This window comes from Schistocerca gregaria, chromosome 3 (genome assembly GCF_023897955.1).
Source record: "Schistocerca gregaria isolate iqSchGreg1 chromosome 3, iqSchGreg1.2, whole genome shotgun sequence".
Classification (NCBI taxonomy): domain Eukaryota; kingdom Metazoa; phylum Arthropoda; class Insecta; order Orthoptera; family Acrididae; genus Schistocerca; species Schistocerca gregaria.
The window spans coordinates 454,695,724-455,220,555 of NC_064922.1; the positions used below are offsets into that span (position 1 = coordinate 454,695,724).

Sequence of the window (524,832 nt, forward strand, 5' to 3'; positions counted from 1 at the left end):
GGTGATGCTAGGGAATTAGATTAGGAAATGAGACACTTAAAGTAGTAAAGGAGTTTTGCTATTTGGGGAGCAAAGTAACTGATGATGGTCGAAGTAGAGAGGATATAAAATGTAGACTGGCAATGGCAAGGAAAGCGTTTCTGAAGAAGAGAAATTTGTTAACATCGAGTATTGTATTAAGTGTCAGGAAGTCGTTTCTGAAAGTAATTGTATGGAGTGTAGCCATGTATGGAAGTGAAACATGGACGATAAGTAGTTTGGACAAGAAGAGAATAGAAGCTTTCTAAATGTGGTGCTACAGAAGAATGCGGAAGATTAGATGGGTAGACCACATAACTAATGAGGAGGTATTGAATAGAATTGGGGAGAAGAGAAGTTTGTGGCACAACTTGACAAGAAGAAGGGACCAGTTGGTAGAAAATGTTCTGAATCATCAAGGGATCACAAATTTAGCGTTGGAGGGCAGCGTGGAGGGTAAAAATGCACTAAGCAGATTCAGAAGGATGTAGGTTGCAGTAGGTACTGGGAGATGAAGAAACTTGCGCAGGATAGAGTAGCATGGAGAGCTGCATCAAACCAGTCTCAGGACTGAAGACAACAACAACAACAACAACAACAACAACAACAACACAGCCTAGATTCCCTCACGCCTCGTTATTGGTCTCTTTAATCACCCTGGAGTATGTCATTCTAAAGTGGGTCACAAAAATGCCAAACGGTGATTTTTCTGTAACGTTCACGTTCGCAGTGTATTTCATGTACGTTTATTTCTTTATTCCACTTTATTGATTCCCATTACCATCCCCTGTTTGTTGTGACGAAACATCACTTGAATGTCCAGCAGCATATCATCTAGTTTTTCATAATTTCTTCATATCTCATCTGCCTAAGCCTTTTCGTTGTGATGAAAGAGTGGCTTAAATAGCTTAGTTATAGTAACAGTGTTCTGTGAGGTGCCGTTGATCAGGACAGTACGCAGTTACATATATTCCTACTTGTCCAGTTTTTACCTCTGCTGTATACGTTGCGACCGAGGTCGATAGTCAACATATCTGTTCACTGGTGCGAGTAAACACATTAAGTTAATGTGTTAATGTGGCGTATAGGTGTTTACTCATAAATAAGACATCAACAATCGTGCCATCGGTTACCATTACCATGTACACTTGTAGTGGATCATTTATAATTCATTTTAACAATACAGTAGGGAATGGGGAATAAAACATTTGGTTTTGAATGTAGTAGTGAGGAAAGAACTGTTTTTGTTTATTTAACTTTGAATGAACTTTGTTTGCAATTTTGACAATTACAATGAATCAATTTTAATTTTAATTCAGTTTACAGTAAATTGTGCTCAAAGCGCTATGAATCTTCTTCTAAGAACAGTCATGTGAAGCATCTCTTCATCTGGGAGTGATCAACATGCTTCACGAATTCTATCTTTCACATAATCTCGAGTTGTAGGACACTTGACGCACAATGTCTTTGACGTGCACACGAAAGAAATAATGAAGGGAAGTTAAATATGTCGACTGTCGTGGGTAAGTCTTAGGTACTCCTTCACAAATATATTCACTAGAAAAAAAAATTATTCGTGCGCTCCTGGACACAACGAACAATGTGCTGTAAACAGTTCTTGCCGGCCGCTGTGGCCGAGCGGCTCTAGGAGTTTCAGTCCGGAACCCGGCGGCTGCTACGGTCGCACGTTCGAATCCTGCTTCGGGCATGGACGTGTGTGATGTCCTTAGGTTAGTTAGGTAAAAGTTGTTCTAATTCTAGGGGACTGATGACCTCAGACGTTAAGTCCCATAGTGCTTAGTGCCCTTTGAACCATTTGAAACTCTTCTTGTGGCAAGTGCATTAACAGTCCTTTTATTGAAGGAAGGTATATTAGCCACCTTAGTGGAGAAATTCAGACTACCGCACATCATTTAATTGCACATAAAAATAAAGCCTGATATTAAATCTTGTGATACGTTCTGTTGGTAGAGGCGTAAGATGGATATTAGAAGTGACTAGCGGATATGGGTGGGTGCATATAGATATATTAGTAGAATACCCAGTTTATTAACAGCTCATACAATGAATCCAAATATCAAAAACAGTAGTGGTCTTGTCCGAAGAACAGTTGATGCAACTACCCACGATAATCTATCCCATGCAATCCTCTTCATCATCCTCATAACTACCGCAGCCTACATGCATTTGACCTGTTTACTGCATCAAAGCGTTGGTCTCCCTCTACAACTCTCCCCTCCTCTCCCCCCACACACATCCTTCCGTCTATAGTAAATTTTTTGATGCCTCAGCATGTGTACTATCAGTCGAGCCCTTGTTTTGGTAATGTTGTGCCACAAATTTCATTTTCCCCAAATATGATTCATACCTCCTCATTGGTTATTTAATCCGCCCACTTAATCTTTAGAATTCTCCTATAGCACAACTTTACAAAAGTCTCTTTCTTATTCCCGGAATTCCGTGTCTCCACGTTTCACTTTCATGCGAGGCTACACTTTAGAAAATTATTTTCAGAAAATACTTTCCAACGCCAAAATTTGTACTAGATGTTAAAAAATTCCTCTTTTTCAGAAATGCTTTTCTTATTATTGCCAACCTACATGTTATATCTTCCTTACTTCGGCTATCACCAGTTATTTTGCTGCCCAGATAACAGAACTCATCTACTGCTTTTAATAGCTCTTTACCTAATCTAATTCGCTAAGCACTGCCTGATTTACTTCGACTACATTTCATGTTTTACTTTTATTGCTGTTTATCTCTTTTCCAACACTATCTATTCCATTCAGCAGCTCTTCCAAGTAATTACCTGTCTCTGTTGGAGTTACAATGTAAACGGCAAGCAGCAAAGTTTTTATTTCTCCTCCCTGAACTTTTATTTCATTTCAAATTTGTCCTGGTTTCTTTCACAGCTTGCTCAATGTACAGGTTGAATAACATTGCTGATGGACTACAACCCTATCCCACTCACTTCTCGCCCGTGGTTTCATTTTTATTTCCTTCGACTTTTCTTGACTGTCGTCCAATAGCTTTACAGCTTGTAAATTACGTTTCCGCCCCTATATTTTCTCCCAGCCACCTTAAAAATTTCGAAGAGTGTCGTCCAGTCTACACTGTTAACACTTTCTCTAACTCTACAAAACTCTACATATACTTCGTAGGGTCAGTATTGCCTCGCACGTTCCTAAATTTCTCTGGAGTCCTAGCTGATCTTCCTGAAGGTCGGCCTCTACCAGTTTTCCCATTCCTCTTCAATTAATTCGTGTTAATATTTGGCACTCATGACTGACTAAAGTAACTGTTTGGTAGTATTCACACTTGTGATTATCTGCCTTCTTTAGAATTGGGATTGCTACATTTTACTTGAAGGCATTTCGCCTGTCTCATATATCTTGCACTCTAAGTGGGATAATTTTATCATGCTTGCGTCTTCCAGGGATCTTTATAATTCGTAGAAAATGTCGTCTACTCCAGGGATCTTGTTTCCACTCGGGTCTTACAGTCCTCAGTCGAATTATTTTCACAGTATCATATTCCTCATTTCATCTTCACCTCTGACTTCTTCTCTTTCCCTATTACTGCCCTCAAGTTTGTTTTCCTTATGTAAACCCTCTTTATATCCTTTCCACGTTTCAGCTTTCCCTTCTTTGCTTAGTACTGGCTTGCGATCTGAGCTCTTGATATTCATATAGCTGCTTCTCTTTTCTCCAAAGTTCCTTCTAATTTTCATGTCTTCAGTATCTATCTTTCTCCTAAACGTGCATGCTTCTACAGTCTTTCGTCTATCCCTTATCCGTTCCTACTTAGCTATTTTACACTTTCTGACAGTCTCGTTTTTTAGACATCTGTATTACATTTGGCCTGCTTCATTTTTATATTTTCTCCTTTTTTCAATTAAATTCAATATCTTTGAATTATTCAAGGATATCTGCTACACCTTGTCTTTCTATTTATGTGATCCTCTGCTGCTTTCTAATTTTATTTCTCAAAGCTACCCGTTCTCCATGTATTGTATTCCTTTCTCTAGTTCCAGTCCACCGTTGCCAAATGCTCCGTCTCAAACTCCTGCTAACCTCTGGTTCCTTCACTTTATCCAGATCGCATCTCCTGAACTACCTACCGTTTTGCGATTTCTTCAGTTTTAGTCTGCAGTTTATAATCAATAGTTTATGGCCATAGACTAGATACAGACCTGAAAATGCCTTACAGCTTAAGATCTTGTTTCTAAATCTCTACTTTACCATTTTACAATCAATTTGGAACCTTCTCGTGTCGCTATGTCTCTTTCACATATACAACTTTATTTCATGATTGTTAAACCAAATGTTAGCGATGACTGATACATGTTTTGTGCAAAATTCTATTCCTTTGCGGCAGTCCAAATTCTCCTGCTATTTTTCTTTCTCTTCCTTTTCCTACTATCGAATTTCAGTAAATTTAACAAATTAATATCTCCTTTAACTTCTGAAGAAATTCCTTTATCTAAGCATACATTCTTTCAATTCCGTCATTAGGTATGGAGCTGGTAAGCACATAAAGTTGTACTAAGCTGGTACATGTTGGCTTTGTGTCTGTCTTCAGTACGATAAGGCGTTCACCATGCTGTTCATTGTAACTTACCTGCACTCCTATTTTCTCATTCGTTACTGGGTCTACTCTAGCATTACCTATATTTGACAGCGCTGTATTGGTCTGAGGAGAAGTACTGTTCTGTCTCTCAACACACTTCACTAATTCTCACTATATGTGATTTCAACTTGTCGATTTCCCTTTTTAAGTGCATCAACCTACCTACCCAAATAAGGGATCCAACATTCCATGCTCCGACCTACAGAATGCCAGTTTTCTCTTTGGTGATGATGACATCCTTCTTAGCAGCCTCCACTCAGAGATGGGGTGTACTTTGCTCAAGAGAAGGATGCCCTGATCATTAAACCATACAGTAGAGTCGCGTGACCTCGACAAAAAAAAAAAAAAAAAACACATCTGCAGCCTCCCCTTGCTATTAGCACATTCGTATTACTATCATAAGAAGAACATACTGGCTAGTATTACAATGCCATATCAGTTAGCCATCGGCTACTAAATGGTACTTCTATCTGTATTGTTGAGGCACACAAACCATTCCACCTTGGCAGCATCCATAGTTCATGAGCGGTGGAAACAAAAAATATTATATTAAAATGAGCACAGTAATAATAAAAATCTCAAATGAAACACTTATTAATAAATTTAAATGGATAGAGTAAAAACTTCTTAAACTGAAAAGCCAGTGCTAAGAATTCAAATAACAGAATTGAATTGCACTTCAAAACATTACAAAATTCATGAGATAATTGAATTCAAGCTCGAATCGCTTAAAATTCTCAAAAGAAAGATCGTAGCAAAAGCAATGAAATCATAACTTAAAATCCACAACATAACCATTACAATTAAGATTTAAGTTAGGTTACAAAGAGCGATTTATGTCCCAGATGCAAGTGCGTCACCAAAGGGCACATACAAAATTTTCTAGTCACAGTAACTCTTAGAAGAACTGCACTGAACACTGTCAGGCAGGAGACTCGCTCATAATAATAGTAATAATAATAATAATAATAATAATAATAATAATAATAATAATAGCAATAAATATTAATGTGCCACAGAATTCTCCAAACACACAGGTTGTAACAAGCCAGTCCAGTGTGCAGTTTAAGCTACATAACTCCGTGTTAGCACCCGCAACAGTTCTATTCCCTGATTTCCTGTAAGTGAGTCAAAAAATGGCTCTGAGCACTATGGGACTTAACTTCTGAGGTAATTAGTCCCCAAGAACTTAGAACTACTTAAACCTAACTAACCTAAGGGTCACACACACCCATGCCCGAGGCAGGATTCGATCCTGCGACCGTAGCGGTGGCGCGGTTCCAGACTGTAGCGCCTAGAACCGCTCGATCTCCCCAGACGGCTGTAAGTGAGTCGTTGGCAGTCTAAGAGACAGACTTGAAAACGAAAATCCAGCTGTGAAAACTATTGAGAAATTTAGAAAACCGGCATTTGAAGCTGACTGCCAAACGGTTCTATTGCCACCAACATACATTGCGCATAAGGATCACGAAGATAGGGTACGAGAAATTAGGGCTCATACAGAGGCATAAAAATAATCGTTTCTCCGTCACTCTATTTGCGAGCGGAACAGGAAAGGAAATGACTAGTAGTGGTACAGGGTACCCTCCACCACGCACTGTACGGTGGCCTGCGGAGCATCCATGTAGAGTTAGATGTAGATTCTGTGTACCAGGCACACACCACAACATGCCGTCACTGTCCGTGCACTCTACGAGCAAACTTCTCCGGCCGCAGCCGACCCGATTTCTTTGCATTGCGGGGTGCCGTCTGTGTCTTGTTAGGCGCCAGCCGTCAGACGTCTTCCAAGGCGCATGCTGTAAGTCCTGCCAGACCCGCTTCTCCGCGACTGACTGCCCACGGTCGCCGCTGTCGCTCTTTGTCTACACTTTGGCGCTGGCACAGCCTCCTTCGTTGATCACCTCGGATCATTGGTAAAACGACAAAACTGGTTCAGCCTTGCCGACACCTGCCGAGTGGGGCGTGACTAACTGGACCGAGGAATCACGGCACTATCTCCTTCGCCGAAACTACACTGACGGAAAAAAAATCGCAACACCAAGAAGGAGTTGAGCGACACAAACGAATATTGATGGGCGTGTTTCTACATCTGGAAAATGCAAATTTAGCATCAGACGCATAAGAATGGCACTAGTAGCGCCACTATGAAGATGCAAATCAGATTCGCTTTAAATACATGCTGTAATGATCGTGGGCGTTAGTTGCCTGTGGGATTGGACATAGTGAGCTGATGTTAGTCAAGAATGCCTGTAAGACGAAAAGACGCCATTATCAAGACCTCACTGAGTTTCAACGAGGTCGTGTAATAGGACTACGAGAATCTGAATGTTCCTTCTGTGATACTGCTGAAATACTTGGCAGGGAATTAGCCACTGTTCATTATTGCTTGTAGCGGTGGTCACTAGACTGTACGATAGCAAGATGAGAGGGCTCTGGACGGCTAGTAGCATTACCGAGACGGGGTCAGGGATTTTCTCTGCCTCGTGATGACTGGGTGTTGTGTGATGTCCGTAGGTGAGTTAGGTTTAAGTAGTTCTAAGTTCTAGGGGACTGATGACCATAGATGTTAAGTCCCATAGTGCTCAGAGCCATTTGAACCATTTTGAACCATTACCGAGAGGCAAGACCATCGTTTTCGGCATTTGACTCTGGCCTATTGTACTGCATCTGCAGCAGAAATTCGAGCATGTTTTGGATCACAGTGACACAACGAACTGTAACAAATCATTTACTTCAAGGACATCTCCGAGCCAGACGTCCTGTAACGTACATTCCACTGACTCCAAACCTCCGCCATTTGTCATGTAAGAGCTCATTGGAGGGCAGGGTAGCGGTCTGTTGTGTTTTATGATGAAAGCTGGTTTTGTCTGGGTGCCAGTGGTAGCTGTTTGTCGGTTAGTGGAGGCCAGTCGAGAGCCTGCAACCAACCTGTCTTCAGCCTAGGCGCACTGGACCTCCACCTGGTCTTATGGTCTGCGGTGCAATTTCGAATAACAATAGGACCATTGTCGCCACTGTTCCACGTAACCTGAATGCAAATTTGTACGTCAATCTGGTGGTTCGACATTATGTGCTGCCATTCGTGAACGGCAATGCTGGGGTGTTTTCCAACAGGATAACGCTCGACCTTATACCGCTGTTGTAACCCAGTATGCTGTACAGAGTGTTGACATGTTGGTTGCCTTGGCCTGGTCGATCGCCAGATATGTCACCAACAGAGCACCTATTTGGACCTCATCGGGCGACAACTTCGCCGTCATCGACAAGCAGCATTAACATGGAACCCCATCCCACAAATGACATCCGGCACTTGTACAATACGACGCATGTATGTTTACATGCTAGTACTCATCTTTCTGTCGGTTACATCGGTTGTAAATGTACCAACATTTCACAAGTGCAGTGGCTTATTTTGCGCTTCATTACCTTGTGATCTTGCATTCTTAATCGCTTACAATGTTACTTAGACAAATATATTTTCGAAAGTTCCTTACTGTATATTAATTATTTTTTGTTGTCGCCATTCTTTCCCCGTCAGTGTAGTTGCCATCCCCTCTCTCTTTATTTTGTTTTAAGAGAGAGAGAGAGAGAGTCGTCTGACTGTAACCAATCACAAATCAGACTTCTGGTTTGTACAAGCTAAGAAGTTTACATAAAGGCCTCTGAGAGATGTAGAATTGATTTTAAAGCATATTTTATACATAAACCAAACCATATGTGGGTTTCAGATGGGAAATGCAAACAAAAGCACCCTTGGTATTGCAGTTTTTGTTTAAAAGAACAGTCACTTGTGTTACAAATATAAATTTAATGTAAGGGTGCCAAAACAGAGGTAAGAGGTTCCACACCAACTTATCTCTAGAGTTACTAACTCTCGAAAAATTCCTGAGATGAACTTCATCCCCTAGCATGAATCTGTTAGGGCTTATCTTCTTACTAAAGTGTTCAGTTTCTTGCATGCGGGCTGCTTGAATGTTTTGCTGGCTCTGTATCGCTTTTCCTAAATCTCTTCACGAGATATATTATTAGGTAATAATTCATTAACAGACCGTAAATTAGATAGTGGTGAATTCGGCCGAAAAGAGAACGTAAGGTCCGCTGGAGCATCCTTATGTGCCTCATGCTTGGCAGTATGCAAGGTATACATTAACCACTCCAGTGTCTCATCCTAATGAATGTGGTCTTAGTAACGGCATGCGATTAGAGCAGTATGAAGGTTATGATCGACCCTCTCAGCAGTTGAGGTGTTCAGATAATATGGAGTTGTAATAAAGTGCCTCACCCCTAAACCAAAACAAAACTGCTTAAAAATTGGAAGTTAACGGGGTAGTGCTATCCGAGATTAGAATCTGGACTGGACCAAAATATCAAACAAGTCTTTCAGAGAACTAATAGCCACCTGTGTCTTGCTTACACAGGTGAGAAACAGCCAAGAAAACATCGAAAAGGCGTCCGCATAAACATATTCTTACTTGTTTCCCAAACGTGAGTGAGGAAACGCCATACAAAATCCACGTATGTGTCTCTAATTGTTTCTTCACTGGCTATGAAGCTAGCTTGGTGTCCTGCGAGCGTTTACCAACAGGACATACAAGCATGTACCATCTTCTTCATGACAGAATTCGTACAATTCCAAATTAATTCTACACCAATCTTGACACTGGTTTTGTATACCCTCAAGTATCTGACGATGGTAGACAAAAAGCATCAGAATAAGCTGAGCGGTAACTGCGATTTATGACGCTGATCATGACTGGATTTACAAAACAAAATTTCATCCCTCAACAAATGCAGCTTAGCCTCTCGACCCCTGACCAACCTGTGTCGTATCTGTCTCATTGTTCCATCCTTCTTCTGAAGTATCTTGATACACTTGAACTGTACTATAAAATCCCCTAAAAGCAAGTTAACTGCATCAGAGCTCAGGAGCAGCTCCCCATTCTCTTGCTGCCATCACCTCAGAATCATTCTGAAACAACCTACTTACAGCATCAGCAGTTATGTTGTCCGTGCCAGTTACATGTTTTACGTCAAAATGGATTGCTGAGATTCGAGTAGCCCACCTTGCTATGTTCAAATGTTCAAATGTGTGTGAATTCCTAAGAGATGAGACTGCTTAGGTCCGTGCATGACGCTTCAAACCACGCGGCCCCACCTTGCTATCCTACCAGTACATCAGGGGTAGGCCGAGACTCCACTCAAGATCTAACAATCGGTTTCGAGCTGGAATTGACTACGCTCCAAGTGAAAACGGAGTTTTCTACAGCGGTGACAACCCACGAGGGACAGTGGACACAGGCTGCCTACCATACCGATATTCTTGCAGTAGGACAACTGCCAAGCCAGCCAGCGAAGCATTAGTCAATAAAATAATTCTGGATTTCCAATAATACGGCGCGCACAGACCAAAGCTTTCCTCACTCATTCGAAAGCAACTTCCTCTGACTCTCGTCACTGAAACTTGCATCCTTTTTTTCGAAACCTGTTCAGGGTCACGGCTGAAAAAATTGAGCATCCCATTGTATCTTGCCACTTCCTATGGATTTATCGTTGGTAGGCATTTCCTTACGGCTTGAGTTTGACTTTAGTCAACCCTAATTCCAGGTGGGAACACCACATGCCCCTGAAACGCGCTATCTTTATAACTGCTAGCTTACCCAGCCCGTGTTTCGCTTTAATCGAGCAAACACTTCTTTAATCGAGCAAACACTTCCTTCAGATGATGTCCATACTGCTCCAAACTGGGGATAAATATAAGCAAACCTGCAAGGTAGTGATACTTAAATTTGATATCCGAAAATATCGGATCCAGTAACTGGAGCAGAATGGTGGCTCTGACCATGAGGCCGAAAGGTACTCGTTTAATTCGAAAACATGGCAGTCAGTAGCGAATGCTGTAATATGTTTGCAATTATCCAATTATCATTGAGTATAATCTAGCAGTAAGGCGTCAATGTCAATGAAGTTCTTAGGTAGTGGAAAAAAAACATTCGCACCTGGCTTAGTTCCATTTGTAATGTTTGAAATCATTTCCTGCACCATCCATGAAAGACACGATGCTCATGCTGCATTTTACACTTCATACACTCGCCAAAGGTTTGCAAATCGCCTTGTTCATAACCAAAATGCATATCAATCAAATGCCGCATTGCCCTAGCTGGGATTACTTTTTGGGAAAAGTACAGAGTGGTGCACGATATCTGCACCATTCTGTTTTTGAATAAACACTTTACTTTCTGGTCAAACTCCAAGGAACATGGAAATACTCTGCGGAGAATTATTCTAACTCAGCACATGCTCAATATTTCCACCATTTTGATTCCTAACGTGAAACTGCACATGTCTTCCGTTATGTCACTGCAATCCTGAAGAATATGGCCTTGGAGCTACATTAAATCATCTTGACGTTTCGCGAATATTGTTTTCTTTTGGTACGCCCAAAGAAAGATGTCACGTTGATTGAGGTCTGCATTATTGGGGGGCAAAACTGTCCGTCATTCAAACGATCTAGAAATCTATGTGAAATGACCCACATGTCGAAACGCTCGTGTAAGAAATCCAACACAGTGATTGCAGTAGTTAGTCTTACTTCGTCTTGGATGAACTACTATGTGTTGAAGGGGAATGTAGAAGCAGGAAACTGTGGAACGAAGTTATTATGGAGCAAGCTCAAATAACGCGCACTGTTCACAGTTTATTCAAAGAAAAAATTTCATATAAGTCCGTGACTGGAAATTGCGACTCAGACGTCAATCCTCGGAGCATGATGTTGATGGTAATGAAAAACTTACGGATTTTCAGAAGCCCAAAATCTCACATTTTGTTTCTTATCCACACGATCATATGAAAATGCGCTTCGTCTGTAAACCAAACGTTGTTGAGAGTGTGTTCCCTTTCATCTGCCAAGCGGGAGCCTCTATCGTCTGTGTTGCAATGAGCTTCTGATCAGAGGTCATCTTTTACGGGTACTGGAGGCCACTTTTAAGAATCCGATGAACGGAGCGTATGGATATGCCCAGTCGAACTGCTGCCTTTCTGCACGATTTGCCGGGGCTTCTCTGTAGAGCTACTCGTACTGCTTCAATATTTCCGGCGAAAAAACAGGCTTCTGGCGCCCCGTAAAAATTGATTATACAGCCTGTGAATGGTTCTCTCGCAACAGAAAAGTTCTCTCGCAAAAGGAAAGTTGTGGAATGTTTTCAAGGAGATAGTATCGATAGCAGTTGAGAGATATGCACCACATAAATTAATAAGTGATGGTACTTATCCTCCCATGGTGCACAAAATGGGTCAGATCGTTGTTGCAGAAGCAGCGAAAAAAGCATACCAAATTTAAAAGAAGGCAAAATCCCCAAGATTGGCAAAGCTTTACACAAGTTCGAAATATGGCTCGTACTTCAATGCGAGATGCTTTTAATAATATCCACAACGAAATTTTGTCTAGAAATCTGGCAGAAAACCCAAAGAGATTCTGGTCATACATAAAGCACACCAGTGGCAAGACGTAATCAATACCTTCACTGTGCGATAACAATGGTGAAGTCACTGATGACAAGGCCACTAAAGCAGAGTTATTAAACACGGTTTTCCGAAACTCCTTCACCAAAGAAGACGAAGTAAATATTACTGAATTCCAATCAAGAACAACTGCAAAGATGAGAAACATAGAAGTAGATATCCTCGGAGTAACGAAGCAGCTTAAATCACTTAATAAAGGCAAGGCCTCCGGTCCAGATTGTATACCAGTTTGGTTCCTCTCAGAGTATGCTGATAAAATAGCTCCATATTTAACAATTATATAATTATATACAACCACACGCTCACAGAAAGATCTGTTCCTGAAGACTAGAAAATTGCTCAAGTCACGCCAATACCCAGAAAGGGAAGTAGGAGTAATCCGCTGAATTACAGACCTACATCACTAACGTCAATTTGCAGTTGGGTTTTGGGAACATATACTGTATTCGAACATTATGAAGTTTCAGAAAATATTGTTATTGTGAAACACAACCAGCTCTTTATACTCATGAAGTAATAAGTGCTATCGACAGGGGATGTCAAAGTGATTCCATATTTTTAGATTTCCAGAAGGCTTTTGACATCGTTCCTCACAAGAGTCTTCTAACCAAACTGCGTGCGTTCGGAGTATCGCCTCAGTTGTGCGACTGGATTCGTGAATTCCTGTCAGAAATGTCACAGTTCGTAGTAATAGACGGAAAGTGATCGGGTAAAACAGAAAAAATATCCGGCGTTCCCCAAGGAAGTGTTATTAACCATCTATTGTTCCTGATCTATATTAACGACATAGGAGACTATCTGAGTAGCCGTCTTAGATTGTTTGCAGATGATGCTGTCATTTACCGTCTTGTAAAGTCATCAGATGTTCCAAACGACTTGCAAAGTGATTTAGGTAAGATATCTGTATGGTGCGAAATGTGGCAATTGACCCTGAATAAGGAAAAGTGTGAAGTTATTCAAATGAGTACTAAAAAAAATCAGCTAAATTTCGATTACGTGATAAGTCACACAGATCTGAAGGCTGTAAATTCACCTAAATACATAGGGATTACAATTACAAATATTCTAAATTGGAACGATCACATAGATAATGTTGTGGGTAGAGCAAACCAAAGACTGCTATTCATTGGCAGAACACTTAGAAGGTGCAACAAGTCTACCAAAGAGACTGCTTACACCACGCTTGTCCGCCCTGTTCTGGAGTATTGCTGTGCAGTGTGGGATCCGCATCAGGTGGGACTGATGGATGACTTCGAAAAAGTACAAAGAAGGTTAGCTCGTTTTGTATGATCGCGAAATAGGGGAGATAGTGTCACAGACATGATATGTGAATTAGAGTGGCAATCATTAAAACAATGGCGTTTCTCATTGCGACGGGATCTTCTCATGAAATTTCAATCACCAGTTTTCTCCTCCGATTGCGTAAACATTCTGTTGGCACCCACGCACCCACCCGCGTGCCGTTCGCGAGTGGAACGGTAGAGAGACAGCCCTGCCAGGCATTTTATTGTGAATAACAGAGTAATCACGTAGATGTAGATGTAGGCCCACCGAGTGTTTAACTGTTGTCGAAATCGCCTCTGCATCGCAAAAGGACTTTTAGTTTCGTGAGAAAGTAACACAGTTGCTGATCGATGCTGCGTTGTTAATTGTCCATTGTGAGCTATGTTGTAAACACTAGTCTCCTAGCGACGGTACCGTGAATTACGGGTTATTTCGTAACCGATTGTTTCTTGAAACTCTACTGCTGCTGCTTCTGAGATAGTCAACAGGAAATCTAGTGCGACTCATAAATTATGTATGGAACAAATGGTGATACATTTCGCGCACCACCCTGTATGTAAGAAAACTATGGTCCTAGCCACTCGTTGAACTAAACTTCCTTTTAAAGCTGTCTTAAAATGTCTTTCATGTTATTTATTACTAAGCCAGATGCAAGTTACTAACATGGTTTGAAGACTGTTCACTGTTTGCGTCTGTTAGCGGACACACATATTTGGTTGTATATGTGAAACGTGTTTTGCCGAACGTGCTTTGAAGGCAGAACTCCGCCGACCAATGAGATGGCTAGGCGGAGATTGGAGTTCGCAAGGCCCATGTGGACGAGGAAGAACACACTTCTTTTTTCGCTGTCTCTGATACTGCAGGCTTGCACTTTCCTTTACTGCGACGGCAGCAGCTAACTCTGCTCTACGTGTTAATTCAGACACTGGAATCTTCAGCATTCTGGATATGGACATTTCTAATCTGTAGTATTCAGGATTATGGTGAGAGCGTTGCTTGCTAGCTTCGAAGTCGTGTACTTCTATGTTACATGATTTTGAGCTTTGCGAATGTGTTCCCAGTTTACGTGAGATTGGGACTCTGCACCGATCGAGGCATCACACACAGTACAAGGATCAATACTGGTTTTTCATAGTCATTCGTGGATGTAGATTTTTTTGCACACTCATTTAGTAATATGATGTGGATTTGAGAATATACGGCTTTCTGTTTCTACTTTTTGAGAATATGTGATATTGTATTTCAGCTTGGTCTGATGGAAGACGCGTGTATAAATTGTTTGTGACATTCTATGCTTACTTCTTGAATAATAAACGATGTAATTTCAAGTCCATCTACATCTACATCTACATTTACATTTATACTCCGCAAGCCACTCAACGGTGTGTGGCGGAGGGCACTTTACGTGCCACTGTCATTACCTCCCTTTTCTGTTCCAGTCGCGTATGGTTCGCGGGAAGAACGACTGTCTGAAAGCCTTCGTGAGCGCTCGAATCTCTCTAATTTTACATTCGTTATCTCCTCGGGAGGTATAAGTAGGGTGAAGCAATATATTCGATACCATCATCCAGAAACGCACCCTTTCGAAACCTGGGGAGCAAGCTACACCGCGATGCAGAGCGCCTCTCTTGCAGAGTCTGCCACTTGAATTTGCTAAACATCTCCGTAACGCTATCACGGTTACCAAATAACCCTGTGACGAAACGCGCAGCTCTTATTTGGATCTTCTCTATCTCCTCCGTCAACCCGATCTGGTACGGATCCCACACTGATGTTATGTTTCCTCCTGTAAGCATTTCCAAACTTCATCCCATTTATGATGAATTTATTTGTGTTTATTAATCCTTGCTCCTCACTCATAGTTCATGTGAGCACAGATCACTGAAAACCAATCTGCTTTCTGCGGAATTTACGTAATGAGTACCTGCTTTTGTCAAATACAGTGTCTTTCTTGTTTGAATTCAACTTTCAGGCATTACAAGGCAGGTTTGAGCTGCAGAGATCTTCGAGAAACGAGCTGCAGTCCTAAATACATCTAACGTTCGACTATTTTAGGATTCGTGTGTTTCACTATCAGTGTTAGGCAATGCAAGGTGCAGTTTACTCCCGCATGGGACGCGTTTTCTCTGTAAGAGAAGACGCACCTATACTTACAGGTGGTCTGGTGGAATGATATTTATCTTCGTTATTATTTTGAATTACTGTAACACATGTCAGAGACCTCATCATACATTTCGTTGAACTATGAAAGCGTGAATCCTGCCTAATATTTTCCTAACAGAAATCAGACTACACTGCCTTTCATTCGTGATTCAAGATTTTGTAATAGGAGGGCAATAGCTTCATGGCATTAATATGGGATTCAGATTAGTTACGCATTCAGGTTAAAGACTAACAGGAACTATCAGTTTTCGCGCTTTACACATGGGTACAACAACTGCAGGATTTAGATATCCTGGAGCTCAAATATTTCTTACCGAAAACATTTGTCCTTTTATCATTTCCAAAAGTGGATGAGGTAACTTTGAAAATTGTTTGTCCCAATGACTCCAATCCACATGAAGATCCGTTAATTCATGACCCTGGCGACCTTCGCCTTCCTACTCTGGGTTAACTTTAGCCCTATTATTCTGTACTGACGCTACCGAAAGCATCTCATTTAGCTTCACAGCTTTTGCCTGAAGACCATCACATCACTGTTATTTCCTTCTCTACACAGGAACTTCGAGTTACACAATTGACGTAATGTGCTACTCTGGCAAGAAACTTCTTCAATTCAAACTGGGACGGCACTTATCCTTTCAGAAAATTAATAAACGAATGAATCTCCGCCAGAGGTAACTGAACTGCTGTGCTGTCAATACTGAAGCCATCCCGTGAACATCCCTAACAGGAACAGCAGCATTGGAGCGGAAACACAACTTCACAACTCTTGTACTACGCTATAGCTACAAAGCGCTCATAAAACCAATTTGAGTTCTGGAAGTGACTGGAGGTTGTAGAGTTGCATATGTGTAGGATGATTGAGCTACTCTTACCGACCTCGTTTTATCCAATCAGCAATATTATACCTCGCTTGCAAAAAGAACGTTTTAAATATTCATATTCCCTCGCTCACTAAGCACAAAAACTTATTATCCCACAGAAAAAATGATCAGGGCCTTTTTGTAGGAAACTTAATGCAGTTAAGTTTTATTCTGGATACGGATTCACTGGAGGCCACTGTTTTCCAATTATTAAAGAAAAAAGGTGCAAAAGCGACCTTCAAAAGTACCTCCACCCCACATTATCTCTCACCAGGGTTGGCTAAAAAATAACTGAATTATGAGTATCATTCTTTATTTTTACTTCTTCACAATTGTTACATCATACCTTTCAAAACACACTCCTCCATGATCGTTACACTGCTCCATACGAATTTTCCAATGTTCAAAGCATTGTTTGAAGTTATCATATGGAAACACGTTCGTGGTCTCCGTTGCTTTTCCTTTCACAGCTTGAACTGTTTCAAATCTTGTTCCTTTCTGTGTAGACTTCATTTTCACGAACAGAAAAAAGTGACACAGATTAAGATATGGTGAATAGGGTGGATGTTTCACCACAGGGACGCCATGCTTAGCCAAAAGTGACTTGGCAGGAGTCAGGTTCTTGGGCAACCTTTCTGGACAAACTATCCTCATGTGAAAACGTTCATGTGAAACTTGCCGATGTGTTCCTTTCTTTGTTCTTGCAATCTCAACAACCGCTCGAATACTCAACCGATAATAATTTTGGACTTAATCTCCAACTGTTTCAATGTTTTCGTTTGTTGTTGGTGCTGTTGGTCACCCTAGATGTGACTCATCATCAAGCTCTTCTCGTCCCGTCTTGGACCGCTTAAACCGCTCGAAAACTAAAGTGTGTGGCAGACAGTCGTTATCGTACACTTGTTTCAATATAGAATGCAACTGTGACAGACTTTCCAAGTTTGGCCATACATTTCTCATTTATCTGTTGTTCTTTCAAACTATTAAGCATTTTGCTGTGGCCGTCCACTTTATACATCATGGCGCCTACTGCATCGGCATCCTACTTCAGGTCCAATCAACACGTGATGCCTGCATCGCAGGGCGTATATTCACCATGAAAAGCTACGTAGTCTGTGTTGTCAACACAAATAATTACTGGTGGTCACAACACAACACAACGCCAGATCTACCCGTTCACGGGGCTCGCAGAACAGCTTCACCAGACATCACAACTAGCACAGGAACTACTTTGATACGCAAAGCACGTGACTACAAATAGTTCCGGCAGATGCATCCGCTAGACGGGTTTTATAGGGCGGCGTACTGCTGGTAAGGGGCAGTTCGGCACACCACCTGGACGTATATAGAGCTACCACCCAGGCAGCCACGGTCAGACGCCTCTTCTAGCTGGCCGATCTCTTGCAGATGGACTTGGTATAGTCGAAAAACGTCTTGACATTGTAGAACTGTTTTCTATTATTATCTGTTATTTTATATTCGTGACGATCCGCAGATGGGATCGAGTCTATTGTTCTTTTGGAGATTTTCTTATTGTTTTGTTTTGGTGAGTGCAGTAAATTGTTTTCGGACTTGCCGCATTTGTATTCGGCTACCACAGATACTTTAGTGAGACTAGTTAGTTTAAGAGTTTCCCGCACTTGTTCCGTTGTTATCCACTATGGCAGAAGGTATTCCAGGTATTGACGAACTCTCAGCACGAGTCATAGCACTGTTGGAAAGTATGCAACAAACGAATGAGCTCAATATTCAGCATTTACAGGCCATGTCCCCCCCCTCCCCCCTTTTGGGGTGCCTATGCAGGGGTCCCATTCAGCTTCCCCGCTTCTGGGGCTCCATGCCGCGCCCCCTCCTTTTTCCAAGTTCAACAAATCCGTTGAGCCTTGGGGCAACTACGTGGCTCGTTTGGAGCAACACTTTATTGGCCATGATGTCTCTGGTGACGTTCAGCGTCTCGCATTTTTTCTCGTCTTTTTGAGCCCAGAAGTTTATCACCTTCTGCAACAGTTGCATTCCGATGCAGAGCTTCATGCTCTATGCTACGACGCGTTGACTTCTAGCCTATTGGATTATTTTGACACTGAGGTCCACATGGCAGCGGCACATCCCAAGTTCTTCTGCTGTCAGAAGCTTCCCGGGCAGTAATACAGGAAATTGATTGCTATGCTGCCTCTTCTAGCTGGCCGATCTCTTGCAGATGCACTTTGTATAGTCGATAACGTCTTTACATTGTAGAATTGTTTTATTGTGATCTCTCCCCGTGAAGAGTCGGGTCTTTTCTATTATCATTTCTTATTTTATATTGTGACGATCCTCAGTTGGGATCGCCGGCCGGGTAGGCAGATCGGGTCTAGGCGCTTCAGTCTGGAACCGCGCGACCGCTATGGTCGCAGGTTCGAATCCTACCTCGGGCATGGATGTGTGTGATGTCCTTCGGTTAGATAGGTTTAATCGTTCTAAGTTCTAGGGGACTGATGACCTCGGATGTTGAGTCCCATAGTGCTCAGAGCCATTTTTGAACCGCAGTTGGGATCGAGTCTGTTGTTCTTATGGAGTTTGTATTATTGTTTCGTTTTTATTTTCGGACTTGTGTTTTCCGCATTTCTATTTTGCTAGCGCAGCTACTTCACGTTATTTCGACAGGCCTTGGTTACATTGCATGACACAAACGAAGACTCCGCCCTACTGAGGGGCCGGCGGAAATGGAGAGAAGAGATATCACATGACTCTGCAGTGTAGCGATATATCTTGAGGCTCGCGCTGTTTATCCGTTAAAAAGTCAGTTCGGCTATTTTTATGCCAAGAATCGTATATGTGGCAACTTAGAGTCTCATGAAGGAAACGGACAACAATGATCCGATTATTGAACGCTGCATGAAGACTTTTTACAAACCGACGAAGCAGATCAAAGAATGTCTCAGTTCAGCAAAGAACAAAAGGGACTCGCTTTGTCTGGAATATACTGCGTACCAAGTACACATGGAAAAGCCTACTTTGGAATAAATGGACGATCCATCAATACCAGAATCGACGAAAGTAACAGCAGTGCAAAATGGGACAGGTGGAGAAATCGCCGTGGCGGAACATGTGTTGTGTGAGACCGTCCTGTTTCCTCTCGTGTGTGTGCGGCGAGTGTGCCCTTGCACGGAGTTCACTTGTATGGAGAGGGTATGTGTTGACATTTGCACGGAGCCCAGGAGACTGTAGGTAATGGATCATTCAAGAGTTCGTGCAAGCAGTTTGAACAGTTGTTTATACTGCAAAACCGACTTTAGTAGCGATTGGGAGGAAACAAACATCATTCCCGTTGCTTACGCTTTTAAAACTAACGTTCCTGGATAGAACCCTGCATCTCTGATTATGGATTTCGAAATAGCCATCGCCCAAACAGCCAACAGTTTGTTTCCTGGAACAGAGATTACTGGTTGCAATTATCACTTTAATCAATGTTTGTGGAAACGTAAGAATCTGTTCTGCTTTAACACATCTTCAACTGAAATGTTGGATGATGGTTGGCCGTGTATTCAGGAGAAAACTGAAAGCTTCAAGACTTTTACGACTATTTTGTGGCCTAGTGGCTCGATAACGAACATGTGTCAAGAGAAATGTGGAATTATAGTGGAAAGCGCCATCACACTATTGACGTCTCAGAAGGATGGAACTGAAGAATAAATATCTTAAAGTTAAAAGTTCATCCGAATGTTTACTCATTAATGAAAATACTTCGAGAAGATGCGGAGTACCGCGGCTATCAATTCGACTGCCTAATTTTAAACTTTGATGGGAAGAGGTGGAAAACGTCAGGACTGAAGACTGACGAAACAACTGCAAACGCTTTAAAGAAACATGAAACTGTGAACTTAAAATCCTTTTTGACTCACGTGGCCTACACACAGAAGTTATAATGACGAAAAACGTCACAATCATTGGGAAATTTATAAATATTGAAAAATACTTTAACGTAATCATTGGCAATCTTGTCAATATCGTAAGTAAATTTAATGGGGCGGAAAGAGACTACCTCCTCATGCTGTTCCCTGGAAACAACACAAAATCGACTAAATGTCTCCTGAAATTTGTAAAATATTCCCTAATGAAGACTGGCAAGACTATCTCATGGGCCAAGCCTTTTCGAGGGAACAATAACAGCATTGGTCTTGAGAGATTCTGAGAATCAAAATCTGTGTGGGCGGACACCGAATACAAAATCTTTGCAGCGGAAACGTAGACAAAGGACATGCAATTAGATCCACAATTTCTCCCTCCGTTAGAAGGAGAGCAAACCAGCGTGAAACTGCTAAAGACAAAATAAATTATCATGAAAAAATGGCAGGACGGAGTTATGCAACCTTTCAACATATGTTAACTAATTTCTAGTAATACATGTCGTAGACTAGAGTAGGCCTGTTACGGATGCAGCTAGGCGAGCAAGAGTGATCACGCTGGCTTGCCACTTGGGTTGTGAGCGCCCGCGGTAAACTAGGACGGTCAGACGTAGTTACGTAGCGCAGCAAGACCGACCGGTAGCGCAGGAGAAGTGCAATGTGCTGCCATCAGAGGAGTGACGATCATTACGTCCGGTGTAGTCTTAGATACGAGCATGCAGTATAGAGGGCGCAGTGCTTAAGGGACGACTCCACCTAAAATTTTAACTGTTCTCCTACTTCGCCGATAGCAACCAAATTTTAAAATAGTGTGTATTAAGTAATGCTGTAGCAATACCCAAGTATTGAAGTCCATAACTTTTTTTGAATTTCGAATGTGATTTTAATGGTATTCTAGAAAACCAACTTTTGGTACTCGCACTACAATTTTCGCATGCCAGATTTTTGCAGGAACACTCACAAGACATATGACAACCGTTTAGTGTTTTCATTGTATGAGAAATATTGATAATTTGTTATCAGTGTTTATTTCAAATATCAGCCTTAAATTTCCTTTAATGATCGGTACATAAATGTGATGGTAAAATAAACAAATTACATTTTCGATAACATTAATGCATAGAAGAAAGAAAACACATCAGGTCCACTTCCTGCGAAAATTTCATTCAGACTGGTTTATATTTATGATTAAAAATTTGACATTGGGCTTAGTTAAAGAAACTTGTGGTAAAACGGATTTTAACATTTTGTCAAAAAACGAAAGCTACTACAGGACACATACCCACTAAACTTCACAGTCACCATAAAGTTTTCCCTCCCTGCTTATATGAGGCTTCTTCTTGTTATTTCAAGATCATTGTAGGCTTTTTCTTGAATTTTTTGAAAAAATCTCACACAGTCTTTTTGACGAAGTACATTGGTAGAGATATTTGACTGTACGCCAATGCCTATTTCCAAGGAGCTTTTTGATTGTGCTGAACAGGACCTCAGTGTGTTCCCTAAATTCATATTTGCCGGCCGGAGTGGCCGAGCGGTTCTAGGCGCTCCAGTCTGGAACCGCGCGACCGTTACGGTGGCAGGTTCGAATCCTGCCTCGGGCATCGATGTGTGTGATGTCCTTAGGTTAGTTAGGTTCAAGTAGTTCTAAGTTCTAGGGGACTGATGACCTCAGAAGTTAAGTACCATAGTGTTCAGAGCCGCTTGAACCATTTTTTAAAATTTATATTTGCACAGTCCACAGGAAAATTAATTGATTGCCAATGACAGGCAGCAGTTGTTTCGCTTCAGTTTTCCTGAGAATCTTCCAACTTTTTTTCCCAGCTTGAGTTTACACCAAGTTCGGAATAAAGATGGTTCGGGTTCTTGGTGATAGAAATCAAAAATTATATTTGGTCTCTTTCCGTGTACCACAGCCCCTTACGCAGACCGTATTTCAAACATTTCTTAGACGTACTTGTAATTCGAATACAGCCAAATCATTTTGGGATCTAAGAGTAAACACTCTAAAGATGTGAAATAGCCATAAATTTCATTTTAAAAAATTATAGTTTTATGTGGTTTCTTCTCATAAAATGGAGGGTAGCCGTTTTTAAAGGGATGAAAGGTAGCGTGATGGTCGGTTTAGGAACTCCAAAGCGGTCAGACCCATCAATATCAACATATATGTGCAGGATGCCTAGTCTATATGTTTCCTGTATGCAGTGGTGTCTTGATATGCTTAGTGTTCTATTAATGTACTTCAAAACTTTGAACATTGCGAAAAAATTCAGTTTACAACAACATTTCAATAGACTCCATTCAAAATATTACGGACACTTGGAAAGTGAACAGCTTGAAGCCGATGTGCCTAGCACTGTCGAAGGTTCACCCTACATTGCTCGTGGCAGGCTGTAGTCGGAATCGAGGCTGTAAGTTGTAGGTACATGTCAAGCCAATGGCTAATTCTTATCCCTGATCATTACCCCTGTGGTTCTCGCCTTGTTGTCTACAGTGCTCGTTCACTACAACACGGAATTCCAGATCCGTTTGAGGAGAAGCTTCCGTCTTTCTTGTAGAAGTTATTGTCGTGTTTGAGGATTTTTATGGCTTTCCTGAATAGGCGGGCTTGGTAGTCCTTCTCCACAACAAGAACCTCCATATCGGCAAATTTGAATATGTGGTCGGTTGTAATGTAACCTGTGTTACTCGTGTGAATGACCTATGTTTCACCGAGGCCGTTCACGCTGGTGAAAAATGGCATAAACGCTCATGTCCAGTAAGTGCTACTACGCTCAGCACGCCGCGCCTTGCCACTGTATGTTACGCACCATCTGCACAGGTCACAGATTGGGGTGCACATAGTGGACTTTCTCCAGACACTGCCATCTTACCCAGCGTGAGCGGCCTCAGTGGAACAAAGGTCATTCCTAAGAGCAACCCATGTTACATTACAACCGACCACATATTCAAATTTGCCGATATGGAGGTTCTCGCTGTGGAGAAGGGCTACCAAGCCTACCTATTCAGGAAAGCCATAAAAATGCTCAAACACGACAATAACTTATACAAGAAACACTGAAGCCTCTGCTCAAACTGATCTGGATTTCCGTGCTCCTGTGGACGACCATTGTAGACAGCAAGGCGAGAACCACACGGGTAATGATCAGGGACAAGGCATTAGGCGTTGGCGCGACATGTATCTGTAACTTCCAGCAGCGAGCTCGACTCCAGTCCGCCAAGAGCAACCTTGGGTGAACCTTTGAAAGTGATAGGCACTCGTGCAGGTGAAACGTCAGGAAAATCGTTAAACACATGTCAGCCAAGAACCCGAGACAGAAGCCAACAGGCAGTATCTTTGTGCTAAGTTTGAACAGTCCGTCGCCGATCATTACACTCTGCAGCAATATGGTGTAGTAACTCTGTTCTATCGAAAAACTATTTGCCACATCTATCCTAACGATTATCCGGAAGGTAGGGGCTTCTCATTGACACTGAAAGAGTAAGGAGCTGAGGGTATTTCCACTGGCATGGTATATAAAAAATAACCTTATCATCACTAATATTACACTCACAGAAATATCACACACTTTCAAACAAGTACAAATATTATTTATTTTCTTTTGTTAAAAACATTTAAAACGACTGGAAGAACTTTAACGACTGCTATGCAACATAGATCGCAAATAAGAAAAGTCCCATCGGGCGAGGCGACAAGTAAAAGGAGAAAATATCTATGCTTGGATGCAATATTACTCTTTTGCCTCAAACAGACGGTAGACTGAGGAACAGCAACGTGGAAGTTTTGGCCAATAGCAGAGTAAACTGTGTGAGTGTGAAATTTTATGGGACTTAACTGCTAAGGTCATCAGTCCCTAAGTTTACACACTACTTAACCTAAATTATCATAAGGACAAACACACACACCCATGCCCGAGGGAGGACTCGAACCTCCGCAGGTACCAGCCGCACAGTCCATGACTGCAGCGCCCTAGACCGCTCAGCTACTCCCGCGCGGCCAGAATAAACTACCGAGATGTTCGATCTCCTGGTTTACTCCACCAAACGACAAAGATGGTGCACAGAGAACAACAGTACGATGTCCTAGTGAAAGAAACTTACTTCATACAAAACAACCTTTGTTAAATTTATGGAAGGAAAAGTAAAACTAAGACATTAACAATGAGAAAACCGATGCTGGCCAGCCGGCCGGTGTGGCCGTGCGGTTCTAGGCGCTTGAGTCTGGAACCGCATGACCGCTACGGTCTCAGGTTCGAATCCTGCCTCAGGCGTGGATGTGTGTGATGTCCTTAGGTTAGTTAGGTTTAAGTAGATCTAAGTTCTAGGGGATTGATGACCGCAGATGTTAAGTCCCATAATGCTCAGAGCCATTTGAACCATTTTTTGATGCTGAACAAGTTACACGAACTATAGAAAAATGTCACTTGGCTGTAGAAATATTATATAGGGTAAGTGGCGTAAGACGTAACATCCCTTTTATTTCGTAACGGTTACACTTATCGAAACGCATTTTACGGCAAATGTATGTTTTTGTTTGATTAATGTTTCTAGCGCCGATATCGACTGAGATATTGAAGTAAGTAAGTTTTAGGTTTTTCTGATTTGAACTGTATACTTTTCATAACAGCACTCAACAGCTCTTGAGAAGACAATTACAGTGATACAGCGTTTGATAATGTTGAAGTTGAAACCTGCTGTAAAAAATTAAAGAAATGTTCTAGAATGTGCAAACACTGCCAGGTTGGCGTCTTGCATCAGGTGTGTAGCACGGGGTAGCCGCGCGGTTTGAGGCGTCTTGTCATGGTCCGTGCAGCTCCCCCCCGTCGGAGGTTCGAGTCCTCCCTTTGGTATGCGTGTGCCTGTTGTCTTTAGCGTAAGTTATTTTAAGTTAGATTAAGTAGTGCATAAGCTTAGGGACCGATGACGTCAGCAGTTTGGTCCCATAAGACCTTACCACAAATTTCCAAATTTCCAGGTGTGTAGTTACTTACCTTAAGGTAGGCCTGCGCTACGAGAATAAAGCTTTATTTCCGTTTGATCTAGATGCAGATTCACCTACGAATGGGATATATGAAAATAATTCACAGGCTAGAAACTAGCGTAAGACAAATGGCTTAGGAGAACTGTTTCACATTTGTGTATTCTCTAGGATTTACGTGAGATGAAACAGAAAAATCAAATGTTCATTTTTCAGAAATAAAAATGTCTTTCACGCTGAGAAAAGCAACTTCTGTATTAGAAATCGGAATGTTAGAAGGAAGTTTGACTTATATTTTCCCGTAAGTGGCTGTGTGCTCCTTAGAGGTAAAATACATGCTGGCGGACAACTAACCCTACCTACGCTATTCTAAATTATATCATATGGGATACATTCGTTGACTTAAACATGTTATTAAAAGTGCTTCCGCGGCCACCAAAGCACCGCAGAATAATTGTTATTCTTAACGAAACTTCGTTTCATGCTGAACTTAAGCGCATAATGACAGTGTTACCAGCTTCGTGCAATACGCGCTGTCCTTTAGCCTTTATCCCTTATTTAAACATCTGTTCAAACTTTGACCTTGGACTGAAAGGCATATTTGCAATCGTTGTTCGAAAGAACAATAAACAGATGTAATTATAGTGATTATAGTGGATGATATGGCAGAGCAAGCACTGGCGAATTGACAGCAAATATCGTGTGGTGTAGTTGGGGCTTGGTTACAGACAGTCTCTTTGAGTGCTCCCCTAAGAAAGAAATCAAAATGAGTCAAATCGGGGGACCTCACAGGCCATCCGAAAACAGAATTTCGCCCTGTCCAGTGTCGAGGAATGTGCTCATTCAGTATTTGCGTTGCAACACGGGACGAGTGTTCTGAACACGCTTCGTGTCGCAGCCGCATACACTCACGAATATCCAGTGGTACCTCTTTTAGAAAAACCGCAGTATGTTCGTCAGAAATTGTGAATACGAATATACACTCCTGGAAATTGAAAAAAGAACACATTGACACCGGTGTGTCAGTCCCACCATACTTGCTCCGGACACTGCGAGAGGACTGTACAAGCAATGATCACACCACGGCACAGCGGACACACCAGGAACCGCGGTGTTGGCCGTCGAATGGCGCTAGCTGCGCAGCATTTGTGCACCGCCGCCGTCAGTGTCAGCCAGTTTGCCGTGGCATACGGAGCTCCATCGCAGTCTTTAACACTGGTAGCATGCCGCGACAGCGTGGACGTGAACCGTATGTGCAGTTGACGGACTTTGAGCGAGGGCGTATAGTGGGCATGCGGGAGGCCGGGTGGACGTACCGCTGAATTGCTCAACACGTGGGGCGTGAGGTCTCCACAGTACATCGATGTTGTCGCCAGTGGTCGGCGGAAGGTGCACGTGCCCGTCGGCCTGGGACCGGACCGCATCGACGCACGGATGCACGCCAAGACCGTAGGATCCTACGCAGTGCCGTAGTGGACCGCACCGCCACTTCCCAGCAAATTAGGGACACTGTTGCTCCTGGGGTATCGGCGAGGACCATTCGCAACCGTCTCCATGAAGCTGGGCTACGGTCCCGCACACCGTTAGGCCGTCTTCCGCTCACGCCCCAACATCGTGCACCCGCCTCCAGTGGTGTCGCGACAGGCGTGAATGAAGGGACGAATGGAGACGTGTCGTCTTCAGCGATGAGAGTCGCTTGTGCCTTGGTGCCAAAGATGGTCGTATGCGTGTTTGGCGCCGTGCAGGTGAGCGCCACAATCAGGACTGCGTACGACCGAGGCACACAGGGCCAACACTCGGCATCATGGTGTGGGGAGCGATCTCCTACAATGGCCGTACACCTCTGGTGATCGTCGAGGGGGCATTGAATAGTGCACAGTACATCAGAACCGTCATCGAACCCATCGTTCTACCATTCCTAGACCGGCAAGGGAACTTGCTGTTCCAACAGGACAATGCACGTCCGCATGTATCCCGTGCCACCCAACGTGCTCTAGAAGGTGTAAGTCAACTGCCCTGGCCAGCAAGATCTCCGGATCTGTCCCCCATTGAGCATGTTTGGGACTGGATGAAGCGTCGTCTGACGCGGTCTGCACGTCCAGCACGAACGCTGGTCCAACTGAGGCGCCAGGTGGAAATGGCATGGCAAGCCGTTCCATAGGACTACATCCAGCATCTCTACGATCGTCTCCATGGGAGAATAGCAGCCTGCATTGCTGCGAAAGGTGGATATACACTGTACTAGTGCCGACATTGTGCATGCTCTGTTGCCTGTGTCTATGTGCCTGTGGTTCTGTCAGTGTGATCATGTGATGTATCTGACCCCAGGAATGTGTCAATAAAGTTTCCCTTTCCTGGGACAATGAATTCACGGTGTTCTTATTTCAATTTCCAGGAGTGTACATTTAGAGCGAATGAGATAAAATAAGATCCCACAGTGTAATTTCCCATGGTTGCGCACCATTAGTTTACGCTGCACGGCCGTTGATGTTGCACCTGACAAAACCAGCGTGGATTTTCGGCTTCCCAGAACTGCATTGTATGCAAATTTACATTGGCATGGTTAGTAAACGTTGCTTCATCGGTAAAGAGCACACGTTGGAAAAATGTAGGGTCGTCTCTCAGTTGCTGAAGGGGATGCCGACAAAATTGTGTACGACCTTCAAAATCACGGTCGTCGAGTGCCTGATGTAACGACAGATGATAGGGATGGAAATTCTGTCTATGCACGATGCTTGTGACACTTGCTTGGCTGCTTCCATGTTCTTTGGCAACATGTCTCGCACCACTGTTCGGATCCATTAGCATCGTAGCTGGAACAGTTTCTTCGTGTTCTCTGTCAGTTGCAGTCTGCTTTCTTGTACTCTTTTTGACGTTCAAGCAGCCTTGACGCTCTAGCGTCTTAATAATTCGTGCAATTGCCTGGAAATCCGGATAGATAGCTCTATACCACTGCACTGTTTTTACTCCATTTCTTTCCCATTCGCCGTACCAAAGCAACATATCCAACTTCACCTCATTGGTGTACACGTCGGCATATAACGAATGCTGAAGCAGAAATGAGCACGCTGCAGTGCAGACAAGAAAACAGGAAAATGTGTTGACATTATGACACAGCGTAGCATTAGAGCTCTGCTTTTCGGTGTTTGCAAATTCCATCGTGATCTCAAGTTGTCGGACATTTCTCGATGTTTTTATGGCAGGTTTTAACCTCAACATTAACAAAGGCTACATAACTCTAATTGTCTTCTCAAGAGCTATCGAATACAGTTATAAAAAATATACAGTTACATTTAAAAAACCATACTTGCTTAAATATCTCCATTGATACCATCGCAAAACCATTAACAAAACAAAGCAATACGTGCCCCTAAAAGCTCTAACATTTGCCGAAAGCCGCATGTCGGTATGTATGACAGTTCACGAAATAAAAGATGTGTTACTTCTGACGTGACTCACCCTGTATGTGGTAATCATATTATCAGCTTCCAACAGATTTCCCACGATGTGTGAGTTTGCGTCTTAGTAGCACGACTGAAGCAACTGTTTCACCAGGAACATTCGTTCAGTCTTCTTCCTCAGGCGTCCTAAGTAAACGGCAGCTCAACAAACTGTTTTCCTGAGTTCCATTCCTGAGAACCACAACCAAGACTCTGAAGCATGTGGTACTCGTTTTCAGTATTTCGATAGGAAAATGTTTCAGATTGTAGTAGTGATGTTCTTGAGGATCCATAGCGAAAACTGGACAGGTGCTCTGAGGGTTGCGAACAAATTCAGTTATTTACATTGAAACATGCCCTTAGAAAAATTTATGAATTACAGTTCTGATAAACCTCTACGTTATTTGATTTTCAAACAGTTGAGCGAAACTGAACGTACTCAGACATTACTCTCTTTACTCATTCTGATCAACATTAAACTGACACACAATATTTTTAGCTCAACGCAATCTGACTTTCAAAAATCCCAAAAAAGAATGGCCCTGACTAACAATAACCTATACCTTTCATGAATCACTTACCTCACAAAAATCTTCGTTACTGGAACTACTGCAACACAGCGAGCGACAATACTGCCAGCTAAATAAAATATTCTAACTACTGAAGGCACTAATTTCTGATAGGCACAGTTAGCAAATGAAAGATTTTGATAGAGAACAAACAATGTATTCACCTTAATACTGTTCAAAAGTCATAATATATATATATATCAGTTCATGATATCCAGTATTACAAATTTACTCTTTCTGGCGGACACACGTCCAGATCGTCCGCCCATAAAAATCTGCCATCTCTCTCTTTCCCCACATCCACCACTGCTGGCGACTCACTTCCAACTGTGCAACGCTACGCGCTGTTCACATCCAACTGCCCAACACTACAATAGCGAATATTCCAACAATGCCAACCAGCCACAGACTGCACACAGCACAGCCAGTGATTTTCATAGAGAGCGCTACTTGACGTTACCAACATAAAAACCTAAATAGCCTACTTACAACATAGACAGCTCATCTGCAGGTTTTCGTGAACGAGTTAGCGAGTATCAAAATATGTCAGATAAATGGCCTCTTCTTTCAATTACATTGACCTAGAAGTTTAAATTTTTTACTCCGGCAAGAGACCATAGACCGTAGTATTTGAGATAAATTTTATACCTCTACCCGTTCCTGAGGAAACGGAGTCTTAACAGACGGACAGACTCACAGACAACAAAGTGATCCTTTAAAGCTTTAGTTTTTACCGATTGAGGTACGGAACCTGGAAAAGGTCGATAAAACTTACCACTGCATCATCGACAAGTGTTATTTACAAGGGGAGGCCACGACGTTTGGAACGCGGATTTGGTGTAAGTAAATACAAACAATTTTGAAGACACTCACAAGCATACATTTTCAATATCACTTTATGCATTTGGTCGTTTACTTGTCGATAGTTATGAATATTATATTATTTGTCATAATAAAAATTTGTAGACTGCCAAATAACATTTAAAATTAATAAAAGTTCATCCGATTACACGTATTTTTCACATTATGTTAATTGTATTATAAATACTAAAGAAAATGACTGTGATGAAAGTAAAAAACAACTGGCGAATGGTGCGGTTATCAGCGCTACAGTCTGGAGCCGAGCGACCGCTACTATCGCAGGTTGGAATCCTGCCTCGGGCATGGATGTGTGTGATGTCCTTAGGTTAGTTAGGTTTAAGTTGCTCTAAGTTCTAGGCAACTAATGACCTCAGAAGTTAAGTGCTCAGAGCCATTTGAACCATTTGAACTGACGAACGGGACTAAACCCAACGACCCAACGGTTATGGGGCTTGAACGCTAACCAGGCGGCTGGCGCCGCTTCATGATAAAAATGGCCACGCACAGGTATACATTTGACGACCGAAATTATATTGCGATCTTCTCAATAACGCTTGAGAAGTACGCGCTACTGCTACACATTTTGTTGTTCTCATGGAGTACTACGAGTGTACGAAGTTTGCAGTAAATCCGTGTTCCAAACGTTGTGGCCTCCCTTTGTTAGATAGTCAAGATTTCCCCTGCGTGCCGTGTTACGATATCTTACTTTAGACGTATTATTTATGTTGTTTAGTTTTTTCTCTCTTCTTCGGAGAAAAAGGGCTGCATCCTAGGTTATTACGATGAAATCTGTGCCACTAGTGAAGGTAACTGCGATTTTATCGACACAGTGCGCGGCCGAGAATGTATGTACTTGCACTACAGATATTATTTCATCACACCGACTGTAAAACTGATCCAAGAAGTGAGAAAATAAAGTTTGCCGAATGAAACAAGTACATCAGCATTTTGAGAAAAGTTCGTGGCATGGAAAGATATTTCCTCTGATCTGAATCAACATGGGAAGTAATTTTGTTTACAGCCATACAGTATGTAACTGAAAGTGCAGTGGTTAGGTACTGAAGTTGGTCTGGTACTAATCTATCTGTAGTACCTGACATTCCATCTACGGATGTGGAGACGGAGAGCTGTACCAGTGGGTACACTCACGGTTGCCCCAGATATCGATTGAGGTAGCCACCAACAGAAAGCTTAGAGCCACCAGTGGTGGCATCCGGAGCAGACACCCTGATCCCACAGAAGGACCAATCAGCACGCAGACACCGAGGATATATTGGCTGTCCCCGCTGAACTCTGACAGAAACACGTGTGTAGTGGAATGAGCGACACGTTAGCTTGTGACGCGATGGACAGAGGCGGCATGCGGAGCAGTGATTTGAGCTGACTGTCACAACACTGGCCAATAATGATGAGGTGCACAGTCACGGGCTGCACGGTGGAGTAAAGGGCGGGTCTTAGCACAACGTCTAAGTGTAATCAAAGACGATTACCTGAGTCAAAGGTTAACAGTAACGTTCCGGGCTGGGCTTTCTGGCAGCACGAGGAGTTTTTTATGTAAATTGCATTGAATTGAAAAACTCTTGTTTAATTTAAACCGTTGATGTCTGCCCCTTTTGCTCCCGTGAGGAGCAAGTGATCTACTATTCATTAATAGAATATATTGCTGCATCCATATAGCTACAGGAACGTCTACCACCTCAAACGATAGCGTCTTTCAACTTCTTAGTCCAACTAAATAACTCGGTTATTCGTTAATGTGGTTCAGAGGCAATCAATGTAATGAAATGTAAGGAACCATTTTGATGAATCCGCGTTCCAAACGTCGTGGCCTTCCCTCGTCAGATAATCAAGATTCGTGGCCTTTCCTCGTCAGATAGTCAAGATTTCTCCTGCGTGCCGTGTTATGATATCTTACGTAAGACCTATTATTTATATTACTTTGTTTTTTTCTCTTCTTCGGAGAAAAAGTGCTGCATCCTCGGTTGTTACGATGAAATCTGTGCCACTACTGAAAGTAAGGAATATGCAAAATCAAAAAGAATGCCATAGTTTAGACATGTATTAACAGAGTGAATAATGTTCCTTTCACAGCTAAATAAAGGAGAATATGTTATGGGCAGAGTTAGGTATTTAAAAGTAGGGAAATCGCTTTTCGATTCATCTGGCAGCTTGAATTGTATATAAATCAAAACATCTTAACATATTGGCACTTCTTTACTTGTTAACATTAGTAGCCATGTAATGTAATGTAATATAATGCGTCGTGTCAAGAAGAGCAACATCATAGATACAGGAACAAATCCACCCCCAGAAATTTCATCCTCCCCAGAATTTTTTTTTTTACCTGTTACATGTATTCTTTTCAGCCAGCTGATACTCTATATTGTTTACTGTGGCTGGCGGATCTTCCGGATTTTGAGCACAGAATTGAGAAGTTTAGCCTATAACTTTCAAGATGCAGGGGTGCCAACATCTCCCAGCAAGAGAGGTCACTGCGCTGGGGAAGTACGTTTACCTCGTGTAAAAAAGCACGAATATGTCAAGATGTTTTCATCTAAATGTCTTTGCAGCCGCCAGATGAGTCGATGAGTCGAGAAGCTAGTTCCTTTGTTTTATGTCCCTCAGTCTCCCAAAAACATATTTGTCTTTTTTGTTATGATAGGAGCATTTTTCATTCTGGTTCCCAGCTTTTACTCTTATGTAATTTACGTATTAGGCCACCATGGTGTACAACCGATGTAGGTTTTTGTTGACTCGGGCGACGACTGATCCGGTATACGTTTCTTTATTTTCTTTCGAATCATGTAGCAACGCATAAAGCAAAACAACAGGATGACCATTAAGTACATGTATTTGCCTAATTTCTTGCAAAATTTGAACCGATTCGCACAAGTTTGAAACATATAACTGGTTCGCATAAAAAAACGAAAAAGGGCTTTTTTCACGTAAAATCGCGATGATTTCAAAGCGAATTTTTAATTTTATCATAAGAGTGCATTTATTATTTGTTTGGATCACTTGAAACCATTTCCGCGTATTCAGTTCACGAAATTTTACTTTGTATGTTGAGCACGACTTTAAACCTTCCTATCCTGTCTTTGCACTTGGAGAAGGACACGCTGTATCGGAGGCAGAAGAAGTTCGGCATGAGAAATAGGTACATTATTCAGTAAACCTACACACGCAGTGCTGCCTACCTTTGTAAGTTATGAATTATTAATTCTAGAGTATCTCCCATGAAAGGAGGGCATTAATTTGTAGATTACACGGTTTTACTGGTAAGAAGAAGCATAAATGTATGGGAATTTAATTCGACCCTACTTCATTAGGGAAGAGCCATCGCTACTCATTTAAAGAACAGACATCGTAGCGTAGCAACGAATGGGTGACTTTTCAAGTTCTGCTACACAAATTAATAAAAACGGTGTTTCTAAATTACACCAACGAACTTCGAGGTACGTAGGTGTCCTGAGGAACTAAATGTGGATATGAACCTGTGTCTGGAAACATAATTCAACGACGCTACAGAGTGTCGAAGTTATAGGTGCCGGCGTCTGTACATATATGTACATATAGGCTGATTTCGTGATTATGATGGAAGAGAGCTATGAGCACCTCTTTAGTAGAGGAGATGTTGTTCACGATAACGAGGATGAGCAAGTACTCATAGCTCCTAGGGTATGCATATTAGAGCTCATGTTTACTGGACATTTTTCTTCTTGTTTTGGTCCATACTAGTAACTCTGTAAGTGGCTTACCTCACAATCTTAGCAACGACAGTACCAGTACATGTATTCTATTGTCAGAGGTATCAGAACGATTTTCGCTTACAACTTTCTACTCCTTCGTTTCTAGACCAGGGTCCATTACCTTAAACTGATGCATTTATCCTTCTCCATCACCGCTGGAATCTTGTACATCATCACGGTATGACCCTATAGAACTTTACATCTAGCCTATTTGAAAAACGTGCCCTGTGATATTTAAGATTTGACTTTAATTTTAGCTTTATGTTATTACTAGACACTGCTTAGAAGGCAAATAAAGATTCTTATAATCACGAAATGTGTGGTGCAATGTCTACATCACCAAGCAAAGAAATGAAAATCAAAAAGTCAGGAGTGCCACCCTAATTAACGACTGTAACTTCACTTCTAAACGAACTGCTGACACAGGCACCTTGGAGCACACTATTCTCCCCTTCCGTCGACGTCAGTCCTAGTCACCGCCATCGTCTTCGTAACCACACGTTCTGAGATCGAAAACTGCATCTTACATTGAAATCTCAAAATAATGCAGCTTGTATGCAACTTCATTTTTCCCCAAGCTCTGCTACTGTTTGAAAATACGGAAAGAATAGGATCCCATCTCAGGATTACGACTTCTCGGAATAGCGACAATTTTTTTGACATGTACACTGCTGCCCTTAAAATTGTAACAAAAAATCTAATTGTCATGAATTACTTTACATGTTACTACATGCGAATGATTAACATTTCAGCTCAGTCGAAAAATTAGGTACCATTAACGACATCTACATTTTATACAGAAGCTTCATCATCTGATACGACATTTCAAAGTTGTTGAGAATGAGAAATGACAACCAGCAGATGTCAGAAATCGAGAGCAGCAGGGTCATGCTTTATTGAGACTGGTTTATTGATCCGCGATATTACTGCTCACGGTGGTCCACATACTAGGACTGGGAAACGAATATGGAAACAGTGGGCTCGGGAGGACCATTTTCAATGGCACCACGCGACTAGCTCCCGGGAGTGTAGATTTTTGTTTTTTCGACGTAGAGGATCGTACACCCATGTTATGTACCATGCCTTTCGATACTCGATTCCTGGCTGCAAGACAAGAATCCGCAATAACATTCTGACGACAGCTGTCAACACGGTGACCATTATTGTGGCTTCTTCTGACACGGCAGCAAAGAGAAGTGTCTTAAAGTGGTTTGCCGAACGACAACCCTGGACACAGGACTGGCACGACTTTGTGTTTCTATGTACGGCATCACGATGGACGTATCTGTTTACGGAGTCTGTTAAGAATGTGTGATGGCAGATTACATTCATCATCGTCATAAGGTTGACTTTAGGTACACAAGTGCGTTTAGATGGTAATCTGTCCAGCAGATTTAAGGAGTGTTAAGATTCGTGGTAGTGCCCTTCCTTCGATGTCTCTTTGAATAAGATAGTACAAAGAAGGGAAGCTCGTTTCGTGTTATCTCGCAATAGGGGTGAGAGTGTCACCGATGATACGCGAGTTGGGGTGGCAGTCAATGAAACAAAGGCGATTTTCTTTGAGGCAAGATCTATTTACGAAATTTCAATCACCTACATTCTCTTCCGATTGCAAATATTTTTTTGACACCTTCCTAAATAGGGATAAATGATCATCACAATAAAGTAAGAGAAATCACAGCTCGAACAGAAAGATTTCGGTGATCGTTTTTCCCACACGCCACTCGAGAGTGGAATGGTAGAGTAGTAGTATGAAAATCGTTCGCTAAACCCTCTGCCAGGCACTTAAGTGTGAATTGCAGAGTAACCATGTAGATGTAGATGCAGCAGAAGATAACGCAACACAACATGTTGACCATGCTGTCAAGCAGAGTTTGCTGCTCTATTGCCCTGACCAAAAAAACGTTCTCTAGATCAAAAGCCTCTCTCTCTGTCAATCTCCAGGCTCGGTTTGTCCATCTTATCTCTGCCTCTCTCTCTGCCCATCCCCTCCTCCCCATCTCTCTGTCCATCAAATCTTCTCCCTGTTTCTCACTATCCATCTCCTCCCACCCCTCCTCTGTCATACTCATCAGCATGTGTAGCCTCTGCAAAGCATACTGGTACTAACCACACAATACACTTCCTCACCTCTCTCTCCATCTGTCTCCTCCTCCCTGCTCTTTCAGTCCATCTCATTGCCTCCTATTCCTCCAAACCTTCTTAAACTCTCTACCTGCACATCACCTAGTCCCTGCTCTTTGTCTGTCCATATGCTCCTCCCCCTCTCTTTTCCTATTTCATTCTCCACCCTTATAATTATCTCCTCATCCCCTGTCCATCTCATCCTCCCCCCCTCTCTCTTTGTCCATTGCCTGAACCCTCTCTCTGACCCCTTCCTGCCCCTTGTCTCCATCCATCTCCTCCTGCAGCCATTCCCCATCCACCTCTTCCTCCTCCTCCTCTCCCTAACCTTGACCTTGACCTTCCTCTGTCCCTCCCCGCCATCCCCTCTTCTCCCTATCTATTCTTCCTGTCCCCCTGCTTTTTGCCCATCCCCTTCTGTCACCCTCAATATGCGTCACTATCTACCCTCTCTTTCTGTTTATCCCATCCTCTAGTCATCGCAATCTTCCCCCAGCAGTACCCATCCCAATGTGGGATCGATATAGCATTCCAATACTATTCACACAAGACACCTGCCGAGCAGGTTATCGTACATGTCAGGGGCTTCAAAACCGTTTTCTGCCAATCACTTATAGGCTGCCCTGCAAAGCAAGTCGATAAGGCAGGCTGTTACAACTCCCACACAACACACTTGCCATGCATGGCAGCTTATGTATCAAGGGGCTGAAAAAAACTATTTTACCTGTATCTGGGAGGTACTAACTTTCACAGTGATGATTCCTGTAGGGCAATTTGGTTGAAAACGATCCAGTGGTTTGGCGGAATATGGTGAACATACATACACACACACACACACACACACACACACACACACACACACACACACACACACACACACAATCCTGATTTATATGTATGTAGATGGACATGCAGACTGTACACAAGTTTATTCAAAACATTACTTTTTCATTATTTACAACCAATGGGATCATATGTATCTTTGAGTAAAAGTAGGTACAGTAACACTGTAATGGATGATGACAATTGGTTGTCATAGTTACACCTGTAAAAGTTGGTTTCTTAAATATTTGAAAATCGTGTTTTCCATTGTTATTGAAAATAGTTCAATCAACAAAATACACTCCTGGAAATGGAAAAAAGAACACATTGACACCGGTGTGTCAGACCCACCATACTTGCTCCGGACACTGCGAGAGGGCTGTACAAGGAATGATCACACGCACGGCACAGCGGACACACCAGGAACCGCGGTGTTGGCCGTCGAATGGCGCTAGCTGCGTAGCATTTGTGCACCGCCGCCGTCAGTGTCAGCCAGTTTGCCGTGGCATACGGAGCTCCATCGCAGTCTTTAACACTGGTAGCATGCCGCGACAGCGTGGACGTGAACCGTATGTGCAGTTGACGGACTTTGAGCGAGGGCGTATAGTGGGCATGCGGGAGGCCGGGTGGACGTACCGCCGAATTGCTCAACACGTGGGGCGTGAGGTCTCCACAGTACATCGATGTTGTCGCCAGTGGTCGGCGGAATGTGCACGTGCCCGTCGACCTGGGACCGGACAGCAGCGACGCACGGATGCACGCCAAGACCGTAGGATCCTTCGCAGTGCCGTAGGGGACCGCACCGCCACTTCCCAGCAAATTAGGGACACTGTTGCTCCTGGGGTATCGGCGAGGACCATTCGCAACCGTCTCCATGAAGCTGGGTTACGGTCCCGCACACCGTTAGGCCGTCTTCCGCTCACGCCCCAACATCGTGCAGCCCTCCTCCAGTGGTGTCGCGACAGGCGTGAATGGAGGGACGAATGGAGACGTGTCGTCTTCAGCGATGAGAGTCGCTTCTGCCTTGGTGCCAATTATGGTCGTATGCGTGTTTGGCGCCGTGCAGGTGAGCGCCACAATCAGGACTGCATACGACCGAGGCACACAGGGCCAACACCCGGCATCATGGTGTGGGGAGCGATCTCCTACACTGGCCGTACACCTCTGGTGATCGTCGAGGGGACACTGAATAGTGCACGGTACATCCAAACCGTCATAGAACCCATCGTTCTACCATTCCTAGACCGGCAAGGGAACTTGCTGTTCCCACAGGACAATGCACGTCCGCATGTATCCCGTGCCACCCAACGTGCTCTAGAAGGTGTAAGTCAACTACCCTGGCCAGCAAGATCTCCGGATCTGTCCCCCATTGAGCATGTTTGGGACTGGATGAAGCGTCGTCTGACGCGGTCTGCACGTCCAGCACGAACGCTGGTCCAACTGAGGGGCCAGGTGGAAATGGCATGGCAAGCCGTTCCACAGGACTACATCCAGCATCTCTACGATCGTCTCCATGGGAAAATATCAGCCTGCATTGCTGCGCAATGTGGATATACACTGTACTAGTGCCGACATTGTGTATGCTCTGTTGCCTGTGTCTATGTGCCTGTGGTTCTGTCAGTGTGATCATGTGATGTATCTGACCCCAGGAATGTGTCAATAAAGTTTCCCCTTCCTGGGACAATGAATTCACGGTGTTCTTATTTCAATTTCCAGGAGTGTATATTTTAGCCTGTGTCTCACAATCTGACATAAAACTAATTTTTGAATTTAAGTTGCTCGTTTTCTCAGCCAATTTACAGAATTCGAATTTATCACCTGTTATTGTTTAAGTCGTCCTTGGTGGACTATGATTTACAAACAACAACTGTTTGTAATATAAATTAATACAATTATCTGTCTCAATCACTTATATTTTCTTCCAGGATGCGTTTTGAGGGCTTACACTCTCAGACAGAAAACTAGATACAGCAAAGAAGAAAAAAAAAATAATATTACCCATTAATCCACCTGAAGATGAGGACGTAAGTGCTCTAAATGCGCTATGAAACAAAATAACAACTGACAGAGAAACCTGCTATGGTAGCTGCACGGCATTCACCATTGTAAGTATCTCCTTTCGCATTTAGCATTTATTGTCAAGTAAAAAAATAGTTGTAAGAGAATATAAAGTGTAAAATGTTAATGAATTCCATTACTTATCCAACACATTAGTGTCTGTGGTGTAGTAAATTCTCTTCAATGATTATTAGGGGCTAATTTGTATATGAAGTTTCAGAAATCGTATAACCCAAAGTAGCCTCGACCTGGAACTGTAATGTCCTTCTATTTTCAATTATAAAGCTCTTTCCATCAACGTTAAACTTCTTCAGAATTCTACCTAACTTAATGTTGTTGATCGGACAGTCAGTATTATCATCCTCCGATCGATTAGTTTTATCTTCGTCATGTAATTTAATTTTTGATCATAACACTGGATTGTATTCGTCCATAAAATTTAATCGTCATTTCTGTATTAATTTCTTGTCATATGGGCCTGCAGCCTGTATGAATTGTTTTGAAAGCCTAATTTTCGCTTATCGATGCACAAATTTCTATTCTGTAGAATAAAAACTTCTATAGCCTTAAGCCGAAAATGACGTCCTTTACATGACGAAGTCTTCTCGGGCTATCAGCCGGGACGACTTCATCATCGAAGTTCACCGAGAAAGCCTGCATTCTCGTACGTCCTTTATAGTTTTCGTAACTGCATTCTTTTTAACTAGCATAATGTCATTTCAAAACAATTAAATTCTTCTCTTTCTTGGACACATCCTTCATCATTAACCAATCTGGCTGGGCATGTTTCACACGCATATAAAACAAGATATTTTTTTCAAGGAACTTATTATTTAGTTTATGCATTGACAACTATTTTTTTAGATTTTTTCCACATTCACCCTATAGTGAACAACTGGGAGTACAGTTTCGTGTAGTTGCACATGAGGGTACCAAATCACGTAGTACTTCTGGTTTCCATTAACATCTCACTGGTGAGTAGAAAAGGTGAGTGTTAAATTCTCTTTTCTTTCACTAGCAAAGCAAAGCTTCTGTCTTTGCGTCAGCAGATGTATCCGTGACTGGAGGAAATAATGTTTGGTATCATCATATCAGTACAAAAACTTACGAAAGTGGATTAATAAAAAACAGAGAAAAGTTAAGATGTTGATCTGAACGCCTCAGGTGATTTAAATAGTCTTCTCCAACTTGAGATCAGCGCACAGAGCGTTCATACAGCCACACAAAATCGTCAGAAAAGTCCTTTTCTGGGATGTTGTTCAACTCGCGCATCGCTTTGTCTTGAATTCCGGTTATGTCGTCAAAGTTACGACCCTTCATGTGACTTTATGCACTTCTTAGTTTTGTGTTAGGTTCGTATAACACCAAGTCTCGTCACCTGTGATGACTTTCCCAGAAAAGATTAGCCCTTCTTTGCATTTCAATCAAGTCATGGGAAGCATCGACGAATCGTTGTTTTTGTTCTGAAGTCAAGATGTGCGGAACAATCTCTGTAGACGCTTTACTCTTTTTCAAAACGTTCTCGATTTGGAGATGTTGCTCCAGTGCGATTTATGACACAAAACCTTTTACACACTAGGCCGCACGTTCAATACTTAACACTGCCTGCTCACAACTGACTGTTCGAAAGCACTTATGTCGTTTACAGCTGTTAGTTCCACTATCGCCGTAGTTACTGCGATGACGACTCTTATATGCCAGGAACAGTGTACACGCAATCAAGAAAGTACCTACTGTGGGTTCAAGACTGTCTTTTTCAATTGTTGTATTTCGCCTACCGATATCAGCGATGCGACTGCAAGTTACTTACAACACCAGGATCGACATATAGATAGTTAAATGGAAGCAAGCTTTGTTTTGACCGACATCTTGTTTCTACTGCATAATAAAGTTGATTGTGATGTTGCATTTTAAGTATTCTTTGGAAGTTTATGAACAAAAGTTAATAAGATCCAAGGAATCATAACAATGGAAGTAAATAAACACATAACCAGAAGACATCCATCTCATATGAACAAAATGAGTACTTAAAATTTTTTTGTGTGAGCTGCAGACCAACATACGAAGCGAATATTCCATCATGTTGCGTTATCCTTCTCTTTCTCTATATGCTGATCACCTTACTTGCCAAGACTGTGGAGAACAATTTTAATGTCTACATGTACTTTTCTGTTTTTGTATTGGCGTTGCAGCCTGAAGATGAGGTTTATACATCTAAACACAAAGTTTGGGGGAACATTTATTTTGAAGAAAATCAGCAGTCTGGCTACAATACTTGAAAGTGGATGAAAAACAGTCTTGAGTCATAATTGGACCATCTGCAGACCGTTCATGCCATGACGGTAGGCGGTAGCAGTGAACAGAGCACGTGTCATGGCTCCAGGAACGTAAGCTGCACAGTTGAGTAGCTGACGTTCGTAGAGCCACGACACCTCCTCCGTTTACCGCCACTACCTACCATCATGGAATAAACGGCTGAAGATGGTCACATTCTGAACGAAACCGGTTACCGTTACAAATAAGTACATTACTGCGGTCAAGACCGTTTTCAATCCATTTTAAACCATCGAAGCATGTTACTTCAATAAATATTTAATTAGTCAACATATCTTAACTGGTAACGGTAGCTAAAACACTTTTCCACAAGACTGTCTTATTTTTGTTCTGTACCCAACACGAGTTTGAAAATGAAACTGACAACGTGACCACACTGCAATCGGGTTTTTGTATTTTTCTTATATTTATGATATGTGGAGTTCAAGACTCAAACTTCAACCGTAAAACCCAAATAGATGAAATTCTCAAAAAATTTCGAGGAAATCGACTCTGAAGTCTGATGAATGTCGCTAGTACCTTAAAGCAGTCGGTTTTTCGACAGTCAACTTGGATCTGTGTTGGAGTGCTACTCAGTCGAGTGAATGGCCTCCGTTCTAGACCCGGCGAATGCAAATTTTTATACAAAGGTACATGTTCTACGAGCGTTTCTGTGAAGCGTAAAATACACGAAGATCGGAAAATGTCGGTAAAGTTCGAGACTGGTAATCACTGGATCACTGATTCGAGTCTCGTTTCGGTCGTTATTTCTTTGTTTTATTTTTCCCGCTCGGTTCGAATACCTACGTCACTGAAAAATACAACTGACTAAATGTATGCTAACTGACACATATCTAATTGTCATCTTTATGGAAAGTGGAAGACTTCTTATTTCTAATTGCATGTCACAGACAAAAATGTAGTTTTCATTGCAGATACAAATTCTTAAACGATCTTTATAGAAGATTAGAAATAAAGACCGTTTGAATTAAAAAATTACATATTAAACATTTTACGTATTGATGTATTTCAGTCTTTAGGGAATTGGTCTTAGAACATGAATCTTTGTTTATAGGTCTGCCACACATCAGTTAAGCATTCTACCGTAGATTATAAAAATCTGTTTTCCCTGATCTCCTTGTAAGTCAAACAGTTTGGTCAGATGTATATCTTTGAAGCTTACGGGAGTCGTGTGGTTAGGTTTGCTTCTCAGGGAGCGAGTAACATTGCTATCCGCCAAACGAGGAACTTTGGCTGCCGTGTGCTGATCGGCGCGCAGGTGAGACGATACAGGCTGAATGTAGCCAGTCGCTGTGTTCACTGCTTGGTTAGGTAGTTGAAGTTAGTGGGGTTAGCCATAAGCATTGCCTACCTTCAAAGTTGTATCGCTTAGCATTTTATGGGTAAATACCGATTTACGTTGCGAAGTTGCTATGAACGCCATGTTTGAATTACGTTCCGTGTACTGTTGCTAATTTTTTGTCTTATGAGGACAGTACTTGAGAGCGTGCTACAGAATCCGAAATAAGACATTTAAGCCAAAGGCTAGTACAGTCAACTAAATCACTCTTTCATTCCTTTTTAGCTTCTTAAGTGTGTTACATCATGTACTGGACTTGATTCATATGATGTTTGCGTACTTGGCTTACTTAACAAGTATCTTTGTGCTGCTAAGACGTCATGTGTTACTGTGTCCACTTGAGCTTTCAATTAAGTATATGACGTGGAACTTAAATATTGTTTCTAATTTCAAGTTTCCTGGAAACTGACTTGGTAGTTAAATGCACTGACATAATTTTATTCCGTCAGCATTACATAATAGCTTGTTCCAAAACGCAGCCTTTGTCTCTGATAACCGATATATTTGGTAATTCTCGACTAATCCACTGTTCTAAATATTACATACTTCAGGGTTTGAGGCTTGTGTTTGGCAGGCAATATTTCTTTTATTGCGTTAGACAGTTACGTTTCTTTACGCTAAAGTAATATTTATTGTTTTATTTATCGCTCTCGTGATCTTCGCTGGTTTATTGCAAAGTACTGTACAACAGAAACATACCACATTGCGTCACAAGAAAATGGTTATACGATTCCGAACTTCGTAATTACTAGTAAATCACCTACGTTTTCTTTAACCCATACTGTCTGTAAACAAAAAAGAAGGGGCAAAGGGAAAGAAATAACACAAGATAAGAACAGATTTAGCTCGGTTATAACAAACGATTTATGAGATAATCTGAGCAGCCCTCTTAGATTCTTCGCAGATGATGCTGCCATATACCGTCTTATAAAGTCATCTGATGATCAAAACAAATTGCTAAACGGTTTAGATATCTTTGTGGTATGAAAAGTGGCAACTGACTAAATAACGAAAAGTGTGAAGCCACCCACGTGAGTACTAAATGCAATCCGCTAAATCTAAAGGCTGTAAATTCAACTCAGTATTTAGGGACTAGAGTTACGAATAACTTAAATTCAAACTATAGCATAGATAATGTTGTGGGGAAATGAAATGAGCATGTGACATTGTTGGACGTGAGGCCCAATCCGGGCAAGTTCGGTCCCTGTGTTGCAAATCTTATTTCAGGTGACGCCACATTGAGTGACTTGCGCGTCAGTGATGATGAAATGATGATGAAGACAACAGAACACCCAGTACACGAGCAGACAAAATCTCCAACCCGGCAGAGAATCGAATACCGCGCGCTGCATCCTAGGTAAACACGTTACCATTTAGCTAACAGGCGGACGTTGTGGGGAAAGCAAACTGAAGATTGCGATATGTTGGTAGAACACTTAGAAAATGCGACAGGTCTATTAAAGAGACTGCTTACACTACTCTTGTCCGCCATCTTATGGAATATTGCAGGACTGACAGAGGACACAGAAAAAACTCAAAGAAGGGCAGCTCAACTTTGTCTTCAAAGTGTGAGAATATTTTGTTGGCGACCATCTAGAAAAGGAGAAACGATCATCAAAACAAAAATTTGTTCCTTCTCACTCATGGTTCGTGAGTGGAACGATAGAGAAACAGCTTGATGCTAGTTTGATAAACCCACTGACGAGCACTTCATTGTGAATTGCTCAGTAATCATTTTGATATAGATATAGGATAATAATTTTGTATCATCTACATTTACAAGAGATCACATTTACAAAAAGTGTTCGAAAACAGAGTAGCCTAACAGAGCGATGTGTAATACTGCTCCTTGCTGGCGAGGGGAGGATCGACAAGCACAGTCGTTGCACGTGCAACGAGGTACGTCATCAGGTGACATGCTTAACACCTTCATCCACTTTCTTGTTGGCTTCAATTAATTAGCAAACTTTCAGGTCGAAACTGATTGCAAAATTTCGCTTCTTATTCTATTTAAGGTCGATTAATTATATCAATACTTTTTGAATGCAACCCAAATGTTAACTATATTTCCCGACATTTGCGGCCCCATGTGTCTTACATTAAATTACTTGAAACTCCCTGGCAGATTAAAACTGTGAGCCGGACCGAGGCTCGAACTCGGGACCTTTGCCTTTCGCGGGCAAGTGTTCTACCAACTGAGCTACCCAAGCACGACTGACGCTCCGTCCTCACATCTTTACTTCTGCCAGTAACTCGTCTCCTACCTTCCAAACCTTACAGAAGCTCTTCTGCGAACCTTGCAGAACTAGCACTCCTGAAAGAAAGGATATTGCGGAGACATGGCTTAGCCACAGCCTGGGGGGATGTTTCCAGAATGAAGCACTTGCCAGCGAAAGTCAAAGGCCCCGAGTTCGAATCTCAGCTTGGCACACAGTTTTAACACTCCACTGCAGAGTGAAATCTCATTCTGGAAACATCCCCCGGGCTGTGGCTAAGCCATGTCTCCGCAATATCCTTTCTTTCAGGAGTGCTAGTTCTGCAAGGTTCGCAGGAGAGCTTCTGTAAGGTTTGGAAGGTAGGAGACGAGGTACTGGCAGAAGTAAAGATGTGAGGACGGGGCGTGAGTCGTGCTTGGGTAGCTCAGTTGGTAGAGCACTTGCCCGCGAAAGGTAAAGGTCCCGAGTTCGAGCCTCGGTCCGGGACACAGTTGCAGAGCGAAAATCTCATTCATTAAATTAGTTGTTTCACCGTCATCTGCGTCGCTTAAGAGGTTTTTAAACCTTAATAAGAATCACACAGTTTATTCAGTACTGTCTCTTTCTCTGATATTAGACTCGCAATTCTTCTTTGGAAATTCTCATTTACTCAGGGAATACTCCTGCCAGTTCGCAAGAGCGGATCTCATCTGCGGCCGTGTATGTGAGAACCATGTGGTGCCAGAAGACGAGCTTCCGAAGTCTGCGGGCACTGGAGTGCTGTATAGGGGTGGTCTTTCTCGGCCTCTTTGCGACCCCGATTCGCGAGGGCGGCTTTCGCGGAATCCCGCCGGGCGTAAAAAAAACCCTCCGCGGCTCGACTGTCGGCCGCGAGAGGGCCGCGGAGCAGCGAGATGCGCGTGGGTGGCGGTGGGCGGCGGGGGGCGTGTCCGGCGGCGCGGCGCGCATGAGTCGTGGGGCGTGGGGCGGCACGCTACAAAAGGCGCCGCGGCGCCACCGCCGCACGACTCGGCCGCCGGCAGCCCGCCCCTCAGCACTCCAGCTCCAGCTCCAGCTACACTCCAGCTCCAACTGCAGGCACCATGCGGACCTCCCTGGCGCTCATGCTGGCCCTCGCCGCCATCCTCACCACTCACCTGGCAGCCGCCGGGCCCTACCTCGATGACCCCGTCCCCGGTGAGTACCCGCTCACGCTTCCTGCCACTTGGCCGACGTCTACATTTTCGCACGCCTGTATTTCTACTTCCATTATTTACTGACTTTACCTGTACTCTTATCATTACTATACCTCGTAGTTAATGCTACTTAGTAACAAAAATCGCCTACCACTACAGGGAGATGATTATACTAGTTCATGAAATGCATGACACACAACAGTGTACTTTACTATCACTACCAATTTCGGTTAATAACCATAATAACAGTATAAAAGTCCATATGTTATTTACATATCATGTCATTTCATATCAGTTGGCAATATTATCCACACAGCCTCGCCTGACCTGCCGAACATCAAAAGAACTAAAAGGTATTTTCATAATCAAGAGGGGTTGTGTCAATGAGAACGCTCAGTTGCCATAAGTATAAACGAAACCGGTAGTAATACTGAAGGATATGTAGAAAGATGCGTATCATGCATTGCATGAGATACTTAACAGCTGACGGCAGTCGCCTTACAAAATGTTTAAGATTAATATTACAGCACTCCCATAGCATCTAAGATGTCATTATTCCCGTACTCCATAGGCGGCTGGTGTGGAAGAAACCGTTACATCTGGTACATGTGTACCCTCAGCTAAAAATTTTACAGAGCTTTACAGGATATACATGTAGTTACTGTACAGGGTGAACCATAACTTCACTGATAAAATTTCAGATGCTGTCCGTAGACGGTTTCAGTGTATTTTGGTAACTCGTTAGGGAGTAATCGCACTTACTCCCGTTTCTTGACTGCACTGAAATGCAAATATATACTAAACCCTATGTGTGTTGCTGGGAAACAAATGATTTTCTTTGAAGTCTGGTCCACAGTCGACACGAAGCTGTTGCAATTTGCATGAAAATGCTATGAGACGAAGCGAGTATTTGGACGCACTTTAGTAATCAGATGCCTTGTCCACACTTTTTATCATTTCCAAAATCGCCGTACAAGTTTCGACATTCCGCCACTTTCAAAGGCTATAAAACGCAACTAAAAACTAGTATCAAAAGGTATGAAAATATATTACATTTCATCAATGATCAGAGGCATAGTCTCTAATCAGTATTGCAATGTAAGATAGTCGCGTAGCTTATTATACCAGTTCTGTCTTGTGTTTTATAACATTTGGAAATGACGAAATTTCGAAAAGCATAAGGCGACTTTGGAAATAATACAAAGTGTGCTCAAGACTTCTATACGTTATTAAACTGCAACACTTCTTAATGACTTTGTACCGTCTTCGACTACAGAATTTCAGTTCATTGTTACACTATTGCACAAATACGAAATATTTTATATCAGCATTCGCATTAAACCCACACCAAAAGGAATAAAATCTTATGAATTTAACAGTCTACAGCAGCATAATATCAACGAGGGCCAATGAAGTCACGAAACGTGAAACTACAACAACTGCTACATGAATATAATGTGGATAGCTATAGCTATTCTACATACAACAATATCCTAGGGTATACAGGTATTACCGGACGGAGATGTCCCGTAAGAAATCAAACTGACTCACAACATGCATAGCAGCAATAGCATACCAAATTGCGAGTTTCTTTTTTCCCGTTGTTTCAGCCTCTTTCTTTCTTGCCATAAATGCACTTGTCCGCAGGTAAAGTTGGGTTTATGTAGATATTGAGATCAGTTTTTCACTGTTGCTGTATCATTTCCTTAGCGTTTACGTATTTTGCGATTCAGTTCTTTTTGCTTTCGAAATCAGTGTCTGTTAGTATATCACTATTTTGACCAGCTTTTGTTATAAATGCTCTGAAGAGAATTTCTTTCACAGGCAAAAACTGTCCATCAAATGGACTGCTTCTTGCCGCCTGCTAATATTGTGTGTAGTTAATCTGCGGTGTCACTGAACCACCGCTGTAGCACGTAGTTCCGTTAGAGTTCTTATGAGTAACACTTAACAACATTTATTAGGTATTTTAAGGTCATAACCAAGAGTTAGCCGTCGGAAATACTGTTCCTGTAATCCACGACAAACGCCTCGCATGTTTTTTTTCCCCCTTTCAGCAACCCATTGATGCTATCGATTGATCACAAAGATGAGTTTTCTTGGATAGCAGTAGAGACAAAAAAATTTCAGCATAGCTTTCTACGAACGATGTCTCCTCAATTTTGTAAATTTTTTTACAATACCATTCGTCGGTTCAGAGACTATTGTAGTTCCATCATCGTATTTTTCAAATTTACTTATGCTTCCTTGCTTCTTTGCTGGGATTTCGGCGAAACATTAGTATGACTCTTGTTCCACAGATGGAGTTTGGCATCAAAGCATCTCACGCCCTCTGTGTAAGGAAAGCTCTTATATAAATACGAACGTTTATTTCAGGTGAATTTCATCATGACGTGAGCACTGTAATATGGCTAGAAAGAAATGCTGTTTGAATCCTATGTAAAAACCTATATCACGCATATGCAGTGAATCGAATACTACAAGTGGCACTCGCCTATGTGTTTTAAGTGCATGTAACTAGAAGTGTGATTGTTTCTTTCATGAATAAAACGTTCTCGGTTTTCAAGCCGCGTCAATTCGAATAAAATCCTCGAGATTTCGATGACCATCTCCACCATCGTCGTCAGGAGTTCACTGACTGAATTCCTGACGACGATTACGGAGATGGTCATCGAAATGTCGAGGATTTTATTGGAATTGACGCGGCTTGAAAACCGAGAACGTTTTATTCAAACATATATCTTATTTTTCAGACTGAAAACTTTCGTAGCATTTTTTGTTTGTTTGAGTCAGCAATCTTCTGACTGGACTGGTTTGATGTGTCCCGCCAAGAATTCCGCTCTCAATTATTTGCTGGATGTATTCGAATATCTGTTCAAATGGTTCAAATGGCTCTAAGCACTATGGGACTTAACATCTAAGGTCACCTGTTCCCTAGACTTACAACTACTTAAACCTAACTAACCTAAGGACATCACACACATCCATGCCTGAGGCAGGATCCGAACCTGCTACCGTAGCAGAAGCGCGGTTCCGGACTGAAGCGCTTAGAACTCCTCGGCCTCCAATATCTGTCTTCCTCTACAGTTTTACCCTCTGCAGCTAACTCTAGTACCATGGAGGTTATTTCCTGATGTCTTAACAGATGTCCCACCATCCTGTCCTTTCTATTTGTTAGCGTTTTCCATGTATTCCTTTCTTCTCCGAATCTGCGGAGACCTCTTCATTCCTTATCTTATCAGTCCACCTGATAACAAACATTCTTCTTTAACGGTATTTACCAAATACTTCGATTCTCTTCTATCGCGGTATTCCCACAGTCCATGTTTCACTACCGTACAATCCTGTGCTGCAATGGTACATTCTCAGAAATTTCTGCCTGAAATGAAGGCCTATGTTTGATGCTAGTAGACTTCTTGGGCCAGGAATGATCTTTTTCCATTGGTAGTCTGGCTTTTATGCCCTCCCTGCTACAATCATCATGGGCTATTTTGCCGTCTAGGTAGCAGAATTCGTTAACTTCATCTAATTCACGATCACCAATCCTTATGTTAAGTTTCTCGCTGTTCTCATTTCTGCTACTTCTCATTACTTTCATCTTTCTTCGATTGACTGTCAATCCGTATGCTGTGCTCATTAGACTGTTCATTACAGTCAGCAAATTCTGTAATTCTTCCTGACTCTCACTGAGTTTAACAATTTCATCAGCGAATCTTATCACTGATAATCGTTCATCTTGAATTCTGATTCCACTCTTGAACCTTTCTTTTATTCCTGTCAACAATATAGGCGAAAAGCTGCATTCCTGACTTACACCTTTTTTTTAATACGAGCACTTCGTTCTTGGTCTTTCACTCTCATTATTTCCTCTTGGTTGTTGCACATATTGAATACTACCCGACATTTCCTATAGCTTATCCCTATTTTTCTCAGAATTTCGAACGTATTACATCATTTGACATTGTCGACAGATATTTCCAGGTCGACAGATCCTATGAACGTGTCTTGATGTTTCTTTAGTCTTGCTTCCATTAGCAATCGCGATGTCAGAACTACTTTTCTGATGTCTTTATCTCTCCAAAAGCTAAACTGACCGTCATCTAACACATCTTCAATTTTCTTTCCCCTTGTTCTGTATATTATTCTTGCCAGCAACTTGAATGCATAGATGTTAAACTGACTGCGAGATAATTCTAGCACTTGTCTGCTCTTGCAGTCTTCGGAATAATGTGGCTGATGTTTGTTACGAAAATCAGACAGTGTATCACCGACTCATTCCGTCTATACACCAACGTGAATAGTCGCTTTGTTGCCATCTCCTCCCAGTACGTTAAGAACTTCTGATGCAATATCATCGATCCGTACTGCCTTATTCGATCTCAAATCTTCCAAAGCTTTCTAAAGTCTGAGTCCAATACTAGAGCCCCTATTTCTTCTATTTCTACTCCTGTTTCTTCTTTTATATCGTCATAAAGTCTTCGCTTCCATAAAGACCTTCAATTTACTCTTTCCATCTATCCGCTCTCTCCGCTGCATTTAACAGTGGAATTCCCATTGTAATCTTAATGTTACCACCGTTGCTTTTAATTTCAAGGAAGGTTGTTCAGATTTTTCAATATGCTGAACTAGTCCTTCGGACGATCTTTTCTTTTTCGATTTCTTCACACTTTTCATGCATTTATTTCGCCTTAGGTTCTATGTACTTCCTATTGATTTCAGGAACCTGTATTTCCTGTATGCTTGAATTTACCTTAAAATTTTTGTACTTTCCTCTTTCTTCGATCAGCTGAAGTATTTTTTTGTTACCTATGATTTCTTGGCAGTTGTCTTCCTTGTACCTAAGGTTTTATTTCCAACTTCAGTGACTGCGCCTTTTAGAGATGGCTATTCCTCTCCTGCTAAGCTACTCCTGATCGCAGTACCTACAGCCTCAGAGAACTTCAGGAGTATCTTTTCATTCCTTAGCACTTTCTTATCCCAGTTCTTTGCGCATTGGTTCTTTCTAATTAGTCTCTTAAGCTTCAACTTACTTTTCATCACTACTAAATTGTGGTATGTGTCTACATCAGCTCCAGGGTTCGATTTGCAATCCAGTATCTGATTTCGGGATCTCTCCCTGACCACAATGTAATATAATTGAAATCTTCCTAGATCTTCCGACCTTTTCCAAGTATACTCCTACTCCTGTGGTTCTTGAATATAGTATTCGATATTACTAGCGGAAATTTATTGAAGAACTCTTTCTCGTCTCTCATTCCTAGTGCCAAGCCCCTATTCTTTTGTATTTCTTTCTTCTGCTCCCTTTCTTCCCTTACAACCGCAGTTTAGTTCCTCATGGCTATTATATTTTCGTCTCCCTTTGTGTTCTGTATTACCCATTCAGTATCCTCACACATCTCCTCATCTTCGGCTTGTGACGACGGCATGTATTGGGTGTTGGTTTGCTGCCGATTCTTATGAGAACAACCCGTATCACTGAACTGTTCTCAGTAGCCCACTCTCTGCCCTACCTTTTTATTCATAATGAATCCTATTCCCTTCATATCATTTTCTGCTGTTGTTGAAGTTACCCTGTACTCATCTGCCCAGAAATCTCTGTCTGCTATCCATTTCACTTCACTGACCCCCACTATATCTAGATTGAGTATTATCATTTCCCTTTCCAGATTTTCAAGTGTGTTTAAACTTCTGACATTTCATGTCCCCTATTGTTAGAACGTTATCCATTCATTAACATGACGCTTTTTCAATTACAGGCTACATGTCCTGTGGACACACATTATGTGTCTTTAATGCAGTGGTTTCAATGGAAATGCCTTCTGCATCCTCACGGCTTAGATCATTGCAGTTTGGCACCGCAAGGGCAAGAGAGTGTACTGGACCTATGTACCTATGTTGGCTCCTCCGCCCTCTTCGAGAAGGTCGTTAGCGGGATGAGGCTGGCTTCTTATACCGGAAATCTTAGGCCACCATAACTAAGGATTTTTGTTCAAAATTTAAGCCATTTATGACACGCGAAACTGAAATTTTTTGCAGGAATTTACCTATCATACAACTTTAAGTGTACTCGTACACCGTTATTGACACTGATGATGTCTTCTTCAGACATTTAGACACAAGCGCTGAGATTTGTTTTCCCGGAATTGACTGGAATGCAAAGCCTTTGATTCGTGAACGTCAGAAACAGTACGCCACTCGTAATCAACAATCGTAGTAATACACGGAAAGTCATTGAGTAAAACAGAAGTAATATCCAGCGTTCCTCAGGTAAGTGTTATAGGCCCTCTATTGTTCCTGATCTATATTACCGACATAGGAGACAATCTGTGTAGCTCTCTTAGACTGTTTGCGGATGATGCTGGCATTTACCGTCTTTAAATTCATCACATGACCAAAAATAATTGCAAAATGATTTAGATAATATATCGGTATGGTGCGAAAGGTGGCAATTGACCCCAAATAGAGAAAAGTGTGAAGTTGTTCACATGAGTACTAAAAGAAATCCGCTAACATTCGATTACGCGTAAGTCACACGAAGGCTGTAAATTCAACTATATACTTAGGGATTACAATTACAAATACCTTAAATTGGAACTATCACATAGCTAATGTTATGGGTAGAGCAAACCAAAGATTGCGATTCGTTGGCAGGACACTTAGAAGGTGCAACAGGTCTACTAAAGAGACCTACGCTTGTCCGCCCTATTCTGGAATACTGCCGTGCGGTGTGGGATCCGCATCAGATGGGACTGACGGATGACATCGAAAAAGCACAAAGAAGGGCCGCTCGTTTTGTATTCTCGCGGAATAGGGGAGATAGTTCCACTGACATGATACGTGAATTGGAGTGGCAATCATTAAAAGAAAGGAGTTTTTCGTTTGCGACGGGATCTTCTCATGAAATTTCAATCACCAGTTATTCCTCCGATTGCGAAAACATTCTGTTGACACTCACATCATAGGGAGTAATGATCATTTCGATAAAATAAGAGAAATAAGGGCTCACACAGAAAAATTTAAGTGCTCGTTTTTCCTGTGCACCGTTCGAGAGTGGAATGGTAGAGAGACAACTTGAAGGTGGTTCTTTGAACCCTCTGCCAGGCAATTTATTGTGAATAGCTGAGTAATCACGTAGATGTAGATGTATATGTAAACGGGGTTCGCTTTTCCGTACACAGAGCATCCTAAACTTCGAACACCAGTTACTAGCAAGGATGTCCAGGCCACTATACTTATTCTGCGAAATACTTTGTAACTATTCTAATGTGCGAAAAAGTTTCTCAGATTTCGCCAAGATTGACGTCTTCATCATTTCACATTAAAATTTATCGTTGAAATGTTGCTTCTTGTACACCGTGAAATATTAGACTACTGCAGAATAGAGTTAGAAAGCTTATGCGTAAAAGTCGGGAGAAGTATTCGTTTTTAACATTCATTTCACATTTAATGCAAAACTTCTCTTTCAGGCTGAGGATTACACAAATGAACTCAAGTTCACGTTGCTATACTTCATACATTATCGGGTTTAGCTTTTAACGCAAAAAAATTACAGCTAGCCGGTGTGAATCGTGTTTAAATCACGACGCGTTTCGAGAACGTAATATCATCTTAAATGTGACTCTGATTCCACAGTTCGTGTACTTAGAGAAACAGCATTTTTGCAAAGTCAGTAGTAATGAGACCTCAGTTAACTGTTGAGAGACATTTCAGCGTTATAGGAATTCACAACCATTAGGCATAACTGTTATAATGTAATGGACGCTAGCGAAAATGTGTCAGGTGTCAAATAGCAATATAAACTGCATCGAGAACTGCTTTTCTGTTACAAAAAGAGAACATGTGACTTACAGTTGGAGATATCTGACTAACTCTAGAGGGTGACGTTAAATTGTATACCCCATTTATAGAGAAGGAAAATCAGTTACCACATTGCACTTTCTTGTGTGGTAAATACCTGTTACCATTCTTATTGCTTCCGTGATAATATTTTCCTTATTTTTAGCTTATTTTATTATCAATAGTGGGAACACTGCAGCGAAAAATAAAAGTACATTAACGTTCACGTGTAACTGTAGCATTCTACATGCGGTGATTAAAGCAACATTGAACATCTGATGAACTCAGTCGACTAGATATTTCTGGAAAGCGCTTCGTGCTGATTTCGAGTCTCGCCAAGGCAGTGCTAGTCGGACAGAATAAGCCTTCCGTTCGTATGTATTATTCTGTGACAGTCACGCACTGTAATCTAAATGCGGTCAAATGGACCTCTGTTCGAGTTACGTACTTCTCGTGCTCAATACGTCCTGATGATATTTACTGGGTTTGTAAGGAACAATTTTACGTTGCTCCTGGTATTGCTGCAACCTTATCGTACGAATCGCAAATCCCGTTATCGTTTGCCTCTGTGGTCTATTTCGCCTCGAGATTTACAGCAGTCAGTACAATAATGTTGACTTGTCCCGTGAGGTGGTTCTGTATACGAGGTGTCTTGTTTTGCACTCCACTCCTGCGCCCAGACACACACACACACACACACACACACACACACACACACACACAAAAGGGAAAAGCCACTTCGCACACAACAATTCGCACAATTTCCGTATCCTGGATTGATGATAAGCAAACTTGAATGGACAGAGTTGTACAGGTTGAGTCCTCAGACAAAGCTGATAGTCGAGACAGTGAGATGGAGAGAAAGTGTTTTAGTGGATAGTGACTAGCAAGCCTAAAAGCTTTGTTTCTGGAAGATATTTCAAACCATGACGACGAAAGAATAAATCATCTTATCGTCCAAAGCACTGTTTATCTTAGTGAGTACTGCGGAAATACACCCATTTCTTATTCTTTCCTTTTCCTGCCTCTTTCAAGGAGTAAGCGATTAATTCGGTCCAGTCACGGGGGTTTTGCTGCACTTTTTACGAATATTATTTTCTGAGAAGCTTTACCTACGTGCCTTCGTACGTGCTAGTATTCCGTTTTAACAATTATTACACAAATTACACAACGAACAGATGTCCGTGGGAAATGATTTTATTTCTCGACATGTATTTAATTTCCGACGTTAGCCACTACAACTCAGAAACAAAGCTACTGTCATAACTTTTTTCATATTACTCCGAGTCACTTAAGAAAAATTACAGTAAAGAGATTGAAGCTACGTGTTGGTCTGGGACCTGAAACCGCAAACGAAAAACGTCCTGGTTCGATTCTCGGTTTGGGTAATAGTTTCTATCTGTCATAAAGTTTCGATGTTACAGACGTTGTAAGTCAGAGGTCACACATTTTGACTTTTTTTACAATCCTAGCCGATGGGTGCGTTATCACCTACTGGGTGCATGCATCTCCTCAGGCAAATGTGAAAAATATCGAGAGCATGAGTAGGGTATTCTCCAGGAGTGTCATTCCAGCATGGAGTGCTGGTACAGTCTGAGGAATACGAAATAAAGGGTGTAGGTAGTGACAGAATTGTAGGTTGAGGCTGCCAAGTCCTTTGCCGTCCCTGACGTCATCGGCAATGCTTACAGTTTTATATATTCGACACACCTACTTGAGAAGCAAGTGTGACGACTGCGGACGGTACTTTGTACCGAAACCGGTGGCCAGTAAGCAAAAATAAAAACATGTACTTTTCTTTATGATTTTAATCTAGTGTCCTCCAACATTAATTTCTTTTTCAAATTTTTCCATGATTTCCTTTCAACATGTACGCATTGAATAATATAGTGGATAGGCTACAACAATTATCTACTCCATTGTCAATTACTGCTTCCCATTCTTATCCTTTGACTCTTATAAATGCAGTCTGTGATTTGTACGAACTGTAGCCAACGTTTCGCTACTGTTTGTGTAACTTACGTTTACAGTGACCTCTTCCCTGTCTAGTCTGGCCAGCCAGGACATCAGGTAGTTCTACGTAATAAAATGTTAGCACAGTTGTCACAAAGAATAGCCGAATGGAGGGATCATTTCTTTTCCTGTTCTCCTCACAAATAGAGCGAGGGAAAGGAGACTGCCTATATGCACCCGTACGAGCCCTAATCTCTCCAGTCTTATCTTCGTGGTCCTTACGCAAAATGTAGTTGGCAGCAGTAGAATCGTTCTGCAGTCGGCCTCAAACGTCGGTTCTCTAAATTTTCTCAACCTTCTCCTAGAAGAGAACGTCACATTCAAACCAGTGACTCCCATTTGAGTTCCCGAAGTATCAGCGTAATACTTGGATGTTGCCCGAACCTACCGGCAACAAATCTAGCAACTAGCCTCTGAATTACTTCGATGTCTTCCTATAATACGATCTGGTGGGGATCCCAAATACTCGAGCAATACTCAACAACGGATCGCACTAGTGTCCTATCTGCTGTCTCCTTTACAGATGAACCACACTTCCCTAAAAATCTCTTCGAACATTCGCCTTTCCTACAACGCTCCTTCACATGATCATTCCATTTTATATTGCTTTTTAACGCTACGCTTAGATAATAATCGACGTGACTTTGTCAAGAAGCACATTGCTAATGGAGAATTCGAGCATTATGGATTTATTTTTCCAACTCATTTGCACTAACTTACATTTTTATACATTTAGAGCTAACTGAGAATAATCACACCAACTAGAATTTTTGTCTAAGTCAGCCTGTATCGTCCTACAATCATTCTACGCCGACACCTCCGCCTACAACTCACCATCATCAGCAAATAACCGCAGACTGCTTCCTGCCCTGTACATCAGATCATTTATCTGTTTAGAAAATAAGAGCGGTCCAATCACACTTCCCTGGTGCAGACCTGACGATACCATTGTCTCTCACGAACACTCGCCTTCGAGGACAACGCACAGTCTTCTATTGCTTAAGAAGCCTGCGAGTCACTCACATATCTGGGAACCTATTTCATATGCTTGTACCTTCTTTAACAATCGGCAGTGTAGCATCATGTTAAATGCCTTTCGGAAATTTGGGAATATGGAATCCGCCCGTTGTCCTTTATTCATAGTCTGCAGGATATCACGGGAGAAAAGAGCAAGCTGAGTTTCGCACGAGGGATGCTTTCTAAAACCGTGCTGATTCGTGGACATAAGCTTTTCACTGCCAAGGAAATTATTATATTCTAACAGAGAATATGTTCATTGGTTCAACAGCAAACCGGTGTTAAGGATATTGATTTGTACTTTTGATGGTCCGTTCTTTTACGCTTCTTATATACGGGATTTACCTGCGCTTTTTTTCTAGTCGCTTGGGACTTCGCGCTGGGCGAGAGTTCGCTATAAATGCAAGCTAAGTACGAGCCAAATGCTGTAGAGTACTCTCTGTAAAACCGAACTGGGATTTCTTCGGGACCTGGAGAATTATTTGTTTCCAACTCTTTCAGCTGTTTCTCTACACTAAGGATGCTTATTATTATGTCCTTCATACGTGAGTCTGCGCGATGATCAAACGATAGTATGGTTCTACGATTCTCCTGCGAGAATGATTTCTTAAACTTCGGATTTACTATTGCAGCCTTCTACTGCCACACCAGTTTTATCAACTAGTGACTGGATAGAAGCCTTAGACACTTAGCGATTTTAAATAGAACCAGAATGTTCTCAAGTTCGCGGTAAGATCTTTTGCTAAGGTATGACGGCAGTAGGTGTTTTAAGTTTCGCGCATCGATCGTTTTTCAGATGCACAAATTTCTGTTAACTTTTGCCTGTAATAATCAGCTTAGTAACTTATTTTTCATGTTTACGAAATCCTCACACCAACTACTTACGCTTATCAAAAGGAATGATACTCAGTGGTCAGTCGATAACTTAATTAATAATGAACATCAGCGGTAGTACCGATACTCATGCAATAAATTAAAGTGTTGGTTTAGCCGTTGATTTAGAATTAATATTGCATATATTATTTCCTTAGAGTGGTATGGCGATGGCTCCATTGAAAAGGACACTCCGAAATTCATTTCCCATATTTGGTCTTATCCGAGCTTGTGCTCAATAGATAGGCCTAATTGCCTCACTTTTACTGTGCCTTCAGGCCTTGCACTCTTTCCTGACTTCAATGAGTGATATTTAATATTAATGATCATTTCAAAACTGGTTCAGATGAAGGAGCAAGTGGGTTGCAATAGCACGGACCGAAATTTGTGTACGAATGAATATATTCTGATGTTGCTGGAGGCAGTATGTTGGCGACAGCTGAAGTGATTTGAGAAAAGAAACGAGGAAGCAAAGATAGAATGGCGTTTTTTTCCGAAATGTTAATCCCCGAATCTAGAGAAGCTCATGGACATTGATATATCAATGTAACAAGCAACCTACAGATCCTGCGCTTGCTCCTGGCAGACATGTTGCAGATATGATTTCAGTGCACTGAATTCGAGGTCGACGGTACTATCCTCCAAAATAAAAATATATACCGTAAGCCGTTAATCAGTGTTCTCCAGCTCAGAACGACACCGTTTCGAAGAATTGTTTTTTTGTATTACGACTTTAGGTAATTTTATCGTAAAACAAACTCTGCTGAATTAAACTTACGTTTTACTGACCTGATTGAACTCCGTGACTACATACAATACATGGTGTCAAGGAAACATACCAGTCGGTTTTGTTTTATGATTTAGTAAACTGAAAGTATATCACGTGGGTGTACAACTTGTTTTCCTGATACTTTTGTAAGCTCCAAATGACTGCTCAAACGTCTTTCTTTGAAACACATGTATGCCAGGTAAGTGTCATGTTGATGTTTTCTCCTTAGATCAAAACACATATTTTTCACACTTTTTTAGATTATCAAACTAAAAACAGTGACACTGTAATATAATATACTGCATACCAGCTTTAGAGTGTAATCAACGACGCTAGCGCAGAAATTAAGTCAAGAAAGCAAAATTTCACTATAAAAAGATTAGCGCGTAAGGACTCGAAGACAGTTGCAGCTCTGAATAAATAAATAGTAAAAGAAATTAGCTGTTAGTCGCATTTGCTGAACCAAATCTAATAATGTACAAAGTATTTCTGGGGATGCTCTGAGAAACAGCCATTGCCTATCTTTTTTTAATCTTTCTAAGATATATTACGCACAATATGTATCGTCACGCATTCAACATTAAAGATCATAAAGAAAATAATGTGCTAGTTAATGAAATGAAAGTGACTTCTCCTCGTCTTCTTGATAAGCTCACCACTGTTACTCATGATGGAGATGCTAGGCCATACAGCAAACATTTGCATTTCAATTTCTAGCTGACGACGTCTAAAGATTTAGTAGGGTGAAGATTTAGAACTCTATTACCCCACCGGGTTGTAAGCCATTAAGTTGACGAATCATGTCTGTAGTTCTTTTGAGTAAGCTTGGCATATTTCTTGCAACGGAGAATTATGGGAGACCACGTTTCACACGTCGGAATTTTAACAGCTGCACAGAGGAGGCAATGCAGAACGATACTCATCCTGAAGAAAGTCTGCAGCATTTTGTTTGAGATAGCTGACACTATGGTAATCTAGTGAACAGTGCAGCCTCAGATTTACATAAATGAATTCGCCTTAGTTTGATAAATTATTTAGTGCAAAACTCATAAAAATTACGGTTACAACAACAGTAGTGATGGATATACACGTTGAAAATAACGGAAACGTTTGAATGCTTGTTCTATACGCTAGTCCATTGATCCACATCATATGGAAAAAGAAAGATAAGTAAATTTGATTTTGAATTCATATGATAACGTTTTATTTAATCTTGTCATTCCAAAATAGAATTTGTGACTCACTCTTCTTCTGTTTCTCGGTCTTGCGCTTCCGCACGTTACGCTTGTCGTGGAGGATCTACCGTTGTTTTCTGAATTTCCATTCATTTGTCTGTGGTAGATCCTGATATTTAACTAAAAAAGCTTACTGTGATGATCACGACGTCCTTTAAATATTTACGAGCTTTGGGGCACCGCGAACACAAAATTTACTTATCCATCTTGCCCCTTCACTGTAGACACACCAGGATAAATTTAGTTCACTGAAATTTGTCTGATAGTACTAGATACACATATGCAATGCTGCTATCCCTTTGTGTTCTGTAATTTATGTCGTGCTGTTAGAGCCTGAGTAGAGGAAGAGACCAAACGTCCGAATACGTAGATATATAGCACGATTTAAGTCATCTGAGTTTCGAACGTTAGGGAAACATTAGGTAGACTAGTCGTTCATAAATGTGTCTCACCAGTTTCGAAGTTGCATAAACAACCCACAACACGTTTTTTTTGCATGGGCGTCGAGTACCCTGCGCACTCGGTCCCCGGAACAGGTTTCAGCAGGCGTTAAAAGCGGTGGGGGGGGGGGGGGGGGGGGGGGAAACAGACACTCACCAAGAGATCATTTCATTACAACACAGAAATGAAACTGAATGAGGGAATGCTTAGAACATTTTTAGAAAAAATCTTCAATATCCAGTGGTGTGTTGGAGTTGGCACGTCAGGTTAGTACTTATATAAATAGTTCCAAAATACTTTTTGCAGTGCGGACGGAATTCTTCGTTATAAATAATGTGAATCACTGGGGATTAGAACATGGATGTGGTAAGCGAGTTAGCACTGGCAGTTATTTACAGTTAAATAGAAATGGTTGATTAATGTTAACAAGCAGGTAACCTTTATCTCTGCTGCATTATCAAGCATTCGACTGATTTATTTGTGATCCTATTTGTCCATTTCGGTGGATCTTCTCCATTTGGTGTTGTTAGTTACATAATCGCTACATGAGTGTTTTAGTTAGAAAAGAGTACACCACTTGAACAGTCAGGAACATTTCAGTTTTGACGCAAGAATCTCTTACGTATTTAGTTTCTTGTCGAGGGAAATCGCCGTAACCTTCAGTTATTAGGGCAACTTTTTTATCTAGGCGGAATCGGTCGCAAAATTAAAACCACAGTGAAAATGTAATGAAGCTTGGCGCAGATGTTTTGCGCAGTGTCTCTAGTACTCCGGTCGATTGCGTCACATCAGACTTTTCCGTTTCGAGCCACAGTGAGCACGTAAAGATGGGTAGAACAACAGTCTCCCGCAGGATGCTGGAATTCGAGTTCTTCAAGTGGAGGTATTCTGCCTGATTTCATGCAGCCCACATAACGTAACTGTTAAGCGTGATAGCAAAGTGCTGCTATGGTACAGGAGCTTTGAAGCAGGGCGTGTGGACGTTCATGATGCAGGCAGTAAGGAGAGGAAGCGAGGGTCAGATGATGATATCGTTCTGCGAGTGGATCGGACGATTCGAGAAAATCGTGTACGAAGCTCAGTTCAGAACAAGCGAAAGAGAATGTTGTCATCGGGCATTGTCTTTCTTCAGGACAATGCTTGGCCGCGCACTACATCTGAAACAAAGATGATCCTGCAGCTTTTTCGATACGGAGTGTTTGAACAACCACCGTACAGCCCGGACTTGTCTCCCTCTGATTTTCATATCTTTGCCCACATGAAACGCTGTCTACGAAAGCAGAAAGAAGAGCTCTCGTGGATAGTGATGCCCATTGTGGCATTGTCATTGCTAACATATTTTTGGTCTGCTAAAGGACTCTGGAAGGTATGAGCTGACCCTATCGAAATTTCTCTCCGTTTTCATCATGTGAGCAAGATGTGATTGGAGCAAGAAAGTACTCGTACTATCCAAATTTTGAAACTTAAATCCGCGCCAACGAGGTTCACCTTTCATTGCTGCTCCACACACCCCTATATCCGAAGGAGTAGCGCATTTCGTGAAGTTCTTTCTGAAACGGTTTCCCCTGAATTTGATGTGCTAGAGACAGGAGAAACTTCAGAGGCAATCGAATGATGTTCTTCGCTGCTGATTAAACGTCCAATATGAGCGATTTATAGTTAGAATTATCACCAAGCATTTTGGTGACCTCCATTATTAATCCCGACGCTAGAAAACTGTAATTAAATTTACTGAAAACATTGAACTATTTTAGAAAATCAGTTAGTATGCTTTCTCTCAATGCTTTTTCCTATTCACTGGTAACTGAGACAATCTTCTTAAGACAGTAGCTAAACTTTCGTTAAGTTGGATAAGCAGTTATATGAGTATATTTCACTTGACCTGTTGCACGATCTAGTCTTTCTCATTTCGCTAAGGTCAGAAGTGACAAAAGTAGGGGAGTATAACAGCTAAGCAGTAGAATTAACATTCATAATATCCACTTGCGATACTTAACATACATCGCAAAATAAAGTTTATTATTTTCACAACGCTTTTCTTTCAAGAATTTTTGCATCACTTCGTAGTTTTTTAAGAGAGTGATGTTTGAGAGAAAGGCCGAATATTTGTATAAAAAATTATCTTCATTGGAGCCATCAGAATGCACATTACGGAGCACAATAACCATAACCGTGGTATTGAGTGAAGACCGGCCTTTGTTACTTCGTTATCGGATTGCGATTTTCAGCGTGTTACAGCTGACGGAAATAGAACTCTCAAGAAGCGGACTATAAAGTCAACAGTTTATGTGGGAAACTCTGGCGCAGAATAAGGTCAGACAATGTTTGAAGGTTCTATAAAAAGGCGGTTAACGTCAACGCTCTCCTTTCAGGGAGATGAATTTTTTATAGAAAAATATTTCGCAATTTTCCCTTTTTATTTTTATGAAAGTGGTGTAATGTAAACGTTAGGAACTGCCCAGACGAAGTCGCGACCCTCCGCACTGAAGAGATATGCAGATACTTGGCTGAAACACAGGCTTCTAACCTGACTGTGGTCTCTGATTATTTTCATCCGGTGGTATGTTTCACCTCAACCTATTTTGTCAACAGATACATGGATAGCATGTGTGTTTTTGTTCGTTAGGGATAAAATAGTAATCAAAGTTAATGAAAGAGTCAGCTATGCCAAACTAAACTTATTGTCTAACGTACATTGATCAGACAGAGCATTATGACCACCTAACTAATAGCCAGTATGTTCACCTCTGGTACGGCGTCTGGACTATGGGGTCCCGGGTTCGATTCCCGGCGTGTTCGGAGATTTGCTCCGCTCGGGGACTGAGTGTTTGTGTCGACCTCATCATTTCATCATCATTCGGGAAACTGGCGAGACTGGACAGTGAAAGGGTTGGAAATTTGGACGCCTTTGAGTGCCCCACAAAACCAAAATCATCATCATAATCATCATCATCTGGCACGGATAATAGAGACGACGCGTAGTGGCATGGAAGCATTGAGGTCTTGGTAGGTAGCTGGAATAAGTTGGGACCACACCTGCACACACAAGTCACCTAATTCCCTTTAATTGCGGGGAGAGCGGCGATGAGCTCTGACGCAACTCCAGTCGCGTCCCAGATGTGATCGTTCGGGTTCAGAACTGCGAGTTGGGGGCCGGCACATCAATTGGAACTCGCCACTCTGTTCCTCGAACCAATCCATCACACTCGTGGCTTTGTGGCATGACACATTATCTTGTTGAAAACAGGCAATGCCGTCGGGAAACATGATCGTCGTGAAGGCGTGTATGTGGTCTGCAACCAGTGTACGATACTCCTTGGCCGTCATGGTGACTTGCACGTACTCCACTGGACCCATGGATGCCCAGGTGAATGTTCCTCCGAGCACAACGGAGCCCCCGCCAGCAGTACAGGTGTCAAGGAGCTGATTTCCTGGAAGACAACGGATTCACGCCTTCCCATCGGGATGACAAAGAAGGTATCGGAATTCATCAGACCGTGCAACGCTCTGCCATTGCTGCAAAGTCCAGTGCCGATGGTCACGTGTCACTGCAGTTGTAGTTGCCGACGCCGTGATGTTAACATTTGATCATGCATGGGCCACCTGCTACAGAGGCCCATCGTTAGGTGTGTTCGGTGCACTGTATGTTGAGACACACTTGGACTCTGCTCAAAATTAAAGTCTACTGTTACTTCCGTCAGAGTTCGCCGTCTGTCCTGTTTCACCAGTCTGTCTAGCATACGATGTTCGACATCTGTAATGTGGGGTGGCCGCCAAACCCAACGACGTCTGGACGTGGTTTCACTTTGGCTTCACCACGTATTGAAGACACTCTCCACAGCACTCCTCGAGCAAGTCGTTCATTATGCGAAATGCTCGTGCCGACCCTCCGAGATATCACAATCTGCCCTCTGTCAAACTCAAGTAGATCGCACGCCTTCCTCTTTCTACATATGGACAGCACGCTCACTGATACTACATGCACAGTGGGAGGGTCTGACTACCTGTCATTCCCCGCCAGGTGAGGCTACTATCGCCTGGACGGGTTTATATCGATAGTAGGTAGGTGGCCATAATGTTCTGGCTGATCAGTATACGTTGAAATAAGCACACTCCTTAAACCAGATTGTGTAGATAGATTTCTGTCTTAGGGTTAAATGAACATCAGTCAAAGAAGTTGGATGATACTGTGATAGATAAAGTGTAAGTTGGTGATTCATTCAGGATCCAAACGTACGAAGATATACTTTTCTATACAGTACTGTTTTATTAGATACATGCTCTTTTGTTGTTGTAAACAACACCAGATTACAGTATAACATTTGTACAAAACTCATAAACAGCAGAATAGATCAATATGTCTGTCTCAGTATGGTGTGTGAACATCACAAACGGCCTACATTAGTCTCGCCACATGAATTCCGTGTGATTATGGAGGAATTCCTATGTGTGGTGCCTGATTGGTACATCCTGCCACTAATATATGATCTCAGCCCTTCTAAGCATCACATATTTTCATTAAGGAAAGCAGACAGTACTAGAGATAAAATTTCCTTTTGTTTATCACACACAAAAACGAAACAATGGTGTATCCTGGCGAAAATATATGATCTCCGCCCTTCTGAACAAGATACATGCTCAATGATAGCGAAATAAGACTGTCCTAGAGATGACGTATTGTTTCGGAGTTACTATTCCTCTGTGCTGTTTTGTTTGTCATGCACAAAAGACACAGTGGAGTACTGTATACAGGGTGTCCATAATTAAAGTTCCAGTTTAAAAACTGTGTAAGAAGAGAACCACTATTCAGAACGACGTCAAATTGAGTCAGCATATTATTGACGCAGGAGGGAAACGTCATGAAAAAAAGAGAATTAACGAAAATCTGAGGAATAGACGGCGCTGTAAGCGCCAGAACAAGCATACCAACAGATGCGCAGCAAACGACTCAAATTGAGTACTAGATGCCGAACATGACTGTCTCTATGAAGAACAACGAGTTGCTTAGTAAGGCTGTTTTACAAGAACGGTGACTCTGCACCAGCAGCCCCGCAGAAGTTTCGGGCACTCAGGGGTATGAAAAATAGTCATTGGTCCGTTGTAAGGGTCTGGAGAAAATAATCACAGAATTATAAAAGACAAGTTCTTTTGAAGTGCTGTGTGGCAGAGGAAGGACAGTAGTTGAACTGACGTCTGCCGAAGACGTGTCCACAGGATTGCGGGACGTTTAGAGCGGTGATGTGCAAACACTTAGTGCATGGAAATTACCTAATTTTGGAGACACCTGCGAGCCCTGTGCATAAAATCCAACGAAACATTCTACGTTTCTATCCACACAGAACCACCTAGGATCAGGAGTTGCTTCCTGCTGACTTGCCAACTGGACAAACGTTCGCTCTGAACTTCGTTACTCGCGTGGAGGTAGACCATGTATGGCCACAGAACATTCTGTGGACAGACGAAACAAAAGCATGCCAATACGCAGAAATGCAGAATATGGGCAACGGAAAATCAGCATGCACGCCGTTTCATTCTAAAAATTCAACTGTGTGGTGTAAGCTGACGACACCGTTTACCGTAGCGCCGTATGTTTTCGACGAGATGAGTCCTTTGGGAGCTATTTCCTGTAATGTCGTAATCGCTATGAGAGTCTTTTGCACATCAATGTCAATCCATTCCTTCAACAGCGTGGATGTGTGGGTAGAATTATTTTCATGCAAGGTGGAGTTCCTTTGCACATTGCAAAGTCAGTGAATCGGCTGCTGCAGAGGTATTTCTGAAATGCGAGAGCTATCGCACGTCATTTGCCTGCGGCCTGGACGTCCAGATCACATGAGCTGAATCCTTGTGTCTTCTGCTGTTGGGTTATTGAAAGGCATTGTGTTCAGTGCTCAAATTAAGAACGTAGCTGAATTGAAGTCACACGCTGCGCAACGTATTGTGAACATGACCCCGGAGACATTCTGATATGTTGTGGAACGTGATGTTTCTACATTTCAACTTGTGGCGGTTAACGCAGCAAGTATATTGAACATGTCTTCTGCCAGGCTCACGAAAATCAGAAACCGGTGACATTTTGCTTTTTATGCGGCTTTTGGCCCCAGGACAGTTAAAAATCTATTTTTCCCATCCGTTGTGGTACGACCTTGTCGCGGTGGATAGTCTTACCTAACTATGCCGAACTTATGCAGTCATGTTCATTGAACAGTACAGATTCTGAACGTGCGACTCGAACTATAGCCGTCATACTGCTATTCATCTGTCTTTTGGTTCAAAAATGGCTCTGAGCACTATGGGACTTAACTTCTAAGGTCATCAGTCCCCTAGAACTTAGAACTACTTAAATCTAACTAACCTAAGGACATCACACACATCCATGCCAGAGGCAGGATTCGAACCTGCGACCCTAGCGGTCGCGAGGTTCCAGACTGTAGCGCCTTTAACCGCTTGGCCACCTCGGCCGGCCATCTGTCATTTGTAGCTGACCCCATTTACGTTAAGACGCTTACAGGCCATCTAGTGTTAAAATTTTCATTAATTTCTTTTTCGTTCCATGACGTTCCCATTGGCGTCAGTAATATGCTGCTCAAATTTGACATCATTATGAGGAGCTGTTCTTTTTCTACAGCATTTTGAAACTGGAACTTTAGTTATCGACACCCTGCAAATACAGGTTGTTACAAGAAAGTACGGCCAAACTTTCAGGAAACATTCCTCACACACAACGAAAGAAAATATGTTATGTGGACATGTGTCCAGAAACGCTTACTTTCCATGTTAGAGCTCATTTTATTACTTCTTTTCAAATAACATTAATCATGGAATGGAAACACACAGAAACAGATCGTACCAGCATGACTTCAAATATTTTGTTACAGGAAATGTTCAAAATGTCCTCCGTTAGCGAGAATACATGCATCCACCCTCCGTCGCATGGAATCCCTGATGCGCTGATGCAGCGCTGGAGAATGGCGTATTGTATCACAGCCGTCCACAATACGTGCTCAAAGAGTCTCTAAATTTGGTACCGGGGTTGCGTAGACAAGAGCTTCCAAATGCCCCCATAAATGAAAGGCAAGAGGGTTGAGGTCAGGAGAGCGTGGAGGCCATGAAATTGGTCCGCCTCTACCAATCCATCGGTCACCGCATCTGTTGTTGAGAAGCGTACGAACACTTCGACTGAAATGTGCATGAGCTCGATCGTGCATGAACCATATTTTGTGTCGTACTTGTAAAGGCACATGTTCTAGCAGCACAGGTAGAGTATCCCGTATGAAATCATGATTACGTGCTCCATTGAGCGTAGTAAGAACAACATGGGGCCCAATCAAGACATCACCAACAGCGCCTGCCCAAACGTTCACAGAAAATCTGTGTTGATGACGTGATTGCACAACTGCGTGAGGATTCTCGTCAGCGCACACATGTAGACTGTGAAAATTTACAATTTGATCACTTTGCAATGAAGCCTCATCCCTAAAGAGAACATTTGCACTGAAATGAGGATTGACACATTGTTGGATGAACCATTCGCAGAAGTGTACCCGTGGAGGCCCATCAGCTGCTGATAGTGCCTGCACACGCTGCACGTGGTACGGAAACAACTGGTTCTCCCGTAGCAATCTCCATACAGTGACGTGGTCAACTTTATCTTGTACAGCAGCAACTTCTCTCACGCTGACATTAGGGTTATCGTCAACTGCACGAAGAATTGCCTCGTCAATTGCAGGTGTCCTCGTCGTTCTAGCTCTTCCCCAGTCGCGAGACATAGGCTGGAATGTTTCGTGCTCCCTAAGACGCCGATCAATTGCTTCGAGCGTCTTCCTGTTGGGACACATTCGTTCTGGAAATCTGTCTCGATACAAACGTACCGCGCCACGGCTATTGCCCCGTGCTAATCCATATATCAAATGGGTATCTGCCAACTCCGCATTTGTAAACATTGCACTGACTGCAAAACCACGTTCGTGATGAACACTAACCTGTTGATGCTACGCACTGATGTGATTGATGCTAGTACTGTAGAGCAATGAGTCGCATGTCAACACAAGTCAACATTACCTTCCTTCAATTGGGCCAATTGGCGGTGAATGGTGGAAGTACAGTACATACTCACGAAACTGAAAATTAAGCGTTTCCGGACACATGTCCACAAAACATCTTTATTTGTGTGTGAGGAACGTTTCCTGAAAGTTTGGCCGTACCTTTTTGTAATACCCTGTATGTACCACAGTCATCAGGAGCATTTTCTCTCGTGTTTAGGCAGATATCTGCAGGTTTTTTTCAATAGGTTGGTAGTGTCAGTCCAAACGAATAGTGCGCATCGCGTCTTTCATGCGACGCCCAGCGTTGACGAAAAGCGTCATTTTGTTTTCCATTACAAAGAAAATAAATTTAAATGCGGAATTTTACGTGCCCATTCGATAGAGTAGTCCCAAGTTGGTCTAGTGTGTTAACTGTTTTACTGATGTGTATTAACAGGGTCAGTAGAACAGCAGGAATAGCGAGTGGTTCAGTGTACCTTCCGGAAGGTCACAGTATATACAGATATATGGTGAAATTAAAGAGGAACTTCGGTAGTCAGACAATAATACTGTCGCCTTGAAAGTAGTTCCATTCGGCAATTATACACCGGCGGATTCGTTCTTCACGGTCTTGGTAGCAACGCTGAAAGGCTTCAAATGGTAGGGTCTTTAACATGTCGGTCACATTATTCTGAATGTTCTCCATAGGCCCAAAATGACGCCCTTTTAAGTTTTCAATTTCATGAAAAGAAAAATGTCGCAAGGACTCAGAGCAGGTGCATGGAGAGGCTGTAGTACAACAGGAATGACTTTTGACGTCAAAAATTCCTTGGTGGAAGTGCAGTTAGTGGGGCGTTATCACGATGCAGCATCCACTCCAGCGTCTAGTCTCATTCGATTCACCCTTTTCATGAGCCTTTCAAGGACATCTTTGTAAAACACGTGGCTGACAGTTTGTCGTGGAGGAACAAAGTCCTTATGCACACCATCTCTGCCGTCCTCGGTCGAGGAGATGTCTCGGAGTGTCACCCTCACTTTGCCGCTTTGTCTCAGGATCGTATTCGAAAATTCAGGATTCATCACCTGTGATCACACGACTGAGCCATTCTTCCTCACTGGCAATCCTCTCAAAAAAATTAACGCAAACCTTTTTTCGATCGTCCTTCTGCTCAGTTGTAAGGTTTTCGGCATCATTATGGGAGAAACCTTTCGCGTGTGCATCTTCGGACAAAATTTTATGTATGGTAAAGTATTTGACAGGTCAGCCATCATTCGTATTATCAAACGTCGGTCTGATCTCACAACAGCACACACACGTTCGACGTTTTCATGGGTTAAAGTTGAAGGTCTTTCTGCGTGAGGTTCATTTTCAAAGCGCTCTCGACCTTCCAAAAATGATTTGTGCATCGAAAAACTTGTGCTCTTGATGAGGCATGTTTCCCATAGACCTAGTCACGCTAGCGAATTCCCCAAGTTTAATACAAAACTTGATTGCATAACATTGTTCTAAACACCGCTGTTCTATTTTCGTGGCACAAAACAAAAACACAGCTTCACTGATAGCGGTTTCAAAAATCACATGATGGCTGTATGGAACTGAAACTTGGACTGAACATTTGGGAGGGATGAACACACCAGTCTACACAAGTAGAACAACACAGCGCTGCCAGATCGCTCGCATTGGTGTCAGTTTCATTACTCACACACCTCGTAAATTACCTGGATTAAACATTAATGTTGTAAGTCACGGTTTCGCCTCTTCTCTCCCAAAGCTGGAGAAGCCAAAGTCCGAAAAAAACATTAACTGCAACTCAGCTACTAAAAACAATGTATCCCAAATTTACCTGCCCGCATCTCGTGGTCGTGCGGTAGCGTTCTCACTTCCCGCGCCCGGGTTCCCGGGTTCGATTCCCGGCGGGGTCAGGGATTTTCTCTGCCTCGTGATGGCTGGGTGTTGTGTGTTGTCCTTAGGTTAGTTAGGTTTAAGTAGTTCTAAGTTCTAGGGGACTGATGACCATAGATGTTAAGTCCCTTAGTACTCAGAGCCATTTGAACCAACCCATATCTATCCAAACATAATGATTTCATGCTACCAACATTTTACCAGCAAACCTTGTCGAGTGTGAAAAAAAAAAATTCTGATTTCGAGTACTAACTATAAAGCAACAAAAGAATAGCGTCATTTGCACTTTTTAATAATACTCGAGCGTATTTTGGTTGTATAGCGGAGGCTTAGCATCCATGGCGCATACTCCTGCATTTCTCAGTTCAGAGAAACTCGAAATTCCTTCCTCCACCGTAAACTTCTGCGAGATTATAATAAAATTTTCATGCTTCACTTCATTTAGAAAACTGGATTTTCATTAGTATTCAGTCTAACGTTTATTTATGTACAATGTTGTGTGGCACCCTTTCTTACGTGGCGTATTATTCTCATTTTGGTCCATCACATAGGAAAGATGTTACCAGTGATAAAGACGCCTTGTAAACAGTTCTGGATCAGTGACTGAAGGTGACGATCTAATTGCAATATGTGTTTTAGGCAAATCGCAGATATATTCAGCTCATTAATCTTATTCAACATGGACATCTGCGTGACTGTGGGATTCCGCTAGTTAAATAGTTATTTGTAAGTCCCGTGGTTCGAACTTGTGACAGATCGCTATGATGTGGAAATGTTAGAGGTTTACGAATAAGTTATATATCTTCTGTGAAAACGTGGCTACATGCTGGCCATTCACAAAAATGAATTTTTACTTTCATCTTAATATTAAGTAACAAAATACATATCATATATTACCTGTTTAGAAATTCAGAGTATGAGATGTCAAGTAGAAATGATTTAAATTTGCACTTAAAAGTTTTAATACCTTCCAGCACGTTTAACTCAGAGTAGCAGGAAAATAATGTTGTTCCCGTGTTCTTTGTTTCTTTCTTTGAGAGAGAAAGTTGTGGGCAATGAAGGCTACTGTTCTCGTTATTCCACTTAATGGTCATATCCCATGTCTCCACGCGGTCGACATGCTATTTCTGATTTCGGATTGCTGTTTATAGTGGGTGTGCGGTTGCCCTTCCTGACGTCGCCAGTGAAGGCTTTTCTTGGTCGGAGAGTTGTATGGGGAGTTTCAAGAAGAGTGAGCTGATTTCAGAACTCCATATTTATTGTTAAAACATACTACAAACATGGGATGGGTTGCAAAGTAATCAAAAAATCTTGAATTTTAGCGATGCTATTACAAAGGCTCTATTAGACGACCATCAGCAGTACGAAAAACATCTTGATCATACCTAAATTTATCATAAACTTTACACATTGTATCTGCTTTCACAGAAATTATGACCGCTGTTATTCTGTTCTTCTCCTCTTCTATGCCACGAGGTAAAGAGGAAATGAATACACTTTCCGTCACATATCCCCACAGTAAAATATCGTGTAGGGTCATGTAAGGCGGTCTTCGAGGCCAAGAAAGCAGGGCAGCGTCCAGGGTCCCGCGCGATCTATCCAGCGGTGGGACAAAGTCATTGAAAAACTGATGTGCGTTGGTGTGCTGGTGTCCTCCTGAGGTTGTGGAAACAACCAATTCTGCAGCATTTGAAGACATATCATTCCAGTCATTGTGTTTTCCTGTGCGAGGTCGACCTGAACTCTTACCTTTGCACAAGCGTCCAGTCTCTTCAAATTCGCGAAACCAACGACGATTGTTTTTGGGTGCAAGCAGATCAATGCTAAAACGCCGACGAGAAGCACGCAAGCACGCTGGATCGAAGTTACTGATTCACTCCTTGCAAATTGCAGCACACAAAACCCCTTCTGTTGAACGGATGCCATCTTACTTGCGACTGATTGGAAACTGAGATGACGCATTGACTGAATTCTAGTGACTACGTTCTGGAACTTATGCTAAGACCATTCATACAAAACAATTTCCTTGCCGGCACGTCCCATGATCCGTAATTATTACCGTCTAAAATCAGGTCATTCTTTCTGTAACACCCTGCATTTACGAATAACACTGTTATTTTCAACTCGTGGTTGGTTTGCCACAATAAACTTCGTGAGAGTGAAAATAGTGTGAGGCTGTTGTTAGTATGTCTATTTTTTAAATAATTCCATACAGGAGCTTAGGGGTGCACAGCATGCCCTATCCATACAACACATTTATGTGTAATAAATAATAATAACGTCTATGTACGTAGCTACTCCAGAAAATGATTCCTTATCACATTAATGAACGGTTTAATGAAAGTAAAAAGCTGCTGAGCTCTAGCTGTTGAGAGCATATATAGTATGCTATTTCCAATTCGAGGTTTGGTATAGTACACAGGAGGAACTTCATGTAATTAGTTTTCCTTTCCTCCTTTCTCTGTTGGTATTGATGACAACATATCCTGTCTTGTACAGTTCTGAATAAAGTGATGGGTATTTATTGAGAACCAGTCAATAAATTTCCTGAATATTATGTATTGCTCTTTCTGTCGTTGCGCCTTTATTGGACTTGATTGTGACCTTGTCTCATCACCAAGGAGCAGCAGCCTTGCTCTGTCAGTATAAGACAGAACTTTATTTACGTGTGGCAACAACATGACACAAGTGACACCCAGTCACCTGACCACGTTCAAGTCCGATGAGTTCCGCGGAGCGTCCCATGCTGCGGTGGTCTCGCGGTTCTAGGCCCGCAGTCCGGAGCCGTGCGACTGCTACGATCGCAGCTTCGAATCCTGCCTCGGGCATGGATGTGTGTGATGTCCTTAGGTTAGTTAGGCTTAAGTAGTTATGTTCTAGGGGACTGATGACCACAGCAGTTGAGTCCCATAGTGCTCAGAGCCATTTGAACCCATTTTTTGGAGCGCCCCATTCTGCTCTCTCACTATGTATAATGCCTACTGAGGTCGGTTATATGGAGTGCCTGGCAGTAGATGGCAGCACATGCACTTAATCTGAGAAATGTATGTTTTTGGGTGCGTTCAAAAATGGTTCAAATGGCTCTGAGCACTATGGGACTTAACATCTCAGGTCATCAGTCCCCTAGAACTTAGAACAAACCTAAAACTGAAGCGCCTAGAACCGCTTTGGGTGTGTCCGGGTACTTTTTATCACATAGTGTATAAATGTTTATATATACTAAAATGTACTTTATATAAAAAAAACACACACAAATATTATGATTGAATATCTAGGTCAACTAGTCAGACCACTGAGCTTACGTCGAGAAATGCAGTCCATTGAGTCCACCAGGAAGTTTCCATAATAAACGCAGATGCTGCATAGTCTGCACTGTTACCTTATAGTTGGACACTGGGCACCCATCATATGAATAGCCACCATACCTTCCACGCCCTGTGTGAAATCGATTCTTCCTGGGAAGACCAACTCCGTTCATACGTTTAGTGAGTTCAGTAATATGGTGAGAATTTTCTGGAGGAAACTTTTGCCAAACCTCATTCTTGGCACACATCCTTTACAAGAGACGCATTTTGCGTAGGCCAGGGTGGATTTATGGTGGCAGGTATATTCTCTACCAGGTTACACAGAAGTGAATTCTCATGAGCGGTACACTTTTGGAGCTAGCAGACATGAGCCATAGTTATTGTCCTCAACAGAAAAGGTCTGTCACACAGTTTTAATCTACCAGGAAGTTTCAAAAACAGAATGTTCATCTAACTGTGAAATTCAGTAGTGATCTGTATTAATCTCTCTTTATTACGAAGTTCCCTGCTGACATAGATGAATAATAAACTATTAAAAGGTCTGTTCGATCACAAGAAATTCGGAGAATAAGAAAATTAACAATTTTTAACATGGGACGGTAGTAATCCAAGATTTGAAGATACCGGCAAAGATTGGGTGGGGTGGGTTAATGGATCCAGACAATAATCTACACGTGGATAATGGGTAGATAAATTTATGATGGGCGCACAGTGATTGCCTGAATCCTCCAAAAGAATGAAAAACTACACATGCAGCTAACATTCCTGATTACTTCAATGACTCAAGAAAAGTACTGTATTCACGAAATGTAGCTAATCTTAAAGACGCGCCTACATACGCACGGTAGTTCTCTTACTCTGCTCTCCCAAGCTGCAATCTCTGTCCATATTCAACAGCCTTCAGCCCTGAGCGTTACGGGCGCCGTGATCTGTTGCAGATTGCGACACATCAGCTCTCTATTGGGTCCCCAGATGAGGTCGTCTCCACCGTGCCCCCTGCTGAAGAATGTTCTCCTCCGTAGCCCGTTCCGATGTGCCCTCCGTATTGTCCAATCGAAAATTGAAATCTCCACCGACACGAGTTCTTTTTTACTCTGCCAGTCCGCGCAGTACTCGTAAACCAATGAAAAAGGTTCTGCAAAACGCTAGCCAATGATGTTTTTCCTAACAAGACAACTATCTCTTATCCTACCGAATATTTTACAACATTGATCAATCGATATAAAAAAATAAAATGGTTCAAATGGCTTTGAGCACTATGGGACTTAACTTCTGAGGTCATCAGTCCCCTAGTACTTAGAACTACTTAAACCTAACTAACCTAAGGACATCACACACACCCATGCCCGAGGCAGTATTCGAACCTGCGACCGTAGCGGTCGCGCTGTTCCAGACTGTAGCTCCTAGAATCGAATCGATATATACCCAAGCACACAGTTCTTATACAATTCTTGGTTAGTCTTCTACTTCTCAGCTACGTTTGTTGCTTCTGACAATAAACTCGTCTCCACGCCCACACGTCTTGGAAATTGGCGTCTACTGTTTTCACATTAGCCGATATGGAGTCCCATTACAACGTTTTAGGTCAGAAGCTGTTCATCCCATATAAAGCAGCAACAGAACGTTGGGCCATTGCCTTGTAAGGAGGAAAGAATTCCTGTTCACAAGCTGGCCCGAATGTTTCTCACGCAATGCCAGGAGCTTTATCTATCACTGACTGACAGTTACGTAGCTATCCTGGAAGTCTGCTTATTGGCACAAGATGAGTTTCATTTGAAGTGATTTTAAGTGTGGTTTGGCTGTTTGGCCCTGCTTATAAAACTGAGACTCTCTGTGAGTGCAGCTGTTCATCACGCTACGTCTGTGATTTCTGCGAAGTTAGCCCTGGGTCCCAAATCGCACAGGGCGCATTAGGCCAAAAACTGCTGGGACGCGACTCGTGGATGACAGCACTGACAATGGCCGTGTCACTCTCTGGTACTTGCTCTGGGTGGTTGTTTTACCTTACCCTTTCCTCTGAAAATGTGGGCCATAGCCCCAAGTGGGGCTGGTTCAAACATCTAATCAGCGATGTGACCCACTTCGTCGAGCCTAGCTCATCGCGTATCCAACTATGCTATAGAGAAAATTACGTGTGAACAGCCACTGGGGAAGTGGAGTTAACATAGGACTAGATGGCTTACAACCGGCAGTCACCGGCGTTAGTAAGTACAAACATTAACTATTTCACTAACTGATTGGAATAAAGTTCAGTTAGTAAGGAATTTAAATCAGTTATGACTGATACCTGCTAGTCTGATGCATAGGAAGCTGCTACGTCTCGTCTAATTGATGATGCCGTAATATTACATAACATAGGTAGCCATCGACGTGATGTTGATTTAACAGTGCCACAGCTTCTTCTTATTGCTTGGTTTAGTTTAACAGCCACTTTTCGAGCATGTGCACTGTGAGCTTACACAATGTGTAGCCCTTGCCTGTTGAGTGGGTGTTCTTTAATTGTATTCATTAATTAAGTAAATTAATTTGGCCCTGTAGTATTTGATACAAATCAATCATCACTCATCAAATCAGAGATTAAGGAATGCATCTGGCTACTAAATCAAACAGTGATTTCAGTGCACTCCATTTATTACTCATACGTAATCAATTTTCACATGAAATAAAATTAACAATAACTGAAATTAATTAACTAATGTCTTGATAAACTTGGGTAAAGAGCTGGAATGCTAAATCGAAAATAATCCGTATATAACGAAACTTCGCCATAGGTCTGTACATATAAACAGAACTTTATACCAAAATAACACGCATGTGCGTCTGTTGCCGGAGTTGAAAGCATGTTGAACTTGTAACTGCAAATAAAATTTCGAAAGGAAGATTGGATTTATTGAATATTTTTACGAAAACTTCACCTTTCCCTACTGTTTGCTTTGATGTTTCAGCTGGACCTCATCATATTTAGAACGTACAAGTGGCGGCTAAAGTGTCTGCGAAATCAACCATTGACACAATACCAACAACTCGCCCCTGCCTGCGTCTAAGTTCAACTCATCTGAACGAGAGACTCTCATCCTGAACTGGAAGTGAAGTAGTGAAGCTCAGGCCAGGAAGTGAAGAGGTGAAGTGACAATCTGCAGGGGGTTTCCAACAAGGAAAACATTAAACTCTGCGTTTTCCGATGTTGCATAATTTTGATCGTGGAATACTAATTTTGTGACAGCCAACCAGTAAGATGTTGTTTTAGAAGACATTGGCCTCACTTCTTAATTAGAATTTCAGGTGGTTAACCAGTTTAAATAAAAAAATTGGTAGCCTTGGAGCTCCAGATATGTACAATTTAGTGCCTCTCCAAGGCTATCTTTGTAAGCTGCCTAATACTGTTGGATCTACTTCCACTACTAGCTTTAGAGTATGGACCAGTAGGAGCAGCAGTCTTTTTGTTTCTGTAAACATTCAGTTCGGTGTCACACGTCGGCTGTCGACGTCTCACTCTGCAAAGAAGTTCCAACTGTTTCCCCACAGTAACTGTCCTTTCGGGATTCTGGCCGTTATGTGGCACACACCACATGGACACAGATTGCCAAAAATATACTCTGGCGGCCTGCACATCCCGAAGATTGTCTGACTCCAGACGACCGGAGGCAGTGGGGCTTTAATTTGTTATTGTCGTTCAACAAAACCCAGCTCTGACCGATTTTACTTGCCGTGAGTTTCCTGTGAGCGGCGATTCTGCAGGTAGTGCTAAGGCGGACTCCCTGTGGTTTCATTGCCTACAGTGTCTCCATCGCCCTCATCAGCTGTCCGACTGGTTCCACAGTGGCTTCTATTTGAGCTACACATGCAGTTTGAAATAGGTTCTCAAAATATAAGTTCTTATGTGTTGTGAAATTTAAAATATTCCCAGGGAATTAAATGTTCGAAGAGATTTCGGGATTTGACTCTCTTAAAATGATTTTACACAAGTTACGGCAAATTTTGGTTAAAACAGTCACGCAGCGCTCAGTACTTTGCCATAGAGTAAATCAGAGCCATTGTAGCAGTACAGAGAGGATGTTCAAGAGGAACATTTTCAGCGACCACATTCAATTTGCAGTTCGTCTCAGATGATAAGCATTTAGAACTGTTTCAGATGGATTTGGTTTGAATCTCCAGTTCTTGAAGTTAGCCTACCTTCTGTTGTACCACCTCTCAAACGCTTCAATACACTTCTATTACGGTTTTCTCACAGTCCATTATTCATTCACGTAAAATGCTGTGCTCCAAACGTACGTCACTAGAAATTTCTTCCTCAAAGTATGGCCTATGTTTAATACTAGTAGACTTCTTTTGTCCAAGAATGCCCTGTTTGCCTTTTCTGGTCTACCCTTAATGTCATCCCTGTTTCATCCTTCATTTGTCATTTTGTTTCCAAAGTAGCAGAATCTCTTCATCTCATCTACTTCGTGGTTTTCAGGACAGCTATAGCTTCCCTCGTGTAGCTCATGGATGCAGTGGCTCTCTGCCACTGCATCCCCCATAAGCATGCATCTTGGTATTTGAACATCAGTCTACCTCATCACTAACAAATAGAACGCCCGCCGGAGTGGCCGAGCGGTTCTAGTCGCTACAGTCTGGAACCGCGCGACCGCTACGGTCGCAGGTTCGAATCCTGCCTCGGGCATGGATGTGTGTGATGTCCTTAGGTTAGTTAGGTTTAAGTAGTTATAAGTTCTAGGGGACTGATGACCACTGCAGTTAAGTCCCATAGTGCTCAGAGCCATTTGAACCATTTTTAACAAATAGAAAGAATAGAAAGAAAAACAACAGTCTAACCTGAAGTAGTTCAGTATTAGAAACAGGAAACGACCTTCTCCTATACTATTAAAAACGCAGGGCACTTCTTTTGCCCACGTCCAGTCTTACAGCACCACCAATTACAATGTGCAAACATTGCCACGGACTCTCCAATTAATCACAAACAATGAATACGAAATGTGTATCATACACAACAAACATAACAATATGGGCAGCCAGCTGTTCACGAACAGCTGTCGGATAAGGCTAATTTAACAAGAAGCAGACTTAAGTACCTGTTCAGAAGAGCATGCTCGCTAGCACAGCCAGCCACAAAGACAAAAATGCCGGACATCTGTGTGTCAGACATACGCTGTACAGTGTCATTAAGTGACCGCCTGTCAAAAGCCTGAACGATCGATTTTTGCAGCTCGGTCTGTTGCGAGACGTGCAGGAAGAAAGTCAGTGAAGTTCTGGAAGGTACCGACAGGGATGTGTAGCCATGCTGATTCGAGTTCCGTGGCCAGGTGCACTAGGCTTCTCGGCTGAGGATCCAAGGCACGAACAGTCCGATCTAGGTAGTCCCACAGATTCTCGATTAGGTTCGATGCCCAGGGGAGTGCGGTAAACTCGTCCTGGTGCTCTTCAACCACGAGCGTACAGTCGTACACTGCTAGCTGTGTGACACGTTACATTGTACTCCTGGTAAGTGCCATAGTGCCTTGCACTTAGGGATGGGCATGGTTGTATTAATCCATTATGCTTTTGAGAATGACGACTTCCCCAAGGGAATGCCTCGAATACATTATCCAAATCATAACGCTCCATTCTCTGTCCTCGACCCTTCCGATGATTGTTCCCGGATGTTCGCCTTCAGACTTTTCACGTTCAAAAGGTTCAAGTGGCTCTGAGCACTATGGGACTTTACATCTGAGGTCATCAGTCCCCTAGAACTTAGGACTACTTAAACCTAACTAACGTAAGGACATCACACACATCCATGTCCGAGGCAGGATTCGAACCTGCTACCGTAGCGGTCACACTGTTCCAGACAGTAGCGCCTACAACCGCTCGACCACCCCGACCGGCAGACTTTTCACGCCATACGCGTCATGGCTGTCTGTCCGATGGAGCATAAAACGTGATTCACCTGAAACGGCAGCTCAATGTCTGTCAAATAGCGGTATTGGCGTGTAAATTGCGGTATTGGGGGTGTCGCCGACGAACAGCAGTCAGGAAGGCTGCGTGAAACAGGCGCCTGCTGCAGAGGTCCATACACAGCAACGTTCGCTGAACGGTCTTTGAGGAGAGACTGTTGGGTTCATCTGGGTGGTCAGTTGCTCAACAGTTGCACGTCTATTCGCCCGCACACATCTTTGTAGCCGTTGTTCACCCCTGTCGTCTAGGGGCTGTCGCGCACCACAGTCACCTCGTCACCGGTTTGGGATATCGCCGCTTTGCCATGCACGGTGTACTTTAACCACGGCGGCACGGGAACAATTCACAAACTTAGCCGTTTAGGAAATTAGTCCACTCTTGAACCGAAAGCCAGCGATCATGCCTTTTGGACGTCAGATAACTACTAGGACAACGACTGCACTATTTTCCTCATGCTCCCTAGAACCTTCATACACTATCCACCCCTAAGAGTGGTTATTGCACGTTGACGATGAACATAGGTGGGGGTCACATTAATGTGACTGGGCCATTTAGAAGAAGCACTGACTGACTATAACGGGTTGCAAAGGGGCAAGGCTGCTCAGCTTAGCCGTCGCACAGTCACTGCTGTAGGTCACTGCTGTATGCTCGCCGTCCTCTCACAAACAAGCCCTACACTCGACTTGCGGTCACACATTCACCTTCCGCTGACCAACACCGTTCTCTTTTCGGCCCTCCGCGCCGGCGCGGAAACATTTCCGGTAAGTAGAGCTAACCTCGGAACTTACCCAAAATAGTGTCGCACTCGTCACAGTTACTGTAACGAGGACAAAAAGAAAGGGGAATTGTACTGTTGAGTTCCGTGGGTGTCATGTCCCCAGAAACTGTCTACTGGGTCAGTCTGTGTGGGGATCACTCCGTACCTGTTCAAATGGAGCAGCCGCCCATACATATAAAATGATTTAGGAACTCCAGTAGAAGGGAAAAATTGTGTTTCTAAGATTTCTGTGTTTTCATTGTGAACTGACAGAATTGTGCGTATACATATCTTATATGTGGCACTTAGTCTTTGTAGGAAAAACACGTAAACACGTACTTACTGTGTTATTAGCAGAATATTATTAGGTGGTGCAACTTCAGCTACGTGTGCCATCTACACATATGCTTTACGTTTTCCCACATGTGTCGTTCTCAACAAAGAACATAAACTTACCACAGCAAAATGGAAATAAAAACAAACAGCACAAGAATGATGATTAATAAATGAAGTGACCACATAGAAAGGTTACAGTGGAACAAATCGAACTGTCAGTAACATAAAGATAAAAATCGTAAAACATAAAATTGGAATAAACATAAAAAACACACGCTGATATTTGCCTCGCACGAAAAGCCTTCCATATAGCAACAGTAAACACAACTTATTCAAGCCAAACTTTAAACTTATATTTTATTATTCTTTTTCCTCCGCCATACAACTCGCACCCTCTCACCCTAGTTCGCTCTTCAGTTTACTTGAAATCAAGGAAAGGTTACATTCTACCATCCCACCTTCCCCACAAACACCGCTATCTATTTTTGGTGGGAACCCAGTCGATAGCACTATAGCGCTAAGGACACACAGAAAATGCCAGTGTATAATTTTTCAAATGACTCTTGGACTGATAAAGCTAAATGTCATGACCATCTACCTAATAAGGTGTTATCCGTCTCCGGAGCGCATTGCAGCAGCGCTTCTGCGTGGAACAGCTTCGACAGATCATTGGTAGTTTACCAAAGGTATGTGGCTGCAGGCACCAGAGACGCACAAAAAAGTCCCGCAATTTCAGTAAATTCCGCGTCACTGGTCTGTGGACAGTTTCACCTTTCAGCGCTGTCAGCTCCACTTGTTTAACCGTGCGACTGCTACGGTCGCAGGTTCGAATCCTGCCTCGGGCATGGATGTGTGTGATGTCCTTAGGTTAGTTAGGTTTAAGTAGTTCTAAGTTCTAGGTCACTAATGACCACAGCAGTTGAGTCCCATAGTGCTCAGAGCCATTTGAACCATTTGAACCACTTGTTTAAGGACTGTTATTTCTCGATTCTTCTATCGCGTCCTTGGACGTCCCGTTGGGTGCTTTCTAGAACGGAGGAATCGGTGGCCAGGCCACTGTAGCATGTTCTGCCCTAATATTCAGCCAATATGTGCCTCTCCACAGTCTCTTCTTTCCTTCTTTGTTGGCATTTATCGTCCACGCTTACTATAGATGGGTTCTTCTCCTCGAAAGCACAGACCCCCAGACCCCTTCTTCAGTTGTCAGTATCGCCCAGGTTTCACAAAGTTTACGCAACAGGATATACAAAAAGGAGAAAAATTTAGATAGATGCAGCGTAAGTATCATTTTGTTCCTTCTGTTTGTCAATGTTATCCTTATTTCTTACATCACACGTCCGTCTATAGCGCCATGCTTCAAACGCTTCGATTTCCTTCTCTCCGGTTTTTCCACTGTCCATAATTCACTTCCAAACAGTGCTGTGCTCCAAATTGACATTTTTTTTTTGGAAATTTGTGGTAAGTTTCTATGGGACCAAACTGCTAAGGTCATCGGTCCCTAGGCTTACACACTACTTAATCTAACATGAACTAACTTATGCTAAGGACAACACACACACACACACACACACACACACACACACACACACATGCCCGAGGGAGGACTCGAACCTCCGACGGGAGATGCCGCGCGAACTGACTTTTTTAAATAAATTTCTTCTTCAAAATAAGATCCACGTTTGATCCTAGTATTCTCGATATAATAGTGAAGCATTACTCATCACAGAGAGAAACTGTTTTAGCGTAACAGGCCTTTCTACCGAATTTAAAGTTTGCACTGGTTTCAAAACTGATTTTCAGTGAATAATTTGAGATAATTCAACACGTATGTGTGCTCTTTAGAGAAATAGGTATCAGATGGAGGAATTTAGGTAAATTTACTATCTTCCGTCCTACAGTATCGATCTATTTGTCAAATTTTTCTCCATTCCACTTTAATATCCTACTGTGGTCTTAATATCAAATTATTTTGAGCAGATTTTGTACGCAAGTAGTATCTCCTAATACAGCAGTGACATGGTACTTTGCATTAGGGACTCAGGCGACTGAAAACAGGTGTAGCAACTCGTCACTCGGTTGAATAATGATCTTCGCTGTTGGGCGCGGCGCCTCCTGACCTTTGTCGGTATTCTCGGGCCGTAGGCAATGTGCTCTGACTTGATCCCGCAATTTCTTGGTCGCGTCTGGACTCAGCCGCGCGCCTCCTGATGAATCAGTAAAGGGACGGAGACGCGCGTCGGCTTGATTACCCGGGCACACAGGGCGCAAACAGAATCCGCGAGCGGCCGTCGCCTCATCCCGCAGACCAAGGCGCTGCTACCTGCTGTCTTACAAAATACATGCAGTCTTCTTTATGCAGTATGAAGGAGACCTGACTCGTAATATCTGATACGTACGAGGAAGCAACAGCCGCTACGAAAACGAGTAATGCCTGCATCAAAGAGCTTTACTAAAGAGGTTGAAATATAGGGTGTTTCCGTGACTATGGCAAAAACTTTCGATGATGGAGCAGAAAAACTACCTAAAATTGAGATAGGTGCCATCAGTCTGGAAACTATTAAGTAGGAAATGAAATAAAATAAAAAAAGCACCTTTGGCCTGCTGAAGAGAATGAAAAGTCCAAATGTACACTTATTTGTGATTATTTACGTACACAGCTTGCACAAGGTGCTACATTCAGAGCACTTGTTACAAACGCGGTCTCCAATTTCTATCTCCCCTACAGTTGTAACTGTTTACAGTTCCCTCCAGTTATTTCTGATATTTTAACCCATGTCATATTACCTTATCCATCGTCCTTGTCAATGTTTACCACAAGTTTCTTTTCTCGCCGATGTTGTTGAGTGCACCGTCATTTCTTATCTCATCAATTCACCAAGTTTCATCATTCGTCTCTCACCTGTCCGGATAGCCGCGACCGCGTCCCGGATTGGGAGGTATACCAGCCCAGGATCAATTTCCTCCAGCAGATTAACGACGAGCTGTCGGTGTTCCCGTCGACCTGGATGTGGTTCTTAGGCGGTTTCCCAATCAAAAATGTTTTATTTGAAACAATTAGCTACACCTTCCACCTAATTCTCTGCATAGTCACCTCTCCAACTTAGATATTTGTCGTAGCGCTGCACCAGAAGCCAGCCACACTTCGCATCGAAAATGCCGCAGTGCCGCAGGAGGGTCTTCACTGCCCCTGCAGAATGCGTCCGAGAATTGTCATGAAAAAGGAAACGCATAACTGTTATGTTATGTGGGGTGCATGAGATCAGGCGAAATCGTCCACCGGGCCCTCATATTTGGCGGGAGCACTACTTGTGTAGGAATCTTAACGTGCTCACTTTGCGCTCAGAACTGAAAGAGCAAAGTGACGCAATGGACGGGCATACTAGAGACACTGCCAAGCACATCTGTGCAAAGCTACGTCGGATTTTCAGTGTGCTTTCCATTTCGCCCCTGATCGGACCTTACTTTCCAAATAGGCCTCGTACTTCATGTAATGAAGGGCAGTATTTGATACTAGTGTGGCGTTTCTCCTACCGGGGAGAGTGCTATCTGTTCACTCATTTCCAATTCTGACCGCTCAAGGAATTATTAACCGCTTGGCTGAGGTGAAACTGCCTGCAACAGGTGTCTTAGTATTTAATTCCCCAGTAAATGAACAACGGATTATTAAACTAAAATGTTCAGTTATATGCCAGATTGTTAAGGCTTTCGTGGCCATTTGTTGACAAATTGCCTATTGGTTTCTGTGTCCGGTACTTCTGCCGAAGTCCGTCTCATGATTTTTCTGACGTTTCGCCAGCATGAATGGTTGGCACTGTCGAAGCTTCGTTCTCCGCTGCTGGTGGTGGACTGTAGCCGAGCTCGAGGCCGCATACCATACGTACCTGGCGCGCCAACGTCCAAGGGCTTCCCCGTGACCATTTCCGGTACGGTTCTCCTCTTTCCATCTGCCACTGTCCTTCGCTGCACAACGGAAAGCCAGACTCTGTTTACCTTGAGGCTTTCTTTTTTTCTTGTGGAAACTATTCTCGTGTTCGTGAATTTTACACCTTCTCTGAACATGCGGGCGTGACAGCTCTTCTCTACAGCCAGAACTTCTGTGTCGGCGAATTTTATTACTTGTGTGTCTCACACAGCGCGTACTCTGCCACAGTCCATTTCTTCACCTGCCCCAACCTGCAGTGTGGCTTATGTTCTGTGATCCTGGTGCTGACTGATAGTCCAGTTATTCCACACTCCTGGAAATTGAAATAAGAACACCATGAATTCATTGTCCCAGGAAGGGGAAACTTTATTGACACATTCCTGGGGTCAGATACATCACATGATCACACTGACAGAAGCACAGGCACATAGACACAGGCAACAGAGCATGCACAATGTCGGCACTAGTACAGTGTATATCCATCTTTCGCAGCAATGCAGGCTGCTATTCTCCCATGGAGATGCTGGATGTAGTCCTGTGGAACGGCTTGCCATGCCATTTCCACCTGGCGCCTCAGTTGGACCAGCGTTCGTATTGGACGTGCAGACTGCGTGAGACGACGCTTCATCCAGTCCCAAACATGCTCAGTGGGGGATAGATCCGGAGATCTTGCTGGCCAGGGTAGTTGACTTACACCTTCTAGAGCACGTTGGGTGGCACGGGATACATGCGGACGTGCATTGTCCTATTGGAACAGCAAGTTCCCTTGCCGGTCTAGGAATGGTAGAACGATGGGTTCGATGACGGTTTGGATGTACCGTGCACTATTCAGTGTCCCCTCGACGATCACCAGAGGTGTACGGCCAGTGTAGGAGATCGCTCCCCACACCATGATGCCGGGTGTTGGCCCTGTGTGCCTCGGTCGTATGCAGTCCTGATTGTGGCGCTCACCTGCACGGCGCCAAACACGCATACGACCATCATTGGCACCAAGGCAGAAGCGACTCTCATCGCTGAAGACGACACGTCTCCATTCGTCCCTCCATTCACGCCTGTCGCGACACCACTGGAGACGGGCTGCACGATGTTGGGGCGTGAGCGGAAGACGGCCTAACGGTGTGCGGGACCGTAGCCCAGATTCATGGAGACGGTTGCGAATGGTCCTCGCCGATACCCCAGGAGCAACAGTGTCCCTAATTTGCTGGGAAGTGGCGGTGCGGTCCCCTACGGCACTGCGTAGGATCCTAGGGTCTTGGCGTGCATCCGTGCGTCGCTGCGGTCCGGTCCCAGGTCGACGGGCACGTGCACCTTCCGCCGACCACTGGCGACAACATCGATGTACTGTGGAGACCTCACGCCCCACGTGTTGAGCAATTCGGCGGTACGTCCACCCGGCCTCCCGCATGCCCACTAACCGCCCTCGCTCAAAGTCCGTCAACTGCACATACGGTTCACGTCCACGCTGTCGCGGCTTGCTACCAATGTTAAAGACTGCGATGGAGCTCCGTATGCCACGGCAAACTGGCTGACACTGACGGCGGCGGTGCACAAATGCTGCGCAGCTAGCGCCATTCGACGGCCAACACTGCGGTTTCTGGTGTGTCCGCTGTGCCGTGCGTGTGATCATTGCTTGTACAGCCCTCTCGCAGTGTCCGGAGCAAGTATGGTGGGTCTGACACACCGGTGTCAATGTGTTCTTTTTTCCATTTCCAGGAGTGTAGTATCAACTTTACCTCGTGTGTATGGTATGTGGTAGATTCTCGACATTGCAAGTGGGTCCCTTTTCTTATTTGCCGACCTGAAACACTCTCTCATCTTCTTTGTCGCTTTGTAAATAGCTTTTGCGGCAACGTCGGCCGAAGAACCCGAGACAGAAGTCAGCAGGCAATTTGTTTAGTTACATGGCCTGTATTTGCATCTGATAGGTTTCAAAACCACTGCTTCCCTACGTGAATCTAAGGTTTAAGTCTTCAGAGATTACAGCTCTTTCAAGGGATAAAATATTTAATATTTTGCTCTGATCGTAATTATTTTTATATTCTAAATTAGACATTGCACTGATTGTAAATCTTCAGCTCTAGTCACATTTCATAACTAACAAACATTATCAGTCGTAACACAATTTAAATTTATTTTCGTAATAATGTTGTACGTATTGCACCTTATATTTTCCGTAACTATCTCTCTAAACAGTCTAGCAGTATTAACATCAGATTCAGTGCAATGAAAAGTCTGATCCGGGGTAGCGTAGAGCATTACGTCGGTCCTCGAGTAACTCAAAAGCAATAACTGGGGATTTTGACCATTCATTTAAGAATCTGATAGCAGCAGTGGCGTCTCGGGAGGATTACTGTAGGCCCGCTGGTACTGCACACACAGTCCTGGCCAATCTCTCCATTCCCTGTTGCTTCCGCATCCTGCGTTTCATCGTCACAATTCTTTTGGCAAAATCTACACTCCGATTCACGGAATGTTACCCTTTAGTTATTCACTCTTTTGCTCATGGTTACCTCCCCTCCTAGCGATCCGAATGAGGAACTAATCTGGAACCTTTTGCCACGGAGGAATCATCATGACACTTTTTTACTTACACACCACACATCATAAGGATACATATTAAGTTTCTTTACTGCGGTGTTTTTCATTGGTTTCTGCATCCGTATTTCGTTGACCATTGCTGAATATTCCGCACTTGAGGGGAAGTTTGCAATACCACGGTCAAGAGGATGCCCTGAATCTCGATCCACTTCCTCCTTCACAGCGCCGTTGGCGGAACGAGGCTGACTTCTTACATTGGAAGTCTTCAGCCCCCATTGCTAATGATTTTTGTACAGCCCTGGTTGGAATGAAACTGAAGACCAGCTAAAATTTCGATTAGTTGTCAAACACGCTACCACTACACCTCGGTGTCCTGTGCAGAACGACTTTCACAAGGCTCGATCAGAAATCAAATGTGTTCAGATAATGATGAATGAGTGGGCCACGTGATGCAAGTCGTCTTTCCAACGAGTTCTGACATCTACATACATTTAGTGGAGTAATACGATCATTGTAAAGAACTGTAGTGAAACGATTTCTGTTTGATGATGCATGGCAACAATAGCCTAAGAATTATCGCAAGCACCTCATTGTAATACACACATGTATTGCCCAAAGTCCGTTACTACACCGTAAGTGGAAGTACGTTGCAAATATTTAAACTTTCTCCTCATTCACGAGGACCATTTTCTTGGGCTCTGAGGAAGAAACGTTAGAATGAAGAATTTGCTTGAGAAAATGTGCTATGAGTGAAACCTTCCCGTCTAATATTGGATGAACGTTTGCTTGCTGACTGAACGCTGCGTCTCTTAAAATCTCTTAACTGCTGCTCTGTCAAGACTACCTGCTGATTATTACGACGAAACATAAAATGTGTTGTCGCCGTGGCCCTCAGTCGTTACCTGAAATTATTAAGACTGATTCTTACCTTTAATTATTTATACTGGATCGCCATCTGACTGCTACAGCAAACTGTGGAATGAATATACTTACTTCTCTTTAACATAATTATAAGCTGCTGGTGGAGTTTCATAATACTTTGTGACTGGAATTCTTTAAGTTGAAGTTAATTTAGATTTGATAAAAGCTGAAGCTCAGTTTAGACTTTTCTTTTAAGATAACAATAAATTCCGTAAAGCATTTACGTGAATGATTTTGGGAAAGAAAATTCTTAATGCATTTAATCTGGTAGAAGTTAACTATATTCTGAGAACGATCTTGACAAACAATTACAAGGGGTATAGTTCTTTACAAAAATTCTTAAAAAGTAGCGTTGCGCTACATACCTAATTTTCCATCAAAATTACATAACTATATTCTGAGAACGATCTTGACAAACAATTACAAGGGGCATAGTTCTTTACAAAAATTCTTAAAAACTAGCATTGCGCTACATATAGCGAGTGGCTGGCGAGCACACCGCTTCTTTCAAAGTGTTAATTCATACCTCGCTTACAGCGACCTCCTCTCATGTCTCGCTAGCTACGACTGCCTCGTCTCACATCTTACTCGCAACTGCTCGCTTCCAACGCTCAATGCTACAAAAGTGCGGTCTCGCCGCCAACAATGGTTTTTGGTGCAGACAATCCCTGCTACCATTACAGATGTATTACTGCGCGCTGTTTCCCGCTCTTTCTCAAAATGTATCTATGCGCGGTTTCCCGCTCTTTCTCAATAATACACAATGCAATTTAATTAACAAAACAATTTAAATAAGAAACAGTTCAGATAATTACATGCTAAAACAGTTTAAATACGCCTATTACATAATTACATATGCCGCTACTCGGCTTTCTTAAAATTTTACTACGTTGTTGAGTCATATGGACTCAACATAAGTATAAAATTTGATTATAGAAAATAGTTTGAACGAAGTGTATACACAAATGCTGTCATACGAAATGATTTGTCTATCTCTAATAAAGAGAATATGTAAATAGAAAGGGTTTTAGTAGGAATTGTACATCAAGTAAAATTTGGTTCCCTTAAATTTAACAACAAGAATAAGAGTACACGTGAAAATCAATATACAGATCATATGAAGCAATTGAAAGTTTACATTATGAAACATTTAATTCAAATTGGCATCTCTTAGTACCACAATTAAGGAGGGTACAAAAGGAATTGGATAGCATGGTCAAAGCACTGGCAACTGTCTGTGAATGCACTCAAAAGTCTGTTCCTTTCCCTCACATAGCACAACACCAGGTTTCGCCATGTGGTTCCATCATCGCCTTGCTCCATAGTTTTAGTGTACCCAAACACTAAGTACGTCGTCGAATAGCCTGAGTTGCCGCAGCCACATCAGGATTAAGTTCCATCTGCAATGGTCCATTAAGGTTGGTGGTGTGCATCTTGGTATGCAAACACCTATTGTCGTACATCATACTGTGGTGTGTATCTAGGTATGCAGGCACCAATTGACATACATCGGGCTGTGGTGTGCATCTAGGTATGCAAACACCTCGCCGAGAACATCATTGGTTGAAGTCACGTGTTTCACAATTCACTGATTCTGTGCTCAATAACCATGGGGATGCACAGGAATTAAGGTACGGGTAAAATTGTTTTGGCAATGGGTTCACGGACATTGTTGGTACCATAATCTGACTGCTACAGCAAACTGTGGAATGAATATACTTACTTCTCTTTAACATAATTATAAGCTGCTGGTGGAGTTTCATAATACTTTGTGACTGGAATTCTTTAAGTTGAAGTTAATTTAGATTTGATAAAAGCTGAAGCTCAGTTTAGACTTTTCTTTTAAGATAACAATAAATTCCGTAAAGCATTTACGTGAATGATTTTGGGAAAGAAAATTCTTAATGCATTTAATCTGGTAGAAGTTAACTATATTCTGAGAACGATCTTGACAAACAATTACAAGGGGTATAGTTCTTTACAAAAATTCTTAAAAAGTAGCGTTGCGCTACATACCTAATTTTCCATCAAAATTACATAACTATATTCTGAGAACGATCTTGACAAACAATTACAAGGGGCATAGTTCTTTACAAAAATTCTTAAAAACTAGCATTGCGCTACATATAGCGAGTGGCTGGCGAGCACACCGCTTCTTTCAAAGTGTTAATTCATACCTCGCTTACAGCGACCTCCTCTCATGTCTCGCTAGCTACGACTGCCTCGTCTCACATCTTACTCGCAACTGCTCGCTTCCAACGCTCAATGCTACAAAAGTGCGGCCTCGCCGCCAACAATGGTTTTTGGTGCAGACAATCCCTGCTACCATTACAGATGTATTACTGCGCGCTGTTTCCCGCTCTTTCTCAAAATGTATCTATGCGCGGTTTCCCGCTCTTTCTCAATAATACACAATGCAATTTAATTAACAAAACAATTTAAATAAGAAACAGTTCAGATAATTACATGCTAAAACAGTTTAAATACGCCTATTACATAATTACATGAGTTCTTGTTTCTTGACATGTGCTACATTCTTGACGACCTCATTACTGTGGATCTATGGTACAAAAAGTGCATGTTATCTCTACCCTGGGAGAATTCCTGACGCAAGTGTTAATGAGCAAGATGATCAAAATGAGCTGCGATTACTAAATGGTGGAATCGCATAGTTCAAGAAGTGTAATTTTGTCCCTCACAGTACACGTTGGTACAGTTTAGCGGAGAAGAGCAGACTCCACTCACTGAATGTCCCACCCCACAAGTTCACTGCAAATCGTTGTTGGCAGTTCTTCAAAATGGCAGGGTGGAAGTTATCAACTGCTTGTATATGACAATTGCGACTATTGAGCATTCCAATTCCATGAACAAGACCTCATTCGAGGAAGAGCAAGTGCACAGGAAAGTTAGCATCGAATATCGAGTCTGCAGCAGCCATTATTTACACACCTTGCTGGGTACAAGGTCGGCACGACTTAAATCTTTCACTTTGTGGGGACGGTAGCAATGCAATCGCTATTCCTGTTGTCTCCTTACCTAATACCAATGACCTACACTGACAAGCCAAAACATTATGACCACTGTCCAGCGCTACACTGGATGTCTCCTTGTGGCGTTGCGGGCACGTGACGCGGTAACAAAAGTATGTAAGCGGAGCAGACACGAAATGCGGGTCACTCTAACGAAGATATGGGCTGCAAATGGGGAAACCCATTGAGATAAGCGACTTTGATTCAGCTCATATTATTACTACGCAAAACCTGTGAGCGAGTATCTCGAAAACGGCGAAGCTGGTCGAATGTTCACGTGCTACTATCATGAACATCTACGGAAAGAGGTAGAAGGACAGTGAAACTACTAGTGAGTGCTAAGTGGGTGGACGTTCACGACTCTTCACAGAACGTAGGGTTCGGAGGGTTGTCTGGTCTGTAAAATAGGATAGATGGTATTTTTGTCGCATCTCTGCCGAAAGACCACAATGTTGGTGCACGCACAAGTGTATCGGAGCACACCGTTCATCGCACATTGTTCGCCATGGAGCTCCGCAGCAGGCCGCCCCAACGTATTCACATGTTAACGCAACGACATCGTCAGTTACGATTGTAATGGGCACGGAATCATCATGATTCGACCGTCGTTCAATGGGAACATGTCGGCTCTTCGGGAGAGCTACATTAGGTCGACGGTAGTCTCCACAAACGCTGCCATCGATGTGAACGGCGGCTCAAAAGGTGCTGCACCCCGCGGACGCAGCCTGGTGGGAACAGTTATTATACTATGGGAGACATTCTCCTGCGCTTGCATGGGACCTGTGGTAGTAATCGAAGACACGCTGACAGCTGCGAACCACCTGCATCCCTCCGTGCTGGAAGTCTTCCCCGTCGGCGATGTCATCTTTCAGCGGTATAATTGCCCGTGTCTCGGAGACAGAACCGTACTTCAGCAGTTTGAGGTGCATTACAGTGAACTCACATTGAGTCTCGGCGACCTAACTCGACTGATGTAAATCCTATGGAACCCATCTGTGTTGCTACTGCGCGCCATCAAGGAGTACGCAGATCAGTGGCATGTTATTTATGCGCATTACATGACTTGTGCCTAGACATTTAATGCCACATACCTCCACAAACAGACCAACAATCTCTCAGATCCCTGATACCCAGATTCAGTGATGTATTTTGTTCCAAAGACGGACAAGCAATCAAACAGGTGGTGATTATGTTTTGTCTCATCAGTTATATAAATTATGCATACCCTCGTAGTACCGTGCGGACACCAATTCAAGCGCAACAGCTGATAAAATGCTAATTGAAGGCTCCTCATTTACGCGAATACGTGTGAGGCAGTGTATATAGCCTGCTATTTACTTCCTCTAAAAAGTGGAACTCAAATAAACCAAGAACCCAAAGAAGATGGCTTCGGAAGCAGTTGTTCGCTGCTATTTACGGGCGTGTTTGAAGCAGCAGTCTGAATACTGAAGAATCACAATTTGTCATCGGGAGGTAAGTGAACAGCAAAGGCCGTACCACAGTTAAGCAGTGGGAAGAACCCACAATAGACTCTTTAATTGAAATATCTTTTGCATACGAAGAGACAGAATGTCCAATAAAAGGAAACAGGCGTTAAACAGCACAAGTTGGTATTCTCTGAAATGTCAAAAGCCGAGAATGAAACTCTGTCGACTTGTAGCGAAAGCTACTTTTTTACTTTTAGAAAATTCCTATAGACGATTACTTGTTCTTGTTATTAAACTGGTGGCATTTTCTAATATTAATATTTATTTACACAAGCAGGTTTCAAGAACTCTGTTCATCTGGTAAAGATGCTTATGCAAAGATAGCTTGCCTTCCAGCTATTTGGAGGTATTATCATTCTTCCATTTCGTTTAGATATTTTTACTATCTTCTCAAATCATTTCAGACCTTTTTCATAATATTTTAATTTCGGATTTCATGAAACAGACACGTATCATACCCGCATCGATTTGTGTGTGAAGATGTAGAATTTGGGTTCGTTTTACTGCTTTAACGTGTATTTCGTCAACACTGAAGTTCGTAATAATTGTTGCTAAGAAAATTCTACATGAAGGCCTTTCCGTAGTGTTCAGTTCTGATAACGTCTTTGTTTTCTGTAGAGTTACTGGTGTCTTATTTGACATTCCGGTAGAACAAACTTTAAATCGGAACAACTTTTTAACAACTTTTTTTGTATAATGATTTAGATAACGCGTAATCGTCATATGGAATCGCAGTTTTGCTTGAACAGAAGGTCGCCTCTTGTCTGCGGCTATAACATTTATGAAGGAAAAATGTCATGAATTATGGATAAGATAAATTTTTGACACCAGTGACGTCTTATGGCGACTGTTGTTTTACAGCATGTTCTGTACCCAGGACCTCGGAGGAACGAGTAATTCCCGTCACGAGCTGCTGGCCTGAGATGGAAGACGTGATCCCTCGTCCCAGCTCAGTTCGGATGTCACGCACGTAGCCACCCCATTGCTCTGCAGTACCGCTTGCTCAGCCAGCCAGGACTGAAAGCTGTCGTAGTCATCATGCTTTCATCAGCTTGTCCAACTGCGGACAAAATCCAGCCTGTACATAGCTGATCTTATCTCTATGACTTACATCTGATAGTCAGTTGACATTAACTACTGCGAAATTTAGATACAATTTTTAATATGACTGTTTCCTGTACCAGCCGGTTCTAGGCGCTCCAGTCCGGAGCCGCGCTGCTGCTACGGTCGCAGGTTCGAATCCTGGATCGGGCATGGGTGTGTGTGATGTCCTTAGGTTAGGTTTAAGTAGTTCTAAGTTCTAGGGGACTGATGACCACAGCAGTTGAGTCCCATAGTGCTCAGAGCCATTTTGTTTTCTGTAGCTACTAGAAGCTTCAAGATACTGATAAAGGATTAAGTAAAATAAGCTACAGACCAATACTGATGCTTAAGTTGAATGATAGAAATTACGGATTCATTTATGTCATTATAGGTCAGAGGAGAACGGGAACGAAGTAGACGGTAAAAGGACAAAGATCGTAGAGAACCGATATTAATACGAAAATTGATTTAAATTCATTCCGTTAACGGTAGCAATACTAACTAGGATTATATGAAACGTACATTTCCGTCGTTTCAAACACGTTCAGTATTTTGAGTCACTGACCCAAAGTTTAAATCGGGTTGTGACAGCGTAGCTGGATTTTGCACCGCTCATAGATGCCTAATTGACCAATTATTTCTTCCTTTACTTTTAAACATTCGATTAGTGTGTCAGTTTCATTCTATTAAGTTCATGGATTAAGTAGTCATCGTCTAAGTCACATTTTTGGAGTCTTAAATTTCATGTGGTCCTATAATATGAATATAATACGTACTTGTGGCACAGAAGAAAAATGAAAGGAAAGTAGGTAGTAGGCCTAGTTGTATTTGAGACAATTCTATCAAAGTGGTGTTCGTCTATTCATCATATTTATGGGATTAATTATTTCAATAGACAGAAACCTCACACGCAATTGCATGGACTCGTTTTCTGGAGAAGTGAGGTCCAATCTCTGATTAACCTTCTTCCACTAGTCTTTCCTTGGTTTCCTTAACCAGGGTCAAACAAATGTAGGGATGATTCCTTGAAGAAGACCAATCGCAGTTCCTAGTCTCACTCATTTCCAACTTCAGTGTCGGCAATATATGAGGGTCTGATGTATTCGTTCGGAATTATTGTAAACTTGCGCCAGACTATCTACTACTCTTCGTTGAGGTCAAAATATGGGGATCACAGAACGCGGGGGACAACCATTTGTTACTGTACGATTTGCACTCAAACTTTCGTACCCATAACAATGAATTAAACAGCATGCTACTGAGGTTTTTCTAATTATTTATCGTTAAAAGTATTCCTTCAGAGCAAATTTTGAATAAGCGTGAGGATGTCTGAATCACTAAGTGGTGGGGCACTAACAGAAGAGAGGAAATCTCAAACGAAAGCAGCCTCTTTTTAAAGTGTGGTTAAATGTTTTTCATATTCAGAAAAGTTTCCGTTTTGTGTTTCTGGTGTTGTGACCAAAGGTTCATACATTAATGGTAGTATATTGATAATTTCTTGCTAATAGTTTTCTTCTTTCATCAAAATATGTTATCTATAATTTTACCACTTATTTCTAATAAGTATCCTAAATTTCTTGGTTGAGGATGTTGTCGTTCTATGAAACTCGTGTTTCAGGTCTATTCTCTTCCGCTTTGAGGTAGTGGATTATAAAACATGAAGAACTTCGTCTTCCCTCCTGCAATGCACCAGCAAAAAGCACCGTCTCCAGATTCTCCGCGCAGATTTCTTTACTCCCTAGTGAAGTGGAGATCAGTAAAGCTTTACGTCGCTCTTAGTCAAAGAATTTAGGGAGCAGTTCAGTATTCTCGGAACGTACGCTGTCCTGGCATCTGTTCCGGAAGCAGAAGAGCTGGCAGTGGTCACAGGTCAGGAGTTCACGCCGGGGAGGCTCGCTACGTAATTGGCGAACGTTGACGTAGCGGGCAAAACCAGCCGCCCACGCTCTGACGTCACCGATATTTGATAGGGGCGCGGTAGGTCGCTGCCAAATAGGCGTGTCCGAACGGCAACTGACGGCGTGGAACGTTTGTAGTAGTCATAGGTAGTGGTAAATGCAAAAGTGAACTGTTCTGGGAACAACATGCAATTCGGCCACCAGAACGCACCGAAGAAATTGTTGCCACATCTTCCCACTGACCAAATTTCGGATACACTTGCGTTCCTCAAATTCTCACAATGTTGCCGATAATTTGTTGTTATATACACATACATATAGACATAAATACATATTACTGTGAAATTGTACACTGGTATGCAAAGTTTCAGAACGGAGCCAGCTTCAGCATAATGTGACACTGCCAAGTGCAACTTGGACCATACGTAGAAAGGACAGCTACAGTGGAGTACAGAAGAGGAATGAAAGAAATACGCAACGAAGTGAGCAGAAATGACATTTTTATTCAAAGACAGTAATTACACTCAAGTCACAGCGATTTATGATGGTCCCCTGGACATTACAAAATGCGAGACATGGCTCTTACACGATGTGTGATACGGTGTGTGAACACCACGCGTGGCAGTTCATGGCTGCCAACTGGCCACAAGGTTGGTAACGAGCTCTTGCGGAAGGACGTCCCTTTCCTCCAACAGCGCTATTCACAACTGCTGGCCGGCCGCTGTGGCCGAGTGGTTCTAGGCGCTACAGTCTGACACCGCGCGACAGCTACGGTCGCAGGTTCGAATCCTGCCTCGGGCATGGATGTGTGTGATGTCTTTAGTTAGCTTTAAGTAGTGCTAAGTTCTAGGGGACTGATGACCTCAGATGTTAAGTCCCATAGTGCTCAGAGCCATCTGAACCGTTTGACAGCTGCTGGATGGTCGTTGGTGCTACGTCTGCTCCACTACGTCTTCTCAATGCATCCCACTCGTACTCGGTAGGACTGATGTCTGGGGAACGGGAAGACCAGTCCATTCGCCGAATATCTTGTCGTTTCCAGAGTTACTCTACCTGGGCTGTTCGTTTCGGACGAGCCTTGTCATCCATAAAAATAAAGCCATGACCGAATGCCCTCCTTAAAAGACACAAATAATGAAGGCCTACAGTGTCCCAACAACATTAACCGGTGAGTGTACCATGTGCAAATATTTAGAGGTCAGCACTCCCAAGCAGTATTGTGCCTCCTCGCACCCTAACACCCGGATCACCAAAAAGGATCGTCTTCGACAAAGCCGAACGTACGATCCTACTGCGAGAATTGAGAAAACGTAGTGCATCCAAAAACATTCTCGAACATGATTCTTTTGGTGGTCAGGTTGTTATGATGTGGGGAGGCATAATCTTGCATTTGCGCACTGACTTCCAAATCTTTGAACACGGTACACACATTGGTCAATATTACTGTGACATTGTTCTCCTTCCTTTCGTCCCTGACTTTTTATCCATGATAATGTGTGACAGCATCGAATGGCGCATTGGGAGCAGCTCTTGAAATGAGAGGATGTAAATTTCTTTAAGCTATCTCCTTGTTCCAGTCCCTTCTATGTAAGGTCAAAGTTTCATCGTTTTATGTCAGGTGGTCGTGACACATGACGCGGAAATTAATTTTGTCCTTAAGTTTTGCCCAAAGCTCTAAAATAAATTCTCAAGACGAAAGATTTCTCTAGTAAAAACGTGACGTCTGTATTAAATATTCTCATTAGCCGCAAGTTAAGTTTTGGCGCTTGTGAGGAGATGATACGTTGATTTCATAACTTCCAAGAATAGATCCGTAGTGTTCGCGTCATGCATTGTGGGCTAAACCTGCTAGTGTAACAGAAGCTCATATTACTTGTTTTTGTGAAACATGGTAAAGCGATATTTTTTCTTTTGCATGTTGTTGCTAACAGTGTAGGGTAGGCAAACAGGCCAATGTGTAAGTGTACATAATCATGGGTGGGGTCGGGAAACTCGACTAATGAACTGCGTATGGAGTGATGTGTATGTTAGTATGGTCCCTCCTTAGGTAAACATCTGTAAGACAGCACTCTATGTTTACAGGGTGAAGCGCACAACCGACCACCCGGAAAGAAGTGACTATGTATATGATTATGTATTTAAGAACCATGATTTTGTATGGGTGTAAGCAAGTGTCAACTTTTGGGAAGCTTAAACGATGATGAGACTGATGTGAATCTTCTGGAAAGCATACTTGGTTCCTGTAACATTGTTTGAACAACAGCAGCGTTCTTTAAGAGGGTGCTATAGAATTTTGTAAATGGTACGACACAGGAACAACTTTCATGCCCGTAACTGCCCAGGCAAGACGTACCGATTGTTTCAAAAAGGGTTTATCCGATTTCTTTTACCGAAATGAAAATAGAAACTTTGGGAGAATTTTAATTTACTCAGCAAATTACAAAGCATTTATTATGAAAAGCATCATCGACTACCAAGGGTTAAGCTTTTACATGTATGCATGCACAACCTTGGAAAGCATTTCACACTAACCGTCAGAATCAAATATTTCATTTAATTTTCGCAGTACTTTAGGGAAGATGACAGGATGAAGAGACTGAACGGGATTCCCTGGCAATAATACTCACTTCTTGTGACATCGTTTGAACAACACAAGCGTTGTTTCAGAGGACAGACACATTTTTATGACACAGTTTCATGAAGATTCATCCAATTTCACAACAGTATATTTTCTACGTAATAAAAATAGAAACTTGGGGTGAATTTAAACTAACTCATAGGGCTACAAAGTTTACATTTTCGTCAGCTGTGAGCTGTCGGTTGCCAGTGTGGGTGCAGCTAGCTTGCTCACTCAATCACTCGCCCTTTACCCAGTGTGGGTTGGTCTGGAAGAGGCAACAAAAGCAACAAAAGACTTTTGTGTTCTCCGTTTCAACAGGTGCAATTCAGTCACACCTGGAAAGCTTCATTTTCGTCGAGAGTACGGCACTGATCCTTTTACAGCGTAGGAGGCGTACGTGTCTCACAATTCACCATTGGCCTCCGAGGTCGATAGCCTCTATCAGAAAATCCACGTAAGACGTAACACCCCTTTTATTTAGGAAACGGTTACACGTAACGAAACGCGGTTTTAGGAAAATGTTAGACAGTCGAGGGGCACGTACTGTTTTGTTTGGTTAGTGTTTTTAGCGTTGGTATCAACAGAGATATTGAAACAAGTACGCTTTTTAAAATGGAACAGTATACTTTTTATAACTGCATTCGATTGCTCTTGAGAAGACAGTTACAGTGATATAGCGTTTGTTAATGATAACGTTGAAACTTGTTGTAAAAAAAAGTCGAGAAATGTCGTAAGAGGTGAGAGCACGGTGGCCGGAAACGGCATTTGAGGTGCAAACACTGCCAAGTATGCGTCTCGGACCAGGCTGCGTAGTTTGATACCGTAAGGTAGTCCTGCGCTACGAGAATAAGTCTTTATTTCCCGTTGAACCAACTTACGACCTAGATGCAGGTTCACTTACGAATGTTGTATACGGAAACATGAAATAGGCTGGAATCTAGCGTACCGCAAATGCCTTAGGAAAACTATTTGATATTTTCGTATCCTCCCAGGTTCACGTGAGCTGAAACAGAGAAATAATGTTCATTTGTCAGAAATAAAGAGGTCTTATACCCTGCAAAAAGCAACTACTGTGTTAAATACAGATGTATATGAATTTTAGAACGAAGATTTGACCTATCTTTTCCAGTACGTGGCTGTTTGCCTCATAGAGGTAAAATACATGCTGTCGGACAATTGTCACTACCTACACTGCTCTAAATTTTATCATGTGGGATAATTTTATCATATGGGATATATACGTTGAACTAAACATTTTATTAAACATATTTTGATGACCACCTGTTGTTGTTGTTGTTGTGGTCTTCAGTCCTGAGAATGGTTTGATGCAGCTCTCCATGCTACTCTATCCTGTGCAAGCTTCTTCATCTCCCAGTACCTACTGCAACATACATCCTTCTGAATCTGCTTAGTGTAGTCATCTCTTGGTCTCCCTCTACGATTTTTACCCTCCACGTTGCCCTCCAATACTAAACTGGTGTCCCTTGATGCCTCAGAACATGTCCTACCAACCGATCCCTTCTTCTGGTCAAGTTGTGCCACAAACTTCTCTTCTCCCCAATCCTATTCAATATTCCCTCATTAGTTAAGTGATCTACCCATCTAAACTTCAGCATTCTTCTGTAGCACCACATTTCGAAAGCTTCTGTTCTCTTCTTGTCCAAAATATTTATCGTCCATGTTTCACTTCCATACATGGCTACACTCCATACAAATACTTTCAGAAATATCTTTCTGACACTTAAATCTATACTCGATGTTAACAAATTTCTCTTCTTCAGAAACGCTTTCCTTGCCATTGCCAGTCTACATTTTATATCCCCTCTGCTTCAACCATCATCAGTTATTTTGCTCCCCAAATAGCAAAACTCCTTTACCACTTTAAGTGTCTCATTTCCTAATCTAATTCCCTCAGCGTCACCCGACTTAATTCGACTACATTCCATTATCCTCGTTTTGCTTTTGTTGATGTTCATCTTATATCCTCCTTTCAAGACACTATCCATTCCGTTCAGCTGCTCTTCCAAGTCCTTTGCTGTCTCTGACAGAATTACAATGTCATCGGCGAACCTCAAAGTTTTTATTTCTTCTCCATGGATTTTAATACCTACTCCAAATTTTTCTTTTGTTTCCTTTACTGGTTGCTCAATATACAGATTGAATTACATCAGGGAGAGACTACAACCCTGTCTCACTCCCTTCCCAACCACTGCTTCCCTTTCCTGTCCATCGACTCTTATAACTGCCATCTGGTTTCGGTAAAAATTGTAAATAGCCTTACGCTCCGTGTATTTTACCCCTGCCACCTTCAGAATTTGAAACAGAGTATTCCAGTCAACATTGTCAAAAGCTTTCTCTAAGTCTACAAATGCTAGAAACGTAGGTTTGCCCTTCCTTAATCTAGCTTCTAAGATAAGTCGTAGGGTCAGTATTGCCTCACGTGTTCCAACATTTCTACGGAATCCAAACTGATCTCACCCGAGGTCGGCTTATACCAGTTTTTCCATTCGTCTGTAAAGAATTCGCGTTAGTATTTTGCAGCTGTGACTTATTAAACTGATAGTTCGGTAATTTTCGCATCTGTCAACACCTGCTTTCTTTGGGATTGGAATTATTATATTCTTCTTGAAGTCTGAGGGTATTTCACCTGTCTCATACATCTTGCTCACCAGATGGTAGAGTTTTGTCATGACTGGCTCTCCCAAGACCGTCAATAGTTCCAATGGAATGTTGTCTATTCCGGGGGCCTTGTTTCGACTCAAGTCTTTCAGTGCTCTGTCAAACTCTTCACGCAGTATCGTATCTCCCATTTCATCTTCACCTATATCCTCTTCCATTTCCATAATATTGTCCTCAAGTACATCGCCCTTGTATGGATCCTCTATATACTCCTTCCACCTTTCTGCTTTCCCTTCTTTGCTTAGAACTGGGTTTCCATCTGAGCTCTTGATGTTCATACAAGTGGTTCTCTTATCTCCAAAGGTCTCTTTAATTTTCCTGTAGGCAGTATCTATCTTACCCCTAGTGAGATAAGCCTCTACATCCTTACATTTGTCCTCTAGCCATCCCTGCTTAGCCATTTTGCACTTCCTGTCGATCTCATTTTTGAGACGTCTGTATTCCTTTTTGCCTGCTTCATTTACTGCTTTTTTATATTTTCTCCTTTCATCAATTACATTCAATATTTCTTCTGTTACCCAAGGATTTCTACTAGCTCTCGTCTTTTTACCTACTTGATCCTCAGCTGCCTTCACTACTTCATCCCTTAAAGCTACCCATTCTTCTTCTACTGTATTTCTTTCCCCCATTCCTGTCAATTGCTCCCTTATGCTCTCCCTGAAACTCTGTACAAGCTCTGGTTCTTTTAGTTTATCCATGTCCCATCTCCTTAAATTCCCACCTTTTTGCAGTTTCTTCAGTTTTAATCTACACGTCGTAACCAATAGATTGTGGTCAGAGTCCACACCTGCCCCTGGAAATGTCTTACAATTTAAAACCTGGTTCCTAAATCTCTGTCTTACCATTATATAATCTATCTTCAATCTGTCAGTATCTCCAGGCTTCTTCCATGTATACAGCCTTCTTTTATGATTCTTGAACCAAGTGTTAGCTATGATTAAGTTGTGCTCTGTGAAAAATTCTACCAGGCGGCTTCCTCTTTCATTTCTTTGCCCCAGTCTACATTCACTTACTACGTTTCCTTCTCTCCCTTTTCCTACTGCCAAATTCCAGTCACCCATGACTATTAAATTTTCATCTCCCTTCACTATCTGAATAATTTCTTTTATTTGATCATATATTTCATCAATTTCTTCGTCATCTGCAGAGCTAGTTGGCATATAAACTTGTACTACTGTAGTAGGTGTGGGCTTCGTATCTATCTTGGCCACAATAGTGCATTCACTATGCTGTTTGTAGTAGCTTACCCGCATTCCTATTTTCCTATTCATTATTAAACCTACTCCTGCATTATCCCTATTTGATTTTGTGTTTATAACCCTGTAGTCACCTGACCAGAAGTCTTGTTCCTCCGGCCACCGAACTTCACTAATTCCCACTATATCTAACTTTAACCTATCCATTTCCCTTTTTAAATTTTCTAACCTACCTGGCCGATTAAGGGATCTGACATTCCATGCTCCGATCCGTAGAACGCCAGTTTTCTTTCTCTTGATAACGACATCCTCTTAAGTAGTCCCCGCCCGAAGGTCCGAATGGGGGACAATTTTACCTCCGGAATGTTTTACCCAAGAGGACGCCATCATCATTTAACCATACAGCAAAGCTGAATGCCCTCGGGAAAAATTACGGCCGTAGTTTCTCCTTGCTTTCAGCCGTTCGCAGTAGCAGCACAGCAAGGCCGTTTTGGTTAGTGTTACAAGGCCAGATTAGTCACTCATCCAGACTGTTGCCCCTACAACTACTGAAAAGGCTTCTGCCCCTCTTCAGGAACCACACGTTTGTGTGGCCTCTCAACAGATACCCCTCCGTTGTGGTTGAACCTACGGTACGGCTATCTGTATCGCTGAGGCACGCACTCCACCAACGGCAAGGTCCATGGGTAATGGGGGGAGGGGGACCCCCCGTACACAGGAAATTAAATATTCTTCTTAACGAAACGTTGAACTAAACATGTTTGTGATTGGTATCTTCACTGTTTCTATAGGTTGTGATGGTGATAATGGGGTGCTATCCCTACTTAAGTACCTATTGGTGTCTGACATAGGTTCGGCTACAGGACGCGCGGTGGTCCCGCCGCAGCAGGAGCTCTGGACCTGAGTTATCCTTGTACGTACGTCCCTAGTTTTCAGCTAATCTGAAAAAAAGTCTGTCGCACCCTAACACTCTGCTATATGTCGTACAGTAGAATCACTACATTCGCTATGTTCAGAGCGTCTAGAAAGCATCCTAAACTGAATGCGCTGCAAGCACTTCAGCCTGACTGATGACGGAGCTCTGAGTGCGGAGGCTTATAGAGTCGCTCGGACGTATCACAACTACAAGCCTTGAGGAGATGCTAATTCAGCGTCCTCTCGTAGCGTGGGTAGTACCGCTTAGTGGCCTGTAGCGGCCCTTCTACAACAGCTGCTCGCGCCGGCAGATTTAAATGTTTCACTGCGGAGATACGAGCGTCGCGTGTCACGCCTAGTGTGGATGATGAAGAGACAGCCGATAGTGCCATTGTCAGCAGATGAATAATAAATCTTAAATCCCATTTTCGCTCATAAGTTTCGTCTCATTAATTTCCAAACAAGGGGATAGTTATTTCGAACTGATTCATTTGCATTTCTCCAGCTCCCCTGAGAGTTTCTGTCATCCCGTATGCGATTTGATCAGCGTCTACGGAATCATGGATTCCAACACGGCAGGTGCTGTTTGGGTTTTAGCAACTGTTCGCCATTGCGGAAAGGGATTCCGCTGAAAGCCGAAGGCTCGTTCCCCCCACCCCTTGCTCCCCCACCAACGTAATCGCTCCTTCCCGAGACCGCTGTAGCGGAGGGTTTGAGGGGCAGGGGAGCGGTGGTCGCTCCTTAGCACTGCAAAGCTGTTGCCACGATCGGGCCTGTGTGTGTGTGTGTGCGAGGCTTGGGACCGCCGCTTAATAAAAGCCCACTCAGGGCGCACGTGGCGCCTAACCTCGTTTGCGGGTCGCGTTTAGGTCGCAAACGACGTTAGGGCGCTGCTCGATCGGCAAATGAGTGTCCCGGCCCGGCTGTGTGGCGGCGGGGGGGAGGGAGAGGAGCGGGGAGTGTCGGTGCAGCGACTTGGCTGCACTCAGACCAAAGACAGTCATCTACATCTACATCCATACTCCACAAGCCACATAGCCACATGACGGTGTGTGGCGGAGGGTACCTTGAGTACCTCTATCGGTTCTCCCTTCTATTCCAGTCTCGTATTATTCGTGGAAAGAAGGATTGTCGGTATGCCTCTGTATGGGCTCTAATCTCTCCGATTTTATCCTCATGGTCTCTTCGCGAGATATACGTAGGAGAGAGCAATATACTGCCTGACTCCTCGGTGAAGGTATGTTCTAGAAACTTCAACAAAAGCCCGTACCGGGCTACTGAGCGTCTCTCCTGCAGAGTCTTCCACTGGAGTTTATCTATCATCTACATCTACATCTACATGACTACTCTGCAATTCACATTTAAGTGCTTGGCAGAGGGTTCATCGAACCACAATCATACTATCTCTCTACTATTCCACTCCCGAACAGCGAGCGGGAAAAACGAACACCTAAACCTTTCTGTTCGAGCTCTGATTTCTCTTATTTTATTTTGATGATCATTCCTACCTATGTAGGTTGGGCTCAACAAAATATTTTCGCATTCGGAAGAGAAAGTTGGTGACTGAAATTTCGTAAAAAGCTCTCGCCGCGACGAAAAACGTCTATGCTGTAATGACTTCCATCCCAACTCGTGTATCATATCTGCCACACTCTCTCCCCTATAACGCGATAATACAAAACGAGCTGCCCTTCTTTGCACCCTCTCGATGTCCTCCGTCAATCCCACCTGGTAAGGATCCCACACCGCGCAGCAATATTCTAACAGAGGACGAACGAGTGTAGTGTAAGCTGTCTCTTTAGTGGACTTGTTGCATCTTCTAAGTGTCCTGCCAATGAAACGCAACCTTTGGCTCGCCTTCCCGACAATATTATCTATGTGGTCCTTCCAACTGAAGTTGTTCGTAATTTTAACACCCAGGTACTTAGTTGAATTGACAGCCTTGAGAATTGTACTATTTATATTATCTATGTGGTCCTTCCAACTGAAGTTGTTCGTAATTTTAACACCCAGGTACTTAGTTGAATTGACAGCCTTGAGAATTGTACTATTTATCGAGTAATCGAATTCCAACGGATTTCTTTTAGAACTCATGTGGATCATCTCACACTTTTCGTTATTTAGCGTCAACTGCCACCTGACACACCATACAGCAATCTTTTCTAAATCGCTTTGCAGCTGATACTGGTCTTCGGATGACCTTACTAGACGGTAAATTACAGCATCATCTGCGAACAACCTAAGAGAACTGCTCAGATTGTCACCCAGGTCATTTATATAGATCAGGAACAGTAGAGGTCCCAGGACGCTTCCCTGGGGAACACCTGATATCACTTCAGTTTTACTCGATGATTTGCCGTCTATTACTACGAACTGCGACCTTCCTGACAGGAAATCACGAATCCAGTCGCACAACTGAGACGATCTCCGTAACGCTTTCGCGATTACGTAATGATCCTGTAACAAAGCGCTACTCTCCGTTGGATCTTCTCTATCTCTTGTATTAATACTATCTGGTACAGATCCCACACTACTGAGCAATATTCAAGCTTTGGGCGAATAAGCGTGTTGTAACCTACTTCCTTTGTTTTCGGATTGCATTTCCTTAGGATTCTTCCAATGAATCTCAGTCTGGCATCTGCTTTACCGACGATCAACTTTATATGATCATTCCATTTTAAATCACTCCTAATGCGTACTCCCAGATGGTTTATGGAATTAACTGCTTCCAGTTGCTGACCTGCTATATTGTAGCTAAACGATAAGGGATCTTTCTTTCTATTCGCAGCACAATACACTTGTCTACATTGTGATTCAGTTGCGATTCCTGCACCATGCGTCAATTCGCTGCAGATTCTACTGCATTTCAGTAAAATTTTCCATTGTTACAACCTCTCGATATACCACAGCATCATCCGCAAAAAGCCTCAGTGAACTTCCGATGTCATCCACCAGGTCATTTATGTATATTGTGAATAGCAGCGGTCCTACGACACTCCCCTGCGGCACACCTGAAATCACTCTTACTTCGGAAGACTTCTCTCCATTGAGAATGACATGCTGCGTTCTGTAATCTAGGATCTCTTCAATCCAATCACACAATTGGTCTGATAGTCCATATGCTGTTACTTTGTTCATTAAACGACTTCGGGGAACTGTATCGAACGCCATAGCGCGAGCTGGGCTTCACACGACCGTCTTTTTCGAAACCCGTGCTGATTCCTACAGAGTAGATTTCTAGTCTCCAGAAAAGCCAGCCGCAGGATGGAATCGCACTCCAAAAACGAACACTCATATTCTGGAAAATTAAAACTCTAGGACGGACCGGGACTCTACGCTGGCACGATGCCGTCGAAGGGGGCAACGAATATCCTGCTAAATTAAAATTTTGTGCTGGATCCGTTTTCAAAAGAGCCCGAACTCTGCTGCAGAAACGATTCCCTGCGTTCTCATTAAATCATTACTGTGCAGCATCCTTGTTTCTACAAGTGTTTCTCAAGGAAGTTATGCAGTAAAACTACGGTGATTTTCCGATGGTGGCCGCAGAGAGTCCTGAGTCACGCCTGCATAGCTAAGATCATAAGAGCAAGGCCCACGGAAGGCAAGGTATCGTTTTCAAGTCCCGGTCCGGCGCATAGTTTTAATATTCCAGTGAGTTTCGAAACAGTGAACAGTGAAAGATTAATTGAGAAAACATTGTCCCTTTCTGTGTGGAAGCCATATCTCTGAGTATCCTTTCTTCCAGGAGGCTAGTCCAGCAAGGTATGCAGGAGAACTACTGACAAATTCAGAAATTAGGAGAGAGATAGTAAAGTAAACCTTTGAGGGCGGGTTGGGAGCCGCGCCTACATAGCTCAGTGAGTAAAAATATTGCCCGTGGAAAGCAACGTTCTGATTCGAGTTACGGTGTGGCAGATAGTTTTTATCTGCCAAGATCATTCCAGTATACCGTATGTTTTGTTTCCGCGTTCTCAGGTGTTCTGCTTTCACTCTTTCATCAAATCAGGAGCTGCATACAGTTGTAATGTCAATGTCGACACGATTCCTTAAAAAAATGCGTACATCTTCTTTAGTCTACTTTTTTCTTCTTACCTGTCGAAATGCTAAACGTTAATCTTTCAGAAATAAGAAATATCAACAGCCCTACTTTACTTAAAATATACTAACTAGGAAATCAGTTTAGAAACTACATTATGGTCATCTTCAGGCTCCTATGCAAATTGAGTGGTAATACCCAACCTTCAGTGCATTAGGGCAGGTAGCAGGCATATTTACTGGCCTCATGGATTTCCATTTACACGATGTGTCCTCTTGAGTCATCGAACAACAGTTTGTTCTTGTTATTAAATGGCTGGAGCGCCTACATCGTGTAAACAAACGTCCACGAGATCAGTGAACATGCATTGTACTTGTCCTTACGGAACGAGGGTAGGATAACATCATTCATTGTATATAGGAACCTGAAGATGACACTAATGTAATGTCGAAGCTGGTCACGTAATTAATAAGTTTTGCAAAAAGTAAGGCTGTTGATATTTCTTAATTCTACAAATTTATGATCAGCCCCAGTCCCTCGTTCTCGTCCACTTTACTGATGGATCATCTAAATCCTAACCTTTCCTTCTCACCAGAGTATTTATGGCAAAACTTGAATTAGAAATGACAAAAACTGAGGGCTGTCGAGTAGTGTTTTTCAGACTGGGTGCTTATCAGACTGTACGGCATATCGTCTTTCTAATACAAATGCTACAACATTGAACATATGTCTCATTTTTCTTTAGTAGTGTTAGCAACATGCATAGTGCATAGGCCCTTATCGTACCGCTCTAAATGAAACGTGAACAATCGATATATGAATGACGTTTTATATTCATGGATGTTTGTATTGTTAAAAATCTGAAATGGTAGTTACATGCCATACATTTTCTTACACATCTAAAGTCTACAACTTTGGTATATCAGTAGCGTACAAAAGCCAAAATGTATAAAAGATGGCTGATTTTTCCTATTTTCATTCACTAAATGACTTGTGGCTTCACACTTTGGGTCAAATCTTCATTTAGGAGTGGCGATACCACTATTTTTCACATTATTAGAAAGAATGGTTTTAGAAAATAAACAATAATTAACGTAAACTCAATATTGCCGATGAATGCAGCTGGTTATCGCAATCGAACAGGTGTAAATATCGACGTTGGGGCGCCACTACTTAGACCGAAAAGTGAAGGCTAATTCATCTTGGCAGTGACGTTGACAAACATAACCAACATTTCATTATTCGTTTCATGGCATCCAATAAGTTGACAATACTGGCTTTTGCTGGCAGACGATTCAGCCGTTTGTTTTCCCTATAGCAATAAAAAGACGTGAACAAAAAAGTGCAATAAGTCAGTATACCATGCCACCATTGCTGAATTGTTTGGCAGTGGTATAGAGCGTGATGTCCGCGTCTTGGACTGCGTCCCGATCAGTCATCGTTACTGTGGGTTGGTGTTGACTTGCTGTTGACCAGCGTCACACCTCATGTCCTATCTACAGAGCAAAAGCAGTTACCGCAAGCGCAACAACCAGAGTGCTCTGTTTTTTCATTCCCTCCGGAGTTACGTAATATTTGTGAATTTGTTTCCCTTCGTATCATTTTCGACTGCTATTCGTTTGGACGAAGCTGCATTTAATCCATATAAGTAATTGTTGTGATATACTGCTGTTAATCGCTTAGAAGCACGACACAAAACACGTAGTTTCGTAAGGGGAAGGAAGGCAGAAAAACAGTACGACGATGCACTCAGTAGATAAAGGGTATACGAAACGCGTCACGGTGAGATTAAATTGCAAATTTCACGCTTGCGGAATTGCGAGTTTGACGAAATTCCTGGCTTGGTGAACATGCAAGTCGAGCATACTGGGGTAAGACAGCTCTCTGCGTTGGCTATTCACGTAATCAATTATGCGAGCCCGCGCAAACACAGCGAAGAGCGGCGTCGACAGTGAGGAAGTTGCTAACGAAGAAACGACTCGGTGTTTTTTATGTATGAGATACAGTCTTCGATGGTACGTTTGTCTAACGTATATTACATATTCACGCTGTTTAATCTTCCCTTTGGCCGCGATGATTTCTAAGAACTGAAAGTATATAACGTAAATAAATTAATAAGTCAAATAGAAACTCAGGGATGCATGTAGATTTACATCGTACGTAAGACCTTATAGATTGCAAATCTTACCTCGATCTCCCATAGGTTAATATGTCTTTTTAAGCTATAGCGCTTCGATGAAAACGTTTTCATTATTATGTACGGCTTTAACGAAAACTCTCATGGATAACCTTTGTTCCACAGACAGTTATACTGATTCACTGTAGAAAAATATTGCTGCCCATTGTGTTATAAAGTGACAACACCCTTAGCTAGTAATTTACTCGATCGGTGTTCTAAAGTGTCCGATATGTACACGGCTAAATGAGCGTCAGGTTAGTGAGCTAAATCAGCATAATGTCCCTAAAGTTGCGATTGTCCACCGTCGAATATCTTCTCAATTATCGAGTGCAAAATCTGCTCTACTGAAACGAGAATCCGGTATTTATCACTACAACATCCCCGACAGAACTGTCTTTTGGATGATAATAAACATAGTTAATTCGGAAATAAGGTAATAAAGATATCAGTTCGAAGTAAATTTCTTAACAAGAAATGGAAAGCCGGCCGCCGTGACCGAGCGGTTCTAGACGCTTCAGTCCGGAACCGCGCTGCTGCTACGGTCGCAGATTCGAATCCTGCCTCGGGGATGTATGTATGTGATGTCCTTAGGTTAGTTAGGTTTAAGTAGTTCTAGGTTCTATGAGACTGATGACCTCAGATGTTAAGGGCCATAATGCTCAGAGTCATTTAAACCATTTTTGAAAATGGAATTCCTGCAGTCATGTAAGATTTATTGTAGCAATCACTTCCTTGCTTCCAAACTTATTGCTAAGCATTCACATGCTTTGATGGTCTTAGGCTTAAATACACGTGTTTTAATTGAAAATATAAATAATCTGGTCCTGGAAGTATATTCATAGCGCTAAGAACAGATGAGCAGTCCTCTTTTGGTGACATTAAAATTGCTTGGAGTAGTCTGTAACACTAGTAAGAATGGAAAGGTAATCCCTGAAGAAAGGAATTAACCTACGTTAGTTCAATATATGAAATCGGAAATAAGATGGTTCAAATGGCTCTAAGCACTATGGGACTTAACATCTGAGGTCGTCAGTCCCCTAGACTTAGAACTACTTAAACCTAAATAACCTAAGGACTTCACACTCATCCATGCTCGAGGCAGGATTCAAACCTGCGACCGTAGCAGCAGCGCGGTTCCTGACTCAAGCACCCAGAACCGCTCGGCCACAGCGGCCGTCTCGGAAATAAGAAACTACTTTAATTATGGGGGAATGAATGTTATGTGGTATATGTGTACTGGCTGAAACAGAACATTATAACAGATACAAATATTGGAAGAGAAAAGTGGGTTTAGGGCTGTGAGTCCATGCACAGTCAATATAGTCACCCTACAGTCAGCTAAAGGAAGAAGTAATAGCATACGGAAGTGGGGTGCATATAGTATTGATTAGTGTGAAGAAGGCTTATGAGAGTGTGCCAATAAGAAACTTATGGAACGCAATGGACAACAAAAGGTTTCTGCAGTTTATATCAGTGCATTCAATCAGAGTTGAAAGAGTAATAAAAGTAGAGTCGAAATATCTAGCAATCTGTGGGAAGAGTTCATAGTTAACAAACGACTGAGACAAAACTGTGGCATCTGTTCTTCGTTGTTCAGAATATGTACTGATTAACTCTTAAAAACTGCAAAAGGAAATGTACCATTATGGATCTGAGAGTAGGTAATAAGAGTGTATATAGTCACCAGTTCCTGGACGACAAAGCGACTATAGCCAAGGATAAGGAAAGATGTGAGATACTCGTTTAGAAAATTGGAAGAAGAATAAAAGAACTGGGGTATGCAGATAAATTTTGAAATAAAAGCACTATATAGTCATAGTATTCGAAGGGTACGACTTAAATACCGAATATAGAATTATAAAAGAAGACTACCTAATATAAATACTTGGGCGTCACGCTGGTGGAAGAGATGTTCAGGGTGTACGGAATGAAACAAGATCAGTAAAGATCATATTTAACAGTTAAATCCAGTATTATAAAAAGACAGTATCTTCAAGTTACACGGAAGACGTTACATAAGAGTTCGCAGAAAGCACTGTGTAATATGGCTCAGAAGTTTGGAGGCTATTAAAGAAAATTAAAGAATGGAGGGGACGCTGCGGAAGGCCAGTAGTGTGCAGCAAAAAGAATGAAGACATCAAGCAAACAGATACCGCGTGGAAACAGTGGACACAAAAGGAATAACTACAATGTTATGGAAATATGAGACGTGTGGATGATAACAAACTGGTTCAAATGGCTCTGAGCGCTATGCGACTTAACTTCTGAGGACATCAGTCGCCTAGAACTTAGAACTAATTAAACCTAACTAACCTAAGGACATCACACACATCCATGTTCGAGGCAGGATTCGCTCGGCTCCAGACTGTAGCGCCTAGAACCGCACGGCCACTGCGGCCGGCGGATGATAACAGAATACCGCGCTGTGGGCATGGAGACGGCCAGGAAGGCGGAAAATATGTAAGGGTAGGAAGTACGGGAAATCAGGAATTGCAGGATCCATGCAGGAAACATAACTAACAGAAGGTACTTGTCCCATAAAGAGGCAAGGAAATTGGGTTTTGGTGGACGGATAACGATTCAGTAAAACGACGGCTGCAGTATATTAATTTACTCGGTATTGAAATCACGATAATTCAAATGGATCAAAATATAAGCTAGGAACTAAACAATAGAATTAAAGTATATGGCATATTGTACCATGTAATATACCCTATTACTGTTTGGTAACCCACAGGAAGAAAATGAATTAATTGGAAAGCGACTGATAACGGCAAAATAGTGTTGACAACCATTTAGAAAGTAAGCGGATAAGCAGCTATTGGGTTTAATAATCCACCGACGGTGATAAAATTTGACCTGTGCCCTGTTGAATAAATAAATCCAGCATTCGCACTGACAGATAAAGCAGAACCAAGGAAAGCCTAAATCTAGATAGCCGTACGGGCATTCGAAAACCGCGTTTCCCATTGCTCTACCTCATTATTTGAAACTGGTGTGGGTAACGCAAATACGGTGTTTTTCATTTAAGGCGGACCCCAGAATGCTGAATTTTTTTCTGCAGACACATATCAATCGCAAAAAGAGTGAGGTGTGCACATAAAAAATTCCTGTATTGGTAGCATTAACGTCATACAGGGTATGGGTTGGTTGCTACCTCTTTTTGTAATAGATTAAAAACTAAACAAACACTGCAGTTCTGAACTTCCATCGTCAGTAGCGAGTGAACATGGTTGCACACGGAATCTTGAATAATGGAAAAAATGGTCGATTGGGTAAAAAAAGTGTACCAAATCAAGTTTTGTCATTTTTGAGTTAGGCATTGCGTCCTGCAGGGGGCTGAGTTAAAAATCGAATCATGTCTTGGAGTGCGAATTTCCTGGTCAATTATTGATAGTATCTGTACTTCTAAGAAAGATCTCTTTGGTCTGTAATGTTATGGCCCATGTCCATCGAGCGTTGGATCCGGTAAACTGGGATTTGGAGTTAAAAATTTACAGTAACCTTTACAAAACATTGTATGGTATGATTATGTATATTCTAAGTTGAAACTTACGTGTAGCGGGATATGAGATATGATTCTAATTTCAGTATATTGCTTCTCATTGCAATGATCTGTGCTTGGGGTTTTTGCTGGGAAAGAGAATTTCAGCCCATTTCAATGCCGATTTTAATCTCTCTTTACATATGTAAGCTAAACGGGCATTTGTCAAATAAATAATAATTTTAAAATTGATAACCAGGCTGCATATAAATGCTGAACGAAAACACTGAAAATATACTCAGAGCTGCATATGCGATCCTCCCACACCCTCTGTTAAGCAAGCCAGCTACTTAATTCTAACCTCAGCGGATGAAGAAGATAGGAGAGACGTCGTAAACACTTGGACACATTTATTTACGAGGTGTTTGCTTCACAAAATGTTGCAAGGAAACGTGAGACGTGGACTGGTCCAGTTTTTCTTAAAATCCCAGGTGCTCTATAATAGCAAGTGTCAGACCTTATTTCTACCAAACCACTGGAAGGCAAAATTCTTCGTGAGTGTAATTTTCTAATGACCGTGTTCTTTAGTTTTGCTTGTATCATTTGCAGTTAATTAAGAAACATTCACAGGTGTGCTTCGAAAGAAAAAAGTATGGACATGGCTCAGTTTTCTACTCGAGCGTCCCTTAAGATTCCCATTTTTTTTTACGTTTTCTATTAGGCCCTTTATTGTCTCCATGGTTTCGGATGGTAGGAATTAGGCGGCCACGGTTTTTCACATTACAGCGTATGCGCTGCACAACTCAGTCTGGTGTCCACCGTAAAACGGCAAGCGGTAGCGGTGCGCGACGTTTCGGGGTCGCGACCGCAGCAATCGTCAGGACAGGCGAGGTATATAAATAGGCGGCCGCGCAGCGCACGTTGAATGAGTCTGGTGACCTGGCCGCCTGCCTCGCGTAATGCAGCTGTATGTTCAGAAACTGCGGTCACGCTAGCAGTGGTGCTCTCTACGTCACAGCTAGCCTTGTACGTTAGGAACACCTGGTGGCTGTGGTGAGCGCACAGTGACGTGTATCATCTGTGGTGTAACCACTGCTCACACACGTGTCGCTCCGGTCATGGAAAATACCAACACTCAACAACAAAACAACAGGTTGGAAGCTGAAGATTAATTATGAGACAAATTAAACGTAGGCAAAGAAATTTGGGGACTTTCAAAAAAATGTGTCACATTCCTATAATGATATGTCCTTAAACCAATACCTGTTGAGGTATGGGGCAATCTGTCCACTCATTTCCCAACTATAAGTTGCGTAGTAACAGACACTACAGGCAGTGCTGCAAGTGGTTACCGCTAGTCCTCCCTCATCCTTCAGGTCCTTCAGGCCTTTTTCACATACACATCATTCAGATACACATGGTTTCATTGCCATTGCGACATATGCTTTGATCACATGCTCCTATAAAGTGTGCATATTGTCGCTGGGTTGTCAGTACACCAAAGCCCTTAAACGCCTCCATAGCCAGAAATCCAACCATTTTTTTCTAGTTTTAAGAGATACTAACTCCAGGACGAATATGTGACATATTTTATTGAACACCCGGTATAGAGGATGTCTGACATTGCCACAACTACTTTCGAGAAAACTTCATTCGTTTAATATGGTTTAAAAGAAAATAATAAATTGTTGTAAATGTGTATTGATGGACATTATATGACCAACAGTTCAAAAAATTTTACACCACCTTCATGATCAGCATAGTTTCTGTTTCTTGATCGAAAACGTGTATCTCAATACTCTCTTTACCACAGGAAATCGATACGTACAAACACCTCTGTAACGGAAGCAAACAAACCTTCCATCTCAGTGCATTTAAAGTGAGCACCCAGTTTCTCTAACGGCGAACTTCCACGCTCGAAGGGTTACAAGACGGGAAGTTGCCCAATGATTTGGCGCATAGCACAGCGATATTATTGGAACGTTCAACCGCTATCGTGTGGCGCAAAACATCAGATCCACCTCGTAGTAGTCACCCGCGCACAACACCAGCAGATAAGCCCTACCATGAAATTACAGGGTTTGTACATAAATATGGGAGGACACTAGAAAAGTGCTGATGCTAGCCAAGCCAGTAAATTGCACTGCTGCATTTCACTACTAACCATTCCTGTACAGGGTACTCAATATGTTGAAAGCTTCAGTCGTGGTCAGATCAATTACTCTGTGAAGTAATGAGAGTTATGTGAATTCGAACTTGGGCAACTTCTTGGTGCTCGTACGGTGGGTGCTTGCGTAACCAATGTAACCGAAGTGTTTGGTGTTTCAAGAGGCACCGTGGCGACGATTTATACCGCCTAGAGGCATAGAGAGAAAGTGGAAAAACAACATCTGCTAAGTTACAACGTCGACGAAAGAGTGTGCTTAGTGATTGTGACGGACGGTCACTGAAGAGGATTGTGAAGTCATTGCACAGCTGAAAGTTGCACTCGTCAGAAGCAAAAAAATGCGACGAGAGCTCCATAAACTGGGAATTCCACGGCTAGCTGGGATCCCAAACCCACTCATTAGTGATACAAATGTCAGTAACAGAAAAAGTGGTGTCGAAGCAATAAAATCTGGACTACGGAGCAATGGATGGCAGTCATATACTAAAATGAGTCTCGTTCACACTGTTTCCAACTTCTGGTCTAGTTTACACCCCAGAATGAAACGTTACGGGGATTTGGTTATGATTGGGGCAAACATATCGTGGTATTCACTGGCCCAATGGTTCGTCTGTGAGGTCGCATATCGGCCAAGGAAAATGTGACCATTTTGGCTGATCGTTTCAATACCTTGGTACAATGTTTGTTCCCCAATGGTGATACTGTCTTGCAAGGCGACAGGCCCCTTGTCACAAAGCTCACATCGTCCAGGACTGGTTCTGTGAGCAAGAGGATGAATTGTCGCATTTTCCCTGGCCACTATGGACTCCAGATCTCAATATTATTGACCTTTTATAGTCTGCTTGGGAGAGAATGTGCGTCATCGCGTTCCGCCATCATCGTCGCCTAAACTTACCACTGTTGTACAGGACAGACGCTAAAAGATTCTCCTGAAAACTATAGAGGACCTATTTTTATTGATACCGTTCTTAAAAACCGTATAGGACCCGTATTTATCCATTCCAAGACGACTGAAAGCCGTTTGGAATGTCAACGGCTTTCCTGCACCGTATTAGTCATGTTTATGTCTTCTGTTTTTGGTGTTTCCATATTTTTGTCCAACCTTTCTGTGGCTCCCACTTACCACGCTGTAAATGCAACAGACTTGGGTGCTGCCTTTTTGGAAGCAACTACACACGCCAAAAAAGTTTTGCATCACCTCGCTTCCGAGACTTCTGGAGCCTGTACTGAAAACTGGAATAGAGATCAACATAAACATCATTTCCGCCCTTTTTATTGCTCATGAAAACCACACATTGCATGTTGTACTACCATACAGTGAGATCTTCACAGGTGCTGGTCCACATTGCTGTACACACTAAGACCCCTAATAGCCAGTAGCACGTCCTCTTGCATTGAAGCATGCCAGTATTCGTCGTGGCATACTAACCACAAGTTCATCAAGGCATTGTTGGTCCAGATTGTCCCATTCCACAACGGATATTCGGTGTAGAACCGTCAGAGTGGTTAGTGGGTCACGTCGTCCAAAAACAGCCCTTTTCAATCTATCCCAGGCATGTTCGGTAGGCTAAATGTGTGGAGAACATGCTGGCCAGTCTAGTCAAGCGATGTCGTTATCCTGAAGGAAGTCATTCACAAGATGTGCACGATGGGGGCGCGAATTATCGTCCATTTAGACGAATGCTTCGCCAATATACTACCGATATGGTTGCATTATCACTACGGCGCCTTCCATGACCACCAGTGGCTACGTCGGCCCCACGTAATGCCGCTCCAAACCAGCAGGGAACCTCCACCTTGCTGCACTCGCTGGACAGTGTGTCTAAGGTGTTCAGCCTGACCTGGTTGCCTCCAAACACGTCTCCGACGATTGTCTAGTTGAAGACATATGCGACACTCGGCGGTGAAGAGCACGTGATGCAGATCCTGAGCGATCTATTCGGCATATTGCTGGGCCCATCTTTACTGCGCTGCATGGTGTCGTAGTTGCAAAGATGGACCTCGCCATTGGCGTCGGGAGTGAAGTTGTGCATCATGTAGCCTATTGCGCACAGTCTGATTCGTGCACTAAGAGCATTATTCAACATGGCGGAGTTGCTGTCAGGGTTCCTCCGAGCCATAATCCGTAGGTAGCCGTCATCCACTGCAGTTGTAGCCCTTCGGCGGCCTGAGCGAGGCATGTCATCGACAGTTCCTGGCCCTCTGTATCTGCTCCATGTCCGAACAATATCGCTTTGGTTCACTCCGAGACGCCTGGACACTTCCCTTGTTGAGAGCTCTTCCTGGCACAAAGTGACAATGCGGACGCGATCGAACGGCGGTATTAACCGTATAGGATGGTTGAACTACAGACAACACGAGCTGTGTACCTTCTTCCTGGTGGAATGACTGGAACTGATCGGATGTAGGACGTCCTCCGTCTCATAGGCGCTTCTCATGCACGATTGTTTACACCTTTGGGCGGGTTTAGTGACATCTCTGAACAATCAAATGCCTCTGAGCAGTACGGGACTTAGCTTCTGAGGTCATCAGTGTCCTAGCACTTAGAACTACTTAAACCTAACTAACATAAGGACATCACACACATCCATGCCCGAGGCAGGATTCGAACCAACGATCGTAGCGGTCGCGCAGTTCCAAACTGTAGCGCCTAGAACCGCTCGGCCACTCCGGCCGGCCTGAACAGTCAAAGGGATTGTGTCTGTAATACAATGTCCACAGTCAACGTCTGCCTTCAGGAGGTCTGGGTACCGGGGTCATGTAAAACGTTTTTTGATGTGTATACAATGGCCAGAAACTTTCTCACTGTCAGTTCGGCATTTAGTCCGCGACTGTCTCACGAATGCAGTCCAACGGATTCAGTTATGTTGGACTCCTGTTATCTCTATCATGACGAATTTGAGGGCTTTAGAGGGTGGGAACAGTCACCTCCACCTTGTTTTTCAGGTCTATTTTCGTATCTGCCGATATGAACTTGGTTACGGATGCCTGGGACCAGTGGAAGCTTACAGTGGTTCTGCCTCCTCAAAAATTCCGTTTCGGACCGGCACCGACTTGCCTTTATTTTGGTTACAGTTCTCCTTTCGATTTTTAAAACAGTTTGTTTCACTTAATGATTATCTATCACCTCCTGCTCCTCTAGATCTGAGCCTACACACATTGGCTGAAATGCTGCTGGTGAACAACTTTTTAAGCAGTTTGGATGAGACACTAATGTGGTAACACAGGAAACTATCTTGCTGAATTAACACTTATGGGGAAGCTGTATAGCTCTTTTTTTTGAACTATCTGTCCTTTATTTGTGCTATAATCGACGTAGTTTCGCATGTCGAACCATTAGCTGAATATATTGTTGTCATGATTAATTTCTAATTATCTGTTAAAGCGACTGAAAGTAATGTCTCCATCGTAACTGTTAAACAGAAATTATTATCTTTCGATCACAGCACATATGAAGGGTACTGCAGCCTCTCATAAGATAATTTGCTTACATTAGTGCTTAGTACATTACTTTACAATAACTTATAAGAATAATAAGATGCACGACACAAAATCTAAATGTGCATTCATCATTATCAGCATTTCACTTAGTAGTGTGTGAATAAGGGTCTCAAGTCTTTCTCTGTGCAAGCACGTAAATGACACGAATGCTATTTCTGTGAATCTTTACCTCTTCCGTTCGAGAATTCAGTCTTGGAGTGCAGACTTTCACGGCCGGTATTTGCGCAATGGCTGAGAAAGCAGTTACAGAATTGAACACTGTCAGCAAGGCGATCTGTTTATAAGTATCAAATTACTGAAATGGCTCTGAGCACTATATTCACACTAAGGTCATGAGTCCCTTGAACTTAGAACTACTTAAACCTGGCTAACCTAAGGACATCACACACATCCATGCCCGAGACAGGATTCGAACCTGCGACCGCAGCGGTCGCGCGGTTCCGGACTGAAGTGCCTAGAACCGCTCGGCCACCCATGCCGGCCTTATAAGTATCAACGTAACGGTCGGTTCGTGAAGTCACCAGACAGGTACCTTAGATGGCGGAACTGGACCATTATACTGTGGAGCTTGTAAGGGGGAAGGGCTCACGCTGTTTGTTTTGTTTAGCACTAGGGCCCACAGCTTCCTTAAGCACAAAAACCATCTTTACGGCAAAGACCATATCGGACAGCAACATTTGGAAACAACCTGTAAGAGTGACATTTTCTCGTCGGGGAATGTGATTGAGAAGACTGTTAACACTTTATTTTCTTTTTACGCAATCCCAAAACGCTCCATGACAGCCGGTATCGGCCCACATTGACCATGACTAGATTCGTAAAATAAAAGCGTCAACTGGTGACCGCGATGACGACCACAAATTATCTGTCGTTGTAAACTGCTTTCATTCTACGGTTCTGGTGCTGGTCAGTGTTAGCCGATACCGATTTCGAAGCGTTGTGTGGTTATGTGGAAACTGTTTCCTCCGATAAAGAATATGAATAAACGAAATCAGTAATACATTCCATTCATTACCACCACAAATTTCATTGACATATTGCCAGAATACAAGTACTATGACGATACGAAAGTAAGGACAACACAACACCCAGTCCCCGAGTGCAGAAAATCTCGAGCCGGCCGGGAATCGAATGCGGACCCCTTCTCTGCCGGGAATGATGGATATAGTCTTTTGTACTGCCATAATCAAAACGCACTCGCAGTTACACATTATTCAACTACATCCTACTACGGCAAAGTTTTTCCCCACCAAATGAGTGAGTACCTAGGCAGTTTTAATCCATATGTCAGCTGACGAAAAATGTGTTGGTTTGGGTTTCTTAAAGCTCTATCGCCGCTCCACGCCCGGATGTTTCAGGCTGTAGGCTTGCGTCTCCAGCACGTTTCCTCGTTACGACGCAAATGACCGTGGCGTGTGCACTGCTAGCGGCACTGGGTCCACGCCAGCAACAGGTGGCTGCGGCTGCGTAACCTCGAAGTTCTCCGCAACAACCCCCCCCCCCCCCCCCACTAACTTCGACGTCCCGTCCCAAGCCCACCAACACGGCCACGCTTCGTCGCAGCCTCCGTCTACCATCCTCCTTGTGTTACTGGATGCTATATCTGATACTGAGTCATAATTAAATGCAGCTGTTGGCTTGTGCCATGGTAGTTGACAGTAATTGTGAGTTGTCAAATACATTGTTACGGGCCGGCCGGAGTGGCTGTGAGGTTCTAGGCGCTACAGTGTGGAACCGCGCTACCGCTACGGTCGCAGGTTCGAATCCTGCCTCGGGCGTGGATGTGTGTGATGTCCTTAGGTTAGTTAGGTTTAAGTAGTTCTGAGTTCTAGGCCACTGATGACCTCAGAAGTTAAGCCCCATAGTACTCAGAGCCATTTGAAGAAAGAAAAAAAAAATACGGTTCAAATGGCTCTGAGCACTATGGGACTCAACTACTGTGGTCATTAGTCCCCTAGAACTTAGAACTACTTAAACCTAACTAACCTAAGGACATCACACACATCCACGCCCGAGGTAGGATTCGAACCTGCGACCGTAGCAGTCGCACGGTTCCGGACTGCGCGCCTAGAACCGCAAGACCACCGCGGCCGGCCAGCCATTTGAACCATTTTTGAACATTATTACGGTTTTACAGTGTAAGTTCTCAGAGTGCTATAATTGTTGAATACTTTATTTAGGATTGTTTTTATGATGACTCGATGTGCCTCAATTTGGGTTTTCTTAGTTTGTAAACAGCTGAAGACGGTTAATGACTGAAACTGGCTGAGTAATAAAAGTCTAGTAATATGGCTTTGGGAAAAACGATTTTTAACAGTTTTTATAAGCTGTAAAGCAACGCCTTCTGAAAATAATCTTCACACTACGTTCTGTTCTTTTAGTAACTTTTCAGTTACGTCTGAGATCTTAAGTTACACTACATGCAGTAGTAGTCACTTTTCTGCATCCTTGTCAGAAAGCGCATAAGCATAACACGGCCATACATTACACCATTACACTCACGTGTAGTCGCAAAAGTGGTGCGCGCACACACACACACACACACACACACACACACACACACACACGAGAGAGAGAGAGAGAGAGAGAGAGAGAGAGAGAGAGAGAGAGAGAGAGACAGAGAGGGGGGGGGGGGGGTTGGGGGCTGGAAAGTGTTAATCCATTAACGAATACAGATAAGCAATATACTGTCTCTCAATTGAAAGTGAAAATTCCTTAACAAGTCACATTTGTGAGATTCGGAGGATTATACGTCTGTCATGAAGAGGTCTTACGTAAATCAACAAGTGATGTACTTGTTGTACATGTGATATGTGATTTCGGATTAATACACCATCTTTGATTAGCTCACTTATAGCCCGTGATGTAAATATAGCCAACGGCCTTACAGCAGTGGTAACACCGGTTCCTGTCAGATCACCGAAATTATCTGGCTTGACTAGAGCTCGGCCTGCCGAGCGCTGTTGCCGAGTGCACTCAAACCTAATCAGGCAACTTGAGGAGCTACTTGATTGAGAAGTAGCGGCTCCGGTCAGGAAAACTGACAACGGCCGGAAGACCGATGTGGTGACCACAAGTCCCTCTAAATCCGTATCTAGTGAAGCCTATTGGCTGAGGATGACACGGCAGTCGGTCAGTACCATTAGTGTGTTACGACACCTGTTGGGATGGTGTTTAGAGTTCAGTTTAGATGTAAATATAAGAGGAAAAGCAGCCTATCATCACTCAGAAACTGTGCCACAGATTATCAAAAACACATACATGCATTTCATCCATGCCTTATTAATTTACAAAAATCCACCTGATGACAGAGATTTAATCCTCCGAAACACGTAATGGAAAGTACACTGCCTACCAAAAGAACCCAAGGACCCAGAAGACATTGTCGCATATCAAAGTAACTTCATACATATACCCAGTGTCGAAGGGTATGTAAATGATTAGATTTGCGATTCTCTGTGACAGGTAGACTGGCAAAACGAGAGTAATAATGTTGTTCGTGTATAGAGCTTTTACCAGGTCTGGGAGGGTGTATCAGAGGTTCAGGGGCGTGAAGAACGTATGTTTACTGATCGCTGTGAAGGGCACGTAGCTACTACGTAATCGTATGAGTCAGCGTTATCAGTATTTGACAGAGTTTGAAACATGCCTCATTGTCAGTTTCCATTCGGATAACTGGTAGAATCGTGCAATATAGTGATTTCTGCGGCATTCGGATATGACAGTGGCTCGATGTTGTACTTCAGGGAGCTTGAGGGGAACCATGCTGGTCGCCGAGGTTCTGGTCGACCATATGTGACAGCCACAAGACAGGATCACAGTGTTGTACAACAAGCGCATCGCAACTCCTTCATATCTGCTCCTGTCATTGGATCCCCAGAAATATTCCGTGTTACCCTGCACCATTCGCCGGAGACTAGGAGCAGCAGACCTGGATATCACTGTCCCATGCGTAGGCTGCCATTAACGTCACAACACAGACGACTGCCTTTGGAGTAGCGTCGTGGCCCGTGAAGCGTCGAGTACTTGTTGACCAGCTGGGTAGTCAAAGATGCGTGCGCGCTGGGGTCCACGCTGCCTACCAACAGAGACGTCCAGTTGAGCAGTGTAGTGTTTGATTGTTATCCGGCGATGACTTCAAATGAGCATGAGGGTGTCCGCACGTTCGAACACTGCAGGAGTCACAGATATGTGCGGCCGGCCAGCATGGATGAGATCGGACAGGTTTGTGCGACCTTTTTGCGATGATGACAGACCCATCGTCCAACGACTCACCATGCTTTTGTTCACTGCCATGTCCCTGTAGACATTCTGTGAAGCTCTGGTTTGCCGCCAAAAGAAACTCAATGACAGCTCTATGCTTAGAACGCACCTCCAATCCAAACGCAAACGTATAATGCCGCTACCTGTCAGAACAGGGGTTGATGCCGGAATATTTCACGATGTCCCGCAACAAACTCCGCATATTTTTCAACTGTATTTGGATGAGAGAAAAGTGTTGCACTGATATGGATCATTTACAAGTCTGATTTGTAACTCTACAGTAGCATCACCATGATACCACGGGAAATATCAGTACACAGAATATCGGTACAAAAATCACTATGGAAATAAGTTCAGCTGCTACATAAAAATCACTGTCAGTTATTACTTGCGGCCCTGTAGATTCATGTAATTCCGAGTAACTCTGTAAGGTACTATTTGCATTTGCTATCGCAGGAGAGGTTTATTTCCACTGCAGTGGCCCATATTAAAGAAAACGTCCACCAGCTTAATTTGAATTTACCTTTCAGTCTGAGCAAAAACATCGGCTTCGCAAAAATGGCATCGTAGAAATACGCGATGAAACCCCGTGGTTTGCGCCACTGGGAGAAGCGCGGAAATTACATTCTGGCGCGGTCGAAAAGCAGGCTAAGCAAACAAGAGGGAGAGGGAGGGGTAATGAGAGAGGGAGATCGAGAAAGAAAGGGGCAGAAGTATAACTGGAAAACTTCTGTAGAGCCAGTGCTGTGCGTGACAGGTACTCGCACAGCGGAGCGACAGTCTCTTGTTAGCTGGGCTCCGACTATCGGCCCGCCTGCGGAGAACAATGGTTGGCGGACAATCGCAGGCGAATACCTCCTGCTGGCAATCACTGGATGCGCACATGGGCGCTCCGGGCATCAGCGAGCTCGCGTAAACACCTCGCCGGTAAATAAACGGAACGAGGCTGCGCCGGGTACGTGAGCGCGCGGTCCATCAACACTGGCGGCTTGGACACGGACTGCGATCGGCGTGACGTCGCAGTCCGCTCTGGGAGATCACTACGTCATCCAGTCACGTAATGAGGTCGGGCGTGATTCCGCTTCTGCGTGTTGGATTCCGCCGTGAACAGGCTATTCTTGGCCGAAAGGACTATCTGGATTAATGCGAGCCCGATACATCACGGAAGAACAAAAAATTGGCCAAGTGCGTGTTCGACTCGTGCAGTGGGGGTTCCGGGTTCCATAGAGATTGATATCTATATATAGAGTGTTCAAAAAAGTTTTGAATACTGAAACGTCCCCTTAGAAAAATTATACAAGACTGGTCTATGTGAAACGTCCTCTTTGAACAATTATACAGGACTGTGCTTAAACTGACACACAATAGTTTTTAGCGCAACGCAATCTGACTTTCAAAAATCCCTACGAAAGAATGGCCCTGACTAACATTAACCTATACGTTTCACAAATCACTTACCTCACAAAAATCTTCGTTACTCAAGCTACTGCAATACAGCGAGCACCACTACTGCCAGCTAAATAAAAGATTCAAACTACTGAAGGCACTAACTACTGACAGGCATAGTTAGCAAATGAAAGATTTTAATACAGAACAGACAATGTATTTACGTTAATAGTCATAATATATAAATCAGTTCGTGACACCAATTCTTACAAATTTCAAAACTCCGCCATCTCTCTACCCACGTCCACCACTGCTGGCGGCTCGCCTCCAACTGCGCAACGCTACGCGCTGTTAGCATCCAGCTGCCGCTGCCCAACACTACAATGGCAGACAACAATGCAAACCAGCCACAGACTGCACACGGCACAGCCAGTGATTTTTATACAGAGCGCTACGTGGCGGCGGCGTTACCAATAAAAAAACCTAAACAGCCTACTTACAATACTATGAGAGATGGTAGTATTCAACGAAAGAAGAAAAATAAGTAGTAAGTCAAAGAAGCATGAGTCCGAAAACACATACTTTCGGAGATAAACACGTGTTTATAGCAAGGTCTGCGCGAAGCTCCGTTGCACATATTAGCACAGTCGTTGCATCGGCGCTCCGTCAAGTGTGTCGGCAGGGTATTATGATGTCTTAATGATAGTACTCTACCTACCATCAGGTGGTCCGCAGTCAGGTGTACTTCGAGTCGCGTTGTAGGCAACATTATTTTTCGTCGCGTCTGTGCGCATTATTGTACATAAAGTAGCGCGCATGTGGATAGATAAGATTTAATAAAATATTTTCGTTTGCTTTCTGTAACATGATTACAACTTACATTTCATATCTCAATGCAGTAATTTCGTCTCTTACACTTTTGACAGATATTTGTAATGTACGTTTTAATGGCAAAAATATAGTTTCTCGTATGATATAGTTCCAAATTAACAACTTTTGGATCGTTCCCTTTACTTGAGCTGGAAGACCTTTATTATCGTTAAATTTCACGATTATAGGTTAACAGGAACTATCCTACAGGTTTTGATGAGTGAGTTGACGAGTATCAAAGTATGTGACATAAATAGCGGTATGTTTTGATTGTACTGACTTAGACGTTTATAATTTTTATACCGCCAAGGGACCGCAACATTAGTATGCGACGTTAAATTTTAACTTGATGGGTCTACCCGTTCTTGAGAAAAAGAGTCCTTACCAGTCCCGGGGGAGGCTGTGGCTAAGCCATGTCTCCGCGGTATCCTTTCTTTCAGGAGTGCTAGTTCTGCAAGGTTCGCAGGAGACCTTCTGTAAAGTTTGGAAGGTAGGAGACTGGCAGAAGTAAAGCTGTGAGGACGGGGCGTGAGTCGTGTTTGGGAAGCTCCGTTGACGCCGGCACGGTAGCTCAGCGTGTTCGGTCAGAGGGTTTAACTGCCCTCTGTAATAAAAAACTGAGTTAATCGATTAACAACGAACTTAAACGGATGCCTTCGACGTCCGCCCCGAGCAGTTGAAACGAACAAAACCGAATAAAATGAGATTAAAAAAAAAAAAGGCTGGCGGAGCACTTGCCCGCGAAAGGCAAAGGTCCCGAGTTCGAATCTCGGGCCGGCACACAGTCTTAATCTGCCAGGAAGTTACATATCAGTGCACACTCCGCTGCAGAGTGAAAATCTCATTCTGGCTCAGTATTGTTCATTCTCCAACGGAATCATTCATGGCTCTACAAGTTTAATAACAATATTAAAATAGAATACACTATTAATTTACGGATGGCTTAAATTAACCCGTTTTTTGATGACTTGATTACAATTTTAATCTCACTTCCCAACATTATGCATAAACATAAAATCTTCGCTCGTTACGTTTGCTTGTACATCTTATATAGTGTTTTTTCAGAGTTTACTAATTTGGAATTACCTTTTAATTCCTGCTTGTTAACCATGTATGTTTAATATCAGGCATATCAGACAATTTCTAATTTAGCGTAACTGAATTATAAAAGACTGTATTGCGAGACTAGTTGCGTAAACGAGGGAGGAAAAGAATTTATAGCTGATCTTGATGGTTTCTGAGTATAATGATTATCCGAATGGGATAGGGTTAAAAATACCTTTGTCTTCTGCAAAAATAAAATGAAAATAGCAGTAAGAAATCACATAAAATTAATTTTTCTTTCCACTTTATTCTTTCATAGGTTAATATTTACAAAATTACTCCACCAATTTCTTATAACACATGGTCTACTTTTTCTTAGCGATAGACACAAAAATCTGTTCCTTTATCTAACCACTAAGTTATACGAGTAAAAAGCTTGTCATTAAGAAATTTTTTTAGCTTTGGAAACAAATTACAGATAACTTGTATAAAATGTAACTAATGGAATCTGCGGGTGACCGTTCCTTGCGTAATATCTGTTATTCTCGTCGTGGAAAGCACACATTTATGGCTACGTAATATGTTAAGAACTTATAATCAAGCTTTTTTATCGGTATGATCGCTGTACGTGAGTAAACTCCAGCAGCTGCAGCCAGCTTGAAGAAATAAAACGTAGCCTAAGAAAAATAAAAAGTCCTTCTGAGAACGCCAGCGGTTCATAGTGTAAAATATCTGAGCGTTTCGATTAATTTACCGAGTTTTTTAATCATGGAGATACGTTGTATTCAAGGTAGAGATCGCCGATACATTGCACATACCAAGAGAAGCTTACTTACACACGGGTTAGGGAGCACAAATGTCACACATTAACCGGGCAGCACAAGTCTGTTCTGGAAGAATACAACGGACGCTTTCAAATCCGAAAGGAGCATAGTAATTACTTTGACCATTAAAAGGAGTGTAAAAGAAGTAGTTGAAACGCTTAAACAATCGGTAACATGACCGTTGGCGATGGTTATATTAACACATCTCGATCAGAACAGGGCTTCGCAATAGCAGACTTCTCACCAATAATGTGTAAGATAAAATCGAACCAAAAGTATCATAAATAAAGCACCGCAGCACAAATATTTACTACTGTCATCGTTCGGTCGCAATACGTGTTCTACGACGCCCTTGCCATTTTACATAGGAAGTAGAGCGATGCTCCGACTAGTCATACCTTTTCTCAAATGGTTCAAATGGCTCTGAGCACTATGGGACTAAACATCTATGGTCATCAGTCCCCTAGAACTTAGAACTACTTAAACCTAACTAACCTAAGGACATCACACAACACCCAGTCATCACGAGGCAGAGAAAATCCCTGACCCCGCCGGAAATCGATCCCGGAAACCCGGGCGTGGGAAGCGAGAACGCTACCGCACGACCATGAGCTGCGGACATATACCTTTTCTCAATGTAACTACTGCAATAGTGTCCAAATTGTTGGAGTACTTATTTTTATTTGTTTATTGACTTGTTTACCCTGACGGGATTAGATGCATCGTGTCTCTCTTACATCTAATCAGGCGTTCTAGTTAATGTTCATTAAGACTCACATGTGAAAAGTACTCTTACATATAATTTGAAGTCGATTACATAAAAATAACTTAGCGGGAGAGTGGTAGCTGTAGCAGAAAAATCACACATTCGTTTAAGGAAAGTAGAACAGAAAAGACAAATTACAGGCAGGGAATTGCAGCAATGTTCTTGAGAGATGTAATGGAAGAGATAGATAGATAGAGCGAAAGAGAGAGAGAGAGAGAGAGAGAGAGAGAGAGAGAGAGAGAGAGAGAGAGAGAGAGAGAGAGAGTGACAAAGGGGGGGGGAGGGAGAGGGGGGGATATGACTGGACCCGAGAGAGGGAAAGAACGTGATGTCATTCATTGAGAAAAGAAAAGAGAAAAAACGTAGTTGGGAGAAGACGAGAGCATTTGCATTACTGTTTGAAAGAGTGGAAACTCACAACATCTGCTAATTTGTTAGGGAGAGGTTAAGAAGCTGTTATAGTGCTTCATCCTCTTTTTAAATACACTAGGTAATTCAACTGTGCTGTTTGTTCCAAAGGTGCGCAGCAGCCACATGTGGAAAAATGTTAGTCAAATCGTAATACTTGTTAAAATAGAAATCCATCGCTTACTAAAGACAGAGGTAATCCAGCGAGTAACAAGTCAATCTGCCGTTGATTCGTGAATTTGAAACCTGAGAACCTGAGGAGAGAAAATTTTTAAAAAAACTTAATGCTCTTTCTTGGAATAAACTGATGTAATGTCTATGACATTCTCGTTGTGGATGTTTCGCGAGGCACATGTGGGAGAAAGAAACACACTATCTGACTATTAAGATGGGGTATGACCAACATTCGCCTTTGTGATTGCTCGAACTCTGCTAGGGACACTTTCAACCACTGTCTAAACATCTGTGGAGGAATGTTAGCCCACTCTCTCACAAGAAGCTAATATTGATGCTGGACACGGTGGTCTCGAGCCAAATCGACGTCCTAACTCTTCCCGTCTGCGGGAGCGCCCGACAAACATTCGCGCACTCTTTCATGACTCAAGCTGCTCTACTTCCTCACTGCTCGTAGCGCGACAGAGAATCTTCATATACAAAGATAAACAGCGGCACAGCTATTGCCATTTCGTCATAGCTCTCGATACATTTACATCAAGTTCCTTTGGCTATTACCCAGCAATTTACAAGTCCGCTAGACTTAGAACTACTTAAACCTAACTAACCTAAGGACATCACACACATCCATGCCCGAGACAGTATTCGAACCTGCGACCGCAGCTGTCGCGCGGTTTCAGATTGAAGCGCCTAGAACCGCTCGGTCACACCGGCCGGCAGCAGTTGTCAACCGCTTTGGTGGAGGAATGTGGTGGCCCAGCACAGGAACTCCTCACCTACCTTCTGGCCAGCACGGTAGCACGTTACAGATCATGCACTGCGTCCGTGGTGATCGCACACACCGTTAAGAACTACGTCCCACCTTTTGTAATTTCCAGTGCAACATCGTAAATGGTAGTAACTCCAATGTAATTAATATCTTTGATTAAAAGTATCATTTCCGTTCGTTTCATTATGTACTTCTTTCAGTTACTTTCTGTACTATCCTGTAGCAATTGTTTCTGTGTATGATCGACTTTTCATCGAGATATGTTACTTGGCAGTGACATATTATGCAACAGTTACTTTTGTCCTTAGGTTCTGCATACCACGTTCCATAATCTTACAACAGATTGACGTCATGGAATAAGTCTATAAGTATACGCATCTGTCCGAAGAACCTTCTTGGGGCGGGTTGTCTGGGGGAAGAGACAAAACAGCGAAGTCATCGGTCTCGGGAAGGACGGGGAAGGAAGTCGGCCGTGCCCTTTCAAAGAAACCATACCGGCATTTGCCTGGAGCGATTTAGGGAAATCACGGAAAACCTAAATCAGGATGGCCGCACGCGGGATTGAACCTTCGACCTCCCGAATGCGAGTCCAGTGTGCTAACCACTGTGACGCCACGCTCGGTGAACCTTCTTGGAAACGGCCCACTATGCGCTGCTGATAAAAGGGAAGCAAGTTATATCGCATAAGCTCTGTAGAACCTCACAGATACCTCATCTGCTTGAGATGTGTTGTGGTAGAAACTTCTGAATTAAATTTGAAGTCAGATCCGTTACTCGGTAGACTCGTATTTTGTTCACTGAACTGGTGTGATGAACTGTACAATCCGGAAGTCAAGGAACACAGAAAGCAGAAATAAGAGACTTCTCCCTTAGGCAACTTCTGAAATTGTTTGTTGAAATAAATAAATGTGTTTATATATTCAGAGGACAAAGCAGGAAGGTTTCGGTTTCGTCTCTGCTGGACTCCATGGTCGCGAATTCACGGAAAGACGGCGCTAAGAGCGCCATTGGGTCCCTATTGGCCGTGATCGGCTCCCTCGGCACGCTTGCCCCTTTTCGCTGGAGGGGAGGGAGGATAATCGAAGCGAAAGAGACCTTTTTTTCTCTCCGGCGGTCGCCTGTGGCCGTCTCTTATGCGTTGCTCGTCACGTCGTGGAGCGGGGCAGGAAACTGGGAACTGGGAACCTTAATTAAGTTGTTTCTGAGGAGACAGAAGCGAAAGGTTTCTCCAGGTACGACACAGGAGACAAACAGCTGGACCGCGCTTTGCATTACACAGCCGACTCTACGCGGGTAAACAGAGAAGGGGTTGGAGTTCACAGGCGTACATTTCGCCGGCGAAGTGGGACTTTCTCTCGGTTTAAAGAGGGAATTGTTCACTCACTACAGCTTTATACTGCGTCCTGTGGCAAATTAAATGGTGCTGTTTTACCTATCTAGTGGAAAACGTACAGAACGGAACGTAGTGAGATCATCAGGAGCGATTCGTCCAACATGCAACTATTGATATGGACATTCGTTTCCGCAACTGACTGCAATATGGTTAAGATATTTGTCTGTTGCCACAACACACACACACACACACACATATATATATATATATATATATACTTCTCGATGGATCTTGCTGCATGGGAGATTTAGGTGGAGAGGTATTCGGCCTGGGAATTGTGAAGACGTGGGCTCAGTTTCAATAACAACTAGTTGACAGATCTGGCATTGACCAATTATTTATTTTGCCAATTTTTAGAAACGAATAAACCATTGACAGGAACACATTTTAATTTCCACATGAGAGGGTAAAATTTGTCAATTGCATGCCGTGTTTGTGTTCCAGGTTACAAAGGTCGCTCAGTATGACGACCATCTGCATCCACATTACCCTTGAAACGCGGTAGAGATACCATTTCACAGTTATTTGCAGTACTGTGTTCAAATGGCTCTAAGCACTATGGGACTTAACATCTGAGGTCGTCAGTCCCCTGGACTTACAACTACTTAAAACTAACTAACCTAAGGACATCACACACATCCATGCCCGAGGCAGGATTCGAACCTGTGTCCGTAGCAGCAGCGCGGTTCCCGACTGAAGCTCCTAGAACCGCTCGGCCACAGCGGCAGGCGCAGTACTGTGTCTCACAGCTCGTCCACTGCTTGAAGATTGTACATCGCGTCCAGAATTCCGAGCAAAAGCAAAAGTAACTTTTTCGACAATTTGTGGCGCAATTGGCCGTCAGCCTCTATTCGGAGCAATTCCCAAATCGACAGTTAATGCGAACTTTCGAATGAAGATCTTCAACTTGGTACGGGATGAAGACCTGTCTGTATTTCTGTAATGTATCGATACTCTCGAAGAGCAGCGGCCTACTGCTGTTGTTTTGATTAAACAGCGTTACGAGTAAACCCGTGCTCTCCTCGCCCAGACCCCTGTCGACTTATTGCAACTATGATGGTCGATAATGCTCCATGCTCGTGTTTCAACCCTAGGTCGCTGTGCCAGTGCCGGAGCCTAACGGCAAATCCTGAGACGAAGAACACACAAAGCCTGCAGTCCACAGTCTGAACAACGGTCTCGTAAGTCCGCCCTCTTAGCAGAGCGGTCGGCGCGTCTGACTGCTGTGCAGCGGCCCTGTCGGATATTTTCTCCTGTCAGGAGGTGGTGTCGTATTGTCCCCATCATTTCATCATAGCCAACACCCTAGTAGCCCAATGTGGGCGTCAACTGAAAAGACTTGCAACTTGGTGGCCGAACTTACCCAGGTGGGGACTCCTGGCTAATAGTGCCATGCGATCATTTGTTTTTTCATTCATATAAAGTTGGGTGCCCACACGGTAAATAGTTTAATTGTAACCACCCTTTACTTCTTGCCTTCCATCCGAATCTCAGCAAGCTGGGAGTGGCGTAAAAGCGTTCAGATTCGGAAGGTGATTTCCAGTTTCATCATCCCCCTAGAAATCTAGAAAAACCTCCCAAATATCTTGGTTGTAATTGGGGGCATCAAATCTATTTTTGATTTCATTTGGGACAATGCGGGCAAGTGCACGACTCAAATATTGAAGTCATTGTCTTACACGTTCGAGTTGTGTTCAAAAAGTTTTGGAAATATTTATTTTTTTGGAAGTAGTTTTGTTTATTCGTCTACATTAATATTGTCAACTTCAAAGTAGTTCCAGCTAAATCTATGCACTTACTGCAGCTCTTCTTCCAATCCCAGAAACACTTTTGGAACTCTATCCTTGGGGTTGCACTTAACTCTTTCAGCGATGCGCTGTTAACCACGCCTAAGCTTATGAAACGACCATATCTGGCAAATATGAAGGCTGCGGCATCATACAAGTGTTGCTTTTCGCCAAAAATTCACAAATCAGGCTATGAAATGCAAGTGCATTATCGTGGTGCACAGGCAGTGAACTGTTTCACCATAAGTCCGGGCGTTTTGTTGGGACTACTTCCCGCAACCGGCATTGAACTTGTATGTAGTACGGCTTACTGATCGTCTCGCCACGTTTTGGCAAGAACCCATGATGCACTATGCCGTTAAAATGTAAGAAAACGGTGGGCATAGCCTTCACATTCGACCGCAGTTGCCGGTCTTGCCGATCCAAAATGCATCAGTTAGGACGAATGAGCCTTAGTTTCTACGTCATTATCCAATACCCATATTTCGTCACCTGTTGTGACACGATTAAGTAGTTTTGCATCGTTGCTGAACTTAATTTAGCGATACCTCAGCAACCTCCATTCTTTTACTGTTTATGCTCGAAATTCAACACCTTTGATGCAAACTTCGCTGTTACACGTTTGATACCCAAAACATCCGGAAAGATATCATGGCACGTGCGAATTGATATATGGCAATCATCAGCAATGTCTCACGGGATTTGTCAATAGTTCGAAATCATTTATTTCACTTCTTCCACTTTCACCGGCTGCTGATATGCTGGGACGTCCAGAACGTTCGTTATCTTCAGGTTTGTTCTCGGCCATCTTGAAACTGCTCGTACAACTCGTAACCCATTATTTTACCCACAGCAGCTTTGCTGAATGTACCACAAAAGGAGTTTGCCCTCTTGCTCTCATTGTTGGTTCAAATGGCTCTGAGCACTATGGGACTTAACATCTATGGTCATCAGTCCCCCTAGAACTTAGAACTACTTAAACCTAACTAACCTATGGACAGCACACAATACCCAGTCATCACGAGGTAGAGAAAATCCCTGACCCCGCCGGGAATCGAACCGGGGAACACGGGCGTGGGAATCGAGAACGCTACCGCACAACCACGAGCTGCGGACTTGCTCTCATTGGTATTAGCTGCCATGTTGCCAGCGAGAGACACAGGTATGTTACGTGGAAGAGCATTCGACTGAATATTCTGCGTGCGTTGCATTCCAATTGGATCATCGTTGCCCTCTGCAGCAGCGAGTTACGATTAATGGGCGGACGACCGTAGCCGTAATAAAAGCTGATATTCCGTGACATGTGAATGTCCGTCATGCGTCCTTTATCGGCTTCGACTCTGCTCATGCGGCTGACGCGTGATCATTGCTTCTCTGATGCTTCCTGAGCTTCAGTCCATGCTTGTGTATCGGATGGATGTTGTGCCGTATGGGAATAGAAATGGACGTCCGTCACCATCATGTAGGCGAATTACGGGACGCATCTCCATTTTCAACGGATGGCTAATTATTGGCATTATGCCAGTACTATCATCAGAGAGGAACGTGGGAGGCAGCGTGTATTCATCGAGTCTATGGAGCCACAATATGTCGTACGTTTATGCATTAATAGTTCATGATAATACAACCTTGATCTATGTAGATTACTCTGATTTTGGGTATCATTCAAAGTAGGAAAGTCAAACGCAGATTGGCTGCTTTTTTGCACAGATTATGACTAAATTAAAATACTTTTTTGCTTTGACGTCACCGCTCATTTATGTGGCTTATGACTGAAGAATTATTAAGATATTGTAGTAGACAAAATTCGTTCGGAATTTATAAAATAACTGGGGAAAGTGACAGCCAAATAATTATTGGAATCAGCGGTTAGAGTATATGAGAGTGTAGGTGTACCAGCGGATCATCCACACAGTACCGAAGATATCGAAATGGAATGCGAAAGACATCGCACCATCAGCTTGATGATGCTTGTATCTCAGTTGCTGACAAGTATAATACAACGAAGGATGAGAAAGAAAATTGAGGCTAAGTCAGATGACGAACAATTTGACTATAGGAAACGTAAAGACACCAGAGAGACAGCTCTGACTTAGCGCTTGACAACGGACATTTAAGGAAAATCAAGGCACGTTCACAGGATTTGTCGGCCTAGAAAGGGTGAACGATAACGTAAAATTCGATAGTGCAGAACGGCGAAAGTTGTTCGAAGTTCTCAGAAAAATCCAGTAATTAACAGGTCACGTTTTTCTGCATTCCTGTTTGAGATATTGTTTTCTTTCCTTAAAGTCTCTCATCCTTTACCCCTCTACATCTTTGTGTGTGTGTGTGTGTGTGTGTGTGTGTACGAGCGCGCGCGTGTGTGTTTATACCGTTACTCTTTTGGGAACTGGTATATTTTTTGTTCTTTTTGAAGCAATAACGATTCTCTCTCTTTTAAGCACCTTTTCTTCATAAGATTAATGTACTGGCGCTAAGAACTTAGGTATGTGCGCCCAAACAAATATATCGTGCAAAATATTTGACCGGGTGAACATCCGCAACTGAGGAACATATTTATAGAATAAAACGACCCTTTAGTCGCAAGTACTTCTCTTCGTTTGTTGCACGACCGGTTTCGAAGCTTAAAGCTTCATCTCTAGGTGCCACCAATAAGTATGAGAACATAAACGTGTGGCGGTCGGATCACTCGGTCATAGGAGCCTCACACCAACGTTAAACAGACGCATAGGGAACGTAGGCCCAGCACCCACAGCACCTGACTAGACAGCACAAGTGAATGAGTGGCCCGACCGTCGCACATTTACCTTCCCACAGTTATTTGGTGCCACCGGAGGATGAATCATTAAGTTTCGAAACTGCTCGTGGAATAAACCGAGGAATTGCTGGCAACTGAAGCTGATTTTTATTCTATAAATAAACCGTTATTGGCATTTGTCATCATTTTTCTCCGTCTCTGTAGACTAGTTATCGACAGAAAGTTGACCTCTTTCTGCGTGGTAAAAAGGAAGAGTGGGTTTAACGTCCCGTCAGTATCGAGGGAATTAGAGACGGAGCACAAGTTTGGATTGTGTCACGGACGGGGATGAAATTGCCTGTGCCATTTTAAAGGAACCGTTTCGGCATTTTCCTGGAGCGGTTTAGGGAAATCACGAAAACCTAAATCTGGATGGCCGGATACGGGTTTGAACCGTCGTCCTCCCGAATGTCAGTTCAGCATGCTAACCACTGAGCCACCTCGCTCAGTTTTTTTCTAAGTATCGCATCTGGTATAGGCAAGGTTTATAGCATTATGTGACCTTCTTGAAACAGATTATTAGTCTTCCCTTATATCACTTCAGGTTACTGCTGATGCAATTCCTTAAAAAGAAACCACTATGAATTTCCACGCCTGTCTTGGTAAAAATCTGCTTTCGCTCCGTTTCCAGTCGCTTCGGCGTCAACAGGTTATCTATTAATACCAATATATGGCGGCGGTCTCTCTGTGACCATCAGAAACGTTATCATACTGTGGTACAGATGTCGATCCAATGCAGTACTTCTTTTGAAGAGGCGTAGTAGTGGATTCGGAAAGCTCAGCGGACAAAATTTTACACATGCCCTCTATAGAGGCCACTGATCGGTTAGGAGCATTTTAGAGGGTTTAGAAGTGCTATCAAGCTGTTTTATGTGACCGTCCTGCACTGAAGTGAGTCATGACAATGAAAGGATGCGCGGATGCCAGTCTGCTGTATGGAATCAGGGCAGTGGGGTGGGTCGAAGTGGAGACGTGACAAATTGGCAGAGAGGAGCATTCATATTTGGATGTGTCCATGACATCACTGTGAAAGATGCTGTCCGATTTGTAGATGTAACAACACACACTGTCCAACGTGTCTACAAGGAATGGCGCACCAATCTCATGTAATACGGCGTAAGAAATGTGGTCACAAAACCGTCTTACCTACAGGGGCCGGAGAAGAATGCCACCCTTATCGGTAACAGTTTCAAACTTGACAGAAAATTCCATTTTCAGAGAATGAAGGACCATCTCAATTACGAAGGTGTGCAGAAAAGTAATGTCTCTGAATTTTGTATGTGAAAACTCTTAAGCCTTTTTTGATAAAACGAACTTTATTAGTACTCTACATCTTTAGTCTTCATGTCTGCATACTTATTCCAGTGCAGCAAGGTCAGCCGAAGGAATGAAGCTGTGATAGTATTCCAGACCCGCGTTGGGGAGAACTGGGGTCCAGATCGTTGTTCGGCCGTTTATATTTGGTTTTTCCGTGGTTCCTCTGTCATCATCGAGCCACTCCAGCTTGTAACTCAGCTCTTATTTTAGAGACGTCAGATTCCTTTACGTAAAAGAAGTAACAAAGAAGTTTGTACGCTCGCTAGTACATAAATCTGGTCCTTCCACGTCATAAAATAACCTAAATATCGACTTGGCTAATTTTTTGTAATTTCAGCGCTATAGTTGAAACAAAACAGATCTAGTTCCTATCTGGGTGAACGATGGCAAATAATATCATTTGGAAAGGATAGAAGACCGAATTGACAAATTCCACATTGGATGACTCATTCTAGTTATCGCCTTACTTGATTTAAGAAAATTTTGGGAAATCCTATTTACGTTGGTCAGTCGTGGACTCCATTTCAAATATTCCTAGCGATGATATGAGTGTCTCAATTACTACACCGTGCTTCTGTTCCTAGAATGCTGGTGGAACCATAGAATGGATTTCTTATTAATAAGACGATAAAACGGAAGATTCAGTTAGTTCCAGAGTTGTTTCCTCAGATATCACGTCTCGAAATACTTCACTGAGATTGGAGAAAGACCTCTGCACACAACAACCTCTTGGAATAATATAATGTTGAAATGTGTCCGAGGGATGATGAATGTTGTGCCGAGCAGCGACACCCATATGGCAAGTAGTGACACCTATTCATTGTCGGAATGGTGTTGTGGAACCTGTAAAGCGTCTTTCGATGCTAATAAAACCATGATTAGGAAGTTAATATTTGTTCATTCATATTTACAGTTCAATGTCTGCTCGCCAGTCTTGGCTGACACCGGGTGCCAGCGACACGGAGGAATTCCACTGACTCGTAAGGTCAGCTCAGCTGTGCTGGTAGCCATAGCCGGTATACCAGCAGTTTGGCCGAAGTCTTGCATGTGGCCATTTGGCAGGCGAAGCCTTAGCGTGAGAATACGTCTCCATACTGCCTTAGAGCATCCTCGACCCCGTTCCGGAAGACGGCGATGATCCCTGGTGACCCACCAGGATGTACCGCGTCGTCGGAAGTTGTGTAGTCAGCTGATCCTGGACCCACTGGACGGGTAGGATCTGGCGTCCAGAAGCGCCTCCAGCAATGATCAGGAACAGAGACACCAGATGGCCCTCCCACCCATCAGTGACGATGATGTTAGTGTGATAAGTACCACAAGAAGTACCGCTGTTGAGAGATCAGCGATGTGGTCGGCAGCCAATTAGAATTCCAATGAGTGGGCGAGTGGCAGGTTGTCATTTCAGGAACGGCAAGCAGCGTGTTCATGAGAAGTTCTGCATTATCTGATATATGGATGGTACTATGCCGTAATAATGTTTGAATCGAGTGTTTTGGTACGAATGCCGTCGATCCTAACGACCAACTGAACCCAGAGCTGGAGAACTGTGGTATTTATGGAGACGGGATGCGGACATTGACGAGAGGCTTTGCTCGGTATGACCAAACGTGGCCGTCTTCTTCACTAGTGTTCAGCGGTCCTTGTTCCGCTCAGTTTGCTTAACAATTTATTATTAATTGCACCGTCGAGTCTCTGATAGATATTATTGTGTCTGAGATATAGCTTGTTGCTCCATGTAACGAGAGCTAACGAATATCTCTGACTGTCTCTCTCTCTCTGTCCCTCCCCCCGCCCCCCTCTGTTTTTGGACGTTCTGATGAGTCAGTAACTTGTGACTGACGATACGTGCCGATGTGTTAATCGTTTCTTTCTTCTGCGTAGCTACGTCACCACCTTTGCCTGTGGCTGTGGCTGTGGCTTTGGCTGTGGTAGCGTGAACTTAAGAAAAATTTTAACTTCCTCCCATTTTCTACTCTGCGGCGCAATATTACTTTACTTCATCAGGTTACAAAGGCACTGTCGTTAGAAATAAAATAATTTCACTTCTAATATTGCCGTTCTTCCGCTAATGGTGATTTGTTGTCGCACTTGATAGAAAGATAAACGATTCCAGCTGTCCGGTAGGCAAACCTGTTTTCATGTTTTATCCTGACGCAATTTTCTTTTTCAAATTTAATTAATTTATATGTTTACATAATAGACTGAAAATTTTAACTGAAAAAATAAACGAGGGTACGATATTATGCGAAACATTTAATGTAGCTGTGACGCAGCGGACTCAGTAGAGAATAAAATTCGCTTTGGAAGGAAGGAAGAAGGCTAGCATATGTATCGCTGACGTCGAGGTTATTAGTGGGGTGCACTAGCTGAGGTGGAAGAGGAAGAAGGAATAGCCCATAGCCCGATTAGGGGCTACGTCGGCAGTTGCCCGACGTGACCGCAGAGAGATTTCAGCTTAGTTCCTCTTACTACGGCAGCGCCTCGCTTACTAATTTCGTTTTGGAAACAAAAACCGATATTGCACGAGGTGGAGCAGTTGTTATCACTCTGGACTCGCATTCGGAAGTACGACGGTTCAAACCTGCGTCCGGCCAATCTAATTTATGTTTTCCGTGATTTCCCTAAATCGCTTCTGGCAAAGGCCGGATGGTTCCTTTGAAAGGCCACAGCCGATTTCTTTGCCCATCCTTCCATAATCTGATGGGACCCATGACCTCGTTGTTTGGTTCCCTCCCCCAAATAAACCAACCAACCCAAAACAGATTCTGGGAAGAATATTACGGCGCTGTTCATTTCAGTAGCCTGCTATCCTTCGCAGTTTCCGTTTTACATTTGTATTTGTGTTCGCGCGGGTGTGTGAACGTTTGTTCAGAGTCTTTGATATGTGGAACGTGGACAGTTTTATAAGTCATAATGCCGTTTTAGGGTGCTACGTTTCTATATCACTTTCATGCATTTAGTTATTTTTCGACGGCATAAATTGCTGTGTAATAATTCATCGCGGTGTTGTTGCTGCCCAGGCCAAAGAGATGTCCAACGAATCAAAAAAGTAAGCAATGAATGTGAAGATAGAAATGTGTATATGATTTGGCCAGATGGCGGGTGTATATGTGATTGTACACTGCCTCGGTTTTGCCAGAGAAACTTTCCACTTCATACCACGTGTCATGTCACGCAAAACACAGTTTGCATCGTTCCTACTCTTTTAATGACGAAGATGCAAGCGTCAGTGAGTCTGTTGCATTTAGGACCGTAAAACCAGTTACAGTTAAGGATTATAAATTTTCCTTTGCTGAGATATGATCAAGACGTGCATGCCACACTTTCATCAAATTAGCGGTCTGTCTATCTGCATCTGAGGTAGAAGCAGACACTCGCGAATATTACACGCCGCCTCGTGATGACTGGGTGTTGTGTGGTGTCCTTAGGTTAGTTAGGTTTAAGTAGTTCCAAGTTCTAGGGGACTGATGACCACAGATGTTAAGTCCCACAGTGCTCAGAGCTATTTGAACCATTATTACACGCCATTTCCTTTACTGCGGATAGTACCCCAGGAAATTGGGTAAGGGTCTTGCTGTCGGTTCTTATTCGTACGTGGCAATCTTCGATACGCGTTTGTTGAAGTTTTCCCGGAGGATAAAAATTTGCATCATCTTTCGGGCGAGCCCCTGGATGGTGGATGGCAATGTTTCATCTTCCTATACTTCTACTGACAAGTGGAGAGTCATGTTCAAGATGAGTCAGAAAAAAACCGCTTGACACAATGATTTAATGTGGAGAATTTGAAGTTGTGTGTTTTTTATCTATAATTTCGCACATTGTAATATAACATGATTAGTGCATAACATGAGTAATGAGCCCTCGATTTGGCATCCCTCATCCAGTGTAACGACCCGTTAGAAATAAAAGTATATAAGTAGAAAAAACCAGATTGTTTATTTTTAAACTCGTACTTTTATCGAATTGGTTCACTAAAATAAGATGGTTTAAAAGAAGATTTTTTTAATAGATGAATTTTAACACCTAGATTGAATGACGACTGACGCTACTAAAAAATTATCACTTCGTTTCCAACGTGCAACTACCGTTCTAATGTATCACGACGGATCATGATGGGTAAAACAGTTATTGAAACTCTGAAATATGCTTTTGTAGATCAGAACAGTTTATTTTTAAAATTAAAATCGTCAAGAATAGTCGTGAGCTGAATTTCACAAAGTGTGTTGCACTTGTGTGTGAAGTTGGTCGTACGCTTTGTCGAAGTAGTTATCTTAAATTTAGTGGCGGATTGCATTTTCGTCTCATGGTACGTGACAAATATTCCGTAGGACTAAACAGCTTCCTCAATTCTGTCAACATATTGTCATTTTATTTACGTGGAGCCATATTTCTTACTCTGGCATCGCGATTACATACCACTGCCGTTCACAGACTGACTCTCTATGCTCAACACTGAATAATGTTTCACGCTACCACGTACAGCTCTCTCTATCCCATGTTAAAACAGTTAATAAATAAACTTTGCCTTTCTAATGCATAGGCCTAATGTAATTTTCAGAATATCATTTAAATATCTAGCAAAACAAATGGAAATGTTCATTTAAAAGGTAAAAGAAATTACAACTTTGGACATTGTAATGGTACTTGAATTACGCAACCATTACGGCAACTCACCCGAACCTCTCGATACCAGCTATATTCTGCTGTGTTTCTGCAAAGTAGTTGACATATTTCTGAGACAACATTCAGATTTGATTTCATTTGTGATACATCGATATGTTTATATTGAATGATGTTATTCTTATGTGTTTTCTTTCTTTTGTCACTGTGATCTTTGACGTACTTGTAAGTCTGATTTTTGGGCGCGTAAGCGATTATTAGTTAGTTAGTTGTTAAGTTGTTAGAGAGTCGGAAGTCTGGGACGTAATGTTGGAAGACGCGTATTGTAGTCCGCTTATAAAATGTGAACTTTAACAGTGACTGCGAGGAAGATGATTTCAAGTACGTTTTGTATTGTGAAGTGATGTTTTTGTGTCACGTGATCTTGCAACAAAAGCAATTAAAAGGAAGTGTAGCTTAATTTCGAAGTGCTGACTATTTTTTTACATCACCATTGTCCAGCAAAAGTGTAATCTTCAAGAATGGTTTGTGAAGCGCATCTACAAAACTTTTGAGCACCAAATTTCAAAAGTTTTGTAGATGACACGTTTTGTTACTTTTATAATACATCGCCGCATGGCCTTAAATGTTTAAAAGTAACAGTACGCAATAAATTTAGAAAGAAATATTAATTTACTGTGCCATTACAAGGTGTGTCTTTTTTAGAAAGCCTTTATGTAGTAATTATTAGAATACGTTTTATAATGTTGTACTTCGGAATGTTATTTGCAACTATATTATTTCCATTCCCTGTTTTATCAGCCGGCAATGAAGCTACCGAGGAGACAAATGTGCTTCAAGGCGCACCTCGTGTTACATTTTTATATGGTGTTGAGGTTTCTATAGCCGTTGGATGAAAGCAGTTGAATGAAAACAGCACAAAAAATTTTATTGCTGTTGCTGAAATGAAGAAACACATCTGAATGCAAAGGCACGCCTTACCATCCCATGTAATAAACGATTTGTAGCTGTTATGGGTGAGACTATCTTAAGAACACTCCAAAAGCAGAACATAACCTTTCGTTTCGAAGAGAATGAATAACTCTGAATATATTCAGTTTGGATGTTAGCCCGCTTCGTAATAAAACACTAAGACAACCATACTATACACATTTCGACCGTCTTTGCATTGTTCGTTTTCAGGAGGGTCAACTGTTAGATTCCGAGAATGGTATTCACTACTTAACGTCTTATTTCGGTTGTCGGTTGTGATGTGATTACAGACGAACCATTCTGCAGTGCCACTGGACATTTCGAATTAAAGATTCCTGTAGAGGGATGGCTTGTGCGGTGTCTGTTACTTGTGCTACTGTGTCACGTGGTAGTCAAGCAACAGTGAAACTGTGGCCTGTTCCCCTGGGTGGTGTTTTCTGCAGTGAGACGTTCCTGCCGCATGACAGTTTTCTTATGGCCGCTGTTTTATACTGTTGAACACGGGACAAATGGAGCTGCTAGCATCGGGAAACAGTTAATGATCGTTGGCAACCAACCCGTCAGTACACACACACACACACACACACACACACACACACACACACACACACACACACACACCCAGATGCATGCGTGTTTCATGGTAACTGCGGACCGACGTACTGGAACTTAGGTCAGAAACGGAATTATTTTAGATAGAATTAATCAGCTATAGGAAAATGGAACAAATTTTGAAGTTTTTATGTTCAGTATTTTTTCTGTATTTTGGAAGGCGAAAGGAACCACAATTGAAATGTGAAACAAGTTCTGCTACTATAAAACGCAGCAGGGTTAGTTTCTTGCAGTTGCTACTAGTTTTCTTGAACTGTCCCACTTGAATGGTAATATGACTAGTTTTTCATTGGTTCGCTTTTTTGTATCCTTAGCCCATGCGATCGTAAAAATCGCTAATTTACGCCAGTGCCAGATGGACTGCCAAACTTAATCGTATTTCATCTTTTTGCCATTCTCTACAGAAAACGGGGGAATTTTGTCGTCGGCGTCTCAGCACACCTTTCATCTGAGAGCAGGCGTTAGTATCGCCCACACAGGAAGCAGTGTGTGATCCATCGCCCGTCACTTTGCGTCGGCGAGAAATATCATTCCACCGTTTTCTCTCCCTCCCGCTTCCCCCACCCAAATCCATGCTGCTGCAGATCCTCCGAGCGGCGCTTAGCTCCTACTATACTCACCCGAAATAGAACGCGTGTGAGGAATTTTCCATGCATAGGAATGAGGCTAAGCTTTATAGGCAATCCTTCTTGAGCGTTTAGCAGGGCAGGCTCGCTATCTGAAAAGCACGTACAGTGTGACACTTTGGTGAGGACAATCATATAATCTGTATATTTCTCATTGTTGATATCAAGCTCGGTTTGCATTAAACTCCTTTTTTTATACTGTTATTTCTTGTTTCGTTTATAACCCACGCCACCACGTGTTTCGCCTCTATTGTTCTGTCTGCTGCCAAGTGAGCTATTTTCATCTGTAATAACCTATGCTCCATAAAATCACCCTTCAACCTAGTAACACTGTCCTGTAAACGTTTAAATGCCGCAACGATGGCCCACACGAGGAGTGGTGACATTCCAGTCACGTGACGCACCACACAGTTCCTTTCGCAGTTGCTCTGGGGGAGCTGCTTCTCTCTAAACCAACTGCTGTCTCCAGTTAAATGTCTGACGACTCCAAACACAAAACATCTATGACTCTGCAGTTCTGGAACAAGAGCAAGAAACTACGTGTTTTTCATTAGATGAAATTCAAATAAATGCTAAATATTCCAAACATTACTTTTTAGATGGTGGTAACATGTATTAACTGCCGAGAGTTCTTCCGGGTTGTGCTCCGTGGAACTCTTCTATACCCTGATGCTTTGTACAAAGCTACGTTGGACATCTCCGGAGGTGCTCCTGCTTGTGCTGAGTCTTGCCGATTGACGAGTCGGACGTCGTTGACGGCCTAAATACCGTGGAAAGTGGGGGTGGTCTAGATTTCAAGTGATAACAGAGATAAACCTTGTCAAGGATAAAATATAGCCGGCCGTTGTGGCCGTGCGGTTCTAGGCGCGTCAGTCTGGAACCACGTGACCGCTACGGTCGCAGGTTCGACTCCTGCCTCGGGCATGGATGTATGTGATGTCCTTAGGTTAGTTAGGTTTAAGTAGTTCTAAGTTCTAGGGGACTGATGACCACAGATGTTGAGTCCCATAGTGCTCAGAGCCATTTGAACCATTTGATAAAATATAACTATCGATCACAGTACGTCAAAGATGAAAACTTCTCATCGATTCGTAGCGCCACATAGATGAGAAGTTTTTATATTTGACGTACTGTGATAGATAGTTATACACTCCTGGAAAATGAAATAAGAACACCGTGAATTCATTGTACCAGGAAGGGGAAACTTTATTGACACATTCCTGGGATCAGATACATCACATGATCACACTGACAGAACCACAGGCACATAGACACAGGCAACAGAGCATGCACAATGTCGGCACTAGTACAGTGTATATCCACCTTTCGCTGCAATGCAGGCTGCTATTCTCCCATGGAGACGATCGTAGAGATGCTGGATGTAGTCCTGTGGAACGGCTTGCCATGCCATTTCCACCTGGCACCTCAGTTGGACCAGCGTTCGTGCTGGACGTGCACACCGCGTGAGACGACGCTTCATCCAGTCCCAAACATGCTCAATGGGGGACAGATCCGGAGATCTTGCTGGCCAGGGTAGTTGACTTACACCTTCTAGAGCACGTTGGGTGGCACGGGATACATGCGGACGTGCATTGTCCTGTTGGAACAGCAAGTTCCCTTGCCGGTCTAGGAATGGTAGAACGATGGGTTCGATGACGGTTTGGATGTACCGTGCACTATTCAGTGTCCCCTCGACGATCATCAGAGGTGTACGGCCAGTGTAGGAGATCGCTCCCCACACCATGATGCCGGGTGTTGGCCCTGTGTGCCTCGGTCGTATGCAGTCCTGATTGTGGCGCTCACCTGCACGGCGCCAAACACGCATACGACCATCATTGGCACCAAGGCAGAAGCGACTCTCATCGCTGAAGACGACACGTCTCCATTCGTCCCTCCATTCACGCCTGTCGCGACACCACTGGAGGCGGGCTGCACGATGTTGGGGCGTGAGCGGAAGACGGCCTAACGGTGTGCGCGACCGTAGCCCAGCTTCATGGAGACGGTTGCGAATGGTCCTCGCCGATACGCCAGGAGCAACAGTGTCCCTCATTTGCTGGGAAGTGGCGGTGCGGTCCCCTACGGCACTGCGTAGGATCCTACGGTCTTGGCGTGCATCCGTGCGTCGCTGCGGTCCGGTCCCAGGTCGACGGGCACGTGCACCTTCCGCCGACCACTGGCGACAACATCGATGTACTGTGGAGACCTCACGCCCCACGTGTTGAGCAATTCGGCGGTACGCCCACCCGCCCTCCCGCATGCCCACTATACGCTCTCGCTCAAAGTCCGTCAACTGCACATACGGTTCACGTCCACGCTGTCGCGGCATGCTACCAGTGTTAAAGACTGCGATGGAGCTCCGTATGCCACGGCAAACTGGCTGACACGGACGGCGGCGGTGTACAAATGCTGCGCAGCTAGCGCCATTCGACGGCCAACACCGCGGTTCCTGGTGTGTCCGCTGTGCCGTGCGTGTGATCATTGCTTGTACAGCCCTCCCGCAGTGTCCGGAGCAAGTATGGTGGGTCTGACACACCGGTCTCAATGTGTTCTTTTTTCCATTTCCAGGAGTGTATTTTATTCTTGACAAGGTTTATCTCTGTTATTACTTGAAATCTAGACCACGCCCACTTTCCACTGTATTTAGGCCGTTCAAAGACGTCCGACTCGTCAATCGGCAAGACTCAGCACAAGCAGGAGCACCTCCGGAGATGTCCAACGTAGCTTTGGACGAAACGTCAGGGATGGAAGAGTTCAATGGACCACGGCCATACAACTGTGAAGAATTTTCGGCAGCCGAAACATCTGGTCGAGAAAGCTTTCATTGTATAACATTTATTAATGTTATGTGCTGGAGATAATATAAATTGTGCAAAACATGAAGAAAGCAGCTTTCGCTCAATGTGTCACCTACGAGTAACATAGCTCTACGAAACTTGGACAATACTTAGAAGGAGCTGCTACATTACAATACAGAAAGTATCTGATTGGATTTGGCAATGAGACGAAGAGAACACTTTTATTCAAAGACAGTAATTACATTTAATTCTCCACGATTCATAATGGGCACCTGGATATTACAAACGGTGGAATATGGTTCTTAATAGACGGTTAGGTCACGCTTGCTCTGCCATGTGCTCCTTTGCTGGCCACGAGGTAGATAAGGAGTTGTTTTGGTATGGCGTTCCATTCTCCCACTACCGATGTTGACAACTGCTCGATTGTAGTTACTGCTCTGCCATGTGCTCCGTTGCTGGCCACGAGGTACATAAGGAGTTGTTTTGGTATGGCGTTCCATTCTCCCACTACCTAGGTTGACAACTGCTCGATTGTAGTTACTGCTCTGCCATGTTCTCCGTTGCTGGCCACGAGGTAGGTAAGGAGTTGTTTTGGTATGGCGTTCCATTCTCCCACTACCTAGGTTGACATCTGCTCGATTGTAGTTACTGCGTGTGTATGTCTCCACCACGCATACTATACGTGATGGATGAGATTTAAGTCGGGGGAACGGGCAGGCCACTCCATCTGCCGAATACCGTCTCGTTCCCCATCTGCGCTATCGACGCTATCGACGTGTCATTCATAAAAATGAAGTCAGGGCCGGACACAGCCATGGAAAGTCGCACATGGGGAAAAGTATAGCAGCACAATAACGTCGACCCCTGAGCGCACCGTGTTCAAAGATTTGGAGGTCAGTACCATGCAACATTGTGTCTCCCGCACACCACAACACCTGTACCAACAAAATGACCATGTTCGACAACTAAGTGCATTACGTGACCATATAGATAACATTCCATCAGAATTTCTAAAATCATTAGGGGAAGTGGCAACAAAACGACTATTCACGTTGGTGTGTAGAATATATGAGTCTGGTGACATACCATCTGACTTTCGGAAAAGCATCATCCACACAATTCCGAAGACGGCTAGAGCTGACAAGTGCGAAAATTATCGCACAATCAACAGCTCATGCATCGAAGCTGCTTACAAGAATAATATACAGAAGAATGGAAAAGAAAATTGAGAATGCGCAAGGTGACGATCAGTTTGGCTTTAGGAAAAGTAAAGGCACGAGAGAGGCAATTCTGACGTTACGGCTAATAATGGAAGCAAAGCTAAAGAAAAATCAAGACACGTTCATAGGATTTGTGGACCTGGAAAAAGCGTTCGACAATATAAAATGATGCAAGCTGTTCGAAATACTGAAGAAGTAGGGGTAAGCTATAGAGAGAGACGGGTCATATACAATATGTACAACAACCAAGAGGGAATAATAAGAGTGGACGATCAAGAACGAAGTGCTCGTGTTAAGAAGGGTGTAAGACAAGGCTGTAGCCTTTCGCCCCCATTCTTCAATCTATATGTCGAGGAAGCAATGATGGAAATAAAAGAAAGGTCCAGGAGTGGAATTAAAATACAAGGTGAAAGGATATCAATGATACGATTCGCTGATGACATTGCTATCCTGAGTGAAAGTGAAGAAGAATTAAATGATCTGCTGAACGGAATGAACAGTCTAATGAGTACACAGTATGGTTTGAGAGTAAATCGGAGAAAGACGAAGGTAATGAGAAGTAGTAGAAATGAGAACAGCGAGAAACTTAACATCAGGATTGATGGTCACGAAGTCAATGAAGTTAAGGAATTCTGCTACCTAGGCAGTAAAATAACCAATGACGGACGGAGCAAGGAATACATCAAAAGCAGACTCGCTATGGCGAAAAAGGCATTTCTGGCCAAGAGAAGTCTATTAATATCAAATACCGGCCTTAATTTGAGGAAGAAATTTCTGAGGATGTACGTCTGGAGTACAGCATTGTATGGCAGTGAAACATGGACTGTGGGAAAACCGGAACAGAAGAGAATCGAAGCATTTGAGATGTGGTGCTATAGACGAATGTTGAAAATTAGGTGGACTGATAAGGTAAGGAATAAGGAGGTTCTACGCAGAATCGGAGAGGAAAGGAATATGTGGAAAACACTGATAAGGAGAAGGGACAGGATGATAGGACATCTGCTAAGACATGAGGGAATGACTTCCATGGTACTAGAGGGAGCTGTGGAGGGCAAAAACTGTGGAGGAAGACAGAGATTGGAATACGCCAAGCAAATAATTGAGGACGTAGGTTGCAAGTGCTACTCTGAGATGAAGAGGTTAGCACAGGAAAGGAATTCGTGGCGGGTCGCATCAAACCAGTCAGTAGACTGACGACCCAAAAAAAAAAAAAAAAAAAAAAAAATGAGAGTGCATCCAGAGTCACTACTCAATATGAATCTACTCTCACCCGAGAAGAGCACATGACTATACTCCTCGTTGGCTGATAAACTATGCTCTTGGCATCAACGCTTACGGTGCCGCCGATGTGCGCGTGTCAAAGAGACCATCCCCTTCACTGTGGAACGTGATACTGAGTGATCGATGGGACCTCGCAGTCATGTTCAATGTGGTTGCAATTACACCCACTGTCTGGCTTGGGTTCCCTCTTGCCTGTTGCACAATGCTGCGGTCATCTGCTGCTGTAGTTGGCAGTGATTGCCACCTGCACTCCTGTCTGCAGCAGAACCTGTGGTTCCGATTGCTCCCCATGCACGTCAAACAATGCTGTGAGCAGTACCACACTCCTGGCGTACACTCGTTACACTTCGTTCTTATTCCAGTTGCTCGATGTTCCTTCTCAGTGTGAAGTCGTCCAGTTATTGTCCGCGGGTCACGTTGTATTGACGAACATCACCATAACCGCACCGTAACCGCTCGCTGACACCCACAATCTTTTCCAGTTCCTTCAACTGCCGTGTGTTGCGGGGCCAGTCCGCTATGGTCACGGTGACTTCACTCCACGTGTCGTGCAGCATTCTGTGCGTGACTCGCAGATCTCTGGCAACATGCCCACGCACTTTCATTCATTTTCGCCTAGGAGTTCATACGTTATGTTACTTTATTTGTCTCCTCCTTAAGTTTTGCAGAGCAGTGTAGCTTGTTACATGTCCGCTTGTGAATTAATGTAACGGTAGCAATTAGGACATAAGCTTCGCCTGGAGGTCGATGTGAGAACTGAATTCTCTGTTAGGTGTCTGACCCCGCACTCCAGCGCTTTTCTTGTGGCGCTATTGACGTGCAGTCTGACGCAATTAGTGTCACTCGGGCTTCATTGCGCCCTACTTTTCTGCTGCACAATGGCACGGGCGGAGGAGGTGAATACTGACGAGTAAGCGTGCCTGTCGTGTAGATAAGCGTTCCGACCTTCCAGAATACTTTCAGAGCGCGACTTTACCATACTGGGCGTCCTATCACATAACGTTTATTTTGCTCAATTTCTTGCGACATAATTAAATATTTTACGAATATCAGACGATCACATACATAGGTACCAGATGTTTATTCAAAGGCAGAAAAACTGTGCCCAGGATCACGCACCACTCAAATGTGTGAGCTATTTCTCTTCGTTTATGAATAAGTTGGGCATACATCTGCTAGAGGCAATTGAGAAACAGTCACAGTTATTACATGGTAAGGAGGATGGGCATGGGGAGTGGAACGTCCTGGTTTTTGGCATGGACGTACAACAGTCGGAAATTTATTAATAAGAACCATCAGAATATTACACTTCACCACAAGAGTCAGATTACAACCGCCGAAGAATGTGACAGCTTAATAGGCACATATATTTAAGCCAGTTAGGGCGACAAGACAAAAAAATATTTACCGTTAAGAGTCACTAAGGATATTTAATAATCAGTAGCAAGCGTTTTTCATTTATTTTATAACCAGTCTTTAAAAAAAAAAAAAGCGCACACCACTCCCTAACAACATGAATGAGCAAACATACATGAACTGACAGTCAATAAAAATTTTCTGGGTTTGTGTTAGCATTGTCTATATGTAAAAGTACTGACGATTCGGTCACTGTTCCAAGCGACCTTTTCAGGGTTTGTTGTAAACAAAAATACCCTGAAGAACGTCACTTCCAACAGTGGCCGAAACGTCGGTAGTTTTAGATATTGACAATGCGGTCGTAAACCAACAAAAATTTTATTGGCCGCGGAAGTCTACTTTTATATACATGAACTGACTTCAGATGTACAGTGTATACTGTCACACTTAATGTAATCTTGGCGCAAACAGTACACTAAATACTTGAAGACCTTTAACGGTGGTATCCTTAATGAAATTCTTTAATAAGGCATTAAACCTTTTAACATTACTTAAAAAACAAATAGTTGCAACATAAATAATCCGTAGAAAATTCAACAAGCTTAATACTAATTTAAAAAGAAGAGGGTGAACGACGAAGCATCTTCATATTTAATCTTGCAAGAAGACCGCTCAACTTACACTAAACACAAATACACTAAAACATACAGTTTTGCTAAGACACTATTTTATTCTAGGAGGCAACCACATACGTACCTATCAACGACACAACCATGGCCTGGAGCAACAACTGAAGAAAAGACAACCCATTGAAGAGACACTATGTTCGTGTGACAACTTCGCCCAAAATTCGATAGGCCGTAATATAACTTACCAACCACACTACTGTGCTGATTCAGAGCAGTAACAAAAAGCGTTCTAAACAGCCTTTACCACCGATAAAAACAACTGTTGACCAATGCAGACTGGCTAGTTATCCACTTGTAACCACAGTTGACAATAAAGCTTGCATATTTATGCCACTTACACATTTAGCCTTATCGTAACGTGACATGCTTGGGTTGCACCAACATACCGTCCCACATACACAGCAGAAAGAGAGCGAGCGAGAGGACCCACTCTGCTCTGCTGCCTCTTGCTGACTGCCCACGGCTGACTGCCAGTAGTCACAGCCCTGTCTCTATCATACACCGTGTGACACCATGCCTACTTGCCTAGAGCTCACTCGGCGCTGCGTTGACTTCCCCTTGGCAAAAGAGAATCTTGAACCACCATATCATTGCAGCAACACTCTCTGACGCCGATAACCAGTGTCACTGCCAGAACAGCTCATTCTCGCCCTCCTAATCAGAACCAAGGGCGGCCGGATAACTGAAACACAATAGCATACGAACAGAACAAGTTTCTCAGAATGAAAGCAATACTTGGGTCTATCAATCGGGACAAAGAACTGCAAGGGGACAAACAGTTAAAGTAGCCTCAATTAGAAGACTTCACCAAGAGAGTCAACTGCTTCTAAACATAGTAAACAATTGTCTGGCGTTACTTCACTAGAATATTAGAACATAAAAAAATCCAATTACCTGTAAAAACAATTGCGCCATGGAGCGCCACGATGCTGTCAAGGCAACTACTAACATAATTTATCTTCACTTGTGATAAATGTACTCTGTTAACCTTCCGTGTCCGCAGATTCCTAACCAGCGAAGTCACCTCAGAATTCCTCATGGTCCCATAAAATGGGGAGACATTTTTTGCGAAACCTTATCCAAAACCCTATTACTCTTACGAAAGGTTTTTACGAAGATCTTTTGTCCGGGACAATGTGATGATGGCTGCCTACCTTTGTAATACTTGGGCTATTTTTAGGGTCCTATCTGCCGGGAAATGAAAGCCGCAATAATAATCCTATGAAACTTCGCACAGATGTGCAGTGTATCTAGTATGCCCGTGGATCACGTCATGTCGCACTTTTGAGTTCTGAACGCACAGTGAGCACGTAAATATGTTTAGAACAATAGTCTCTCACCAAGTACGAAGTGCGTGTTGTCATTTAGTTTCTTCATGCTAAGTGGTTCCGCCAGATTTCATGTAGTCCACATAATGTAACGGTAATGTATGACAGCAAAGTTCGGCCTGTTGGGGGAACTTTGAAGAAGTCCATTCATGGTGAATGAGGTCAGGGGAGGAACTTAGTGTCAACCGACGAACTTTTTCGGCGAGTGTAATAGGCAATTCGGGAATACCGCCTACAAAGTACAATTCGGATCAAACCAAGAAGAATGTTGTTCTTAGACATTGTCCTTCATATCAATGCTCGGCTGCGCATTGTAACAGGAACAAAGATGCTCCTGCAGCTTTTTTGATGGGAAAATTTAGCTCACCCACCATGCGACCTGGGTCTGGCTCTTTGCTCACAAGAAACACTGGATACGATGACGACATTTTGCCACTACAGACCAGTGTAGAGAAACTGCCAAATTCTTATACCTTCTATGACGAGGGTATTGGAAAGTTGGTACAACACTATGACAAGTATCTAACTCAGAGCGGTGACTACGTAGAGAAGAAGTTGGAATGTGTAGCTAAATATTGCGAATAAAACGTTTTTGATTTTCATTGGCCGAAAAATAGCGCATGCATTTGCATACCTACTTCCTATGGGCGATCTGTGTGTTGACCTTTGCGCGTTTCCAGTTTTCCAAAATAACACTAGGCTCCCCATTCTCCGACAAAAGTTTATTGTCAGAGATTGGATGGCCGTCTATGAAGAGCCTTTAAATCTATCGTCGCTCTCTTGGAGGTAAAATATATAGCGGTGGATTTAATTGCGCTTTGATCTTCTTATACCGTCCTTCCATTATTGTGAATGGGGGTTGAAGCTTTCGAACGTTCGCTGTATGGATACGATCACTGGCGAGAAAGAGCGTATCATCTGAAGACTAGGCAACCATCACATTGTCTGCCCGTTAAGCTACGGAGCGCGCCTTATATCCTCGTCTGCGCAATGATGCGAAAATTCGCACTGTTTATTCCACGTGATTACTGACGTACAAAGTGTTTCCCGTTATACTGGCAAATTCTGTAGTTACTAGCGGTCCAACACCATCCGGCTAATAGGCTGATCCACGCAGCCTGCGTTGCTAGAGGGAAGGGTAGCTTACAGTGGAGTTACGACCACGCTACTCGCTGTCTTAACAACTTTCTCATATCCTGAGGCGCCTAGGATATACTTGGATTCCACGGTGGATGGAAGAAGTTACAGATCAATCGTGCCTGTGGTGTTTGCACAAAGCAAATTTATATGTTACTCCATCTGGGTTGCTTATCTGGCTGACAGCAACCATTTTGCACATAGTGCAACCAAAAGACTATCAACGGAGACAAGAACTTAAATAGGTTTTACGTTTTGAGAATGACGTCTCATTGCAATCTGTGGTGTGGGCGTAGCTAAGGATATTTAATCAAAATTCTTCATGGTGTTCAATAAGACACTTTTTCAGTCAGCATCACTGATGAAAATCTCTCAAAACACGTACGGGAAGATATACTTACGATTACCTTCGCAAATTACGTTTATTTTATTTATTGTTTAATATTATTTTGCGTATTGCAATACAGCGACAATATTTTATATAAGTACAACAATATGTTAACGAAATGTATAAAACAAAACAATGTGTAAATAGTACATGTGTAAAAAACAAGCAATAGCACAAAAGGATAAAGTACAAACACTCAAGACAAAATAACTACACGTTAAAAACTTGGAAAACCTGACTAGAAATTCATTCATATATTTAAAGCTCAATATCTAGATTGCACAGCAAATCCAAAGCAGAGGGTTTCACATATGTAACCTCAGAGACAGGTCCGGCGTATCTTCTTAAAGGGGCATTCCTCAATACTATGGCGGACGTTCTGTTCTGGTGTTCCACAGTCACAGACTGGTGAGTCGCATAGACCCCACTTGCACATACATGCATTGCATCTTGCATGGCCCGTTCTGATACGGTTTGATTTAGTCCAGGTACATCTCTTCAGCTCAAATCCCGATAATTCCAGAGTAGGATCTTGGATACTTTGTTTATTAATTCCAGAATCATTCCAAAAGTGCCGCCATTGCTGATTGAAGTAAGGTTATGTCCAAAAATGGTTCAAATGGCTCTGAGCACTATGGGACTTAACATCTGTGGTCATCAGTCCCCTAGAACTTAGAACTACTTAAACCTAACTAACCTAAGGACATCACACACATCCATGCTCGAGGCAGGATTCGAACCTGCGACCGTAGCAGTCGCACTGTTCCGGACTGAGCGCCTAGAAACCGAGAGACCACCGCGGCCGGCTCAGGTTATGTTCTAGTGTATTAACCCATATAGGCTTTCGTGACTTCAAGCGGGTAGAAGGTATTTCGTTCAAAACATCATGGATTAGTAGATTCTGTGGGTAATCTGAGTCATGAATTTTTGACCACTCTCTTGCTGCTGCTTCTTGCCTTCTCAATTGTGGAGGTGGGATATTGCTTAGAGTATGCAGCCAAGGGACTGGGGTGGATTTAATAGTACCGTTATTATCCTCATAAACTCGTTCAACTGGACGTCGATTTTCTTAGTATGAGTGCTCGAATGCCAGACAGCAGAGCAATATTCGGCAGCAGGATGTAGCAGGGCTATTGCGGCAGTACGTAAGGTGGATGCGTGAGGTCCCCAAGTCGAGCCAGCCAATTTTCTCAGGATGTTGTTGCGACTCTTTAGCTTTTGGATTACGTTTTATAGATGTTTTTTTGTAAGTCAGGGAGCGGTCTAGTGTTATGCCAAGGTATATTAAGTTGTAAGAGATAACAGAGAGTGAAGGAGAGACGAATAAATGTTGTGTAAACAGAAACAAGTAATGCTTTGGGTAAGTAATGCAAACATTGTAGTGGCAACTACAATAGTGCGAGGCTATGTTTTACATCACAACGGAACAGATTAAAACTGTTTGCTGGACTCGAACCCGAAACCTTACCTTGAAAGTTTAATCACAATCTTCATTATAAACATATTTGCGAGCACATTTTTCACACTGATAAAATCAGTATCATCTGATGTCATGCTATAATGACGAAACATCTCGTGATGTAGAGTTGTGTCTCCGAGAAAAACGAAAAGGCAGATTATGCTCCTGTCAGAAGTATTTTATTGGATCTCTTTCAAGACGAGGTAGCCGCCGCTCAAGTAACTGACCGAAACTGACGTAAGTACTTCAGTCCCAAGGCAAACTGACAAAGAAGTGAGTCGTAAAAAGGCGGAAATGTGTCTGGTAACGGAGTTCTGTCCGTATGTGCGCGGCGATTCGGGAGGAAATGGCGAGTAAAGTAGTCCCCATCGAAAGCGGATGTCCATCTCGTCCACTCGGCAGGACGCAAATGCCGGGAGCCCCGGTCTGCCCGCAGGCTAATCCCGCTGCCATTGGCCTGCGGCCGTCCCCCGGCTGAAGGCTGCTGCGGGCCATCTTCCTCCGGAAGCCTCCTCATTTTCTGAGTAATCCGCCTGCGCCATTCGAGTCGGTCTGATCGGAAGGAAAGGCAGACAGGACGTCCGCCAACGCCGGAATCGAAGACCTATCTGACATTCCCGCTGATGGCTACGTCAGCAGGGTGGTCATTACTTTATTCTCATTGGGTTGCTTGTGAACTAGTGTTTTCACATAAAAGTGCGTATTAAATTTTTTGTGATAATGTCAAACTGACATTGGATATGGCTCTGAAAATCCGTCGAGGACAGTGGAGCAGTAACCGAACATGAAGTTCTTAAATAATGAAACTTGAAACTGAAACCTTCCCACCTCCTCTATATCTCTTTTGTTTCGCAACCTTCCCTTCTACAATAACCTAAGAAACCTTCCCTTAGGATTTCTATCTCTTGCTTAATAGTAACAAATGAAATCTTTCCTTTTAAATTTATTCTCTTTCTCAATCTTCGCATACACATTTAATTGCTGCTTATTAAAATTGATTTTCTGATTATTTCGACGAAACATAGAATGTGTCGTCGTCGTGGCCCTTAGTCGTTATCTGAAGTAACCCAAAACTGTTCCTTACCTTTATACTGTTACTGGATCGCCATCGACTGCTACATCTAACTGCGACATGAATTTACTTTCTCTGTTTTACTATACTTTATTAGCAGCTGGTGGGCTGTCATAATAAGTGGCTGTATTTATTACCAAAGCTGACGTTATTCTTTAATAGCAAAGCTGACGTTATTCTTTAATTAATTTGACTGACGTTACGTAATTCATAGTTAAACGTTTTCTTGACAACACTAAAATTTTGTAATGTTTTACGTTGATGGTTTTTGGGATGGATTATAAGCAATAATGCAATATTGCTGACAAAAATTAATTATATTCTGAATGAAATGGTTTTACAAACGTTCAAAAGGGACTTAACTTTTTACAGTAATCTTACAACTAACATTGCGCAAACATACCTTCAGTAGTCTTGAGTTTCTCAAAAAAATAATTCAATAATATTAGTTCCTCTTATGATGATAGTTAGCTGATGTACATCCGTCTATAATCTATTGTAAATCATAGCTGGTGGCTGGCAGGCACACCGCTCCTCTCAACCTCTCGCTTCAGACCTACTACCGACTCGCTTCATTTCTCGCTTTCTACAGACTTCCTTCGAACGCTAAAGTGCGGTCTCTCCCGCCAACAGTGCTTTCTGGTGCAGACAATCCCTTCTACTATTACAAAGTGTATCAATGCGCGGTCTTTCCCGCTCTTTTCTTAAAATGTATCCATACGCGCTCTCTCCCGCCCTTTTTAAAATTATATCAATGTGCGGTCTCTCATGCCAACAATACTTTGGTAAAGACATTCCCTGCTACCACAATTATTTCCAACAAGACAATATTAATTATTCATACTTAATCCTACTAATAAAATCTAAACATCTTTCTTAAATTATGGTGTGACAATAGACAATAGAAATATACACGTCTTACAAAACTAACTGATTTATTATAATTCAACAGTCGTTTGTTCAAAACATACTACCAGTTTTGAGGCGAAAGGGCGTCATCTTCAGACCCTGTACATCGAAACGTACATAGAATGATAATAAAGTATAACGAAGGTACTGACAACAAAAATTGCAATTTGTGACTAAAACGGTGATACATCACTTTATACTAATATAATAAAAATATATTATCTGTAGCCACAAAAACAAAATTCAGCATCTAATTCATATTGCTTGAATATTTTTTATTCAGTTATCACATACTCCAATGATGCAATGTACCGGAGGGGACCACACGTGTACAACGAACTACATTAGGAAGGAAACCAGAGTCGTGTATATTTCTAAGAGGAACACCAACAAATACGGAGTACACTACTAATAAAACGAAACAACCGAATAACGTAAAACCAAGCGGCTAGAGTAAACAAATGCAACAAAAACCTAAAGAACAAACGTCCTTGGATAATGCAAAGCCACCGAAATAGTTGTTCTTCAATATGTATCATGTATGTTACCTTTAACCCTGCGGGTACATGTTAACAGTGGATATTACTAATGTTGACAACACTGTTTTACGTCCAGTACATTTTTGGGAATTATGTAAACATTGGTAACTTATTTCGTTGATACAGCTTTTTAGTTAAGGCATAACTCCTTTTTATTCTTTCTTTCATTTCAGTGCCGTGTTTCCGCACCTTCCCTTTTCTAAATATTCCCTGTATTTTCAATGTACCTTTCTCCTCTGACTCTTATGTATGTGTGTGTGTGTGTGTGTGTGTGTGTGTGTGTGTGTGTGTGTGTGGTGTGTGTGTGTGTGTGTGTGTGTGTGAATTCTTAAGGGACCAAACCGCTGGGGTCATCGGTCTATAGACTTACACACTACTTAAAGTAACTTTAACTTATGGTAAGACGAACACACACACCCATGCCCGAGGGAGGACTCGAACCTACGGTGGGAGGGGCCACGCAGTCCGTGTCATGGCGCCGCAAACCACTCGGGCACTATGCGCGGCCCTCCGACTCGTAGTAAGAGTAAAGCATCCCTCGTGTCTACCCCTCTTCTGAAACCATATTGCCCTTCTCCCATGATGCTGTTCAGCTCGGAGTACAACCACTGTTCTGTCCGCCTAGTATAATCTTGGCTGCGTTTGGTATTAGACCTAAAGTCCTAAGTTCCTCACATTTCCCCGCGTCAAGCAGGTATTGTGTTGTATTGTATGGAACTGGGGACCTAGAAAAGACGGAGAGGCTTCGTCCCCGCCGTAGCCCTCAGTGGTTCACAACCCCACAACAGGCTACAGCAGTCCACTCACCCCACCTCCACCCCACAACGAATCCAGGGTTAGTGTGTGGGTCGGCCGCCAGGGGACCCCCCAGAAACGTCTCTCACACAGACCAGTGTAACCGCAATGTTTGCGTGGTAAAGTAATTAAGGCGTACGCGTACGTGGAGACAATATTTGCGCAGCTTTCGCCCACATAGTGTAACTGAGGCGGAATAAGGGGAACCAGTCCGCATTCGCCGAGGCAAATAGAAAACCGCCGGCACATCGGACCCCGACACTAATCCACCGGGTGAATTCGTGCCGTGGACCGGCATACAAAAATTATTTTACAGACACTTAAGGATGAAACAGAAATCACAACAGGAAGTAGTATAACTAGATATGGAATTTTGAATTCCATCTTGAATTGTTCTTTTACACCGGAAAATCAGTGTTTCCACCGTTCAATAATTGTACCGCTATTGAATCATAGAGTAATCTGTACTAATGTCGCTAAAATGCACATTAAATACTGAAACTCAGTAAGGTCTCCAAGCTCGGCAGAGTCGCTGTAAAGTTGTGCACAGAATTTGGGAGGGCCTTAGCTGCACTCTCACCTGTAATTAACCTCAGGCCCTTTGATTAGATGTCTGTTTCCCAGTTTTGGAAAAAGGCATAAGTCACAGCCATCTACAAAAAGTACTACCGTCATGTATCACTCAACACCTATGTGTAGCAAAATCCAGGAACCTTATGACCTGCCTGGTATAAGATAATCTTCTCCATGGAAATCAGCACGCGATCAAAAAAAAGACATCGATCATCCGAAACTCAACTCACGCTGTTAACACACAATATCCTCAACGCCATGTGCAGAGGACGATCAAATATCTCACCTTCTACGAAATATGCTATTTGCGGTGACCGGCTGTGGGTTAACCTGCTGTGAAGCGAGTAAATGTAAAGCTGAGGGTGTACCTTGAGATGGATGCAACATCTCATACCGGTGCTGTTCCAGTAGTTGCTATAGGAAGACGAGCATATACTTCCAGTGGCCTACACCTGAATAGTTAGGATAAAGATAATTTAGCAGATCTGTTAGCGAGGAACATAAAGGGGTCCGCCAGCGCACAGAGGCACATGTATGTGGTTACGAGGCCAGGTGACACCGACATTAGGTCTAATTCAGGATTCAGGCACACAGCATTAAACGAAATTAACTTGACAGAAACTCCAAGTCCATCTTATATATAGAAGAGACGTGAAATCAACTTAGGATTTTTAGAGGGTAAAATGTGAAGTCAATGAATTTTTAATTTGTTTACGAGTTCTTAGTAGTTGAAAAAAAAAAGACATTTGTATGAATACCATATAACGACAGAGATATAAGTCTTTATTTGAATGGTTGTAAATTAATTCCATATTCAAGTACGTCCAATATTTATGGAGAAGGAGTTGTCACATTCATAAAATAGGAATATAAATTAAAAAATGTAGACATAAATAAATTCTGCACATAACAGTATACAGACGTGCTTGTGAAACGTATTATTTGTGATTGTTAGAGTATACGGGTTTTCACACGATAACTGGAAAACGTACATAAAAAATTTTGATCGATTGTTATCTTTGTCAGACAGAAGGAAGATATCTTTAATCTGTGGTAATTTCATGTAAATTTCTTCAAAGAGTCTGACAGAGAAAATGATCTACTCGTAGAAGTGCTTTAAGCTGCTTATAAATTGGTATCAGCCATAAGTTTTCCTATCCAAGTTGCTCAAGAAGATTTTAATTCATTTTCTTAAAAAGATAGATGCAATAACGGCATGCCCTTAAAGAAACCTAGGACCACTATAAGTATTAAAGTCTCTTCACAATGAAAGAAAAGGACTTGTACAAAATAGCCAGAGCGAGTAATGATCCAGAAATGCTTTCTTATTGAGACAAATTGTAAAAAAAAAAAAAAAAAAAAAAAAAAAAAAAATCCAAGAGTTTGCACATCTTGTCTGAAATTGATCGATCAGACAATTAGATTCAAATCTGTATGGAATCTTGTTACTAGACAGAGAAACGAGCCATAGAAGATTTCTGTTGAAGAAAACGGGAGCGTTGCAAGAGATAGTTTTTAACAACCTTTTTTAAAAATAGGTGAGAAAATTGGTGCAAATAGTTCCGAAGAGAAAACAAAAAAAGTTCAATGAAGAAGCAATATAGTAGAGATTTAGTGAATTAAAAATTAATCTCACATCCCCATCTGAAATAAGGAAAATCATGACTCTAAAAAGTACAAGTTCACATGGAGTCAGTGACATCACTACGACGATAAAATGTTGTGACTCTATAATGTACAATGTTTTTAGTCATTTATGTAATATTTCGTTAACTCGGGATGTTTTGCGAGAATGATTGAAATGCCTCGCTGTTAGGACTCTCTATAAAATGGTGTCTACACAGATGTCAATAACTACTACCCAGTGTCACTCCTTACATCATTTTCTAAAAATTTTGACAAGATAATGTACTCCATGGTTGTCACCTACCTCGGTAGCAATGGGATACATAGCCAATCACAGTCTGTACTTCAAAAGGGCCATTTTACTGGGTCATCCATTTATTCATTTGCTGGGCATAACATAAAGCTTCTGTATGATAAAACATCACCAACTGGGATTTTCTGCGACTTGTCGAAGACATTTGACTGTGTCAATCACAATATTATATTGTTGTTGTGGTCTTCAGTCCAGATACTGGTTTGATGCAGTTCTCCATGCTACTCTATCCTGTGCAAGCCTCTTCGTCTCTTAATAACTACTGCAACCTACATACTTCTGAATCTGCATAGTGTATACTAAATTGGTGATCCCTTGATGCCTCATATCCTACCAACCGATCCTTCTTCTAGTTAAGTTGTACCATAAGTTCCTCTTCTCCCCAATTCTATTCAGTACATCATTAGTTACATGATCTACCCATATAATCTTCAGCATTCTTCTGCAGCATCACACTTTGAAAGCTCCTATTCTCTTTTTGTCTAAAGTAGTTATCGTCTATGTTTCACTTCCACACATGGCAACACTCCATACAAATACGTTCAGGAAGGTCTCCCTGACATTTAAATCTACACTCGATGTTAACAAATATCTCTTCTTCAGAAACGCTTTCCTTGCTATAGTTGGGGTTGGGTTGTTTGGGGGAAGAAACCAAACTGCAAGGTCATCGGTCTCGTCGGATTAGGGAAGGACGGGTAAGGTAGTCGGCCGTGCCCTTTCAAAGGAACCATCCCGGCTTTGTGCTTGCACCAGCATTAGGGCCATCTGCATGGCTGAGGCACGCAAGCCATCACACCAACGGCAAGATCCATGGTTCATTGTATAAGAGACGTTAATTTTTATGGAACACTTAGTTCAGGAAATGTCTAGTTTAGTTCTTTCTTAAGAAACATAATGCATAACGTTACCCTAGGCTGTTCGAGTAACACAAAGTGGGACGCCATGTCAATCACATGGGAAGAAATTACAATGGGAGTCCTACTGTGGCCCGCTACTGGTATTGCTTTATGTTGATGATCTTCCTTTTGTTTGAATCGGGAGGCAGAATTAGACTTTATTGCAAATGATTCAAGAATTGTTGTGAAGCTGAGGAAGGAAGCGTAAACACTGAGAACAGGAAATGATGTTTTTTTCAAAGTTAATGAATCGTTTGCACAAAATGACTGGCTTTAAACTACACATTTCCATATTAATTTCTTATTTTGGAAGATTGTTTAAATCTGTAGTTGGAAATACTTTTGACTACGTGTTGACCAGAAGAAAACAGAACAGAAGAGAGAGAGAGAGAGAGAGAGAGAGAGAGAGAGAGAGAGAGAGAGAGTCAGTGTCTCGCCATAAGGGAGGTCGCAGCCGTTTTCAAAGGACAGGCACCAGAGGGGCCAGAGGAGCCAAGGGTATTTTGGCACCAGTATTCTGCGCGTGGACTAATTTCTAGTGGAGAGTTGCCATCTGCGTTTGTCCTAAACATCAGAAAGCAATTGTGCGCTTTTTTAAATGTTGTGTGCCCAATGGCGACGAGTGGGCGTGTTGCTAGCTAACAATGACAGGGTGTGTAGTATCGTAATGTCCTGCACCTTGCAGGAAGTCTACATTCCGCGAATCTCTAGGCCCAGGGCGGTACAAAGATTACATCTACAAAGAGAAGTGAGAGGAGAGAGCATCCGGCTCTTTTGTGCTTAAGAGCATAGCACCCACCGCTGTAAATGTGGTGCCAAAATAACTGACTTGTTGTTGACGTTGCTGAGAAACACTAAGAACAGCTACCATTGGATAATAGAGAATAGAACTCGCTTGTGTGTATGTGGAGTATGCTTAATTGGCTGAAACACGAAATATGCCAGATGCTGGGAGGCTGAGGTTGCCTTTTTTTGAGCTTCAGCACTGTATTAAAAATGAGTAAGGAATGGATCTGATGGGTCAGCACCTGGAAATATTACTATCATTGGTGATCAAAATCATGCATAAACTCACACTTTACAAAAATGATAAAGTAAAAATTCTGCTTTTTCCTGGGAGCACTCTGTAGAAATTACTTTCATCCAAGACTCGCCAGTCGATGCTTCAGTTAAAAGAGGGGCTTAGATTCCGGACTCTGAGGTAGAGCAGCATTTGGTGCAGCCCAGATGACTTGCAATTCTGCAGCTGCTCATGGGTACCGGTGACACTAAGTATGGTGCGTATCTGAACATTCGCAAACCTAATGGTAGAGGGAACGTGGGGACGTGAGATTGACATTAGTGTTTTCTCATTTTTAATTCAGATGTTTATTAGCAATTGCAAGCTTAGGATATACTCAGTCAAGATACTGGTGCTTGGTTCTTTCTATAGTTCTTTCTTTCCTCTGTGGTCGACATTCGGCAATCACTGTGGCACTTCCACGAACTTAGTTGTTTCCCCAAACGTTGTGTTGACTTTAACGCATTCACCTCAGACTCATTAGTCGACCTCTGTCATGGTAATAATATTTTAATTTCGTTCTAACCTGTCAAAAACTTTACGAACATAGTTTCTGTCTTCGTAGACCGACGTTTAACTTAAAGTCTACAGGGAATAACGGGGTTTTATAGTGACCATTGTTTTATTCAGTTGTTTGATGAATTCTGTATTTTTATCATCTTGTAAGTTACAGAATTAACGTTTCTGCTATGCTAGGATCACAACTGTTTAATAAATGCAGTAAGTAAGTCCACCCGGTACAGGTCTTTCCACAGGGCTATGTCGATGGCTCAGCCGTAGCTTCGCAGTGTCACTACTCGCTTTCGCGTGATACTCCTTGCCTATATGAACGAAGGAGAAGTTGCAAATGGAAGAAACTACACTTAAATGTAGGAAGGTTTAGTGTGGTTATCATGGAACATAGAATGTCAGAGGATAAACAGGTATCACACTAACATTGAATAACTATTTAAGACTAAAAATGTTTCAGTGAATCGATCTTAATATTCCGTATATACTATATGAAAATGAAAAGTGGAAATAGAAACTGCACATAGCAGAATTGCATGATTTGAAAAATAAACTACATTGATATTCGTAGGTACTGTTATAAGAGAAAATTACTGTCTGTAATGCATATTTGTAGGACTGTCGAAATACTTTTCTCTAACTCTTTCCCCGTTTCAGCCATCCATCTTCGGGAAAATCTACCTATATACGATCCAAAACCAGCCACTATTCAAAAGAAATCTGAAATTTTTGTGGTATATTTTACTCCTCTCTCTATGTATCTGATTCTGTCCCTATTTCATATATTTGTGTTATCTTTTTTGTTGTTTTTAATGCCATTAGTATTTACATTATTCCAGAATATGTACTTCTCAAATTCACCTAGCGTACAGAATATAATCTTACTTGTGTTGGAAATTCAAAAAAATAATTTTTCTGTGATATAAGAATTACCAGTATGTAGTTCCGTGGACAGATATTCAGATCCCATTAATATAGGAGATGTGTCAAGCAATGAAATAAAATGGTTTCGTCCCGCTCTCGACACAGAATAAAATTTCTTGAATTTTTTTCAGGAAAGTATAAATGCCTGACGCTGAATTCGTAATTACAAACCGTTTCTAACCACGGTGGTACTATTTCGAGTAATTTAAAATTCACCGATAGAATTCAGAAGCATGATTCGTCTTTGTTGTTGTCAGAAATGAGAAGTGAGTGGTGCTTCGACAAACAGTTTCCAAAAATTATTTGAGGAGACAGCTGGAATGGTTCTTCGAAAACGCCTCTGCCAGCTGATTCATCCCTGCCCAGCTGAGTGCAACGGGTTCAGCGTCTTCGTTACATTAAACAATATCTTTCCTTCACTCATTCCCTGCCCAAATTATATTTTCATGTGGGTTTGCTTCCTTCAGTCAATCGCTAATCTTCTTGACGTTTCCGAAATAAACGTTTTGTCACGTATGTGTATTGAGGACACCGCAGAATTTAAAGTATGTTCCCAAAGATTAGTTAAATTAATCAGACGGCAGTTTTTCTTGTCGAAATAAAGTAGAAGTAAACAATAATAAAGACAAAAACAGAGAAAAGACTATCGCAAATGAAATGCTGTAGCAGGAAATCAAAATAGCTAGTAGTGATGGATCAGAGTATCTGACGGACAGCCAGCTCTCTGTTCTCGCTGTTTTGATTAAGTGTCTTTCAAAAATCCAATATTTTGTACTTCTGATCGACTGTTTATTGGTGTAGACTAACCATTACTCGTTTATCCTAGTCTTGCCAGTGAATCACGAAAACACTATAAAATCGGTACGGACTTTGCTTCCAATAAGACATACAAAGTTGAGAGTAAATATTAACTTGGTACAAAAAGCATAGAAAGGGAAACTGACAAAGAAAAAAGTCGATGTTTTGCAGCAGATTCGTTCGGTCTGATCACGGGACGAATAGGAACGCTAACAGGCGAAATGGTATTCCGTAACGGCCCAATTGCGACGGCAGCAGTTAAAACTTCTGGTAAACGACGATCGTGCCACTGGCGGAGGAAAGACAGCGTCAGTGTACCTCGTATAGAATTACAGGTACTGAACGACTAGTTCGTTCGTTAAAAGTAACGATTTAAGTTTATTTCGGCAATGAACCAGACATTTAAGCGTCTATTCGTTGGTTTTTCATACTTTTATTGCAAGTGCTCTTTTCATGCTACATGTCTACCCTGTTAACAACAGAAGGCAGTGTGAAGCCTTTTGGTATTCATTTTGATAGCTTAGTGCTGCCACGTAGTTGCACACGAACCGTTTTAAAGTTTCAAGTCCCAAAATGTCACATGTGTTAAAATATTTCTGTCATGCTGCAGCTGAATAAATCAAGCGAGGAAGATCTGTGAACCAGAGCTGCTCAAAGCAGGAAGTTAAACGTTGCTAAGTAGTGGAGATTTGTCCGTTGAGATAAAATGGGCGTTAAGACCGCTGCACAGCGAACATAGTAACGTACAGCTGTCTAGAAAATCCAAAGGTTTCCTCCTGTACATTAAACACATGTCTGCTTAGCAAGGATCTTAAAGAAGTGCAATATTATCATAGTGTATAAACTTACCCATAAGATATACGCTACGCAGATAAAACCTATCGCTTTTTCGATACCCCGTAAGTCTCTCCCACTGAAAAGCATAAGTTTGAAATTTGGCTCCAAGATGTCCACAACATTCCTCTGTAGGGTGCAAAAGCATGGCGACCTGCGACGTCACACTCGGATTTAGTGACGCTTCAAAAAGCATGTCGACACATACGAAAAAGAGGCCACAACTCAGTTCATGTGAAGTGTGGGATGGGTTAATGGTGGCACATCGCTACCACATTTCATCACAATTCTGCCCACCTCCATAGTGGACAAACACACGAAGGGAGGTCTCCAAACTCCCTCTTACTAACGTTTTACCCCTTCTTTTGACGGCTCTGCGATGAAAGTTAGAAACACGACACCCAACTTTTGGGCTTCTTGCCCAATAGAACCAGGACATATGATTGTCCTGGTGCTCTTGAGAGAACCCTATGTCTTGGAGCTGTTGGCCGGCCGCGGTGGTCTCGCGGTTCTAGGCGCGCAGTCCGGAACCGTGCGACTGCTACGGTCGCAGGTTCGAATCCTGCCTAGGGCATGGATGTGTGTGATGTCCTTAGGTTAGTTAGGTTTAAGTAGTTCTAAGTTCTAGAGGATTGATGACCACAGCAGTTGAGCTCCATAGTGCTCAGAGCCATGTGAACCATTTTTTGGAGCTGTTGTGCAAGAAGCACTGATAATAGGCCATAGATGGGTTTGTACATGTTACTCATAATTGCCGATTGTGGCTGTATGAAAATTTATCGGTTGTATTAGTGCCAATGCTTACGATGAAGGGTATGCTTTGACAATGGATGTCATGTCCGAAACTAGTCACCGCAAATAAGTGGTTTTTCCCACCGCAACTTCGGCAAAATGACAAATAATAGTTTTAATAACAGTATGTCATAAACGAGTCTTTACATTTCGAAATATGTCAGCGTTAAAATTCGTTTTCTCAGTGTTCGGCACGCCGTTCCTCATGATTTTGTCCTCAGTCTGGATGTCGTATTGCTGAATTGGTGATTGCTGAACTGACTTGATGGACAGCGATTCATGTGAGATATCAGTTTATTCCAATGTATTACGTACAATATTATATGATCGGTCCTTCCATACCAGCAAGGGTAAATGATTAAAAATACATCTACGTCCAACAAGTACATCAGCCAAAGACAAAAGTCAGACAGAAGTACTGAGTACAGGCGCCTGTACATCGGAGCGCACGTTTTAATAGCGATGTGAAGCGCACATCCAACTGACTTTATTCTTTCAGGTGACGCGTTTGCCATGACGCAATACATGGCTTCTTCCTTAATTGAGTTCTCCGCGTCTGTTTACTGAAATAACATTGGACGGCTTCGATTTTTAGAGTAGACCGATGCTCCGCAAACTCACACACAACACAAATACGCATACTCATAGTAAAAACCTCTAAAAGACGTTGATAAGTGAAACAGGATTTAATTTACTTGTGTTAGGACAGTTCACCTTTATTTGAGCTGATGTGATACACTGAGGTGTAGAAGTCTTGGAACAGCGATATGCCCATATACGGATGGCGGTAGTATTGCGTACACAAGGTATAAAGGGCAATACTTTGGTGGCGCTGTTATTTGTGCTCCGGTGGTTCATGTGAAAATGTTTCCGACTTGATTCTGGCCGCACGACGGGAAACAACAGGACTTTGAACGCGGAATGATAGTTGGAGGTAGACGCGTGGGACATTCCATTTCGTAAATCGTTAGGGAGTTCAATATTCCGAGATGTACGGTGTCAAGACTGTTGCCCAGGTACCAAGTTTCAGGCATTACATCTCACCATGGGCAACGCACTGGCCGGCGGCCTTCACTTAACGAAGGTGTAAGTGTTGTCAGCGGTAACAGACAAGCAACACAGCGTGAAATAACCGCAGAAACTGATGTGGAACGTATGACGAACGTCTCCGTGAGGACACTGAAACGAAATTTGGTGTTAACGGGCTATGGCAGCAGACGACCGTCGAGAGCGCCTTTCCCAACAGTACGACGTCGCCTGAAGCACATCTTCTGGACTAGTGACCACATGAGTTGGACCGAAGATGACTGGAAAACAATGGCCTGGTCAGATGAGTATCGGTTCCAGTTAGTAAGAGCTAACGGTATGGTACAGCCATGGCGCAGACCCCACGAAGCCATGGACTCAAGTTGTCAATTAGGCACTGAGCAAGCTGGTGGTGCCCTATAACGGTGTAGGCTATGCTTTCATGGAACTGACTGAGTCCACTGGTCCAACTGAACCGATCATTGACTGGAAATAGTTATGTTCGGCTACTAGGAGACCATTTGTAGCCATTCATTGACTTTATGTTCCCAACAACGATGGAATCTTTATGGATAGAATGCGCCATGTCATCGGGCCACAATTGTTCGCTACTGTCTTTAGGAACATTCTGGACATTCGATCGAATGATTTGATGACCCAGTCACCCGACACGAATTCCATCGAACATTTAAGGGAGGTCAGTTCGCGCACAAAATCCTGCACATCAACACTCTCGCAATTATTAACGGCTTTGGGAGCAGCAGAGCTCGGTATTTCTGCAGCGCACTTCCTTCAACTTCTGGAGCCCATGCCACGTCGAACTGCTGCACTACGCCGGGAAAAAGGTGTTTCGGCACGATAATAGAAGATATCCCTTGACTTTTGTCACCTCAGTGTATTTCTAAACCAATTTTACATTTTTCAGGAAGTTACAACAATGAAACACCTTTATGTCCACGTGGATTGTGTACTACGGTGTTACGTAAATACTAGGTTGGCTGCAGTCAGTTACATATAACAGTTCCATCAACATTAATGGCAAATTTGAATCATTTAAAAAGTCGGGAAGTACCTGGTTATCGGTTGTTTGTTTTGGTATGCATTAATGACTTATCAGCGAAAGACAAAGCCTTGGAAAGCCACGTCAAGTCTTCTTCAGTAATAATAATTTGTAGCATTCAGCCACTTTAATCGTACTCATCTGTCATCTCACTGTGAGAGCATTGTCTTTCGAAATGCGTAGTTGACTTGTGTTAAGTACGATTAAAATCGTTGAATACTACCAGTTATTACTGATAAAGTTTAACAACCGCCACGTGACATCCGAAAAGTAGATAATATTATTTAATCTGACTGTAGGAGCGCACATGGGATTAATTAAATCTCCGACCTCACCCATCAGCGGAGGAGGATAAATCTAACAGTAGAGATAAATTTTTCACATGAGGGCTCAGGGCCGACTTGATGAAGTGTCACGAAGATGTCAGATCGTGGCGACTGCGGACCGCACCGCAGTGCTGCGGTGCGTGGTTTAACGCTGGCGGCTGGGACCGCAGGGAGATGGTCGCTGGCCGTGACGTCACTAGCCGGATCCAAGTTGTCAGTCGTGGCAGTCCACACTGCACAGTGAAAGCGCCCTTGCCTGAGGGCTTGATCCTACCTTTGTGTGAGTACATTTGTTCTCTCGTGGAAATTAACTTATTCTGACACTTCGCTAATCTGCGGTGAATTCATCCTTTTACTTTTAAACTGTTGTTCGTATTATAAAAGCTTTTGTGAGTTGCAAACTATATATGGCGGTCTAAGGATGAAATTCAGCATTCATCTAAGTGAAAAATGGATATGAGTTTCAAAATTTCGATGAAGAGCTTTGTTGTGGAGTCTTGTAATTGAAATTGTTGAGTATATACAGGATGTTACAAAAAGGTACGGCCAAACTTTCAGGAAACATTCCTCACACACAAGTAAAGCTCATTTTAGTTTCGTCAGTATGTACTGTACTTCCTCGATTCACCGCCAGTTGGCCCAATTGAAGGTAGGTAATGTTGACTTCGGTGCTTGTGTTGACATGCGACTCATTGCTTTACAGTACTAGCATCAAGCACACCAGTACGTAGCATCAACAGGTTAGTGTTCATCACGAACGTCGTTTTGCAGTCAGTGCAATGTTTACAAATGGGGAGTTGGCAGATGTCCTTTTGATGTATGGATTAGCACGGGGCAATAGCCGTGGCGCTGTATGTTTGTATCGAGACAGATTTCCAGAACGAAGATGTCCCGACAGGAAGGCGTTCGAAGCAATTGATCGGCGTTTTAGGCAGCACGGAACATTCCAGCCTATGACTCGCGACTGGGGAAGACCTAGAACGACGAGGACACCTGCAATGGACGAGGCAACTCTTCGTGTAGTTGACCATAACCCTAATGTCAGCGTAAGAGAAGTTGCTGCCGTACAAGGTAACGTTGACCAGGTCACTGTATGGAGATTGCTACGGGAGAACCAGTTGTTTCAGTACCATGTACAGCAACTGATTGGCCTCCACGGGTACACTTCTGCGAATGGGTCATCCAACAATGTGTCAATCCTCATTTTAGTGCAAATGTTCTCTTTACGGATGAGGCTTCATTCCAATGTGATCAAATTGTAAATATGTGCGCTGACGAGAATCCGCACGCAATTGTGCAATCACGCCATCAACACAGATTTTCTGTGAACGTCTTGAGCAGGCATTGTTGGTGATGTCTTGATTGGGCCCCATGTTCTTCCACCTACGTTCAATGGAGCACGTTATCATGATTTCATACGGGATACTCTACCTGTGCTGCTAGAACATGTGCCTTTACTAGTACGACACAACATGTGGTTCATGCACGATGGAGCTCCTGCACATTTCAGTCGAAGTGTTCGTGCGCTTCTCAACAACAGATTCGGTGACCGATGGATTGGCAGAGGCGGACCAATTCCATGGCCTCCACGCTCTCCTGACCTCAACCCTCTTAACTTTCATTTATGGGGGCATTTGAAAGCTCTTGTCTACGCAACCCCCGTACCAAATGTAGAGACTCTTCGTGCTTGTATTGTGGACGGCTGTGATACAATACGCCAGTCTTCAGGGCTGCATCAGCGCAGCAGGGATTCCATGGGACGGAGGGTGGACGCATGTATCCTCTACTAACGGAGGACATTTTGAACATTTCCTGTAACAAAGTGTACGTTCTGTTGCTGTGTGTTTCCATTCCATGATTAATGTGATTTGAACAGAAGTAATAAAATGAGCTGTAACATGGAAAGTAAGCGTTTTCGGACACATGTCCACATAACATATTTTCTTTCTTTGTGTGTGAGGAAAGTTTCCTGAAAGTTTGGCCGTACCTTTTTGTAACACCCTGTATGGGATGTCACAGGTACAAGCGTAGATATTTTTATATGTGATAACTAAACATACACACACATGACTGTGGTGGTTGTTTCTTCTTTGCGTCGAACAGTCTTCTCACAGACATGCCACAAACTATATGATCCGATGTTATCTGCTTGACCATAATTGCGCCACTAAGTGGGCTCTGCTTGTCAGCATATACTTATTGTTTTGCGTCCATGCGTCTGCATCTCAACACCTAACCTATTGCCCAGGGAAAATTAGCATTAATGGCTTATTTTTACCACGCATACTTGGGGGTACTAACCAACTTAAAAACTTACGACCTGAAATAGCTATTATCATTAGTGTGCAAATGACGTAAATGCTGAAATGATGTTGTTCAGTACACCGTTCACATTCACGAATAGAAATATCAGCCTTTATGCCCATTACATACTGTATTTGACGCTTCCTCGTTTATTAAACAAATTATACAACCATTATTTCAATGTTCGTTGGGTACGTTTTCAGAAGTGACAGGAAATATAAAACACTAGTCAAACTATTCCTTTGTTAGCTACCATCTTCGTGAGCGAAGAACTCTTTCTCACGATTCTTACGAAAAATCTGTCTGATATCATTTGCTATCCTCATGGAAACATTTCATAGTCACGCGATTGTAAATCGCATTTGCAGTGGATAAATAAGTATGCTTAGCGATTGTGCTTTGCTGCTAGAAACTGATAGCCAATGGCCTAGAAGAATGATTCTGCTACATTTAGTGCGTTTGTGCTAGTTACATAACATTTGTTTGTGTTGAACCTCAAGAGCCAATTTTTTTGCCAAGTACAGATCGTCAGCAAACATGCCAATAAGTCGAAACAATTTTTTCACTACCTAATCTCCCTGTATACGACTGTCTCTTCTGCGACTGTCTCAGCAAGCTGCAAGCCCTATCTCCCAGAGCAATTATATATATGTGGCTGAACGGTTTTAGGAGCTTCAGTCCGGAGCCGCGCTGCTGCTACGGTCGCAGGTTCGAATCTTGCCTCGAGCATGGATGTGTGTGATGTTCTTAGGTTAGTTAGGTTTAAGTAGTTCTATGTCTAGGGAACTGATGGCCTCAGAAGTTAAGTCCCATAGTGCTCAGAGCCATTTGAGCCATTTAAATCACATATCTCGTGAATAGTGACTATCCTATCATCCTTCTTTGAGGTACGCTGGACGCTACTGTCGCTTGTGTTGATGTTTATTGATTAGGAACGACGAACTGGATTATCTTTGCTAGAAAGTCTCACCTCCAAGCGATTACTTGTTTCACCTGTGTCGATATTTTTCAAGCAAGTATTTTTAACTCGGGTTAGCTGATAGCTTACATGAGTGAAAAGTCACGAATACCTCGAAGGTGTGATTTTTACCGAAGCCATCGATACAGGTCAGATCCTTATTGTTATTTACAAAGGAAAATTCTAGTTTATGTAATAAGTGATTGATACCCTATAGTTTTCTTCCAGTACGTTGTCATCTGTGAGACAATATCGATAAAAATGGAAAGGGTTGACAATGAGAGCTCACACGGGTACTTAAGAACAGTCGTTCGTCTAGCTCAGCATTCACTAAGATCGTGGTGAGTTGGAAGAGGATGTGACGGGGGGAGTGGCGGGGAGGGGGAATGGGGGAACGCAGGGACTTTCCACCCATCGCCGAAAGGATTTAGGGGATTTGAACACAAATTAAGCCACTTTATTTCCTTGTACACTTTCCATTTGTTTATGTTATGAATTATTACACGAGGGCAGTCCAGAAAGTAAGTTACGATCGGTCACGAAATGGAAACGCCTATGAAAATCCGATAAAGCTTTGCAAAGATGTGTTGGGCAGTGTCTCTAGTATGACTCTAGGTAGAATTATGTCGCTCTTTTCATTCGTGAGCTCTTAGTGAGCGCGTAAAGATGTTATAGAAAATGGTGTCTCCCGCCAAGTACGAGGGCCTGGTGAGAATTTTGCCCTGAAGCTATGCAACCAACATTACATAACTGTTGTGCGGTTTCTTCTTCAAGACAATTCTCAGCCTCATTCTGCAGGGGCAATGAAGATGTTCCTGCATCGTTTCAATTGGAAATGTTTGGTTACCCACAATACAGCCCGTAATTGTCTCCCACTGAGTTTCATCTCTGCTCATACGAACCGCTGGCTATGAAGTCAACATTTTGGCACAGACAACGAGCTTTAGGCCAGCGTAGAGAATTGGCGGAAAGCACTGGCGGCTGCCTTCTATGATGAGGGTATTGGAAAGTTGGTACAACGCTACGACGAATGTCTGAGTCAGAACGGCGACTACGTAGAGAAGTAGCTGAAAGTTATAGCTAACTGTTACAAATGAAACATTTCTGATTTTCACTGTGATTTTTATTTCACGATCAATCGTAACTTACTTTCCGGACAGCTCTCGTACTTTACGAGAAGTGAAACGATATCCTAAAATCCACTTATAAGCTAAAGCACAATAGAAACAAACGCGCCATAATTCAGCAGAGGACGGAATGATACAAAATTACAAAATTTGATAGTGAATATATTTCCCATACTGCTTTAGAAATGACAGTAGTTGAGTAACAAGAAATCTGATGGTCTCTTGTTAGTGTACTTACAGAGCCACTGGTAAAAAGCAAACTTTTCCACTCAACCAGTGTGGTGTGACGTCGATTATTTTACTCGATATCCGAAACTTGCTCGTATATGCTTTAAATGGTCGTACCATAAACAGTTACAGCAACGGGAGGTTTTCAACGATAATTGTTTTCATCCGCTGCCTTGTTATTTTTGTGATAAGCCAATTACCATCGGTGAAAATGGAAGAGGCCATTTCCTTCTAAGTAAAACCAAGGTATCTCCTTCTTTTATCACTCTTATTGTTAAAATTAGAATTATCAGAGGCATATTTACAGTGTTTTACAACTTATCTAAATATCCTATGATCAGTTATATACTAAACTGAGCATTTTGATAAGAATAAAAGTATATATAGTAGATAGTTTCCTTTATGCCTCCCAGCATTACTGACACATAACAGGGATATGAGAAACAACTATCGATTCTGAACTAACGTCTTTGTACGGGGCAGCAGCGGCATCTAACTATTGCCATCACTGCAAGGATGTTATGAGCACGTTCGTTGAAACCCTTTTCGTTCTTTTTGTAGTATGAGGAAACCTTTGATATACCATTTTTTCATCAGGCGCCTCGTACTTCGATTTCCCTGGACATACTTTGGTACTAGAAGTCAGCTAGAAGACGAGCGGACGCGGTTGGAGACACTATTTAAGTGATGTGACTGGAAGAAACGGAGGAAATGTGGTGGTAATTTCTAACTATGGGGAGGGCTTTTTGTCGAGATAACTCTTTTATGACTGCTACATTGCGTGTTCAAATATATCTGATTGATTTAAACAAGTGCAGCGAAATAAAAGGGTGACTGTTCAAACGCTCAGCTGTGTGTTAACGTTGTTTGTTGCGGGTTGTGTGCCGAAAATACATTTAACACGTAATATGCATCGGGAAATTTTACAATTGAAGTCCCACAGTGTTCAAACATTATCACACTACAGTTCTTGCTTTATGTTAATTTCTACCATTTTATTTGAGTTGGGAGGCAGTTAGTCCTGTTTACATATGATACAAGCATTTTTATGAAGTCGAGCAATGAAGCATCATATAGCAAACTATATTTTTGAAAGTTAATGAACGATTTTGCACAAATGGGTTATCGATAATCTCTGAAACAACGCAGTTTAGCCAGTTTTGTACTGTCAAAAATATCTCACCTCCCATTAACCTAGTATACCAACATTAAATAACTTAGGTGTGCGTAATGATGAAAGATTAAACTGGAAAACCGTATACTAGGTCTACTAACATATTTAGTTTGGCTACATCGGGCAAAAGAATAATTGCCAACTTTGTTTATAGAACTCAGTAAATTAACATATTTTGCATATTTTCGTTCATTGATGTTTTGTTCTGCAACAATTCCTCGCTTACGCAGAAAATATTCATTGGATGAAAGAAAATAATTAGAAGTGTGTATAGAGTCAACACACGCACATCTTGCCGGTATCTCTTTAAGCAGCTGGGACTATTAAACGCGGCTTTACAGTACATTTGTTCGCGTGTAACATATTTTGTTATCTGTGTGCCATCTAAGTTCGAGAGAAAGTACAACACTAGAAGGAAAAATGATCTGCATTACCCAGTAATGAATTTCACTTTTATAAAAAAAAAGTGAAATTTGCGGATACAAAACTCTTTGACAATCAAGCCATGGAAATAAAATGTCTGACAGTTAGCAGAAATCTTTTCAAATGTAAGGAGCTTTCTCCTTAACTCCTGCAACAAGGAGCAGGGATTCACTGACGTTTGCTCTGACTGAACACTTCGAGAATAGTGATACTTTCATGGAACACAGTGTTTATTTCGAAGGTTAATAGAAGTAACACAACTTTAAAAATGAGGAAAGCTTTTTTTATTCTGCGATTACTTAAATTTTAAATTATAACTAATAATTTTTAAAAAATAGTACAATCTGTCGAAGAAGACCCACTCCATGTTATTAACAGTTTTTCGTGGAGCACTTATTGACCAGCATTTCGAGGAACACGGTTTGGAAAAACCTGCTACGGGGGAATTCTTGAGTAGAGATAATTCGACATAAAAAAAAAACACACCATTAGGCAGAACTCAGGCAAATAATAATTATTTTTTACTATTTTATGCAGTTGTATGTAAGACGGTAAAAGCTATTGAGGAGGACAGAGACTGGAATGCCTCCAGCAAACAATTGAGGACATTGGTTGCAAGTACTATTCTGAGATGAAAAAGTTGACACACGACAGAACAGAAATTAGTGGCGGGCAGCGTCAAAGCAGTCAGAATGTTGTTGACTGAAAAAAAGTGTCCCACATCTCTTTTTTTGACATGTTCAACTTCATGACGTTTGTCGTGAATTTGATCGCTCGTTCAAAGGCGACACTTTCCCGTATACAGTAGCGTCATCAGCAAACAGTCGCCCTATCCGCCAGATCGTTTTTGTACACAGGGAACTAAAGTGGTCGAGTCACACTTCCTGTGGCACTCCAGACTATAACTGCGTATTTTGTGTAGATTTGAACTGGCACTTATCTAGCGATTCAGGTGGGTCTCGTTGCACATTTTGCTCAAAGGGCGCAGTCTAAGTGCACTCAAGCCCGTGTCCACGTTCTGAGTCTCCTAGGCTAGAGAAACGCTCGGCTAAGCAGCAGTTCTCCATCGGTAGTTTTAGGGACACGGAAGGGGGCGGTCGAGACGCAAATAGTCGGCGCGTCCACGGCTGAAGCGACAGGCGGGCGAGTGAATTATTCCGGAGTGCTGCTCTCTTTCCGCGTCCAGACACACAGACGCCTCGCCTCTTCGGTCGATACAGTCACACCGAGTGCAGCGCGGCCACAGTTCGCGGCCACCCACCATTAGCTAATGCGCTCAGCTAAGGCTCCTCCCGAACCACTGCAGGTGTCACGTATCTCCAGCGGCAACCATGCTGTCCGCTGGTAAGTGACGTATCGACTTGCGGTTTCCGCTAATTTATAGCGGATAATACGGAGATTTTTCTGATTTTCGCGATTCATTTTTATCGGTTATAGTCTCCAAATTACGAGACCGACTTTGCTTTTAGGGTTCCCTGTCTCTGTCTGTAAGAACGGAATCCTTATAGGATTCTTCAACTATTAAGAATCCTTTTTCTCAGGATCGAGTAAACGTATCAAGTTCAAATTTAGGTCACTTATTAAGGTCTATAGGCCCTTGGTTGCGTAAAAATTCTATGCTTGTAAGTTAATTCAGACAAAAATACTGCCACTTGTATCACATACACTGCTGGAAATTGGAATACGAACATCGTGAATTCATTGTCCCAGGAAGGGGAAACTTTATTGACACATTCCTGGGGTCAGATACATCACACGATCACACTGACAGAACCACAGGCACATAGACACAGGCAACAGAGCATGCACAATGTCGGCACTAGTACAGTGTATATCCACCTTTCGCAGCAATGCAGGCTGCTATTCTCCCATGGAAACGATCGTAGAGATGCTGGATGTAGTCCTGTGGAACGGCTTGCCATGCTATTTCCACCTGGCGCCTCAGTTGGACCAGCGTTCGTGCTGGACGTGCAGACCGCGTGAGACGACGCTTCATCCAGTCCCAAACATGCTCAATGGGGGACAGATCCGGAGATTTTGCTGGCCAGGGTAGTTGACTTACACCTTCTAGAGCACGTTGGGTGGCACGGGATACATGCGGACGTGCATTGTCCTGTTGGAACAGCAAGTTCCCTTGCCGGTCTAGGAATGGTAGAACGATGGGTTCGATGACGGTTTGGATGTACCGTGCACTATTCAGTGTCCCCTCGACGATCACCAGAGGTGTACGGCCAGTGTAGGAGATCGCTCCCCACACCATGATGCCGGGTGTTGGCCCTGTGTGCCTCGGTCGTATGCAGTCCTGATTGTGGCGCTCACTTGCACGGCGCCTAACACGCATACGACCATCATTGGCACCAAGGAAGAAGTGACTCTCATCGCTGAAGACGACATGTCTCCATTCGTCCCTCCATTCACGCCTGTCGCGACACCACTGGAGGCGGGCTGCACGATGTTGGGGCGTGACCGGAAGACGGCCTAACAGTGTGCGGGACCGTAGCCCAGCTTCATGGAGACGGTTGCGAATGGTCCTCGCCGATACCCCAGGAGCAACAGTGTCCCTAATTTGCTGGGAAGTGGCGGTGCGGTCCCCTACGGCACTGCGTAGGATCCTACGGTCTTGGCGTGCATCCGTGCGTCGCTGCGGTCCGATCCCAGGTCGACGGGCACGTGCACCTTCCGCCGACCACTGGCGACAACATCGATGTACTGTGGAGACCTCACGCCCCACGTGTTGAGCAATTCGGCGGTACGTCCACCCGGCCTCCCGCATGCCCACTATACGCCCTCGCTCAAAGTCCGTCAACTTCACATACGGTTCACGTCCACGCTGTCGCGGCATGCTACCAGTGTTAAAGGCTGCGATGGAGCTCCGTATGCCACGGCAAACTGGCTGACACTGACGGCTGCGGTGCACAAATGCTGCGCAGCTAGCGCCATTCGACGGCCAACACCGCGGTTCCTGGTGTGTCCGCTGTGCCGTGTGTGTGATCATTGCTTGTACAGTCCTCTCGCAGTGTCCGGAGCAAGTATGGTGGGTCTGACACATCGGTGTCAATGTGTTCTTTTTTCTATTTCCAGGAGTGTATTTTGATGCTCGGAACCTCACTCATCAAAACCTATTAGGTTTCCGTTGACCTAGATTCGTGAAGTTAGGTAAAAAGCAATATTTTACACAACAAATAAAGTAAAATATCTGAAAGTTATTGTAATGTAAATATATCACTTGAAAAATATGAACAAAGACTGCACCCATCATCCGTCAAAAGCATAAGAGACGAATGCTACTGCATGCAAATATAAAACGTAAGATTTAGTCATGTTTTATTATGTCTACTCTCTCTCTCTTTCTCATCTAAAACATTTTTATTTACTTTCTCACACATTACCAGAACTTTCATTTTATATTTGCATGCAGTAATGAAACTTCCAGACAGATTAAAACTGTGTGCCGGACTGAGACTCGAACTCGGGACCTTTGCCTTCGCGAGCAAGTGCTCTACCAACTTTTTTTTTTTTTTTTTTAAATGTTTAAAGGGAATTATAGGAATTAAAGAAAACGCCCTCCTGGCAGAACAGACAAAGCAGTATCCGCGTCCCGCCAACTTGTGGGTAGACGCACACCGAATCCCAAGGCAGTCAAGCATGTTCCAGGCACGTCTTCACGAAGAATATTGCATTTTCCGGTACATGGGACTGAGTCCTGGTATTACACACTCTCATTGAAGTCATCTTCTCATACCTGGGACACCCCAGCTGCAGGGGGGATCGAAGAAGGCACTACCCAAAAAGTTGGCATAGTACTGACGGTATCGCGGATGGTGCATGAGAAAAGTAAAGCGATCTTGCAGGAATGTCCAAAAATCAAGAACACTCTTATCACCTTCATGGAACAAATAAGAGATCGAGAGACCTTTTATCCAGATCACAGCGTTGGTCTTCGTACTTGGGAAGTACGTCTCATCTGGGAACAGAAGAGATTTCGGTGTAATGGCATGGGGAGCCGTACGTAGAAGAAAGGCAAGCATCTTCTGAATCAGCTGCCACACCTCTGCAGAAGATCCACACATCAGTCGATGTTCGTCCGTATCAAGCGTTTGGCAGCGAGGACACAGCGGCGAATCTGTCATTTTTATGGCATGTAGACGAAGTTGTGTCATGTATTTTCCATTAACGACCAAATACCAGGTCGCACGTGCGCTCGTGTCTAGGTATATATGGTGTACAGAACGCCATACCACGGGCCATGCGATCGTAGGATATCGCCTTTCCACAACATTCCGAGTGTGATTTCTCATCATGATTCGGTAAACATCACGTGCCATAGGGGGTCTGGTACTAGGCAAGTCGGCATGGACATAACTGTATTCGATGAAAAAGGTCCGGATATGTGAGAGAGGGGAAGAAATATGGGCTACTGCAACGGGTGCCACTCGAGAGGGAGGGGCCACTTCATCAATCAGGCTTCCCGATAATCCGTTTCGGCGGCGGATCCACGATTTAACCGTCGTACTTACATAAAGGGCAGCTGCTCTCGCTCGGACGTTGACAAGGCCGAGGCCGCCATCTCGAGGAGGAAGTGTCAGCGTGTCGTAGCGGACTTTGAAGATAAGACCCGCGCTAACAAAGTAGCCGAACGCCGCCTGAAGTCTATGTGCCATTGCCTTTGGCATCGGTAAAATCTGTGCTAAATGGGGTAGTCGCGAGACTAGATGAGTGTTAACAAAATCCACCCTTTGTAACATGTCCAATGCTCTCAGGAGGTTGCCACGAACGTTCGTGCGGATAGCTTGAAGCAGGCGTTTGTAGTTAAATGAGATCGTGCGCTGTATATCACGCGTGAAGGTGATCCCCAAACATTTGAGCTTGTCCACTAATGGCAATGGTGCCACACTCTCAGCTGGAAGGCCTCTACCGACGGACATAGCACTAGATTTCGTCAGGTTCACACGGCTGCCCGCAGCAGCCCCGTACTGGTTGATCCACGCCAGTGCCTCTCGCACTTCATCCTCCGATAGAACCAAGAACACCAAGTCATCTGCATAGGCGCGGCAGATGAAAGAAGTCCCCCTCATTGTTATGCCTGTCAACCGGCTCCTCAAACCGTGTAATAGTGGCTCAAGGGCAATGGCGAAAAGCAGCGTCGACAGCGGACATCCTTGACGGACCGACCGCATGACGTTAATAGGGCCCGCCACACGGCCATTGACCAGCACCCGCGACGTGGCACCTCGGAGAAGCCGCAAGACGAGGTGTATAAACCTGTGGGGAAAGGCCATCCGTCGAAGTACGTTTTCGAGAAAGTCATGACTCACTCTATCAAAGGCGTGGTCGAAGTCCACTGTCACTAAGGCACCACGACTGCGACAGGTCATGGTCAGGGCTATAACGTTACGGTAATCGCTGAGTGCCGTCTGAATGTTACTATCACCTCCAAAGCACGTTTGATCCAGAGAGATAACTTGAGGGACGACGCGCCTAATGCGAGCGCCAAGTATCCGGGTAAAAATCTTGAAGTCACAATTTAACATGGTCAGCGGCCGATAATGTTCCACTCCTCGACCTCCCGATGGCTTGGGGATCTGGATAAGCAAGCCTTCTACGAATTCGGGTGGGAGAGGAAAGTCAGGGTTCATCAGTTCTTCATACATCGCAGTCCAGCGTGAGCCCATGATGTCATGAAATGTGCGGTAAAACTCCAGCGGGAACCCATCTGGACCTGGGGCTTTGTTTGCCGCACCCTTATGAAGAGCATCGGCGACGTCATCAGCCGTAATTGTCGCCGTGAGAATCTCCGCAGCAGACTCGTCCAGGGTATCTGTCAAGGAACGGAGGACATCAGACATTACCGCCACGTTCCGGTCCTCTGCTGCATAGAACTCGTTGTAGTGATCCACAAAGGCTCTTACGATATCATTCTGGGACGTCAATCGACGACCATCTGGCATGTCGAGGGCGTTGATCAACTTTCTACGACACCGCTGCTTCTCTCGGATAACATGATGCATGGACGGGAGCTCTCCTGGTACACATTCGTGACATCTTGCGCGTACTACTGTGCCTTCAAGGCGGTGACGCATAAGAGAAATTATCTTCGCCTTAATACGTTGAATTTCAACCTGTCGTTGAACTGAGGGGGCAAGGTTTGAGAGTTCCCGGAGAATTGTGAAATAGTATTCCATGGTATGTCGGTGTCATAACATTTTATCGCGACCGTAATTCATCATAGAACGACGTAAAGCAGGCTTGGCGCAGTCGATCCACCACCGAAGTGTTGAAGGATACGCTGGAAGGCGTCTCACACAGTTGTTCCACGTCGTCTCTACGACCTGCCTACATTCCGGATCCTTGAGATGGGCCACATTCAGCTTCCACAGGCCTCGACCGCGCCACACCTTCTGCCTCTGGAGCGAAACAGTGCAAATGTAGGCGATATGGTCGGAAAAGGCGGTAGGCCATAACTCAGCGTCAAGCGTGGCAGTTACGAGTCCTGGGGACACGTAGACACGGTCAAGACGACTTGCTGAATGGCTGGTGACGTACGTATATCCAGGCCGATCGCCATGCACGCGGTCCCAAGTATCAGTGAGTTTCAGTTCATGCACAAGCAGCTTGAGTTCCTGGCATGTGGTGAAATGGGGATGTTGGTCCTTTTGGGATAACACACAATTGAAGTCGCCGCCAAGAACAATATGGTCGTAGCGTCCGACAAACAAAGGAGCGATCTGTTCTGAATAGAATCGCGACCGCTCCCGTCGCTTGGCCGTGCCCGAGGGAGCGTAAACATTGATGACTCGAACACCGTGGAAAGTCACAGCAAGACCCCTAGCCGATGGTAGGTAAATCACGTCATCTACATCAATGCCTTCCTTTAAAAGAATAGCTGTCCCACTGCCACCGTCGGCACACGGCGTGAGGTAGGAAACATAGCCATAGACATTAGGAAACGTCGCCAGGCGAACTTCCTGCAAAAGGGCAACATCTAGGTCCGACGCCCTCAACATATCACGGAGCAATTGTAGTTTGACAGGGGTGCCAATGGTGTTGACATTGATGGAGCCAATCCTGTAAGCTTGTTGTAGAATTGGGACTACAGGGACGCTCATGGAGGCACGAAGAGCAGCAGCGAACAAGAATGTTGTCCCAGTAGGCTGCACATCCCCATCCTGTAACCCTGTCGATTAGGAGTCGTGGGCTGGAGCAGCGGCATTCGCGGCTGTCTCACTAGTTGGTGTTTCGTCGGCTACATCGTCAGACCACGCAAGGGTGCGTGGATGGTGTGCGTCCAGTGGAGTACCAGCAGAGTCCGAAGGCAGTGTCACGTCGGTGGTGGAAGAGTTGTCCTGGCTCAGCTGTTGTTCAACGTCCATAGGTACAGCGCCTGGTGCATGCAAGGATGGTTGTACGTCCGACGGAGTGCAAGTTGGTGCTTCCACCATAGATTCGTCCTTCGGAGGAACAACTTGATAATTTTGATCTTCATCGTCTTGAGACTGCGTCCTGCAGGTGTCAGACGGGGCGATCCGCCGTTTCCGACGTCTCTTCGGCGACCGTTGCTTGCGCACGTGATCTTCAGTGTCCGAAGACGCCTGGGGATCCGGATGTTCAGACACAAAAGCATCGGTAGGCACAATCATGGAGTCAAGGGCCATCCTCTGTCCTTGAGATTGCTCACCACTGCACACGTCGGGAGGAGGAGGCAAGGGCGTCGGTCCGTCCGCACAGCCTGAGGCAGTACCGGAGACGACGATGTACCAGTAGTAGGAGCCAGTGGTGTTCGCGGTCGGGGGTCGCTATGGAGAGCTTCGACAAACGTCAGCGGTAGCGACGTCGGAGCGGTCGTGGCCGGCAGGTCCCCAGGCGGTAACTGTGTGATTCTGCGCTGCAGACAGCTGGAACGGAGGTGTCCTTCTTTGCCACATCCCGAGCATGTCTTCGGCTGTCCATCATAAATAATAATTGCACGGCAGCCACCAATATATAAGTAGGACGGCACATGTTTGGTTAGTTCTATGCGGATCTGCCGTACTCCATTGAGAACCGGGTATGTAGTGAACTGAACCCACTTCTCAGCTGTGTGGCTAATCACTTTTCCATATGGATGGAATGCAGATACCACTATCTCTGAAGGCACCTCGAAAGGGAGTTCAAAAACACGTATCGTGCGCAGTCCAAGTCCCGCATGTTCCACAGTTACGTCACCGATGTGTCCATCAGAATGACGGAACTTAAGACCACTTCGAGTTGCATCTATAATTTTTTCACATATGTCTTCGTTGACCAATTTCACGTATACCACACTGCTCACTATAGAAAGGTGGATGCCAACAAGATCGTTGCAGTCAATCTTGACTTCATCTCTGATAAACTGTTCGATTTCCAGTGCTTTTGGTCGGGCATATTCAGGTGCAAAGCTAATCTTCAGTGTCGATTTTCGGTGGGCATAAGCCATTCTCTGTCGTATGAAATATAGCGCGCTAAGACGGCAGAATCACGTAAACAACTCCGCGAGCGAGCTGCGCGGCGAGGACGTAAACAAGACGTCCGTGCCGCTAGCGTGCCGAAAGGCGACTACCAACTGAGCTACCCAAGCATGACTCACGCCCCGTCCTCACAGCTTTATTTCTGCCAGTACCTCGTCTCCTATCATATCCTTTCATATCAGCGCAGAGTGAAAATCTCATTCTGGAAACATCCCCAAGGCTGTGGCTAAGCCACGTCTCCGCAATATCCTTTCTTTCAGGAGTGCTAGTTCTGCAAGGTTCGCAGGAGAGCTTCTGTAAAGTTTGGAAATCAGGAGACTAGGTACTGGCAGAAGTAAAGCTGTGAGGACGGGGCGTGAGTCGTGCTTGGGTAGCTCAGTTGGAGAGGCCATTGCCCACACTTGGTACTCTAAACGTAGCAGCTGCAGCCCTCCTGACTTCTGAAGTGACTACCGACGACGTCAAAGGCGCTATGGCCAAAGGGTCTCTGAATCGATCTCCCTTCCCGGATGGTTTACCTCTCGAATTTTACAGAACTTTCCAAGATTTGATGATGCCACGATGGAGGGTCATGTACTGGGAACTTTTGTCCGGCGCGGTGAACCCGCCACCAATGTTCATGGAAGGCTTACTTGTACCAGTCCCGAAACCCGCAGGAGGAACACAACTCTACAGTTATCGGCCAATCACGTTACTCAATTCCGACTTCAACATTTTCACACGCCTTCTAGCAGTGCGACTCAAACATGTCTTACGAGACATTGTTTCCCACGAACAAACATCCTTAGGCGAAGATCGTAATATATAGACAGTCCTCAGTGAATATCGAGATGTGATCGCTGTGGCAACACACTCGCGACTGCCAGGCGCTTTAATCTCCATCGACTTCAAACAAGCGTTTGACCGCGTCAATCTTGCATTCCTCAACGCAGTGATGGACTGAATGGCAATTCCCCCGACGTTCACGCAAGTGATTATGCGGCTCCTACGTGGAGCAACGTCCAGACTTCTCGTCAACGGCCGACTTACAGAACCTATACGGATTTAACGCTCAGTACGGCAGGGTTGCCCTTTGTCGACGGTGCGGATTACGGCGACGTTTGACAGGTATTCCACTCCGAGATCATATGTTCTGCTGCCGAGCTTACGCGGACGACTTGGCCCTCGTCTTACTTTCAGCGGCCGACGTACAAGCTGCGATGCAGTGGATTACCCGTTGCAGTGCAGGGGCAGGGAGCGCCATGAACGAGGCAAAATAATGCGCCAGAAGATCGGCCGCAGCCTTCCCGCAGACAGCGTAGTCCCATTTCAGCTGGTGGACACCCTTCGTTGTCTCGGATTGGTGTACATGCGAGACATTCGCCGCACCTCGGCGATCGATTTTCGGGCGCTACTGCAACGCATCCGGGCCAACATACAAAATCACATATTACGCCCGCTGAATACGTGCCAGAGACTCACCTTCGTCAATACCCATCTGGCAGCCCGGATACCCCATATAGCGCAGATTCTGCCCATCACTGCGACAATGGTGGCCAGATTACAGGCTGCTTTCGACTATTTTGTTTGTTCTGGACACATCTTCAAAGTCCAGTATGAAGCTCTCACCTAACCGAAGCGGAACGGTGGTCTCGATCTAGTAAATGTGAGAGCCAGGACTACGGCACTTTTCGCCAATACTATGCTCCGGTTATGGAAAAGCCAAAATTCTAGTTTTACTGGAATGTTGACCACTGAGCTCACACCTGTTTCGAGATGCCCACCGACGTCTCTGGCACACATCCCACCTCCGATGTCACATATCGGCCGTTTCTTCTTGGAGTATAGCTACATATGCATCGAGCTCCCCAGCACCAGGAAGACGACCACCCGCGACATCTATTGCCTTCTCCGAAAGTCTCCACCCCGCAACCCCGTCGAAACACGTCACCCCCAGGTTTCATTGCCTACAGTTTAGAAAGCGATCACCAACCATATCACACCACTGACACCACCTCTATGTGGTACCTTCTCGTTAACGGCAAGTATACTACAAGACAGAAACTGCATCGCATTGCATTGGTGGACTCACCCCTGTGTCTCAAGTGCAATGTCGAAGATACAGATTTGCATCGTTTTGAGTGTGGGCCAGCAGCAGCTGTCTGGACCCTCGCACAGAAGATTGTGGCTTTCTACCTCCGAGTACCACCACATCATGTTTCTCCTACTATAATGATATATCCTGACACGACCTACTTTCCACCGGCTAAGTGGCACGCCGTCACATGGATCAGTGGCATGGCCGTCAACTACCTCTTCCGGGACGACATCGTCGATCCGGCGGACTTTTGGACACGCCTCCAAGTACAACACCACATCCTTCGCCGTCATCGACACTATCGGGCCACTTTCGCGAACTATTTACAGAGTATTTTCACCAACCCGCCTCAAATCTGGAATCTCAATGAACTGTACCAGCCAAGGCTGGACGATCCCACGTTCCCCTCTAATGGTCAATTATAGAATGCATTTTGTTTTGATGGCGCGCCAAAGTGGAGCATGGCGCGTAAAGTATTCATATTTTATTTCACTTCTCTTTTCTCCTCCTCTTCTAAGTTTCTTTTTTCCTTACACATGTAACGAAAAAAAATAAAATAAAAAATAAATAAATAAAAAGAAGGCCGTTGCGGAAATATAGCTACCTTTTATGTTTTACGTTTTTAAATGATATTGTGTTATTTTATGAAGAATATCGTCCTTTATTTTCATACCCAATAGATTTTTCTTTGTTTTCTCCTTACCTGCAACTTAAGAAGAAAAAAAATTTTTTAAAAATTAAAAAAAGAACTAAAAATGCTGGTAGAGCACTTGCCCGAGAAAGGCAAAGATCCCGAGTTCGAGTCTCGGTCCGGCACACAGTTTTAATCTGCCAGGAAGTTTCATATCAGCTCACACTTCGCTGCTGAGTGAAAATCTCATTCTGCATGCAGTAATGTTCGTCTTTTATGCTTTTAACAGTTGACGACTGCAGTGTCTGTTCAAATGGCAGAGAGATATTTTTCATGTGATATAATTACAATACAACAAGTTTTAGATATTTTACTTTGCTTGTAGTGGGAAACGTTGTTTCTTGCGAAATTTCATGATTCAAAGTCAATGGGAAGAATGGTATATAAGTTTTGCTCCAAATTATAAGTCAGTACGAAATGGCGAGAAAGGAAAGTCGACCATACATTAAAACCACTCAGTCAGGTATAAAACCGTTACATGAGAGTCAGACCCAAAATAGTGGTAGAACCTCAGAGTCAAGTATAAACTATTACATAAGTTCGGACATAAAAGACAAATTGATACAACACACCTAGAAAGAAACTCTATCACTAATGAAACCACACAGTATGGTATAAAACTACAACGTAACAGTTATTTTTTGGAACATTTCTCTCGGAGTACAGCGTTTACTTTTATTACTTAGAAAAGAATATTAACAGTCGCAGTTGGTAGAAATTTCTTTTCTTATATACTATGTGATCAAGAGTATCCGGACACATGGACGAAAATAACTTACAAGTTCGTGGCGCCTTCCATCGGTAATGCTGGAATTCAATATGGTGTTGATCCACCCTTAGCCTTGAGGACAGCTTCCACTCTCGCAGGCGTACACTCATTCTGACGTTGGAAAATTTCTTGAATGGCAGCCCATTCTTCACGGAGTGCTGCACTGAGGTATCGATGTGTGTCGGTGAGGCCTGGCACGAAGTCGACGTTCCAAAAACATCCCAAAGGTGTTCTACATGGTTCATTTCAGGACTCTGCGCAGGCTAGTCCATTACAGTGACGTTATTGCCGTGTAACCACTCCGCCACAGGCCGTGCATTATGCAAATGTGCTCGATCGTGTTGAAAGACGCCATCGCCAACTCCGAATTGCTCTTCAACAGTAAGAAGTAAGAAGGTGCTTAAAACATCAATGTAGGCCTATGCAAATCAACTAGGGGTGCAAGCGCCCTCCATGAAAAACACGATCACACCATAACACTGCCGGCTCCAAATTTTGCTGTTGGCACTACACATGCTGTCAGATGACGTTCACCAGGCATTCGCCATACCCACCCACACCCTGCCATCGGATCGCCACATTGTTCGTCACTCCACACTACGTTCTTCCACTGTTCAATCGTCCAATGTCTACTCTCCTTACGCCAAGCGAGGCGTCGTTTGTCATTTACCGGCGTGGTGTGTGATTGTAAGCAGCCGCTCGACCATGAAATCCAAGTTCTCTCACCTCCTGCCTAACTGTCATAGGACTTGCAGTGGATCCCGATGCAACTTGGAATTCGTGCGTGATGGTCTGGATAGATGTCTGCCTATTGCACATTACGACCCTCTTCAACGGTCGGCGGTCTGTCAGTCAACAGACGAGGTCGGCCTCTACGCTTCTGTGCTGTACGTGTCCCTTCACGTTTCCACTTCACTGTCACTGCTCCGTCACAGCCACCACCTAACATCATGGTGTGAGGTCTGAAGAAGGTCCAAAACAGATAGAAACCAGTAACCACATATAAAAAGTTTTTTTCGGTTGTGATTGTTCATGTTCATTTTGAAGTAAATTGCATAACTATCAGACTGCAAACCAAAAAATTGTAATCAGTCACTATGTAAAAAACTGCAAAAAGAAAAAAAATTGTGTAAAATAAAGGTACTCATGTACCGCTCAGTTCCGATAAGCACCCCGTATCCTCGTCTTCCCAGAATCTTCTATACTTCGGTGTCTCAGTTAAGTAAATGAGGTTGAAGCCTGTACTGCTTCATACTATAAATGAGTCTAACTGCAATGAACACTCATGTGGCAGTAATAATGTACGTTATTGCATAGCCTATTGGTATCTACTCATTGTCATCCGTACTGTGGCACTGTCTTGTATTGTCCGGAGTGCTTACCATTTGGTTTCAGTTTTTTATGATGATTTGATAATGAGATTATTCTCGAAACTAGTCGTCTAGTAACAGAGGAAGTTAATATTGCAACTTTCATCGTTATCTGTAATTTATTGCATTATTTGGTTGACAAAAGGTGAATCAGATTTGATCAAGTGGTATCAAGATAACAGCGCAGTAAACCGCCATACCGACTGCAGGAGATGAGTTCCTACATATATCTGCTCTATTACACCAACTGTAAACAAGCACGTAACTCAGGTACGGTTCGTCTGTTTACTGTCACGGCTGTCATACCAAATGCTAAAAATGTTGACAGTGAGCACTGACGGACACTTTCTGGAGAAATGATACTGTACGTTGAATTTCCTCGGAAGTTAACGGCAGCACAGGCCTGTGTCATGAGGCATTTCATGCCTTCGGAAGTCGTCGGTATTTCCTATCAGATCACTTGTTCTAATCTTCGGGACAAATAAAAATATAGAACTGTTAAGTTTGGGAAGCGTGCAGACCGTTTTGCGTTTCCTCAACGATCATTCCAATGCTATCTACATGTGCGGAATGGGAGGGACAGCCGCCATGTTGGTGCCACATTTATTGCCTTATGTCCAGTAGGACGTCATCCACTAACTGTGGCAGCAGCATATCTTAAGAACTCGAGAAACCTGAGTATTTAGATTCCAATAAATAAAACGGCGACGTATGATACGGTTCTTGAAAAATCTTGTCGATACGTTCAATCACATTATGCCAGATACATGTCAAAAAACTCCCCATTTACTTGTAGGAAAATCTCAGAGTCTCAGTCTTCTGCTTCATTTGTAATTCATCATTTACCAATACTGCATTCCGTTTTGCAAATGCATCGTTTCCTGTCTCTTTTGTAACTCGTTTCCGCTGTCCTTTCCTATCCAATGCTTTCCTAAATGAGGCATCTATCGAACCTCAGACTGGTTCCATCTGTGCTCCAAGTAGGACTTTAGTATAAGGTTCATGCACTTCATATTACGTGCATATGTTCTGTTTTGTTGTGTCTTTTAGCACGAGCAATAGCTGCAGGCTCACAGACAACGTGCGTGAACGAAACGGCCTGATACCACACACATTGTGAACAACTTGTCACACACCCGTTAGTCAGAATATGGGGCGCAGCTCATCTGCCAGTTGATGAGACAAGGTCCACGCTAAGGCTGATAAATGGAATAAGGAAAGTAATTTCTGACAAAGCAGTGAGAACTAGAGCGTACTGGACGTTAGCGAGCTGGCGCCGATTTGTCCTGGGAAGGCAGGCCGTTGACGCGGGACCGCGGCTGAAATTGCGTTGGGAATACAGGGAGCGCTTGACGCCGCCGCAACGGCCGCCCTCTGACCTGCCGTCGGCAAGAGAGAGGATACTGTAGAGTGTAGACTGCAGCGTGTCCCAGAGGCGCTGCCGACGATCATTCGTCGCGCCTCTGTTCCCGCCGTCAAAGATAACGACATAACGCATTGCAGTCCTTTGCAAAGGTTTGTGGTAATGAAGTTGTCCCCATTTCATCTTTTTGAGTCATCAGTCTTTCGACTGGTTTGATGTGGCCCGACACGAATTTTATTACATTCTGGAAAATTTTCCGCTGCTACCGTGTGTGACAGCGTCTCTTTCTCGTTATGTAGCGCTATAATACTATATTCACTGCGTCAGTAACATCCATACAGTAACAAGGTGATGTTTTCGCATCTTGAATGTAGCAAGTATCTACACTCCTGGAAATTGAAATAAGAACACCGTGAATTCATTTTCCCAGGAAGGGGAAACTTTATTGACACATTCCTGGGGTCAGATACATCACATGATCACACTGACAGAACCACAGGCACATAGACACAGGCAACAGAGCATGCACAATGTCGGCACTAGTACAGTGTATATCCACCTTTCGCAGCAATGCAGGCTGCTATTCTCCCATGGAGACGATCGTAGAGATGCTGGATGTAGTCCTGTGGAACGGCTTGCCGTGCCATTTCCACCTGGCGCCTCAGTTGGACCAGCGTTCGTGCTGGACGTGCAGACCGCGTGAGACGACGCTTCATCCAGTCCCAAACATGCTCAATGCGGGACAGATCCGGAGATCTTGCTGGCCAGAGTAGTTGACTTACACCTTCTAGAGCACGTTGGGTGGCACGGGATACATGCGGACGTGCATTGTCCTGTTGGAACAGCAAGTTCCCTTGCCGGTCTAGGAATGGTAGAACGATGGGTTCGATAACGGTTTGGATGTACCGTGAACTATTCAGTGTCCCATCGACGATCACCAGAGGTGTACGGCCAGTGTAGGAGATCGCTCCCCACACCATGATGCCGAGTGTTGGCCCTGTGTGCCTCGGTCGTATGCAGTCCTGATTGTGGCGCTCACTTGCACGGCGGCAAACACGCATACGACCATCATTGGCACCAAGGCAGAAGCGACTCTCATCGCTGAAGACGACATGTCTCCATTCGTCCCTCCATTCACGCCTGTCGTGACACCACTGGAGGCTGGCTGCACGATGTTGGGGCGTGAGCGGAAGATGGCCTAACGGTGTGCGGGACCGTAGCCCAGCTTCATGGAGACGGTTGCGAATGGTTCTCGCCGATACCCCAGGAGCAACAGTGTCCCTAATTTGCTGGGGAATGGCGGTGCGGTCCCCTACGGCACTGCGTAGGATCCTACGGACTTGGTGTGCATCCGTGCGTCGCTGCGGTCCGATCCCAGGTCGACGGGCACGTGCACCTTCCGCCGACCACTGGCGACAACATCGATGTACTGTGGAGACCTCACGCCCCACGTGTTGAGCAATTCGGCGGTACGTCCACCCGGCCTCCCTCATGCCCACTATACGCCCTCGCTCAAAGTCCGTCAAGTGCACATACGGTTCACGTCCACGCTGTCGTGGCATGATACCAGTGTTAAAGACTGCGATGGAGCTCCGTATGCCACGGCAAACTGGCTGACACTGACGGCGGCGGTGCACAAATGCTGCGCAGCTAGCGCCATTCGACGGCCAACACCGCGGTTCCTGGTGTGTCCGCTATGCCGTGCTTGTACAGCCCTCTCGCAGTGTCCAGAGCAAGTATGGTGGGTCTGACACACCGGTGTCAATGTGTTCTTTTTTCCATTTCCAGGAGTGTATTAAAAGTCAGTAGTTATGTTAGTAAACAAAGATATTTTAACTGAAGAGCCAAAGAAACTAGTACACCTGCCTAATATCGAGTAGGGCCCCCGCAAGCACGCAGAAGTGCCGCAACACGACGTGGCACGGTCTCAACTAATGTCTGAAGTAGTGCTGGAGGGAACTGACACCATGAATCCTGCAGGACTGTCCAGAAATCCGTAAGAGTTCAAGGGCGTTGCAAGACACGCTCAATAATGTAATAATGTTCATTTCTGGGGAGTTTGATGGCCAGGGGAAGTATTTAAACCCAGAAGAGTGTTCCTGGACGTGTGGGGTGTCGCATTATCCTGCTGGAAGTACCCATCGTACGTGTCACCTGTCACAGTCCATGTAGACGTATCAGGGGGCCAATATCACTCCTACTGCACACGCCCCACATCATTACAGAGCCTCCACTAGCTTGAACAGTCTCCCGCTGGACTGATTCCTGATACGTTACATTCATGAAATGGGCGTACAGGAAAATACCCACTTCATCGCTATCTCTGAGATGGTATTTCCTATCGTCCGTGCGCCGACTATAACACCACGTTCAAACTCACTTAAATCTTGATATCCTGCCACTGTAGCAGCAGTAACCGATCTAACAACTGCGCCAGACACTTGTTGTTCTGCACAGGCGTTGCCGACCGCAGCGCCGTATTCTGTCTGTTTACAAATCTCCGTATTTAAATATACATTCGTAGACTAGTTTCGTTTGCGCTTCAGTGTAATCTTACCAAAGGGGAGCGGTTTGTCTGATAAACAGTCATCACAGTTTAACAAAGTTTATTAAAATAAAACAACATATGAAAAATTCACAATATAATTCTAAACTATGATCTGCCGTTACCTGTTATGTAATTAATTAACTCACCTATATTATTATTATTATATTGAATACTGTGGTACGTTGCGGTGATAAATGAAAAGCAAATCTTCGGCGTGTGTGGGAAAAGTTCACACAAACGTGCACGATTCACACACGAGAATAGAGGTAAAATGAAGCATGCCCACCACAGTAAGTCAGAGGCTCAGAGGTTCGTCACAGTCGCTGTGATTGCATTATTGTGAATAAGAACACTATGGAACAGTTTCCGGCAAAGAAATTTATCTGCATTATCTTGCACATCAGACTAGGCTGTGCTTATGTGAAGCACCAGCAAATGCCGTGAATATTCATGAACAAAGCATAATTGTTAGGTCCCGTAAAAACTTCAAGAAAATCGATTTAAACCGTATTGATACAGATACTAATAAAATATCACGCAGAATTAAGAAAAAACTTATTTAAGATGGTACTGAAATTACGTACGGTGAAATCACCACCACATGGTATGAAAAAAGCTACAATAGTTTAAAACTGAAACGACATGAAAAGTAGAAGTAATAAAACACATACACACGAGAAAAGTTCACAAATACATTCCAGCTAAAAGAGAAGTCAGACAACTAAATTTTAAACCTGCGCTATAGTAACGAACTTTCTACACAACTTATTCGGTTTACAAAAAGCGAGGCCAGAAAAACCACATACAGAAGAATACTCGTGAATACAGTCTGAAACATATACAAATTCGACTACCGAATTTGAAAATGAACTAGCAGATCAAACGTGTACATCAGTTGGAATACCTAAACACCATCACACATTAACAAACACACCAGCGCCAAGTCGCTCTTAAGAGTACGGGTCTTCACACATCATAGGTCCACTTCCGAATGGGGAGAGCACGCTTCCCCTCAGCAAACTTCCAGCAGGTAGCCAGAAGAGATCAGAGGGGTTCTTTCCGCCACTAACTTAACTACCGTCGAATGACTACCGAAAGGGTACAAATCTCTTTGCCTTGAATGAGACAGCTACGTTGGCTACACTGTTGCTACCGCAGCACACAGCCAGATGCCGTACTGCTACCGTATATAAGACAAAGTCAACACTCCCGCTCCCAGTCATTGATATAGATGATAAAGAAAGAAACCTAATTTGGGAGCACGAAGTGTAGGTAATGTACAAAGGATTAGATGCTTACTGCAAAAATTGATACTTCAATATGATTGTGCTCCACTGGATGGGGGACAAACACGAAGTGTAGATACACACATCAAAAAACGTTTTGCATCGGGCCGGTTCCCAGAACTCCTGAAGATACACGTTGACTGTGTATATTGTATCACAGACACAGTCTCTTTGACTCTTCAGAGATGTCACTGAACCCGCCCAAAGATGTAAACAACTATGCATGAGCAGCATCTGTTAGATGGAGGGTATCCGACAGCCGATCAGTTCCAGTCATTCCACCAGGAATGAGGTACACGGCTCGTGTTGTCTGTAGTTCAACCATGCCTAGTCAATACCGCGGTTCGATCGCATCCGCATTGTTACTTTGTCAATACCGTGGTTCGATCGTGTCCGCATTGTTACGTTGTGCCAGGAAGGACTCTTAACAAGGGAAGTGTCCAGGCGTCTCGAAGTGAACGAAAGCGATGGTTCAAATGGCTCTGAGCACTATGGGATTTAACATCTGAGGTCATCAATCCCCTACAACTTAGAACTACCTAAACCTAACTAACCTAAGGACATCACACACATACATGCCGGAAGCAGGATTCGAACCTGCGACCCTAGCAGTCACGCGGTTCCGGACTGAAGCGCCTAGAACCGCTCGGTCACCACGGCCGGCACGAAAGCTCTGTTGTTAGGACATAGAAGAAATACAGAGAGACAGGAACTGTCACTGACATACCTCGCTCAGCCCGCCCAAGGGCAACTACTGCAGTGGATGACCGGTACCTACGGATTATGGCTCGAAGTAACTCTGACAGCAAGGTCACCATGTTGAATAATGCTTTTCGTGCAGCCACAGGACTTCGTGTTACGACTACAGCTGTGTGCAATAGGCTGCATGATGCGCATTTTTACTCCCGACGTCCATGGCGAGGTCCATCTTTGCAATCACGACACAATGCAGCGCGGTAGAGATGGGCCCAACAACATGCCGAATGGATCGCTGAGCTTTAGGATCACGTTCTCTTTAGCGATGAGTGTCTCATATGCCTTCAACCAGACAATCGTCGGAGACGTGTTTGGAGGCAATCCGGCCACTGTCCAGCGAGTGCAGTAAGGTGGAGTTTCCCTGCTGTTTGGTGTGACATTATGTGGGGCCGACGTACGCCGGTGGTGGTAATGGAAGGCACTGTAACGGCTCTACGATACATGAATGGCATCCTCCGACCGATAGTGCAACCATATCGGCAGCATATTGGCGATGCATTCGTCTTCATGGACGACAACTCGCCCCTCTACCGTGCACATTTTATGAATGACTTCCTTCAGGATAAAGACATCGCTCGACTAGAGTGGCCAGCATAAACTTCAGATATGAACCTCATCGAACATACCTGGAATAGGTTGAAAAGAGCTGTTTATAGGCGACCTGACCCACCAACCGCTCTGAGTGATATAGGCCGAATCGCCGATGAGGAGTGGGAGAATCTGGACCAACATTGCCTTGATGAACTTGTGGATAATATGCCACCATGAATACAGGCATGCATCAGTGCAAGAGGACATGCAACTGGGTATTAGAGGTACCGGTGTGTACAGTAATGTGGACCACCACCACCTCTGAAGGACTCTCTGTATGGTGTTACAAAACGCAATGTGTGGTTTTTATGGGCAATAAAAAGGCCGGAAATGACGTTTGTGTTGATCGCTATTGCAATTTTCTGTACAGGTTTCGGAACTCTCGGAACCGAGGTGATGCAAAAGGTTTTTTGATATGTGTAACTGAGCATGAGAGCGTGAAATACAAGTTAAATAGTATGAAACGAATCTAACAGAGACGTCTCAACTAACTTCCAGCGAAATTCTGCGAAAGGGCTATCCTACTCACTGTAACCCCACAATGAAGTTGCAGTGGTATCATAACGCAGAATGCCAGGATGCTCGCTTCATCCTCAGAATGGTGTGTAGGAGAACTGTGGGCTGCATTCTACCAGTACCATGACGACTGCGAGATCAGACGAGCTCGCTCAATTATAACGTTCTTTGTTGTGCAAGGCTTCCATGCAGATGTTGTGGTAGGCGTCTCAGTGGCTCGTGTGGCCTTCCACGCAGCGGAATGCTACCACTCAATGGCGTGCTTGGCGCCGTGGCACTCTGTACATGAGCAGCATCGTGTCACGCAGCGAAGAGCCGTGGCCAGCTAAACGAGCGAGCTGACGCAAAAAGTGCGTCCATGGCAGGTATGAAACTTACGCTCTGGGAGCCAAACCCGGGACCTTCAGAGTCACCCAGAGTGCTGGATGAAGGCACCCTAGAGGAGGTCTTCGCTCAATGGCACCGGCTCGCGTCCATCAGATCTAGCAGCGGCCTGTAGACCAATGGCTAGCTGATGAGACTGCTACGACAGCTGGCGTGAATGTGTCGACGTCTGCTGCAGCCTGAGTCCCGGAACCAGTAGTAACGCAAATACAAGTGTTACTGATGGTTGAGTGACGAGTATTTATAGCTGTTCTGGCGAGCTGTGTTGTGACGGCAGTCAGCTTCCAGTCATGTAGATGATTATGGAAGTACAGAGTTGCGCCACGGCAGTTGGAAACCTAGCTCACAGCTGCGGCTGACAGAGATATTGCAGCATGCTCTATCAGTGTTCCAACAATATTTCGTAGGAGGCTCGGCTGCACGCCCGTGGACGGGGTGCGAGGCCTGGTATGACGTTACTGCAGCAACACAGTCTTGCTCTATTACTGTTAGCTAGCTGGTGAAGCCCTACAACGTCTTCTTGCTAACTTTTCAGCGAGAAAAATCCAACTCTTACGGGCACAATGTTATAATGCCGAGCTCGTGATTCTTTGCACAACACGGTGCTTTCATGCACTCCGTCAATTCACATTTAAATATTGTGTTCCTAAGCGACAAGCTCCTTAAGGGGGTACGTCTTTTCGTTTACCTGACATATCTCTCCTCGTAGAATCAGCAGCTGCGGGCCCCAAGGCCTCGCTACCTCCCACTTGCTCCGGCGCTGACCCACACCCATAAATAAGACAACGCCGCCCGCGCCGGGACAATGAGCGCGTAACGAACAGGGGGCACAGCCTGCTAACCAGTGCCCTGTGGCTTGACAAACGGCTTCCTCCCTCCTTTGCTACCGATTGATTCTTTATACCACCACGATGGCAAGGTTCCAAGACTTTGTCGTATTTCTTGTGCTACCCAGTTGCCTCACCATTTGGGATAAAATATCGCAAGGAAAAGCTATAACATTGTCGTGAAGAGATACCAGATATTTTAAATGTTTTATTTTGCGTCGTATGCACAACGCACCCCTTTGAGTTTGAACACGTAGTTGCAGATATGAATAGGAGCCATTACACACGAAACTATTGCAAGGATTTAATTTTTTTTTCTTTCTCTGAAGTTCCTGAGCCTTGCGCTTGTCAAAGGCATACACACACATAGTGATGCAAAAAGATTAAGGTTACGTGCTTGACATCTCCCAAATGGTTTCTCGAATGCGAATAATGCAGACTTCTTCGAGTCATAAAGGTTTGCTGCAGCACGGAAATAAAAACTCAGAGATGTACAAAGAGAAAGTACAAAGACGTTAAAAGGAGGGCGTTTCTTTACTGTGACCGTCGCTTCTTGTAACAAACCGTCTATTCATTAAATGTAGTAATCGACGCTGTTATGGAGGCTTCATTACTTTTCGAAGACTCCATAGGGGGTGATTTATTAAGGTGGTGACCATCATCTCCTTTTTCTGTAGCAATGCAGTGTAAGGTTCGCAAGCACAATATCAGTGAAAGATACATTTACAGGAATCAGAAATTGAACTTCATCTCTTGAGGTTTCAGTAGCATGGAACATGCCCGCACACACACACACACACACACACACACACATACACACACACACACACACACACACACACACACACACACACAAACATAAAGAATGTTTAATCGTTTTGTATGACGTGTATTTATTAAATTGCCATTACAGTTTCTCCAAAGAACGTATCACTTATGCTATGAATCTGCACTCGTCCGTCTACTCATTGGCCGTGCGTTTTTTATCTAGGGTTTATAGTGATCTCAGATGCTCTAAATGTGTGGTATATGTGGATAACAACAAGTTGCACTTCTCATTCCACAGAAAACTATGCGTGTCTGGATAAACCAATCGCATCAACATCGTGGTTTAGGGGTAGCGTTTCTGACTATAAGGTGTAATCAGAATCGAAATGGCGGCGAGCGGACAGTTTCGGGATATCCCCTTGCCATCTGGCGGGAAATGACACTAATAGTCCCAAGAACCACCAATGGCCAACGGCATGAGGATGGAGAAGGCAATGGAAATCACTGCAATAGAGACACGTAATATGTATCCGTCGGACACCTAGCCAGTAATTCAAGAAACGTCGTGATTATTTCTCCACCCATTCCGGATTAATGCCCATAGTTAGAGGGGTTGCTGATCATGAGGGAAAGATTGCATAACCAAAGAAAGAGTAACACTTTACGCAACAGAGTGTGGATTATCGGAAGTGTGAAGGTGAAGCAAGGAAGCCAGAAAATCTGAAAAGGAAAATGCAAAGTTTCTGTTTAGTTGGGGTTGGTGGGGGGGGGGGGGGGGGGGGTGGCGGGGGACGACAATGGAATGATACGGAAAGAAGATAATGATTTCTGCTCTGACGAATGTAATGTATTATCAGTAGCTGTAGGTAGAAAACGGTGTATTGTACAAATTAGGCCAGGGAGTGAGTTACTATGAGGAGTTAGGTTGTGGGACTATTCTTATTAGAATCGAAAGCTGACCAGTGTCAGCAACTATAGTTCAAACGACCCATTGGCAATAACTGGTTCCTCACACGAAAATAATTATAAAAAAAATATGCTTGAATAACCTCGTAAGTTGTGTCGGTGAAGTTCCTGTTCGCTCTGTCCGGTAGTACCACTAGGGAAAATAACTGCTATCGTGATCTAATTAATAAAATTCTTACAGCAATTTTCATATGTGGATTTTAATATTTGTTGGCATGCGAAAAATATACATGAAAAGTTTTTATCGTTCTTGGACTTTCAACTCACTCTTTATAGGACAGGCTTCCTTGTCAGAGATTGACTTCGTGCCTTTCTCCATCACGATTCGACATTTACACGTCCAGATGTCAGACTTCAGCAGACACGTCATCAACCTTCTGACTGGTCTGATGTGGCTCGCAATGAATTCCTCCTCTTGCAAAGTCCTCATCTCCAGCCTTATCACAGAGCGGGGGTGATGCAGTGGTTAGCACACTGGGCTCGCATTCGGGAGGACGACGGTTCAAACCCGAGTCCGACCATCCTAGTTTAGGTTTTCCGTGATTTCCCTACATTGCACCAGGCAAATGCCGGGATGCTTCCTTTGAAAGGGCACGGCCGACTTCCTTCCCCGTCCTTCCCTAACCCGATGGGACCGATCACCTCACTTTTTGGTTCCCCCCTCTCCCCAAAAAACAACCAACCAACCAACCAACCAACTCAACGTCGTCGACTACTGGTTGGATGTGTTTCAATCTCCGTTTCCCCTACAGTGTACAACCTCCACATTTGCCTTGGTACCAATGAAGTTATTTCTTGATGCTTTAATCAATGTCCTATCATCCTGTTCCGTCTTCTTGTCATTATTTTCCACATCTTCCTTTCCCAGAAGATTCTCCGGAGAACCTTCTCATTTCTTATCTTGACAGCCCATCTAATTTGCGGCACCCTATCATAGCACCCCAGGTCAAACGCTTCGATTCACTTCTTTTCCCAATCAACCACAGTCAATTTTTACATTACTAGGTTTTATCTGAGTTTTTATGTGTAGCTGCATCGATAAGTGCAAAGTAGTAAATAGAAACGCTAAGGTTCATGGGTTTTCGACTAGTATTGTGTGTCTTCACTAGAACAGAAACGTTTTTCCCAGTGTAATGAGATGGAGTACTTATAATTAAATAAATGATACTGAAGTCAGAAGCGGATGCATTTAAGGGTGACTTCATTAAAACTCCATTCCCTGTTGTCTGAAATCTCAACACAGCATTTATTCTCGAAACAACGTCGGGAACTTTTTTAACGAGTAATATCTTCCTTTTCGCACTGATAAACCATTGCAGGTATCGATTTTACAATAAAAAATCAAGAGATATGTTCAGACAAGAGTGGGAAGGGAAGGAGAGCAATAAACGGTTTACAAAAATTATAGTGTTTCCATTTCAATTTTCTTCTCTTTCTGATGTAATAGTGTCTACAGGTGACTCAATGTTATTTGCTTAAATTATTAATTAGTTTCAAGTGAGTTACAATTTACAGGAGAAATACTGTAAAATTTAGCTCTGGGTCCTATGAATCAACGAAGTGCGTTTTGTCTAGCAACAGGATAGTCTCTTCCATGGAAATTCTACGATTTTGATGGATAAATTAAATGTATTCGCGGCAGCGAATACGGACAACCATCACCTATAGAATGGAATGAAGACAATGAAAATTTGTGCTGAACTGGGACTCGAACCCGGATCCCCCATTTAACGCGAGCGGTCGCCTTACCATGTGGCTATCCGTGCACGACTCACTGCCAGATTCAATTTCCGTATGTCGTCAACCATGCTTCTACAACCTGTAATCGTACGTCCATTGTGTATATTCCCGTACAGATGAGACATTTTACTTGCAAGTCGCTTGCCCTAAGTCGGCAGATAAACACGATATTGCAGTACCTTTGTTATTCTGAATTACGTTTCAAAGTTCCTTTGGACATGCATGCATGCAGTATCGTATTTACCCGCCGACACAGGGAAGCGAATTTCAAGTAAAATGTCTCACCTGTGCGAGAGTATACGTAAAGGATGTTCGAGTACAGATTGTAGACACATGGGTGACGACTTATGGAAGTTGGGTCTGGTTTTGAGTCATGCACGGATAGCCAAATGGTAAGACAACCGTTCGAGATAAGCCGGAAATACGTTTTCAAGTTCCGGTGCGGGAAAAATTTCCATTGTCCTCATTCCATTCTACAGACGATGGTGGTCCATATTTGCAATTGGCGAACACATGTAATGTATTTCATAACACCTGTAGTCGCCGCAGTACCTGCTCCTTTGGACATACATGCTCAGAGATGAGCAGAGTTCACAGTAGTGTTGAATGTCGTAGTTAATAAGCTGTGATCACTTTTTGCAGAACAGTAAGTGACAGAAAAGCGTTTCCTTGTGAGCGATCACTTGCAAAACTAATAAGCAGTAAACAATAGATAATATTAACGAATATGTAGTAATTGTATGTCATTCTCAACAACAAGGTACATGTTAAATTTATACATTCATATTTTCTGAAACAACTCGTGGGTGAAGTATAGTTTCTTTGAGCGATAGCACTATGAGAAGTAGATCGCAGAAATAAAGAAGCCGTAAGTGCAGGCTCGTGACAAGAGGTGTTTGTTGTTTAGGTAATTTTCTCCTCGCCTTACCAGCCTTTGTGTTAAGGCACCCAGGAATAAGGCTCACTAGAGTGGCAGATACGTTTTGTTGAACGTAAAGGAAAGTCCATTGGGCTTAGTAAGTATCTTCAATGAAGAGATGAGCACAGTGTAGCAAGAGATGTGGATCAACATGAAACCCGTGAAAATATTGAGGATTAACAAACACACAGTAACGCAAACGACTAATTTAGAGGGGCTTCTAACGAAACCCCAATATATTAGGAATAGACTCAAGTGACTTTCTTCATTTATTTGTTGGACAGGAAAATACAATGCTTGGGTTCTGATTATGTTATTCGCACTTTCTCTGATAAGCTTTCTTTATTTCTTTCAATAAGTCAATTTGCTATCGTCAGGTAAGTTCGTTATCTGTCTTTCTGCTAGTCGTCGTTAAAAGTGATTCTCTACTGCTTTATACAAAAACAAAAGAAATTCTGATTGTGGAGCTCTTCCACATTTTTTTTGTATTTGCAGCGTAATTTTAAAGCTCCTTAAGCGAAAGAAATGGGTTTTTAAACCTCGTCAACAACAGGCAATTTTGTCGACGCTCTTATTAAACACAAACACACACACACACACACACACACACACACACACACACGAACACACATGCATGCATGCACTTATGCGTCACTTGTTCAGCTACGTCGTTTACGCCAAGGCATGTGAGAATGTTATTTCTGCGCCCTAGACAGAGATACATAGCCGAAGTATGGCACTATTGACAGAGCGTCGAAATGTGGTTGTTTATATGGCAACTCAGTTCCCTGGAGCAAAATCTTGGCGATGTGACTCAAGGCCGATCACCTGAATGTAACGATCAGATGTTTTGTAATAAGTATTCAAAGAATAGGTCTAAAAGTTGAGTGTGTTCGTTTTCGCGGTTACTGGGTACCGATTTGATTTGGACCAACATCTGAAACGTAAATTCAGCGGTCTAGATACAACGAGTTCTCATGCTTAAATGTTCTCTTACTATATATGTTTAGAGACTTAGACAATTAAAAAAAAGCTTCTAAATGGTTCTTTCAAAATACAAAAGCGTATTATAAATATTATACGTGGTCACAATTTTAGTATGTCATGCAGATACGCATTTAAAAATAATGTGGGTCATATTAGCGGATTTCTGTTGTAATATTTCATAGCTGTTAGTTATACTCTTGTATTCCACTGAAAATAAAATACACGGTTTTGACTACCTTCTAAGTTTTAGACATAATTTGTGTCATACACGGAATACGGTTCACGAAATGTAATGACATACGAGCTTAACAATAGCTGAAAGGAAATGGCTACGTTTGTCAACACTTCCCTCCATTTCTTTGGTGCAGTTGGGGGGGGGGGGGGTGGGGGGGGGAGGCTTGTGGGATGCGACAGTGTACAGAATCGTTCCTTGTTCCTTGTGTCTTGAAAAAGAATTCTTGGTGAAATGTCGTTGATTTCGTAGAATGCGTGTGCAGCTATTTTACACTAAGGTGTCAGAAGTCATGGGATACTTCCTAATATCTTTTCAGACCTTCTTTTGCTCGACATAGTCTACGATCTCGACGTGGTACGGACCAACAAGTCGTTGGAAGTCCCCTGCAGAAATATTGAGCCGTACTACGTATGTACCGTCCATACTTGCGAAAGTGTTGCCGGTGCAGGATTCTGTGTACGGAATGACCTCTCGATTATGCGCCATAAATGTTCGATGTCCAAAATATTCTTCAAATCAATCGCGAACAATTACAGCCCGGTGACATGGCGCATAGGCATCCATAAGAAATTCCATCTTTGTTTGGGCACCTGAAGTGCATGAATGGCTGCAAATTGTTTCCAAGTAGCCGAACATAAGCATTTACTGTCAATAATCGCCTCAGTCGGAGCGGACAGCCCAGTACAATCAATTTAAACACAGTCCACACTGTTATGGAGTCATCACAAGCTTGTACAGTGCCTTGTTGACAACCTGGCTCCACAGGTTCGTGGCTCCTTTGCCATGCTCGAACCCTACCGTCAACTCTAACCAAGACAAATCTCGACTCATCTCACTAGACCACGGTTTTGCAGTAGCCTATGATCAATCGATATGGGCACAAACCCAGCAGACAGGCTGCAGGCGATGTCTTCAGTTAGGAAAGGCGGTCGCATCGGTCGTCTGCTGGCATAGCCCATTAACGGTAAATTTCGCCTCTCTGTCTTAACGGATACGTTTGTGATACGTTCCATATTGGTTTCTGCGGTTTTTTTTGCGCAGTATTGCTTGTCTTTTAGTACCGACAAACCTACGCAAAAGCCTCTGATCTCGGTAGTTAAGTGAAACGTCGGCGAATGTGCTGTCCGTGGTGAGAGGTAATGCCTGAAATTTGCTATTCTCGGCACACTCTTGACGTTGTGGATCTCGGAATATTGAATGAAATGTCCCATGCCTCTAGCTATAATTACCTTTCCGAGTTCAGAGTCTATTAATCCACGTCGTGCTACCGTAATCACATCTGAAACCTTTTCACATGAATCATATGACAGCTCTACCAATGCAATGCCGTTTTATACTTTGCGTATGCGACACACCTGCCATCTGTATATGTGCAAATAGCTATCACTTGACTTTTGTCACCGCAGCGTAAATTTTTTGCATTCTAACTTACGGTGATAAATCTGAGTTTTGTTTTACGTCGTTAACAAGACTGAAAATGAAACAAATATTGACACAGGGTTACATAACTGGAGAACTGTATAACTTGGCAGATGTATACCAAAGGCCAAGGCCAAAATGAACAAGAGGTTAAAGGTTATCACCACGTTTACGGTACACACTGCATGTGTGAAGAAAGCCAAAAGGTTGTCATTTCTGTCAAGAAAACGTACTTGAATGAAAACTAGTCGTTTAACAGAAGCAGCTCAAGCACATGCAAATCGCAGCCAATGTGAGTGTTTTAATACGTTCCTTTGGCTCTCAAATACGTATTCGTGATTGCAGCGGTCATATTCCTACCAACGTAACAAGTATTTAGAAAAACGTTGCCATTAAATTATAAGACGTAACAAGCGATATAGGTACAAATAACTTTACATTTTTGCTCCAAACAACACTCATGATCTCAACGTACGTGATACGTCGTAAGAAACAAGGGCGGAGGGCCGAAAACCCGAGGGGTTAGTGCCACAATTAGATTGGTCGCTGACCATGTGGCAAGCAAATCTAGATTTGCTCGTTTGGATCATGGGAAAGGGAACTATACAGAATGCAATCCACCTACCAAACGCTTCATCAATGTTCGTGTTTTTTACAAAAAGGAAAAAAGTAAGAGGAACTCGTGGAAGGACTATATGATCCTAACAGTTCGATGTAGTGCATAAGAAATGTGTAATTTAAGTGCTTATGTAGCTAAAAAATATGAGTCCTCGGACGAAAGACAGCGATATTCTCCAGAAAATCTACTGAGTAGTGAACCATTGTTTTGGACTGACTGTGCAACAGCCATAGAGCTGCCATCTTATAGGGCCCTTGAGATAAAGGAAGACTGAGATACGTAGTGGGGTCCACTAAAATGTTTTAGATCCATTCGGGAATAGGGATGATTAATATTAGTATGCAGTATACCATCCGCGATGTACAGCAGCTTCTTCAATATATTCAGATATATTGCGTGGATTGCGTCTGCTGGTTTCCCCGTCCCGACTCACTACACGCAAATTAGCTCAGAGAACTTACTTTTTTTTTGTTGAATTTAGAGTCGCTTTTGGTTTCCTGGTCCATCGAATGCCGGCGCCAGTACTTAATGCCGACGAAAGGAGTTTTGAGAGCGTGAAGAATAATTCCTCTACAGGAAGCCGGGCCAATAGTTGCCGCAGGCTGTTTACCAACTACACAGGTCGCTCAAAGAACCTGTATGCGCCAGAGACGTCAAGGCCTGCGGGGAGCAGCTTCCGGAATGAGAGCCCCACGGCGCACGCAGGCGGCCACCGCTGATCAAAATTTCATGCCGACTTTCCCGACGCTCCCAGCAGGCCGCGGAGAAGCAACTTGCGGCCAGTCGGATGGGGCGCCGCAGCGAACTTGAGCGGCCAATTCCAACACCCCCCCCCCCCCCCCCCCCCCCGCCCTGTCAGCCGCCTCCAGGCAAGTTCTCACTGACGAGCGAAATGCCATTACTACTTCACGCCTCCTCCCTACCGCAATCTGAGCAAGTTTTGCGATGTGGTGCCGCGAGACTTGAGGATGCCCGAACAGCATTAGCCTGATCACCAAATTTTTTTGTACTTTTAGAGGGAGATAAATTGATAGATAGATAGATAGACAGAGAGAGAGAGAGAGAGAGAGAGAGAGAGAGAGAGAGAGAGAGAGAGAGACGTTGTGCTAGCCTTGCGTTTTGTAAGAAACTCATTCATTGACGATCTCATCCCGGAGGCCATTTCATTGATGACAAGAGAACCGTGCGAACTTCGTCACATATTTCATTCATATTAATTAGGCACGCAGGAGTTAAATATGTATAAACAGGAACGCCCAACTCTCAACAATTTTCGAGAAAATCGAGTTTGGTAATTTCGGGCACGCTTATACAGGGTGAATCACCTAAGACCTCAAATATTGCGGAAATCAAAAGTGCTGTTGATGTGCGGTTTTCACAGAATGGGTTAGCAGTCAGGGGTTCGTATTGTTAGCCAACAGAAGAACTGTAATACAGTTAGAAAGTATATTTTTTGTGTAAACTTACAATTTCTTAATGGAACAATTCCTGTTTACAGTGCCGGCCGGAGTGGCCGACCAGTTCTAGGCGCTACAATCTGGAACCACGCCACCGCTACGGTCGCAGTTTCGAATCCTGCCTCGGGCATTGATGTGTGTGATGTCCTTAGGTTAGTTGGGTTTAAGTAGTTCTAAGTTATACGGGACTGATGACCTCAGAAGTTAAGTCCCATAGTGCTCAGAACATGTTTACAGTAACAAACTAAAAGTAGGATAAATTAGAATATCAGTGGTGTTTTTTGCAGTCGTTTACGAGATATCGTACTTTGAAAAATTCGTACACCAACAGTTCTTTGTGCTATTCAATCCAGGCAGCAGGTCGTAAGTGTACTATGGTATTTACCAACGCTGAAACATCCGACATGCTCACGTTGTGTGGAGAGTGTAGGAAGAAAGCAGTTCGTTGGTCCTTGTACGGTGTATGCGGAAAGATATCCCAACAGACGTCAGCCAAAAAAATGGTTCAAATGGCTCTGAGCACTATGGGACTTAACTTCTGAGGTCATCAGTACCCTAGAACATAGAACTACTTAAACCTAACGGCATCACACACATCCATGCCGGAAGCAGGATTCGAAACTGCGACCGCAGCGGTCGCACGGTTCCAGACTGTAGCGCCTAGAGCCGCTCGGCCACTCCGGCACGTCAGCCATCTCAGCAAATTATTTATCAACTTCTTCAACAAGTTACGTGAAAGTGATAGTGTGACAGCTAGACAGCGTGACAAAAGGAAGCGAGTGACGGCAGAAACGAAGAAATTAATGTTCTTGCTGTCGTTGCAGTTGTACGCACGTTAGCTACCGCACAGTCGCACGTGTCCTAAGCGTTCTTCATCTACATAGGTTCCATCTTATCACAGCTCTCTCCTTCAAGAGCTACAAGGAAACGACTATGCGAATCGCGTTTACTTCAAATGGTTCTGCGCACTATGGAGCTTAACATCGACGGGCGTCAGTCCCCTAGAACTTAGAACTACTTAAACCTAACTAACCTAATGACATCACACACATCCATGCCCGAGGCAGAGAAAATCCCTGACCCCGCCGGGAATCGAACCCGGGAACCCGGGCGTGGGAAGCGAGAACGCTACCGCACGACCCCGAGATGCGGGCGTTTACTTCCGTGTGGGCATTAAGACAGGGTACTCCAGAAGCATCTCATTTAGTGATGAAGCCACACTTACCAGACATGCCCAGGTAAACAGACGAAAAATGCAGTGTTGGTCTATTGACAATTCCCATTGCACTGTCAGGTGGAACTTCAGCGTTAATGGAGTGTGAACTTCTGGTATGCGATAGTAAACCATTGGCTCGTAGGCCCGTATTTCATAAACGGAACACTGAACGCGCACAAGTATCGCAGTCTCATAACCGACCATCTTCCACGGATGCTAGAAGACTAGGAGGATCCTGTGGTACCAACATGATGGCTGTCCAGCCCATAGTGCTCCAAGTTCTGTCGCATGTCTTCACGAATTGTTTCCAAATGGTTGAAATGAATGACAAAAATGGTTCAAATGGCTCTGAGCACTATGGGACTTAACATCTGAGGTCTTCAGTCCCTTAGAACTACTTAAACCTAACTAACCTAAGGACATCACACACATGTCTGACGCACGATTTGAATCTGCGACCGTAGCGATCGCGCGGTTCCAGACTGAAGCTCCTAGAACCGCTCGGCCACACTTCCAGCGTTGGACTGAACGCAGAGGACCTGTACCTTTGCCGGCCCGTTCCCCACGTTTGACGCCTGTAGACTTTTTTTTCTGAGGGGAGAGCTGAGAGACGCCGGCTGCAAGGATATATCGATTACACCAAATGATATGCTACGACGTATGACTGCAGTCTTCGAGGCATTACTAGCACGTGCGCTAGTGTATGCACTTGTGTTGTTGTTTAGTGTGTGCTACCACAGGTATTGTGCAAGTATCTGTGCACGAACTTAAAAAATATTGTATCTCTTAAATGACTCGTACTAGAATCCTTCAAAAACCACCACTGGCATTCTAATTAGTCCCACTTTTAGTTTGGTAATTATAGTAGGCATTTCTCTACGTAAAAAGTGTATGTTAGCACAAAAAATACACTTTCTAGGTAATGTTACAGTCTGTTGATTGGCTAACAACACGAGCCCCCCGACTACCAATCCATTCTGTGAAAACCGCACATTTGTAGCATCTTCCGTTTCCGCAATATTTGCGGTGCAAGTTTTAGGTGATTCGCCCTATATACATTTTTGGTTCGTTTGTATTCAAAGAGCCCGCTGCCGAGCGAGTGAGTCCATTGCTTCATAAGCATGATATCTCTGGATGGAATCTTGCTGCAGGTACCTTTTCGTTTTACTCCAAGTTAATTACCATGCAAGTTATCAATATCGCCGGCAGCGGTGGTCTAGCGGTTCTAGGCGCTCAGTCCGGAACCGCGGCACTGCTACGGTCGCAGGTTCGAATCCTGCCTCGGGCATGGATGTGTGTGATGTCCTTAGGTTAGTTAGGTTTAAGTAGTTCTAAGTTCTACGGGACTGATGACCACAGTTCTTAAGTCTCATAGTGCTCAGAACCATTTGTTATCAATATCTAATTAATCATTCGTTGTTTTCTTAAACTTTACCCCTTAAATTCGAATTTTTCTCTAAAATTACGAAACTAGTTTCTCATCATAATCGTAGTATTTGACAAACCCAGCATTGCCCGGGTATTCATATTGCCTATTTTATATTAGAAATGAAACGAAGAACTGAATGTTTGTATTGTTATATCGATAAACTTTTATTGCCATGTAATTGTGAAAACACCTCCGAAATTTTGAGGTGCAACATATTATCAAAGCTATATTAATTAACTAATGCGTAATGTATAAATTATGATTTAATTTGAGTAAAATGTGGAGTAGTAAACTTTACGACGGTTTAGTAGCGATGTTACATTCCTCCTTTAGTGTTTTAGGGTTAAGTATAGAAGTCCTGCTTTATAACCAACTGCAATCATAAATTTTACGAGGTTTAAAGATGCCGCAGGTCACAGAACACCTAGAGTCTACGAGATACCTTACGAGCATGGCCAGTCTTACGCTGGACAAACTGTGCACTGTTTAGATCAACGGAGGAAAGAGCATGAGAGATTTTTATCGCCTATGCTGCGTATGAGCTAGAAAACGAACGGTCACCGGATAAAATTTGACGAAACCTTTTTCTTGGCAAGCACTAAAGGCTTCTGGGACTCTGTAATTAAGAATCTATCAAAATAAAACTCACTGAGAATATCCTCAACAACGAAAGCGGCGGGCAGCTCAGCGTAGGGATGGCGTTTATCACTGACACAACCGGTTTTCGGTTATATCGTTCTGTTTTCGCCAGTTTAACGTAATTGTTAACACCGCCAAAAATAACCGGCTTCTGAAATAACTTATTTTCGGTTTTTTGTTTCTATTATTTCCTGTAATAAACGTAGAAATCAAAGAAAGATTGATACATATTGATTCTCTCTGTTTCAAGATACATAGAATCAAAATATTACATCAAATAGAGAAACAAAAGAAAAATTCGTCGATCCACCGCTCGCTGCTAGCCTCGAAAAGTGGTAAGTTGTTGAACACTAGAAAAAAATAATGAATATTCTCGATATGATTATAATTTATTGAAACTATGCTCAAAAATCATATTGTAATCAGCGATCATAACAGCATTTAGGTATTACGGATAGCCAGTCCTAACCTGAGGTTGAAGAAATCTATTTTTCATGTTAATTTGTCCATTTTCAAAGACAGCGCCGGCCGGTGTGGCCGTGCGGTTCTAGGTGCTACAGTCTGGAGCCGAGCGACCGCTAAGGTCGCAGGTTCGAATCCTGCCTGGGGCATGGATGTGTGTGATGTCCTTGGGTTAGTTTAATTAGTTCTAAGTTCTAAGCGACTGATGACTTAAGAAGTTAAGTCGCATAGTGCTCAGAACCAAAGAGTGCTAGCAGATAATGGCATATTATGTAGACACGGGCAGCAGATCAGTATTTTCAATTTTTATTGGGCATTATGTATGAATAGTTCTTAAGTTTTTAATTTTTTACTGTTCGCATAATCTCCTTCCTTTTTTATTGTTTTATAGAAATGGAAAACAAATCTTAAATCTTTTAAAGCAAATGAAGCAACGTACCTCATTATTAGTCACACTGTAAAAATATTTCCGGACTAGATTCAGCACCATTCTGGTATACTATGGATGTCTGACGACGACACCGACAAACTACCGTGTGGACCATGTGGGGGCAAGTGTTGCACAGTGACAAGTAAGCGCGTACCTTTAGCCACTACACACGACAAGACGAACATTATTGTCTCAGCGATGCTGTAGCAGTTCTTATGGTATATGTTTGTTGCTCTTTTCTGTCGGCATTGACATTAAAATAGTACAGACCGCTTTCCTCGTTGTAATACTATAATTTTTCAAAATAAGGCAAATTTGACGTACAAAAATTAAGTCTTTTTAAAGAAATGTTTATTTAAAAACGAAAATTGTTAGCATCATTGCTTTGGCTAGTTAATATTTCGATTTTTTCACTCGATTATTAGCAAAAAGTAAAAGAAAACGCTTGTTATAACAGAGACCAAACAAATACCGTAATATACCGGTTGTTCGGAACAAAAGTACCGATATCTGTTTTTAGCGGTCGGTTTTTCCCATTCCTAGCTCAGTGTTGGGTGGAGTCAAACGATCGCGGGGTCGAAGCTGGCTTGTCAGATGTGAAGTCGACAGATGTCCGTATACCGCAAAGCCGTGAGCACAAGTGACGTCAGAGACGGCGGACACAGCACGTAAGGCCATACCGGCAGCCAGGAGCAGTCATTCAACTAGACAATGACCAAAGAAACCGGTGGAATTTTGACCACTTGACGCTGCTGGAAACCCGAGAACATTTTATTCAAGAAAAGTGTTAGTCTCATGTCCCGCCACGGTAACAGAATGGAACCTTTTGTCTGAACGGTCAAAGGAATCGGCTGTTGGTTTGAAAGTACTTTAACGTTACCAAGAGAATTGAAATCAGATTGATCTGATGAACTTTGATCCTACCCAATACGAATCCATTACCTTCACTGCTGCACTGCCTCGCTCTGAATATGCCTGCTACTATAACTGAATCTATGTATAACTCCAGTTTCTACGTGTTAGTGCATCGAGCATTCTGAGGCAAGCAGAGAAACGATATTATCGGTAACCGGCTGCTGGGGCGTTTGTTCGTCGTGAGTTATTAGAGGCGCCTTGGTTCCTCATAATTAAGCCGAAGCCTGCTTTCTGAGAAAGACTGCGCCCAAGACGGTGCCCCTCCCTCCCTGTTCCGCCTGCAATCGCTCGCCGCTCGATTCGGCTCCACCAGAGGCAAACAAAGAGCTCAGCGGTGATTACGCTTCGCTGCGGTAGGCGCTCTCATTTTGTCACTGTGTACCTGTACATTATTCAGGGATTACTTCTGTATTCAGGCACTCGCGAAACATTGGGCAAACGAGCTAAGAGTAGATTTCAAAGAATCCCTCAGTTTTAAATTAACTGTCTTTTTGTTTTGTTTTCGCCTTTAGACTGTCATTAAGATTCCATGTACACATATCACTCGAGTCACTGGAGTTTCTTGACGTTACCAATAACCACTTGTTGCTTAGGACTGAGCAACGAAACACGGTAACTTGTTTACTTACTTTGATCACCCAGAACACTGTGACCAACCTTATAGCCAGTAGGTCCATCTTTGGCGTGGATAACACCGGCAACGCGTCGTGGCATGTGAGCAATGGGGCATTGGTAAATAGCGGGTGGAGTTGGCACCACATCCGCACACAAATCACCCAATTCACGCAAATTCCTGGGAGGTAGGGGATGAGCTCTAACACCACGCTCAGTCACATCCCAGATGTGTTTGATGGGGTTCAGATGTGACGATTTGGAGGGACAGCACATCAACTGGAACTCGCCAGTCTGTTGGCGGTGGAGTGAAGTTACCACATTGCCAAATAAAGAAATATCCTACTCCCATTTGACAAAATTATACCTATGTTCTTGCCATCACTAGAGTTGCCACCTATTGAATATGATCAGAAAGACTGCTTGTATGATTGCAAACATCCTCTACAGTTAATGGCAAGAGACGGAAGTAGCATGGAAAATAGCACGAGATCCGACACTTCTGTGATAAAAAAAATTTGGAAATTTGTAGTAATGTCTTATGGGACCAAACTGTTGAGGTAATCAGTCCCTAAGCTTACACACTTCTTAATCGAACTTAAAATAACTTAAGCTAAGGACAACACACAGACCCATGTCCGAGGGAGGCCTCGAACCTCCGACGGGAGGAGCTGCGCGGACAGGGACAAGGTACCTTTCTGTCGTCATCTGAATGAAAGATCGCAGGCGTGCACTGTAGGCAGAGATACTAAGGTTGTTGTCAAAGATAATGCGTCCACATCTGTACTGCACTGTGATGTTACTCTGTGATTTTTCACTGAAATTATGATATTATACCGCGTACCGCATGTGTAATAGGAGAATAATACTTCATTAATGTGGGAATAGTGATTCGGTAGACTGGTTTCTCGTTTTCGGGTAGCGTGTCTGAGATAAGAGAACAGTGCTCAATCTTATTGTACTTACAAACGTTTTAACCCTGGTCAATAAATGCAACCAATGATTGTCATCATCATGGCAGTTTAAGTGCGTATGTGACCTCTTTGGGGGTAACTACCGTCATCCGACTTAATCTGTTATAGTGGCTTCCAGCTTCACTCGAAAAACGATTGAGGATTAAGGTTATTTTCACATCAAGCGCGGATGTTTAACGCACACTAAGAGCGCGAAGGAAGGGTCTTAAGTCACATTTTCGCAGAAGAATAAACGTATCTGTCTCATTATACATAAACATGCTCCATTCTGTACTTTGCTGCCTGTGGGCGGTGAAAGCGAATAGTCTTGGCTAAGACAACGAAGACGCGAAGTTTAAAAGTTGCGGAAAGGTTAAGAGGCGCGAAGAACCTGCCAGCGTGGAACCTAATTTTCGGGCTGGCTGCGTACTTTGTGAGTAACAAACTCTCTTCCTGCGTTTGCTTATTAAGAATTTCGTCAGCGAACTAAATAAATGAAAACCGTCACATTCACATCGCGTCTTCTGTGTAATTTGGAATTTCCTCTGCCAGGAAAAATTTCCAAGTGAGCACTAAATTCACCTTATTCTGTGAGATGGCTCTGTTTCTTCTTCCTTGGTGGTTTTTATTAATAAATTGGTTACCATGAAATATGAATCTGAAACTAAATCTGCAAGAGCTCGGGGGGAAAATAAAGCAGAATAATTTTGATGTTACTGTAACTTAATGACTGCTTCTTGGCCTCTTGGTCCTACGATAAGCTTTCGTTACATAAAATTTAAGTGGTGTCTCTTAGTGCAAGAGGTAATTAATTATTCAGATGGTCGATGTTTAATAATGAGATGTTTATATGAAGACGGATTTAACGTATAAAATATCTGCACATGTTTAGGAATTTTTTAAATCTATATACTATGTTGAGACAGAGATTTTGCAATATCGAAGTGAAATACGTTGCAACACCGTTTCCTGTAGAATTAGCTCGTCATATGATTTGAACTTGTGTAAATGCACTTACTTATACATGTATAGAATACATAATACTGGTTATGAGAATGTTGTACAGCTGTTCTCGGTGAAACGTGTGTGTGTGTAGGAATCTAATCACATTCTAAAGTACTATCGTGTTCTTACAATCCTAGAAACGTGAAAGTGTCCATATGTCAATACGAGTGATAAAAGAGGATTGAAGTCGGAAATAGTAAATTATTTCTTTCTATGTACACTTATTCAAAGGTCTGTTTGCACCCAATGCAGTGCCTGTAAGACATTGTGATATACAAAAATCTTGTCATGCCAGTTAAATGGAGTCTTAATTATCAGAGGAAATGTTTGTTAGAATCTCGTGTAAGACGCAAGTTTTGAGATCATGGTGTGCCAGTAAGATATATTATTAATTATCAATGAAAATTTTTATTCGAATCTCGTGTAAGACTTAATTTTTACTTTTTATACTTTCTGTTTATTTTAATTTTCTGCTTTTAATTTAGACTTAACAGTCGTGTAAAAAAATTCCGTCAGAAAATTGAAATATAGCGTCAAAAGCGTGGTAATCTAGGAAAGCAATAGCATTTCAGTAAAAAAAAAATAGAACTTTATTTAGAAAAAATTCTTTTAGTATCGCTGAGGGTGAATTTCTCACCCCTAAACAGGAAGAAAAGTTTCATATAAGCTTATGACCAAAGATCTTTAGTTTATGGATCAAACAACTGAAGTAGGTAACCAATTTAAAAAAAATATATATAGTTTGATGATCAAGTGATATTGGATGTGTTAGTGTTCCAAAATTGTCTTTACTCTTTCGTGTCATAATATAAGCTCAACTCCTCTCCTTATAGTTAATGTGGTCTGCTTTCATCCCAGTAGGCCAGTGCTTTACCTTTGGTAACACTGTCTACCCATGATATTCTTGATATTCTGCATTATATAATAACTCAAAAGGAAAAGATGAGCGTTGTGCTCTACTCAAAAATCTTGGATGCGTCCATCCCTACGTTTTATTACTGATGTTTTTCGACACCTTTTCTTTTCTTGATAAAAGCTTTCTTTTTATGTTGTATTCTACTATTAATCTTCCTTTTGCTTCTGCCGTCAGCTGTTCTTCAATTTTCAAACTGAAAATTCATCTACGTTGCCTAACGGTATGCTGTGCAAGGTTGTCTGTACAGTTACACAAACTCTCCTTACAAAAAGTATCTTGTTTAACTGTAGGCTGTGCCTTATTAATTTACACAATGTCTCCGTCTCAGTGAGCAATTCCTGCAGCTGATTTCCGATTTCTACCGCCCCACCGACATATTTTTCGAAATGCTCATTTCTCTTTTTATACCAAGGATCTTCACTTCTACTGATGGTAACTTCTCCTCTGTATCGCGTCATGCTACTTCAATGCGTTTGTGAAACAGCGCAGAGAACGTGATCGTCCTCCGCTACACTGTACAGCACAATTAAAGAATTAGTTTCTCGAAACACCAAACTTGTCTCCCATTGGGACGTAGAGTTTGAAATTTGGCTTACAGGTGCCTACAGCCTTCCTCTGTAATTGGGCAAAAGCTTGGCGTCCTGAAACCCATGGCTTGGCGATTCTTCAAAAAGCGTGGTGTCGACACATGTAAAAAAAAAAAAAAGGCAGTGCACAGCACTTCATCTGAGGTGTAAGTTGGGTTAACGATGACGCAATGACACCAAATTTAATCAGATTTCTCTACGACGCCACCATGGACGCGGCACAAGATAGGAAGGTCGTCACCCCCCTGTCACCCACTTTTCACCCCCCCCCCCTTTTGACGTCTCTGTTGTGGTGTTCAGAACTGCGACACCCAGCGTTTAAATCACTCGGTTTTCTTCTGGTTGGCTGAAGAAAACATTTCAAACATACCGACGCTCAGAATCGACACGGAAAGCGCTCAGGAGGTGGTATGAATGGCGTAAATAAAACCATCCCTTCCCTTGGGACATTGATTCCCTCACGCTTCGCAGTCGAAAAGGACAGCTCAGAGTGTAGTCACCAACGAGGCGACGTTCTTGAGAACCATTGACGCTGCTGAAGCCTCAACACCCCGCCCGTTCCGGACGACTCAACCCTATGGACATTCTGGGGCAGCAACCCCATTGGACATGATCACATCCGTTTGGAGTTCAGAGCGACTGCAGTTTTTGCTTTGGCGTATAGGGTGAAGCCACTATGGGCGGTTCAAACCTATCGATCTGAAGCGGAAAAAGTGGTCCATTGTTAGTGACTGAGCCAAATACCTCACGAAATAAGCATAAAACAAAAACCTACAAAGAACGATAGTTTGAAGGGGGACGCCTGACGGTGCTATGGTTGGCCCGCTAGATGGCGCTGCCAAAGGTCAAACGGATATAAACGGCCTTTTTTAAAATAGGAAACCCCATTTGTATTGCATATTCGTGTAGTACGCAAAAAAATATGTATGTGGACCACTTTTTTCGCTTTGTGACAGATGGCGCTGTAATAGTCACAAAATACCTGGTATCACGTAACATTCCGCTAGTGCGGACGGTATTTGCTTCGTGATACATACCCGTGTTCACATGGACCTTTTACCAATTGCGGGAAAGGTCGATATCGTGTTGATGTATGGCTGTTGTGATCAAAATGCCCAACGGGCGTGTGCTATGTATGCTGCTCGATATCCTGGACATCATCCAAATGTCCGGACCGTTCGCCCGATAGTTACATTATTTAAGGAAACAGGAAGTGTTCAGCCACATGTGAAACGTCAACCACGACCTACAACAAGTACGTGTTTTAGCTACTGTCGCGGCTAATCCGCACATCAGTAGCAGACAAACTGAGCGAGAATCGGGAACCTAAAAAACGTCGGTATTGAGAATGCTACATCAACATCGATTGCACTCGTACCATATTTCTATGCACAAGGAACTGCATGGCGACGACTTTGAAGGTCGTGTACGGTTCTGCTATTGGGCACAAGAGAAATTACGGGACGATGACAGATTTTTTGCACGCGTTCTATTTAGCGACGAAGCGTCATTCACCAACAGCGGTAACGTAAACCGGCATAATGTGCACTATTGGGCAACGGAAAATCCACGATGGCTGCGACAGGTGGAACATCAGCGACCTTGGCGGGTTAATGTATAGTGCAGCATTATGGGAGGAAGGATAATTGGCCCCCATTTTATCGATGTCAATCTAAATGGTGGAATGCATGCTGATTTCCTATGTAATGTTCTACCGATGTTACTACAAGATGTTTCACTGCACGACTGAATGGCGATGTACTTCCAACGTGATGGATGTCCAGCAGCCCGCATCTCGTGGTCGTGTGGTGGCGTTCTCGCTACCTACGCCAGGGTTCCCGGTTTCGATTCCCGGCGGGGTCAGTGATTTTCTCTGCCTCGTGATGGCTGGGTGTTGTGTGATATCCTCAGGTTAGTTAGGTTTGAGTAGTTTTAGGTTCTAGGGGACTGATGACCATAGATGTTAAGTCCCATAGTGCTCAGAGCCATTTGAACCATTTTGACTTTTTGATGTCCAGCACATAGCTCGCGTGCGGTTTGAACGGTATTGAATAGCATATTTCATGAGAGGTGGATTGGTCGTCAAAGCAGGTTCACCGGATCTGACGTCCCCGGATTTCTTTCTATGGGGAAAGTTGAAGGATATTTGCTATCGTGATCCAGCGACAACGCACGACGACATGCGTCAGCGCATTGTCAGTGCATGTGCAAACATTATGGAAGGCGAAGTACTCACTGTTGAGAGGAATGTCGTTACACGTATTGCCAAATGCATTGAGGGCGACGGACATCATTTTGAGCATTTATTGCAGTAGTGTGGTATTTATAGGTAATCACGCTGTAACAGCATGCGTTCTCAGAAATGATAAGTTCACAAAGGTACATGTATCACATTGGAACACCTGAAATAAAATGTTCAAACGTACCTACGTTCTGTATTTTAATTTGAGAAACCTACCTGTTACCAACTGTTCGTCTAAAATTGTGAGCCATATGTTTGTGACTACTACAGTGCCATCTATCAGAAAGGGAAGAAAGTGGTCCAACTAAAACATTCATACTTCTTCGCGTACTACCCGAATATGTAATAAAAAATGGGGTTTCCTACTTTTAAAAAACGCAGTTGATATCCGTTTGACCTTTGGCAGCGCCATCTAACGGGCCAACCATAGCGCCACCTGGTTTCCCCCTTCAAGCTATCGTTCTTTGTAGTTTTTTGTTTGATGCTTATTTCTTGAGATATTTGGCCCAGTCACTATCAATGGACTACCTTTTCTGCTTCAGATCGATAGGTTTGAACCGTCCGTAGTGGCTTCACCCTATACGCCAAAGCAAAAACTGCAGTCGTTCTGCACTCCAAACGAATGCGATCATGTCCAATGGGGTTGCTGCCCCAGAATGTCCTTCAGGTTGAATCGTCTGGGGACGGGCGAGGTGTGGGGGATTCAGGAGTGTCAACGGTACTCAAGAACGTCGCCTTGTTGGTGACTACATTCTCAGCTGTCCTTTTCGACTGCAAAACGTGAGGGAAGCAATGTCCCAAGGAGAGGGATGGTTTCATTTATGCCATTTATGCCACCTCTGAGCGTACCTGTACAGACACAAACTGTGGCTAGTTCTAGGGGCCAGCAGTCATGCTACGCTGCTGCTCTTGCACCTGTTAGCGGAATCGGAGTGGTGTCAAGGGGTGTCTCTCTTCTGGTACCTAGGGCTCGAGTCACACTGTCTCTGTAGAGGTACATTTGTAAACTGCCCAAAAACCGTGTGCGTATGACATCGAGAGCGTTGCAGAACTGGGCGGGAAGGTTCTTAGAGAGTCCCTTCTTGTTGTTTCAGATCGATTTCAAATTTTGCCGAACTGTTGTGAATGGTCCCTAGTGTTTCCATTCTGTAGATTAGAGCAGGAGTGCGGTCAACGGGATTACTGGCCCACAAAGTCCATAGAGAAGGGTCCTGCCGCGCGGGATTAGCCGCGTGGTCTGGGGCGCTGCAGTCATGGACTGTGCAGCTGATCCCGGCGGAGGTTCGAGTCCTCCCTCGGGCACGCGTGTGTGTGTTCGTCCTTAGGATAATTTAGGTTAAGTAGTGTGTAAGCTTAGGGACTGATGACCTTAGCAGTTAAGTCCCATAAGATATCACACACATTTTTTTAGAGAAGGGTCCTGTTGATTATTGCACTGTGGACAGTCATTTTCGATCGCAAACAGAGTGGTAATCAACACCCTAAGGAAAGGGGGGACTTCATTACCCTGTTTGTGACACCTCCTAAAGCGTCTTCGTGCCGATTCTGACCGGCGATGTGTTGAGCACTGGGTGTCGCGATTTTGATTTTCAACGCAGAGACGCCAAAAGAAGAGGTGAAATATGGGACGTAATATAAGTATTGATGACCTATCCATCATGCGACACGTTCACGGTGGCATTCGGCAGAACTTTTGTGAACTTTGGTGCCAGTGTGACATCATTAATAGACCTTAAACCTCACAGGAACTTATGAGCTCTGACCTTTTTTCCTCACGTGTAGACGCCTTACTGTCTGAAGCGTCGCTGAGCCCACGGGTACTATTTCAGGGTGATATGCTTTTGCACTACAACAGAGCAAAGTTTTAAGCACCTGTCAGTCAAATTTCAAACTTCTACGTCGAAACGGGGGAGAGACACGTGGTTTGAGGCACCATGTCCCGGATTGCGTGGCATCTCCCGCCGGAGGTTCGAGTCCTCACTTGGGCATGGGGGCGGGTGCGTTGTTCTTAGCATAATTTAGTTTAAGTAGTGTGTAAGTCTAGGGATCGATGACCTTAGCAGTTTGGTCCCTTAGGAATTCACACACACACACACACACACACACACACACACACACACACACACACACACTTAATTGTGCTGCAGAGTGTAATTGCGCATGCTGAGAATGTTGTCCGCATTACAGCATTGCAGTTTCTTCTCTACAGAGGCACAGAATAATCCATCATTATGATTGATATTTATTTTTCCCATCATCCTAAAACTCTGCCTTCCTCTCGACCGTAACAGAACATTTTGTAAGAATAAAAGCTATGTATAAGTGTTCTTGTCTTTACTAGACCATTTGGATCATTTGCTAGCATTATTCCAATGGCAAACAATGATTGCTCAGTCCCTTTCCCTTTTCCGAATCCAGCGTGATCCTCGCTGGGTTGCTCTCATTTTAAATGATATTTGATGTAATTATGTGTTTCGGATTTATGTGAGACAGGACTCAACAAAAGGACTTGTTGGCTGGTATTTTTTTCGGTACTGATATAAATATGCACTACACAATCTCAGATATTTATGTGAAGCTTTATTTTATCATATAAGCTATTTTTAATGCTTTTTGCTTTGATTTTGCTACTGCCTTTATCCCGCATTGTGCACAGGATCGGCAGGGTTACGTACGGCAGGGTGAATTTGAAGGGGTGGCCGGATGCGCTTCCTGCCTTCACCCCATACCCCTCGGGACGGAATTAGTGTACCCCAGGTGTCTGCATCTAGTGTAAATCGTGAAACAGTGTGAATGTGTTTTAAATGTCGGTGAGTCGTGTAACTGAGGCGGGACGTGGGGACCAGCCCGGTATTCACCTAGGAGGATGTGGAAAACCGCCTAAAAACCACATCCAGGCTGGCTGGCACGCCGGCCGTCGCCGTTAATCCGTCGGGCGGATTCGATCCGGCGAGGAAGCAGCAGGTTAGCTCTCTGGGCTATCCTGGCGGGTCATATAAGCTGCTTTTTTAATAACAGCTCTAAATTTTTGTGACAGTTTTCCGGAGGAGTTATGGGAGCTGCACTTTCTCTACCTAGCAAAGACAAACATTTTTGGATTTCTCGGATTCACACCTCCTTAGATCTCAGTGTAGAAAATGCTATTACCATCCAGCCTGTTGTTTAATTCAGTGGCTGCTTGTGCGAAACGATTCAGCACGTTTCTGCATACGGCCTTGTGCAGCGCACAGAAGCTTGCGAAAAGCAAACTCGCAGCTAGTTCCTCCCCTCGTAAGGCATTCCGCCCGCAGTGGGCTGTGTTCTTGTGATGTAGCTCTGCCTAGGAATGCGAGTGGCATGCATAATGCATGCAGGGCCTCGCAGGCGCATTCCGACTCGCCGGCATCTGGACAACGCAACCGAATTAGCTGAGACGTCTCTGCACGTTCATCTACCTCACCGAGGCCCGCCTGGTGGCGAAGGCAACGTCCTGCGCGTTGCATACGGTGCTAGAGCCGCTGTATTGCCTTGCAAAAACACCAGCGCAACCGCAAACCACATTCCCTCCGTGCTCAGCTTCGCATGTTCGGTGGGTAGTCAAATTCTGAAATCCAAATGTTGCGAGACATGTTTATAGGTGTTAGCTGTCATCGAGTGCACCGTGCGACGCCATTTGTGAACATTTGTTAACTGAAACCTCCGGGCGGCACTTGAGACGGGCCAATTCGGTCAATGAAGAAGACTCGGCGGACGTTTACTGACATTACCAGTGCTAATTGGTAGTCAGTTAAATCGAATATCACTTCAGCTAATTTGGGGCTACTCTATCGATTGGATAATCTTTTTAGTCGTCACAGAAATCTGCAAATTTAAAAAGAAGTAAAAATGACAGGAAACGAGCTATTTTACAATTCTAGTACTTAAAACAGAAATCATACAAATATATGTATGCATATTTTGTTGTTGTTGTGGTCTTCACTCCAAAGACTAATTTGTGCAGCTCTCCACTCTAGTATTTTCCATGCAAGCTTCTTCGTCTCCGAATAATCACTGCAACCTACAGTCTTTTCATCCTGTTTAGTGTGTTTATGTTTCTTAATTTGGATTACTCACTGGACTGTTTGTGTAAGCTTTGTCTCACTCGACCATTTTCCCCAGAAGTTACGTGCTTGAAGCATAGGAAGAGTTCGATTAATCGGCCCTTTTTTAAGCAAATTACGCAGTGGTTTAGTTTTTCCCTAATTCGATTCAGTCCCTCTTTATTATTTACTCTACCTGCACATCTGGTCTTCAGCATTCTTCTGTAGCACCACGTATCAAAGCTTCTATTCTCTTGTAGTATGAACTCCTTATCACACTCGTTTCACTTCCGTACAAGGCCGCACTCCAGACAAATAACTTCAGAAAAAGTTGGTAACATTCAGTCTATATTACACGTTAAAAGTTTCCTATTTTTCAGAAATGCTTTTCGTGTTATAGTCATTCTGGGTTTTATATGTTCTCTACATTCGCCATTGTCGATTGTTTTGCTGCCAATATGGCAACACTTATCGACTGCAATTAGAGTCTCATTTTCTAAATCAAATGGTTCCGAGCACTATGGGACTTAACATCAGACGCCATCAGTCCCCTAGAACTCAGAATTACTTAAACCCAACTAACATAAGGACATCACACACACCCATGATCGAGGCAGGATTCGTACCCGCGACCGTAGCGGTTACTGACAATCGACAGTCGTACGAAATTAGTTCGAAATCAATTCGCTGAGTGCGAATATTTTGGCATCGGCTGTAGTGGTAGCAGTTAGAACGAGACAATGTCTATTATCACAGGTGCGGGAATTCAGAGTATTCCTGCGAGCAATGAGTCGTGATTGTTGAGAAAGCATGTAGACAGTTTGGGCTCCAGAAAGGTTTTTCAACAGAAAATGCCATATATGCTTTCACCAATCAAATTTTGAATGATGTGAGTAACCGAACACCACCCATTGGAATTTTTTGTGATCTCTCAAAGGCTTTTGATTGTGTAAATCATGAAATTCTGCTAGACAAGCTCAAGTATTGTGGCATGAGTGGGACAGTGCACAAATGGTTTAATTCGTACCTAACTGGAAGAGTGCAGAAAGTTGAAATAAGCAGTTCTCATAATATGCAAAGATCAGCACATTCCTCAAACTGGGGAACTATCAAGAATGAGGTTCCAGAAGGGTCGGTCTTGGGTCCTTTGTTGCTCTTAATCTGTATTAATGACTTGCCATTCTATATTCATGAAGACGCAAAGTTAGGTCTCTTTGCTGATGATACAAGTAAAGTAATCACACCTGACAAACAAGAATTATCTGATGAAATTGTCAATAATGTCTTTCAGAAAATTACTAAGTGGTTCCTTGTAAACGGACTCTCACTGAATTTTGATAAGACACAGTACATACAATTCCGTACAGTAAATGGTATGACGCCATTAATAAATATAGACCTTAATCAGAAGCATATAGCTAAGGTAGAATATTCAAAATTTTTAGGTGTGTCCATTGACGAGAGATTAAATTGGAAGAAACACATTGATGATCTGCTGAAACGTTTGAGTTCAGCTACTTATGCAATAAGGGCCATTGCAAATTTTGGTGATAAACGTCTTAGTAAATTAGCTTACTACGCCTATTTTCACTCATTGCTTGCATATGGCATCATATTTTGGGGTAATTCATCACTGAGGAATAAAGTATTTATTGCACAAAAGCGTGTAATCAGAATAATAGCTGGTGTCCACCCAAGATCATCCTGCAGACATTTATTTAAGGAACTAGGGATATTCACAGTAGCTTCTCAGTATGTATACTCTCTTATGAAATTTGTTATTAACAACCAAACCCAATTCAAAAGTAATAGCAGTGTGCATAACTACAATACTAGGAGAAAGGATGATCTTCACTATTCAAGATTAAATCTAACTTTGGCACAGAAAGGGCTGAATTATACTGCCACTAAAGTCTTTGGTCACTTACCAAATAGTATCAAAAGAATGACAGATAACCAACAAGTATTTAAGAATAAATTAAAATAATTTCTGAATGACAACTCCTTCTACTCCATAGAGGAATTTTTAGATATAAATTAAGAAAAAAAGAAAAAAAAACAAAAAAATCATATATACAATTTTTTTTAAATGTAATGTATTGGAAAATTTTACTCGTTCCACATCATTACGAAATATCGTATTCATGATCCATGAAACTAGTATTACTCTAATCCAATCTAATATATGAAAGGTTGGGTGGGTGCAGGAGGTATGCACGGATAGCCGAAAGGTACCCAACTCGCGGCCAGGGTGTTCCGGGTATGAGAAGGTTATTTCACGTGAGTGCGTACTGACATTTACAGGCACTCTCGTGTCAATGAATGGTATCACGTGATATACGAGGGGCATTCTATAAGTAACGAAACACATTTTTTTCTGAAAGCGGGTTTGCTTTATTCAGAATTTCAGTAAATGAATGGATTCACGTGATATACGAGGGGCATTCAGTAAGTAACGAAACACATTTTTTTCTGAAAGCGGGTTTGCTTTATTCAGGATTTCAGTAGATGAATGGTTTCACGTGATATACGAGGGGCATTCAATACGTAACGAAACACATTTTTCTCTGAAAGCGGGTTTGCTTTATTCGGGATTTCAAGCGGGTTTGCTTTATTCGGGATTTCAGTAAATGAATGGTTTCACGTGATATACGAGGGGCATTCAATAAGTAACGAAACACATTTTTTCTGAAAGCGGGTTTGCTTTATTCAGGATTTCAGTAAACCATATTTATTGTCCACTGTTTTGGCTACAAAACCCTATTTCTCATCATGATCACCGTACAATGAGACGGCCTTATGCCACCTTACTGTATGCCCCACACGGTTCCACTCAACTGTTCGACGTCGCTGTCAACGTCTTGTGGCGTTAGTAACCTCCATATCCTTTATTGGGCGAAACGAGTGGAAGTCGGAAGGTGTGAGATCCAGGCTATAGGGAGAGTGAGGAAGAACGGCCCAGTGAAGTTTTGTGGGTCCTTCTCTTGTGCATAGAATAGTGTGAGAACTTAGCGTTGTGATGGAGAAGGAGAAGTTCGTTTGCATTTGTGTATGAGGGAGGATGACAAGCAGGATAGCTCCTTCAGAATCCCAGAAGACTGTCAGCCTGACCTTAACGGCGAGAGATCCACTGAACCTATCCTTCGGAGGAGAGATGGTATAGCGCCACTCGATGGATTGCCGTTTTGTTTTCGGTTCGAAGTGATTAACCCACGTCTTATCGGCTGTGACAATGTTTGTTACGATCAGCTTCTTAATGCGAGAGCACTTCTTTACAGATGGTCCTTCGTCGCTCATCCTGGAAGCGGCGAGGAATCTAGCGCGCACACCCCTTTGAGTACCAGCACTACCAACAGAGACGTCCAATTATGCAACGAGGAACGTGATAGTGATCCGTCTATCGCTCCGAATGGGAAATCTCGTGCTTTTGCTCACTGCCTTGTCTCCGTACACATTCTGTAAGCACCTGTGAATATCTGCGATGCTCTTGCTTTCCCCCAAAAGAAACTCAGTGACAGATTTCTGCTTGGAACGCACCTCTGTTTACAAATCTTTTTTGGAAACTACATATAGCTCCGCTACCAATCGAAACTTCATATAACTATACGGGCGGAAACGGGAATATTCCACGATCTCCCACAACAAATTCCAAATTTTTTTCAATCGATATTAGCCGAGAAAGAGAAGTGTTGCAGTATTGAACGCCCCTCAGACCTGCGGCTGTAGTGGCGCCCAAAGCAGGAGCGAGCTGCGGCCAGAGTATGTAGCTCAAGTATCTCTGACCTCTCTTCCACATCGATACTCTGGCTGGGCGAAGTACTCGAATCACTGATACTGAAAACCATCTTGATCGTTTCTATTTTTTCTTCTCGACGTTAATTTTTCTTTCTAAATTTTTCCTTGGTTTCCTTTACTGCATGTCCTTTTTTTTTTTTTTCAGTAAAGTCGAACAGAGGCTACAACCCAGTCTTGGTCCCTTCTCAACCACTGCTGCCCTTCCACCTCCTTAGTCTCTTAACTGCAGTCTAGTTTCTGTAGAAGCTGTGTAAAACCTTTCGAGCCCTGTGTTTTATTCATGCTGCCTTCAAAGGGTATAGTCCAGTCAACATTGTCAAAAATTTTCTCTAAATCTTCAAATGCTACAAACGTAGTTGTTCCTTTCTTCAATCTATTTTCTGGTTTAAGTCATAGGGTCTCTCTTACCTCGTGTATTCCAAGATTTCACCTGAATTCAAACTTTTCTCCACGAGCTCATCTGCTACCATTTTCTTCATTCTTCCGTAAATAATTCGTGTTGGTATCTTGCAACCAAGACTTACACTGAGTAAGTCATGGGATACAGATATGCACATAAACAGATAGCGGTAGTATCTCGTAAACAAGGTACAGAAGGGCAGTGCATTGCCGGAGCAGTCATATGTATTCAGGTGAGTTACGTGAAAATGTCTTACAGGTTTCCGACGTGATTATGGCCGCACAACGGGAATTAACAGGCTCTGAACGCGGAATGGTAGCTGGAGCCAGATGCATGATATATTCCATTTAGGAAATCGTTAGGGGATTAAATATTCAGTGATCCACAGTGTCAAGATTGTGCCGAGATTACCAAATTTCAGGCATTACCTCTCACCACCGGCTTAACGACAGAGAACAGTGCCGCTCGCGTAGAGTTGTCAGTATCAACAGACAACCGGCAATGAGTGAAGTAGACGCGGAAATCAGTATGGGACGTACGACGAAACTATCCGTGAAGACAGTGCGGCGTTATTTGGCGTTAATTGGGTATGGCAACAGACGACCGAGGTGAGGGCCTTTGCTAACAGCACGATATGGCTTGCAGCAGCTCTCCTAGGCTCGTGATCATATCGGTGGAGCCTAGACAACTGGAAAACCGAGGCCTGGTCGGATGAGTACGATTTCTTTGGTAAGAAATGATGGCTGACTACGAGTGCGCTGCAGAGCTCACGAAGCCATGGACCCGAGTTGTCAACAAGACACTGTGCAGTAGGTGGCGGCTCCATAATGGTGTAGCCTGCATTGACATGGAATGGATTAGGTTCTCTGGTCCTAGTGAACCGATCATTGACTGGAAATGGTTATGTTCGGCTGCTTGGACACAATTTTCAACCATTAATGGACCTTATGGTCCCAAACAACGATGGAATTTTTATGGATGGCAATGTGCCATGTCACTGAGCAACATATGTTCGCGATTGGTTAGAAGAAAATTCTGTAAAATTCGGGCGAATGATTTGCACGACCCAGATAGCCCGAAATGAATCCTATAGAACATTTATGAAACATAATAGAGAGGTCAATTTGTGCACAAAATCCTGCACCGGCGTTCCTTTCGTATTTATGGACTGCTATAAAGACAGCATGACTTATTATTGCTGCGGGGAAACTTTCAACGACTTCTCGAGCCCATTACAGGTCGAGTTGCTGCACTGCGCCTGAGCTAAAGGGGATCCGTGATGATATTAGACTGTGTTCCAAAACTCTTGTCACCTCAATGTGTTAAACTGATATCTGGGTAATATTCAGAACCGTCAGCGTCTTCCTTCTCTGTAACTGGTTTTATAAGGTTGTTCTTGAAACGTGAGGATATTTCATCTGTCTCATACATCTTGTATACCGGTCAGGATAATTTTGTCACGGCTGGCTTTCGCAATTCTGAGGGATTCTCGTCTACTCCACGGATCGTACGGTACGCTGTCAAATTGTTGTCGCAGTATTATGATCCAGTCTCATTTTCCCTTGCATAGTCCTTCTAACTTTTCCCTCCACCTTTCTACTTTCCGTTCTTTGCTTAGTACAGGCTTGCAATCGGAGCTCTTGATGTTCATGCAGGTGCTTCTCTTCTCTCTTAAAGTCTTTTTAGTTTCCTTATATTCGGCATCTATCACTCCTCTAGCGACACATGTTTAACAGCCTTGCATTTGTCTTGTACCTGTACCTGGTTAGCCAGTTTGAATTCTCTGTCAGTCCCATTGTCAGACGTCTGACTCCACTCTGTTTGCTGCATTTATATGTTTTCTCCTCTCGTTAGTTAACTTGAGTATTACCTATGTTATCCAAAGGTTTCTGCTGGACTTTATCTTTTTACTTATGTGATCCTCTGCTGCCTTCACTCTTCCTACTCTTAAAGCTGTCTATTCTTTTATCATATTCCTTTCCCCCGTTTCAGTCATTTCCTAATGGTACCTCTGAAACTGTTAACAACCTCTCATTCTTACAGTTTATCCATGTCCCGTTGCCTTAACTTCATCTTTTTTACAATTTGTTCAGTTTTTTGTCTGCAGTTTATAAATAATCAATTTGGCCAGAATCCACATCCACCCTGGGAAATATCTTATAGTTTGAAATCTGGCTTCGAAACGTCTTACCATTATGTAATCAATCTGAACCTTCCAGCTGTCCGAAGGTCTCTTTCACATATACAGTCTTTATACATGATTCTTAAACCACGTTTTAGCGGTTTTCTGTCCAAAATTCTCGTAGGCGGATTTTTCTCATTGCTTTTCCACAGTCCATGTTCTTCTGCTGTCTTTTCCTTTTCTTCCTTTTCGTACTATCGAATTACATTACCCCAACACAATTAAATTTTCGTGTCCCTTAAGTAACTGTTTACCGATGTTTCTATTTTCTTATTCGTTGTTAGACCTACTCCTGCATTATCCGTATCTGATTTTGTATTTTTGAGCCTATAGTTACCTGACCAAAGTCCTGTTCTCACAGCCACAGCACTCTTGTAAGCAATTTCCTCACTCAGAATTGTCGGTGATGGGATTCTAACACGGTGTTGGAGGCGTAGGTCTTACTGATCCGGTGACCTTTTTTTACTAGAGCAGTATCAGCGTATTATGCGTGGGCTGATTTGTGGCAGACGAGTGAGCCGCATACGCGGATAGAACAACAAAACTGTCAGTGCAGATCTTCTTGCAATTCGCTACAACTTGTCTGCATACAACAGCATGAACCGTGAAAATCCACCTGGAACTTCAGATGTTATCTACTTGACCATAGTGAATGGAATGCATGCAATGATGCGTCCAGGGTTTCGCAGAAGACCATTGCTCCTAGCGGTACAATAAGCTTCACATCTGCAGCGGGCCAAACAATACACAAATGAATAGTAGATAACTGGAAGCGTGAGCTGTGCTCCTACGAAAAGCGATTTATTCTCTTTTGAAATAACAGAAGTGCACGGATGACCGAATGATGAGTTTACACTCAGTGTATGGATATTTTGATTGAGGTGCGGTAAGGTCCTGTATCGTTTTGGTGAATTTTTTTGTAAGGTAATCTTGGCCAACCCAGTCAGGTTACCATCGACGTAATCTAGGATGATTATTTTGACGCCGGTCGGAGTGGCCGAGCGGTTCAAGGCGCTACAGTCTGGAACCGCGCGACCGCTACGGTCGCAGGTTCGAATCCTTGCCATGGGCATGGATGTGTGTGATGTCTTTAGGTTAGTTAGGTTTAAGTAGTTCTAAGTTCTAAGGGACTGAAGACATCAGAAGTTAAGTCCCATAGTGCTCAGGGTCATTTGAACCATTATTTGATTATTTTGACATTCTTCTTGATCAGATGTGGCTCTTTCTTCTACATCTTCATGATGTAGAAACTCCTAAGATGACAACAGAAATGTGCACAAAGACTGAGGTCCTAGAACTTTGGTAGCTCTGTGGGATCTAGTCATCAATGAGTGGCTTCTGCTGGTTATGCCATACCTTAACAAACTTGCCGACACTCTCCCACGCCGAACTGAGGCCATTATCGAGGCTAGGAAGCGGTGTTAGATGGTATCAGCGTGATGTTACCTGACAGTGACTAATTTTTCGTCCAGTGTGCTCACACACATGTGAGTAAATGCGACTCCTTCTGTTCTTCTCCAGGAACAAAAGTTTCCTTCAGTACCGGCTCATGGTCGCGCCGTTTCCACTGCAGAGGAGGTCGAGACGCCAGTGCCAGACAAGAGGCTCTGTCAGGACAAGCCTGCGGCGGCGGGAAGCAATTTGGAGCGCCCCGAGCCTTTGAGGTGGCCGCTCCCCGCAATATCCTGCTGTCTCCTCCCCCGCCCACCGCTCCACCGGCTGGCCTAGGGGGCCGACCACTTGTGGCATCGCCACTTGCCACTTTGGCGACCTATAGACAGCACGCCCCGACACCTTCTCCGCCACCAGCCCAGCGGCAGCTTTCCCGTCTGCAGTAACAATTAACTGTGGTTACAGTCTAGAATCTACAAGGAAATTAAAAATTCGATTAAGCAATATTGCTTCCATTTTACGAAAGGCGTTCAGTAAGTACAGCAAAAAATTTTTCTTTTTTTTTTTGCCAATTTTGTTGTGGGACGTCGTGGAATATTCCCGGTCAAGACCCTATAGTTTTGCAACGTTTCGCTAAGTGGCGGCGGCGTACATAACCTTCAAAAACGACTCCGTAACTTTCCAATCACTGAGTCACTGAGTTTGTTGTGATGGAAAACCATAGGATTTCAGGTATCCTAGACTCCTGAAGAAAGTCTACGGAGACCAGGCAGTGAACAAAAGCACGGTGAGTCGTTGGGAGAGTCGTCTATCCTAAGAAGGTCGCACAAACCTGTCCAACTTCTCGCGTGCTGACCGGATGCAACGTTGGAACGTGCGGACACTCTCATTTGAGATCGATGGATCACACTTGCAAACGAACTTCTTCATGACATCGCAAGGCCTCGTACAAGTCTGCACAGCCAAAGGGAGCTCAAAAAACTACACTGGGCTCTTCTTCCTTCATTGCTGGCCCTCCCAGTAAGGTGACGTAAGATCGTTGTATTGAACGGATATTACACTGAAAAATCGGGTTTTGCAGCCAAAAGAGAGGGGAATAATTCGGTGTTATGGAATCTTCAATAAGGATAGGCCACTTTGGTGAAAAATATGTCTATCATTTGTTACTGAATGCTCCTCGTACCATCTGTGATTGCCGCTCTGGATCTGCAAAAAAGATAAAAATGTGCAATTTCATATTTTATTTTGTCTTACATCTCAAGAGAACTATGAATTTTTGCGTGTTTTATACCTTTTTAAGAAACAAATTTTTCGAAAATTCTAAAATTAATAAGGAGATTAAAATGATGACAAAGAATTGCATATGAGAATTTGGGTTGGTAGTCTAGGAGGAGAACACCACCTTTAATAAAGATGATAAGATAGAGGAGCACCTGTTGAACTGAATGAACAGTGGCGGTGAATACCTCGGAATAGCTTCTCCGAGTTGTTGACCGCCAGTCACAAAAAGAATTAAACAGTAGTCGAAAAATAGTATTACTAATGCTATATATTATGTGCTCATCCGTGTTCAACATTTTGTGCTTTGTTGGCTGGATCGCCAGCACCTTACACTTAACTACTGTTACATCTCGTCTTTCTCCTCCTGTTCCTCTTCAGTGTGACTGTTCTCGCTGTCACTGTGAGTGTCACTGTCCACCGTCTGGAGATTACTGTTGCCTTGCATATGAGGATGTCTGTTATGTCGTGTCCGCAGGTGCTCTTAATGTTTTGTTTTTGAAATACTGTTTGTCAATGCATTTAGTTGTCCCCATTGTTCTTCGTCTCTTATTGCTGTATGTCTGTTTGTATAGTCTGAGTGTAGTGTATTGTTCGCGTATCGCCCAAAGGTGAAGACGGTGTACATGTATGTGTTTGTCTAGACTCATGCGGCGTAAGTGCGTGGGATAAGGCCAGTGTCCAGTTAAGAAATTTACCATACCGTGGCTATTCTCAACCGCTCCCCTATGTCAGGCAGGAAGTCGTGCAGTCTACGTCCCTTATCAATTACATTCCACTCACCTTGGCATGTATCCAAACACCAACTTTTAAGGTGACGTGTCATCTGTATCGGTACACCAGTTATTGTATGTACCTTATCTAACCTCCCCATCTTTAGCCAGTACAATGCAGCTCTGTATATCTACACTCCTGGAAATTGAAATAAGAACACATTGAATTCATTGTCCCAGGAAAGGGAAACTTTATTGACACATTCCTGGGGTCAGATACATCACATGATCACACTGACAGAACCACAGGCACATAGACACAGGCAACAGAGCATGCACAATGTCGGCACTAGTACAGTGTATATCCACCTTTCGCAGCAATGCAGGCTGCTATTCTCCCATGGAGACGATCGTAGAGATGCTGGATGTAGTCCTGTGGAACGGCTTGCCATGCCATTTCCACCTGGCGCCTCAGTTGGACCAGCGTTCGTGCTGGACGGGCAGACCGCGTGAGACGACGCTTCATCCAGTCCCAAACATGCTCAATGGGGGACAGATCCGGAAATCTTGCTGGCCAGGGTAGTTGACTAACACCTTCTAAAGCACGTTGGGTGGCACGGGATACATGCGGACGTGCATTGTCCTGTTGGAACAGCAACTTCCCTTGCCAGTCTAGGAATGGTAGAACGATGGGTTCGATGACGGTTTGGATGTACCGTGCACTATTCAGTGTCTCCTCGACGATCACCAGAGGTGTACGGCCAGTGTAGGAGATCGCTCCCCACACCATGATGCCGGGTGTTGGCCCTGTGTGCCTCGGTCGTATGCAGTCCTGATTGTGGCGCTCACCTGCACGGCGCCAAACACGCATACGACCATCATTGGCACCAAGGCAGAAGCGACTCTCATCGCTGAAGACGACACGTCTCCATTCGTCCCTCCATTCACGCCTGTCGCGACACCACTGGAGGCGGGCTGCACGATGTTGGGGCGTGAGCGGAGGACGGCGTAACGGTGTGCGGGACCGTAGCCCAGCTTCATGGAGACGGTTGCGAATGGTCCTCGCCGATACCCCAGGAGCAACAGTGTCCCTAATTTGCTGGTAAGTGGCGGTGCGGTCCCCTACGGCACTGCGTAGGATCCTACGGTCTTGGCGTGCAACCGTGCGTCGCTGCGGTCCGGTCCCAGGTCGACGGGCACGTGCACCTTCCGCCGACCACTGGCGACAACATCGATGTACTGTGGAGACATCACGCCCCACGTGTTGAGCAATTCGGCGGTACGTCCACCCGGCCTCCCGCATGCCCACTATACGCCCTCGCTCAAAATTCGTCAATTGCACATACGGTTCACGTCCACGCTGTCACGGCATGCTACCAGTGTTAAAGACTGCGATGGAGCTCCATATGCCACGGCAAACTGGCTGACACTGACGGCGGCGGTGCACAAATGCTGCGCAGCTAGCGCCATTCGACGGCCAACACTCGGTTCCTGGTGTGTCCGCTGTGCCGTGCGTGTGATCATTGCTTGTACAGCCCTCTCGCAGTGTCCGGAGCAAGTATGTTGGGTCTGACACACCGGTGTCAATGTGTTCTTTTTTCCATTTCTAGGAGTGTATGTTGCATCTTCCCAGCACCACACACTATGTGTCCACTGCGGTGGTGCCGAAGACTTCAAATAGCCAAAGTAGGACACTACTCTGCCCTCGTCTGACTGATGCTTTGCTGGTGACCAGGTTCGGTCTGTGTGCCCACGTTCTAACTGCGAAGCCGAGTACTCATTCGTAGAGCTTACAGTGGTATATCCGTATGATTGGTAGTTGTAGTCTGTACTCTTCTGACTTTATGTAGCATTTTTTTCTGCTTTGTATGTTGTTAACCTCATCTATATGTACCCCAAACAAGCGGATAACATGGTCTTGTTTAATGTTTGTATCCCCTATTTTAATTGAAGGGCTCCTTCGGCGCGATCCTTTCAGTAATGTGTATGTTGTTTTGTTTTCGGCTATCCTGAGTTTAATGTTGTGGCACCTTTATGTAATTTTTTGTAGGGTTCAGCTGGCTTTCTGATCTACCAGGGCTCTGTTCTTTGCAGCTAATAGATCATCTGCGTAGGCGACAATTCCGCCTGACAAGACATCTTCTTTTAGAAGTTGTAGGAATGGCGCGATTGTTATGTCCCTGAAGGTGGGGTCGCAGATCGACCCTTGAGGACAGCCTTTGGTAATTCTTTTAATTAGTTTCGGCTGTCCATCTGTCATTCGACTTCTCGGTCTTTACAGTAGTCTGGGAAACTGCTGTACAGGGATTGCGCTACTACAGATGTCTTAATCTTTGAAGCAGAGGTTATTGAATGGCCCGCAATGTCAGTCATTATGCCATGGTGTTTTTCTGTGTTGTATTATTAACTATGTGTAGAGCATGGTTGATGGCATCATTTATTAATTTGCCGGTTCTGAAGCCGAACTCTTGCTGGCTCATACCCCTGAGAGCTGTGTGGGTTTGCAAGCGCTTACGCAGTAGCTCCTCTTGAATCTTTGCTTTTCATGTAGTAAAACTTTACCATTATCCCTGGCGGTTTAGTACATAGGGTGTTTGTAATTAGTTATACAAAAGTAACCTTTAACTGTGAAAAGGGTAAATAAGTAATAGAAATGTATGACACAGCAGTGAATGCAGTATACCTGCAAGTTTTACTCCCGCCTGACATTGTTAGTTCCCGACGTTCCCTAGATGGCATGCGCTAATTATATATTCCTACAGTCATCGTGCAGTCGTATAACGGTGCAGTGTGTTGTTTGCGGTTTTATTAATCAAAATCCGCTACTACAGCTCATAGACAATGTAATATTAAATATCGCAAGCCACCACCCGAAAGATAAACTATTATTACTTCATATCACCGTTTCGCCGAAACAGGCTGTATATCACATAGGACGCCATGTCAGGATCGGGCGGCTGTTTCTTGTGCAGCAACTGAACAAATTCGGCAGTCTTACATTCGTAGTCCAGGTAAATAAACGAGATGTGCCTCAGTAACAACAGGATATGGGAACAGAATTTACTTTTCAGCTAGACTGCGCACCACCGTATTATCACCGTGGAGCTCTCGCGTATCTCCGTGGGAGTGTGTCGACTAGGGTTGAACATGATGGAGCAATATTCTGGCCACTACGATCTCCCGATTTAGCCCAGTGGACTTCTGTGTATGGGGTTACAGTAAAGACAGAGTATTTGTTCCCTCGCTTCTGGAAAACGTCGACGATCTGTGACAACGGATAACACTAGAAATTGCTATCATACATCAGGACGTTTATCAGGATTTAGCAGGAAATAGATTGTAGATGGGACATATGTCGTGTTAAAAAAGCAACAACTCTGAACATTTGTAAATGAAACTCGAAGATACACTGCAATCAGTGCTGTATCACAAATTTCTGTGAATTATTTACCTTTTTTTTTACAATCAAAGGCTGCTTCTGTGTAACTAATTTATAATTTTACTTCGATATTTCGTTCTGTTTCTCTTTCTTGTGATGTTGCAGTTACTATTTTATACATGCCAATGCTAGGGTCTGATGAAAAGTAATGCCTCCTAAAGCTTTTTAAATAAAACAGACGTCATTAACGTTGGGCATCTTCAGTCTTCATGGTTACATATTTATTTCTCAACATATCCTTGCGCTAAACACTTTTCACCCAACGAGAGTCCACTTTGTTGATACCGTCACTGTAGAATGTTTGTTGACGGAGTCACTACCTCATCTCTGATTGCACCGCTTCATCACTATCAAAGTGTAGTCGTCATATGTGTTCTTTAAGTTTCCGAAACAGATGAAAATAAAATGGGTCCAAGTCGGGACTGCATGGAAGATGATCGATGACAGTGAGCCCAAGGCGTTGCATATGTGGCGAAGTACTCGGTGTGTGTGTGTGTGTGTGTGTGTGTGTGTGTGTGTGTGTGTGTGTGTGTGTGGTCTGGTGTTGTCATGCTGAAGGAGAGGGAATTACACGTGTGGATGCACTCTTCGATTTCGCAACTCGATTACAATACGCTGTTTCTCACGGACCGACATAGTAACTTTACACTCCATTATGGCACACGGCACGATCAGGAGCCCTCTTGCGGCAGAGGCGTACACTTGTGTCAAGTATGCAGGAAAGTCAACTGAGTAATACGCATTGACATGTAATACCTCTACCAATATTGAGAAAAGAACAAAAAATTCGAAAACATTACTTTTCAGCACGCCCTCGCACTTAAGACGATTTCAGACGGACAACATTTAAGCGATTTTTAACTCCATTCGTGACATTTGCTTTCGCGGAAACCTGGGCTGCGTGTGGTAGGCGGAACTCTTTCGCCCCGTTTGCCTACTCACCCCGTGGCGATCATAGTGCGGTTACTGTAACATCTTCCACTTTCTGAAAAATGCTGAAGATTTTCGTTGGTTTCTATTCATGACATATCAATTATTCTCCAGGAGGATTCATAAGTGTTTCAATTAAAAATTGGACGTTAGGCGACTGTTCTATTATTTTTGTCCATCCTCCTCACAATCTCTGTAACGGTGTAATTTAAAACACACGATGGACATAACTATATCAACAAACTGTTTACTACTTTAGTGGATGTCTGCTATATTACACGATACAAGTAACTTGTGAACACTAGTGTTTTGTAACCCAGTAAGTTAGACTTGATTTAGCAGACGAGTAATACCTCTTGTGGATGACAGAATATGTAATTTTTGGATTAATGAGTTAAGTAAACAGTTAAATCGTTTGTCAAGTCTACACACATTTCACACAGGAGTCCATGTCTTGAAAACTAGTGGATACAATACGGAATATAGCAACTACTAGTTGCTTTTAAAATTATTTCTTTTCGAAAGTAATTCAAAACTGTGTGATTTCATATTGGATGTACATAAAGTGTCATATACTGATTGCCATGTCGTAGTCTTTCGTCCTCAGTTTTCAACCTATATGTAGAAGAAACACTGACAGAAATTAAAGCAAAAGAAAGTTTCAGGAGTTGAAAAAAAATCATTGTGAAAGGATGTTAGTGATAAGATTGGCTAATGAGTTTGCGGACCCCAGCAAAAGTGAAGACAATATACAGCACCTGTTGAACTGAATGAACAGTGAGTACGGAATATGGATTGCAAGTAAACCAAAGGAAGATGAAACTAATGAGAAGGTAGCCGAAATGATACTAGCGATAAACTTAACATTAAAACTGGGAACCACGAATTAGTCAAATGAACGAATTCTGCTAGCTCGTAAGCAGAGTAATAAATGATCGACAAAGCAAGAAGAAGATAAGAAGAAGACTAGTATCGGAAACGAGGACACTGCTGACCCAAAGAAGTCAACTAATATCAAACATAAGGCTTAGTTCGAGGAATGCATTTCTGAAAATGTGCTTTTGGACTACAACATTGGCTGCTAGTTGACCATAGGTGAAGAGAAACCCGGGAGATAAGGAAGTCAAAGCGTCTGAGATATGGTTCTGTAGAAGGGTGTTAAAAATTAGGTGGACTCATACGAAGAAATGAGGAGTTTCTACAAAGGACCGGTGAATGAAGGAACCTATGGAGAAGACTGACAAAAAAGGACATGGCTATTGGACATGTCTTAATAAATTAAGGATTAATTTCGATGATGCAAGGGGAAGCTATAGAGTGTCAAAACTGTGGGGTAAGTGGTATTCTGGGATGAAAAGGTTGGCACAGGAGAAAAGGTTGTAGCAGGCCGCAGCAAACCAGTAAAAAGACAGATGATACATTATCTGCGATATCTGTTCTCTCCGGTGTCTTGCTCTTACTATATGTACAGGAGGAGACTGTAGTGGAGGACTAGTACTTGTGTCTTCTTCAGTACTGCATAAGTAGCAAAGACTGTAAATATACTCTCTGGGATACGAACCGCAGTCTGACAAACAGTCGGTAGCTTCCATACCAGCACACAAGCTACTAAAGTTTCGTAGATTTAGTTTTTGAATGAAGACGATTTTAGTTTTAAAATAACATTATTCTCACATCTACAGCTCCAAAAGATGACTTCATTATCGGAGCTGTGAAGAAATATTTTTCAGTGGAGAATCATATCAGTGAACGAAAGCAGCTACTGGCAACAATTTTTGCGAAGCGGGTGTGCAGAGAAATACCTTACAAGTGGCTGTCCGAATTACTTGTAGGAAGTAGAAAATTATTGTACTTCTCTTGTAGTTTTCCTTTTTTAATAACTATCTATTCTGTGGTCAGGATACAAATACTTCTTCCAATATAACTTTTGTCAGAAATACGTGGAAATTAGTTTCATGTTTCATTCATGTTGTTTCCCATCCGTAGGCGGACTAACAGTACGGTACTTGAAGTGATACAGTGAACATATTGGAAATGGATATCATCTCTGTCGTTTTTTTACAGGTAAAAGATACAAAGATGGCGTAATATTCAGCGCTGCTACAGAGCGCGTAATCCTTCGTTCCTCTTTTTTGTTTGCGGGGTTCCGTTTAATTTGCAAGGCGAGTACGGGAAAAACACAAGAGACTCGCAGGAAGGACTGCGGCGTTCGGCGGGCGCTATCTCGCTGCCGACCGTTCCTCGAAAGCCAAGAAGCAAGAAGTTATTTATTGCCGACAACTTACTGCAGAGAAGACTTCATTTAGTACCAGGAACTCTAATAATACGAGCTTATGCATCGAAGTTTTTTCGTCTCCGCATACATAAACTTTGCGAAGGAGGAGACGCTAAGTAAAGCCTAGCACTATTCCTTTTTTTAGTTCCCCTTAGAGGCTTCGGAGCTCATCAGTCTAATGTGTAGGGGGAGACAGGAAGGTCGATTACTTTTAGTGTTGCTACACACTTCCGTCAGTGGTGTTTTTTTTATGTATAAGCTTTCGTGTATCACATATAACGTACTGTATTGTAAACTTCCGTTAATATTAACAAGAAACTAATGGGTATCTATTGATTTCGTGCAGCCAGTCGTAGTTTGTGTATTTCAACTGGTATCAGTGTTGTAGTACGGTCTGTTGAACTACTTACCTAAACATGAGCTATTGTTGAACAAGGATATGAACTCTACGTAATTAGAGTTACTGTATCAAGAAAGTGGATGTAAAAAGCTTAAAAATTGACCTACAGTACAGTAATACGGTGAGGATTCGCTGTCAGAGAGCACTTCAGTAAATTTTATCTGCATAGGTAACAACATTATCAGCGGTTAAAAATACAGAAACGGTAACAACACAACAAATTATCACGCCGAATGCGTTGGGAAAACTGTTAGCATTCAAAACAGCTTCCATTTGTCCCAGAATGGATTAATCCCGGTTCTGTACTGGGATCTTGTACCATTCTTCCCGCAAAATAATGGCAATTTCAGGTAACGATGGTGGAGGTAGATAGCGATCTCACATCCTTCTCTCCAAAGTAGACCATAAAGGCGCAGTAATATTGAAATCTGTTGACTGTGGTGGTCAGAAGAGGTGCGACAATTCATTCTCGTGCTCACAAAACCAGTCCTGGGTGATGCTGGCTATGTGATCAGGGTTCCATCGTCTTGGAAAACAGCACCACCAATGGGGAATATGTTGTACCATGGTATGGACTTAATCAGCCAAAATGATGGCATAATCTTTGGCAGCAATGCGAACTTGCAGAGTAACGATGGGATCTATTTGATACCACGATATGGCTCTCCAAACCATACACGAACCCTCTCCAGGTTTCATCTTGGTTCGTAAACTCCGTCAGATTTAGGAAATAGTGTGAAACAAGTCTCATCCGATCAAACGACTTCCTTCCATTCCGGAAATAGTGTGAAACAAGTCTCATCCGATCAAACGACTTCCTTCCATTCCTCCACATTGCAGTTTCTATGGCTTCGGCACCACGCATTTCATAACTGATGAATGGTTTCGGAATTCCAGCTAGGCCTGCAATTCCATACTTATGGAGCTACCTTTGTGTTGTTTTGCTGCTGGCAAGGATCCCGAGAGCGACGTTCAGTTCTCCAGTGACTTTTGCAGCTTTCGTCTTCATATTTTTGGCCACAATCCTCTTCAGTGGGCATGTGTCATGATCACTCAACAAACATTTTCGTCTGAGCTGTGACTTAGCGGTTGATATTTTTACAGTTTCCCTATACGCGTTATAAACCTTCAATTCGGTGCCTCTTGTAGCACCAAACACTTCGGCTACCTTGGTTAAAGAAGCTCCCAGCATTCAAGTACCAAACATGTTCACACGTGCTATTTCCGATATAATACACTCACAAATACACGAAACATGTTTCGACAACGCTTGACACTTTTAACGTATTGAGGATAATGCATAGTTGCCGTTCGTGGTCAAATGCAACAGCACAACCTGTAGGGCTGGCTGGCATCTGCAATTATGTTCAAACATGCGTTTTTCTCTTGGTTTCCATAGTTTTCTCCAACTGCACTTTTTTGAAACTGCCAACTTATCGGATACTATCACAGGTAGCTTTCATGTGTTTACTACTTAATGTCATACGGCTGCTGCTTTAGATGTACTATTGTATCCCCATCCATCCTGTTGAAAGTAGTTGCATATACTTGCATGACGTGTCTTGATTGGACGGCAGCACGAGTTGGAAGGAGGTGTGAGTTATCAAATGCATATAACAGGAATATTTAATGGCTGTCATAAGCGAAGCCTTTGGAAACTTTCATTATGACCTGGTGCTGTTAACGTATTAACCAGCGGCGTCTGAGTCTCTTTCATCGCTTGTTGTCGCCTGTGGTCTTCTGTTTTCAGCGCACGGCTGGGTTGCTTCACAAGCACGGCCAGTAGTATGGTCGGTAATAACTGGCAGTCAACGGTGCGAATGCCTGTAGTCTTTCTGGTAATCAGTGTAGATTGACTGTTTTGCTATCATCATAGTCTCTGTTTTTTCTTTTAGTTGTAAGTGACGCGATTCCCAAACGTTGCAGGAGTTCTTTGACATGTTTGGGGTTTTGATTTTAACGAATGTCTGGAATACACTCTTTCAAATTATGAAGGCATCAGGGATAAAATACAGGAACCGAAAAGTTATCTACAGCTTGTACCGAAGTAAAAAATGAAATTATATGTGTCCAAGGGGATTAAAGAGGAGCAGTCGCTGAGAAGGGAGAAACGGAGGGTTCTAACCTCCCCCGATGTTATTCAATTTGCACAATGAGCCAACTATGAAGGAAGCCGAGGGGAAATTTTAAAAGGGAATTAAAGTTTAGGGAGAAGAAACACCGACTTTGAGGCTTGCTACTGTAATAATGTCAGAGGCGATAAAGTACAGGGTGGAGCAGCTGAGTGGAACAGATAGTGTCTTGACAGGTGATTATGGCCAACAGAAGTAAAACAAACGCAATGGAGTGTGGTATAATTAAACCAGATAATATTTAGCATATTACATTGGGGAATAAGACAGTGAAAGTTATTAGCATTAACATAGCAGACGATGGAAGAGACAGGGAGGATATAACATGCAGAATGGCAATAACAGGAGAAGCGTTGAAAAAAAAATGTTACCATCGAATTTGGTTTTCCGAATATTTACCTGGAGTTTAGCCTGGTACGCTTGTGAAACGTGGACGATAAACAGTATTGAGAAGTAGAGATGGAATCTTTAGAAAACTAATGGTAGTGAAAATGCTAAAGATTAGATAGGATAAACTAATGAGGAGGTGCTGAATTGAACTGGGAAGATGGTAAATTTACTGCACAACCTGACCAGAAGAAGGAATCTATTTAGAGGACACATCCTGACACGTCAAGGAATAGTAACGAAGGTAAAAACAGTAGAATAAATTTGACTACATTAAGCAGTTTCAAATGGATGTAGGTTGCAGGTGATATGCTGAGAAGAAGTGAATTGCGGTGTTGCACAAAACCAGGGCTTCTTGCATTTCCCTTTTCCATGCGCAATCCTGTCTCTCAGGAAATTTCAAGTCTAGCATTTCGCTTACTCATATAGGCAAACAAGAATATTTTGTTCAGACGTTTCTGTAACGGTCAGTGTGTCACCTACATACACAAATTAAAAAAAAAAATGTTGTTTGAATCATCAGCGTTACGACTGGTTTGATGCTGCTCCGCATTTGCGCCAACCTCTTCATTTCAGAGTAGCACTTGCACTTTCGTCTTGAATTATTTGCTGGATGTATTCAAATATTTGTCTTCTCCTGCACGTTTTACCCTCAGTTGTTCCCTCTAGGCCTAGTACCATGGAAGTGAATCCCTGGTGCCTTAACACATATCTTACCACCCTGTCCCTTCTCTTGTCAATGTTTACCGTACGTTCGTTTCTCTGCAGCTTATGCGGAATTTTCATCATTATTCTGTGGTACCACATCTCAAACGCTTCGATTCTTTTCTGTTACATATTTCCCTGTGTATGCGATTTACTGACATTCAAGGCCGTGCTCCAAACGTACATTCTCAGAAATTTCTTCCCCAAATTAAGGTCTGTCTTTAGTTTTAGTAGTCTTCTCTTGGCTCTGAATGACCTTTATGCTTGTGCTAGTCTACATTTTATCTCCTCCTTATTTCCTCCCTCATGGGTTACTTTCCTTCCATGGTAGAAGAGTTCCTTAACATGGTCTATTTAGTGACCACCCACTTTGATGCTTTCATTTCTGCTAAAGCTCATTACTTTTGTCCTTTTCCAATTTACTCTCAATCCTTATTCTGTACTCATTAGACTGTTCATCCCATTCAACAGACCCTGTAATTCTTCATCACGTTCACTGACGAGAGCAATATCAGAAGTTCACTGATATCCTTTTACACTGAATTTGAATCCCCGTGTTCAACCTTTCATTTATTTCCGTCATTTCTTCTTCGATGTATACGCTGCGCAGTAGGGGTGAAAGACTATATCGCTGTATTACACGGTTTTAATCCAAACATTTCGTTCTCGGTTTCCCACTCTTACTGTTCCATCTAATTTCCTGTAGATATTTTACTCTTCTTTCCGTATAGGTCACCCCTGTTTGCAAGAGAATTTAGAATATCTGTACAATTTTACATACTCGAACGCTTTTCCAGGTCGACCACTTGTATGAAAGTGTCTTGATTATTTTTCATTCTGGCTTCCATTTTCAACCTCAACTCCAAAACTGCTTCTCTGGTGTCTTTACATTTCCTAAAGCCAAACTGATTGTGTGATATTTATCGCACTTCGTCGGCTCTTGTAATCTTCGGAACTTGGTTGGATGATGTTTTTTCGAAGGTCTAATGGTACACTGCTAGTTTCATACATTCTAAAAACTAATATAAATAGTCGTTTGGTTGTCATTTTCTTCAATGATTTCAGAAATCAAATGAAACGAGCGTGTAGCATAGTTGGCCGGGAGGCCACTTCCGGGAAAGTTCGGCCACCGAGTGTAAGTCTTATTTCAGTCGACGCTGGTGTTGAAGATGAAATGATGATAAGGACAACAGAGCATCCAGTCCACGAGCGGATAAAATCTCCACCCCGGCCGGTAATCAAACCCGAGCCCGCTAGCTGAGAGGCAAGCACGTTACCACATTTTTTTTGTTGATCTCACTTTGTTTGTTATAATTTGTTCTATTTGATCGGGGCGGACGTCCTATGACGTCCATTTAAGTTCTTCGTCGATTCATTCACTCGGTTTTTTTACTGCAGAGAGCAGCTAATCCACTGACCGAGTACGCTGAGCTACCGCGCCAACTAAGCTAAGCACGCCGGCATTAATTATAGAAATTCCGATGGAATGTTGTCTATCCCTAGCCGCTTCAGTCTCGAACCACGCGACCGCTACGGTCGCAGGTTGGAATACTGCCTCGGACATGGACGTGTGTGATGTCCCCAGGTTAGTTAGATTTAAGTAGTTGTAAGTTCTAGGGGACTGATGACCTCAGATGTTAAGTCCCATAGTGCTCAGAGCCATTTGATCCATTTGACGAAACAGCCACTACCAAAATGTTGTTGTTGTTGTGGTCTTCATTCCCGAGACTGGTTTCATGCAGCTCTCCATGCTACTCTATCCTGCGCAAGCTTCTTCATCTCCCAGTACCTACTGCAACCTACGTCCTTCTGAATCTGCTTAGTGTATTCATCTCTTGGTCTCCCTCTACGATTTTTACCCTCCACGCTGCCCTCCAATACTAAATTGGTGATCCCTTGATGTCTCAGAACATGTCCTACAAACCGATCCCTTCTTCTTGTCAAGTTGTGCCACAAACTCCTCTTCTCCCCAATCCTATTCAATACTTCTTCATTAGTTACGTGATCTACCCATCTAATTTTCGGCATTCTTCTGTAGTACCACATTTCGAATGCTTCTATTCTCTTCTTGTCCAAACTATTTATCGTCCATGTTTCACTTCCATACATGGCTACACTCCATACAAATACTTTCAGAAAAGACTTCCTGACACTTAAATCTATACTCGGTGTTAACAAATTTCTCTTCTTCAGAAACGCTTTCCTTGCCATTGCCAGTCTACATTTTATATCCTCTGTACTTCGACCATAATCAGTTATTTTGCTCCCCAAATAGCAAAACTCCTTTACTACTTTAAGTGTCTCATTTCCTAATGTAATTCCCTCAGCATCACCCGACTTAATTCGACTACATTCCATTATCCTCGTTTTGCTTTTGTTGATGTTCATCTTCTATACTCCTCTCGAGAACGCTGCTTCCCTCTCATGTCCCTCGACTCTTGTAACTGCCATCTGGTTTCTGTACAAATTGTAAATAGCCTTTCGCTCCCTGTGTTTTACCCCTGCCACCTTTAGAATTTGAAAGAGAGTATTCCAGTCAACATTGTCAAAAGCTTTCTCTAAGTCTACAAATGTTAGAAACATAGGTTTGCCTTTCCTTAATCTTTCTTCTAAGATAAGTCGTAAGGTCAGTATTGCCTCACGTGGTCCAATATTTCTACGGAATCCAAACTGATCATCCCCAAGTTTTTCATTCGTCTGTAAGGAATTCGCCTTAGTATTTTGCAGCTGTGGCTTATTAAACTGATGGTTCGGTAATTTTCACATCTGTCAACACCTGCTTTCTTTGGGATTGGAATTATTATATTCTTCTTGAAGTCTGAGGGTATTTCGCCTGTCTCATACATCTTGCTCACCAGATGGTAGAGTTTTGTCAATACTGGCTCTCCCAAGGCCGTTAGTAGTTCTAAAGAAATGTTGTTTCGACTCAGGTCTTTCAGTGCTCCAGTCGATACCTTGATATAATACCAATTGTCCTTTACAAAATATGTAATGAACAAAACAAATAGTTGAAAATTCCTGGCAGATTAACACAGTGTGCCGGACGGAGACTCCAACTCGAGACCTTTGCCTTTTGCAAGCAAGTGCTCTACCAACTGAGCTTCCCAAGTACGATTCATGCCCAGTTCTCACAGGTTTACTTCCGTCAATAGCTCATCAATTTTAAACTGCCGGGAAGTCCCACATAAGCACACACTCCGTTGCAGAGTAGAAGTTTCAATCTGAAGTCAGACAGCTGATAACAATACGCTGGAAGCTGGATATGAGGAATTACAGCACCTATATAGTAGACTCACGTTTAGCAATATTTATTGCTAGGAAAGTGTAGAGCAGTATGTCTTCTCAAGGAAAACAGCATTTTTCAGGAAGCGACATAACGAACCTGCCTTTAGAGAGGTGGCGGAGAAAGGAATACATCAATAAACCCCACTGGAATAACACTGAAATCGTGAATGTTAACCAAAACTGAATGTCGCAAAAAATTATTTACTAACCTGTGTAGTTCCGAGACTTCGATCACACGTAATTGTGCAGTTTGCAATTCTGTATGCTCCCTTAACCGGTGACAAGTTTTAAAAAGCCAGTTATATTTAAAAATCCCGTTCCTTTCTATGGACGATGGTTGAAAGATTCGCTTGTTCCTACGTTCCTACGTTGAAGCGAATAATTAAAGATTTGCGGCTCGTATTCTTCTTGTTTTCGACACTTTGATTCTGCACTTTATATCACAGAAAAAGAAGAGAGTGCAGTGCTAGAGAAAATTATGTGGACTCATAAGACTTTCTCGAGGAAAGGTGTATACGGAGAACATTAAGCAGAGGTAGGATGACAAGACATAAATTGAGACATCATCAAATGACTTCCACGGTACCAGTGGGAGCCGCATGGTTTGAAAAGACAGGGTTCGGAAATACAGAAGAAAGTGTTGAGAATGCTGGATGCAAGTGCTACTTTGAGATGAAGGCTTTGGCACAAGTGTAGAAATCGTGGAGGGACAACATGAAACCACTCGGATGACTGCAGATTAAAAAACGTTTGTTGTTCTAGCACACGGAAAAAAGTCTTTCGCAACGAAGCTTGGTGTACAGCACTCAAATTTTATAACCAAATGAACAAACTAGTATATAATTTTGTAACTAGTCCAGTCCTTTAGCAAACAACTAATAGTTGATACAGACCCTGTATTTGTGGAACTATGAGTAGTCAGTTCATGCAAATCACCTGAATGTCTTAAACGAACCATTCGTTTATCTACAGTCGTGACAAGGAAAACCATTAACGGAATCTACGGCCTCTCTACTGCCTGAAGCCTTTCAATCACTTAGTGGAAATTTTCCGTCCGACAAGTAATTGGTTCGAGAGATGTACGTCTTCACTCTCTTTTTGCATTCATCTTACTTTCAGTTCTGGCGAAGTGTCTGTATCGATAGACGCATTATACTGATGATAATTGTTCTTCTTCAGTCCAAATTTATTCTCACGTACTTTTTCATGCCTTACTCCAAGTTTTGTACCGTAATGACTATTATGACAACATTTGCAAGGTAAGAATCTTCCTTACTTTCCATTTTTAGTGCATGGCCACAAGCTCGTACTCTCAGAATTTCGACTGCTGCTTCGTTTTGGGAATATAGCGAGGGACCCACACATTATCCACGGTAAGAACTGGGAAACGTTTATTCATTGTGCGTAGAACTTAACGGAATGGACATATACCGTCAGACATTCGGAAGAATATCATCCACACAATCACTGCGATATCAAAGGAAGATAAATGCGACAACTATCACAAAATCAGCTTAACAGCCCAAACAATCAAGTCGCTAACAAAAATAATATACATTAGAATGGAAAAGACGATTGGGGACCTATAATACGACGACTAGTTTGACTTTAGTGAAGGTAAAGGTGTCTGAAAGACATTTCTAACTCTGCACTTGACAATGTATTTCGCAACACAGAAAAACCACTGAAAAAAGTAAAATTATGCCAGGTGATTAAAGTTCTAGGAAAAATAGGTATAAGACGTAAAGCAAGACGGGTAATGTACATGTACGAGAACCAAGAGGAAAGAAGAATGGAAGACAAAGAGAAAAGTGCGCAGTTTGAAAAGGGATAAGACAAGGATGCAGTCTTTCTTCTTAGTTGTTAAACTCGCACTTCGAAGAAGCAAGAAATGAAAGAGAGACTCAGGCGTGGGATTAAAGTACAGGGTGAAGGATATGAGTGATAAGATTTGCTGATTACATTGCTATCTTCAGTGAGAATGAGGAAGAAATGCATGAAATACTGCACGGAATGATTTAATGAGTACAGCCAACGCATCGAGGTAAAATGAAGAAAGAATGAAATAGAGAGGAGAGTCAGCAATCAGATATGCGCTAAATTAAACATTAAAAATGAGGATCACGTTTGAGGCAAAGTGAATAACTTCTACTAATCTGTGAACAAACAACGAATGACGGACGGAGCAAAGAGTGCACAATACGTATGCATCTGTATTTTTAATGGCTATATCTTTGTAATTCTCGAGTACTTACGTCTTTCACATTCGTGATAATAATAGGTTATATTCTTCATACAACACCATACAAAACAACAGCGATGGAAGTAGGAGAATAAGCCACGAGAAGATAGCAATTTCTGACGAACAAAGTATTTGCTTTTTCGTACTAGCAGCAGACCAGCAAAGAAAGCAAACGCCCTGTCAAATGATTCTTTATTTCCGTAGGCTGCACACCTGTCGGGGCAGAAAACTAATACTTTAAGAACTACCTCTTTTCATGCGATATTTTTTGTATTACCATTTACGACTGACAGTATCTTACGTCGATGCGTGTTGCTATATTAATATGTAAGCAATTTAAAAATAGTTGTGACTGATAGTAATATCTAAAAAAGCATCTTTATAAACTTCTTCGAATAGCAGCGTTCGAGTAACATCCAATAGCTCTTTAAATTGATAGATTCGATATCAAAGACACATGAAGAGGGTTTCCTTAGGAGAGTGTGGAGGAGAAAAGATGGCCGAGGTCGCTGATGCCTTCGGTATCGACAACCTACCCGACGTCATATGCCAAAAAGCAAGCGCAAATATTGACACCGGGCCAACCTTGGACGTCTGGCCCTGGTTGCGAGCAGACCTCCCATCTTGCTGATGACGTAACTGGTGCACTATTGTCCGGAAAAATCATCTTCGATATTCCTGTCATATCTCAAGTATCTGAGTGCACACAGTGCATCATTTATTCATTTTTTTACTGAGATTAGGCGTGCAGATACTTTTATGAATATTTAAATCTCCCGTTGACAAATTATATCTAAGGGATTTCTGGACAATGACAACCTATATTTTTTTCTTATATACAGACACTGGAAAATATATGTTCTCATTTTGAAGCGGTGTGGTGCACACACAACCTTCAGCATTATTGTAGGGACATTTCTTGTTTCTAAATATTCCACTGCGTGAAAAATCAAATAACAGAACCCTGGGTATCAGTCTACAGAAAAGAGTCATTAGATTGCATTCCAGATAACTCACAACTGCCATAATAAGCACTGCGCTAACGGGAATTTCAGCAATTATCCACGGTTATGCTGATCTTACTAATCTTAATATCGAAGTGTTTGCATGTACACGTTGAGGAAATAAGACTATTCCCAATTTTGTAGTTGTAATAGCTGACAAGTAAACCAGATGTAGAGGCGAATGAGATTCCCTATGATGAAAAAGTCTGGTTATATGGCGATGATACTGAATTGAGCAACAAAGTTTTGAAAATGATTCTGAAACCCAGACTTTCATTGGAAGGGTTACCCATTCTGGTAACTCCGGGAGAGGCCAGTTAGATCTGAACAGGGAAACCATTCAGCTAATAGGATGTAGGAATATACAAATGAGCAGCTTCTGCATAGGTGACTAAAAATTCTTAAAAAGCCTGGAACATGAAATTTGGTGGACTGGTAAGGTAAGGAATGAGGAGGTTTTACCCAGAATCGGAGAGGAAAGGAATATGTGCAAAACACTGATAAGGAGAAGGGACAGGATGATAGGACATCTGCTAAGACATGAGGGAATGACTTCCATGGTACCAGAGGGAGCTGTAGAGGGCAAAAACTGTAGAGGAAGACAGAGATTGGAATACGTCAAGCAAATAATTGAGGACGTAGGTTGCAAGTGCTACTCTGAGATGAAGAGGTTAGCACAGGAAATGAATTCGTGGCGGGCCGCATCAAACCAGTCAGTAGACTGATGACCAAAAAAAAAAAAAAAAAAAAAAAAAAAAGATTTGATAAAAATAAGGAAGGTAGAATATAGTGGACATGACGTTATCCATGTCGACTGCAAACTTCATATGAAGTCTGCCGGCCATCTTGATGATCCTTAGAAGTCTGTTTCTCCGTTAAAGCCCAGTGTTAAACCTACCCTCTCAGCGTTAATACTTCCAACTGACAGTCAGAACTGAATATGTGCTTGTCGATTAATACTCATCAACTGGATGAATAGTGGAATACTTGATTTTTGACGCCATTTCTTACTCTTCGAGCATGGGGTACATATCGGCAAAACTGCCGAAAGTTTTAGAACTGTTTTAAGTGAGATCGAAGAGTAACACTGCAACAGGATTACGTCACAAGGCTCAGCAATATAGTGGAGGCAGACATAACTTTTTCGGCGTAAGGGCGTCTCTCTTCATTCTGGTAGTAGTAATTCCAGTTCTATGTGGCTCAACAGCCTACTGCAGGACTTACAACTGGGCCCGGCTTCTTACGTGTTCCCAGCCACCCTCGTCCTACTAACGGGGAACCGGACCTGCAGTTTAACGCAGTCTCCGAACTGCGTGTCGTCCCTGATTGGCGTTTTCATCGCTGAAAAGTGAAGACTAGGATACATGCAGATTGGAAATTCCGTGGTCGAACTGCGAACCGTCTGTTTGTAGGCATGTGCTTTGCCATTAGCCCACCAACCCAACATAAAATTATTAATTTAGGTACACGATAACACAATAAACAGGAGAGACATTGACGATCTGTTGAACATACAATACTACGTAACTACCAAATTTATATGTAGACTTCAAATGTGGGGATGGAACTGTGTGTCAGAGATGTTAAAATATTTTAATATTCATATATCTATTGTAGATCATTGATATGATTTTAATAAAGTGACTGCGTTTCAACATTTTCTTAGAATACCAAAAGCATATATCAGAAAGCATGAGCAATTGAGAAATATCTTAGAAAAGTTCAAATCTAATAGCTACTAATCTGCCTGAAGAATTTCGGAAAATACCAGCAAAGGAAGATGGCACATCTGTACTTTGTAAGCGTTACGCAGCTCAAGAGACGTAACTTTTGTATTAATTTCAATGAGAGTTCGATTTTCTATTCTACTGTATTTGAGGTGCTGAAAAATTGCTTTATGTACGCCTCTATATGAAGGAATAGTTTATTTGTTAAAGAAGCCACGCTTACAGTGGAGAGGGGATGTCGGGGGGGGGGGGGGGGGGGGGGAGGGGGGGTTTGATGGTGGTAAATGTATAGAAAACCCATTTGAAACGGCAACCAGGTGCAAATGGCTGTCTCTTGCAGCAGATGTGCAGAAACGAAAATACGTACTCAAGATGGATTAGCTTCTAAAGCTTCATTAAACCAGTCTTCGGACAGTCTTTTGAAAATATGGGTGATTTCAACATGCGAGAGAACGATACAATTCTTCCAAATATTCCCTCCGTGTTTCCATCTCTCGTTTGAATAGATGTTACTGACGTATTATGACAGCAAGACCATGAATTTTTTAGATACATGCTGTCATGCCTATTTCTAAATCTATATCTATACTCAACAAGCCACCTTACGGTCTGTGGCGGAGGGCCTTTGTATCGCATTCTCTCTTTCCCCTTCTCCTGTTCCAGTAGCCGACGGTCCGTGGGATGAACTATTGTTGTTAAGTCTCTCTGTGAGCTCGAATCTGGTTTTACTTCGGTGGCCTTTTTGCGAAATATACGTAAGAGGATATAATATGTTGGTTGAGTCTTCTAGGAACATACGCTCAAGGAACTGCAACCGTAAATCACACTATGATGCAGAACGCCTCTCTTGTAGCGTCTGCCACTGGACTCAGCTAAGCATCTCCGTGACGCTTACTAAATGAAACCGTAACGGAACGCACTGCTCTTCTTTGGATCTTCTAAATTTCCTCTGTCAATCCTATCTTGTATGGGTCCCAGTCTGACGAGAATTATTAGAGTAATGGTCGAAGGACGGTTTTGTAAGCTACTTCCTTTGTGGGTGGGCTACATTTCCTAAGGATGCTCCTCAGCCCGGAAACTGCCCTATCTGCGATTGCTTTTATGAGGTCGTTACACTTTAAACCACTCTGTACGAATACCCTGGATATTTTATGGATGGGACTGTATTCAGTGATTGTTCTGTAATCTTTTAATCATAAAGTAATTGGTATTTTTACCTATTTATGTTCGATACGTTACATCTGTCTGAAAGAAAATTGCCAGTCGCTGTACCAAGGTCGATCCTCTGCGTGTCTTCCTGCGTTTTGCCACAATTTTTTAGAGTCGCGATCTCCTCGAATTTACTTTTACGTCTGAAGATTTTCCGCTGTTGAGAATTACATGTCCTGTTCTGTTTTCTAGCCCAGTCACACGTTGGCCTGATATTACGTGTTTTGTTCACTAGTCGACAGTGCGGAACTGTATCAAACGCCTTCCGAAAGTCAAGGAACACGGCGCCAACAATACGTCGGTATCTGCAGCTATATGAGTCTCGTGGACGAATAGAGCGATCCTTGTATTTGGAATATACGTCCATTTCTACAGAGAAATTTTCAGTCTCCAAAACGTCATAGCACTCGAGCATACAACATTTTCCAAAATTCGACAACACACGGTCGTCTGAGATATGGGCTTATAAATTTGTGCTTCTGTTCGAAGACTGTTCTCGAAATCAGGATGACCTAAGATTTTTTCCAATCATTCGCTTCTCAAGCGACCAACAGTACACTACTACTAGAAAAGAAGCAATATCCTTACAAAAACTCCACATACCAGAGAAGAACTGTATAACTGAACTCTCTGGCGTCTTCTGTGTGAATGAAATTAACAGAACCATTTTAACAAATCTAACTGATTTTTTTTTTTTTTTTTTTTTTCTTTCTGTACTACTGACTGTACATATTCAGCCCATCTGTCTTCGCTTCTAAACAATTATACGATGTGTAGGGGTCCTGGAGCTCACCACTACTCTTGTCATCGAATTACTTCTGGTTCTTTAATTTCTGTATTATTATGTTGCATTTATTCACATTTAAGGAGAGTTCCCATTCATTACAAAAGTCAAGATACTGTCTCTGCGTTATCTTACTGCTGTCCAAAGCCGATAGTATCCTGTAGACAACATCGTGAGAGCACTTGAGGGTGCTACTGATCCCATTTGATAAACTAAGTACTTTTATTAAGTACCTCAGACGTTCGTTTACGTGTCTTTGGGGAACATACTACGATACTTTTGTTAACATTTGGCGTGCGCAGTAACGGATTTGTTTCTAATGGACAAAAATTCTTGTAGCCAATCAAAAATCAATGACGATATTCCATTTGATGTTATCTTGCTTTTAGAGGAATGTGAGGTACAATCCCGAGCAGCTTTCTGAAGTTTAGGTAGATGAGATCTACCAGTTGACCTGCATACACTATTTGGGATATACCGTGTGTGAATGAAGCAAGCTATATTTCACAACACCGGCTTTTTCCTGAATCGTATTAATTCTTTGAGAGAAGCTTTTTTTCTCTTTTCATTCCTGTGGAAATATTAACTCTTCTGCAAGAAACAGACTAATAATAATCAATAAGCGATCAGAAACTCATGATCACACGCCTTAAATTTTTACTATGTCAAGCAGTGATGGCTAGTGCGAATATTCTCTCGTCTCTTGTTACAGTACACGTCTACTCTGCAGGCATACTTGCAGACAAATGGTAAAATGTTTCCTTGATAACAGTTTCCATTATTTGTTGGAGGTTGAAATTACGTCACGTAATAAGGCGATATAATATGTGTTTTGTGTGGCTCAACGGCCTGGAGCAAGTTTTCCAATTTGGACGCCACCTCCGCGACTTTTGTGTTCCTGCCGATCGAGGTGGCGCAGTTGTCAGCATACTGGACTCGCATTCGGGAGGAAAGCGGTTCAAACCCAGGTCCCATCATGCTCATTTAAGTTTTCTGTAATTTCCCTAGATCGCTTCAGGCAAATGCTGGGATGGTTCCTCTGAAAGGGGATGGCCCATTTACTTCTCTTCCTTCCCTAATACAAGCTTCTGCTCCGTCTTTAATGACCTCGTTATCGATGGGACATTAAACACTAATCTCCTCTTCCTCCTCGTGTTCCTAAGCTCTCATAGTAATCCTACCGGAGAAAGGGTACTTACAGTTCAACGGGGAATTCGCGTGACGTGTCGTTCGGGACAAATCCTAACATCACTGAGAGCAGTGAGAATTTCGTAGTCTGATCGGGAATCGATCGCGCGACCATCCTGTTTCCACTTGTAGAAGTCCATCTTTCTCTCGGACGTGGGACAGTGGCTGATGATACAAATAAAGAACGCGTACCACAATAGCCGTATCATCAAAGAAATGTATAAAAAATGTCTAGGCTGTGGTGGTGCGTTCTCTTTATTTTCTGTTTCTAGGCGCGTGCTTTACTATCGGGCTCAGCTAGTTGAACGATAATAATAAAAGATTATGGTATTGATGCTCCATACGTGTTGCCAAGTTCCATGGAATTCTCCCCCCCCCCCCCCCCCGCCCCCCGCCGCCCCCCACTCCCCAATCCCCCTTCGCCCGACTATAAAACTTTGTCTTTCCTGTTGTGTATCGAAATACTCACTTAAACGCAAGGAAACACGAGAACATCAAAAAAGAAGTAAGCCCTCTGCCTGTTACCTTCTGTGGGAGCTTCCTCTGTGATTTTGTCGGCATCTGCTACTCTTTTCTTTAGATTTACAGAAGATATCAATACTCTGTCTCTTTAATCTTGCGATAAGACGAGGTACTAACGCGGGGAAATGTCTGCAACGGGGCCGTCTTTCGGAAATGGAATGACAAAGTGCTTAGACCAGGTAGCTGCCTTTAATATTTGTTATTGAGTGCCCTACACAAAGGGGCATCCCGCGAGTTTTATTCGCCCTTGAAATATTGGAAGAACTTCGAAATGTATTCACGAGCTCTCACAAAGCAGTCGCAATCCTTTCGCCTTTCTGTTCTTGTCAGCATCAACAAAAACACTTACCCTGCTCTAAAATATGTCACACTGAAAACAAAGGTACAATAATTAAAACCGAAAGAGGCGGAAAGTTGAATGAAATAACCGTAACACCGATGGGGTGTACTCAGCGTCACTCAGTTACACAGTCCATAACTACTTTGGAATCCTGCATAAGTGCTCATCCAGCATGTTTGACGAAACACAATTTTGCGTCTCACACAGATCAACCACACTGCTTTAGCAAAACACAGCGACCGTTGTCTATAAATTTATTAAACATTTAGTTGGTGTGACCTGAGACAAAATGGTAATCAAAAAACTCTGTACGTCGGGCAGTTCTTCTACATTGCTAATAGTTAAGCTTCTTCTTAGTTTAGTGTTATTCGTATAAGAATCTTGTTGCTTCGAAGAAAAGGAGAACAGCTACGCAGGGAGGCATTATCGTTATTACAAACAATACGTTTCATTTTTTTTTTACATAGGCGACGTTTCTGCAACGTGTTTGCTTCTGCATTGTATGAGAAGTAAGGAAGGAAAAGGAAAATTTGGGTTTACAATCTCATTGGCAACGGGGTCACCAGAGGCGGAGCGCAAGCTCTGAATCAGTCAAGGATGGGAGAGGAAATCGGTAGTGGTGTGTGTGTGTGTTTGAGGTTTACGGGCGCTAAACAGCGTGGTCATCAGCGCCCAAACGCATAGAAACAGGAACACAAGCGGTGAAGTGACGAAGACGGACGCCGAACAAGGAGAACGGATAAAAGACACAGGCCTGACGCAGTTCCAAATGCGCACGTACAGAGGCAAAACAAGAGGAGAAGAAACACACTAAAAAAGGAAAGGAAACACAAGGAAAAGAGAACAGATACCGAAGGGAAACAAGGAGGTAATCGTGACTGGCGGACCTCTTACCTAAAACCTGGGTCAGCCAGTCACCCAGCAGCACATTAAAACCTTCTCCCTAAAATCCGACGCAACAGATTGGACAGGACACAAAACCGTAAGACCTTAACCACAGTCGCTGCGTCGTCTTGCAAAATAGAGGGCAAATCCGGTGGCAAGGAAACCACCGCCCTCTGGTCAGAGAATAAAAGACAGTCAAGTAAAATGTGGCGGACAGTAATCTGGACGCCACAAGCACTGCAGATTGGGGGGTCCTCCCGCCGGAGTAAAAAACCATGCGTGAAGGGACTGTGTCCAATGCGGAGGCGAGTGAGGAGAACCTCATCCCCCCTGTATGACTGGTAGGACGTACGCCATGGTCGCGTAGTGACCTTTACCAGACGCAGCTTATTGTCAGAAACTGCCAACCACTCCTCTTCCCATTGATGCATAACACGAAAACGCAAAAGGGAGGTTACAGCATGGAGGGGGACGGCACATTCAACAACGTGAGGGAGGGAACATGCATCTTTGGCAGCCACATCCGCCAGTTCGTTTCCCCTAATACCCACGTGCCCCGGCACCCAGCAGAAAGAAACCTCCTTCCCCTGCCGTTGCAGGTGGAGTAGGGCATCATGGATGTTCTGGACGACCGTATCCGCTGGGTACAAGTGTTGCATGGTCTGAAGGGCACTCAGGAAGTCAGAAAAGATGAGGAACTTAAGACTGGTAACACATCTCATCTGCTCCAATGCCCGCAAGATTGCAAACAATTCGGCATCGAGGATGGTAAACGCCGCAGGAAGCCGTAACTTGACGATTCGATCAGGGAAAACAACAGCACAACCAACAGAGTTCCCCTGTTTAGAGCCATCTGTGAATACAGGTACATGGTCCGGATGCTAGTTTAAAATATCGTAAAATAAGGAGGTAAAAACAAACGCCGGAGTGCAGTTCCTCCGGTACTCCGACAAGTCTAGAAGGATGCTGGGCCTCTGGAGCAACCAGGGAGGCAGGCGAGTAAAACCTTGTCGTTGGGGGGCCACACGCTCCACACCAAGGGACTCAAGCAAATGCTTGGCACGAATCCCAAATGGTTTTGTTGCCCTGGGACGACTGGAAAAGAGACGTTCCATAGGCGGTCGGGCAACGGTAGGGTACGCAGGGGAGGTAGGACAGGCAAGGAAATGACACACCCGTCGCACCATGAGGAGTTTCCGCCGGATGGCGAGCGGCGGTTCCCCTGCCTCAGCACACAGGCTGGGGATGGGACTGGTACGGAAGGCACCAGTGGCCAGCCTGATACCCTCATGGTGTACTGCGTCAAGGATCTTCAGATACGAAGGCCTTGCTGACCCATACACGGTGCAAGCATAGTCAAGACGCGATCGGACGAAAGCCCTATAAAACTGCAGCAGACGCGCCCGATCTGCTCCCCAGGACCGATGGCTCAGACACTTCTAAATATTCAGTGCCTTCAGGGCCCGCACCTTGAGGTCTTTAAGGTGAGGCAACCACGACAACTTGGAATCAAAAGTGAGGCCCAGGAACCTCACAGTGTCTCTAAAAGGAAGAACGGTGTCCCTCAGACGCAATTCAGGGGAGGTAAAAAGACGCCGAGAACGATTAAAATGAACACACACAGATTTGTCTGCAGAAAAGGTAAAACCCGTCTTTGCAGTCCATGCCTCTAAGCGCTTTATCGTAAGCTGTAACTGCCGACTAGCACTGACAAGACTGGAGGAAGAACAGAAAACAGCAAAATCGTCCACAAACAAGGAGCATTGGGCAGGACTCCGGATAATGGACGTGATACTGTTAATAGCAACGGCAAAGAGGGTGACACTTAAAACGCTGCCCTGAGGAACACCATTCTCCTGCACGTACAAATCCGATAGCACATTACCAACCCGATACCGAAAGAGGCGGTGAGAAAGAAAGGACCGAATGAAGATGGGGAGACGGCCACGAAAGCCACACTCATGGAGTTGATTGAGGATAAGGCGGCGCCAAGTAGTGTCATACGCCTTATTAATGTCAAAGAAGACCCCTAGACAATGCTGGTTACGTAGAAAGGCCTGCTGGATGGCGGCCTCAAGCAGGGTCAAGTTGTCTATAGTGGAACGACATCTCCTAAAGCCACACTGAGAGGGGCTAAGAAGCTGCCTGGTCTCGAGCAGCCAAACCAGGCGGCGGTTGACCATGCATTCCAACGTCTTCCCAACAAAGCTCGTCAAGGCAATACTCCGATAACTACTGGGATGCGTTCGGTCCTTCCCTGGTTTGAGGAGGGGAATCAAAATTGCCTCCCTCCACGAGTCAGGGTACGTGCCAGATAACCATATCATATTGAAACAGTTCAGGAGAGCTTCCTTGGATGGCAGCAACAGGTGCCGCAGCATGCTGTACCGGATTTGATCATGACCAGGCGCAGTATCATGAGCCACAGACAGCGCAGAATCCAGTTCCCACATTGTGAAGGGGCAGTTATAGGGTTCAGAATTTAGAGACCGGAAGTCCAAGTGACCCCTTTCGACGGCAGTGCGGTAGCGGCAGAAATCTGGATCACAGTTAATAGTGGCGGTAGATTCCGAAAAATGCATGGCCAGTGTCTGGGCAATGTCTCTCGGCGCCGTGAGGAGACATCCCTGATGCAGCAATGCCGTGACAGGTAGCTGGCTGAGTTTCCCGGAAATCCTCCTGATGGCTTCTCATACTTTCGTAGAACTAGTGGAGCGAGAGATGGAATTCAAGAACGATTGCCATGACCGTCGTTTGCTCTCTTTAATCACTCGCCGCGCTCTGGCCCTTGCCACCCGAAAGGCCGGTAGTGCCCTTTCACAGGAACCACCCTGGCATAAGTATTCAACGGTTTGAGAAAATAACAGAAAACTGAGAAGTGGATGCCGGATGGGAGCCTGAACAACTACCTTCCGGAAAGAACTACGAAGTACCTATCTGTGCCATTACCTCTATCATAATTGTTGGAAGACTCAGAAACTATCTGACGAATGCACACTTGTACGTGTTCCGATAGTCTAATTGTATCATATTATTTATTCCTTTTGTGAAAGTAGTAGCACTGATGCGAATTCTGGCTGACTATAGTCCTTCAAGCCAATTGCAGTATCATAGTTTTTGTTGTAGTTTCATTTTACACCAGCCACTGACCATGGTTTCCTAAATATATACGGCGTTTTTTGCGGATGGTGTTCATGTTTTCAACTACAACTATTTTTCCTGTGGTATGTGCCACAAGGAGAACTGAAGCCTTCATATAGGTGAAGGACTGACAGCCCCTCCCTGTCCGGTACAAATGTCCACCAATAGGCAACCGGATATTTGTGTGTGTACTCCGGTTCCCGTCAGATCATCGAAGTTAAGGGCTGTCGGGCTGAGTTAGCACTTGGATGGGTGACGATCCGGTCTGCCGAGCGCTGTTGGCAAGCGGGGTGCACTCAGTCCTTGTGAGGCAGGCTGAGGAGCTACTTGAGTGAGAAGAGCGGCTCCGGTCTCGGAAACTGACATACGGCCGGGAGAGCGGTGTGCTGACCACGTCCATTTCCGCATCCAGTGACGCCTGTGGGCTGAGGATTACACGGCGGCCCGTCGGTAGCGTTGGGCCTTCATGTCCTGTTTTTTTTTTAATCTCATTTTGTTCGTTTTCGTTCGTTGTATCTGCTCTGGGCGGACGTCGAAAGACACCCGTTTTAGTTCGTTGTTGATCCATTAACTCAGTTTTTTTTATTACAGAGGGCAGTTAGCCCTGTGACCGAACACGCTGAGCTACCGCGCCGGCGACCTGTTCGGGAGGAGTTTAGTTTAGTGAGTTTGTACTAGGTGTCTCTCCTATGTGTCGCCAGGCGTATTTTCCATGGTGACTCAGCAGATATTTGCATTTTCGTGAGTTCAGTGTGCAGCTGGAGTCAACCCAAACAAGTCGAGCAGCGACTGAGAAGCGCTGCTGCCTTGTAATAGCCGTCAGCGCAGGCCAGAGCGGTGCTGTTGCTGATAGAGATTATTAGTCGTTTGTTGCTGTACTTTTAAAGTGCGCATCATTTACGACGACGGCCGAGTATTGGTTCGTTCTGCACATCCGACATCACAAAACATTCAGTCAGAGAACGACATTGTCAGAGCTGACTGCAGTGCAGAGCAAGGACGACTGTCTTCAGTTTTAGAAACTTTCAGTCATAAATAAAGTAATTGAACAAAAGCAATGTCTTGATAGCAGAATTTCTATAAAAGAATGGCTGGGAAAAGGATTCTTTATACCAACTGGTTCATAATCTATTAATTAGTTAAACCAAACAAGCAATAAGCCTCCTAATTCAGGCGATAGCAAGGAAATTCATTCTCACTGACCGCTTTTTCGCAATAAAGAACCCGGTAATTGTTTATTTCCTACTGTACTTCGACGAAACGTGAGTAACTCATGGTCATACCAACAGTGTTTGTCAGTATTTAGCGTGATTGTTAAAAGTTCTCTAGGAATTCTCCTAAACGGCGAGCTGCGTTGGCGTAATGGTTAATGTGTTTGGCTACTAAGCAAACGGCTTCGTGTTCAAATCTTGTTCCGTGCTTAATGTTTTCTTTATTTAAAAACAGTATTGAAGTGTCTTACTTCATGAATTTTATTCGTTTGAATGTAATTTTTTGAAATTTCTAGTGGCAACTGAAATCGACCATATGGACAGTATACTCTGTGGACATTTACCTCTGCAAACTCTTCAAAATTTCGTTCAATGGTTTACTACATTCAATGATGCACAATAACTGCGTTGAACATGGAAACAAAATTGAGTCATTTATGGGGGAAGGTATCTGTCAAGAAGATGTGTAAAAATCAAATTTTTGGGCCAAATAGTTTTTGCGAAACCGAATGATAAGTATGTCAAAGCAGTCGGAACACGATGTGTCTGAACAGGTCGAGCAGTGCAGTGATGACAAAATCGCGCACAGCGCGGAATGCGGGGAGCACCTCTCTGAAGCAGCGAAAGGGCTAATGCGGCCGTGGTGGCTTTACTTCATAAACTGCGCGCTCCCCCCCAAACGTAAGTTTGCGAACTACACTATACAACGGCGCTGCTTCTCTTGGCGCGTGCGTCGTTTGCAGCTGATAACGCAGCAATCTCCCGCGTCTGGGCTGGCATGCGCGAGCCGCCAAGATAAAAGAATTGAACTATATCACATAAAGATAAAACAAATTTCTCAATACACTAGTTTGCGAGCGTACTGTCGAATGGGAATGTAAAATAGCGATTTAAAAATCAGTTTGTTCGTAACGCGAAACAAAACTACTAATTCCATCGACGCAGAGCATTTTATGAAAGACGTGACGACCAATATCTGTTTAGGCTAACTCTTGCTACACTTCGCAAAAACGAAACTGAAAATATCTGCCGAAACACTAGAGAAAATGCGCCTGGCGACTCTTAGGAGAGACATCCTGAATATATTATCGTGTGTTTCAGGAAGAATAGCAAATATTTTAGGAGGTGATAGTGTAGACTAATTCGAATAAAACATCCCATATAGGATGTGTACAATTTTTGTTACTTACAGATATATGTTTTTAACTAAGGCGCTGCAGTCATGGACTGTGCGGCTGGTCCCGGTGGAGGTTCGAGTCCTCCATCGCGCATGGGTGTATATGTTTGTACTTAGGATAATTTAGGTTAAGTAGTGTATAAGCTTAGGGACTGATCACCTTAGCAGTTAAGTTCCATAAGATTGTAGGCTTTCTCGGCGTATTCCAATGATAAAATCTCCTCGGGTGATTAGTCGAGTGGTGGCGACGTCTTGTCGCAACGTTTTAGTGAATTTCATGCCTGTCATCTTAGCCTGAAGGTAATGGGTGCGAACCTCATTGAAACGTTGTCATAAGACGACGATTCCAATCGGCTGATCACGTGAATTTTTATTATCACAAATATAGCTGGCATGCTGATTTTCCAATTGGTATGGGTTTATTTAACGACTGTCATTTTTGTTTTGAAGGTCAAGTTCTGAAATAGTGCTTGACATGACGTAATTGAATTTTTATACTGTGCTCTGCTTTTTGGGCAATTCTGCTACACTGTTTGAATATGCTACACGATAATTTCAAATGTTAATTATACAGATACCATAATTGCGCACGTGATTTGTAATGGCAACGCCGCTGCTTTTAAAGAATATCCTAGATGACTTCGTAACTTGAGAGTACCACATGCACGTTCTGCAGTGGTTCTGCTGAGCACATGCTGTTGTCTCAGCGGCGACGTCGCAGCTTCCACGTCTGCCTCGCACGGTAGACGCCATCACCAGAAAATTGAAAGCGCCGCTTCGTATTAAATATTTATGAGCTCACCGCTTTGTCCATATATTTCACCTTGGTGCTTCGGTAACAGCGAGGCTCCTGTCGAAGCATAACAGAGCGCATTTAGTCCCCGTCACAAAATAGAAGTACGTTTCACGAAGGGCCGATTTTGCCGCGTTTTCGGGAAGCACATGACACTGTAAAAATTTCATTATCACGGACCTGATAGTTGGTGTATAATGCTTTGCATGTCTATTCACATTAATTTGAATTTTACGATATCCACATGAATTGGTTTTAGAATAAGGTGGCGATGCATGTAGGCCATTGTTTCCACTTTACGCAACACGGACATGAAAGAAGCAAAACGCTTATTTTGAGCAGGGATGTATCTCGGTAAGGCAGAACAATGGTGCGTCAGACACTTTACGTATGAAACGAATAGTGCTGAAACACGTAAATATCGTTAGGTGAAGACGTGATCGACAAAAATACATTCGCTGTCACCCGCCTTTGTTTTGAAAGTTCTGGGTTCCAGTTCCGGATCAAAGTCGAGGAACCAAAGTCTAATGCTCGTTAGAAAAGAAATCTTTGATCATGGGTTAATTCTCAACATAACTGATCGCTGAGATTGGCAATTGTGTGCAACGATAGCGCCGTCACAGGAAAACAAGCTTAGGTGTGCACCAGGTTATATTTATTGCTAGTAGGTCGGATAGCCATTGGAAAGATGTAGAACAACGTAAAGGAACTTTCAATATAAGTCAAGACTGAGATTAACAGGTCTATTTATTCTAATTACATCACAACAAAAATCAACAGAGGTCAATGTTCTCTAAAACTCAAATCAAATTACAGAAGGACGCCAACACTGCATGCTGACAGTAATATCGGAGTTTAATGCCTCATTAATAGGGTAACTGAGAAGGTCATCACTCCCTAACGAGAAAAAAGGCATATAAAGTAGTAAACGTAGTTTAATTCCGTTTGCATTGAGTTCGTGCTACTATTTTAACGTGTGGTACTGCAGCATAGCCAACTCCAAAATTGTCATCTATTACTGTAAAGCGATCTGAGTTTAAATTATCCGTTTGTGTGGCTATATAAATGCGAATTTCCCGGTAGATGAACAGACAGAATATATTTATATATATCTTTAATAAGACCTGAATTTAGCAAGGACATCATGAAAGAAGTTTCCCAATTCTGTTTATCCTCATGGATGATTAATACCATCATTATAATCGCCAGACAAAACTATACAGCCAAGAATAGAAAGTTGAGAACATTCCCCCACAGAAAAAACTAAAATCCACATTACATAGATTACCTTTAGGTTATGTGCCCAATCACTACAGAAGCATACAAAGAAAGGCTACGCATTATATGCTACAAATTATGTGACTCGAATAACTGAAAAAACTGCAGTAGATTCCGATATAGCTAAAACTGTGAAAACAATGACATTAATATAGCAGGCAGTCTAAAAGGAAAAAATCGCATAACGAATATGCTACAAATTATGTGAGTCGAATAACTGAAAAAACTACTGTTTCTTCGTGATATCTGCCGACGCTAATTTCTAAAATGACGAGGATGAGGAATAAATTTCACACAATAGTATGGAAAACGGAACAGTAGTATTCGTGGATATTATGATTCCTATCTACGTAGGCCTAACAGAATAGTCCGGAGGCCTTTTGCCGAGAAGGAGACTCAGTGACTTTTCACTTAGTAGGATTAAAGATAAAAGTTTATTTACTAGTTCCGAAATAACAATCCAGTAACTTATTTTTGCTTATCTATGTGGTAGCAGTCCAGTACCTGTGCTGTCGAACGTAGCAACAGGTCCTAGAAAACGTGTTCGTCACATTTCTTGAGCTACCCTGTAACATTACTCAGACTTAAAAAAAAAAATAATAAATTGCGATGATATGTCCGATGCCGCAAATCAGCACATATTGAAACATATTGGTCGCTGCAGTGGCCGAGCAGTTCTAGGCACTTCAGCCTGGAACCGCGCGACCGCTACGGTCGCACACTCGAATCCTGCCTCGTGCATGAACGTGTGTGATGTCCATAGGTTACTTAGGTTTAAGTAGTTCTAAGTTCGAGGGGACTGATGACCTCAGATGTTAAGTCCCAAAGTTCTCACAGCCATTTGAACCATTTGAACCAAACATATTATCAGAAGAAACCGTCACAGTTAGGTGGGATTCAAAGAGAAGCATATAGATCCACGATTAATTGGTAGACTATTTTGTAGCTGGAGAAATACTTGAAACATTAGCCTGACATAAAGTTTAACGATAAAATTGTCGTGGGGTTAGGGTAACAATGACAGAAGATTTCAGATTAGTACACAGGCTATAAAAGCGGTGCGAAGCGAAAGAATTGTTGTTGCATGTAAGAAGAGGACTTCCGTCTATGCTTTATTGCTCCAATATGTTGCACAAGTAGACGCACATACGCAAATACATTTGCTCGTTTAATAACTGCGCATTTGGAAACGATATTTTTAAAGTTGATTTATACATCAGATTAATGTTTGATGTCAGCATCGCATGCAGCCAAGAAATGTGTAATGTTTTCTAGAGGTGGAAAGTGCAGTATATTGTTGCTGCCATTGTTTTTGGTATCGCATATCGAATATTCCTGATGTTTGCCTGTGGCTTAGCTGAATTTGGTAACTCCGTATTGGTGTTGTGTGCAACTGTTGTGTGATTCTTTATCTGAACACTGATGCTGTTATCTCAGGTTTGCTCTATAGATAATGAATGATTGCAACAGCGTTACAACTGGTACACGCAGTATGATCAAGGATACACAATCTTGTGATGTCTTCTTACGAACTGAAAAGTAGTGCATTTATGGTTAGAAATGACAGAAAAGAAGGTGTAGTGACATTTAACGGGTGGTGTAGCTATGCTGTTGCAGTGACTAAGGAATCGATAAATGTATGAACTTAATTTCTGTGGGGCAGAGCCGGCGTGTGTGTCAGTGTAGATAGAGTAGAGCGGAGCTAACACTGGATTTTAGTTTCAATAAATTGCAAGGGGATATTTTGATGATTTCGCTGTCAGAATAATGAACTGTTAAGCACTTGCCCACTTTCTGTCAGGTGTCTTTATAAGCACCTCCAAAAATAAAAAAAAAGAATGGCGTTAATTGTAACGTGATTTTAAATGCAACTATAAACCAAACATATTTTGACTAATAGCAGCGTCAACTCCTGATAACATCCTAATGCGAAATTGGATACTGCAGTATATTTCGATATAGCTAAAACTGTGAAAACAATGACATTAATTTAGCAGGTAGTCTAAAAGAAAAAAATAAGGTTGTCCATTCATAGGAAATCTTTATTAAATAATTATTTCGTCCGTACGAATCTGGCTTAATTGTAGAAGAGTAAACCCATGCGGCTGTTTCTTAAGCGCTCCAAACAACTGTCGCCCATGATTTCCATACCAAAAAGAGAGACCTCTGAAACCTGTTCTAATTAAAAGTTAATACAATATTTTCGAATTTTGTAAGATAACTCCAAATTTTTGTCGCTACTCGGCGGCAGTCAGTCAAAAACAACACTTGGAACACTCCACAGTTGCTTCAGGCGCACTCACGTAGAATCTTTTACACCCGGAGTCGACCAATTCGTGTCCCTCCGGAAAGGAGAACTGAGTTCTGTCATCGTAACACCGTGTTTCCGTCAATGTCTCGCCAAGTGGATCTGAGGTACAGACAGGGTAGTCGTTTCTTACGAAGGTGATCAACTTGCTTCTGAACCAAATTCTATCTCTATACTCTAATGAATCAACCACAGCAATTATGGAAACTGTCCAATTATACTATTGTGGCATGCTTAAAAGTTAATTAGCACAATGAAAACTCATAGATTTATAATAATCTGTGTACAATACGAGGATCTCTTCGGTCACCAAAAGCACCTCATAATACAGTCACAGGGGACTTACAGTGTACACTCTTGCGTGGTCCAGCCTGTAATAACTGCACGTCCTACTGCTGATTGTTTTATCTCCAGAAAAAGGTTGCAGTATAGTTCATCTGCTTATTACAAGTACTGGTTTCGTGGAAAAAGATGGATCCAGTAATTCATGTTAAACTAATTGCACTATGTATTCCCATTTTGCGCTTCATGCAGAAGCTCGTGATATTCTAATGATGGTTTTACAGAGCTCCGACGTCGATTCATTCTTGACGTTTCATCCCAAAAAAGAGCACTTCGAGACCAGCCTTCCCATCGCCTACAGACTGCAATATCCAGTCGCAGTACTGACATTCAGCAACAGTATCCGAATAGGGCAGTCGATGGACAGCCTCTACGCTGTAAGCTTTCAGTCTGATACTTGGTGCAACAATTTTTTTCAGAATTCTTTCAGAGACCGCTTGAAACTCATGAACCTGTATGAAAGCCGATAAGCCGCATTGTGAAGGTTCGAGGAACGGGACTGCCTCCGCCGATATATTGGTTGGCGCGCAGCGCGTGATGGCAAGGGTGCTTGCAGTGTTATTTGTCCTTGCATCACTAGAATACAACTACTACCAATAATTCTGATATTACTTTTACACTGCGAGAATGTTGAAAGAACGACAGAAGCACTGTGCCCGGCGCAGCGCGGCAGCCAGTGTATCCGGCGAGACAGGCAACAAACGCAGCATACGCTCCGGTCCGTTCCTCGAATCTTACAGGTGGAATATCGGTTTTGGCACAGGTTGATAAATTTCAAGCGGTCCGAGAAAATCGAGGCGCCAATTAGCAAACTGAACCTCATAAAGCAACGGCAGACCATCGAATCACCTATTCAGACATTTTTGTTCGTGAATTACGAGTGTCAGGTATTGCAGATAATGAAAAGAAGAATGTATTTGTGCTTCGGTAGCTCAGTTGGTAGAGCACTTGCCCGCGAAAGGCAAAGGTCCCGAGTTCGAGTCTCGGTCGGGCACACAGTTTTAATCTGCCAGGAAGTTTCATATCAGCGCACACTCCGCTGCAGAGTGAAAATCTCATTCTGAAGAATGTATAAATTCATAAGCTTCCACGGGTGATGTCATTTTGCGTAAAAGAAATTTTGGTATCTGGCCGCGTCATTATAACTAATAAAACTGCTCAATTGCCAAAATTCGACCGCCGTGCTGCGGTCTTCTCCTGGGCCGTTCACTGCTGCTAAAACAGCTAAATTGCCGTCATTCCGACGGAGCCCTGGAGATCACAGCAAGTCGGTAGAAACGTCGGCAATTTAATGGTTTAGTATACTACTGGCTATTAAAATTGCTACACCAAGTAGAAATGCAGATGATAAACGGGTATTTATTGGACAAATATATTATACTAGAATTGACACGTGATTACATTTTCACGAAATTTGGGTGCATAGATCCCGAGAAATCAATACCCAGAACAACCACATCTGGCCGTAATAACGGCCTTGATACGCCTGGGCATTGAGTCAAACAGAGCTTGGATAGGGTGTACACATACAGCTGCCCATGCAGCTTCAACAAGATAGCACAGTTCATCAAGAGTAGTGACTGCCGTATTGAGACGAGCCAGTTGCTCGGCCACCATTGACCAGAAATTTTCAATTGGTGAGAGATCTGGAGAATGTGCTGGCCAGGGAAGCAGTCGAACATTTTCTGTATCCAGAAAAGCCTTGACAGGACCTGCAACATGCTGTCGTGCATTATCCTGCTGAAAATGTACGGTTTCGCAGGGATCAAATGAAGGGTAGAGTCACGGGTCGTAAACCACCTGAAATGTAACGTCCACTGTTCAAAGTGCCGTCAATGCGAACAAGAGAGGTGACCGAGACGTGTAATCAATGGCACCCCATACCATCACGCCGGGTGATACGCCACTATGGCGATGACGAATACACGCTTCCAATGTGCGTTCACCGCGATGTCGCCAAACACCGATGCGACCATCATGATGCTGTCAACGGAACCTGGATTAATCCGAAAAATGACATTTTGCCATTCGTGCACCCAGGTTCGTCGTTGAGTACACCATTGGAAGCACTCCTGTCTGTGATGCAGCGTCAACGGTAAACGCACCCATGGTCTCCGAGCTGCAAACGTCGTCGAACTGTTCGTGCAGATGGTTGTTGTCTTGCAAACGTCCCCATCTGTTGACTCAGGGATCTAGACGTGGCTGCAGGATCCGTTACAGCCATACAAATCAGATGCCTGTCATCTCGACTGCTAGTGATACAAGGCCGTTGGGATGCAGCATCGGGTTCCATATTACCTTCCTGAACCCACCGATTCCATATTCTGCTAACAGTCATTGGATCTCGACCAACTCGATCATCAATGTCGCGATACGATAAACCGCAATCGCAATAGGCTACAATCTGACCTTTATCAAAGTCGGAAACCGGATGGTACGCATTTCGTCTCCTTACACGAGGCATCACAACAACGTTTCACCAGGCAACGCCAGTCAACTGCTGTTTGTGTATGAGAAATAGGTTGGAAACTTTCTTCATGTCAGCACGTTGTAAGTGTCGCCACCGGCGCCAACCTTGTGTGAATGCTCTGTAAAGCTAATCATTTGCACATCACAGCATCTTCTTCCTGTCGGTTAAATTTCACGTGTGTAGCACGTCATCTTCATGGCGCAGCAATTGTAATGGCCAGTAGTGTAGTTACAATGAAGCAGTCCAATAACCAAAATTATTTTATAAAAAAAGTAAGCTTCATGTTCGCAGGCATCTAAAGGCTTTCAGGTTCCATTGTTGAAGGCAACTAAATACAACAGGAAACGAGTCAGACGAGAGAAACATTTACTGTTTCAGCTATCTCAAGAAATGAGACAGTGTTTGTTTTTATTTGTATTGCAAAAAAAAAAAATGGTTCAAATGGCTCTGAGCACTATGGGACTTAACTTCTGAGACCATCATGCCGCTAGAACGTTGAGCTACTTAAACCTAACTAACCTAAGGACATCACTCGCATCCATGCCCGAGGCAGGATTCGAACCTGCTCCCGCAGTGGTCACACGGTTCCAGACTGTAGCGGCTGGAGCCGCTCGGCCACCCCGGCCGGCTTTGTATTGCAAATGCTAGTTATCTCAGTCGTCTCCAAAGATGCCACTGTGTGTTTAAATAGATCCTTGAGACCAATCTTATCGTTCTTGGACGTCATGCTACAGGATTCGTAGATTGTTGACTATTCCAGTCATCCAAGAACGTTATAGCGGCTGTAAACGTGGTCTAAACCACCCGCCTGCTTTACGAAAAGAACCTGCCGCAAGCGCAACAGTTGGCCTTCCCACAGCAGGTGCAGACTATCTAAACATGCTGGCAGACAAGTACACATTGTGGTTACCCCGCAGGAAGGCAGCAGACGGCGGCGGCAGCGCCTTGGTTGATAAGGGGCGGACAAGGCGGAGCTTTCACGGCTTCGGGACAACAGCAGGAGGCCGCCACAATGGCGGCGCGTGCGGGCTTTGTGCCGGGCCCCGGCCGCGCTGCCGAGAAGCCGCCTCCGTGCAGCCAAGGGGCTTATCTCGAGCGCTCTGAGCCTCAACACCTGTCAAATTCGCACTCAGGGTACCGTGGGTGTTGGCAGATTACTTCCTTATCTTCCATCGTGACGCCGCGCTGTTTATCGTACACAAGTGTACAGTTTACATGCCGACTCTTACTAAATGAGAGTGAAAATGATGGCGCATCTTGATGTCAATGTCTACGACAAATAAGGAGTTTGCGGATTTTTCAAACAACTGAAGTCGCTCGATAGAGCATTGTTCTCTGAAACTAATAGGATGTTTTTATTTCGGTAGGGGTAGGGCGAAAGGGACGGGGAAGGGTTCGGGTGGGTTTGAGGTTGGTCATAAATAGGGCTTACTACGACCTTCTCTCCTATGCCAAGCCCTTCACCTGAGACCAGAACATACAGCACACCTTTTTGTAATCTCTTGACATCTTAACATGTCTCCTGGCCTTTTCTAGGACGTATCTCGAAGATAATGACCTCCCTGCCAACCAGTACGTGCACCGAGGTGACAGAAGTAATGACATAACAATATGCAGACATACAAATAATGGTAGCAACGCGTGCACAAGATATAAAAGGGTAGTGTATTGACGGAGCTGTCATTTGTACCCAAGTGATCCATTTGAAAGAGTTTCCAACTGATTATGATCACGCGACCGCATTTAACAAACTTTGAACTCGGAATGGTAACTGGAGCTAGGAGCATGGGAGATGCCACGTCGGAAGTCGCTAGGGAATTCAATATTCCGAGCCGGCCGGTGTGGCCGAGCGGTTCTAGGTGCTTCAGTCCGGAACCGCGCGACCGCTACGGTCGCAGGTTCGAATCCTACCTCGGGCATGGATGTGTGTGATGTCCTTACGTTAGTTAGGTTTGTGTAGTTCTAAGCTCTAGGGGACAGATGACCTCAGATGTTAAGTCCCGTAGTGCTCAGAGCCATTTGAACCATTTTCACTATTCCGAGATCCACGGTATCAAGACTGTGCCGAGAACTTCAGATTTCAAGCATTACCTTTTACCATTGACAACGCAGTGGCCGACGGCCTTCACCTAACGACCGAGCACAGCGGCGTTTGCGTAGAGTTGTCAGTGCTAACAGACAAGCGGCACTTCGTGAAATAACCAAAGTGAGAAGTGCGGCGAATGAATACGTTAGGACAGTGCAGCAAAAGTTGGCGTTAATGGGCTATAACAGCAGAGGAACAACGCAAATGCCATGGCTGACAGAGCGGTGACAGTTGGTAAGAGCTGATCGTAGGGTTCGAGTGTAGTGCAGACCGACGATGCCATGGACCCAAGTTGTGAACAAGACTGGGCAAGCTGATACTAGCCCCATAAATGTGTGGGATATGTTGACAGGGAAGATTCTGTATCTTCTGGTTCACCTGCACTGATTATTGACTAGAAAGGCTGATGTTCGTACACTTGGAGACCATTTGCACCCAATCATGAACTTCATGGTCCCCAATTTTAGGGATTTTTATGGATGGTAATACGTCATGTTACGTGGCGATAGTCGTTGCGACTGGTTTGAAGAAGATTCTGAACAGTTCGAGATAATAATTTGGCCACCCGGCTCACCCCATTTATGGGAGGTAATCGAGAAGTCATTACGAGCACAAAATTCAACACCGGCGACTCTTCCACCATTGTGGACGCCGCGAGGGATTAGCTACTACTGAAAACAGAAATTAGCCGAGCGGTCTAAGGCGCTGCAGTCATGGACTGTGCGGCAGGTCCCGGCGGAGGTTCGAGTCCTCCCTCGGGCATGGGTGTGTGTGTTTGTCCTTACGATAATTTAGGCTAAGTAGTGTGTAAGCTTAGCAGTTAAGTCCCATAAGATTTCACACACATTTGAACATCCATTGTGGACGGCTATGAAGGTAGCTTGGGCCAATGTTTCTCCAGGGGCGTTTCAACGACATGTTGAGTACGTGCCTCGTCGAGTTGCTGCACTAAGCCGGGCAAAAGGAGGTCCGACGCGATATTAGGTGTCCATGACTTTTGTCACATCAGTGTACTCCGAAAACAACAATCGTGTGAAACACATCTCTCGCTTTTCTGCCGTGAGATGAAGCCATGTATCACGGCAGTGAGGTACATTATTTCTTGACTTGTGAAAGGAATTCGACTCAATACTATCAAAAGTACAATCGTAACGAGTTTTAAGTTAGCTTTACGATTCGACTGAGGACTTCTTGATAGAGAGAAAATAGCATGTTATCATGGTTGGAGCGTTATTGATAGATATAGAGGTGTGAGTGGTAGTCAAATGAAAACTAAACACCACCATAACAGGAAAATGGAATAGTTCCATTGAAAAGTAATCAGCATACGCGTTAAGAAAGTTAGCTCACTGGGAGACGAGACAATCGATTCCTGTTTCATAGAATGCGTTCGGCCGGTGACGGATTCACAACCGCACCCACTCTTGCGCTTTGTCATTGGACTGAAACGGAAGTCCACGCATGTCCTCATTCACTTCGCAAAAGATGTGAAAATCATGTGGCGAAAGATCCCGGCTGTATGGACTTGTTTAACCTGGTAATTTGATAAAGAAGTGCTAATTTGTTCAATAAATGACAGTATGTGATAAACAGGACGAAATATAAAGACGGATGAGAGGATTTCTTTCCTAGAATGTCAAAACATCTTTTCGTAAATGACACGAGTTTTAACATTAGTATTTATACCAAATGGAATGACGAAATGGACATTAATTGGTCGAAAGATTCGTCCTTTGTCTTGCCGCTACGGAACGCATGTCAGACTGAATGCAGATGAGATCCTCAGTGTCTGATGCACGACAGAGCTAGTTAATGGTTGTTCACCTTGTGTGGCTTAAGAATGCTATCATTACAGCAACGTAGAAAAAAATATTTGCGTGTGACTGTATGTGATGTGAAATCTTCCTATAAATTTCCTGCAGCGTTGTTCCGATGTTGACCACAAAGAGTGTCGCACGTTCATGCAAATTTAAATGATATGAAGTATTGTCATCGTCTACTGCGGATGATGCCAAAAGAAGAGGATATAAAGTTGCTGTTGTTATGGTCTTCAGTCCTGAGACTCGTTTGGTGCAGCTCTCCATGCTACTCTATCCTGTGCAAGCTTCTTGATCTCCCAGTACCTACTGCAGCCTACATCCTTCTGAATCTGCTTGGTGTATTCATCTCTTGGTCTCCCTCTACGATTTTTACCCTCCACGCTGCCCTCCAATACTAAATTGGTGATCCGTTGATGCCTCAGAACATGTCCTACCAACCGATTCCTTCTTCTGGTCAAATTGTGCCACAAACTTCTCTTCTCTCCAATCCTATTCAATACTTCCTCATTAGTTATGTGATCTACCCATCTAATCTTCAGCATTCTTCTGTAGCACCACATTTCGAAAGCTTCTATTCTCTTCTTGTCTAAACTATTTATCGTCCATGTTTCACTTCCATACACGGCTACACTCCATACAAATACTTTCAGAAAAGACTTCCTGACACTTAAATCTATACTCGATGTTAACAAATTTCTCTTCTTCAGAAACGCTTTCCTTGCTATAGTTGGGGTTGGGTTGTTTGGGGGAAGAAACCAAACTGCAAGGTCATCGGTCTCGTCGGATTAGGGAAGGACGGGTAAGGTAGTCGGCCGTGCCCTTTCAAAGGAACCATCCCGGCTTTGTGCTTGCACCAGCATTAGGGCCATCTGCATGGCTGAGGCACGCAAGCCATCACACCAACGGCAAGATCCATGGTTCATTGTATTAGAGACGTTAATTTTTATGGAACACTTAGTTCAGGAAATGTCTAGTTTAGTTCTTTCTTAAGAAACATAATGCATAACGTTACCCTAGGCTGTTCGAGTAACACAAAGTGGGACGCCATGTCAACCACATGGGAAGAAATTACAATGGGAGTCCTACTGTGGCCCGCTACTGGTTTCCTAATCTAATTTCCTCAGCATCACCCGACTTAATTCGACTACATTCCATTACCCTCGTTTTGCTTTTGTTGATGTTCATCTTATATACTTCTCTCAAGACACTATCCATTCCGTTCAACTGCTCTTCCAAGTCCTTTGCAGTCTCTGACAGAATTACAATGTCACCAGCGAACCTCAAAGTTTTTAGTTCTTCTCCACACAGGATATACAGCCAGAATGAATATGGTCTCATACGACTAAGAAGGAGGCTACTTGTCAAACTATTCCACAAGTCTTCTTGACCAGTATAAAAACGCTGGAAAAATGAGTAGCACAGTGTAGATTGTTCAGAAGAAAAGACAACAATGCACTGCAATAGCTGTCTTAGCCCGTCTTTGAAGAAAATGTTGTAAAATAAAATGGCGCAGCTTGAGCAGAGGCTAGCGGACTGTGAGAAACATTTTCGAGGCGGCACACGGTAAAGTGTGTGAAGTGCTGCACATGACAAATAGCGAGACGGAAAATGCGTCCAGAGGGAAGCGGCTGAAAAACGGTTAACGACCTTCTCGTTGAGGGCCGACAACATCGGCTACGGAGGAAGTCACAAAAAAGGGGAACTAGTTCGAGAGAATTATTAACTCTGAAGTTGTATTGCCGATGTTTATGTATTATTTACCTGAAAGAAAATATACGTAGTTTAGTAGAGCCGGAAAAATCCTAGGTGTCTTTATTTCGAATGTCTTATGGCGGACGACAACTTCGTTCGGCCGCGTTTTTCTCTTAAATTTGGAAATGTACCAGCCGAAAGTTTATAGTGTTGCGTGACGTGCGCAGAAGTATCCCCATGGTGATATATATAAAGCGTTAAAGTTTTTGTACCGTGGACGATGTACGCAAGATAAAACTGATTTGTTAAATCCATGACATTGCATTCTAACAATTTAATGAATAAGTGAGAGCATGCTGCAAAGTAATGACTCTGAATTTTTACTGATCATACACTACTGGCCATTAAAATTGCTACACCACGAAGATGACGTGCTACAGACGCGAAATTTAACCGACAGGAAGAGGATTCTGTGATATGTGATATTAGATTTTCAGAGCATTCACACAAGGTTGGCGGCGGTGACGACACCTACAACGTGCTGACATGACGAAATTTTCCAACCGATTTCTCATACACAAACAGCAGCTGACCGGCGTTGCCTGGTGAAACGTTGTTGTGATGCCTCATGAAAGGAGGAGAAATGCGTACCATCACGTTTCCGGCTTTGATAAAGGTCGGATTGTAGCCTATCGCGGTTGCGGTTTATCGTATCGCGACATTGCTGCTCGCGTTGGTCGAGATCCAATGACTGTTAGCAGAATATGGAATCGGTGGGTTCAGGAGGGTAGTACGGAACGCCATGCAGGATCCCAACGGCCTTGTATCACTAGCCGTCGAGATGACAGGCATCTTATCCGCATGGCTGTAACGGATCCTGCAGCCACGTCTCGATCACTGAGTCAACAGATGGTGACGTTTGCAAGACAACAACCATCTGCACGAACAGTTCGACGACGTTTGCAGCAGCATGGAATATCAGCTCGGAGACCATGGGTGCCATTACCCTTGACTCTGAATCACAGACAGGAGCGCTTGCGATGGTGTGCTCAACGACGAACCTGGGTGCACGAATGGCAAAACGTCATTTTTTCGGATGAATCCAGGTTCTGTTTACAGCATCATGATGGTCGCATCTGTGTTTGGCGACATCGCGGCGAACGCACATTGGAAGCGTGTATTCGTCATCGCCACAGTGGCGTATCACCTGGCGTGATGGTATGGTGTGCCATTGGTTACACGTCTCGGTCACCTCATGTTCGCATTGACGGCACTCTGAACAGTGGACGTTACATTTCAGATGTGTTACGACTCGTGGCTCTACCCTTTTCATTCGATCCCTGCTAAATCCTCCATTTGTGCAGGATAATGCTCGACCGCATATTGCAGGTCCTGTACGGGCCTTTCTGGATACAGAAAAATGTTCGACTGCTGCCCTGGACAGCACATTCTCAGGATCTCTCACCAATTGTGAGCGTCTGGTGAATGGTGGCCGCGCAACTGGCTCGTCACAATACGCCAATCGCTACTCTTGATGAACTGTGGTATCGTGTTGAACCTGCATGGACAGCTGTACCTGTATACGCCATCCAAGCTCTGTTTGACTCAATGCGCAGGCGTGTCAAGGCCGTTATTACGGCCAGTGGTGGTTGTTCTGGGTACTGATTTCTCAGGATCTATGAACCCAAATAGCGTGAAAACGTAATCACATGTCAATTTTAGTATAATATATTTGTCCAATGAATACCAGTTTATCATCTGTATTTCTTCTTGGTGTAGCATTTTAATGGCCAGTGGTGTAATATCGATTGAGATGTTAATGTCATGCATATTACTTGGTCGAATTTCCCTTGTGGCGGACGCTGGCTGCAGCCCTCTGCCGCTAAAAGTCTCCTAATTGAAGTGTGTAACGTGGAGATATGTAATGTAACTCTGTTGCTGCATGAGAAACAGCATGCTGTAATCTATCAGAAAACTGAAAGCACGAATTCGAAGAGTTCGTCCACCTATGGGGCACTCTATCTTTCAGCATGACATTGCCAGACCACACACGAGCGCTGCGACATGATCAACAATCCGAGGCGTTCGGGTCACTGCCATGGGGCATCCTCCATAAAGTCTGGTGTCCATCTGTTTCGAAAACTTAATAAACCTTCTATGACTTCACTTTGATAGCGATGATGTGGTGCAAGTAGAGGTAAGCTTTGGGGCTCCGTCAACAAACACGTTGAGAGAAATGTGTTGGTCACCAGTGTGACTATTTCGAGAAATAAATATGTAGACATGAAGAATAAAGATGCAGTATCTTAATAATTTTTTTATTTACAAAACTCTAAGAGTTTCCACATAAAAAATTTGTAGACATTACTTTTCAGCAAGCCCTCGTATTTCCGTTACATTGAGAGCTACTTTTTCAGATGTATGTCAGAGTAAAATTTAAAATCTGTGAATTAGGCAACCATAAAACATTGCAGTGTTTATCGGCGCCACATAGCGGTCTGCTTCTCGCCATACACTCTCCAGGCGTCATCATGGAGTTTTAAAGGTCTGAAGGCCGGCCCGAGTGGCCGAGCGCTGCTAGGCACTTCAGTCTGGATCCGCTTGACCGCTACGGTCGCAGGTTCGAATCCTGCCTCGGGTATGGATGTGTATGATGTCCTTAGGTTAGTTAGGTTTAAGTAGTTCTAAGTTCTAGGGGACTGATGACCTCAGATGTTAAGTCCCGTAGTGCTCAGAGACATTTGAACCATTTTTAAAGGTCTGAAAGCGATCGTACCACCATCGAAGTCATTCACCTAATCAGTAAATTTTAAATTTTATCAACTTATATGAGATGTTAGACTATTTGTTAAAAATTTTTTATTTTTTGCTTTGTTTTTCCATTAATAATGTTCCACAAGGTGTTTGAAATAACAACACAATATTCCTAAAATATCTCATTGTTTTCAGTAATTATTCGTAGTTAAATGGAGTAAAAATAGTGACTGAAAGAGTTAAGTATACTGAAAAAATAAACAAAAACAAAATGAAGAGGATACAACAGGAACGATACAGCTGATAACGTTTCCATGTAAGAAGGTGTCAAGTTTTCGTGTGCGTCGTACGAAGTAGTTGTACAATATGAAGCAACAACATGTGGGATGCCCTCGGCTATCGCATAAAGACAGAGAAATGTCGGAGTCACTATTACCGGTCAGAAACGGAAGAAAGGAAAGTCAGCAGAACATTATTGTTGCCTCCGCAAAAGAGGGAAATAAATGAAGCACTTCTCGTCCAGAAAGGTGGTACTGGATGTTTATAAGATGGTATCACTGTTTTATTCCAAAGACTATACGAAAGAATATGGATATTAATTCGGGGTATTAGCAGATGGCCTGTGAGACTACGTTAAGGCGGAAGAAGCTACAAATGAAAACAGAAGATATACAAATTAAGTTTCCGTAAGTAATGCTTTTTTTTAGGTTTACTGATGGAATTTTTCCCGATTTTCAATACATCCATAGCGTTCAAAAGCGTCTACAGTGAACAGTTTACAAGTAAGGAAACACACGTACTGGATATTACAAAAATATTCATCTCAGGGCACAAAATTGTACCTTCAATATGAATGAAAATGAGAGCTTGAGTTGAATTTTAGCTTACGCACCGACAGTTTATCTTGGCGCCAGTTGCAAGCTGCCACTTTGTGCTCGCTCGCTCGTTATTTACTCAATACGCTTCGAGTCGCGATGCGACGGCGTTAACACAGCGACAAATGGCGTACTGCTTTCACCGTTTCAACACGTGCAATTAAGTTTTAACTTTGCGGCGTGACTTTCGTCGAGAATACGTCACTGCGCCTCCAGTATAAAGAAAATACTGTTCGTGTATGTTGCACTATTGGTCTCGAAGGTAACTTGATTGTACGGTATGTGATTTTCTTTTTTCTGGGAGTTTTTGAATGTCTCATAGCGACAGCAATAAATAAAGTAACTTCAGACGTGCACGCAAGAGTATGGGTGATTGTCGTGTGTCTGAAAGAGGGTACATTGAACATTTGTGGAAGGTGAATAAAAACTTTTATCCTAAAGGCAATTGCAAAAAAGTATCCAAAGTTTATGTGAAGAAGATATAACTTGCAAAAATCGTAAGGTTCTTTGGAAAATCTATTTTTTGCGGTTCTATGCTTAATTTAAAATTCACCCCAAATTTCTGTTTTCATTCATGTAGAAGATAAAATGTAGTGAAATAGCATGAAACTTTTTGAGAGTGCTGTATTATCAATCTGAATTGTAACTTTTGCAAAAACGAAAGCGGAAAAGGAAGAAATATCCGTAAACGCAACGTTGTGTAAGCCTGAAGGGACGCGTGAACACGTGACATCGCGTCACCGTCACCGCACTCCCTGCCCTGAGTGTGTCTAAGGCATCGGATTCATCTCCTACTGAAGGCGTAATTCGGCCTTGTCTTGCCAATCACAGTGGAGTAGATCAGACACGATGACCGATTAAGGACAGCACCGGTTTGCACAATTCTAAATAGGAGTGGACATGCCTCACATAGAGCTGTGTATTTTGATAAAGATCCACAAGTTTACACAATTAAACAAGATAAAAACACACTGAAATAGGCGATAAACGTGCCTGGGTACGACATAGTTATTAGTGAACTGGGAGACGCCGCTGCGTCACACAATAAAACCAACATACAGGGTGTTTCAAAAATGAACGGTATATTTGAAACGGCAATAAAATCTAAACGAGCAGCGATAGAAATACACCGTTTGTTGCAATATGCTTGGGACAACAGTACATTTTCAGGTGGACCAACTTTCGAAATTACAGTAGTTACAATTTTCAACAACAGGTGGCGCTGCAAGTGATGTGAAAGATATAGAAGACAACGCAGTCTGTGGGTGCGCCATTCTGTACGTCGTCTTTCTGCTGTAAGCGTGTGCTGCTCACAACGTGCAAGTGTGCTGTAGACAACATGGTTTATTCCTTAGAACAGAGGATTTTTCTGGTGTTGGAATTCCACCGCCTAGAACACAGTGTTGTTGCAACAAGACGAAGTTTTCAACGGAGGTTTAATGTAACCAAAGGACCGAAAAGGGATACAATAAAGGATCTGTTTGAAAAATTTCAACGGACTGGGAACGTGACAGATGAACATGCTGGAAAGGTAGGGCGACCGCGTACGGCAACCACAGAGGGCAACGCGCAGCTAGTGCAGCAGGTGATCCAACAGCGGCCTCGGGTTTCCGTTCGCCGTGTTGCAACTGCGGTCCAAATGACGCCAACGTCCACGTATCGTCACATGCGCCAGAGTTTACACCTCTATCCATACAAAATTCAAACGCGGCAACCCCTCAGCGCCGCTACCATTGCTGCACGAGAGACATTCGCTAACGATATAGTGCACAGGCTTGATGACGGTGATATGCATGTGGGCAGCATTTGGTTTACTGACGAAGCTTATTTTTACCGGGACGGCTTCGTCAATAAACAGAACTGGAGCATATGGGGAACCGAAAAGCCCCATGTTGCAGTCCCATCGTCACTGCATCCTCAAAAAGAACTGGTCTAGGCCGCCATTTCTTCCAAAGGAATCACTGGCCCATTTTTCAGATCCGAAACGATTACAGCATCACGCTATCTGGACATTCTTCGTGAATTTGTGGCGGTACAAACTGTATTAGACGACACTGCGAACACCTCGTGGTTTATGCAAGATGGTGCCCGGCCACATCGCACGGCCGACGTCTTTAATTTCCTGAATGAATATTTCGATGATCGTGTGATTGCTTTGAGCTATCCGAAACATACAGGAGGCGGCGTGGATTGGCCTCCCTGTTCGCCAGACATGAACCCCTGTGACTTCTTTCTGTGGGGACGCTTGAAAGACCAGGTGTACCGCCAGAATCCAGAAACAATTGAACAGCTGAAGCAGTACATTTCATCTGCATGTGAAGCCATTCCGCCAGACACGTTGTCAAAGGTTTCGGGTAATTTCATTCAGAGACTACGCCATATTATTGCTACGGCTGGTGGATATGTGGAAAATATCGTACTATAGAGTTTCCCAGACCGCAGCGCCATCTGTTCTTGACAATTGTAACTACTGTAATTTCGAAAGTTTGTCTGCCTGAAAATGTACTGTTGTCCCAAGCATATTGCAACAAACGGTGTATTTCTATAGCTGCTCGTTTAGTTTGTATTGCCGTTTCAAATATACCGGTCATTTTTGAAACACCCTGTACATAGGTAATAAGATAACATGTACAGATGCGATCGACTTTACATGTTGTTATCTTAATTATGGGTGGCCGGACTGTCGTAGCTAGCGAGCAACAAGATCATTAATTGTTCCTGTGACTAACTGCCAATTTTTTTATTGACCTTAGGATGCCTGTAGCATTCAATTGAACTGCCTCGGAATGCCGCTAAAACTGTAACAATAACTGTAGATTTGACGCCCAGTGGGACAAAGCTCATTAGAGGTTATTAAAACCTCGAATTTCGAAGAAAATGACCGACAGCGCGGAGATTTTCTATTCATAGCCGAGATGACTATGCTAATTTTCACTGTTTTAAAAAGATAGTTCAGATGGCTCTGAGCACTACGAGTCTTAACTTCTGAGGTCGTCAGTCCCCTAGACCTTAGAACTACTTAAACCTAACTAACCTAAGGACATCACAAACATCGATGCTCGAGGCAGGATTCGAACCTGCGACCGTAGCGGTCGCGCGGTTCCAAACTGTAGCGCCTAAAACTGCTCGGCCACCCCGGCCGGCTTCACTGTTTTAAGCAGGTTTCTTAGTTACGTTAGGCTATCAGATACCGAATTCTTCTAAAGGCTAGAACCCGTTCTGTTGAGCCTTTCTGGTAACAGAGGACCGTTCAAACTTTACGCGATGTGCTGACTTCCGACGGAAAAGCCAGCTTGGTGAAAATTACCAACTTCTGAATTATCCAGAATTGTTCGGGTTTTCCGTCTGAAGACTGGCTTGATGCATCTATACATGCTACTCTATTCTATGCAAGCCTCATCATCTCCGAATAATTACTGCAACTTACAACGTTCTGAATCTGCTTGTTGTATTCATCTCTTGGTTTCACTGTACGTTTTTTACCCCCTACACTTCCCTCCATTACAAAACCGGCGATCGTTTGATGTCTCAGAATATGTTCTGTCAACCAATACCTTCCCTTAATCAAGCTGTGCAACAAATTTCCTTTAGCTCCAATTATTTCAGTACTTACACCGTAGTTACGCGGTATATCCATCTAACCTTCAACGTTCTTCTACAGCACTACGTTACAAAAGCCTTTACTCTCATCTTGTCTAAACCGTTTATTGTAGAATGAAGGCTTTCACGACCGGGTGACATCGCTTTTGATATACTTTCCGGGACTCAGCGGAGCAGCGCCTCTGAGGAAGTCCAGCGTAGTCCTGGACGAAACGTAAGGAGCAGAAAAAGTTCTTGGACCACGACCTCACATCCCGGAAAGTATATAAACTGTTTATGTTTCACTTCCATACGTGGCTACATTCCAGACAATTACCTTCAACTAATGCTACCTAACATTTATATCTAATTTCGAAGTTAAACGTAACTGACCCAGTATTAGTGTCAGAGTTTAAAAAACTGTGGAAGACATGAAATCAAATGAAGCGAAAGGGATAGATGACATTCCATGGGAATTTCTAAAATAATTGCGGGAAATAGCAACCAAACGCCTATTCAAGTTGGTGTGTAGAACGTCATTCCAGCGACGTACCACCAGCCTTTGAGTAAATTATCATCCACAAAGTTCCTGAGATACCAAGGGCACACAGGTGCGAGAACTATCGCACAATCAAAAAAATTCAAATGTAGTAAAATCTTATGGAACTTAACTCAAAAATGGCTCTGAGTACTATGGGACGTAACAGCTATGGTCATAAGTCCCCTAGAACTTAGAACTACTTAAACCTAACTAACCTAAGGACATCACACAACACCCAGCCATCACGAGGCAGAGAAAACCCCTGACCTCGCCGGGAATCTAACCCGGGAACCCGGGCGTGAGAAGCGAGAACGCTACCGCACGACCACGAGATGCGGGCGGAACTTAACTGCTAAGGTCATATGTCCCTAAGCTTACACAATACTTAACCTAAATTATCCTAAGGACAAACACACACACCCATGCCCGAGGGAGGACTCGAACCTCCGCCGGGACCAGCCGCGCAGTCCATGACTGCAGCGCCGCAGACCGCTCGGCTAATCCCTCGCAGCTATCGCACAATCAGATTAACATCTGATGCAGCCAAACTGATGACAAAAAGAATATAGAGATGAATGGAAAATATAAATTGTGGTCCTGTTAGATGAGGATCAGTTTAGATTTAGAAAAGCTAAAGCCACTATAGGGGCAATTCTGACTGCGCATGATAATGGAAGTAAGACTGAAGAAAGATCGGGATGCGCTCAAAGGATCCGTCGATCAAGAAAAAGCGTTTTTAGTGGGAAATTTGCCCGAGGTCCGAAATTCTCGGAAAAATACGAGTGAGCTACAGGAAAAAACGGGTTATATACAATATGTAATAACCATGAGGGAACAGTAAGACTGGAAGACCAAGAACGAAGTGCTGTGATTAATAAGGTTGTAAGGCTGGAATGCGGTCTTTTACTCCCTACTGCTCAGTCTATAGACGAAAACCAGTGACAGAAATAAAAGAAAGTTTCAAGAGTAGGATTAAAATTCGGGATAATAGGACATCAGTGATAAGATTAGCCGATGACATTGCTATCGTGAGTGAAAGTGAAGAAGAATTACATGATCTGTTGAATGAAATGAACTAACGTGTAGATAACTTGGATTGAGAGTCAATAGGAAGAATGCATACGCAACGAGAAGTGGCAGAAATGAGAGAAGCGGCGAGAAATTTGTGGTCATCAGGTAGACAAAGGAATACTGCTACATAAGAAGTAAGGTAACCCATGACCGACCAAGCAAGGAGGACATACGGAACAAACCAGAAAAGGCAGAGAGAGCATTCATGGCCAAAAGAAGTCTATTGGTATCAAAGATAGAATTTAATTTGAGAAAGAAATTTATGAAAACGTACGATTGGAGCACAGAATTGCTTGATAGTGGATCATGGGCTGTGGGGAAACCAGGAATAGAAGCTTGTGAGATGTAGTGTCGCAGAAGAATGTTGAAAGTTAAAGATAAGGAATGAGAAGGTTTTCGCTGAAGGAAGGAACATGCATGAAGTGCTCACAGCAAGAAGAGTAGGGTGATAGGAAATGTTTTCAGACGTCAGCGAATAGCCTTCATTTGTACTAGGGGAACTGTAGAGGGTAAAAACTGTAGAGGAAGACGGAATTTTTTGGGTATCTCTTTGACAGCACATTGACGATGAGGGAACGGCCGATTGCGTGCTGTGTTGTGAGAGCCACGTATCTGTAGCTCGTTCGTAACGGCCGCTATCGCCCAAACGGACGGCGAATGGCCGCCTAACAGCGTTTAACGCTCCGCGAGCCGGCGCGCCCGAACTTATCGGGCGTTCCGTCCAATCGGGGCATTTGCACGGCGATTAGCGTCGGTAATCGCTTGATTACCTGAACGCGTGCATTATTAATGGCCTAACGGGGCGTTCTCGCGGCGACACGCCGTTCTTAAAAGCTTTGGTGCGCCATCGCGCCGCTGACCGGAAACAAATTATCGATGGCTCTCTGGCCGTCCATCACGTCGCCTTTACACACGCAGAGGTCGATAGGTGAAACCTGCATCCCGGTCGGCAGCGGCAGGCAAGGTGAACGCTCCAAATAACAGCGTTAGTGCCTTGTAAACGCAGACTTTCTTTTCACCCATGTTACCCTTGCGAGCTGCTTCAAAACTCATGGTATTACTGATATTTTCATTTTTTAGTAAAAACAAGAAATTTTGTATAGGGGAACTCCACTTCTCTTTATTTCTTTAAGACATAATCAGATAACTCCGTTACAAATATTACCAGTTTCTGCCATACAAGGAACATCTTCAGTATCCGCAAAGGGAAACAGGAGAAATGCCTGAAAAGCACATACTTCGATTTTTAGTTTACATCTGTTGCACGTAGAGATGGCATGAAATTTTAACATTTCGTTCTCTTTGTTTTCTCTGTTTTCACCTTGTAGGCTCTGACTGTCGTTGTGGTACTCTGATGTGCTTTAGACTTGTATAGTTTGAACGTCATTGCTCGGACATAAATACATCTCTTTATTTTTAATTATTCACCATATCAAAATAAATTAAAATTGGTTCAGAGATGCATTGTGCTTTGTTTTCAAATGAAAAGAAATATGTGTACATCAATAGTACTGTCCAATGTCTAGAAAGTGAACGCATTTTATTTTTTATTTTACGTTTCGCATTTTTGTACCAATTTTAACTAATTTTGAATACTGTCATTTTCGCGTGGTCAGGAAATAAAATATAAATATGGCTTTAAAAAAAGTATCATTCAATCTTTGTTAACTAACATTCCTGTTTGTTTATAAACATAGAACTTAAAATAAAAAGAAGTGGTTCTCTTATCAAGGTTCGAATTAGCGACTCTACCGTATGTATCCAACATACGACAACAACTGTAGTGGCGCTATTCTTTCCACGTCTTCATTCCTCTCCCCATTCCCAGTATATGGAACATCGCACTTAATCTATTCCAATTTTTGGCTTCGCTTGCAGCCTGTCTTCTTCGATAGCACCTTACGACACCAAATAAATTACTCCTCGACGTCTTATAATATGATATGCTAATTTTTTCCCTTAAGACTTTCTGTAACTTCATTCTTTACTGTCTCAATCAATACAGTATTTAGTTGGATGTGAGTAATTTTACCTTTTTTTTCAGTTTAAATTATATTGCAGTCATCGTGTAGAAGCTGAATCACAATCACGGAGAAGAAAGTTATCTGAAATTTTTCGACTTATTTACGTTTTGAATGCTCGAAAGTTCGTAGTACTTGGCAGTGATGGTCGTGCTGACTTCTCAGGTTCTAATACATGTCAAGAGTTGGTGACAATTGTATTACATCCGACCTCCAGGTGCTCAGCTCAGAGTTTACCATGGCAGTGATGATGCGTTCAACGATCAGCAGCGTTCTGTGATCTCTTCTCCGATTTCAATTACTGTTTGACTGCTATCACCAAAGCTGTTCGAGAAAACTACAGCTTAATACAAAAGTTTAAAGTGTTCTTGAAATAGCCGTCAATGCATATTTCTGGAGGTATACGAGATATCGTCGCAAAATCTTGTGGTTAGTTGTCAATTAGAAACTAGCTTTTAATGTTCAGCGGCATTCTTTGATCTCTTCTTCGATTTCAATTACTTGTTTGACTCCTATCACCAAAAGCTGTTCGAGAAAACTACAGCTTAATACAAAAGCTTAAAGTGTTCTTGAAATAGCCGTCAATGCATATTTCTGGAGGTATGCGAGATATCGTCGCAAAATCTTGTGCTTAGGTGTCAATTAGAAACTAGCTTTTAATGTTCAGCGGCGTTCTTTGATCTCTTCTTCGATTTCAATTACTTGTTTGACTCCTATCACCAAAAGCTGTTCGAGAAAACTACAGCTTAATACAAAAGCTTAAAGTGTTCTTGAAATAGCCGTCAATGCATATTTCTGGAGGTATGCGAGATATCGTCGCAAAATCTTGTGCTTAGGTGTCAATTAGAAACTAGCTTTTAATGTTCAGCGGCGTTCTTTGATCTCTTCTTCGATTTCAATTACTTGTTTGACTCCTATCACCAAAAGCTGTTCGAGAAAACTACAGCTTAATACAAAAGTTTAAAGTGTTCTTAAAATAGCCGTCAATGCATATTTCTGGAGGTATGCGAGATATCGTCGCAAAATCTTGTGCTTAGGTGTCAATTAGAAACTAGCTTTTAATGTTCAGTTGCGTTCTTTGATCTCTTCTTTGATTTCAATTACTTGTTTGACTCCTATCACCAAAAGCTGTTCGAGAAAACTACAGCTTAATACAAAAGTTTAAAGTGTTCTTGAAATAGCCGTCATTGCATATTTCTGGAGGTATGCGAGATATCGTCGCAAAATCTTGTGGTTATGTCTCAATTAGAAACTAGCTTTTAACGTGTTTAAGTGCAGTACACCAACTCGTAATTCAACCTGTACGTTGGTACATGAATTTAAGAAACCTTTCGTTACCTGTTTAACAATGTTATACATTGTGGAGCGGGGAAAAGGGAAATTTGGAACATTAATGTTGTCAACGCTGAAGTGTCGGCAGTTGTTTGGAACCAGTGCGTAACTGTTGTGAACGTGGTGCCATTTAGTAATCATGCAGCATAGGGTGGTGAGTATCATGCTATCGCTGTGAGAACTTGCAACAAGCAGGGCTATAATATGAGTGCTGCGGAAAGGGTATTTCGACAGCATTACCAGCTAGGGCGTCATGGACATGACTTTTGCTTATGCGATTACAAAGTGATTGCGTAATTTTGAAGAGACTGGTTCACCCTTGAACAAGAAGTCCCCAGGCGACGTTCGAACGGTACGTAATTCAAAGGACGCAGAATTTTTCAAATTTATAGCGAATGGAGGTGTCCCCCTTCCGTTTGACAACATGCATCGAATTAAGTTTCCATCCTGTAAGTTAGACATTGTGCAGCAATTAAATCCACGAAACCCTATGGCACGCAGGAAATTTAGCTAATGGGTACTGGCTAAAATCAACAAGGATAAAAATTTCTTTAACTCATGAATGTAAGAAGAAGGCCACTTTCACCTTAACGTATACCTTAACATACGGAATACTGGGTACAGGAAAATCCCTGTGAATTTCACGAGCTTCAGTTGCATAGCGCCCAGCTTACAGTATGGTATTCTCTATCATTTCATGGTGTAACTGGACATACCTTTTTTAACGTGAAGGTAGCATGTCATATACTGTTCGAAAATCGATAGAGGCCGTTCGCCAACAGTTTGGAAAGCGTGTCATTTCACAAAACGATGACATTTCATGGCCTATGGGAACCCCTGATCTTAGTGTGTGCGGTTTCTTCCTGTGGGGACATCTTAAAAACAATGTGTACCGCACACGTCAAAGAAATGAAACAGGAAATTGAGACGAAATCACTGCCACTCCCCGAGACACCCCTCTTCGTTCCTATGTAAAATAACAGATTATTGCAATGTGAACGCCAAAATGAAGCTTATCCTTCAGATATCACCTTTAAGAGATAAAGAACAGTTAGTAAAAATGTAAAATTAAAACATAAATAGCATACTACATACACGCAGTTTCGCCAATAAAAATGTTTTCCTATATTTATTCATGCAAATCGCGTTACTTCAAAATGTACCGTTCCCCTGCACCATGCTACATCGCACTCTTATGTCGAGGAAGACAGTTCCCCAAAACTGTACAGAGCTATTGATATTTACAAGAAAGTAGGAGAGTGAAGTACAATATCTATAGGCATTCAGTGTCCTCTTCGACCGTGTAGGACATTTGCTAAGATTATCACGAACAGTATGGAAATAAATAACGTTTTATTTTAGTCAAACAAAGGAACAAGAGAGCTTCAAAAGTAGATGTAGAAGGTACCACTCTCAACCTTTGGTCGACGTTATAGGTCAAATCAATGATTATACATGTTTCATTTTGTATGGGTTTCATTTCTAACTCGGTTTCAACAAAAACTTGGATATCAACTCATAAGAAACAAGGAACTGAAGCAACATGTAGTAGTACACTGCAGAATATACAATCCATTGCTACAGCTTTAATTAGGACAGTGGAAAATTCAGAACTGAAATAGGAGTTTGAGGAAATTCAGTATCTTGTAAGGCTAGTCTAACAATCTTGGAGGAAGTCTTCAGATATCGGAATATGGAAAAATGAATACACATTAATGGTACATATCTGAATCATTTTTGTTATGAGAACGCAATTAAGGTGATTGCGCCCAGACAAATTAATATGCTACAACACGCTGCGTCTACTTTATCGGCTACCCAACGCCTCGCCTCAGAGGTCAAACATATTAAGTGTAATCATAATATAAACACAAGGTCTCACCTATCTAGTATCCTAGCTGTGCCGATTCAAGAAACAAAAAACTCCTTCACTGCCGCTGCTGTCCGCCTCTGGAACAAGCCGCCCTGCACTCTTCGCTTGGTTCGATGCCCTGCTACTTCTAAGAAAAAGTTGAAGAAATTCCTCCTGTCCACCTCATAGTGTTTCCGCAAAATTAACACATATGGCCAACTTCCTCTCTGCAAAAAGCAAAGTCAGTGCTTCTATCTTCTACTAGTTGTGTAGCTTTTTCTTTTCCTTTCTCTATGAACCACGCACCCTTCTCCTCTGTTATATTCTTTAACCGTGTGTCATCACATTCATATTTCCCTCCCTCGTCCAACCTCTTCTCCACGCCCATTGGTGCTAGCATTCGTAATTGAAAACCTACCTTATTGTGACCTCTAACTGCTTTTCTTATCTGTGCTATTGTAATTTTAAGTTTCCTAAATCCAATACAACATGCTTACTGTTATATATGCTATATACATTACATAGATAGCCAATTAACAAAAAAAGTCAAAGTAAATTATATAATTTGCTTCTAGTCAGTCTTCAACAGAACTTTATAGGGCTAGTTTTAAAACAGACCCAAAACAATAACAAGAAGATTAAATCATGTGTAATCAACAAATAATATAAAAACTGTATGAGACTTCGGCGGCAACTGTCACTGTCAATAAAATTCTTCTGGGTCTGTGACCTCAATGTGTATACTTTATATACTTTCAGCGTTTCGGCTAACTAAACAAAAGAAACACTCTGAGGATGACCATTTGCAATAGCGACCAAAACGTCGGAGGTTTTTGACATTGACAATGGGGTCACTACCACGCAATATGTTATCCACATAAATACTCTGAAAAAGCGCCAATAGGATTTTTTTATGTACTCATTGCACTGGAGCATGCCCATTCTCGAATCCGAGGTGAGCCGTAGTACCCACGCACCGTCTCAAGGCACACGCTAAGCAAACAATTACAAAACGTTCTCACACTTGCACATTTTATGCATACAACGTCCGACACATGAAAATTTTTTTATGAAGCAGATGAAACAGCTCATGTTGAACGAGGTAGAAAGAAAAATTATCTTTGACGGTAGTATGCATCGTTGGGATTTACGCTTTGACATCGACGGCATCCAAGGTGATGTGGAGTCAGGAGGCTTCAGGCTTAGCACAATAAACGAAGCCACTCAACTGCAGATGACCTACGGAACCGGGATAAGACGTGCAATCAACATCGAAAGAGGAAACCAGTTTTAACAGGCACACACCTATTAGCCTTGGTAAATATCGATTAACACGAGCAGCCGAACGGGAGAAACCTACGAAGAGATGTGTGTGTGTGTGTGTGTGTGTGTGTGTGTGTGTGTGTGTGTGTGTGTGTGCGTACGTGCGTGCGTATTTACAAAGTCTTGATTTTAAACGAGAAAAATAAACAAACGTGAAAAAGGAATACATTTAAACCTCTGATGGAATACACATTTATTCTATATAACTTTTATAAAAAAAACGTATTGTGCCTGCAATTTTATATTCTGGAATACACAGCCCGATGTTCCGCATTGTTTGTTTATTGAGTTGTCTAAAACTATTTGGACACGAAATGTTTACTGAGAATGGAGAGGAAGCTACTGTTAACTTTTAAATTGGTCTTATATAATGACGGCAGTTGCTACATTATAATTATACTTAGTTAATGGGAGGAAACGCGAAAGTAATAGCATGCAGAGTTTTCTATTAATTTATAAACCTTTCCTATCGCTGAATATTAGGGCTGTTGCATAGTTATCCGTAATTATTACGCCAGCGCCAGTCATGTTCTTAGCGCTCAGAAACCGAGCTTCGGGTAGTTTCTGTCGTGGTATCATCATCAGCTTGCAGCACTCGAAGCCACCTTCAACTAACGGCCGAAGAAATTAACAGCGAGGCTTCGAGTTCTCGTGGCCGCAGTAATTTTCTATCGGGCGCGAGACGCGGGGAGCATGCTGGTCAGGCGCGCGTCTGTAATCACCAACTTGTTGCTGACGGAGACACTTCGGCTCGGCCCAGAAGTTAATTAGTTCAGAAGCTGGAACATTATTATTCCATCCCGTGAAGTAACCGAACACATACATAGATTAGCTAAAACTTGCCGACGACCACCTGCCTTACACTCTATTGATCCACCTCTGGAATGCGAATCTCCTTGTCATCGATGCGTCATGTCTCTTGATAGTTTTCTAGAAGTATGTGGCTCAAGATGTTTTCGTACAGGTGACGCAATTTCCGTAAATTACGGAACAGCGGTTTTCGGGAGCAGGGCTGGCTCTCGATAGCGCCCTAAATGCGTTCCATCGGGTTCAGATTGGGCGAATTTGGTGGCGAAGACATCAAACGACTGTAGCGCTGTCGCCGCAGTGGAAGCCATCAAGCACGAAGGGATTTTTTAGGTGGTCCGTATTAATGTTCACCTAGTCCACAGCTGGACAAAAAAAAAGCATAATAAAGCCCCAGCAGCTATCGTCCGTGCTGCGGTGAATGTTTCGAACAGGCGTCACCCGGATGACGGCACATTTAGACACGACCATCTATGTTATGTGAAGCAATAAACGTGATTTAGAATACCAGGCGACACGTATGCATTAACAGACCTTGGAATCACGAAGATTCCACATCCACGGCAATTGTAAATGACGGTATCGTTGGGTCAAGTTGGGAACAAGTGGAGGTCGTCTGGAGCGGAGTCTCTCGTCCAACAATCTGCGCTGAACGGTGTGCTACGAAATGCTTATGCCTGCACCAGCACTTACTCCATTATCGCATCTCCCACAGGTCACCGTCGATCCAACTTTATAGAGCGGGTAAACCTCCGATCTCCACTTTCTGTGATTTCCACCGTATTTCATTCGCTTTCCAAAGATGCTCATGATAAAGCATCCAAACAGCCTGCCGGCTTCCCTGTTTCCGCGATGTTTGTTGCCAAGCACCTGGCCATAACAGTCAGCCCTTTTTCAAAATCGCTTACGTCAGTGCAGACCCCCCTTACTGCCCGTATCGTCGTTACAATAATTTCTCATTCGTGTCTGCTCCCTTTACATATCTGGGGTGTTCTAAAGAAAACGTACGAACAAGCACTGTGGGTATAACTGAAGTATTTATTAAAAAATAATAACCAGAGGCGTAGAGTCGTGACTACAACTGTCCCACTGCTTCAGGAGCGAAAGGATTTCTCCACTCTGCCCTTCAGTTCACTGTCCGAGTTGAAGAGCTCCACTTGCAACGTATTTTTAGCGAACCAAACACAAGCAAGACGCAGGACGACATGTCAGGGCTGTACGGTGGATGCTCAAGCTACTAACACTTGAACATAGCCATTATAATCTGTATGACCTGGGAGACATGTGGACGTGCGTTATCGTGGGGCAGAATCATTCCTTCCGTGAGCAGCTCAGGCTGTTTTCTTTCGACAGACTTGCGTACGCTACGGAATGTCTGCCAGTTCATGTCACTGACAACGGTTATCCCTGCTCGAGGAATTCGGTGAGTACTGGACGTTGAAAAAGACAGCGGAGGTCACTTTGCCTGCTGGGGACACAGCTTTGAATTTTTGGTGGCAGGTGACACTTGCGCACAACCATGCCGGAAATCACATTTACATCCCTAGATGTCTCCTTGGGATATCCCAAGCGTCATACGAAAATTTCAATCGGTTTGATTGTTACGACGTTTCGCACCTTTTCATTTGAACACTCCTTATATTTTCCTTACCGCGTCGTGTGCCTGCAACGCCAAAAGGCGGCATTGAATCACGAGGTGATCAATGTCTAAGTTGTTTTGGTTCAACATCATAGAAACATTGAGTATAAAGTTGTTTCTTTGACTCCACCTCATAATCGTTGCCTTTGTGTCACAAGTCTTCTGAATGGTTTGATGCGGCCTGCCATAAATTCCTCTCCTGTGCCAAAGTTTTCATCTCAGAATAAGAAGATCTACCTACGTCCTCAATTATTTGCTGGGTGTATTCCAGCCTCTGGCTTCCTCTACAGATTTTAACCTCTATTCTCTGTTGTCTTAACAGATGTCCTATGATAGCGTCCTTTGGTGTTGACAGTGTTTTCTACATGTTTCTTTCCTCGCAGATTCTGCGGTGAACCCACTCGTTCCTTACCTTATCAGTCCACCTGATTTTCAACATTCTTTTGTAGCACCACATCTCAGATGCTACCATTCTCCTCTCTTCCGGTTTTCCCATAGTTCAAGCTTCACCACCAAGAAGTTCTGTGCTCCGATCGTAGATTCTCAGGAGTTTCTTGGTGAAGATCTATGTTCGATAGTAGTAGACTTTCCTTGGCCAGGAATACCATTTTTTCCATTGCTAGTCTGAATTTTATGTCCTCCATACTCCAGCCATTAAGGGTTATTTTGGCGCCTGGGTAGCATAATTTCTTAACAGTCTTTCCCGTGCCTCTTTCCCGTCTCATGTCTGTCTCCCGTTTGTGTTTTAGGCCGTCCCAAAAATACCGCCGTATCTGTAAGCTGCGTTTTCAGCCTGTGACGTACCTTTTCATAATCGCGTCTTTAATATTTGTGATTCCATACATTACGTACACTACAGTATTTTCTCGAGAAGTAGCCTTGGAGTTATAGACTCTTAACGGAAGGCTGTTCTCACGGCTCTGAGCGGGCCTGAGCAATGCATATATGGCAGCATTTGGTGCTTATAAAACTTTATTGGAGGACAGAGATGGGATTATATCCAAGATATAACATTGCAACTCAGAGGAGATTGCGACACGAGAGGAATTTTGGCGGACCGCCGCAAAGTGGGCTAAAAATTATATATATATATATATATATATATATATATATATATATATATATATATATATATATATATATGCTTGCTACGTCAGAAGCCAACTTATATGTTGACTGATAGGTTGGCGATGACCTGGAGAACGGGTGCCAAACAGATATATCTATATAAATTAATAACAACATCTGCTTTTTGATACAGAAAATGTCAGTGAAAATCTGTTATTTCCCACAATCGTCGTATTATTACTGAGCAATAAACCTTGGAATTTGCTGATTAATTGTCGCGTTGTCGCTATACTCACCCGAGGATGTGAGAAGAAATGCGAAACATTACGATGTTAACAGCAGATTTTGCTGCCCACCAAGCCGGTCAGTCGATACTTTGACAAGTTTCAGCAGAGGTCTCCGTGTTGGCTATGATGTTAGTAATTTCTTTTTTTAGGTAATGATGTTCGTTAATACCTAGGAACTGCAGAAAGTAACTAACATATCTTTCCCCACACTAAGACCATTGCGCAGCAAGAGTGGTGCTTTGTCAGAAGAGAGTACGTGTTCTAGGTTTGGTACAGACACAGTTCTATTCTGGTACTGATAACAGGTGCATCAGAGCATGATTGTACACCAAAGAACCATTCTTCTGGATACAAAGTAAAGGAAAAGAGGTGTGGAATATGGATCAAAGGCATTATTCTACTGCACGGCAATGCAACGCCCCACACTGTACCCCTGAAAAGAGTTTCGTCTTTGCTAGCGCGAGGTTTCAAAGAATTCTCCATACAGTCCAGATTTTGGACATGCGATTTCCATCTTTTTTCCAAGATAAACACAACACATGTGTGAACAGAGGTTTTCCAATGATGAGGACATTCAAACTTCGGATTTTGGATAGCTTTGTGACCAAAAAGCGGATTTCTATCGTCAAGAAACTGAATAATTGTTAGAACGCTCCGGCCATTGTTAGAGACATGCTTGGTGTTTTTGTTGAAAAATAGCGCCATATACCTGATTCAGTCTGAAGTGCAGTGAAGCATTGTATAAGGTAATTAGCCAGCCGTATGGTTGTGGAACTCACTTTTCATGCCCAGTCGTATCAGAATGTTGTTTCTGTAAGGTTTTTGGTGTATATTCACCTTAAAACATCCTGTTGGCATCCCTGTTTTTCATTTGTTAAGGACAGCTAACCGAAATTCAGTCATAAGCTACACATTGTCAGTTGGAGCAAAATGCGGGTATAGACGGTGAGGAACGTCATTAGAAAAGCTGCAACTCGGAGCAGGTAGCAGGCGGTCTGGATGCTTACTCAGGACGATGGTTAAAAGAAAAATTAACTTTGCCTTATCACCGTCAGTGAAAACGTTTTGCCTGGTGTGTCTGTACGGCACCATGGTCACTGTCCACAGGCAAAGCATTGCATTCAAATTAGTAATGTTAGGAGTTAGTATTGTTTTTTTTATTGTTGTTCTTTGATGGTTCCCAATTTATTTTATTTTTTATGTACAGCTCCAGCGAGAAAGAGGAAAATTCTACGAAACTTACTTGCGGATATCACATCCACACTGTAAATAAGAAACGGACGAGATACTTACTTTTAACATACATGTGTGAATTAATTGTCCTTAGAATTTTTCTCTTTCTCACTGGTGCTATACATAAGAAAAGAAAGAGTTAAAATTAGTGACTCTTAAAATTATCCTCTTTGTCACTAATGCTGTCTAAAAAAATAAAGGTTTGGGGATCAAACGGTGAACTACGTAACACAACAATGCTTGCCCCTAAGAACGCTAATTAGAGTCCGATACTAGGATGGTACGTTTCACACTAATGTTTTTTTTTTATTCCAGTCGTTGATCCCAATATAAATTCCTTTGAGGAAGACCGGTTTCAATCAGTAATGACCATCCTCTGATCTGTTCTACACGATGTCTTAATGTGATACAGCCGTAATGCAATCGTCAAAACATTTATACACTCATCACAATAGCGCATGGCGTAGAACAGATCAGAAGATGGCCTACATCTACATCTACATCTACATCTACATACATACTCCGCAATCCACCATACGGTGCGTGACGGAGGGTACCTCGTACCACATCTAGCATCTTCTCTCCCTGTTCCACTCCCAAACAGAACGAGGGAAAAATGACTGCCTATATGCCTCTGTAGGAGCCATAATCTCTCTTATCTTATTTTTGTGGTCTTTCCGCGAAATGCAAGTTGGCGGCAGTAAAATTGTACTGCAGTCAGGCTCAAATGCTGGTTCTCTAAATTTCTTCAGTAGCGATTCACGGAAAGAAAGCCTCCTTTCCTCTAGAGACTCCCACCCGAGTTCCTGAAGCATTTCCGTAACACTCGCGTGATGATCAAACCTACCAGTAACAAATCTAGCAGCCCGCCTCTGAATTGCTTCTATGTCCTCCCTCAATCCGACCTGATAGGGATTCCAAATGCTCGAGCAGTACTCAAGAATAGGTCGTATTAGTGTTTTATAAGCGGTATCCTTCACAGATGAACCACATCTTCCCAAAATTCTACCAATGAACCGAAGACGACTATCCGCCTGCCCCACAACTCCCATTACATGCTTGTCCCACTTCATATTGCTCTGCAATGTTACGCCCAAATATTTAATCGACGAGAATGTGTCAAGCGCTACACTACTAATGGAGTATTCAAACATTACAGGATTCTTCTTCCTATTCATCTGCATTAATTTACATTTATCTATATTTAGAGTTAGCTGCCATTCTTTACACCAATCACAAATCCTGTCATTACCTACAGAAACCGGTCATCGTCAATGACATTTATATTGCGATCAAAGACTGTAATAAAAAAAAATTGGACAGTATTGGCTCACTTTTCATGTTCGCGACTATGTTGCAGCTGGCGAGACGTTTCACACTGCCATTGTGCTACGAAAAAATATTTTGTCATAGGGGATATGGAATCTTTTATGCACATAAACTTCACATAGGTTACGGAGTTATCTAAATATGAAAACGTCGTTCTTAAGCAGTGAATTTACTGACAGTGGCTGCGAAAGCGTGTATTGGGAAATGGTGAAAACCACTGTATAAAATATTCATACGCATATACCGAGAAAGGAAAAAGGCGTTTTATCTGAAAACATTTCTCCGATTGAGAATTTAATTCAATCACTGGTCTTACTGTGGCCGTTTGTGGTGCCTGAATCCGCACTTTATTCGATCAAATGACAGATAAAAAATGCAACAAGCTTTTTAAGTGGAATACATTTGTCCTGTCACAAAGTTATCTCTGTAGCTGAGGCTATTATGAGCATCCGTACTGGCTCCCACTCTTTACAATAATTTCTAGCCAGCCCAAATATTTTTATCATCTCACGTGGCAACAAGAAATTCTAGTTTTCCACTTGCAAAACTTCATTACATTTCCTTTTCCATATTAATTGCACAGGTACAAAGAATGAGATATCATTTTTAAAAGCAACAACATTTAAGCGGAGATAATGGATGTTATATGAGGACCATATTTCTTCATAAATTTTGAGTGGACGTTTAACAAGGCATGTTCGCGAAAAGGCCATTTGATCACATATGGTGAGATGCGGAACTGTACCCTCTCTTCCCGGCGACGTACAACGTCAGGCGTTTCTACATAGATTAATAGCCATGTATTGCAGCCACTATTTAGATATATAGCCTGGTAAGGCACTTTTGTACAGTGTAAATTGTTATCTTAAGAAATGTTAATGGAGACATCTACATAGTAAGTAAGATTCTCGTTCGCTATCTTAACGGCGACCCAACGTCACTTCATCCTCTGCCTCATAGTACGTCAGTACTTGAGAAGCAGATTCTCATGACTTGAATGTCGTCTGCCAAAACTGGGGCTGCCTTTCTCCTTCGAGTAGATCCTTACGACCCTAAGGGAACGCTTTTTCACAGTACTTTGGTCTCAGACCCGGGTAGTCCCTATGACAATGATGACTGCCGACTGCTCGGTTACGGAGAACGATGGATAAAATGAGATAGATCCTGTTAAGCAGTATATCCTGAAATACTACCATCCTGCCATGATTCAGAAAATTGAAAGACAACGTTTCATTAATGTGTTCTAAATCGTCCTCATGCTAGAACTATCGCATCCATGTTTGTAAAGGTCGAACAGAATATCGTCACATAGTCCTGCTGTAATCGGCATGACGACATACCTCTACATCTGTGAGTTATAGATACCGGGCAGCTTTCGGTGGAAGATAGGAAAGTCCAAAAGACGGTCAATGATCTGCCTGGGGTACTACATTATAAAAAGTGTACAGCTAAAAGATAATATTTGTCGCTTGCCTTACACGCAGTGCTAAATGCGAAATTAGCATCTCATGTTTCATCACCTATTTCTAGTTCTTTTTGTATCCAACACATCGCGCCTATCGATAGTGACAGAAGGAAATATTAGTGTACAAAAATGGATCACAATTTTCGCGAGCACACACATGTAAAGGAATACATCTCGTCTCGATTGTCGTATCAGGAGTCGAGTATAAGGGTCCCTCCTTGTATACGTGGAAGTTTGCGTTTGTATGTTTCACTTCATGATAGTCATTAACAGATAACGTATACGAGAATCTAAGACAAATTAAGAGACAATATATTATTCGGAATCGAGAGAGAAGGTAAGCCTGTCACATTAATTTAGCAGCTATCCATTTACCTGCTGGGCTTTTATTTCAGAGCCTGATCCTACTCTGTTCCATGTTTAGATAAATTTTCGTTTACTTTACATTCTCAGTTGTTTCCTCTTCACTGACTGACGTTACGAACTTAATCTGTTTGCTGTATTCAAAGTTCTCTTTCTGTTAATAAGCATAATATCAAAATCAGTTCTCAATACTTTTTCTTATTTATTATTCTAGCAATAAAAGTATAATGTTGAATTATCAAAATGTCAAAATGACTTTCTGACGTTTCACGCACTTATCTGCAGAAGTCATCTTTGGTATTCCGAGGAAAATGGTATCTAAACATATAATAAGGCAATTTCTGTATTTTTCCCCTTCTTTATTTTCTTTCATGACACCGGATGAAACATGTTTTAGAAGTAGCATTACCTAAAATATCTACTACCTCTACATCTACATCCATACTCCGCAAGCCACCTGACGGTGTGTGGCGGAGGGTACCCTGAGTACCTCTATCGGTTCTCCCTTCTATTCCAGTCTCGTATTGTACGTGGAAAGAAGGATTGTCGGTATGCTTCTGTGTGGGCTCTAATATCTCTAATTTTATCCTCATGGTCTCTTCGCGAGATATACGTAGGAGGGAGCAATATACTGCTTGACTCTTCGATGAAGGTATGTTCTCGGAGCTTTAACAAAAGCCCATACTGAGCTACTGAGCGTCTCTCCTGCAGAGTCTTCCACTGGAGTTTATCTATCATCTCCGTAACGCTTTCGCGATTACTAAATGATCCTGTAACGAAGCGCGCTGCTCTCCGTTGGATCTTCTCTATCTCTTCTATCAACCCTATCTGGTGCGGATCCCACACTGCTGAGCAGTATTCAAGCAGTGGGCGAACAAGCGTACTGTAACCTACTTCCTTTGTTGTCGGATTGCATTTCCTTAGGATTCTTCCAATGAATCTCAGTCTGGCATCTGCTTTACCGACGATCAACTTTATATGATCATTCCATTTTAAATCACTCCTAATGCGTACTCTCAGATAATTTATGGAATTAACTGCTTCCAGTTGCTGACCTGCTATTTTGTAGCTAAATGATAAGGGACCTATCTTTCTATGTATTCGCATCACATTACACTTGTCTACATTGAGATTAAATTGCCATTCCGTGCACCATGCGTCAATTCGCTGCAGATCCTCCTGCATTTCAGTATAATTTTCCACTGTTGCAACCTCTCGATACACCACAGCATCATCTGCAAAAAGCCTCAGTGAACTTCCGATCTCATCCACCAGGTCATTTATGTATATTGTGAATAGCAACGGTCCTATGACACTCCCCTGCGGCACACCCGAAATCACTCTTACTTCGGAAGACTTCTCTCCTTGAGAATAACATGCTGCGTTCTGTTATCTAGGAACTCCTCAATCCAATCACACAATTTATCTGATAGTCCGTATGCTCTTACTTTGTTCATTAAACGACTGTGGGGAACTGTGTCAAACGCCTTGCGGAAGTCAAGAAACACGGAATCTACCTGTGAACCCGTGTCTAAGGCCCTTTGAGTCTCGCGGACGAATAGCGCGAGCTGGGTTTCACACGACCGTCTGTTTCGAAACCCATGCTGATTCCTACAGAGTAGATTTCTAGTCTCCAGAAACGACATTATACTCGAACATAATACGTGTTCCAAAATTCTACTACTGATCGACGTTAGAGATATAGGTCTATAGTTCTGCACATCTGTTCGACGTCCCTTCTTGAAAACGGGGATGACCTGTGCCCTTTTCCAATCCTTTGGAACGCTTCGCTCTTCTAGAGACCTACGGTACACCGCTGCAAGAAGGGGGGCAAGTTCCTTCGCGTACTCTGTGTAAAATCGAACTGGTATCCCATCAGGACCAGCGGCCTTTCCTCTTTTGAGCGATTTTAATTGTTTCTCTATCCCTCTGTCGTCTATTTCTACCATTTTGTCAACTGTGCGACAATCTAGCGAAGGATGCACAGTGCAGTCTTCCTCTGTGAAACAGCTTTGGAAGAAGACATTTAGTATTTCGGCCTTTAGTCTGTCATCCTCTGTTTCAGTACCATTTTGGTCACAGAGTGTCTGGACATTTTGTTTTGATCCAGCTACCGCTTTGACACAGGACCAAAATTTCTTAGGATTTTCTGCCAAGTCAGTACATAGAACATTACTTTCGAATTCATTGAAAGCCTCTCGCATAGCCCTCCTCACACTACATTTCGCTTCGCGTAATTTTTGTTTGTGTGCAAGGCTTTGGCTATGTTTATGTTTGCTGTGAAGTTCCCCTTTGCTTTCGCAGCAGTTTTCTAACTCGGTTGTTGTACCGCGGTGGCTCTTTTCCATCACTTACGATCTTGCTTGGCACATACTCAACTAACGCATATTGTACGATGGTTTTGAACTTTGTCCACTGATCCTCAACACTATCTGTACTTGAGACAAAACTTTTGTGTTGAGCCATCAAGTACTCTGAAATCTGCTTCTTGTCACTTTTGCTAAACAGAAAAATCTTCCTACCTTTTTTAATATGTCTATTTACGGCTGAAATCATCGATGCAGTAACTGCTTTATTATTGCTGATTCCCTGTTCTGCATTAACTGATTCAAATAGTTCGGGTCTGTTTGTCACCAGAAGGTCTAATATGTTATCGCCACGAGTCGGTTCTCTGTTTAACTGCTCAAGGTAGTTTTCAGATAAAGCACTTAAAAATATTTCACTGGATTCTTTGTCCCTGCCAACCGTTATGAACGTTTGAGTCTCCCAGTCTATATCCGGCAAATTAAAATCTCCACCCAGAACTATAACATGGTGGGGAAATCTACTCGAAATATTTTCCAAATTATTCTTCAGGTGCTGAGCCACAACAGCTGCTGAGCCCAGGGGCCTATAGAGACATCCAATTACCATGTCTGAGCCTGCTTTAACCGTGACCTTCACCCAAATCATTTCACAATTCGAATCTCCGTCAATTTCCTTCGATACTATTGCACTTCGTATCGCTATAAACACGCCTCCCCCTTCACTGTCCAGCCTGTCTCTGCGGTATACATTCCAATCTGAGTTTACGATTTCATTACTGTTTACATGTGGTTTCAGCCAACTTTCTGTCCCTAGTACTATATGGGCGCTGTGACCGTTTATTAATGAGAGCAGTTCTGGGACCTTTCTATAGACGCTCCTGCAGTTTACTATTAGCACATTAATATTGTTGTTCCCTGTTGCATTTTGCCTACTCCTGCCTTGCCGCGTCTCAGGAGGCGTCTTGTCGGGCCTAGGGAGGGAATTTTCTAACCTAAAAAAACCCCATGTGCACTCCACACGTACTCCGCTACCCTCGTAGCCGCTTCCGGCGTGTAGTGCACGCCTGACCTATCCAGGGGGACCCTACATTTCTCCATCCGATAGCGGAGGTCGAGAAATTTGCACCCTAGCTCTCCGCAGAATCGTCTGAGCCTGTGGTTTAAGCCTTCCACTCGGCTCCAAACCAGAGGACCGCGATCGGTTCTGGAAACGATACTACAAAGAGTTAGCTCTGATTCCACCCCGCGAGCGAGGCTTTCCGCCTTCACCAGATCCGCTAACCGCCTGTACGAACTGAGGATGACCTCTGAACCCAGACGGCAGGAGTCATTGGTGCCGACACGAGCAACAATTTGCAGTCGGGTGCACCAAGTGCTGTCTATCGCCACCGGTAGGGCCTCCTCCACATCTCGGATGAGACCCCCGGCAAGCAGACGGAGTGAACACTGGCCTTCTTCCCTGACCTTTCCACTATTTCCCTAAGGGGCTCCATCACCCGCCTAACGTTGGAGCTCCCAATAACTAATAAACCCCTCCCCCCGTGTGCCTGCTCGGACCTTGCTGAAGGAGGAGCCACATGTCCACTCACAGGCAGACCGGGCGACGCCACACGGCCAGCCTATACATTGACCCTCCGCCTCGTGCGTCGTGAACGCCGCTAAACCCGCCACTCCCGTTGGGGAGAGGGTGGCCCAACCGCGCCCGGTACCCGCGAAGATGTCTCGACAGCAGGGACAGTGGGTGAAGCATGTAACACCTGGGGTGTACCTTGCGACGCACCAGACTCCCCACTGCCGCTACACTCCGAGGCAGCAGCCTGAAGACGGCTGACCGCGGCCATCAACACGCTCAGCTGTTCGCGAAGAGTGGCCAGCTCCTCCTGCGTCCGTACACAGCAGTCACACATCCTATCCATCCTAAGGAATCAATTTACTGAAGAGAGTTAATCAACTTTTAACTAGACTGCTAATTCACTAAAGGCGGTTGATTATTGACTAAACTGTGATTGCTAACCACTTCTTGTAGAAAACAATGAAAATAGCACTAGTCTCTGACCTGTATTCAAAACAAACACTAGCATTACTAGCACTATGGCTGACTAAAGGGACTCTCTCTGACTGTATTCAAAACAAACACGAAATCTATGGAACACTATTAATAGCACTCGACAATTAAAGCTTCCTAAAAGCAAAAACACACGGAAGAAGAAGTGACAAGTAAGAAAAATACTGTTAATACTTAAATTAAGGTAGCTCGCTGCACAGCAGACGTAAAGCAGACGGCGGTTAGGGCGACACTGACACTATGTGATCGACTCCTGCTGATGTGTCTCAGCTCAAACCATGCAACGTTCTTACAGTAATTAGATCAATTATTTTGTTCACACATTAACTTTCTCGTGTTTCGTATTACGCTCCTGGTGAGTTATTACGTTAGTTATATCCCTGTAATTTTCTTGCTACTTTCTCTGAAATTGATGCAGCCATCCACGTGCTTTTTATATTTTCACTCATAGAAACTAATATTAATCTTTCCTTACATGTATCTGTGTCCTGATACTATGTTTACTTTTTTTTCCTTTCTGTTCAGTTGTTTAAACAACTCAAGTGCCAGTCTTTTGTATTTATGTGTTTCCTTGTCTAATCGACAGAAGTATCTAAATTTTCTGTTAATGGCTCTTCGCCATCTCTGTACGATCTCACTTTTCCATTTTGTTGTATTACATTCACATTCTGCATTTAAATAAACAGAGGTGCGTGGTGGAAGTTACTTATTTCAATAGTCAGTAGCTTACACCCAGCCGATTTGACGCCATATTTGTTTACAAATGTGGCAGTATGCATGTGATGTGTTACGACAGCAAAAGGAACCTGTGACCACTGAAGGTACTGTAGTTTACTTACTTAATGTTTACCATTAGATATCAGTTTAATTTTTTGTCAAAAGTAATCCTAAACCATATTCTGAAATAGTGTCTTGTTTTCTCCACTAGGCAGTGTCACAAGTTCCTCCAAAAATCGTAACACAACACACACACAAATGTAATACTTACTAATGTAAATCCACCCGATGATGGAGGTTTAAACCTTCGAAACGCGTCGTGGAAATAAATAAAATGGTGACTGGTAACAGTGAACTTGTTGTTTCATTTAATGTCAGTAACAGTCACGGTAAAGCCTAACCTAAAAATGTTCGCATTTAAAGACAGTAGCTCATCAGTTACCACTATGACGTTCTTTCTTTGCCAGTGCACACTTACTAATTACCGTTTCTGTGTGATTTCCTACATTACACAGGTACATGGTATTGGTCCACATTCTAGCCATCTAGCTTCTCCAACCTTTGTATAACTATGATGCATTTCAGTTCAAATCTTCATGTGCCTCTCTTATTCCAATTACTTCTGTTAGCTTTCAGAGAGTTTCCTATTACCTGTTGAACTACTTCATAAGCTAGCTTCTTTGCCCTTCTTTTGTACTGCTTGTCTTTGACAATAATTCTCCCTTTGTTTTATTACTCCTCTATTCTGTTTTACTCTCATATGGCTGTTAATTTTTTTTGTCTTTACAAGCTATCAATGAAATACGAAAAGAACCTAAGGATCAGCAAAACTGGTAGAAGGATAACATGAACTATTTTTTTATGGGATGTATCTCCATCTTTGTTTGATGCCGCAAAGTGTGTATTAGGCTTTGGATAGACTGAATCAGACAAAACACTTAAATGCTTGAACTATCGCCGTTTTCGTGTTATTGCACTGATTTTTGCAAACTAATGCGTACAGACATTTGGTGATATCTTTGCTAACCTAATGTCTTATTGGAGAATTTATTACGTTACACACAGAACACTGAACCACACATTAATAGGCATCTCTTGTTTATAACTGGAGCAATTTTTCCAGACAGATTTTCTTGGGAAGTACCTAAATATGTCGCTTAGAACAATACTAGTACCACATGTTTTCACCCTTCAAACCAGAAATGTTTCGTTCAACACTCCTTCTTCATGGCGTGCTTGATCAACTGGTTCGGCAAAACATCTGCATCTCTGTCCTGAAAGCCGGACTCGGCTATATTAGGTAGTTTCGAAACTGTTAGAAGGTAAGGGGACCAGATGTACGCTTGTGAGTATGGCCAGTCCAACTTACACATGTTCTCTAGCGAGAACCAAGGGCAACTGTAACTATGCTCACGTTGCAACTACATGCATTTGTTAATACTGTTTACAGTACAGTGATGCTCGAGGTCAACATCTAACGTACAGGGTGGACATCGAAACTACGGTATTTTTAGGCGGTGCGTTGGAATCTCGGCCACAGCTATAAATGACTCAGCGTGGTTAGGAGCTGAGCATTATTGCTGCGCAGGTATTCGATGGTGGCTAACGCTGTGTCAGCGCTGGCGACAGAGCCGTGCTTTAGTACTATACACATCAAAAAACGTTTTGCTTCACTCCGGTTTCTAGAACTTCTGATGACAGACGTTGACTGTGGATATTGTATCCCAGAGACATTCCGTTTTACTGTTGAGACGTGTCACTAAACCCACCCAAAGTTGTAAACAATAAGGCATGAGCAGTGCCTATTAGACGGATGGGGCTCGACAGACGGTCAGTTTCAGTTATTCCACCAGGAAGGAGGTACACGGCTCGTGTTGTCTGTAGTTCAACTACGCCTAGACAGTCAGTACCGCGGTTCGATCGCGTCCGCATTGTTACTTTGTGCCAGGAAGGGCTCTCAACAAGGGAAGTATCCAGGCATCACAGAGTGAACGAAAACGATGTTGTTCAGACATGGAGGAGATACAGAGAGACAGGAACTGTCGATGACATGCCTCGCTCAGACCGCCCAAGGGGTACTACTGCAGTGGATGACCGCTACCTGCGGATTATGGCTCAGAGGAACTGACAGCAAAGCCACCAAGTTGAATAATGCTTTTCGTGCAGCCGCAGGACGTCCTATTACGACTCAAACTGTGCGCAATAGGCTACATGATGCGCAACTTCATTCCCGACGTCCATGGCGTGGTCCATCTTTGCAACCACGACACCATGCAGCGCGGTAAAGATGGGTCCAACAACATGCCAAGTGGACGCTCAGGATTGGCATCACGTGCTTTTCACCAATGAGAACATGTCTTCAACCAGAAAATCGTCGGAGACGTGTTTGGTGGTTCAAATGGTTCAAATGACTCTGAGCACTATGGGACTTCTGAGGTCAAACTTATGAGGTCCTCAGTCCCCTAGAACTTAGAACTAATTAAACCTAACTAACCTAAGGACATCACACTCATCCATGCCCGAGGCAGGATTCGAACCCGCGACCGTAGTGGTCACGCGGTTCCAGACTGGAGCGCTTAGGACCGATCGGTCACTCCGGCCGGCGTGTTTGGATGCATCCTGGTCAGGCTGAAGCCTCAGACACACTGTACAGCGAGTGCAACAAGGTGGAAGTTCCCTGCTGCTTTGTGGTGGCATTATGTGGGGCCGACGTACGAAGCTGGTGGTCATGGAAAGCGCCCTAATGGCTGTAAGATACGTGAATGCCATCTTCCGACCGACAGTGCAACCATATCGGTAGCATACTGGCGAAACATTCGTCTTCATAGACGATAATTCGCGCCTTCATCGTGCAGATCTTGTGAATGACTGCCTTCAGGATAACGAAATCGCTCGACTAGAGTGACCAGCATGTTCTCCAGACGTGAACACTATCGAACACACCTGGGATTGATTGAAAAAGGATGTTTAAGGACGACGTGACCCACTAACCACTGTGAGGGATCTACACCGAATCGCCATTGAGGAGTGGTACAAGCTGGATCAACAATGCCCTGATGAACTTGTGGATAGTATGCTACGAGAATACAGGCATGCATGAGTGCATGAGGTCGTGCTACTGGTTGTTAGAGGTACCGGTGCGTACAGCAATCTGGACCACTACCTCTGAAGCTCTCGCTGTGTGGTGGTACAACATGCAATGTTTGGTTTCCATGAGCAATGAAAAGGGCAGAAATGATCTTTATGATGTTCTCTACTCCAATTTTCTGTTCAGGTTCCGGAGCTCTTGGAACTGATGTGATGCAAAATTTTTTTTTATGTGTGTATGTGGTGGCTGAGTGACCCTCGGCCCCACTGATGCTAGATGCATGTCACCCAATAGTGCAATATGCAGAATAGAAAGCAGACCCAACAGGTGCTAGATGGAGACCAGACAGCAGTGTTTCCATTAAGTAATATTGATGGCTGTAACAGCGGACGATGCTTGAGCGACGATGCATTTTTGGGCCTCATGGCGGTCGCCCACTCAACAGCGGTCATCTGCCCGATGTCCTGTCCGAACTGGGCGGGCGCTGTTTATACACGCGTGGACCCAGCGTGTAGTCGTGTGGTCACCTCACGTGTCAGGAAGTCCTTGTGCGGTAACACTGAAGTAGCATCTTGAATTTCGCTATCGCCGCTGGTTGCCGAACTGTGATCGTACTGAGATGCTGAGACCTGACGAATGACGTAATGCTCAAGCAGCAGTGGTCTGCAGGAATCGGCTGCGATTGTACGCTCATCTGGCGGTGTTTTGTAAGAACAGGTTAGCGGTGTTGGATGTGGATCTCCATTGATATGTGCTCGAGCAGAGCAAGAGCTTTCTGGGAGAAAATGGCACGATGGCAATGAAGAAAAAAGATTGGTTAATTATTTTATTTACTGTTGACAGTAATGAAACAACAATGAAACCGCAGTTTACGGTTTCAGCCAACAAGCGTACATGATTATAGTGCCTATAGATTGCAAAAAAGCCGGCCGCGGTGGTCTCGCGGTTCTAGGCGCGCAGTCCGGAACCATGCGACTGCTACGGTCGCAGGTTCGAATCCTGCCTCGGGCATGGATGTGTGTGATGTCCTTAGGTTAGCTAGGTTTAAGTAGTTCTAAGTTCTAGGGGACTAATGACCACAGCAGTTGAGTCCCATAATGCTCAGAGCCATTTTTGATTGCAAAAAAGAAAAGACAGCAAGAATTATTACAGAATCTAAAACAAATATGCCAACTATGCAACGCTAAAGCAAGAATAAAACCATACCTATACGTATTTGCTGCAACAAGTGAGGTAATGTTACCATTGCGTCGTCAATGTAATTAAGCAGAATAGTAGTTTGAATTGCCGAAAGTCCATTGTTCTCGCTGACTGGGATAGCAGACTGATGATAAAAATAAAGAAAACGAGCCACCATAGCCATATCATCAAGAAATGTATTTCAAACGACTGATTCGGCGCAATACGTAAGGCCATAGGGAGGAATGCGGTTCGTTTGTGGAACGTTGACCTCCACTTACTTTTGCCTATATCTTTCTTGCCAACAGAAGGGGAACCTTACGTCCTCGTTTGCAGCAGATGCATTTGCATATAACTATAGTCTTGTTTGTCATAGGTTGCTGTTTATCAGATTGTGTGTATTCAATAGTGATTCTTGTTGTCTGTCGCCTTATTTTTTATCGACAGGAAGTCTAATGATGTCAGCTGCCTAGTCCGAACTGGCAACTGCGGTTTGAAATGTTTTCATGATTATTGTTGCAAAGGAATAAAAGAAGAAAGCTTGAGCTTGTAGCATAATAAGCCGCATGTCAATAAACGCGCCGTAGCCGGGGTAATTCCGCGGAACCGGCGGTTGCGTAGCACGCACTGCGGATGGCTATCGTGTTGTGGCTGATGCACGGCGGCTTAATCACGCCACCGCAGAGCTGTGAGAGACGTGACCACGTGGCGTGGCCGGGCCTCAGGGGACGTATGAAAACCGACAACTGCACGCGTCAGCCGCCAGTAACGCAATGTCAGCTGTCTGAAACCAATACATGTCACTAAGCGGTGCATGTTTCAGTGTTTATGAAATATGTAATAACATTTACGTGGCATTAAAACCGAGAGTTGGGAATGTGCAATAAAGTAATAAAAAGCTCTATACTAGACACGAATTACAACGCAGGTTTTAGGGATACGAATGGCTCAGAGTGATGATTTTACCAGTAGGCCTACCTTCTATGTTAAAGACACATGGAGTTATATAACAAGTCTTTGGCTGAAAGCATTTGATTGTGTCAGCAACGCAATACTTTTGCATAACTTGAAACATCATGGTATTAGGGGGGAAGCACAACAATGGTACATTTCATACCTGGGAAGTCCTCGGGTATCAAAGCACAGAGAAAGGTCTGAATTTGACTGGGGTCAAGAAAAGTGGGGGCCCCAAACGGATCTGTTCTGGAACCGTTGCTTCTCTTCACATGTATCAATGATCTGTCGCTAAACTTGATGCCTGAAAAAATTTTCTCTTTATAGATGACAGAAGTGCTATTGCGAAAGACAGGGGATATAATATAAATGACATAAGCGATAGTGTAGTCAGTAACATCAGAACGTGGCTTAACAGTATCAAAACGCAGTGCATGTCGTGCATATCCTTGTCAAAGCAAAATTTTATTTTTCCAACGTTCACAAACTGTCAATGAGATCTATCATTTTAAATACTTAGGACTGATGACGCATGTAAGGCTTTCCTGGAAGTGTCGCGTTCAATACTTTGTGCAGAAACTTACGGGTGCTGTCTTATGTGTAAGAATGATCCATATTTTCCCTGATCCTGAAACGTCGAGATGTGTTTACTTTGCTTACTTTCACTTTGTTATCTCGTGTGGTGTAATATTTTGGGACGACTCTGTGCACTCTCAGCCCAAATAAGGATGGTGAAGCTGATCTGCTATGACAGTACATGAACACTGTGCAGGCCGTTGTTGAGATGATCCTGAATTCTGTCTGTGCCACCCCTATACCTATATAGGCTGTAACAGGTAGAAGCGCAAATATTTCATGTGTGCACCCCGATATGATCACACATCAGTGTTTTTTTTTTTCTTTTTCGAACAGGCTTCCCACAAACACGTCACAAACTTGGCGATCTGATGTTTTCTGCATGGATGTACTGCACCACTAAGTGGATTACGACTATCAGTATGAATCATATATTTTGTGACTGAAGTTAAAATCGTCTGGGTTATTAGGCCGCCTCATGTTTCTTCTAAAATGTTCGACGTTTCGACCCCTCTGCTGGGATCTTCCTCAGGATCTTTTGGTGTCCACTACCACTGTTCTAGAAGTAGTAGACACTAAAAGATCCTGAGGAAGGTCCCAGCAGAAGGGTCGAAACGTCGAACATTTTAGAAGAAACATGACGCGGCCTAATAACTCAGAAGATTTTGAGTGACAACGGCCACGAAACCCTGCAGACTTACATACATTTATTTTGTATCCAGGCATCCACACTTCTACATCTGACTATCTGCACAGGGGAAAATGAGCATTTATGGCTTCCTCTTGCCACATGCACTTGGAGATACTAACCAATCTAAAAACACACTACTCCTAACAGCTATAATTATTAGCCTGCAAATGAAGCAAATACTGATGTAATGTTGTTCAGCACACAGTCCTGTCACCAACAGAAATATCCCAGAAATTATACCAGTTACACCTTGTAGTCTATCATGAGATTGATTGTTGACAATAGTGATTAATACCGTATGTACTAGACTGAGACAATATGTGCTTGCGAAACACTTCCTTAAGTGTTGTACAGAATTATGTCATGTTTTACTTTCAGCAGATTTCTAGCAGTACTGAGAATGCTGAGTTATAAAAGTATACAAACTGAAAGATTTTCTTGCGGCTCACTTCTATTCCATGCAGGAGTTTTTCACAGTAGCTGAGACTTTTTGTGTAATGTGTTTTTTTCGTGTTTTATGAATTCTTTATTCCTTTTGTTTGTAAATTTTCTAGCCAGCACTTTGTAAACTATATACTGATTCGTTCCATGACCGAGCAGCCTTCGCTCTCATGTTCCCACGAAACCTGATGAATAAGTAAATAAATAAATAAAATAAGAGAAACCCGTGTGTTCTGGCCCTGTTTCACGAGTTTTCGTAGGATATACTGTAGTACTAAGGAGTTTCCTTATTTTCTCTGCATAGAGTGGCAAGTGTGCCTGTATCTTGTGACGGTGAAGAATGATGTCCTACTGCATTCAGTTTGTACGTATATAACACTATTGACAACGATTGGATTAGTTTATATCGCGCCATATGGTGCACGAATACTTGAACATAGGTCGAGGTTCCGTAAATGGTTGTAAATTTAAATGTAAATACGTGAGTCAAATGAAGTGGTTCGACTGAAACAGTAATCCTCTCTGGGTATACTGTTATGATCATTTCCCTAGGCATATATACTAATACTATACATTGCATATATACTAATACTACACATTGCTTTACACTTTCTGGAACTTACGCCTACGGTCCCAGAATTATAGCAGTAAAACCCTCGGCTCAACACATCTCTTGTAGGATCTGCCAATGGTGTTGGATGCGCATCAGAGTGACTCCCTCACACGAACTCTCTCTTTTTACCTGGTAAGGGCCCCAGATTGATGGGCAATATTTGAGACGGTAGCCTAAACTGTCTTTTCTACCCTTTGGGGACCATGTCCACCCGTACAAGGAGTTCGCTTTTCCTCGTCACGATGGCATCTACACCAGCAGCACAATGCAGCGTGTCACACAGCTCGCAGTGTACGTTCGTCGTTGGAAGAGCACAAGTACGAGGTTGCCGTACACACCTGGCCACCAAACTCCATGGATTTTAACCCAATCGAGAATCTGTCGGACCATCGGGCTGTTCGCGCCATGGATTCTCAATCGAGAAACCTACTGCTGGCCACGACACTGGATCGGGATCGCGCCACATCTCTGTCGGTCGATTTCAGAACCTCACTGAGTCTCTTGCCCACATCCGCGCTGCAAAAGCTGGTTATTCAGGCTGTTGACAGGTTGTCACATTACTGTGATCGGACCGTGTACATTAATCCCACAACATGCTGTTATGCGTATTTGTCTATGAATTTCATAGAACTAATGAACTGATACTCAAAATTAATTATCGGTGTACTGCGTCTGACGCCTTCTTAAGTTATTGTATTTCAGAGATGTCTAGACTGTTAGCAATCACTTGAAGAGTGCTATGGTGAATTTCTTCATTTAAAACTTTAAGTCCTAACAAACATTTCGTTATGAAACGTGTTCCATTTACGTTTAACCTCACGCCAAGTTGTCAAGTGGATAAAACCCGGACATTTTAAAAAGTTTGTCAAAACTGAAATATTTAAAAACATAGAGCGCCTTGTGCAAATGGTCATATATATATATATATATATATATATATATATATATATATATATATATATATATATATACATATCAAGAAGTCGGGAATATTTTAATTACGACAAAAATTTAATAATATGCTGATTTCTATCCACATGAAAACTTGTCGCGTAAAATGAACACCTCTGATAACAAAAAGATTTTTTAAGACCTGAAGATACAGCAAATACTGTCGAAACGGTTGTTTTAAATAAAGAAATATTATTGCGATCTTGTCTGTAAAATGTTTTTAGCAAGCAAAACAGATCGCTCCTGCGGGTTTCTCAAAATAAGGAAAACCAATTCCTAAATGTTTTGTCACATGCTTTCCCATTTTTCACACCAGAAATCTTTACTTGAAGTTTCCTTCTTCACTGCATACTCACTCAACTGGTACTATACCTTTATCTACATGTACATATCTGCTGCGCAAGCCACCTTACTGCGTGTAGTGGTGGGTACATGTATCTCTTTCCTCTTTCCTTGTTCCTTTGGAAAATGATGTAAGTGAAGAACGACTGAAGACAAACTTCCGTATGAGTTCTAGTTTCTTAGATTCTATCTTAGCGACAATTTGCGTGGCATGCATGGGAGAAAATGCACTCTAAGCAAAAAGAAAGAAAGAAAGTAAGAAGCAACACACCACGAAGGAATTATCCGAACGAGCTGGAACTGAGTAGATGAAATGTATTAGAACAGACAAACAATGATTACAGTTTCAGATAAATTGGATGACTTATTCAAGAGAAAGGGCTTCACTAATTGAGGAAGTTGAAACGTTGGTGCACCTCTGGCCCTCATACAAACAGTCATTCGGATTGACAAAACATGTAGGGTGTCCTCAGCAGGGGTTGTCCTCGTGAAGGGTTGTTCTCATGCGTCGTTTATTTTATTTTATGTTCATTTATTTTTCGCTTTAGGGTATAATATGTTTCCCGAATCTTCTTCGAATCAACATTCTCGGAAATTCAACAATAAGTGTATCCTTGATATATAACGCATCTCTTGTGACCATTGCCACTAGAGTTTTTTGAGTATTTCTCTTACGGCCTCACACCAACCATACGATCACATGACGTAATGTGCCGCTCTTCTTTGGATCCTGTCGATATTTTGTGACGTTACATTCACAGATCGCTATGCGGTGTTGGATTTTTTCCCGTTTCTTTTTTTTCTTATCTTTGCAGCAGTTAAGTACGCAGCTTTTCAGCTCAGGAATGAACCTTCAGATTGTCTTGACCGAAACGAGCAAATCCAAGTGTGAGTTCCTGCTCCTCATGGCTGGTTGCAGGGCTCTCTGTGTACGGGAAATATCTTCCCACCAGACTGCTGTTAGCGGAAGTTGGCGAGGCCAAGCCAGCCCTGTGGTTTTGTCAGCATAGGCAGCATTCATCTTTGTAGCCTGTGCTAAGCCACCGCAGGTCCATAGAGAATCAATGAGCGAGACGAAAGGCACCCTTCTTGAGCAGAAGAATGCGCTGCCACAGCTATGCGGTGCGCAGTGAGAGAATTAGATATCTTTCATGCCTGATATTATCATCGATTGAAGTAAGTCGGTTCACCTCTGAGCCGTGGCCAACGAGTGGGACACTGCTATCAGCCAATGGCAATCACTTCCATAATAAGTCACGTTCTGTAATCTGTGGATGGCAAATTTCGGCAGGGGTCCCCCGTATTTACGTAAATTTAGAGAAGTTCTCGGTGGTCGTTGTGGCGAAAGGTGGGAGTCCTCCCTTCCATGTAGTCCTTTTTTTTTTTTAGGAGGAAGGGACCAAAATTTTCGAAAAGACTTTCGGTGTGTCGAGGAGGCATGCTTCACATACAGTAAGGCATCTAATCCAGCTTACGATTTGTAGAGAAAGTTTCGCATTTCCAACTTTGCGTTTGCACTATTCGCTTTCTAAGTAGCATACAATTTCCGTGATATGCTACGCAACTTGTGTTGCCTCAGTAATTGTACTGTTTCGTGGATCTTGAATACGCTTACAGCACAAATGCAAGGTGCACACATCAGAAGAGCTTGTCACATTTCCCAAACAGCCTTTCAAATGGTTTTGAAATACCCTCCACAGTGTTAGCGATCCAGTCATCATGCGTTTGAATTTCTTGTGAACTACTATTTACTGTAAATATTACGAGAAATAATGTTCATTTCATTAATAACTGATTACCAGTCATTTTCTTTATGATTCACGTCAAACTATGGGTCAATAAATAATATTGTTAATCGCAGACTTGCTTTGCATGTCAAAATCTAATTATTCTACAACTGAACCTGATTAGGCGCTACAGACTGGAACCGCGCGACCGCTACGGGCGCAGGTTCGAATACTGCCTCGGGCATGGGTGTGTGTGATGTCTTTAGGTTAGTTAAGTTTAAGTATTTCTAAGTTCTAGGAACTGATGACCTCAGAAGTTGAGTCCCATAGTGCTCAGAGCCATTTGAACCATTTTTTTTAACACTGTAGTAAACAGTGAGTAAAACCAAATTAAGCAGAAAAAACAATTACATGTTAAATATATTTTGAAACGAATACAAATTTCCATTTTCAAGACAGGTAAAATTGTTAAAGCACGAAAGATACTTACTTCATTTTCAAGTTTCACATGTTCCATGGTAAAAAGATCTTGTCTTGCAACGTACAAGGTGGTGCAAGACGGATGAAGTATGATTTAACTCTCTATATTTTATATATGTAGTTCCAAAAATGTACTGCACTTTATTCATCAAAAGGATATGTGTCTGAAAAAATTAACAATGTATTCCAAAAACCTTAAATAGATTATACAGCAATTAAGTGGATAGAATATGAAATATTTATAAATACTGTCTAAAATGCAGTCTCATATTTATCAAGAAAAACTGTAGGAAGTGGGGAAAAGTGCTTATTTCGGTCTATAGTGCCCATCGCTTCATGTGATTCTAAAGTCAGTATCAACCAAAAAGCTTAGTTTGTTCCTAGGTACACTATCCTCTAAGGGCAACATTCCCCCCTACTCAAGAATCTGCAGAGGAAGTGCTTCGTGGTCTAATTACATCTTGTTAATATTCTTCCAGTGAATATCAGCCCTGCATCTCCTACAATTTGTTTCATGTGGTCTTTACACTTTAGGTCGCTCAGCACGGATACTCCTACATATTTTACGATTGCCATTGTTTTCAGTGATTTTGCACCAATACCGCTACTGAAGATTAATACTTCTCTTCACTTATTCACTGGTAATACGTCCCATTCATTTAAGTTCAGAGCGAACTGCCATTCCGTGCACCAATCGTCGATCCTGTGCAAGTCTTTCTGCAATTCGTTAGAGGCTTCTGGCGTTGCAACATTCGCGTACAAGACAACTTTGTCTGAAAAAGTCACATAGAACTTCCATCTTTATCCAGTAGATCATTTGTGGAGAGCGGTTCAGCTACCTGCTGGGTTTTATGCACAGCATAACGCCTTCAAATACCGCATACATGATTTTCATTTTCTCTTACTCGCAAGGTGCAAACTATTAGTCCTACTCTAAAAAAATGAACAGCATCAATTTGTAAGAAATTTAATGTAGTTTAATTTTGTACTGGGATACCTTTCCGCTGGAGACCATAGTTTCGAATTATTCAAGAAAACATTTGTGAAGCTCATTTTGTACGTGTTTCTTGAATAATTCGATGGATATGGCCTCTAGGAAAAGGCACCCCAGTACGAAATTTAACTGCCTTCAATTTCCTACAAAAATGTCCTGGTCATTTTTTCTGTGGGACTAATAGCTTCCATGTAGTGGCGGAGAGAGCATAAAAATCTTGCATTTGTTATTTGAAGGTATTGCGGATTGCATAAAATCCAGTGGTAGGGGCAGTTGCATCACCAGATGTATATTGTAAACAGTAATGAGCCTATAAGACTTCCTTAGAGTATTCTAGAATTTATCTTAACATAAATCGATTCCATGCCGTTACGAATGAATGCAGCTGATCATTCTTGAAAATTCATTGTACTGACGATTTTTCCACCATTCTCACCAGAATGGAGCACCATTGTTACAGCTAAGCCTGGAAATCTGTCATCGCTCTCCCAGTAATGACCAGACTGGTACTCAGTGATAGGGACAGTAGACATGCACACAACAACAAATATATCACTTACCATTGGTATGTAGCTAGTCCTTACGACATTATATTCCAGTCAGCACATTGCCACAGAAATAGCTCATTAGTGAATTAAAAGGGTTTGAGGAAAATTCCTGCTTAGTTAAGACAATTCACTTTTTTATATGTAGACATTGCGATGCACCAGGCTTATAAAGAACAAATAAAATTTACGGTTAGTTTAGTTGTGTATTACCACTTGTGCCCTTAATAGAGGTAAGCCATTTGTAAAGTAGCGATAAGAAATGCATCATAGTGTTGATGTTGAAGACTTGGTCATCTGCTGTAATATTCGTAGCTTGCACTCATTGATAACGCATCGAAGAAATAATGTTTCATGTGGTACTACTTGACATTAACACAGAATGCTGAAATGTAATCACTGACGTCGCAGGCGGTAAATAGGAAAATTAGCCTACCTCTACCACAGAGCACCAAGGGGGTCGTGAAGTATGGAAGACCTCAAACCATAGTGAATTTAACGGAGGCTACACTGGCATCATTCTTAGTATAACTTCAACTGAACACTTATTTCAGTCCTCCTCCCCTCCCCTTCCAAGCTCCCCTCACACGTTTCGTGCCATCTTCCTACACGTAATCAGTCGTTATTGATCACGTCCACGAAGATAAGTGGATTACGAATGTCCTGGGATTGTTGAAGACCTTCTCAAAATGGTAAGACGTTTCGGTTCAGTGACCTGTCGGCATATTTGTCATTAGGGATGGAAGTTGGAGAAACGTGAAGCAGAATTAAGCTGTGACCTTGTTTATTCACTGTCATAGCATTAGGGAAACGGCGAAGAGTCTAATTTGATACAGTCAGGTGCTGTTTTGAAACTCACTGCTTGCCAGATTAGATTGAGTCGTGTGTTAATGAGTGTGTTATCTTTATGATAATGCAGTCTCAAACAGAGACTTCTCTCATGTATAATAAGACTGCTCGTATCACAAGTGGTTTTACATGTAAATGCTACGTATTACAATACAGAAATGACAAAGTACAAGAGAACAGCAAATAATGATTATCAAGCAATATTTCATCAAATTCTTCACTTGAAAATTCTCAATTTATAGTTCTTTTGATGTACCATATATTCGTCAGTCACATAATTGTTTACCCAAGCACCCAGAAAACATATATATAAATGCTTAGAGTGCTGATTTATAGCATGTGATATGCTTTTGATCGTAAGTGAATTTTAATTTATCCTTCAACTTTGTACGCTTCTATTTTCTGACGTCTAATGTTAAGGAAGTATGGTGTTCGTGGGTATTGAAATAAAGTTCCGCTTCTGCAAACGTCAATGAGTGCCAAGTTCCTATTGACTGGAACAGTGGCACCAGCCATCCGGTCACCTTTAAGTGGCGGAGAGAAAACAACAGCAGCCAGCGGGGGCGGGCTAAGCAAATGGACCACCGGATGAGGGGACAGGGGGGGGGGGGGGGGGGGGGACGGTCAGCCACGTAATTGCGGCCACAGCCGTAGCCGCCGAGAGCGTAAACAAGCCAAGCCAGGGCACACAGGGAAGCCTAGCTCACAGGCGCCCACCGCTACGGCGCGAGTGGCTCACCAATACTATGGTTAATAATGTGTTAACGTATTTCCGCCTGGTGAATACTTGGGCTGGGTCTGTAATTCATTTTTCTTCTAACTTTATTCGCAGAGACCTCTTTCTGAAACTTATATATATATATATATATATATATATATATATATATATATATATATATATATATATATATCAATGAGGTCGTGGCATAGCGATATGCATTTGTACAGCTGGCGGTGGATCGCGCGCACAAGGTATAAACCGGCAGTGCGTTGGTGGAGCTGACATTTGGAGTCAAGTGGTTCACGATAACGTTTTCCATGTGATTATGGCCGCACGATGGGGATTAACAGACTTTCGATGTATGGTAGTTGGAGCAAGACTCATGGGACATTCCATTTTGGAAATCGTTAGGAAATTCAATACTCCGAGATCCACAGTGTCACGACTGTGCCGAGATTACCGAATTTCAGGTATTACATTTCACCAGCGACAACGCATTGGCCGACGTCCTTCACTTAACGACCGAGAGCAGCGGCGATTGCTTAAAATTGTCAGTGCTAACAGACAAGCAGTACTGCGCGAGATAACGGCAGAAGTCATTGTGAGATGTTCGCCGAACGTATTTGTTAGGGCTATGGTAGCAGACGACTGACATGAGTGCCTTTGCTAACAACACGACATCGCCTGCAATGCCTCTCCTTCCAGATACTTTATAAGGGTTGATCGTACGGTTTGAGTGTGGCGTAGATCCAATGAGAGCATTGACCCAAGTTGTCAACAAGGCTGGAAGCTGGTGGTGGCTCCGTAATGAGGATGCACCAGGAACCTATGGTGCAACTGAACAGATCATTGACTGGAAGTGTTCTGTTCGGCTACTTGTTCTCAATAAACGATGGAATTTTTGTAGATGATAATGCGTCATGTCACTGGGCCCCAGTTGTTTGGAATTTGGTTAAAGAGCATTGTGTACAGTTAAAGCGAATGATCTGGCCAGCTAGATCGCCCGACATGAATCCCTTCGGTCATTTATGGGACATAATCGAGAGGTCAGATTGTGCACATCATCCTGCACCGGCAACACATTCTGTATAGAGGCAGCGTGGCTCAATATGTCTGCAGTGGACTTTCAACGACTTGTTGAGTCCATCCGACGTCGTGTTGCTGTACTACGCCGGACAAACGGAGGTCTTACACGATATTTGGGATATCCCATGACTTTTGCCCTGCAGTATATTAGCATAACGACTTTTTGTTTTACAGTACAGCATTCATAACAGAAATATAAGTTTTCGGAAGTAGTGTGCATTTAAGGTTTGTAAAAAAAAGCTGTAGCTGTTTGGTTGATCTTCTCACGCCAGAGAATGGACAATGTTCTGCTTCGAATGTCTTTACTGTACACAACGTGATTTTCAGACTTCCCTTGGTGATAATCCTATATTTCATTTCCAAAATATTTCGTCAAACACTCATTTCTCTTGTTTTAGAGTGTTGTGTGAAGGAGCGCCCTCTGACGGAGCACATATTTTTGCTGATTTTTATTCAATTAGCAGCATCTCTCTGCTTTGGTTTTTCCTTCTTGTATTCTTGATGCTATTTCTGGTGTATAAACTATCGCTTTTACTGTTAAAACAAAAAGACGAAGATGAAAATTGCGTACAAAACTCATAAAAGACACTGCACAAAAATTTTTAATTATGTTTCCGAAATAATAATCCCATATCTTCAAACATAATAAATAACGAAGCCAAAGAAAGTCCGTTTCGACTGATGTAGTAAATGTTTCTCCTTATTAGGTGTGAACATACAACTAGATTATATGCAAATTAAAAAAATTACGAAGAAACTTTTAACTGCATGTTAATCTCTTGGTGAATCATTTTCAAGTACAGCTGGAATTAGTTGTTTCAGTGCCAATTTTTAGTGGTGAAAGGTCGAAAAATGAAGCTTACGAGAATGGCATGTAGAACGGTTTAATTTATGCAAATGAAACTACATGGTTCCAGAGACCTTTTCAAGTATGAAATAACCATGATGTAGACACTGTGGTTACAAAAGCCTTGGAAGCTCCTAATATGTTGTCGCACCTCATTTTGTCCCGCTTAGTGCAGCAACTCGACGTGGTATGAACTCAACAAGTCTTTGAACTAAGAAGGAACAATTAGACTAGATGAAGAAAAACGAAATGCTCAGATTAATTAGGGTGATAGAAATGCAGCCTATAGTCCATACTGTTTAATCACGACATCGAAGAGGCAATGATGGAAATAAAAGAAAAAGTTCAAGAGTGCTATTATAATTGAAGTTGACAGGATATCAGTGATAACATTCGCTAAAGATATTGGTATCCTTGTGAAAGTAAAGAAGAGTATTGAGCCATGCTGCCTGTAAATGCATCCTCAATTGTGAAAGTGTTGCCAGAGAAGAATTTTTTGCACGCCCTGACGTCTCGGTTATATCCGAAGATGGCAAGGGCCGATAAGTGCGAGAACTATCGCACAATTAGCTTAAGGGGTCATGCTCGCAAGCTCCTGACGAGAACTGTATACAGAAGGACGGAGAAGAAAATTGATGATTTGTTAGACGGTGAACAGTTTAGCTTTAGGAAAGATAAAAAGAGAGGCGCTTCTGATTTTGCGTTTGATAATGAAATCAAGAGTGAAGGAAAATCAAGAAAGGTACATAGGATTTCTCGACCTAGAAAAAGAGTTCGACAATGTAAAAAGGGACAAGATGCTCAAAATTCTGACAAAAAAGGTTGAAATGGCTCTGAGAACTATGGGACTTAACATCTGAGGTCATCAGTCCCCTAGAACTTAGAACTACTTAAACCTAACTAACCTAAGGACATCACACACATCCATGCCCGAGGCAGGATTCGAACCTGCGACCGTAGCAGTCGCGCTGTTCCAGACTGCAGCGCCTAGAACTTCTCGGCCACACAAAAATAGGAGTAAGCTGTACGGGAATACTGGTAATATACAATAAGTACAAGAAGCAAGAAGGAACAGTAAGACTGCTGGATGAAGCAGCATTATTAATTTGGGTGTAAGACAGTGATGCAGCCTGTGATCCCTACCGCCCAGTCGATACGTACGTCGACGAAGCACTGACGGAAATAAAAGAATGGTTGAAAGGTGGGATTATAAAGCAGGGTGATAGGATATCAATGATAAGATTCGCTCATGACATTACTATCCTCAGTGAAAGTAAAGAAGAATGACAGATTTCGTTGAATGGAATGACCATTCTAATAAGTCCAGAATATGGAATGGGAGTAAACTGGAGAAAGGCAAAAATGATGAGAACAGCATAAATTATAGTTGCGAGAAAGTTAACAACAGAATTTCTGATCAGTAATTAGAAGTAGTTAAGGAATTCTGCTATCTAGAAAGTAAAATAATGTACGGTGCAAGGAGGAGATAGAAACAGTCTAGCGCGGGCAAAGTGGGCATTCCTGGCCTAGAGAAATTTTGCTGGCGCCAAACATTGGTCTTGACATGAAATATTTCTCAGAGTGTACTTTAGAGGTACGGCATTGTCTTGTAGTGAATTAAGGACAGTCAGAAAAGGCAACCGGAAAAGGCAGCCGGAAAAGGCAGTCGGAAAAAGACAGCCGGAAAACCAGACAGATGCGAACCGAAGCGTTTGAGATATACAGCAGACGAATGTAGAAAATTAGGAGGACTAGTAAGGAAAGGAATGACAATGTTCTCTGCAGAATCTGCGAAGAAAGGAATTTGTGAAAGGGTGATATAACCTACCGACAGAGATTGGCATACATCCATCAAATAACTGAGTACGTAGGTTGCAAGTGCTACCCTGAGATGAAGAGGATGGCGCAGGACAGGCATTCGTGGTGGGCCGCATCACACCAGTCAGAAAACTGAACACTCCAAAAAAATTATATATATATATATATATATATATATATATATATATATATATATATATATATATATAGGGTGTTACAAAAAGGTACGGCCAAACTTTCAGGAAACATTCCTCACACATAAAGAAAGAAAATATGTTATATGGGCATGTGTCCAGAACTCTTATTTTCCGAGCTCATTTTATTACGTCTCTTCAAATCACATTAATCATGGAATGGAAACACGCAGCAACAAAACGTACCAGCGTGACTTCAAACACTTTGGTACAGGAAATGTTGAAAATCTCCTCCGTTAGCGAGGATACATGCATCCACCCTCCGTCTCATGCAATCCCTGATGCGCTGATGCAGCCCTGGGGAATGGCGTATTTTATCACAGCCGTCCACAATACGAGCATGAAGAGTCTTTACATTTGGTACCGGGGTTGCGTAGACAAGAGCTTTCAAATGCCCCCATAAATGAAAGTCAAGAGGGTTGAGGTCAGGAGAGCGTGGAGGCCATGGAATTGGTCCGCCTCTACCAATCCATCGGTCACCGAATCTGTTGTTGAGAAGCGTACGAACACTTCGACTGAAATGTGCAGCAGCTCCATCGTGCATGAACCACATGTTGTGTCGCACTTGTAAAGGCACATGTTCTAGCAGCACAGGTAGAGTATCCCATATGAAATCATGATAACGTGCTCTATTGAGCGTAGGTGGAAGAACATGGGGCCCAATCAAGACATCACCAACAATGCCTGCCCAAAAGTTCACAGAAAATCAGTGTTGATGACGGGATTGCACAATTGCGTGAGGATTATCGTCAGCCCACACATGTTGATTGTGAAAATTTACAATTTGATCACATGGAATGAAGCCTCATCCGTAAAGGGAACATTTGCATTGAAATGAGGATTGACACATTGTTGGATGAACCATTCGCAGAAGTGTACCCGTGGAGGCCAATCAACTGCTGATAGTGCCTACGCAAGCTGTACATGTTACGGAAACAACTGGTCCTCCCGTAGCACTCACCATACAGTGCCTTGGTCAACGTTACCTTGTACAGCAGCAACTTCTCTGACGCTGACATTAGGGTTATCTCAACTGCACGAAGAATTGCCTCGTCCATTGCAGGTGTCCATGTCGTTCTAGGTCTTCCCCAGACGCGAGTCATAGGCTGGAATGTTCCGTGCTCGCTAATACGCCGATCAATTGCTTCGAACGTCTTCGTGTCGGGACACCTTCGTTCTGGAAATCTGTCTAGATACAAATGTACCGCACCACGGCTATTGCCCCGTGCTAGTCCATACATCAATTGGGCATCTGCCAACTCCGCATTTCTGGACATTGTACTGACTGCAAAGCCACATTCGTGATTAACACTAACCTGTTGATGCTACGTACTGATGTGCTTGATGCTAGTACTGTAGAGCAATGAGTCGCATGTCAAAACAAGCACTGAAGTCAACATTGCCTTCCTTCAATTGGGCCAACTGGTGGTGATTCGAGGAAGTACAGTACATACTGACGAAACTAAAATGAGCTCTAACATGGAAATTAAGCGTTTCCGGACACATGCCCATATAACATCTTTTCTTTATTTGTGTGTGAGGAATGTTTCCTGAAAGCTTGGCCGTACCTTTTTGTAACACCCTATGTATATTAATCGTCTCATGGTTGCATTCGGTCTTAGATTCATTTTTACGGATGACAAGTTACGATCACTTCGAACAGCGGAGGGGTAGGAGTTTCTGGAACGATAGAATATTCGGAGAATGAAAAGTGCTGCCGCTTCCTCGACTTAAATTCTATCGAGCAAGTGTGCCTTGGGTTGGAGAGACATATTGAAGCACGTCTACATACATCACCGACCACCCGGCAGTTGTGATTCTCGCTGGCGGAGCTATGAAAAACCCTACCACAGGAGTTCCTTGTGACCACCATGGCCGTGCATCGCAGAGAAACCATTGGTCCTGCGGTGCTCATACACCCTGATAAGAATTATGTCCCGGCTTTTGTTATGTCCAAGGGACTATCATAAAGCGGAACGGGTTCAGCATTAGTACTGCCTTTGAATAAAAGTGTCGTTCCTTTCATCTCATTGTTTATTCTTTCAATTATCTTCTGTACTGTAGAGTGGTAGGTCTTTCTAAATAAGACCCAAGTTTCATCGACCTATGTTACTTGGCTGTGATATATCACGAGTAAGGCACTTCCGTCCTTAACTTTTTCAGAACGATGTGGATTATAAATTCGCGGCAACTGTTTTAAAGTGTTTGAAATGGAATCCTTCGCCTTGCACGGTATGGATTTTTGTCATCGAAAATCTCTTTCAGAATAGTCATTTGCCCACAGGATGTAGTTGCAGTATTCCCCTTTGTAACGGACTTACAAGTAATGTTGCATCCTCCGTGTATTTCAGCATTTCAGCAGGATGGGCTGTGTTACTATGGGACAGTGTGTTTTGTGTACACTGTTCATTTGCCTTTATTCTTTGAAGGCAAGCTTAGCCCTTACAGGGAACGTCACTTTATAGTAAGAAGGTTTATTATCAAGTGGTCATTCCCGCATTTGGAATGCAATCCTGCAATGCAGTTCAACGACTACGTTGATACGAAAGATACTAAATCTGTCTAGAAGTGCTCATCCGTCATCTGATGGCCTTCACCAATAATCGTGCTATCTTTGAAATTACTCTGAGATCTATTTCGACATGGACATTACGCTACCGTTCTCACACTATCTGTCTGGCCTTTAGTCGTAATTTACGAAGAACCGACTCGATTTTCTTGTTTCTGTTTAACGGTACAGATTCCTTTTTTGTATCTTTCACATAATTCGATACTTACGGACTCTCATATTCGAGAGCTTACGTCACTAGACCATTTACTTTGTTGACGGATAATTACTTAGTTGATGAGAACAACAATCCTAACTCATTCGTTTAGCTGAAGGTCCAATTGGGAGTTTATTCCTGCCAGCTATGTATTTCGAGGTAGGGAAGATAAAATCTTGATTTCAATTGTTAACCGCTCAGCCTTAGCTAGTAACTAATAAAATACCCATGATTGCTTGAGTAGAATTATTTGTATGCCCCTGTATTACAGGAAAACTGGGGAGCATTGAGACATAGCAATAGCTACCAAGACATTTATAAAGTAACTGCGATAGTAAGAACTACATTGTCTCAGTCTGATATATTTGTTCCAATGCTACCCACATTACCGGTGAGTTTAAGGAAACGTTAATACTCAGAGGGCAAGATAACTTCTGAAAAATACATTTACTTCCCATGAAAAACACTAAGAAACGCCACGAAAGTCAGTTACCCTATGACCAGCTACTTTGATCCGTAATAGTAATCCACGAATATAGAAAGTATTATACATTTCACGCGTTTTGCGATAAAGTTTCCAGGAGGAAGTTTATTTTAAAGCTAACGCAGTCAACTACTTGTTACGCTGGGAAGCTGATCCACCTCCAGCGAATCCTGTTGCTTCTGACAGAAATCTGTATTCCTCACTCGTTCGCGCAGGTTACCTTAGTTATATGAAAATAATTACTTTTAAAAGCGCCGGTGACTTCGGCACGCACTCATGAAAACAAAATAAAAAGTTTGCGCTTCCTCCAGCTTAGGCTTTTCCATCAGGCGTAAAACTTCGCTAATTTTGTTTCCGGAGTGGTCGTTCGGAGCGGAGTGCGAGAGATCCCTCACTCCGCCTCGCACCTTGTTCGTCATCAGCATGCCACTCTAGATGGGATGAAAGAGAGAGAGAGAGAGGGAAGAGGAGTCGGGAAAAGGACTGATAAAAGGAACAGTGGCGGCTGTCGCTACTGCGGCCTCATTATAAGAGGGATAAGGAATTCAAAACGCCTTGGAAAATACTGCCTCTCTGAGTGCCCATCAAACAGTAAACTAGGTCAGCCCTAACAGCTTAGTGGATGAAGCAAACATTCCGATGTGACCTTAAACAGGACTGAACACTATATTGTTGTGGCAGCTAATGACGAAATTGCAGTTATGCGTGGCATTCATTCACTTATTAGTGTTTGCACACGTGTGTGGTGATCGACCTGATCTCCTTAGAAAATGTCGCGCTTTCTTTCGCCATACTGGTGTACACGTTAACTGCACTGGTGTTTACTGACAATTGTTGTATCAAACGTAGTCACATTACGAGTATTTTCAGGGAAATACCGTGTCAACAGAAAAGTTTCGAATAGATTGTTGTGACCAGTTATAGACATGGTGACAATTAATTAGATTACCTGGTTATTTCTATTTAAAGAATATTTTTCTCGTTGCAACTTACTGCGGTTAGCAACTGCCATAAAAGTACACTCCTGGAAATTGAAATAAGAACACCGTGAATTCATTGTTCCAGGAAGGGGAAACTTTATTGACACATTCCTGGGGTCAGATACATCACATGATCACACTGACAGAACCACAGGCACATAGACACAGGCAACAGAGCATGCGCAACGTCGGCACTAGTACAGTGTATATCCACCTTTCGCAGCAATGTAGACTGCTATTCTCACATGGAGACGATCGTAGAGATGCTGGATGTAGTCCTGTGGAACGGCTTGCCATGCCATTTCCACCTGGCGCCTCAGTTGGACCAGCGTTCGTGCTGGACGTGCAGACCGCGTAAGACGACGCTTCATCCAGTCCCAAACATGCTCAATGGGGGACAGATCCGGAGATCTTGCTGGCCAGGGTAGTTGACTTACACCTTCTAGAGCACGTTGAGTGGCACGGGATACATGCGGACGTGCATTGTCCTATTGGAACAGCAAGTTCCCTTGCTGGTCTAGGAATGGTAGAACGATGGGTTCGATGACGGTTTGTATGTACAGTGCACTATTCAGTGTCCCCTCGACGATCACCAGAGGTGTACGGCCAGTGTAGGAGATCGCTCCCCACACCATGATGTCGGGTGTTGGCCCTGTGTGCCTCGGCCGTATGCAGTCCTGATTGTGGCGCTCACCTGCACGGCGCCAAACACGCATACGACCATCATTGGCTCCAAGGCAGAAGCGACTCTCATCGCTGAAGACGACACGTCTCCATTCGTCCCTCCATTCACGCCTGTCGCGACACCACTGGAGGCGGGCTGCACGATGTTGGGGCGTGAGCGGAAGACGGCCTAACGGTGTGCGGGACCGTAGCCCAGCTTCATGGAGACGGTTGCGAATGGTCCTCGCCGATACCCCAGGAGCAACAGTGTCCCTAATTTGCTGGGAAGTGGCAGTGCGGTCCCCTATGGCACTGCGCAGGATCCTACGGTCTTGGCGTGCATCCGTGCGTCGCTGCGGTCCGGTCCCAGGTCGACGGGCACGTGCACCTACCGCCGACCACTGGCGACAACATCGATGTACTGTGGAGACCTCACGCCCCACGTGTTGAGCAATTCGGCGGTACGTCCACGCGGCCTCCCGCATGCCCACTATACGCCCTCGCTCAAAGTCCGTCAACTGCACATACGGTTCACATCCACGCTGTCGCGGCATGCTACCAGTGTTAAAGACTGCGATGGAGCTCCGTATGCCACGGCAAACTGGCTGACACTGACGGCGGCGGTGCACAAATGCTGCGCAGCTAGCGCCATTCGATGGCCAACACCGCGGTTCCTGGTGTGTCCGCTGTGCCGTGCGTGTGATCATTGCTTGTACAGCCCGCTCGCAGTGTCTGGAGCAAGTATGGTGGGTCTGACACACCGGTGTCAATGTGTTCTTTTTTCCATTTCCAGGAGTGTATATTAGCTTTAGTTTCATTTACGTTTTCGCTATGTTCTTGTTCGAACCAAAAGCTTTTGAAGTTAATAACTACCTTACTTATTATGCCGAATATTTATCCATGGTTCTTCAAATATCCCACATTTTTTAGCGACAGCATTTTGTCTGAACTAAAGAAGTAATAATGACGACTGATGAAGGTAAAAAATAAAATGCAGTTTTTTACATAAATTGTCGTACCATCTCTGTAGGTCAGAACTGCAATTTTACTCATGTGGAACTTAGAAAAAAGGGAGGATTAATGATGTATACAGTTGTCTCGTTCCCTTTATTAATGGGTGAAGGTCTTAAGGCGATTGGAATCCAACAACTATCCTGTTATCTACATCTACAGCTAGATGATTACACGGCAATTCACAATTAAGTGCCAGGCAAAGGATTCATCGAACTACCTTTGAGCTACTTCTCTGCCGAGCCACTTTCACAAAGGTCACAGGAGAAATGATCTCTTAAATGTTTCAGTGCGAATTCTGATTTCTCTTGTTTTATTATGACGATCATTTAATTATGAGATTCCCAAGACCATTTGCAGCATAATGCTCCTGAACCTTAAAATATATCGAAGGATAAAGAAAACAAAACGCCTCTGCTCTCACACTAAAATCCATTTGCACCCCATCTGTACCCATACGTTGTTTTAGGATGATCTGGATCAGACTTAATTCGACTAAAAGTCACACGGAACAGGTGGTGGGGCCTTGAGTTCTCAAAACACTCCGGCAGACATTTAATTTCCTGAAAAATTGTCGAACGCTCTCCTCTTAGACTGACTTTGTAACTATAATATCCTTTCGTAGTCGTCACAGAAAATATGGGTCTTCCAACAGAGTGGATCGGCAGCCTCCTATGGACGACATAACGAGGTCACCCAGCCATTGTGTCCACCGGGAAGTAAACGAGTTTGGCCGACCACTGCCACTTACAGCAAACGAGGAACCAGGGCTAATTAAAGGCCTTTTTATTGTGGCCTCCTTCTTTCCCGCACAAAGGCGGACGAGCTATGACGATAGACTGATGAAAGAACTCATAAACACGGTCTCCTGGCCGCTCCTTCTTCGCCTAACCCCTTGTTGGCTGACTTCCGCTGTTTGTCCTGCAGATTTTGTGGGAATGAGAAAATGACCAATTTCCTGTAGTTTTATGTTAGTGGCGCGAAGCATATAAGAACTGACATCTGCTCGTCGGTAATTCATTGAGAGGTAAAACAAGCGTCTTCCAAATGGCCGAAATTGCAGGAGACACTGTATGCGCCTGCTTAAATATAAGAAGACATAACTGTAAGATCAGAATAGGGTAACGGAAAATCAGTCTAATTGAATTACGGGCACTGAATATGAGCAATAAAACAACTGACATTTCTTAACCAGCCAGGGAGTTTTACTAATCATTATGGAATCCCAAAAAAGAAGAGATCAATATGAGGCTTCCTTTTAATTGAAATTAAACGTTTTGCAAAATGAAGTGAGAAATGTGGAAAACGTTTAAGCCAAGACTAGGATTACGCAGCAGTCGCAATGACTGTGCGTCACAGACAGTTAATACCACCCTGGCGAGAAGCTTTGCACTTTCATTTAGATTTGGGCTTTTCAATTTGAAATTTGAGTTCAAGTTCTTCACCCACTTGGGGTCTGACAAAAGCATAATTAAAATGATCCCAATAATAATTACGATAAACATCTACTTTACTTTCTAATCTGCATAATTCTCTTTGAAAATACTGTGCATGTTCGGTTCATTTAGTTCATGATTTAAATATTTTACTTCCTTTTGTGAATAATGTGAGGTTTTTGTGGGAAAAGGAATTATACGTTCATGAATGAGTGTAATGGTCTGTTCTGGCGTGTTTTGGTACTCAAATTTTTCTCACGTTGTTTACAGGTGACATTCCCTTAAGTAGTAATATATAGATAAGGAACTCAAACGAATCCGTCACTTCATGTAATCAAAGAGCACTTTCTTACAAGCATGTTTCATTTCTTTCCCACCCGTTACATGGTGAAGAAATAGTGCATCTCTACCCTCTTAACCAGTTCTGGTTGAGATTTCCGAAGACGTCTGTGCTTCACTTGCTCTGCTTCAGTTAGGCACTGCATTTGTAAGTCTTGGCCATCTTTGGTGGGAAAATAAGGAAATTTTCTAAGATATATTTCTGTCTATTTACGTCCGTAGAATCATAACATTTCAGTCTGCAGATATAAATCAATATTACTCCTATTTCCATTTCTGTATTTCATAATGTACACTAATGGCCATTAAAATGGCTACACCACGAAGATGACGTGCTACAGACGCCAAATTTAACCGACAAGAAAAAGATACTGTGATATGCACATGATTAGCTTTTCACAGCATTCACACAATGTTGGCGCCGGTGGCGAGACCTACAAAGTGCTGACATGAGGAAAGTTTCCAACCGATTTCTCATACACAAACAGCTGTTTACCGACGTTGGCTGGTGAAACGTTGTTGTGATGCCTCGTGTAAGGAGGAGAAATGCGTACCATCACGTTTCCGACTTTGATAAAGGCCGGATTGTAGCCTATCGCGATTGCGGTTTATAGTATCGCGACATTGCTGCTCGCGTTGGACGAGATCCAATGACTGTTAGCAGAATATAGAATCGGTGGGTTCAGGAAGGTAATACGGAAAGCCGTGCTGGATCCCAACGGCCTCATATCACTAGCAGTCGAGATGACAGGCATCTTGTCCTCATGGCTGTAACGGATCGTGCAGCCACGTCTCGATCCCTGAGTCAACAGATGGGCACGTTTGCAAGACAACAACCATCTGCACAAACAGTTCGACGACGTTTGCAGCTCGGAGACCATGACTGCGTTTAACCTTGACGCTGCATCATAGACAGGAGTGCCTCCAATGGTGTATTCAACGACGAACCTGGGTGCACGAATGGCAAAACGTCATTTTTCGGATTAATCCAGGTTCCGTTGACAGCATCATGATGGTCGCATCGGTGTTTGGCGACATCGCGGTGAACGCACATTGGAAGCGTGTATTCGTCATCGCCATACTGGCGTATCACCCGGCGTGATGGTATGGGATGACATTGATTACACGTCTCGGTCACCTCTTTTGTTCGCATTGACGGCACTTTGAACAGTGGACGTTACATTTCAGGTGTGTTACGACCCGTGACTCTACCCTTCATTTGATCCCTGCGAAATCCTACATTTTCAGCAGGATAATGCACGACAGCATGTTGCAGGTCCTGTCAAGGCCTTTCTGGATACAGAAAATGTTCGACTGCTGCCCTGGCCATTACATTCTACAGATCTCTCACCAACTTAAAACGTCTGGTCAATGGTGGCCGAGCAACTGGCTCATCACAAAACGCCAGTCACTACTCTTGATGAACTGTGGTATCGTGTTGAAGCTGCATGGGCACGCCATCCAAGTTCTGTTTGACTCAATGCCCAAGCGTATCAAGGCCGTTATTACGGCCAGAGGTGGTTGTTCGGGGTATTGATTTCTAAGGATCTATGCATCCAAATTGTGTGTAAATGTGATCACATGTCAGTTCTAGTATATTTGTCCAATCAGTACCCGTTTATCATCTGCATTTCTTCTTGGTGTAGCGATTTTAATGGTCAGTAGTGTAGTTCCAAGTAATATTAATATATATCCGCATGATTCTGTGACCGTTTCCCTGAAAGATAATAGCCTTTGTAATTTCGATACGCAGTCGTTTTGTACGAACTGCCTTTACGTTATTTTGTCGTATCCGGCATTGTATTTCCGTTTTGGAGCCATAGTAATAGTTCAACTGCTGGTCAAATGAGAGACAATGAATAACAACAGTTACTGTTAATGCCAATAGAAAGGAAGAGGACAACCGTATCAACAAGGTGGAGTATTGAGTCAAACAGTTTCCGTGCGGATATGAGCAACGCGAGCTGAAACTAAATAAGTGAGTGACATATTTGGTTTCAACAACGAACAGCGTAAAGCGAACTCCCATTTTAACCATTTATAGACCCTTGATGTGTTTCGTTTCAATGTAAATTTTGAAGTATTTGGTTTCAACAACTGACGATTTAGTCCTTGAGTATACTGTTCAAAAGATTTAAGGGAACACATGAACCAACGTCTGGTATTCTAATTTGTTTTGGTACAAGTGGTTCCTGTGGTCTTATTGCTTGGCTTGAGGTCTCCGCTTTCAATGCAGGCCACAATTAAAACAATTTGCGATCTATTGACTGTGTTACGTATTACAGATTTAGGTGACCCACAGAAGCAGGTGAGTACCGGTGTCCCATCGCTTTCTAGTGAGGCACACAGATGCCAGTTGTTATTTGTGGACGTTTATTCAACCAAATATACCATGCGACGTCTTAAGCAATGCAAGTTGCAAGGGCGGTGTGATAAATACAAAAAGGATGGGCTTTCTATCATGTTCCTGCAAATGCTAATGCCTCTTCATGTGACATCCATAGCCCGTGGACAGATACAGGAAGGCACAAGGTGAGTTGGACAAGGTCGCCGACGCATTACAACCCCACCACGATGACCCCTAACTGGCCATCTCTGCGTTGTGGCAGACCGATCTCAGAGAGGGGCTACAGGAGCCCCCGTGTCCGTTCAGAGTGTAGTGAACAGGTTAAGAGAATGCACCCGACGTTCTTCTCAAGTAACCTGCTTGACATGAGACCATCTTGCAGCTCACCTTTCATCCTGTCATTTCCATGTCAACTCGCAACTTCATGACTGGCGAAACGTGTTATTCACAGTTTCCAAATATTCTCTGACGCAAGGTGATGACCGTGTTAGTTTGTGCAGACCCGTGGTGAGCGGTGCCTCCCAAATGTTGTCCAGGAAATCGTCAGATTTTCAAGGGTCTCTGATACTGTGGGCAGGTTTAATTGTTGACAGCCATACGGATCTTGTCGTCCATTGTGGTCTTAACCGCCAGGCAGTACATCGAACAGATCATGTTGGATTATTTGGCACCTGCTGCATTTGGTGATGGGCCTTAATTCCATCTAATTGCAGGCCAATGTGGCGGGTGTCAGCAGGGATATGGGTGTTGTGTGATGTCGTTAGGTTAGTTAGGTTTAAGTAGTTCTAAGTTCTAGGGGACTGATGACCATAGATGTTAAGTCCCATAGTGCTGAGAGCCATTTGAACCATCTTTATCAGCAGGGATGTCTTGCGTAGCCTGGATCGAATGGCCGACAGTGAGTCCCGACCTAAACGCATCGTACATATGCGCGACATGCTTGACAGAAGTGTTCGTGGTCGTTCTGTTCCACCAGGCTCTCCAAGAAAACTCATGGGCTCTCACTGAAGAATGGGAACGAATACCACAGGGTGACGTCCATAGCCTTTATACGGAGCATCCTACGTAGGTCTCACGCAGTGATAAACGCTCACAGGGGGGCATACACGTTACTGAAGCTCTCAAATTCCAACGAAAAGCACACAGGATAACGGGTTGAAGATTCCACTTTGTTTTCGACAATTTACGGTTATTTAATTTATTTTTATGTGAAAGATCGAGGATATAAAGTTAACAAGATACCAGTCCTCATTTATTGTTCAAAGGAGTATGGCAGACATCCGAAGTCATGTTTTCCTAATTCTTTTGAGCAGTATAGTTGCAGAGAATGGTTCGTCCAGATGCAGCGTAAAGTTACTTCCTCTGGGATGAGTGGTCAAAATTTTAAACACAGAAAACAGTAGGGAGCGCCAGGGTGTCTAGGACGCAGCGTGGACTGCTTACAAGAACACGTTTACTAACAATTAAATGCTGCTATTAGCATACCGCGATGATATTGTTCTTGGACTCCCGTGGCCATTATCGGAAACACGCGGCGACGTTACAGTAAACAAGTACAGTGCTGAGTAAGAAAAATACATCCCATAGGGAATGGTATCAAGGCAGTTGCGCACATAAAATCAAGCGGTTAAGCGTGTCCTCGTGAAATACCACGATTAAAACTAACGACAGCCCTGCCGAAGCGCCCTCTCTCCGAGGTGCAATAATATTGTGACCGACAAATATGAAACTGCACAGCGCCTTTAGATGAAGATATCAATAACGGTGTTTTCTTAGTGTGTACTGTGCGTTGAGATTCTTTTGTCTGGACTTTTTTAAGCGGGCTTAAATTACTACTTCTTCGTATATGGTCATTAAGTATCCCTTCTTCATTCCATGAATACGACGTAGTTTACGATACTGTATATCGTGTGACTGTTTAAAGCTGTAGGGAACCACCACTTTTAATGCCCCCAGCTGTACAATCTTTACAATATTTTTTTTTGAACAGTGTTATTGGACACATTATTGTGTCTTTGAATGATGCAAAACTAGTATTTGTAATGGTGGAATTCCACTTGAAATTACGCTGATTGAAGATGCCCTCTTTACACAGTGAATAAAGCTCCTGAGAAAATAATTTCATTACGTGATCTTATTTCCCGCAGACATACTTCCTCCAAAGGATGTTATTTGGTACCTGAAATAATTCATTGTTGATTGTTGATTATTGATTATGTTTCTCATTGTTGAACCTAACCTTATCTCTCGTAAGTAGTTTCCAGATTACACGTAATCAGCTGGATAGAAATATCAAATCGTGGATTCAGCCATAGTTTGGTTTTGGTGGGCTGGTAACGTAACGTTATCACGAAACATTGTCACAGTGACGAAATAGCTGCTGCTCTGAAGTTCTCGAGGCAAACTTATCTTCTGTGATCCTTAAAAATAATTTACTAAATTAATATAAAGCCTTGCTAGGTCACACATTGCAACATAAGAAATACTTACCATGGAACAGATGAGTAGTCACAAGGCATAAAGCCGTCTCCTTTGCTATTCTACATCTACATCTACATCCATACTCCGCAAGCCACCTGACGGTGTGTGGCGGAGGGTACCCTGAGTACCTCTATCGGTTCTCCCTTCTTGTTGTGCAAGACATTTGTGCATGGCCTCTTGGTCATTCAGATATACAATAGTTAATTTAAATAAACTGGCGAAAGGAATGAAATGGATATAAAGATATGAGACTCTCTTTAACGTTGCAATTATTATGGGATGCGAAGGACACAAGTGTTTAACATGGGATAATGAGACAGTTACACAACGGTTGTCGTGCCCTTGGCACAGTCAAACACATGCTATGTAAATTTCAAAATTGTATCAGATCCTAAATTTTTGGTGAATGAAATTCCGGCTTGCTAAATCAGATGAAGAAGCAAAGGCAGTACCTATACAGAATTGAATCTGTCGCACATTAATCGTAACAGCAAACACCACTTCACTACATATTTGACCTCAGTGCCTAAAAAGTTGCACTGTTCGAAGTGGCTCGTCAATCATATAGTCGTAGAATAATATTAGCTTTTGTTCTAGAGTAGACAATGGGAAGAGTTGTGAATAATTACGGCTATAACTTCACCAATAGCTGATATCATACACAGCTCTTTCTTTTCTCAGGATAATTCAATGCAGCCGCGGTCATTAGCACACCATCGGACGAGTGCACCAACCCCAATTAAAAGTTAATTGCACTAAAATTGGCATTTAGCCCTGCTCAGCACAAAATTCTGGTGCTCCGACCACGAAAAGACATTGAATGGTGCGAACTGATCGCTGATCGCCTCGGACATGGATGTGTGTGATGTCCTTAGGTTAGTTAGGCTTAAGTAGGCTTAAGTAGTTCTAAGTTCTAGGGGACTGATGACCATTGTTCAAGCCTGGTTTTCACGAGATGACCAAGGTTTTATAAGCATACTGCATTAAGCTGGCGTCGAGTTCCTATGTGCTGAGACTCAAGGCATCGTATACCATACCATATAACTAGGACGAACACAGAAAGTTTATTAATTTATGAATAAAACATACCGGGAGTGGAATTAAATAGTGCCTCCACGTGTGACAACATTACCTGTTTTTCTGTAAGAAGGGACCCACATGACACTTGATTTTTGTAATTTTTTGTGCTTATGGTAGCTCAAAACTGAAATACACCTCTCCAAAAGCAGGTCGATGGAGCATTCAAAAATTCTCGAGAAAATCGACTTCCAAGTTTTCCAACCATGTTTGTAATGACAAAAGAAGGTAGATTTTTTTTTCGACAAGCAATGTGGCTGTACATAGCATGCTTGCTCGCAGCACGTGAAGCGAAAATACATAAAGAGAGAAAAAATTATATCTGTAGTTTCTAAATTACACCACCTTCATTAACAATCTTTTATAAAAGATCAGTAATTAAGAATTTTAGTTTGCAATCAAAACTAGATTTTAATGCGTCGTATATAATTACAAATAAGAAGACGTATGCTAATTAGCATATATTTGATGAATTTTATTTTTAAATGACATAGGTATTCGGAATAAATGAAAAAAGAAAACAATTAACGACCGAAACGAGGCTCTGTACATTTATTCACTCATACTGCAGCCGTTGGTTCTTTTATTTTCAAGAACTGATGCGTTCTCATCAAGCAATTACGAAGTATTTCTCGTATGTAGAAAAATTTGGTGTTCTGCTTTCATTTCCACTTTACCATACATAAACGAACGGACTTGTAGTGACGTAGGAACACGCTTGCTTTTTTTGACGAACATGAGAGCATGTGACAATGAAGTCCCTCACCAGCGATTCTCAAGAAAATTTGTGAAATTTCACATGGCCACCTATATACATATATCTTTGCATCTTCAGGGCACCCTCCATTGCAACATCTAGTGTTAACTGAGGTCAGCCGGCTGGAGTGGCCGAGCGGTTCTAGACGCTACAGTCTGGAACCGCGCGACCGCTACGGTACAACACCGAGGCATTTTGAACAGTGTTTGCTTTTAGCCATGATCACGGGAGCTTTGTTATCTTGCTTTTTGGCGGAAGTTGGTATAATACGGCACATGTAACACTCAGGCGAAAGCATACCCTGACTCAAGAAGAATCTCGAAGAGAGGAGAACTGAAGAAGTAGGGTGTTTCCCCTTTCAAAACTCGTAGGCCACATGTAACACCCCAGCGCCCGCACTGCATGTTCTCAAGGCCGTACTTGGCTCAGATATCTTAGGCAGAGAAACTAACACAACAACTGCAACTGTGGAGATACTGAAGTGTATTACTGGGAGCATGTCTGGAGAGTCAAGATGCTCTTGAGTAGTAGTTGTCCAGAAAGCATAAATTTTGGAAATTCGCAAATCTAACAGACAACTTTCAACTTTTAAGTGTACGCTACTTTTATTATTCTAATCATTTGACGTTATTCATCACATCACAGTGGAAGCTACGGTTTTCTCTTTTTGTTTTTCTGTTCTCGTACTGTACATGTGTAAACTTGAATTTTCCATGTTCTTTTATGTGAAGTACAGGGTGTTTCAAACAGAATGACCTGCTTTCGGACAGTAATAATTACTAAGGTCTAGAGTTTCAGAAACTTAGTGTTCTCTGTTTTTAGCCAGTCGGAAGTAAGATGGAGTCCGCTCAACGCAAGGTGGTTTGTATGATGCGGTTTGCGAAGAGTGAGTCAGTGTTTTTGGTCCAGTGTAAATCAACATAGCGTGCACGTGTGGGGACTACAGAACCCTCGTGATACTACTGATCACTAAAGACACTCATCTAAAGTGAACAGGTTTTTTGTGCCATTTCCCAAGAAAAAGTGTAGGCCTACGGTCCTTTCTTTTTAGAGTAAAACACAGGGCCTGGAATGAAGTGTCTTCAAGTGCTGCACAACTGGCAGTTGTCTTTCTACAACTTCAGGAGGACTCCGTTTTCCAACAGCATGAAGCTCCACCAAACAACTTACGTCAGTTCTCAACGCCGGGAGGCCTACAAGAAAGACAGGCCGCGGCGCGTACGTCACCAAGGTATGGGTAGGCTCGCTCTCTCGCTTAGTTCAGCAAACAAACTAAGTTTATACACCAGTTAACCCATAGCTAAGTGTGTACGTTTAAACGAGAATTGCATCTTCTGCTGCAATCCGCTATTATGGAGTTTTACTGTTATTAGTCCTACAATGATCGGAAGTCCGTAGGCCTACTTATAATTTGTTACGGTTGTAATAGTGTACAATAAAATTATAATCATGCCAAAATGATTATCAGCTGCACAAGGCACCATTTCTTGTATGAAATGTGGACTGTTAAGCAGAAGAGACTCAATGCTATAAAAAAGCTGTTACACCATTTGCACCGAGTATTGGAGTTAAATTAAATTTAGTTGCGATACTGCTAATCAGTTAAAATGGTTCAGATGGCTCTGAGCACTATGGGACTTAACTTCTAAGGTTATCAGTCCTCTAGAACATAGAACTACTTAAACCTAACTAACCTAAGGACAGCATACACATCCATGCCCGAGGCAGGATTCGAACCTGCGACCGTAGTGGTTGCGCGTTTCCAGATTGTAGCGTCTAGAACCGCTCGGCCACCTCGGCCGGCGCTAATCAGTAAGACGTCATAATGGCAGGTTCCAGTAGAAGATGCAATTCTCGTTAGTACGTTCACGCCCAGCTGCAAGTTAACAGATTTATTTAGAAACGCATTTTGCCTGCTGAGTTGTGCGATCGATGTAGACATGACGCCATGCGATTTTTTCTTGTGCGGATGTGTGAAGGAAAGTATGCTCACCTTCACCGTGACGGGAAGAAGTGATGAACAGAATAACAGACACTATAACTTCTGTAAAAGCAGATATATTTTGTACTTCTGCCAGTACCTTGTCTCCTACCTTCCAAACTTTACAGAAGCTCTCCTGCGAACCTTGCAGAACTAGCACTCCAGGAAGTTTCATATCAGCGCACACTCCGCTGCAGAGTGAAAATCTCATTCTGGAAACATCCCCCAGGCTGTGGCTAAGCCATGACTCCGCAATATCCTTTCTTCAGGAGTGCTAGTTCTGCAGGGTTCGCAGGAGAGCTTCTGTAAAGTTTGGAAGGTAGGAGACGAGGTACTGGCAGAAGTACAGCTGTGAGTACGGGGTGTGAGTCGTGCTTGGGTAGCTCAGTTGGTAGAGCACTTGCCCGCGAAAGGCAAAGGACCCGAGTTCGAGTCTCGGCCCGGCATACAGTTTTAACCTGCCAGGAAGTTTCATATCAGCGCAGACTCCGCTGCAGAGTGAAGATCTCATTCTGGAAGCATAGGTAAAATTTTAAGGTTTTATGAGTATTTTGCAATTCATCCCATGATGGTAGTATGTTTTTATGATAAAATATGGAGTTTTGAAATCGCGTCATTGTTTTTGATACACGCTGTATTTTAAATGTCCAGTGCGTCATGCATTTACAGTGCCAGTTTCAGATGCACTACAAAACGAACGAAATATGAAAGCTAGAAGCGGTTGTGCACTAAAACAATGAACATATCAGCAGCTGCAGCGACTATCCATCAGTTTACATATCAGTACATTGACGGATCTTTTTAAGCGTAATGTGTGTGTACCTGTCGGGACTCAGGTAACGCATCGTGCTACGCCGTAAGTGGCAATATTTAGCGCTGTAGCTGTTCAGGTGGGCTTAACGACGAGTCGGGTGGAGGAGAAAGAGTGGTTGGGGTGAGGTCTCCCGCTTCGCCTGTCCGCCCACTGGAGCGCAGTTTGCAGCCACGCTGGTGGACGTCGCGTTGTCGCACCGACCCCGGCGCAACCAGCCCTCAGCTTTGTGCAGCTGTCCGCCGCAGCGCGGTGCATGCGGCTCCCTGCTGCAGCCGACAGCCGACTGCCGATAACGCGTCCCGCTGTGTCCAACGGACGGCGAGCCGCCACACTGCGCTGCTGCAGATAAAAAAGTTGCTCCGGGCGTCTTTCCCGCTGCGTTTATTTGGACTTTGCCACTGCAGAAGCAGCAAGAAACGTTACAAATTTAAAAAAAAAAACCTGAATGTTAATCCAGCCCGTCTCTGCGCGTTATTAAATATGTACGAGGAACAATATATAGAGTTTCAATTACCACCTCGAAAAAATGAAACTGCGGCCATGGAACTTGGTGTTAGGCTAGTGGATTGGCGAGACCGGAGCCGTTTATTATAATAACAATAAACAAAATAGCCTCAGACTGCGAGTATGGTTTTATAAAACATTTATACCGTGATCGATTTAGAGTCTTCAGGTCTCAAAAAAATGGTTCAAATGGCTCTGAGGTCATCAGTCCCGTAGAACTTAGAACTACTTAAACCTAACTAACCTAAGGACATCACATACATCCATGCCCATGGCAGGATTCGAACCTGCGACCGTAGCAGCAGCGCGGTTCCGTACTGAAGGGCCTAGAATCGTTTGGCCACCGCGGCCGACTCTTCAGGTCTCATTTTCAGACGTGACTGAATACGACTACGAGGTATATATAGTCTGTTAGCCAGCGGCGAGGTGTCACTTTGTGTGTAGATGCTGCTGTGATCTGAGCTATTAATACTTAACATCGGTTAGATGTGAAGTAAGGTACAACTGAAGATGAGGCGTGAAAGCTGGCGTAGAATAAAAAAGTTATAGAATAGTAGATGTTTGGCCCGAGTACAGCCTTAGCGATGAGGAGTGAGGGCGCTGGGGCTCCACGTGTCGCTTACAATTTTTGAAAGGGGGAAAACCCTGCTTCTTCAGTTCCACTCCGCCTTACGAGTTTTGAAAGGCGAAACGCTCTGCTTCTTCAGTTCTGCTCTGTTAGAGACTGTTCTTGAGTCAGGGTGTACTTTCGTCTGTGTGTTATATGTGGTGAATTATACCGATCTCCGTGAAGAAACAAGATTACCAAGTTCCTATGTTCGCGGTTAAAAGCAAACCATGTTGAAAATGCCTCTGCGTTGTACCAGCACTCAGATACAGTGTGAGCTGCATGACAGTGGGTTGCATGACACGTTGAATTGTCCTGCTGGTAGATGCCTCGTGCCAAAGAAAAACAAGGTACAGCGAGAGGAGGGCGTGATCCCCAAGGGTAGGTGCATACTTGGTTTAATATATTGTGCCGTCCAGAATGACGAGATCGCCCAGCAGGGAATGTGACAAAAACAGTCCAGGTTCATAACGCTTCCTCCTCTGGTCTTACTCTTCGAACGAAAGGGGTTCGGGCCATGACGACAGCTGGCTGGAGTGGCCGTGCGGTTCTAGGCGCTACAGTCTGGAGCCAAGCGACCGCTACGGTCGCAGGTTCCAATCCTGCCTCGGGCATGAATGTGTGTGATGTCCTTAGGTTAGTCAGGTTTAATTAGTTCTAAGTTCTAGGCGACTGATGACCTCAGAAATAAAGTCGCATAGTGCTCAGAGCCATTTGAACCGTTTGAGCCAGCCAAAGAACTGATAAACACTGTTTCTTGCCTTACGCCTTCTTCGCCTTCCTCGACCATGCACTTGTCGGCTGACTCGCGCTCTTTTGGCCTGAAGATGTCGTGGGAATGAGGAAATGAGCAATTTACTGTAGTTTTATGTTAGTGATGCAAGGCCTGTAAGAACTGACAACTGCTCGTCTGTGATTCATTTCAGTACTAGCTACGCTACAGTATCGTAACCAAGTGTCAACAAGGGAGGGCTGAAGTACAGGCAAGCTCGGAGATCCTTTCATGTGAGAGGGAAGCAAAAAACAACTGATTCAGCATTTAGAATACGTACGGAGCAGACAGAACGCACTACACCTTACCTAGTTATGTCATGAAACGTCTCTCAGGATGCAAACTTCGCGTAAAGGAACTCCATGGAACTAGAACAGGCTCAGAAAACGAGGGCATATTCGGTCACTTGTGGGAGTCGTCACGTCATCGCTTTCTACAAAACATCTACCCTTCTCAAGCTCATTCTCGTAGTGAGGCATCATACGTATCAGGGAAGACCAGATTTGTTAAGCTGCAGGATGCTGAATTCAAGCTGCTTCCAACTTTGAGTCCACTGCTGTAAGTCCGAGCCATCTGGTTATGGAGTGAATTTCTGATCTACAACCCGCAGTACTGATGGTCACAACGGTGTCTGAGGATGCGGACGGCCTGATCTTAAGTGGATGAAAAACAGATGTGGCTCAAGTTGGGCACTGGGCACCTGTGTCGGAACTACCGGGGAAGCACAAGTCGTGCCTTACTGGTTGCACGCTGGGACCGCCACTCGGCCTGTCCTTCGCGTTGCTATTGAATCTTCCACCTTGACACGATCTCGACAAACGACTATAGGAGTATGCAGTGTTCTGGGAAAGAGCCTAAGCACAGCTTCGCTTATCGAGAGCGCGGAGGCTCCAACAGCCACGCTGAGCTGCGGAGAGGCATGGCCGCCGTACCCTTCCACGAACAGCGAAACTTGCCACAGACAACGTCATGACTTGTCCTCACCAAGTTCCACGCCGGGCACTGATGTACCACTTCACGTTTTCAACCAATGCTGACTCAGCACGGTCGCTGCTACACAACTTTGGGAAAAAGCCGCAGAGGGTCCGACGATCAGTTCCAGTTATTCCAGCAGGAAGGAGGTACACGGCTCATGTTGTCCGTAGTCTAACCATGCCTTGAGGGTCAATACCGCTGTTCTATCGCGTCCGCATTGTGCCAGGAAGGGCTCTCAACAAGGGAAGTGTTTAGGCGTCTCGGAGTGAACCATAGTGATGTTGTTCGGACATGGAGGAGATACAGGGGGACAGGAACTGTCGATGACATGTTTCGTTCAGGCCGCCAAAGGGCTACTACTGCAGTGGATTACCGCTACCTACGGATTATGGCTCGGAGGAACCGTGAAAGCAACGCCACCATGTTGCATGATGCTTCTCGTGCAGCCACAGGAGGTCGTGTTACAACTCAAACTGTGGCCAAATTGCTGCATGATGCGCAATGGGCCGGGAGAACCATGTGCTGATCACATGCGCCTGCATATTCTGCATCGAGTGAAGCCTACCGGCTAAGGGTGGCACGGTCGTCGGTCGGTACCGTTGGGACTTCCCAGGGCCTTTTCGGTCAGAGCCTTATATAACCTTGCACTTCGATGCTTACGAATATCTAACTATTTCACATTCTCAGCCACGTACGGAGATTTAAGATTTTACCTTTCGTGCTTCACATGTACTACACGCTGTATCCTTGGCTACTCAAGGCACAAAGCAAAATTTTCATTGAAGTATAATAGACAGAATTCATGTTCCACATTCACTTCTGGATGTTTCTCTTTGAGAAGGTGATACATTTGTTTAACATGTAACCTGTCATCCAAATGTTTACTCTCAGAACCATAATAATGGGTAGACTGTGCTGGAAATGGTTCAGCGTGATTGTGTATAAACTGTAGAATTTGCAGTGGGGTTTTTCGGTTACTTGGGTGAAACCCAAGTTTATCCTTTAGTCTTTCCCCTCCAACCAGTAGATTGTTAATGTGGTATGTTCTCTTTTGAGACATTGCATGAAGACTCAAATGTTCGTTAACGTACCTTGTACGCCGACATTCGCAAGAGACACATGATGTTTGAATGCAGGTTGTCTTGTCTTTTTCTCCCCATTGAGGTCTGCTTTACGTGGTCCGCGATGTTTCACCTTGCTTGCTTCTATTAGACGCTGGAAATGAAGTTCTTGTTCGTTTTTAGTGTGAAGGTCATGAAATGCTGTAAGAACTTGATTCGGTCACACTCACTGATACAGAGAAAAAATTCCTTTCGGCACGTATCAAAACACGCGGAAAAGAGACGGTAATTGGAGCTTAACATCACCTCCACACTTACAAATATTGCTTCTATTATACTGTGATGCTTTCCCTGCCCATAATCAATCATACAATAAATCTTCATTGAACCAGTTGCCGATAACATTCTTCAGTTCTTTTCCCTCTGGCTGTGATATATTCTGTACCTTTTACTCCAGCCATCTTAACATTATTTCTGCCGTAATTATCGACATTTATGCTTCGTTTCTTGCCGTTCTGCATTCACTCCATTATTCCTTTGTACAAACAAACATTCATTCGTTACGCCACAGAAGAACAGCAATGCTTGTTACCGACGTAATCAGTTTCAATACTAAATGGATCTAAGTCAGTGACACAGTTCTCTGTAACACTGAACGTTCAAAACAGCTGCCAGTTTTACGATACAACGAACTGCCAACGTAGTTCCTTGTACCATGATCCGATGCGTCAACATTCGTACACTGAATATCCATCGGAATCTCAATTTTGATGAAAACTTAGTGCCTTTTAACAATCACTGAGTAATATTTGTTTCGTTTGGGACTAGTTTCGGGCTGGAGCCCCTTTCTAATGTTATCATTTCTGCCTTCAGTGAATCCCTCAGGCTGGAATCCAGCATCATCACTGGTCACAGTTCTAATTCTTTCGGTGGCAGCAAAAGCTTTTTGATGGCGTTGAGCCACAGCATGCAATACTTTTAAAAAGAGTAAACCGACATTTGATTGTGTATTATTATAATTACTGTAATGCGGCCACCGTCAACGTAATACGCGGACAACAAACCAGAATAATGTCAGAATAATGTCAAGCAGTCTGACTCCAGCCGCGAAAGCCTGGGAATGCACGAGAGCTGGTGTGGCGCAGTCTCTGGCTGGCCGGGCCAACAGGTAACTTCCCCGTGGAGTCGCCGTGACCTAGTGAACACGCCACGCGCGCCGGCCTTAAAGGCGATGTAACTTGGTCTCACGAACAGCTCCCTTATCGGGGAGGCACGCGGGGAGGCGAAATCCTCCAATAAACTGTTCAATAAACGTTTTGCACCATCCGAATTACTCTATTAGTGTGTGATGACTGAACGGAGCCCTCTTTTTCAATATTCTAGAGGTAGACGTGTATAATGGAGTTCAGTACATCAGGTACCTCTTGAATCGTGAACCAGATAACGCGGCCTCTGTAGAGTCTATTAATATGCGTTGAAGTATCATTCTTCCGTAACATTTGAAGAGCATCTAATCTCCTCTTGTCTGTAGCTATTATTGTCTACGTCTCACTTCCGTAGTATGTTAATTCCAAAAACTTCTGCATATATCCGATGTTAACAAATCTCTTTCTCAGACTCGCTGCTTTTGCTATTCCCAGACTGCATTTGATATCCTTTCTACTTCAGCCATGGTCATTAATTTTGCAGCCCAAATAACCAAATTCATTTATAACTTGCAGTGCCTATTTTCCTAATCCAATTCCCTCATCGTCACCTGCTTTAATTAGAATAACATTCCATTGCTGTTGTTATTGCTCATATCCTTTTCAGTATGCTATCCGTTCTCATCAAAAAAATCATCAAAATTTTTGCCTTTTTTAAAGACTAAATCGCCATTTGACTGTGTATTATTAAATTAATCTTTGGTACTATCTAGATTTCGGCTATTATGCCAATATGAAGTACAATGCTAAAAGTCGTTACATCATTATTAAGTCATGTCAGTTAACAGCCAAAATCTGCATATTACAAAAGCTATGCCGGCCGCTGTGGCCAAGCGGTTCTAGGCGCTTCCGTCCGGAACCGCGCTGCTGCTACGGTTGCAGGTTCGAATCCTGTCTCGGGCATCGATGTGTGTGATGTCCTTAGGTTAGTTAAGTTTAAGTAGTTCTAAGTCTAGGGGACTGATGACTTCAGATGTTAAGTCCCATAGTGCTCAGAGACATTTGAACCATAATAATCCAAAGAATGGAGGTCGGAGGAACGTGCAGGCCATGAAACTGGTCCACCTCTACCTATCAGTCCGTCACGGCAGATACTAGCCAGTGCATATCGAACACTGAGACTGAAAAGTGCTGGAGCTCCACATGCGTAAATCATATTTTTCTTCTTCTTTGCAGGGGCATATCTTCTAGTAGCACTTGGAAAGTGGTTCAAATGACTCTGAGCACTATGGAACTTAACATCTGAGGTCATCAGTCCCTTAGAACTTAGAAATACTTAAACCTAACTAACCTAAGGACATCACACACATCCATGCCCGAGGTAGAATTCGAACCTGTGTCCGAAGCAGTCGCACGGTTCCGGACTGGAGCCCCTAGAACCGCTCGGCCACCACGTCCGGCTAGGACTTGGAGGATGTTCTGCATAATGCCCACAAAAGTCAGCATGTTTCCTACGTAACAAAACGCCATATTTCGAGAGAGGCAGCAGTCCCTACAGCTTAGGGCAGCGGTGAGCGGTTGTCGCGAGTTGCCTGCTGCGTAAAGAATCTCCCGGGCCGCTGTTAAACTGGTGGGGCGGACATTGTGCAATGCACGCCACCGATTCTTATATAGGGTGTTCTAAACATACTTTTAAAAACTTTAAGGTCGGTTCGTTACATCAAAATGAGAGAAAAGTTTATATACACATATGTACGGAAATCCTTCGTTTGCTACTCATTAATGAAAGTCTACGCTCAACAGCTTTCCAGGTAGAATCCAACAACTTCATTTAGCTATGCATATGTTTCCTCGTCTGTTCTGCGAAGAACCTAATCGTTTCTCACCCTATTAGTGCACCAAATTTTCAACATTCGTCTGTTGCTTTACATTCTCTTCTCTTCCGGTTTTCCTACAGTTACATGTTACACTCCGAACGTACATTCTCAGAAATTTCTTCCCCTTAATAAAACCTTTGTTTGGTAGTCGCCACAGTGTGACTGTGTGGGCGCTGAAAATCCTCATAAAATTTTGGCGCATGAGCGAGATTCACCGAAATCCAACGTTTGTGTGCATTGCCACTAACGAAGCTGAATGCGCAGTTTTTCTTCTACGAGAAGGCTTTGAGGGTACCTCTTGCTGATTCTCAGAATTTAATCTTCAAATAAGAGGGGGTGATCCCCTCATTGGAGCGTCGATGTTCGTCGCTACCTAAACGACGACCTTCTGCATCGTTGGATTGAATGTAGTGGTGATGATGGCTTTGTTCCCTTGCTCTACCTTCCCCCACCACCAGGTCGCTTGTGTTTGCGTACTACCACTGCCAAGAAGACTGGAAGGGCTCAGAGACCGCATTAGTCGTGCTGTGACAACAACTGACAGAAAGTTGCTCATAAGGCATGGAACTAAAGCAGACTGCCGCTTGGATGTGTGTCTTGTGACCATAGGGGCAGTCACAGAACATTTGTAGAGATCAAAATGCAAATTTACTGAGTTTATGGTTCTATTGAAACATCAGCCATACACGTTCCAGTCACATTATTGTCACCATTCCCTATGTTCGACGTCAACGAGCAATAACCACTTACGACAGCACGTGGAAACACTACCTGTAGAGGATAGACAAAGCGTATCGGGCGGACACGGAAAAGTACAGTCGTTGTCGTAATACGAAAACGAAGTGATTTATCTGATGTACAAAAGTGCATGATCATTGGCTTTCGGCCAAGGGTAGAAGTATTTCCGAAACGGCTAAGTTTGTAAACTTTTCGAGTATCGACGTGGTTAAAGTACATCGTGCCTGGCAAAATTGCGCTATCCAAAACCGGCAACTGTAAAGCAGCACGGGACATAGACGACAAAGGTGAACGAGGGATTTGCGAACATGTACTGACGAGTAGACGTGCAAGTATTGAAAACTGACAGCCCAGATGAACCAAGGGGCTACTGATAATGTCTACTCAACTAGCATTCAGCGAATGTTGCTGCATATGCGCTCCACCATAGACGCCTGGTTCATTCACCCAAACTGACAGCTTTCCACTGGCGACGAAGGCTCAAATTTGCACTTCAATGCGCGACAAGACGTCCACTGAGTGGCGACAAATGGCCTTTTCATGCTCCATTAGCCAGAGGGCCGTTAGTATGTACAGCCCTGCAGCAATCTCGGAAGGCTTAGGTCGGAGGAGGGAGTTTGTGGTAAGGAGAATATTTTATGTGGCATTCCCTGTGGCTGATTCCTCATTCTGAAAGGCACAATAGACTACCACAAATATGCACCTATCCTTGGAGACCATGTATTTCCCCTCGTTCAGTTTGATTTTCATCGGCATGAGGCATATATAAGAAGATGAGTTCAATGTATCACACAACTCGCAATATACGTGCTTGATCCAAAGAGCACCAGTATGAGTTTGCCACATTCCCCCACCTACTAAACTCCCCAGGCTTAAGCCGTGCGGGATTAGCAGAGTGGTCTGAGGTGCTGCAGTCATGGACTGTGCGGCCCCGTCCTGGCGGAGGTTCGATTCCTCCCTCGGGCATGGGTGTGTGTGTGTTTGTCCTTAAGATAATTTAGGTTAAGTAGTGTGTAAGCTTAGGGACTGATAACCTTAGCAGTTAAGTCTCATAAGATTTCACACACATTTGAACATTTTGATCCCCAGGCTCAAGCCAACCCCGATTGGGCTTGAATGTGTTATTAATAAAAATTCTCTATTTAAAATAGACTGAAGTGCATGTTATTGCTTTAGTCTTTAATAACACTTGCATCTGACTGCGTATTTAACTGAACTGAACTTAATCTGCCTGCATGAAAATATTGTTGGAAAACTAATTCTCAAATACACATCTGACTGCATGAAAGTTTAGTGGTAAAAATAAATGAAAGTCACCAACCTGCATCTGACTGCGTCTGTGGACTTAGTTCGTGCACTCCTTCCCGTTTAGCCGATAATAAAACATATATTCAACTCAGCCGTAGTGCAATGGCATAAAATGGTCATTCTAGATAACTTTACTCATTTTGGCCCTTAATAAAAATTCTGTCGTGATCTGAATAATTTGCCAACTGTGCAATGGCATATAGATTTTTTTACTCAGATAAATGAAATTATTAGTTTTACTCATGGGAACTTTGCTTTAATGTACCTTTTGGTTCAATGCAAGCGCAGGATGCGGAGAACGACAAGGTGTTAGATGAAACTGTAATTTTATCTAAAAAATATTTATTGTTCAAACTTTTAAGGCACATGTGAAAACCTAAAGAAAAAAAAACTTTTGTAGCATGGATTTACGAGAAAGTTTCACAAAACGCTTATTGGGTCAACAATTGGATTTCTATCTAGGTTTTAGACATTATTTAACCAAAGAAAATCTGTTTTATTAATTATTCTTTCTAGTTTCCCCAGGTATGTGCCGAGTTTCGCTCAATATATAGCTCATTATGTGCGTAGCGCCAATTCTTACTTTGACGCTGTCACGACCCGGCTGGCTTCTGCAGGCATCTAGCTCCGAGTCGAAACACGTCTGCTGTCTCTGTGCATCTCCTCACCACTACTCAAACTTTTACCGCATGCACCTAGCTCTTTTAGCTGTCAAAGATCTTACTACTCGAAGATGTACCACTCGTTCAACCTTGCGGTTGGGAACTATCCACATTTTTCACTGGCTCTATCCTGATCGAATCTCAGCACATACCTTTCAGGCTATTCGTACCATGGAACCTCAACCGAGAAACCTAGTCAGTGGAGTCTAAATGGCTCCACATCCCTATCGGTATCTTCCAGAACGTCACTGACTCTCTGCACCCGTATTGGAAACGGAGGTTATTCAGGCTTTTGACACATCAATATGACTCGAAGTTCTATTTGTTCATGTAAGACTTTGGAAAATACAAAATTTTGGTAACGAATGAATCATTTACCGTAACCTTGTAGTTCCTGGTAGGATCATGGAAACCGGTGACCCACAATCGCCTGCCCCGCCCTTGCGCTTTGCGCCGGGTCGCCCCCTGGCCAGGTACGGCGCCACAGTTAGCGCGCCCATGTGCCAGATCACGACCCGGCTCTGTTTACCTGGCGCGGGTGGAGAGCCGAGCTGTTTACCCAACGCCCGGTGGCTGCCGGCTACTCCCTGCAGCCGCGCGACAGCGGCGGCGGCGGAGGCGGCGGTGGCGGGGAAGACGACGCGAAAAAGGAGCAGGCGGAGCGAGCGGCGTGGGTGGCCACAAATGGGGTCGCTGTGGATAGGGCGGCAGCGGCAGCGTGGCGCCGGCGTTACAGCATCCCGCCGGCGCCGAGCCGGCGGAATAAGGAGATCACCTAAGGTGGGGGAGCAACTACCGTGCCCTGGTTCGGTAGCCGCTGAAGTTCGGGTGCGGTGATAAAGTACAATTTTGCTGGCTGCTCACCCAGCGACCTAGTTCTATATACCACAATAGAGGAATGAAGGATCGTTGTTCAACCTCGTAGATATTTTCGCAAAATGTGTAGGATTCAACTACTGCGATTTATAGACTCCTTAGAGCAGAAATTTAATAAAGAAAAAGTTATTTGTTTTAGTGTATAAAAGTTTACGGTGACGGAGAAACATAGTAGTACCAATAAAGAATTAATGTAGAGTAATGAAATTTTGGGAAAATATTTGTCTAGGTGACGTATATAGGCAATTAACATTCCAAGATCATGAGCAAGAGATAAGCCATTACAAATGTCAAATCCTGGTACATTAATAATCGTTGTAACCGCCAGAATGTTGCATACAAGCATGTAAACCTGTATGTGTTGTGTTATACAGGTGACAGACGTCAGTGTATATGATGGTGTTCGATAACTGTTGAATTTGATCGCTAAATATCAGGGACGGCTAATGCTGTTAGTGGGTGACGCTGGAATTGTTGTCCGGTTATGTCCGTTATGTGCTCGATTGGAGACAGATATGGTAATCGACATTCTGCAGAGCATCTCGTGTTATAACAACGGCACGTGGGCGAGTGTTATCCTATTGGAAACAGAATGCTCTTAATGAATGGCAGGCCATCAGGTCGAATGACCAGACTGATGCACAATTTTGCAGCCAGATGTGTGGACCTCTCACATGACACCACTAGTCACAAATGGCGGTGGTTTGGGGTCAGTGGAATGCACGCTACGGGATGTTTGGCTTGGAGTTGTCCTTGAGGTAACCGACTTGTAACAGTTCGATGTGTCACTGGGGTACCAACTGCTGTTCAGATTGCTGCTGCAGGTGCAGTACGATGCGGCAGAGCCGCATGCCGAATGCAATGGTCTTACCATCCAGTAGTACCAGGTGGTCTTCTTGCGACCGTACATTCTCGTGACCACCGCTGCCAGCAACCGTGCACAGTGGCTACATTGCTGCCAACTCTTTATGCAGTATCGCAGAGGGAACATCCAGTGCATCGTACCCTACTGAACGACCTCGTTCAGGTGTTCAGATGTTTCAAATGGCTCTAAGCACTATGGGACTAAACATCTGAGGTCATTAGTCCCCTAGACGTGGAACTACTTAAACTTAACTAAGCTAAGGTCATCACACACATCCATTCCCGAGGCAGGATTCGAACCTGTGACGGTAGCAGCCGTGTGATTCCGGACTGAAGCGCCTAGAAACGCTCTGCCACCGCCGTTCAGGTGTTGATAATGCCGTCTTTGTCGCCTTAAAGGCATGCTTGACTAACATCTCCTTACATTGGCGCTTCTAGCGCCACTTTTATGCTACTGGCACGAAGTTAGAATAGATGTCATCTTTCAGATGTAGACACACGTCTACCAGCTTTCGTTAATGTCGCACAACTCCTCCTTTGTGTAGCGTTTCTTTCCCGTCAGTGTATTTCGTCTAATGTCTGTCGGTTTCAGTACCAAGTGCTGTCATCATTCATCACAGTAATCAAGCTCATTTACCTAAGTAGGTAAGTGTCACTGGACAAACGTGATACTTTATTATCTAAGCAAACGTCTTATGCACACATCTGCTTGGCCAAGAGAGCTTTTGTGCGCCAGGGGATGGCCTTTCATTTTGCCTTTTTCACAACCCCTGGCCGCTCAATCGAATCGTGCAATATTCAGAGTTGTGAGGCTTTCGAATGTGACAGTTGCCCATGGGAACTTGAAATGCTTCCAGTCAGCCACGTCTTACCGTAACATGAAAGGATCGCCATATTTGTTGGATGCACCAGAAGTGGGTAATGTGGAATAATTGGATGCTTAGACCGAAAGCAGAAATAAGTAGCAGCACGCCAAATATGAATGGCAGAATAACTTCACGTAACTTGAACAAAAATCCGAGAAAATGTCCGTTAATCAGAGTCTGACCGTCATACATAAAATCACAGAAAGCTACTATAAACTGCCGAGGCTTCGGATATCTCCACTCGAAGACTGAGAGTCCAGTGATCGGCCTCGTTGGAGCTCTTCTTATAAGGGCCCAGTGGTGGTGTACTGTCAGTATTGTGGCTTCAAGACGACTGTGAATTGGCGAGTTCTTCTCATGTTTTACGGTCAACCTCGTGATGCGTTCTGCCTAGTGGGCTATCTATACCGTACGACACCGCAATGCTTTACACAAAGCACATCGTAATCCTTTTACATCTTCACCTTCCATTCGAGAACAAGTAATGAACTCTCCTCAACAGTCTGTGTCATCCCGCACAAACCTTTTTGAAGACACATGACTTAAAAAGAATTCTGTACATAAAGCAATAACGAGTTCTACAAACGTAGGAATCACTGTTGTTCTCCGGATACAGGTTAATTATTGAGAAGGAAACACGGAAATAAAACGAAAATTGATGCTGTAACAGATTATTTGTCGAAATGAAGATAGGATATAAGTTGAAAACAGGCGTCCATAAGTATCGTTCACTACATGTCAAGTTCTCTTCAATTTGTGAATGTCGTTTGGTCGCTTCGTCATTTTTACCTTCGAGTTTAGACGGTGCGCATTGAAATCTCTGTGCCACCGTATTGTAGCACTCTGGTAGAAGAATCGAAACAGAATGGTGCAGCAGGACTATTTCAGGAAGTGGGAAACTGAGTTATACCAAGCGGGTACCTTCGACCCGGTTCGTGGGTGGGATGTGTGTCTCAGTGCTCACGGCGATTTTTCATTATCGGAATATCGATTGTTCACTGTCCGGCTTTCGAAGGGAAACTTCTTGATCACCCCTTACACGTATTTCATTTGACAGAGTGGTTGAGTCATAGTATGATGTAATTACCACCAGCCGGTTTATGCATGTGAAGACAACTATTTATATTGCCGAAACTAGTAAATCGACAATGAGTTAACATAACAATCATGGCTATTAAATAATTCTGTAGACCGCCGTCGCACCGGCTGATCATGTCAGATAACAATTTTTATGAATCTTCGTTGATCCATTATGGATCGTGGTACGACGGCTGGCATGAACTTCTTGGTGCAATAATTTACCAACAGCCGTATTTATTTTATTATATGAACATCTATGTGCTACCAGTTTCGGCATTACATTGATGACATCTTCAGGCCACACTCGTCATAGTCGTAAAATCACTATACACGGACGGAGCCACATAACTGGATCCCTGAATCAAATCTAAAATACAAAACAGGGGTGGGGGGGGTGGGTTGAATAACTGAGTTTCACGAAGATGTCAACATACTACGTTTAATGCTCTCCATGGTAGCACATAGAAGTTCATAAAATAAAGTAAATTAAATTTCTACAGAATCAGAGATGTTGACATCTTCGTGAAACTCTATTATTAACCCCCCTGTTTTGTATTTTACATTTGATTCACGGATCCAGTTATATGGCTCCGTCCGCGTATAGCGATTTTACGACTATGACGAGTGGGGCCTGAAGATAGCATCAATACAATACCGAAGTTCGTAGCACATAGAAGTTCATAAAATAAAATAAATTTCTACAATACATACGGCTGTTGGTAAATTATTGCATCAAGAAGATTTTTATGAATGTTTCATTTCCTCGCTTCATTAGTTTTCGTCCTCATTGGTCGCAAAAATGGGTACATTTGGTACTCGACGGCGGCACTGAACAGAAAAATGGCCCTGGTGGAGACATTAAGCTGGCCACGAGGCGTAGGACGGACGCGTTAGGTGAAGTCGTCCATCGACCGAGCCGTTCGTAACGACGCTGGTGGCCTGCACGCTGCCTCAGAGGCGCTTCCCGCTAATTGGCCGTTGCGCGTCGTCAGTGGCAGACGTCGAAATGCTGGCGCAGAGGGTGGTGGGGGGGGGGGAGGGAGGATGTAGGCGGGCGGCGGTGGAGGGGAGAACCGCGACGCTCAATTAGGACGGCGTGCAGCGTCACTTCTGGTGGAAAACGGCGCCCTCTCTGTGGAGGCCTGTGACGCGAGCTAAGGGACTCCGGGGAGATGCCGCCAGCCACACCAGGGGTGTCTGCACGCGACATCTACGCTGCCCGACACAAGGACGCAGTCCGAGGACGTCTATATGACAGCGGGGTTCTCTCTCTCTACAGAGCAGGCGAGTAAAAGACCTCGGCTACTGCCTCTAGTCACTAGAGCAGGCTGGCATCATGGTGCGGTTATTGCATGGGATTAAACGATCTCGTCATCCATTTTCTGAGAATGCCGTCATACTGTGAGGAAAGTGGCTGTAGGTAACTCGGCTGTATGACAAATAGATCAGACAAGAAGGGAATAGAAGCTGATAAATGGTGCAACAGAAAAATGCTGAATATTGGCTGGGTCAAAGAATTGTCAATTTAGTAATGAACGGAAGTGTGTTTGTGTGTGAGGGGAGGGAGGGGATAAAAATGGCAGAAAACCGAGAGGCGAGCTGGGTCAAATGGATGTGGGCTGCCGTAGTTATTCAGAGGTGAAGACGCTCACACAGGGTCGAGTACTGTCGACAGCTGCAGAAAACCTGTCTTCCTACTCAAGATCACAACAATAACAACAGTAATACGGCAGGGGCGAGTACGGAAAGGGTTTAAAATCGGTCATTGGTGAGGCTGAAACGGAATTACTGTTCCTTTTTCTGATTGTATGTTAGGTAGCTGAGTGAAACATTTCACATAATTATCACATTACTATCATTTTTCGCCAGAAAAATTTGACAGAAAAAGGAAGACCTAAGTCGAAACAAGGCACCTAGAGTAGACGAGGTTCCATCAGAATGTCTTTAAAGTCAGTACCGCCACTAGACTGTTTTTTATTTGCAGTGTTACACCGGCTTTACAAAGCCATTAAGGAGTGTTTTAATGTTATACTGTGCCTAAGATGGCATACTGTCGTATTTAAAATACACTATTAGACACATTGTCTATGGGTCCATCAGAAATATTCGAACTGCGAAGAAATCAAGTGCTGACAGGAGGGTATGATCGGACTATCAATTTAATACTCGTAAGTCGTTGTTGCAAAATACTGACACGAATTATTTACAGAAGAATGGGTAAACTCGTAGGAGCCGTCACTTTCCAAGATTAGTGTGGCTTCCAGAGAAATGTAGGAACGAGCGCGGCAGTAACGACGCTACGACTGAACTTAAAGTACCATTCGTATACATAGAGGAAGCTTTTGATAATATTGACTGGAATAAACTTTCAGAATAAAATGCACTGATTTTACAAATAATGGCATACTTGCTAATACCGTGTCGAATCTCCTTTTGTCCGGGGTGGTGCAGCCGCTGGACTTGGCATAAACTCAACAAGTTCTTGGAAGTCCCCTGGAGAAAGAATGAGCCATTTATAATTGCGGAAGTGTTGCCGGTGCCAGATTATGTTTCAAAAATGTTCAAAGTGTGATCAAACGCCGAGCGGTCAAAGGCGCTGCAGTCATGGACTGTGCGGCTGATGCCGGCGGAGGTTCGAGTCCTCCCTTGGGCATGGGTGTGTGTGTTTGACCTTAGAATAATTTAGGTTAAGTAGTGTGTAAGTTTAGGGAATTATGACCTTAGCATTTAAGTCACATAAGATTTCACACACAGTTGAACAGTGGTGGTCAAACCATTCGCTTGAATTGTCCATTCTTCAAACCAATCGCTAACAACTGTGGACCGGTGACATGGCACATTGTAATTTATAATAATTCCGTCGTAGTTTGGGTACATGAAGCACATGAATGGCTGAAAATGGTCTCCAAGTAGCAGAGAAAACCATTTACAGTCAATGTTCGGTTCATCTGTGCCAGAAGACACAGTCAATTCAATGTAAACACAGCCCAAACCATTATGGAGTTACCACCAGCATGGACAAGTCCTTCTTGAAAACTTGGGTCCCTGGCTTCGTGGGGACTGCGCTACACTCGAACCCTACCATCAGCTCGTAACAACTGAGATCGGGGACATCTGATCAGGACGTGGTTTTCCAGTTGTGTAGCGTCCAATCACTATGGGACACAAGCCCAGGTGGGAGGGAACCGTGAGGGGGGGGGGGGGGGGGTGGAGGAGGCTGAAGGCTGCGGCGTGCTGTTAGCAAATGCACTCGCTTACGTCGTCTGCTGCCATAGCCCTTTGGCGTCTAATTTCGCCGTACTGCCATAACGGATACGTTTTTCGTACGACTCATATTGATTTCCAGGGTTCTTTCACACAGTGTTGCATGTCTGTAAGCACTGACAACTCTGCACAAACGCCGTTGCTCTCGGTGGTTACGTGAAGGCCGTTGTCGTCTACATTGTACGTGGTGAGAGGTAATGCCTGAATGCAGTGTTCTCTGCCTACTCTTGACAATGTTGATCTCGGAATATCGCATTTCGTAATGATTTCCGAAATGGAATCTCTCGTGCATCCAGCTCCAACTACCACTCCGCAATCAAAGTCTGGTAATTCCCGTCATGTGGCCCATTATCACGTCGGAAACATTTTGAAATGAATCACCTGAGTACAACTGGCAGCTTCGTCAAAGCACCGCTCTTTTATACCTTGTGTTCGCGATACTACAGCCATCTCGTGTTGCTGTTGTGTTGGCTTGCACAGACGAGCAACGTGGACGAAAGCAATTGACATAGGAAAAAAATAGAAATTTTTTAAAATGCGAAATTTAATGCTATCGATTAGGTGGATAGATCGTGTAAGTAATGAGTATGCACGGAATCGTACTAGGGAGGAAAGAAATTTATGGCGCACTTTGCCAAAAGAAGAGAGCGGCTCTTAGGATATATTTTCAGGCGTCAAGAAATCGTCAGTTCAGTGTTTGAGGTGTGTGTGTGTGTGTTTGTGTGTGTGTGTGTGTGTGTGTGTGTGTGTAGGAGATAGAGGTAGAGGGAGATGGATATGGAGAGAGAAAGAGAGAGAGAGAGAGAGAGAGAGAGAGAGAGAGAGAGGGAGGGAGTCGGAGGAACGGTAAAAATTGAAAGGAAGAGGCTTGCACAGGATAGAATATCGTGAAGAGCAGCATCAAACCAGTCTTCAGGCTGGAGCCACAACAACATGTTGACTTCTAACGACGATACTGCGTCTCAGTTTCTATGGCCTGCTCGAGAAACCCATATTAACATTATCTGGAAGATCAGGATAAAATTTCAGCATTGATAAGCTAGAAGGGTCTTGACACGTAAGGGTTTTGACAGCTGTACTAAACAATCTCACCAAAAACTAAGAGATTCCTAGTTTTCTAATTAGTGTCACGCGCTGTGAAATACATGTAATAACTGATTTATTTCTTCATATCTGGTCTGATCGAGTACAGATTTAAGTGTCAGGAAGTAATTTCTGAAAGTATTTGTATGCAGTGTAGCCATGTATGGAAGTGAAACGTGGACGATAAACAGTTTAGACAAGAAGAGAATAGAAGCTTTCGAAAAGTGGTGCTACAGAAGAATGCTGAAGATTAGATGGGTAGATCACATAACTAATGAGGAGGTACTGAATAGAATTGGAGAGAAGAGAAATTTGTGGCACAACTTGACTAGAAGGTATCGGTTGGTAGGACATGTTCTGAGACATCATGGGATCACCAATTTACTATTGGAGGGCAGCGTGAAGGGTAAAAGATTGTTTCATAAGGTTACAGTTATGATTTAAATGAATGAAAATACGCCTAACAAGTTCTAATAAGCACTACGTTGATTTATAGAGAGTCTATTTTATTTATTGAGATGTGAAGGCAACCTAAGGAGACGCTAAAGTGAAAACCCTCGATCCTCCAGCTTGGAGGTTGGACGTGGGCTGGTGTCTCAACAACGCAAAACGTTAAGGCACTCGTAAGTTTTGTAGGAAAAAACGGGATGGATCTGATGGAAACAACAAAGACAAGGAAAAATGCAAATGATTTGGCAGGGCAGATATGAGAGCGTGGTGATAAGTAATGCCCCCAAATTTTTAAGTAGACCGTTAAATTTTTTTTAATAAGACATACATTATTAACATCCTACATCTTTATTCTTGACTTCTAAATATTTGCAGCCCCCCCTGCCCGTAAATAGCTTCGAATTGTACCGTGCAACATGGCGTCGTGTAACGTAAATACATCGACGCGTTAGAAACAGCGTGCTGTAATTAAGTTTTGAATTCGAAGAGTTCGTCCACAGATGGATCACCTCTCCATCAGCATAACACCATAACACACACGAGCGCTGCGACATCAGCAGTAATCCGGCGCCTTGGGTTCACTGTTACTGATCATCCTCCGTACAGTACGTATTTGGCCCCATCAAGTTCCCAACTGTTTCCATAACTTAAAGAACACTCTCGAGGGCTTTACTTTGATAGCGGTAGAGTGGAGCAAGCAGAGATAATGTGATTGCTTCGTCGAGAAAGTCCAATATGCTTCAGTGACAGTATCAACAAACTGATCTCTAATTGGGAGAAATACGAAGTCGTCAGGGTAATCATGCTGAAAACAAATATGTGGACATGAAGAGTAAATTCGGAGGCTCAACTTCTCAGACGACGCCACTCTTATGTGGCAAAGTACACTTTCAAGACAAGGTATTAACCTAGGACTAAGGGATTTTATTAACATTCTGCAATTTGCTGGCGACTTGCTGCTCTGAGTCAAAGCAGAAAATGGATTGCAAAGAAGATTACGTAAGTCACACCTGTGATCAGCTCATTATAACTGAATATTTCGATAAACAAAACAAAGGTGATGGCTTTCACAGGAAGAACACCGTAACAATGATTAATAAGCGACCAACTGAATAAGTCTAAGTTTTTCTTAAAAAAAAAGAGTGAACTGTCATTTGACTGTGTTACTATATTTATCTTCGGTGCTATCCAGATTTCAATTTGTACGCTATTGTCAAGTATAATGCTAGAACTTGTTAGATCATTGTTAAGTCTTATCTGTTAAGGCAGTCTACAGTAGTGCAGGGCAGTCGACAGACCTACTTCGGACAGCCTTAACAAGTATCGCTTAATAATGGCGTAACAACTTTCAGAACTGCATTGATAATGGCATTAAAGCCATAATCTGGATAGTAGGGCCTACAGAAGGTAAATATAGTAATACAGAGTCAAATGGTGGCTTACTTTTTAAAATAGTACTGCATTTTGTGTCTCATCCCCATCAAAGAAGAAGTCTAAGTTTAACTACAGGATGTGATGAGTGTGAGTGCAGACATTTGTAACGCTAACTGAAGACGGGGTACTGAGCAACATTACATCAGTATTTACTTTTGGGGGATAATAATTACAGCTGTTACAAGTCACATATTTTAGGTTGGGTAGTGCCTCCAAGTACATGATACATAAGGAAGTCATTAATATTCATTTTCCCCAAGGCCGCATGTCAGATACTGAAGTGTGGACTAGTTGACGCAAAATGAATAATCTATACTGTCAGGCGTAGTTCACTTCGCAGCCCACCAGGTACGGCCATATAGGAAACATCAGGTCGTAAAGTTTGTGATGTGTTTGTAGCAAGACTGTTCGACACACAGAAAAAACATCCGACATAAGGATGTCTACTACACATAGTACTTATAAAAGTAAGAGCTCTTATACCTGTTACACTCTATAAGCACTAGTCATCGAAAGTATACGGACACCTGGTTGAAAATGACTTACAAGTTCGTGAGCCCTCTACCGGTAATGCTGGAATTCCATTTGGTGTTGGCGTACTCTTAGCCTTGATGACTGCTTCCACTCTCGCAGGTACACGTTCAATCAGGTGCTGGAAGGCTTCTTGGGGAATAGCAGTCCATTCTTCACGGAGTTCTTCGTGGAGAACAGGTATCAATGTTGGTCGGTGAGGTCTGGAACGAAGTCGGCGTTCCAAAACATCCCAAAGGTATTCTATAGGATTCAGGTCAGGACTCTGTGCAGGTCAGTCCATTACAAGGGATGTTATTGTCGTGTAACTACTCAGCCATAGGCCGTGCATTATGAACAGGTGCTCGATCGTGTGGAAAGATGCAATCGCCATCCACGAATTGCTCTTCAACAGTGGGAAGGAAGAAGGTGCTTAAAACATCAATGTAGGCCTGTGCTGTGCAAGCTCGCTCCATGAAAAACATGACCGCACCATAGCACCACCGCCTCCGAATTTTACTGTTGACGCTACACACGCTGGCAGATGACGTTCACCAGGTATTCGCCATACTCACACCCTGCCATCAGATCTCCACATTCTTTACCGTGATTCGTCACTCCACACAACGTTTTTCCACTGTTAAATCGTCCAACGTTTAGGCTCGTTACACCAAGCGAGTCGTCGTTCGGCAATAACCGGCGTGATGCGTGGCTTATGAGCAGTCGCTCTATCATGAAATCCAAGTTTTCTTACCTTCCACCTAACTGTCTTAGTACTTACAGTGGATCCTGATGCAGTTAGGAATTCCTGTGTGATGGTGTGGACAGATGCCTGCCTATTACACATTATTACCCTTTTCAACAGTCAACAGACGAATTCCGCCTGTACGCTTTTGTGCTGCACGTGTCCCTTCACGTTTCCATTTCACTATCACATCGGAAACAGTGGACCTAGAGATGCTTAGGAGTGTGGAAATCTCGCGTACAGACGTATGACACGCGTGACACCCAATCACGTGACCACGTTCGAAGTCCGTGAGTTCTGCGGAGCGCCCCATTCTGCTCTCTCACAATGTCTAATGGCTACTGAGGTAGCTGATATGGATTACCTGGCAGTAGATGGCAGTATAATGCACCCAATACTAAAAACGTATGTTATTGTGGGTGTCCGGATACTTTTGATCACATAGTGTATGTTTTGATGATGTAAACAGAGACACATATATTAGTTTAAATGCGTTCAAAATGGTATGCAGAGGCACATTAAAAAAGAAAACCTGGAAGGACGCCCAGTTTAGATTCTGTATTGTATGGCTGTCCCTACGCTGCTATATAGAAGTGAGTCATGAAGCAGAAACGAAATTTCTGAGATCTATAAAATGATATTATAAATTAGATTGGCTTACAAATGAAGAGGTTAGCAAAGAACTGCAAATATACAGCTTTGTGATAAATTACAGCTACATAAATATGTGGAAAGACCGTACAGAACTAGGGGCGACAGAAGGAGTAGATACAAGTCAGTCTGAAAGACTTAAAAAAGGTGGGAATAAATCGTGTGAAGCCGTTGTTGTTGCTGTGGTCTTCAGTCAAGAGACAGTTTGATGCAGCTCTCCATGCTACTATGCTACTCTATCCTGTGCTAGCTTCTTCATCTCCCAGTACCTACTTCGGCCTACATCCTTCTGAATCTGCTTAGTGTATTCATCTCTTGGCGTCCCTCTACGATTTTTACCCTCCACGCTGCCCTCCAGTACTAAATTGGTGATCCCTTGATGCCTCAGAACATGTCCTACCAACGGATCCCCTCTTCTAGTCAAGTTGTGTCACAAACCCCTCTTCTTCCCAATTCTCTTCAATACCTCCTCATTAGTTATGTGATCTACCTATCTAATCTTCAGCATTCTTCTGTAGCACCACATTTCGAAAGCTTCCGTTCTCTTCTTGTCTAAACTATTTATCGTCCATGTTTCACTTCCATACATGGATACACTCCATACAAATACTTTCAGATACGACTTCCTGACGCTTAAATCAATACTGGATGTTAACAAATCTCTCTTCTTCAGAAACGCTTTCCTTGCCATTGCCAGTCTACATTTTATATCCTCTCTACTTCGACCATCATCAGTTATTTTGCTCCCCAAATAGTAAAATTCCTTTACTACTTTAAGTGTCTCATTTCCTAATCTAATTCCCTCAGCATCACCCGACTTAATTCGACTACAATCCATTACCCTAGTTTTGCTTTTGTTGATGTTCATCTTATATCCTCCTTTCAAGACACTATCCATTCCGTTCAACTGCTCTTCCAAGTCCTTTGCTGTCTCTGACAGAATTACAATGTCATCAGCAAACCTCAAAGTTTTTATTTCTTCTCCATGGGCACAAGTGGCTGCAGTTGCGCTGCTGGCGGCGACAAGGTGGCGAGAGGCTCACAAAGACCGTGGCTCGAAGGTCAGGCGACGCGGTCACTGCGACCCATCGTCACTAACGCAAAAGCCGAGGCAGCTTTATAGCCACCACCGATGAAGTCATTTTCGTGTTTTCATGTACGGGTTCCTGCAAAAATAATGAATAATTTTGATCAGTTTGTTTCTTAAGGATTAAAAATCCGCTTCCGCTGTATTTAATGTTTTTGTTATCAGATCACAACCGCATTAGTGACACTAAAAACCAAGTCCACAGGTAATGGAAATGCCGCGTGGCTAGGGCCTCCCGTCGGGTAGGCCGTTCGCCTGGTGCAAGTCTTTCGATGTGAGGCCACTTCGGCGACTTGCGTGTCGATGGTGATGAAATGATGATGATATGGACAACATGACACACAGTCCCTGAGCGGAGAAAATCTCTGACCCAGCCGGGAACCCAACCCGGGCCGTGAGGTACGACATTCCGTCGCGCTGACCACTCAGCAACTAATGTCGGATCGTCCTCAAGTGACATCTGCACAACAGTGAATTATGAAAGAGTAACAGGCACTAAAATACCATATAATATGAAAATTTTTAAGGAGTTTTTAAAAACATATAAAATATAGTTAGTCATAAGAGCTAAGCAGCTCGAAACATGGAATATACCATTCTTTGTCAGACCAAACTAGTGAAACGTTAAATGGGGTTACGTCACTGAATCAAAATCAGCCGCACTTTGGAACCCGAGTCCAAAATGGTTGGTGGAGCCTAAAAAAATTACATCACGGTAATCCACTGGTAACACGAGGATACGTTAAAACCATATAAAGACCTGATGACCGATTAGTTTAAAGAACAGAGGGGAAGCTTGCAGCGAAGTGACGCAACGGCTCAAAAAAACCCAGACAATGTGTGTCAAACAAGTGGCTTATTTTTGGAAAAGGAGATATAAAGAAATTAAACACATACCTCAATTGTGGAGACAAAGTGAAGGAATTCTGCTACCTTGGAAGCAAAGTAGCACATGATGGACGAAGTGAAAAATTCTGCTATTGGAAACAAACTGATACATTATGGACGAAGCGAAGAGGACATAAGAAGCAGGACAGTGCAGGTAAATATAGAATTCCTACTTAAAAGAAGTCTACTAGTAAGAAACATTGGCTTAAAATATCTTGTTAATATGAGGAAGAAATTTCTGACAACTTACGTCCGGTGTGCAGCATTGTACGGAAGTGAATCTTGGTCTCTGAGGGAATCGGGAAAGAAGAGGATCGTAGCGTGTGAGATGAGGTGTTGTAGAACGATGTTGAAATTAGGTGAGTGATAAGGTAAGAAGTGAGGATTTGGAAAACACTGATAAGAAGAGACAAGATCGTATGACGTGGGGAAAGAAAATCCTTGTATTAGAGGCAGTTGTAGTGGATGAATACTATAGGGAGAGGAACAGATACAACAAATAACCGGAGATGTAGAATGCAAGTGCTACTCTGAGATGCAAACACTGGCACAAGAGTAGTTCATGGATGGTTGCGTCAAACCAGTGAGATGAATAACGACTCAAAATCTATGAAAATATGCTACAAAACAGAAAGGTAATGCAAAATACGCCAAAGATGCATGCTTTTCTTTGGTTTTCCGTTTTGGGTCCATCGGTCTTCCGTATACATCGAACAGTAGGTGCGAAAGGTACCATTCTTGTCTTGCATCCCCTTTAATCCGTGTACTTCGTCCTTGTCTCCAAGTCTTACTTTCCCCTCTTGCTTATTGTACATACTGTAATTACCCATCTCGCCTTATAGTCTACAGTCGTTCTGTGCGAAAATTTTTGACTTAATGAAACATTTTACAAAGTCCAGCACCTGTCCTATGTCGACATGTCCTATGAATGTGGCTCTTAAAATTTCTTAAGTCTTGCTTCCAATATCAGGTGGAATGTTAGAATACCTCTATGGAGTTTCTACCTTTTCTAAAGCCAATCTTATAGTCATATGTGTTATGTAATTACAAATGGCGCAGGAGCAACATCTAGACGACGATTAATACGTTATTCACTATAATAAAGATTTCTTCACCGACAGAAGTCACTGCTATTGTTACTCAATTTTCTGCTCATTTATATCAGAAACGAAAGGGGAAAACCACTCATATATCCCCACAACAAAAGTGGTATGGCATAATGTCTAGGGATATGGAGGCCAACAACCTAAGGCAGTGTCCCGAAACCCCGGGTTTTGTATTAGCACTGAGGTAGTGTGACAATGAGAAATTGTCGTTATTGTGCCAACGTAGTGGAGTTCCATCATGTAGGGATATGCGTCCTTCTAAGGTTATGGGAAAAGTGACGTCTACATCGTTGTTATTGTCGTTGTCATCCACCTTAGGAAAATGTCCTTCATGATCAACGATTTTCTGTAAGGTCTACAGTCCCCATATATGCACGCTAGGTGGTGAAACTTAACTGCTAACGGGCGATGTTGGCTCTTCACTGAAAATTACCGGCTATAAAAGCCTTTCGTCGTCCATGTCCCTCAACAAAATACTTTTATGATGAACACAAAGAGCTTGCATTAATTGTAAATTGGTAGACATTTGTCAGACAGCCACATGAGCAACTGCAAGGTCTCTGCTTACGTAATGAATAGGCATTTTAGGGCTTCAGAGAAAAATTTTCCGAATGCTCTCCACTTTTTTATCAGAAGTGCAAAGTATACCTGGATTCTTACATTTTATCAAACATACAGTCTTTACAAATTGTCGATACCAATGGCGAGTGATTTTTGCCACAGGACGAATCGTCAACAAACGCTGACGAAAAGGAAGCGATATGGTCACATAAAGGAAATGGAGCAAACCAGAGGAGTAGATTTTTTTTTTTTTTTTGCAATAGAAGTGAGAGGAGACGAAAAAAGCTGAAGGAAAATAAAAGATACGCAGGGATAAGGAGCCTGCATACGCATACACATACGCGAAGACAATATGGGAAGAATGGAATTTGTGCACTATATACAGAAAAGCAAATGAACTAGAGGCGTCCACCAAGCAGCCATAGTAAGCTTTCTTGCGCTGACAACGGAAGCACCTTTTCGTGGTGTGGATTGAACATCGGAAGCGTTGAGTAGTCGTGATGTAGTTTAAAATTCGTACTGTGATGTTTTGGAACAGTAGAACCATTTAAATTCTCGAGTACAGTAAGTAGCGTGTTTCGTTACTGACTTTCAAGCAAGACGTTGCTAAAGCAGTAACTGAAAAAACATTAAATCATCATATGACGTCATTAGACGGGAGATCCCGTCTGGGGTTGTACTTCCGCCAGGAAAAAGTCTTTCTATTGGACACCTTTTGTGCTACTTACGCGTCTACATGATGGGTGTGGGGTGAAATGATTAGGACAAGATGGACACCCACTCTGTGAGCGAAGAAAATCTCCATCCCTGCCGATAGTAGAACCCAGGAGCCTGCGATCTACAAGCGGTGACACTAACCACATGACCACTAACTCCGGACTAAGTGATTTGGTACTTAAGAGTCAATAAAATTTGCCGAGTTAAAGTTCGTAAATCTGCATTACAACTATTTTCACAATTCTTCCCTTCACACCTCCCCTCTGCTCCTCATTAAACACGTGCGTCGTTAACAGCATTTAAGCCTGTGTGTGTGTGTGTGTGTGTGTGTTTTCTTCATACAAGATTCTCCTTCATGGTGGCAATATTACTGCGAAAACTACACTCTGTATTAGACACTAACGAGAAATGGTGTAGCGTACACTCTGTTGCATTGTCAATATAAAAGTAGGGAACGGGCGAGACATATACACTCCTGGAAATTGAAATAAGAACACCGTGAATTCATTGTCCCAGGAAGGGGAAACTTTATTGACACATTCCTGGGATCAGATACATCACATGATCACACTGACAGAACCACAGGCACATAGACACAGGCAACAGAGCATGCACAATGTCGGCACTAGTACAGTGTATATCCACCTTTCGCAGCAATGCAGGCTGCTATTCTCCCATGGAGACGATCGTAGAGATGCTGGATGTAGTCTTGTGGAACGGCTTGCCATGCCATTTCCACCTGGCGCCTCAGTTGGACCAGCGTTCGTGCTGGCCGTGCAGACCGCGTGAGACGACGCTTCATCCAGTCCCAAACATGCTCAATGGGGGACAGATCCGGAGATCTTGCTGGCCAGGGTAGTTGACTTACACCTTCTAGAGCACGTTGGGTGGCACGGGATACATGCGGACGTGCAGTGTCCTGTTGGAACAGCAAGTTCCCTTGCCGGTCTAGGAATGGTAGAACGATGGGTTCTATGACGGTTTGGATGTACCGTGCACTATTCAGTGTCCCCTCGACGATCACCAGAGGTGTACGGCCAGTGTAGGAGATCGCTCCCCACACCATGATGCCGGGTGTTGGCCCTGTGTGCCTCGGTCGTATGCAGTCCTGATTGTGGCGCTCACCTGCACGGCGCCAAACTCGCATACGACCATCATTGGCACCAAGGCAGAAGCGACTGTCATCGCTGAAGACGACACGTCTCCATTCGTCCCTCCATTCACGCCTGTCGCGACACCACTGGAGGCGGGCTGCACGATGTTGAGGCGTGAGCGGAAGACGGCCTAACGGTGTGCGGGACCGTGGACCAGCTTCATGGAGACGGTTGCGAATGGTCCTCGCCGATACCCCAGGAGCAACAGTGTCCCTAATTTGCTGGGAAGTGGCGGTGCGGTCACCTACGGTCTTGGCGTGCATCCGTGTGTCGCTGCGGTCCGGTCCCAGGTCGACGGCACGTGCACCTTCCGCCGACCACTGGCGACAACATCGATGTACTGTGGAGACCTCACGCCCCACGTGTTGAGCAATTCGGCGGTACGTCCACCCGGCCTCCCGCATGCCCACTATACGCCCTCGCTCAAAGTCCGTCAACTGCACATACGGTTCACGTCCACGCTGTCGCGGCATGCTACCAGTGTTAAAGACTGCGATGGTGCTCCGTATGCCATGGCAAACTGGCTGACACTGACGGCGGCGGTGCACAAATGCTGCGCAGCTAGCGCCATTCGACGGCCAACACCGCGGTTCCTGGTGTGTTCGCTGTGCCGTGCGTGTGATCATTGCTTGTACAGCCCTCTCTGAGTGTCCGGAGCAAGTATGGTGGGTCTGACACACCGGTGTCAATGTGTTCTTTTTTCCATTTCCAGGAGTGTATATCTTGAGTCGGATACCGATAACTTTAGCAATGTTATGCTGATGGACGTGGCTAATGTGGTTAATGGCCAATCGTAATCCGAGGTGTGTAATTCAACATGTATGCGTACTCCAGAGAATGGTGTATGTGTGATATTGAAGTAACTCGCTCTGTTCGATTTACAGGATCCTTTCCGGATTTGTCTCCAGGGAAACTCAAGTAATTAAGCCTATTCCTGCAGACTCCATAAACAACCTACAGGCCAAAGGCTGATTTGTTTCTCACGGAAACTGTAGTACTGAGCATTTGTTATCAGACACGGCTACCTCTGCACATCCCGACGTGTGTTTTGAAAGAAATTGACCGCTATTGTGTGACATATATGTCGTTTCTTTTCACTTTCGGTAGCTCGGGGCTGGCATAAAATAGAGCCCCCTAAATAGTTCTGCTAACACATTAGAAAGCGCAGTCATAAGCTCTTTCGCAGAAGACACTTCGAAAAGAAAGAAAGTTTTCAGAATCACAATTAATGACTTCTTTAGGTACTTAAATTTACTGTGGATTAAAAAGGTACACTATTTAAATCTGTTAAGTGTCAAAATATTGTTACGCGAATCTCTGAAAAACATTAATAAAGATATGCACCCAGCACTTGCAGAACAACAGCTCGGTTGTCCTCGTACCCTGACATATACACGAGGTACATCGAGAGGTGCCAGCTGAGCTCAAGGTGTTTAGGGATTGTAAATCTGATGAATAACTGCAGTAAGGCTCTTGGTTAAAATAATTTTATCACATCTCTTCTACGTCACGTGAAATCACTTCTTCGGAATTTCAAGGTACCGCCGCATCTAGAAGAATCTAATGAACTGCAACTCATATTTCATTAGTTTTTGACACACTCTTTTCTGATTAAAGACTTTGTATAACCGGCAATGGATGCAATCAAATATATGGTGCTACAGAGAAAATTATGTGGACTGTTAAGAAATGAAGTTCTACGTAGAATAGACGAGTAAAGGAATAAAGGTTAAACACTGACTAAAAGAAGGGTCAGGGTGGTAGGATATGTGTTAAGACGACATGGAATACCCGCTGTAGTACTAAAAGAATCCAGAGACTCGAACCTTGTAGGAGAAGACAACGGAATATTCATAGAAAACAGTATGGTGCATTGAGTATAAAATGGAGGAACTGACACAAAAGGAATCGTGGAGGGACACATTAAATCAGACAAAAGACCGACGACCAAAAGGAAAATTCACTACCCAATGTTTTCTGTGACGATTTAGATTACAGTATATATAATGTTACCATTTCCCAGCTTTTACTCTATTGGCTTCAGTTCTCAAAGACGAAGCTAGATGGCTTTGCTGTGTGTATTCATCACTTGTCCTCCGTGGGTGTTAGCAAGGAGTTTTTGAGCTTTTTTGAAAGAGAGGTGGGAACACATACGTACTCCAAAAACCGTCATATGGCGTATAGCGAGTGGTATCACGTGTCGCTTTTAGTCGTTCGCTTCCCTATTTCACTTGCAAATGCTTCTTCTGTTCGAGTCTTGATTTCTCTTGCCTTCGCGGTCCTTGTGCGAAATGCACGTTGGTATCAGTAGAATCGTTCTGCAGTCACTCATGAATGCCGGTTCTCTAAATTTTCTCAAAAGTGTTACACGAAAAGAACGTCTTCTTTTCTTCACGGATTACCATTTAAGTTCAAGGAGCATTTCCGCATTACTCGCGTGCTGGTCGAACCTACCATAACAAATTTAGCAGCAGGCCTTTGACTTGCTTAGATTTCTTCCTTTACGCCTGCAGATGAGATGGGAGAGAAGAAGAACTATTTTTTATATACAACCAAAGATTTACACTTCTTGTTGAAGTCTTCTTGAAAACTATAGGATTCCGAAGTTGAAATTGACAGGCCTGGTAATGAACCCTATTATTAAAGAATAAAAGTCCATTTGCCGCAGTTGATCTTTACAACAAGAGGTATGTCGAAGAGGTAGTAACTAAATACACATAAAAACTGCCGGTAGAAAAAGAGGTATATTACACTAGAAAAAGATTTGTTAAGTTTCTCCTTATTAGACTGTGTTGTATCAAAGCCACCCCGTAACGTATGGCCAGGTTGAGCAACAACTGTGTGCACAAACAGAATTTAACGTTGTGTTAAAGGTATCTTGTTCTGCAATCTTTTTAAAAATATTTCTCCGGCCCTAATACTTTATAAAGCGGTGTGTACTACAGCGTTTAAATATTCCTTATAGCTTTACGAATTTTTGCGATGTGCGTGCTCCTGGATTCCCTAAAGTGCACTAGCAGAATAAGAACGATATGGTTCGAATCTTCGACTGCAAATTGGCTCTCTTTCCATAGTACATAGGTTTTCACCATTGAGTTAGTGATTCTACCATGAGCTGAAGAAGTGATTTTCACAAATTCGGTTACGATGGGAGGAGATTTCGACATAATTCTATTTCAAATAAGATTCCTTGGTTACCGGACTTAAGTGCACTACTATCATGACAGATTTCTGTCCTGTCTTAATGTTGAGCAGAACATACTTTTCGTTCATATTTAACGACATAATTTAAAGGTGTCTGAAATTGTAGTGGAGAGCATATCGCTTTCATTTACCAACATTTGAATAATATATTTTGAATATAACTATCACAACAAGAAGTAGATCTTAAACACTTAACAAATATCAGAAAGAAACATTGTTACTATGCCACAGTCTTCACCAAGACAGCGTAATTACTTTTATGTGTGGTTGCAGTCAGATGCAGCTGTGGGTAAGAACAACTCCATTTTCCGCATACAATGGATAGCTGCAGCTGTTAAGCCGTTGTTATCGTTCGCGGTGTATTGTGTAGCACCAGCGCGCAGCGCAAGTGAAGAGCGATTTGCAGTTGTCGAACTGCTAGCGAAATGCAATTTTCCGCATAAACTGTCATCACGTTCTGTTAGTTCGCTATTGTCTTGTTTCTGAATAGCAATGACGGTCTGTGACAAGCTGATCGTCATTCACGCTGTGCTGCATACTGAAAACCGTTCCGCGCTGTGAATGTTGCCGTAAGTGCGTTGCGTAATGGCAGTTACGAACAGCGGTGCCCATTGCACACAATTACATTTATTTACAAAAATCATTGTGTGCACAAAACTTTTATCTGTTATGGATGAGGATCACTGCGACTGTAATTGTAAGCTTGTCAATATGAACGTCCTACATCTCCTCTTAAGCCATTGGGTCGATTTCAAACAAAATTGGTACATCTACCACCCCCTCCCCCCCCCCCCCCCGCCTCCGCCTCCCGTCCGCAAAGAAGCACCTGAGTGGTAAGCACCACATAGCTCCATTACGTTTCGGGGTGAAAAGGTGGTGACACAGAAGCGTAGTTCAGGAATCTCTGCAGTAATTGCAACCAAATATTGTATATACATGAGTGATTATTTTTATTATTCTAGTAGCTATTTGTATAAAAACACTATGGGAGTAATACACTCCAGAAGCCCCTAGGGTAGGGGATGAGAAGCTGTGATATATAAAAGTGTTAAGTAACCACCGAATTCATAATTTTAGGTGCCTCTAGGATCATGGGTTACACTCCCAAAGGATAAAGGACTGGGGATGGGGATTAAAAGACAGGCAAATATGAAAAATATGAACCTATCTCTAACGCTAGAAGCAATTTCAATCAAATTAGCACACCTATCACTCGCTATCTGCAGAAAAAAACTGGAATAATTTCAAACAAAATTTCTGAATACGTGACTAATTTTTTGTGTAAAAGTAGATTAAAATACCCTTCTTATCGCTAGGGTCTGGGTAGGAACGGTAAGGAACGTTCGAAAACGACGTTGGTATATATTTTCTTCATTTAGCGGACTTATAATATTTTAAAAGTACGACGTGTAATATTTTCCCTATTTATATTGTTCAGCACGTCAAACAGGTATCAAGAATGAGTCTTGCACATAGCCAAAAATAGTGCCAGTTTGTTTGTCAAATGTTCAAATGTGTGTGAATCTCTAAGGCACCAAACTGCTGAGGTCATCGGTCCCTAGGCTTACACACTACTTTACGCTAAGAACAACACACACCCATGCCCCGAGAGGACTCGAACCTCCGGCGGGAGCGGCCGCGCAATCCGTGACATGGCGCCTCAAACAGCACGGTACATTAGGACGAAAATGTGTGACAACAGCGGAGAAAGACTAATACGGGGTAAAACTTCGATTATAAGTGGCCTAACCTTTCAACTTCCCGTCAGCTCAAGAAGTCCCGAGTAACGAGTGGACGGGCAAAGTATCTATTAGGAACATTACGTATGTAGATTGTGGACAGTTGGGAATGTGGGTCTCACTGGAAGCGTGCAAGGGATAAGTCCCTGCAATCGCGCTATTCGTCTATGTCCTCGGTGGCCCAGATGGATAGAGCGTCTGTCATGTAAGCAGGAGATACCGGCTTCGAGTACCGGTCGGGGCACACAGTTTCAGCTGTCTCCATCAAGGTATGTCAGCAACACCTGTCAGAAGCGGAGGGTTTCAATTAATTATCATCTATTCTACAGAAGCTGAGCGGTCATCAATGGTATCTGTTCTTTCGAGAACAGTTACTATATTCGTATATGTATTTCATGTAATACGCAATACCTCTCTCGTTGCAGCAGTGGTCGCTTCATATACAGACGTGACAAGCTCTTGAAAACAGAACATTTTTAACTGAATAATTGATCTTGATAAAAAAGGATGAAATAACAATACGGTTAATGATTTCCTTTTAATTTTTGTTTTTAAATCGTAACATGGAGTTGCAGTTGAAAAATATTTCAAAGCTCAAATAGTCAACGGTCCAATGTATATTTATCGATGTAATGAAATGGCAATTTCAGGAAAAGCATCCAGTTTTCTCTAGAACATCAAAATGGTTCAAATGGTTCAAATGTCGCTGAGCACTATGGGACTTAACATCTGTGGTCATCAGTCCCCTAGAACTTAAAACTACTTAAACCTAACTAACCCAAGGACATCACACACATCCATGCCCGAGGCAGGATTCGAACCTGACACCGTAGCGGTCACGCGGTTCCAGACTGAAGCGCCTAGAACTGCACGGCCACAGCGGCCGGCTCTAGAACATCCAAACAATTAATAACTGAGTAATAAATTTTAAATAAGAGGCGGACGTTGATTGCTACGATCGACGATATCTTTGTCGTCACGACTCGCGTTGTTAGTTATAGAGACATAATTTCGTAATGAAAGTAATTTTGTAATAAAATTAAATAAAAATTATCAAAATGTTTACTACATGGATGTTTAAAGAGAGGTAATGACAATCTTTCTTTCAGTTCACTGGAACACATATCCTCTGTCAGACACTATTGCTGGATTGCATAGTAAGGGTGTCTATTGCATGTGTGTAATGTTACTCAGTTTGGTCAAATTCCCGAAATCTTTAAACAAATTTGTCAGACTTGGTCTTCTAATGACGTTATAACGTGAACCTACAGTGCTGTGCGAACCAGAAATAACAGGAACATCAACAAAATCTTTATGTTCAGAGTATATCTCGCCGCAGCTGCTGCTGTGCAGAGAGCGATGTTTCGCAGCCTTTCACAGCTGTCGAGCACGTGATGGATGAGTACTGTCGACGTCAGACGCTCCCGAAGCACTAGATGTCCAGAGCACGCCACGCACATACGTTGTCCAGCCCAATAAAATGGATGGCGTCAATCTGTAAGCCCTGCAGCGGTGCCACTTCTGAGCGGCTTACTCGCTTCTCACGTTTTGCTGAAAATTCTTACGAACACTCGCTTACGACAAAAGGAAAACGGGCGAAAATATTGCCCCGCGAGAGTAATATCTCTGAGATCGAGTAAATCTCAAACCTTAAATTTGAAATATACAGTGGAACAAATTGCAGGAACTGTAACAGAACGATTTATCATATGACCTCGGAATTCTATGACTAACACTTTCTTTTGGCTGGTATTTCGTGCAAGAAAAATAGAAGACTTATATAGTGAATACGAACAAATGTTAATCTCTTTTAGCTGTAATATAGGTACAATAAATGATATAAAACTATTTTATCTCCGTCGTAGAAATTAATTATTCATATGTCTGAAATTTTAATATCAAATCGTCAAACGTAATAAATACGAAAAATTAATTGGAAGAACTGCTATAATCGAACGATGTTTTTCTATTTTTTAAGCTTGTTACGAGAGCATTATGGGCCTGCAATTTTTATACGAAAATACAAAATTTACAGAAAAATATAGCCCTGCATGTTGTGACACACACTCGACATCTCAGATTTTGCATGGGTCGTTACACGTCATATGAGTTCAGTATAATAGATAAGTGCTTATTCACCTTAGCTACTGTATTGCTAATTCTTGAAATAATCATCAACCAGTTGCGCCGGTAGAGAAGGTAAAATTCCTTTTGTGCAACTGGTTGCTGATTATTTCAACTAATTACCGCTGCTTTTATGATTAGCAAAACTAGGAGGCACAATACACTTGTTTTTTTTTTCATAATTATCTCGTAGAAGTCCAAAATGTCTAGTTATTATCTTCAGGTTAGAAGAAACTACTCTGTAGATATTTTGCATAATGAATTTTGTGAAATTAATTGAAGTAATTTAAGAGAAGGCCGTCAACTTTAGTATCTTAATGGTTTATTGTTGCTTCTGACTCCTCTAAGGAATCATACACATTAAAGTTTAAATATGGGCTCGAATACTGCATAGTGGCTACTTTGTCACACGATGAAATTGCAAAGCACATTTTTCACACAACACACCTGACAAACAACTCTCTTCTTAGTTTCTCCATGTCACTTCGTAGACTTCTTTCAGTTAGATAACTCCTAATTGTTTAAATGTACATAGAAGTTTGGAAGAGATACCGATAACTTTCACATAATATATCCATCATCGTGTAATGATCACATTCTATATAAATACAGTTTAGCAGTCCTATTTCCAGTAGTCCAGTAATTTTGCCAGGATGGTTGTTGGTGATATCCTTAAAGACAATATTACAGTTTAATGATGTCTTTTTTCTGGACATAATTTTTCAAGTTAAAAAAAAACAAACAAACATGACAATAGAACCAGTATTCGTACGAATTAGTCACGTTTCTATAATTATAATTGAAACGCAATTTATGTAGCTAACACTTCAATTTTATCCCACTTCAACAAATTTTACATAGTCTAAAACATACTGTGTATGCTCTGCCTGTAAGCATTTCACTTAGATATAAGTTATCAAAAGGTAATAATTTTTTAACCGTAAATTTTGAAGCTATGTCTTTTAGTAGATTGTGCGTTTGATTTTTGTTCCTTATTGAATTACCGTACTCGACTATTAGATTCCTTATACACATTGTCGTCATTGTCCAAGTAAACTAAATATTATGCACAATTTAACTGCCTCTCAAGATATTATCTTTAGTTATGCAGATGGTGACATACGAGTAGTTATTGTTAGTACTCGGAAGAAATCTCTCTTTCTTTATCCCGAGCAGTAGCCTACTATTTAATTAGTATAAGAATCGATTTCGCCTTTACTCTATCTTCGTATTATTTGTATCAGAAGAATACTTCTTTTTTATAAATGGTATATGACATCCGTGCACAATGGAAATCTCTCCCCCCCCCCCCCCCCCCCCCCACACACAGACAAGAGTTGTACACTCCTGGAAATGGAAAAAAGAACACATTGACACCGGTGTGTCAGACCCACCATACTTGCTCCGGATACTCAGAGAGGGCTGTACAAGCAATGATCACACGCACGGCACAGCGGACACACCAGGAACCGCGGTGTTGGCCGTCGAATGGCGCTAGCTGCGCAGCATTTGTGCACCGTCGCCGTCAGTGTCAGCCAGTTTGCCGTGGCATACGGAGCTCCATCGCAGTCTTTAACACTGGTAGCATGCCGCGACAGCGTGGACGTGAACCGTATGTGCAGTTGACGGACTTTGAGCGAGGGCGTATAGTGGGCATGCGGGAGGCCGGGTGGACGTACCGCCGAATTGCTCAACACGTGGGGCGTGACGTCTTCACAGCACATCGATGTTGTCGCCAGTGGTCGGCGGAAGGTGCACGTGCCCGTCGATCTGGGACCGGACTGCAGCGACGCACGGATGCATGCCAAGACCGTAGGATCCTACGCAGTGCCGTAGGGGACCGCACCGCCACTTCCCAGCAAATTAGGGACACTGTTGCTCCTGGGGTATCGGCGAGGACCATTCGCAACCGTCTCCATGAAGCTGGTCCACGGTCCCGCACACCGTTAGGCCGTCTTCCGCTCACGCCCCAACATCGTGCAGCCCGCCTCCAGTGGTGTCGCGATAGGCGTGAATGGAGGGACGAATGGAGACGTGTCGTCTTCAGCGATGAGAGTCGCTTCTGCCTTGGTGCCAATGATGGTCGTATGCGTGTTTGGCGCCGTGCAGGTGAGGGCCACAATCAGGACCGCATACGACCGAGGCACACAGGGCCAACACCCGGCATCATGGTGTGGGGAGCGATCTCCTACACTGGCCGTACACCTCTGGTGATCGTCGAGGGGACACTGAACAGTGCATGGTACATCCAAACCGTCATCGAACCCATCGTTCTACCATTCCTAGACCGGCAAGGGAACTTGCTGTTCCAACAGGACAATGCACGTCCGCATGTATCCCGTGCCACCCAACGTGCTCTAGAAGGTGTAAGTCAACTACCCTGGCCAGCAAGATCTCCGGATCTGTCCCCCATTGAGCATGTTTGGGACTGGATGAAGCGTCGTCTCACGCGGTCTGCACGTCCAGCACGAACGCTGGTCCAACTGAGGCGCCAGGTGGAAATGGCATGGCAAGCCGTTCCACATGACTACATCCAGCATCTCCACGATCGTCTCCATGGGAGAATAGCAGCCTGCATTGCTGCGAAAGGTGGATATACACTGTACTAGTGCCGACATTGTGCATGCTCTGTTGCCTGTGTCTATGTGCCTGTGGTTCTGTCAGTGTGATCATGTGATGTATCTGACCCCAGGAATGTGTCAATAAAGTTTCCCCTTCCTGGGACAATGAATTCACGGTGTTCTTATTTCAATTTTCAGGAGTGTATGTCAACAGCAATAAAGACCTGAACGCTTAAATGCATCATTGCTTCGTTCACTAGCAAATCCGACGAGGAAGCGGTCGACGGATGAACAATACCAGAATCTCCAAGCATCACTGGATGATGAAAGAAGATTACTATTCATTTCGACCCGGCAGCATCAATGAGTTAATTGACGATGAGTGAATACAAGACGTGGATCGTGCAAACAGTTAGTTGCAGTTTTTCCAATATTGGCTACTCACCGAAAGGTTATATTGACAGGTGAATGTTCTGTGTATCTTATCTCCGGGTCTCGAAATGTTTACTTCTGGGCCAAAGACAATACACAACATATCGTCAGCAGACAGTGGGTGTTTTAAATATATAATACGTCTTTAAAGACATTCGTTTCTTCGTTATTCCATGCTTGCCATGTAAATACGTTTTCTGTTGCGTATTTAAATGGATCTGGAAATGTATTCTAAGTTGAAAATAATGTTAAACATTCGGAGTGTGATTTCTGACCCACCCTGTACAGTGTGTCCTACCCAAATAATCCGAAACGTTTTCCTTTGATATAGATAACTTGAAGATCGTCCGAGTACCGACAGAAATCGATTGTTACAGTGAAGAAACAGTACAGCTGGTTAAAATATGTGTTGATGTGGGGCACAGCTAGAGAAGAAGTAATGTATGTAGTTTTCTGACATTTCTGCATCATCTACTGTGTTTCAGATGACGGCGTCGAGGACTACAGCGATGGGAACCTAGAGCGGCTGCTGCAGGGCGCCCAGCAGAAGTGAGTAGCCACACGTTCCCCTCTCTTCTCCTGCCATACTCCTCATCACCAATATCCTGATAGTGACTAAGGCAGTCGAAACGTTTCACTAACTTTTCGCCTTTGCACAATATGATACACACATTCATCAACATGTTTTTTAACCATCAACAATTTCTTACACTGAAATCTGAGTTGGTCATCTTAGGTCCTTCACATTCGTAGTCTCTGTAACACCCAGTAAATTGCTTTCTGTAACTACTTAACAAAGAATTAGTCCCAGCATTTTTCACTGATAAGGTATGTGCTTTCCAGGTTGTGTGGTTACAACAAACTGACGATGTTCCGAGGGCTCCATTGCGGGTTGCGTACATCGCAGATACTGAAACATCGTAGATACATTCATTAATCTGTGCACTCTTGTAGTACACTGAACAGAATAATAGTTCCACTTTCTGTCATCAGGTTAAAATATGGTGATATAAACAATAAGAATGTGCTGTTGGTGCAGGAAGGGGGGGGGGGGGGCGGGGGACATACGGTATCGGTGGTTATGACATAATTATTGGGATATGGTCACAGGTTACTGCATGTGTTCAATAAGATCTCCCGACTTAGCAACATTCTGCACCCGGTGTAATCAGAGCGATATGTCGTCATATGCTATCATTTAGATCAGGAAAAGTCCAGATACGTCACTGACTCAATCTTTCAGACACCCCACAACCAGAAGCCATATGGATTTAGATCGGTGCAGCTGGAAGGCGGCACATCTTGAAATACAATCATTACCGAAGGTTTCTCGAAGCAAATCTTTCACCTGGAAAACGACATGTGGTGTCAGCACATCTTGCATGAAAATAGTGGCTTGGACACAGTTGCAGTCTTGCAAAACTGGAATCACATGTTGAACAAGGAGGTGCTTATACGTTGCAGATGTCGCTGTACACCTAAGTGGCCACTGAAGTGTCATCTCCTAGAAGACAAACGGACCGAAAATGTTGGAACTTGTAAATCCACACCAGACAGTCACGTAAACTGAGCACAGTGGTTGTTCCTGCACAATATGTGGTGGGGAAGAACCTCATATGTGCCAGTTATGTGTATTCACGTAAACGTAAAATGTGACTCGTCTGTGCAAAAATTTTTTCCTACCACATGCCATCGATTTCTATGCATTCCCAAAAACGAAGGCAAAGTCACGGCGTTATAGCCTGTCTTGCGGCTTCATTTGGAGCAATTTCAAAATCTTGTAGTGATACTAGTGTAAAATGCGGCGCAAAATCTTTTTATCTTTTGTTCAGGAGAGAGACAATTTCCGTGACACAGCTCGAGCACTATCTACAGAATTTGAGGGATCTGCTGTATGTTTGACTACAGTGCTATTACTGCTGCTGTTCTGATAAAATGAGTCCACTAGCAGAGAACAGTCCATCTGCTGAAAATCTGTCGCATTTTGTACGGAAAATCCAGCGTTCTTAATCCATTACACCAACAGTCATTTCACAAAAGAAATCAACACGCATACTGACATCAGAACAGTGCCATGTTTTCAAGTGGTGGCAGATATTTGTAACTTTGTGGAATATGCCGCACGACGGAATTAACAGACTTTGAACGCGGAATAGTGATTGGAGCTAGACGAAGGGGGCATTCCATTTCAGAAATCGTTAGGGGATTTAGTATTCTAAGACCAGTAGTGTAAAGATTGTGCCGGGAATACCACATTTCAGGCATTACCTCTAACCACGGACAAAGCAGTGGCCGACGGCCTTCACTTAACGACAGAGAGCAGCGCCGTTTACCTTGAGTCCTCAATGCTGACAGACAAGCAACACTACGTCAAATAACCACAGAAATCAATGCGGGACGTACTACGTACGTATGCGTTCGGAGAGCCTGGTGAAATTTGGCGTTAATGGGATATGGCAGCAGACGAGCGACGTGAGTGCCTGTGCTAACAGCTCCATAACACCTGCAGTGGCTTTCCTGGGCTCGTGACCATAGCAATTGGACCCTAGACGACTGAAAAACCGTGGCCTGATTCTGTGGTGCAGACTCCATGAAGTCACGGACCAAAGTTTCCAACAAGGCACTGTGCAGACTGGTGGTAGCTGTGTTTACATGGAATGTTCACAATTGATTTGAGGAACAATCTGAACAATTCGAGCGAATGAGTTGCTCTCTCAGGTCTCCCGACACGGATCCCATCGAACATTTATGAGACATAATCGAGAGGTCAGTTCGTGAACAAAATCCTGTACCGGCAACACTTTCCCAACTATGGATGGCTAAAGAGCCAGAATGACAGAGTATTTCTTCAGGGGACTTCCGACGACATGGTGAGTCCATACCATGTCGAGCTGATACATTACTCCGGACGAATGGAGGTCCAACACGATGTGAGGAGGTATCCTATGAGATTTGTCACCTTTGTGTGTACATCACACATGCTTAAATATCTCTTGAAAAATTCTTTCCCGCGTTGTAGATAGTCCCTACAGTAGACTAGAAGTTGCTTCATTATTTTCTTCATAACAATAAACGAACTGATTGACAGTACACCAGCAGAGCAACTATAGTGGCTACTAATCTGCTGTAGGGCCCACACTGCATTATTATTATTGTTATTATCATTACATCTGCATCATACTCCGCAAGGCACCTAATAGTGTGTGGCGGAGGGTACTTTCGGTACCACTATCTGATGTCTCTAACCCTGTTTCAATCGCGAGTAGTGCGTGGGAAGAATGATTGTTGGTAAGCCTCTGTATTGGATATAATTTCTCGAATTTTCTCCTCGTGGTAAATACGCGAGATGTATGCGGGTGGGGGGGAAGTAATATGTTGTCTGACTCCTCCTGAAAATTGCTGTTCTGAAATTTCAGTAGTAAATCTCTCCGCGATCCACAACGTCTCTCTTGTAACGTCTGCCAGTGGGGTTTGTTTAGCATTTTCGCAACGCTCTCTCGGCAGCTAAACGATCCTATTAGTGGTAGTGGTTACACACAAAGCGTTAACAGCCAGAAGTTTTCAAATTTCGGCCAGTTCAGAAGTAGGGAAACGAAGAATCAAGTGATTTACGAACATTAGTCTTAAACATAGTGAGCAGATTTTAATTTGGTTGATTTTAAATGAGGGTGCAGGGTTTGCATAAAGCTAGGGCTCCTACATATAGCAGCTGTGCAGAGGAAGCAGTTAGGTAACAAGTATCTGCTAGTATCAATAATAGATAAATAATTTGCTTTCTTTTCTAAGATCTATTTGTAGGTAGCACACGTGATGCACTGAAAATTGCTTCGCCGTTCTAGGGGAAAAAAAAGGTTGTTAGAATAAGCAATACCAATTTTCATACTGAGTTCGTGGCTTAATAAAAAATCTAAAACACTAAATATCATTTATGAACAATCATTTTAAAGACAAAATTCATCGAAGGAAATTCTTTTCGATAGTAAACGTTAGTTAGGTGCTAATGTTGATGATGGTGTGGGGGCGGGCCAGGGATGATAACTAATACCTGAATGTACTCAGGGGTAATAGTCTCAGAAAGGGTGGCAGCCACTGCAGTGTAGGGTAAAATCTATAAGAGAATATGATGACCAAATTTACGGACGATGTATGCATTTAGAGTAATGAAATGCTAATTTGATGCTTATACTTTCGTGGGATGTGTGTGAGCTTGTAGTCATTTTACATGAAGGCACAGTCCCTATGAGAACAAGATCACTAATAGGTACCCATATGTAAATAATAAATTACTTATTTCATGAATGATGATGCAAATCCATATGTGAAGTAGGAGACAATTGACGACTTAATTGTCCAGTCTGAGTAACCATCGCCTTGGTGAAGTAGAAATGACATTATCTGCCTGCGACTTACTGACTACATATACGCACATTTATCAGCTTACCATGTGATATAGAGTATTGCTTATTCACCACTACCGACCAGGGTAGGCTTGTTTGGATACCATATTCCATGATACCAGTGTGAATACAAACGCTGCGGGATAATACCTCGAGTACGTTGTGTTGTAACGGAAAGATCTGTCTTTTTCTCTAATTACATGCATACATTTGTATAGCACCTGGAAGAGAAGGTTTCCTATAACGGTAGAAGTTATTGACGAGGATGCTGACCAAGCAGCAAGTGCCCTGGGTAGTTGTACGGCTCGTGTAGTGTCACTAAAATTGTCCGTCCCATGGTCATTATTACGGAATGTTATGCGGTGTTTTTTACGTTGGTATCCAAACAAGATCCAGACGATGCAGCAACTGAAACCTCATGATCCACAACAGCGTTTTGAATTTGCAGTTCGGTTTCTGGCACGGATCGAAGTTGATGACATGTGGCCGGTCAATATTCTATTCAGTGACGAGGCACATTTTACACAACAGGGCGCAGCGAATATATAGAACTGTTGAATTTGGGATACTGTGAGAATGCGTGTTGTGCACAAAGAGGCATTGCACTCGCCGTAAGCGACTGTATGGTGTGGATGCACAAACACTTTTATCCTCAGTCCTTTCTTCTTTGAAGAGAATATACCCAGACGGCTTGCCAGGTGTATAGCGACATCTTCACATAATCGAGGTCTCCTTGTACAGCATGTGGTTCCTGCTTTGGAGGAGTAAAACTGTGCGGAAACAACTGTTTCCATGCAAGATGGGGCAACACCTCGTGATGTTCGCCCAGAGAAAGATGTGCTTAATGCAATCTTTCACGAATGTGTTATCTCTAGAGGTTTTCCAGATGCATGGCCTGCAAGAACACCTGATCTGTATGTGACGCTTGACTCAGGGGATATCTAAAATGACGTATTTAGCAGGAGCAACGTCGGTCTCCATCTGATCTGAAGGCCAGTATAAAGGAAGGCGTTGCTCAGATTCCATCGGAACTGCGGGGAGCAAGTGTCCATCACGTCGTTTTACGGAAGCAGAGTAAGCATCTCGCCGACGTGTCCGGCGCTCTTATTGAACAGACTGTGTAAGCAGCAGTTAGTAATAAAATCAAAATTGTGCGTTTCTCACTTTTTTTGTCTTTTCTGCCCAAGTCGTGTTCCTAATCCACTACAAAGCAAAGATTTCTATGTGTCTTTTCGCTTTCACAGCACCAGAGTTGCACCTGGTTCCCCAGACTGGAACTAACTGTTTCGAAAGTAGACATCTCTTGAAAATACTAACCTACGACTACATGAAATCTGAAAAACAGCGTCGTTGCATACTGAATCAGTACAAGCTAATATATAGATGGACCTATTCGCTGCACATGAGCACAATTTCTATCTTTTCACAGTTTTTCTTGTGCACTGTGGCCCTTTTCAAAACATGTTCCAATAGTGACCTAAAACGACAGAAAAGATTTCAGTGCTCTTCACCTTCTTTTGAGTGTTAACGCATACGAATTTTGAAAAACATCTAACTATTTATCTTCGAAATAGGATGTGATAAGAGTTTTCTTAGAACAATTCAAGTTTTTCAACAAGTGATAGTTTTCCTGTCAGTTCTATTTACAATATGATTTACGCTTTCTCTGTGACTTAATTTACTCTAAAATTTGCAATAATCAGTGCTATACTTCACATCAACTGCTAATGATTCTCTCACATACTGTTCCCGACAATTTTAGATGCATGAGTTTTAAGGGTCAGTCTAAATGAGAAAAGGCAGTTTTACAAGGTCGAATTTACTTGCATACTTAAGAATTTGTGTGTATATCTTGAGTTAAATTCACTGTACTAATCAAGGAATATATTAAATTATCTCACCTCTAGTTAATTTCTAAGTTCGATTACAAGATGCACTATCTCACCCTTGTGACACTATAACCTAGCTCAGACAGGCGAGTGCTGTTTAGGTGCTTCCTTGGCTTTACAGTTGACTTACCGAAGGAAACGAAGGCTAGAGGAAAGAACTGTCGAAACTTTTACGAAGTTAACTCTCTCCTCTTTGTACTGAAAAGGCTGCCAGACGTGGTCCCCGAATTTTTTTGCATTAAATTATAGCCTTACTCCAGTAGAGAAAGTAATGAAGTCTGCTGTCGTGGACTACGCGAACTCGCTTCCACACGCTTCCACTGCACTTGTACTTCCATTAGCACTCCGGAAGACGTAGTCGGCACTCGCCGGACCTACCGCGGCTACTGAATATTCAGCAGCCGGCCAGTTTCTTGTGGCTCCACATGCCGTGCGATGCTCTGAAGTGCTGGCAGCGTAATGTGTTTAAGAGCTTGTTTACATTTTAATATTTTTGAGGTATTAAACACGTTCCAGATCTTGCTATATTTATATTCACAAGTTATAGTAACTTCATAAGTAGAATTTATTATTTGCACGTCTTTCTCTTTACCTCTTTACTTATTCTACTGTGCAGTCTTAAATCCCTTAGGTATTTTGTCATTTCCATGATCTTTTATTCTTTATATCTGAAACGCCGGTTAAACCCGCTGGGCAGAACAGGTAGTTAGGATTGTGGAAAAGGCCAAATAACGTTGGGGTCCGTTTCACCTTCTAATTGTAATTTATTGTAATTTAATAACACTTTTATAACCAAAGCGGCACATAGCCGGACCTTTACAGAATGCAACTCTTTCACGGCTGAAGGACTCCAAACAAGAAATCTTAACAAATAAACAACATAAAAAATACAATTAATACAGCAATAAAATAATTACAAAATCATCACAGCAAAGTAGATAGAACAAACATGCAATGTGCAATATCAATGGCTGAAGGCCACAATTACGTTTCAAAATGTTAAAATATATTACCATAATCTTTTAAAGGCAGAAGGCCGCAATGTTTAAGCTTGAAAGATAAATTAAAGAATTAACTTTGCAAAATTTTTAAGAAAAAGGAAAAAATAAAAATAAGCCTTAAGTTTTAAACACCTGAAAACAGGTTACAAACGTGATAATCCACAGTGGAGTATGTATTAGCTGTCATGATTACACACCATGTTGGACAGCGCCAACAGGTGAGGGAAGGACGCTGCCTTAAATTACGTTAGTGGCCAGGGCAGGTAACCGGAACGCTAACGGCTACAAGGCACAAAATTCCACTGGCGCACTCGAATTGTAGTCAACCAAAATAGTTAATTGCATTGCATGGCAGCTAAATTTCAGCAGTAGAAACACTCGGTGTTGCTCACAGGTAAACCTCCCCAACAGAAAACCACCGAAATGAACCACCACAACATGAATGGCCTTGGCTTGGGTAGTTGAAACCACTACTGAACTTTTAGGTCCTGGGTCGGTGAACCACGTAGCTCGTAGCGATCGGACAGCTCCACACACGCTCTGACACTGCGCAGGGGCTGCCAGCGCAGCCAGCCGACTGCACCGCGCGGAGATAACTTCCCTCGTCCGCAACAACCGACCGACTGCCTGCAGACCTCCTAGCCGGAAACTATATGCACCAAACGAAAGATGGTACACAGCGCAAATATCGATACACATCACTGCTGCCACACGTAGAAGGAAGACGAACCAGGGCGGGAAACCAAACAAAGATATACAGCGAAGTTCACGAAAACGCATAGTTGGAAGTGAGCACGGCAGTCAACAAAAATGATTTCCGGGAAGTGTTTCAAAAGTTGTAGAAAGTTTTATTCGCTTCCAAGAGGACTAATTTGTAGGCGATGGTGCAGAATAAGATCTATTTAACACGTGATGATTTTAGTTGATGTGTATCTGGCCGTTTTGGATACCATCTAGTACTACTAGTAATTGTCATTGGATCCACTCTTCACTTGCTGTTAATCACACAGCATGTACAGAATTACAAACTGTGGTATTTTATTTTATTTATGGCTTCTCTTTTGTCCAACTATTTGTTTAATATCCCTCAAATTCAACTCCCGACCGTTTGGCATGTAGTTATTTTTGTGCGCTTTCTTTGTTGGTAGCACAGCTCGCTGTAATCTGCATTACATTTCTTGTGAACTCACTCCGGCTGCAGGCCCTTGACAGGTGCGGCAGCGCTGACGGCTGAGATTGCCGGCTGTATGAGTACTCAACGCCACATCCCGGCCGTCTGCTGCTGCGCCTGGCAGGCGGCAACCCGCGACACGCGGTCTGCGGCTGCGGCTGTTCCCGTCCCCCTAGCGTTTCTCTCCATCTTGTGGTTATTACATATCTGCTCTGAGAGGAAGCACTATCGAGCAGTGATATAAAGGGGGTTCCATTTATATTTACGTCACCAAATAACTAGTCCTGAAGATGGCGGGAAAATTTTGTATAGGAACCAGGGAAACATTATTGACTTCCGTCTAACTTAGTTTATTACGAAGATATGAACAGCATTATCTATTTTTCAAGTATTATTCATGACTTTTTATTCGATTATCCAATTCCTCCCTCAAGACCTGTGCAGAAACGTTTCACTGTGTACCATTCCCGTAAACATACCGTTGTTAGAAACGTAACATTCTTTTTATTCTCCTCTATTACCGATAGACCAGGTACTCGACAGATATGTGACTCATTCAAATGCTTGAGCAAACGCAAAACCAAGGAACCTACTCATCACTCATTCAGACACGATACGTGCTCAATGAATTTGTGTTGCACATCCATCGTGTTGGAACCACATAAACATTCCGGTACCCAGTGGCGCATCATCCATAAGACGAGGAAGAATTAACGTTGGCATATTCTTACATTATCGAAGTAATTGTCAGTAATTGCAGTACCAAATATCTCACACCATATACGAATTCTCCATTGACTCTGATCTTCCACCCGTGTAAGCTACTGTTAGGTTTTACCGTACCAATAATTCTTCTTACTTGTTACAAGTTTGTAGCTTCCTATACCAGAGGAATTTTGAATAAAGTAATTTTGGGTATTAGGCCGCGTCATTGTTAAACACAAAAGCAACTAATTTGGCTCAATTCTGTAGTTGTGCTATTCGAGTTTAGAGGAAACACCAAGTCGGCTGAGGTGCGAATGATAATTTGAAGTGAGGCGGAACGCATACCAGTGTAGTACGTGCAGCTGTTCAAAGCCTCTGCGCTAAGATGATATAGTTGTTAGAGCATCTGTCTAGTGAGCAGGAGACCTGTGTTCGAATCCCAGCATTGCTACAAAATTTCATTCGATGCCTAAGTCTGCATGTATACATCATAGGAATTTAGATGGTTTAAAATTTTGTGCAGTTTATCTTTACCATGGGACCACAGTATATACGCATCGTCAATGTATCTTTAAAATATTGTGGGTTTCAAATTAAGAGATTCCAGAAACTTATTCTCAGATTCCTCCATAAATAAAATAGACACCAAGGGCGACTAAGCGAGTACCGATGGTGACAATGTCAGTCCAAAAATCGTTATTAAATAAAAATTTAGCTGAGACCACAAAATTTCTGAACAAAGCTGAAACCCCTTCATGAACACTTTTGCCAACAAGAGATAAAAGCTGTGAATAGAGAACCTCGGTGTATAAGGAAACCACATCAAAGCTGACCAATGAATCCTGTTCAGTCTCAATGGTTTAAGTCTGTCAGTGAAGTGTGGTGATGAGCACATTTCCCTAAAGCAGTTGTTAATAACGGGAGTGTGTTTTGAGTGGGGGGGGGGGGCAAATATTATTCACTGTTGGTCACTTAGGATCATCTTTCTGATAGATTTTCTGGAGTCCGTACTGCCTCAGAGGAACCAGACCACTAGTTTTAAATTTTTGCAAAACTTATGGAGGAAAGTGAGAGGCGTTCATAAGCGCTGCGTTCTTCCTTACCACCTGGTTAATAAGGTGTTTATCACTCTTCTGACTGAACACCAACAGTCCACGAAAGACACACGGAACACCTTAGTACTCCCCATAAATCGGCTGCGGCTGAGCACATCAGCACCACTCACTCTATGCGGTACGAAAATGTCGAAATTATAGTGTCGAATTTGTCTTTTTATAGGACTCCGTGGTGAACAAAAAAAAGTTGCAAATCGTTTGGTCAAGAATTTAATCAATGGAAATAGCGTTTTCAGCTTGGACAAATCATGGAATCTGGTGCTTTTTTTAATAAAATTACAAACACATCGTTACAATATAGCTCATAATGATAATCTGTATCACAATATTGATCGACCGCTTAGTCACATTCAGTTTACGCATACCTCATTTCGTCCGATCAACGTATCTCTCTGGTGCCTGGGTATCTGCGGCCGAATGTGAAGTGGTGCAATCCACAATATTAAAAGAACAGAAGAAGTTTTGTTTAATCAATTTGTCGCCTCACTCTGAAGATGGCCGGAAGCTATAAGGCTCAAATATTAGAAGAAACGGAAGAAGTTGCACGCCCGAAATTTTGTGGATCAAGACTTAACTGTTTAGTAAACAATATCTTTTGCATACAGATTCCAGGACCCCAATGTTCTACCACGATAAACATTGTTTCTGCCTCTATACATATTTTTCATGTACACAATTTTGATGTTTCCATAATGAGAATTAACTGCTAGTCTTCGCCTCAGAGTCATTTCTTTTCAAACTGGGTACTACTACAATTTCTAACAGATATAACTTTCTCTCGTGTAAAGGTGTCATCTTTGAAAATTTTGGCATTGCAATTAATGCTATGCTTGGAATCATTACGAAATTAATAGTAATGGTCCATTAGTCTTCGTTAGATCACAATACATATTATTCCTACGTTTATAGATGAAGCTACATTCAGGATAACTTACTGCATCCTGGCAGTTACTAAATTAACAGTATTTTCAGTACAATCTAAAACATGATTAGGTATCCCATACGAACTTATTTTCTTCAATACACCCCCATGTGATAATGAATGAATTACTTTTGTATTGTTTGGTTATGGAATCATAATTTTTGGTTTTATAATATATCTTAAGATAAGATGCAAAGAGCGTTATTTATCGATAATGATTAGAGACCTTGAACAACCAGGATCTAACCAAAACAAAGTGCACCTTCCTCCCTATTGCTTTAACTTAAGTACGACGATCTCCGATGTTTAGGTTATCCAATTATGAGGTCGTTCTTTGTCGCATTTACGTTCAATACTTCATTGACTGCTTTCATTTAAATACATAATTTAGCCACAACATCATTCTTTGGCACTTCGTCTTTGTGTACAGCAGTCTGCACCACCACCTCTCAAATCCTTGCTGTATGGTGGTACAACATGTTATATGTGGTTTCCCTGAGCAATAAAAAGGGCGGAAATGATGTTTATATTGATCTCTGTTCCAATTTTCTGTACAGGTTCCGGAACTCTAGGAACCAAGGTGATACAAAACTTTTTTTGATGTGTATATTTAAAACATATAAAAATGCATTAAAAACTTTAAATGCCGATAGCAGCGCCCAAAATATAATTGGAATGCCCCCTGTTGTGCAATATATAGAAGTGTTATTCGAGTTCAAGTCTGCAGGGAGTGTAACAGAGACAGTACAAACAGCCAAACGAAGATACGCAGCTTCTCAGCGATACCACGGCCTGTGGGTCACCAGGAAGAACGATGTGTGTTCCACTTCATGTTGTACGTTGTACAATGTTTAATGACAAATCTTTTACATGCAGATGAGGACAATCAATCAATACAGATCATGAAGGAAATTAAAAAAAAGACAATTTTATAGATTTTTATTTAACACGCAAAAAAGACTCTATCTAATTGCCGTCGATCACGTAGGTACGTGAAATATTAGGTTTCATTTGAAAGCAATGGTAACTAGTATGAAATGTATATCGGATAAGCAGAATATATGAAGTAAGACCCCAGTAGCCACTTTCAGGGAAACTTAATTGTCTTTCAACCATAATAAACTATTAAGTATCGGAGCACCTGTTTCCAACGCCCAATACTAAGAACTAGGCAAATGAGTGGCAGCTGCTAGGCATAAAATATGACTTTACCACTTGATTTTTTGGACTCCTTTCTAGTAGTCCATTTATTGGCAAAAACTAAAAATAAAAACATATAAAAACACGATACAATTTGTACACAAGAATTTATAAATAACTAAGTTGCCCTACCTAAGAACAAAAATAAAAAAAATAGGACAGAAGAGCATTAAGTACATGATATGACAAATCATCGAACTGATTTTCTTTAAAATCGAACTGCTGGGTCAACAATTCTTGGGGCCAACTTTTGTAATGACTACAAATTTTTATTTCTCTTAGGGCATATAGTAACCGAATTTTTTCCTTGTTACTCCTTAACAGATGATGACCATATACGGATTTATTACGTGTTATTCCAGTAGTATGTTCCTTCAAAAGATTATTGAAACTGTGGCCCATTCGTCTTACGCACTGCTTAACACAATCTCACATATAATTTTGTAAACAGGTGACTGGTGAAACTTGTTCCAGTGACTGTCTACAATCTGTTTCAATTTCTCTGTAGGGATCCTCTACCCACATAACTCATAGTAGTACTTTTTTTCTAAATAATCGACTTTTTTGTCCAAAATGTAACCCATATATGTTATACTGACGAATGTGAATCTTTCTATACATGATATATTTGTGTGTCTCCATGTCATTTTATTCATATAACTTGCACTTCAGCAGCACTGTAGTCATTGTTTTCACAAAAAAACTGAAATTTCTGTAGGCTCTTTTCAAACTTAAAAAGAAATCTTTATCATTCTTCTCTGTCAAGACAATAAATGAGACACTTAGCAACTTAACTAATTACTATTGAAAGGTGCATTAGTTACTGGTTGTGAGTGCAAAATTAGATTTTATGACTTTTTTTGTATAGACACCGCCGGTACCATACTTCGAAATTACAGTACAAAAAATCAGTGACTTGATATTCATCAATGGAGGAAAACGTAGTATCATCAATAAAATGTAGGGTCACAGCATTCTTACTATTCACAGTAGCAGAACACACATTTCAGATGCAAAGAAGAAAATTAATAGATAAAAGTCAGCTGCACAACTTAAACATGTACAATAGATTGGAGGAACGACTATTTGTTTGCTTATGAATAATAGCGAAGCATGCAGAACAAAACGTAGGCACTTACACGTAGATACACATGCACACACACACACACACACACACACACACACACACACACACACACATGAGTAACGAAACCTTCACTCGCATCCAGTACAGCTCAACTGCAGTACAGTCATTCAATACACGAAGTAAATGGCATAAATTAAGTTATTTAAATCTGAGTCTATTTTAAGCAATAACTGAAACACTACCACTATGTTTTAAACAATGCATGAAAGCAGTTTGGAAACATTTGCTGGTATTGCATGGCGAATAGGCCACTTCAGTAGCTGGTCACAGCTCAGTTTCAATGAAAAAGTGAGAACACAGTAAACAAAACACCATTTTGGAAGAGCCCAACAAATCGAGAATTACTACCATCGTAGGCGACGAAATTTGGAGAAACACGGAGAACAGAAAAATTGTAAAATGTAAGCTCTGAATTAAACGTTTAACTGTGTTACTGTGAGATGTACTGTCCATTTCTATCCTAATATTTAAATAGTCAAACTATCTTGAAGGTCGAGAATTTTCATCTGCTCAGCAAAGATAGTGGAATACTTACAGGTCAAATTTTCATACAAAAAGTTAATCAGTGTTCCTGTAGTAGAGTGCATCTTTCAAGATAATTGTACTCCTCGGAGGTTCTCCACAGAATTGGAGAGGAAAACATATATTGTAAACACTGATAAGAAGAGGGACAGGATGGTAGGACATCTGTTAAGGCATCAGGGAATAACTTCCATGGTACTGGAGCAGAGCTGAAGAGGGTAAAAACAGTAAAGGAAGACACCAAGAATTCGCCCAGCAAATAATTGAAGGCGTAGGTTGCAAGTGCTGCTCTGAGATGAAGAAATTGGCCCAGGCGAGGAATTTGTGTCGGGCTGATGACACAAACAGCCAGACTGACACATATTCGAATCATTACTTACATAAAGGGAGAGGACAGGACGGGAGTGGGAAATAGGATGTCGTCAGATATCCCTTAGGAAAATCAATTTCTTTGCGGAAAACAGTATAAAATGTAATTGAGATATATTAATATTGTATTTACGTTGATCTCCAAGAACATTTCGTCGGTATTGGGTAGTAAAGGTATGTTCTACAACGTATTATGTGGTTGTTAGTATTACTTTGTAGACGATATGTGTTAGCTTTTCCTTCCATAAACTAGAACAAAAGGTAAGTCTGCATCTCCCAGGACTCTGAATTCTGGAAATCATGATAATATTGTACAGGTGAAAAATAAAACGATGTTGCGTAGGGATATAAACTTTCTGTCATGTTATTACCTATCCAGAGCAGCACTTGCAGATGCCAAATTAAATAAGCTAGGCTAGTGTTTTATTTTTTATACAAAAGAAGGCAAAAACGGGAAAATGACTTGCAGAGAATAAATTACGCCACAAATATCGAGGGTAGATGGTGCAATGGATGCAATACAGTAAACAAAACAAAATGAATCAAGAAGATTTGACGTAGCATCGCGCGTTAGTACCTGAATAGTGCAAATTCGTGTAGTCGTCTGTCTTCTGTTTTTGTTGTGAACGGCCAGTGTCGGTTGGCCAGTCAGTGTGCTCCCTGCCGCCGTTGGATAAGCAGCTGCAGCAGCAAGCCGTATAACCCTAGCTTCTTATTTGTTACATAGTTTAATTTCTTTGCGTGTTTTTGGGTACTTGCATTGTTTAATTCGTATATTTCGGGCGTATTATAGTATTTGACAGTTGTAGCATCGCGCTTTAGTGTTTACTTCGTAGATTCTTATTTAAATTGCGTGTGAGTTTCGTATAGGAGGTGCAGTTTCGAGTTTTAGTTACTGTAATCGTAAATTCAGCAGATTGTAGCGCAGTCGTTAGGCATTTGTACAGGTTAGTTGATACATTCTTTGCGTGTTCCGCTTGCGTTATCTAGGCACCGACTCGTGTTTCAGTAACTGTTGTTAAACATCGATTAGAATGGACAGGGACTGCGATTGCTGTGTTCGGATGAGGGCTGACTTGGCATCCCTTCGCTCACAGCTGCAATCGGCGCTGACTTCGGTCGCGCAGCTTGAGGCTGTTGCCAATGGGCACCACTGTGGGGAGCCGGACTCGGGTATCACGGGGATGTCAACCTCATCCCGTCTGTCCCCAGATCGGTCTGCCGCTGTGGTTGCCCCGGTTGCTGCCCGCAGTGGAGCTGAGCCCTCGCCTGTGGTTGATTGGGAGGTCGTTCCAAGGCGTGGCAGGCAGCGAAAGGCGTCCCCGGAAGCTGACCAGAAAGCCTCCCCGGTGCGTCTGACAAACCGGTTTCAGGCACTGTCTCTGGCTGAGCCAGATGCAGCTGCCTGCCCTGTTTCAGAGGATCATTCTCAGCCTTCAAGGTCCGGGCAATCGCAGAGGTTGGGCTTACTGGTAGTTGGGAGCTCCAATGTTAGGCGCGTAATGGGGCCCCTTAGGGATATGGCGGCTAAGGAGGGGAAGAAATCCAGTGTGCACTCCGTGTGCATTCCGGGAGGAGTCATTCCTGATGTGGAAAGGGTCCTTCCGGATGCCATGAAGAGCACAGGGTGCAGCCAGCTGCAGGTGGTGGCACATGTCGGCACTAATGACGTGTGTCGCTTTGGATCTGAGGAAATTCTCTCTGGATTCCAGCGGCTATCTGATTTGGTGAAGGCTGCCGGTCTTGCTTATGAGATGAAGGCAGAGCTCACCATCTGCAGCATCGTTGACAGAACCGACTGCGGACCTTTGGTGCAGAGCCGGGTGGAGGGTCTGAATCAGAGGCTCAGACGGTTTTGCGACCGTATTGGCTGCAGATTCCTTGACTTGCGCCATAGGGTGGTGGGGTTTCGGGTTCCGCTGAATAGGTCAGGAGTTCACTACACTCAGCTGGCGGCTACACGGGTAGCGGAGGCTGTGTGGCGTGGACTGGGCGGTTTTTTAGGTTAGAAGGCCTCGGGAAAGTGCGGGATGGGCTGCAATGTCAAAGGGTGCTTGGCAATTACAGGACGTGCTTGGATCAAGGAACAGTCGGAATTATAGTTGTAAACTGTTGTAGTTGCGCTGGAAAAGTCCCTGAGCTTCAAGCGCTAATAGAAAGCACAGAAGCGGATATCGTTATAGGTACAGAAAGCTGGCTAAAGCCTGAAATAAGTTCTGCAGAAATTTTTACGAAGTCTCAGACGGTGTTCAGGAAAGATAGATTAGGCAGAATTGGTGGTGGAGTGTTGGTGTCTGTCAGTAGTGGTTTATCTTGTAGTGAAGTCGAAGTAGATACTCTGTGCGAATTGGTGTGGGTGGAGGTTATACTTAACAGCCGAATTAAGTTAATAATTGGCTCCTTCTACCGACCCCCAGACTCCGATGATACAGTTGCGGAACAGTTCAGAGAAAGTTTGAGTCTCGTAACAAATAAATACCCCACTCATACGGTTATAGTTGGTGGGGACTTCAACCTACCCTCGGTATGTTGGCAAAAATACTTGTTCAAAACCGGTGGTAGGCACAAAACGTCTTCCGAGATTGTCCTAAATGCATTCTCCGAAAATTATTTAGAGCAGTTAGTCCACGAACCCACGCGAATTGTAAATGGTTGCGAAAACACACTTGACCTCTTGGCCACAAACAATCCAGAGCTGATAGAGAGCATCATGACTGATACAGGGATTAGTGATCACAAGGTCATTGTAGCTAGGCTCAATACCATTTCTTCCAAATCCATCAGAAACAAACGCAAAATAATTTTATTTAAAAAAGCGGATAAAGTACCACTAGAAGCCTTCCTAAAAGACAATTTCCATTCCTTCCGAACTGACTATGCGAATGTAGACGAGATGTGGCTCAAATTCAAAGATATAGTAGCAACAGCAATTGAGATATTCATACCTCATAAATTGGTAAGAGATGGAACGGATCCCCCGTGGTACACAAAAAAGGTCCGAACGCTGTTGCAGAGGCAACGGAAAAAGCATGCGAAGTTCAGAAGAACGCGAAATCCTGAAGATGGGCTAAAATTTACAGACGCGCGAAATTTGGCACGTACTTCGATGCGAGATGCCTTTAATAGGTTCCACAACGAAACATTGTCTCGAAATTTGGTAGAAAATCCGAAGAAATTCTGGTCGTATGTAAAGTACACAAGCGGCAAGACGCAGTCAATACCTTCGCTGCGCAGTGCCGATGGTACTGTTATCGACGACTGCGCCGCTAAAGCGGAGTTATTGAACGCAGTTTTCCGAAATTCCTTCACCAGGGAAGACGAATGGAATATTCCAGAATTTGAAACACGAACATCTGCTAGCATGAGTTTCTTAGAAGTAGATACCTTAGGGGTTGCGAAGCAACTCAAATCGCTTGATACGGGCAAGTCTTCAGGTCCAGATTGTATACCGATTAGGTTCCTTTCAGATTACGCTGATACTATAGCTCCCTACTTAGCACTCATATACAACCGCTCGCTCACTGATAGATCTGTACCTACAGATTGGAAAATTGCGCAGGTCGCACCAGTGTTCAAGAAGGGTAGTAGGAGTAATCCATTTAACTACAGACCTATATCATTGACGTCGGTTTGCAGTAGGGTTTTGGAGCATATACTGTATTCAAACATTATGAATCACCTCGAAGGGAACGATCTATTGACACGTAATCAGCATGGCTTCAGAAAACATCGCTCTTGTGCAACGCAGCTAGCTCTTTATTCGCACGAAGTAATGGCCGCTATCGACAGGGGATCTCAAGTTGATTCCGTATTTCTAGATTTCCGGAAAGCTTTTGACACCGTTCCTCACAAGCGACTTCTAATCAAGCTGCGGAGCTATGGGGTATCGTCTCAGTTGTGCGACTGGATTCGTGATTTCCTGTCAGGAAGGTCGCAGTTCGTAGTAATAGACGGCAAATCATCGAGTAAAACTGAAGTGATATCAGGTGTTCCCCAGGGAAGCGTCCTGGGACCTCTACTGTTCCTGATCTATATAAATGACCTGGGTGACAATCTGAGCAGTTCTCTTAGGTTGTTCGCAGATGATGCTGTAATTTACCGTCTAGTAAGGTCATCCGAAGACCAGTATCAGCTGCAAAGCGATTTAGAAAAGATTGCTGTATGGTGTGTCAGGTGGCAGTTGACGCTAAATAACGAAAAGTGTGAGATGATCCACATGAGTTCCAAAAGAAATCCGTTGGAATTCGATTACTCGATAAATAGTACAATTCTCAAGGCTGTCAATTCAACTAAGTACCTGGGTGTTAAAATTACAAACAACTTCAGTTGGAAGGACCACATAGATAATATTGTCGGAAAGGCGAGCCAAAGGTTGCGTTTCATTGGCAGGACACTTAGAAGATGCAACAAGTCCACTAAAGAGACAGCTTACAGTACACTCGTTCGTCCTCTGTTAGAATATTGCTGCGCGGTGTGGGATCCTTACCAGGTGGGATTGACGGAGGACATCGAGAGGGTGCAAAGAAGGGCAGCTCGTTTTGTATTATCGCGTTATAGGGGAGAGAGTGTGGCAGATATGATACACGAGTTGGGATGGAAGTCATTACAGCATAGACGTTTTTCGTCGCGGCGAGACCTTTTTACGAAATTTCAGTCACCAACTTTCTCTTCCGAATGCGAAAATATTTTGTTGAGCCCAACTTACATAGGTAGGAATGATCATCAAAATAAAATAAGAGAAATCAGAGCTCGAACAGAAAGGTTTAGGTGTTCGTTTTTCCCGCTCGCTGTTCGGGAGTGGAATAGTAGAGAGATAGTATGATTGTGGTTCGATGAACCCTCTGCCAAGCACTTAAATGTGAATTGCAGAGTAGTCATGTAGATGTAGATGTAGTGAACAAGATCATTAAAAGAGCAGAAGAAGCTCGGACAGGAAGAATAGAAGAAAAAATTAGGCTGAGTGTCTTTCAAAGGAAAGCTCAGGGCTGTAGGGAAAGCAGGGAAAAGTGAAAATGCCTGGATTCCTACGGAATGTGACTCCAGTGTCTAATACATTGCGTCAACGCGTTCGGTGTTGTTAATGGACAATCGTTTCACTCTCACCGAGTATTTTTGTAGAAAGCCGCGGAAGCACTGAGTTATCATCTAGAGCTCCGTTTCAGTAGGAATGTCGCGTTGTCGATGACTTGTTGATGACGATCCTTCAACAGAAATGGTATAGTGGTTTTGTATCACGACGTTATTATGCTCATGTTCTCGGTTTCACGAAGCGCTATGGCGCCGTGCAGCGAAGCACCTCTGGGACTAGTCATAGTACTTGGGAGTGTGTGGTTAAGGAGATGAAGAGGCAGACTCCGACTCGCTTACATATGGAACACCTGCTTCTTGCCAGTGGGAAGACAATTAACCTTTGCTGCATATATCAGGCAGTACTTGGTTCAAGAGTAAGTTTGTCTAATAAGGGGTAATTCGACGCTTAAAACAGGTTCCGTAACTGTATAACTATTATTACTGTACTACTTTAGCAAATATTCAACCCACGTAATTTGTTCTGCATATAGAACCGTAGATTTTTGCATACATGATGTTCCATATTTCGGAAAACATGCAGAAGTATCTGTAAAAATCGGCCTCTCAATCTTTCTACAATTATTTCTTAGCCTAGACGTTAGCCTCATGTGGCTGCGTTTAATATTCGCTGAATTTCTGGCTAGGTTTCAGGGGCCTATTAAAATAGCGGTCTTGCATTAGACACTTTGAAGGGATAAATGTGATTTCAAAATAAAGACCAAGATAGTTTACGAGGCTAGAGTTAATCTATTGAAAGAACATCGTTTGTTGTGTTGCCAACTACTTATACATTTTGGGTGAAAATGGTAGGTATTCGGAATGATTGTTTGTTTTGAAGGTTTTAACGGATGTTTGATGAGTCTTAATTTTTCCAACATCCTCAGCGTCGTCAGCTTCCACTATCACAGGTCACAACTACACATATTGAGCAGTATTAAAATTCTATTAACATCTGGTCCTACAGTTACGTCCTTTGTCGAATTACCTTGCATAATAGTACAGAGGTTAGGGATAGAACCATTTACTTTTGTAAGTTAGCATATCTTAAGCACATAACCTGTCACTTTGCATCAAGCAAACCTTACACGGATTTCGCCGTTACAAAAAGGACCATTTAGTGTGCTTCATTTTGGAGCCACAGATGCAGTGTAACTTGGTGCTAACATCGAATGATTCACTTTCCTAATAACTGTTTTTGTGTATGTCACAGAGAGTTGTTAATAGCACAAACTGTCACATTGTATCACACAAATGTTACACAGATTTCTCACGGCACAAAGGAAAAATGTGCATTTACCGTTCTTTTATGAAACTAGGAATTTTGGACATTATCTGATGACCACCGGGTAGCACTGGAACCAAAGAAGAAACCTCAATACTGCAATAACGAAATTGCTTATTGTATATATTTATGAATTTCTTTTGCTGATTGCAGAATGCCTAATTCTGGAACTGTAAATGTCACCAGATGATGTCCGAAAGAGCTCCTCGCGGTACTGTGCCACTGTATGTTCTTTTGTTACTTATTGCAGCGAACCTGAGTCATTCAGTTATGGTGGAGAGGTATCGAAACGGGAACCTGCGAGGTTTGTTGACTTCACATCTATTTGTTGTGTCCTTGTTGCTTTTTCACTTTGGTAGATGTTGGTCGTTGGTCTTTTGTGTCGCATGCGGTCAGCAGACCATGGAGGGTGGATGCTAAGTGTACCGTATTCCTGATAACAGAACCTCCTTACTGAACGCTCCATGTCGCATGTTTATCTTCGAATTATTCCACAAACGCAGAAGCCTGTTTTATTATTTCTTCAAGTTAAACAGATAATTTTTATTTTGATACTAGCTTTTGATCCGGAAACGGTAACTGTCTGCGAAATGTTTCTCAGTTTTTCTAGAGTAGATGACAGTGTGTAGGTCATTCGGTGGAATACTAGTTTCGTAACCACTACAAGTTTTTAAGCTGTGTCTTCAACCCTTAGACTCATACGTTTGTGGATTATTAGCTCCTGTGAAATGGTTTTGATTGTTTCTTACCTTACATAAGAGTATTAAGCCACCAGTAATGTTTACAATGCTCTCCTCAATGCTAGTCATACACGTTTATTGAATATGTTTTGTATTCGACAAATAGGGTAGAACAAATTGCGAAAGAATAACTCCAAGTTACTGTAGTATTACTTTCATTTTCTGTGAAGAGTTAACATTAGCGTCCTTCCAAGGCCACTACGTACTGACTCGTAATTTTCCCATTACTGATATTCAACCTGCATTTTTCCAAGTAATATAGGCTACCTTTCCGTGAACCAAGTTTCAAATTTAACGTTTATTTAATTCGTTATGGTGACTGCTTTGGGTGTATTTGTTTTAGATTTTCTGTGTTGTATGGTTTGTGTCGATGTGCCTCACATTACGCCGCCCGTTTCTAGTGTCCTTCCTGTCTCCATTTTATTTTCTATCACAGTGAGATATTCCAGAGCCTCTGATCTTCTTTGCTGTAGTTAGATCACTGTAGACAAAAATGTAGTTGTAGCTTGCGGCTGCTAGCCAGTACCTGTCCGCGAAAACACCACCAGAAAGGTTTACTATCTGTGTTGTAGTTAGTGTGCTTCACTGGACCAGTAACTTTGGTGCCAAAGATACCGTGTAGTTTGGTGCTCACTTCGAATGTTTCACTTTCCTAATAATCGTTTTTATGTATGTCACTACAGACTTTAAAGTAAATTTGAATGTAGTGCGAAGCAAGCGGATTCATTAAAATTTCAAAACTTTACATTTATTACTGACTTCTTAAAAAAAAAGTGTAATGAGCTTATGCCACAAAGCACCGCTTTGCACGTAGTTAACATGAATGAGTTCTTAACTTACTAAAACTTCAGAAATATATAATTAAAATGGTTGCATTTGACCTGACGCTTTCTTCATACAAAGTTATCGTCGTGTTCAGTTTTTCGAAAACTGTTTCATGAGAAATATTTACCTGTTCAAATGTCTTGTTTCTAATATTCCGTCGACATGACTCAGCTAGGACCTGTATAAAAAGGAAGAATAGGTCTCCAAAGAAATACAGGGAAAGATCGAAAAAGATCTGATCGACGAAGGAAAAGGAAATACTTCATGTCCCAGGCATAAAGCGAGATGAAAAACGAACTTTAAACTAGTCGGAAATAAAGTTAACTGAGTAGATTATCAAATTTTAATGTTGATTAATACCAGATCACTCAAATTTATCACTGAGGCACTGAAATATTCAGATGAACTTAAAATTAAAGCATTTCGCGGAAGTGGTCATGTAGCAACAAAGAAATTTTTAACATGTGTTACTTTATGAAAAGTGTTAGGTGAATCAAATGACAGATGATAAGGTATAAATGTGCTGCGTAACCATTTAACATTAACACAGTGCGATGCGGAGTCCAAACGTAACATACAATATGGCCACATAGATGCTGAAATGCAAAATTACTGCTTAAAGTTCCGTCGAAGACGATGTTATTTGGGACAGTAACTTCAGACTGGGGAAGGATGGTAAACAATGCCGATTGTGCACTTCCAAGGGAAAAATCACAGCATTTTTCTTCGTCATAAATCTGGATGGTTGGATGAGGATTTGAACCATCATCTTCTCTAATATGAATCCAAAGTTTTATTAAATCGTTACACTTATCTCTCACAAAGACACTGTTAATCCTCATGTGGAACATGGCCTGATGATTCAAACAAGATACAGATCGTAAGGACAAATCGAAATCGTAAAGTAAAATCATCATATGATGTGAACATACGTAATATATGTTGCACAAACAGTATTATTCACTTAAGATCTAAAGATTAATAAGACGTACGTATTTCAGACAGAAATTTCTGAGAATGTTCTTTTGGATCACAGCATTATATGGATTGGATCATGTATTGTGGGTAAACCGTAAGAGATTCGCTGTGTTTGAAATGTGATGCCACAAAAAATGTTGAAAACTAGGTGGATTGATAAAAAAGTGAATGAGAAATGTCTCCGCAGAATTGTCAAAGAGAGGAACATATGGACAGCACTGACAAAAAGAATGAACAGGATGATACAACATGTGTTAAGATATCAGCGAATAATTGAGTTGGAACTAGAAGGAGCTGTATTGGGTAAAATCTGTAAGGGAGGACAGAGACGGGAATACTCACAACAAATAAATGAGGGCGCACGGTGCAGGTGCTACTCTGAATGAAGAGCTTAGAACAGGAGAGGGGTCCCTGGAGGGCCGCACCAGACTGGTCCAAAGCACTGATGATTCTGAAAGACATGTGGTACAGAGACAGTATTATTCGATGATTTCAAAAGGCCATATTTGCACCGGTAGTGGAACAAAATACGAGACTTTTAAGTCTTTTTTTTAGTCATCAGAGTTTCAAAAAAATGTGTGAATTCCTAAGTGACCAAACTGCCGAGATCATCTGTCGCTAGACTTACACACTACTGAAACTTACTAAACTGGCTTATGCTAAGAACAAAGGACACACGCATGCCCGAGGGAGAACTGGAACCTCCGGTTGGAGGGGCAGCGCAATCCTTGACGTGGCACCTTAAACCCCGCGGCTACTACGCTCGGCTTCAGAGTTTCGGTTGCTTCCATAGGGTCCTAAAACGTCTGCCGCCTTGTGGTAAACTTTTCATCTCTTTGTACATCCATCCACTCTGATTTAGCCTGTTTGCATTTCCTGTTCGTTAGGTTCCCATGTTTTCTATTTTCATTTACATTTACATACATGCTCCGCCAACCACAAATAGTGAATTGCGGAGGGAACCTTTCATCATTACTACACATGCCCTTGCTTCCTTAACTCGCAAGTGGAGTGTTGGAGAAACTGTCATTATGCCTCCGTGCGAGCTCTAATTTATGTTGTCTTCACGGTCCTTAGGCGAAACTGACATTGGTGGCAGTAGAATCGTCCTACAACCTGCCGCTGAAGCCGGTTTTCTAAATTTTCTCAATAGTGTTTCGCGGAAAGAACGTCATCTTCCTTTCAGAGACTCCCATTTGAGTTTACGAAGCATCTCTGTAATACTAGGTTGTTAATGGAAACTAATGGTAACAAATCTAGCAAGACGATGTATTCCTTTAATCCGAGTTGCCATGGATCTCAAACAGTCGAGTAACACTCAAGGATATGTTGTAGTAGTGTTCTATACGCGTCTCCTTTATAGAGGTGTTATACTCTTCTAGAACTGTGCCAATATATCGAAGTCGAACATTCGCCCATAGCCCTACTGGAGTTGCGTCATAGTTCATTTCATAACCCTTTGCACTGTCAAGCAGCACATGACGAATACTTTATTTTAACATAACAGGATTGCCTTTCCTACTCGTCTGCATTAGCTTACATTTTTCTATATCTAGAGCAAGGAGCCATTTATCATACCAAACTGAAATTCTGTCTTAATCACCACGTATTCTCTCACAGACACTCAACGACGACACTTTCCCGTTCAGTACACAGTCATAAGCAAACAGTCGGAGATGCTGTTCATCCTATTCCTCTGTTTCCGATTCTAGAGAAAGCGACCCTGTCATACTTTAAAGGGAAATTTCTGCGGTACCTTTGTCTCTGATGAATACTGGCTACCGAGGACAATGTGCTGGGTTCACTCACTTAAGTAGTCTTCGAACCACTCATATATCTGGAAACCTATTTTGTACGCTCAGACTTCGTTGACAGTTTGCAACAGGGCACTGTGTTTCATCCATGAGGTCGACTTGTTCGTGAGTCATCAACAGCTTCTTCGTCTTTACTTTCGATACACTACCTGAAATATTTCTTTCTTTTTTATATTCCACGCTTCTCCTTAACTACTCTCTGCACTTGGTTGCTTTTCACTGCCTCAGATAATTTCACTCTCAAATATTCATAGTTTATTTCATCGTATACGCGGATTTATTTGTCCTCTTGATTTCAAGCTGCTGCTTGTCACCAGGAGACTACGATCTGAGACCGTAGCCACATTTGGGCATGAACCGGAATCCAAGATTTGATTTCTTAATCCTGTGGTACGCTTTATTACGACCATTGTCTCCTGTATTTGCCAAGTACACTTCCTTCTTTTGTGTTTTTGTAAAGGGTGTTCACTACCACACCCTATACCTATGGTGTAATTCTAGAAGTCTCTTTCCTTCCTCACTTCTTTATCGCAGTACACATTCTGGAGTAACTCTCTTGAATTCTACCCTCTATAATTGCATTACAGTCACTTGATGAAATTACACACAATGTGTGGTCTTCCTGAGGCACTCCTTTCTTAAAAGTACGTGGGTAGCAACCACATGAGCCCTTAGCTGATATTACTTCCACTTACTTTTGTCAGGCTTTTCCTGTTTTACTTTTATAGCGGCTTCACTTGGACAACTAATGTGTTTTTCACCCGAGCAGTATCAGGTTTCGAGGGCCTAGAATTTCTTTAATTTTCTTTTTTTTACACCGTGCAAAAAGGTCTGTATCCCATGGCACCGCATATGTTTGAAATTTGGCACAAGTGATCTAGGGTTAGTGTATTAACCGAAGGCTTCTGGCATAAGAAGGCACCTTCGTAGTGCCAGCGGTGTTGTCAAAGAGGGCGGAGCAGCAAGCGGCGGTTCAGAGCACTCTGCAGCCCTTGCGGTGGAAAACTGCTCTAGAAGGCAGAAGAATCAGCAATGATCAAAGGCAGGAGGATGCAGAAGGCAATGGAAATTACTGGATTAAAGATACATAACGTGTATTCACAGGACATTTGCACTATAATCGGAAATGTGTCATGATGATCTCTCCATTAACAAACGATTCCGGAGTAATTCCTCTTTCAAACCTGTAGAAAAGTACTTCCAAGTAGCAGGTGACCATGAGAAAAATATCGAATAAAAAACTAAAGGGCAACGTTTTACAAGATGGAGTGTCGAACAGCAGAAGTTTGAACATGGTAGGGAGGCTAGGAAATCTGATAAGGGAAATTCTAAGGCTGATCTAGACACAGTAGGTATCAGCGAAGTAAAATGGGAAGAAGACAAGCAGTTCTGATCAGACGAGTATAGTGTAATAACAGCAGCAGGAAATGGTAGACTAGAGTAGGATTCGTTATGAATATGGAGGCAATGAAAAGAGTGAGTAACCGTGAACACTTCAGTGACTGGTTTGTTCTCATCAGAATCAACGGCAGACCAACACCTGCAACAGTAGTTCAAGCATACATGCCAACGTATTAAGCAGAAGTTGAAGAAGTGGAGAAAGTGCAGATATTTAACGAATCATTTAGTGCGTAATGGGAGACGAAAATCTATGGCTATGGGGGACTGTAATGCGGTTGTAAGGGGAGGAGCAGTAGAAAGGGTATCAGAAGGGTATAGTCTTGGTAGTAAGAATGAGGGACAAGAAAGACTAATTGTGTTCTGAATTAAATTTCACCTAATAACACAAATATTCTGTTCAAGAATCACAAGAGGAGGAGATATACTAGGAAAAGGCCGGGAGATACGGGAAGATTTCAGTTGAATTACATCATGGTCAGACAGAGATTCCGAAAACTGATATTGGATTGTGAGGCGTATCTACGAGCAGATATAGATTCAGATCACAATTTAGAATGATTAAGAGCAGGCTGGAGCTTAAGAGGCTAGACAAGAAGTATCAGGGCACAAAGAAGTTGGATACAGAAGTAATAACGAATGAACTGAAACCCTTGAAGTTTTATGAGCCTAAAGATACTGCCATAGTGAACAGGTCAGCAGGCAGTTCATTTGAAGAGGAATGTATATCTCTAAGAAGGACAGTCCCATAGATTGGAAAAAATATACGTACAAGGAAAGTAATGATAGAAGAAGCAACAGGAGTTAATAGGAAAGTAATAGAGGATATGATGTTGGAATAAGAGTGTAAAAGAGCTTCGGAAGACTTAAGATCAAATAAACAGTAGGGATAGACAACATACTACCGTAATTTGTAAATTCATCTGGGGGGTAACCGCAGCAAAACGACTAAGCAGGTTGGTGAGTGGAATGTATGAGACTGGCGATGTACCATCAGACTTTCAGAGAAACATCATACACACAATTCTGAATATGGCGAGAGTCGATAAGTTCGAGAATTATTGCACAATCATCTTAACTATTCACACGTCCAAGCTACTGAAAAGAGTAATACACCGAAGAATGGAAAAGAAAATTGAGGATATGTTAGATGACGATCAGTTTGATTTTAGGAAAGGTAAAGGCAACAGAGAGGCAGTTCCTACGTTAAGGTTGATTTTGGAAGGGAGACGTTCATAGGATTTCTCGACCTGGATTAAGTGTTCGACAGTGATGTAAAACGTGCAAGCCTGAGAAAAATAGGGCAAGCTATAGAGAAATACAATATGTTCAAGAACTAAGAGAGAAGAATGGGACTGGAAGATCAAGAACTAATTGCTCAGACTATAAGTGGTGTAGGACAGGGATGTACTCTTCCCCCTACTGTTCAATTTGTACATCGAAGAAGCAGTGACGGAGATAAGGGAAAGATTCAAGAGTGGGATTTAAATTCAAGCAGAAGAGATATCAATAATAAGATTTGCTGATACCATTGCTGTCCTCAGTGACACTGAAGAAGACTTACAGGTTCTGTTGAATGGATTGAGCAGTCTACTGAGTACAACATATGGATTCAGAGTAAATCGAAGAAAGACGAAAGTAAGGAGAAGTAGCAGAAACGACTAAAGCGACAAACCTAACATCAAAATTTTTCATCACGAAATACCATGGAAGTCATTCCCTTATATTTTAACAGATTTCCTATCATCCTGTCCCTTCTCCTTATCAGTGTTTTCCACATATTCCTTTCCTCTACGACTCTGAGCTGAACTTCCTCATTCTTTACCTTATCAGTCCACCTAATTTTCAACATTGGTCTGTAGCACCACATCTCAAATGCTTCGATTCTCTTCTGTTCCGGTATTTCACTGTCCATGTTTCACTAACACACAATGCTGCACTCCAGACGTACATTCTCAGAAATTTCTTCCTCAAATTAAGGCCAATATTTGATATTAGCATACTTCTCTTGACCAGGAATGTACTTTTTGCCATTTCTAGTCTCCTGTTGATGTCCTCATTGCTCCATCCTTCATGGTTATTTTACTGCCTATGTAGCAGAATTCCTTAACCTCACCTGCTTCGTGACCATCAATCCTGACTTTAAGTTTCTCGCTGTTCGCATTTCTACTACTTCTCATTACCTTCGTCATTCTTCGCTTCACTCTCAGTACGTACTGTGTACTCATTGGACTGTTAATTTCACCTTGAATTTTAATCCCACTCCTGAACCTTTCTTTTATTTCTATCATTGCTTCTTCGATGTAGAGATTGAACAGTAGAGATGAAAGGCTGCATCCTTGCCTTACACCCTTCTTAATACGAGCACTTCGTTCTTGATCGTCCACTTTTATTATCCCCTCTTGGCTGTTGTACATATTGTAGATGATCCGTATCTCCCTATGGCTTACCTCTATTTTTTTCTCAGAATTTCGAACATCTTGCACCATCTTACATTGTCGAGGGATTTTTCCAGATCGACAAATCATTCAACGTGTCTTGGTTTTTCTTTAGCCTGGCTTCCATTATTAACAGCAACGTCATAATTGCCTCTCTCTTGTCTTTACCTTTCCTAAAGCCAAACTGATCATCATTAGCGCATCCTCACTTTTCCTTCCCCTTCTTCTGTATATTATTCTTGTAAGGAACTTCGATGCATGAGCTGTTAAGCTGATTATGGGGTAATTATCGCACTTGTCATCTCATGCCATCTTCGGAATTGTGTGGATGATGCTTCTCCGAAAGTCGGATGGTATGTCACCAGACTCATTCATTCCTCACACCAAAGTGAACAATCACTTTGATGCCACTTCCCCCAATGATTTTAGAAATTCTGATGGAATGTTCTCTATCCCTTCTCCCTTATTTGATACTAAGTCCTCCAAAGCTCCTCTAATAATGGATATCCTATCTCTTCCAAATGGACTCCAGTTTCTTTTTCTATCACATCAGACAAAACTTCCCCTCATAGAGACTTTCAGTGTATTCTTTCCACCTATACGCATTCTCCTCTGCATTTCACAGTGGATTTCCGTTGCACTCTTAATGTTGTAACCCTTGCTTTTAATGTCACCGAAGGTTGTTTTGACCTTCCTGTATGCTGGTTCTGTCCTTCTGCCATCATTTCTTTTTCGTTGTCTTCATTTTTTTCCTGTAGCCATTTCGTCTTAACTTCCCTGCACTTCCTATTTATTTCATTCCTCAGTGACTCGTATTTCTCTATTCCTGAGTTTCCCGGAACATTTTTCCGCTTCCTTCTTTCATCGATCAATTGAAGCATTTCTTCTGCTATCCATGATTTCTTCGCAGTTACCTTCTTTGTACCTACGTTTTTCTTCCCAACTTCTGTGATGGCCCTTTTTAGAGATGTCCATTCCTCTTCAACTCTATTGCCTACTGAGCTATTCCTTATTGCTGTATCTATAGCCTTAGAGAACTTCAAGTGTATCTCGTGATACCTTAGTACTTCCGATCCCAATTCTTTGCGTATTGATTCTTCCTGACTAATGTCTTAAACTTCAGCCTACTCTTCATCATTCCTACATTGTGATCTTAGCCTATGTCTGCTCCTGAGTACGCCTTACAATCCAGTATCTGATTTCGGAATCTCTGTCTGGCCATCATGTAATCGAACTGAAATCTTCCTGTATCACCCGCTTTTCCAAGTGTACCTCCTCCTCTTGTAATTCTTGAACAAAGTATTCACTATTACTAGCTGAAACCTGTCACTGAACTCTCTCGTTCCTTGTCACATGCCCATATCCTACTGTAACCTTTTCTTCTACTCCTTCCCCTACAACTGCATTCCAACCCCCATAACTATTAGATTTTCATATTCTTTTAAATACTACATTACCCATTCAGTATTGTCATACACTTTCTCTATCTCTTTATATTCAGCTTGCGAAGTCGGCATGTGTACCTGAACTATCGTTGTCGGTGCTGGTTTGCTGTCGATTCTGATAAGAACAACCCTATCACTGAACTGTTAACAGTAACACACTCTCTGCCCTACCTTCCTATCCATAACGACTCCTGCTCTCGTTACTTTCTGCTGCTGTTGATATTCCCCTATACTCATCTGAGCAGAAATCCTTGCCTTCTTTCCACTTAACTTCCGTATCTAGATTGAAGTTTTGCATTTCTCTTTTCACATTTTCTAGTTTCCCTACCACGTTCAAGCTTCTGACATTCCACGGTCCGACTCGTAGAAAGTTATCCTTCCGTTGATTATTCAATCTGTTTCCCATGGTAACCTCCTCCTTGTCAGTCATCAGTCCCCTCCGGTAGATCCGAATACGGGACTATTCTGGAATATTTTGCCAATGGAGAGATCATCATGACACTTCTTCAACTACTGGCCACATGTCCTGCCGATACACTTAAGTGTCCTTATAATGCAGTGGTTTCCATTGCCTTCTGCAACCTCATGCCGTTCATCATTGCTGATTCTTCCGCCTTTAGGGGCAGTTTCCGTCCGCAAGGACAAGAGAGTGCCCTGAACCTCTGTACGGTCCTCCACCCTCTTTGACAAGGCCGTTGACAGAATGGGGGCGACTTCTTATGCCGAAATTCTTCGGCCACCAATGCTGATTATTAATCAGAATTTATGCAGCGGCGGGATTCGAATCCGGGACCGAAGACGTTTTGCTTATGAATCAAACCACGGATATAATGATATCATACAGGTACCAAATTTCACCACAATTTTGCATACTGTCATCAGGGACGTGTCACACCCCCCTTTCAGACATTTAACTATTTCACGCCTCTACAATGGATGTCATAAAGACGAGTCCCGATGTTGAAATCACGCGATTTTCTTGTGGCTGGCCGAGGAATTCATTTCAGAATCATCGTCACTCAGAATAGTCACGTAACGTCTTCAGGAGACGGCGTAAAAGGTATCTGTGAACCACTGCTGTATCAGTGAACCACTGATTCCGTTGCGTTCGTTGATTCCCAAATATTTCGCTGCCGAAAACGGCAAATCGCAGGGCCATGAACAACAGGGCAACGTTCTTGACAACGTTCGAAGACACTGGCACTCCCAGACAACTCAGTTCTGTTCCAAGGACATCGCTGGTCAGCAGCCCCATGGAAAGTGTCCTGATCCCATTGAAGACTACTTCGACCGCAGTTTCTAATTTGGTATACAGGGTGAGCCACAAGGGATAGCTAAAAGCAGTTGGACGAAATTTGAAAGCGATTCGAGGATGCTTTTTCTATCCTCCTGTTTCGTTCACTGCTGCGGCGTGATCATGGCGGAGTGCAACATTGACACGTGTGTGAACGAAACGGCAAAGAGTGCCTCTCATACTCTCCCCCCCCTCCCCCTCAATCTCGGTAACGCCCTCGCGCCCTCGGTGTCACCTGTGCATCCTTTTCGAACGTGTTCAAACGTACCTGTCAGAGACACCGACAATCGTTTAAGTTGACTGGTGCCTCGTGGCTGCTATAGCGCCTGACGGTAGTCAGCTGCAGAGGCTTGTCGAAGGGGTCAGGACGTTTTCCTGTTGCTTATCGCACTGCAATTCGTCGTTTTCGAACGCGAAATGTATGTGAGAATCAAAGCTCCCAAGGGAAAGGGTGATTCCATTCACATCCGGTATGTCATCTCCTGAGGTCTTTTGGTGTTGATTCTGATAGGATGTGTTGCTCCGTCACCCATTAGAAAATATATGACCTCCGTCGCGAAAGAATGAAAACAAGGGCCGAAATATACGTGACAGGAGGTGTGTTGTTAAGTTACTGTTGGACCAAACTGCTGAGGTCATCGGCCCCCAGACTAACACACTACTTCCGCTAAGGACAACACACATACCCATGCTCGAGGAAGGACTCGAACCTCCGACGGTGGGACCCGCGCGAACCGTGGCAAGGCGCCTAAGACCGCACGGCTGCCTTGCGTGGCTCAGGAGGTGTGACGACCTTTCCATCGTGTGAGGTGACCACGATGGCGCTGGGTGGAACTGTAGTGAAATTTACCGCCAATGTGACATCCTTAACCCACGTTAAATGAACTTCATAACTGTGATCCTTTTTCGCATGTGTCGACAGCTTGGTGTTTGAAGTGACTTCGGGCCCAAGAGTGAATCGTAGGTCGCAGGGCACAAGATTGGTAGCACCTTAGAGCCAATGGAAGACAGTGGAAGACAGTTACGGGGTTTGGAAGAAGTGGTAATTTTTTTTGCGCAGTGTGTCTCCGACGATTAGAGGTTCTGAACAGACTCTGTATCTTGCCAAAAGATACAGAGTCTCTTCAGAATCAAAAGTCTGAAAAGGTCCACTGAAATTTGAAGAACTTAAGTCAGCTCCTCCAACAAACCCTACTCCCACGTTCAAGAAGACATGAGTGGCGTTACCTCTGGGCAATCGATGCGTGGGTGTACTTTAAGTAGCCAACGGGAGAGAGTTTTCTGGCGCCTTTAAATAACCAAGACGTATCGGATAAGGAAGATAAACCCGAAAGAAAATCGTGGTCCTCCAAGAAATGAGGTTGGGCAGATGGCTGGTAAACAGCTCTCCGAAAACACACGCTCCTCCTAGTACCCCAAGAATCCTTGGAGACAGGATGGTCTCAACAGGAAACTACATACATAAAAATAGCAATCTGAGTTGTTAGAGGAGTTTTCCAAAAATAATTAGCAACTAATATAATGACGTGAATATGGATGCTCTAGCAGTCACAGAAAGGAAACTGAAAATGAGAGGTAGTGAATATTCAGAAGAAACATTGTATTCTGTAGTGGAGCTGAACAAAATGAAAATCCTAGCAATACTTCGGCATATGAAATGGGAATAAGAAATAAAAGATTGAACACACTTAAGCGAAATAATCCTTAGTTAGACTGATACTGAAAAGAGGGAATACTACATTATTAACCTATATGCACCATAAGAAAGCAGAGAGGATTAGCCCGGAACTCTCTATGACGAAGCACAGAAGAGATTGAAGAAATCCAGTACTAGTGCAAATTATTATGATGGATGGTATCAATGTCAGAATACGAAAAATCCCAGTTAAGAATACTATGGGGAGTTATGGAGAACCGGTATGTAATGAAACTGAAAAAAAAAAAATGATTTTGTCACTTTCAGTAATCTAAAACTAACAAATTCACATTTTTAGGAGAAGAGATATTTACACTTGGGCCATCAGAGGTCTTAGATCTATAACATCTTGGTAAATGAGAAGGCCTTTATAATGTACACTTGCTTGAAGAGCACAGCATCAAACATATTTACTAAAACAGATTAAACAAAGCACTATAATACTTCAGCGACCCTACACTATGAAGATGGAATGCTATACAGTAAGTAGAGAAGAATACCAGGAACATTAGGATATATTTATTTCTGATGTCGAGGATGATGATAACATGAGACATCAAGTGACATTTAAGTTTAAAGATATTAAACAGAACAGAAGGGAAGATACAAATGAACGATACTGGAGAAGAACAATGTGTGAATTGTTACAGTGGATTAGAGTATGATGATACAGCACAAGAAACTGATATCGAACAATTAGATGAGAACGGATTCGATGAAATAGAAGAGTAGTATGAAGGGTTTGCGAAAATATCACCAAATGTCAGCTCTAGCACAACGAGATTCCTGCGTAATAATAGGTCACACTTTAAACAATTAATGCATCAGTGCTCTGGGCAGAGATCCGTGGCGCGGACGCATCTCCGTTGCTGTTCCAGTCTAGTGATTTTTGCACATGGAAATAATCAAGATTCGAGCAATGATTAAATACTTCGTAAAGAAATGTATGAAAGCAAAAGAAATTCATGCCAATTTTCAAAACAAACTGGGGAATTGTTATCCTCATACAAACTGTTCCTAAGTGGACAAACGAGTTTAAATTTAATTGGAACAGCTTAGATTATGATCCACGTAGTATCCGGCCAAGATGAGCCACAACCGCAGAAATTATAGCAAAAGCGCATCACCGTCTGGAAAGATGATAAACTGCTGAAGCCTTAGGGATGTCATCTGAACGGACATAAAGTGCAAGCGGATAAACGATAATTGTCTGCTGATGGGTGGCGCGACTCTAAACGCAGCGTCAGAAACGCATCAGGATGAAAGGTCCGAATAACGTTTGACCCGTTTTCCAAGTAACCATCTGGATTTTTTGGGCCGATCGGTGACCACTGCTGAAAGCTCTATCAACAACTATGCTCCGGGGACGTAAAAACACTCAAAGCAGCGTATTCACCACCGCCAAAGAAAGCAAGTACAATACGGTTCTCCGGAAAGCTCATGCTGTCACTACTAAGGGACGCGAAAGGGATTCTGCTGACAGTCTTCTCAATAGTCAGACAATTACGGGACAGTACTACATAAACTCTGCGATAACATCAGTTAAGAACAGAAAAAGTGACAAAACGAGATGGTAGTAATGCAAAATGTTATAATATGGAGGACTGATGCTATACCCACGACTACTACATCTCTTAAATAATTGTTAGAAGATCGAGAGATCCCCAAAGCCTGGAAAACTTTTACAATGAAAAGTTTTTAAAAAAGGAGATTGAAAGATATACTGTAACTACAGAGGCTTAAGTCAGGTGGGCACAGCATACAAGATATATGCTACGATTTTAGAAAAGGACTTAAAAAAAGGAGGCAACTAATACTACAAGAGCAAGAAATGCGTTTTGGTAAAGGAGGTTCCACTATAGATGGAGTTTTTATTTTACAGCAAATAACAAAAAACGCAGATAACATAACAAGAAAGGCATAAAAACATACATTGTTTACATAGTTTTTATTACATTTAAAAAGGCTTTTGACTACGTCAGTAGAGATAAATTCTGGGAAATAATAACGTATCGCGGGTATCCGAAATACCGAATAAGTGCGATGAAAACTTATATCACAAGACGAATATCACTAGATCTCAACAGAAAAATGACTAATGACATACCAACTGACAGAAGAATAGAGAACGCTGCTGCATCTCCACAAGTTTGTTCAACTTCTATATACAGGGTGTTTCAAAAATTACCGGTATATTTGAAACGACAATACAAACTAAACGAGCAGCGATAGAAATACACCGTTTGTTGCAATATGGTTGGGACAACAGTACATTTTCTGGCAGACAAACTTTCGAAATTACAGTAGTTACAACTGTCAAGAACAGATGGCGCTGCGGTCTGGGAAACTCTATAGTACGATATTTTCACATATCCACCATGCGTAGCAATAATATGGCGTAGTCTCTGAATGAAATTACCCGAAACCTTTGACAACGTGTCTGGCGGAATGGCTTCACATGCAGATGAGATGTACTGCTGCAGCTGTTCAATTGTTTCTGGATTCTGGCGGTACACCTGGTCTTTCAAATGTTCCCACAGAAAGAAGTCACAGGAGTTCATGTCTGGCGAATAGGGAGGCCAATCCACGTCGCCTCCTGTATGTTTCGGATAGCCCAAAGCAATCACACGATCATCGAAATGTTCATTCAGGAAATTAAAGACGTCGGCCGTGCGATGTGGCCGGGCACCATCTTGCGTAAACCATGAGGTGTTCGCAGTGTCGTCTAAGGCAGTTTGTACCGCCACAAATTCACGAAGAATGTCAGATAGCGTGATGCAGTAATCGTTTCGGATCTGAAAAATGGGCCAATGATTCCTTTGGAAGAAATAGCGGCCCAGACCAGTACTTTTTGAGGATGCAGGGACGATGGGATTGCAACATGGGGCTTTTCGGTTCCCCATATGCGCCAGTTCTGTTTATTGACTAAGCCGTCCAGGTAAAAATAAGCTTCGTCAGTAAACCAAATGCTGCCCACATGCATATCGCCGTCATCAATCCTGTGCACTATATCGTTAGCGAATGTCTCTCGTGCAGCAATGGTAGCGGCGCTGTGGGGTTGCCGCGTTTGAATTTTGTATGGATAGAGGTGTAAACTCTGGCGCATGAGACGATACGTGGACGTTGGCGTCATTTGGACCGCAGCTGCAACACGGCGAACGGAAACCCGAGACCGCTGTTGGATCACCTGCTGCACTAGCTGCACGTTGCCCTCTGTGGTTGCCGTACGCGGTCGCCCTACCTTTCCAGCACGTTCATCCGTCACGTTCCCAGTCCGTTGAAATTTTTCAAACAGATCCTTTATTGTATCGCTTTTCGGTCCTTTGGTTACATTAAACCTCCGTTGAAAACTTCGTCTTGTTGCAATAACACTGTGTTCTAGGCGGTGGACTTCCAACACCAGAAAAATCCTCTGTTCTAAGGAATAAACCATGTTGTCCACAGCACACTTGCACGTTGTGAACAGCACACGCTTACAGCAGAAAGACGACGTACAGAATGGCGCACCCACAGACTGCGTTGTCTTCTATATCTTTCACATCACTTGCAGCGCCATCTGTTGTTGAAAATTGTAACTACTGTAATTTCGAAAGTTTGTCCGTCTGAAAATGTACTGTTGTCCCAAGCATATTGCAACAAACGGTGTATTACTATCGCTGCTCGTTTCGTTTTTATTGCCGTTTCAAATATACCGGTCATTTTTGAAACACCCTGTACATGATATAATGCGTAAATGGAAAACAGATTTTCAAAGATATATTTACGTAGACAGAAGAACTCTTCTAAATAACTCTCTCTATGTTGACTAAGCAGTGATATTAGCAGATAAAGAAGAGGACCAGTAGGAAGGAATTTACTAACTGAAACAAAGTAATAAGAATAAAAGAATAAATCATGATGGAAGAATGAATTAGAACCTAAACAGATAGAAGTAAACGAATTACGTAGGACGTGAGCTGACATATGGCTACAGCAAAGATATAGAAATTAAACTCTTTAAATTCAACAGGTGTGTGGAAAAATTAACAGAAACATTAAAGCAATACTAGGAAATATAAAATCTACCAACTGTTGCAGTCCTCACGCTGTTGCATGGAAGCGAAATCTGAATGATTACCAAAAAGCAAGAAACGCTTATTCAGGCACAAGAAATAAAATTCCTGAGATGAGTTAAAGTTTGCACTGAAGAAAACCGAACAAGGGTTCTGGATAGTTGGGAAGAACGAAAAATCCTTAATCTAAATGATAATATTCTAGATTATAGAAGAAAGTGGAAAGATCACCTAGAAAAAATGGAGAGTGAGAGACGTACGACAAAGGGGGCGAGGTAGAAGAAGACCCCAGCAACGATGGGTACCGTAACTGACAATTTTGCCTAGTACCTGAAGAAAAAGAAATAGGAGGAGGATGAAATCTTGTAGAACTTCCGAATGGGACGAAAATTAGTAGATAAGACGTACATCTACTGAAAAAGGGTCGATTACAGCTTCAGAAAGAGTGGATGATTTATTCAGGATAAAGAACACCACTAACTGAACAACTCAACAACACGTTGGTCCTTCTCTGGCACTTATGTAAGCGTTGGTTGATGTTGCTGGATATCCTCCTTGGGGATGACGTACCAAATTTTGTCCAATTTTTGATTTAAATCGTTAAGCCTCTAGATGGTTGGAAGGCCCTACCCATGATGCTTCTAACGTTCTCAACTGGGAAGAGATTCGGTGACCTTGCTGGACAAGGTAGGGTTTCGTAAGCACCAAAACAAAATGGGCATTATCTCGCTGAAATATAAGCCCAGGGTGGCTTGCCACGAATGGAAATAAAGCAGGCCTTAGGATATCATTGACGTATAGCTGTGCTGTAAGTGTGCAGCGGATGAACACCAAAGAGGTCCTACTACGAAAATAAATGGCACCCCAGGGCATCACTCCTGGCCCTTATGGCGGGCGCCAGTCGGAGTCGTATCCCACCACTATCCGGAGCGCATCCAGACATCTTTTCAGTCTTCAATCTCATTGACTGGAGTATAATTGTCTCCAGTGATGAGTCTTGCTTCGAACTGAGCACCGATGATCAGCGAAGACTGAAGTCGCTCCAGGCAGCAGCAGTGGGATACCAAGGCGACATATGGCGCGACAACCTCGAAAGATGCTCTAGGGTGCTATTTCTTTCCATAGCAGGACCTCTTTGGCTGTCATCTGAGACGCCCTTACAGAATGGCAGTACGTCGTCGATATTCTACGCCCTATTTTATTTCCCTTCGTGACAAGCCATCGTAGGGTTACAATTCAGCAAGGTAACGGCCGCCTGCACTTGGCGAGAGTTTAGGTTACTTATCTTTGGGCTTACGAATCTCTACCTTGTCCAGCAAGGTCTCAGAATATTTCTCCAATTGGGAAGCTTAGGAGCATTATGGATAGGGCCCTACAACCATTTACCAATTGGACAGAATCTGGTACGTCATTCCCAAGGAGGACATGCAACAACGTCAACCACTGCTTGCTTAAGTGCCAGAGGAGGACCAACGCGTTACTGACTTGATCCATTTCTGAAGTTCTTTCTCCTGAATACATCACCAATTTTGTTCTGAAACTGGAATCGTTCGTTTGTGTCTACATGTACATCACATCTCACGATTTCCATATCGTTCTGATAATTACTAGGGGGTATGTCGTTCTTCTTTTTTGTTTCTGTGTGTTTTATCCATTTCTTTTTTTCTTCGCCGCCAGGGGTGACCGATCGGTTCTCGGCGCTACAGTCTGGAACTGCGCCACCGCTACAGTCGCAGGTTCGAATCTTGCCTCGGGCATGGATGTGTGTGTTGTCCTTAGGTTAGTTAGGTTTAAGTAGTTCTGAGTTCTAGGGGACTGATGACCTCAGAACTTAAGTCCCATAGTGCTCACAGCAATTAGAACCATCTTCTTCCTCATATTATACTTTCTCCGTTTCATCAGCTTCCGATGTGTCTATGTAAACATGTAGAATGGCGGTTTGTGTTTGCTTAGTCTAAATTCTTCGAGTACCGTCTCTTCATTTTACCTCACGCTGTCATTTATCTTGTTGTTTATAGCGGTGCCAACATCTATTACACGATTGTCTGCAGATGTGCTTATCACTCCATAGTCATCTGACCAGAAATTTTTGACTGATCACTTCACTGTACTAATACCTACCAAGTCTAGTAATAGCCTGCGCATCTCTCTTTTGCAGTTGTCCAGTTTGTCTATATTATTTAGACTTATAACATTTCACGCGGTGCTTCGTAGAATGTTAGCCTCGTTCGTTTCACTTCTTGATAGCTTCCTCACCCATTAGAAAGTGGATAACTTGATTTTTGTTGTACCGACCTCGACTGGAGCCTACTGTTCAGTACTATGAAGGGCCTAATGTCAGTTGCGGTTTAGTCACTTAGGAGGTCGAGGATTTTTGCTGCCATGTTGTCGGTCATTTTGGTAATGTGGCTTCTCAGTTTTTACAGCATCCCTGGAGGTGAAGGGACGAGTTCATTTTTCATTATGGAACTTGGCAAGAAGCAACCACACTCCCACAGATATTATGGACAGAATACATTCGTGCATACGAGTTTTGTCAATGTGTAATGATTCTACCAGCCTGGCGGGTACTTCCGGACGTTTCTATGTTTTTCTCCTCTGCAGTGGATTATAGAACTAACCCGTGTTTAAGCTCACCCCTCTTCTGGTAGTTCTTCCGACGTAGAGCAATAGACAATGATACGTTTCGAAATGATAGTAACAAATTTAGTTGGGTTTCAATAATACCTCGTGGTTCCTTGAATATATCCGGTCATTTTGCCTATCTCAGATCAAATAATCATATCATCATTCATAACAGAAGTAAAAAGTACGAGTATTTTCAAGAAGCGCCAGGCTCTTTCTTGAGTCTTTAGATCGCTGAACTCTTCAAAAGAACCTCTTATGCTCTAAAGCGACCGTATCTTTCCTTCCCGTTTTGCTTAATGCTGATAGATCCCGTGTTGTGAAATCGTTCACATCATGTAGCTGGATGTTTCCGCTCCCCAAAGTATCATCTAGATGTCTATTGATCTGCACCTCCTCGTACACTCAAGAAGGTACCAGTTGCATTATGCCGTTAGTAACATTTCAATTAAATTTTAATCAGCAAAAGCAGCAGCAACAACAACAGCAAATATAACTGTAACAAAAGCAATAACGTACTTCATTAGATATTCACCACATATCCAACCAAATTCCAATCCTGAAACCTCAAACTTTCTTGCTTAGCATGTTAGTAAGAATATAGTAAGCAAGAGATTTGGTCCAGTGCTTTATACTTGTCCTTCGTATGATCCTGAAAATTTGAAACCAAAGATAACGAAACTCGACTTCGATTGCTCATTGGTGAATGTTGGTCTAAAATGTTTCTTATCGCATACACATCCATTACAGAATGTTTGCGACCACGTGAGTTGATATATCGATCCGTTGTCGTATGATGGGATTCGCAGCCCTTTTCATTACTTCAGATTGTGCAACCATGACAGCCTCTTTCAGGTACTTCTGTTTTCAGCCTTTAATTTCGTCTGGAATAGCTGATACTTCTGATGATCAAATTTCTTGTGCCTGCTCCTGATTTTTTTTATTTAACTATCGAAAACATTCTTTTGTTATTTCTTCTTACTTTGGAATTTTGATGAGGCAGTAGCATATACTCGTCATACATACGTAACTCTATCAAACAACAAGCATTTAGTCTTCTTTCTTCCATTCCATGCGACAATATCGAAGAGATATAGTATTTTGTAAACTGAACGCTGAGGCCTATTTCTGAAGTCTGCTCTAGTTTGCTAAGGGCAGTCTTAAATTTCATAAAAGTATTACGAGTCTTTAGTGTTCGACCTGTGATCTCTACACATTATCTGACCAAAAGTATCCAGACACCTCTTAGTGGGCATTAAAATGGTGTATGCGCACCCCTTCATGACTGTTTCACCTCCCGCGGACATTTTCATTTAGGTGTCTGAATGTTTGTAGAGGAAAAGCAGCCGAAACCAGAGAAGATAACGACGGTGCAAACTGGGGACTGTGGAGCTAAGTCAAGGCACTGACTCACTCCAAAGGTGTTCCATTGTTTTCAGGTCAGGACTCTAGGAAGGATAGTCCATTTCAGGGATGTTATTGCACACAAAACATTTGCTCACAGATGCTGCTTTTCGACAGGGTGAATTACGTGCTGATACAAACGCGTATCGCCTCCGAACTGTTCCTCTAGTCTATGCAGCACATAGTGATGCAAAAAGTGTACATATCCTTTTGCATTTCGTGTTCTTAAGTGAAATAATGGGATCACAACTTAACCATGAAGAATACACCAATACCGTGAAACCACCTAGTCAGTATCTCACTGTCGACATTACAGATGATGATAGGTAATGTTCCAAGGCATTTGCAAAATCCAAACCCTCGGCACGGGGTACAGCGTGACTCACCACTCCAAATCACTCGTTTCCACTCCTCCACTGTCCAGTGCGTCGCAGAAATGTGTGGCTATACGCTCGGCCACTGTGCCCGATTATTTTTAGCTCCTCACGCACATTGTACCAGCTGGACTGCTGGCAGCACTTTGCAAATCACTGGTGATTTCTTCTACTGATTTCAGGTGATGTTTTATAATCACCCGTCGCCATGTTCGACGGTCCCTGTCGGTCAGTGAAGGGCTGTCTGGTTTTGGCTTGGTTGTGGTTGTTCCTTGGCTTTTCTGTTTTAGCAACAGTGGACGTGAGCGACTTTAGAGACTTTTGAAATGTCACTGGTGTGTTTGTTACATAGTTGACACCCAATGACTAGCCCACGTTCCAAGTCACTGAGCTCTCCTGAACGATCCATTCTGCTGTTTCTGCTTCCCCATTAACAACACAATACTCCACACCACATTTTTCAGTGGCAAGTCTGCCTCTCGTGGCACCTGGTGGCCAATTACGTACTACTTGGGTGTGCCTAGATATGTTTGGTCAGGTAGTGTATGTGACTATCAGTCTTCGGGAAACTATGTGCCAAGATGCTTAAATTTTGTTACTCGCTCCGATTTAGATGTACTGAAATCACCGCCATTATTAATTGTTGCCTATTATGAAAAAGAATTTTACGAGACTGAGTGTTGATCTTATTTGTTCTTCAAGAGATAATATGTTAATTTCTGTGTGTCTGCTACAAACAACGTACTCGTTCACCTATGTTTCGCATATTATACGTATACAACCTGAGTAGTTTCGTAAACTTATTTTTTCTTTTATCTTTTTACATTTAATGTAAGGTAATGTTTTCTTGGACTTCTTACTAGCCGGCAGCAGTGGCCATGCGGTTTAGGCACTTTAGTCCGGAACCGCGCTGCTGCTACGGTCGCAGCTTCGAATCTTGCCTCGGGCATGGATGTGTGTGTGATGTCCTTACGTTAGTTAGGTTTAAGTAGTTCTAAGTTCTAGGGGACTGATGGCCTCAGATGTTAAGTCCCATAGTGCTCAGAGCCATTTGAACCATTTGGACTTCTTACTATGTGTTCCATTTGTCTCCATTCCAGGTTGAAATTTATTATACAAACTGTACAAATCTCGTGACTGGCACAATTTATGTTGTTTCTGTTTCTTTCTGACAGTTACGCTCTTTCTCGATTCCATTTTTGCCCAAAGGTAAAACCTGGGTAATACGCGTAAAATTAGACAGGGATTCTCGGTTTTTCCGTGAGGAGCGCTTCATCTCCCATCGAGAACGGATCGGGTCACTCGTTGATTATATGTCTTGTTCACTCTGTCAACGTACCTCTAAGGATAATTTCAAGCATAGATTACGCACACATTTTCTCCTTACAGCTAAAAGGGTTGAAGATGGGATGTTGCCCGCCGGACTGAATACAAAATAGCGTCGTCATTCGAACATTCACCCGTCATCTTGAGACGCAAAACACAGGAAGTCTGCCTCGTAGTGATTTGTGAAGGTTAACAGTACCAGTCGATGACCATTACAAACCATAGCTCTTACTTATGGCATCGGTGTTCTAAGGGCCCCTGCAAGATAGCTCCGCGTGTTCGATTAGAGGAATAGGTGCCCTCTGTTGGGGCGTCACGTGATGTCCGCCCAGACTAAATGCCTCGAACTATGATGAACAAAATGAAGGAAAACGAGTAGCATCTTAACTAGTAATCAAGACATTCTGTGTCCAAGGGTTCGGACCTCACCACTGCTTAAATTATGAATAAAAGCGTAAAAAATTTCCCTCGTTCTGCCAACAGCCTTGTCAAAGAGAGTGGAGGAGCGGTCAGAGGTACCCTTGCTGTAGGAAGCTGCCCATAAAAAGCGGAAGAATCATGAATGATAAACGGCATGAGGATACAGACGGCAATGGAAAACACTACATTAAAGACACATAACATTCAGCCTGCAATTGAAAACGTATCATGATTACACCGTCAAACGATTCCAGAATAGCCCACCATTCGGGGGGGGGGGATTGCCAAAACGGAGGTGACTACGAGAAAAAGATTGATTAACTAAGGGAAAGATAATGTCCTACGAGTCGAGACGTGAAATGTTAGGAATTTTGAATCTACAAAATCTGAAAAGGAAATGCTAAGGATGAAGTCAGGGAGTCAGTGAAGAGAAACGGAGAGAAGATAAAGATTTCTGGTCAGACGAGTATACAGCGAAACCAACAGCAGGAGAATATAGTATAATGGGAGTAGGATTCGTTATGAATAGGAAAGTAGGGTAGAGAGTGAGTTATTACGAACATTTCAGTGACAAGGTTGTTCTCATCAGAACGGACAGCAAACCAACACCAAAACCGATAGAACAGGTATACATGTAGACGTCGCAAGCAGAAGATGAAGCGATAGTGAAAGTATATGAGAATACTGAACCCGTAATTCAGTACGTAAAGGGAGATGAAAATCTGATAGTCACTGAGGACTGGAAAACTATTGCGGGGAAAGGAGTAGAAGAAAGGGTTACGAGAGAATATGGGATTAGTAGAAGGAAAGAGAGAGGAGAAAGACGAACTGAGAATTTCAATTAATATTAGCTAGCAGTAGTGAACACTTTGTTCAATAATCACAAGAGGAAGAGGTATTCTTGGGAAAGGCCGTAGGAAACGAAAAGATTTCAGTCACATTACGTCACGGTCAGGCAGAGATTCGAAATCAGATACAGATTTGTAAGGCGTACCCAGGAGCTCATGCAGACGCTTACAATTTAGTAATGATGAAGAGTAGGTTTCAGTTTAAAAGACAAGCCAAAGAGTCGGTCCGCAAAGTAGTGGGATACGGAAATACTAAGGAATGAAGAAATTCGTTTGAAGTTCTGTGAGGATAAAGATACCGCAATAATGAACAGTTAGGAGCAACGAAAATTCCACTGTGAAATGCAGAGGCGAGAGCGGATACATGGGGAGATTAGACTGAATACCTTTATGAGGGATAGGATTTGTCTGATGACGTGATGGAAGGTAGGAAGAAGTTAGGGAATGCGTTACTAGCATCAGAATTTAAAATAGCTTTCGAAGGCGTAAGATCAAAGAAGGCAGAAGGAACAGACAACATTACATCGAAATTTAAAAATTCGTTGAGGGAAGTGGCAACAATACGAATATTCACTTTGTGTGTAGAATGTAAGAGACTGGCAATATACTATTAGAATTTCGTACAAATATCATCCACACAATTCTGAAGACAGTAAAACCAGAAAAGTGCGAAAATTATCGCACAATCAGCTTCACAGTTCATGGAGCCAATTTTCTGACAAGAATAATATACAGAAGAATGGAAAACAAAATAGAGAATCTGTTAAATGCCGATCAGTTTGGCTTTAGAGCAGGTAAAGCACCAGACAGGCAGCTCTGATGTAGAGGTTGATAATGGAAGGAAGACTGAAGAAAAATGAAGACACATTCATTGGATTTGTCGACATGGAAAAAGCGTTGGACAATGCCAAATGATGTAAGATGTTTGAAATTCTGAGAAAAGTAGGAGTAACCTATAGCGAAAAAAGGAAGAACCAATAGGACTGAAAGACCAGTAGCAGGGCATTCGGATCAAAACGGCAGTAAGCCAGGGCTGTAGTCTCTTGCCCCTACTTCTCAATCTTTGCATCGAAGAAGCAATGGCGGAAATAAAAGTAAGGCTCGGAAGTGGGTTTAAAATTCGAGGTGAGAGGGCATCAATGATAAAATTCGCTGATGATATTGCTATCATCAGCGAATATGTTTAAGAACTACAGGATTTATTGGAAGGAATGAACAGTCTAATGAGTACATAATATGGATTGACAGTAAATCGAAGAAGACGGAAGTAATGGCAAGTAATAGCAGTAAGAATAGCGACAAACTTAACGTTAGAACTGTTCATTACTAAGTAAATGAACTCGAGGAATTCTGCTACATAGACAGCAAAATGATCCTTGTCAGACAGAGTAAGGAGAACAGAAAAAGCAAAGTAGCACTGACAAAAAGAGCACCTCTGGCGCGGAGAAGTCTACTAATACCAAACGTAGGGCTTAGTTCGAGAATGAAATTTCTGAGAAAGTACGTTTGGAGCACAGCATTATATGGTAGTAAAACATGGACTGTGGGAAAACCGGAACAGCGAAGAGTCAAAGCATTTGCGTGTGGTGCTACAGAAGTACAATGAAAATAAGGTTGACTGATAAGGTAAGAATGAGGAATGAGGAAGAAAGGAAGTTGTGAAAGGGGGGACAGCATGCTAGGCCAAGACCATCGAGGGATAACTTCCTTGGTACTAGACGAATCTGTCGAGGGTTAAAACAGTAGAGGGAGACATATCTTGGAATACACTCAGAAAATAATGGAGGATGAATGTTGCTTCTGCGAGATGAAGGTTGGGACAATAGAGAAATTCATGGCGCGAGGCATCAAATCACTAAAACGTAGGAAATAAAAGACGATCCCTACGCTCTGTGGTGCATTAGAAGGTGGCAAGTGAACACCTGGAAATAAGGAGCTTGGGATAACGTTGTCGGGATTTCTTCACAGAAGAGTACAGGATTTGGCTTAATCCTTATGATTGCACTAGAGGAGTGTGGTAATGGCCAGATACCAATGTGCGTCTTAGATACGCAGTTCAATAGTTTCAACAGAATGGTGCATTAACCAATGTAATAGATATAGCATACGGATATCGGACACCTCTCAGTGCTACTGAGGATAGTTTGGCGTTGATGAAGAAGTGGGACACGATAATCCACTCTGGAGCCCTAGAACCATCATTCCGAATACAGATTCCTCTTTAAAACGATAATGCTCGAGCACACTAGGTTAATAAAGTTAACACCTTCCTCCAGGAGGCACCAGAGTATTTAATGGAACGGCCTGTGTCATCTTTTGATGCCAAGGTCATTAAGCCTATTTGGAACCACTTGACAGTTTGTGCTCGTTGCAAGAGCCTCTACACACACTGGGAATCTTCTAGATGGCCACAGCCGAAGAAACGAATAGAATCGAGAAGATACGTGCCCATCACCTCGTGAGCAACATGCGAAGAGGATTCCAAAAATATTTCTACACACAGAATGGAGTAAACACGGTGTTAAATGTCACCTGGAGACATTCACAGTAGAAGACAAAACGTTACGACCAAAAATATATCATAGGTCATGACACCATGTATAAATTAATAATAATAATAATAATAATAATAATAATAAAATGATGAAGAAAACAGATGTCATCAAGCTTACAGCACTGAAAGTCTACATAGTTATTTGGTAGTTTCAGAAGGTTTATTACTTCATTCTGTTCAATTTTATTCTCCCCTTGAATCTAAGCCCACACATGTTTGCAGTTGTTCAGTTACTGCAAACGGTCTTTAGGCACTTTATTTCTTTTTACATCTATTATTTCCGCTACCTCTTTACTGTTTTTGAAACCTATTCATTAGTTTCATTTCAATATGTGATGCCAGTAAAATTGTCTTTCTGAAGAAAATTTTTTTTATTTGCGCCAATCCACTACTGTTGTCTATCTTACTTCGAACATACCTTTAGTCTTGTATCCCAGATAGCGGGCAGTTCCCCTCTCTTGTGTCTTCTTCAGTTCATATCTTCAGTAACTAGTAAGCTCACTTTGTGCCTTCTTAATAAATTTGGCATTGACTTCTTTCACCTGCAACACAATATCTGTGTTACGTATGATACACATAAAATTCAATAGTTAATTGAAATGTTCATTACATTCTCCGAGAAGGGAATTATCGTCAGAAAAGCTTCACGTTTGTAACCTCACCACATGTATTGTATTTGCTTTCAGAAATTTTCACTCGCTTTATTGCTGCTATCATGTATAAGTTGAACAAGTGTGATGATACGCTGCAGCCATGCCACACATGCATGTTAATATATCTGTTTTGAAGTTTGACTTGTGCACCATCATCGGCTATTTCACGTGCCTCCAACGAACTCCTCTATGTAATACAGTCTTCAGCTTTACGTGTTTACGCTACCATTAAATATTTTGCTGTGTCATCAGCCCACCTTCCTACAATAGATTATTTGTTACTCATCCTATATGGTACCTGTTATCGTTATATTTCGGATATGTTACATATTAGAGGTATTCTTCAAGAGAGGCATGGTATCAGGTTTTTTTTATTCTCCCTTTCACTACTAAGTGTGGAATTCATCTTGAAACTTTATTTTATTTTTGAAGCCAATCTAGCCTTTAAACAGTAATGTTTGGTTCTTGTACATATTGTGTATTACCCATCTTTCCCTATAGCTTGCCTCTATTTTTCCCAGAATTTCGATAGTCTTGTACCTATTTACACTGCCAAAAGCTTTTGCCAAGTCGAGAGATCCTATGAACCTGTCTCGATTTTTCTCCAGTTTTACTTCCGATTTCAACAACAGCGTCAGAACTACCTCTCTGGCGCCTTTGCCTATCCTAAAGCTAAACGGATCGTCATCTAACTGATCCTCATTTTCTTTTCCATCCATCTGCGTATTATTCTTGTCTGTGACTTAGAGGCATGAGCTGTTAAGCTGATTGTACGATAACTTTCGCATTTGTCGGCTCTTGCAATCTTCGGAATTGTATGGATGATGCTTTTACGAAAGCCTGTTGGTATATCGTCAGTCTCATACATTATACACACTACACACCAAAGTAACTAATCGTGTGAGCTTTGAGAAGTATATCCCCATCTTCTATAACTACTACTGAACAGTGCCAATATGAGGTTTTCCATCCATCTGAAGAAGTCCTCTCACCTCCATGATCTTTACTCCATTTTTGTCCGCCCCCGGTAGCTGAGTGGTGCCGGCACGGTAACTCAGCGTGTTCGGTCAGAGAGCTGTTTGGCCTCTGTAATAAAAAACTGAGTTGAAGGATAAACAAACGAACTTTAACGGATGTCATGTGACGTCCACAACGACCAAACCCAACGAACAGAACAAAAAAAAAAGTGCTCAGCGCTATGGGCTGTCAATCCTAAGGGCCCGGGTTCGATTCCCGGCTGGGTCGGAGATTTTCTCCGCTCGCGGACTGGGTGTTGCGTTGTCCTAATCATCGTCATTTCATCCCCATCGACGCCCAAGTCGAATGAATTGCTCGAGGGGAGCTGTCTATCCGACGGGACGCCCTCGTCACACGCCTTTATTATTATACTCGATTTTTTTCTTTTTTTTCTGAGTCATCTCTTTTACGAATGGTTTCTCGCTGCCCACCACGAATTTCTCTCATGTGCCACCCTTTAGGCTTTACAGAAGACATTACCCAGGGCTGGTCATGGCATCACAGAACCTCCAGGAAACACATTTGGATGCGCAGTAGCTGCCCTATTTTGTCCACGTCACCCGTAATACTATAAACACTGTACATTTCGTTTTCTATGACGTTTTCTAGAACGGCAACTTCTGCTCCTTGCGGCTGGTTTTGAAATATAATTCTTGTAGCTGAGCTACTGTTACTTAGCGTGCCAGCGCAGTGCTTGAGACAATGGTCTCGCATTCGGAAATAGAGGAATGAAAATCGTTCGCAAATATCGTCAAGTCGATTCTTGCTTTCTTTAAATCACTTCAGGCGAGTGTAGCAGGCATAAAAATAAGCCTGTTTGTTTGTCCGATTATTTTCTAAGCGACATGTCTTCCATCTCGATAACCAACCACTGGTTAGTTTCTTTACAACCCGAAATGGCGGTTTAGTCTCACATCAGAATCCTTTTCAAGCTTCTTTACCGTCGGCGGCGGAAGGACAAATTCTAAAGTTTCTTACCTCTTGCAGTTTGTCTAAGAAAGTGACTGAGTGGAAAATTGCCGTGAATTTTAACAACTTAACCGTATTCGTGGTCTGGTTTTTTTTTTCTTTTGTCTCATTGACTCTTTTTCGAAAGGAAATTTGTCAACTATTTACTGTGGCGACGAAGGGCTCTTCGATCACTGTTGTACAGGTTAAATGTTCCCGGTAAGAAGACAGGTAGAAAGAGGACAAAGACCACGTCACACTGTGTTCTCCTTCAGTAATAAATAGTTACGCTTTTCATAAATGCTGTCCTGATAAGAAAACTTGGATAATTCTTATTTTGAGGATAAACCGAATCGACCCTTTTGAGATTGTACGTGAGAAATCATTTGTACCACAGGAAACATCACCTGGTTTTACAGAATGGGCTGCGTGCCCGTTACACGGACTGGGAATTACCCTCTAGAGACCGACAGAATGTCTGGCGCCTCGTTTCCGACGCAGAGGCGGCGAGCTGCCGCTAACGAGCTGCTGGAGGGCGACCGCTGGGCTGGAGGGCCTCACACTTGTGGCGCGGAACGCGTCCGTTTTGTGCTGCGGGTAGCCGTCGGCGTAACAGACAGGCTCTCGCGATAACTTTCGTCCAGCAGAGAAAGGGTGTACGGCTTGTCTCGCAAGCCGAGAGACCAATTGTGTGCAGCGTCCGACGTGTTCTCTATTCTGCAGATAAGACGGTGTCTGTGCAAGAAATACGAGAACTCAGATTTACAAAATCTCTAAAGCAGACATGCTAGGTATAACAATTTGTTCTGATTCAGGGACTTGTTGTCAGTACTGCGTCTTTCGAGGCCATGTAGATGTTTTTGACTCTTTATATATACAAGTTGCGAAAATATGAGTAATATCCGTAAGTAATATTCGCCAGTCTGTTTCTAAATTCTGGAAAACAAAATACTAACGTTCTCAAAGTATTGAATAGGACTACATGTGGGTTCAAGAAGAGTCAAAAGCATGTAACAATGCGACAGAGACTCTTTTCTGTATGATAAGCCAGCAAAGATTCGTTTTACTACTTTACATATACTGTCAAGATATCAGTGAATATTTTTGCGATTACATTTTTTATTTTAATAGTGTTTTCTTTTATATTACTCAGAATTTAAAACTTAATGTTGTTGCTGTTGTGGACTCAATTTGGTGCAGATCTTTACGCTGGTGTATCCTATGCAAGCCTCCTCATCCCTATGTAATTACTGAAACCTACATCCAATGGAACCTGCTTATTGTATTCTAAATTCTGTCTCCCTATAGAATTTTAACCATCGTCCCAATATTTCTTTCCATGATTGCTCGATGTACCAGGACGTGTCCTATAAGCTGTTTCTTCTATTGATTAAGTTATGCGACAAATTTATTTTTTCGCCAATTCAGTTCAGTACCTCCTCATTGGATACCCGATCTACCGACTTAGTTTTGCAACATCTTCTGTAATCTCTTCTTGTCCAAACTGTTTAATAGACTACGTTTCACTTTTTACAAGGCTACAGTCCATGGATATATCTACTGGGTCCGCAGCTCGTGGTCGTGCGGTAGCGTTCTCGCTTCCCGCACCCGGGTTCCCGAGTTCGATTCCCGGCTGGGTCAGGGATTTTCTCTGCCTCGTGATGACTGGGTGTTGTGTGATGACCTTAGGTTGGTTAGGTTAAGTAGTTCCAAGTTCTAGTGGACTGATGACCGTAGATGTTAAGTCCCATAGTGCTCCGAGCCATTTGAACCATACCTACAGGAAAGACGTCCTAACACTTCAGTTTATATTAGACGTCAACGAATTTCTGTTTTTCAGAAATGTTTGTTTCCCTGTTGACAGTCTACATTTGATATACTTTCTGCTGCGCTCAGTGTCACTTATTTTTCTGCTCAAGAGGCAAAAGTCATCTACTGCTTACAATGTCCTATTTCCTAATCTAATACTACGTACACGGAGCGATTTAATTCGACTGTGTAACATTACACTTTTTTACAATTGCTGATGTTCATCTTACAACCTCTTTTCAAGATACAGTTCATTCCATTAAATTGCTCTTCTGAAAGATTTACCGACTCTGGCGGTACTATAATGTCAACGACAAAGCGGACAGTTTTTATTTCACCTCTGTGAACACTAATTCCCTTTGCGAATTACTACTTGGTTTTCATTACGAACAATTGCTTAATGTACAATATCGGTTATCGTCCGCTACTCTGACTCCCTCCGTTTTCAACCACCGTTTCCCTATCATTCCGCTCTAATATTATAACTACAGTCTGGTTTCTTTACAGGTTTCAGATTGTTTTGGCTCCTTGTATTTTACCCCTGCTTCTTTCAAAATTGCAGTCAACGTTGTCAAAATCTTCCTGTGTATAAATGCTATAAATGTAGGTTTGCCTTTCTTCTGTCTATATTGTAAAGTCGTAGGGTCAGTAGAGCTTCGCATGTTTCTATATTTCTCCGGAACCCAAACTGATCTTTCCTGAGTTTGGCTTCCAATAATTTTTGCAGTCTTGTGGATATACTTCATGTTAATGTTTTGCAACTATGGCCTCTTAAACTGATATATCCGTAATATCCAAATGTGTCACTTATGATACTATCACCAGACGGAGTTAAGCGTAGCTGGTATGATTAGTGTGACCTGCATGCATGTCAGAAGAAACACAGGATCATAATTCTGAACAAAACAGCACTAAAATATCGTATTTATCCGCCGATAACGGAGAAGCTGTAAGTAGGCTGTTTAGGTTTTCTTATTGGTAACGCCACGTAGCACTCTGTATGAAAATCACTGGCTGTGCTGTGTGCAGTCTGTGGCTGGTTTGCATTGTTGTCTGCCATTGTAGTGTTGGGCAGCGGCAGCTGGATGTGAACAGCGCGTAGCGTTGCGCAGTTGGAGGCGAGCCACCAGCAGTGGTGGACGTGGGGAGAGAGATGGCGGAGTTTTGTAATTTGTAAGACTGGATGTCATGAACTGCTATATATATTATGACTATTAAGGTAAATACATTGTTTGTTCTGTATTAAAATCTTTCATTTGCTAACTATAATTTTTGTCGTATGGTTCCCTTTTTTTCTTTTTCTTTTTTTTTTTTTTTTTTGGCCACAGCTCCCTCTAGTACCATGCAAGTCATTACCTCATGTCTTAGCAGATGTCCTATCATCCTGTCCCTTCTCCTTATCAGTGTTTTCCACATATTCCTTTCCTCTCCGATTCTGCGTAGAACCTCCTCATTCCTTACCTTATCAGTCCACCTAATTTTCAACATTCGTCTATAGCACCACATCTCAAATGCTTCGATTCTCTTCTGTTCCGGTTTTCCCACAGTTCATGTTTCACTACCATACAATGCTGTACTCCAGACATACATCCTCAGAAATTTCTTCCTCAAATTAAGGCCGGTATTTGATATTAGTAGACTTCTCTTGGCCAGAAATGCCTTTTTTGCCATAGCGAGTCTGCTTTTGATGTCCTCCTTGCTCCTTCCGTCATTGGTTATTTTACTGCCTAGGTAGCAGAATTCCTTAACTTCATTGACTTCGTGACCATCAATCCTGATGTTAAGTTTCTCGCTGTGCTCATTTCTACTACTTCTCATTACCTTCGTCTTTGTCCGATTTACTCTCATTAGACTGTTCATTCCGTTCAGCAGATCATTTAATTCTTCTTCACTTTCACTCAGGATAGCAATGTCATCAGCGAATCGTATCATTGATGTCCTGTCACCTTGTGTTTTAATTCCACTCCTGAACCTTTCTTTTATTTCCATCATTGCTTCCTCGATGTACTGATTGAAGAGTAGGGGCGAAAGGCTACAGTCTTGTCTTACACCCTTCTTAATACGAGCACTTCGTTCTTGATCGTCCACTCTTATTATTCCCTCTTGGTTGTTGTACATATTGTATATGACCCGTCTCTCCCTATAGCTTACCCCTACTTTTTTCAGTATCTCGAACAGCTTGCACAATTTTATATTGTCGAACGCTTTTTCCAGGTCGACAAATCCTATGAACGTGTCTTGATTTTTCTTCAGCCTTGCTTCCATTATTAGTCGTAACGCCAGAATTGCCTCTCTCGTGCCTTTACTTTTCCTAAAGCCAAACTGATCGTCACCTAGCGCATTCTCAATTTTCTTGTCCGTTCTTCTGTATATTATTCTTGTAAGCTGCTTCGATGCATGAGCTGTTAAGCTGATTGTGCGATAATTTTCGCACTTGTCATCTCTTGCCGTCTTCGGAACTGTGTGGATGATGCTTTTCCGAAAGTCAGATGGTATGTCGCCAGATTCATATATTCTACACACCAACGTGAATAGTCGTTTTGTTGCCACTTCCCCTAATGATTTTAGAAATTCTGATGGAATATTATCTATCCCTTGTGCCTTATTTGACCGTAAGTCCTCCAAAGCTCTTTTAAATTCCGATTCTAATACTGGATCCCCTATCTCTTCTAAATCGACTCCTGTTTCTTCTTCTATCACATCAGACAAATCGTCACCCTCATAGAGGCTTTCAATGTATTCTTTCCATACAATTTTCTCTCTCCTCTGCATTTAACAGTGGAATTCCCGTTGCACTCTTAATGTTACCACCGTTGCTTTTAATGTCACCAAAGGTTGTTTTGACTTTCCTGTATGCTGAGTCTGTCCTTCCGACAATCATATCTTTTTCGATGTCTTCACATTTTTCCTGCAGCCATTTCGTCTTAGCTTCCCAGCACTTCCTATTTATTTCATTCCTCAGCGACTTGTATTTCTGTATTCCTGATTTTCCCGGAACATGTTTGTACTTCCTCCTTTCATCAATCAATTGAAGTATTTCTTCTGTTACCCATGGTTTCTTCGCAGCTACCTTCTTTGTAGCTATGTTTTCCTTCCCAACTTCTGTGATGGCCCGTTTTAGAGATGTCCATTCCTCTTCAACTGTACTGCCTACTGCGCTATTCCTTATTGCTGTATCTATAGAGTTAGAGAACTTCAAACGTATCTCGTCATTCCTTAGAACTTCCGTATCCCACTTCTTTGCGTATTGATTCTTCCTGACTAATGTCTTGAACTTCAGCCTACTCTTCATCACTACTATATTGTGATCTGAATCTATATCTGCTCCTGGGTACGCCTAACAATCCAGTATCTGATTTCGGAATCTCTGTCTGACCATGATGTAATCTAATTGAAACCTTTCCGTATCTCCCGGCCTTTTCCAAGTATATCTCCTCCTCTTGTGGTTCTTGAACAGGGTATTCGCTATGACTAGCTGAAACTTGTTACAGAACTCAATTAGTCTTTCTCCTCTTTCATTCCTTGTCCCAAGCCCATATTCTCCTGTAACCTTTTCTTCTACTCCTTCCCCTACAACTGCATTCCAGTCGCCCATGACTATTAGATTTTCGTCCCCCTTTACATACTGCATTACCCTGTCAATATCCTCATACACTTTCTCTATCTGTTCATCTTCAGCTTGCGACGTCGGCATGTATACCTGAACTATCGTTGTCGGTCTTGGTCTGCTGTCGATTCTGATTAGAACAACCCGGTCACTGAACTGTTCACAGTAACACACCCTCTGCCCTACCTTCCTATTCATAACGAATCCTACACCTGTTATACCATTTTCTGCTGCTGTTGATATTACCCGATCCTTGTCTTCCTTCCACTTCACTTCACTGACCCCTACGATATCTAGATTGAGCCTTTGCATTTCCCTTTTCAGATTTTCTAGTTTCCCTACCATGTTCAATCTTTTGACATTCCACGCCCCGACTCGTAGAACATTATCCTTTCGTTGATTATTCAGTATTTTTCTCATGGTAACCTTCCCCATTGGCAGTCCCCTCCCGGAGATCCGAATGGGGGACTATTCCGGAATCTTTTGCCAATGGAGAGATCATCACGACACTTCTTCAACTACAAGCCACATGTCCTGCGGATACACGTTACGTGTCTTTAATGCAGTGGTTTCCATTGCCTTCTGATTCTTCCACATTTAGGGCAATTTCCCACCCCTAGGACAAGAGAATGCCCTGAACCTCTATCCGCTCCTCCGCCCTCTTTGACAAGGCCGTTGGCAGAATGAGGCTGACTTCTTATGCCGGAAGTCTTCGGCCGCCAATGCTGATTATTTATCAATATTTAGGCAGTGGCGGGGATCGAACCCGGGATCGAAGACGTTTTGATTATGAATCAAAGACGCTACCTCTAGAGCACGAGTACCCTTCATGCGAATATAAAACTGTAATTAATTATGATGGGCAATCCAGAATTTGCTCTGCATGCAGTGTAACGTGTAACGCGAGCACCCAATGTTTAGAGAGGCGCGTGGCCTAGCTGCCGGCCAGCGATCTGTGAGACCCGCGTCTGCGACCACCTCGCCGCTAACATATGCGGTGACTACTATTCGACAGAAACCACCCACTCTGATAACGGTAACGATGTCGAATGATAGTCTCCGCGAAAGAATCATTCCGAAGGAGACCACAGATACTGCGGAGGCGTCCTTGACCACGTGGCAACCGACAGAACCTGTGGTGACTGCTCCAGTCGCTAACGTATCAGAAGACACTACGGTAGCGGCTGTCACCGTACGAGAAGCACCTACCTCAATTTCAAAAGCAACCACGAACGACAGTTTTAGTGTACGTGACGTTTCAATGGAGACCACCTAAATTGCGGAGGCGACGTTGACAAAACCACGACTTACAGAACCTGTGACAAAAGGCCCAGTCACCAACATTTCAAATGATTCGAAAGATCCTGAAGCAGCATCTGGTGACAGTAAAATTTTTAATCAGAGTCACGAAACTAGAGGACTTTTGGAGGCTACAGTAAAAAGCCGCTCCGAAAAAAAAAAAAAAAAAAACGAAAAGCGAAAGTTTGCGAATGAAGGGGCTGAACAAACTGTTCCGTTGATGCGTTCAAAGGCTAAACAAGTAGCTAATAAAATAAATGGACGATGTATGGAAACTTCTGTCCACAGTCCACCACTACCATACATCAAAAGTGCCTCTACCACTATTAAACTAAGCAACATTGCACGTGCCACAAGTAACCCCGAGACAGACAGATCCCTCGCGACTTTGGACAAAGTGCAAACAATCCTACCACTAAAGGGCAATGGGCAGACGAACCAATCGAGGACGCAGAGATGAACAAAATACCGGCACCTACTGAGGAGGCAAATACTGACTGTGCGAAGGATCTGTTGATCAGTGAGAGTGTGACTTTAATTGATCAGACAGTAGGAAGTGGTTATGCGTCAGATACGTATTAAAAGCTGCCAAAGCATTGCTGGCAGTGATGAGAGCTCTTAAACCAACAATGCCCGAAAAATTATGGCCCACCTCCTTCAAGCTGACGCAACTACAATCTTAAACAGAAACAGTAATCGAAGTTCACGTAAATTGAATAGCCTGAAAGATTTTTTGTGTGCTTCCGATATCCACTTTGTCTCATTTCAAGAAATAAAAGACATTGAATTAAATGACATAAATACGTGCTATTTTTAGTTCTGGACATGGGAGTGAACCAGGAACAGCGATGCTAAGGAAATAAGGAATGGTCATTTACGACGATTAAACTCTTCGTAACGATAGAGACATTGCTTGCACATTCAACAACTTGAGGATAAGCTATATCTACGCACGTTAGGAAGCAGCAATCGACGCAATAGTGTAGAGGTTTTCAAACACGAAATTTCTCCCTTATCTGGAGTGCGCTGTGACAGTATAATTGCGGGACACCATAATTGCGTTTTAAATCCCAAAGATCAAGTCCCCAATTTTAACATGTCCATACAGTTAGCATACATAGTGAAAGAGGGTAGACCGTCTAACACGTGGGAGCTTAAAAACGGCGACATGCCTGGCTTTAGTTCATTACGAACACTTCACCGAGCCATTTAGACAGCTTCTACGCGTCTAGCAAGTTGAAAAACAGGGTACTGCAGACCGCAGTGTGGCCTCCAAGCTATCCCGACAATTCTACTTCTCTAACCGCATTAAATATGGAATGCCAAATAAACCACCGAGCACGGGTATACTGGAAATGAAATGTCGCCCATCTGCAAAATGTCGCGTCACGAGCGTTTTAGCAACAGACGTGAGGAATGTGAGAGGAAGTTTACTGCTTATAAATATGTTTTCATGTGGTGGCTTCAGTAAGACAAACCGAAACTACAAAAAGCGTTAATGGGTTATTAGTGCGAATAAAGTTTCTGGTATAAGAAAACGGTTGAATTTTATTACCAGTGTCTGAGGGATTCCATAAACCAGGTTCGTAGGCAATTGGTAACTATATCCGGAATAAGAAAAATCAAAAAGTTTACCTCTGAAGTGAAAACAATTAGAAGGACACAAAGGTCGATAGAGGAGGCAGGACACTATTCTCCGAGAAGAAACGTCAGTTTTTTAGCTTGGGCGCAAAAGGGGAGGTGACAAGCGCAAATTCTTACAAAGTCGAAACGAATGATGGAACTATTTTAACTACTCAAAGTCAAAAAGAAATATACAGAAATTTAGCACAATTTTTGTCTCGCAGTGCTGTTGATAATAACGCACGGCAGAACTGTTAAGAAATCTTCAACGGAAACTTAGTATCACAGCATCTCACAGCGCTATAGAGGAGATCGATGAAGATGATATGCATGATGCAACAGCATTTAGTCCGTAAAACAAGTAACCTGGTCCAGATGCCATGCCTGCAGAGTTTTACCAGGTCTTCCAGGCGCAACTGACACCTTAATTATTACAAATGTATAACTAACGTATGACCCCTGATTTCGAAATTCCGAAAGATTTATTGAAAGAAAAGATTGTACTCATCCCGAAAATCCCACTCAGCGTGTCTCTTGGAAGCGTAAGAGTGGTCGACCAAGTACGAAGTGCTCGGATTAGAATGGGTGTAATACAGGGATGTAGTCTTTCGCCCCAACTGTTCAATCTGTATACACAAGAATAAATTATGGAAATAAAAAAAAGGTTCACGAGAGGAATTAAAATTCAAGGTAAAAGAATATCGGTGATATGTAGCAGTCAGAATCCCCACAATCTGATTTCTCAACTGGATTTAATAATTGGTAAGTTTATGCAAGATCCCTGGAGTAGACGACATTCCGTCAGAACTACGCAAAGCCGTGGGAGAGCTAGACTCGGAAGACAAAAAAAAAAGCAAAAATTCCAATTCCGAAGAAAGTAGTTGTCGACAGGTGTTACAATTATCGAACCATCAAATTAAAAAGATGAGGTTGCACGAATTATTTATAGGAGAATGGGAAAACTGGTAACATGAATTCCGGAAAAGTGTAAGAACACCGAGGCAGTACTGACTCAACGATTTCTCTTAGAAGATAGGTTAAGGGAAGGCATACCTACGTTTATAGTGTTTGTAGACTTCGAGAAAGCTTTTGACAACTTGATGGCAATACTCTCTTTGAATTGCTGAGGGTAACAATGATAAAATACAAGGAGTGAAAGGCTAGTTGAGGGAAAAAAATAAAAGTGTTGAGATTTGTCGATCACATCGTAATTTTAACCGAGACAATAAAGGACTTGGAAGAGCAGTTGAATGGAATGGGCAGCGTCTTGAAAGAATTTAAGATGAATGTCGACAAAAGGAAAACAAGGATAATGGAATGTAGTCGAATTAAATTTGATGATTCTGAGCGAATTACATTGGGAAACGAGACACTTGAAATAGTAGGTGAGCGTTGCCACTTCGGAATCAAAATAAGTGATGATAGACGTAACTGAGATGATATAAAATGTACACTGGCAATGCCAAGAAAAGCGTTTCTGTAGAAGAGAAATTTATTAACATCTAATATAGGTGTAAGTGTTAGGAATTATTTTCTGAAAGTAATTGTCTGGAGTGTAGCTATATGCGGAAGTGAAACATGCAGGATAAACAGTTTAGACAAAAAGAGAATAGAAGCTTCTGAAAAGTTGGTGCCACATTTTATGTGTAGATTGTGTAACTAATGAGGAGGTACTGAACAGACTTGGAGAGACAAGCAATTTGCGACACAACTCGACTAATAGGAGCGGTCGTTGATAGGACACATTTGAGACATCAAAGGATCCCGAATTTAGCATTGGAGAAAATGGTGTGGGGTAAAAATCACACAGGGAGACCAAGAAATGAATATAGTAAGCAAGTTCAGGAGAATGTAGTTGAAGTAGTCATTCGGAAATGAAGAGGCTTGCACAGGACAGAGTAGCATGGAGAGCTGCATCAAACCAGTTTTCGGGCTGAGGACCACTACCACCACCACAATAACAACAACAAGAACATGTCTTCAATTAAAATTTCTGGGCTGAGAAAGCTTGGTCGATGTATAAAACAGGTTCCTGGCATTTCGTTTGCAACTGCAAGAGACATCTTCCGATGTAAAACGGCTACTGCCACTAAGGCTTGAGGGTCTTTCGCATTTAAAAAGCGCATAGAGGGCGTCACCATGCCTTACATGACGACGACTTTGTAGCTCTCTCTCGAAGGCGTAATCATTCTCGATTGTCATTTTGTTGGCGCAAAGTTGACGTCCATATTTTATCTTATTTCAAATCTTCTAATTTCCTGTTATAATTAATGTGGCGATTATGAATTCTATTGCTCCTCTATACATGCATGCATGTTGATGAGATGTCCTTGCCAAAACATCCGTCTCACTGAATTTTTTTGCGTGGTTTCTATTTCAAAAAGCATCTACTGCTACGAGCGATTTCTCAGTATGTCCTAGACGACAGTTACTTTTGAGTTCGGGTATATGGGTGTTGACAGTTCTTTTCGTCGTTCCAGTATACATTTACCCGCAACTGCACGGAATTTTGTGTATCCCAGTTGTTTCTAGTGGATGCCTTTCATCTTTTGCCTTTCTTAAATATTCATTAATCTTCTTGGTGGGATCGTTTCGACCCCATACCTGGACAAAACTCCCCGATGCGATCTGTAATTTTATTAATGAATGGTGGCTGTTGTTGCTCAGTATTTCCGGCTTCCTGTATTCCTTGTTGGAGTGATCGATCACGCTCCTCACTAAAATGTTCATACCGACCGTAAGTAGTTTAGTTCATTCTGCAAATAAACCGGCTCGCAGATTTTGTTGGCTCTAACCCCAAAGGTTTTAATGACACCTGTTTTTGTTTTAGCAAGGACATCGCATTATCATGCACGCATATATAGAGAAGCAACAGAGATTCATAGACACCATAATGATTTTAACAGAAAAAAAAGGTTTGAAGTTAGATAAAATATGGATGTCGACTTTGCGACAACAGAATGACATTATTTTTAATATAGAATGTTGACGCCATCCAGAGATAGTCACACACTCGGCATCATGTGGCGTACAATGGTAACCTGCAATGACTTCAATAAGTGCGAGAGACCCTCAAACCTTAGCGGTAGTAACTGTTTTACATCAGAAGACGTCTCGTGCAGTTGGAGACGAAAGGTCAGGAAGCAGTTTTATACATCGACCACGCCATCTCAGCCCCAAAGTTTCAACTGAAGAAGACGCCCTGCCGCGAAAGCTTACATTGTATGAAGATCAACATGGTATACTTGAAGACGGTTGTGGGTTCTCCTCCTCAGCAAACTGAGGTGACTAAATTTATTCTTTGGCGAGGCCACTTTTTTGAGAAATGTAGGGCGTCATACAAACAACAACAACGTTTCCATAATGTAACAGTACCTCTCGGATACATCACGTAGGCGACTTCTCCTAATAGGTCACATCTCCTTTTGATTACCAGCATACGCTTGTTGAGTAGGCAGGGATTGCGGTAGCTGGAAGGGCCGGACGTGGCCTCCGCTTTCACGGCGGCGTGATCCGTGACCCGGGCTCTTGAGGAGGCCGACAGGGGGCGCTTTATTAACCTTCATTCGCATCGTAAAGCCGCGCGCCAGCCCGGATATTGGAAGCCGATTTATGCAGCACTGGAGGGGTACGAGCTGCTGATGGGTCGCGCTTGTGAAGGTGGGCGCCACACTCGAGCTCTGCTCCTCTCGCCGGTGCAGCTGGCGTGTACGTGGGTCGCTAAATTAACTTCCGGGATAATACGTCGCATGTTTCCCTATCGAGGCCTACGAGAAAGACAGGCCGCGGCGCGTACATCACGATGGTAAGCCTGAGCTCGCTCGATCGCTCTTCTCAGCAGACAAACTACGTTTCTACACCTTTTAATTCGTAACTAGGTGTGTACATACAAACCAGAACTGCATATTCTACTGGAATCCGCTATTATGGAGTCTTATTGTTATTGTCTTACTGTGGTGTCGCCGCCAGACACCACACTTGCTAGGTGGTAGCCTTTAAATCGGCCGCGCTCCGTTAGTATACGTCGGACCCGCGTGTCGCCACTATCAGTGATTGCAGACCAAACGCCGCCACACGGCAGTTCTAGTCTAGAGAGACTCCCTAGCACTCACCCCAGTTGTACAGCCGACTTTGCTATCGATGGTTCACTGTCTACATACGCTCTCATTTGCCGAGACTACAGTTTAGCATAGCCTTCAGCTACGTCATTTGCTACGACCTAGCAAGGTGCCATATTCAGTTACTACGAATGTAGTCTGAACAGATAATATTGTGAATTATGTACCGTCAAGAGCGACGTTCATCGTTAATGGATTAAAGTAAAGTATCAAACTAAATACGTCCGCTTTCTGAATTCTAATTTCTTGTCCTGTACCAAACCTCACGTTAGTATAGTTCTTCCCTCCCCACGCCAGCCTGCGTGAGATAAAACGCGTGCATTTCGGCCTCCTCTAGTAACACGGTGTTGGCTCATCTGCCAACACAACACCTAACAATGATCGGAAGTCCATAGGCCTACGACTGTCCTAGGATACAAAAGAATTAAGATCATACCAAAATGATTATTAGTTGCATAAGGCACCACTTCTTGTATGAAATGAGGACTGTTAAGCAAAAGTGAATGAATGGTATAGACAAGCCGCTATACCATTTATATCGACTATCGATCTTAAATTTTGTTGTACTACTGGTAATCAGTAAGATTTCATAGTAGCAGATTTCAGTAGAAGGTGCAATTCTCGTTAGTACGCCCAGCCGCGTGTTAAACAGGCTTCGAAACATATTTTGTCTGCTGAACTGTGCGAGCGAGCGAGTTCAGGCCTATCTTCGTGGCGTACGCGCCAGGGCCTGTCTTTCTCGTGAGCCTCGTGTTCCTACCTGCCGTACCTACTAAAATAGGTTCTTAAGGTATTTTGCAGATGCTATATAATCGTCGATTATTTAAAATTTAGTGGTGCAAAGTTCCAAATTCAAAAACATTTAAGGTTATTTTGACAGCTACTCCTCAGCAAGAATTTTCACATTTATTGCGATACTGTTTCCTTTGCTGTATTGTGGTGTACGATTTTTTCTTATTTATTCCATTTCCTAGGGCTCTTTCTAGAACTTTCCGTTTTTTTGGCCACTTCATCCGAGTTAATGGGTATGGAGATGTGGCATGAGTGGTTCCTGATAGGTATAGGTCGAAGTGATTTCTCGAGTTTATCGAGAAACGTCTCGCACAAATTTTGATCGAAACCGAGAAAAGGAATTACTTTAATGATAGGACAGTACCATATAAATGATAAAAATAAAAATATAGGTCTCATCTCGTTCCTCCCTCTCATTTTTGCTCCCTCCTCCCCCCCCCCCTCGGAGCCAACAACTTGTCTCTCTAACTGTGTGTGTGTGTGTGTGTGTGTGTGTGTGTGTGTGTGTGTGTGAGTGTGTGTATGTGCGTGCGTACAATAAACAAATTCTATGAGTTGCTCGACCGTGTAATGTGTAGTATGGTATACCTGAATGACGCTTGGATCGATTTGTTCATTTCATTGCAAATGTTTCCATCCTCTGAAAACCTCTTCATCTCCGAGTAACTACTGCAACCTAACTCAATTTGAACCTCCTTAAGCTCATCTGCCTCTTTCAGTATCTCATTTGCTAATCTAATTCCTTCAGGGTCGTCCAATTTGTGCTGTGAAATGTTATCACCTATTTGTTGGCGTTTATCTTGTGTTTTCAAGGGACTTCGGGAGCCAAATAAAGGTGACAACTGCTGCTGGGGAGCGCTAAGAGAGTAAAATCACGTTAACCAGATCGTCTCGTGTGCCGACAACATTATCTGTCCTGACACACGTCAACTTTAGTTGCCTAATCTCGTGTGACGAGAGCTTAAGCCTCACGATACAGCAGTTTCCTGTTGTCCCGACACTAATGCTAATTCCGAACGTCTCACCGTTCCATTTTCTGTCATCTGATAACAAGAAATAAAAATAGACAACATACAAAATATAACACGTTTGTTTGTGTGTATAAAAAAACATAATTTTAATGAACGAAACGACTGTTTACATTCGGAATGCTTACAACACCCAGAAAGTTTAATGATAACTGTGAACTACACTCCTGGAAATTGAAATAAGAACACCGTGAATTCATTGTCCCAGGAAGGGGATACTTTATTGACACATTCCTGGGGTCAAATACATCACATGATCACACTGACAAACCACAGGCACATAGACACAGGCAACAGAGCATGCACAATGTCGGCACTAGTACAGTGTATATCCACCTTTCGCAGCAGTGCAGGCTGCTACTCTCCCATGGAGACGATCGTAGAGATGCTGGATGTAGTCCTGTGGAACGGCTTGCCATGCCATTTCCACCTGGCGCCTCAGTTGGACCAGCGTTCGTGCTGGACGTGCAGACCGCGTGAGACGACGCTTCATCCAGTCCCAAACATGCTCAATGGGGGACAGATCCGGAGATCTTGCTGGCCAGGGTAGTTGACTTACACCTTCTAGAGCACGTTGGGTGGCACGGGATACATGCGGACGTGCATTGTCCTGTTGGAACAGCAAGTTCCCTTGCCGGTCTAGGAATGGTAGAACGATGGGTTCGATGACGGTTTGGATGTACCGTGCACTATTCAGTGTCCCCTCGACGATCACCAGAGGTGTACGGCCAGTGTAGGAGATCGCTCCCCACACCATGATGCCGGGTGTTGGCCATGTGTGCCTCGGTCGTATGCAATCCTGATTGTGGCGCTCACCTACACGGCGCCAAACACGCATACGACCATCATTATCACCAAGGCAGAAGCGACTCTCATCGCTGAAGACGACACGTCTCCATTCGTCCGTCCATTCACGCCTGTCGCGACACCACTGGAGGCGGGCTGCACGATGTTGGGGCGTGAGCGGAGGACGGCCTAACGGTGTGCGGGACCGTAGCCCAGCTTCATGGAAACGGTTGCGAATGGTCCTCGCCGATACCCCAGGAGCAACATTGTTCCTAATTTGCTGGGAAGTGGCGGTGCGGTCCCCTACGGCACAGCGTAGGATCCTACGGTCTTGGCGTGCATCCGTGCGTCGCTGCGGTCCGGTCCCAGGTCGACGGGCACGTGCACCTTCCGCCGACCACTGGCGACAACATCGATGTACTGTGGAGACCTCACGCCCCGTGTTGAGCAATTCGGCAGTACGTCCACCCGGCCTCCCGCATGCCCACTATACGCCCTCGCTCAAAGTCCGTCAACTGCACATACAGTTCACGTCCACGCTGTCGCGGCATGCTACCAGTGTTAAAGACTGCGATGGAGCTCCGTATGCCACGGCAAACTGGTTGACACTGACGGCGGCGGTGCACAAATGCTGCGCAGCTAGCGCCATTCGACGGCCAACACCGCGGTTCCTGGTGTGTCCGCTGTGCCGTGCGTGTGATCATTGCTTGTACAGCCCTCTCGCTGTGTCCGGAGCAAGTATGGTGGGTCTGACACACCGGTGTCAATGTGTTCTTTTTTCCATTTCCAGGAGTGTATCTCTAAAGTTTTCAGTTTCATAGTTTTTAGTATATGAAATCCTTGGAGTCATTGTTGCAGTTCAGCCGTCATATTTTACTTGAGGCATTCCCAACTTGCAGATGGTTCTCGAGCGAGACGTCGGATCTCGTTGAGAATCCCCACAATATTTCATCGGCGCAACTGACCGCTGACTGACGTCTTCAGATATGGCGAACACACTGCGTCTCTGCAATATCTTCTTAAACTGGCATAAGTAAGAGGCTTTTATCGCAGCACGGCAATGTGTTTGGCACATCTGAAGACACCTATTTGTTGTCGTTTATCTTGTGTATTCAAGGCAGTATCCATTTCATTCAACGGCTCTTCCAAGATGTACATGACGAACGAGAACCCCATCGACAAACTTTCAGAGATGATGGTATGAACCAAAACAACAAAAAAATGTCGAATGAACATAGGCTCTAAAGCGCATATCTTAAGAAATATGAGCACTTGTACATTTTCGATGCTCTGAAACAAGTCTTTTACTGAGCAAGTGCTCATTACCTGTGAGGTACGCATTTTAAAGGCCATGTTTAATCGACATTTCTTTTCCTGTTTTAGTTTATCGGGGGTGTTCTGGTTCACCCCGTACGTATAAAAAAACAGAGAAATAGACGAGCCTTATTTTTATAAGAAATGCAATGATAGGGAAATGTTACTGAGCCAAATGATTTAATATATATCTCTTTGAGTATAACAGAAATTGTCAAAAGTGGCTCTGAGCACTATGGGACTTAACATTTCAGGTCATCAGTCCACTACAACTTAGAACTACTTAAACCTAACTAACCAAAGGACATCACACGACATCACACACACCCATGCTCGAGGCAGGATTCGAACCTGCGACCGTAGCACTCGCGCGGTTCCGGACTGAAGCGCCTAGAACCGTCGTCCACCGCAGCCGGCAGAAATAGTCAGTTCAGATCGCAACAATTACTTAATAAATAATTCTGGGAACCGGTTTCAGTCGAAGCCACCATCTCCAAAGCAGAAATTTCTTGATGGTGGTTCACGGAACTGCTGCCGGTAACGGATCCTCACCTCATCAAGAAAGCTGAAGATCGTCGCTTGGACTGAAACTGATTACCCGGATTAATAAATAATTACTAGTGGCGATCTGGACAGACTATTCCTTGTACGCTGTTAAATTCGATAGTTGTCGTTCCGCTAAGATATGAAAATTTGTTACATCTTTTTGAATTCTGAGATAATCCCACCAGTTCTGTTTTCGTAAACACTTTAAAAGTAGGCGTTTATCGTTACATCATTTCTATTGGAGTTAAGAAATTTCTAGCATTTCTGAACTTCCCATTGTATGTGACTGTTATATAAATCTGTGGATATAGCAAGTCTCAGACTGAACTTGAAGAAAAATTCTCTCCCGATTGCTAAGGACCGTCCGTTGGTGTCTATAGTCTATGTTACTCTTTTCATCTCTACGTTTTGGCTACACCAAACGTCCACTGTGATCTGTATTCTATTTTTTGTATGTTTCTGTAATTCGTTTTGATCTTCTCATACCTCAAAATCAACTATTACTGGCAGCCATAACAGATATTCCACAAATATGTATCCTCCTATGGTTCCAGTTTTCCAGTGATTTTCTTTCTAAGTCTTTTTTTCCAGGTACTTCTTCATTTCGTAATTAGTATCTCGATAAATTGTTCTTGGGAGTACATTTCAAATACTTCCTTCTCACTATTCTTTTATTGATTATCCAATAGCACCAACTTTCTTCTTGTTTCTCTGTAATTTGATTAAATAAGTTATTATTCTCCTTCTGATGCCATTAGAGTCACTAGTTCTTATAAATCATTTATTTCAGGCAAAAACGCTCTGTTCCTTCTGTATCCTTCATACACAGACTTAGACCTTGTCTTTAAAGATTTATTATACCAATTACACTCTGTTTTGTTTTACACAATCAACCGTTGATTTATACAAACTTATTCCATCTTAAGTGTTGTTAGGCTTTCTATAGGCCCACAAATTTGCGTAAGTGTCTCAATTATTCTCTATCTTTCATTCAAAAATAAGTGACGTATCACAACTGAGCACTTTTTGATAACTCACAATAGCTCTGATATTCGTCCAGCATTCCGTTCCGTCCAGCATCAGTTCAGTTTTTCCTACATTGTCCTCTCCTATTGAAGGAAATATTTCAGACATGAGACAACAAATATGGTCCAATAATTTTCACGTTTGTCTACTCGTGACTTCTTCGGCGGTGGGGAAATTATATATATAAACGTTTCGTAAGGTTATCTTCACATTACATCAAACAATCTTCCAGTTTCCACTATTTCCTCTGATTTAAATAATTTTGAAGATAAATCAAGTGCTGCTAAATTGTTTGAATAGAGGTAATTAGCTCTCTGTCAGACACTGACTATTTTACTTTGTCATCTGTAAGTTGCTCCATCTTTGTGTTATGTTTAAGGATAGCTACCTTATATTGTAAAAACATCCGACGTGCAGGTTTTTGACCTTCTTTTGCGTTTATCAGGAGTTTCTCAACAATATATCATACTTTAGCCTTCATCTCTCCGAAATTAGATTCAAGATTCCTATACACGGGCAAAATTTTTCTTACGACGATCTTTTTGTGAATTTAACGCAGCGTCTCAACATTTGCAGTCTACGTTAACGTCTAGCTATCCTCTCTCACGCTCTGCTTATTTATACTTCTGTCCCTGAACGATGAGAAGAAGTATTACCTGGATGTTCTACGTTTTTCGACGCCTGTATTTTAATGTACCTACTGCAACCTGCGCCGCTTTACGCATTTCCTTTTTTACAACAGCCCAGTCATCTAGTGATCTATTCTCGATACATTTGTTTACTAGCCACGACTGTTTACATTCGGAATGCTTACAACACCCAGAAAGTTTAATGATAACCGTGAACTATCTCTAAAGTTTTCAGTTTCATAGTTTTTAGTATATGAAATCCTTGGAGTCATTGTTGCAGTTCAGCCGCCATATTATATACTTGAGGCATTCCCAACTTGCAGATGGTTCTCGAGCGAGACGTCGGATCTCGTTGAGAATGCCCACAATATTTCATCGGCGCAACTGACCGCTGACCGACGTCTTCAGATGTGGCGAACACACTGCCTCTCTGCGATATCTTCTTAGACTGGCATAAGTAAGAGGCTTCGATCGCAGCACGGCGATGTGTTTGCCACATCTGAAGACTTCGGTCAGTTGCGTCGATGAAATTCCCGTATTGTAGGAATTCCTCAACGACAACCGACTTCTGATATGAGAACCAGGTCTACAGTCATGTTCAGTTGTTCATCACTATGGAAATTCATTAACAGGTAAACAACACTATGTGGACAGTCCGCAACAAAATAATCCACATCATTATGCACTTAGAGAATAAGTTACTTCTTAGTATGAAGTATCAACCAGCTGTCGATTATGGTATAAAATGGATAAAATCAAAACCAACTTCAAGTACTGTCTGTTTCAAAATCCAATTATTTTTAGAAAACTGCCGAAGAACCTAAGCTACATAAAACCGTCCTGGACTGAGGTTCGCACTTGCAGTTGTCATTCGCGGTCAGCGTTATCACCAACTCATTTTTCATGAGTGACTAACGAACTAGTTTCACAGCTTCATTTCTACAAACACCTCTCAGTTCGTTTTCCAAAACCCACAGAATCTGATTTATACACTTTGTTGGACTCCAGGTAGGTTTAATTTCGGGAAGTATTTAGCCGTGGCGAAGGAAATGGTTCCACGTATCTTTCACTTTGCAACGGAGTGTTCACTGTTATGAATCTCCATGAATGACTGCACTGCGCCAGACTGGTACCTTTGAGTTTCATAGAAAATGTTTTCTACTGACTGGGATGTCAAGCGAGGTGTACTGGAGAGATTCTGTGCAGATCGGAGGCTGACAGAAAGGTGCAAGCAGAATACACGTTTGCCAAATTGTTGTAACACATACTGAGTCCCTGAAACGACAACCACGAATATAGAATCACTGTTACCGTATTCTAGATCGTCACTGGAACTAGATGAAGGATATCAAGCTGCACGCCCCGCTATGCAATCGACATTGGCCTCGGTGAAGATGGAGGTCCACAGTTAAAAGTGTATGGAATGATGACAGAACGTATAGGAGACAGCACAGTCACACTGTGGTTTCTCGTACTCGTAATAATATTGGGATTGAATATATTCAGTTATTGTTCGAGTGAGGGTTGCCTTTTAGGTCAGTTTTGAACAGGGAACGATTAGTTGTTGTATGCACCTTAATCGTTGTTATCGAATGCAATGCTAAATGGCGGAAGAATAATACCTCAGTCACGTTGCCTTCCAAATATCTGTAACATACAATTATTTTTTCTGAAATTCTACATTACCTCTATTCCTACCTACTTTTCGTGTTTCTGTTAATAGCGTGAGTATCAATATTATCTCATCAATTTGAAGACCACTTTTCCTTCAGTCTCCAAATATTAAAAATTATAATTTTCTTATAGAAATAAGAAGGAAGTAAATATGCCTAATAAACTGTAATTTATCGACAAAGGCATTTGTAATGTGAATAATATTTGAAATTCTTGTAAATTAGGTGTATTTTATATATTTATTGTGTGTTGCAGGTGTGGCTGTCAGCTGTTTTTCGAACATAACCTCTCCTGCATACTGGGTAACAACTTGCTGAATTCCTGTGTGGAGATAGATGTGCGTTATGAGGTTGTTAGCCTGACCTTCCCTGATTTACGATTACTTCCGAATAAGTTACACAGAGTTTGCAGCAATTGCTTTTCAAGGCTTTTAAGGGCTCTAGGGGAGATTAGTAGAGAATGTTTAATCAAGAACCAATATATAAAAGTGTAGTATTTGGGCATAAAGAAGTTAAGACAGCGGATCACTCCCTCTTCACGGTATGGTACGTAATGATAGAGCTGTAGCAGAGTGTATGGAGAAGATTTTCAGGATCCTTTCTTTTTTCCCTTTTTTTTTAAAAAAAAAAATTTGGCTGTGGACAACAATGACCAAACGGCCAACAATAGTTGCAAAAGTACTACGTTAACACAATGGCAGTTTTCACAGTAGAACAATAAAAAAAGTTCGACGTACCAACCCACGTCCATCACATATCATTTCCCGCAGACTATAATAACGGCTGCGAGATGTTAGTAACTACACGACTAGGAGGGCTGACTGATGCTCGAGGGACGCGCACCAGGGTTTGTGGACCGTGTGTATAAAACAATGCGTTGCAGATACACATTCTGCAAGAAACAACGGGGTTACAACGTGGAGCTGTTCCTGTAGGGCACGCATCTCAGACATCATCGTCCCCAAGCTGTCCGTACTGTCAAGCGAGAGATTTCAAAGTGCTTCGATTTTGTATTTTACGTTCTAACGGTACATTTTATAGGCATGGGTTCCTTATGAAAAGTTTATCTACAAAGTCTCCTCCACAATTTCTAGAAGCCTTTAACAGGAATTTACAGGTATAGATAAAATCTGGAAAAATTGCGGTCACTTGTTCTTAACTAGAAAGTTTCCTTTGTCCATTAATCACTTTCGAGCCCCAATTAACTTACTACTGAATGGTGATATTTTCAGGGATTATAGCTCGAAGAAAATGCGGATGTTAGTCTTGTAATGCTGTTGGATACTTTTGGATAGTACACATTAACAAAGAGGTATGAAAAACGTGGAGCTGTATTCTTACTGTTATTACTTAGACAGAAGGAATAAGACAGCACGAAATTTTACAATGACTTTCATATATATTATCACTACAGCAAATTATTGGACGCTGAGGAAACAATGAAGTTATAATTTTCTGACCACAGTTTGGTCTACTTAGAATGCTGTATTGATTTGTCACATATATGTGATATTTGGTGAAAAGTCTCCATGCTTCGTATTTTCATTGTTAAAGCTCACACTGTCATGCGCTTTTGTGCCGTTGCTTTGAAGTCTCTTATTTCAGTGTATCTAAATTTCTATTAGTTAATCACAGTAAATAAGAGTACTTACTTGCACAGTGTTCTCTATTAAAGGCATTTGGCATCCGAAGGTTAATACTCCATATCAGGCGATTGAAAGTGGACGCTTAGAGAAACAATAATTCATGGTCAAAGGCTTAAGCCTTCTAAAACCAGTATCTCTTAACAACAGATACTGTGATAGAGGAAAATTTTACTAACTGTAATAACGCACGACGAATAGATTAGCGTAACACTTAATCATTTGCTGTAAATGAGAACATGATACCAATAATCCGTTTTTTCTGTCTAGGGGAAGATTTTCGTGGCTAACTTCACAATACTTATGAAACATCCTAACTTCTGAAAATTTCACCATCTGATACTTGAGAACTAGTAAAGGCAGTAAATAAATATTACAACAAAAACATGAATGCTTACATTTTGCTCATGAATTGTCTTCACTTAAACTACTGCGTTAGTAGACAACCATGTCCAAAATGAATGATCAGAATTTAAAATTACATATTTACAAAGCAATTACAGGTAATAACGCAGAATATTGGCCCGTCATACCTAGGTGAAATGACTCCGAATGATTTCAACAGCTCTGTGGTATGCAAAACATTCTGAATTTGTTTGTTGACTGTTTTGCACAGAAACGCTGTTGCAGAGAGTGGATATTCCACTTCACAAAGAAAGTGACTATTCTGCCTCCTCCCACGAAACAAATTATTGTAAACCTATGTTTGATGCTGCGTAATTTAAAAAGTGTCGTGTTAAAGTGAAATGATGCTACAAATTTTTAGTATTTACACCAAGTAAATCGTTTCTGTTTCGCTATCTGCTACACTGAGTAGATACTTTCAGATAAGTTTTTTATACCTTGAAAATTATCACCGTGTCTCCGTCAGTCATAAGTAATGTCATAAAAACATTTCACATGCAAAACAGGGGAAAATATATTTCAATGTGGAAGTAAAGTACTTGTAGGACCAAAAATATGGGAAGTTTCATTTCACCTATTGCAGACTGAAAAAGTAAAAATCTTCGATACAGCAGCTTGCAAGAAAATGAGCCATAAAGAAAGTAATTTAAGTTGTTACTTCATCATAAATTTATTATAGTAGTTGACAGAGAGTAAGATATACGATCCACTTCTTCTTTTAGCCCTAATCCACTTTTATAATATGGCTTCCAGGTTCTATTTTTCATATCCACTAATGCACTGGTTGTATCATGGAAGAAAATAAGAAAATTGAAGGGACTAAGATTTGGCGCTATACACGGATGTTAAAAATTAGATGGACTGTTAAGATAAGAAATATAGAGGTTCTCAGCCGAATCGGCTAGGAGAGCAACATGGGAAGACCATTTTCTAGAAAAAGAGACACGATGAAATGATGCGTGTTAAGACAACACGAAGTAAATTACATGGTACTTGACAGAGCTATAGACGGTAAAATTTCGAGGGGAAGATAGAGAGAGGACTTTATGTAACATATAACTGGGAACGTCGGCTGGAATTGCTATTTTGAAACGAAGAGGTTGTCACAAGGGAGGGATTCAAGGTGGGCCTCATTAACTGGAATCCATCTGAAATAACAAAGATGCGACAGCTAGTCGTGAGCCAGTGGCTACTTGATTAGCTGTCAAACTATATATTCTATGGTTCAAGGTTAGTCCTCCATCAGTTATAGGATTTTTTTTGTTACTTATACATTATTATACCATGTCAGTAATAAATATGAAGATGCAAAGTCGTTTGGAGCCTTACAAGTGAATGGCTAGTTAATCACTACACCGCTAAAACCAACGCACTGATTGAGGGATCATTACCTTAGAGCAGATGACAGCCACACCTGGTCTTTTGTTCACGTGTGTGTTTATATTTATCTGTGTATCCTTGTGTCGTGTGCGTCCACTTGTGTCGTTTTGATGTGTGATGTCCTGTGTCGTCCTCTTTGTGTCTTTTCTGTCGGCGACTTTTCCCTGAGCTCTCTCATTTCTTTGCAGACGTTCTTCCTTCATTTACCTTTTCAGACGCGCGTGCATCCGCCGAGGAGGCACCTGCGACCACCGGCCGAAGGATTGTTGCTACAATTCGAGCTGCAGGTGCAACCTGTGGGGCGCCAACTGCCGCTGCCAGCGCATGGGACTCTTCCAGAAGTGGGGCAAATAGGCGCACCACCGCCACCACCGCCCACGGGCTCTCCCTCTGCCGGCGCCCGCGCCTGCCGACTGCCCCGCACCACCCACGCACTTACCTTGCGCTCTTACACTTAGCTCACTTTCTGCCTAACCCAGTTTTGAATATACTGGCAATCCAGTGACAAAAATTTGTCACATCGTATAAAAATGTGTAATTGTTTGAAATATCGTGGATGTGTAGAGTAGTCTTACTATAGTTTAACAATAGTGATGAGATTCAGCTGCCATTTCTTTCGAATCCTTATGGCTCATCAGAATTGTACCAAATATATGTGTGCCTACTTAAAATACCATTACTTAAACTTTAATAGTCGTCTGTCTTCATGAACTCTTCCTTTTGAAACTATAACACGTATTATTTCTGTACTAAATGTATTATTTAAAAAGGGTAGGATTGTTGCTAACCTGCAAACATAGTCGTAGGTTTCATAATGAAAACTGTATACTTCTTTTAGATAAAACTCCCCTCAATACTTGTGGAGACGAATATACATTCTGATGAAATAATGGTGAACGATGAAGTTTCTGGGCCTGTAGTGCATTGCAGTTTGTAACAATAATACTATATGAAACGAAATATTCCAGTAACCCTTAACAGTAGAACACACATACAGACACACACCACACATACACACAGACACACAAAAGCCAGTATTATTTTTTTACCACATTCAGTCATGTTTGTTATTTCTAATATACTCTACCGGCGTTAAATGTTGAACTGTCTGGACGAAGTACTATTTTCAACATTATTTCATGAGAAAACAGAATGTGGTCGCTCTTGCACGCATGCTGATCTGATTATGAGACGCATTTTATTGAGTTTAGAAGTGTAGTTCCAAACTATTAGGTTCAGCGGATTAACTCGTGATTACGTTACACGACGACGACACTTTTACTGTAACCTCACAGATATCATGGTTGTCACGATGGCTTTAATTAGTTTATCGTCCGAAACGTAATCTCCAGTTATTCTACCACAGTGCTTCAAATTGCGTTTCGAACACTGAGGGAGACTCCTCTGCCCTCAGTCCGTCCTCTACCTGATATTTTCTTGGCTAAATAGCTTATTTCCTCCTGTGATCAACCAGTGGTTGCTTGCAGCTAGTTGTCTTCCGCTTTATGTCTGAAATTACACTAACACCGACACGCAACTTGTGAAGCGATAAACAGAAATTATTTTGATATCTTCTGCATCTTGTGTGCTTCAAATGAAACTCTTTTACTTTGTGAGGATTTCATTACGTTTAGTCAGTGTTACTCTTTCGATACAACAGTTATGAATAAAGTAGTACATAACGAGCCATTGTCTAACATTTCGCGCTCGAGAAATATGTGGGAATGATATCCACACGTGACAGAGACAATACAGTCGTCATTATTGCTCCTTTTCGTCTTCCACCAAATAACATTTTTCTCTGATGAACAGTAAACTGCATCCACGCGTTAGATTGCCCTATCAAATTATTCCTCGCAATCGGCAGGTTGTCGAGCGCCAGTAGCAGGCTGGTACAGCGCCGAGCCTTCGTTACTGAAAAAGAGTCTTAGATGTTAATTCCTTGTATAATCTCTAGATAACAGATTCGTTCACATCCTAGCCCACTTAGTACAACTGTGTATTGAAAGACTAATTGGGTGCAGATAGTAATGGATCGATAAGTTAATTACAATGTAATATTTAACAAGCTGAAATTATTGTATTATTCGATTTGTTTATTTATTGTTGTCCTTTATGTATCAAATAAATGTAGTATGCCTAAATGCTCTGTTTTTATATAATGTAAACTTCTTCCCAACAATGTGACTGGTAACTAATGCTTTACCAACCTTACATTTCACAACTGATTAAGTTCCTTTCCTACAGTGTAAAACTGTAGATACAGAAATTACTTGAAAGTTAAAAATATGCATACGTCCACAACACAATGAAACATTTATGCATATTTTACTGCTATACTTCGTCGCAGTATTTTCATTGCACTGGAATATCAGAAAACATGTAGTATTGTTTTCAATGTACAACATATACTACGACTATAAATTATTTTGTGCAATTTCAGGAATACAAACGTTAGAAACCCGAATCTGTCTGGTTTCATATCCGCAGTCTTCCTAAAAGTAGTTTAATAAATGGTTACTGGCTAGGTGAACAAGAAAATGGTTTATATACTTCTGATAAAGCTAGAGTATATTAAAATATTATAATGACCAGATTGTTTCTAAAGACCTCTATGCATTCTTAAGTCAATGTGAACAATGTGGAACTTCCCATTGTTCCATCTACATAATAACGAAAAATTTACATACAGGACAAACTGAATCAATATTTCTCAATGTCATAAATTTTCTGCGAGAAAAAGAAAGAAAGAAATCAGCACTACAGTTTGTTCGCTTAAGCAACGTTTAGTCTATAGTACAGAAATAAGAGGCCAAGAGTAGCCTGTATTAAGTCTTATGACGGTAAGTTTCTGGTTGCCATATGTAATTTGCTGATAATGCACATAGATTAAGTAATACTCGTTTATTTAATCTTAAACAATTTTAGTTTTCGAAATGTCTTGTAAGTAACACCACAGCTTCACTGTTTGCAATCGTTTCTCGTTAATACTAATAATACAGTTTCTCTACTCTAGACCTAAATAAAGCACTATTATTTATAATCTGGATATTAACAGGAATCTAGTTTCAATTGAGTGGATATTTTCGTATAAAATGGGTAAACTACCTCAGAGGTATGAGGTTTTCTTTTAACACATGAAATACCGTTAATTGCGAACAGAGTTTTATCTTGAAAGTTGAAGTACATGTTAGTTTCAGCTGAAAGATACGTGTCAGAAGTAAAGCATATTTGAAAATATGAATATATACGGAAGAAGTTATATATTTTTATTCCGTCAGAGATTTAAGAACAGAAGTGAAGGATAGTAAGTGACAGATTGTAGAGTTCTATTTCATGTTATTAAACCTTCATCTGTACAAAGATGCTGAGATAACATAATTCAGTGTATATACCCCATCTTAGTAAGCTTTTGCAACACCTCACATTTGTGGAGGTAGTGTATTTTGTTTGTAACCACGCAGATGTCCTGTACATTTATAGTTCTGTTCACTCAGAAATAAAGATTCAGGGAATAAAACCATGCTCTGCAATATTTCATCTGCTAATGTTAAGTCCACATACCTTTACTTAGTCAATGGTAGACAGAAAATTTTTAAAAATATTTTCAGAAATATTTTTATTACTAACTGAAAGACTTTACATTATCAAAAAGGGATATTCTACAGGTTATTTCGTGTAAAGACAGCAATCAGTCACCATTGACAATACTATTTGCACAAATAGCGCCGTTCTGGACAAAATAGTATAAGACACTTTGTACTACAGTACCTCTCATACTGACAAATCAGAAATACGTCTGTTAAATCAAATTTAGGAGAATACAAAACTGTATACAACTATACAGTAATACTTATACAACGTTACTTCATTTTAGATATACTAAACATTCCCTCCAAAGTCAGAAGAAATACAAAGATTTCAGATACTAACATTTTCCTAAGATCTAATATTATAAGTAGTGAACAAAATCGCAGAATGCTAAGGCACCAGAAGAATACGATAATTTTATTGCACTGTTCGGCCCCAGAGCACGAGATATATTTCAATTATTTCTTACATTTAACAGAAAAAATTATTCTGTTTGTACTCATTTCCTGCTTTCCTTGTGACGTGGAAGATACTAAGTTACCCTCTGTCTTCTGCTTTATGTTGAGTTACATGCACGTATGTATCCTATAACAAGCCATATAATGAAACGTCCTCTCATAAACCGTATGAAATTGAGACCCATCAATAACATGATAACACTTTTTTATTACAAAGATTCCAAAAGGAACAGGGGTAAGTTAGCCTAATATTGTGTAACGTAATAATACTGGGCATGAATATATATTTAACAGAGTTTTACAAAAATGGTTTAACACTTACAATGCTTCAGCAACAAAGCTTGTAGACGTGTACAGTGCAATGGTCATGTTTGTCCCATTTGTTTACCTAGCCTTTCAATCTAAAAGTCTTCATATTCACAGACACATGCGTTCACGTTGTATATTGAGCGGAGAGCCGCCAGCAACTTCTGCTAACTTCAATTGCGAACTTTCCTTCTGTTTTGAAAAGACATGCAAAGAAAATAGGCGACATATATTGCTCTCTGTCGCTATTGAAATATGTGTATGTTGATTGCAATGATAATTCAAGGAAATTACTGTCTTTGCTGAAGGCACCAAAATACGTAGTCAAGGGTCCTACTCGTACTGTGAAAGACAATCAGACTTTCAATAGGGGGGGATTGGTTCATAATATACCCTTGCAAAGCGTCTGTGAGTTAACAAAACGTGAAAGAAGTTCAGTCTTGAAAGCTGTGAATGTAACAGACAGCTTTCATCACACTCCTTACATTTTAGATCAGATTTGAACTGCCTTTTGCAGCAAAACCCGCAAAAGACGCTCTACATTGACCCTTTGACTTTCTGCAAGTTGAGATAAATATAGAGCTATAGTCTTTTAGCAAAGTGGACCCAGTGTCCTCTTAAAATAAAAACATAAAGCTTAAGAATAATGAAAGAATTGACCACAATTAAGGCACAGGTATGACTTGAAAACATTGTGTTGCTAGTGAACGTACCTTTACTAATGTTTGATTCGTGAATTTAACAACTGCATAGGGCACAATTCTGGTACCTGAAGTTACGGTCATAAAGACATGGTATGTAGAAACGTAAATGTTAAGGTAAGGCTGTGAGGTTGGCACATAATGTGTTATGACAAAGATACAAATGTAATGAGGTAGGTAAGTAAAACGGCAATATGTATACCTGATAAAACAGTGACAAATATAAAGGTAACAGTTAAAATTAGTAAAGTCCAAACGTGATTTCAAAATTAATTTATCAAGAATATTTACATATAAACAAAAGAAAAATAAGTATCGATAACATGAAGATATTCATATAATATACTAATAAAGACAGCAAAGAAACAATAGCATCATTGGAAGACCTGGTTTGTAAGTGCCGTCACACTGTTTCAGTCTGTCTTAGGAAAATAAGAAAATTATAAGTTACTGGTTTTGAAAACATACATTAATTCTTATACTCTACTTAGTGAGAGGAGGGCAACTAGTTTTGTCTTAATATTTGTTTAACTGTTTTGTACAGCCACTTACTCGTCAGTGGAATTTTGTAGCATTCATGTAATTATTTGTATCGCTGACTGTAAAGAATAAATTCACATTACAATACGGGCAGCGGACTATAACTGCGTTGCAAATCCATTGAAGATTCTCTAGAGTATCGACGGTAGACTGAGTCGTGACTGTTGCCTCGGTTCAATATAAAGTCTGCTGAGGCGATGTAAGTATACTTGTAGTAGATGGACTTCTTGTTCATCCTCTACCCCCTTCCCCCATTGGCAGTCCACTCAACCTTTTTGCAGCTAGCACCTCACCCTCTCTGCGAGACACCACAGTGTGGAGCGACTGCCCTTCTACTGGGTTGTTGTACGCGACAAGTGAGTCCGCAAGGTATGCCCATTTCTTGCTTCTTGTCAGCGGAGGATATCGCAGATTCTCGTATGCGCCTTCAGCATTTCACGATTGTCGCCACCTCACATCTTAAAGTGTAAATACCCACACAGGCAGTTTGTTTAGAACTGACAAATTGATATAAAAAAGAGAAACAAACTACTGCATCATGAAGGAGACATTTTCTCATAAAGCTTAGTGGAACTGATTCTACATCATACTTATAATAACGTGAATCTTACTACATTATATGAGGCTAACATGGATACTAAAAAATTACCAGTTTTAAATATGTACAGAAAATTATTTACCCTTATGTATTATTCTTTAAATCAACTACATACAAAACAAAAATGTACCTTTTTAACATGTGTTTGAACCATGATGACAATAACACTTAAAACTCATACACACACCATCATTTTTGATCCCTTTTCTTGTATGTGGAATGTATCTTATCATGAGTTCCCAATGGCCCATGCTTTACCTTGTCTCACAAGATCTTGCTAAAACGTCTCCCACAAGCTACCCTCCGCCAGACTATGTGGTAACTATTGGCTTTTATCAACGACCACGTTACAGTTAGTTCACATTCTGCATTCTAATTCTGGTATGTGTGAATACAAGATCTGACTTCAAGTGAAGGTCCACCAAACACTGTTCTTAACCTGTTTAATAGTGGAAACTCCAATTCATGACACAAGAAGAAACTAATATGAACAACATTGAATGAGGTTTCGGGGTTGCAGCTGGATCATGTTGACATCTTTCCACAATATTTCGGCTGGCAACCGTTCAGCAATATTTAGGTGAGTGTCTGCCACCGGAGAGTGGTTGCTCACGGTCTCAGCTTTACAGCAAAAGTTGTTGCGGATATGCATGCGCACTGGCGGCCGTCGCAGGAGCGTCCTACACCGAAAGTCACGCTCCCTGCATATAGTGTTTAAAGATGCATATACTGTGGCGAGCAGGCGCATGGGGAAAGGTAAGACGACAAACGTCAGAAATCACCAGGCGTGTCATTATGAATAAAATGTCTCCTCTCAGAAGGAACTGAAGAGATCGCAGGGTCCAGTGCCTTGCCAGTTGAAATCACACTCACAATTTGTGAGATCTTGTGCTTTAAGTATTTCCACATATTCTTTAATTACTGAATCGCGAAAGGACCTCACCGGGGTCAGGATTTTTGTGGATGAATAATCCATAGGGGTCCTGCACAATGCTCAGCTACGGCCGACTTACTGGACTGCGAAGGGCGTATGGCGCTCATGTTCAACGGACCTTTCATTCACTGTGCGTATCATCTGACCTATGTAAACTGGAAAAGAATTTTTTAAATTCCGGCCTTCCGCAGACTCAGATAGTTCTCTACCGAACCGAGGAGAGCCAGTGGCCGAAAGATTACTTTGACTTGATATTTACTTAGGGTCCAGGCTACTTTAGTGAAAGGTTTTCGATGTATGGATGGAATGCCCTGGATCTGTACACCTCCTTATTTTCTTGATATTGTGGTTGGTCACATTTCTTCCTCCTTAGCGCTGTACTAATCTGATGTAGAGAGTAACCATTATCCTTAAACACCAACTGTAGGGTTTTGTCTCCTTTGTAAGGCTGTCTCCATCAGCAACAACATGTGCCCGATGCACCAACGCTCCAAGTACGCCAGCTGAGGAGGAAGGGGCGTTACCATCAGCAAAATCAACAATATAAAGAGCAGTTCATATCCCGGGTGTTCCTTCCATATGTCGGAAGCCTTTCGTCTAAAGTAGGCTGGATCCTAAGTAAACATCAAGTTAAAGTAATCTTTCGGTCACTGGCTAACATGAAATGAAGTGATCGTATGGCATTTATTGGCCGGGATTTCCGCTTAGGGGTCCGGCCACTGTATTGCAAGTCTTTTTAGTTGACGCCACTTCGGCGATTTGCGTGTCAATTATGATGAAAATGATGATGAAGGACACACAACACTCGGGAATCAAACCCGGGCCGCCTTGCGTGGTGGGCAGTAACGCTAACGCTCCGCTACGGAGGCGGACACCGGCGAAGGTTAGTGTTTTTCTCGATTCAGTAAAGGACGATATGGGACTGCGAAAGGCAAAACTTCTTGCCAGTTGGACAAAGCTTACACAGGTGGGACGATATGACAGTGGATGAAAGATGCGTTGAACACGAGCACCGAACTCGTCTTTCGCAGCCCCGAATGTCGGCCGTAGCTGAGCATTGTGTTATCTCAAGACACTCTATGGATCATTGGTCCACAAAAAACATGACCCCGGCGAGATTTTTTTGGGAGTCAGTAATTAAAGAATCTGTGGAAATGCGTCAAGCAAAGGTCTTAAAAATCGTTCTGGTTGATTCAACTTGTAGCGACGCTGCCGCTTGCTAATTCAAGCTCGCCGGTGTGTGTGTGCGATGCGCGTGTGCTGTGCGCGTGTGTCAGTGCAGTGCTGTGCGGTCGTAATTACTGTACACGACGTCAGTGTAGTTCCGCGCCCAGCCTCCAGAGGCGCTGCGTTTTCTAGCTTTTATATACGTTCTGTTTATTATTATTATTCCTTGTCTTTTGAGTTAGTTAGTAGTTCCGTGCCTCCTGGCTTGTGTGGACGAGTACTGTTTTCTCTCCTAACTACGGAAGTTTTCCGAGGATTAAGGATCCTTCTGTATAGGCCGGAAGCAAATGTCGTAACTCCGATCAGTCCATACAGGCCGGGCGTCGTCAGATACGCGCTCTCAATAAAGTTCGTTGCTGAACTGAAGATCTTTATTCTTCTGAATCACGTTAAGCAAAGGTCGGACAGCCATCAGTTTAGCTGAACCCGACAAACTGGACAAGGCTTGAGACCCGGCGATGTCTTTAATTCCTTTTGAAGGAAGACATTTTATTCATAATGACACGTCTGGTGACACATGATGTTTGTCTTCGGCTCCATGAGCGCGCTGTCGGATAGAGGGCGGACATGTAGTTTCATCTTTACGCATGCGCCTGCGCGCCACAGATGGAATAGTATTTGCCGATGGTGTGAATTTAAATATAGGACGTTCCTCTGACAGTCGCCAGTGCGCATGCATCTCTGCATCAGTTTTTTCTATAAAGCTATCAGTCTCCGGTGGCAGACACTTACCTAAAGATGACTGGACAGCCGAAATGTTTTGAGAAGAAGTCAACATGATCCGGCTGCAATCCGGAAATCTCATAGAATATTCAGTAGGTAGGGAAAACTTCAAGAGCCACAAATATACACAAGTTTCGACCTAACAAATTCGAAACTTATCTGTGAGACAAATCTGAGAAATAACACGTTCAGTAGCATGTGTATATTCCTGGAAAAATATCACCCTTATCATCTGAAAGTGTAAGATACTGTGACACTGCTATTTATACATCTCCACTGATCACTATTCATTCATATAACCTAGTAAGGCGAATAAAATTATCACACATCGAGAACGCCATACACTCACATTAAAATATAAAATTCAGTCACAACGGAAACTTTATTAATAAACACATGGATACATTACTCTGTTGCATGTGCACAGCCTCACACCTATGTACTGTTAGCATGATGTAAGACAAGATAATGAAAGACAAAATGTTCTAGGTATCAATCATCAACACTGTAGATAAAATACAAAACATGACAAACGTTTATAATTACAACCTCAGTCACAAAACATTTCGTTCATACTTCTGGCCACATTCCACGAACCTTCCATCAACAAGATAAAGTGTCCGTAATTTCAGACTCATAGCTATAATTGGAAGTTGTAATCTCTGGCTTAGAGTTCATTAGTTGTAGTGTCATCTAACAATGCTAGCCAAGTCGTAGACCGAGGACAAATACGAAACCACTGTTTTGTCAGTACAAAAATCCGTAATCGTACAAGACGAGCAAATGTGATTCTCGTTCCCTTATATGATCTTTTAGGTACCTGATCGTTGAAACTGTCCCCTGTTCGAAACGAAAACACCGTCACAGTGCGATCAATAGCTCAGGAGTACAACAGGTTATATTTATCATCTGTTGACCGGCCACCCATGGGAAAGGTGTAGGGCTGTAACGGATTTTGAAATGTAAGTCAACACAGAATAAGAGATATTTATTTGTTCTTAATGATTTCCATAATTCACACAAAATTAGCATAGATCAATGTTCTCTAAAAGCTGAAACAAAACTGCAAAATTATGCTAACACTATGGGGAAGTACCAAATTATATGGAAGACAAGTGCGGAGGAAACACTACGAGATCTCGTCAAGCAGCTCCTGAACTGAAAGTCAGTGAGACAAATGCAGGCACACTTTATAGCCAACTGAGCAACAGAATTTGCATGGCAAACTGAGTGAGTACCATCTGCTCAGAATATGGGTCTTATTGTCACAAATGCGATACTCACATTTCACCAAAAGTCAGTTAGTGTGCTCTGATCAGTACCGGAGGGGAGCTGGGAGCTGAATTGCAGAATATTTGTTAGAAATCCGCAACAGCTCACGTTCTAAAAAGATCTTCAATGGAAGTCACGACTCAATGTTGTTGCCAATGTCAAGAAGGAGAATATCACTTATTTAACGAAAGAAAAGGACTATGGAGCAGAAACCTTCCACATTTTCAAATATGAGGTTGGTACTCCTTTGGAGCAGAGACTTGTCGATTGCTCAGACTCTTCACACCATGCTCATGCACAGCGGCGAGAGTGACTCAACTGGAAACAGCAAAGTGCTGGGGTGAAAGCAACCGACTTTTCTATGCTGGTTGGGTGGTGTCACAGCGTCCCGTCCTCTTACGAACATACAGAAAGGGGGTAATTGTCATTCTCAATTATTCTTTGGGAATGGTGGTGGCAGCAACGGTGTCCCGTGCCCTGAGCAATGCCAGTCACCAGCTACCAGCTCTAGCAGCAAAATCACAGAATAGGCTCCAGCCCAGCTTCAGTGGAAACCCTCCAACTCCCTGGGGATGCTCAGCCCCCCCCCCCCCCCCCCCCCCCCAATGAGACTCACTGACCAGTTGCTGCTGAAAAACTGAAACAGAGACAACGCTAAGAGCAAAGCTTTCCTGTGAGAATAGTGCATAGTATTATTTCCATGTACACATGTCCGTTACATGCAATAAAGTAACCACAAAGTAGCGGCAGAAAATATAACGAAATCACATAACGATATGTGGTAGTCATGCTACATCACCCCTTCATCCCTCTGTCACAAAGGTTCAAACGTCTACATACTGCAATGCTCATTCATCAACAGATTTAAGCACCCCAGAAATTAATCATGTCAAGCAACCACAGGAATGAGATGAGACGCTTAACAATCTTATATATAGAAAATGTCAAGGCATCATATTTCCTGCCTGACGTATAAACACTTTATAATGCGAGAAAAAAATATGCCACACAATCCATAAACAATGTAAAATGCTTATAGTCACAGCCACGGCATTTAGAACTACTATGCACAAACAAGATAAAAGATAGCTAGGAACAGACAAGAGAAAATGAAATAATGGACTTCATAGCTCTGGACACTACACAAAAAACTGACAGCATGACATCACAAAGGCAGATTCATTAAGTGAGAGAACCATTACCAAAACATTATTATCCACTACAATGCATGGAAGCATCCGTCCTACCACTGCAAAAAACCCAAAACCCTGAAGACGTACATAGAACGCTTGTATGGGCAAGGCGTACGTACCTCGCTCAGAAGATAACTTGCATAGAAGAAGAGGTTAATTTCTTAGTGATCTGGCTTTTCCCTCTCAGCGTCCTAATAATTAAGCTATCCTCAATTTGATCAGAATTAGTCCTCATGCATAGATAATGAAAGCTAGGAGGATCTACCAAACGGCGTACCAAGCACTTCTTTACGAAAGAATCTAGCAGATACGCAGGAACTTAAATTATATTAACTCCATTATGATAGCTTTGCATTTTTCACTGGCGACGACTGTCTCACCTCAAGACGGGGATGAAATGCACAGAATAGTGTACAATCATTCAGCAAGATTATATGTGTTCAGTGCTAAGAAACAAAAAGTAGTGCGAGAAACTAACGATTAGAGTGCAGAAAAGGACGCCTTTCCGGATCTGAAACCAGTACTGCTGAACCTTTCCTCAGAGAAAGTTGATGAACCAGCCGTCTCAGTTGTGGGATATCTGTCTGAATTTCGCAACTACACCTAAGAAAATTCCCGTTGAGGAAATCGTGATTGCCGTCCTAACATTCTTATTTTCTCTTCCTAAGGTTCAGGCCGAATAAACAAGACAGGATGTGTCGAAAATTCTACGGAATATCCAGAATGGATCCCTCTTTTACCAAATATCTCACGCCACGGATACCTGTCTCACCCAGAATATACGGTCTACCCGAGATACACAAATTGAGACTGATAGTGAATGGAGTTAACACGCCAACTCACTTTGTAGCAAATCATTTATCTGGAAAAAATAATCTATTTCGGAAAACAAATACTTCTGTCAAAGACTCGAAACATTTTTTTTGAAAATTCTACACTTGGTGAAGATATTCCCAAGTAACATTCTTGAACGCTTCGATGTGAAATCTTTATTTGCTAACATACCAGTAACAGATACAATGGAGTTTATAAGGGAGAAAATTGCTACTGATGTATGTGACATAATTTAATTTAATAAATTTTTAATAAATATAGAGGCGAAATTTTATGACCAGTCTGAAGGTGTTGTTGCGGGTTCACTCTTGTCGCCAGTAGCAGCTGACAATTTTATGGAACATTTTAAGTAACAGGCATTAAGCAAAGCTACTTTAAAATCTTCCTGATGGATTCACTGTGTGGAAGACACATTTGTTACTTGGCCACACAGCAAAGTACAGCTTCACGGGTTCCACAATTTCTTAAATGACTTTCCTCCCAAAATCAACTTTACCTTCTGATTTTAGAGTGAGGTCAGTCCCCATACCTAGACGAGTTGGCATATAGGAGATCTGACAGCACTCTATGACACAGAGTGTATATGAAGCCTACTAACACCACCCAGCCCAAAAGAAAGCAACGATCAAGACTACCTTGACAACAACAAAATGGAAACGGAATTGTATTTCTTAAAAAGGGAATTAAGGTCAACGGTTACTATAGCTAGTCCACAGATAGCTATTGAACCAAATATTAATTGTGCTAAAAGGAATGATGAAAAGCCACCTTACACTGTGTTACGGTAACTTTGTTGCTGGGGTCAATGAATGCATCAGCAGAGATATGATAGACAGACCTTTCTTCTGTCGAAATAAAAAAAAAAAAAGATTTAACTCAACGCAAACCGCATGCACCATTTTACCTGCACACTACGGGAGAATAGCAGCCTGCATTGCTGCGAAAGGTGGATATACACTGTACTAGTGCCGACATTGTGCATGCTCTGTTGCCTGTGTCTATGTGCCTGTGGTTCTGTCAGTGTGATCATGTGATGTATCTGATCCCAGGAATGTGTCAATAAAGTTTCCCCTTCCTGGGACAATGAATTCACGGTGTTCTTATTTCAATTTCCAGGAGTGTATACTCAAATCACACTTATATTAATGTGAGGTGAAAATGAAAAAAATACTCGAATCAAACAAGATGTCTTTCATCACTGAAGAATTCTCAAAAATCTCAATTTCAAAATGTAACTTAGTCTCACCATTTGTTACACTAATTCATATATCAGTTTTAAAAAAGCTACTACCTCACCAAGCTCAGGTAGAGGGAAAGTTAGTCTCATATCGGCGTTCCATACGCCATTACTATAATTGCCTTTTATATCTTGATAGGTGCTCGCTCAGCTATTCCTGTCGTAGTGGCATCTCATTTTTTCAGCGCTTCTTAACCTATATACATGACAAATATAATCTGACGTTTCATACTCATTAGTTTCCTGTCAAACTCAGAACGACACAAGTGATTCAAATCCTAACAAGGTCTAAATCATCAAAAGGGATGCTGAGTCTTTAATCAACAATCTATGCACTACTTAATTCCCTTTGAGCATCAAATAGGCAACTTTGGAACTTGCCACCAGCTAAATAAGTTAGTATCCCTGTAGGACACAGTCTTATTCCTTCAGACATCAGCAATGAAAAATCCTAACCATTCAGAATAAAGCTAAGCTTTTTAGTCAAGGACTACAACAAGAGCACCCAATAAGAATCTTCATTTGTTGGGAAACGAATGATCTTCGTACACTTTTTACTATTCCTCAGAGCAGCACAAAACCCTTCCCGCTGTTTGACCCTCTAGATTTTGAAGAAATCCATAAATAAATTAAATCATCCAACACGATCCCACAAAGAATATGTAACACAACTACAAAAATAACCACATCATTCTTTTAACAAATACGTCAAATCCTCAAACATAATTAATAGAAGCAAAAAAAATAACGGCATCATTTATTAAAAAATATCCTTGCGAACACACAAATACAGCCATTGTCAGTTGCTATAAAACATGATCAAATATAATTGGAACAGAACAATATCAGCCCAAATCACACTTTTCTTTCCCTTAATAGCTTATCACAGCTCATGCAATTTGAATTAATGAAATGTTATTTTACCTTAGACAGATATGAACATCCATTCATAGATGATTAACTTTTTCACACAAATCTGACACCTAGTACTCTCAAAAATATGAAAAACACACTATCTCAGTTAGTTCAACATTGTGCTCATTACTCATGTAATATACATAGCCAGTATTTGATTTGAGCATTAAGACAGAAACATCATATCAAATTCGCATTCATCCTCACAGTTTACTAACAATAATTCATTAATTATGAGACAGGCATCACGTCCTTGACATTACATACACATGCCACACAGATCAAAAGACAACCAATTGTAAAATCACTGTGTCAACATACAAGGACAGAACCATCAGTTCATCCACACATCTGTGTACCCATACAGCTAGAACAGAAAACCTACAAAAATGAAAATATTCACAACTTGTCAGACCGTGCTTTATGTCATGTAGTGAACATCACTGCATAACTCTCACGACTGTTAAGACTCAAAAGGCATAGGAAATAAAAAACATAATAATAATCCTGTATCAGCTCACTCTATCATGCAAATAATCAGGTACATCCCATACCACTACATCAGAATAGTCACAAAAAACACACCACTAAGTAATTGTGATAACTTAAAACTATATACTCACCATACCAGTTATGACACTCAAAGAATAAATTGTTCAGCCATGGAATAAAATTTACAACATAATGCTAAGAAAATTATTACTGAAAAGATAAACCCTTAATTAGAAACCACTATGCATATCAACCCTGACATCGAATAACACTAAATTCCTCATCACATATTGCCATCCACATTGAGGAAAGTGTCACAGCACATGACTGATATATCATTAATACACACTGAAAATAGCTTTTCATACAGAAATAGTTAACTAGCATTAAACAGAAACAGTAAATACGTGGCAGGATTGGATATACGAAAAACAGATATTATGGTACCTCTACATCTCCTGAGACTCATCCCAGCGCTGGACCCAGTACAAATCGTACACCATTGTGCCTTATATACTTACATCTGCGTTCTTTAACCTGCGGTTCCACATGATTTGAAACATCATGTAGTACCTGTCGAAAATCTTGATACGTGTTCAGCTGTCAGATGTTCTAGGGAAATGGAACTGGTAGGTAATGGGAATTTGAACATCATTCATAACATGAACATAGTTCATTAGGCTTCCCAGAGCTGCAGTAAACTGACATATAATGTAACAATTTGACAGCGCAGTAACAAAGATCAGCTACTTCAGCAGAACACAATTAGCCCACTCACACCTTAGGTTTCAAACCCCAGTGTCGTCCACTGGGCTGAACGTGCTACATCACGCACGGGTCGAGTAACACAAGCCCTAAACACTTCTAGAACACACATACAAGGTATCTTAAAACAAATACAAGAAATGTGACTACACAGGCCAACTCAGGCTGTTAATAAACACTATCAAGGAAATGGGACAGAGTAAAATGAAACCTCTTCCTTGAAATAACTTTATATGATAGAATTTAAATAACAGGTGGGTACCAAGCTTGCAAGGTAGCGCGACTGGTATGGTCCAATGAATGAAATATAACAAGGGCGCTGATGACCTCGATGTTGAGCGCCCATAAGCCCCAACACACCACTGAAATATAACAGTTCGATAACATTCAAGACAAACTGTAAGTGCACAACAATTTCTTAATGCAGATACAATTTGTTCGCCAACAAGAAAAACACTATAAATGCAACAAATTATTAATGTTGCGCATGCTTTCTCGTGCCAGGAGTAAAGTTACATAAGACAGTTCAGTTAACATTTGGCAAGCAGTAACAACAAAATTTGCGTAACAGTCAGAAATTTATACTGAACACTAATAACAAACGTGCACCATAAGAGGTTTTGCTGTTCCGCGGATCAAGACACTCGATCTCTAAAACTTTCGAATCAATACTGGTTAGTTAAATAGGCTTAACGTGAGTAAATGTTAACAGGTGTCAGTCACACAACACGCCCCCCAAAACTAGATGCAGGCATATAAATATTTAATTCAGTTCACAAAAAAGGGGCCGAGCTGATACGACTTAAATCAGGCCAAAATGTGCTCAAAAAGTGCTCGACCCGTGTAGTCCTTTGGCAGAGGCGTTGGCGCTCGTAGCAGGCTATCGTACATGTTGTGGCCGTATCATAACGCCCAGTGCTTCTCTCCACCGTGAGCTGCTCCTCACATGACATGTTCGAGCCACGGCTGACGGGACACTTCTGATGTATAACATGTGTTGGCCGTCCTCAAAACCCAACTCACGTTGCGTGACCGTTCGCCAAACTGATGAAGTCCTTCCTCGGCTGCTAAACGATGACTGCCCATACGGCAGGTCCCGTACTGCTACGCTCGCCCAACAGCAAAGCGCCCCCTTGTTCCAGGCTCCCTGTGTGCGTGCAGAATATGGGCAGCAATTCCCGGACTCATTTGGACGAAGTGGCCTGAGACGATGGCAAACTGTCCTCTTCAAGCGAGCGTGTCCTAGCCCAAACTCCCTCCTGGGGTTCCTGTCACGCTAAGAGAGCTCTGCGCATGCCGTACACGCTTCCTAGCGGCGAATGCTCACGGGAGTAAGATCTGTGGAACCCAGGAGAGTGGCATGTGCTATAATGCTACTGATTTTTGTGGCGTTTCTCGACAACCACCCCTGCCCCTTCACCGCCCCTGTATTCTCAATCTTTGGAGGGAGGTTTACAAATAACAACAGAGATTATTCAGAACTGGAATCAATACCCTCAATACGACTCTGATGCAGTCGGTGGTTCCATCTAATCGAGGGATTCTCTACCAGGAGATTAAAGGGAGTCAGCGTATATAGCGTAAGACACTGTCCTGTAGAGTGGGGTGACAATTTCCCAGACACCTTCCTGTCACGCTGAGCGTAACCCCCAAAATCCCGAATCAGGACGAAGTGCACAAAACTAAAATACCCAGGGTTCCGGCGACGACTGTACTACCAGAGTTTTCTCTGCTAGGCACGCTCTACGTTTAACTTGCACTTCTGCAGTTGCCCTGAATAACTTAGGGAGTAAACTTTACTGGCAGTACATCAGTTATTTGCTGGATGTTTTAGAATTTCTGTCTACCCCCGCCATTTTTGTCCTCTATAGCTCATTCTAGTACTATGGAAGTCAGCCCCTGATGCCTTAATAGATGCCCCTTCTCCTTGTCAGTGTTTTATACATATTTCTTTCCTCTCCGATTCTGCGCATAACCTCCTCATTCTTTACGTTATTAATTGACCTAATTTTCAACATACGTCTGCAGCATCACACCTCAAATGCTTCGATTCTCTCCTGCTGTGCTCCAAACGTACATTCTCAGAAATTTCTTTTTAAAATTATGGCCGTTATTTGATATTAGTAGACTTCTCTTGGACAGGAATGCCCTTTTTTCCATTGCTAGTCTGCTTTTGATGTCCTTCTTCGTCCGTTCGTCATAGGTTATTTTGCTGCCTAGGTAGCAGAATCCCATAATTTCAAGTTCATGAGCATCAACCATGATGTTAACATTTTCGCTGTTCTCATTTCTGCTACTTCTCACTATTTCGTATTTCTGTATTCAATAGATTGTTCATCCTATGCAGTAGATTATTTGATTATTCTTCACTTTCACTCTGGATACCAATGTCATCTGCGAATCTCAACATTGATATCCTTTCACCTTGAATTTCAATTCCACTCCTGAACATTTCTTTTATTTCCATCATTGGTTCTGCGATGTACAGATTGATCTTTAGTGGCGAAAGATTACAACCCTGTCTCTTACCCTTTGTTAATTCGAGCGATTCGCTCTTGGCCGTCCACTGTTATTATCCGCTCTCGGCTGTTGTACATATTGTGTACTGCGCGTCTTTCCGTACAGCTTATTCCTATTTTTCTCAATTTTCCTATTTCGAACATCTTACACCATTCGACGTTTTTCCAGGTCGACAAATCCTATGAACGTGTCTTCATTTTTCTTTACTCTTGCTTCCATTAACAATCGCAATGTCAGAATTGCCTCTCTGGTGGCTTTACCTTTCCTAAAGTCAAAATAATCGTCATCTAATATATCCTCAATTTTCCTTTCCATTCTTCTGTATATTATTCTTGTCAGCAACTTTGATGCATGAGCTGTTAAGCTGATTGTGCTATAGTTATCGCACTCGTCAGGTCTTGTAGTCTCCTGAATTGTTTGGATGATATTTTTCCGAAAGTGAGATGGTATGTCGCCAGACTCATATCGCCAGACTCATACAATCTACACACCAACGTGAATAGTCGTTTGCCTCCTAGGATTTTAGAAATTATGTACTGTAAACCATACCTTCTGCCTTATTTGACCTTAAGTCCTCCAAGGATCTCTTGAATTTTGATTCGAATACTGGGTCCCCTATACCTTCTAAATAGACTCCTGCATCCTCTTCTATTACATCAGACAATTCTCCCCCCCCCCCCCCCTCTACCCAATAGAGGCATATCCGATCTCTCCTGTGCATTTAACAGTAGAATACCGGTTGGAGTTTTAATTTCCCCGAAGGCTGTTTTGACTTTGCTATGTGCTGAGTCACTTCTTCGGTCAATCATTTCTTTTTCGATTTCTTCACATTTTTCATGCAACCATTTTATCTTAGCTTCCCTGCACTTCCACTTTATTGCATTCCTCAGTGGACTGTATTTCTGTATTCCTAAATTTCCATGAACATTTTTGTATTTCCTTCTTTCAGCGATTTGCTGAAGTATTTATTCTGTTACCACTAGTTTCTTCTCAGTTACCTTCTTTGTACTTATGTTTGTCTTTCCATCTTCTGTGATTGCCCTTTCTAGAGATTTCCATTTCTGTTCAACTGTACTGCCCACTGAGTTACTCCCTTTTGCAGAAACTATAGCCTTGGAGAACCTCAATCGTATCTCGTAATTCCTTAATATTTCTGTATCCCACTTCTTTGCATATTGATTCTGTCTGACAAATTTCTTAAGCTTCAGCGTACTCCTCTTCACCACTACATTGCAATCTGAGTCTATATCTGCTCCTTGGTACGCCTTACATTCCGGCATCTGATTTCGGAATCGCTGCCTCACCATGATGTAATCTAACTGAAATCTTCTCGTGTCACTCAGCCTTTCCCAAGTTTACGTCCTCTTTTTCTGATTCTTGTACAGAGTATTAGCTGAAATTTATTACATAACTTAGTTTTCTTTGTCCTCTCTCATTCCTTGTCATAAGCCCATATTGTCCTGTAACCTTTTCGTCTACTCCTTCCCCTACATCTGCATTCCAGTGCCCCAGGGCTATTAGATTTTCATCTCCCTTTACATACCCGTTCAGTATCGTCGTATAATTTCTCTATCTCTTCATCTTCAGATTGCGACAGTGGCATGTATACCTGAACTTTCGTTGTCGGTGTTGGTTTGCTGTCGATTCTGGTAAGAACAAACCAATCACTGAACTGTTCACAAAAACAGACTCTCTGCCCTGCCTCCCTATTCATAATGAATCCTACTCCCTTTACACCATTTTCTGCTGCTGATGATATTACCCTGTACTCATCTGACCAGAAATTCTTGTCGTCTTTTCATTTCACTTCAATGACCCCTACCATATGTAGATTGAGTCTTGGCATTTCCCTTTTCAGATTTTCTAGTTTCCCTAACACGTTCAAACGTCTGACATTCCACACCCCGACTCGTAGAACGTTGCCCTCTCTTTGGTTAATGGATCTTTTTCTCATTGTCACCTTCCCCTTGGCAGTCCCGTCCCGGAGATCTGAATGGGGTACTATTCCGGAATCTTTTGGCAATGGAGAAATCATTATGACGCTTTTTCAATTGCAGGACACACGTCCAGTGTATACAAGTTATGTGTATTTAATGCAGTGGTTTCCATTGCCTTCTGCATCCTCATTCCGTTGATCATTGGTGATTCTTCTGCCTTTAGGGGCAGTTCCCCACCACAAGGACAAGAGAGCTCCTTGAACCTCTATCTGCTCATTCACCCACTTTAATAACACTGTATTGCTAAGTAATACAGCTATTGCTAAGTAATACTCTAGATCAACATGGGAGTCATCAAGCCACAACCTCTCGCCACAGCTTTGCATGATGACTGAATTGGTGAAAGTATTTTGCATCAGTCATCCCAAAATATTTCCACCATTGATAGAAACAGCACAAATGATCCTCAGTAACGAATCTTGTTAAATAGACTAGATTTACAAAATTGCAAAAGATAAACTGTGAATCCTCGAGAGTACTCAAATGTACAGACAGCGCCAGCCCTTAGCAATGAAACATGTAATCCAACACCGAACACAATTAAGTATAATTCTCAAAAATATTAAACACTCCAAGAGGAATAATGGTAGTTTTCATTAAGAATCAAATGTAGATCACAGTACACTTTCCAATAGGGAATTATCCACTTAATCACAGAATAAAACTAAAAGAAAATGCTCATTCCCTGCATAATAGGCTAGTATTCGTTCCATATAGCCAGAAAATATTACTCAGTGCCAACTGTACCACACAGAAATAAATCTTCCATATCAGATTATTATTATACAACACATATAGCCATCCATCAAACAAATAAATTAATTCAGCATCCAACCAACGGATAGACACTCACTACAATTAAAAGTTTCCTCTTTGGTAAAACACATGATGAATTATTATTCCCAATTGAATATAAGAATATGTTTCAGTAAAACTCTTGTATAAATCCTATCCACAACCATAAATTCATGAAATCACTCGCACATAGTAGCATTCCAGCACTCAGAGACACTAAAAGAAAAATTCGACACATATAGGAAAATGTGCAGTTTTTATTGATAGCACAGCACAAGAAATAAACAATAGTACCAGGAACGAGAAAAGACAGAAGTCAGATCAGTAAATGCAATACTTTTCCACTGAGTACATGAGCTGTATGTTATTAATGCACATATAATTAAAATTGAAATTCCATTATCGGTAACAGTAGCTTGCGCAAACAATTCCAGTATACTACTGAGAAGAGCGGAACTGCTCTACACATGTACGAAAGTCCCCAAATACACCGCCATTTTTCTGAAAGGGAGTAATTAATTTATTCAACCCAGATAATTTTTTATGAGCAATAGTATAACATTTCTGCTAATAACTGCAAAACATAAAATGGTTTCAAAACATTGGTTACAGTGAATAACTTATGATCTACTCATTAATAACTGTGAAGTGGTAGGCAGTTATTTAGGGAGTAGTAAGGTGCTGGAATAACAATACTGTATGTACGTAAACAGTAGTTTATTATCAAAATACAATTGAACACTTTACTGTTAGTAAAACAGATATTTGAACAGTGTGAGAACTGACGACTAGTAAATATAGTTGAACACTAGACTCACCACATAAATTAATAAAATCATTAAACTGCATGGGTGCAAGGTGATAAAAAAAATATCGCTCCATTGTGACAGACCCAAAATAAAATCGCCTTCGCTTATCAAAATAAGTACGAAGCAGTTGCAGCAAGAATTACTAATTGCCATATGTCGTTGCTCATTAACAGACCCTTACAGGCCAAGATCTTCGGTTGATCAAACTAATAATTTATTTACGAATTACTCAAATGGCTAAAGGCCTACCACGGCGAAATCCTTTCAAGTAATTAAATTTTACGTACAAGTTTCATTGCAGAAATAGATGCTTCGACTTTAAATATCACACAACACTGACCAATATTTAGTGAACAAAATTTCATCACGCAAAAAACATTAATAACATTTAAGACAGATACAGGACAACAGAATCAAAGGCCAGTGGCAGGAAAAATTTTTTACAATGGGAAACGGTGCTTTAAATTATTTTAGTGGATCAAAACATGCCTCTGCCCGCAGGCAGGCTACTAGCGGTATAAAAGCAGTAAGTCTTAACGACACGATGGCTGGAATCACATACAACTGAAATACAGAACGCTAAAGTAAGTCAAACACTGAGTTTCAGGGGTTTACAGACAAGCAAACAACGCTAGTAGTTGATCAAATATACAGAAAGAATTTGCTAAACCCGATGGCCAGAACGCTAAATTAAGTCAAGCACAGAATTTTAGGGGTTTACAGACAAGCAAACAACGCTAGTAGTTGATCAAATATACAGAAAGAATTTGCTAAGCCCGATGGCCAGAAACAGAAAACAAACAAATCATAATACAATTAACGCAGGTGGTCAGTTCAGAAAACTAGTTCGTCAAATAGCTAATGAAGATTCAGCTGGCAAACGTTCTACGAAATGGATTCTTCCACATATGTATGAGGAATTTAAGTTGCCAGAAACGACATGACAACAGCCACAAGACTATCTAAAGCACGTAGTGAGGCCTCTTTCTGGTGTCACTCTTGAATTCGACAAAAGGAAGTATTAAATAATGGTTAATCTTTGCTGTAACACAGGCACTTAAGCAGAATTAAACACTGCTCTAAGAACACCATTAAATAAAACAAGGCTGGTAAGCAATGAATAGATAATATGCCAAATAAGAGGCTTTCAGAAAAATTTCAGCAGTGAGTGCGGGCTAGCGTACACAGTGAACCAACCCACGCTATCTAGTAACATGGTAAATAGGAAACAAAATCCAAATAACAGTCCACGTTCTCCACAAACCACGAATGTATGTCCAGAAAATCGGCTAAATACAGCCTGCAAATGAGTGCTTTCGCTAAAGCATAATATCGGAGAAACGACCACATATACCAGGTAGATCCGAAAGGAACCAGGATTCAGTGGGTCACACGGCAGTTAAGAAGAAAATTAGTGTCTGTCCCAGAAAAGGGTTCATCATAATATCCACAATGTAGGCACGCATTAGTTCCCGGAGCAGGCTCAGTTTGTCTAACATTCAAGTAACTCACACTTAAGTTCAAGCCGGCATAAGGGTACTTAACACTCAATAGGCTCGGCCGCCGTCTGCAGTTATGTTTGGCCCAGTGGAGTGCTCAAAGACTCTCGATAAAGCCGGATCTCCAAATCTCCACAATAGCAACAAGGACCTCTCCTTTCCGTCTGCCATGCACGTCCCCATAACCACACCTGCAGCTGCTCACGCACTCTCTTGTTGGCCTGCGTCCTCCAGTTTCCCACGAGCGGGGCAGAGATATACACAGGGAAGATGCTATCGATAAATGAGCACCAACGATGTCACTTGTGGATATCACAGAATGCAACAACTATCTGAACATTTATCACGGAGCAATACACAGAATATTTATTCATATAGCCAACAGAACACCACAAGAAAACAGAATATGTTCAATATCCAGTCAGCAGATGCAATGCATCAGATAACAAGATAATATATTAAAAACAGTAAATATATTCGCAATTGCGAATAATGACAACCATCAGCTATAGCCTGGAATGACAACAATGAAAATTTGTGCCAGACCGGGATTCGAACCTGTATTTCCCGCTTATAGCCTTACCATTTGGCTATCCGTGAAAGACTCTTGCCAACACCCAAACATCCTCTTGTCACCAAACACGTGTCTACGACCTTTTTACTTGTACGTCCATTACGCATATTCCCAATTGCGGCAGAGTGTTCGCAATTGCGAATACACTTAATGTATTTCATAGCTGCCGTAGGACATGCCTGTTCCATTCATTCATGTCCAAAGGAACTTTGCTACGTAGTCAGAATAACACAGGCACTGCAATAGCGTATTTCTCTGCCGATACCGGGCAAACGACTTTCAAGTACAACGTCTGACCCGAGTGGGAATATACACAATGACCGGTCGTAGATGCCTGGTTGACGACCTATGGAACTTGGAGATGGTCATAAGTGGTGCACGGACATCCAAATGGTATGACGACCTCTCGCGATAAGCGGGAAGTTCAGGGTCGAGCCCCAGTCTTGCACAAATCGCTAATTTTCACTGTAGTCATTCCAGTCTACAGCTGATGGTTGTCCTTATTCTCAATTGCGAATACATTTAATCTACCTGATAAAGGATGTAGTTGCAGAAGTGCCTGTTCCTTTCGACATGCATGCATTTACAAAATACTCTTCCACATATGTATGAGGAATTTACCGTCATAAGGAACATTGCCCGTAATCAGAATAATACAGGCTCTGCATTATCGTAATATATTAAATAGTCACTGATCCTCACATAAATCAATAGTGAGCGCACATATTCAAATCGTTTTTACACAGACCTGAAAACATGACATAATAAGAATTGCAAGTAAGATGAGAGCAGTGTCCATGAGATGATTCACAAGTAAGAGACGCAGATACAATAGTAAATGATTATGTAACACGAAGTAAGTTGAATGATATCCTACTATATACACGGTCATGAGTTTCAAAATCCAGAACCACACTGAGAGGATAAGATACGAAATAACGTATATTGCAGTTAACTACGAGTGTGTGCTCATTAGGAAACTCACAAGCAAGACTGCAGGAGGAGTCATGTGTAACCTGCCTTACACCGCCAGTGTTTGATAAAAGCTATACTAGCAAATGAATGATCAAGAAACGCAAAATTAATATTCGGACAGGAAGCGGACGAATCTATGCTGCTCTTTCTCTTTTGATTTAAGTCAGATTTCATGCAAGTGTGTATCCTGAAAAATGCCCCCTACTGAAATGCTTTTTCACACATAAAGTTTAGACCTATAAAAGAAATACACTCCTGGAAATTGAAATAAGAACACCGTGAATTCATTGTCCCAGGAAGGGGAAACTTTATTGACACATTCCTGGGGTCAGATACATCACATGATCACACTGACAGAACCACAGGCACATAGACACAGGCAACAGAGCATGCACAATGTCTGCACTAGTACAGTGTATATCCACCTTCCGCGGCAATGCAGGCTGCTATTCTCCCATGGAGACGATCGTAGAGATGCTGGATGTAGTCCTGTGGAACGGCTTGCCATGCCATTTCCACCTGGCGCCTCAGTTGGACCAGCGTTCGTGCTGGACGTGCAGACCGCGTGAGACGACGCTTCATCCAATCCCAAACATGCTCAATGGGGGACAGATCCGGAGATCTTGCTGGCCAGGGTAGTTGACTTACACCTTCTGGAGCATGTTGGGTGGCACGGGATACATGCGGACGTGCATTGTCCTCTTGGAACAGCAAGTTTCCTTGCCGGTCTAGGAATGGTAGAACGATGGGTTCGATGACGGTTTGGATGTACCGTGCACTATTCAGTGTCCATTCGACGATCACCAGAGGTGTAGGAGATCGCTCCCCACACCATGATGCCAGGTGTTGGCCCTGTGTGCCTCGGTCGTATGCAGTCCTGATTGTGTCGCTCACCTGCACGGCGCCAAACACGCATACGATCATCATTGGCACCAAGGCAGAAGCGACTCTCATCGCTGAAGACGACACGTCTCCATTCGTCCCTCCATTCATGCCTGTCGCGACACCACTGGAGGCGGGCTGCACGATGTTGGGGCGTGAGCGGAAGACGGCCTAACGGTGTGCGGGACCGTAGCCCAGCTTCATGGAGACGGTTGCGAATGGTCCTCGCCGATACCCCAGGAGCAACAGTGTCTCTAATTTGCTGGGAAGTGGCGGTGCGGTCGCCTACGGCACTGCGTAGGATCCTACGGCCTTGGCGTGCATCCGTGCGTCGCTGCGGTCCGGTCCCAGGTCGACGAGCACGTGCACCTTCCGCCGACCACTGGCGACAACGTCGATGTACTGTGGAGACCTCACGCCCCACGTGTTGAGCAATTCGGCGGTACGTCCACCCGGCCTCCCACATGCCCACTATACGCCCTCGCTCGAAATCCGTCAACTGCACATACGGTTCACGTCCACGCTGTCGTGGCATTCTACCAGTGTTAAAGACTCCGTATGCCATGGCAAACTGGCTGACACTGATGGCGGCGGTGCACAAATGCTGCGCAGCTAGCGCCATTCGACGGCCAACACCGCGGTTCCTGGTGTGTCCGCTGTGCCGTGCGTGTGATCATTGCTTGTACAGCCCTCTCGCAGTGTCCGGGGCAAGTATGGTGGGTCTGACACATCGGTGTCAATGTGTTCTTTTTTCCATTTCCAGGAGTGTATGATAATCTTATTTGACTGCAAAGGATATAGACGAAAATCATCAGTGAAGTATAGGGGTAGCTTAGTTGTGCACTGTATAACAACATCAGACTTGAATAGATTTCTAGAGACGTATTAAGTTCTGGTAGTACAAGGCCTAACACTTCAAAGTTTTGGTAACTCACCTTGTAGCCACATTAAATGTAGTGTTCGTCTTCGCCTCGTGTTTGTCCAGTGTCTGAGATCTGAATATTCACGGATACAAGTGTGCCGTATGGCACTTGCCGCAAACGTCTTTCGGTTCATGTCGGCTAGAGGCTTAGCTAGAAAGACCCGCTGGTTCGATCTGTCGGGCATGGGGTCAGCAGGTACTGTCTTCTTGCGTATAAAAGGGGGCTTGTTGAGCTCCGGTGGACGGCAGCGAGATGGAAGGTTGTTGGCGAGTGCGCTTCGGTGGGTAGTGCTGTGACCCACATAGAGGTTCTTGTGCTGGGTTTTTGTTCTTAGAGGAAAATTCTTGCACGGTTGTCTTGAATGGCTTGGGACTAGTGATCACATGTTAATGCGGTCGTAGTGTTGCAAAGATCTGCTGGACAGTTGTTGAATTCGTTTGGTTTATTGGGATTGTGATTAAAGGGGGTAGGACGTCAAACGGGCCGACTTGGAGCAGGAGAGGCACCTCAGGACATTTTAATTTCCACGGTCTATACTTTTAGAAGTAAATTAATAAAACTTTTTCAGCATGACCAGGAAGGATTCAGGATTCACACTCGTTGCAGCGGAAGTTTCAAAACATAACAAAATACCGAGCGAGGTGGCGCAGTGGTTAACACACTGGACTCGCATTCGGGAGGACGACGGTTCAATCCCGTCTCCAGCCATCCTGATTTAGGTTTCCCGTGATTTTCCTAAATCGTTTCAGGCAAATTCCGGGATGGTCCCTTTGAAAGGGCGTGGCCGATTTCCTTCCCAATCCTTCCCTAACCCGAGCTTCTGCTCCATCTCTAATGACCTCGTTGTTAGCGGGACGTTAAACACCCAACCACCACCACCACCATAACAAAATAATTTTTTAAAAGGGGAAATTTCATCATTTTTTCACTTACTATTGGCTGCATTTGTTGCTATAGGTACACTTTTCTTCATAAGTAAGAGAGATTGTCGATGAATTTTGCACAGCATACAAACTATACTTACAGGTGTCTGAAGCGCTAGAACCTATTTAATTTATGAAATAATGAATGGGCTGTTACGTTTTAAACTTTATGTTTAGAAAAAATCAAATTTTATAGTTAATTATCTAAATTTTTAGCACAGTGTTTAATAGATTTGAAAAATTCGAGAGTTTCGAACATCTGTAAGTATGGTTTGTATGCTGTGCAAAATTCATCAAAGAATGTCTCTTACTTGTGAAGAAAAATGTACCTATAGCAACAAATGCAGCCAATAATGGGCGAAAAAATGATGAAATTTCACATGTAATTTTTTTTATTTTGTTAAGTTTTTGAACTTCCACTGCTGTGTGTGTGAATCCCGAATCCTTCCTGGTCATTCTGACAAAGCGTTATGAATTTATGTGTAAAAGTATAGACAGTGGAAATTAAAATGTCCGGTGGTGCCTCTCCTGCTCCAAGTCGGGCCGTGTGACGTCCTACCCCCTTAAATTTTCATGTGGTTTTAAGTGGTGCACACATCAATTGGACAACCGTTGTGTTCGTAAGCTTTAGCAATTTGTTCTTTAAATTTAACAGTGGTTTCATGTTCTGCTCAGATCAGCTCAGCAGCTGTTGTGTTCATTTGATTGTTGCAGTTGTTGACTGATTTTTCTTGGGTTCTAAGTGGTGCACAGATTATCCAGGCAACTATTGGCGTGGTTAATGTTGCTGCACTTTCTGTTGTTATATATTAATGTGGATTTAATTGCTGCACAGCTCAGGCCAGCAGCTTTTGAATTGATTGTCGATGATGTAGGGTGATGTTGGTGATCCTCATGGCACTTGTGAATTAAAGAAGCTAGTTCCGTTATTTGCCATTTCTATTAAGGGTGTAGTAGCAGGCGCTATACACCAAGGAGATTATACTTCAGTGATTACAAAATTTCCCATTATTAACAAATATATCCTTTAGCCTTGACTATCTGGAGTTAGTGTGTGCCCTGTTGGTCCAAGGGTGTAGTCAGTTCTGGCCGCTCACTTGGTTATTAAAATACATGGTTGTTAAGGTATTGTAATTGAGATAATTCCTCAGTTCTCCACTCAAGAACTGCTCGTGGGATCGAGCTAGGGCTACACAAGCATTCCCCTGTATATTGAGCGGTACACCTCCATCACTAACATCCTTTGCAAAATGTGCACAAAATAACTTATGTGTAGCGCAGATGATGAGGGAGGGAAGCAATCAAGAATAGTGGAGTAGAGGAGGAGGGTCGATTGGGGAGGGGGGGGGGGGCTACTTCGTTGTGAACGATTACCACGAGGTATCATTTTTAAGCTACAGCTAGCCAATTTGCAAAGAATCGTCGTAAGAGGTTATTCCAGTATGGTCAGTAATTACATAAATACCGAGTGTCTCACAAAGTTGTTTACACTGAACTATAGTAACCAGAACAAAACTAGGAGAAGCTATGAATTTTTAAGGCACATAAATGGTCACGACGTTACCGAAGATTTACTGTTGAATATATTCAAAATGTCTTCCATAGACAAGAGTACAGCGCCTGCAACGCTGTGAATTGATACACATGTCCTTCATGTCATCGAGCATATGTGGTTTTGTGGACGCAGACTGTGTCCTCCAGAGTTTCCCAAAGGAAGAATGGCGTTAGAGAGGAATATATAGGTGCAAACTCAACACTTCCTCGTCAGCCTATCCACCGCTCAACGAATATTTCGTCCAGTAATTACTGCGCATCAAGATGGCAGTATGACGGTGTACAGACTTGTTGAAGAAATAATATTTATCTCGGTAAAGCTGGTGAACAACTGGTGCTACTCAGTCCTGCAAGATAGTTTGATAATTTACATCTGTCACTCGTTTTCAGAAAACAATGGCCCTGCAAATGCTCTGACAGCCCGGACATACGAAACTGATAACCATGAAGAGTAACAGCTTGTTCTTCCGCAACATGGGAATCATCTATTGCCCAGTACACACAGTTTGATGGTTCCCTTCAGTTTAAACGTCGCCTCGTCATACCATGTAATGACATCAGTCAGCTATTCCCTATCGCACATCCATTCAAAAAATTGAAGGCGCTTATGCGGATCGTCCACATTGATCGCATGAAGCAGCCTGGAAACGTAGAGTTTCCACTTGGCCTACTTTAAAATACGGTGAACGCTTGATTTGCTTACACCCGATTAACGCGCAGCTTGCCGTAATGACTCTTTTGAGGATCGTGTGAAAGCTCGTAACACTGCGTCCACCTCACCTTCGTCTGCTATTGATTTCTTCCTGACACAAGGTCTCTTCTTCAGATTGCGCAAACTTCCTTCCCTCTCAGATCTATCGGGTAATTATGTTACTGTAATACGTGATGGTACCTCAGTTTCAAACTCCGCCGCTATCGCTCCTGCATTTCTTTCATGCTTTCAGTTTCTAATAACACTTTAGAATCAACGTTCTTTGCCCACGTGTATAGTCATTTTGTTGTTTACTTGTAGTTACTAGCAACTGAATGTAAACAAAAGAAAGCAAATGAGTGGCTAGACACAACAGGCATCAGAGGAACATATTAAAAAAATTGAATCTGGTTACCATTAACACCGCCTTAATTATTAAATTTCAGACAATGTAAACCTCTTGGTGGGACTACCTGTACAGATGTAACACTAGAATAACAAAAAGGAAATAGTTATAGGAAGAAACGATGAACCAAAGAAAACTAATATCGACCATGTGCTGCCAGAAAAGGAATATCATAAAATAAAAGAGGGGTAAAACACGTGTAGCAAACAACGTCGCTTACTACGATAATGACAGTGTAAAGTAAAGAATATGTGTCACTTGGAAATTATATGTCAGCCTTTGATACCCCAGTCTTCAACATTGCATTAAAGTAAAATTTACCCGCCTCCATTTCGCTGTGAGTGTAATGCCAGCTGTATCTGAAATGTGTGGGGAGCGGCAAGTCGAGTGGCCTGCAGTGTATTCTCCCTGTGTCCACATACATTCATGTTGCAAATATTATGCCTCCTGTTATATAAACTGTCCTGTTGCACTTCATTACTCACGCCTTAAATGCTGCGTTGAGTTAATAGCAGAGATATTTTTCCTTATTAACTCCAATTTACGCACTTAAGTTGATGAAAATGGACTAATTTAACAAATCATATTTCTTTGACTCACTTGAACATCATGTACGACGTGTTAGTTAATCTGTCTTCCTGCCACGAAGTGTAGCTCACTAGCAACATGTGCCCTTATAGATATTTCATTTTTGCTGCTCCCTTTCATCTGTATTCCAAGTACCGCAGACGTTGTTATCTGTTTCGTAGGTGCTTTTTAACGCTTGGCGTCTTCCTGTAGCTGGATCTTATCTTGCCGAACATAACCGCGCTGTTTCCACAGTCCGAGGACGTTCGACGTTGTTTTCTGCGCTACGGTAAGACAGAAGTCAGACTAGCTATTGAGCGCCTGCCATGACGGCATCCAGCTATACACTACTTACCGGATCAGGGCAGTGTGCAATCCACATTGCAGACGTTAGATATTACTGTGGACTGTGAAGGCCGGCTGCCGGAAGACGAAGGATGAGGCCTTATAAATTTCCTGTGTGAGGGGCGAAATAAAAATATGTTGAAGACATACAAACATAACACCTTGAAGAGCGTGATTGTAACCAAAATACACACTGGTACAGGGGACTGAAAGTCACATGCCGAAATGCAGTCTGGCAGTACTGTGATTAGCTATTGGTTGGCAGCACCTGACAGGGTGTACTGGTTTTCAGTGCTATACGTCATTTTTGTTACAAATAATGGCATGTGTGTTATAAATCAAGACGCTACATTAATTTAAAGAACATGGTTGCAAGACATAATGTATGGCGCTTAGCCCCTTTCACAAAATTTTGTTTTAATATTGTTATAACGGGAGCTGACTGCTGGTTTATTTGGTTTCCCTTCCGACTGATCGATCAGGGTTTGCCCTTTACTAAATATTTCCAAGTAATTCTCTTTTACAAGTTCCGTGAGGTTAGAGAACAGAGGAGGAGGGAAGGCGTGCTGGTGTTCACATTACTGTGAAATTTAATGAACTAAATAGCTGCATGAGAAACATTTAATCACAAAAGTGGAGCGTACTCCTGAACTGCATTTAAAATTAAACAAATCTAAAAACCTAATACTATGCTTCCCTTCAAACAAACTGTAATACGTTAACGAGAATCATTAGTCATCAAGGACGGGGTTGAATAAGGAACGCAACGTGGGCGTACAATCGTTCACACACAAAGATTCAAACTCACAGAGAAATAGAGATTTCTGACCCCTACGAAAAAGAATCATGAAAGTTAACTAAGTACAGGATGCACGAAGTGAATCATGGCGGATTAAAGAACAGGTTTGTCTCCATCTCAATCAATGTAAAACAGTTACGGAAATATCTGTCGTGAGGATCCCGCGCTGCTTCTAAAGGTGGAGGTTAAATCTTATACACGATAACAACTGAAAGCTCATCTAAATCCCATCGAAGGAACCGTGTAAGTGCGCACAGAAGCAGCCATTCATGCTTGCGGATCGACTATGCTGCGACTCGTCTCGTCCGTGTCTGATGTCCTGCCTCGCCTCCGTGTAGAGACAGATGACTAACTTAGTGGCGTCGCACTGACCAATCCAAAAGATGAACTTGCCAGTAATAGGAGGTCTTTTCTCCAGTCAGGAGACAGGAGAGACAATGCCTGGCTTTTTCCATCACAAAATATCCTACTCAGTTTAACGTCCGAAATTTGAGCACTTCATCACCAACGTAAAAAGTAATTAATACTCAACGCTTGGAGGACAACTGCCGCGACTAAGCGGCAGCAGGGGCTGGCTTCGAAGCTTAAATCCAACGACTTTTTTCAAGATTCTGTTGCAACGTTAAACAAAGAATTTCCACCTGAATTCCTCCAGTCACATGCTTTTCTAATTGCACTACAATTCATTCAATTCAGCGATCATCCATGCTAAGGACAACTGTATGGTGTCCTGACTATCAAAAGTTCTGAAGATGGGAATAAGACACACACTCATTTTCGGTTCCCAGTGTGATATTCCTCCATGGTATGTGAAATATTGGAACGTGTGCTCAATCTTTCCAAACTCAATATTTAGTGAATGGACTTCCCAACACAATAACAATCATTCAAAATTTCAGAAAGCATTCTGGAGCACAGCTATCGGTATAAATGCTAAAAATCAGACAGAAACAGTCTAGATCGCTTTTTCAGATTTTTTATTTGTTAGAACTCGGTTTCGGCCCTTTCCCCAGACCATCTTCACGTTTTTGAGCGCCATTATGGCTGCTGGTGGTGACGGACGGAGCAAGATCCTTGGAATCAAGACTGTACCTGCAGTGAGAATCTTACTCCCAAGGATGTCGGTCCGTCTGCCGCCACCAACAGTCGTAATGGGAGTCAAAAGGCTGCGGATGATCTGAGAAAAGAGCCGAACCGGCTGCTAACAAATTAAAACTCTGAAGCGACCGAGACTGTTTTTATCTGATTTTTGCAATCATTCAGGCTCAGTACCCATCCAAAACTGTCACTGTGGAAGTGTTAATAAATACATCGAGTAATTCAATCTTGCTATCATCCCAATTACACAAAAGAATACTCTACATCCGTCCTGAAATCTTCTTGAAATTAAAAGTTAACCTCCAGATTGTCAACCAGCGCAGTCCACTACGTTAATCCCAGAATAGGAATTAAATGATGAAAATGTGCTAAACTTAGTGTAATATTTCTTCATTGAAGATAATCCAAGGGTATGGAACAACAAAGTTAACCAACTCATGACCAAATAAATCACTGCAGGTCGTACTAGTTAATAAAAGTAACAGCACTTGATTGGGACCAATTCAGAATTCACGGGTGAGGTTCAACACTACTGAAAATTAACTGTATCGCTTAACTGCCAGCACATAAATTTTAGTTTGTATATAACCTACCAGAGTAAGAATTATAAAATTATCCACACAACTTTGCAAGCATACAGAAAAGTTTATGCTCCCATATATTCAATGTCGACAAGTATTCGACAACACACCATTCTCCTCCTTTTATCAGATCACACCATAAGGTATCAGTTGACTGCAGAAAGGTACAATGATATGTTGACCAATGTACGGTCATACTGAATTGATCACTGTAGATGCGTGGACTGGGTGTGAAGATTAAGACCCACTGAACTGATTCATTACAAAAATAATGCACATTTTGTGGTTCACTGTATTAAAATGTGGTAGAATCATTGTTTAATGATTAGGATACGGCTTCCAGATGAGAAAATTGCGGGCATGCCAGCACAGCAATATGTTTAACTACAATAATCAACACTTGCAACAGTAAATACACTCAGCGATCATTCGCATCACTTGTTCATAAGGAAGACACTTATTATCTGAAACTCGCAGGTGACAAATATGTAATACGTTCAAGATAGCACGCAGGTGTGCCAAAAAGGATATCAAAGTTTAGCTGAACTGCCAGTAATTTCAGAACCTTGAATTATGAGTCTTGTCACATTTAAGGCTGCCAAGTAACTTCAAACAATACCCGATTAAGTAAACAGACGGCAAAATAAATCGCAGCACCAAAAACTAATTAATTTAAGAGTAATGAAATTTCTGGAATACATTTATCTAGCTAACATGTTTAAATGACAGACATTGCTGGATCATGGATTTATGTTAAGTGCGGGATAAGTCTTTACAAAATAGAAATGATAGTACATTAATAACTCGCGTAATCACCAGAATGTTGAATGCAAGTATGTAAACTTGTTGTGTTGTACAGGTGTCGACTCTCAGTTTGTGGGATGGAGGTCCACACCTGTTGCACTTAGTCAGTAAGGGACGTTTAATGCTTTAATGCTGTATGTCTGGATGCCCTGGAGTTATCATCCGATTATGTTCCGATCGCACTCAAATGGAGACAGATCTAGCGATTGAACAGATCAAGGCAACATGTCGACACTCTATAGAGCATGTTGCATTACAACGGCAGTACATGAGTGAGTGTTATCCTGTTGGAAAATACCCCATCGAATGCTGTTCATGAATGGCAGCACAGCAGGTCGAATCACCAGACTGACCTACAAATTTGTAGTCAGAACGCGTAGGACAACGACGAGTGTCCCTGCTGTCATAAAAAACCACTTCTCAGATCACACCTCGAAATGTAGGTCCAGCGTGTCTAGCACACAGATGTTGGTTGTATACTCTCAACTGGCCTCCTTCTGACCAACACGCGACCATCATTGGCAACAGAAAGCATAACAGACCTCTATCCTGCCCTCCAATGAGATTTCGCTTGATACCACGGAAGTCGCCAACGACGTTGGTATGGGGTCAGTGGAGTGCACGCTGCAGGTCGTCTGGTTCGCATCTGTCCCTAAGCTAACTAATTAGTAATAGTACGTTGTATCACTGTGGTGCCAAATGTTGCCCACATTGCAACTACAGACGCAGTACGTTGCGCCAGAGCCAAAAGCCGAAAACGATGGTCTTCGCTTTCGGTAGTGCCACGAGGCTACCCGGAGCCTGGTCTCCTCGCGAGCATGTATTCTCATGATCGCCGCTGCCGCGAATCACGTACATTGGCTACATTCGTGCCAAATCTTTCTTCATTATCGCAGAAGAAAGGTCCAGCTTCTCGCGACCATATTACACGACCTTGTTCAGATTCAGTGATGGACTGATATTGGCATCTTTGTCACCTTAAAGCCATTCTTGACTAACATCACCTCTCCACATCCAATCTCAAAAGTAAATAACGCTTATATCCATTACACTGTGTATTTAAGACAAACCTGATTTGCATTCTCATCGTGGCGCTGCTAACACCACTCTCATGTGATCGGTGTCAAACATGAGTAGACATCACCTTTCAGATGTAGAAATACGACTAACGACACCCATTTATTTCTCAAACTTCCCTCTTGGTGTTGCAATTTTTTTCCCTTACGTTGTATGTTAATGCTAAAGTAAATAATACGCAAATGTGAACTGTTACCGGTGTTAAAAATACACTCCTGGAAATGGAAAAAAGAACAGATTGACACCGGTGTGTCAGACCCACCATACTTTCTCCGGACACTGCGAGAGGGCTGTACAAGCAATGATCACACGCACGGCACAGCGGACACACCAGGAACCGCGGTGTTGGCCGTCGAATGGCGCTAGCTGCGCAGCATTTGTGCACCGCCGCCGTCAGTGTCAGCCAGTTTGCCTTGGCATACGGAGCTCCATCGCAGTCTTCAACACTGGTAGCATGCCGCGACAGCGTGGACGTGAACCGTATGTGCAGTTGACGGACTTTGAGCGAGGGCGTATAGTGGGCATGCGGGAGGCCGGGTGGACGTACCGCCGAATTGTTCAACACGTGGGGCGTGAGGTCTCCACAGTACATCGATGTTGTCGCCAGTGGTCGGCGGAAGGTGCACGTGCCCGTCGACCTGGGACCGGACTGCAGCGACGCACGGATGCACGCCAAGACCGTAGGATCCTACGCAGTGCCGTAGGGGACCGCCCCGCCACTTCCCAGCAAATTACGGACACTGTTGCTCCCGGGGTATCGGCGAGGACCATTCGCAACCGTCTCCATGAAGCTGGGCTACGGTCCCGCACACCGTTAGGCCGTCTTCCGCTCACGCCCCAACATCGTGCAGCCCGCCTCCAGTGGTGTCGCGACAGGCGTGAATGGAGGGACGAATGGAGACGTGTCGTCTTCAGCGATGAGAGTCGCTTCTGCCTTGGTGCCAATGATGATCGTATGCGTGTTTGGCGCCGTGCAGGTGAGCGCCACAATCAGGACTGCATACGACCGAGGCACACAGGGCCAACACCTGGCATCATGGTGTGGGGAGCGATCTCCTACACCTCTGGTGATCGTCGAATGGACACTGAATAGTGCACGGTACATCCAAACCGTCATCGAACCCATAGTTCTACCATTCCTAGACCGGCAAGGGAACTTGCTGTTCCAACAGGACAATGCACGTCCGCATGTATCCCGTGCCACCCAACGTGCTCTAGATGGTGTAAGTCAACTACCCTGGCCAGCAAGATCTCTGGATCTGTCTCCCATTGAGCATGTTTGGGACTGGATGAAGCGTCGTCCTCTCACGCGGTCTGCACGTCCAGTACGAACGCTGGTCCAACTGAGGAGCCAGGTGGAAATGGCATGGCAAGCCGTTCCACAGGACTACATCCAGCATCTCTACGATCGTCTCCATGGGAGAATAGCAGCCTGCATTGCCGCGAAAGGTGGATATACACAGTACTAGTGCCGACATTGTGCATGCTCTGTATCCTGTGTCTATGTGCCTGTGGTTCTGTCAGTGTGATCATGTGATGTATCTGACCCCAGGAATGTGTCAATAAAGTTTCCCCTTCCTGGGACAATGAATTCACGATGTTCTTATTTCAATTTCCAGGAGTGTAATTAATACTCTTCCCAGGAAAAGTGGTTACTGCAGTTTCAATCCTACAAGCTACGAGAAAGAAAAAAAAAACAAGAAACTGTAGGTTGCATACAATGAAACTTTCACAAATTACCAATGTTACAATTAAAGAACAGCAAAAAAGAAAAGTCAGAATATTGGTAGATGGAAGTAATGTAGCATTAGAAAACCTACTGAACATACGATTAACGGAATTTCGCATAAAATGAGGAACATTTCTAGTGAAACTGGACAACTAAAACCTCCACTGTTAATCACAATGCGCCTAAAAATGTTGATATATAGAGTAAAAGGAATGCTACACTTGCTACAGTCAGAAGATTCGCATGAGGAAAATATTCTGGTAGAGTGTCATCAACTGAGAGCCTACCACTGTTCTTTATTTGAATCTGCGAGTTGATAAGACGCTATGACCCCAGCTTTTATGAAGTGAAAAATTGAATTGAATCAATGCAATCTAATTAACTTTATTTTAAGTTTTTTAGTGGCAACAACGATCACAAACCACGATTTAATTGAAGGGAACCTCATGCAGCAACTGTCCATGCATGTACAAGAATTCATCTTATAGATAAAATTCGTTCTACGAAAATGTTTTTGTTCTGCGTAACGTACAACACTTAATAATTTGAAAAATATTGAGACAGTTTGTTAGCTAAAATCACTTTCATGTCAACACTGACCCATGTTTTGAAGTTCAGCAGTGTCATAAACTTACCTGTAGAACTGAAAACCTTATTTGTATGACTATGATCTTTCCTTAATGCAGGTGATTCCCTCACTACTTTAATGCAATACAATGAGTGTCAAAGGCTTCGAAAACGCGGTTCTTGAATAAACAAGTGTGACGGTATGGAACAAATGAAAGGTTAACGTGAACACAACCAAGGGGATAAAAAAAACTTATAATAATTGCAAATTTTCCTCGCATGTGATCTAATGTTGAATAATTCGACGAAAGTTATCACATTTCGTATACATATACCTATTCAGCTGGCCATGTACTTTCAGATTACCAACTAGGTACAACAGACGAAAGAAAATCACTACATATCAGCACTGAAGACCATAGTATTATTTGGTGACTAGAAAAGAAATGAGATGAGCTACTTGAAGCCTTGGATATCTAAGATAAATCTAGATATTGGTTTCACCTGTTCTGAAAAGCTAAATGTGTGAAAAAAGATATTGGATTCACCTGTTCTGAAAAGCTGAATGTGTGAAAAAAGATATTGGTTGCACCTGTTCTGAAAAGTTGAATGTGTGAAAAAAACCGTTAAAAACGACTGAAAAATGTGTTGGGGAAAGAAATCTAATCTAAGTCAAGTACATATAGCGAAAGTGTGAAAGCCAGCATCCATCTCACAAAAATACAGAACGAAGTCGGTTGAATATGTGCAGTTCGCTATCACAAGACAAATCATCTATATCACGAGGGAGATTGGGCAAGTCGACATCAGAGCATCAAGTGAAAGTCCAAGACTGAGTCTTTGTCCGCTGGCCTTGCGAACCGACTCTGCCGTCAAGCTGTCAAGCTTCCTTTTACGCATCAAAGATTGACCGACTTGGTAGGGGATAACTTGGTTTCCACCCTGAGATGTACTCTTAGTGACTACAGTCCTTCGACGCAGACAGGTGCACAAATACTGACGTGAGCACAACTACGCCTTTCAAATCAGACTAACCTTAATATTGATAACTAAGCAACCAAAGAGTGAAGATGTTCATAGCACAAATGCGGTTCAAACCGTACAGTGCAGATGAACAACATAGGTGGGAAGCAGAAGCTGAAAATCGGTATTGGAAGAAATATCAGTCATTGTGTCTGTTATTTACTCTTGTGTCCAAAATAACAAAAGACAAATGAATATATATCAAAACGTTATCTGTACAAGGTTGATCAAAACTGCGGACCACCACGTATTTCCTATTGGACGAAATTTAAGCGCTATAAAAGTAATATTTGCACACGTTTGTCAATTTAAGGAATTTTATCGACTTATTAAACGTCTTTGTTGGATTAATTTTTAAAATATATTTTGGATTTATGGAACAAAAGGAAGTACAGATGTGAGTCATAGTCATAAATTAAAATCACAGAAATAAGCACATAGAAATAAGTGAAACTTCCCCTTTGTATGTAAAGAATGACAGTCCTGGAGAAACTCTGATCATCACTAAACTGACACACAATATTTTTAGCGAAACGCAATTTGACTTTCAATAATCCCTAAAAATTGTGGCCCTGACTAACAATAACGTATACCTGTTATGAATCACTTACCTCACAAAAATCTGCGTTACTCTGACTACAGCAATACAGCGAGCGTAAATACTGCCAGCTAAATAAAAGATTCTAACTACTGAAGGCACTAACTGCTGGTAGGTATAGTTAGCAAATGAAAGATTTTGATGGAGAACAAACAATGAATTTACATTAAAAGTGTTCAAAAGTCATAATATATATATCAGTTCATGACATCCAGTCTCGCAAATTTCCTTTTTCTGACGAACACAGGTCCAGATCGTCCGCTCTCAAAACTCTGGCATCTCTCTCCCCACATCCACCACAACTGGCGGCTCACCTCCAACTGCCCAACGCTACGCGCTATTCACATCCAACTGCCCAACACTACACAAACAAATATTCTAACAATGAGTCAAACCAGCCACAGACTGCACACAGCGCAGTCAGCGATTTTCATTCAGAGCACTACGTGGCGTTACCAACATAAAAACCTAAACAGCCTACTTACACAAGAAGAAGAATAGTCTCCTAAGTTGGGGTTTAGGAGTGGTGTAAAGTAAGTTTAGAGTTTATTACTTCACCGAGTTAATCGTGTCTCGAAGAGAGAAAGAATGTTAAAGACATGAGGCAAGCATTTAGTTCATTGCCACTTCCGTTTAACTCCCATTGAGAAAATCAGTGATGCAAATATTAGGAATTTTCTTTAGATCGCTAAATCTCTCTGGGAAAAAAAGAAAATAAGATGAGAGAAGGAAAGACAGTATGGTTGAATAAATTACGAGACAGGTTTCAAAACTTGTATTTGGAGGAAACACTACTTAAATATGCCAATTATGTAATTTCAGCTTAGTGAGGGTCACATCTGTTATATATTTATCTCATTCAGAACTTCTACATACAGAAACTGTAATAGAAGTGTAGAAAATTTTGAATACGACAACCTTTATAACAAAATATAGTTTGCCACATGGAGTGAATCACGCTAAGACATACACATAAAGACAATCTAGTGTTGAAACATTCTTTACAATCTCTCCCTCTCGTTCCCTTCCTCTCGCTTCCTCCCCCCTCCTCGTCTCCTCATTTCCCGTTTTGGTATATATTGGTTGTGTATAACACAAAAGTTGAAATGTGGTAACAGTATAGTAAAAGTAAGCTCTAACAGATCACCATAAGGACAGGAGAAGTAGAAATATGGGCAAGTATGCAACTGACTGTTAAAAGTAAAACCGATATGGAGTAGAAAATAAGAAGCGTAGACTGCAGCAAGGGAAATACAAGGGAATTATAAATGTGGGCGACGACAAGAGACAGTACACTCAGACTGATTAAGTGTAGTTTTGAGGAAATGAATAAAACTGTTATTGATAAAAGGCCAGGACGGCATTAAGAAGAATTTGTCAAGTTATTCCAAGAAGAAATGGAAATACGAATCTGAATTCAATACTACGGCCCTTGTTTGAAAGAACCGTGAAAATGAGTCAATGAAGATTCTTAGCAGCAGAATGAAGTTGTTACTGATACGTATGCGAAGGTCTTCAGTAGTACCTCGCTTCACTTGTGAGGAAAAATATAAGTGAATCAAATCATACAGTTATATCTGGCTAATGCACCTGGCTATACATACAGAGTCGGAAAAGCATGAAGGGTATTGCTGGGGAGGTTGTACTGAGATATAATTGTTTATAAAGAAAATGTATTCATTCTGCCGTTTCCTAGTTATTTAGCATTGAAGTCAGCCAATCACATCGTCGCAAATTGAAGCACTTAGAGGCCCTAATAAGCGATAATGCACAGATATGTAGGCCCGTGAGTTACCACTTGTTGACATGTTCATTACCAGTTAAAATGTGCGTTTTTAGGAAGTAATAAAATGTAAGTTAGATGCGCAAAAATTAAATCTGTTTGGTTTGAGGAAAGCGGAAGAAGAAACCGTTTGGCGACACCGCCGCTGGAAGGCTGGTTGGATATGCGTGCGCGACGTCCTTTTGTTTAACTTCAGTGCTAAATAATCCGGAAACAGCGCAACGTATCGAATTTTTTTCTTAAGAATTATTCCTCAACGCAACGTCCCTTACAACACCCTTAAAAGCGTCTATGACTGTTTCTTACCACCCCATACAGGGTGAGTCACCTAACGTTACCGCTGGATATATTTCGTAAACCACATCAAATACTGACAAAATGATTCCACAGACCGAACGTGAGGAGAGGGGCTAGTTTAATTGTTTAGTACAAACCATACAAATATGCACAGAAGTATGTTTTTTTAACACAAACCTACGTTTTTTTTAATGTAACCACGTTAATTTTGTTAGCACATCTGAACATATAAACAAATACGTAATCAGTGCCGTTTGTTGCATTGTAAAATGTTAATTACATCCGGAGATATTGTAACCTAAAGTTGACGCTTGAAACCTCAGACGTTCAGTTGCGTGTTGTAACAAACACGTGCCACGGTCGGCGAGCAGCATCTGCAGGGACATGTTTACGATGAGGATCGTGTTTACGAGTGTGGCTGTAGTGCACTGTTGTGGTTAGGTCTAGCTGTCGCAGTGTCCGTATGTAGCGCTTGCTGCTATTGTTATTCTGCATTCGTCTCCGCACGCAGACTAACTGTAGTACATCGTGTTACCAGACGTCTGTGATAGTGTAGTGTTGTAGGAACTGTGACCATGATGTATTCGAACTCTGAAAAGGCCGAGATGATACTCATCTATGGCGAGTGTCGACGAAATGCAGCTGAAGCATGCAGGGTGTATGCAGAACGGTACCCGGACAGAAAGCATCCAACGTGCCGCACATTGCAAAACATCTACCGCCAACTGTATGCAACAGGTATGGTCATAGCACGCAAACGAGTCCGTAACAGGCCCGTCACAGGAGAATCGCGTACAGTTGGCGTGTTAGCTGCTGTTGCGATGAACCCACACGTGAGTACACGGGACATTGCGAGAGCCGGTGGACTGAGTCAAAGTAGTGTCATGCGCATACTGAATCGTCACCGCTTTCACCCGTTCCATGTGTTGCTACATCAGGAATACATGTTGATGACTTTAATCACCGAGTGCAATTCTGTCAATGGGCATTAACAGAGAATGCGTTGCAGTTCTACCTGTTTACGGATGAAGCGGGTTTCACGAACCACGGGGCAGTGAATCTACGGAACATGCATTACTGGTCCATGGAAAATCCTCGCTGCCTCAGACAGGTAGAGCGACAGCAACCGTGGACTGTAAATGTATGGTGCGGAATCATTGGCGACCACCTCATTGGTCCTGACTTCATTGCTTGGGCCCAAACAGCTGCAACATACATCGCGTTTCTACAGAATGATCTGCCAATTTTGCTCGAAAATGTCCCACTGGAAACGCGTCGACGTATGTGGTATCAGCATGATGGTGCACCTGCACATTTCGCAATTAACACTAGGCCGACCCTTGACAGGATGTTCGACAGCCGTTTCGTAGGACGTGGAGGGCGCATAAACTGGCCAGCCCGTTCTCCTGATCTTACACCTCTGCACTTCTTTCTGTGGGGTACGTTAAAGAAGAATGTGTACTTTGATGTGCCTACAACCCCAGAGGATATAAAACAACGTATTGTGGCAGCCTGCGGCGACATTACACCAGATGTACTGCGGCGTGTACGACATTCATTACGCCAGAGATTGCAATTGTGTGCAGCAAATGATGGCCACCATATTGAACATCTATTGGCCTCACATGTCAGGACACACTCTATTCCACTCCGTAATTGAAAACGGAAACCACGTGTGTACGTGTACCTCACCCCTCATGGTAATGTACATGTGCGTCAGTGAAAAAGACCAATAAAAAGGTGTTAGCATATGGACGTAATGTGCTGTTTCAGTCTCTTCTGTACCTCAGGTACATCACCGTTCCATTTGAATCCCTACGTAATTCGGTGCTCTCCAATACACACGATCGAACAGCGGAGGAGTGGTACTCAAGCGTCAACTTTAGGTTACAATATCTCCGGATGTAATTAACATTTTACAATGCAACAAACGGCACTGATTACGTATTTGTTTATATATTCAGATGTGCTAAAAAAACTAACAGGATTCCATTTAAAAAAACATAGGTTTGTGTTAAAAAGCATACTTCCGTCCATTTTTTTATGGTTTGTATTAACCAATTACACTAGCCCCTCTCCTCACGTTCGGTCTATGGAATCGATTGGCCAGTATTTGATGTGGTTTACGAAATATATCCAGCGGTAATGTTAGGTGACTCACCCTGTATCTGTGTTCAAGACATCGAATTTCTAAAGAAGTGATGACGATCATCCATATCACAATTACTGGGGGTAACCCTGATCACAACGTTTTGATATATCATACGAAAAATGAAAGTTCCATCTATCCAGTCGTCGAAATCAAATAATTCTTAGAAATATCCAAATAAAGCAAAGCTTGTTGGTTGATTTGCATTTTGTATAGAATGTACTTAATGGTGTTACAAAGGGAAGACAATGAAGGGAGTGTACACTGCCGATTAGTGAGGGCTTAGTGTGTATCTGGTATGGAGAGCCTAACGATTGTCGACATGTATTATTGTCGCCATATAGATGATTAGCTTAACAAAGAAGCAACCAAAGTTGTAGACTGTTCCTTAGTGAATAGACAATTAAACGTTAAGGTTTGTTAATTCCTATACTTTATCTTGTAAAAATACTGTCAAATATGGACCTGTATACATTTTGACTCAATGACTAACATAGCAAAATCTGAAGATACAGCATGTCTCATGCAACAAAATAACTCAGGAAAAGAATACGTTTAACGTGGCGTTGACGAAGAAATCTTTGTTGATGGAACAGAATCTAGGTAGGACAGAGACGCTAATGGGCATCTCCTATGTCTTTCTGAAAGGAACTACCCTAGCATTAGCATTAATTGATTTTAGAAAATAACGAAAACCTTTTTCATTATAACAAGAATGAAGTTTTGACCTTACTCTTCCCGAATTGAGACCAATATCCTAACCAATGCAACATCTCACCCTGTAGGTAAGGAAAAAAAAACGTATGTTGTTTCAGTACGAAATCTCATTCGATTTGTTACCATAAGATAAGAACTTTGTAGCATACATTACCTAACGTCCTTAAAAATCACTCGCCGGCCACGGTGGCTGAGCGGTTGTAGGCGCTTCAGTCGGGTACCGCGCGACTGCTACGGTCGCAGTTTCGAATCCTGCCTCGGGCATGGATATGTGTGGTGTCCTTAGGTTAGTTAGGTTTAAGTAGTTCTAAGTTCTATGGGACTGATGACCTCAGATGTTAAATCCCATAGCTCTCAGAGCCATTTGAACCTTAAAAATAATTCAAAACACTGTTTCCGATACTAATCATAGAGTTATTGGAGAGATTCAGTTATCTAGGACCAAAATTTGAGATAGTGTATCGCTACGTTCGTCGAACTAGTTCTACAACTTGCGTAATTATACCGTAATGAGTACATGTCAAGTACAGCGTTTCCTTTGTGCCCCTGTGGACTGATATGGAAATGAAGGGAATGGACATGCCGAGTAACAGTATAATCCTCTCATAAAGCAGCGTGTACTCAAGGATAGACAAATGTCATCACCAAATTATATAGTACAGAAAATGATTTAATGCAGTGTACTGAATTATAAACTGGTATTTGAGAGCGGTACATCTGCAACTTTTCTCACTCAAGACATGCAATATTGTGTCACCGTCTAGATGTGTGTGGGCCCCATTCCAATACAGCCGCTCCCGTTCTGTGATTTAGGTTTCTGAGTAACAAGAAGACGAGTGAGTAATATTTTCTTCCAGGATGCGAGGGAGAAAATTTGATGAATGGTAGGTCACGACACACAGGTTCATTTTTTTTGTGAGTTATGCTCCTAAGTGCGTAGCGTTTGTCGTAGAACGGAGTGTGATGATCGTATTGTTGGATGTAACCTGCCTTTAACAATGCAGCCATAAAAATTCTCCCATAAACTGCTCTTCAATACAGCTATTATATTATTGCTCCGTAAGAGTCCTTTTATTGAAGCCTACTAAATCCTTCTCGAGCTTCTGGAGCAGTCCGCCTGCAAAAATAAAACTCCGACTCCCTAAGCAGTGGCGGCTCATTGAGAGACACTCTGGGTGTTCAGAAATTTTTAAATTAAGATATATATGAGAGTGCGAAATTAATAGCATCTGCTGTATAACAGTTATGCTGATCAACATATCTATACTTCAGCCTCTGGCAATAATAATAATAATAATAATAATAATAATAATAATATGTAGAACTTGACTGAAAAAGGAAGAATGGTTTTTTCAGGAATTTTGTTGTTTTGTACATCATTAAGTACAGTTTAAGCCTTCGTTACTCTCCGTTTCGCATTTTTGTGTAAGTGGGAGTTCTGGTGCTTTTTTACTTTTTCGCAAATGTAGAAAATCCCTAAATCATGTATTAGTTAACGATTTAACTTCTGGGCTGAAAATCATGCATTCTTACACTGCACCCACAAACGACTTATTATACACTTATTTGTTAAATGTTCACTTGTAGTCACACTTATTTGATTTTGTCACTTTCTCAGAGAACGAATCTTGTCTGGAATGCCCTAGTTACTTTGCGGCTAACTTTTCCTGGTAATTTTATTTTAAGTTAGCGCTTAATACAGGTTCAACAGTGTTCATCTTGACAATCTACAGTAAAGCCAACTCCAAACACAAACTGATGCTTGCTGAAATGATTAAAATCAAGTAGCACTTTCTACCAACGAGATCACTTGACTAGAATACAGATTAGACTCCGTGAGCCATAGGGGCCAAAAGCACGCCATCTTCGGCCCCCTATTAAAACGAATATTAGAGAAACCAGAGAGACAGCTTTTCGCTAATGTTCAAATATATGTACAATGGTATGCTTACAGAACAGCTAAACCATAAGATATGTCAGAATCACGAATAAGTGCTACAGTCTTGCAAACAACGATGATGTGCTTTACGCTTCTCAGCGCCTCAACTGGATTACTCTATCATAAAATCCAAAACTTTGTGTACCATATCTCATTCAGAAACCCACAAAATGTTCTCTTCTCTGAGTATAACTGTAGTATTTACTGATGTTCTATTTAATTTTGCTATTGAGTATAGTGTGTGAATTCGCATATCTGTGGAGCGTGTTACCACCCAGCAAGGGTTTGTGACGAACGTAGATATAAGGCTGCTGTAATGTGCTACCACCTGGTGGAACTTACATATACAGGGTGTTTCAAAAATGACCGGTATAATTGAAACGGCAATACAAACTAAACGAGCAGCGATAGAAATACACCGTTTGTTGCAATATGCTTGGGACAACAGTACATTTTCAGGCAGACAAACTTTCGAAATTACAGTAGTTACAATTGTCAACAAAAGATGGATCTGCGGTCTGGGAAACCCTATAGTACGATATTTTCCACATATCCACCATCCGTAGCAATAATGTGGCGTAGTCTCTGAATGAAATTACCCGAAAGCTTTGACAACGTGTCTGGCGGAATGGCTTCACATGCAGATGAGATGTACTGCTTCAGCTGTTCAATTGTTTCTGGATTCTGGCGGTACACTTGGTCTTTCAAGTGTCCCCACAGAAAGAAGTCACAGGGGTTCATGTCTGGCGAATAGGGAGGCCAATCCACGCCGCCTCCTGTATGTTTCGGATAGCCCAAAGCAATCACACGATCATCGAAATATTCATTCAGGAAATTAAAGAGGTCGGCCGTGCGATGTGGCCGGCACCATCTTGCATAAACCACGAGGTGTTCGCAGTGTCGTCTAAGGCAGTTTGTACCGCCACAAATTCACGAAGAATGTCCAGATAGCCTGATGCAGTAATCGTTTCGGATCTAAAAAATGGGCCAATGATTCCTTTGGAAGAAATGGCGGCCCAGACCAGTACTTTTTGAGGATGCAGGGACGATGGGACTGCAAGATGGGTTCCCCATATGCGCCAGTTCTGTTTATTGACGAAGCCGTCCAGGTAAAAATAAGCTTCGTCAGTAAACCAAATGCTGCCCACATGCACATCGCCGTCATCAATCCTGTGCACTACATCGTTAGCGAATGTCTCTCGTGCAGCAATGGTAGCGGCGCTGAGGGGTTGCCACGTTTGAATTTTGTATGGATAGAGGTGTAAACTCTGGCGCATGAGACGATACGTGGACGTTGGCGTCATTTGGACCGCAGCTGCAACACGGCGAACGGAAACCCGAGGCCGTTGTTAGATCACCTGCTGCACTAGCTGCGCGTTGCCCTCTGTGGTTGCTGTACGCAGTCGCCCTACCTTTCCAGCACGTTCATCCGTCATGTTCCCAGTCCGTTGAAATTTTTCAAACAGATCCTTTATTGTATCGCTTTTCGGTCCTTTGGTTACATTAAACCTCTGTTGAAAACTTCGTCTTGTTGCAACAACACTGTGTTCTAGGCGGTGGAATTCCAACACCAGAAAAATCCTCTGTTCTAAGGAATAAACCATGTTGTCCACAGCACACTTGCACGTTGTGAACAGCACACGCTTACAGCAGAAAGACGACGTACAGAATGGCACACCCACAGACTGCATTGTCTTCTATATCTTTCACATCACTTGCAGCGCCATCTGTTGTTGAAAATTGTAACTACTGTAATTTCGAAAGTTTGTTGTCCCAAGCATATTGCAACAAACGGTGTATTTCTATCGCTGCTCATTTAGTTTTTATTGCCGTTTCAAATATACCGGTCATTTTTGAAACACCTTGTACTAGTAGTTGAGTGCTAAGGGATAACAGTGCACACCACAAACCTTGCAGATTGTTTATCAAATGCGTATGTATTTGGCCCAAAAGGCAATTACGTCACACCAGTCGCACATGCGCAGAAGCTCCTTGAAATGTCCACAAGTGAAGGTGTATTCACGACCCTGATGCCAAATTTAATCGAGTCTAGTGGAGTAACATGTAGCACAGCGTGATAGATTTAGTGCCATGTATTTCAAAATACTGCATTTATATGACGTTAAACAGTACTGAAAGAAAAATAGCCACTAAATCCGCAATGTGTCAAAAGTTAGGGTGTTCGCTTTCTCTTACACAGCGGCTGCCTCTGCCTCTAAAATAAAATACATAACCTATCAGAAACTAACATATTATTCATTACAACAAACAGAAGTAGATATTTAATGCAATAGGTGTATACATCTTGTTAATACGCGTGAATATTGATAAAACTGACAAAATGCAATGATGGTTTCCTGACTGAAAATGAAGGAAAAAGGTCCTATAAACATGTGTCGGAAATGTATCGTTGTCATAGATGGCGCTGATGAATCATGGTTCCTCTGACCAGGAATCGTGTTTTCCTTGTGTGCTGCAGACTGTGTGATTGACGCAGCATGCTGAAAGTAGCTGAATGGTCCGATATTCATGTCGGGAACAAGCCGAGATGGTATTTGTGTACCGTCAAGCATATGGAAACGGTCGAGAGACAGCACGGCTATACCAAGACAAGTGCCCCAACAGACAGCACCACATCTCAAGCGCTTTTCAGGCGTTTGTGTGATCGTGGGTCCCTTCAGGCAGAGGAACGTGCAAGAAGGTGGTAGGCTATGAGTATAGCAGAGTTCGAGGACCGGACTATACAGGATATTGAGACGAAACCTAATATAAGAGCCACGCAAGTGGGCCGACAACATTGTGTACGCCAAAATATGATCAGATGTATCTAACATGACAGCCGCTACTTTCCATATCACATGCAGTTCCAGGAGACCTCTATGAACATCTGTTGTGACGTGGAGACGATGCACCTCTGTACTGTTTTCCAGGAAAATTTTTTGTCGTTATACGTATATCGTCCATTTGCCGACACAAGTTCACAGGACCTCTCTTCCTCCACCTTCAGTCAGGAATCTGTTCCAGCAGTTTGTATGTTCTATTAATGTTCACCCTCTATAAACAAAGGGTCTTTTCGTTTATTATATTCAGATTATTAAACATTATTATTAATACCTGTAAATTTTATTAAAGCTCAAATATCCTATGTTGACTGACATACTATACAAGATAATTGTATGATGTACTTGCACTTATAAAATCTCACTCTACTCATGTTGGTCTCAAGTGAAACACGGATATGCGGCATCCTTTCTCTGATGCGAAGGTATTCATGATGCCGCTGGCATCAATAGATCTAGCTCTCTCATATGGGATACTAAGGGGGCTGAGTTCACTAATACTGACATGGATCATAGAATTCGATTAATAGTTGAAATTCAAGCTTAGAAAATGATAGTCCAGAAGGAGAAACAAGTAAAATTCCGTGCGTAAGAATGGGCCTCTAGCAGCTACGATTGAATTCTCTATTACTAATAGTTCTGTTAGCTCAGCTACAGAGACTAATGAAGCTATTTCTTTTTTTATAGCTGTTTTAAAACCTATTTTCTAATGCACCACATAACTCCTACTCATATTCATTTTTAAGAAATCTCGTCGTCGGAAGTGAATTTAGAAATTTTGGAAAGTAATTTTGAAGAAACGGTTCACATTACGCATACCGTTAAATTTGCTTTTTAACTGGGCTGAAATAATGTCCAAATAGCCATGAAAGCAATGGTTCTGAAATATATATTTCGATTCAATAGCCGCTTCTCCTGACAGAATTCATCAAAAGGCTTTTTTTTTCATTTTTCGAAGTATTTTTTTTTCAAATGTGAATGTAGTGCCCAATTTCTTTGTCAAAGTTGTAGCTGATGATATCGCCTCTTCAGAATGTTTTCGATAGCAGCATAATTGTCGTCAATTGCATTCTGAAGAGTAAAAATGTTCTACATTTTTCGATTACATAATTAGAGATGATAAATTTATATGTACTAAACCCTTTGATTGCAGCACTATCTGAAAAATTCAAATTCCTCTAATTGGCTTCTCCAAACAACAGATTTCTTTTACTTCCCCTTTTTTTTTTAGATATCTGTATTATTTTTGACAGAGCATTTTGTACATGGACATTAGCATAACGAAAGGGCTATAACACCCTGGTATATCGAAGGCCAAGGTGTTGGGCAAAGCTTTTTAAGGAACAAGGAGATATCAAAGTTTCCCATGTTTTAACATTATGACTGATGAAAAGATACGTTTTCGCTGTGTCGTAAGGTATGACTTCTTGAATTCCACAAGCAGCATTGTTAAGTATTAGATTTAAGCTGTGGAACATTAACATAAATAAATATCGGAGCTCTTTTTGCTGTGTCTCGTGTTGTATCTATAATAAGAGAAAGAAATGGGGCAGGATTACACCTCCATATACATCATAATCCGCAAGCCACCTAATAGTGTGTGGTGGAGGGTACTTTTTGTACCACTACCTGAACCGTCCAACCCTGTTCCACTCGTGAATAGCGCATAGGAAGAATGATTGTCGGTAAGTTTTCGTATTCGCTCTAATTCCTTGAATCTTCTCCTCATGGGCACTATGCAAGACGAATGTGGGGGGAAGTAATAGGTTGTTGACTCTTCCCAGAAAATGTGTAACGTGCAACAAGCCGTCTGGACCATGTATATTCGCAAATTTACGATTTTTTCCTTTTTTAGATCCTATTTAAAATGTTTTAAACTCCTTCTGTATAGTAGAACATATTATGCTAACACAATTAACCTCTGTGATAAAAAAAAAAAAAACAAATTTCATGAAATTATTCTACTACAGAAAGATAAATTTTTGATTATGTGGATACATTATCTTATTTGTTCTATTATGTTATTGAGTGAATTCCATTTTCTGGAAATTATTTGCGACTTAATGTTCTGCATACAAATGGGATGTATTTCACTGAGTAAACATTTTAAGTGGTGGCAGCAAGGCATCTTGTACTATTAAAAATGAAAATTATGTACAAATCAGTTTGTCGTCTATGTTATTTCAAGAAACACGTCAACCCATAAGGTTTCCAGATCTACAAAAGAATCCGGCTTCCAAACTGAAGAAATTCAAGCAATGGATTGAGAGAGATCCTTAAAAAACAAGATGAGTATTTTTTAAAACTCCCACTAGAACTGGCCAACAATATTTTAAATCCTTGAAAATTTGTTATAATTAACGGTCTTCCAATTGTTCATAACAAAGGAGGTCGTTAAAGTGGAGCCATTGTGACCAGGATACTTGTCTGTTTGGATTTTTGACAGTATTCATGTTTCATGTTAGCAAAAAGCATATAATTGAGTTGCAGAGTGGAACGATTTTAAATCAAATATAATTTTAAAGTATAGCTGCATAAGGAGGATATGAGATGAAAATCAACAAAAACAAAACGAGGATAATGGAATGTAGTCGAATTAAGTCGGGTGATGATGAGTAAATTAGATTAGGAAATGAGACACTTAAAGTAGTAAAGGAGTTTTGCTATTTGGGGAGCAAAAAATTGATGATGGTCGAAGTAGAGAGGATATAAAATGTAGACGACTGGCAATGGCAAGGAAAGCGTTTCTGACGAAGAGAAATTTGCTAACATCGAATATAGATTTAAGTGTCAGGAAGTCGTTTCTGAAAGTATTTGTGTGGAGTGTAGCCATGTATGGAAGTGAAACATGGACGATAAATAGTTTAGACAAGAAGAGAATAGAAGTTTTCGAAATGTGGTGCTACAGAAGAAAGCTGAAAATTAGATGGATAGATCACATAACTAATGAGGAGGTATTGAATAGAATTGGGGAGAAGAGGAGCCTGTGGCACAACTTGACTAGAAGAAGGGATCGGTTGGTAGGACATGTTCTGAGACATCGAGGGATCACCAATATAGTACTGGAGGGCAGCGTGGAGGGTAAAAATCGTAGAGGGAGACCAAGAGATGAATACACTATGCCGATTCAGAAGGATTTAGTTTGCAGTAGGTACTGGGAGATGAAGAAGCTTGCACAGGATAGAGTAGCATGGAGAGCTGCATCAAACTGTCTCAGGACTGAAGACCACAACAACAACAACAACAACATAATTTTACATAATAAATGTTGAGAAGTTTTGGACTTACGTAGTTGTAAAGGTTGAAGCATTGTTACTAAAGTACTGATACTGCTACTCAATCCAGGACAACAATAAGCTAAGTACCAATTAAAACATTTTTTTTCTGTTTTCTCAGCACAGTGCCGTGCGAACATTGTGACCGTTGTTTGCATTGATAATATGCAAACAAATTTATAAAGAAATGGATTGTGATCAGAACAATGAAATAAATACGCTGGGCCTACCAGCTTCAACTAGTGACATTAAACAGGATGAAGTTGATAAAGACTTGGTTCAGGATGTATTAGACAATCGTCAACCAAAACAGTTATTAGATAGTAGCTTGTTATATTCGAGTCGAGTCTATGAGAATCAAGAACAGTACCAAGTGAGTGAAATAATGCAGGATGAAAAACTCAAACAGTTAAATTTACAAGACATTTTTATGCATTAATGTCATCAATAGAAAAAATAGTAAAAAACTGTTAACAATGAAAAAATAGTAAAAACGTGAAAGGCCAATAATCTCAGGATGTAATCTCATTAGAACATAGCTTAATGTGAAAATTTTAGATATTAAAAAAGACTTAGTTGGTGTGTTTTCTCAAGTGGAAACTACAGAGGAATATGTGAAAAAAGTAGAAGGGAGAGTAGAGGCATCAGAATCCAAGATACAGTCATTAGCGACAAAAGTAGGGGAAGCAGACAAGGACCTCTGATCTGAGATAGGTGCTGTCGTAGCTAGATGTACAAATGCTGTTGGAGACACTAGTAAACAAGTAGTAACTTTAATAACCAAGTTAAATGAAAAAAATAGGCTGTTGCCTTAGATGTAGATGAAAAAGTACAGAAGTTAGCTGAGATAAGAGACTCAAAGGTGTCAGACTTACATAGTGATGTCACTATTACCAAAAAACAAGTACAACAGTTACAAGATGGGGTTTATCTAAAAACATTCTGCAATGTAGGACTCCCAAGTTTTTCTGTTATGCCGCTGAAGAGTTTCCCTGGTGACAAGCATTTTCATCTAGTTGATTTTATATAACATTGCCATGAGAGTTTTCTCCCTGGTCTGAGTGATGAGTTAAAAATTAACTTTATTAAAAGATCATTATAAGGGGAAGCTCTGTCATGTGCCAACCAAGTTGACTGTAGCAGTTTATCCATAGATGAACTTGAAAAGCATGTTTTGAAAAGTTTTGGTCTCATACTGAATAAGCAAGGATGTAGAGTGAGTTTTTAAATGGTCCAATGTACAGGGAGCAGAGCGGGGGTATGAAAAAGTTTTCCAAAGACCAGACAGTAAAACTTGCATGCTTTACCAACCTTTTGATGAATTAACTCAAATAGATGCACTTAAGGGTAGGCTACCAGAAAGAATTCAAATGGTTAGTTTATGGGCCACTTCAATCTGCAGACCAGTTCCTAAAGTATGTAGAAAATTTGGACAGGTCATGCAACAGGTTTGGCCAACATAGCACTGATTTCAGGAGGCCAAACTGAAGTAACCACAATCATAGCAGAAATACTAATAATAATGTCAATTTTAACCAATGACATAACAACAAATAATTTTAAAAATTATCAGGATGTAGGACCAAACAGTGGGGACCAACATTTTTATCAGAATAGAAATTCTGGAAACAGAAATGGTGATGGGAATTTAGGAAATAGAGGTGGACTGTGGACAAATAATAACCAGCCCCCCCCCCAATATGTGAGACATAATGATAGTAAAGGTGATAGGTTGAACTGAAACCCTCACAGTTGGCGGAAACATTGGTAAACAGTCATTTTTTGACAATAAACAGAAACATAAAACCAATAAAAGACTGATTATGTAAAATTCAGAGAGTTAAAACCTATCTCAGTATTTTCTGAGTACAAAAGTCATGTAGGAGTATGTTTTCCCATTTGTGGTGAAAAACGTTTTTCGATTATATCAAAAAGATAAGATAATGGAATTTTACAAAATGTTCAAGTATATGAAATTATTTTGAACATCCTAAGTAACCAGTAACCACGAAAGTGTAAAAGGTTGTATAATTGTAGGAGTAATGAGATTAGTACATGTTGTATAAACAATTTTTGGTAAATTTTGAGGACATATATGGTATATATTAGAGTGCACTTTAGATACATAATGTCATGCACTAGTTTTCAAAGTGTTTGTATATTCTAACAAGTGAAAGTACAGTTGCTAGTGAAGTGTGTTTGAAAGTAGTGAAATGATTATTTGTAGTGTTACCTTTCTGAACCCTAATGTTGAAATTACAAGATTTGAAACAGTAATGAGTTGTGCAAGTAATGCAATGTCTACAAACAGTAAAGTAAAAAAAAAACACATACAAATAGTGTGATGTCTGTTTCTATTGTTAGAGGAAAAGCTACACCAGTTGTGGGGTCTGCTGCTATGTGATGTTATTTTGTGAGGTTGATGTGTTATGTAAGATGAAGTAGGTTGTTTTTCTTAGGTGATGAAGTTTTTAATGGTGTAATAAGGTGATATGAGGTGGTGTTATTATCTTGATGCACTGAGGAGGTATTTGGTGTATTTAATGAAGTATTGATGTACTAGTGATGTAGTGAGGAGAATGATGTAGAATGACGTTAGATAGGGATTGGTTAGGAAACCTGTTTTTTCTTACTGTAGAGAAAAATTAATGAAAGTCACACATGTCAGAAGGCTTGTAATGCAAGTTGTTTTTGATTTGAAGTAACAGATGCAAGTAAATAGTTATATTTATGCAGTGAGGTTCGTTCTATGTGAAGTGTGGCATCTTTTGTAATCAGATGACATGTCAGTGATCTGCACACCGAAAAGTGATTAAGCATCTTGGTCATAAACATGGCACTTGAAAATAGGAAGTACACTGGAGAATATTTTTAGTAAATTAACAACTACACCTATACACCACCACATATTTGTACACTATTGACAGGTAATGAGAAGTGAAAACTGTTTATTTCTGAACTTAGGAAAATTTTTTCTACTTACACTGAACCCTATAAGGTAAGTCAGGATGACACATCTGAACACTTGATGGTTGATGTATTCAGTGCTCAGAGGCCTATATGAATTGGACTACTTATTGCATCAGACTATACACTTGACATATGACTGTTTCGTTGCTGTCTCTGAAAATATGATGAGAGGTGGGCATTACTTTGTTACTTTTCTGAAAACATTTTACCCCAGATGGGAGACCCTATACTGAATTTGTCTTGTGCATGATGTACATCAGGTGTTAAAACTATATAGTGACTTATTGAAACATGTAATTACCAACATTTATCTCTACAGAAATTCTAGTTTTTAAGTATTTCAACAGAACCATATCCCATACAATGGCTTGTAAATATCTTAGTGCTATTGCATTTTTTTCTTTGATGTTTTGGTGTTTAAGTAACCAGCTAAGAGTATGGGGGGTGATTCTTGAAAGATACAAACTGGTACGGAGACTACTTTGCCATTGAATGCTACACCCACACCCCATAAATAATGCATAACATTTGTATCATTTTTGTAAATATCTTGAAGATACTGTCTGATAATTAGTAAAATATGTATACTATTCTTTATCTTGGAGCTACTGTAAACAGTTCAGAATGCACTATGCAATTTTACATAGATGTCTATGACACTAAACTCTGAAACAAACAAATCCTATCTTCACTGAAATGTGTAAAAGATATAATGAGAGTTACTGAAATCTGTGGGCATTTGTTTCCCAAAAAATTGATACATAATACATAATTTTGTGTATTATGTAAGTGGACATTTTCCAGTTCTATCTAGCTTAAGTGCCTTTTCAACCTGAAATGGTACTCACATTGCAAACAACCCCATGATCTGGGGACGACATTTTCATTTTTGAGCTTTAAGAATTAGTTAGATGGCATGTTTTTATGGGCATTAACCATAGTGCTTATAAATGTGTTATTTAATTGATTTTATATAGTATCCTAAAAGATGAGTTGAACCAAATTGATAGTGAACTTGGCTGTGTCCTTAAACATGGTATTCTCAACTGAATGTGAACGTAAATTGTCATAAAGAACTTTTAGATACTTGATAGATATTACCATGTGGTATTCCCAATTGAAGTTGTGCCATGTTAGCACGCTGGACTTATATTTAAACTATTATACACATAATCTAGTATTCTGGATCTGAGTAGTGCTCATGTAATACATAAAACTTTATTAAATGCTTTCATGTTATAGTAGTGTCTATGCTGCTCACAGTATTTCATGAATTACTGACAATGTAAAATGGTATTGTAAGCCATGGTAGTGCCAAAAAGGCACAGAGAACTTGCTTCTGATATATGGTATTGTATTTTACAGATATGATGAAAGTAACAGAAAAGACTGTTTTCAAAATAGTATTAACTTTTCAAACATTGAGTACTTTAGGAAGTCAAGTGTAGAAGAGAACAAATATTTATCTTATTAGTTTTTGAATCCAAGTTCAAATTCAGTAATTGGTGAAAGTAAGTTTTAGTCTAGTTACCCCTGATGCATTAATATTTCCTTTTAAGTGTTATGTCTTAGTAAAAGTATTTTCATTTAACATTAACGTCGCTAATTAGTATTGTTGCTAATTAGTATTTGTACAAAATTCAACAGTTTAATTACATCTGAGAAAATCAAATTCCTTTTTGTGAGGAGTAACCCTTTTAACATTTTTTTTCAAGATGAGTTAGTATTTGGTTTTGCCTAAGAATTTGCCAAGATTTTTTTCACTTCAAATCAGTTAACTTATTTTGATGTTCCTCTGTTATTTTAAATTTAGATTTAGAGAGCCTTATTTATCTTACAGTGTCTCATGAAATATTTCACATATGTGATTAGCTGTGGCCACTCCTAAAAAAGCAGGACCATCAGCAGAGTGAAGAACCAACGGACAACACCCTCCAATTCAGCGCGCACCAGACGCCTCTTTTTATCAGCCTGCAACTATTAATGCGACAGAAACATACAATGATATTTCGTAAACACTTCTGCAAATACATGCTCAACTTATGGAATATGTAAACGTCATTAATGCCTGAGAAACTTTCTCTTACAGTGGAATGCGAGCGAAACTCTCAGAGGGTGTGTAGCGTGCAGTAAGCTGTGTGGACCATGTATATTCTCAAATTTACGATCTTATGCTTTTCTCGACCTTATTTCAGATGTTTCAAATTTTATACAGTTACTGTACTATAAAAAGATAAAGTTTTGTTTATGTGAATATATTATCATAATTGTTCTATTCTGTTGTTGAGTGATGTCCATGTGACTATATCTTTAATGCTATTCTTTAGATCGGTGTTAAATGAGTACCAGCTAGTTGTGTTGTCTGGCAGGAAGAAAGGAAAGAGAGATGTAAAGTTTTTCTGGAGTTGCATACAAATGGAATGTTTATCGCTGAGTGAACATTGTAATTGGTGGCAGCTAGGCATCTAGTACTATTAAATACGAAAATTACATACGAATCAGTTTGTCGTCTATGTTATTTCAAGAAGCATGTCAACCCATAGGGTTTCCAGACGTACAGGAGAAACTGTTTGCCAGACTGAAGACATTCAAGCAACGAATTGCTGGAGACCGTTAGAAAATGAGATGAGTATTTTTCTTGAAACTACCGCTAGACCCAGCCAAAAATATTTTAACTCCGTGAATACTTATTACAATTAATGGTCTTCCAATTGTGCGTAACAAAGGAAGTCGTTAAAGTGTTCTCTCGGAATTTCAATAGCAAATATCTCTGTGATCCACAACGCCTGTCTTGGAACGTCTACCAACAGAGTTTGTTAAGAATATCCGTAAAACTCAAGTGACAAAACGCGCCGCTCTTCGTTAGATCTTACCTATGTCTTCTGTAAGTCCTACCTGGTAGGGATTCCAGACAGATGAACAATACTCAAGAATGGTCGAACAAGCACCTTACATGCCACTTTCTTCGTAAATGAGTTAAATTTCCTTAATATTCTTTCTTTGAATCTGAGTCTGGCATCCGCTTTTCCCGCTATTAATTTTATATGGTCATTCCAGTTAAGGACGCTGTGAACAGTTATTTAATGTCATTAATAGTTTGTAACTCCTCTATATGGAATTGGGCACTTATTAGTTAATTTTGAATTGAAAGCCTAAGGTACTGTGACGTATGTTTTTCTTTATTTATAATACCTCGTTATGCCAGAACATACCTTGCGAGAAGATCTATAACTGCTAATAAGTTTTGCAATTTCCTTCCTATGTCCCCGAAAAGCTATTTTATTGTGCGGCAGTGTTAACGTGACATTAACCCCCATGGACCAGTTACCAAATGTTCCCCGGTTTTCAGTGCTCTTTAGTTCTGAATGCAACCCCGCGCCAACTGTGTTTGCCTTACGCCACGAACTGCAAACAGCACATGCATTCAAATTTCCATAACTAGATTCGTATCACACTATACTTTTGATCAGGCATCTCCAGTCTCTCCAAACTGATAACGATAATTATTTACCAACACGATTTACAACAAACAGAATTATTTTTAGACGAGTTACACAACCATTCTCTCAAAAGTCTTATGTTCTGTCCATGTGAACCTTTCGTAATATTTAGAGGAGAAAGACCTGTTTCCTTGTTTCGCGTCTTTGGAAGGTAGACGCACTGGCTGATAAGGATTTTGTCTAATGAAGAACTTTTTGGTTTCATCATCTCATCCAAATGATAATCTGCACCATCATTTACAACTATCCTGTGACGTTGATAGACTTATATATATTTATGGAGATTTTGTTAAATCTTTTTCGCTTTCGCGACTGCTGTTATCACCCTTCTATTCAAAAGCGCACTCATTTTTGACACTGAAAACTTTCGTAACTGTTGACCTAGCACTATCACTAGGGAGAAAGAGAGAGAGAAAAATTACTTAGACAATTTCTTGTTTCTGATTCTCACTTCTTCCTTTTTTGTACACCATTTAGATGTTCAGTCTAACTTTACAACGTTTCATTTTCTGTAAATTGGAATGATTAGTTTGCTGGTGAGCAGTCTTTCGCCTTTTCTGGCACATCACCCCTTTTGCGCGACACTATCGATTACATGGCTGTACTAGGATCTTTGCCCCTGTTGTGATCTCGCGGGTGTTTTTGCGCTCGGGGCAATTGGTGTTGGACTCGCTACGAGGCGCAAGGACGTGCTTGCGTGGACGAAAACCACGCGTGCTCGTTCAGCAGCTACACAGCGGGTCTACCTCGTAAGGCGGTTGCGAGTTTGTGGTGGACCTGACTGATGTCAACTCCAGGCGCTGCTCGCCGCATTGCTTTGGTGCGTGTTCTTCTCGGAGAGGCACATGCCTGGAGACCATCTCGGACAACGCTCTCCATCGAAGGAGTAAGTGATTTTGGTGCCTTCGTTTCGTTGAACGATTTGCGTTGCAGCGAGTGTAATTGTTGCTTGGTTGCCCTGATGTATGTGTTGTTGTAGTACGAGCAGCCGGCAGATTGTGTAACCACATGGAGACCAGCACCTTCTATTTCCTTTTAAAAATCCGATGGTTGGATTACCATTAGAAATCCGATTAGCTCGAAGGTGTTTGTGCTATATATATGGGGGGGGGGACAGTATCCAGCAGTTTACGTACTATCTATATGAGATTTTCAGTGTATTTTGATTACCATCAAATCGACGTACCTCGTATATTGCTGTAAAATTTTGCTCACTTCTATTGAAAGCACTTACTAAGTTATTAGTAAAGACACGTATTCTGTAAAGATAGTAATTTGTATGTAGTTCGTTTACATACGTAAATTTATTTGAAAGCACTCACAAACTTATTACTAAAGTCTCGTATTCTGTAAAAGGCAATCATTTGTATGTAGAAATTTATACGCGTACATTTATTCGAATGCACTCACTGAGTATTAGTAAAAGAGCATTGATTCTTCATTGATTTGTTGTTTTTTGATCTCTTAACTTGTATTAATTGATGTTTGGTTGGTGTTTGCCGTGTCTTCTGCGGTCTGTTTGTGTTCCAGTTTTCTGCGAGTTGGATTTTGTGGGAGCGATGCCACGTTCCGCTTCGGTGCGCAGAAGCTGTGACGTGCCGTCTATTGGGAAGTGACTCCCGGTTGGGCCGCAGGGTTTAGGTGTTGCTTCGGACGGCTAGTCTGCTGCTTCCGGCATTTTACGTTGTCATATTTTGCCCAGGGCAGCCTGGCGTCAAGGCCCGTTTGGTAAACATTTAACGTTTTTCATGTACATTTAAAAAATATATGTTTTTTAATTTGCTTGGGAATGAATTGTATTAAATTGTAACTTTGTGCTGCTTGTGTTATTTGGGTTCTTAACGAACTGGTGTGCGTTTAATAAATCACTTTCATATTGCAAATTATTGCCTTTTTGAAATAAATGATCTTTGCCACATTTCTTCAAATCTCTTTCCGATTCTAATTTATTGTTCCTTTAAGTATTGAAATCTCTGTGGCTCATCTCTTTAACTAAGTTTTGATAATGGTAATTTGTTGCCTTGCTTGAGAAGCAAGCTACCTGTGATGTTTTGGTATTGTCTTAAGATGGCCACGTGTTGATTGTCCCTTAGCTGTTTTATAAATATTATCTTTGAATAAATTGTTGATTTGGTAGTTGTTGTGTTTAAGGAGTGACATTATATGGGCCTTGATCTTCCATGCGAAGTGGACCCCTGATTCCGACTTCCTCAGTCACAGCTGGGTTAAGACAATGCAAGGCTTACATGAGTTTCAGTATCGTTTTTGTGATGAACACGAAACTGTGGCAGGCAGACAGCATTGTCCACTGCCGAGCCCCGGCACGTCACTCTCACACAGCAACAATCCTACAAGCAGAACATCTCAGTCTTATTGCATAATCGATATTGTTGTCAAATAAAGATGGGACCAAATCTAAATGCTTATAAAAATGTGCCTAATACGATCTCAGGTACACTACACATCAAGAAAGAATGATTTTGTGCCTAAAGGTGAAATTATGGTATACATTTTCATTGTTGACAGAGTTTTTAACAATTAAAACACGCCGCTCTTTTCGACGACCAAGGAACTTACTACAAACAAAGTGTTACGAGAGATGGCAAGGACAAGCATTATGTACACATACTTACAGCTACGCTAAACTCAGCTCAACGTTGAACTATTCTATGAAACCGTTTTGATCTAACCATTTCTGTGCAGAATGGAATTTGACTTGACTATTTATCTTATGGATGTTTCTGTATATTTGTATGTATTGTATTTTTGTGTGACTTTCTGTTCTTAAGAATAGTTATAATAATAATAATAATAATAATAATAATAATAATAATAATAATATTTTATTTGCTTTTCTGCTGGACGCTAAAGTACCTGCATTGCCATCACTAACATTACGCCGCAATTCTGGAGACAAGGTTGTTCTAGATATCTGTATTCTTCACCCATTTCACAACTGCGGCGAGTATGAGCAGTATTGGGACGCCAGATGCTGTGGAGTGAAATGAAAGGACAGCACGTGATACAGGCCAAGATTTCTCTACAAGTGGTGTGTGACGCATGGGAACAAGTGGAAACCGCTTAGGGTGGTAGCTTCACAGACACCAAGGAGCAATGTGGTGACTCATAGGGGTGGAAGAGAAGCGTCAATAAACTGAAAACGATTAACAACTGTCTATGAGCAGTAGAAACTTCCATCATTATTGGAATCGCATATTACTTCTGGCAAGTGGTATAAGTAGGAAAGCTAGTATCGCTCTGGTACGGCAGAGGAGAAAGCGAAGAATTAAACAGGGCCCCTAAATGTGTGATGTCGCTCATCGCTGATTTGTCGATCTCCTCATTCGTCGGCGGACGCCTGGGCATTGAGCCAAACAGAGCTTGGATGGCGCGTATAGGTACAGCTGTCCATGCGGCTTCAACACGATACCACAGTTCATCAAGAGTAGTGACTGGCACACTGTGACGTGCCAGCTGCTCGGCCACCATTGATCAGACGGTTTCAATTGGTGAGAGATCTGGAGAATGTGCTGGCCAGGGCAGCAGTCGAACATTTTCTGTATCCAGAAAGGCCCGTACAGGACCTGCAACATGCGGTCGTGCATTATCCTGTTGAAATGTAGGGTTTCGCAGGGATCGAATGAAGGGTAGCGCCACGGGTCGTAACACATCTGAAATGTAACGTCCACTGTTGAAAGTGCCGTCAATGCGAACAAGAGGTGACCGAGACGTGTAACCAATGACACCCTATACCATCGCGCCAGGTGATACGCCTGTATGGCGATGACGAATACACGCTTCCAACGTGCGTTCACCGCGATGTCGCCAAACACGGATGCGACCATCATGATGCTGTAAACAGAACCTGGATTCATCCGAAAAAATGTTTTGCCATCCGTGCACCCACGTTCGTCGTTGAGTACACCATCGCAGGCGCTCCTGTCTGTGATGCAGAGTCAGGGGTAGCCGCAGCCATGGTCTCCGAGCTGACAGTCCATGCTGCTGCAAACGTCGTCGAACTGTTCGTACAGATGGTTGTTGTCTTGCAAACGTCCCAATCTGTTGACTTATGGATCGAGACGTGACTGCACGATCCGTTACATCCATGCTGATAAGATGCCAGTCATCTGGACTGCTAGAGATACGAGGCCGTTGGGATCCAGCGTGGCGTTCCTTATTACCCTCCTGAACCCACCGATTCCATATTCTGCTAACAGTCATTGGATCTCGACCAACGCGATACGATAAACTGAAATCGCAATAGGCTACAATCCGACCTTTATCAAAGTCGGAAACGTGATGGTACGCATTTCTGCTCCTTACACGAGGCATCACAACAACGTTTCACCAGGCAACGCCGGTCAGCTGAACGCCGGTCAACTGCTGTTTGTGTATGAGAAATCGGTTGGAAACTTTCTTCATATCAGCACGTTGTAGGTGTCGCCACCGGCGCCAACCTTGTGTGAATGCTCTGAAAAGCTAATCATTTGCATATCACAGCATCTTCTTCCCGTCGATTAAATTTCGCGTCTGTAGCACGTCATCTTCGTGGTGTAGCAATTTTAATGGCCATTAGTGTATTACATTATTTAGAACCAGCAAAAGTAAATTCTACAGAAGGCTTCGTAATTAACTCTCAGGTAATTAAAAAACTGGATATTGTTTCGACGAAATGCTTCACCTGGTTACAATACAGGGAATTGAGCACACAGTTTTAGTCTAAGAAGTAGGGAGGTTGTTATATATCTGAAGTCTCCTTGGGTAAGATATATGAAGTTAAGGGCAGCATAAGGTTACTACGTCGTCAGAAACAGCTGTGAATTATTTACGTGAGCCAAAGTGAAAAATCAATGGGAACGCAAAAGCGAGGCCTTATAAACTATGTCGCGTCGAATTGCACCACTCAGTTTATCTGCTACCGGGAGTCTTCTCGTGTCGAGTGTCGACCTTGTGATGTGATGCGAGAGGGCGAAGGGTATGGGTACGTGCGTGGACCAGCTGGGAGCAAGCACGGTCGATGGCTGTCAGTCAGCTCTATCGACTTGAACGAGCAATATTTTCTGAGGCTAATACCGTCACCGCAGTGGAAGCGACGAACAAGCCAGAGGTGCGTGTTTTGAAGCCGTTTGGGCGCAGCGGCCGAGGCCTTAGTAACAGCGGGCTAGGCCTGAAGTTGTGGAGTTGGTCACTTGCTGGAGCCAGGGTGTGAAGAGGCTGATACCTGCCGGATGAGACGACTGTCAGCGCGGGTCGAACTGCTTGGTGGCGTGGTTGCTATCTATCTTTCAGTGGTCGACCGCACATCAATCCGAAAGCAAGCGAAGAAATGGCTTCTGCTTCTCATCCTTGTGGCCTAGTGACTGAGGTATTGTATTCCCCTTCGCCCGCTTCAATGGCTGCATATTTATGTTTCCTTCTTTCATCCAATATCTCCTGTGATATCTAAGGATTTGTACCGGGTCTTGTATTTTCACCTATTTGATCTTCTGCTGCTTTCTCTGTTTCATCTCTCAAAACTTTCTTTACAGTTATCCAGGTCTCATCTCCTTAATTTGCTATCTTTTTGCATTTTCTTTAGTTATAAGGTTCTGTTCATAACCAACAAATTGCGGCTAGAGTCACATTATGCCTCTGGAAATGTCTTACAGTTTCAAATCTGGTCCGAAATCTGTTTTACCATTATAAAATCAATCTGACACATTCGAGTGCTCCAGGTCTCTTTCGCATACAGAGCCTTCTTTCCTTATTCTTGAATAAAGTATTAGCGACGATTAAATTATGCTCTGTGCGAAATTCTATCAGGCGACGTCCTGTTTTATTCCGATACTCCAATCCATATTCACCTATCATTTTTCCTTCTCCTTCTTTTCCTACTATCAGACACCGGTTCCCTATCACAGTTCAACTTTCCTCCTCCTTAAGTAAATAATTTCTTCTAACCTATCAAATATTGGTTCAATCTCTTCATCTGTGGATCTAGTTGGCTTGCAGACTTGTGAGACTGTGTCGGATGTTGGCTAAGGCGTTCGCTATCCCATTCATTGCAGCTTACTATCATTCTTACTTTTGTATTCATTTTTATATCTGCCATTGCATTACCCCTATTTGATTTTGTACAGTATTTATAACCCACAACATACCTGACCAGAAGTACTTTTCACTCTATCATCAAATGTCACAAATCCCCACTATACCTAACTTCAACCTTTCCCTATTTAAATTTTCTAAAATACCTGCTCGATTAAGGAATCTAACATTCCGACCCGTAGACTGCCAGTTTAGTTTTTTCTGACAACAATATCCTCCCGAGTAGCTCCGCCCAGAGATCCGGCTGGTAGACTATTTTACCTCTGGAATATTTTCCCCAAGAGGGTGCCATCATTTAACCTACAGTAGAGTTGCACGTCATCGGAAAAAATAACCTTTCTATTCAGCTTCTTTTCAGCCTCTGCCAGTGCCAGCACAGCAATGCAATGTTGGTTGATGTTACAAGGCCAGACTATACAATCATTCCAGACTGCTGCCTCTGAAACTACTAAAAACGTTGCTGTCCCTCTTCGTGAGCCACACATTTGTCTGGCCTCTCAGGAGATACCCTTTCGTAGTGGCTGGGATGCACCTACAGTACACCTACCTGTACCGTTGAAGCAACCAATTCACCCCAGCCACGGCAACACCCATGGTTCATGATTCGTAATTAAGGCTACTATGCAGAAACTGATTTGGTTATCACTGCGAGCATAAAACAAATGGTTTTAAGAGAAAGTGTGTCATTGATTCTCTTCCATAGACCCAATGGTTTAACCTTGTTGCATCAAGATATTGTATGTTATTGTTTTTATGTGAATGAGTGGTTACATATGTCACTACATACGGAGTTAATGAGACATAAGCGTGGCTACTTTGGTAGCATTGTGGGTAGGAGATGTCTTAGCTATCTCGTCAGATTAGTAAATAACAGATCAAAGTGTAGTTTCAGCTTATACAACATGTCCAAGCCAAGTTTAAGTTCTCGTTGGCATCTTAAGTTTTACTCATTATACTGGTAATGGCAGAGTGACATACAGTGTAAGAAATTCTACTGGAATTCTACTGGCATCAAACATCGTCAGTTGTGACATCGGGCTTGATAATCGAACCCCAAAGACATAGGAAAAATCAGTACCCGTTCAGACGATACGTTTACCTGGAAAAAGCGCCTGAATTTGTAAAATGGTGCAAAATGTTCCGAATTTTCAGTAAAACACATATAAACTTGAGGAAACTGGCTATTGTACAATAGTCAGGGTGAAACAATAAAAACAGAAGTCAAACAGGAAAGTGCTGGGATGAAAGACGAATCAGGAATAACAGAAATGAGACTAGTGGTGACATCAAAACTGAGGACGACGATAGTGAAGGGCTTCTGTTAACTTTGAAACAAAATAACGCATTATGGACGAAGCGGAGGATATTATAAGTAGGCTAGCGAAGATAGAGGGCACTCTTCGCTAACAGAAATATGGGCCTTACTTTGAGCACTAAAGTTCTGAGGATGTACCGGTATATCTTAAGCGTGTCATTGCATGGAAGTGAATCGGAAAAGAACAGAATCACGGTATTCAGACACTTCTGAAATGGACGAGGGAGCCGTGGAGGGAAAATCTGTTTGGAAGACAGAGACTGGACTACATACAAAAATGAGGGACGCTCAGTGTTGTGCCACTCTGGGACTCTGAGTGTTATGCCACTCTGAGATGAAGAGGCCGCTACAGGAGACGATAACGGAAATTGCATCCGATCGCATCAAAGCAGTTAGAAGACCAACGATAGAAACCAAAAACAGAAACGGAATTTTTTGTACACACACTCAGGCGATTTGGTGCCTCATAGTATCATGTAGTGGTACAGTTACGTGTGACTGACTTTTAAGAGAACAATTGAGCGTACTTCAGAGGAAACTGGTGCTGTAATTTGACTCACATCTACTTTCGGATATACAAATCGTTGTTTAAAAACAATTAAGGGTGAAATTGATTATAAGAATTCTACAAATGGCGAATTGAGAAACTGCAGAGATCTCTCGACTTGCATAACTTATTACGTTGTCTAAGATTTCTTCTCATCGCGCTTGCTAATTGCGGCTTACCTTTTTGGGTTAATGAGATCTCTACATTAAATGTGGCTAAATTTACACTTGCAGCCACTTCAGAAAATCGTCTCGGTTTCCTGGCTAATTAAAATGTGCTCGACGAAGGTAAAGGAGATTTTTAAAGAGGAAGGCTATATCTTTCCGTAAAGAACACGATGTCATTATGTTAATTACGCTGTAACAGAATTATTTTTCAGTGGGTGACTGCTTAGCCTGAAATTCTGTGGCACTGATCGATTCAGTACTGATTTTGTTAGGAACTCTGAGAAAGCTCTTGCTAAAAGCCGTAGCTATTCAGATCGTAGTAAACGGTGGTTCAACTCACTAAAATGATCATTTTCAAACTTATGATCGATAATTCATGTTCATTAAAAATGACTTTCTTGTGCATATAAAAAGTTTTAGTTATTTAAATAATTCAGACGTAATATTTATGAAGAAATTCAGTGATGGTAATACATAAGATATCTCATTTTAAATGAGAGTCATATCTCGTTATTTTCTATATAAATTATGCTACTATGACTTCTTCAGAGGTTTTGAAAAGTATCCACAGTATCCACAGTGTGAAGTCTATTGCATTACGTTCTTATCACAGTGATTCCATTTGTCAAGTAATGTTCGATTATCACGTGAATTTCTCTTTTACTCAACATTTCCTGTAGGGTAAACTGACTCATTTATTCTTTGAAGAAGGTTAACAAAAATTTGTTACTGTATGTAAGATAACTCTCAGCAGAGTGAAAGAATGGCACGATAGATTGTATAGTTCTTGCAAATAAATCTACTGTGATTGCTGTGGACAAATCAGTGCATAGGGTCTGTCTTATCTAAAGTACTAACTGTGCCCTTGCATGAAACAAAAACATACGTAAACACCTCATCTGCCGATGCCACCCGCCTTTGAAACAAACTACCCTTCACTCTGGGCACAGTACAATGGCCGATTGCATTTTTTAAAAAAGGAAAGCTCTTATTTCTGTCAGCTTCTTAGGCTCATCCTACAAAATTAATATACACGCTGGGTTCTCCTCTCTCTAACAGTAATGAAAATGCTGTTCCCTCTTCCACTTCCGGTTCTTTCTCCTCCCGTTCTGTGTCAGTCTCGCAACATTCTTCGCAGCCGCCCTTTCTTCATCACTTGTGCTGCATCATGTCCCTCTCTCTCAACCTCTCCCTTCCCTGCCAGGGCCCTCACATTAAATCTACCTCCTAGTAATTTGACTTCAACATTTCATCTCCGTGCTGTAGCTACGACTGTTTCCATTATCCGTGTTATTTCTGTTACAGAGGATGGGAGGTTAGGGTTTCACGTCATGTCGATGACGATGTCCCTAGAGACAGAACACAAACTCGAATTGAAGAGGAACGGGGAAGTAATCAGCTGTTTCTTTTCAAAGAAACCATCCAATCGACATAAGCACTGGAAAGAAATGACGGAAAGCCTAAATGAGGATGGACATGTCAGCTCATACTTTGCCCTCATATGCCTGTTATGCAAAATATTCCCTTTCTTTCGCTCGAAATGAGTAAAAAACAGAGCAATCAAGATTACAGGCGGAGCAATATTAGCGAACTCTGATATGGCAAGGGGTGACAATTACGCTGTTTGCTAACGGCACTGATGCAGCGCCGGATTCGGAGACATTAATTAATTTATTTATTTACACGACCAGTTCCGCAGGACCAAATTAGTAGCAAATCTCCAAGGTCATGGAACGTGTCAATACATGAAATTACAACATGAAAGTAATAACAGATAAAATAAAATGTTTATGAATCCAAAAAAAGTCAAGGCATAAGTTAATGTAAACAGAGTCAACAATGTAACGTGAGAATCAGCTCAATTTTTCAAGGAACTCCTCAATCGAATAGAACGAGTGACCCCTGAGGAAAGCCTTTAGTTTAGTTCTGAAAGCACGTGCATTACTGCTAAGATTTTTGAACTCTTGTGGTAGCTTATTGAAAATCGATTCGACTGTATACTACACACCTTTCTGCACGCAATTTAAGGAAGTGCGATCCAAATGCAGATTGGATTTCTGCCGAGTATTAACAGAGTGAAAGTAGCTAATTCTTGGGAATAATTTTTCCTCTTTAGGGCCAGAAGCGTAATATATGTCTGATATTGACATGATTGAGAGAGCAGATACATCAAATATCTGCTTAGAATAAGTAATCTTTATTTATGAGAGGCTCTTTCGGCCTTATCGCCAATTTCAAGTATCTGCAATTACGATTTTGGTGAGAACAGGTATGGATGACAATGTCATTCATATTGAAGTAGCTGTCTTTTACTCACGTCTGGATTGATGTGGCTTCCATACTGCGTCGTTAGTGGACTGCTTTCTAGCTGTCACTGCTCTATTAAGATCGTAAATAGTGTCAAAATGTTGAAATTAGATGTTAGTTACGACGTGAGAGCAGTCTGATAGTTTCACTCTTACAAGGCTCTACGTTTACAATAAGCTTGGGAATATGTTGATTTGTTAACAAGAAACGACAGTAACGAACATATGTATTGAGAGGGAAATGTCAAAATACCGAGACTAGTGAACATGGGTCGACAAGAGTTTCACGAACTTACACCACTTATTGCCCGAACTGTCCGTTTCTGAGACAAAAATATCCTTTTGGATTGGGAAGAGTTACCCTAAAATATAATACCATACACAAGTGAATGAAAATAATTTTCGTGTCGATCACTTACTGCAGATATCGTTCGAAAGTAAAAATGGCAGCATTAAGTCATTGAACAAGATCCTGAACGTGAGCTTTCCACGACAGTTTTCAACATATCTGAACACCTAGAAATTTGAACAGTATAGTTTCACAAGTCATACGCCTATTATGTGCATTCGAAACGTCGAGTTTTGTAGAATAGTGCGTTAGAAACTGAAAACACTTAGTCTTACTATGATTTAGCGTTAGTTTATTATCTACAAGCCGCGAACGTATGTCATAAACTGCACTATTTGAAACAGAGTTAATATTGCACACAACATCATTTACTGCCAAGCTAGTGTCATCGCAAACAGAAATATTTTATAATTGCCCGTACTACTAGAGGGCATATTATTTTTATAAATAAGGAACAGAAGTGGCCCCAACACTGATTCCTGGGACACTCACATTAGACCGTACACCACTCAAATCCCGCATCACAGCTGTTCTCAACACTGTGAATAATGACCTTTTGCTGTCCGAAGTAAGAGATGTACCAGCTGTGAGTTGCTCCCCGTATTCCATAATGGTCCAACTTCTGGAGCAATGTTTTGTGATCAACAAAATCAAAGCCTTAGTTAAATAAAAAAATGCGTATCGTTCGAAATCTTTTATTTAATCCATCCAGTACCTCACATAGAAAAGAAAATGCAGCATTTTCAATTGTTAAACGACTCCTAAGCCGAACTGAACATTTGACAGCAAATTACGTGATATAAAATGATTAATTATCCTTACATACACAGCCTTTTCAACAAATTTAGCAAACACTGATGGCATAGAAATAGGTCTAAAATTGTCTATATTATCCCTTTCTCCCTTTCTATAAAGCGGCTTTACTACTGAGTACTTTAAGCGTTAAGGAAACTCACCATTCTTAAAGGAAAAATTACAAATTTGGCTAAGTATAGGGCTGATATGTGCAGCACAGTACTTCAATATTCTGATAGGCACTCCATCATATCCATGAGAGTCCTTAGTTTTCAGTGATTTAATTATTGACCCACTCTCCCCCATGTCAGTATCACAGAGAAGTATTGCAGACATCAGTCTCAGAAAGGCATTTTTCAAGAGAGTTACATGATTTCCTATAGAAACTAAGTTTTTGTAAATCTCACTAGCAATGCTCAGAAAGTGATTGTTAAATACTGTACATATATCGGTCTTACCAGTAACTGAAACATTTTTCCTACTAACTGATTCTATATGGCTGACCTTGGCTGCTGACCAGACGCTTCCCTCAGCACTGACCATATGGTTTTAATCTTATCCTGTCAATTAGTTATTTTATTTGCGTACTCTTTGCCTCCATAATAACATTTTGTGCATCTTAAAATACTGTTTGTAATGGGCTACGGTAGCTTGTTTGTGATTACTTCTAACGATGTGATATGATTCCAGCTTTGCTCTACATGGTATCCGTTTCACACTAGACAGCCACACAGGCTGCCTGTTACTCCTGGTATCCCGTTTAGAACGTTCTAATAGAAAGCAACTCTCAAAGAGCATGAGAAATTTGTTAAGAAAAGCATTGTATTTGTCATCTATGTTATAGGCACTCTAAACATCCTGCCGCTCTTCCTCCTTAACGAGGTTTAAACAACTCTGTATTGCCGTTGGATTAGCTTTTCTACATAGATTGTAACTGTATGTGACATTTGTTTGAGTACAAAAGCCTTTAAAGCCATTCGCCCCTTTACTAACAGAAAGCCCATCTAATAATGAAAACTGAATAAAAATATTGTCTACGGCTGTGCTACTGTTCCAATGCACCCTAGTTGAAAAAAAAAAACACAATCTGCATCAGATCATATGAGTTTAGAAATCTAACAACATCCTTTTTCTTGCACAATCATAATTAGAATTGAAGTCACCACATTTCTGGTACTTCCTATAAAGTGAACGAAGTACATTTTCTAGCTTGATCGTAAATGCTCTGAAGTCAGAGTTAGAGGACTTACAAACAACAATAGTTAGAAGTTTAGTTTCACGAAATTCAACTGCCTCTGCACAACATTCAACTACTTGTTCAGTGCAGTGCCGTAATAGATCTATGGACTCAAACAGAATACTGTCTTTTAAGTACATGGTCACTTCCCCACTCCGCAAGGAACTCCTTTAAAAACAGCCAGCTAATCTGTATTATGGTAAAGAAAGCCTCCAAATTGTCAAATTATTTAAGTGGTGCTCTGATACAGCAATAATGTCAGAGTCAACATTTATAAGCAGTTCACTAACTTTATCTCTAACATCTCTTATATTTTAATGAAATATCCTAATTCCTTCTCTACTTGGATACCTGACCTCCTCTAAGGTGATTTATTAGTTAGAGGGGCTTCCTTTTTCAGCAGGTATACCTATCATCTGGCACTAAGTAGTAATGACGCAATGTTTGAAATAACCACACGAAGTAAAAGATTTCTAAGGACTTCCACATGCAACAATAATGTGCCACAGGACGATGTGAAATAAGCTTTCGTGAGTCTTTTATAAATATTTGATATTAACTTATGAAATTGACTGGAAATGCGTTTTAGGTGAAAGATTTGCCAGAACAAAGGAATGCAATGTAGTTTTAATGAGCAATGTGAAAATTATTTTACAGAACAATCAATGTTTTAGTGTTTAATAAATGTTTCATTTAATTTGAATCTTTGTTCAGACATCGGTAGACAAAGCCACTTTAGTAGTACGCAAACTGAAATCTAACTTTCTTTTGTAGTGTAGTATATCCTTACTCACTAGTTTTACAGAGAGAGATATTAACCATCGGCTGCATATGACACGCACAGGTGGACAGCCGACTAATGTAGAAAGTGCTAGTGAGTCTAAACAATCAGATGCAGTGTTGTCTGACTGAATGACATGCACACTGATGTCCAAAATTAAAATAAAAAACCACTGTTTTCCCGTGCTGAGTCTAATTCACGATGTAATCATACAAACTGACAACATATGTTGGTAAGATCGTGCCCTGCACGGAAGATAGCTCTGTGGTCAACGGAAACCACGTCATCGATGACGTCAGGATACCTGTCAAACGGAATAATGTTTGCTGGGTAGTCCTACATCTACAATAGCTGAGTACACAGTCACAGACGGTGCAGTGAATGACATAGAGAAGACGCCTACTAGGCTCTCTGTGGTGGAGGTCCATGGGAAGAATCGCAAACTGATGTGCCCCGATGGCTTATGTGAATCGTTCTGTTTTTCGGATGTGGCGACAGTTTACAAGATCTAATATGTATCCCTAAGACTTGTAAGTCAGAAAAAGAGAGAACCGTTATTTGGACGTAAGGGCACGACGGTATCGCCTTAGTACTGCACGGCAACTGGCATCTGACCTCGCGGCCTCCACTGGACGTGTCGTAGCTAGGAAAAGGGTGTACAGATGGCTTCGGCAGAGTGGCCTTTATTGTCGGACCTGCTGTATGTGTACGTCTGATACGTCTTTACATAAGGGAACGCCTAGAGTCGAGCCGTCAACATGCCTCTCGACAGTCGAACAGTAGGCCAATGTCCTTTTCACATATGATCCCCGATTTTGTCTGGAGGGTGACTGTCGACAAATTCGCATCTGGACGGAACGTGGAACGCGATTTTTGTACCAAAACTTTGTGCAAAGACACTAATATCGAGGATGATCCCTAATGATGTGGGCAGGGATTATGTTGACTACACGAACACCTCTTCATGAAATTTTGTGGTTAAATAGGCAGGGCTTAACTACTGTCAGGTAACGAGACAAGATCTTGGGACATATGCAGTTGTTACGAGGTGCTGTGGACACAGAATTCGTATTGCTGGACGATAGTGCTCGACCCCATAGAGCACTCGTGGTTGATGTTCTCTTGGAAAAGGGAGATATTGTACACATGGAGTGGCCTGCATTCTCTCCCGATTTGAATCCCATTAGAGCACGTCTGAGATGCACTAGAGACATGGGTTGCAGATTAAATTCGATTTCCTTTCATTCCAACTGATCCCCTGTGAGGAAGTTCTCCAGGATGTAGAACATGTCAGAAAAACAATATTATATGACAAATAATTGCAACTGAAACAAATAAGCTGATGTACCTTCCAAAGGTCCCATGTAGAATGATCGTCATTTTTTAAATCAACACTACATCAAAGAATCATATATAAAAACTCAATTACTAAGATCGCATTAATGCACTGAATTTAAAATTTATAAAAAAATGTTTTATTTATTTATAGGGTAATAAACGTATAATAGAGCTACTACAATACTTATTTAGAATGAACACATCACTGTACTAAAATGGTGCAGAAGTTATATTGTACTTACACAAACACAAACACACACACACACACACACACACACACACACACAAATCAGTTGGTTCTGCTGAGAAATTCATCAATGCAGTAGAAGGAGTTGGTCACACATAAATCCTTTAGGCTTCTCTTAAACTAAATTTCATAGGTTGTTAAATTTTTTAGGGCTGCTGGCAAGTTATTGAAAATGTGTGTTCCTGAATAATGCACACCTTTTTGTACAAGGGTAAGTGACTTTAAATCCTTGTGAAGATTATTCTTTTTTCTAGTATTGATTCTATGAATTGAGTTGTTGGTTTGAAAAAGTGATATATTTGTAATGACATATTTCATTAAGAAATATATACACTCCTGGAAATGGAAAAAAGAACGCATTGACACTGGTGTGTCAGACCCACCATACTTGCTCCGGACACTGCGAGAGGGCTGTACAAGCAATGATCACATGCACGGCACAGCGGACACACCAGGAACCGCGGTGCTGGCCGTCGAATGGCGCTAGCTGCGCAGCATTGGTGCACCGCCGCCGTCAGTGTCAGCCAGTTTGCCGTGGCATACGGAGCTCCATCGCAGTCTTTAACATTGGTAGCATGCCGCGACAGCGTGGACGTGAACCGTATATGTAGTTGACGGACTTTGAGTGAGGGCGTATAGTGGGCATGCGGGAGGCCGGGTGGACGTACCGCCGAATTGCTCAACACGTGGGGCGTGAGGTCTCCACAGTACATCGGTGTTGTCGCCAGTGGTCGGAAGGTGTACGTGCCCGTCGACCTGGGACCGGACCGCAGCGACGCACAGATGCACGCCAAGACCGTAGGATCCTACGCAGTGCCGTAGGGCACCGCACCGCCACTTCCCAGCAAATTAGGGACACTGTTGCTCCTGGGGTATCGGCGAGGACCATTCGCAACCGTCTCCATGAAGCTGGGCTACGGTCCCGCACACCGTTAGGCCGTCTTCCGCTCACGCCCCAACATCGTGCAGCCCGCCTCCAGTGGTGTCGCGACAGGCGTGAATGGAGGGACGAATGGAGACGTGTCGTCTTCAGCGATGAGAGTCGCTTCTGCCTTGGTGCCAATGATGATCGTATGCGTGAATGGCGCCGTGCAGGTGAGCGCCACAATATGTACTGCATAAGACCGAGGCACACAGGGCCAACACCCGGCATCGTGGTGCGGGGAGCGATCTCCTACACTGGCCGTACACCTCTGGTGATCGCCGAGGGGACACTGAATAGTGCACGGTACATCCAAACCGTCATCGAACCCATCGTTCTACCATTCCTAGACCGGCAAGGGAACTTGCTGTTCCAACAGGGCAATGTACGTTCGCATGTATCCCGTGCCACCCAACGTGCTCTAGAAGGTGTAAGTCAACTACCCTGGCCAGCAAGATCTCTGGATTTGTCCCCCATGGAGCATGTTTGGGACTGGATGAAGCGTCGTCTCACGCTGTCTGCACGTCCAGCACGAACGCTGGTCCAACTGAGGCGCCAGGTGGAAATGGAATGGCAAGCCATTCCACAGGACTACATCCAGCATCTCTACGATCGTCTCCATGGGAGAACAGCAGCGTGCATTGCTGCGAAAGGTGGATATACACTGTACTAGTGCCGACATTGTGCATGCTCTGTTGCCTGTGTCTATGTGCCTGTGGTTCTCTCAGTGTGATCATGTGATGTATCTGAACCCAGAAATGTGTCAATAAAGTTTCCCCTTCCTGGGACAATGAATTCACTGTGTTCTTATTTCAACTTCCAGGAGTGTATATTGGGAAGCAACAGTTAGTATGCCTAGTCCCAAAACAGGCTCATGCAGGATGTTCTTGAGCTCACACCACATATAAATCTTACTGGACGTTTTTGTGCCCAAGAAACTTTAGCTTGGCTTGGTGAATTACCCCAAAAAATAATCCCATATGACATTATGGAATGAAAGTAAGCATAGTATGCCAGCTTTTCCATTCTAATATCCCCTATGCCTGACACAATTAGCACTGCCAATAGAGATTTGTTAATACGCTTCAACAGTTCTGTGGTGTGTTCCTCCCAGCTCAATTTAGCATCAAGCTATAATCCCAAGAATTTAACTCTGTCCACTTCTTCTACCTGCTTGTCATCATATCTTAGCCATATTTTCGTGGTACACCCTTTACAAGTTCTGAACTGCATGCAGTGTGTTTCTTAAAAGTTTAGTGACAAAGAATTGGCTAGGAACTAGTGATTAATGTCCACAAATATTTTATTACATGAGCTTTCTAAGAGTACACTTGATTTGCTATTTATTGCAATGTTTGTATAATTGGAAAACAAAACAAACTTGGCATCTGGTAATGTTAGTGAAGAAAGGTCATACACAAGAAACAGTAACAGCCCTAAAATGGAACCTTGTGGGACTCCACATGTAATTAGTTCCCAGTTGGATGATGCCTGATACCTTAATACATGTTTCTTTCCCTATAACACCCTTTGTTTCATGCCAGTGAATAAGATCTGAACCATTTTGCAACATTTCCTGTTACACCATAATATTCTAATTTACTTAAAGGATATTATGATTCACACAGTGAAATGCCTTTGACAGATCACAGAATATACCAGTTGCCTGCAATTTTTTGTCTAATGAATTAAGTACATTTTCGCTGAAAGTGTTGATAGCCGTCTAAACATCAAAACCCTTTAGCAACTCGAACTACGACTTTGACAGTATTTATTCGTGGTAAGATGGGTATAAAGCCGGTTGTACATTAACTTTTCTAAAATTTTTGAGAATGCTGGAAAAAGTAGAATTGGATGCAAATTTGATGCTATTTCTTTATCTCCGTTGTTAAAAGTGGCTTAACTTCAGCATATTTCAACCAATCAGGAAATATTCCTTGCATAAAAGACTGGTTACACAGATAGCCTAATATGTTACTTAACTCAGAATGACATTCTTTAATTAACTTTGTTCATATTTCATCATAACCACCAGATGTTTGTGATTTTAAATATTTTGTGATTGACATTACATCTGCTGGGGTAGCGAGGGTCTAATTCATATTATGGAAGTTACTTGAAATGTCTCTTCTGAGGTATTACATAGCAGCATCTGCTGAACCTGCCAACTCCATATTTGGAGTGACAGTTATAAAATGTTTGTTAAAAATTTCTGCAACACTATACACATCTGTCACCAATGTATCATATACTCTTAATGCTATTTGTCTATCTTCGTGTCTAATTCTACTGGTCTCCTCCTTCACTATATCCCGTAGTGTCTTAATTTTGCTATCTAATATGACTATCTTTTCCTTGTAATATATTTTCTTTGATGTCCGTATTACAGTCTTTAATATTTTGCAATATTTATTGTAATGTGATATAGCATCAACATCAGGACTTTTTCGGATTGACAGATACAGTTTTCTTTTTGTTTTACAAGATACCTCTTTTCCTTGAGAAATCCCTGGCTTCTTTGTAGACTTTGCTCAAATCTCGGTTGGTTTTGGGAGAAAACAGTATTCAGATAAGGCAAGCACTGTATTAGTGTTATATTTTTCATTCATGCCATGAACACTTGTAAACATCACTCCAGTGAATGACTCTGAGGAGTGTCATAAAATAACCAATCTTTGGCTTATTGATTACCCTCTTGAGCTCAGATTTAACAGATTTTATATCCTGTTCAGTTTTAACATTTAACAGGAGGATCTGCATGCCATAGTCTGAAAGGCCATTGACTATTGTTTTTGTAATATAATTTTGCTCACTGGACTTTTTTTATAAAGATATTATCAATGGCTGTTTGTGAGCAATTGGCTACCCTAGTGAGGAACTTTACAGTGGGAAATAAGTTGAATGATATTGTTACTAACACAAATAAGTTGTTATTGGGAGAGTCTTTAATGAAATCTACATTGAAGTCACCAACAACAAATATTTCTTTGTTTTTGGTTGTTAAATGGGTTAATACAGCTTCAGTGTGGTTCATGAACAGATTAAAGTTACGTGCAGGTGCTCGACATACACTTAATATTATAAAGGATTTTTTG

General features: G+C 42.5%; 1 protein-coding gene and 1 non-coding gene across 4 annotated transcripts; both read left to right on the plus strand.

The window, feature by feature from the left end:
• The first annotated feature begins 45,737 nt into the window (after positions 1–45,737).
• LOC126354006 (U8-agatoxin-Ao1a-like) lies at positions 45,738–448,798 on the plus strand. Of its 3 annotated transcripts, XM_050003315.1 has the most exons (4): positions 45,856–46,022; positions 373,823–373,886; positions 394,378–394,431; positions 446,870–448,798. In XM_050003315.1, the coding sequence occupies exons 1-4, from the start codon at positions 45,929–45,931 to the stop codon at positions 447,006–447,008; spliced, it is 351 nt and encodes a 116-aa protein (XP_049859272.1). In that variant the 5' UTR covers positions 45,856–45,928; the 3' UTR covers positions 447,009–448,798. The 3 variants fall into 3 exon arrangements, with proteins under 3 accessions (XP_049859275.1, XP_049859274.1, XP_049859272.1); XM_050003318.1 differs by lacking the exon at positions 394,378–394,431 and having other exon boundaries at positions 45,738–46,022; XM_050003317.1 differs by lacking the exon at positions 394,378–394,431 and having other exon boundaries at positions 45,773–46,022; positions 446,843–448,798.
• Trnas-cga (transfer RNA serine (anticodon CGA)) lies at positions 335,851–335,925 on the plus strand. The gene has a single exon. It is a non-coding gene; the product is annotated as a tRNA-Ser (tRNA).
• Positions 448,799–524,832: the final 76,034 nt, after the last annotated feature.

Excerpts from the sequence above, each read along its gene's own strand:
- LOC126354006 (XM_050003315.1), top strand. The coding sequence starts at position 45,929 with ATGCGGACCTCCCTGGCGCTCATGCTGGCCCTCGCCGCCATCCTCACC. Across the intron at positions 373,887-394,377 it reads CTGCAGGGCGCCCAGCAGAA|CGAACCTGAGTCATTCAGTT; the intron begins GTGAGTAGCCAC and ends TACTTATTGCAG. Across the intron at positions 394,432-446,869 it reads TCGAAACGGGAACCTGCGAG|ACGCGCGTGCATCCGCCGAG; the intron begins GTTTGTTGACTT and ends TTACCTTTTCAG.